The sequence below is a fragment of the Panthera uncia genome, chromosome C2, assembly GCF_023721935.1.
Source record: "Panthera uncia isolate 11264 chromosome C2, Puncia_PCG_1.0, whole genome shotgun sequence".
NCBI lineage: Eukaryota > Metazoa > Chordata > Mammalia > Carnivora > Felidae > Panthera > Panthera uncia.
The window spans coordinates 26,204,624-26,741,363 of NC_064810.1; the positions used below are offsets into that span (position 1 = coordinate 26,204,624).

General features: G+C 35.3%; 1 long non-coding RNA gene and 1 pseudogene across 3 annotated transcripts; one reads left to right on the forward strand and one right to left on the reverse strand.

The window, feature by feature from the left end:
- Window positions 1–99,528: 99,528 nt before the first annotated feature.
- On the reverse strand, window positions 99,529–429,062 carry LOC125920807 (uncharacterized). 3 transcript variants are annotated; one of them, XR_007457203.1, is made up of 6 exons: window positions 403,915–404,544; window positions 305,118–305,314; window positions 289,352–289,400; window positions 223,445–223,524; window positions 153,398–153,442; window positions 99,529–100,689 (listed from the first exon to the last, which is right to left on the reverse strand). It is a non-coding gene; the product is annotated as an uncharacterized LOC125920807 (long non-coding RNA). The 3 variants fall into 3 exon arrangements; XR_007457205.1 differs by lacking the exons at window positions 305,118–305,314; window positions 403,915–404,544 and adding an exon at window positions 428,503–429,062; XR_007457204.1 differs by lacking the exon at window positions 305,118–305,314 and having other exon boundaries at window positions 403,915–404,540.
- LOC125920806 (gametocyte-specific factor 1-like) lies at window positions 226,581–227,330 on the forward strand (annotated as a pseudogene).
- Window positions 429,063–536,740: the final 107,678 nt, after the last annotated feature.

The following is a 536,740-nucleotide window of genomic DNA, read 5'->3' on the forward strand; positions in this document are numbered from 1 at the left end:
GCAGGGCACAAATAAATTATTCTCAAGGCCAAATATAAACCTCTGGGATTAAAAAGAAGGGTGTTTTCTCTTTCAGTCACAAGCATATGTACTTACTTATCAAAAATAAAATATAAAAATTAATGAAACGTTTTCAGAACATCTGGAAAGGATTTTCAGACGATGAGAGGCAGAAGCAGACCACTTAAGAACCACTGACACAATAAATTATATAAATAGGACAAAAGAGCAAGATTTGAGCAAATTGCCAATGTTCATTGATTGTGCTTCCGCACTATGTATCACACCCTGAGAGAAATAAAACTTAATCAAAGCAATATTATGTGAGGGATGTTGCTTATTTGACTTTTGTCAAATCTAGGCATACATATAGTAATTAAATGTATCCATTGATGTCTGCTGAAATTACATATTTACCTCAAGACAACTTTCAAGGGTTCTTTAACTCTAGGTTTCAGGAGAAACTTAAAAAAATAAACAAAATGATCAGACATCATATGTCATTCACGGCAATTCCCTTCCACCAGGGCTGAGATGGAGTTGTTTCAGGAGAGTGGTTTTGGCCGCATGAGAGTCTCATCAGACTTCACAAGTCATGTCCTACCCTTTTCCTTGGACAGGCGAACGTATCAGAACTGTGTTTGGTTTTAAGAAAACCCAACAGTGAGTTAAATAAATAAGGGGTTTACTTGTCTCATGCAACCAGCCCATGGATAGGAAAATCAGGATTAGTACTGTGGCTCAAGGTCATCAAGGATCCAGATTTCTTTTGTGTTCTTATTAAAACCAATCCCAGAATGTGGCTTTAGTCCTCATGATTGTAAGATGATTGCTCCTCCAGGCATCCATCTGGGAGGATGGTAAAGGGAATGAGGGAATTAAATCATTGGCCAAAATTGGATCACCTGACTTACTTCTATCTTCACTGGAAGCTGCCAAAGCAAGATTTTTAGCTGGACACATTACCCCTTAATTGGCATGGCTGCTAAGTAAAAAAGGGAAAGTGGATAGTGAGTAAACATTGGGCAGTGTCTGTCACAACAAGTGACTATCAGACAAGATCCTCTTCCTTGATCCAAATTTCTCCAATCCAACCTTCATATTACACACACACACACACACATACACGCACACACACACACTCTTAAGCCACCTTTTTTTACCCACTTACATTCAGCTTTTATGAATTTCCTCAGTAGATTCATTCCCTTAAAGAATAAGTATATTTTTTTGAAGAATATAAAAATCTAAGTGTTATTTACCCGGGTTTCTATGCCTCTAAATCAAGCAATAAGAAGTTCTGAGGTTCAAAGGATTGCTGAACCAGAATCAAAATAAAAATACATTCTGAGAGTCCTAACCTTGTAGCATTTTTCCAGAGTGAATCAAAGGTTAATATTAATTTTAATAGAATGTGTTCGAGCCAATGAACATTTAATGTTCCAGGCCCTGTGCCAAAGTTACCAAGAAGAGAAAGACTAAGTATCTCCCACTAGGGAACTCACTACTTGATATAAGAGATAGATGGGTGAACACAAAAGTGTGATAGAGGAAGATAGCGTAGATTAGAGGATAGCGCCATGGAATAATGCTTACTGGGGGGCAGTGGGGTGTGTGAGAAGATGTCTCCAAAGACAACATATCCAAGCTGGGTGAGCTGACATCAGGTCCAGTTTTCATGTTTGCTGATTTTTGGTCTAATGCATTTCCCACAATATAAAAATGGAAATCAAAAAGTGGCATTGAGAAATGTGCTTTCAAATATTCAAAAATATATCTTAAAATAAATATACAACCCAAAGTGTTGGCCCGAAGTTTAATGAAATGTTTTCACTACTTCGTTGGCTCACCCAAAATACATTGTTATCTTCATGGTTTGTTGAAGTTTCAAAAAACATTGAACATCTCACAATATGCTTGCACCTACTGAAAAACAAATAGTAAACTGACTAATAATCCAAGAAATTGTTGTCCACAAAATATGCTAGATATATATACATGATTATCTTGAGAAATACTTAAATTCTTATTTTCTGTACCAAGTATTTGACAATAAGAGAGATTAAATATTTTTAATTGGCTCTACTATACAATAATGATCTAAATTGGGTGTTACTGCCCTGTGGTTGAAAGGCTTGATGATCAAGTTACACATTCTTAAAGGTATCTATACACATTTCAGATTTGGGAGGAAGGATAACTTCATGGCAGTCCTAAATGATTATGAATTAGGACATGTTTCCCCTTCTCCCAAAGACTCTTTATTTTCCTCACTACTTTTTCATTCCAGACACATTCCCAAGCCCAATCCTGCCTGACTGCCTGGCAAAATAATTAACATTTATAAAAAATGTATCAAAATTCTTCAGAATATGCTATTCCTTTGTCACAATGTTCTTGAAAGTTCAAATGAGCCATTTTAAGATACTTGCCTAAAGTATTGTTGTAAAGTAATTGCTGTAAAGTCATACAGCTACTAAATAACCAAGCCAACCCCAGTTTCTTTATCCTCAACTCAGCACTCTAATACGTCCCTCAATCCCAATGAGGTATGTGGGGCTATACTGTATGCCACACAGTTACAGTCCATTTTTAATTACTGGCACAGGTATTTTTTCTGTTGTCTCACCTAAAAACGAAGCTTTTCACTAGGTATCCTTTTAAGCACGTTGAAGCTCAAATAATCTCTCACTTTGTAAATGTAAATTTGATGAGTTTCCTTCAGACAGGCTCCTCAAAAGTTCTTGATACCGTAAATATAATACTTATTTCAGTAATCCAACAGTTTTTATTGAGCATCTATTTATATCCCAACCGCTCTAAGAACAAGGAAAACACAATAAACTTTGGTTTCTGACCTCAAGGAAATTACAGCTTATTTCACTAAGTTCATACAATCGTCGTGATGGCAAGAACTTTAGTTACTACTGTATTTTTAATGCCTAGAACAGTGCCTGGCACTTAATGTAATTTTAATAAGTATATACAGTAAGACATTTCATATTTAAGTGAATTTTCAACACTAGAAAGCATATGATGAATGTAACTACAAAGGCACGAATGTAGCCAATAAGATGCAGTGTGTAAAATGGAAAAAGAGTACAGTTGTAACTGCAGACGTCCAAAGAGCATGTCAGTGGGGATCAGGGACATTACTGGGATAATTAATAATTCCTGGCAGGCTTTTATAGCCAAAGTAGAGAGAAGCCAAACCTCTTGCGGACTTGTTTATATTATGGATCTTAACATAAGCTTTGAGCTATTACAAATTTTAGAACATTTTCCACAATGTTGACACAATGTGTGCTTACAGGCATGAAAGTAACAACATATCATCCATCAGTCCAATCTATTCATAAATATGAAGGTAATATCTTCTAAACCAGGAGGGCTAGAAGAGAATGAGGTTCTTAAAAAAGGAAGAAGGACTTGCATAGTCAAATGAAAACAAAGCAGATTAGAAAGAACATAAATATTATTTTAGCTAAAATTGGTGCAAATTTCTGGGCTTGGATAAATTGAAAACTTTACCAAATCTCATTTTATGCCAATGAAAGCTATATGAGGTTTGACTATATACCGCAAGTTTTATAAGAACTATTCATTTTTTCATTTCCAGTATGGATTTAATCATGCCCAACCAATTCTCTGTTCTCAAAATGGTACTTTCTGTGTGTTTTTTAGAGATCGATGCTTAGACCAATCTTGCCTGACTACTACTGCATCCTTTGCAGAATGTTGTTTCAACTATGGCATTAGCTAAATTTTACTAAACACATTTTTTAAAATGTTATTTATTTATTTTGAGAGACATAGAGACAGCACAAGCAATGGAGGGACAGAGAGAGAGGGAGAGAGAGAATACCAAGCAGGCTCCGTACTGTCAGCACAAAGCCCAATGTGGAGCTCAGTATTAGGAACCGTGAGATCATGACCTGAGCTGAAACCAGGAGTCAGACACTTAACCAACTGAGTCACCCAGGTGCCCCTGAATGCATCCTTTGTGACGGGCAGATAAAGATACTGAGGTACAGAGGGTTTCTCAGAGTCCCATAACAAGTAAATGATGAATTGAAATAGAGCTTGGGAAGTCTGGCTCCAGAGTTGATACTTAACTCTAAACCCCTATACAGGGCATATACCAATGTCTACTTATGATACAAGTATATAGTCAAAATTCACTTTAATGCAAATATAGTGTGCCTCTTTGGTTGACTTTGCATGACATGAGTTGAACTTGAGAATGATGTATTTCTCACCATGCAGTATGGATCAGTTTGTATTGCCCAATATTATCAATTTTGTATGCCTACACGATATGATTTTAATGCTAGCCTGAAGTCAGCAAGAAGGCAAATATAAGAGGGGGAGAAAGGTATATATGATAATTTCAAAATTCCCCCCTGAAGGAGATATGAGGGCAGCTGACTAATAAAAATCTAATTTGTTTGATTTCCCAATCTTGCAGGAATGATTCAGGGAAGTGAGAACCTAACACCTCATACAAAGTGAGCATGAAATTGTTAAACTACAAATCTGGTTGACCAGGAAAGCTTCATCCCTGGAATGGATGAGTTCCCCATGGAAGAGAAAATGCCAATGAGGCACAAGTTTAAAATGGCATGAGGGGGGCGCCTCGGTGGCTCAGTCAGGTAAGCATCTGACTTCAGCTCAGGTCATGATCTCATAGTTGGTGGGTCCGAGCCCCATGTTGTGTTCTGTGCTGACAGCTCAGAGCCTGGAACCTGCTTCAGATTCTGTGTCTCCCTGTCTCTCTGCACATCCCCTGCTCCTTCTCTCTCTCTCTTTCTATCTCTTTCTCTCTCCCCAAAATAAATAAATATAAAAAATAAATGAAATGGCATGAGCAAAATATATTGGAGTAAAGTAAGAGAGAGTTTTAGAAAATCCTCAGCCAAGATGGTTTCATTGACAATTGTGTGCAAACTTTATCATACAAGAGAATCACCTTGTTAAAACAGTTTTCTGGACCCATCTCCAGATTTTTTGATTCAGTGGGTCTGAGGGTGGGCATGGGAATTTTCATTACTAACAATTTCCTAGGTGATGCTGATACTGCTGGTCCAGAGACCATACTTTGAGAACCACTACTCTACTGGCTTGACAGTAATTGCTCTCAATATATATACAACCACCAGAAGGCGTGTTCTGTATACCTACATTGTAAGATAATGCCTTTACAACTAGGTTCAGAGTATATGCTAGAGAAAAAAGCTAGAATAAGCAAATAATAAGCAATAGAAGAAAAAGAGAAAGAAAATCTACCAAAAAGTGCATTAGTTCCAAGAATAGCAAGCAACCTGCCTGCTGAAGGCTGCTCAACTATGATAATATAAAGATACCGACCAGAAAAGAGACACTGACCACCCTGGTTGACATTGTCATCAGTAAACCAGTGAGATAGAATACTATCCCTATATTGATTATATTATAGGTAAACCTATATATTAGTTATAATTAGATAAAAATTTGTACTTTATCCTATATGAAAGGGTGAGTCCTGAAGAGTTTTAAGCAGGAACATGACCTGTTAGATTTGAATTTTAGAAAATGGAAATATATATCAATAAGGAATCTTCCAGTTGAAAATGAAACTCAATTCAGACCAGTTTTAACAAAATGGGAAGTGTATTATCTCATATACCAGTAGTCAGTTGGAAAATTTATCCATGGCTATATCTACATGCTCAAACAATATTCTCAAGATTCTTGCCAACTTTCCCAATTGTTTCTGAGACTGTGATTTACCAGATTTTAGTGTGATGTACAACCATGAACCAGTGTCTATGCTCTTAGGTAATTGGAAGGTTGGGTTGATCAGAGTCCCAGAACCTTGGAACATGAGCAATTCTCTTCCAGTTTACCCCAGTGTTCCATAGAAATATTATCTTTTTTTTTTATGCCTTTGACGTTAAAGTGTTTGGAAAAGGCCGCTCTAGAAAATGTAGTAACATAGGATAGAAAATAGGCCACGTATTTTTTAATTATTCCTATAAGATTCCAGTGAAAAGAACCTCTTGGTGTCAAAGTCAAAAGCAGGCAGAAACAACCAACATTCTTAACTGCTATTACCCAAGTTAGATAAAAACTAGAAGTGGCTTCTATACTCTTGGAAGGTGGGGGAGAAGGGAGGTAGGTGGATATAAAAAGCTCACATAGGACATTAGGCCTCTTTCACTACTGTCCCCTCATCCTTACTTCCACCTGAGTGATTTGGGATATATTTCTTTCTATTTTATGTATAACCTTTGCTTGAGGTCAGGGTTCACTGGCTGAAAAGAAAGCTCGCAAAACACCACCTTTGAAATAGCCCTTTATAGAGAGACTTTCCCATTGTAATTATGCCAACCTTCACTACAGAACCCAGAAATATTCTGAGATTATATGAACCCTATATTTTACAGAGCCCTATTATAAAAAGTGCGGGGAATAAACTCTCTGGGACTGAATTTTTGATGTAGATACAGTGCAATAGCTTCGTTCATTTTAAGGACATGAATTTAACTACAGCTCAGAAATCAGCTTGTCGTCTTCCCCAGGCTCAGGAAGAACAGGGCTTGCATACACACTGGTTTGGGACAATTCTGGCAACAGTCCAGTGAGAAAATATTGCATGCCAGGTTCACACTCAGTTATCTACAGTTTGAAAAAATTTTTTTCCCTGAATCAAAAAAAAAAAAATGGTGAGAGAAAAAAAAACTCATAAAAAAGATAACCAACACGGTCTTTAGGCGAACTTTTAGCTTTTAAGCGCCTCATTGCAGAATCACACAAAGATGATTTTAAAAGCCAAGTTTTGGAGTGAGATGTACAGTGCTGGGTCTTCAACAAATTCTGACAAGATTTCACACACTGTCAGAAAGGTTCTTTTCTCTTGCCTGGTTTCCCTGCGGTGGGAGAGGGGACAGAGCCAATGCCCCAACCTCCTTGCACTCAGGGAGCCACTTTGACCCAATTCCAGAAGCCCAAGGGCTGTCCTTAATTAGCATTGTAATTTATATTGCACAATTATGCAAATTGGGTACATAAACAAAATTATCCTTTCAGTTTGGCTTTGCTACTGGAGAAATGCAAAGCCAGTTAAAGATAAGAATAAAGAAAACAGAATACATTTGCTTTAATGCAGTGCACCATTTCTTAATTTATCCATTCTTTTGTTTTACACTTTCACCTTGGACTTTGGGGTTTTAAATTTTTTTTCTTTTCTCCCACGTTGTTTTTTCTTCCTTTTATGCTATTTTTTTTTCTTCCTTTTACTTGGCTCCTTTCCTTGAGAAATTTTCCATCTCATTAATTCTGCTGCTGCGATTCATAACTCTTCAGGCCATTTGTTTTGTTTTGTTTTGTTTTTTTGTTTTTGATATGACTACTATCTTGACTGTCTATAGTTTCCCTTTTCTTTTTGCTCTCAGGTTCTTTCCTTTCTCTTGGCATCCCTTTCTATTTCACTCCATTTTCCCATTAGCTTCACTTGCTTTTATAGCTGTGGGATGCTCCTTGCCTGAGATCTAGTAAACACCCTCAGGATGCAATAATTTTTACCAAGAAAACTGAAAACAATCATGGCAAATAACAGAGCTTGGAAGATAGGGAATTTAAGATACAAAGCCCAATGAAATGGAGGTGGAAGCCAATGCCTAGAGGCAACAGACAATATTTAAGTGGGTATTAACCACCAGGTAATCAATCAACAAATCAGCATTACAAAGATAATATTCCAACTCTGGATAATATTCTAATTGAGATAGCCCCTTTAGAAAGCCTTAAAATTGCATGGAAGATCAGAAAAAGTAAAATATTTAAACTAGTAGAAAATACAGACTTTTAGATAAAGCTGGCTTTGCAAGAAGAGTGGCTTGACAATATATGGGGAATAACAGTTAAGGGAATTTATAACAGAAGTGCTTGAAAAGAACTGAGAAGAGAACGGAATTGTTCTTTGCTTTATCTGCCCAGAACCATGGCTCCCATGGGGAAATACCACCCCCCAACCCACCCCTCCTCCTCCTCCACCCCCTTCAGCCCTCTGGCTACAGCAACAGCAGCCACATTAAAATATAACCCAAGGGATACCAGGCCTAACTTGGGCAAATCAGAGCACCCTCCCTCTGGCTACAACTTTCCCACTTTGAATAACAGTCAAATGCCTCCTCTACGGATTTTTTAGTCCCTATATCTATCTCCCTCTGACCCCTAACTCATCCACTACCTTTCTCCCATCCACTTACTAAGTTCCAGCCATCCTGGCTGACCAGTATTCTCAGCTCATTGATTTTGTACCTTTCATCTTCTTTTCCTGCAGTGGTCTTCCTTGATTTTTTGATGGCTGGTTTCTTCTTGTCATTTGAGTCTCTGCTCAAATGTCATCTCCAAGAAATTTTCTTTTATATTTCTACCTACTACTGTTGACCTCCATCCCGTCGCTCGCTATATATTTTACCTTGTTTTAATTTAGCATCATTACAAATTGGCTTATCTATTTATTTTATATATGTCCTAGACTCTCAGGTATTCATACTTTAACTTACGTACTACCCGTTTCTCCCCACTAGAACGTAAGATCTTGAACTGTCTGGTTCACCACTGTATTCCTGGTATTCAAGACACTGTCCGACACATGGAGCGTAAACCAAAAGAATTTTCATTTAAGTGAACGAATTAATGATTGTTATAGAATGAGCAATGACCCAAACCTGGTCAAAGTTTTGCATCCCCTTGCTTTGTGTTTAAAAGACAGTCAAGTTCATCTTTTGGGCATTGAGTTTGTGACCTAGGAGATATAAAGCTCATGGTAACTGGTTTTCCACCATGTGAACTAAAGTGAGTAATCTAGTGATGGCGAAGGGGGTAGGTAGAAGGGGAGGGATTAAGTACGGGGTGTGGGAAGGGATGATGTGGTAAGAGTGGAGATGGATGGAACCTGAGTTTGGACAGGGTTCAATGCCTGGTTTCTGATGATCCTGAGACCCAGCTACATTCCTTTCTTTGGTTGCTATGAAACCCCTCAGGTCTTGTCTATGTTTTCTGCTTTTTCTTAAACTGTGAATTGGATTTCAGTCCTATCCAGTCAATAAAAGTAACATATAACAACATTGTAACATTGTGCTTAAGACCTTCAAGTCCGATGCAAAATTAGGATTTGAATCAAGCTTCTGGTATTTATTGTCTGTATCATGGAGGGCCAATTTCTTTATCTTTCGAAAGCTTGGTTCTCTTCTCTAAAATGAAGGGCAATAACAAAACGTAACGGATAGGGCAGTGGAAAGATTAAATGTGATTATATGTGCACATTTCTTATGCACAATGTGTGATATATAGTAAGTTCTTAATTAAGGAAGGAACCGCAGCCTGCCTCAAGGGTGAAAGTCTACTTTGAACTGGTATTTCAAATCTATCCTCACTGGTGTATCTTATTTTTTGTGGCACATACTGCATTCCAACTTATTTTAGAATATATTCTAAAATTCTTTTTACGATTGAATACATTTAGAGTACAACGTCTTTACTTTCCTCTATGAACATTCGTGTTCATCTCATCTTTGATATATCAGTTTCTGTTAGATATCCCAGGTGGGGCATTTGTAAATGAAAAGCTACTTGGTGCTAAGAAATTGAGCAAACGATGATATAGATTGATTTTCTTCAGGTGTTAAGTTGGCAAGTGTGAAGTATCCCAGTCTAAGAAGAGAAAAGTTCATAGGGTGAGATGCTGGAAGACAGTGGTGGAGTATTGCCACTCCTAATGTTCTTGGTGATGGTTCTCATTGCCCATTACGCCACGTAGGTTAAGTAACTGTAAAGCTGTAGACAAGCATGAAATCTGGAAGGACTTGGACTGGATCAACCTTTGTGGATGAGGCTTCAGATACCACTTTGCTGATCCCGTGGTAGAGGCCCCTATCCTAATGTCCAGTCTAAAGACATCCTATGAGGGGCGCCTGGGTGGCTCAGTCGGTTAAGCGTCTGACTTTGGCTCAGGTCACGATCTCGTAGTCCATGAGTTCGAGCCCCGCATCGGGCTCTGTGTTGACAGCTCAGAGCCTGGAGCCTGCTTCAGATTCTGTGTCTCCCTCTCTCTGACCCTCCCCTGTCCATGCTCTGTCTCTCTCTGTCCCAAAAGTAAATAAACGTTAAAAAATTTTTTTAAAGACATCCTGTGAGTCAGCGCTGCTCTCACCACACCAATAAAACAGCCACAGCAAGTAGGGGAGATGGAGGATGGTGTCTGTGGGGAAGAGGCTTTCCAAAGAGCATTAAACCTAAAAATCTAAGGAGTAATGATAGGATAAACCAATGCAGCAGAAAGTAAAATGTGGGTCTCTAGTAAGTTAACACGTTTTGGTTTTTTTCTAAGTAGCAAGTATGCCAAAAGTAAAAATAAATAAGATGAAGCATTTTATAAAGTTTTTATAAAATGAAATGAAAAGTATATGTAAAAAGTTTTAAAACCTACCCACAATTACATGAAATTCCCCCCAAAATTTGACATCTTTAAATATATTCCTTTACCTGAGCCAAAAACTGGAATTCAGATTCTGCTAACTGGCAGATCTGAATCTTTACTAGGCTTGCAATTGCCAGGCAATATTTAGGAAGACATTATGGGAAGGGGGAAATTATGATCGGAGGATTGAGTATTTTCTAACATAGCAGATCAGAGTAGATTTAAAGAGATAGAAACTGTTTTTCTGTCAGAGTTTGGGTGTGGATTTGAGAGAAAGACTAGCTTATAGGTACTATATTCTCTGCTGACATTCAAACTGTAGTGTGTATGGAATTTTGTGACTTATGTAATTCAGGAATAACCAGGTAAAAATTTAATGGAAAGAAATGATTTAGATTTGCACAAAAATATACAATTGTAAGAAAAATACTAAGGACATATTTATGGGACCTATAAGAAAACTCGAATACATGGAGAGACACAGTAAGGTCAAATACTAGAGACTGGTCACCTGAATGATCTACATGTGGCTGAGATAAATGGGAGTGTTGGTATTACCAAGTATTATTTTAATACTCTATTCAAATTATATTTGCTTGTACAATAGTCCCCCACTTATCTGCAGGTTTGCTTTCTGCAGTTTCAGTTACCCACAGTCTGGAAGCTGTGATCCTCCTGTCATATCCTCAGAAGGTCAATAGTAGCCTAACGTTAGGTCACAATGCCCACAGCATTCATCTCACTTCATCTCATCACACAGGCATATTATCAACTCACATTATCACAAGAAGTCTGAGTATAGTACAATAAGATATTTTGGGAGATAGCGGGAGAGACCACATTCACATAACTTTTATTACGATATATTGTGATAATTATTCCAAAATTTTATTTTTTTACCTTTATTTATTTTTGATAGGAAGAGAGAGACAAAGCACAAGTGGGGGAGGGGCAGAGAGAGGGAGACACAGAATCTGAAACAGGCTCCAGGCTCTGAGCTGTCAGCACAGAGCCCGATGCAGGGCTCGAACTCACGAATCGCGAGATCATGACCTGAGCTGAAGTCGGCTGTTTAACCGACTGAGCCACCCAGGCGCCCCTATTGCTATAATTATTCTATTTCATTACTAGTTATTGCTGTTAATCTCTTGTAGTGCCTAATTTATAAGTTAAACTTCATCATGGATATATATGCATAGGAGAAAATATAATAAATATAGGGTTTAGTACTATTGGTGGCTTCAGGTGTCCACTGGGGGGGGTCTTGGAACCACAGATAAAGACACTACAGTATTTCACCAAGAAAGTTGCAATTATCTTTGTAAACAAGATTACCCTCTATGTTTTTCATTTCCTATTTTTTAATTCTCTTTCTTGTTTCTATTTTTTTTTTCTTTTTGCTCTTTACATAAAATTAAAGATATTTTTCCTGGGGCGCCTGGGTGGCTCAGTCGGTTGGGCGTCCGACTTCGGCTCAGGTCACGATCTCGCGGTCCGTGAGTTCGAGCCCCGCGTCTGGCTCTGGGCTGATGGCTCAGATCCTGGAGCCTGCTTCCGATTCTGTGTCTTCCTCTCTCTCTGCCCCTCCCCTGTTCATGCTCTGTCTCTCTCTGTCTCAAAAATAAATAAAACGTTAAAAAAAAAAGATATTTTTCCTTAAAAGTTGATTTAGTGCATGATTTGCTTCTTGATTTTACATTTCTCCAATTAAATTACATTTATATTGCTGCTGTCTCTAAGTTTTGTCTTTGATTTATTGTCATCTACTTATGATCTTGAGATAAAGACTTGATTCACTTATATTTATTTTTTTATGTGGTAAAGGCTAAAGCCTATGAATTTGGTACTTTACCTATGTTAACATGTGGTGCTGCAATGTGAGATTTCTAAACAGTCTATGATTATGGTTTTATTTTCCAATTTGTCCCAACAGTTATTTAAGCAAATGGTTTATTTAATGTCACTTTTGTTTTAATGCTTATTTTTTAATATTTTAGAGATTTTTTTTAAAAAAAATGAATATTTTAGTACTATTAAATTGTGACCATATGCGGTTTACATAATTTCTATTATTTATCACTTAGTTGCTCTTGAATAATACTGTTCTATTTTGCTAAATAAACCATAGATGCCTGCAAAACGTGTAGTGTCTGTTTGTAGGGTATAAGTACTTATATATATCAATTATTAACTTTTTGTCTTCTTGACTTTAATTATTTAAATTATGTAACTCTTCTCTAGTGATTTGGTAGTTACACATCATGTTTAAAGTTAATACGTGTTTATATATCCCCTTAAATATCTCCATGCATTCTTTTTACCTTATACTTGAGTCATTATCAAAGCCAAGAATGAAACAGTAGAGTTGACTCCTCCCAGTTAAGATGCAAATTATGGTACATTTTTCCTTTTTAATCCTCCTACTCCTCCTTCCCTCTCCCATGGCCATATTCCCTAATTTCTGTCAACATAAGCCACATTTTAATACCAACTGATGACGTTGACTTTTTAAAAAAACACTGAAGTCTCATATTTTGCCAACAGTTTTCACACTTGCATTCAGTTTTTCAAGCATTTTACCAATGGTTATATAAGTTTACCTTTACTTTCATTCATGGCTGTGTTCCTGTCCCTGAACAATGGCTGGCACATCAAATGTTCTCAGGAATTCTGGTTAAGGAACCAATGCAGTAGAACAAGAGAGAGAAGATAAGAACCTGACCAAGTGAGACGTAAGCTCCCATAATGTGTTTCAGTAAGTGCAAGTTACCATAAACACTTCATGACCAAGATTATGATACATCCATAAAGCAGATTTTACTTTGATAGTCCCAGCTCTGCCACAGTCACGGTCACAAACACACACATGCACACAAATCCATTCTAATGGGAATGAACACTTTACCATTTCCCATGTGCTAATACTCTTGGAATGTGTGGTACTGACACTGACTTCATTGTTATTAGCCCTTCTAATGGATTCACCTGTAAATAACTGTAAACATTGGTCCCAAACTCAGCTGCACATTGTAATCACATGGGAGGATTCTTAAGCACTCCTAATGACCTAGCTACTCACCAGACCAATTAACTCCAAATCACTCTGGTTGAGACCCTGGCATCAGTACTTTCTAAAGCCCCTCATCTGAGTACAGGGTACAGCCAGGAATAAGAGCATGGGAGTAGTCAGTAAAGTCTGAACCCTCAGTCTAATTTTGCCTGTGGATATAACACAACATAAGAGCTTTTTGGGGTACTTAAAAATTGATCCTGGAAGACAGAGCTCTCTTTAGGACTATGACAACCATATCAAAGTGATGAAAAGCACTTGCTTTCATTGCAATAACTATTTCATCATTTTAACATGCAGATGAATGGAGCATCCAGCTTTGTTTGGGGAGGGGGGGGGCGGCAGTGAGAGCAGAGATAACAAGAGAATCCAGAATTTGACGGACAGCTCAGCTAAAATGTACACTGAAACAACAGAATGTAATCCAATTTTTCAATATTAAGAACTGTTTCATAAATTTGGTTTGGGATCTTTTCCACAAGAACATTTGAAGTTATTGTCCTAATACTGAGGTCTTATAATATTTTTCTGACTGCCACATAGATATTGCCTTATTTTATGGAGACTCAGGCATTTGAATTCAGAATATAAACCAGATTATCTAATTTTGAAACCTACATACATAGAGTCAAGAAAATGTCTGGGAATGCCCTTTGATCATTGTTACCATAACAATTATAATGCTTGACTTGAGAAAAAAACAGATTTTTTTTTATTAAAAAAAAAAAGGAAAACAAAACTCGTATGCAAACTTTGGGTGGCATTTTATTGTACACATCTTCCTAAACACACTTTTAGGTAATAAATTGACAAAACCATTCAAACTATACCTGATATTACTTTACAAATGAAAGGAATCAACCAGTTGTTTTATACATGATAACAATATTCATTCAATTGCTAATTTTTAATTTAAAGTTTGAGGGCTTCATTTTATTATTTTTTCTTTCAGGTTTATTGAGGTATAATTGGCAAGTAAAACTGTATATATTTAAAGTGTACAATATGATGATTAATATACATTATAAAATGATAACCATAATCAGGTTAACATATCCATTACCTCACAAATTTCCTGTTTTGTGTGTATGTGCGTGATGAAAACACTTGAGATCTATACTCATTAAATTGCATGTGTATGATCCAGTATTATTAACTATGGTCACCATGCTGTACATTAGAATCAATCAATTTAGTAGTTAACTCAGACCTCTTAGGAAAGAGATAATATCTACAGATAAGAAAGCTAAATTAGCTTCACAGAGCTAAAACTCATTATTTTTGGCTTCTTCCCCGCTAGGTAGTATCTATTCATTTTGTCGTGTGGTTGTTTTTAAATATGTTGTTAAAAATATGCCCAATGCACTTGTCAGGCAGATAGCCTTAATTGTATTTTAAAGGCAGCTTTCTTCATAATAGAATCTGGATTTCTGATGATACAGAACTTGATTGAAAAATATCAAGCAGAGTATGGGATATATGGACTTTAATTGTATAGAAAAATAATACAGATGATAATATGACTTAAGTGTCCTTTATAGTGATTTTCACATAGTCCTGTAGTCTTCAAAGAGCACCTGGACCAGAGCATCAGCATCACTTGGAATTATAGAAAGGCAAATTCTCAGATTCCACCCAGTCCTACTGAATCAGAAACTCTGAGGTTGGGGCCAGCAATCTGTTTTAACTAGCTCTCTTAGGGCACTTGGGTGGCTAAGTTAAGCATAAGACTCTTGATTTTGGCTCAGGTCATGATCTCATGGTTGTGAGATCAAGCCCTGCATCTGGCTCTGAGCTGGCAGTGCAAAGCGTGCTTGGGATTCTCTCTCTCCCTCGCTCTATGCCCCTTCCCCGCTTGTGTTCTTTCCCCCCTCACTCTTCTCTCAAAAGAAATTCACATTAAAAAAGCACCCTCTCTGTGATTCTGTTACACTCTGAAGTTTGAAGATCGCTGATATGACAAAAGTCCCCCCCAAATAGGTAATAAAACAAACACAAAAAAAACCCTATGACACTTCTCTGCCTTTTTGTTTTATTTTGTTTAGAAAACAATTTGTCTGCATTAAAAGATGATATTCGCCCAGGAAGTTCATTTTTATCTTCAGTAGAATTAATCAGGGTAATATCATTCTATTATATTTTTCCATTACATGTCAAAGATTCATGATGGGTTTTCAACATCTTTCAAAGTACACTTAAATGATCATTAATTCCTCACATTTGCTTTCAAAAATTCTTTCAAGCGGCAGAGTGTTAGATTTCACGTGTGCTTTACTTACCTCATTGAGATAATGTTACTATAATGATCTCACTTATATGTTGCATAATTAGATCTAATATCCCTCTAATGAGATACACCATGTTATTTTGAACCAGCTGCTTTATCATGGATAGCAAAGGACACTCTACACTAAATTTTCCAAGATATTCAAGAATAATGTTAAGTGGTCATTTCATACCAATTATTCTTCCTCCTTTCTTTAAGAATCTGTTTCTGGATAGATACTAACGTTCACAATTACTCAAAGACTAAAGGAGTCAGCTGGTTTTGGCATGAGACATAGTATATAACAATTATTTGCTGGGATAACAAAAACTTTCAGTTACCAAGAAAAAGCAGTTACCCAGAAGATAGACCTGGTTGCTCTAACATTCTTGCATTTATACATTTATGGCGGATGTTAAATTCTTGTGATAGTATAGTTTGAGAAAGAACATTTTCCTTTGAAGAATATATTTATTTATTAGGAAAGAGCTACATGTTGGCTTAAGAATGTGGTAGTCATTTCTTTAGTAATTGCTTATGTATGTTCAATAAATATGAGCTGGAAATAAGTACATATATATGGTAGGAGCTTGCTTTACCGGTTATTCGCTCATATAAAAAGACCTATGTGCATATTTAATATAGACAAGTGAATACACAGTAGACATATGTAGATACACAAAGTGAGCTGCGTGGAGCATACCCACTAGTTTATATTCAATGGTATTCTCATCTCTGCTGAATGCAAACACATGACTATTTATCTAAATTGTATTTGCGTGTTAATGAAACCAGAGCGCGCAGCATTTTATGAAAGTGTGGTGAATTAATGGCTGAGATTACTTCACCTCCCTACAGCCTTCTGAGTCTCTACAGAAGAGGAAATTAAGGGAGACAAACTGAACTGTGATGCTCGGGGACTCCCTTGATTCCGCCTGTCACTGTTATAAGCCAGCTCAAGGCCTCGGGGGAGTCTGCCTGCTCTAGCCTTCCTCAGCCAGCCAGACGGTGACGGCCCACTGCTTTTATTCATTACCCTGAGTGTAATGCACTAAATTTAACAAGTAACACACTCGGCGGGAATTTATTGGCCTCTTGCAGCATGATTGCAAGTTAGGATATGGATATGGATCCCAATTACTGGTGACACCAAGGTAAGACGAACAAAGCCTGTATATAATTATTAATCAAAGCTGATATTATAAGGAAATGAAAATAAATAAATAAATAGCTCCATACTATTTGAAGCAAATGTTCCCAGGTTGAAAGAACTCTCCCTGGTTACACAATAGTAGTATTCCAATTAAATATAATAGCAATAATAAAATAGCAACATAGTGGCAAAGTGATCCTATAAAGCAACAATTTTCACATAAAAATAGTTGTGTGGAGCAGAGGTACAGCAGAGAAAAGGCTAACAAAGTCCAAACATAGACTTGTAATATGTAAATGAGTGGCAAATAAATGGTAATCTTTAAGGATTTAATATTTTAGTTAAATAAAATAATACATTTAACATTGTTATTCCAGATGATAGTTACATCCAGCTAGCTCTATTAAAATAGGGTAGGAGAAATGATTGTAAAAATGTAGGTGTCACGCTTTCATGTCTATAGCACAGGAGTTACCTGACTGTGAAAATTAAATGTTGTTGGTGTATAGATAATTTGTGATGAATCTCAAAGTCCTTGCGTTGCAATAAGAAAATGAGAAAAGGAGCTAGAATTTTCACTCACTTTGGGCAAGGGTTTGTTGTTGTCATTGTTTGTTTCATTTATAAAGGCCATAGTAACACAATAACTGTAAAGGCATAGGAAAGAGAGGCCATGATTTTATTTTACCAGACTGTATATGAATAAAAAGTGTTGAAAAATATAAGGAATATGAAAACAAAGGGAACATCACCTTCCCCATGATTAACCCAAGTGGCCAACTTATTATTGAAATAAGAGGCAACATGCATCACTGGCAAAGGCTTGAACTCTCACATTACAAAGAATCATATCCTGGCTTTAATAATTACTAGTACTCTGACCTTGAGTCACTAATTTAATCTCTCTTAGCCTGTTTCCTCAAGTGTAAAATAGGGATGATTATAGTAGCTACCTGTGTAGTTATATTGATAATACAGCATTATATACTTCAAAGTTGCTAAGAAACCAGATTGAATGTTCTCACCACAAAAAAGAAATGATAATTATGGGACATGATGGTGGTGTTAGCTAATGCTATGGTGGTAATAATACTGCAATTTACAAATGTATCAAATCAACATGTTATACACTTTAAACTGACACAATGTCATATATCAATTATATCCCAAAATAGTTCTGGCAAATCAATATAGTTCTGAGCACAGAGTAAAAATTCAATAAATATTAGCAAATTTTTTGTTATTTTGTATCATTTTAATCTACTTGGTATTAAAAATCACTAAACCAGGAAACAAACGGCATCGCAATCTTTTACACCCAGATATGCTTCAGTACAAGTTTGAGCTCAAATACTTTTCAGTGGAAAGAAGGCGTATTTTATTTCACTGGTTAGTTTGGAGTTGAAAGTCATAATCTTATGGCAAAGTCTTGTCATGTAACTGTCTGGTTAAACAAAGTGCATTTCTGGTATTCAGCATGCTAAAGTATAGCAGTGGCCTAATGCCTGTGAGGGTGTATGGTAAAATTGAAGAAAACATGTGAAACTCAGCACATCCCGTACATCCTGGTACCATCCAAAAATGGAGATATTTTTTACTTAGCATCTGTATCTGGACACTTGTATTTAGTTATCATTGCAATTCCACTTAGAATTCATCAACATCCCCATTACTTAGGAAATGAAATGAAGGATGAAACATTAATTGGTCTTTTCAAGACCGTAGAATTAATGGCAAGAGCCTCACTCACCTTAGGTCAAAGTGACCCTAAGTCAGTGTTCTTTCTACTATAGTAACCTCACTTTGTAGGTGAGAAGATAAAGGTCAATCACTGACAAAATATATTTGGGTGTGTGTGTGTAACAGGCATGTGCTGTTGGTAGTTGGTACACAGTTTTAAAACAGAGTGGGTAAATTAAAATCATCTATGCTATGCCACGGTTTTCTGTGACTTTCCTAAGAATGTCATGGAGCTTACTATTTAAGGACTAGGTATATTGAGGAAAAGGTATCTGCAGAGGCATGAAAAAGTACTTTTACCTTAATGTCACCTACTGACTGAGGGATTGGTCTTCATAGGGCCCATAATCCAAAGGAAGCAGTTAAGTAACATGAATTGTATCATAACAATTACATGATTGCTTGAACTGAATAACTGAACTAAAACTGCCACAGAGTATTTTCTCTCTATATATATACACATATATATTTTAGTACTATTACTATTGAATTCAATCACTTTTCCAGAACAATTTTTACTCCACAATAAATTGGATCCACATGTACAAGTTGTTCATAGAACTTGCAGATAGAAACCTAGTCTTCTAAATCAGAGAAACATGAATAACATTGATTTTGAAAATTAAGGAAAAAGAAATTAAGTTAAATGATTAAAGTAAATCATGCTTCCATTGAATGCTTACATTGAATGAAATTTTTCAACTGATGAATGGATAAAGAAGAGGTGATATATAAATATATATATATATATATATAATAGTAAAATAAATACACACACGCACACACACACACACACACACACACACTGGAATATTACTTGGCCATAACAAAGAGTAAGTCAGTCAGAGGAAAAACAAATACCGTGACTTCACTGACATGTGGAATTTAAGAACTGAAACAAACAAGCAATGGGGAGAAAAAAGAGAGAGAGAGAGGGAGGTAAACCAAGAAACAGACTCTTAACTCTAGAGAACAAACTGATGGTTACCAGAAGGGAGGTGGGTGGGGGATGGGTAAAATAGGTGATTGCGATTAAGAAGTACACTTGCTGTGATGAGCACCGGGGTGTTCTGTGAAACAGCTGAATCACTAAATTGTACACCTGAAACTGATATTACATTGCATGGTAACTGAAGTTTAAAAACTTAAAAAACTTAAAAAAAACACAAGACTCAAAAAAAGCAATTTATCCATTCCCTCATTCATTCAACAATGATATACTGTCTCCTTTTTGCAAGTTCTATACTAGTACTAAGGATATAGTACTGAATAAGTTAGATAAGACCACTGCCCCTGCAATAGTGAAGTGAGATACAAAATAATCATAGAATTACAACTTTAATGAGGATGTTGACTGTGATGAGAGCCTATTCAAGGATTTCAATCTGCTCTTGGGCAGGAGTCAGAAAGAGCTCATTAAATAACTTCACATGTGCTAACTCACTCAGTCCTCATATCAACCCAATGAGATTGGTATTGCTATAATCATCCCATTTACAGATAAAAAAAACTGAGGGAAAAGTATTAACTATCTTAAAAATCAGATACCCCATATGGGGTAGATCCAAGATCCAAACCCAGGCCATCTGGTTTGAGACTCTGCTTTCGACCACTGTGCTATGGACGTTCATGTACATCTGAGAGGGGTCATGAACACACTCCAGAGAGAACAGCACATGTGGAGAGTGTGAGATGAGGAACCAGTGCTCTACACAAGAGAAGCACTGTTAAATAGAAATGTGAGCCACATATGTAATCTTAAATTTTCTAGTAGCCATGTTACAAAAAGTAAAAAGAAACAGGTGGATACAGAACCCTGGAAAAGTGATTTGGCAGTTTCTTATAAACTAAACATGCAAATACCATATGACCCAGCAGTTGTACTCAAGCATTTACCCCAGATACACGAAAACCCATATTCACACAAAAATCTGTACGGGAATGTTTATGGCAGTTTAATTCATAGTAGCAGAAACGAGAACCATCCCAGGTGTCCTTCCACGGGTGAGTCGTTAAACAAAGTGTGGTACATCCCGCTCATGGGATGCTGTTTGGCAATAAAGAGGAATGAACTATTGAGGCAGACAGTGACTTAGATCAATCTGGAGGGAATTATGCTGAGGGACCAAAGCCAGCTCCCAAAGAATATGCCCTGAATGATTCCATTTACATAACACTTCTAACATGAAAAAAGTATATAAATGGAGAATAGACTAGTGGTTGGTAAAGGCTGGGGCCCCGGGGAGGGAGGTAGCACAGATATGCGGTGGGTGTAGTTACAAAAGAACAATACAATGGATCTTGGTGGTGAAGAAACTGTTCTGAATGTTGACATTGTGGTACCTATATATGTGACAAAGTTGAATAGATAAGCATACACACACACACATACACACACACACACACACACGAGTACAATTAAAACTAGAGAAATCTGAGTAAGATTGTATCTCTGTCAATATCCTGGTAGTCATATTGTGCTGATAAGACATTACCACTGGGAAAAACTAGATAAAGGGAACACAGGATTTCTCTGTATTATTTCTTACAACCACATGGGAATCTAGGATTATTTCTAAATAAAAACATTAATTAAAAGAAAGGAAAGGGATGAAGTTTATTTTATTCTACTTAACCCAATATACCTGAAATGTTTTCATTTCAACATATTAAGCAATATAAAATTATGGAGATATTTCACTTTTTTTCATACTGTCCAACTGAACTAGCCACATTCCAAGTTCTCAATAGTCGGATGTGGGGTATTGGCTACCATACTAGGCAGCACAAGTGTAGAGAAGAAAAAATAAGAAGCAAAGACAGAGGTTTAAGAGGTAGGCATGGGTCAGGTTACTGAGGCGCCACTTGCAATAAAATCCCGTCTTTTCAGTGGCCTATGGAACCCGATAATATAGCAACCTCCTGCCTTCTCCCTCCCTCATTCTTCTCAGCCACACTTGCTCCTCCTATAAAATGCCAAGCATGCTCCAACCTCAGGAACCTTGCTCTTGCTGTCTACTCTGCCTGGAACCCTCACCCCAGAATATCTCCCTGACTTGTTACCACACGAAGATTCCTGTCTGCTCAGATGTCTGTCAGAAGGTATTTCCTGACCGATTTACATAAAAGAGCAAATTCGACTATTCTCCAACACTCTCTATCACGCATTATACTGCTTTAATTTTCTTGATGGTACTTATACCACTGGACATTCTATATATTTACTTGTTTATTGTCAGTTTCCCACAGAGCCTGGAATAGTGCCTGGTGCACAGAATACATCCAATGAATATGTGCTGAATGAATTGTTTGATGAAAAAATTAATTATGTTTAAGTCTTTTGCTACTTACAAATGAACTGCCTGCCTTAAATAAAATCTATGTTTTCCTGGAATTCAAAAACTGATATAATAAATATCAGAAATTGGGTTAAGTCTACTGGATTTTTATTTTTTAATTTTTTTTAGTCTCTGAATTTTTAAAATGCAATGAACAGAAGCAATCTCTTTACATCCCTTAAAATCAACGAGCTATTTTTATTACAAAGATTAAGCTTTTAGTTAAAAGTTTTTTTTAACATTGCCTCTTATTTTTAGAGAACTTATTTCTGATATAAAATAATTTGATTTATGATCTGTTCCTATGTTTATGATAATTTTATATATACCTTGTCATAAAATTCACTTTTCACCAAGTAAATACATTTATAAATTCTGAAAAATGGTATTCACTATTCCTAAAAGTGCTATCAAAGCCTGCTAGTACATTGGGCCTTTCAGACATATCACCTTCTTAGGGAAGCATTCTCTAATAATCCCAGTCAGACTTTCTTTTTCTCTTGCACTTCCATCACTGCATCTGATATGTACCTTAATTCAACACCTACTGCAGTCTACTTATATCGAAGATATTAATGAAAATGTTCTCATTCCAGGAAGGCTGAAACTGCCTTTTTCTACGTTGCTAGCATAATGCTTTACACTTCTCAGTTGGATTTAGATAAATATTTGATAAATTGAATGAATTCTGTTTTGTTTTAATAATGTATGCATACATCTAGTCTAGAAGACTGGACAGGCAAACCTTGCCTAAGATAACCCCTCAAACACAAATTCATATCATCCAACATTTTTTCCAGACAAGAACTAATATTTATTAAGGTCCTATGATACATTAAAGATTTTACATGTGATCCCATAATATATGGAATATTATTAACTCTCTATGAAAAAATGAAAGCTCAGAAAAGAATAAGTAGCATTCACAAGGTCTAATGGCTGTTAAATGTCAGGATTCTGTCTGTCTGACCCCTGACTCTAAAGTATTATTTCATACTTTACAGTAGCAATACTTCAATGTAGCTTGTAGTGACACAAGGTATATATTTTGTTATCAAAGTTACCCTAAGTCTGGACCCCAAAAGAGAACATTGATAAATTAGGACTTATCTACAGAAATGCAACCAAGATATGTTTAGCTTCTAAAGCTATATTTCATGTCACATTAAGGAATCGGAGAATTTTACCCAAGAAAATAGTAAATGATATTGCATGGTGAGGAAATTGGCCTCATCCAAAAGAGGTGTGGACATTTTTGTACATAGGTCCTGGGAGGTAACCTCTAAACCCTTGGGATTTTCCAAGTGACAGGCGTCTCTGTTTTTCATGGTGGACCCTCTGGAAAACCTGGTAAATCAATCAATCATGCTTATGTAATGAAGCCTCAATAAAAACTCTGGATGCTGAAGCTCACAAAAGCTTCCCCCTTGGCGTTAGTTACCACATGCGTATTGTCACAGATCAATACTAGAAGGGCAACAGGTCCTGGGAACAAGGAAAGCTTCACATTTGGAACCCTCCAGACGTCTCTTCCTTTGGCTGACTTCTGGCATCATTTCCCTGTAACAGCTGTAAGTAGAGTAGGTTTCAGTTAGTTCTATGAGTCTTTCTAGTGAATTATCAAACCTGAGCATTGATTTGAGAAACCCTACACAGACAGTTGATGTCAGAAGTAAGGGTGATCTGTGTGGACTCTTTAACTTTGTAGTTGTACGCTAACTCCTTGTAGTTGGGTTCAAAAATCTTGGGCAGACTTGGTGCTCTGGAAGACTTTACCTTTATCTCTGTATACTAATAATAATACAATAAATTTAGAGATATCTAAAAATGTATTATAACATATTAAACATTTGTTGGGGAGAAGGGAACGTAAACTGACCTCAAATATTCAAAGTATTAACATGTAGACATACCTGGTATTGCTCAGAGACAAAATTTGGCTCAATGTAAGAAAGAACTTTCTAAAAATTAGAGTTATCCAAATACATCATTAGCTTCCTATAAAAGTAGTATGCTCCCCACCTCTGAAAATATTAATTCCCAGTGTAGAATGCTATAAGCTAGATGTAGTGGTAAGGGATTCCAGCCTCCCAAGAGAGGGTGGATGATTTTTGAAGTATCTTCAGACTATGAAATTCTGCTGTTTCGTGCTATTGCTTCAAAATAGCAACTAATGAAGCCACTCTTACATGTTTAATAGATCAAGGTATTCAATTTGACTCTTACAAAAATCGGTTAATTTTGTTTAGCTTAAAAATACCAGGGAAAAAGGGGGTGCCCTCGGAGAGACCATTTCAATTTATGTAGTGCTGGCTCAAATTTTCCAATATACGTTTTTGTCATTATCCGGGGAAATTAAAGAATACTTACTTTCAGACATTAATAGAATGTTTACCTTCCCTGAAAAACCATTCTACAATGAATATAAGAATTTTGATGATGTACCATAAGTATGTTGTTACAAATCAACCAAATCACAGAAAAGTCTTTTGAAATGAATCATAAATGCATATAAAAAAATCTAAGATTGTCACACAAGAACAGAAACTACACACGTAACAATTTAATTTAATACAGAATATATTTACATGCACTCCATGAAGCTGTTTTTTCACCTTATAACATATCGCTAAAAGTTGTTCACATCAACAGATCAGGATATATACCTTCTGAAGCTTTCTGAGTAATTGCCAGTTCTTTATACTGACCTGAATTTTTAGGTTCTTAAGTAAAACTCTCAGAGGATGGGTTTTGTTGAATCATCAAAAATTAACCTGTTCTTTAGTCTAAGTTGTATTTCACACTTTTCTGTTCATAGTCTAATCAGCACAGAGTGTTGTCAGAGAAACTAGCACTAAACCACCTTACTTAAGACAGTTAATTTTTATGGACCTGTGTATCATGAAATATGAGATAAAATAATAAGAATCCCATCATTTGAGAAGTGTAATAATTCCTGACCCAACCTTACCCAGAGTGTCTTACTGCTATTTCTCTGTAGAGACTACAAGTTTGGGGTTGCCTCGGGCTCACCTTGTCGATTTTGACAACATTTTGCTCTAAAGGCTCAGCCTGTTCCAGGTTCCTAACTTTACAGTTACAAGAAAGATATTATATAAAATAATAATTTAAAAGTTACACATTAGATTAAGGAGCTTATCTAAAACAAAATTCTTTTAAAAATTGGTAACAATAGGAGAACCTGGGTGGCTCAGTCGGTTGAGCGTCCAGCTTGGGCTCAGGGCATGATCTCGCAGTTTGTGAGCTCGAGCCCCTCGTCGGGCTCTGGGCTGACAGCCAAGCCTGGAGCCTGCTTCGGATTCTGTGTCTCCTCCTCTCTCTCTGCCCCTCCCTCGCTTACACTCTGTCTTTCTCCCTCTCAAAAATAAATAAACATTAAAAAAAGTTTAAAAAAAATTGGTAACAATAATATGTCATTACAAAGCAACATGTCCACCTTCTTATTTGGGAACAGAAGTAGCAGGAAGAAAAGAAATATAAGAATTGGGTCACAGACTCCCACATTTCATTTTGTAGATTTATGTCACTTCCCGGAAAAGCTTCTCCAATTTCTGATATGGTATTAAAATATATTGAGGGAGCCACAGAAATTGAAGAGAACTTATTAAGGTAATGCAGTTCTCAGAGTCTAAGTAAGATATTCTCCACCGGTTTTATGATAGAATATGGGTCTAATTTTTGTGATGTATTATTAAATAACTGGAGTATTTTATACATGATACCATAGATTTGAATTAAAAGTACCCACACACATGGAAAATTATTACTTATTTATCCCCAAGAAATATACAGTAGAAAGATATACCTTCTTCATATCTGGCAAGAGGTATGAAATTAGAGTTCTATCACAAAGAGATAACTATAAATTCAAAATCCCTAATTTTCCAGTTTTTTAAGCTTATTTACTTTGTGTGTGAGAGAGAGAGAGAGAGAGAGAGAGCTCTCGCACAAGTGGGGGAGGGGGAGAAGAAGAGAGACAGAATCCCAAGCAGGCTTGGCGACATCAGCTCAGAGCCTGATGCAGGGCTCAAACTCACTCAACTGTGAGAACATGACCTGAACCAAGATCAAGAGTCGAACGCTTAATCGACTGAGCCACCTAGGCACCCCTCCAGTTTTTAAAAAATGTTTATTTGTTCTTGAGATAGAGAGAGAGAGCATACATGAGTGTGGCAGGGGCAGAGAGACGGGGACAGAGGATCCAAAGCAGGCTCCGTTCGGATAGCAGAGAGCCCAATGTGATATTTGAACTCATGAACCCTGAGGTGGTGACCTGAGCCAAAGTCAGATGCTCAACTGAGTGAGCCACCCAGGAGCCCCTCCAGTTTTTTTAAAGAGAGGAAACAAAAAGGCAACCAGAAAGGTGGCTATTTTAAAATCCATACATTTCTGAAAGCCCATGAACAATCACATACTTTTATTTCCATTCCTAAGAATGCATATATACTTCTGTTTTTAAAAGATAGTTGAGATTTCTTATCATGCTTTCATATTTTTATCTCAACTCTGCACTCCAGCATAGACAAGGATGTACATCTTCTTGGAGTAGGCGGAAATAGTTCACATGCTCCACCAGAAGATAATTCTGATGCTTTGAATTGACCTCGAAATCTAGTTCCATATTAGTCTTCCTTAAAGTTCTTATAAAGTGAGGGGTCACCACAACAGTCTGGTTCTAATACAGTGCTCCTCACTCTTTTCCGAGAACCACCAATGATTATTTTAAGTTAGAGAAGTTCTACATATATGCCTTGTATTTGTGCAAGGTTATGTCCCCTGGAATTTCTCCATAATTTAATCCAATTTCAGACATATGGGGGGAATAATCCATAGTCTGATATTCACTAGGGTAATGGTGCTCATACTTACTCAGTTGGTGGAATCACTAAAGATTAAGTTGCTTTTTTGAAATATCACAAAATAATGACATATTCAATTCTAACATGTGAGTTTGTGAAATTTTGTTCCTAGGTGATACAACAAATATATACTTATGAAATCACAAACATCCTCCCACTTAGCCACAATCAAGACGAGCTTTCTATGTGCTTCTTGGTAGGATATACACAATACTATTTATGAGTAAATCTTGGTAAAACAAAAACAAAAACAAAAGCAAAAAGAACTTGAACAAAGCATCTCATTCTAGCTTTCAGTTTACAGGAATTACCAGTAGAGAAGAACATGGTCAACAACACTACAGGGATGCAATTCAGCAAAACCTAGAATAAGAAAGACACTGAAAGACAAATGACTCCATTTTACAACAAATAAATTGCGAACAACTAAAAGAAGAGGAAACTTAGAGATTGAAAGTGACTTTAGAAATATATCAACCAAACGCCATGTGTGACCTGTGTTTGAATCTTCATTCAAACAAATTAACTGTAAAAAAAAATAAGACAATCACGAAAATGTATACACTTATGCAATGTTTGATGATATTAGGGAACTACTATAAATGTTTGCAAATGTAATAATGCTTTTATAGTTTTAAAAATAGTGCTCTATTTTTAGAGGTACACACTGAACTATTTATAGATGTATGTATATTATATGATGTATGGGCTTGCTTCAAAATAATCCAGGAACTTAGGAATGAGTGAATGGTAGGTATAGATGAGACCAGTTTGGCCATAAATTAAATGAAAATTGAATAGAAGGGAATATATCTGAAAGAAATGAAATCACTGTGTTAAAGATTTATCTACACCAGCATGTTCATTGCAGCATTATCAATAGCCAAGATATAGAAATAACCTAAGTACTTATCGATTGGTGAAAATGTTGTAAATGTTATATATATATGTATATATATGTGTGTGTGTGTATATATGTATATATGTGTGTATATACACACACATATATGTATATATATACATATACATATATATACATGTACATACATGTGCATACATATATATGTACATGTACATACATATACATGTATATGTACATACATATACGTGTATACATACATATATACATATACATATATGTATATATACATATATGTATATATATATGTATGTATATATATACACACACACACATATATACATATATATATATAATATTATCCAGCCATAAAAAGAAGGAAATCCTGTCATTTGCAACAACATGGATGAACCTGGAGGGCATTACACTAAGTGAAATAAGTCAAACAGAGAAAGACAAACACTGTATGATCTTATATGTGGAATCTGAAAACAGATTGTAGGTTAGTGGCTGCTAGGGGCTGAGTAGTGGGGGCAAAATGAGTGATGGTGATCAAAAAATACAAAATACCAGTTATAAAATGAGTGAGTCCTGGGGATTTCACATACATCGTGGAGACTGTAGTTAACAATACTGTATCATATACCTGAAAGTTGCTAAGAGAGTAGATCTTAACTTCTCGCCACCAAAAAAAAAAAAAAAAAAAGAAAAAAAAAGAAAAGGTAACTGTATAACTATATGAGATGATGGATGTGTTAACTAACCTTATTGTGGTAATCATTTCACAATATATTACATAATGTTATATGTCAAATATATCTCAAATATATCTCAATATAGCTGGAGGAAAAAGATATCAGTTGCCCCCCTCCCCCTCCAAAAAATGTTGAATAGTTAAACCTCTATGGGTGATGAGCATGTAGAAGTTTGTAGCGCCATTCTTTCTAATCTGTATCTATTTGGAATTTTCATAATACCAGAACTTTTAAAAAGAAAGATGATTATCTAAAATATATTTCCATTAAAAGTATAAGCAGAAAACCAAAAGAAAATATAGCAAACAATACATATGGAAGCACTCATTGGAACAGAAAATTCAGCTCATTTAGTAATATTTGGGGGCTGGGGGGCATTCTGACCAGGGTTTGGGCTGAGGTATTCCACCTAAAATGAGTCTTCTAGAACAGAGGTCACTGAAGAAGCAGAGCAGGAAACCACAACGAGACCAATATATTTGGCTTATGTGTTCATAGAAGCAAAGAGAAAAGATTAAGATTAGCTGGAAGGTTGAAAGGAATCCTCTCCTTCAGACCAAATGCTAAGTCATACCTTTTATGGAAGTACAGAAAACTTTATAGATTGAAGGGAATAAGCAGAGGAGATTAGAAGGTAAATAATTCAAAAAGCACTTTTATCATATTCAGAACAGCATATATTAGTCTTTTCTGTGAAATACTGAGTGTTTAGACATAGGCTGTATGTTAATCTCTTTAAGGGTCCATATATATTTTCCCACTAATCCTTTCAGATTGATGTCGGTTTTACTGTCTGGTTACCCAAACCATTGTCAATATTTTGCCTGCTGTTTTGCTAGTTTTCCCTAACTTGAACGGAACTGTATTGTTCATGGCCAAATAATAGAAGACATCCATGTTACTAATTCAGTCTGAGTGTGCATCAAAACTTGAGCGAAACCTTTACCCTTTTGTTGGCCCATCCCTGGTCTTGAACTAAATGGAGTGTATTTGTTTGGATTGTAGTCAAATTGAACCCACTATTCAATCAATAATTGAACTATGCTCCTAAAATGCATTCTGTTTAAAATTGAAGGAAAATAACACAGAAGTGTTATGAAGAGCTGGAGTCAAGTGGAGGCTTTTTTAAAATTCGGTTTGAGTATTTTGTTGCTATCTTAACCTTCTGCTGGGCAGAGTCACGAATAGCTACATAAAATTCCTTTATCATCGTTGCTTCAATGTGGAGAGGTCTTATTAACACAAGGACATTAAAATTGGATTGAGTCTGTAGCTAAACATTTAATTTTAATGCTTAGAATAACCTAAACTGAGAAGGTAATAGCTATCATTTACTGAGTATGTATTTTAACCAAACACTGAGCTAAGGGCTTTACATAAGCATTGCATTTATATACTTTTTCATTATTTACTGATTGGCATTCCAAGAGATCATCTAGTCAGATGCTTCTGTCAAACTCACCACTGTTTGCTCCAGACTTTGTGATGGCAGTGAGCAAAATTATTGCAGCTTTTAAATATGTATCCTGCTGTGGGCTGGAGCCAGCTCATACTGATTCAGGAGACTATTCTGTGCATCTTTTTTCCCTAACTCCACGTTAAGTGACATCATATTGCTAGTTTAAATGGCCGTGGTGGGAGAATGTACACTATGGATATTAGTAAATGTCATTATTTTCCCCCAGAGAGCCAGTTGCTAGACATTTACTAATACACCACGGTATGTATCCTTCTTTCATTTTCCAAGAAATGGAAATGTCATTGGGAGGACCTGACATCGCCCAGTTATTGCTATTGTGGTAACAGTTAAAGTTAGGATGAACTTTGAACAAATAAGAGAAGAGGGGAAAGAAACTAGCACCAGTCGAGTTCCACAACTAACTAGCCCTGCCCCAATTTGTTTGATTTCTTGAAAGGATGAGATATGAGGGCCGTTCTTCCAGTAACTGGGTGGGAGGTAGAATTAGGGAAAGACTCTCTACTTTGGGGTCAGCAAACTATGGCCTGTGTGTTAATGTAGCTGACTTCCTGTTTTTATAAGTAACATTCTACTGGAGCAGAGCCACACCCATTTGTTTATGTGTTGTTTATGGCTCCTTTCACACACTAGTTCACGGAAGTGCAGAGTAATTGTGACCCAGCCTGTATGGCCTTTGTAAAGGCAAAAATATTTACTATCTGGCCCATACAGAAGAGGCTTTCCAAAATGACTGGGGCTGTGATATGTTTGACAAATGGATGATATTTTATGTGAGGTTAAATTCTTGTGGGGATGAGGCAGAAATAAGCTCAGATTCCTTGTTTTCTTTGTTTTACCTTCCTCTAATGAAAGCAGTCCCCAAAATATAAGCTACGTCTCTAAATTTTATTGTATCCACTCATGTGAATTCATAATGTAGGGTAAGATTTCATTCATTATGTCAGGAACACTCATTACTGTTCTCACTGGATACCCAGGCCCTCTACCTGAATCTCTTTATTCAATTATTCATTCTACAAATATTTAGTAAAGGCTACTAGGATCCAGCCTACCAGTTTCTAGGCACTAGAGGTATGCTCATGAATAACCAAAGTTCCTGTCCATATGGAGCTTATATTTTAGTGGGAAAGGCGTATAATTTCTTGCATGTTGTCTAATATCGTATCAAGACATGATAACATTATGAAGAAAATTTAAATCAGGAAAGGTGCTAGACAATGAATGAGGTGCTTTTTAAGATGTTTAGGGAAAGAAAGCATCTCTAAGGAGGTGACATTCAAGTAGAGAGACCAGAATAAAAGTAAAGGAGTGAGCTATGCATTTTTGGTGGGGAAAACAGCAGAAGCTAAGGCTCCCCAGGGGCCTGCCCTCAGCTGTGAGAAAAAGCAAGATGGAGAATGAAAAGAGGGGATGATGAGGTCAGCAAGGTAGGCAGGGACAAAGTAATAGAGGGCCTTGTAAGCACAGTGAAGAGTTTGTATTATATTCTAGTTACATGGAAAACCACTGGGAAGTTAGGAGGAGGGTGCTGACTTCAAATGATTTGCCTTTAGATTAACATCCTATCTCCTGTGCATAGTAGAGACTAGAGTGGGTAACAAGAAGGAAGAAGACCAGTTACAAGGCTATTGCAATAATTCAGGCAAGAGATGACCCACGTGTATAGGCCTTAGGGGTTATTGGGAACCATGGAAAGATAGTTCAAATGATCTTGGATTGAAAATTCTTGTAGGCTTCCTAAGTCTTCTTTATAACTGAGTGCTAATTTAGCTCCTACTATACAGAGTAGAGATTAGGGAAGAATTCGAATATTTATTCAACAAACATTGATCGTTAATAAGAGAACAATAGGTGCTATATACTTGAGATAAGAGGTCAAAAGAAGTTCAGTTCAGTGGAGGTAATTGGCAACAACTGGGTTCCTCATCTATAGGCTCTCTTAGTTCATACAAACCCCCCTGACTCTGACCCCAAATCCCTCCACACTGTATTCATGGCACAATCCAGGGCCACAGCTGCTCATACTCAGGATATCTGAGGCTGCTGCTATTCAAGATACTCTTCTCATCTGGAGTTTGAGGATGGGTGAAATGGATTAGAACAGAATACAGTTTATGTGTTGTGTACACACATGCACACACACAACACACACATGTATCCTAGTTCCAATATACAAGGTTGAATCTTCTAAAGTCTTGCCTTTTATGAATTTTGCCTATCTCTATTGACACAGTTATACAGTTCTTCAGCCAATTAAACTATGGAATTTCTTTACTTAATGTTTTAATTATGGTGGTCCTACCTGTCCCTTGTTCCTTTCTTACCTTTTCATTGTAAGATTTCAGGTGAAATGCACTAAAATTTTCAAACATTCTCTTAAGGGTCTTTCCTATTGTTTGACAGAGAGGGACATATGTTCTCAGATTAACCCTACAGCTCTCCATGTTGCAGTGAGTATTCAGTGTCTGCTCCAAAAGTTATGATTCTTTCTTTGTCCCAAACAAAGGGCAGATCTTTGCTGGTTTCCCAAACCAACAAGATTCAAGCCCTGAGAGAACATTTGGACATTTTATTAGAGTGGTGGCATTGTTCCTGGTAACATAGACTTGCTTGTCGACTCCAAAGGAACCTTTCAATGTCAGCTAAAATCTGGGTTTTATAAAAAGGAGAGGGAGGGGTGTGAATCAATTGGCAGACAGGTCCCAAAGCTGAGAATAAGTGTACCAAGCTAATATTCCTGAAAATACGGTTTTTGAAATCTAAACACTGTGGAAGCCAAATTGCAATACAAGGCACTTTGATGTGACTTAAAAATTATTTAAAAAGCAAGGAAATGGTAATGACTATGGCAAGTTTTTATATATTATATGTTATATATAAAATACATAAGTATATATATATGTATACACACACACACACACGTTGTTGCTATATTTTTAATTTTGAAAATGCCCTAAGCGTACAACCTTGACCATATTTTCCATAGTATTATGGTGAAGATAAAAAATAAAATGGAGACATGGTAATCCTCTACAAGGTATGACTTCCTCCACCTCACAAGCAAGGCTTCAGAGACTGCCTTGGGAGCTCGGGAAGGGTTAAAGTTTTGTCTGTGACACTGAAATTGAGGCCAGCTGTAGGTCATATTCACGTCCCAGTCACAGGAAAATGAACCTGTGAGACAGAACCTAATTATCTGCTAAACCAAAAGCCAGTCTCAGTTCAATAACTTACGACAGAGCTAGCAGCCAGATATAGTGTTACCATGGCAACGCTAGAAAAAGCTCCACTGCGGTTGAGAATAAGGAGGAAAAGAAGGAGACTGTAACCCTAAATGTGCTGTAGCCGTTTGATCTCACACAAGTGGTCCGTCTGGAAAACCAGGTTATCCTATACATGTCTACCATTGTCCATTCACTTTAATATCTGCTACAATTACTGAAAAGGGAAATGCAATCACAATGTCCTCTGGGTTTAAAAACAGCCCACTAACAAATGGCTAACTGGGAATTAATTTTAAAGAGAAAATACATAAGCTTCCTCTTTCTCCTCCTCCACGCCATCCCCAAACACAGATCAAGCAGGACACAAAGGGTGCGGATTCTTGAATACTTCATCATTGTAATGAATGAGCTCCGTGTCTACAAAATGCACTGTCATCCTATTTTCCTCTTATTCCCAAATGCCAACATACTTTTGAGAGAAAACTTTTGGGAATTAAGCAATAATATTTGCCTATTGAAGGGGTTGGGGTAGAACCGAAGAGTAAGGGAGAGCTAATATTCCTTTGTGAACTCCACCTAAACTTTCAAGTGAAATAATTTCCTGGAATATCCAGTTAAGAAGAATCAAACATTAGAGGGAGATAAGCCTGACAGGTTGGTCATTTTTCTTTTGGCCAGTTCATCTTTGTAGTTCTTTCTAGAACAGCACTGGATTTATGAATTTAGGAGATCATACAGCTTATGCACATAAAAACTTCAGAAGCCAGTTATCGTAAATACTGCGAAAATGGCATCTCACTAAAAATATTTGCAGAAGAAGAAACAAGAGCTTACCATACAGTCATATGCACTTGGAAGAGAAATTCAGAAGTACATTCCTTTCTCTCTTTTCAATCCTTCCCAATGGAGATAAATCGTGCTAAAGCTTGTCAGTTACAATTATTGGATTTCACCATATTTGACAATTTTGATATGCCATTAATGATGTAATAAGACACATCTAGCACATAATGTTATCACTTGGGCATGCTATCCAGTTGTAATACCAAATTTGAATCACATAGATATGTATGTATAAATATATAGATACAGCAGTGTTTCTTCATGTATAACTCATAAATATATTGGGTTTGGAATATGGACAGGAAGGAATATGGAGATGAATAATATCCTCTTCATATGCATGAATAACTCTGCAGTAATGCAAATGAGAAAACACAAAATGGAAAGTAGGTTTCTTCTAGCAGAAATATGACTAAGAACGTAGCCTGAAATTTGCCAATATATTACAGTCACTTACAATTTCAGTGAATTTTCTTTAAGATGCCACATCTTTTAAAACATTTTATCCTGCTCTATTATATTTTCACTATATAATTACCTAAGTCCAAACTTCAAATTTCCTTAAACTACCGTGATGCATGAAAAGGAGTTTTAGTATTTTAAAAACATAAAAGGTGGTAGTAGTGGGGTGAGGGGCAGACAGAAAAGCAACATCAAAGGGTGAAATGAATTTTCTGATTAATTTCCAGGTAGAAGTAACCTAACCTCTGCTCCTGACCCTAACTTAATTCCTTTTCAAGTAAATGGAAGCCAGAAAGTATACCTCTTTCTAAGACAGATGTTTCTGAGATCTGATTATTAAAAGGGTCTTATTAGTTGCAAAGATGCCAACAATACAGTCCAATACACTCTTTGGGTCCTATTACTCATAATATAAATAAGTTTTTCTTTTAATCTTTCTCCTTAGATGAATTAATTAGCTAGAAAAGAAAATGAGGCAATTTTATCAGAAAAGCATCTGAAAGGGCTATTGATTTAAATGCTTTTACATTTTAGCCTTATCACACATGGTTAGCTTGCAGATATGAGCCTAATAATGTTGCAAAGCACCAGATTTCACTGGATTCTCTGTTCCACTTGGATTCCCAGAAACGATATTGGAAGCACTAACAAAGAAATAGTACTGTTTTTCTCACGATGTTCCTATAGACAATCTTTCTAAACTATTCCATTGCACACTTTCTTTAAAAGCATCAATCTCTCCTGTATTTTTGTAAATAGGTGTGCTTGTGCTTTTGTTTATTTCTAACTATAATCCTAAAATCCATCCATAAGCAAGAATCGGGTGAAGCATATGCTCCATCCAGTATAAAGGCATTAATATGTTCAATTAACCTTAACCAAATACAATAAAATAAATTATAGCTGAAACTAAGTTTAAAATTAAAACTAAGTTTATAGATTAAAATAATCTGCTTGCCATATGGAAAGTCCTCAATGCATTTGTTGATTGAGTGAATAAACTAGACTATCTCCTAAGGACTAAACCAAAAGGAGAAAAAGCAAAGTCTTGAAAGAAACTTAACAACAACAACAACAACAACAACAACAACAAGCCAGATTAAATCATATGCTACCCTTGGATACACAACTTTGCATGAAAAAGCTTCCAATTTTAAGACATTCTAAATTAATTCACTAGGAAGGAAAAAGAAAACCTAGAAATATAGTTGTCACTATTGTCTCTACCATTTTAAAATGGACTAGAAAATTCTAGAATACATAAGAATTTAGTGTATAACGAAGGTTTCTCATCTCTGATTTCTACTTTCTCCCCATTAAGGCTACCCAGTTTTCTGGTCCTCACTAACCTCTGCTAATATGTCTCTTTGGGTATTGGCCTTTCACCCTTGAAAAATTCACAAAATTCTTCCCTCAGCAGTAAAACTATATAATGTTACTCTCCAGAAGTCTAGCTTGTTGATTAAACCTCTCCATATTGGTCTAGCTGGTGCTTTGGATCCTCTGAATTTCCGCAACATCCTCCTGTTGTGTCAGCTAAATCCTTGATGCTTCTTGAGGACATGGAAACTTCTCCAGAGTTTTTCCATGCTCGGTTAATGGACTTTCTTAGGAGATGGTGATGGGTGAAGGGTTAGAGGGGAAGGGTGCAGGTTCAGACTCCCTCTCGTTCTCCCCTGATGTCATTTCTACAAGCATCTACAAAGCTGCCTCCCAGGGTTCCGAGTGGGCAGTGACCATAACCCCTCTGGCCCTTTTGTCTTTATACTCATCTAACAGGAATCTGTTACTCGCTTCCCTCCCATAGAAGCTGCAACACAAGGAGCCGAATATATGATGTTCTTCATCTACATCCATTTTCCTCCCTTTCTCTTAGACTCTAGGCTGGCTTCTTACTGCCCACAGCCCACGAAGTTTCATGTTGTCCTCTGTGATAGAAAACTACTACTAGTTCATCCTGAACCCTTCTCTCTTTTATGGTTAACCTTAAAAAATTCTACAATCCAGGTCTCTAGCATCAGGTTAACATTTCTGGCCATGTCCTTTAGGAATTAAAAATAAAGTCATTTCCCTCTCAGGAACCTAGCCCTTCCAAACTAGAGCAGTTTGTTTTGAGCTTATTGACTTGCTAACACTTTTTGAACACATAATCTGCTAGGCACTTTAAATCTTCTGTTGACTGGTTCTTGATTGTGTCTGCCTTCCCCATAAAGCAATAAATGTCATTTATTAAATGAATAGAGAAAACTAAAGCAACAAGCATGATTTGGGGAAGGAATAACCTTGGTTGAAATTTTCTAGGTCTCATCCCCCTATACAGTTAACTATGGCTCCATCAATTCTATCTTCTAAATATTCCTCTGATCTCTCCTTGTCTCTCCATTTCCACTGCCACCACTTTCATTCAGGCCATTATCATCTATCCCAATTAATATCCCAAGGGAATCATTATACATAATTATATAAAATTGTATTTATCATCAGAATACTATTTATATTAGGGAAAAAAGGATGGAAGAAAACTCAATTTATACTTCTGAATGGGCAACTTATATTATACCAAAGCAATAACATAATGAGCATATGTTAAAATGACAATATGTGGGAAAGTGTTCATTTGGTATTGACCAATTAGAAACCAAGTTAGAAATGATTATGAAAATACTGAATGTATGTGTGTGTGTGTGTGTGTGTGTGTGAACAAAAGGGAGAGACAGAGAGAAGGTATGCGTATATACTACATGATAATAGGTGTTATTTTCTGAGTGATGAGACTAATACATTTTTCACTTTTTTATTTGTGTACAATTTAAAAATTTTATAATATGAGCTCTTGTTATCATTGTGCAGGTAGAGTTATATTTATTTTGTAAATAAACTAGCTGTATTTAGAATAATGTGAAAATATTTTTAATTGGCTTAAAATGGATTGACACTACAGGGTTTAATAACATTGGAACAGTATGTTTAACTCCATTTGTAACCAGTAATACCATTTCTCCAGTTGCATATAAAAAAATTCATTATTTTCAGGAAATGAGTCACTTGAGGAGGACAGGAGTTTGAAAGAAGATATGTTTTCATAAAACAATGTTATAAAATATTTCCACCCCTTTCCAATAAAAATATATTATTCAGGCTAACGGTTGAGATATTATGATTTTGTTTTATTAATTATTGAAAACTTCAGGAGCACCTGGGCAGGCTCAGTCGGTCAAGCGTCTGACTCCAGCTCAAGTCATGATCTTGTGATTCGTGGGTTCAAGCCCTGCATTCGGCTGTCACAGCTAGGAGCCTGGAGCCTGCTTCAGATTCTCTCTTTCTCTCTCTCTCTCTCTCTCTCTCTCTCTCTCTCTGTTCCTCTCCCACTCACTCTGTCTGTTTCTATCAAAAATAAATAAACATTAAAAATTAAAAAAATCATTGAAAGCTGTAAGGTTATGTTCACAATGACAGAGATTGCTAGTTTTCCTGCAATATCTGTTGTCTTCATCTCCCTCTAGTATTTAACTGGGTGAATGACTATTCACCCAGAATAAAGTCTGTATTTCTATGCACACACTCCCCAAAAGCTTTGTGTACCTGGTGACTAAGTTCTAAAGATATAGTGGAAGATGTGTAGAAAAATTCCAGAAATGATCTTTTTTTTAAAAGAAAAAATTAACGCTTATTCATTTTTTGAGAGACAGTGCAAGTGGGGGAGGGGCGGAGAGAGAGAGGGAGACACAGAGTATGAAGCAGGCTCCAGGCTCTGACCTATCAGCGGAGAGTCTGATGTGGGGCTGAAAGTCAAAAACCATGAGATCATGACCTGAGCTGAAGTCGGATGCTCAACTAACTGAGCTACCCAGGTGCACCCGGAAATGATCTTTAAAAGGAAGTGCAGTGTCTTTATTTTTCTCTTTTTATTCCTACTGACTGAAAGTAAACAATATGATGGAGCTCCAATGGTCATCCTGAGATTACCTGGGAAAGAAATGTCATTTGTTTTGTATTTAATTTATAATAAAATAAAAAAATTTTATTTTTAAAAATTTTTAATGTTTTATTTACTTTTGAGAAAGGGAAAGAGACAGAGCACAAGCAGGGGAGGGGCAGAGAGAGACGGAGACACAGAATCCGAAGCAGGCTCCAGGCTCTGAGCTGTCAGCACAGAACCCGACGCGGGTAAAATCCACGGACGGTAAAATCATGACCTGAGCTCAAGTTGGATGCTTAACCAATTGAGCCACCCAGGTGCCCTGGAATGAAAGTCATTTAAAAAGAGCGTCGAAATAGAAGCAGCATAGGTTCCTGACTTCAAAGTGCTCAACTAGGTTTCTGGGAGAATGATTTTCAAAGCTATGTAGCCACCTCCCAATTTTCCATGATTTGTTCACATCTACCTCTGAATGTCACAGTCACACCATAAATCCAATGTGTCTGATGTCAAAGCTCTATTAAATGAAATGAGAACCAAGAAGGGTCTGATGCTGGTTCACAGAAGGATTATCATGATTCTCTCATTCTTCTAGTGTTAAAAGGTGGAGAAATTTAATGTCATCTATTCCTTTTTTTCCTTGCCACATTTTGTATACCAATGCAATCTACTTAGTCATTAAGTCCTCTTTAGTATACAGTCAAGAGATTTCTCACATTTACCTCCTTTTCACACTAACTGTGCATAGTGGTTCTTAACTTCGGGGTGGTTAGTCTTTATTGAGAACCTTATTAATACTATTAGATTATTTCCCCCAGAGAAATGGCACGCCTGCTTGAAATGTTTCATGTAATCCAACGGGAACATAAAACTTCAAAAGACCCAGGGTATGGGGACCCAGGTTAGGAACCTCTGGTTTAGATCTTTTTGTTGTTGTTGTTGTTGTTTATTCTTTTGTCTAATTGTCCCCAGTATCTTCTCATTTCAACATTCTCTATCCAATTATTTCTCAACTGGAGTGTTAGTCGACCATCTAGGAGGCTTTACAGAATGCATCTGTCTGTGTAGGCTCTATTCCAAAACTAAGGAGTTGGAATTTATAGGATAGTAAGAGTGGTGTATCTTTATAAGTAGTTCTGATATGTCCTCTGGATTGAGGTCTTAAGTTACACTGACCTCAGATTAATCTTGTATCTTTCATCTTGCATCTTCCCCCCAAATCTTTAACAGGTTCCCAGTGCCTACCACACTGTAAAACTGCACAATTGCCAGAAGAGCCCCTGTGAGCACTGTACAGCCTCCTTAAGCTGCTCTTAGCTTGCTCTCCAATTGGCTTTTTGTAAAAATATACTCAATCTTCCAACAAAATTGAAAGCCAAACGTAGCCCATCTTTTTGTTGTTGTTGTTCCTGTATGTTTGCACATAGAGTATATTCCTCCTGAAATCCAGCCCTTCCATCCCTTCTTCTAGAAACCCTTCCTATCTATCACATAGCTGCTAACTACAGTCTCTTCTAGGGAAATTTTCTTGATTCTCAATAACTAAGTAAACATGTCCCCAAACACTGCAAATACCAAAGCATTGTGTTTTTGTATTCCTTCTGGATCTATCACATTATAGCTTGGTAAGGTTTTTTTTTAGTTTTTCTTATTTTCTCATAAGAACATAATATCCTGTGAAGAAAGGCTACTAACTTCATTTTTGTATTTCCCACATACGTAGAGCAGATTCTTATTTTGTACAGATAATGAAAGAATATATGGATAAGTAGAACGATGGATAGAAAGATTTAAGGGTTAGAAGTGTACTGTTTATAATGATCTGTAATCCTACTTGTCTGTGTGGCATTACAAAATAATGAATTTAGCAATCAAAGAGTATTCCTGCTTAGAAGTGAGATTTAGGACAAAGCTGAAGATTAATGATGAAGATAAAGAAAAATCATGGGGCGTCTGGGTGGCTCAGTCGGTTACACGTCCAAGTCTTGGTTCCGGCTCAGGTCATGATATGGCGGTTTCGTGAGTTCAAGCCCCACATGGGGCTCTGTGCAGGTAGTAGAGTCTGCTTGGGATTATCTCTCTCTCCCTCTCTCTCTGCCCCTTCCCCAGTCAATCTGTCTCTGTCTCTCAAGATAAATAAATAAACTTAAAAAAAAATAAAGAAAAATCACTACCAGACTTTGTGGTAATATTTCCATACTTGACAAACACAGAGAGGTGATGCTCAAATTTTCCATTAATAGTTGAGAAGATCTAAGGCTTCATTGAATTTAGATCACTCTTGTGGAGGGAGCAAGCAAGCAACAATACTAGGGAAGCAGAAGTTTCTTCCTCTCTATGGTTTTAAGGAAATGGTAGTGTTCTCCTAAAGGTAGAAGATGTCACACAGTAGGTTAATTTTTTAAAACTTTCAATGGCAACCTCCTAAAATATCTAAAAATAACTTCTTTTACCACTAGCCAAGTGTGAAGTTATTTTTGTACCTCCTGGGTTGAATGTTCAAAATCATTGAGGCAGAGTTTAATGGTTCACCCACCTAATACAATTAAATGCACGCTATTCATAATAAGATAAAAACAGAGAGGGAGGCAAACCATAAGAGATTTCTGACTGTAGAGAACAAACAGGGCTGCTGGAGGGGAGGTGGGTGGGGGAATGGATTGAATGGGTGATGGGTATCAAGGAGGGCACTTGTTGGGATGAGCACGGGGTGTGATATGTTAAGTGATGACTCACTGAATTCTACTTCTGAAACCAAAACTATACTATACGTTAACTAACTTGAATTTAAATAAAATCTTGGAACAAAAAAAAAAATAAATGCATGCTATTTTTTATTGACTTTAGAATATATGAACCTGGCGTTTATATGCAAGAATATAAAAGTACAAATTCTTTTCAGAGGATTCTTGGCTTTGAGACCCACTTGACTGAAGTTCAAAATCATTCCATAAATGACATTATGTATTATTAAATTATCAAAGGTTAATCTGTATATGTGTGTACACAGCTTATATTTTTAAATCACAGAACATATTATAAAAAATTTGCTAAGCTAAATAGCAGTTGATGTTACTGCCATATTTTTAAATTTTCAGTATATCATGGTTAAAATAAACTCTGGCTTATTGGTGATTTTTCTTCTTATATAAAATTCTAAAAATCAATTTTTCCATTCCAAGATTGAAGAAGGAAGTAAGAATGTGGTTTTATAGCTAAAAGGAGCAATAGTATGACTGAACTAATCCTCTGATGATCATGAAACTCTCAAATAAGTCTCAAGAAGACATAAGAAAAGGCTTGGAGTAGTAACCCAAGATTTGTGCAATGAAATTGATTTCCATTCAAATCAGGTCTTTTACTCTTCTTGAAAATGTCAAGGTGTCAGCCTTGGCCATTACAAGACTGTGATTTATAGTTGAGACAAAGCGATAGTACCAGCTGACTGTCTGGAGCCACAGCACAGTGTCTGGAAAGGCTGCTGATGACAGTCATCGCTTTTCTTAGCCAATCAGCAAGCCTTAACTAAAACCCTGGTCCTTCCGCTTCCATCGTGATAAGAAAACGCTAAAATGCAATCTGGAAAATTTACTTTGTGGGAAATAAACAAGCGTTGAGGGAGGAAGTAGGTATAGTACTTTCACAGAATAAATAACAAACGTTATTTATGGTAATCTATATTTCAGACATTTAGAAACACATATTCATAATAAGTGCATAAACAGATGTTTCAAATATGACAACTTATTTTAATATACTTGAAACCACAGCATAATTTTGTAATTTGATTAATTAAGGAGAAGAATTGTGAGTGTTAAAATCAATTTTCAAACTCTCTAAATTATATTTATAGCATTGCTCATCTGCATCACAAAAAAAACACCCAAAATGTTTTGCATTAGAATCATTATTCATAGCAAATTAATCTTTTTCTTATTGAGAAAGATCCCTAAATAGCAGTTCTTCATAGTATAATGTTTAAAACTGCCCAGGTCATACCATAATAAACAACAGGCAAGAAGGGAAAAGTTTGACATCCTAATCATATAAAACCATATAATGGCTACAAGTATATATAGATATAATTATAGATATAATTATAGATACATATATAATACATATATAATCATATAATAGACACAATTATATAGAGATATAATTACATCTCTCTCTACAAATATAGCCAAATAAGTTGTCATATCTGTATATAATTACAGCCATTATATAATTTTATATGATTAGGATGTCAGCAACATAAAACTCCCTAATATTAGAGGCGAAAGTGGAAGGGATATAAAATTTTCTGCAACTGAACAGCCTAAACATATGGTGGCTGAGGATAAACACTGGACTACAGAATATAATCACTATGGCTTCTTTACCAAACCCCCATTTGTAATGATCTTAAATAATTTTTAAAATGTCAAATTCCCACGAGTCCAAATGCTGACCTTCCCGATGTATGCCATGTATTAAATGATCACAGAAAATGTTAAGAAAATGAAATTAATCTCCATGATACACTCAAGGTTGCAATTTGCTGCTGCAAATGTTTTATAGTTATGTACAGAGCACATTTGGACTAAATAAGTTAATATTGCCTGTATGTATGTTCATAGGCTCCACGAAGATTACCAAGACAAACATGTTTGATAGAAGCCCATAACATATCACTCTGCTTAAACAATTTGGAAATTTGTGGTGTTTGTTGGGAGCCCTGTTATATTTTGCCTGTTTAAATTCTCTTCAGCCTCTGCTATTGACATTAACCTTGCTATGTTAATCTTGCTCTTCCTCCCCTCATAGTCTGTCCAATCTGAGTAACTCTCATCTGGACAGAGAGGTGGCTCCAAAACAGAACCAATCAGAGCCTTTCTGAGAAATGAAATTGATGGAGGGGCAGAGAGAACCTTTTTATTTTTTTCTTCTGGAATCACAAGCTCTAGGAATGATGCACGATGCATGTCTAGAGTTGCCAGTGGCTATCTTTGCCATCACACTGAGAGAATGTGAGAATGAAGTCAACCACCCAGGAATGAAGTTAGCACATTAGAGAAAGAAAGAGAGAGGGACAGATATTGAGATGGAGGGGGGAGCACCTGGGTAGAAGAGGAGAAGAGGAGAAGAGAAGCAGGAGGAGGAGGGCAGGGAAAGGGGAGGGGAAGGGGGAGAAGGGGAAGGGGCAGAAGGAGGAAGAGACGATGATGATGTACATACACAGTTTCCTACTCTGAGCTCGATTTTGAGCTTTTGCTATCGAAAGAGTTCTGATTAATGCTGTGATTTAAGTTATTCTTTCCTGTGGAAATGTCCCCTGTGGAATGGAAAAATACCCAACTGTCTAATCTGATGCTAATTTTTTTTTCCTGAAATCATTTACAATCATTTTCCTCCACATCTTTATTTTATAAATCAGTTGTAAATGAGGAAAATCAGTTCCACAAGATAACTAATGGTAAAACTGGTATTAGAATGTGGTCTTCTACCTTCTACTTCACTATTCAAGTTCAGTGGTGGCACTTATGATGCAAAGGTGGAAAACTCCAAGTTTATTCTGCATATCTTGTTAACTCCCAGAGAACAGTCCAATTAGAATGCTTTGGTCCTTTGACTAAGTAATGTAATTGCTACTTTATGAAACTGAATGATCAATGTTATTGTATTAATTCACTTAAAAAAAGAAATTAAATAATAGCTTTTTTTAGAGGGATTGAAGTCATATGTAAATACTGCATTTTGGTCCAATTATTCTGGAAATAGCATTTTTATAAACCATAATTATTAACATTTTCATGGTCTATGGTTTTTAATCACCAGACCTTTGCATAGTATAGGGAATCATAAGAACAGAGCATAAGCACTGCAAAATCCTAACAACACCCCATATCTTGCCCAAAGCAACTCAAAGTATATGGGTAGTTATTTCAGCTACAACTATAAAATAGGACACACCACATAGAAGTCTCATCTATAAAGTATAAAAGAGAATAAACTGCCAAATTACAAGACTTATGAAATGCTAAGGCACACAAAAAGGACAAAGAGTGTTAAATAAGACATATCTTTTGTAGACCATAAGCTATTTGAAACAAGAATATCTCTTTTTCTATCCTATAGGTGGCACTCAGGAAGCATATGATAAACACATTTATAGTAAATAATTTTTAAGTGCCCCTGGATCTGAAATAATTTCCCAATGATGTTTGCCTCTCACAGTTTGGGACAGTGTATGCCCAGTAAATTTGGGTGATGAAAACACTAGTCTGTATAGCAAAGGCAAATAGTAATACCCAAACAGGAAGAAATTAATATTCACTGAATGTTTTCTCAGTGCTAAAGACTAGGCTAAGAAATTTACTCAGATTATTTTATTGATCAATCATTAAGCCTACACAAGCCCTTGATATTAAAAGGTCATAAAAACTTAAATCAATGGGGGCACTTAGGTGGCTCAGACTCTTGATTTCAGCTTAAGTCATGATCTCATGGTCATGAGATCAAGCTCTGCATAGGGCTCTGTGCTGGGCGTGGAGCCTGCTTAACAGTCTCTCTCTCTCTCTCTCTCTCTCTCTCTCTCTCCTCCTCTTCCTCCTCCTCCTCCTCCTCCTCCTCCTCCTCTCCATCTTCCTCTCCCCCCACTTGTGTGCATATGCATGCACTTACTCTCTCCCCCCAAAAATCTTTTTGAAAAATTAAAAAAAACTTAAATAGATGGAAATCAGTTTAGTTGTTTGGTAAATGACTCAGGCTACATCTAAATGCATTGAGGGCAACAATTACTTTTTATCATAATATCTAAAATTCTATAGCTAATATTCAAACATCTGACATTTCATTTTAAAGCCAGTAAAATTTGTTAAATGACCAAGTCTTAATTGACCACAGTGATCCCACATGTTGATGTAGCCTTAATTCACTGAGACTTTTTTTTAAGCTAGGTATACATTTGTGAATAAATGGATAAATTCATGGATTACCAGCTCATTTTGAGTTGATAAATTATATTTATGAACTGGCAAATCCCACATGAGTTTCATTCTCAAGCAGGGTCTCTCCACAACAGCAACAATGATGTGTTACTAGTGAGTCCAAGTTTCTATCCTCTTTACAACTTGTAATTCCTGAGACAGAGAATGGCAATCTTTTCCCAATATCTGTGTCAATTCTAAAGGAGAACATTAGGAGAAAAGCTGCTAGAAATTTCAGTCCCGAATAGGTCATACTGGCCTTTAAATGGATTTTATAAGCAGTTACTTATCTCAACATTAGGACTAATAAAGTATATATTCTTATAGATGTGCGTACTCTTTATAGATGCACCTGTCTTGTAGATAAATCAAGGGTAAAGAACATTTCCTAAAGTCAGTAAGAGATATGACAGGGATCATTTTTTATCTTTCAAATGTAGCATCATACAGTCTAACTATTTATCAGCAATTTGCTCTTTCAGAATCACTTTATTGCATTTATTTAAAATATTATAAATCATAGAAATGAATGGGAGGAAATGAGCTGAAAAGAAGACATAAGTTGAATATCTTTCTCCCAAAGTAGCAAGAGCACTTCTGTTATGGTATGTCTAATTGTTGAAAAATACATTATCTCTTTGTTTCATGTATATACTTAAGTGATTTTAGTCAGTGCACTAGGTGGCCCTCAATAGAGCACACCCTATAGAAAGAAAACACATTTTCTTTAGACATAAGATACAATTCCTTGGAGATCCTGTTAATCATTTTTCCTTTCTAATTGAAAAAGTCACCACAGAAATTAGAGTACGAATTTCATTATTCTAGAAAGAACCTTAAAAGTTGACATGTCTTTGAACAATTGTCTCAGAAATCCTTTTTTAAGTACATTTTCATTTTCTGGCATGGCTTGAATTGAATTCTAAACTTTCTGCTGCTTGTCCTCTAAGCCCCTCTGGTGAATTTAAATAGGCTTCCCTATATATTTAGTACATTCAAGAATTCTTTGTCGCAGTGCCTACTCTGCTTTATTATTAGAAGGCTGTCTCGGAAGTCCAGCAGCCAGTTTGTTTTCTGCCATTAATAAAGAGTCTACTTTTTTCCCCCACTTCTTTGAAGAAGTTGAAAGGACTCCATGTTGTGGGAGGGTGGGGGGAGCAGGAAGAGAGACAGAAGTGAAGTGAACCGACTGTAGTGTAATCCTCCAACAAAAAATGTTGTCTCATGTAGAAACCTCCCCAAGGTTTACAAATGCATAGGCTGGGTTTCTAGTGTGATATATAACAGAGTAATAACTTAGCCACAGCTGGGTTGCCCTCTCCCCACTAAGAAGACGAAGTCTACTAGGAGAAAGACATTACAGTTTTGGATCCTACGGAACCAAATACTCCCACCGTCTAGTGTTTCAACACAATCCAACTCTCTTACTGAAGATGTTTGGAAACTGGAAAGAGAATCACAATGGAAGTCTACAATTTCTCAAAATTCACTTATATGTATAGGAAAATAAATAGAAGGGTTTCAAGAAAGACCTACCAATTTGGATGTACAAAACATTGATGTTGACTCATGGCCTAGGGAAAGCTAATTCAAAGGCAAGGAAAGATGATTCCACAGAATAGTCACTTGGTGCTCACAAATCATCAGACACCTACCAACAGAGAGGGAGAAACTTCTTAGAAAAAAGGAATGGTTAAATCCACCTGCATAAAAGAAGCCAAAATACCTTAAAAGACTAAGATGAAAAGTGGAAGTCACTATTCTTATTTCATTAACCTAACTGATATGCAGTCCATGATTATTCATACACTTTTTTAGGAATCAGCTATTAAGGTAACAAACTTAAAACCACACTACTTATATGAACAATGAAAGATTTATGTCACCATATGAGAATTTTTCACTTTTAAATTCCCCATAAAACATGCATGAAATTAGCTGACTGATTATAAAAACAAAACTATTTAATCTTCCATTCACTTAATATCATTACCTTCAAGTTCCACCTGCTTTTAAACTTCCACAAATAAAACATTACATACAAGTTAACAGTTCTGGATAGTAAGGCACTTCATCCGGTAAAGCTACATTTAACATAAGAGAGATTTGGGGAAGAGGCAATGAAAGTTGAAGCTAGCTCACTGAAAAACTGCTGTGGATGATTTTATGACAATATGTCAATTTTTACACTGATTTTATTGAGACTTTTTAAAAATGAAGATATATACATATATAATAAATATATGCATATATGCTTCAGTGTGTATTTGACCACAAATCATCAGAAAACTAAGTATGGAGATGACAGACAATAATAGCACCTAAGTTTCTGCACACTAAACATGTATTTGCATAGCTACACAAAAAAGTCTATTTTTCAAATGCTTACAAATGCCCAGGATTTTTTAAAACTTCTCTATATTAGAAACTTCATTTTCCTTTTCCAAATACAGTTACTAAGAGATCAGTGGAATTTGAGTACCGAGTTAAATGTCTAGTAAGAAATTAAACAAAAGAATGCAAGTAATCAAAATGATGCCTGTGCTTGCTGCCTACGGAAATGTAGGCAGCACTGCATGTGTAAATGGCAAGAAAACTTGGGCGTTAGCTAACCCTTTATGTACTGTTTTCTCAAAACCTATCCAAATATGACAGCTTGTAAAACCATTTACATATTTATCAGGTGAATTCGACCAAACTTAGGCATGCCCATTTGGAAGAGAATGGAAGGCAGTATACACCTTTTCTGATTTCATTAGTAATTAACTTATACCATAATTCCCCTGTGATACTTATACCTCTTCTAGAGATTATTAATGTAGCCTAAAGCTTAAATGACTTAAGAATATCTCTATATACCTCTTCTTTAGCTTCTGGAACACTAAAGTGTTAAGGACTTTCATACGAAGAAAAATATTGATCCCATGAACCCTGCAATGAAATATAATCATATTTAGATTTGGTAAAATTCCAGAAGTGGCTGCCTTGATGGATCCTAAAAGACCTAAAAAAAAAAAAATGCCATTTTGGAAAATTGACATTTTCCTTACAGAGATTAAAAGTTAAATGCATGAGTATCACAATATTAACAGAGCAATACAAAAGAGACAGAAAAAAAAACTAATACTTCATTGGTCTTTGGTAGATTTTAAACTGATAAGTTTAAAGTGAGTGATGATTTTTAAAAAAGGAACTTGAAGTTCATAGTAAATTAACAAGCAATCTGAGAAAGGAATAAGAATCAAGCGGAGGTTAGTATATTTATGTAAAACAGTGATTTGCTATTTCAAAATTAAAATGTGAAAATAAGCTGGTGTCAGAGAGGAGGTGATTCCTCATTTCCACCGCATTGAGCAAGCTCACATCGGCAGCAGACAGCTCTTAATATATGCGTCTGGCTCAGGCTGGTCTCCCAACCAGGAAGCCATCGAATTGTTAATATCACTGCTTTTTTTTTTCCGTATGCAACACACATCATTTTCTCGTTCTTTGTTGTAGACCTCTCCTTTTATTTTAAGCCTAGTATGATCTCATTTTCCAAATCATATTTTATACCCCCCAAACAATATTATTCTGTGACAGTTTAGGTAGAAATGCAGAAAAAGTGGAATTCATCTATCCATATACAGCATAAAGTAGTTTTATATAAACAAAGTCACCCACTTATATCTCTACTCACCTTTATGGAGTAAGAGAAAAGCTTTATCAATGATGTTCTCAGAAAAGGTAGTTTATATGCAGGAAGGTTACATTGAGAGGGTTCAACGAATGCATGATGATTAGTAAAAAAGCAAGATAAACATCACTGCACGCTAAATTCAGCTCTGGTATCTTTCTTCTATGAAACAGAAGTTAATATATAGTGCAGTTCATAGATATAATAACATAGAAAATATTACATTTGAAATAGCTTATATCTGATATCACTATAGCCAATAAACAACCATCCCTTATATTATTTTAGAAGTAAATTTATGAAACACCTTTTACGTATTATTTATGATTGTGTTGAATCAGGTGTCTGTAAACATATACCTGTATGTGACATTGTTTTATATATGAGGTCCTTCCTGATCTGATATATAAACATTGCTATTAAATATAATCAAGTCTCTATGCACTTGTACATACATACACATAGAGTTCTTTGAATTGAGAAACTTGTGCCTTTAAAGCTGTCTAATTACAATGAACACGTGGTTAAAACAAGTAAAAGATAAATACTACCAAAAATCTTCACTGTTTATATTACCTCCTTTCAGATGGAGTTTTAAAACCTATGTTTATACACACACATATACACACTTAAAATTTCAGAGATTCTAGATAAATGAAATAGGTGATATAAATAAGGAATCTGAATAGGTACAGTGTGGACACATGCTTAAACATATTCTATGTGGCTCGTATAGATGAAGAATATGTTTATAATATTGTAGTATCAATTTTTCAGGAAATACAAGTCATGGGTGATTAGGATCCTGGGATATTTCAAACATGAGTAATTGTAACAAATCCAATGAAAAGGTGAACAAAGACTCCATACAGTGTTCTAAAGTACATTCATAAATTTATTTTAACAATGCAGAAGATACATATAATTTATAGCACTCATGTAAAGCATTAGAGTTAAGAGAATGAAATCATTTTGGTTCTTCTATTATGGAAAGTCTGTCATCTCCATTTTGAATCTTAGTATCTGCAATATTATTGTAAAATCTGTAAAGGGGTTTAATATCCTGATTCCACTTACAAGAAATAAATATGTGATGTGGTAATGGCTAATAATGTTCAAATATGACACGGTAGTTATAGTTGGAATAGTTTATAAAACTGAAATTCTTAAAAAACGAAAACTATGCAGTTCAGATTCAGTTGACAGATGAATAGAGCAGTCTGACTTCATAGGTGGTGTTTACTGATTTATCTCACATAGGTTCATGATATATATACAAAGTAAAATGTAAAGATGAAAAGGTACCATATTTTTGCTAATTACGGATGACTCTTACGACCAGAGTATGCCTTATTATAATATGACATATAAAGTATTTCGTCTGGTTAAAAGACTAAGGAAAACTCTGGGAGTAAATACCAAGTATAAAATAGCATTCTCCTTAAATCAGTAGTAAAAACTAATAGGGTCAGTAAAGAAGATTGTAAATGATTTATTTCTAGGCCTCAAGCATGATTATAGCTATACATTACATATTCTGAGCCATAATTACATGGAGACATATAGGATTTATGTAAGTAGCTAATGTATATATTTCTATGCATATGAAAGAAGTTTTAAGTATAAACCACTCTCTTCCTTATTAACTAAGGAGGTATTCTCTTAGACTCTCTCAAAATACATTAAAAGAAGCATTTTAAAAACACCTGTATTTTAACTTTGCTTCTCACATAGTTATCTATTGCTTTCATATGGTCTTTATAACATAATACAAATGCTACTCAGTGCAACTCTATAATCACTTTTGAGTACAGTTTCTGAAAATAGTATATTTGGGGGTGGGTCATGATGAAAACATTGCTGATTATAAAGAAAAGCATTGTTCTTTTCTCCTAGGCAGAATCTATGTATGTTCTTTTGTTCTGGTGGTAACTGCAGACAATCAATAAGGTCCAAAGCTGCTGGTTCCCCTCCGCCTAGGTCCCAAGAGCCTGACTTGTGATGTTACTAAAATACCTCACAAGTTAGGGTCTCAGGGACTAGGAAAAGTCTGGTTTGATGCGGTAGAATTCTTCTTCCAGTAATAAGGCTAGCTTAGAAATTACAGTTGGGTTCAGTTAAACTTTTTCCTCTAAATACTAATTAAAATACATACGTAGAAATATATAGGATATATAAAAGTTAGGATTAGCTGAATATTCACGACGACCATTTATAGACTAATTCCAGACCTTAAAATAATGAAGAATATGAGAAACAATGCAGACAATGAACAGTTAAGAGTCATTCCATCAGATCCAAAGAAAGAGACTAAAAATGGGTTAAAATCTGTTTCCAGCAGATTTGTACAGAAACACCATAGCCTCTATTACATTAAAGAAGGATTATATGCCAGTTAATGGGACCCTAATTGAAATTCTGCTTCCCATTACACTTCTTTACAGTACAACTGTTAAGGTGGGCCAAGGACATATAACACTTTAAATCTGATTTAAATATATACTGTTGCAGCTAAGAATAAAACGAAAACTTTTTTGCATGTCATAACTTAATACCTCTGAAGCTTGATTTTTCTCTTTGAATCTCCAAACTATTCAGACAGCAAATATTTCCATGCATACTCTGTAGCTATTTGAGCAATGCCACTTAATAAACATGTAACTTAAAATGCTGGCAACATAAGAAGAAAAAAAAGATTCTATTTCTTAAATAATTGCATTATAAAGCTCAATACTTTTGAAAATACACAATCCAATCCTGCATATTCACTGAATTTCCTCCGATCTTTTAGCCTTGTTTGTGGTTCAAGAACAGAATTGGTACTTTAGGAATGATCCAAGGTTTAGTAGCATAAAACGCAGTGTATAACAATCGGACCAGCCATAACATAAAAGTCCTGGCCACAGAAGTGGAATCTGGTTCTTCTGAAGTGGTTGATCTTAAAAGGGAAAAGAGGAGGAAAAAAAATGGAAAGAATTAGAATGTTTTCCTGTAGAACAGGTGAATCATCCATTTCCAAGTAAGCTGCAAGGAAAGCTGAACAAAATATTTGCTAACTGGCCCCCCTCCTCCACCCTAGTACCACACCCCTTTCCAAACCACCACCCCCCACCCCCTGTCCAGATCTTTACTTTGCCTTGCAAGACTTTAAATATTCTGCTCCATGATGTAATGCATCATTATATAAGATCTCTTTCTGTTTATCATTTGATTTTCCATACTGAATCCGTTATGGCTTAAAATAGTAAATAGTTAAAAAATAAAATAAAAAAGCAGCACTCACAAAAAGCAAAAAATAAAACAGTCCTTAGATATAAGTCCATGCTTTTCCTTAAAACTGAATATGGCTTTACAATTTTTGACCATAGCATTCAACCAATTATTAGAATGAAAAATCTCACCCCTCCATAAATATGACATTAACATAATTATACCACCCCCATCACGGAGACCCATCCTCCTTAGGGAATACATCTGATGCTCCAAAGATGGAAATCAGTCAGATTTTAGTTGCTCTCCAACGTACCTTTGCTTCTCACTGACTGACTGGCTTTTACCCTCCACGCACTCACACGCCACCCCCTCCCCTCGGCTAGACACGGATGCCCGAGCGAGCACGCGCGCGCACAGGCATACAGACACCCAGCGAGAGGCGAGGCAAAGCATCTGATGCTGACTCAGAGCGCTTCTGTGTGCAGGGGGTGGCGGCGGCTGGTATTTTCACTGCGCTCATCATTAACATTAACTCACAGTCTAGCATCCACCCTCTCCCAGACCTGCGGGACTGCAGCATTTGCATGACGCTGTCACTCTAGCCTTTGCAGGTCAGATGATGGGGGGGGGGGATAAAGAAAAGAAGGAAAGAAAAGGAGTGAAAAGAAAAAGCCCCAAGACTCTCATAAAGAAATGCCTTCATTTCTTCCAGGGGCTCCTTATGTTTCTACCTTTCTACTTCCTCTGTGGCTATGTCTCAGTTGTTTGACATCTTTCCGGAAGAAAATGTCCTGTGCTTCAATGAGCCAGTAGTCAGTTGGCCCTCCCCTCCCCTCACACTCGGATCCCCACCCCTTCTCCCCTCTAATCAATAAGACAGATCTCCAAATGCAGTTGTGGACACAGGCTCCGACACAGTCTCATCCTGGATCCACTACCTCAGAAAACAGGCAGCCAGGCTCACATGTGATAGAGAGATAAGGCCAGCAATTCTTTAACAGTCCTAGACTTCATTCTACGCCTTCTTTTTCGGCGCCCCCCCCCCCCCCCCCCCCGGCTGAAGAAAGAGCAAAAGGAGTCTTCCCACTTCTATATGAAGCCCCCAAAGAGCCCAAGGGACACATGAGTGAGACCCATCTGCATAGATCAATCATTTCTATTTAATAATGAACAAAACTACAATTTTAATAAAAATAATTGCTTAATATTTTTATTAGCTGTGCTCTCAGTTCGCAGGAATTATAAGATCTGCCAGGATCTGAGTCATCAATATGATTTAAACTGTGTTGAAATCCTAATTTGCTGCAATAAAACCAACCAACGGGATATTGGTATATTTTTTATTTTTATTTGATTTAAGAACTTATAAAAATAATAACAAATAGCTGTGTGGTGGTGAATGTGTAAAAGTTTTTAGGATTAAAAAACGCTTGCAAGCTGTAACTATTAGAGATTGAATATATGCTTACATAAAATATGGATTTGTGTACATATATGAAAACCGTCTACTATATACGTTGTTACAAAAGGGTCTAAAATATTTGGCTGAACACAGCGCTATTTGTGCTACAGTGTTTCATAACATGAAAGACGGTATGTAAGTATTTATCCAGTTCCTTTGTTCTTCGGAGGTTCTTTTTAATGACAGAATGTGGTAAACTGCCTACCTTTCCTTTCTACATGCGCACTATTTCTGAATTACTTGCCAGACAGAACTAGCCATCGATGACTCTGCAGCATACAAGAATTACATACAAAGGAAAGTACGGCCATTCGCAAGCCAACGGTAATGCTGTCTGGTGCTGTAGAAATTTCAGTTTACTCACACAGACAGATCCCAGCATGCACTGCAGCACTGCAGGACCAACTAAGGTAGCAGTTTGGCAACAGATCTGTGGCAACAAGCGCGAAGCACAACCATTTGCAGAGGTTCCAAAGAAAACATCACACAACCCATAAAGAGAAAGAAGCCTCTGAAGCAGGAGATGTGTGTCTGAAATCAGCTCCGACAGGCTCCTGATTTGAAAAAAAAAAAGAAAAGAAAAGAAAAAAAAGAAAAACTTAAGTGCAAAAACAAAACAAAACAAAAGAAAACAAAAAAACACAAATGAAAGAAGGGGGCACCCAAAGAAAACATGGAATTAAGTACACACTCTCATGAGAGAGAGAAAGGCAGGAAGGAAAAGCATAAGAAAAGGAGAAAGAAAAGGAAATGGAGAAATAGGAAGAGGGAGGGGAATGATGAAGGAGGGGAAGAAAGGAACAGGAAGTAAAGAGCAAAGAATCACCCAGCACTGAAGCAACAAATAACATATGAAATTAGATTTCAGAAACTCAAGATTCAGGAATTGTGTTCAAGCTTAGAATTTAATGAAAAACTGTAACAGAAATTAATGCGTGTACAGCAGAGCTTAAAATACTTATTGTCAGTAATAGAGATGCCTGCTGACTTCTTCCTTCCTGTTCTACCTGTATTAAACTGGTCATCTCTTAACGTCTGTTTGCTCAAACCCGTCTTTTTTTCTTTTTTTCTTTTTTTCAAGCTCTCTAGCATCTTTGTCCTTTATGCTATTTTTTTTCTAGACTGTGCCCACAATACTCTGGATAAATTAATGCCATGACCTCGCTATGGCTATCAGACGTAAAATGTCGACTATTTTAATAATTGAACATGCGCTTACAGCAAACTGCCTACTGATATCTTAGCTCCATGCACTGTCTGCAAGAGCACCTCATTCCCAGCTCTGTGAATCAGAAACAACAGATGCAAATACAACTTTTTGCCCAAAAAATCTATGTCATCTCTTTCTCTTACATTCATAGACAGACACGCACAACACTCAACTTTACACAAGGCATAAAAGCACTTACTAAGAAGGTTAGAAAATCAAGAGGAATAAAGGTTTGATGAAAAATAATGATTATGACTGAATGGCCATGCATTTAAAATATTTATATCCAAACAGGAGTTAGCCAGTTTCAAGTGTCCAGGCTTCTGTCAAGACCACCATTAGGGCCAATGGGAATGCAGACTTGATTAAATCAATATTTGTTTGAAAGAAGATGTTGTAATCAATCAGTTCAATTGCCGCTGTCATAGATATGGGTTTAAGGTATCTTCTGATTCTAATTTCTCATCACCAGTACTAAAACATCCCTAAATGAGGCTTTGACTATGGCTGAACTATTTACAAGGTAAAAATTTTACTATTTTACCCTTCATTTAAGCAATGCAATGCAAGTATGGTCTTGCTAGATTATTTTTACATGTTATTTGAGTTTTGCTCTGTTTCTTAAAAAAATAACCAAGATAGATCTGGATGTATATCAAATGAAATATTCAGTTAGAGGAAGCAATAACTACTGTGAAATACTTTAATATAACCTGTCCTCCACCTTACTGACAAGGCAGGGATATTTTATTTCTTACAGAGGCCATTTGAAATCAGGGTTATTATGGGAATCATATTTAAAAATATTGGTGGGGCTTGGGGTAAGAGATGAAAAACAAAAAAAGATCTGATTCAAACTCTGATTCAAAAGTCTGCATGGATATGCAGAATATATTGCTTTTTGCTAGTTGTATAATATTTTCATTGTTTTACTTAACCTACACTCTTCTAAAAAGGTGCGACCTTTTTAGAAGAGTGTAGCTGTTTTTAAAAATGTGAACATAAGGGAAGGGAAACAAAAATAATATAAAAACAGGGAGGGGGACAAAACATAAGAGATTCTTAAATATGGAGAACAAACAGAGGGTTACTGGAGGGGTTGTGGGAGGGGGGATGGGCTAAATGGGGAGAGGGCATTAAAGAATCTACTCCTGAAATCATTGTTGCACTATATGCTAACTAATTTGGATGTAAATAAAAAAAATTAAATTAAAAAAAATGTGGCTATTTAAAAAAATTTTTTAACATTTGTTTATTTTTGAGAGAGAGAGGGAGGGAGGGAGAGAGAGAGAGGGAGAGAGAGAGAGAGAGAATGAGTGGGGAAGGGGAAGAGAGAGAGGGAGACACAGAATCGGAAGCAGGCTCCAGGTTCTGAGCTGTCAGCACAGAGTTCAATGAGGGGTACGAACCACAAGATCATAACCTGAGTGGAACTCAGATGCTTAAACGACTGAGCCACTCAGGCGCACCTACATGTACCTATTAAATTAAAATTAAGTAAAAGTAAAAATTCAGTTGCCTTAGCCATATTTCAATGTATAATATAACACACATGGCCGGTGGTTACCATCCAGGACAATGCAGCTATAGAACATTTCCACCCTTGCAGAAAGTTTTATTGGATGGGCTGACTTAAACTGTCTTTGTGAAAAGTTTACACATAACTGATCATTGGGTCCCAATACTTTCTTTCGAGTCTATTTTTTTTTAATTTTTTAACGTTTATTCATTTTTTGAAAGGGGGAGAGTATAGGCAGGGGAGGGGCAGAGAAAGAGGGAGACAAAGGATTCCAAGCGGGCTCTGAGTTGACAGCAGAAAGCCCAGTGCAGGGCTTGAACCCACGAACCACGAGATCATGACCTGAGTCAAAGGCAGATGCTTAACCGACTGAGCCATCCAGGCACCCCCTTTCCAGTCTATTTTTGGAGAATGAATCTATACTGATTTACTTAAGCATCTAAATTTCTTCTAACTGAAGAACATCTAGTGCTTTTGTTTACTAATAGTTTTGAAATATGCAAGATTAATTGCGGGGAGGGGTTTTCTTGCAAATGACTCTAAGGTAGTTGGTAACAAAACCACTAGAAGACACACACAAAACACTCAAGCTGAAGCCTCTGAATAAATCTGAGAGATGCTGATTTGTCTAACCTTTCCCGATATGAGAGCCATGCTCTTTCTTTGTGTCAAACAACATATCTTACATATTTCTGTTTTCAATAAAGAAGGGATATAATAGTAGTGAGTAGCAAAAATCCAGAGAAAAAGTAATTTTTAAAAATCCTAATCACATAAGGAAGGAATAGCAGTTAAGAGCAGCAACAACTATGGTTAGAGTTTATATTTTTTTAAGAGAAAACAAATAGTAATTAAAGTGTAGGGGAGACAAGAATCAGATGACAATATGGGGCGCCTGGGTGGCTCAGTCGGTTGGGCGGCCGACTTCGGCTCAGGTCATGATCTTGCGGTCCGTGAGTTCGAGCCCCGCGTCAGGCTCTGTGCTGACAGCTCGGAGCCTGGAGCCTGTTTCGGATTCTGTGTCTCCCTCTCTCTCAGACCCTCCCCCGTTCATGCTCTGTCTCTCTGTCTCAAAAATAAATAAAAACGTTAAAAAAAAAAAGAATCAGATGACAATACACAATGTTGATCTGGTTGGGAATTTTCTACTGACTAAAACACTGACAAAAACAAACAAACACAAAACTGGTACGTGTGCGTGCGTGTGTGCAGACCTAGTTTAGGTAATTTTGAGTTACCAATCAGATTCTAGAACTAATTATCCTAAACAAAATGAAAATATAGTAAAATACAAATGTATATGAATTACTACTCTAAAAATGTTATGGTGAGGGATATAGCTAGTTTTTAACCAGGAAAAAAATCTGACCTACATTTTCCTTTCAAAGATTAGTATTTGGACTACTAGAGGAGGATTCAGTGCTTAACTCAGACACTTTTGACTGGGGTGCAAAAGGTTTATTTGTCAACCTGGAATTATTTTTTTTAACTCTCTTTTGATAAGCACAGAGCATTACAACTGACATGGAAAAATAATCACACAGATTTCCTTTCAGGGGTGATCCTTTAGTTGCTGGTACATGAAATCTAATGTTCATTCTTCTAGTGAAGAAATGTATGATAGTAACTCTCTGTGGTAATCTCTCTGCCTCTCTCTTTCTTTCCCTCTTCCCTTCCCTGCCTCTGCTTCCCTCAAGTGAGCAACCCCTTGCCGATCCAGCCTGTCATCAATATCCACAAGGGGACCCCATTCCAAGCCACACCAGTGAGACCAGACTTGAGGAAAGCTTGTCTGAGATGGGGTAATTAGAGCAAGAACATGAACTTGAGGGAGGTCTTGAAGGGAAAGTGGCAGTAATAGCCACTGTTGTACAGCCACGCACAGGAAGGAACAAATAGAAATAGGTCTTGAGGATGCTGGTGGAGTATCCGTCTTTCATGAAAAAGGCAGAAAAAAAAGAAAAACGGGTATGACAATGAGAGGCAATTTGGATATCATGAAAAAATGATGCCATATCAAATTATATGTAAATCTCGAAGAGTATTTTTCAATAGTTAGCAGGATACATACCAATAATAAAACAACATTTCTGCTGTGTTGATGTGCTTCCTAGCAGGTGAAAGAGAACAGAATTAATCTTGGCTTTTTAAGATGGGACATGAGTAGAAAGGATTTAAATGGTATCAAATGACTTCAGAATTACTGTCATCTTTAGAGCTTGAACATTATAGCAAAGAAGCAATAATAGTTTATGTTTAAGCTAATGTTACTCTAAAAAAGTACTGTTTTCCGTATGTTCTACACACAACACTTTGAAACAGAGTTGGGAAATGGGAAGGGAACTGATCTATGAGTCAGAAAACTGGGTCTAGTGCCAACTCAGTAAATAATAAAGTTTATGGTCGCAGATACGTCACTTAACTCTCAGAACCCTAGTTCCTGTATCTTTAAAATTAGGAGGGATACTAGGTTAATCATCAAGGCCTAATTCAGCTCTAAAATATTGTGCAATGGAAGGGGAGTAAAATTGGAAACACATGTCAGTCATTACTACTCACTATTTAGATATTTGCATACATAATTATCTGATTTGATTTTCATAGTACTGTTTGTAGCATCTATCTCCAGAAAGATCAATGACACATCTTCTTTATGTCCCAGTGATATCTCACCTAAGAACTAAGTCTCAAAAATGTATCATTTCAGGGGCACTTGGGTGGCTCAGTCGGTTAAGCACGCAAGCCTTGACTTCGACTCAGGTCAGATATGACGGTTGGACTCAAGCCCCACATTAGGCTCTGCACTGACAGAGTGGAGCCTGCTTGGAATTCTCTCTCTCCCTCTGTCTCCCTGCTCAAATAAATAAATAAATAAATAAATTTAAAAAATGTATCATTTCATATTAGCTGCATAATATGCTAATGTTAAAATGTTGCATTAGATATTTTATGTGGTTTACCCTATTTAAATTTAAATTTTCATTTATTTGAAAAAATATATAAAATATTCTCATTTTAGAACTAGGGAGGTAGCAATTTTCTAAGATTTAGAAAAATGTGTATATACTGTTATGGTACATGCACTAGGGAGAAGAAGTCATAGTTTCCTTGGATAACTCATTTTTAAAAATTAGCCTATATAGATAAAAAATGTTTTTGATTAATGGATCAAATAGACATATTTCAGCTTTAATAATGCATTCAACATGTTAGGCTAAAACATGTCAGTTTATAAAACTTCCTTCAGTAGATTTTAGAAGTTTTAAGTAAAAAAACCAGGGGCACCTGAGTGGCTCAGTTTGCTAAGCGTCTGACTTCAGCTCAGGTGGTGATCTTGCAGTTCCTGGGTTTGAGTCCTGTGTCAGGCTCTGTGCTGACAGCTCAGAGCCTGGAGCTTGCTTCAGAATCTGTGTCTTTCTCTCTGCCCCTGCTCTGCTCATGCTCTCTCTCTCTCTCTCTCAAAAATAAATAAAAATTCTTTTAAAAAATCAGAAAATCAGGTGAATCATAGGCTTAAAAATCTGTCAACTATCAAAAACTTTTAAAACATCTTTTTGTCTTTTAAAAGTGCACATTTTGAATGCTGCTTAATTTGGGTGGAATAAACTTATTAATGGATAATTATTATTCTGATTGCTCATAATTATTCATATTCTATATTTTTTAGAGTTTCCTTCAATATGAAAAAAATATGCTGATTTCATATGGTTTGTTTCATCATAAAGAAAAAAAGTCTTTATCTATTGATCATAATAGGTAAAATAGAGCAATAATGATTAAAAATGTATTTTGTTTATACTTTTATTTCTTTTCTTAATTTTTTTCTATTAAAATAATGTATATTTTTGAAACCCATTATCATTTAATCATACATATTCTTTTCAAGACTGAATTTTCACTTTGTTATTTATATGCCCAATGACAAAAATTGTTTCTGGATTAATATATTTTTAGAAGTATAAATGCTGTGAGACAAATTTAACTTTTCAAAACCTATTCTTTCATGAAGAATGCCACAAGCTATACTCTCAAATGTTATCATGTAGGTTTTCCACAGAAGTTGAAGAAGGTTCCATTACCTGAGAACAGAGGAAAATGCTTCTAGGCATGATGAACCCCATTTAAATATTTCTGAACAGTGAAGGTTCAAGTGTATCCTGCATTCCCATGCTTTGTTCCCATCCTTTCCAATCAACTGTATTGATTTGTTAAGGGTTAGAGGGTACACTTGCATTGATCAAGGAAATAGCCTGACACAGCAAAACTGTCTGACAAGTCAAGGCAGATCAATCCCACCTTTGCTTCTTTTTGGATACATTATGGTTATTCATTCTGCATCACCCAAATTCCATAAGATATATCTTAGCCTAAGAAAGGAAATGGAGAAACTTAACAGAAGACCATGGGGGAGGGGAAGGAAAAAAAAGTTAGGGAGGGAGCCAAACCATAAGAGACTCTAAAAACTGAGAACAATCTGAGGGTTGATGGGGGATGGGAGGCAGGGGAAAATGGGTGATGGGTATTGAGGAGGGCACCTGTTGGGATGAGCACTGGGTGTTGTACGGAAACCAATTTGACAATAAATTTCATATTAAAAAAAAAGAAAGGAAATGGGGAAAGAATCACCTATTTTCTTGGGTAAAAAATAATACATTTCTGGATATTCCCCACACTGAATTGCTTTTGAACTTGGTGGTCACTATATCACCTGATCAAGTGCTTGGCTTCATCTTCTAGTTCATGCGAAAATTCTGTCCCTTTTCAGGATTTTACAAAGTATTAGGGAAAATTTTTTTCTTAAAAATGTTGAATTCATTTAGAAAACCAGTGTCTGTTTGAAAACATATCATTGTAGCCTTCTTTTCCAGAGCCATCTACCCATTCATTTTTTTATTGCCTTGGTGCAACCGGCTGAGCTGCAAATAGTCCACTGGTCCTGACAGCTTCTTTGTCACTTCAAGAAACAGGAGGACCCACTTTAAGTTGCCTTGGAAAATAACTTAAAAAAAAGCCTTCATACAGGGGCACCTGGGTGGCTCAGTCGGTTGAGCATCAGACTCTTTATTTCAGCTCACATAATGATCTCGCAGTTCATGGGATCAAGCCCCGCTTTGGGCTCTGAGCTGACAGTGCAGAGCCTGCTTGGGATTCTCTCTCTGCTCCTACCCCACTATCGCTCCCTCTCTCAAAATAAATAAGCAAACTTAAAAACAAACCTCCAAACAGTGTTATATTGGCATATTAATACACTTAGGAGGGTAGTTTGTAAGACACTGTACTCTAAACCTCCAGGAGTTACTAGTACTTTGATTTTTTCACTGTCCTGAAAAGTTACATGCTATTTACTATCCTTCCTACCCTGTAAATTCTACTTTGGTAACAAAGTAAATATTTACAAAAATTCAAAGCCCTCCTAGCCCAAATGGCCCACGGGCCTGTCAACTTTTTTGCAGTCATGCTTGATTATACTTCTTTATTTAGCAATTTAATTAATTTATTTTCTCTTATGTGCCACAAGCCATAACTCATTAAGGAAAAGGGTTAGAGTTTATGTTTAGATACTTTGCCATTCTAGAACTTTGAATTTAGGAGAAACATATTTCCATTCCTGTGCTGGAAAAAGACATGTTTTAAAGTACACATTAAACAGAAAAGAACAGCTTTTCCATTACTAACTGCAGTAGGACAGAAAACTTACTGGTTCTCTTAAATACTACTAAACCTTTAAAACATTTGCTAGATGACAGCATTATAGAAAAAATAGTTTCTTTAGCAAAGAATTAAAGCTGAATATGCAACATTTCTTAGGAGCATTGAATAAGTCTATTTGTCCAGCTTACTTTGCAAAGATTGCGTAGAAAACAGCACCATAAACACTTTCAGTCCCCACACAAGGGCTAAACAAAGAGTCCTCTTTCTAGCCATCTAATCGGGTAATTTATTTTTTCAACCATCACATAAATCGAAACACAGCTGTAACCAATGACTTGCAGATCCAGTTCCCAGCCAGCTGGAATCAGTTCTGCTGAAACAGCAAGATTTTTACATTGTTCACTTCTGTACATCTGGAGAAATCATTGAGGTTCAAAGGTGACCAGAAAAGCTCTTTAAATAAATTCAACCGACAGTGAAGATTTGCCTAAGGATCTACAAACTCCAGATTCACTTTTACAAAACGTTCATTTCATGAAATTAATTCTTATAAAGGCTATTTGCATCCTCATCTGTATAGACTTTATGAGTTGCTAATTGAATTACGCACTTAAATGCCTGTTTCTTTCAAACAACTTGCTTAGGGTGCTTCCAAACTTTTCATAAGAGTTGTAGCTATTTAAAGATGGTTACATTAAAACATTATGTTACATGCAGAAACATGGACTACACAGACCTGGAACAAAAGCAGATACCAGAAATGTACCTACTCATATCTCAAGTTTAATCTTGTTTAGCTAATATAATCCTCTATTTAGATCAAAATAAAGGAGAAACACTATCCGAAAGAAAGCAGAGCAGGAACACCCCCATCAAGCCAGGCAGGAAAATCCCTAAGGAGCCAGAGTCCTGGGAGAGACAAACCTCGATTAGGAATGTTCCACATGAGGTATTCCAGGGAGGTGATTCTGGCATAGAAAAGAAACCCAAGAGTAGCAGATACTTGTGCTCCGCCCTGGAAGCATATATGCGCACACAGGGCAGAAGCTGACATTCCCAAAACAAAAACTGACGCAGCCAACACTTGATGTAAAGAGCCTTCCGCAACAGTTGGATAAACTAAGAGCAAATAAAATCCAGAAGAATAAATGTAGCTTAGCATTGAAATTGCACAAAATATATCGATTCAAATGCATCATTTTCTTCACTAAAGCCATCGCAAAGATAATTCATCTTGGGAAAGTGAATGTATAGGTCTGCCAAACTTCTCAGTAGTTTTTCTTGTGTTAAAAAAAAAAAAAAAAACATACACAAACTAAGCACCAATACATTTTGTTCTTCCTTCTCTGGTTAAGTCTATATACAAGTAAACAAGTTATTTTCCTTAGCCGTCTTATGCAAATGTGTGGCTATTTCAATGACAGTGGATGAAGAGTCAGTAACTTCCTTATGAATTATACCTCTAAAAAATAAATAAAAGTGAAAAAACAAATAGTACTAAAGTATACTTTTAGTTTTTACTGAATGACAGATGGTGTTCTCATAGTAAGGAGCAATTCCCCATTAGATGTTGAATTCACATAAAGGTGTATATAAGTTCATTCACTTGGTGAACATATGCCTGATTTTTATGTGTCACTGTGCACAAAGGCTATAGAAAAATAGTCTGGAACAGTTAGAAATGTGATTTAATAAATAATAAAATATTCAGTGTCATGAGGATTACATTTATGATTTTAAGAATTTCGGAATCAGAGAAAATCGAATCTAACCAAAAAGGCAGGAGACCTGCCCTCTTGTCCTCTACTGGTTATTGACTGGCCGTGGCACCTCGAGGAAGGCATGTAACTGTATAGATCCCTGTAAAATAAGAATCTAATGTCCCTTTCAGCTCAAATGCCCACATTCTTATAGGTAATTTTTGAAATCCCAATATATGTCTGTTTCTCCTATTGCTCCTAAAATGTAAAATCCTAGATTTTCTTTTTTAATTTCATCACTTTGGGGATGAACGCTATTAAAAAACAACAACAACAATTATCTGTCCCTTTTTAGATATCAACCACTAAATCTAGAAATAACCAGAATCGACTACATCATATTCTTGATGAATAGAGGGAAAGTTAACTTTATGGGAAAAAATTCTTTAATGGACATAGCTTAATTTTATGAATACATCATTAAAAATTAAGCAACCAGTTAAATTTCTCATTGTTTTAAAATAGGTCTAAAATTAGGCAACTCCCACACTCTGTTCCCTACTGCAATATTAAAGCAGGCTTCATAAGGAAATTCACATGACTAAAGTTTCCAGTGCTATTTATAAACATTTTAGTTATTTGAATTCATATGTTTCCCAGAATCCTGTGATCTGTGATGTCTATACATTGATTCAAATGTGCAGTGTTTCTAAAACATCTGTAACATATGACATATTTACCTCATATATATTCACATTTATACAAGTGAACATTATATTTGTAAACAAAAAATATCCAAAAATATTCATAAGCCGTGAGAGAAAATCACCTGTACCAACAGCGTGAAAAGTTCTCATGTTCCACAGACACTTGTTCATAACAAGACAAAAAAAATAGACTTCCCATAATAATTTCAACTGGATAATAAGAGGAAGGGTAAGTTCTTATTAGAAAGTAATTTGTCTTAGGTGTTTCCTAACTGATGATAGCTTGTAATATGCCCAGCTTACAACTAAATTTAATAAAAAATGAATTAGTCATGAGGATTCCCTTTAAGAATTTCAGGGTAATAGAAATAGTTCCTTACTTAGATCTACCTACTACTATCAAACTGTGATTTTTTACCCATTTTCTTTCCTCACAATTTTTCAACATTTTAGTTATAAAATACATATTTGTAAGTGATTCAGGAAAATTTGATAAAAAATGGCCTATCTGTGTCATTCTGAATTGTTAAGCTCCAAAAATGTTGTCATCCCTCGTTCGTCATCAAGAACTAAGAATGGGTTTTTCATTGAATTTTGAGCTGGTTAGACTATAAAGGCCTAAAATAGGCAAAAATTCAATGCCCATTTGTGAATTTTGCTTTTATTATGCTAAAGGATTATTTTGTCCATTGATATTAGCCTGACTCTTTTTAAGTACTAGCCAGACATGGTATTCATCAATATTCCAAATCCTTTGTTAAGCATATTACATGCAATCTTGTGTGATAATAATAGTTTTAATTTCTTTGGACTATCTGTTTAGACAGTCACGATATACATTTTAAAAGTATGTCTTTAAATATAACTACCATTAAAATAGCCAGAAGAATTATAGTTTTAATTTAATAAAGGCTTTTAAAATCCTAATAATTGATTTTTTAATCATCTAGGCAGCATTTATTTATATTAGTTATTTGCTTATATGTATATTTCATTTGCAATGGTACCCAAGTTTCATCCAGTCTCTATGGGGAGATGGTAGAATTTTACATATTTAAAAGTGGTTTGAAATGTGGTAAGGTGGAAAGTTATAAGAACACACACTCAGGGAAGGGTGAGAAATCCAGTTTTGTCACATAAAGATGAGCGTAAGGAGAATGCAGGGATATGAGGCAGGAGAAGCACCATGGGGTGAAACAGAGAAAGAGCTCATAAGACCAGATGATTTTCCACACATGTTCTAGAGCCTTCTTGACTCAAATAATACTTCCAAGTTATGATTATACATGAACTAATTTGTCTCTTTTCTATATAAAAAATATGTAATATTTAAACAATTTCTTCTCTATGTCTGATGAAAGAAAACTGGATGTTACATTCACTTGCAAAATATGATGGATTTATCTTTAAATTTTAAGCTCACCACTGCATATAATCAGGAATAAAGATTTTTGAAAGTCTACTCTGACATTGGAATTTTAAATTTTGATGGGTTTTCTCTGTTAGAATCTGGCCGGTCCAGTCACTTCTCTACCCAGCTTTGGATATTGGTAATATTCCCTTCATATGAAATGTTGAGAAAGTAATCAAGATATTTAACAACCATAAGATTATGATCAAACATTTTGATTCTTTGACTGGATTATCAGATCTATGGACCCCTTGTCAGAAAGTTGAATATCATGAACCATTTTAGAATGTTTATACAAAAGGGTTTAGCCAAAATCTGGAGGCCAGGAAGGAATAGACTGTTAATTCATGTATAAATTCTTTGGGAAAGAAAAAGACTACAAGTATATATAATGTATGTATGTGTGTGTGTGTGTGTGTATGTTTTTTATAAAATATGTATGTATATATTTATATATATTGTATATTTATTTATTGTATATATTTATATGCACATATATGCATATATATGCAATTATATATTATATTTTATATATTATTATATATGATATATATAATTATATATATAATTGTGTATATACATATATATATATATAATTTTTTAGTTTAATCCTTTCAGTCACTCAGAAAGTAACTTCCTGTTAAAATGGCTCCTAATTTATAAAGATATGAAGAAATCAAAAACCTACAAGGTGAAGCTTGATTTGGAAGCTTGATTGATATCACCTATCAATGGGTGAAGTTACATACCAGGCTACTACTAAATAAAATTATTTTAATTAGAGTAAAACTAGGAACTCTATCAAAATATGCTGACATTCTTGTTAGGGCCAGGTTTCATTTTTTTCTTCTTTCCCCCAGTATCACCACCCTTAATCAGTTTTAAAGACCCCAAATTTCTTCCTTTCCAAAGAAAGGATTGTAAAATATTAAGTTTGAAATCTTGAGTCTATTTTCTTTCAAGTGGATCTACAAGTCTTCCAAATACACCATGTTAGTCAATACATTTATCTTTCTGTTTCTTTAAAAATTTCCCCAAATGTTATAGGCACTGCCATAAGCAAGCCAGGGGCAGAGCTTTTGACCTACATAAAGGCTATATCCATGAATTAGCCTAGACAGAAGGCACATTACACCAATATTACTATAACTATAAGCTTTATATCTATGCAATAAATTAAAATAAAGTTAGGGGAAAGAAGGGATTTGGGGTCAAGTATCTCAATACTTTTTGCCTTTTTTAGGAACCAAACTCACATAAATGAAAATTTGATACATAAAAAATTGGCAAAATCACATTCAATTGGACACCTCAAATAGTACACATCTTTCAAGAAGAGTTACGTGAGGCTATTTCTAAGCTTTCAGTCACACACAAATTTAATTTGACATGTATTTTGTGAACATCCACTGTGTACAAGTGACTGCATCGCTAACAGAATTAACAAAATGAGGGGAGAAATGGTATCTGTCCTTGAACACCTTAATAAGTAGGGGAGGTGTCAGACACAAACAAGATTATAGTGCATGAAAATGTGAAGCATGCTATTTTATACAAAATGCTCTGAGAACAAAGGGGAAAGAGATGATTAATATCGAGCACTGCAGAGAAGGCCCGTGGCAGGAAGCTCCACTTGAGTTGAGCCTTGAAGGAGAAAGACACTAGAGGAGGCAGAGTTAGAGAAAAACAAAACAAAACAAAACAAAAACAAAAACAAAAACAAACAAAAAAAACCCATCTAGTCTGGAGGTAGAGAAAGAGGAGAGGCTCAAAGTGGGGATTCATGCAATGTTTGGGAAAATGGCCTGGCGAGAGTGACAGAACTCTGACTTACACAAGGAATGCTATTAGGAAAAGTGGCCAGGCAGTTGGACTGGAGCACAGTTATAACGGGTCTTTAATTTTATACTGGGAGTTAATTATTTAGGCAAAATAACCAACTAAATTCTTCTTGAATAGGGTTTTTTTTTTTCAATTAGAATAATGACCCCATAGCAGTAATACCAATAATTGTCATGGATTCCAACCCTGAATCTCTATCTAGTCCTGTGTTGATATACCTCATGCCATTTATCATACCAATGACTCCATGAAGTAAATGGCATTTCTCATTTGCAATTTATTGACAGGAAATCTGAGCTTCAAAGAAAGTTATGTACCCAAAGTCATACCACTAGTAAATGGCTAGAATTTGATCCTCGCCTATGTGATTCTGAAGTTTGTCATACCACCTCTTGAAATTAAATTGGCCTCTCTTAGAGAACACTTTTGAATCTGGATCTCACTACCCAAAAATGTGGGCAGTCTACAGCATGCCAGGAAGATCCTCCAAGGAACTTCTAAGAGGGTACAGAGATCCCTTTGTATTCTGGACAGTTTAGAAGTGACAAGGATTCAAACATGGGTCTTTCCAATCCCAAAGCTCATGTTCTTTCCTTCATTGCATGCTTCTATTTGTCTAATTGATAACTAAGCAGCTGTAGAAAATTTCATCTTGGGAATGTACCACAATTTGCTTAACTATTTCCCAACTGCTGAAAGTCTCTAGGGGTTCCAATTTGGGTATACTGTGAATAGTGTTGAAATCAATACTTTTTGTCTCTTGTTCTCTATTCGCATTTCCTCCTTTGTGTAATATTGCAGAAATGAGAAGGTTAGAATGCTCTAAAATAGCTGAGTAATTTTGGCATAACTGAAAAACTGGTAGCCGAGAGAGGTTTTCCATTTTTATCTGTAGAATATCTCAAACATAGAACCATAGTAACTAATATGATTTCTTTAAAGCCTTTGCTTATAGGTTTCATTCATGCATTCAATTTTCCATTGTTTTATTACTCAAACACTTTTTTTGCTTATCTATTTCTGATCTGACAACACATTAAATGAGAGATCAAGCAAAGATAATTTTTCCTCTACACGGCAGACTTTGAGAGTAGCCACTGAGTACTTTAATGTTCAAAGAATATATCAAAAAATATTCTATTTTCTCCTGTGTGGTAAAGTCTGAAGTTACACAATAAAAGAACATTTAGCAATACACCAGTATGTCTATTCCAAGGAATAAGGTCAGTTGGTAGAACATCAAAGTTTGTACCAAAATCTCCCATGAGGATTTTCTTGAAACAAGAAATCTACCAGTTTGGAAGCTTTTATTTGCATTCTATCGAATTCACATTTCAAACATTTTTAACCTTTTGAAAATAAGCATTGAAATCACAGAAAAGTATGGATAAGTGTATCACAGGACAAGGTTTCTGAGAGGTCTACATTAATTCTGAAAACACACAGCACTTCTAATTTGAGAATTAGATATATTTTAAAAAGCAGATAAAAAGTGCGCTGAAACTTAGAAACTCTGAGTTCTAATTCTGCCTCTGCCATGTTCATTTTGAAACTACAGACAAGCTACTTAGCAGTGTGGGGTTTTGGTTTCACCATTGAAAAGGCATTAAGCTACCACATTGGATTGGAATGTCATTTCTGCAACTCTCAGCCCAATGAAAATAAAAAGTACCATATAAATGCAAAATAACATTTCCATATAACAGATTGATATAGGCTTATTTTAGCCGCTATTTTAAAATCAAGTTTTGTGAAATGAAAAAAATTTCCCAATTCATCTCTGCTTCTTAAACCAGGCTTTACGCACCTGGATGTGGTGACAGAGTTTCTGGGTTTTGAAAATGTGACGCAGCACAAAGAGTACAGGAAAAAGCCTGAACTTTTTCCTTTGATTGAGGTACATATGGTCTAGTGGGGTAAAAAGAAATAGAGACTGCTAGTGGAATTTTCAGGATGTGAGGGCACTGTTATTCAGAGATGAAAAATCAGATAAATAAAAATTTCCAAACTGTAGTAATGCCATCCCATCACATATCCCTTCCAAAAAAGTTTTAGATTTACAAACCAAAGAAAAATATGAAAGGCATTTAGACTCCTTAAAAAAGATGACCTTATAATAATGTTTAAAGTAACTACCTGCATATAGAATCTAAAACACATGTATGCTTATGGGAAGGAACAGGTGGTGAGGGAACAAATCAGGGAAATGTAATATGTATGGGTCCTTTTACTGGTTTCTTCTATGCACCCTGGTGTTTCTGTACTAAGAGAAGCAGCAGCGGGGCACTTCCTCACCAGGATAGGAGGGGATATATTGGGTGGATTCTCAAATAATCCCAACCAGTTTTAAATGGTGCTGACTTGTACTGCAATAATTTATCCAAACCTCAGACACCTAACTTTTGCAATTGTAAAGTGAGTGGTACATGCCCATATATCTTGGATCATTTTCACATTTCACATTTCACAGTTTCTTTTCACTTTTAGTCATTATTTAGGGAAAAAAAATCAACAAATAGTGCGGAGAAATATAAGGCATATTTTTACTCAGACTGCTCCTCATCTCCTATTCAGGTAGGCTTGAGAGTATTTGGAAGGATTTTGACCAATATTCTAGACAACACTCCCACACAGATCTGTTAACTAACTAACTATATATGTATATATATATATATATAATCACATTGTTAGAAGTGAAAGGATTTCACTAATGTTTATTTCTTAAAGAGAACTGAACATGTTGAGTATTGCACAAATTAGGAGCATACAGTACAACAACAAAAGAATAGCAGCGATAGAACAAAGTGGAGCTTGTTTAATAAAAAATGCTTCTTCAGTCATTCAATCCGTATGGTCAAAAACTCTTTTCACAAAAAGGCTATCTTGAACAAATCACAGAGGTAGAATTTCTAAACAAAGAGGCAAAAGTTGACCTTCCTAATTTTCAGGACAACTACCTAAACTATGCCTACAATTCTTGAGGATCCAGGCACTTTAGACTTTTATGTATCCCAAACACGTCTGGAATTTCGTATTCCTTTCTTCAGAACAGTTTGCCCTATCTTGAACAATGCCGAGTTAAGAATTTAAAGAAACCCTGTAAATTTTCCTTGAGATTAAGTACAAAATGTGTTAGACACTATTTTAAAAAATATGAAGATAGGAAAGAAAAGTCACGGAACAGTCTGTTCTTGAGGAGAAATAACAATGGTACATAATAATAAAAAAAAGATGAAATTACTAAGGGCTTCAAAATTTAACAACACATGAGGTTCAAACATGTTTCTCTCACATTCCTCACTCTCCTGTTTCACCGGCTTATATCATTTTCCTCTTGGGATTTACCAGACAACTTCCATATCACCCGCTACTCATCCACTGAGCGGATGCATTGTGATAATGTGAAAACCATGCCTTCTACTGCACAATCACTAATGCAGCTATGGGTGACAGAAATCCTACTACACTCGACTAGTTGAGCCGACTTCTATTTCTACCTATATTCAAGATGCTTTTTGCTGCCATTCCTATCATTTCCATCAGCTTTTAACCAACTACTAAATGGTTCATTCACCAGACCTACTGATTTTGTGATTGCCTCTTTTTCTTTTGAGACTGTTGTGATAAATTCAGAAAACACTTGGTTACTTTTACTCAGTTGTCTTTGTTTGACTATTAGATGGTAGTAGTTTGGCATGTGTTTTGTTAACAAATATAGATAGATCCTATTTATTGACCTTGTTTTCAAACAATAATGAACCATTAAAAGTATTTGCACCTTTCTCTACTTACAAATGCAAAATTCATTACATGAGTTTTCATTACATCCATTACATTTTCTAGCTGTGACTGCAGCAATGAAAATCTTTTAAGTCTTTCCCAAAGTGCAGCAGTAACACAGCTCTAAGGGAAGATAACTTGAATAATAAAGAGTAGCCAGAGAATTGAATTTCATAAATGTGATAACAATTTGGAGCTTTAGGTCACACTAACCATGTTTCTGATAATGAAAGAAAACTTTTGTACCTTGAGTCCTGGTTATCAGAGAACATTGCTTAGTTCTAAGTTAGGAGTTTACACCAAGGACACCCTTACCTATTAGCCTTACTTGGTTTTAAAAATAATTTATTTTTAGAAAAATTATTAGGAAAGAACATACTGGTTTTAAAATTGTTATTGAAGAATGGATCTAATTCATGTATGATTTGAGTAATATGTACACATATATTACATAGAACAGAATACAACAAGGCTAGTATCACAAGGCCTCTCTCCTTTGGTCAAAATAGTAAATGGAAAAGAAAATGCTAGCAATGGTAAAGAGGTAATATGCATCAAGAGGAAGGCCAGCTGCCCATAGTTCAAAAAGCAGAGCCTTAGCTCTTCTGAAACAACTTGTGAATTTAACAAGGATCTAAGAGCTGTCACCTGATGTAGACTTACTGACCAGACTATCTGCCAAGTCCATCCCTATTTTTCCTGCATGGGACTGGACTGACCTTTGCTATTACCACCTAACAGGCAGCTCAGAGTGGGTGGGATAATGTTTAATTGGAATAAATCACGTAGGTAGCACTGAACAAGGCTTAAATATTTAAAGAACTATTTAACTGTTTGAAGATCAGCTCTAAGTAGGCTGATAAAACTGAGTTTAACCTAAACAAAGAAAATAAAATAATTCAAGGCACGGACACCAGAAAAAGGAAAATTCATGAAATAGAATCAGTAATAAAATGTGCAGGAAATATGTCCTTCTATGAAAGCCTAATTATATCATGTTTGGGGCTTGTACACTGATGATGTGATGTGAATTTTGGCTGCCAGAAGAAATAGGGATATTTCTGAAAAAATGGGGGCAAACCAGTTAAGCCATCTCATGGGCAATCATTCCTTTTTTCTTCAAAGTATGTGTAAATATACAATAAATATAAAGAACAGAACCATTATAATTATTTGAATATTAACCTTTGCAAAGAACTACACATAAGGCTATTCACAGCTATTCAAAATTAAGATGTTCTATTTTTTTGAAATAAATGGAACTCATGGAAAGGAATGTGCATTATTTTAAAAAAAAAATGAGTAGTACAGACAAAACAAATAACGGGAGAGTTTGAATCTTTCAGTAGCAAAAGGGACAAGCAGGTAATACAGTCTTCATTTTGAAAACCCATCATTTCCCTGCAAATAGATAACGGGTGTTAAAATGCCTGTTCAAAATCTCAAAATAAAATAACTCTTCTCCGCAAAAACTATGACTAAAAATGTCCTGGATAGGAAACTTTTCACATACAAGCATCCTAATTATGGAATTAAAAATAAGCATTGTACGTTCAAATACAAAGAGTTTATTATATCATGAGTTTCCATGTAGCCCTCTCTAATCCGTACTTATAGGACAGTTTAATTCATTGTAAGAGGCCTTCCTTCTCATATTCACTTGGTTTTAGTTTAGTTTATTAGATTCAAGGGGGAAATGTGCCTGTAATCAGACCTTCACCCCTAGATCCACCAGGAAAATATACACAGGCAACAGTTTTTGAGGCATTAAAAGTAGCAGCCTCAGGATGGTAAACACAGACTATGAACATTCACACTACATATTGTAGAGCGTTAATTGAAGAATGTTTATTTGGCACAGAAGCCATCCCTTTTTTGTACATTCCATAAGATGGAGGTGTCATGTTTACATGGCTATGCCACCTTGCAGCAATGCATTCTTCAAAACAGTTTTTAGATGCTTCTAATTACCTTTCTCTCAATACTGAATTCATACACTTAAGTCGATCTATTTTTTGAAACCCTACATGCAGACAACGTGTATCAAATAAATAGCTTAGATGCCTTTTACAATGTTGAAAGACAGGCATCAAATACAAACTGGTTTCACTGCATGCACATAAGTGAGTTGACTGTCCAAAGGAAGTAAGTAGGGTAAATATATTTTCTTATATAGGTAGGATACTCACCTTTTCTTGATTTGTAAGAAATACAAAGCTTGAAGTCATTCTTTCATCTAACTGAACAAGTTAATTAACAGAGAGCTTTATCTAGGCCAAATATGAAATCAAGAGATGCATATGAACATATAGGGGGGATTTTTTCATAGGAAAAAATATTAGTGAGCATGTTGAAGAAATTATCATTACTCATTTTAAGGAAGACCTTCTAGTATTGATGCATGATGTTGTGCTGTTAACAGGCAGTGTGAAAATAGGAACACCAAAAATGTGAAGGTTTGAATAAGTGGTCTCAGAGCAAACCCTATAGAGTCTCAAAGACCAGGGAAACTTGAAAGGTACAAGGGTCTTATATTAGTTTTAATAATTCAAAGTAAAACTGTTTGTTTTTAGTTTACATTAAACTTGATTGAAAATTTAAAGTTGATTTAAATTTAGTATACATTAAATGGGAATGAAAGTTGCTAGTTATAAAAAAACCTTTTTTAATTAACTACTTTACAATATGGATTTATAATTTTCCATTTCTTGAATAGTAAAAGCAGTTTTTACAAAAGTAATCTCTTACTATGGGAACAAATAGGGCATGGTGGTTCCACTTAAAATTTTGAAAATCTGAATTCTCTCCTTAAAACTCGTTTTAACATAAAAAAATAATAAGCCTGATTTTTTTTGACAAATGATATTATAGTATCATAAATTTATACACTCATAGTATTTTACATGACCAGAAAGCTCAGATTGCCAAAAAACCCCTAAAAGCCTCTTCATCTGTATCTTTCTAAGAATTTTTAAATAAAAATTTTACTGATAAGAGTTGGAAAAAAATGACTATGTGGGATCCACACTCAAATTCCTATTTGATGGCAGTTACTAATGTTTTAAAAATACACAATTAAGTTACACAATATTTAGCCAGAGATAATCATAATTTGACAGTGGGATCCTGTTAACTACTCCGTGTAACTCTTTCCTGACTAAGTATATTTAGTATTTTATACACTTTTCTATGGGCATAGCTTTAGGATATAGCATTTATTATTTAAAATTTTATATTCACTTTTTAATTTTTAATTTTGAGCATATACAATAATTCTTTTGAACTTTAAATTATGGTGTGTAGAACATTCAAAATATGGTAACTCTCAATTTACTCTCCCACTTATCTCTTCTATCTACATTGTTTTTCAAGAAGCAATCATGTCTCTCTCACACACACACACACACACACACACACACACACACACAGACACACACATGGGATTTAAGGGCAGACTATCACGTAAAAATGGGAAAATAAGATTGTAGGAATGAAAAGTAAGAACAAAGTCATACCTAGAATGGCATATATGAGACGTTAGACTAACAAGTCACTGCTTTCAACTCCACAATGTTATTCAGAATTTTGCAGATATATGCTGTCCTAATTCTTTTTTTTTTAATGTTTATTTATTTTTAAGAGACAGAGAGACCACAAGCAGGGAAGGGGCAGAGAGAGAGGGAGACACAAGATCTGAAGCAGGTTCCAGGCTCAGTTGTCAGCACAGAGCCTGACGCGGGGCTCGAACACAAGGACCCCGAGATCATGACCTGAGCCGAAGTCAGACACTTAACTGACTGATCCATCTGGGCAACCCATATGCTCTCTTAATTCTTGATGCCTCTCAACTGACCAACAGAAGTAGATACATTTTCATCGGAGGACCTGAACTGTGATTTATTATATTTCCTGTAGATAAGTAGTAAAGGTAAGATACTTAAGTACTAATTTATTCTACCTAGGGATGATAAAAAGCACATACGCCAAGAGTTTAAAATATATACACAAAAATTCAGGATTACATAGCTGTAGTATTAGGAAAATACCATGCAGGTAAAACCCAAGGACATACATTTGAATAGCATGAAGAAATACAGCTATTTCAGGAAAAGTTTATTTTTAGCTTTTGGTTCCATAAAAATAACTTGTCTTATTAGCCATTTTTCATATGAAGGACAGACTGGAAAACACTGCCTTAAAAATCTGAGTCAACTAGAATTAGTATAAAACTCACTTTCAATAGCAAACAACATGACAAACAGTGATAAATGCCATTTATTTTAGGGTACTTTATAATGTTTACATAAAAGCAAGACTGAAATATGCCCAGGGTTTGTTCTGAGGCAAACACACGCTTCCATCTTCCTACATCTATAATTTAGAAAAGAGAAGAATTTTGTTTTTTAAAAGAGAGGAATTATTAAAAGCAGGATTATAATCTCAAGTTAATATATGATCGTAATGAAAATTAAATGTTAAATTAGGTCCCCCCAAGAATATGAAGCTATAATATAAAGATTTTCTCAAAAAAGATTGAAGCGTGATGTCTATCTGGTAAAAAAAAGATCAAATATGTTTTATAACAGGTGTTAATACATAAGGACAATGTAAAAAAAGCATGAGTTACAGTGAAATCATACTAAATACAGATAATTACTAGACTTCCGTACAATTCTCTTGCTTTATTAAATTTTTTTATGTGAAGCTCATTTTTTAAAAATTTTAGAATCTTGCTAAAGTTTTATGAGAACGTTACTAAGAAAAATAGATGATACTGATAGAAAGTAAAGAAATTGGGAGCAAGTCCCCTTCATGCATATGAAGTTCTAGTGTCCCTTGAGGGGTATCTGGAGGTATCTTCATAGCAGTACAAACTAGTGACATAGCACAACTAATGCACTTTGCTGATCTACTTCTGCTTATCAGGGATGGAATGAGTTTGCTAAAATTCTTGATTTGTGCATAGCAAACAGATGGTTTGTGAACACTGGTTAAGAGCAGGGTTTTTTGACTACAGAAGCCATTAACAGTAGTCAACCGTAGGTGAGACAGCCATAAGACAGTTAAACACCTCCTCCTCCATTCTTACACTGGGAAAATAGGAGCATCATTTGAGGGTAGTCAGATGGGGATTTAACCAAAGAATTATAAAGAGCATCCAAAAGGAAAAAAATATCTAGCAAAATCTATGTGGGTTACTATGTTTATCCCTGTAGACCTCTTCACTTCTTTTATCAAAAACCTGGGTCTACACTTTTCCCCTTCTCACAATGGGCTTATGACTTGCTTCCTCCTAATTACAAGGGAATGGGTTACCAGTGTGGACAATTCCAGAAAAGCATCTCCTTTTTTCTTCCCGTGTTAATTTTTGAACAAGGCAGTTTGAGGTGGATGGCCCGGGGGCTGAGCAAAGTCACCAGCGGGGGAGGTGCTCCTGGAATGTGTAGAATGTGCATTCTTTAGATGCTTGGAAGGGGTGGCTGCCCTCTTGGCTTCTACCCATTTTCACTGGTTTGGATGCTTCTGTAGAAAACAGGTACTACTTTTAACCACACAGTGGGTTCCCTAGCTCTTAATCACTGACAACTGATGTTCTTAGGGTTTTGAAATTGAAATCAGGTTTTTAAACAGAGCTATGTTTTATCCACATATGGTTTAGGTCTCTTCAATTTTTGGTTTGTTTACTCTTTTTTTTTTTTTTTTTTTTTTAAATTTTAGAAGGAGGGTGAGGGGCAGAGGGAGAGAGAGAGAATCTTAAGTGGGCTCCATGCTCAGTGCAGAGCCTGACATGAGATTCAACCCCACAACCCTGGGATCATAACCTGAGCCCAAATCAAGAGTCAGATGCTCAACCAATAGAGCCACCCAGGTGCCCACTTTTTAAAATTCTATTTCTTTTTATTTTAAAGTTTAGTTATTTATTTGAGAGAGAGAGAGAGCAGGGGAGAGTCAGAGAGAGAGGGATAATGAGAATCTCAAGCCAGCTCTGTGTTGTCAGTGCAGAGCCCCACTTGGGTCTCAAACTCACAAACTGGGAGACTGTGACCTGAGCCAAACCAAGAGTCAGACGCTCAACCGACTGAGCCACCCAGGTGTCGCATTTATTCTGTTTCTAAATTAAAGAGTGTTGAGAGAGTTGTCTGGTCTTGGTTGAAATCTTTTTGGCAATGAGCAACACAGCATACTTAGCACTGGAAATAGATTAATAAGGCAAGACCACTTTCCTCAAGGAACTGGTGTGTTCATGGCTTGTTCTTCATTTGGAGTGACTTGGTGATTAGTAAATAATGCAAACAAACTCAGGCTATTTATTGGCATTTACCTATATTTTCCATCTATTCAGTAAAGTACTTTTGCCATTATAAAATACTACTCTTTACCGTGGCTACTTCCTTTTCTCTGAAGAATAATTTAAAAACTCTGAAAAATGAAACAAATCTTTTTATCCAGTCAACTAGTTTTTCTTGAAAAGATTTTTAATGAGCGCCTGGGTGGCTCAGTCAGTTGAGCGTTGGACTCTTGATTTGGGCTCAGGTCATGATCCCAGGGTCGTGGGATTGAGTCTCATGTCAGGCTCTGCTCTGAGAAGGAGCCTGCTTAAGATTCTCCCTCTCTTTCTGTCTCTCTCTCTCTCTCTCTCTCTCTTTCTTCCTCTGCCCCTCTCCCCCACTTGCTCTCTCTCTCTAAAAATATAAAAAAATAAATAAATAAAAAAGATTTTTAAAAACAGCAGATGAGCTTCTGATCAAAACTCAGGCACACAGCTGCTTTCTAGAACAGTCTCATGAGTTCCTGACTCACCCTAAGCCATCTTCATGCCATATTGCACTCCTACCTAGTTCTTCCACTCATCAATTCTTGCTAATGTGCTTATGGTAATTCTCTTGAGAATTATCTTAGGATTTCAAGTTATATAAATGGCAATGATGATAATTTTGCCTAAGCAAGCCATTTAAAACTATCATAGATTAATCTCTGTATAGACTTCTCTCTGATACCCAAATTAATGTATAATATGAACAACAACGAAGACTAGTTTGTTTAGAAATACTACTGCAATATTTACAATTTCATTAATTTGCACAGGCCTTTGCCTTTTTCTGAATTAGAAGGGTTATATACTACACATTGAGACACAAATGAGTATTCAAAGAATATTAAAAATTAAAATAGTGCAAATGAATATGCACAATCTTTATTCCTTCTTTGGAAATCCCACAGCACAAGAATACATTGTTCTGTGAAAGCCCTTATCACACTGTATTATAATTACTGTTTATAGTCTATTTCTCTGACGAGGCAGAGAGCTTCAGGAGGTCTTAACCTATTTATCTTTGGATCTCCAGCTCTGACATAATGTCTGGCACATAAAGGATGCTCAGCACAAATCTGCTGAATGAAGGAATAAATGAGGAAAGAGAACAGGCAGGATTTCCTTACTCTGCCCATTTATGGTGTGTGACCTCCTACTTCTTAGCCTGCACAAGTCCTCGGCTTCCTCATCTGTAATATGGGTGAAATAAGGAGTCGCAAAGAGCTTCAAAAGATGCCCTGTGTATGTAAACTAGGAAGAATTACACAGGGCTTGGTTAACTTTAGTGTATTTTAGCTCAATCGGAGCTGTTCAACTTACAATGTGTGAAACTCTGGGCCAGGTTGTGGGACACCCAGCTCTTTTGCTAGTAGAGTGGAGAGTCTAGTGGGAGATAATGCCAGTTAAATGGGCAACTGCAGGAACACACATGACAAATGCTGGGCAAATTACAGGACCCTGAGGAGCACATTGGAGAGTCTTTACCACAGCCTCGGGTACCTTGGGGAGATATCCTGGGGAGGATTCTTGGAGAATGTGATATTTAAGACCATGTATGGCAGGTAAATATTTCAGGAAATGGAAGAGAAGGTGAAGAGACCAAGAAGGAAGAGTGAGACTACGATGTCACATGTGTGTGAGGAGGGCTTTGTAAATTCCTCGTGTCTTAGTGTTGTTCCAAAGATCATGCAGGAATGCTTTTATAATCTTCTTTTATCTGTTTCCAAATCATACAGAAAAATATCTAAGCTAAATTACATTTTTTTTCTTCCATCATGTAGGAAGTTTTCTCTTTGGAACTACATTTCCAAAAGTCTCCTAACTCATATAACCTTATTTATCACTTTTGTGATTTAGCAAATGTTTCTAATGAAAAAAAAGAAAATAATAGCAGAATCCCATCTTTACTATGCAAAAAAAAAAAATCTTGTCAATAATGTTGCTGAATAATTGTGTATAACAAAATTAGTTTTAAAAATCTGAAAGTGTTTGGGGCGCCTGGGTGGCGCAGTCGGTTAAGCGTCCGACTTCAGCCAGGTCACGATCTCGCGGTCCGTGAGTTCGAGCCCCGCGTCAGGCTCTGGGCTGATGGCTCGGAGCCTGGAGCCTGTTTCCGATTCTGTGTCTCCCTCTCTCTCTGACCCTCCCCCGTTCATGCTCTGTCTCTCTCTGTCCCAAAAATAAAATAAAAAAATTAAAAAAAAAAAATCTGAAAGTGTTTTACCACGGAGTGGTTTCACCTCTTATTAATTGCTGGTATTATTTGGCTTCCTTAAGGTAAAAAGAATACTCTTCACAAAAATATTTATGTTAACAGAATTAGCAACTTAATGAATGTTTGTCACATTATGTTGCTACTTATGATTAATTATCATATATTGGATGATTTGTATGTTTCATGTCAATACCATAATCGTGTGATGTCTATTTCATGCTAACAAGTAAAGATTAAACCATGTACTAAGGTCAGTTGTCTTAAAACTAACCTCTTTAAAGGAGTAATGAAAAGAACATAGGCAAGTCAGAAAATCTAGGTTTGATTCTTTGTGTAGCCACAAACTAGTTCTGTGGCTTTAGGTGGGTCACTTAACTTCTATTTTATTTAATAATTGTTTTCTTTAACCTTCTCATTTACACTTTAAACAATGTAGAAATAGTATTTGACTTTTCCAAGGAGACTAATTATAAACTACATACTTAAAGTTTACTGAATAAGTATGGGTAAATCCTAGAAATTAAAATCAAAACAAAACAAAAAACCTTCTATAACATTATCACCTTCTATTTCAGTACCTGAATTCTGAACTCCGAACTATCTCCGTTAGTACTGTTTTAAAATACAAATGTAAGTTATATGTTTTACTGAATTATTTTTTACATTATAACTATCCTCAGATATCAATGTTTAAAATGGACTGTGGCAACGTCAATAAAGAAAGACATTTAAAAAATAACATTAATAGATCCACATATCCCACATATTCAGTAAAAATAAGATAGAATTATGATGTTATGACAAGATTAGAACCTTAGGTATTTCTCTAGAAATTGTGATTATAAATATGTTTAAAAGAACAGTTTTATGTGTTGAAGGGAAGAAATTAGCTACAGAATAATCCCCATAATATTCACACCCTAAATGAAACAGTTCACTTTGCTCAGTATGACCTATCTAAAAATACACATACTACTCTCCCTGAAAAGAGCATGTAGTAGAAAAATCTGGTGCCTTCCTGGTTGCTGAAAGAATTGAATGCTAATTACCTTGGAGGATAAATGTGGCTTCAAATCATGTATTTATTATACGAGTTATTATTTTTCCATCCCCAAATTTCCTAATGATAAGAAACAGCCTATTTTAATCAAATTGGCTTCCATTATGCTCCTTAAGTGAAAGAGACACCCATGTGGGCCTAGAGATAATGATGCCATGAGATGGCAATCTAAGTTTTAGGCCACAGTGTCAGGGCAGTCTTCTAAAAATAAGTGGCCATTTAAATGCTACCATATCTTGTTTTGCAAATCTATCCTCACACAGCAAATAATCGTTTTTGGTGCAAAAGTTAGTCATAAAATTCTCCATTAGTGGCTGGTAATGGACCATAATATTACATGTTTGTAAAAAGTGCATTTGGAAAATGAAATGCTGGAAGTAATGGCCAATAAGGAATATTAATATTTATATGAGATAACTTCGTAGGAAGAGATTTCCTTTTTACTGTCAACTGCATGCACAGAATATTTTCTATTTTCTTGAGGAGGAAGAGCTTTGAAAGTCTATCATTTGTCAAACTGTATTAGTACTCTGCTTTGTTGTGTCCTAGCTGCTTCAACAGAAAAATGGGAGTGATTATCATTGTTAGTTTTACGATAGATGTGATAAAATAAATCAGAAAGGAGTCTTGGAATGTTAAATATATTACAGGCAAACAATATTAACCTATGTCTATGTCAATGTGAATGCTTACAGCAGATTTCCATCCTTCATTATTAACGCACAAACCCTAAAGGGATGAATTTCAGGCAACTATCGAGAGGGGGGTCTGGCACTTGTAACTGCACTTTCCACTTCATCATAAGGTTGTTTACTTTCCTAAAGTGGTGCCATCAACGTGAGAGACGTGTTCAGTTTCCATCAGGGTCAAAAACGACAAAGATGCTTTTACTGAAAATAAGATGAACCAAAATCACCTAATTATATACAAAGAAATTAATTCCAAACACTTTTTTTCCTGTTTTAAAAGTAACTTGTTTTTATTCACGTAAGGGAAAATACGATCATATTGTCAATGATAAACTCAGATTGGATGAACTGTTGCTTTTAAGTTTTGCAAAGTCATGAATAATAATAATGACTAGGAGTAGTATTTACTGAGCACTCGCTATGAGCCAAGCGCCATTCTATTTGTTACTTCCTTCGCCCTTTTCCACAACCTTGCAGTTGGCTTTACACACGAAGCATCTGAGAGGCACAGAGAAGTTAAAGAACCTGTTTAAGGCCATACATCTAACAAGCGACCCCAGTTCTGACAAACTGATAATGGAACACACTCTATCTCTGTGTGTTGATCCTTCTCTCCCTGAACAGGGAAATGAAAGACTCATTGAAGGTTATTGCTCAGTTCAAGTGCTAATTACCAAATGCTGCGTTGCATTCCTAAACCACAATCTGAACCAGCCAGCTGTTTATTTTCAGGAACTGAAGGGGCCTTTAGCATGGGGAATCAATGAGTGTATAGCCCATGGCTGTTCTTGGAACTTACATGGAAGAATATTAGGTTTCTCCTACTGGTATAAAATAAATATAGAATATTGTACTGGTGTAGAATAGGTCCGCCACAGATCAAAGGCCAACCCAACCCAGCAATGAGAAGCAAAATTATGCAATGTAAACTCTAGGATGGGAGAAAGGAAATCTTAATTCACACCAAATCTTAGTTTCTTCATCTATAAAACATGGACCCAAATAATTTCCCTGCTTCTCCTTAGGTTATTATAGAATAGAAACAAGGTTAACAAGCATGAAAGTAGTCTGTGGACAGCCATGATCAATTCAAAATAGGCATTATTGTGAGGTCACAGTTGAGACAATCAGTTGTTAGGCAAAAAAAAAAAAAAAGGACCACTGAGTTTGATGTCAAGGATAGAGGATCCACATGTCCAGGAACTTTACCAGGAAAAAATAATACCGCTTCAACTTCAATTTTCTCTGGGCCTGCCTCTAGGAGTATGAATCATTACAACTCAAAGTTAAGTGGCTGCATTATAGAACCAGAAGAGCTCCTGACTCTTATAAGGATCATCTTTATTTAGACCACTCCAGGACGATCAAAAAATTTCAAGAGACCATGAATCTTTCAGTAAGCGAATTTGTAGAAAAAGATGAAGTTTGACTGAAAGTAAATACAGTACAGTACAAAAACACTAAGTTAGAGTTCAGAACTTTGGCCAGAAGTAGTTTTACAACGTTCATTTTTCCAGAACTATCCATCACTGTAGGTCTACCCTGAGCCAATCACTGTGGATACATAAACTGATCATGCAGACACCATTTTCTACTTCTTAGAAATTCACAGACTACTACGGAAGCACAAATTATACAATTAATTGTAAAAAAAAAGTTACTAATGAGTTTGAACTTCAGTTTTCCTATTTATTAAATCAGGATATTGGAGTAAATGATCGTCAAAGCTCCTCTCACTCTTCTTACCTATGACTATTTCCAGAAGTGATGAAATAGAAAATGATACAATACCAATGAATACATAAGAGAGTAGAAATGCCAAAGCATGCAAATTAAACATTATTAATTACATATTAATGTGAACATAGGGGATAAGCAGATCTTGAAGAATAAATGCAATTTTGCCACAAATAAAAGTAATTCAGAAGCTTTTAGACAGAAGGAACAAAATAAGCAAAGACTTCTGAGTTCATCTTTAGCACATCACAACAGCTTCCACGTACTGCCTTCTATGCAACAAGCAATTTATATTATTACTCTGGCTTTGGACAAAGCAAGTGAGGCTTATAGAGACAGCTCCCACACCTGTAAAATGATACGGCCACATTTGTTCTCTGCTTATGTGCCTTACTGCCTTCCATTACACAACACAGGTGAATGGAGCCCCAGCGGGGGTGGATATAGGGCAGTGGTAAATGGGCATGACCTGGAAAGATAGGGGGCCAGGACATGGAGGGGGAGCCTGATATGGTTTATACTGGTACACTGGAAACAGACTTTAAAGTTCCTTAACGTCCTGTAGAGGAATTTAAACTTTATTGTGTGTACAAGATAATAAATTTTTTACAAAATATGCACTAGTCTTTGAGCAGGGACTTAGGGAGAAGAGCAGGAGCTTCGGGAGGCGAAAGAAAGCCGGAGGCTGAAATGAGGGTCAATGTGAAATATTGTGAAACTGAGTAAAAATCTAACTCAGATATGTGGGACAATTTTTTAAAGAATCCAATTACTTTAAAATATCCCATAGTTGACTTTGAAATATCCATAGAAACCATATAATACGTCTATTACTTTCAAATGTGTCATTAAACAGCCAGAAAATAATAACAACATTGGATACTACCATTTACTCACATATTTATTCATTTGAAAATACCTACTGAGTTACAAATACATGCTAATTAATGACTCAAACTTTAAAACAGAAAAATTATAGAATCATAAAATCACAGAACATTACTGTATAGCCAAGAACTATGTCTAGAAACAGAAAGATTAAATAAATTTGTCAGGGTCAAAAAGCAGGCTAGGCAGAGATCTGTGAATGAATGGAATTCTTAGCAACCAAAGCAAAGTCTCTTAATAAATGTTATTAATAAATTCTAATAAATTGTCTAACAGTTTAGTGAAAATGCGGAGAGAAAACAAACATTTTCTGAAAGCCCACAATAAACAGTTTGGCTAGATACTTTAAGTTCTCATTTACTTTTCACAAAGACATTATTCTCTGGTCATATGATCCTATAAGACAGAGGAAAAACTTAAGTCTCTGAGAAGATTGATTTAATGAAGGTATCAGGGTTCCAGCCTTGACTTGTAAGTGACTCCGTGACTTTGAAAACAATCTCTTGATCTTTATGTGCTCGTGTCCTTCTGTATAAAATAAAGGAAATGGGGCCAAGATGACAGGACAAATTGCCTCATTAAATGAAAAGATTCATGGTGTGTGAGCACGTGGACAAGCATATGTGTGCCTGGTGGGACTTGATGGGTGACATCGAAAGTCTCCAGGTCTGTGATTCTCTGCCCAGAGCCGCAAGAACAGGAAGGAACTTGGTGCTGATGAGTGTGGGGAGAAGACCCAGCCGGGCAGCTTGGCTCCCATGGGGGTTTTGAGCAAAACTGGAAAGCGTGGGAGCTGCTGAGCTGGGTGGGGGCAGTGGGGATGGTCAGGAAGGAGCGGGTTTGGCTGGGGGAGACAGTGATGTGACATGGGCAAACATAGTGAGGGAGTCAGTGTCACTGACTGCTAAGGCACCATGTCAAATTTTCACCGAGTATAAGGAACACAGACCCAGTATAGGTTATCTGTGTGAGATTTATCTTGTCATAGCAACCGAGGCTGCAAAAGTTAAAGGGACTGACACAATAGATCCTGTGCAAAGCAAGGGAGGATTTACATTAACTCATAAGTGAAAGTGCTTTAACCGGAGTGTTCATCTTTTGGGAGAATCTCCCTCCAGAACTCTCAACAAACAAACAAACAAAGAAACCCCACAACAACCCCAAATTCTGTCATAATTAATGCAAAGGCCACTTAGAACATCAGAGAATGCACCAGGTAATGCGGCTTCGACATTATAACAAAATTTTAGTTCCCTGAATTTTATGCTGATGCTGTTGACTGGCTCCTGCTTGTTCAACGTCATTTGCTAAACTGCTTTGTTTAATCACGCAAGGTAATATAGCCTCATACTTATTTTACTTGACTTTAACATTTTGAAGAAAAAAAAAAAACATTTCCAACTATTATTTTAACATAAGTTATCATATTAATTTTGTATGCTTTTCCCTGGCATATCTTAAATCTCATTCTTATTTCTTTACTAGCTGGTACTACTCCCCTTATTTAATGAGAGTGCAAGTATATATGACAATGGTATGTGACACTTTATTTTGGAAAATGCTATCTAAAAAAGAATTGCCAAATAAAAATAATGTGTCTTCAGGTAAACAATGAAAACTGCATGAGCTGCCAGACCTAGTGATACTAAAACAATTATTCATTATGTACCTAAAATTCAAATTTAATTGAGCATCCCATATTTTTATTTGCTAAATCTGGCAGCTCTCTATCTCTAAGGCCTATGTTTTATAATGAAACTATCTAAGTGAAGGTCTACCTTCCCTGTACCCAACAACCATCCATCAAATCTGAGATCTAGTGTGAAGGCCACAGTACTTTCAAAGCCATCAGTAAGATAATCGGCATTTTAAAATGGGCAAGTTCACCATCTCATCTCCTGAAATCTCTGCCACCTACTTAGGGCCAAGTAGGTAAAGATGCTATTTCTTGGAGGGTATTCAGGCCCTCCTCCAGGACCCAGGAATGTGATGTGGCCTGTCTGTAGATTTGTGGGACAGGATCAGAACCCTGGCTAATGGGTGTCAGGCCCCAGATGCCTTGCACAATTGAACTTTAGACGCTTATGTTGCTTCCTCTCTGGAAGAAACCTGCTTTGGGAAACTATTCAATACCCTGACAAAGAACTGTATTCAGCCTGCCGAAAAGAGGGAAAGAGAATCAAGTTCAAAACTTCACAAACTTTTGAACCCAGTGCAGATACCTCCTATCTAGAAGATGGTCTCTGAGAACCATCATCCCAGGTTGCCAGCTTCCCGAATAAAGCAACCTTTCCTTTCCCACCAAAATATTAAAAAATAAAAAGACTCCTGCTGTCGATTACCTAGAAAGACAATAAGTTACAATAAAATTACTGAAGATGCTTTCACTAAACTAACATGGAAGACCGAATTTAGTTTCCATAGGTTAAAAAAAACAAAAATAACTTAATCATGAAACATAGAGATCCACCCAATTTTCTGTTGAGAAATATTTAATGTAATCATTTTTATCGCACAGGCATGGTATGTATTCACTAGCTCAGACAGAAATGATTGGCTTCATAAGAAAGGAATGTGTTAGGACGAAATTACAGGACTAACTTAGCTTCCAATGGCATCACCTGAACAAGATGATGACCAAGATTGGCCAACAATGAATGTTTTAATTATACTATAGTTAATACCTTCTAGTGTCATATGAACTAGAAAGTCTACATTTCTAGCTGCTCTCATTGATTTAATTAATTCAATAAATCATTCATTTATCTAGTGAATATAATGTTCTTACTTTTGGCATTTGGCTAGATACTAAAAGAAGTAATTTATATGTAGTGATGGAAACAGACATTTGCAGAGAATTAAGCAATAAAAATATAAGCAGGGCCTACCTACACAAAAGAGAGAAGGGAAGAAAAAGGAGAGAGACAGAGAGAGACAGTCACAGTAAGAGAGACAGAAAGACAGAGGTACCAAACAGACTGAGAGAAGGACACAGAGAGTCACAGCAATAGAGACAAAGAGAAAGACAGAGGTACTGAAGAGACTTAGAGAGAGGGAGAGAGGGAGAAAGAGAGAGAGAGATCCTCTTCTTGGGGGAGGAACAGGTTAAGAATACTTTGATATTTCTCCTCCCCTGGGGGTCTATTTATAAAATTTCCTAGAGATAAGTTTAAATGAGTTAATTTTCTATTTTATATATATATATATGTATATATATATATATACATATAGATATATATATTTACATATGTATATATACACACCCACAAATTAATCTTATTTATTTTATATATAAATTAATTTTATATTTTATATTTAATTTTATATTTTAAATGGCTTAATTTCATATTTGTATTAAAAAGCTGAGGCTTTTTTTCATTATATATTTTACTTTTTCAACATTTTGCACTGGAGAAATGCAACAAGCAGGGATTATTACTCTTATTTTACAGATGGGAAAAGGCTCTTAAGCAAATTATCACTTCACTTTATTTGTATATACACAGTAGTGATGAATTGTTTATGTTTACAAAAATATGAATTATACAAATAGGAAAAGAATTAACTTCAGACATATGTAGAAGAACTGTAATTTCAGAAGGAAGAGGTGAGACTTCTTCACTATCATGCCTGACAATGAGAATATTTGAAATGTGACATATTCAAAACAAATCTTGGCAGCAAAGCCAGGATGATCAAGAATCTAAGGAGAGGTCTTAGAGAAAATAACCACCTCCCAGTGTTTCCTGTGGTTGGCTCTGCTCAGGTAAATTCCACAGCTCTGGACTTGTGGGACCTTTAATAAATAAACAATACACTGTACAGTTTCAGAAGGCAATGATGGTCATAATAATTATATTCTTTCCACTCCTATTATCTGCCAGGTCCCATGCTTGCTAAATGCCATATACATATAATCTTTTAATCTTCACAAAAATCTTGCAGTACTGGTATCATAATTTTCACTTTACAGATGAAGATCGTAAAGCACTGATGAAAAGCTCTGTTTTTGTAGTAGTTGTTGACTCAAGACTTGTTATAAATTCAGGTGTGTCTGACTCTAGGGCCGGAGTTCAATTCCTTTATTACTGGGGAGTGGGGAATAGTCAATGACTGTGCTGTAAGTTTAAGGTGGAATGAAAAACCAAGCTATTTCAGAGCAGGGGTGACCTTTCTGAGGCCTCTGAAATCAGACCGCATAATGGGTGCCTATTGGAATGGGTGCCTATGCAGATGGAAAATATGAATAATGCTGAGAACTTTTTCAAATTACACCCACTTCCCGCCCTCCATTCCTTTCCCCCTTCGGGTCCTCAAGAGATACAAATTTGAGAACCACTGTTCTAAGAGGTCTTAAAACTCAGAGAAAGTCAGGGAATAATAAGCAAGTGTCAAGCTAATATTTTTAGCGGAGGGAGACGGAAAAAGGAGGTCTTCTTAAATGCCTAGATTATGTAACGAACAATGTTAGATACTTCCCAAATATTAATCAGCTAATCTCAAATAATACTTAAGGTTTATTGTACTCCCATTTTTAAAGTTTATTTATTTTGAGAGAGCGAGCGAGCCTGTAAGTGGTGGAGGGGCAAGGAGAGAGAGAGAGAGAGAGAGAGAGAGAATCCCAAGCAGGCTCTGCACTGCCAGCACAGAACCCACGAACCCACGAACCTTGAGATCGACCTGAGCCCAAACCAAGAGTTGGACACTTAACTGACTGAGACACCCAGGTGCCCCTATCGTACTCCCATTTTTGAAATACTTTAAAAACAGAAGTAATCATTTATGTAATAGCGAGATGCTGTTCAATGTTTCTCTTTGCCATTAAATAAACATTTAACCACACTGAGCTGATACATTTCCATTAGAAATAAATATATTTGCTGTTTTTAGGTAGGTCTGGCAACCTTATGCTATTCAATGTTTGAAAAAAATCAAACAGAAAAGAGCCCATCGAACTTTTGTTGTGTGGATCTCTAAACTGAAAGAAACACTGGGCCAGAAAATCTCTGGAAGCACAAAAAGGGCTGGCCAGCTCAACAAGTGAGGCTGTACTTTCATTTTAGAAGAAGTAGAGCAAAGCTTACTTTCAAATTTTACTGTGGATACCTACTGCTTTCAAATTGCTGAGTCTGTTGTGGGAGGCATCACAGCAAAGTAGTTGAAATCAACTCCTTTGGTGTAAGACGCATTTCAGTCCCAGGATTTACCATTTATGTGGTTGTAGGACATTACATAACCCCCTGACTTTTTTCTCACTTCTGAAAGAGGAGTAACCCCAGGGGAGCCTGGGTGACTCAGTCGGTTGAGCTCCCGAATCTTGGTTTTGACTCAGGCCATGATCTCACAGTTCATGGGTTCCAGCCCCACGTGGGGCTCTGCACTGAGGGCTCAGAACCTGCTTGGGATTCTCTCTCTCCGTCTCTCTCTGCCCCTCTTCTGCTCTCCCTCTCTCTCTCAACATAAATAAAAACAAACATTAAAAAAGAAAAACAGGACTAATACTGTTATAGTAGAGTCCATCCTACCTGATGTGTTTGGACCAGTAGTTGATGGATTAAACAAAAATACTAGTCAGAAAGGGACACGTTAAAACATAAATACCTTAATTTTTCTTAAAACACATAAAGTTCAATTTTCTACTTTTCCCCATATTTTCATGTCCTTTTATTGAGTATAGGTCTGGTGACAGTCTTTCTGTGTTTCATAAATTATACTGCTTTAATGGACCCAATCACTCATAAGCAGAAAATTTGCAAACACACTGATATAATAAACTGAGAGATGGTCTAATCTATATTTTTATGATTTTTCCAATAATTCACAGTTGAATATTCACATTTCATATGACAGTGATTTTAGCCATCTAATTTTATTCAATCCTTCCAAAGAATTATGCTATTCTCTTTCTTAACTATGTTCCACAGGTTTAGCCAATTAATTAAATTATACATATAATATTAATTAAAATACATATAAATTACATATTTTGCAATGTTTAATTAGAATTTTACATATTTAATTACACATATAAACTATATAACTTGAAATATGTATGTGGATGGATGGATAGGAAGACAGATTTACGATGTTTGTAAGAAAAAGGCTTTCAATTCTATGTATTTACTACTTAATTAATTTCTGGTCCCTCAAAAAGCATTAAACAGCAACCTCCTGAAGTTATTCTTAACTTTTTCAGGAAATCATGGACTGCTAGGATAATCTGAGAAGAGCTGGGACTTCTTCCTCAGAAAAATAAACACACCTACATACCTTTAAAGTATTATACATTTTTTCAAAGACCCCAGAGACTCAACAAGTTCATTCTAAGTCTCTTATGTATCCATGATCCTAAAGTAAGAACACATTTTTGTTTTTGTTTTGCTACTGCAATAATGCCATTTGCTTTCTAATTAGGTTTGTGTTGACTGAATGCTTCAGAAAGAGTTGCAAACCTCTGTAGTTTCAAATGTTTTGGCGGCCTTTTTTTGCATAAATTTTAAAAATCCCATCAAATTAAATCTATACCCAAATAGGAACAAAATAAACAAATAAAAAACAATAAAACAAAAATGAAATCCAAATCAATTAGAGTTTCCCAAGTTATTCTTCCCCTAAATATTAATTCAGCTACCGAGGAAATACTTGTAATCACTTACCACTTCACAGATTAGCTGACATTTTCAACAGATGCTCCAGCATGCTAAATGCAAGTGTGATCCTTTCCAGAACTGCACTGTCCAATACATTAGCTACTATCCACATGTAGCTATTTAAATTTTAATTAACTAAACTTAAATTCACTTCTTCAGTCACATTAGACACCTTTCAAGTGCACAACAGCCTCAATTGGCTAATGGTTACTGTTTTGGACAATGTAGAGAACATTTCCATCACCTCAGAAAGTTCTAGAGCACTCAAGTATTTCTGCTCTCATCAAGTGATTTGTATGCTTGCCAGAAATCTGTTATGTTTGTTCCCAAATCAGTTTATGCCAGTTAGGTTAATGTGAAATTGTATCATTTATTTAAATAGTATATAAACCAATTTAAAGATGAGTGAGAAAAGAATGAAGGGTTTTCTAAACCTTAACATTTTGGAAAGACTTTATAAAATATGATCATATTTTAAAAAATGCTAGAGAGTTGGATGTAGGTAAGACAATGTTAAAAGATTGGAAACAATCATAAAGAAAGTAGTATTCTGCTGTTAGATTTCTTGGCATTAGATGTGCGCTTAAAGACGTCTGAGCAACAACAGAAATTAGAAATCATAGATGATGCATTAAGGGATTTACAAAAACAAAAAACAAAAAAAAAACATGACTAAGATCTGTAATCAGCAACCAAACTCAAGAGTAGTTCTTGGCTTGTGTAAAAATACTGGCAAATATACAATCAAGCTTTCAAATTTAAACAAAATGTGTATTGTATGTATGTGTTAGTTTTTAAGATCCATTTCTCAAAAATCTTCATGGTATCAACGGCTAATCCTAATTGTATTTAATAGGAAGGTTTCTACTACACACAGCAACACTGCAAACATGAGTCTTCTTCATTACTACAAACTCAGTGTTTTCATAATTGGTTGTGTCATTTCTATTTGGCACATTTAAGTTCATTGGATTAAATTATATTGAAAAATTTATGGACAGGAACCTGATCTAATTCCAGATGTATGCATAACTGGTCTTTTAATTATCACACAATAAAATACAATTAACAACACCACCAGTTACTTTATTCTTGAGCTCTACTCAGTTGCCCTAATCTAAGATATTATACGGAGATGAAAACCCTTGAACTTTAATTGTGTTCACTCTATTTAACCTTTTGATTTTTTTCTGACTTCAAAAGGTTATCTATCCATCTATTTACAGTATCAATTATTTGGGAAATAAAAAGTATAAGGATTTCATTTTTTTGCACATTGAGATTCAGAGACAAAGGGAAACCTAAAACTACATAGTACTACTGGGACTACTACAATCACTACTACTACCTTTCTTTCATTAAAACAGCATCAAACAAATATTGCAATTGATAGTTGTTGCTTGATCAGTAAATATTTTCCATTAGTCCATTAAATTCAAGGAAATATTTAGACTATCATGGATCAGACATCTCTATTTGAAATAATAGCATCGGCATAGAGTATCATAGATACTCCCAATTATCTAGGTCAACTGTAAGAAAAGATGTTTCTAGGTTTATTAAAGGAGAAGATTTATTGCAATTTTGCTTTACTGTGTGATATTTTCATGTAGGAGATGGAAAAATGGCTGCCCTTGGGAGCCAAATGACTGATGAAGTCATTTTGAAATACCTTGAGAGTGACTGTATCTTTGGTCTACCACAGTCCCTGTTACTTCCTCTTGTCTTCAAGTCTGGCTTACTATATTGCCTAGACCCTGAAGCTATTCAAGTGCATGATCCCTGGTAAAAGTGTTTTACATAATGCTATCTTGTATATCTTGGGGAGGATACAAGCAATTGAACTCTGAAGGTGAGCTTAGTTATGGCTACCATTTCATATTAACTTTCATTCTTCCAAGAAACATAATGCTAACAGGTTAACCAATTCACAATTTCTTCCCTTTTTTCTTAGGATATATCACTAACTGCTAGGCCATACTCCTCTCCCCTAGAGAAGGGTTCTAGAAGGAGGGGAATTACCATAGTGGACTAGAAAGTAGATAAAATTTTCTCTATGCCTCCATAGTAAGAGTGCATTTCTACTTGAAAAGAAAAAATGAAACGGATACAGAGTTCATTTTAAATGATATTAATTATATCTATCATATTTGAGTGTGCAGATAAATTATTGTGTTATTTGTAGTCTTTTAAAAATAAAACTTTATCATCTTATTTCAATCAATTACAATTTGTTTAATGATACTACCTAAAAATATATTGATAGCATACATAAAATACATCTTCTTGCATAGATCATTGACCTAGATAAAAATTTAGGCTGTGTCCATTACTAGTGGATTGGTTCTGACAAAAATCATTGAACATTCAGTTTCATTATCTGGAAAATGGGTTATTGATCTCTAAGGTTCTTACCACTTATAAATGTAGATTTAATTTTTAATTTCAATCAAGTACTACTTAAGTTCTTACTAAGTAAATGTAATGCATGAATTATACAGCTTACAAACTAACGTCACTGATCATACCTAAACCTACAAAATGTAATGGGAAAAACGAGGTTGAATATGATTAGGGTCAAGTAAGAGTTCCAGGAGTCCAGAATGAAGAGAAACAGAATAGGATTTAAGAGGGATCAGAGACAGGAGAGAGACATGGGTAGTTTATTTAACTCACACATTCCACATGGAGTAGAAAGAAGTCACAAATGAAGGCACACACAAGACAATGCCAACTTAAAAATCAAGAACTACCCTCCAGTAGACTTCTCCAAAGTTAAATATGATATTTCTAATTTCTCTTAAATTCTAAACTTTAAAATCTTGAAGAAGTATACTTAAATATAGAATTACCCTAATGTATCACATAATGTTTTTGTTTCACTTAAAAATGTTTTGTTCATTCACCAAAGATTTCATCATGTATGCAGAGCACTAGGGTAGGGAGTTGTGAGTTTGGAAAAGACAGCTATTTCTGTACACAAGGGGCTTAGGTTTAGTATAAATAATAGAGAGTAACTAATTTCATAAATCACCTTCAAATCGTATATCACAGGCTTAACTGGACGTCATAGACTGTGTTTAAAAAAAACCCCTTATCCCATACTGATATATTCTGAAGAGTCTAGAAATATCTCAGATAACATAGGACTTTACTGCTGAAGCATAGTTTATTTTAAGGTGTGTATAGTTTCTCACCATTGCCTATAAATGATCTACAGTTCAACCCAATCCAACAATTCAAAAACAAGTATATACAGTGCTAGTAAGTCACAGTCCCCTTGGACACTTGGACTTACTGCCAATGGAAGTTAGAAAAAGCTCTGTAGGAAAAAAAAGTTTCAATGGCTATCAGAATTTGAAATTGAGAAAGTCCTTAGAGAAAGAGTAAGGACTTGGGGATGAAGAAGTGATATCCACTAATCTTGAAGAACATGATGTTAACATGGAGCAGGTTTGTTTGGAAATAGTAGTGGATGGTAGCAATTAGTAAACAAGTAAGAGAAGAATGCTCTCTCGGTATGTCAGATCCTTCACCTCATGGTCTTTCATAGGCAATCCTTACAGGTCTTTTAGGGAGGTATCAGTGCTCCCCAAGATCAATGTGAGTCATGCAGAAGTCATAATAATTCTGAAAGGCAGAGGATATAATTAGTGACTTCAAGAATTATTCCTACATTCTGTGGAAGAGAATCCAGGCATGGGTACAAAGTAAGGTTCAGGGTGGCAGAATTTCGTATCACATCTTTTGGGGAATCTTAGGGAATCACCTATGCTCATGAGTCAGCACTTGATAATAGGGAATAAGAGAAACAGAATAATTATTTACAGAAAGAGACTCATTTATTCTAATAGCATAGTTCATGGACTTCTGGATTGTTTTCAAAAAGGCTCAGTTCAACTGCCAAGTAATTTATCTGATTCCCTCATAGTTCACTGAACTAATAATAACAAGTAATATAAGAGTATTAACATGAACTGGTGTTATAAACTAAATTAGACTTTTCTAGCATGGTCCAATTGACTGATTTGCAGTTGGTTTTCCTTTTCCTTCCTTTCTCCCTCCCTGATTCCATGCTTCCAGTTCCAACTCCTCCTGCCTCATTCCACAAAGCATCTAAACAAAATCAGCTACTCTGAACAAAAAGTCTCAAAATATCAAGAGTGACAGTGGTTAAGTGAAATTTGCCGATATTTAATGGTTTCCTGAATTTTCATACTTCTTTTGTTACTAAATATGGAAATCTTGCTACATAGTAAAACTTGACCACTTCAAATTCTTACAGGAATTATTCAATCTACACAGTTGTTCCCTCACTGAATTCTAACTCTCTAAATGTACAATATTTCCCCATGGTTTATTGGGCATAATTGAACTATTCCTAGATATTTGATACCAGCAGTGGTCCTGAATCTTGGCTTCTTTGAAATAATCTTATCAATCTGTGTATTTGTCATCCATAATTTTTTTATAAAACTAAAGTAAGATAAATAACCTCCATAGTTGGAAGAGCAAATTCATAATTAATCACTAGTGAAAGCATCCCCATGTAGTATTCTCACCCTAAAGAAGAGTTTTTATTTTCTTCATTTATGCTAATCATATCCTCTGCCTTTCAGAATTATTATGACTTCTGTATGACTAACACTTTTGATCACAGCTATGTCATTGTAAGTTTTAAACTATTCTCTCATGATAACAGTTCACTTTAGATAAGGTAGATAAGAGACCACAATTCTATGCATTTGACATGGTATTTTCAGAAGATTATCACTGTACACCACAGTTGACTTCTGTGATACACTTAACTCTGTTGCAACACGTGGAAACAGGCATTTCTGGGCAATAGTATTCTATTTGGCCCGTCAAAGATGCTGACTTGGTCTTCAAAGCTATACACAAGAGTGTTGGGATACACACACACACACACACACACACACACACACACACACACACACGTGTGTGTGCAAAAGGAACTCCAGGCTCTCAAGGGCTACACTATTTACAAAGATGTAATTGTTTACCACTCAGTTGTCTACTTCTTACACTTTTGTGTAGAACTGCTACCATTAGGCACAACGTTGTTTTTCTTTGGTAGGAGTACTTTCCTTCTCATCTCTTCATTTCCTCTGTCTCTTTCTCACTCTCTTGTCTATGTCTCCTGCCTCTTGCTCACTATCTTTTGATTGGTCCTTAAAAAGACTCTTCCTTCTTAGCAACTACTAGTATTTATTTATTTATTTGGGGGGTGGGGAGAGGGGCAAAGGGAGAGGGAGAGAATCTTAAGCAGGCTCCATGCTGAGTGGGGCTCAATCTCACAACCCTGGGATCATGACCTGCGCTGAAATCAAGAGTCAGATGCTCAACCTACTGAGCCATCCAGGAGCCTTAAGAATACTAGTATTTAACCTCTGCGTACTACTCAAATAACTTTGCTTGAAATTATTGGTATTCAGCTTTCTAAGGCTCATGTGTTCTTCCTTTGGTGATTCAAAAGTTCCTTCTTCACCACTGTTGGCAAATTCTAGATTCTGAGATATTCTGGATGCCAGAGTGTTCTATAGGAAGCTTATCACCACATTGCCAGTATCTTAGGGTTCTTAACATATTTATATCTAAAAATCTTTTCTAATGTATTCAATGTTTCATACATAGAGTTTAAGGTTCCAATATCTACAACTATTTAATTCTGTGACTGAAAGATGATCTATATAAACTAGTTTCTCTATATAAGTTACACCATTAATTGCCACTAAAATTTATGACAGTTTAATGGACTCCAAAGAGACTCATTTGCTTTGTACAGACAGAATATTACAGGTACCTTCCCTTCAAACAAAAGTGTGATCTAATCTATTATACTTCATATACTTATTATTAATTTCTTCCATACTTATTATATTGCTGTTTCTGGTTTATTCAACAGATGTAGCTGTACAAAAATAAAAGGTAGGATACAAGGGAAGTATACAAAACACAAAAAGCTGATTTGTAAAATTGATGCTGAAAGAAAAACTATTTATCTAGAAATCAAGGAATTTAAAAATGCAAACGAAATACGCACAATCTAAATTTAGGGTTATAAACTATAATGAAATTATTAATAAAAATGAATCTGCTCTATTTTTATTCCAGGGAAAGAGTAATTCTAAATTTTAAATTGTATGTCTAGGATGAATGGGCACACTCAACACAGTAAAAAAAAAAAAAAAAAGCAAGTATATTAACTGATGCAGAGCAGTGTGGGAATTAAATTTAAGTAAATTTCAGGACCAACACACAGTACTCAAATTTGTGACTATTTTTGTAATTCATTCAAATATTCAGTAGAAATTCATCACAGGGTGAGATCTTATACTCCATTCATTCATCCAATAAATATTTAGATCTTATGTGTAAACCACTGTAGGGGATACAATGAAAAATAAGGCATGGACTTTGCCCTCAAGGGGCTTACAGTCTAGTATATACTGGGAAAAAAATAAACAAGCACATAGATAACCATAATATAAGGGAGAAAGTGATGTGTCATAAGAAAGACTCAGACAACGTGCTATTAGATCATTGATACCAGCAGACTTGTTTTTTTATTTTTGGTTTTGTTTTACTGTAGTGTCTAAGTAGCCAATAGAATAGAAAGAGAGACCAATGATCCCTTTGCAAAATTAAGAGCCAAATTTTGTGAATCTGTGACTGAAGAGTTGCAATATCAATGCAGTTTAAGTCACTGCTCACCAGTTCCTAAAAATGTTCGCTCATAAAGTAACAACCTATTAGAAATATCATCTTGCCAATTTTTATAAGAAGATTCAAATGGAATAATCTAGTATTTAGGGATGAAAAGATCATTTTAATGTAATAAAGCCTCAAATTAATTATCCAAAATACTCATGACACATTACCTTCTTGCACAGAAATTGGCTTGATCAGATTAAAGTGGTGAAGGATTCCTCGATGGCTCAAGTGTGCTCCAAGGAAAGCTAGAAGGTTGTACAGTTAACTCCCAGGGTGTAACTCTAAACCATACAACCTACTACCTCAACCCGGATGCACACAGCTTCCAATGTTGCTTCAAACTCCTTATCATATCTTCAGTCAGCTCCTCCAAATATGGCGGCCATACACCTAAGGGCTTGGCAAGGATGTAGATATAATACGCTAACATTTCACCAATGAACTTAATATGTGTCTCCTAGGACTATCCTAACCTCTTGGATTTCCAGCACAGGTCATACAAAATGTCCTCTGACATCTCTCCTGGCATAGTTCTCCCAGTAATTAATAATATTAAAAAGAAATAGCATTCAACTTCATTTTTCAAGAGAAAACAGCTCAATAGTAATACATAAATCCCAGTTATAACCTTTAATTTCCTTATTGAAGTCGATGAGGTATACTAACCACTATAATGTGAACTTAAGTATCTGAACAGGATCTATTCAGACCATGTTTCAAACCCTGCTATAAAGATTCAAGTTTCTTAAGTAATTTACTATACTTGGATTCAAACTTAAATGGCTATGTTATAAACCCTTCCTAGTGTTCAACAATTGAAGCCTGCCTCTAAAGACAGATGAGGGTTAATATATACATGAGAAACAAAGAAAAATATAAATTCTTCAAAAGTAATCAACTGAAATTTAACAGGAGCTTGACTAAAATTTATTTAACGGCATTTGTCTATAACATTTTGTTAGATTACCACACTGACAAAGACCCATAGAAGCGAGCTTGTGCAGTCCACTTCACCACAAGATCGGATCTACGGGTTTATGCCAATGGGCAACATCTCACTTGGGCTCCCTATTAATGCAGAATTTGTTGTAAATATCTGATGAAATTAAATGAAAATAATCATATCGATCTTTTAGTATAAATATTTTAAATGCTAAAATGCTTTTAGTATACATATTCCCAGTTAAAGGCCTTCATAAATATCCTACACTAAATACAGGTTTCTATACATGAGAATTTAAAGACTAGTATATTGAAATATTTTTCACAGATAACTTTTGTTTTAATAGTGAATATTTTGTATTTGGACTGTTCTAATTAATGACGAGTTTTAAAAGAAAAAAAAGGATATATACATGCATGTATGAATTATGTAATTGTGAGGCATGAATGTAGTACTACCAGCCTATAATTAAGACCAAATTAACTATTAAGCTAATTGTGTAAGAGTCAGACTCTGCTTGTTTTAACTCTTTTATAAAACCTCGGTTAGTGGTTTTAAGGAATGGGTAACATTATAACTTTCTCATAAAACAAGTAAGATTCTGTTGACTAGGCAGAGAATGCAGGAAGTTATTGAAAAGTATTAAATGTATACATATGTGTCTATAGTTGGAATAAAACTGAAATGAACTATATTTGGATAAACTATTATCAGAAAACCAAAATTAATGGCATACTAACAAGCATTATTACTACTAGCAATGTTACTACTACTAAAATTTATACTCCAGATCTATTGCATAAAAGAGAATATATCTTGCCTCTTCAACACAATATACTTAAATTTATTTTTCAAAAAAAGATATTCTTAAACATACTATATAGCTACATACAACTCTTACCTGGTCAACAGGTTGGGAAAAAATAAATCGTCACTAAAAAAATTTTAAACCACCAGACAATAAGCAAAGACACAAAGAATAAACCTAAAGCCAGCCACACTCACGTTTTTTTAAAGATTTTAAGCTCAACAGCAACAAAATTGTAAGTTGTACAATCATTAATCGTATCACTCATATCCACAATAGTTAGCATTTCTAAATTATATCTTCATTGTGAAAAATAGTAACACTACATAAAAATTACTTAGTGTTTTTGCATGTTTTGAAATAAATGAAATGTGTTTTTTAAACTTTAAATAGATGATTTGGTCTACATAATTTTTGCCATTATTTGTTTTCTAATTATTGCCATACTTTATTAAAAACCACAGTAAAAAATCAACAATCATGCATTTAATTATAGTAAAAATGTCTCAACATATATTAATAAATTTAGATGTGAAATAAAAAGCAACATTTGTTTTGGGTTTTATCATAACTATAAGAATGTATATTTTGGTTTCATTATCTTAGTAGATCATTTTTTGAAAACAGCACAACTTTATTCCCTCCCCCCAGATTTCACTTCCTTTTATATGGTATGACAAATGAAAAAAATATATATTTTCTTTTTCTAAATTACTTTCTATTCAACCGTTCTATGAATGGATGTATAGCTACATGAATGGGTATATAGATACAGAATTCAAAGGGACTCAAACTGCACACTGATCACAAACTCAGACAAAAATTTTTCACAAAGGTAGGTAACAGTATAAATTCTCAAGCCATCAATGAAAATTCCAACAGCTAGAGCCATAGAGAATATGAAACGAATTCTTATCACTAAACACAGTCAAAATTGTTTTATTTTTTTCTTTAAAAATATTAAATATTAATTGCTCTTTTGCTTTTTGTTTTTACCTGAGATGATTTTCTCCTATGATCACTTTCTTCACTTCTCATATCCATTTTAAGTTTTTCCCTAAAACAACCACAAAAGGAGAAATATCAGACAACTGCTGTCTAGGAGAATCATCTGGCTGGATGGTGGGAATGAAGGTAGACGGTCGAGAACAAAACACAATGTCAAAATGGGCAAAACCTTTTAAAGTATTTTTTTTTAAAGGCTTGGAAGACTCACAGAGCCCCACCCAAGGCTACTCATATGACATATAATGTGGTTTCATAGTTTGCATTTATGCGTTCATTTTGGTTGGTGTTGTTTTCACAGTAACAGTTTTGAAAGTGAAAGGAGGCATGGCTGTTAAAGAAGCGACTAGGTTTTGCACAATGAACTAGTGAAAGCTGAAAAGAGATTTGGATTTGGCATGGAGCTTAATAAGATAATTAAGAGTGTAGAGATTAATGGCTCCTAAAAATAACATTTAAAATAATGTTTTTCAACTAAAGGATCTTGAAACATGAAAACAGGTTTATAAATGTTAATTAAGCCTGTGAAAGTTGATGCTCCATTAGCTGAGGCAGCATGAAGGAGCAAGGGCTATTTTTTAAATAATTAGTGAACAATAACCGATAAACTTAATAAAACGTTTTATTTGAATATTATCAGTATATAGGGTAATTGCAATTTCCCATAATTCTTCATGGAATAACAAAAAAGAAGGTAGAATGCATCAGTTCTATAATATTTTCTCTTTGTTTACCCTACATATTTTCAATATGATAAAATATGATTTTAAAAGCACAACAGTTTGCTTAAAGTTTATTCTTTTCGTGGAAAATATTATAGCACCAATTCTTAATATGCAAATCATAGTCTTCATTCATATACGCTGTATTTTTAAGAAGCACTTTCTCTTTTTAGCAATTTTTGAACATGTTTAGAAACAGTTTTAATCAAAATTAAAATAGGTGGAATACATCTGCTAATCCTTTCCCACTGAACCAGGCAAAACTGGGTTTTGTTATGAAATGCTTAAATTGCTTAGCAATTTACTTGTACAAATAGACAAAATAATTAGAATGCAATGCATTTATCTACTGAGCCAATCATTGCTTTAAACTTAAAACAAGTTTGTATGTACTTTTTCCACTAAAATACTTAATGGATATTTCCAGCGCTCTCTGGAACTGCCCTAAGACAAATGCTTCTTTTAAAATATATTTTAAAAGAGAGTATTATTGTGAAACAAGCTTCTTTTTTACTTAGCAACTGAGAACATGATCTTTACGTCTCTATTTCGGTTATACTGAAATCCTGGTAAATAGTTTAAATAGAACTTCCCCCAAACTAATTTTATTTGTCAGTAGTTTAATGTATCTTCTAATATGACCCTTTTTTTTTTAGAAGTTCAAAAAGTTTCTTCTTCCACATTTCAAATTATGAGTCACAGCAAACGAAAGCTTTAGTTTCTTTAAACAGCTAGGACTAAACGCTCACTTTTCTTAGATAGCAAAAACTAATACTGTACATGAAAAGCATAGATAACATATTAATGTCTTTCCAAACTTCGATGTATAACAAAAGTAAAAACATGTACCGTCCTTTCCATAGACATTTTTCTATTTTTACTTAAGTTTCTATTCTAATCAGGATTAGAGCAAGACAGCAAAAGGAAAAAGTTAATAAGAGTAAAGTGGGTGATGAGCTAAATAAGAGTACATTGAAAGTTCAAGGTTCCCCTTTTATATAAGAGTAGGCTTAAAAAGAAACAACAAAAAAAGTTATACCTGATATGAAAGGTGCGATTTCACCAAGTGCAATATATTGCTAATTATGCCATATTTTTTGAAATAATAAAAATAAGGAAGGCTCATTTGGTTATGTTGCCTTACAAAGCTGCTTTACAAAGCCCGATGTCTCTGTAGGTATACAAGCCAATGTTTGCTTTTTTTTGGTTTGTTTTGGTTTGGATTTTTGTTTGTTTGTTTTTGTTTTTGTTTTTGAGCAGGAGCGTCTCATTTTTTTTCAGCACTGTTGCATGAAGTAGGACAAACTCAGATTTTTTTTTCTTCAGGGCTCCTGTTATTTCTTGGAAAAAAAGGACCAGGGTGCTTGTCTTCTTTTTCTTCCTTCTCGGTATTCCAGGCACAAAGCACTGCGCAGAAGCTGCACCAATCCTTGCTGTCCCTGGCAGCAGAATGGTAGAAGGTGGGAGAGACCAGGAATCCTTCCAGGCTGAGCTGACTTTAGAAATGAGGATTGCACACGTTTGTCTCCTGAACCAAAAGGGTGAGAAGGCAGGGTGCCAGTTTGCTACTCTGCTGCAATGATCTCATGCTCACTGCTGCGGCCGTCCTGTTTGCCCTGTTCAAATGCCTGTTCATTATAAACCAAAAAAAAAAAAAAAAAAAAAAAAAAAGTACTTGGATTCTTCAGCAAGCAGAAAGGGTATTAACATTAAAAAAAATCAGCAGTAAGAAAAGCCAAAAAACAAAAAGCACATACAATTTTAAGATTCACTTGTTATGCCTCAATATTCTGTTTATATTTTTCTTTCTTTTTTTTTTCCTATTTAGAGATAAGCATCAGAATTTATCAGGCGTGAAAGGGACAGCCTCCTGGTGGCCTGCCAAAAACCCAGAATAAAGGCGAAGTTGTGCTTCAAAGCTCAGTCGCTTGCTGAGTCTGGCTAAAGTCAAGTATTAAGATCCACCATTTTCTGAGCCATGCTAGAAAAGAAGAAAAAAGTCAGGACGGTTGCTGCTTTCCAAGTCTCCGTTGGCACCATCACAAAATCTCAGTCGTAAGGTCACATGATTCTCTGCCAAATGTAGAGTGCATTCCCATCAAACCATTCTGCTGATACTGCGAAGGCAGCTATTGTCTCGTTTAGACCCAAAGTTCAGCCCACTCTTCATTGAATTAGCTGAAAAACGCATCACCTTTGGGGGCTGGGAGTCATGGAAACGTCTACCTGGCAAGCTGCCCACTTTTTCTGCCCATCAACCAGAGATGGAATTGTGCTGCCTGATGCAACGAGGACTTGGAATGTGAAGACTCGTCCAAAGTGAATCTGATTCTTGCAACGCCTGTTTCAGTTTGCACAGAAAACTCTGGCTTCTTTTATTTAAGGTGGTGGGGGGGGGGGGGGAGTCTTTCCTACTAACTGTAGCAAATAAAGGTCTGAACATGCCTACTCTGCAACTTTATTTCACAACACACCCAAATGGTTCTCAAATGAAAAGACGGAAGCCCTGCAAGTGTTCTGAGTTAAAGGCATCCCATCCTCTGTCTCCTACTCCTTACTAATACATGCAACAAGCTCAGGACATTTGTTTTAGTCTCTCACATTAAGATTTAAAATCTGTGTGATTCTTCTTGCTTTCTATTACTTTCTGATTTTATCTGGCACACATTTTGTACTACATGGCCACAAAATCCACTAGCAACAGTAGGGATGCATTATTGCTTCAATCTCCTTCAAAGTGGTCCCCAGAGAGAGCTAGTTGTCTCTTCAACCACACAAAACCTTGCAACTGGGTTCTGTGGTAATCCTCATCAGTACCTAGCACAGCTGCTGTGCTGGTTTGCTGAGAATGACTCATGTAAGTAGTGCTCTTTCTGTTCCTTCGCTAGCTACAGTTTGCCTGTTTGGCATGAAAGATGCCTTTGAAAGATGTAGGGAATGTTATCAACACCTCTCAGGCAATAAAATGAAATGGTTCCCCCTCCCCAGTGAATTTCCATTCTAGCAGGCGACCAAAGTTCCCATGGAGGAACATTTCCAGACTTTCTAACAAAAGTACAGTGAATTAAATCTTTCACCATTTCCTTAAGCAGAATCTAAAGCCAGGCGGGAAAACAAGCATTATTAGTATTTAAACCAAACATACTCAGTAGTACTAAAAAGAATCATGTTCTTCTCCTCCATTAAAAAAAATGGTTCGGTAATGGGAGATCTTTATCTAAAGTATAATTATGCTTGCAAAAAAATTATTTGCAGGACTTTACCAAACGATGGGCTAACATTATCCCTCCTCCATGGATATACAGCCACACAACACACATTACATGGCAAAGGTTTAAAGATAATCAAACCACGATTTAACTAAAAATCAATCATCGTCATCATCAAAAAAAAAAAAAAAAAGATTCAGGGATCTAGGAAACAGACCCTAAAAATAGTCTAGGTCTTTTTTATGCCATGTTCTTTGGGTCACTTTCTTTTGAAATGATAGGAGGGAATATGCACATGTGCACACATGCGCACATGCACACACACACACACACACACGGGAACCATTCTGGCATCTTCCCCATTTGTAATTCAAAATACAAACAATTCTAAACCATAAAACAAAAACTGACACATGTGCTGAAATTAAAATTGCTTTCTTCTAGGTTGCAAAATTCTGGGCAAATTTTGCTAATGCCCTAAGCACATGCTTGGAGTGCCTGGTGGAAATCAAGCATGGGCGACAGACACCTATGTCTCATGCTTCAGCATAGCAAGAATCAAGTAGATAAGCTCTTACAGAAAGAAAAATTTAGATTTTCAGTTCTCATTCACTTATTCAGCAGGTATTTATTAAGTACTAGAATGTGGGTTGGCCTTGTGACAGGCACAGGGTAATAGCAATGAATCAAATGAACCTGCCCACCCCCCCCTCCCCCGCCCATACGGGAGTCATTCAGAGAGAACTTTCAAGTGAGAAAAGCTCACTTCTAAATGTAAGTGTCTCAATAAATGCTAAAGGAGACTTTATTGGTGATAAAGGAATCAAGAAACAAACTAGCAGAAATTGGAAAGTAAAAGTGAAATGGGTATTTAAAAGTACATTACAGATAGAGATGTGTTGTTTCAAGTTTTCTCTTTTTTAATAGAAAATTTATTAGTCAGTTTTTAATCATTCTGTTTAATTTCCTTAAAGAAACTACTGTGAAAATTGAATATGCTGCCTTCCCAATTAAAAAAATATATAAAAAAAGAAAAAAAAGAAAGAAACAGGTGAAATTCACTTCCAGGAAGATGTAGTAGATAGTTTTTCCTAATCCTTCTGCTAGGTACAATGAAAAAACTCTGGACATCATACGTAAGACAAATGTAAGGAGACTCTGAAAGATGAAGAGAAGAAGACAGAACAGCTAGGGACCTCAGGACCCAAGGAACAACACCGTGGTTAATTCCTTGGATTTTAGTTTTGCCTCAAATATCCAAACTTAAAGCTGAAGAAGCTGACAACCCAGAGACACCAACTGGTGCAGACCAGAGAAGCCCCCAACAAAAGCCTGTTCTCTGTAGCCAAAGAACCAAGAAAGCAGCAGCACAGAAAGACAGAAAGCACTGGGACAATACCACTTTGCTCCAGTCAGACACCACACACGCAGCCATCCCTAACCTGCAAAGGCCCAATGAGGAGCCTCCTACTGACCCTTGTTAGGCTAGAACAAAGCATCCTAACCTCCTCTCCCCAATCCTAGGGTGGTGTAAGGAAGTCTGAGTAGGGAATTGGGATTGGGACTTTTGTCCCTGTCAGCGGATAACAAAGTCTCTAACCTGATGTATTATCATCAGTAGACTCCAGATAGGGATCCTGGACTTCCACTGCAACTCAGTAATAATGAGGCACTCTTCTCTCTCCCTACTAAGGTTGTGTTGGACAGAGAAGGCCAAGTGGAGAGTTGGGACATTAGAAACTGCCCAACCCTACAATTCCCCAACCTGTAAGGTACCAGCAAAGGCCATCATGGGAGCAGTAACAAAGCACTCCCATTACTCCTAGCTAATAAAGTATCAATGGATGCCTAGTGGGGAATAGGAACGCTCACCACCACCCAGCAGTAACACAGAGCCCTCCCACTCAGGAGTCAATGCTAGCCAGGAGGGAGAGACTTGGACTTCCGTCTATACCTGCAATGACAAGTGTACCCCCTTTCTCTGCTGGAGTAGTGTCAGAGGAATCTAGCTAAAATCAAAAGTTTAAATAATAGTAATATTATAATTAAATAATAATATAAAACTGAAAATAATCTGTCATACAATGAAGCAGAAACATCTCTAAATAAACATTAAAAAAATTAAAAAAAAAAGGGGGGGCGCCTGGGTGGCTCAGTTGGTTAAGCATCCAACTTCAGCTCAGGTCATGACCCCACGGTTCGTGAGTTCAAGCCCTGCATCAGACTCTGTGCTGACAGCTCAGAGCCTGGAGTCTGCTTTGGATTCTGTGTCTCCCTCTCTCTCTCTGCCCCTCCCCGCCTCGTGCCCTGTTTCTGTCTCTGTCTCTCTCTCCCTCAAAAATAAATAAACATTAAAAAAAAGAAACATCTCAAACTAAATGTAAAAAGACATCAATACTTGTGAACACCAAGATAATAGAGATATTAGAATTATCTCACAAAGATTTTAAAGTAGCCATCATGAAAATGCTTCAGTGAGAAATTATGAACATGGCTGGAACAACAAAAAAAATTAAAAGTGTTAGCAAAGACATAGAAGCTTTCTAGAATAACCAGATGGGAATTTTAGAACTGAAAAACATGGTAACTACGATAAATAAAAAAAAAATGCAGGGAGCAAAGGAAAGAACCAGTGAATAAGAAGAAAGAACAATAAAAATTATCCAATCTGAACCAGACAGAGAAAATATACTTTAAAAAAGTAAACAGAGACTTAGGAAACTGTGGAACTATACTAAAAGATAAAACATTTGTGCCATTGGAGTCCCAAAAAGAGAAAGAGGGTAAGGCATAAAATATGCTAAAAATGGCCCAAAACTCCCAAAAGTTAGCAAAAGGCATGCAGATTTAAGAGTATGAACACACCACAAGCAAGGAAAAAAGCAAAGAAATCCACACCAAAACATATCATAGTCAAACTTCTGAAAACTAAAGACAAAGAAAAAATCTTGAAAGCAGCAAGAGAAAAACATAACCTTACCTTCAGAGGAAAAACAATTCTGACAAGTAAATTTCTCATCAGAAACCATGGAGGCCAGAGGAAGGGATACAATATTTTTAAAGGCTGAGAAAAAGAGCTGTCAGTCCAGAACCCTATATCCATGGAAAATATCTTTTAGGAATGAAGAGGAAATCAGGACATTATCAGATGAAGGAAAAATAATATAATTTTTCAACAGTAGACCCACATTAAAATAATAGCAAAGGAAGTTGTCTAAATAGAAAGGAGATGATAAAAGAACCTTGGACTTTTAGAAAGGAATAAAGAATTCAATAACAAATTTATGAGTAAAAACAATAGACTTTCATTCTCTGAGGTTTTCTAAATTATGTTTGAATAATTTAGAATATATTCCACAATTATAATAATTTGTGGAAACAAAAATTTAACAATGTCTAATGTGGTTCTAAGTGTATGTAGAGGAAATATTTAAGACAATTATAAATGGGTATGGACACAAGTACAAAAAGGGAGGTAAGGTTTCTGATTTCACTAGGACTAGTAAAATATACACCCATTGTACACTGTGATAAGTTATGTATATATGATCTAATACATAAAACAGCCTCTCTAAAAACTACATAAAGAAATACACTGAAAAATACTAGGTAAGTCAAAATTCTAAAAATTCTAAAAATTGTTTCAAAAACCCACAGGAAGACAGGAGATATGAGAAACAAAGAAGAAAAAAACAAAGAAGAAACTGGTGTGCTTACGCTATAACATATCAAAAATTAAATTGAATGTAAATTGTCTGAATATGCCAATTAAGTGGCAGAGATATGCTTAGTGGATTTTTAAAAAGATGGCTGAATTATATACTGTCCAAAAGGAACTCAATTCAAATACAATGATATACACAGGTTGAAAGTAAAAACATGGTAAAACATGTATGTGTGTTATGTGTTTATGTTATATGTTATACCTATACATAGATATATTATATCTGTTTTATGCAAACATTAATTTAATAAAGCAGGAGTAGCAACATTAATATCAAGTAAAAGAACTTCAATAAAAAATTACCAGAGACAGAAATAAACATCATAAAATGATAACAAAGAATATCCAACAAAACAACATAACAATCTTGAATGCACATACACAAAAGAGCTACAAAATATGTGGAGTAAAAGTGGTAAAATAGAAAGAAAAATAGACAAATCCATCATTACAACTGTAAACTCAACGTACCTCTCAACAATGGACAGAACTGACAGAGAATTAGCAAGCATATAGGAACTTAATATCATCAACAAACAGGATCTAAACGATATTTCTAGAATGTACACCCAACAAAAGAGGAATACACGTTCTTTTCAAGTGCCCATAAATATATTCCAACATAGGCCATATCCTGGTCCATAAAGTAATTATCAACAAATTAAAAACAAGTGAAATCATACAATGTTTTCTGACCAAAATAGAATCAAACCAGAAAACAGTAGTAGACAGATAATAGGAAAATCTCTAAACACTTGGAAACTAATCAACACACTTCTAAATAATCCGTAGGTCAAAGAGGAAGTCTCAAGGAAAAAAAACACTGGAGTAAATGAAAATGAAAATAGAACATAGTAAAACTTGCAGGACACAGCTATAGCAGTGCTCAGAGGGAAATTGATAGCACTAATTGCATACATTAGAAGAGAAAAGTCTCAAATGAATAATCCAAACTCCAACCTCAACAACCAAGAACAAGAAGAGTAAAATCAATCTAAGGCAAAATACTACTACTACTACCACCAGTACTACTAAGGATAAGGATAAGAGCACAAATAAACGAAATTAAAAATAGAAAAACAATAGAGAAAATCAGTGAGGCTATGAGTTGGTTCTTTGAAAAGATCAATAAACTTCTTGGCAAGGCTCCAGGATTCCTGACAAATAAAAAAGAGAGAAGACACAAATTGCCAATCAGGAATGAAACTGGTATATCACTACAGACACGTAAAGACAATACTGGAAAACTACAAACACTAAACACAGAACTTAGATGACTCAGATGAAGTGGACCAATTCTTCAAAGATACAAATTACCACCAACTCACCCAATATGAATAACCATTTAACTATTAAGGAAATCGAATTTATAATTTAAAACTTGTCTCAAAAAGAAAACTCCAGGCCCAGATGGTTTTGTTGGATAATTCTAACCAATATTTAAAGATGATTTAACACATATTCAATACAATTGTTTTTAAAAAATCCAAGAGGGGAAAATTTCCAATTTATTTTATGACTCTAATGTCATCCTGATACTAAACCCAGCCAACATAGTAGAAAAAGAGAAACACATAGACCAATATCCCTAACAAACATAGACTTAAAATCCTTCATACTATACTAGCAAATACAACTCAGCAATATGTAAAAAGAATTATATACCATGGCCACTTGAAGGTTATTCCACAGATGTAAATCTGTTCCAATATTCTGAAATCAAACAACATATTCACCATATTAATGGCTAAAGAAGAAAAATAACATGATGATACAAATAGATGCAGAAAAATTCAGCACCCATTCATGATTGAAACTCTCCGACAACCAGGAATAGAGGGAAACTTCCTCAATCTGACAAAGATCTCCTATATAAAAAAACCCCACTATAGTTAGTATTCTACTTCATGGTGAAAAACTAAATGCTATCCCCCAAGATCATCAATAAAGCAAGGATGTTCACTATTACCATCTGTTCGATTTAGTGCTTTGAGTTCTAATCTAGCTGGTGTAAATAAGGCAAAAAGAAAATAAAATAAAAAGGAAATAAAATGTAGAAATATAAACACAGCATTATTAAAATCGCTCAAAATTTAAATACTTGGGTATAGATCTAACAAAATGTACAGAACTTGTATGCTGAAAACTATAAAATGCTGATGGAAGACACCTGAGAGATCTGGGGCGCCTGCATGGCTCAGTTGGTTAAGTAACCAATTCTTGATTTCGGCTCAGGTCATGATCTCATGGTTTGTGAGATCAAGCCCCCATGGGTTCTGCACTGACAGCACAGAGTCTGCTTGGGATTCTCTCTCTCCCTCTTTCTCTTCCCTTCAGCTGCTCATATTCTCACATGCCTATGGCTATGTCACAAAAAAAAAAAAAAAAAAAAAAAAAGAACTTAAAGAAAAAAAGAAAGAAACCCAAGAGACCTGGAAAGACATATCATATTCATGGACTGCCAAGTCTCAGCATATTAAAGATGTCAATTCTTCCCAAATAGATACAAAGGTTTAACAAAATTCTCAACAAAATTCAGAGAAACTTTTTGTAGATATATATAAAATTATTCTAAACTTCACATAGAAGAAACTAGCATAGCTAAACCAATTTTGTTAAAAAATATGTTGGGATGAATTGTCTAATTTCAAGACTTATTTTACAACAGTATATCATTTAATATACTAATATTACATTAATATTATATATCTATATAATAGGATATTATTATAGTAAATACAACAATAGATTACTATTTGATTGTAATCAAGACTGTGTGGTATTGGCAGACGTATAGGCAGGTCAATGAAACAAAACATGGAATTTAGAAATAGACCCACACATATATGCCCAACTGACTTTTAATAATGACACAAAACCAATACAATGGAGGAAAGGTAGTTTTTTCAACAAATGGTATTGGAGTAATTGATCATCCACAAGCACAAAAATAGGGAGAGAGGGAGAGGGAGAAGGAGAAGAAGAGGGAGAGAGAGAGAGAGAGAGAGCTTTGACTTACATCTATACAAAATTTATACATCTTATAAAAAAATTAACTCAGAATGGGTTGCAGACTTAAATGTCAAGCATAGAACTTTTCATTAATAACCTAGAACAAAATTTTTGGGATCTGAGGCTAGCTAAAATGTTCCCAGAATTGACACCAAAATCACAATCCATAAAACCTAATACACTGGTCTTTGTAAAAATTAAAAAAAAACTTTGCTCTATAGTAAATTCTATTAATAAAATTAAGTAGATAGATAATAGATAGATAAAAAGACCAGTTACCGATTGGAAGAAAATATTTTCAGACCACATTTGAAAGGACCAGTATCTAGACAATGCAAAGTATCTAGATAATGCAAAGTACTCTCACATCTCAACAGAAAAAAAAAAAAAAAAAAAAAATTCAAATAATCCAAATGGAGAAAATGGGAAAAAGATAAAAAAAAAAGACATTGCATCCAAGAGCATATACAGATGGCAAAGAAGCACACTGGAAGATGCTGAACATCAGTAGCCATCAGGTAAATGCAAATTAAAACCATGAGATATCACTACACTCCTATTAGAAGAGCAAAAACAAAAAGCAAAATAGTGACCACACCAACGTTGGTGAGGATATTGGGTCACTGATATTACTGTTGATGAGAGTGTAAAATGGTACAGCAACTCTGGAACACAGTTGGTCATTTTCTTTTAAAAAGTAGACATATGCTTACCATACGACCCAGTAATTTGGCTCTTGGGCACCTATCCCAAAGAAATGAAAATGTATATTCATGCAAAAACCTGCACACAAATATTTACAACTCTTTTCACAAGAGCTCCAAACTGGAAACAACCCAGATGCCCTCACACTGACAAGCTGTCGAACAAACTATGGTACATCCATGGGATGGGATACTACTCAGCAGTAAAGAGGAGCCAAGTATTGATATAGTCAACAACCTGGATGATTTCAAGAGAAATTATGCTGAGTGCAAAAAAGCCAACCCCCAAAGGTTATATTCTACATGACTACATTCTAAATTCTTGAAATGATAAAATTATCGAAATGAAAATGGATTAGTGTTTAAGGGTTGTTAAGGCGGGGTCAGGCACAAGACAGAAGTGGGTGTGGTCAGGGGAAGGAAAAAAGAAAAAGAGGTTAGAGTCGGAGAGAGCCAAAGCATAAGAGACTCTTAAAAACTGAGAAAAAACTGAGGGTTGATGGGGGGTGGGGGGGAGGGGAGGGGGGGTGATGGGTATTGAGGAGGGCACCTTTTGGGATGAGCACTGGGTGTTGTATGGAAACCAATATGACAATAAACTTCATATATTGAAAAAAAATAAAATCTAGGTTGTCTGATAAAAAAAGGGGGTCAACATGAAGAATCCTTATGATGATGGAAATATTCTGGATCTTGAATGGATCCATGTCAGTATCTAAGTTGTGATATTACACTATAGTTTTTAAGGTGTTATCACTGGAGAGAACTGGGTAAACTACACATGATATATCTTTTTTTTGGTTTTTAAGTAACAAATACACCAAGGCAACTGCTTTTACTGGTGGTGTGCACTGCTCTTTGTGTTACTGTAAAGAAAACTCTCCTGGAAAGATCTGAATGTCCTAGTTGCTTATTGGTTTGTTTAGACTTGAAATCCCAGAGTGCTAGTCAATGAACAGTGATTTGATTGGCTAGGAAAAATTAGCTTGGGGAAATGTTCTCAATCAGGGGGATGACAGACTCTTCTGTAAAGGGCTGGGTAAGAAATGTTTTAGGTGCTGCTGGTCATATGCTCTTTGTTGCAATTACTCCTCCCGCTAAATGCCGTATGAAAATAGTCCTAGACGATGCATAAATGAAAGAGTGTGGCAGTGTTCCAATAAACTTTATTTATGGGCAACAAAGTTTTAATTCATCAATTTTCACATACAAAATGTGTTTGCCTGCTTTTTCAAACACGCATAAATATAAAAATCATTCTTAGCAAATAGCCTACAAAAACAGGTCCTGGATTTAGCCCGTGGGCTATAGTTTGCTGCCCTCTCAGCAAAATAACTTTTCTGGAATCATCTACCGTCTCATGATTCAGTTTCATTTCCTTCTCTTCTTGAACATCTTCTACATTTCAAAGCTGCTAACTGCTCCCATTTAGGAATTCCTCATCACTGTCTTTCCATCTATATTTCCCCTGCTCAGGGTATCAAGCGATACAAACACAAGTTTAACTGTTAAAATGTGGAGCTTGGGACAAAGTAGAAAATTGGATAACTATCATGTTTTGTTTACATTTCTTCATAATTTCAGTGAGAAATAATGCTTCCTTTTGCATGCCCTGAGAATCTTTAAAAGAGGAAACTGTATGAGCAAATGACTTGAAACATTCGAATTTATTTAGATCAGAAGTTGAAAAAAAAAAGTAAAAGATAGAAAGGCAAAAAGAAACAGTGTGGCTTCTGTAGGATATAGAACAAAGTTGTTCAGAGAGAGTAAATCCTAAAAGTTCTCATTGCAAGGAGAAACTTTTTTTTTTCCTTCTTCCTTTTCATTTTATTGCACCTATATGAGAAGACAGATGTTAGCTGAACCAGTTATGGTAACCATTTCACAAGATATGTAAATCAAACCATCATGCTAATCGCTTTAACTTAAAGAGTGATATATGCCAATTGTTTTCCAATAAAAGTGGGGAAAAAAAAGAAACTGGTATGTTGTGGTTATAGGTGTCACTTACATGGTAGTGGTGGGGGTTGGGGGGTAAGAGATGGCATTAAAAAGCAGAAAAGAAGGAGCTCATGAAATTAAAAAAAAATAGATTGAAATTGTTAAATTGCTTAAATAAATTAATTAGACTGAGATGGCTTAATGTCCTAGAAGCCTTTATAAGCAAATCAAAACCCGGGTTGCCTGAGTGGCTCAGTAAGTTGAGTGTCCGACACTTGAATTTGGCTCAGGTCATGATCCCAAGTCATGAGATCGAGCCCTGCTACGGCCCCATAGCTGGCTCCATGATGAGCGTGGAGCCTGCTTAAGATTTCTTCTCTCTCTCTCCCTCTCCCTCTCTCTCTCTCTCTCCCCCTCCGCCCTTCTCCTCCTCCACTTTCTCTCTAAAATAAAATATTGATATTTGTATTTATATTTATTTATATTCACCAACCAAGACCTATGCCCCAAGGTTAAGAAAGAGAAAACTGGGGCATCTGGGTGGCTCAGTCATTTAAGCTTTGGACTCTTGGTTTCAGCTCATGTCATGATCTCATGGTGCATAGGTTTCAGCCCCATGGTCCAGGGCCTGCTTTGGATTCTGTCTTCCTCTCCCTCTGCCCCTTTCCCTGCTCATGCGCTTGCACTCTCTCAGTCTCTCAAAAATAAATAAATAAACGTAATAATAAAAAAAGAGAGAAACCTAAAGACAACCAATCACAGACAACTAGGTGTTTTCAAATAAGGCAACTGCTTAAGCAATGGCCAAATAATTTCTTGCCCTGCTTCTGTATCTTCTCTATAAAAGTCTTACCCCTAATGCCCATTGATGGAGTCCTTCTGAGCACTTCTAAGTGCTTTTGGTTTGGGGCTGCCTGATATGAATCAATTTTTGCTCAAATAAATGATTAAAATTTTTAATATGCCTCACTTAATCTTTTAACAAAATTAAACTTAGGTCAGGAGAAAATAAAACCACACCAAGCACAAAGTGAAATTTAAAAGCAAAGCCTAGATGGAGTAAGGATCGTATATAATAATTTGTATATTCCTGTAGTCAAAATTTTCATTGAGGTCATGTAGGTAAAGGGGCAAGCTTCTAATGGAATTATTATTTTCATGAAATATAAGATTTTTTCCACAAATTATGTTTAAAGACACTATAGGCCGCAGTTATTAAATCATATAAATGAAGGACATCCTGGAGTCCTTAGACAATACTGTCTAGAATTTCTTTAGAAAATTAGAATAGACAAAGAACAAAGCATTTTTTAGAAATTAACTTCAAGTATTTATTAAAGAAAATTAAATTGATTATTATTTTTACCCTTATGATCAACTAAAAATGAAGACACATTAAGAACTAATGACCGCTCATTATCTTTTTTATCAAATGATAAAAATTGATGAAAACATTTCAATTGGAATGAGAAGTTTTAAATAAACATAATTTCTTAAAATACTGACCATAAAGTAAAATGAGATTTATATCATACTGATATGAGTTAATATGTATATTTAAAAATCCTGTTAAAAAGCTCTTTAATAGAGGAGCACCTTGGTGGCTCAGTCGGGTCAGCACGTGACTCTTGATTTCAGCTCCAGTCATGATCTCAGGTTCGTGAGATCAAGCCCACATCGGGCGGCATGGATCTCTCTCTCCCTCTCTCTTTGCCCCTCCCCCACTCATGCCTTCTCTCTCTCCCTTTCTCTCTCAAGATAAAGTTAAAAAAACCTCTCTAATAGATAGATATGCATAAATATGAATTTTTATTGAGAATTCTCAAATTATAGGTCTGGTGCTAAGCAATTTATGTGATTCAGTTGATAACTCTAAGATGGACTTCTCCAATCCAACTTCTATGAGAATGAAGAGTATCATACATGTATGGTTATCTTTGCTGGTACAACACTATTCATCACATGTTGGAGAAAAGAATGCTATTTTTCAGTGTGTGATAACATGGGTGTTTTAAGTGGCTTAGGGTTTTAACCATTACTTTTGCAGTAACTATGGAATTGTGCATTTCAATTTTTATTTTTTCAAAACAAGAACCTGAATAATTTGAAATTTTCAGCATATGGATCTTTTCTAGGTAATTTTTAAAAATGCCTTTTTTGCTGCTTTTGGCTATCTGGGCCTCCTCAGATCTAGAGGTTTGGCCCACAAGTAATTAGTAGATTCTTTTAAACTTTGGCTAACTTACAAATTTGAAGTACCAAAATCATCTCCTGAACATACCAAATAGATTATAAGGACCTGAAATAAATTAATACCAGATTAAGAAAAATATCAGGCTCCCAAATTCAAAGTGTATGTTGTAAATGCTCTCTTTTCTTGGGTCTTTTAAATTTTTTTTAATGTTTATTTATTTTTGAGAGAGAGGGGGGCTGGGGGGAAAGAGATTGGGGGAGAGGCATAGAGAGAGGGAGACAGAATCTGAAACAGGCTCCAGGCTTTGAGCTGTCAGCACAGAGCCCGCTTGACGTGGGGCTTGAACTCACGAACCATGAGATCATGACCTGAGCTGAAGTCGGACGCTTGACCAACTGAGTCCTTTCTTGCATCTTTTAATAGGTTCTAGTAATATATTAAGAGAATGAAAAGGTAAATCATATCAAGTTTAAATTAGTATATTTGGATAGTTAAAAATGCTACAGACTGGTAAAACCACTGGTTATCTTATTAATCTGATTTTGTTTAAGAAGAGCATTATCTTGGGGCGCCTGGGTGGCTCAGTCGATTAAGGGACCTATTCTTGATTTTAGCTCAGGTCATGATCATACTGTCGTGGGGTTGAGCCCCACCTGGAGCCTTGTGTTGGCTCCTCGCTGGGCATGAAGCCCACTTGGGATTCTCTCTCTCCCCTCCCTCTGCTTTTCCCCCACACGCGTGTGCACAAGGTTCTCTCTCTCCATAAAAGAAATAAAAGGAGAGCATCTCAAATATGGGTGATATTTTATTTCTTGGCTTACAAACAAGTGAGGCTCACATATTAAGCAGTCTTGTAAGTCTGGCATCTTTTTTGCGCACTTAGTAGCTATGCTTTTTATATAAACTAATTTCAGGTTTCATGGGAATGAAGAGCTAGAACTTCCGTTTAGCAAAATGAAAGTTTTTTTTATTAGAGTTAAGCACCAAAGTCATAAAACCAAGGCATTCCTTTCTACTTAATGGGAAGCACCATGAGGGTTTCCTTGACTTAATATTAAATGTTCAGATAACTTCACTAATTGTATCTCCAGAAGTAAGTGGTAAAGCTTTTAGAAACGAGCAGAACATAAGCCAAAGAAGTCCAGTCAAGATCTGATCAGAGGGGCACCTTGGTGGCTCAGTCGGTTAAGCATTGGACTCCTGATTTCGGCTCAGGTCATGATGTCACTGTTTTGTGAGATCAAGCCCCACTGTCAGTGTGGAGTCCGCTTGGAATTCTCTCTCTCTCTCTCTCTCTCTCTCTTTCAAAATAAATAAATAAACATTAAAAAAAAAAGATCAAATCCTAGATCTGAGGCAATATTGGGAGTACTGCTGGGAAGGACATGACTTCACTATTCCCTTTTGGCAACTGGAACTATTTGACAGGACTGTTTCTCCGCATTCAAATGAATATGCTCAAGTGATGTCCCAGTGTAATGTAAGGATGTTTGGTGAATCAAAACCAGAATAATAATTAATTAATGCCATCCCAGAAAGGTAGAAGCAGTCCATTTTAGAATGGATTCAAGTGTCTCAGTGCACTTGAGAGGCTGCACCTTGGTTTTCTGTTCACCACATCTCTCCAGACTTTTTCCAGTCTGTTCTCAATACTTTTGAAGTCACGTATGACCTGACTTTACTCTCACACATGTACTGCCTATTACCGGTACTTTAAAATAATTTTGATTTCAGATAAAATTGCCCTCAACCTCCCTGCCAACTTGTGGTTGTGCTGGTTGGTGTTGTGTCATTCTGCAGGTCTGCATATCTTCTGTATGTGTGATGACAGATTCTCTTTAAAAGGGGTGTGGTTGAACCAAGAGTGGGCAGAATTAGCCAAACATGGATTAGTCATATGCTGCCATCTGTAGTCAATTGTGATAAATTTATTCCAGATCCATAATGGGAATTCTCCAGATTATTCCCATATTGGTGGTCTGACTGCAATCATTTTTTTACATCTCCAGGAGAAGCAAATGAAAATTCCATGGGATACTTACATTTGGAATCATGTCATGGGCTACAGAAGGAACTTACTGTTCATATTTTGCATGTAATCTTTTCTCTATTATGATGTTAATATGAGTGACAACTCTGTTTTTTGTTTATCAACAACCTTCATTTGTGGGTAATGCAAGGATAATTTTATTCATATTTCCTTTATGAATTAAGAGCATTTTTAATTACCCAAAACACTATGTGTAACTAAAAAAATAGAAGTGATTTGTACATGAATTGAAAACACTTTAATCCGTTCTTTTCCCTATTGTTCCCAAATTCTTTAGCAGTAAGAAAGATATTACAGATATCGTCAGAGAATGCAATATACACATATTACTTTTCAGTACTGAAACTTTGTTATATGAACAGGGAAATCACATTTAAAAACATGATATGTGATAGATGTGTGTGTGTGTGTGTGTGTGTGTGTGTGTGTGTGTGTATAGCATATTTTAACTTACCAAACAGAACATATTATCATAACTTTAGTTTTACAGGTAGGTTTAGTTTTATAGGTGTCATTATTAAGAGCTTTGGTTATTGAACTTTGGTTGAACACAGTGTCCCAGTTCTGTAATGGAGCATGACAGTCTTTCACAAACAAGAAGGTAGATCAAGAGAATGAAAGACAAGCCACATGCTAGGAGAAAATAGAAGCAAAAATCTATCTGAAAAGATTATATATCTGTATCTATAGACATATATATATATATAGATATAGATCTATATAGATATAGATCTATAGATCTATAGATATATAGATATATAGATATAGATATAGCTCTATATAGATATAGATATATAGATAGATATAGATCTATATAGATATAGATATATAGATTATATAGATAGATATATAAGATTATATATATCTATATCTATATAGATATACAGATATAGATATATACCTGTTATCCAAGATGTATAAAGAACTCTAAAACTCAACAATAAGAAAACAAACAACCTAGTTAAACAATGGGCCAAAGCCCGTAACAGACACCTTGCCAGAGAAAATATACAGACGGCAAATAAGCATATAAAAATATGTTCCACATCCTATGTTATCTGAGAAACGCAAATTAAAACAACAATGAGATACCACTACACACTTACTAGAGTGGCCAAATTTTGAAACACTGACAACACCAAGTGCTGACAAGGATGTGGAGCAATGGGACCTCTCCTGCATTGCTGGGGGGAATGCAAAATGGTACAGCCACTTTGGAAGATGTTTTAGGAGTTTTTACAAAACTAAACATACTCTTATACTATATGATCCAGCAACTGCGCTCCTTCGTATTTACTCAAAGGAGTTAAAAACGTACATCCACACAAAATCTACACACATATGTTTATAGCAACAGGTTAGAAGGAAAGAAGGGGCGATAAGGCCCAGCACAGTGAAACTACTCTGTTTATTGTAACAGTTACAGCTGTCATTATATATTTGTCCAAACCCACCCGAAGTACAACACTGAGAGTAAATCCTAGCGTAAACTTCATGAACTTTGGGTGATAATGATGTATTCATGTAGGTCCTTCAGTTGTGACAAACGCACCACTATGCTGGGGGATGTGGGTAATGAGGGAGGCTATGAATATGTGGGGGAAGGTGGTATATGGAAAATTTCCCTAGAAAATCTACTCACCAAGAAGAATGTGTTCCCTTAACTTGTCAAGACATCAAGCGTCTGTGTAGCCCTACTGGACATAGTATAAAGTCAATATGAGTTTTCAAAAATAGACTCTGGTTATTTTTCTCTAAACTACATGGTTTTTATATATTTCTATTTTTTATTATATTTCACATTGTATGATATATATTTTACAATTTGAGTTTCAACAACTTCATTTACTTTTCTTTCTTTGTCTCTGTCAGGATGTTAATGTTTTCCTATCTGTCAGGGTCTATGCCAGCTCCTTATTTGCAGAATTTAATCTGCTGTGGCCTAGAAATAAACATATAACCAAAACATTATAGTAGTGTCCAGGTTGCCATCATTCAATTAATAGTTAATAAATAATGAGCATTATATATGTGCAAGGTGCTATGCAAGAAATAGGCCCATATCTTCAAAAAGCTCAAAATCACGTAGAAATGATAAAACACGTCAGAAAGTTCTTTAACATAGGCCAAATGTTCTTCCTCCAGCAGGTTATCACAGTAAGACATAGGTACCTTTAAAAGTTGACAGGAGTGCCTGGGTGGCTCAGTCGGTTGAACTTCTGACTTCGGCTCAGGTCATGATCTCACGGTCCGTGAGTTCAAGCCTCGCATCGGGCTCTGTGCTGACAGCTCAGAGCCTGAAGCCTGCTTCGGATTCTGTGTCTCCCTCTCTCTCTGACCCTTCCCCATTCATGCTCTGTCTCTCTCTGTCTCAAAAATAAATAAACATTAAAAAAATTTTTTTAAATGTTGAATGTGATTGAGAATAGGTAGAAGGTTGAGTGAGAAGGGGTGAAAATACGAACTAGAAGAGCTTTACGTGGACCTAGACACTGATGGTTAAGTTAAATCTGGAAATTAATTCTGTGACATATTTTGAAATTCAATCTATGCTTTAAGTATTACAAAAAAAATCATATACTTGATGGGATGTGTGCTACAAAATTTGTCTGACATTTAGTTTGAAGGTATCTAGAAGGCACCAAAAGAAGTAAGTATTTGGTGTAATAACTATTTTACCCCACAACCAATAACATACACAACTTCACGCCAAAGACAGAAAAGAAGAAGATAAAGTTCAGATATAATGCATATACCTGAATAAAATAATTATTGCATGTTTTGTTTGATTAAATAGTTCACATATGACAAGGTGGACCTGAAATCCTTGACTGCTTTGAAAATAATTTTGAGTCGATTTCTAATGAACAAACTCCATGTACTGCTTGTCCAAATGTGTTTTTTTATTATTTGAAAATGGAAAATGATATGAAGAGAGAAAAATATGTATGTTTGTGTAGTGTTATTTACTTATAGTTGAATAATTAAAGGTATTCCTTATAATGGCTTCAATTTTAAAGAAAAGGAACATGCTATTATTTGTTATTTTCATTTTAACATAGGAAAGAAAAGGAAGAAACTAGATCAGCAAAACTAAAAGTAATATTTACATATGCTAAATACATACTTTGGTTAAAATAATCTGAGACACCTTAAAATAGAATCTGTTTTAGAAAACAGCTCATAGTATAGTCAGAATCGGGTCAGGGTTGACTGTTAATTTCACTTGCTTTATTCCCTTCACAAACAATGTATCAATGATCACTATGTTTCACTGAACATATCTGAACCTGATAATGGTGGTTCCTAAAAGATAAATTCCCAGGGTGTGGAGAATAGATCTATTTAGCTATTCAGTCTGAGCTTCTGAAATGTTAACATGTGCATGTGTATATACAAAAATTTTGTACATATGTTGATCAAGCATGGTCAATATGTTTTATTTCAAAAGGTTTATTGCTTAGATTATACTGCAAAAATGTTTTCCGCATATACATAATAAGCATCTCAGAACACATTTATACAGTCCTATCATTATATTTAAAAACTTATTCTAGAATTGACCCTTCCTATTCCCTTCATTATCATTTACCCAAATTATATTGAAATTCCTTTCTTTAATAGGAGTAGTGAATTGTGGAAGTAGTTTTCTTTCTACAGTTCCAGGTATTTATGCTCGCGAGTAACAGGGAATTAAGTATCACCTTAAGTCAAGGAAGTGCCTTTTAAAGATTGGGGAGTCACTACAGAAGGAAGTCTCACCACGATCAGCACACCCACAGGCCCCTCTCATTTACTTACATTTCAACAGAGTCAGGAAAACTAGAAAGAGGGATCCTATAAAAGAGATGGCCTTGCTGACACAGGGTTGGCCAGATATTCTGACACCCTTTTTGCACTGTGACCCTGAGTAAGTCACTTAACCAATGTATGCTGACTTCCCTCCCCTTTGCAAAAGGGATAAAGACAATAATTACCCTGTTAGCTTATTGAAAGAATTAAATAAGTTAAATAACCTAAATGGGTTAGAACATGTCTAGTGCAGAGTAAGCATTAAATAGGAGCTATAATAGTCATTTCTTAAGACTCAGAACTTTATGCCCAATTACAAAAAAATAACAAAAATCTATTTAGCAATATTTCCCAGCAACATTTCTTTTTCTTTCTCTTTTCTTTTCTTTCTTTCTTGTTTTAGAAAAGGAGCTTTTTTAAGTTTATTTATTTATTTATTTATTTAGACAGAGAGAGAAAGAAAGGCAGCAGCAGGGGAGGGGTAGAGAGAGCGGGAGAGGGAGAGAATCCCAAGCAGGCTTCACACTATCAGCACAGAGCCCAATGTGGGACTCGAGCTCACGGTTCGTGAGCTCATGATCTGAGTTGAAATCAAGAGGTGGACGCTTAACCAACTGAGCCACCCAGGTGCCCCCTGCCACCGGCAACATTTCTTATGAATTAGGAGTACCAGTGATACAACCATGATTGTATGTTTATGTGATGCTATAATTTACACATACCATTTCATAATCATATCTTTAAAAGTTAAGCAGAGCAGGTGCTATGATGCTCACCTACAAATCAGTGAACTGAGGTCAGAGTGATTAACATACTTGCTTAAAGTAATATATCTGGGATATAAAACCCAGGAACCCAGGTCACCAGATTCCTATCCAAGGGCTAGGTTTTTTTTAGTATTATTATTCATTAGGCATAATGTTATTTAAAAAGTAAATATATTAGTTTGTTGTATTTTTTTCTTTCTGTTTCTCCCTTTCTCTCTTATATCTGTCTCACTCCTTCTCTTTGCTCCCATCCTCCCCCACCACCTGTGGGGTAAAAGGAATAGGAGGAGGTATAGAATATAACATTATTTTTCCTGTATAATAATATTTAATATTTTTAGTCTTGTTTAGACCATTAAATGTTGGGGGGCTTGTTGTTACTCTTTTACATTCTTTTTCTTTTCTTTTTTTTTTTTTTTGAGGGCGAAGTATAAAATTCACTTAAAATAAGTAAAAGTAAATAATTTTAAGTTTGGTGATTTCTGATTATGTGGACTGCTTGCTTTATGCGGAGAAGAGCATGAGGAATGTAAGGAACGTCCAGAGTTCTGTTTTGAGATAACTTCTGAAAAAGCAGCCGGTCAAGAATTCAAGTTGAATTATACTGTCATCCAGTTTTATCAACATAATAAACACACCAAAAGACGGCTTTTGGTGATTATTTTCATCAACAAGAGGCCTAGTTTTAAAAAGCATTTCTCTTACAGATTTTCGTATATAATCTTGAATCTTTGCAATTAAATTTTATTCTTTTCAAATATAGTTAAATCATTATTGTTAACAACTTCTCCAAAGATCAAATTAAATCTGTAAGAATCACAGGACCACATGTATTATAGAAGAGGACTGTACTAACTTAAATGTCTGTGAAGCTTAGATTTCACAAAACTCCGTGTGTCATTCTTAAATGGAAACGACATTAAAACCAAAATCTAACCAATATTTGTATATAAACTCAGGCTAAACGTTTTAGTAAGCCACAAATAACAGGTAGGATTCTTAGAGATTTTCAAACAAAACCTCCTTTCTATCATAATTAAATAAAATTTATTTAAAATATGCAGTGTGGTCTGATATTTCATTTTTTAAAATATTCATTAATATGTAATATAGATTCAATTAAGGCAAATCAGAAATCCAGAAAGTCCATAAGAAAACAGATAAATATCCTATTAGACTGAATTGCAAATACTTGAAGAGTAATTACAATTTGGAAGTGATGGAGAATCATTAATCTGGGTTTATTATCAAATTTTTTCTTTACTAAGGGAATAACATATTTTCTGTTCTAACCTACATCAAGCCAGTATAGTTGAAAGAGTCTAGAGCTTAGACAGAAAGAATAGGTTTACACTTGAAAGTTACCATGAAAACTCGTATCTGGACAAAGTGTCATATGTATTAGAAATAAAATTATTATGACAAGCAAAGGAGTTGTAGAGTTTGAGTCATGAAATTAGCATCATTAAGTTTGTTTTTTTAATGGCTGATGATTCAGTTATATTCAGTCATACAATGCAGATGCATTAGATAAGAAAAGTGACTTACAACGCATTGATTACTACAGGTTTCCTTGAGATAGGGAACAGAAGAGAAAAGAAGGATTCCAAGAAGGATCAAAAGAGTAATATCTAATCATTTGTTTTCATAAGGAGAGTTTTCTAAAACACATAAAATCTTTGTCCTTTGTTCTGGTGTAATCTTATAATTCTTTTTCCCTCTGAAAAAAGAGTCTACAAATGTGTTTAACCAACCCAAATCCTCCTACCTCTTTATTATTTACTCAGCTTAGGAACACATTTGTGGGCTTTTTTTCTCTTTTTAAAATTTTTTTTTTATTTTTGGGACAGAGAGAGACAGAGCATGAACGGGGGAGGGGCAGAGAGAGAGGGAGACACAGAATCGGAAACAGGCTCCAGGCTCCGAGCCATCAGCCCAGAGCCTGACGCGGGTCTCGAACTCACGGACCGCGAGATCGTGACCTGGCTGAAGTCGGACGCTTAACCGACTGCGCCACCCAGGCGCCCCAACATTTGTGGGCTTTTAATCCTATAATGACAAAATATTTTTATTTAATTAAATTTGGAAGGGAATTACTTTACAGTATTTGAGAAGTAGAGGAGGGATTAGCTTCTCTCATTTGAATGCAAACTCCATGAGGGTAGGGATATTTGTCTGTTTTTTGACAGCTGTATTGCTGGTGATTTGAGGAGTGCAGGCACAAAAGAGACGCTCTAAATATTTGTCAAATTAATGAATATTGAGTTGTTCTGACTTGTATAACCAAGTTAAGTTTCCAAGACAGTTTTTCACCTTGGGAAAAAAAAATGCTGTTTTATATCAAAGTTTAAACTGAATACCTTCATTGGCCTAAGTAATACTCTAAAAAAAATGAACAAATGTGGAGTCAGCTGTATGTATTTATATACATATATACACATATGTATATATATACAAAAATACACATATGTATATATATACATATATACACATACATATATTCACTCATCCTCAAAGTAACAATTGTAGCAATGCAAACATATTCCTAGCATCTATACGTGCAAGAGTATAAATGCAAAAAACTTTTATTATTTATACAACATGAAAAATGTCCTTTTACGTACTTATGGCATTCCATGCATTTGCTTTTTTTTAACAGACATAACTTGAGAATAAATTCTCTTTGTAATTATTTGAACTAGACAGTATAAAATCTTACTTCAAAAAATTTGGTTCAACTGTGATTTTGATGAGCATTTCCCAAACTTAAACTTACCAAACACCAGTTACAGTGAGTGGCATTCCTTATCAAAAGCATGAGAAACACTGTGATAAAGTATAACACTGAAGAGCTGAAATGCATTGTGGTATTGTGAATCCTCAAGAGGGAACACGGCACACAGTGTTTAAAAGATATATTTTCATGGGGTATTTCATCAAACTAAGGTTATACTGAGCTTATCGTTTGTGGTAATAAACCAGTAAAACGAATTATTTCACCAAAATATTTACTTCGAATATGACTTTTCCATCATGGTATGTAGATATTTCCAATTTAAACGTTTCTTTATAACCACGTATCTGAACACAAGGTGGCAGCCATCATGTGAACTATCCACCCTCAGAAATATGGTAGACCGTAAGAAGGACTGCCACACTACAGCGCTACATTGAGTCTCTAAAAGTTTGAGTATTTACCTACTACAATGTACACTCCACTATGTGTACATTGTAGTTTCTAGCATTTTCCCTGCTTTTCAGCTTACAATGGCCATTTATTCAACTGAAAAGATTTTGTGTAGATAAGGTTGGGGGTTGCAGGAATAATTTTTCATTCCTGATATTCTCTTCATATAGAACAATCCAGCCTCTCTCCTCCTCTTAGTCAGCCTTCCCAGTGACCCAATATGATTGATATGTCTGCAAGAAAAACTGTTGTACATAAATCAATCCCCCTTGCTGCCCTATTTTCTTGGGGGGTGATCTTCCTATGAAAAGAGCTATCAGGCAAAAAATGGGGCCTGTCCCACAGGGGACACCTAGCTTTTCCAGTCTGAATAGATGGGTAGTATAATCTGAGGTTACTGTAAAAAAGTCACATACGTGCAGATTATCCTCTTATCTAGTCTTTACCCACAATAAATGTGATATTTTGACCAATCTGCCTCTTACTCCCCATCTTTTGTCTTATTTCACAGTTGGTTTCTGAACCAACTCAAGGGAAGCCAGCCTGTAGGGTGTGTTTGTATCAGATCTTTTAAAGACACTTATCTGTTGACAAAAAATCAACATGCGGAGTTTTGTTTCACTTGCAGTTGGAAATAGATTCGATTTGTGGTTATAAATTAGTCTACTTTCCATGCTCTCTTTATATAATTCTTAGTATTGTTTATTCCTCAATGTGTCACTTGAGGCCACAGAAAGTTTCCTGTGAGTCCGTCTGTGGCAGTACTGAGTGCATAACTAATGTTTCTCTTCATACATGAATATTACTGATAAATCATTAGTAAGCAGATACAATGTGTAGTTGGGCATTTCTTCCAGGCATGTTGTTGGACTTACTTTCTCTTGTCCCATTTCCTTATGGTCAGTGGCATGCAACTTTGAGAATGTTGGCCTGAGCCTGAACTGTAGTCTGGAACACAGGAAGAGAGCAAACCTCACCAGCCCACACGGGGATCAAACCCAGGCTTTGGCTTCATTAGCCCCATGATTCAACCAACTGAGCTAATTAACCACAGATGCACAAGTATTATCAACTGCTGATCCCACTTCTTGAAGAATTATGGGTTGACAAATTGTATCAAAATGTCTGTAGGATAAACTTGGATGTGTTGTCTGAAATACATGTGCAGAAGTAAAAATTTTTCATTGTCTTTTCCTTTTCTTCAGAAATCTTAACAATTGTGGTAACTATATCCAAATAGAAAACTGATCCAGAATAAAAAAAATGTATGCCAATGCCTCCCTCTTCTTCACCACCCCCCATGCCACACACACTCATACATGGACAAAAATGTGCATCAACGTCCAGTGGCATTTATAAGCTCTCCTGTGGATATCCACTACTGTAAAGTTACATCAATGACATGGTTTTGGCAGTTCTCTCAGTTTTTACCACCAATTTCTCTTCTTTATGAAGCAGTTCCCTCACCTTTTGTAAAGGTCTTCATAGTCCTTAGTTCATTCGCGCACTACCCATCTTTTATTTCTCTTCTCTATTTTCTACCTACTACACCAGACTGATGGGAAAAATTCTTTTATGACAAAATATGTAATTTTTTGGAAAAAAAAGCAGTAAATCTAAATAAGTCTAGCAAAATAATTTTTCCAATTAAAAATGATTACTGACAGTGGCCTGAGAATACACATCCTGTCATTAGCAAATCAATTTTATTAATTTCATTGTTAAGATCTATTAAACGAACAAACAAAAACCCTAACCGCGTGCTTCATGATGATTAAACTACTTGGAAGATCTACGCTGCATTGTAAGTGGTAAGCCACAGGCAAAAACGCCATGCACTCCCAGAAATCCCTTTTTCCTATTTTGTTCTCTGCTGGTGAGACAATGAAATATTTGTGCTTTTTAGAGCCTAAGAAACACATAAGATTCTCTTTGTGGCATTCTCCAAATGAAAATTAAATTATAATACAAGAAGTTCCAACGTGCCTAATTTAAGGATAGTTTCTCACACTGACTTTTTAAAATTTGTATGAACTTTTCTCATGGAAATAAATTACCAAAGAAATTTTTAGAAAAACGTCATCATTATATACTTTAGAGTAAGAATTTTAAGCCCCTGGTTTGAATCTACTCCAACTCGACTTGTATTAATTCAGCATAGTTACAATTTGTAAAAGTAGACCTACTTTAAGGCTTTATCTAAAATAGCTGCTTCATTTTTTTTTTTTCCTTTTAGTATGGTGCAATCTGGTGCAATCAATTCTTGGTCTTTGAATTTTGATTTAATATCTTAAATAGCTTTATACTTGTCTACTCAATAGCATTCATTTCCTGAAGTAGTCCTAAAAAATATCAAAACACTTATTAAATACTGTCATACAGTTTTTTCACCATTTGCTATTTTTGGTATCATAAGAAGCTTATGATGCCTTTCCTCTCCCTGATCCTGGCACAACTTCCCTTTTGCTATCTTCATGTTACTATCTAAACTATTTACAATTTCTCTTCATCATAAACAAAGAATTCTTGTCTTTTCTTAAAATAGGTAATCACCACATTGATGTTTTAATTATCCTTATATCTGCAAAAATTTAGATAAATTGGCCCTAAACAGTAAACTATATAATTTAAATCCACTTTTCCCCTTAAGTTTTTTAGGCAGTTAGGGCCAAGGGCAATTAGGCTACCTGTCAGGATTCTACCAAAGCTCTAATTCAGACAAGTACAGCTTAGAAAGTGAAATATTATCCTCTCCTTTTAAAAATGAAAGGTCTGCATTTCTGAGAGCAAATTCCTAGAGATTTTCAAACATGGGTCACTAATGTCCAAAATAGAAGTTGCAGCTACAGGGTTCAAAGCTCCCTGAAAATACTTACCTCATTAAATAAAATCACATAATATTTTTACTTACATCCCTATAATTTGTCCATGATTGACAACGTAGAAATAACATATAGTGACACACATGGGTCATGCGTTATGCGTTCTAACAATTTAACCTATAAATATATGTTGTGTAAATAACATTCTTTTTAGGGAGGTATAAATGGCAGAAATAGACTAACAGATACACAGACACTTAGCATAAAAGTCTACAAATGTCGAAGGGGAAAAGTGTATTAAAAACAATCTTTTGATCAATCAAAAAAGCTTATTTGGATTACTTGTCAAGTTATTGATATGAGAAAGTCAGTTTTTAAAACCGCAGGACTAATGGAATTGACCAGGCCATTTTGATACAATATATACATATAGCACTGATATGTCAAAACTACCTTTTATTGAACCCCTTAGTCAGGTTAGAGTCTACACAGCAAAAGCTATACATGGTTACGACTCTTTGGTCCAAGTCTAAAGCCAAAACAACAATAGCAGCAACAACAAAAAAAGCAAAACACTGTTTGTACGGCTGACACTCTAATTACAGAATGGATCTTATTCTTCCAATGGGCAGAAAAGAAAATTTCCCATTTTGTGGAAAGAATCCTCATGCTTGTTTTGCTGAACTCCATCTTATAAATGACCTCTAAATGGCATTTCAATTGGCAAGCACAGTATAAGTTACTAGTTTAACATGGGTAATGTATTCTTCTATCACTCGTAAGATTCATATAAGCATCAAATTCATGTCTTCATCAAATATGCTGTTAGTTTAATTTGGAGCATGCGTTCTGAGAATTAGTGAAGAGTGAAAGGCCTTCTTAGAGAGCTCAAAAAGAATTCTGTTAGTTTAACTTTCTACCATCTTTCTGGTAGCTAGCTTACCCTCCATGGTAGATCGGTTCAGCAGCTTAGTAGATGACATTTATGATACTATAGGGGGATGGTACCCATTATGTACCTGCTACCTTTTATTCCATAGATACAGAGTCTTCAGCCCCAAGCCATTAAATGGGTCACTAACCCTTGCCAACAATCTCAAAATACTGGCTGTTGTTCACACATACTGGCTTTGTAGAGGATTTGCCTGGTTCAGCAAATTCTACTGCCACTTCTGGAAAATAATTCCAAGTACATGCTTTTAGTGAATTCATAATATTATGTAGTACTATCTTTGTATAGACAGGACAATGTGGATTTTTAATAATGCCTTTAACTGAGAGAGATAAGGAATGCATTAACAAAACCATATTTTGTTCACAACTAAACCAACACATTTCAGACCTAACATATGAGGTAGTTATAAGATTAAAATAGAGATATATAGTAAATTAAATGCCTTAGGTATCCTCTTTTCTCACACCATACTAATTGCCACCACCTGAAGCTAAAAGCTTATCACCGACTCCACACCTGCATTACTGTAACTTCTGACTCCGGGTTGCCTCTTGTCTTTCTTTACATCCGTCAACTGTCACCCACATATTGCATACTACTTCCAGACTCATCCATTTTAAATACTTTCATCATGTTGTGACTCTGCTTAAAAATCAATTATGGATTCTCATGTCAAACCACACCAAACACAGACTTTTCTATCTAGATGTAAACACCATACATAAACTGTTCCATCATCCTCATCTAAATTCACTTACTGTGATTCACCAACAAATACTTCCAGGGCACCTTCTCACTGCCTCATTAAGGGTAACACACACTGGGGCACCTGGGTGGCTCAGTCGGTTAAGCACCTGACTTGATTTTGGCTCAGGTCATGATCTCCTGGTTCGTGAGATCGAGCCCTGCATTGGACTCTGTGCTGATAGCTCAGAGCCTGCTTGGGACTCTCTCTCACTCTCTCTCTTTGTCTCTTCCCAGGTCACACTGCCTCTCTCTCTGTCTCTCAAATAAATAAATAAATAAATAACCATTTAAGAAAAAGATCATATCCACTGAAACTGCATTCTCTTGTTGGTGAGATTCCCCTCGCATAAAATGCCTTCCACTGTTAACCATAACATACCCTTTATGTTAATAAAGTTCAGCATGGTCTTCAACATTATAATCCTGGTATTTCCATGAAATACTCTCTTACTGCCACCATCATTAAGGCCCATCTCCTCTCAACGCCTATATCCTTTTTTTTAACTAGGCCCCATGTCCAGCGTGGAGCCCAACATGGGGTTCAAACTCAAGACCCTGAGATCAAAACCTGGGCTGAGATTGAGAGTTGAATGCTTAACTGACTCAGCCACTCAGGTGCCCCTCAATTCCTATATCCTTAATAACGCTTCCTGGTTATTATTCACAATTCTTTCGTGTGTTTTAGTCACGTTTTACAGAATGATATAATAACATATTTGAGAAAAGGTGCTATGTTAATTACTTTGGTATCATTTACTATGGCAAAACCTGTACTAAAATATAGAAAGCACTTAAAAATTATTGATTAATTGTAGTGCATTTCCACAAGTAACAAAAAAATTAAAGCATTATATTTTTGCTCACTTCTGAATTCATAAAGCATTTTTTCCTTTTCCAGTAATGGAGGTGGTTTTCAAGACACAATCGAATTTCTTTTTACTATGAAATTTAAAATGTGTAACATGGTCATGACATTAAAAGATAGAACTCTCGCATATAATAACTTATGAATTGCCATACATATGTAGCACAGTATTTCAGAATCATGAGAAGACATGCGAATAAATTTCCGTTTACTTAATTTCTGCTTGAAAATGTAGAAACTAACTTCCAAATACTACATATGCTTAAGGGTTTTGGTAGTTCTTCAAAAATAAGTACAACTATATTAATGGTATAACAGAGCTTGGCCATCCATACACCTTCAATAACTTTTTATTAAAGTATTATACTTGGGTTTCTCAAAGAATTTTATTTTTCTGGTTCTTTTCCTTCCTTTAAACTAAATAAGCTAGCAATTAAGGCTTTTAAAGCTCTGTGATCAGTAACAATGACACACCTCAGGAGTTACCAATTCTTGTTAAACTGCACTAATGAGTATTGATAGATTTAACCATTTTGAAAGGCTTGTGTCCTTTTGTAAAAAATTCAGTTTATTATTTGCCTATGCAGTTGTTTATATGCCACTCATATTTCTAGAAGTAAGTTCCCATGATCATGCTTGTAGAATTTTTACAGACTTATAAAGAAGTGACTTTCTAAAGGCAAAAGCTAAGGCAATTCTACTATGTAATCACTACTTTGAGATGCTAGGATTACTGGTCAGTTATCCCAACCAGCCAGAATAGCAACAAGGGGTCCAGTAAAAGCTGTCCTAGATGAGAATTCTAATTTCTCCGAACCTCATTATTTCCTTGTATTCACACAGCTCTATCCTGTCCCTTCTTGCTTAGTGATTTAATTTGCCTACCTTAACGCTTTGCATATATGTTATCTTTGAAGAGCATAATGAATATTGATATTATATCAATAATATTAATATTGATAATATTTTGATACTCCTGATAGTTGGAGTATCAGGATGGTTTATTAATATTTCAAATGTTAATATGATAGAGAGATGTCTAGTGCTGTGGAAAGAAATGCAGCTTAACAGTTTTTTCAAAACACGTAGAGATGGGGACTGAAAAGTATGAGAGTTTGTATGACATAGAATGGAAAGGTCAAAGTCATGGGATGGTCTGGGGAAACTAGCAGACATGTCTTTCTGCTGTATGTAATACAAATGTGCAAAGTAAAGAGGACAGCTTTGGTAACTAGTTTATTTTTATGTATGTGTTCATTTTAGCATTGCAGGATTATTCCCTGAAATATGATTTTTTTTCTCACCTCAAATTCAAATAAAGCATTTTCAAAAAACAACAATCAAAAAAAGGTGTGTTGTCTGTTTCTTTGTTGAATACAGGGCTATCTTTCATCTTTTATACAACTGGACTGAATAGGAGAGGCTCCCAAAACACAGAAATAGATTAAGAAATCTCCATAATCTAAAATAAAACTTCTTTTTACTTCTTCAAATGACTTCAGTGTTAAATTTAAAATTATATTTCTAGGGGCGCCTGGGTGGCTTGGTCGGTTGGGCGTCCGACTTCGGCTCAGGTCATGATCTCACGGTCCGTGAGTTCGAGCCCCGCGTCGGGCTCTGTGCTGACAGCTCAGAGCCTGGAGCCTGCTTCCGATTCTGTGTCTCCCTCTCTCTCTGACCCTCCCCCATTCATGCTCTGTCTCTCTCTGTCTCAAAAATAAATAAACGTTAAAAAAAATTTTTTTTAATTATATTTCTATTTTTCCTGCTCTTAATTTTCTAAAATAGCTGCTATGTCTATGTCAACAATAAAAAGAGAAGTTATACCAATACTTCTTTGTTTCATCTGCCATGAGAAAAACAATCTCAACTAATGACGCAATGCCTAACAGTCCCCTTTCTTAACCTATGCCCAGCTCAGCAGCCTTTTAATGAAAACCCAAGTTCAGTAATACGAAGGCATCCATTTCCCTGGAATTGACTACATCCAAATTATCCCTTTAATGAACTAAATATACTGGTGCCTGAAACTCAAATCATTGACTTAGTACAGTAATGAGTCTGTTTTTTCCCCAGCAATACTGCACATAATTATATTCATGAATTTCATTTTGCAAGCTCTATCTCATACTCTCCTCACATTAAGAAGGGCAATGTTTAGTTTTGTCTTATGAATTCAGTTACCATTTCCAAGTGTCAAAGCAGAGAGGATGGTAGCATTGGCCAAAAGACACTGTCCTTTGAAATGAGTATTCGCCTCTTTGCTACAGTATCTGCATGAATGTTCTGTTCATCTTGAAAAAAAATTTTTATTTGATTTGCTCTAGTTAGTTGGCATCCTCTATCCCTCTATAAGAACGGCATTTCTATGATTAAAGCATATGTGTTGGATACCAAAACTACCAACCCAAAAGTGAAAAATTAAAATATTTTGAAAGGGTTATATTTTCATTTGTTTTTGGCTATAGGATTAAAAAAAATGGCAAGTTTAACTGAATTGTTGATGAAGTACACTGTGTGGTCCAAAGCACTGTGGTTTGGTCCACCTAACCAGATGACTTCCCAGTATACTTAGGCCCTCAGATGTTTCTATATTCCACGGCTCCAGAGCTCATTTCCTACATAATATCTCTTTTCGTAATAAAGCAAAAGTAATTCATAGTGGTATGTGATGGAAGCACTAGAAACACATAATTTAAAGATGGAAACTATCACTTTTCTGGAAAATAGGAAAGGATTCTAATAATCAACATTTGTATAGGTAAACAACACTCCAGATTGGTACTGAGAATGATAAGAAAGGGTATGTATATGGAGAATATTTACTCAAATTTCATCTACCAGAGTTTCATAAATCAGTAAAGAGTGGAAATAGGACAAAGGTACTGAGAAATGTCCACAGTTTTGTCTATGCATGCTTATGTCAAGCAAAGTTTTAGACTGTTGTAAGGTCTAATCATTAGATTCAAGTGTGAGCTTTTAGAGGAGGGTGAAGGAAAAGGGTGATGGGAAAAACTGATTACACAGAAAAAGAGGAAAATTAAAAGAGACCCGAGATCAAAGAAAATAATAAAAAGCGAGAGACGGGCTGATTAAAAAGAGAAATGCTGTTATGCAGAAACCCAAAAAAAAAAAACAAAAAAAAACTAGCAACACATAGCACTTAGGTTTGGCAAATTTCATTTTGTTTCAAATGGGAGCTAAAGCAAAAAACTGAGGTTTGAACTGTTGAAAAGCCAGCTTATGAAGCTCAGGATTTAATTTCAAACTCAGCTTTTCCCCATTTTTCTAGCATGGAGGTTTCCTTTTTTCCTTTTTAAAAAAGTGTCTTTGATCTTTTGCCATAACGAGCCTGGTCAATATGTAAAGAATCAAAATTGTGAGTGCTGATGCCTCTATTTTGTAAAATCAAGTATTAAACAGGGCACTATTTGTGTGGTCTGAAGACTATTGGAATTATATACTTTGTTTGACTGAGGTGTTTGAATATTCTGGAAACAAAGTGCCTAACCAGAAAGCCACAGTGTTGTGTTTTGTTTTGTTTTGTTTTGTTTCCAAAAAGACTTCTTATTTATTTTGATGAATTAAGCTGAATAATATAAAAATAATCAATTCTCTATATCAGGGTTAATTGGTAATGACATCTGATAAGTCAAAGTCATTAATAAATGTGGATCCTAGTAACCCAGTATATGACCTAAGAATCTTTATCATTTTTCACTCTAAATTCAACTAAACCAATAAGTATACTTTCTTTCAGCCCACTATCATAAATTAATAAACACTTTAAAAATTCAAATTCTACCTAGATTAGAGAAATAGCAAGTCTACTTCAGAGAGCTACTTAAAAAAATGAAATAATTTAAGTATTACTGATTGATTCTGTATATATAGTTTTTATGATTGCGCTTACCACTGGTTATTAAGAGGACTACCACAGTTTACTGATCACTAGTTGCAAATACTATGCTAAATAAGATATAAATATACATGCAAATGCAAATATAAATATACACCAAATGAGACAGGTGATATTAACAGATGGAAGAAAAAACTCTCGATTTATTTTCCAGTTTTTGGTTACAGCTTCAAGCATGAGCCAGTGGAAGTGATTATCAAATCAGTTGTTCTATTTTTCCATCAATAATTAACTTGTAAACTGAGTGCATATTTTGATTATTATGTTCTTAATTTTTTCTTTGGGAAGAAACATGTGTTTGGCTGAATGGAAGGCAGATTATCAAAAAAGAATCACATGCATCTCAAGAAAGCTACAAAATTAAATAGAGTTTAATAACCCCCATTTGATGACAGTTACACAAAGTTACTTTGCATAATTTTTAAACTAAACTTAAATGTACACTCATATAGAACATAACCGCCATATCTAAATTGTTTTAAATTATCTTAACTGCCTCAACTACGTATCATTTATATCTCTTAAAGCTATTTTTTAAAGACTCAGCAACCAGATACGATAAACATTACTGGGAAGTTCTAGATAGGTAGATCTGAGGTTATTTTGAAACACAAGATTTACAAAGGGTCTACTGTTTTGTAATTAAAGCTTACCACAGTAGAACATTCTCTCAAAGTCTTTTGAAGTGCCAGCATTAGACTTTTCAGGCAAAACTGAATACTGAGAACAAGAAACAGAGAACTAAATACAATATTAAATAGACAGGGATCCCATATACATGTTAGGGCATATTTATCAAATGCTAAAACCGTAGGTAGGATTTCAGGTGTCAGAAATGAGAGAGAAAGGTTTTGTGGGGAAAGGGGTTGAAATATACCAGTTTTGCACCATTTTAGGGTATGTGAGGTGGAGCTGAGACATTTAGTGAGGAAAAAGGAAATTTTGACTGGACTGTTAAAGGAGATAGTTTTTGAACCATGAATTTGGAGTTTATTTAGTGGATTACTCGGAATTGTTGATATTCTCTGCACAATGTGGTCAGAATGTGCTATAGTTACAGGTAGCACTGAGATAGCAGTGGATTAAAGGCAAAAAGTGGGAGGACAGGAAGACAGAAGACTCATAAAAATGGTGTTAAACATTTAAAAACTTTATCCACTAATTAGCATAAATGAAAGAAACCTAGTTTAAAATGATAAACTGCAAATTTTTATGCTTATCTAATTAGCCAACATTAAACATCGTAAGATTTCCCAATATTGGCAAGAAAGAGGTGAATTTGGAAGTCTCGCAAATTTCTCATGGTAATATGATTTGGTATTATCTTTCTGGAAAGAAATTTTGCAAAACATATCAAAAGTTCTACACTGCAGGATTATAGTAATTCCACTTCTAGAAATATATCCAGAGGAAAAATTAAAATACAGATATTCTATAAAATAGGAGTCAGATATATAGGTGAAATAAGATATTGAGCTGCTGAAAAATTTTTACATACCAAGAATTTTATTTCATCAGAAAGTACTTATGGAATTAATATTAAAACAGTGATAAAAGCAGGTAAAATGTGTTTACTTTAAAAATTTTTTAATGTTTATTGGAGAGAGAGGGAGAGTGTGAGCAGGGGTGGAGCAGAGAGAGAGGGGGAGAGAGAGAAAGAATCCCAAGCAGGCTGCCTGCTGCCAGCACAGAGCCTGATGCAGGACTTGAACCCACAAACCATGAGATCGTGACCTGAGCTGAAACTACGAGTTGGATGCTTAACTGACTGAGCCACCCAGGCACCCCAAAATGTGTTTAGATATTAACTAAAAATACATATATTTCATTAAAACCAGACAGTACCTGAAAAAAATAGCATAAAAATGTGAATAATTGTGTTTTTTTTTTTCCCTGGATGATGGGATTATCCATTTATTCACACACTAAGTAGTTATTGAGCATCTAGAACATACCTGTCATCATGTCGTATGCTTCTGGGAATACAAAAATAATTCAGTTTATAAAACATTAGGGAGTTAGATACTAAATAAGTGTAGTGCATTGCTCTGCTTGCTGTCTAATCACGGAGTGGGATTTACAGAGGAGAGTGTGGACATTCTTAAGGGGACACTGACCAGGCAGTACACTGAGGCAAGGATAGGGGTTTGCAGGGTGGGGAAAGCATAGAGAAAGGAGGAAGAAGACTGAAGAAAAAAAGCCTATGTTGGAGAAGGTGGTGAGGCCATTGTTTGCAAGTTGTACAGGGAAGGATATCAGGGGGAAAAAATGAAGGATATGTTGTAATTAAAATAATGGAAATCTCAAAGGAGTAAGGAGAAGCTCGTCATGAATCTGGGAAAAACTGAGTTACTTCAAGCTGATTGGAATGAAAGTGTCAAAGCAGAAAGATGTATATGTAAGTTGACAAATGAGACAATAAACATCTCAAAAATGCTTCCTTCAAAAAAGTCAAGATCTGATTCATGTGGCTATAAGAGGAAAGGGCTAATTTTACAAAGAAAGCATTGCTTTTTCTTAATGCAATTTATTGTCAAAAGCGTTCTTACACATTTTTATCTCCTATTATGAACACATGAACTTCTTATTTTAAACCGAGGATGACAAAAACTTTCATATTCTAATGGATTATTGATGCTAAAAATACAAATTTTTTTTCTTGCTCATGAAATTCTAAGCTGGAAAAATATGTCAGTAGTTAAACTTAAGGAGTGATTTATTTTTGGATACTAAATTAAAGATAAATTCCATAAAATTGGACACAAGCTTCTTGCTAAAAGTAGATTGGAGCAATATTAAAATAAGCAAACACTTACTTTAATTATATATTTCATCAAGAAACTCATGTAAATACCAGCCTTGGATGACATACTTCAACATTCATTAAATAACCACACTGTCCCTCTTCCCCACCCCGCTTTCCCGGTACTCCACTCTTCCCTCACCCCTACCAGCCTCTTCCCAATCCTCAAGGTCAGATTCCTGCAAACTTATGAGATCTTTAGAACCTAGGAAGGGAGTGTTTTTGGTTTTGTTTTGAATCTCCTCCTTTATAAGGTTTTTTGTTTTTGTTTTTGTTTTTTTTTAAAGGTTCTCTTTTGAAAGGACTGCAAATTCTCTTGATATTTATTGAGCACACATAGGACAGAGCTATATGTGACTGTTTGGTCAAGGAAATATTCTACCAAAGAAAGAAGTTTGTGCAGGAAAGAGAATGAGAGGTCAGGATCAGAACTGATAAAGGTTCAATCCATCCAACGTATTCATGAGAAATAACTAATCTTCAAATGATCGCAAATGATAATATATTGATTTTGTTTGTGATGCAAACTTCTAAAACATTCATTTTTATATGGAAATGACTATTATAAAAGACAGGCTTTATCTGTTTTGATTTGGACATGGCTCGATATAAATATATTTTTAAATGACAATTACAATAACATAACGAAAATAATGATATAAATTTTCTGACACCATAAATTAAACAAAATCCATTATCCAATTAAGTAATTAAGTTTTAACTCTAGTTTTGATAAAAGTTTATTGATTCACTTGAATAATATCTTGATGATGACAAAATATAGTAAAATCTGAGTAATAATGAATCCTACAGATATCTCACTAATGCATATAGGTCTAATTAAAAGTTGAATATAGCTTGGCTAAAATATTAACCTAAAATATATTTTATATGATTTAATAGTCACCTAAAACCTATTTAATTCTCAAAGAAAAAAATGTCTTCTCAAAATATGTTTCTTTCTGTGGTCATCTAACCTTTCTAGAACTTTGCTTTACAGTGTTAGATAATAAAATCATTCTTCTTAATTATGTTAATCATATGAAGGTGACATTAGACAAAATAGGAGCTGAGAAATATGTTATTAATATCAATATTTAATTTATTTTAATCCCACTTATTTTTATGTTATTGGCATTATTTCTGATGAGCTAATGCAGGAAAATATTACCATGGCTAAGTGACTTAGATCACTGAAAATTTCACACTTTGAGAAGGTTGTTCTTAAGTGAGTTGGGTGCCATAAAGTTATTAAAAAAACAAAAAATCTGATAGGAAGAAGTAGGATCCTGAGTGCAGAATAAACTTTAATGATGTTTTTGTGCTCACACTTGAATAAGGTGGGTTTGAACATCTGTGAAGCAAAATATAAAGTGGACAGTTTAAAAAATAAAATTTGCAGAACCAGAACAAATACCAAGAGTTGGGTGCTCTTCTTTTTATTTTGGAAAGATTTTTCCTAGACTTTAGATTCTTGTCTTTCAAAATATAAGGCATCTATTAAAGAAGGCACCCCACATTAATGTTAAAAGACAATAAGATTATGGTCCACCATGGTTTCAAGTTCTGTTCACTTCTTACCATAAATATATTGCAAGACTACCCTATTTACATCAATGAATCAACTTGTACCTACATCTTTATACTGATTATACCCAAATCACTCTTCATGCTAGGTTTTTCTCTTAAGGGCCAGATTTATTCATTCAATAGTCTACTTACATAACTGATTGTTGCTCAAACAAACATATCAACCTCTCAACATGTTCATAATTGAACTCATCTTTCCCCCAACCTGTTTTTTGTATTCAATTAATGGCATTTTCATCTCCCCAACCTTTCCTGTAAAACTTGGGAGTTATCCAAGTTAACACTATTCGTAGTGTTAACCTCCCACACATGAACGGTGAAGTCTTGTCAATTTGATAGCTAAAATATCTCTTGAATAACTTACACAACTATATCTTCTCTCATTTTTTTTTTCTTCATTGATCACTCTTCTTTCTTGACCCTTTTTACTTGATCAATTTACTTAGCTTTCACGTTTGCAGAAACTTCCAGAGACCATACTAAAATATACATTCATGCCCATTCTTAAATTTACTCATTTGTTCTCTCCTATCTTCAGAACTTAATTCAAAGTCATTAGCATTGCATTCAAAGCTCTTACAGTCTGGCACATGCTAACTTGTCTTGCTCCTCCCCTACCTACCCTTTGCATTCCAAAGACCATATTGTTATTCCTCAAGTGTGCTTTTGTTGCCATCAATATTTGTTTATGGTACCTGGTACTCCCTTTTCCATTTTGTCTGTCTGTCTAAGTCTTCAAATCTTCCCCTATTGCCCCTTTCTCTGGGAAGCCATACTTGAGGTTTTTGGCTGTGATTAAGGTTGAAAGCCTATCCATGCTTTTAGATCTATGGTGCATCTCTCTGAGGACAGATGATCTCACTTATGCCTGTGAGTCTAGTATACAGTATATGACATGGGCAATACTCATTGATGAAATCCACAAATGAATAAACACTTGAAAGGTGAAAATAAATGATGGGAAAACTACCTGCATGCTTTATAAATTTGGGTTGTTAAATATTTCTGAGTTTTTAAAACACTCAACTTACATTCACACCTTTTAGATTCTATATATTTAAATTTGTTTAATGTTTATTTATTTTTGAGAGAAAGCAGGGAGGGGCATAGAGAGAGGGAGACACATCCAAAGCAGGCTCCAGGCTCTGAGCTGTCAGCACAGAGCCCAATGCGGGGCTTGAACCCACAAACTGTGAGATCATGACCTGAGCTGAAGTCGGACGCTTAACCAACTAAGCCACCCAGGCGCCCCTAGATTCTATATATTTTAGATAGTTAAGTGAATTTGACTACTAAAACTTAACATCTGTGCTCATCGGGTACAGAGGAAAAGGAGTTGCATCACATAAATTTTGTCTACCTTTTATGAAAGATAATCCAAAAAGGTAATTTGAGAAAATCATAATTTATTCATTCAGTACTTTACTTTCTGGCTTTTCCATTAACTGGGATGAAAAAAATTACTGAGTAGGTATTATGGTTGAAGTTTTAAGGACATAATGACAGCTATGCCGTTAATGTCTCCATTTAGTTGAAATCCTTAGGTTTTGGACTGTTATTTGGAAAAAACGGAGTTTGTGGTTAGGAGACTGAAGGATAAGTATTCTCTTCCAACTGACTATCCACTTTGACTTTCACTGCAGGTGCTTGAGTGGGCTGGCGACCTAAGCCTTCATGACAATGATTCGAATATATGGAGAGTTCAATAATCTATTTGGTTTCTTTGGACATTTGAAATCAGAAGATTTCAAAGACTGGCAAGACTCAGTCACTGAGGTTTGTTGTGAAAAGGAATAAGAGGTGACAGAACTATCACATGATGACAATGAGGTAAATACTGGTTAAAGTTTTTCCTTTGCTCAGTATATTACTCTCTAAACACAGAAGCCTATAATGTTCCTGCTCTGAATTTTAAAGTATATTTTAAGTGTTTTCTCTGAAACCACCAAAACAGGAAGTGAATTTTCCTTTCTAATAATAGTGGAACATGAAAATATACCCACAAGCAAGGCAAAGCAGAAAACTAAGGCAATTATAAGGGTAAATTAGGCACAAAGGTTGTTTGTGCCTCAATAATCCAGGTAATTGAAACTGAAACACGTTCAGGCATGTAACTGGCACAGTTTCCCTCTTTGCTTTGGTAGTAGAGACACATGACATTTTCACAAGTCTGGAACCAGTTTTAAGCTACAGCATTTTTCTCTGTGGTACATTTTCAAATATGGAATGAATCACTAGAGATTCAAATGATATATTCAAGCAATAAGTTAATTTGACAGCAATAAATCAATGAGAAAACAAAGCTTTCACATGATTCTGTGTAGACAGAATTGACATATAGAACCCTTGCTATATAGGCATACCTGTAATACATAAACATAAATACTAAAAAATATATATATACATACTCTTCTCCAGTTTTGACCTCTCTTCCTCAATGGGCACCTCAAATTTAATGTCTAAAATTGGATTCCTTTTTATGTCTCTCCCCTGCTTTCCAAATACTTACTTGTCCTCTGATTTACATTAGCTCAATTTAGGATATCCCCTAAATTGGATTCCATCCAGGAATCCAAGTCATAAATAAGGGGAACCTTCCAAGCTTTCATTCTTTTTCTTCACACTGTGATTGAGTCCTCCCCCTTCCACTATCCATTAACTGAGAAGTTCCACTGATTCTGCTTCTCAAGGGATTCCTGAATCTGTGCACAAATGCCCTTCCCCTATTCCCCATCCCTTCCTTTTTTGCTCTATGTTATGTCTTTGTCTTTTCTTGCCAAGATGAGTAAAATGGACTCCTAATTATTATCACTGTGTCTGTCCTTCTCCCCTGCACTTAGTCATCTATAATTATACTACAATACAATCTCACAACGTCTTGCTCCTATTACCCATAGATAAAGCCTGGGGTCCTAGTATTGCAGAGATAGGTCTCCATCACCTGTCTGCATTCTCCATATACACCTGTCTGTCATACAATTTTTATTCCACTGCAAAAGACTACAGATCTTCCCTTTCCCCCTACTCAGCATTGCTATTTTATGCTTTCGTAACTTTGCCTAATTCTTCTTCCTAGAGTTGTGTTTACCTCTGGTTGGCCAGCTAATTTTAACGAATGAAATTGTTCATTCATTCAACAAATATTTATTAAGCTCCAACAGTGTACCAGCTACTTGATTAAATGCTGATATCAGATTGTGCTCCTTCCCCATTCTGCCTTTCTAATCTAGTTTAATTTTCATCAAGACCTTTCATTGGAGTCATCTCCTCCAAGACACCTGAGAGGCTGATCTATCACCCAGGCCTGTAGGTCTTCTATACCTACAGATATCCCAATGAATGTCCCAATCACTACACTGAAAACATGTTTGCTTATCACTGTGGTCATTGCAGGGCAAGTTCCTGTGTCTTATTCTTCTTTTCATTTCCTGAGTCATGTCTGGTCCATGACTATTGCTTAATAAATATGTTTTAAACTGAGTTGAATGTTACTGAAATCGAAGACTGCCAATGTAAATGAAACTTAATGCAATCACATATTTCCTTCCTTTCAGGTCCCTCCCACCATCATTATTTTTTATCTTCGTGCTATTCTTTCTCACATCAATTTTTCTCTTTTCTATATACATCTCACTATTCTTTATTTAAATATTTGGAAAACTGTGCCTAGGCCTTGTCATCTAGCAGTGGTATTAGCATTGGCCATTTTTTTTGGTCAGAGGAGCTTATTTGTGTTTTGCCAGCAATGGGAATTCTAGGTTTCAGGTGGCTGAGAGAGAAAATGAGTTCATAAAGGAGAGGAAGAACAAGAAAATGTTCTATAGAGGGGAATACTACTGGACCCAATGCTCAGGATGCAATGAAATCAGATGTGGGAGGAGTTGCTATCACCCAGTATTGGAATCATGAGCTATTAGTGTCTGTTAAGGCTCTGACTTTTGATACCCACTCAACACAAACAAGCACACGTACAAGTGCACAGCCGCACAAAGGCACACACATGCACTCACAATACATATGCATACTTTTCCACTTTATTATTCTTGAATTGCCCATTTCTCACTTTTTTATAAAGTAGAAAGATCCTACTCATTCTTCAGGTCCCAGGTCAAGCTCACATTTATTCCACTCTACTCCGATGGGAATGACCAAAAACTGGGGTAAATTGGCTACATTGTAAATGTCTAGCTCCTTGCGGATCAAAGATTATGGCAAATACAATGTAAATTTGTTACTAGCTAAATTGAATTAAAGTCTCAGATAAAATATATCTAATATATAACTTCAGAATTATTAGATTCAGCAGAAATAGAATTACTTTGTCAAAATGTTAAAAATGATTTCTAAGTGTTTACTGCCAACCGCTCTACTATGTTACCATGAACCAGAAATAGCATGTAAACTGGAAACAGTCCACAAACCATGCTCTGAGAAACACTGCTATAATGAAATCAGTATTAACTTACATAGTGGCCAATGTATGCACACTCACTAAATAAACTAAAGAACACACTTCTACACTGCTACGAGGAAGACACCAGAGTTTGTTGTTGTTGTTGCTGTTTTCCTATTTTGGACATATTTTCTATTTTCCTCTTTAAAGTTTTGAATTATTTACTATTAGCATTAGCCAAGTGATTCAGAGTCAGTTTCCCAATATAGGTGTTTATTCCTCAACTAGCATTTAATTTATTGAGCACAGCTTATACCAGACGCTGTTTTACATACGAGGATCCAAATTTATATAAGCTATGGTCCCTGCATCAGAGAAACCCAAATTAAAGGTCTACAAAACAACTGGAAAGTAATCTTCAAAAAATATCAGGGTCAAGGGAAGTCTGTGGAACTTTTCCACACTTACAGAGACTATTAAAACATGATTACTGAAGGAGATGTATCATTTGGAAACAAATTCTTACATTCTAAATGATAGCAGTTGGAATTTATCTGGACACCTGATAAAACGTGAGTGGAATCTGAGGATTAGATGGTAGTAATATCAAGGTTAATTTTTTGATGTGTCAGTCAGCTCAGGCTACTACAACAAAATATCATACACTGGGCAGGTTAAGCAACAGGAATTTATTCCTCACAGAGGAAAGATTTGGGGATAACTGAGTTCTTAACACCTGAGGTTGATGACTTTATTGTCCTTATGTGGCAAATGTCTTTGTTTGTGAGGAGACAATAGCTGGCAATGTACTTTCAAATGGTTTTCTGTGTTGTACTTTTAAATTTTATATAAGCTTATGATTGTTTTCAAAAAAAGTTTTAACGATATTGTTTCTTGTCTCAAGATTCTTCATTCTATTTGGAAAGAGAGATATGTGAGCAACTGCAATTAAATACCACTGGGGCGCCTGGGTGGCTCAGTCGGTTAAGCGTCCGACTTCGGCTCAGGTCATGATCTCACGGTCCGTGAGTTCGAGCCCCGCATCGGGCTCTGTGCTGACAGCTCAGAGTCTGGAGCCCTTTTCAGATTCTGTGTCTCCCTCTCTCTCTGCCCCTCCCCTGTTCATACTCTGTCTCTCTCTGTCTCAAAAATAAAAAAAATAAAATGTTAAAAAAAATTTTAAAAAAAATAAATAAATACCACTAAGTGCAGTGAACTGTGTCATAGCATAACAAAGTGTTGAAATAGAAGAGGGAGGGGTGAGTGTGCCCAGAAGGAAAGCAGGACAGATCTCAAAAAGGGAGTAAATCTTAAATAGGTCAGATTGGAAAACAAACCAGGATCAATTGGATCCATGTTTACTTAGTAATTATGTGACAGGATTTGCAAGTTTAATTTTTATTTTTGCCATGAATTTGACTTCCTTTCGATCTATCATCTTTATTCATCATTTCCTTTTTAAAAAATGTTTATTTGTTTTGAGGCAGAGAGAGAGGGAGTGGGAGAGAAGGAGAGAGAGAACACCAAGCAGGCTCTGCACTGTTAGTGCACAGCTTGCCACAGGGCTTGATCTCATGACTGTGAGATCATGACCTCAGCCAAAATCAAGAGGCAGATGCTTAACCGACTGGGCCAGCCAGGTGCCTCAATTCATCATTTCCTTTTAAGGTTCATGAGACAAAAGATTTGCAGAAATCTTGAGAAAGAGAGAGCAGCGTAAGGTAAGTTGGGGGTCAGATAAAAGTGTCTAAAAATGATGTTTCTTAGCCATCACCTTTTAGCATATCATGATACATTTTAGCCTTCTTAGCTTACTTGGTTCACCCTTGCTCTCCCCCTTCTGGCTTCTGGAATCCAGAGATAGATTGAAAAGGCTTATCTGGTAGGTTTCCATACTTAACACTGTGACTATACCCCTCCTTAAAATATATGAAATTTCTAATGGACAAGGGGGAAGAAGACTAGAATGTTCTCTATTTCTTATAGAAGTCTATGACTCATTTAGTTTTTTTTATGGTAGTTTTTCTTTTTGAAAATATTTATTTTGAGAGAAAGAGAGAGAGCAGGGGAAGGGTAGAGAGAGACTCCCAAGCAGGGTCCGCACCATCAGCAGAGCCCAATGCGGGCCTGATCTCACGAACTATGAGATCATGACCTGAACCGAGATCAAGAGTCAGATGCTTAACCAAATGAACCACGCAGGTGCCCTATGATTCATTTATTGATCAGTCAAAAATTTCACTTTGTCCATTCAAAGTCAGAAAATTGCCTACCTAAGGCATATCTTATCTCCTTAAATGGTTTCCTTTTATTTTCAATGTAAAAAATTTAATCTAACACTCAAAAACTTTGAGATTTTACACAAAATTCCAGTATCCAACTCTCTATACCTCCAGAAATTATGGCCACTAGAACATACAATGAAATAGAAAATTTGACTGGAATGAGTAGAAATAGCTCTTGTATGCTGAGCATATGATCACTTGTTCCCCAGTTCACACCACTTCCTATTGAGTGATAACTGGTTTGTTACATTCACTTTTATTGTATGTGTGGGTCCTGAGGTACTTGCATATCCAATCCTGGCCTAATATATAACAATTCCGGGGAGCACTTTGAGAATAAAGAGAGCAGAAGTATGCATTTGGAATACTAAGTTTCAAGCTCCAAATTTAAAAAGGTCAGCAATGAGCTCAAAAAAATATTTTTTTAAGAAGACTGACCAGGATCCTTTCCTCCTTCCCAACCTGCCCAGTAAAAAAGCATGTGAAATCAAAGTCGGGGCTAGTAGTCGGAGTAGGAGAAAAACTATTATGCACTCAGCATTGTAATCAGTTTCAAAAGAGACTTTTACACCCACTAATTTTTAATTTTTCTGTAATGGAAATTGTTCTTGGTAAATCTGTTCAAATATTTGAAATTTACAATTCCACTGAATTCAGACTAATGTGGGATCAGAGGATTCCTTCAAGCATAATTCCAACTATGAATAGCCCTACTTGTGCTGATTGAGACTATGGTAAAGATTCATTTTAATAGCATGACTAGCAACTTGCATTATACAAAGTACTAAAAAGATACTTCCTTTCTTCTAACAGAATTCACATAAAGAATTCTTTCACTTATTACTTCAATTTTGCAAATAATCATCCATGTTAGTAATCCATAGAGTCAACTCTATGACTGCATTATTATTACAATAATACTGTTTTACCTATGTATAATGCTTTAAAGCTAGCAAACTCTTTTTAGGCCTGTATGAGGTAATGTGTAAATTCACCATACAAATATTTTTTCATACATTCATAAATATTTTTCTGCAATATTTGACCTGTATTTGTGCTTTTGAGCATGAACATCGCAAAAAATCATTAAAATGTGATTTAAGGTAATTTTCTTTTTTTTTTTAAAGTTTTTTTTAACGTTTATTTATTTTTTTGAGACAGAGAGAGACAGAGCATGAACAGGGGAGGAGCAGAGAGAGAGGGAGACACAGAATCCGAAACAGGCTCCAGGCTCTGAGCTGTCAACACAGAGCCCAACGCAGGGCTCGAACTCACGGACCGTGAGATCATGACCTGAGCCGAAGTCAGACGCTTAACCGACCGAGCCACCCAGGCACCCCTAAGGTAATTTTCATTATATATCAAAAACCATGCGTTTTTATATTATTTGATCTCATTCATCAAAAGCACTGATTATTACTAATGCCAGAGATAATAAAAAGGCAGATAGGGGCACCTTATAAAATTTTGGTTAAGATTAAACATTTTTGCCTAATTCCTCCCCTTTCTCATACTTCAATCCAATTTAACTGAAAGACCATCGGTTCAGCATCTACAGGTTCAAAGATAAATAGTACACAGTCATTATGGGTTAGAAGGCAAGTAGGAAAAAAAAGACACAACCAAGGGTACTTGGGTGGCTCAGTTGGTTAAGCTTCTGACTTCGGCTCAGGTCATGATCTTGCGGTTTGTGTGTTTGAGCCCTGTGCCAGGCTCTGTGCTGACAGCTCAAAGCTTGGAGCCTGCTTCCGATTCTGTGTCTCCCTCTCTCTCTGCCTCTCCCCTGCTCATGCTCTGTCTCTCTCTGTCTTTCAATAATAAATAAACGTTAAAAAAATTTTTAAAAAAAGACACAACCAAGATGAACTTTTATATCTGACATAATGTGATGAGATGTATTTTTCACTAAAGTGTTATGGCGATGTAAGACAACAGGAGAGAGTGAGGATGTGGGGGAGAGTCTCGTGGAATGCACACAGAAGGAGATGTGGGGTGAAGCTTGAAAAAAATCAGTAGAACTTTGGTTTTACACACCTGCAAGATAGATGCATGAATATTGCTATTATTAGTCTTTCGCTATCCTGACCTTTTATGTGCACTTACCAAATAATGTTTTGTATCCTTCTTTACTGTAACACTTTTTCTTCATTCCTTAATTTCCTGATTCAAAGTACAAATAGGAATAATTCTTTTGTATGCCTGTCAAAAGCGTTATTAAGAAAGGCTATCTCTATTTTAAAGTTCTACTTCAAAAAAAAGGTTAAATAAGATACCTAGGAATAAACCTAACCAAAGAGGTAAAAGACCTGTACTCCGAAAGCTATAAAACACTGATGAAAGAAACTGAAGACAACACAAAGAAACAAAAAGACATTCCTTGCTCTTGGATAGGAAGAACAAATATTGCTAAAATATGTACACTACCCAAAGGAATCTACACATTTAATGCAATCCTTATCAAAATACCAAAAGCATTTTTCACGTAACTGGAAGGAACAATCCTAAAATTTGTATGGAACCACAAAAGACCCTAATAGCAAAAGCAACCTTGAAAAAGAAAACCAAAGCTGGAGACATCACAATTGAGACTTCAAGTTATATTACAAAGCTGTAGTGACCAAAACTGTATGGTACTGGCACAAAAAAGACACATAGACCAATATACCAGAATAGAAAACCCAGAAATGAACCCACAACTATATGGTCAATTATTCTTTGACACAGCAGGAAAGAATATGTAATGGGAAAAAGACAATCTCTTCAACACATGATGTAGGGAAAATTGGACAGCAACATGCAAAAGAATGAAACTTGGGTGCCTGAATGCTCAGTTGGTTAAATATCTGACTCTCAATTTTGGTTCAGGTCATGATTTCACGGTCATGATATTGAGCCCCATGTGGGGCTCTGCACTGGGCATGAGCCTATTAAGATTCTTTCCCTCCTTCTCCCCCCTTGCCCCTCTCCCCTCCTCACCTGTGTGCATTCTTTCTCAAAAAACAATAAAAAATCAAAAATAAAGAATGAAACTGGACCACTTTTTTATACCATACACAAAAATAAATTCAAAATGGATGAAAGACCTAAATGTGAGGCAGGAAACCACTGAAATCCTAGAGGAGAACACAGGCAGAAACCTCTGCAACATCACTTGTAGCAACTTCTTACTAGACATGTCTCTGGAGGCAAGGGAAACAAAAACAAAAATGAACTACTGGGACTTCATCAAGATGAAAAGCTTCTGCATAGCTAAGGAAACAGTAAAAAAATACCAAAAGGAAGCCTACAGAATGGAAGAAGGTATTTGCAAATGACATATCTGATAAAGGGTTAGTATCCAGAATATATAAAAACTTACCAAACTCAACACCCCAAAACAAATAATCCAGTGAAGAAATGGGCAAAAGACATGAACAGACACTTTTCCAAAGAAGACATCCAGATGGCTAACAGAGACATGAAAAGATGCTCAGCATCACTCATCAGGGAAATACAAATCAAAACCACAATGAGATATCACCTCATACCCATCAGAATGGCTAAATCAACAACACAAGAAACAACAGGTGTGGTGAGGATGTGGAGAAAGGGGAACTCTCAAGATATGGAAGCAGCCCAAGTGCCCATTAACTAATGAATGGATAAAGAACATGATGTGTATATACACACAATGGAATATTATTCAGTCATAAAAAAGAATGAAATCTTGCCATTATCAATGACATGAATGGAGTTAGAGAGTAGAATGCTAAGTAAAATAAGTCAGAGAGGACACATACCACATTTTCCACATATGTGGAATTTAAGAAACAAAACACATGAGCAAAGGGGGAAAAAAGAGAGAGACAAACCAAGAAGCAGAATGTTAACTATAGAGAGTAAACTGACAGTTATCAGAGGGGAGGTAGGTGGGTAGGTGGGTGAAACAGGTGATGGGGATTAAGGAGTGCACTCGTTGCGATAAACACCGGGTAATAAAATTAAAACTTAAAAAACACAAAAGGTTAGAGGATATATTACATAAATCATGGCAAATGGGGAAAAGTTGTCTAACATGCAGCCATTAAAAAGGATGAAATGGATAACATATAGTGACTTAGAAAGATGTTCACCATGAAAAAGCAAAAAACAGAATCACGTGTATGTATGAAAATAAGGTAGAGAAGCTGAATACACTCCATTTTAGAAAGGATCCATCTCTGCTGTTTTTATGCTAAATTTTTACTCATGCTCCATATTTTCCTTCTGAGTAAGCTAAGTAAGCTCTGTTCCCACTTCAAGGGGGAAGCAAGAAAGTTAATCCTTCTCTGAGTTTTGTCTTAGGCCCCAAACACCTTTTAACACCTAAGAAAAGCCAGATCCCAAACACATTCCAGGACATTAGCTTCAAACAAACCTGGGCTGATGTTGGTATTAATACCACTCCTTCTGTGATTTATGGAGTAACACCTATTGTTCACCAGACACTTGCCTTTGATTGGACCTTACCCTGGATTCCTAGAGGAACACGTACCCTAGACCCTTTTCTAGCATAAACCCCTTGCCCCAAGAAATGATGAGACTCATTCTGCTGCCCTTTCTGAGTATCCTGGATATTCCATCTGCTATTGTCTACATGTCACTTACACTATTGAATAAACTCTGTTTCCACTTGCTCTGCCTCATGTTTGATTTCTATCCTGTGTGAAGGCAAGGACCCTATTGGCTGGTTCTGTGGGATCCTTCTCTGGGTCTTTGGACCCAGTCTGTCTGCATAAAAAGCATTATGTGGGGCACCTGGCTTAGTCATTTAAGCGTCCGACTTTGGCTCAGGTCATGATCTTGTGGTTTGTGAGTTCAAGTCCCGCATGACGTCTCTGCACTTGATTTTCTCTCTCTCCCAATCTCTCTCTCTGCTCCTCCTCCATTTGCATTCTCTCTCTCTCTCTCTCAAAATAAGTAAATAAACTTGAAAAAAAGCATTATGTGCACATATTGATATTGATGTCTATATGTGTGTGTGTGTGTATACATATATACACACCCACCCACATATATATAATATATATAATATATATATATAATATATATTATATTAATATATATAAAGAAAGGATTTGGTGGATATAATGCTCCAGCAAAACTTTTAGTACTAGCTAATACTGAAGGAAATAAATAATTTTCTGTTTAGTATAATTCTGCATTTTTTTTATTTTAAATAATTCAAATAAAAATATTTCCATTGAAAGAAGAAAAGTACACACCATCTGTTTTCCCCATTCTATAAATTAGAAAAATTGCTATTACTTTTAATCTCAGTAATTTAATTCAATAATTACCATGAATGAATAATTTGATTCAAGATAAACTATAGAAACTGTTAAAAATTATAAATTATATGAAAATAGAAATTCAAATTATTCAACAATCAAATTCCAGTGAAGAATGATAATTTAAAAAATTATTTTTATATTAAGGCAGGATTTTAATTTTATTAGGATTAAACCGAAAATAGTTTTTCATCAGTAAGGTTCACAATTTTCTGTCAATATGCAAAAACACTGGCAATAATTTCTTAAAGATAAAAAACAACAACTGTAGGAAATTCATGAAGCGGCTTTATCACTTTTCAATGCTTTAGTGGCTGGAAATAAATCTTTTTCTTTGAAAGTATAGTTGACAACATATAAAAATTAAATACAGTCATAAAACCTCAATGATTTATGAGAAAATGATACAATGCTCCATCACAAAGGCTGAATATGGAATATAACAGCTGGAAAAATGAAGAATTTCTTTAGCTTCCGCCACTACAGTATATCTCGGTTGGTCTCACCCAGAGGTACACAAGATATTCTTTCCCATCAGTGAGGCTTGCTGCTTGTTCTTCCCTCAACCAAACCACCAAAAATAACATGCTCTTCCCATATGGGATTAGAGCCATCACACATTTATTTTACATTCCTTGTTCTACTGCATCCTCATTGCAGTTCAACAAGTGGGCAAGAAAGATATTACATGCAATTTGCAGATGAGGAAACTTAGTATTCTAGAGGCACCATGCTTTGCCAGCCACAAATCGCATGAACAGTGAGCAAACTATTGTGTACAAACACACAGCCAACACAAGAGATCATGAACAAAGGTATAGATCCATGCAACCTGCTGTACCGTCTTCAGGAGAACTTTCTGACTCCTGGCCCACTGGTGGTTATGTTATTGTTGTTTTGAATTTAGTCTTCTGTCTTTAATTTGCACTGTTCTGTCTCTTTTAAGCATTGAGCAATTTGTCTTGAATTTAGCAAAAAGGTACTGGAATGTGGGAGTGGGGGTTGACCTACATCTGAACGATTTGCATATGATTCACCACAATTAAACAATTGGGTTTGAAATAGCTACAATTAAGCTATTATCAGAGAAGTATTTACTAGACTAGAAATTCTAAATTTATCTTCACATAGGTCCTAGCCAAGAAAGGGACCACCTTTTCTGGCACTCATATTAAGTAAAGCTAATAATGAAGTAAATTCTTCCAAATTAATATTTATATTACTAAATCACTGATAGCTAATTATACTTGTGGTTACTTGGTTGTTTCTTCAAAAATTATAGGCTTAAAATAACAAGAAAAATATGAAATTAGGGTAGACAAAAGAATCTCAGTTTCTAATAATATATTACATGTATTATTATACACAAATGTACATATTAAAAACTGCCTTCTTGATGTGTGAAAATTGTATATGATATGTCACACCACCCTAAAATTATGGAGAGAGTAATATAAAAATGTAAAAGAAAGACTAAATTCTGTCTACCATAAACATAAATTATAATACTATATTATAGTATTATACATAGTGGTATGTATATTATATATAGTGGTATGTAATAGTATGGAAGAGAAATGCAAACTGATGATTAAATACTATGTGTTGGATGATCTCAAGTTTAGGAAACAAGTAGATGTAACAAACTTTTCGATCATTCAGAATAAGCAACATCAATTCTAGCTATGTCTGACATGATGAATAAATTATTGCAACACAGCTAAAACAAACACAACATATTTTATAACCAGAAAAGTTTCTTTTTCCTACCTTTACAGGTGCATGAATATTTCTCTGATTAACTTCAAGAATACCCTACAAGAGAAATAGAACGTAGATGAGATATAGAAGAATAAAACAGCAGGATTGTTTGAACATTATAACCAACACCATGTTAGTGGTCTCTGTGCTGGGGGGGGGGGGGGGGCCTTTTTTTTTTTTTTTTTTTTTTTTTTTTTTTGAGAGAGAGAGGGACAGAGCTTGAGTGGAGCAGGGGCAGAGAGAAAGGGAGACAGAATCCAAAGCAGGCCCAAGGCTCTGAGCTTCAGCACAGAGCCCAATGCGGGGCTCAAACTCAGGAACAGTGGGATCATGACCAACTGAAACACCCAGGCGACCCCCCTCTGGGGGGGCGGTGAGAGCTATTTACTGTGGCAAGGCATTGACTGTTTCATCCACAAATACACATGAATCTGGCAACACTGAAGGTGACATAGTGCACACAAACATTAGAGTAAAGACGTGTGGATGGAGCATTTTTGCTATCTGTAGTGTGTGGATGTAGTGATTAAGACTCTTGTTCACAACTATAAGCCAATTTAGTAATTTTACTATTGACAGTTGGTAAAGGTGGCAAGGAAAAAGTAAAATTACACCAGATGGCTAAAATGAAGAAAGACAACTTACAAAACTTACAAAACAAAGACTTCCAGGTTTAATAACATCTTTTTAAATTTTTTTTAACGTTTATTTTTGAGACAGAGAGAGACAGAGCATGAACGGGGGAGGGTCAGAGAGAGAGGGAGACACAGAATCTGAAACAGGCTCCAGGCTCTGAGCGGTCAGCACAGAGCCCGACGCGGGGCTCAAACTCACGGACCGCGAGATCATGACCTGAGCTGAAGTCGGCCGCTCAACCGACTGAGCCATCCGGGCGCCCCAATAACATCTTTTTTTATGCAATTAAAAATATAGGTACTAATTGTAGTCCGTTTTGTGCATATGATCTCAAGATTTCAGCTTGGAATAAAATCAAGTCCTACATTTTGGAGATTTTAGACAGATGTTACTTGGCATAGGAAATTGCTATAAGGAAACTCTGGTGCCTATCATTAGAACAGAACTGGTATTAGAACTAGAGGTCAGCTTAAAAATTAACGGGTACAGAGGCACCTGAGTGGCTCAGTGGGTTGGACATCTGACTTCGGCTCAGGTCATGCTTTCATGGTTCGCGGGTTTAAGCCCTGCTTTGGGATCTATGCTGACAGCTCAGAGCCTGGAGCCTGGTTCAGATTCTGTGTCCCCCCTCTCTCCCTGCCCCTCCCCCATTTAAGCTCTGTCTCTCCCTCTGTCTCTCAAAAATAAACATAAAATTTTTTTTTAACTCAACTGGTCCAACATCATCACTTTACAAAGCACAGAAAGGTTGCACAGCTAGCTCAAGGCAGGATGAAGCGTCCTCAATACCTTATACTCATACTCATCCCACAGCATTACAATATTTAATCCTTTGTAACTTTCCAGGATTGGAAGGAAGTAGAGAAGAGTGGGATTGCATATTCTGCTCTTGGTAAGTTCCATCTCCTTGATGAAGCTTCATACTCCTGCCTGAATAAATGACCTGTGTCATCAATATGTATTACATCTACTTCATTCAAAACTTCTTTCCTTGCTGAAGGGAGATACCAAAGAATCAGATGACAGGATTCTGTTCTTAAGCTGCTTACAAATCAAGGGGAGCAAGCAGGAAAAAATCAAGAGAAAACGCACACGAATAACACCACTAGCTGGATAGGAGAGAAGCCACCCAGTAGTACTTCACATAAAATCTGCTTTCTAGGCAGCATTCAAAGAAAATCTACCATTGCTCTTTAACAAATGCTTTCCCTTTCTGAACCAACCTGTACTATTATACATAGTCATAAAATCAATTCCCTTTGCTTTCTGGCTAGGCCTCTTTTTTTAAAATATACAATTAACTTGTGATTCTTAATTAATACAATATAATTTCAGTAACAACAACAATAGCTTATTAAACCATTTCTTGTACATGCTCTCGAAAGACAATAACCTCTGGCCCAGTTTGTTTTGAAGTTAGCAGTAACCTCTGTATCTTCAGAAAGTTCAATAACAGAATCAATATTACATACACACAGAATCCACCTCTGTTCTATCAAGACCTAGAATTTTAAGAGACTGGGACCTGAGAAAGCAGCAATGAATCAGCTGTGGGGATGTTTTCTTGTGCTGGAATTGCAGAAACAGCTTGCGTGTGTCACGATGGAGGCTCACAGCATCAGTAAGATACCTGTGCCCTTGCTGGACAAACCCAATGATTAATTCATGCTTCCTTTGCAGAATGTCAAAGGATAAGTGTCATAAATGTAAAAGTTGTATCAGATATAAAAAAACACATTAGATAAAAAATGTTTCCAAAATGAGAGCTTTAAATTACTCGAGTATTTGCAGTAGATCTAGCTAAAGTAGCTAGTGACTTTAAGAAGATAAAGCATTATTTAGTAAAAAGATGTATTTGCTGGATTTTATTATTCCAAGTTTTCAATTCTGTTTAAATCATGAAGGAAGAATGCTGAGACAACTTTTTTAGTGCCAAAGTTTAAGCAACTTAATCCAACCATATTTAAGAGAAATAAAGTCACAGAATAAATTTCGAAGAACGTGTTTCTCTGAAATTTCAGTAATGAGTCAAGTAGAAAGTGGTCCTACATTTTTCTGCAAGAAGCCATATGACTATGGTTCAGCCGTCTCATTTTATAGATATACAAATATAAACACAGACACATATAGACACCATAGTGGGTGGGCACAATTGCATTGTATATAAGCAAATATAGTTAAATATCGAAATATACATTTCTATCCATTATGTATTTTATGTTCTTAAATATGTTTGACTAAGGACTAGAGTTTTGGCTTTTTAATATCTCTAAAATCAGGTAATTATGGTAAATAAACATGTCTACAAGCTTCAAAGCGACATACATGGTCCCAATGACTGCCAATTTAAGGCAAGATTACCATAATGTAGAAGACAGGATTTTGTAGACAGTTGGAGGACAAAGAAGTAAATGTCAAGTTACTATCTTTAATATAAAATTAATTAGAAACTCTTCTTGCTCTTTGCTCTCCTCTTCTTCCACTGAAGAGACTATTTCTTACTAAGATGCTAGCACAAACACTTAAAAGATCTCCTGTTTTAGAAAAATCCAATTTAAACAACCAAGAGAATTTAAAATATGGTATAAATGTATTTAAGCTTTCATTCCTAAAGGCTTTAGTTCTTTCATCAAAATAGGAGGTCACAACACGTGTATATTGTACAAAGAGAGCAAGGTGTTCAATGCATTTGAAGAATAGGAGCAAAATTAGACGTTAGCATTTCTACAGAAGCACACAAGAAACACCAACTTTGTTTTGTCTACACTATACACCTCTAACATAAAATAAGACCGATCTTCATAATGGATATTAGAAAGTTAGACTTAACACATTTATTAAGATAAAATTTAACAGTATCGTTAAAAGCTTTTTGATTGACTACATAAGTCCTCTTATTTTACAGATGTATAAATGAATTAGACATATACTATAATGTCTGTGAGTAAAGCCGAACTTTATTATCACAGCATATGTTTTATTTTGATTTCCACTAAGCTTAGTATAGCCATTTTAGGAAAAGTGAGCATTAAAACTGTCATATTTTTAGCTCTGAGGCTCACTTCCAGTCTTCAGGATTCACATTAAATAATGTCCATTACTAGATTCTCTGCTAGTATATTTTTTCTTGAAAACCTATAGTCTTCTATTTACCCAACAAAATATAAACACAAGATTAAAATATAAAGCTGTATTTGATAATACTAATTTTTTTGACCTTAACTATTCACCAAGCATGATACTTGTTCATAAGAAATAAATATACTGTTTCCACCTGGCCTCTTACACACTCCATTTTCTCTTCTGTTCCCACAGTTTGAATGGCCCCAGTCTACACTTTGAATCCAAGTTTGGGGTAGGTGAGGGGTATGTTAGTGTCTAAGTTTTGGTCTGTTTAATAATTACATCAGGAAGTTGTGGCTTAGTTAATGGCACTAACAGAATCTTCTCACAAAAGGGGATAAGACCCAAAGCTTTTATAGTATTATAACCCTTTCTACTTCTTAACAATCATAAGATGATCTAAATCATTATAAAGGTCACTCCTGACCTTTCAAAAGTCAAACTTCCTTGCATAGTGCTAGATAGCATGTTTTGAGAATAGTTTCAACAGTAACTTCATGTCCAAGGAATTTGATAAGGCCTTTTTCCCCACAAAGGCTCAATTGGAGAGAATGATATGACTGGTTTTCTGCCAAAAGACCCGCTGTAGAGAGATTGATCTCTAGTGATCTTTTTTTTTCTTTTTTTTTCCCACCAAGTGACAGTTGGAATATGCCCATTAGGATGGTTCTAGAAGTGTTCTTAAGCAACTTGTAGAGGCCCAGCTGAGGTCTTGTCAGTTGATCTGAGAGAAGCGGTGAAGGCATCCCAATGACAGACTGTCAGACTGTCATGTTTGATACCTTTCTGGAATAAAAATCTCCACGCAAGTAAAATGTGCTGGACTTTAAAATCACAGTTCCAGGAAGTGGAATTTTGAGCTATGTTTGTTATATACACGACAAAGTAAGTTTAATGCCATTTATTAAAAACACACATGCACATACCCTCTTTAAATGTACTTTCTTTTGCAATAAATGAAATTCAAAGTATTTTATTTCTAAAAATATCTCGACATTTGTTTTGGACAATACAAAATAATTGATGGTTTTCATTAAGGGAAGGTTACATCTAAAATAATAAATTTTTGTTCTTACAGAGCTTATAAACTACCAAAAGTAATTAATTTGTAAGTAGACATATAACATGACAAATGGTGGTAAGTGCTATGAAGAGAAATAAAGTAAGGAAGTGGGGATGTGAGGAGTTGGTGGTATGATTTTAGATAAAGTGGGAAGATTAAGAAAATCAGGACGGAGAAGAACACAAAGAAAAGATCACACTGGTTCCTAGAGGTTATCATCAATCACCCTGGTTCTGCCATTATGGATGTTTGAGCCTGAAATTCTCCTTCATGTCACCATGTGATCTTTCCGTAAAATGGGATAACAACATACACCGCAAATTTTGTAGCACACAATTGATTGCAAAAATATTATATGTAAATATCTGGAAATAAAATACAGTGAATAAAGAGAATGGACCAGAAAGGAACTCAGCGAGCTGCATTTCACTTAGGCTACTTCCACATGTTAGTTGAAGCTCATTATTATTATTTCCATTTCATAGATAAGAAATAGATACTTAAGAGGAATAAGTAACTTCATAACATGGGAAAGACCATAGGCAAAGGCAAGGCTTTGATCTGGGTCTCTGTCACTCTGAAGCCCAGTTCCTGCAATGCCACCTTACTGACCCTCTGAAGGCTAAAACACAAGGTTCCTTCCACCCTCATGTCAATTCTCTCAATCCCTAATATCTAGTGTAATAATTGCAATACTTTATGTTTCCATCATATCTTAAAAGTCTTCAAAACATGCTCCTTAATTACTTAATGTCACTCTTATAAAAGTTCTGGAGTAGGTGTTATTCAAGAAAGTGAAGGCAAAATGGTTATATAATCATTATGTCACCTCATCTAATTGTTAGTGAGAAAGGTGGCACTAAATCTTAAGTTAGCACACTATGAATCCATTTGTTTTTCTACTATATGGTCCTGCATTAAATTTGAGTTAGAAAAGTAAGGGAAAAGCTCTTCAAATCAGAAATGCAATTCTGTTTTTTCCTTGGGGTTAACCCATGTGGTAACAAATAAAAGAATTAAAAAGCAAGGTCCCCCATTTTCTGATTTTAGTATTCCCACACTTTATTTTTCACAATCTTATTTTACTCATCATTTTGTTCCCTGGCCCCAAATAAATTAATTTAATCAATTCTAATTTGGGGACCTATAAAGTTATACTTACTCAAACTTGGCAAATGCCAATTAATTGTTTATATTATCCATGATTATCTTAAAAACCAATGTCAATATTAGCTATTCGTTGTTTTCTTTCTCAGAATTCCTCTATAAGTATTACAGGCTCGATGCAATAATTTGTTTTCAAGAATAATTTGTTTCCAGTTTTAGATGCTCCAAAGATTAAGGGTTAATAGTCTACCATGACCCAGAGTGATAATTGCTCTTGTTGTGTGATAAATTTAAGGTGGTTTAGTCTATACGGTGTCCACTTAAATAAAATATAAGTTCTTAAGAAATTAATGCCTAAGTCAATAAATCACTTAAGACACTGAAGAACGTTGGCAGCTCCATTTTCTACAACTGAAGAGAACGGGTCAATAACTTCATTTGACTAATATTCACTTTTTCTATATGGAAAACAATGAACTTCATCTGTCTAAGAAGTATATCACTTAAATTTTGTAGAAAATGATAAAACACTAGGGGAATAACATCAGATCAATGAAAAATTTCAAAGTCAGAAAAAAGTGCTCAAGATTCTAAACCAGTCCTTTGAAATTACTTGACATCCTTTCATATATTCATACACTCTCATCAAGAGTTCATCTTTATCACTTTTTCCATGTCCTCAGCAGTAGCAAATCACTTACAATATGTTTCTTAGCAAATCACTTACAGTATGTTTCTTGGACAGAAGACACACACTACCTCAAAAATCTTAAGTTTCCTTCTCACTGAAACTTGAATTTTAAATCCCTTTTTAGCAAATGTACAAAGTTCCAATTCTCAAATGACACTGCAAAGGGATATTTTTTGTTTTGTCTTGTTCAGCAATGAATATGCCCCTCACATAGTTCTTCTGTCCTTTGCCTTGGACTCCTTGGCCTTGAAATGTCAGAAGCCTCAACTTTGCAGAAAAATCATAAATATTATATGGATACAATAAGAAACTGGAAAATGGCATATAAAAAGCTACTCAATTACACAAAACAATTTTTTTCTCCCCATTTAATGAACTAGTGAGTTACTAAAATTCTCAAAGCCATTAAAATCAAGGTGATTGCCCAATTTTTCTCAAAGATTTGTCAATGTTCTCAAAGATAACATGCAGGTTGCTGAAGGTGCAGAACAAACTGACAGATCTCAAAATATCTAGCCAGTGAGCTCATCCATAGATGACTACAAAAATTTCTCCCGTGTCTAGACTTCCAGGTCTCCATGTGTAAAGACCTGTCACTACTATGTCTCCCCATACCTAGCATTGAGCCTGGCAAATGGTAGATGCCAGCTTAAAATTTCTTAAATATAAATTCTTAAGTTCTTCAAAATGCAGATTTAATCCTATACTCCTACTCATGCTTAAAATCCTTCAATGCTTTTCCATTGCTCTTAGACTGAAGTCTAAAATCCTTAACAGAGCCTACAAGGACCTGCTGGTTTAGCAACTACCCAATTCTCCAGGCTTGTCCCACATGAAACTCCTACTTTACTGTTGGTGCTAACCTGGATTTTTCCAGGACTTTGTAGACACTAGGCTTTTTCCCACTGACTGAAGGCATATGCTTTATGTAATTATTTTACAAATACTTCAAAATGTATAGAAGTATCAAAACTTATAAAGCAAGCTGGAATTATCCAACCAATATTAAATAGGCATTACCATTATGCCATGCTTGCCTCAGTTATCCTTTTTTCTCTAGTTCTTAAAAAAATAAAACAGAACATAGCTCGTTACCTCATTTTATTCAGGTGTCTGCCCAGAAAGAATTTCCCCTACCACTCCACCTGAAATGGCATCCCTCCCTAGCCTTTCCATCTTGTTTTGCTTTATTTTTCATAGCAATAACTACCACCTATTACATAATCTATTTATTTACTAAAATGTTTATTATCTGTCTCCTTTTCTAGAATGTAAGCCTCATGCTAAATAAATATTTTTTGTAACCTAAGTTCTACCCAACACATTCCCTGCCCCTTCCAGTGCCCCCCAGATAGCCATAACAGGGTGAATAATTCTTACATTGCACAAACAATCAAGTCAATATGTATTCTTTTAAACATAAGCAAAGACAAATAAATATAAAAATGTATCTAACTTTCATATATGATGTACAATACTAATCCATGACCCCTCCCCCCCATGATAATTTAGTATTTAGGAGCAACTTCCAAATAACAGTCTGAGGTTGGCATGTATTTTCTATGTGTAGTTTTTACCTTTCCTATGTGTCTCAATAATAAAGACACCACACAGCTCCCTTCCCCTTCTTTTTTGCCTGATGTTTATCCGTCCTCCAAATTTTAACTGTTGTGCTACTTCTTCAGACAAGCCTTACTCCACTAGCCCATTTATTCCTTTGCACTCCTTCTTTTCAATACTTGTGACAGCTAACATTTTCTTTTTCTAACTGCCTGTGCTACTAGACTGTAAGCTTCATGGAGGTGGGGTCAATTCTGTGTTGATCATTCCTGGCACATTGTAAGTGCTCAGGAGACACTAGGGAATAAGTGAATCGAGCAGCAACACAATCCAGAGGAAATGATTCCTTGCTTACTAAGGCCAGGAATCAGTCATTTCCTTGGCCAGATTTTTCTTCTCCATTTTCCTACAAATGAAGTTGTTGGCCTAGCTAACATGAAATAAGGATAACAGGGTACTATTTCTCTTTGTCACACAGACATTTTCTCCCTGCAATGTTTTGTTATACTTCTGGAGAACCTGCCATTTGTCTCTATGAATTGGTCAGTGCCCATATTGTTTCATATTTTAAGATAAACAACTTTATTTCAACACATTCCAAATCTAGGAGTCACCAAGTTAAATTCAGACACCAAAGAGAAAAGTACTTTGTGGTATTTACTGATGTTTCAGTGAATCAAGTGGAAATATTTCAAATTGTTGCCTCATGATTCTCAAAAACATTCCATATAAAATATGAGATCCAGTTCACCTAAGTTTCTGCTCAAAAGCTCATATAATACTGGATTAAATTACACAGCATGTGTACTTTGAAACTGAGCCCTTTTTCCTCTGGCCTTTTTTTTTTCTCACATTCTTTCCACAGAATGTATACATACACACACACACACACACACACACACACACACACCTTGATTAAGAATTAAGGCTCAGACAATATGGAAATATCTATATTAGCATATAATCATTTCTATTTAGTTTTACAAAAAACAGACAAGTGAAAGTTCAACAAAACTTCAAAAATTTTTTTTGATTGAGGACTCTAAAAATATATTTATGTAAGAATGGATTTTAATAGCAAATTTCTCCAGGTCACATAGAATTCTTATACCTACTTTCACATCTGTGAAGTTATTTCTTTAGCTTATTACTAAGAAGAACAGAAAAGTAATATGAATTATGTTTTCAAAGTATCTTGAAACACTTTTATTAGATATTCTGCAACCATAAAAAAGCAAAGCATGTCTCTAGGGTGAATAATTCTTACATTGCACAAACAATCAAGTCAATATGTATTCTTTTAAACATAAGCAAAGACAAATAAATATAAAAATGTATCTAACTTTCATATATGATGTACAATACTAATCCATGACCCCTCCCCCCATGATAATTTAGTATTTAGGAGCAACTTCCAAAAAACAAGTTTGCATTCTCTGATGTCATCAACTCAGTCATTACTTAAAAATATGTATTTTTGGGCTACCTGAGTGGCTTGGTTTGTTAAGCATCTGACTTCAGCTCAGTTCATGATCTCACAGTTCATGAGTTCGAGCCTCACATCAGGCTCTGTGCTGACAGCTCAGAGCCGGGAGCCCGCTTCGGATTCTATGTCTCCCTCTCTCTCTGTTCCTCCCCTGCACATGCTCTGTCTCTGTCTCTCTCTCTCAAAAATAAAAAGAAACACTAAAAAAATACATATCTTTCCAGAAAATTTACTTAGTGTTTCTATTATATACCCAGATGTCTAAAACTCATATTCCTACAGAAACCCAGCAACATAAATTAATTATATGAACTAAGGTGAACTGTATTTGGCTCTAGAGTGTGTATCAGGAAGTTGTGACTTTGCTTTAAAGAAAGATGAAAACATCTCTGACGTATGCCTATTTTTCCCCCATATGCAGCAATACTTTTTTAATTAATTAATTCATCTTACATAGTGCTTGCTTATATGCAACTTATTGTTTAAGGTGTCCCAAAGTTGCAAAGAATAATAAACCCATGTTTCTGTTTCAAGGTGCCTATCATTTAGTGGATTAGACAAACTCATAATTGGAAAAATGATAACTGAGCATAGTAACAGCAATGATAGACATAGAGAGAGAGATACACAGAGTATTGTGGGAACATGGACCAGAGTCATCATTTCTCACTGAAGACAGGAAGTGAGTGAGAACAAGCTGGCTCTACAAGGACAGGCAAGAATTAACCTGGAACTGGAACTGGCAAAAAGTTGGGAGTGTGAAGACAAAGTCTCCTGACAAAGGGATCAGCATAATCAAAAGCCCAGAGACAAGAAACAGGATGGTGTAAGAAGGAAATTTCTATCACTGAAGTGTTACACGGAATCTGAAATACGGACTGGTTAGAGATGAAACTGGAGAATTTGACAAAGGCTAGATCATGGATGACCTTATGTTGTAGTAAGGGGTTTATCCTAATCGTTATAGCAAGTGAATTTACTCTTATTGCCAAATTTTGCATGTTGTAACTAGGTGGCTTAGTTTCTGTTTTGAGAAGGATTGAGAGGAAATATTAGGACTTTTTAGAATAGAATATTTTAGTTGATTACTAAATTTTCCATAGATTTGGGAATGGGAAGTCATGGCATTGATATGATATTTCCTTTCCTTGTTATACACAGCTGATGTCTTTCAATATATGTGTGGGGTAATATGTTAAAAGATTTCTTTTTAATTGTAGATTATTCAGGAAAGACATGGAGTGGAGAAAGACATGGAGTAGAGTGGAGTGGAGAGGATTTTGTGGTATTTCAGAAAAGAGAGGATGAGAGTTCTATACCAGGGCAGTGGGAATACACAGGGAGAAGAAGGAGTTTCAAGAACTCTTTAGGAGGCCATATTGGAAGGAGACAAATATGGATGATGATGTTGAAGGAGCCACAGATGACTCTCCAGATTCAGGTTGGAGAATTGGTTCCTTCTGATGCACCACCTAAGACAGAAGGTATAAGAGCAAAAACAAATTTGGAAAGAAAAATGCTAAGATGTGACTCTGAGATTTAAGATACTGGTAGAGCCAACCTAGAGGGCAGTGAATATGTGGCTAAGGTAAGAAGTTGTTTTGTTGGAGATAAAATTGGGGGAACTATCAGCATACTAGTAGGAATTGAAATTATAGAAATCAATTTGCTCACCTGGAAATAGTGTTTAGGGTTTAGGGAGAAACATCCAATAATGATAAGTAATAGTGTTTGTAGGAGAAAGGAGCAATGGAGGGAGGAACAGTGAAAGATTAGGGGGAAAAAAAAGAATGCGGAGAGTCAGAAGTTAACAGAATTTCAGACAGGGTGGTTGACCAAGTCAAATGCACCAGAGGAATCCAATAAAGACTATTATGACCCTTGCATTTGGCAATTTAGAGCTATGAGGTGACCATAGGGTAACAGAGTAGTTTCAGTAGAATTATAAGGGCATAAATTATATTTAAAAATTAATTGATAAAATTTTTCTATATTTATTGAATAAATAAAAGGCTATGGTTTATTCCTTTACATATAAGGCACAAATAAATATTAATTTGAAAATAAACCATTTCTGTACTATTTTAGATATACAGGAAAATTAATCACATTTTAATTGAAATATGTATGAGTTTCAAGGTGCTTAGAGTTTAGTGGGTTAAATTCTAGATACAAAGGTGCTCTATAAGAAATAACTATAATTATGCATTTTTAATGACTTATTTTTACCTATTGTTATTTATTTCATTATCATTGCCTTTTGCAAATATTTATCTAAATTTTAATTTCTTAAAGAAGCATACAGGGTGTATTCTTTTATATCACTGAAAAAAGCATCTTTTAAAATAAATTAGTAGTTGGAGATATTTTACATCATAAGACATCCTCTTTGAAATGTTATTTAAACATGAGCAATAAATTTAGGGCTTTGATTTTGTATAAGGTGTGAATCACAGGTCCAAATGTGAGAAGGTAGGCAAGTTAGGTTATTCTACATACAAAGCTTATAGGGTGGCAAGTCACAATTGTAAATAATGGAGTCCCTTAACACTGTGTCCAGCGGTGAATTCTCCAAATATTAGGGACTCTCACAATGTGACTATGAGAAGAAAATTCTAGATCTGTGATTTCTAATCCAGAAAGCATAGTGGGCTTACCCGGGAGTCTTTTCCAAACAAGCGTGCCAAGGACTCACTCTAGACCTACTGAAGCAAAATATCCAGGAATGGGTCCCAGGCACGTACATTGTGAGAGGCCCTCTGAGATGACGCTGATGTTCGTATGTAGATAAGAATCACTGTCCTACATGGGAGTGACGATTCCTCAACCCACAGATAAGCCCGCCTCTATTTTAATGTATTCTGCTTCAATCAAATGTCATAATGAACACAGAATTACTCCTGAAATTCCCTCATCAATCAGAAAAATGAAACTTTTCGCCTGTACCAGAAAAGCAACAAGGTGGCCAAAAGACTGATATGGATTTTCCACTTCTCCATTAGGAATTAGAAAGAGATCCTAGGAGTGTCGCTGCTAGGTTTCAGCTACTTTTTCTAAAATTTCAGTTTGTTACCTTCTAGGCTTTCCAATTAAACCAGGGTTGATGGGGTGGTACACTCAGATAAACAAACCGAATCACACAGTTTCACAAGTTGGACTTAGAGTAAACAAATTTAGTTAAAACCATTTCAGTCATTTAAAAAAAATTTTTTTTAATGTTTATTTACTCTTGAGACAGAGACAGAGCGTGAACAGGGGAGGGGCAGAGAGAGAGGGAGACACAGAATCTGAAACAGGCTCCAGGCTCCAAGCTGTCAGCACAGAGCCCGACACAGGGCTAGAACCCACAAACTGTGAGATCATGACCTGAGCCGAAGTTGGATGCTTAACCGACCGAGCCACCCAGGTGCCCCAAAACCATTTCAGTCATTTAGACACATGGCACAATTGTACGAACTATACACAAGTATACAGCAATACAGTTTCAAAAATCAGAAGAATTTTGAATATCACATGAATGACTGGATTTCAAATGGTCAAAATATTTAAATGACTTCTTAGTTATGCCTTTCCTTAGCCATACTCCTCCTTTTTCAAATAATAGAATGGAATCTGAAATAAGGTAGAGATGAACACTCAGCAGAATGTCCCCTATTCTCTCCCTCGGCTTCCTCACTTACTCTCTCCCCATGTAAAATGCCAGACCTCCTTTGCCTTCAAATGTGGCCACTAGGACTGTGCCCTTGAGAGCAGTGATTGGCAAAATGTGTGTGTGTGTGTGTGTGTGTGTGTGTGTGCGCACGCGCTCATATGTGTGAGTGTGCACAGTGGGGCAAATTTCCCTTCTTGATGAAGGAAGCCTGCAGTCCCAGTAGTAACAGACAGAATAAACTGCTTACAGTGTAATTATTAAAGGGAAGGAGGGGAAGAGACGGGAAGGGTAGAAGGGAGAGAGAGAGAGAGAATTTCTAATACGCTGGCGTTTTTGCTGATTCATAATATGTTCTAAGATTTTTACAAATGTAATCACTCAGTATTATTTTTACCATGTTTAATTAGCAAACTGTGCAATTCTTTCCCCATTGGTAAAGGAAAATGGAAAATATAATGTAGGCATCATAAAGAATTGATAAACAGAGAACTGGGAGAGCTGGTAAAAGGGAGCTATCTCCTCGTCTAGGAAGACAGATCCCACTGCTAAGAAAGTAATGCTCCACTTCTTGCTTCGGTGTAAATGGCTGGGACAGACAGCTGCAGAGCTTTTTTGAAATATCCATCCTATTTCTACTCTAGCTTCCTGCCCGCATCCTCAAGAATTACTGCCTTAAGGAATCCAATTTCTCCCAGAATTATCTGTCCTTACATACACAGTTATCGAAGTCATTAAGTGATTCTTCCCTGGTGCTCCTGATCCACAATTCTGAGAACATGGAAATCAAAAATCAGCAAAGACAAAAATGATGGTCTGGGTAAATTTTAGACTCCCTTAACCAAAAAAAGGGTTGGATTTACTTAAACATGTATAATGTGTTCCCCAGTAACAGAATAAAAAGAAACTGTACGAAGCTTGTGGAGGAACAATTTAGATTTTACATATGTAGTGATTGAGGCTGGCAAATTGACTTTAAAGTTGGTAAGCCCATTCTCATTGGTTTTTCTCAATGGAACCGTTCTCTTGCTCACTTTGATTCCAGATTACTAGCCTCCTTTTCAGCTCCTTAACATAATTTACTTACTCTGAGTCTAGACCTTTGAACATGATACTCTCTTTTTCTGACAGTCACTCACAACCAATTCATTTACCCTGCATGTATATACTGAGCACCTATTATATGAGGCACATTTCTAGGCGCTGGGAATGTGTCCGTGAAAAAAGAGGGGTGCCCCTGCCATCATGGACTTGTATACCACAACTAGGGGTGGAATTATTTCAGGATTTCTCAACTTCAGCGCTATGGACATTTTGACCTAGATAATTCTTTGTTGTGGGGTCCTGTCCTGTGCAATGTAGGATGTAGAACAGTATCTCTAGTCTCTACCCATTAGATACCAGCAGCATTCCTCCAGTTGTGGCAACTCAGAATGTCTCCAGACATTGCCAAAAGTCTCCTGGGAAGAGCAAAGTCCTCCCAGTTAAGAAGCACTGGGGTCACTTACTAGCAACTGTTAGGCATTTCAGATTTTGTATTTATTGTAGTAATTATTAGAATACTCTCTTCTCCCACAAAGAGACACCTGTTCTCATAGAACACAAGGTATGTGTTTTTATTTTCCCCTTAATATCCCCAGCTTCTAGGACAATAACTAGTAAACAGTAGACACTAAGTAAATACATTTTAAGGGCCTGAATGATTAATCCAATTGGCAAACGGTTTCCTTCTCTCAAGCCCATTAGATGTTTTTATGTACTCCATTAGCTCTTCTTGCTTACCCCTTCAGCATACTTATTATACTGTATTATAATTGCCTTCTCATCCCTCTCATCCACCATACTGATCATTCCTTAAGGGTAAAGAATGTGTCAGGTCCATCATCATTTTCTTACTTCCTAGCAGCATACCTGACAGAGAAATACCTAATGAATAGATAGATGAATAGCAACACTGATAATTACTAAGCATTCAACCTGGGGCAGGCACCGAGTTAGCTGATATGCTATACATATTCCATTTCCTCTTTACAGGAAATTTGGAAGGAAATATATAATCTCCACTTTCATAGAGCAAGAGCCTGAAACTTAGATATTAAGAAACATGCCCCAGGCATGACATGTTACAGTTAGAATCTGAACTTTCAAGGTCTGATGCAAAAATCCAAAGCATTACTCTGACTACATAGGTGGAAATTTCTTGGCTGTGTCTATGAGAACTTGTAAGTAAATGAGTCAGAAAACGGCACAGGAAAAGCAATCCACTTTTTTTTTTTTTCAAATGAGATTTGAATAACATTTCAAATTACTATCTGGACCCAAGTAGTTTCAGAAGAAACAAACAAATCACTGTACGAATGAGATGGTTTCCTGTTATCTAAGTTTTTTGGGTGGGCAAAAAACTTTCACTTGAAAGTTAAATTTACATTTCATAAACACTAACCGTGGAATGCCAATTTGGTCCAAATTAAATCTTTTAAGTCAAATTTACATTTGTTTAGCTAATAATACTCCTGCCACGTAGCACTTTATTCTGGAATCAACCGTAAGTTTGATTATACAAAGATAATTTTTTAATCTTAAAACATTTGTTTTCAAGCACTTCGACAGACTGAGATTTTAAGAAATGACATGGTTTTGAAATCTAGTGCTTAATAAACCATTAAAAAGTTCACAGGTTACATTTTAATAATTAATTCTTAAGTTATTTTCCCATTATTTGGTCCACAGTTACATTTTTTTTGTAGTGACTGACTTTATAATTATTTTCAATATGCCTTCACTTCTCCTCCAGCCACAGATTGAAACAATACGTGCATACGTCAGACAAGATTTTTATCAATTTTATAAGAGAACCAAAGACTAGAGAAAGAAAACTAACAATTTCTGTCTACAGAAAATGAATTAAAAGGTGGAATTCAAAACATACATTTGATTTTTTGATTATTAGAAGGGAAATATCATAAAGCAGGTAATCTAATGCAATGACAATGTCTCAAATGTGGGCTTTACATTTTTAGAGCATACTCATTTTAGAGCATACTCAAAGAATCTTACAGCATCTTTACAGTTCTGGAAGTTAGGTTTGGTTGCAATTATTATTTTACATGTTGTTGCTGAGAAATCTGAGATTTATATGACGTGAAACAGATTTCCAAGTTCACTGAGAGGGTAAATGGACTCACTTGAAGCAATTCGCATTCTCTGAATGTCAGTTCCAACCTAATGTTTAACTACACCTGCTGCTTTCTCAAATGGATGATTATATAGATAGTACCTAAGAAAAATGGGGAGAATTAAGGGCCATTAGGTTAATATCCCATCCAAGTTCCCGTCTTACGATGTTGTACTTTCTTGGTATTTATTCATTTTCCCTTTTCTTAAAATGTAAGCATTCACTTCTATGACTGGTTTTGAAATTACTAAATAACGGTTGTTTTTAATTTTAACACAGTATAAGTTTGCCAATTTTATTTCACAAAAATCAATGACCCTATTTAAAGGCAACTTAAACTTCCCACCAGAAATGCCTTTATAAAACTAAAGCTCTTCTAACTTAAGATCATCACTAGAAGATCGTCCTTGTATCTTCTGCAGGGAGGTTCTTTTCTGCTGTGACAGGAAAATTTATTGCAATCTACCCATTGCTCCAGTTTCATCTTCTTTTTATTAAGTGATTATCTGCTCAAATTGTTTCAATTACTTTCATTGCCTGGAGCAGTGGTTTTCAACTTGCATCTGCTCAGAATGCACCCGAGGGCAAATTCATCTTCAGAGTTTTCTCCCATTAAAAAAAGAGGTGCCAGTACTGGGTAGTTACAAAGCCAGGACTTATGGAAATTCCTGGGCTCTGAACTTCCAGAGGACTTTGTACACCTTATCACTCAGTTAGCATTTATGTGTCTAAGGCCTGATATTTATTAACATTTTGAAAACTTAATATTATTTCCCAACATAAATATAAACTATCAAGGTTAGAAACCTTGTTATATTTGTTAAGCACAAGACTCAGCACTAATAAATATAGTCGGTGCTCAGTAAACATTTGTTAAGATTAGCTAATTTGGCCATAAACTGATGTAACCAAAATGAGCTGAAACTCTCTCCATTCAAGATCAGAATCAGAATTATAATGATCAAAGCATCATATTATTTGCTACAAATGAAGTTCAGTTTCATTCAGATCATTAAAACAAACCTAACAAATTCAGTTCAATTCCAAATAGACTAGAATCCAAATAAGTGTTTACCAAAACATACTGTTTTAGGACATAAGAGAAGTGTAAGATGGAAAATAAAAGAGTCTGGGACTCTCACAACATCCAGTTCCCCCTGAATGTACTTGGCAATAACAATGGCAGGATGGAATTTCCATCCAGGGCATTTCTATTCAAGGAAGAGCTCCCCACTCATATCCCTTTAGTAGCCTTTGCAAAAATTATGAGAAAAATGATGTTTGATTTTCTTCTCACCCTAAATTCAAACAAAATACTTCTTTCTCTTTGTTCTCTTTTCTTGTTGGGAAAAAATTAAGGGGGCGGGAAATGTTGACAGGAAACAAAAAAGATTTTAAGTCAGGCAAAAAATAAGTACTGTATCATTCTTTTAAGTTCTCCTGTTCCCTCAGTTTGTTTACCTGCATCCGTGCATGGACACACACACAGTATATATTCATTTCATATATATATGTCATCAACACATGTTTAATAAACATGGCCAAAATCTTGCTTTAACTGCTATCGGAGTTATAGTCTGGAAAGGTGGAAAATATGTGAATCTACTCAGAAGCACTTGAATACCACAAAAAATGCCTTTTTATTGATGAATTAATGTCAGATATTCAATCTTTAAATCTTCTTCAACAGTGGAAATATAGAAACAGATACAATAAGAGAGTGCATATTAATATATATTGATTAAATTGTTATAAAAATTAGCTTGATTCAAACACCATTGGAAAGCCAAATGGGGAAAACCGTGACACAAAATTAAATTCAGAGTTCAGATTAGTCATTTGAATGCAAATAACCTAGTTTATATATAGACATACACATATAGATACGTAAACACTTAGATATACTTTGTGTTCTGAGAATGATTACTTATACACAGGTTATATAACTGCTCTATACTGAATTGTCTACTTCCAGTATTTTTTTAATAGTCTGAAAAACAAATGGAAATGAAAGCACTGCAAAACAGACGTCCTTAAAAGAGTCTCCATGGGACATCTGGCTCAAGCCCTTACTTTAGAAATGAAGAAACTGGGATCCAAAGCAGTTTAACTGACTTTCGTTTGAAACCTGAAATATAAATCCATTTGTGGATTCCATTTCTAATAAGTGAGGAGTCTGGTTGGCAATTCTTTAAATAGCGGTGTTATTTACAGCATCATTTCACTGAAAGAGATGTCCTTCATCTGCCTGGCAACTTGTTTGCCAGAGTCATAAGGTTTCACCAATGCTAACTCCTGTCTGTAGTTTTTGCTTTGTTCCTGTGCCCATTCTTCAAAGGCTTACTCAAATGCTACTCCTTCTTAATGATGTCTTCTTTGGTCATCCCAGCTGGAAGTGATCTTTACTTCCTCTGATCCCCTAGAGCAATTATCACATTCTGTCTTGTAATTCAACATGGCTTAGTAGGAGTGAATGGATGGACTCCGAAGTTAAGCAGATAGGGGTTAAATTTTTGGTTTTGCTGCTCACACGCAAATAAAAGGTAGGCATGTCAGCTTCTCTGAGCTATAGTTATGGACAATTATAACTAGTTTGTTTGTTCTTACCCCTCCTGCAATATGGTAATGAAACATTAAATTGCTAGAGAAGTTTTAAATCAATATGTCACATACACTTACAAAATATTTACTAAGTATCTTCAACATACCAGATACTGGACTAGACTTTTTCAAAATAAAAAAAGTCACATGGTCATTTATATAACTGTATTTCCTATCTCCCCAACCAGAAGATTTGCATCTTCAAAAGAGGGACTACAGAAATTATATTTTATGTTCCATGATGCTACAGGAGGTATTTGACAAATAGTTGAAAAAATGAATGAGTGAATAAATGAATGAGAAATCAAATTGATTATTCCTCTTTTTAAAAACTTGATCAGCAGGTTGTCAAGAAGTATTACAAACTGTTTAAGAGCTAAGTATTCTTTTTGTACAAGAATGAACTATTTTTGTTGCTAATGTTAATCCACCTTAGATGAAAAATAAACTTGTTCTGTAGATGTAATGAATTTAGATCTTTTCCCAAGGAATATACATTTGATTCCTTAATAATTTCACATGGAAGTTGTTAAAGGAAATTAAGCTTCTATTAAAATTTCTACATGGACTGAATGTTTGAATTTATAAATGTAAATAGACCTGCAGAATTGTTCACTCAATGGGAGAAAACACGATTTCTACTACTACATACATTTATGATTTATTTTTCTCATATCAGCATATCATAACTCCTTCAATACCCAAAGCCATCTAATAACTATGGATAAATTACAAATGTCTGCCAGGGCTTGGCACAATGCTTTGCATATTTAAATGCTTCAACACTCAGACCCCACAACCATAAAGCAGTGTAGTCAACATAGGCAGATTCATCTTTATGATGGGTTTTATTTTCTAAAAGGGTTAATGCTCAAAGCATCCTTTGTTTTGTGACAAGTATAATGTGAGGACCCTCAAAACCCTGATTTATCATTGCTCCTTTTTTTTCTCTTTCTTTCCTGGTGTTATTTTTTAAGTGCTCGCGATCCACATTGGATAAAAAAAGACATTTGAGGTCGAGAGCCATGGAGGTTCAGGGTGGGAGGGGGGACGGCTATTTTGAATCTTGTGACAGTGAGGTTTCGTTCACTAAGGAGCTCTCTGTGGGTTTCTGGCATTGTAAGTGTTTTGTCTGCTTGCAAGCGAGCAGCTGATGGATGGGGAAAATGTTCATTGATTTGTAGTGCCTGCACTGCAGCCAACCAGCACTAGAATGAGGTGGTACCATCATGAATCTCTCAACTATGCATATTTATATGCAGCTGCTGTACTTCTAAACCTCCAGTGAATACAAAGTACTTGTGTGGCCACCAGTTCACACAATGCCGTCCTGCCGCATGCTCTGATTTAACTACTGTATGGAAGAATAGACTTGGGGGGCTCGGTGGGATATAGAAAGGAGAGGTAAGCATGGAGGGAGAAAAGACTCTTGCACAATTCCTTTTTCTTAGATAGTCAAGAGAATGAGATGAATGTGGGAACAAGTAGGGAACATTCTAATAAATGCTTTACGTGCTCGAATCTCAAGTTCTAAAATTGATTAATGGAAACGGAATCCTTTTAAAGATGGTGTGTTCAGTGAGCGAAGCTTTAGGACTACATGATAATGATGTGGTTAAAATATGCTGGCACCATTGAAATCATCATAGCACTGAGCCGTGTGTATGAGAAAGTCCCTCCCCTGGGGAAACCACAGCTTTAGTACCGAGAAATAGATGAGATGCTATACTTGATGGGGGGCGGGGGGAAGGGGGAGAGGGAGAAGGAAGGCGAAATAAAGAATATTTAATAGCTTTGCAAAGAAAATGTAAGTCAAATGAAAATACACCGTTGTTAAAAAAAATACAGATGAAAGAGAATTCACTGTAAAATAGAAAATGGAGCAGGAGGGGTGGTTCGGAAGCAGGACAGCTATAGGGCAAGGTTCGAGAGCTGACCGCTTAGAAAAGGCGAAGCGGTACACTGTGAGCTGGAAAATGAAATTCAAGGGATACAAGAAACAAAGAGAAAAGAAGAGTCAAAATGAGACTCCTTTCTTTCAAATAGCACACAAATATTTACTTGCGACATGTAGGTATATATTTAGAATTACAGGGTTTAAATAGTTTTATAAAGATGTAGTTTTATTGGGCTGTAAAATATGTGGCACAATAAATCTGAAAGGCTGGAGATTTTAGATGTGATGAGTACATTTCATTTTCCCAGCGTTTAAGGAAAAAGAATTAAAGAGGCAAGAAAGGAATTGAGGAAAATTGAAAATCACATAAAACTAACAGATACTATAAAATTTTTCTTGTTCATAAAGTTCTGAAGGCCAGATTCAGGTAAAAGCTACTGACAACAATAGTCCCACAGTGTATCTGACAGAAGTTCATTTTATTATAAGATTAAGGCTCAGCTCCAATATAAGCCATATCAAAGCAACATCAAATGAAAAGTCAAATTCAGTATCAGGGTACAGTTTGATTCCATTATCAAAAATAAGCTTTATGCTTTTCCATGTAGAGTTAAAGCACTAATTCAGCCCAAATTGCAGCTGCTCTTTTGACCAGAACATAAAATGGCCTTTTTCTAAATAATTTTCTCTGAGTTTTCCAGGCAGGGTGTCAAACCTTATCTCCCACGGGTCTAGGCAAGAAGGATCGAATCTTGAAAGTTATAATGCCAGAGCATAGTCAATGTTGGTATTATATTCCAGTCATTTAGCCTTTATTAAACATGTTCAGATTTTTAAAACAATACACAAAACCTCAAAATTGATTAGGAGTTTCTCTCTTCTGGCACAGAAACACCCTTATAATACAGTAATATTAGACTCTGGGCTAGCAATGTACTCCACCCAGTGGTGTGTCAGAGTAAAAATGCCTTTTATAAAAGCTAACCCTGACCTAATTTCTTTCCACTTTTCACCCCCTAGAGTGGGACAATGTTAGATAAACATGTGAAATGTAACATGAACCTTACTCTTCAAAATGACAAAATAGGAAAGGCACATTACCATTTTTGAAAGACCATATCTTCCAAGTTTTCAATTAAAAGTAAGTAAAATCTTTAATACAGCTCTCATATAAGGATTACAAATAATCATCTTCACATATATGTGTGCGTGCACACACATACACACACATTGGTAAAAGTGACAGTTTCTGAGGTCATTAAGTTGCTGCCTTAAACTGATAAATGAAAAACACCATTTTCCTGATAGAGAAACAAAACTTGAATGCTAAGCAAAGAAGCAAACAGATAAAAAGGCAAGCCAAACCACTGGTGACTACTAGAATACATGGAGCATGGGCTCCTCCCATTAACTAAACTACCTGGTTTACTGGTCTAACCAGAACATCTTGCCCAATACTATTGAAATACCTAAAGTTCTGTTTGTTTATGCCCTTGTCTTAGTTGGCAGAAAACAGAGGAAATACAATGGCATCTTTCTTTTGTGATTTATCTTTATGATGATCGAAGACCATTACACATCAAAGATACTATGACTGAGATTAGGTCTCCCCCAGGAAAGTACATTTAAAAAATTCTGGTTGCCATTTGCTTCTTATAAAAATTGAGCAGAAATAAAAACTGAATTAGTTTGGACATCTAACGCTGGGTTGGTGTTTTCCCATTTTAAACATGGAGGCATATAAAAGCCCATGTTTCCATTTAACAGACGAAGAGAATGTAGTTTGAGTAAAAATTGAAATGATATTAATGAGATAAATACATGGTAGAAAGCAACTTTGGACTATGTCAAATGACCACTTATTATTTCTATTCTAAATCTGCATTAAACAGATACGTAACATTAGGCAATTCACAATATTTTTGATTTACATATTAAAAAATGTACTGCTAAAACTAATTTACTCCCATTGCCAAGGAAGAAGAGGATTAGTAATTCTTGATTGTGTTAGTTTATGAACCTTTGGAGAATCTGATGAAATCTGTGAACACCTTCCATAGCAAAATGTTCATATCCATAGACCCACAATGATTTGCATATAATTTTGGGATTTCAAGAATCCCCTGCCACCTATTCATATACTTGTATGATGACCATGAACTTCATGTCTGGATGAAGGTCTGGAAATTTTTATTAATTTGTATACCTCAACCAGTAGACTAAATCATTTATTTCTGTCCTCAACTCTCAAACAAGGTGCCTGGCCCAGAGCTGGTACTCAATAAATTTGGGGCATATAAAGTTGTTTTAAAATTAAAGCTTTGAGCTAAGGACTTAAGATCTGAAGAATTTGAGTTAAAATGAAAAGTAGAAACCAGGAACCACATCAACACATACTTAGTTCATTGAATATTCAGACTTTAAGTGCAATTTGACAAAAAGAGAATATTGGACCAAAATATTCACATGCATGGAAATATGGAGTATATGGCATCTTTGCTGAATTTTACATTGTCATCCTCTTTAGTTTTTATATAATGTGAATGTCTCTAATTTTCCCATTAGAAAAAATATAATTACTCCATCAACACCTCATGGAATACAAAAGTTTTTCTTATAAAACATTATAAAAAGGCAATGCAGAATGCATACAGTCATTGTTCATTAAATAATGGACTCATGTTATATGTGACATCATCTGTAATTTCACATTTATAACTATACCACTGTGAGTCTCATCAAATATACAGTCCTGTTCAATGTAGCAAAGTAGAAAAACCAGGTATAGTCTAAGCCCATTACAAAGTGGCTCACTCTTAGACCCAGTAATACCCAGGGTCAAATGATGTCCCCAAGTGAAGCATAACATCCTCACTATGACTCAGAAAGCTCAAAGAGTTAGCATTACTCTTATTTGTTGCACTATATCATGATTACATTGTACTATCAAGGCAATTTTCAAAGATTTAGCTTGACCAAGACAGAAGACATCTGTAGAGAGGAGCATAAATTATGGAGGAATAGAACTTTGGAGGAGTTACCTAATTCTTCTCAGAGGCCTCTGCTTACACAAAATGTTCAACATAATAGTAGTTGTGATTTTTAAAAGCCAAGATCAAGTTAAAGGGTACAGCAACATGCCTGGTATGAGGTAAATATTGAATACATGGTAGCTGATACATTATCATTCTTAGCATTATTAGTACAATCAGACAACTTACTTAGTATGATCACAGCAGAATTCAGTCATTAACGTTTGCCTGTGCCTTTCCAGTAAAGTAAAAACAACAACAACAACAACAACAACAAACCCTGAAACTATCCTCTAATAGACAGCACTTCTTATAAATTCAGAACATCTATTCACCAAACTAATGTTTCAAGAATCATTCTTACACGACCAAATTTAGTTCCAAAGTTTATCCAATGTTTGTTTTTGAAAGGATAGTGGGCATAAAAGATACTGTCATGGAGCCTTTGCACCAAATACAATGTTCGAAACAACTGGTCTTTTAAATATTGTTAAAAATGTGTATAAGTATTATTATAACTACAGTGTCTACTTTCTTTGAATCGGGATCTTATGACAATGATCTCACTTCAAATCAATAGTTGTGCAAATAACTGTCCACTGGTTATAAGTACCGAGCAATATAGCAGGGCATTTTTGACACATTCAAAACTGAATGTGCCTTTTTTGTTTGCATGTATCTCTGGAATACATGCCTGAAATACATGCCTTTTTTGTTTGCATATATCTCTGGAAATGTTGCATATGTCACTGTTGAACAGGCATCTGTTGAACAGCTAAACATCTGTACTTCAATTTGATATTTAAATATTTATGGAGATGCATGATTACCTCTTAAGTGAAATAATTTTATTGATTCTGCTTTAGTTTTATTTATAGTAAGGACTAATAAAATAGTGGTGGGACATTTCATTTTATTTCAAAAGACGGAACGATCTTATAGTTTTTCTTTTGTTTAATATTGACATCTGTTATGCTTGAATCTCTTTGGATTTTTTTTATCTTCTGATTTGGAGTACAAATCGACAAAACTTGCTTTATCTTCAATGAGTTAAGGTGCTTCTATTGAATAAGAACAATTTGGCTCATAATTCTTCCATAAAGTTTCTTTGGAAGATATAAGAATATTATCAGAGGATAGATTTAGGAGACAGAAACATTATCAGAGGCTATAAAATGACTCACTGATAAACTCCAACTGTGCCCTGCTCCAGGGCAATAATAATTTGGTCATTTTTCAAATTAGTGTAATTCTCCTGACTTTTGCTTTGCCTCCAATGGCAGAAGGTGAGGAACTCGGAAATCAGGACAAAGGAGGCTCTGTGTTTATACAAGTTATGAAGGGAAATCAACAGTTATATTTATACCTAAATTGAAAATTAGTTTTGTAGAGAAATCTTGGCCTGGAAAATGAAGGCAGATTTGAATTTCTTTTCCAGCCTCTAGATCTCTCAGAGATTCATAATGATAGCCTGAGGCACAGCGCTCCCTAACTCTGTCTCTATTTCACCACTGAAAAAATAAGACCAACACTTTCAGGCTTCCACCTTAGCTACACCAGAATAATTTTGCAAAAATGAATGTCAATGTGCAAACACGTAGTATCAATCTTAAAGGATATATGAATAACCTCTGAATTACTACACTGCATCTAGTTTCCAATCGAAAGAGATGATAAATAATTCACCTACCAGCTTAACAGAGAAACTACCAGCCAAATGCAATCCACACAGTAATACTGCCTATTCTTATCCTTTGTAATTTGTGGAGAATTGCAGGGATGGAACACTTTCATTTGTCAGTTTGGACGAGACTTTGGTCTAACAATTTTGTACAGTAGGCCCAGTTGAAACTGAAGGCTGAGGCTTTAGCAAAACAACTAAAAAACACTCAGAACAAAACTCAGAACATGTTGCCCCACCTGACATGAAGTGATGTTAGTTGTTTTGAAGTTTAGGAAACGTCCAAACAATTAGAACTTGGCTTCCAATTAATATTTCTGTTCCTTGAATGGCTTTAATGGTGATAATTCGGTTGCACGATTTTCCAATAATCTCTTTTCATGTTTCTTCTTGGTATTTTTCTTATCACTCACTATCTTTACTAAGTGCCCAGATACCTACAGTATACAAAGTTTGTTTTTGTGGTTTTTTTATTGTGAACAAATTTGTTAAACAATTACACCCTTTGGCTTTGTTTATAATGGTTATTTTAGATGTTGGTACAGCTCTTCTGATTTATTTTGTCTGGGAAGATAAGAATGATAGATTTAAAGACATTTTAATATTTTACCCAAGATAGATTTTTAATATTGCCCATTTTCTACCTAAGCATGTTCTAAATGGTTGAATATGAGGCACCTGTGTGGCTCATTTGGTTAAAAGTCTGACTATTTTGGCTCAGGTCATGATCTTATGGGTTGTGGGATTGGGTCTTACATTGGGCTATGTGCTGGCAGCACAGAGCCTGCTTCGGATTCTCACTCTTTTTTTCTCTCTGCCCTTCCCCAGCTCATGCTCACTCTCTTTCCCTCTCTCTCTCTCTTTCTCAAATAAACATTTCAAAAGATAAATAAATGGTTGGATATATACCATGATCATCAAGTCAAAATCCCAAACGTCAAGAACAGGGACATTCACCAGCAAAGCACCATAATACATTTCAGTACATCTCAACTTCAAAGTGATTAGGTTAGGAACTAAACATTGATTAACAGGAACACTTACAAAACTAAAGGGCTACATCAGTGGTTTCCTTATGTAGTTCCAGATTTTCTACTTGTGAGTTCTCAGGCCACATCCAGACATACCAAACCAAAATCTCAGTGCTAGGGCACATGCATCTGTATGGCAAGCTCTTAATATGATGCACAGCCAGGTTTGGGAACCACTGGGCTAAATTACAATTAAAAAATCTATTTTTTAGACCAAGTGTTTCATAATAATACACATAGACAATTCTCATATTAATAACCAGTACAGAGTTGGCATAGAATTCATTTTGATGTAGGATAGATCTGTTTTGAATTCTGTCAAGGGAATTTATATACTGAAGAATTAATAGGATCTTATTTTTATGCAGACCAATAAGGTAATTCCAATGCCTCCTACCATTTTGTTAAATCAGACAGATTTATGAACCATCCATGGAGTCAGACAGCTGGGAAGAGTGTAATGAAATACTAACACTGTATTTATGAAGCAAAATCCACCAGATGTGAGAGGAGGAAAAAAATTTGCCACTCTCAACACTAGACAGAACAAATGAACAAAAAGTAAGACAAAAGATAGAGGATCTAGCCAACATAACCAAGAGGATAGATCTAACGGCTATACATTAAACTCTACCCTTAAGAATGGAGAATACACATTCTTTTTAGGTACCTAAAGAATGTTCACAAAAACTGATCACATATTAAATTGCAAATAAAACATCAGTGACTTCAATAAAATAAAATATTATGAATAATACTCCATAATTATAAGGCAATAAAATGAGAAATTCTATATATAGTATTTAAAAACAAACAAGAAAGACCTTTCTACTTGGACATTTTTAAAAAAAAACCTTTTTATTAAATAGCTTGGGTAAAAGAGGAATTTATAAATTGAAATTACAGAATTAAAAAAATGATGATAATGAAAACATTATACACCTGATAATGAAAAATCACTGCACTAAACACTTTCATTAATAACAAAGAAAGAATGACAGTAAATAAATTTAATTCCCTTCTCTAAATACAAAAAAAGAATAAATAGGAAACAAAAATAAAGTATCATAAGGATGAAAATAATAAAATAAAAGAAGAAAATGATCAGAGAGTAAGATAACAAAAAAACAGTAGGTCTGATTAAAATCTTATTTTTTAATAACAATAGAGAAATAGCACTGGCTAACCTGATTCAAGAAGAAGCAGTCAGAAAGTAGGAAGAAGAGGATGTAAAATAAATCATAAAAGGGAAGGGCACCTGCGTGGCTCAGTTGGTTAAGCATCCAACGTTGGCTCACGTCATGATCTTGCTGTCTGTGAATTCAAGGCCCATGTTGGGTTCTGTGCTGACAGCTCAGAGGCTGGAGCCTGCTTCTGATTCTGTGTCTCCTTCTCTCTCTGCCCCTTCCCCACTCATGCTCTGTCTCTCTCTCTCTCTCCCTCTCTTTCTCAAAAATAAACATTAAACACAAACAAATAATAAAAGGGAAGAAGCCATTGAAATAAAAGAAGTTAAAACACGCACACACAAACACAACTGCTCTGTAGAACTCTACTTAAATAAATTTGAAGAACTAGATAGATATTATCAAATTGACTCTATTTGAATTATAAATCTTAAACAAAAAAATTTCCATAGGAAAAAAAAACAAGCAAGTTATCTAGGAATCACTTCATGAAAAAGCACCAGGCTCTGATGGTTTCACAGAAGATATATATATATATATATATATATATATATATATATATAGACAGATATAGATAGATGTAGATATAGATATAGATATATAGATATATCTGCTTAGTTTCTATGACCGCATAGTCTAAACTCTAGAAATTATACCAGTACATTGAAAAGGAATTAAATTTTCATAATACTTTTTATGAAACAAGCGTAACAATGACATCTAATGAAATAAAGACATTACAAAGGAACAGAACTCATAATTAATTCAAGAATATAAATAAAATATTAACAAATAGGATCTAGTACCATATTAAGAAAATAATGCACTATGGCCAAATAGGTTTTATTCGAGTAATGTTTAATCACTTCAATATATAAAAAGTTATTACTATCACATATTATGTTATATCTAAGGGGGGGAAATCATATTGTCTTCTTAGATGTTGAAAAAGCCATCACAATAATTAAACACTCTTTCATTATTAAATAAACAATAAGAAATTAGAAATTTAAGGATATTTTATGTGCATATATTTATGTGTGTGTATATATATATATATATACACACACACATATATATAGCAAAAAGCCAGCATCATTTTTAATGAGGACAGTAGAAGCATTGCCAGTAAAATTGGGAACAAAGTAAGCATGCCCACTATTTATGCTGCTATTCAACAATGTACTCAAGATATTAGCCAATGCAATTAGATGACAGAAATTAATTAGTGACACAAAAACAAACAGGAAGTAAAACTATCTTTATTTGTAGATAATATGATAGCATAGCTAGAAAACATACAAAAATAGCTGAAATAGAAAATAGTTATTTTATAATAATAATAAAGAAGATTAAATATTTAGGAGTTGATTTAATGAGAAATATGGGATATTTAAAAATTACTTTAAATACCTTTTAAAGACATAAATACAGACTTGGACAAAGTGAAAGACATACCCTGTTCTGGACTAAGACAACTCAACATTATAAAGATGCAATTCTTCCTAACTTAATACATAAACTCAGTGAAAGCCAAATAAAAACATCAGCAAGCTATTTTATGGAGTTGAGACAAGTTGACTTTAAAATTAATTTTTTTTTTAAATTTTAGAGTAAGAAAGAATGGGGGAGAGAGGCAGAGGGAGAGAAAAAGAGAGAGAGAGAGAGAGAGAGAGAGAGAATCCTAAGCAGGCTCCATGCTCAGTGCAGAGCCTGACATGGGGCTTGATGCCATGACCCTGGGATCATGACCTGAGCCAAAATCAAGAGTTGGACGCTCAACTGACTGAGCCACCCAGGCATCCCAGACACTAAAATTCCTTTTAGAAGTAAACATAAAACAATAGTCAGGAAAACTAAGGGACACTAGCCCTACTAAAAATTAAAACATACTAGAAAACCTCTATAATTAAACATGTAGTACTGGCACATAAGTAGATAAATAATCCAGAAAAATAAAATGCAGACAGTCTAAAATTTGGCACATGTTAAAAGTGGCATTTCCCATCATTGGAGTGAAGATAAACTTTTAATAAATGGTGCTAAAACAACTGGATAGTCATTTGGAAATCGTAAAAACATTAGATCTATATCTCATAGTATACACCAAAATAAACACTAAATAAGTTAGGGATCTAAATTGAAAAACGAAACAATATAGGTGCTAGAGGAAAACATGAATGAATACCTCTAGTTGTGGATTAGAAAAAGGCTTTCAAAATATGAATCAAAATCCAGAAGCAATAAAAGAAAAGATCCTAAAGTTCTCATCACAAGGAAATAAAATTTTTGTGACTATATGACTATATGGTGGTTGTTAACTAAAGTTACTGTGGTAAACATTTCACAATGTATGAATGTCAAGTCATTATGCTGTACACTTTAAACTCACAAAGTTTTGTACATCAATTATATGTCAATACAACTAGAAAGAAAAATATTGATAAATTTAAACAAATTTAAAAAATCTAAAAGTATGTAGGAGAGAATTTGCAAAGTCAAAAGACAACTGAAAAGCCAAAAAGACAATATTCATGACACAAACCACAAAGAACTAATATCCACAATCTATCAAGAACTCCCAAAACTGAGGAACAAACACCCAAAACATAAAAGTTGGAAAAACATTTGAACCAACTATTTTCACACAAAAGTAAAAAAAAATCCCCAAGTATATGAAAATATTTGAATTTAGTCACAGTCACTGTAGTGCAAATTAAAACACCTGATGTATCATTTTTTAACTCTAAGATGAGCAAAAATTGACATCACATTCTGTTCACGAGGATGTGGGGAAACAGGCACTCCTATTTATTACTGTTAAGGATAAAAATTGGTCCAACTCTTGGGAGATAAAATACTTTACAAAACTATGTATGTAATTACCTTCCGATTGAGCAATCCAATTTCTATGACTCCAATGGTTAGAAACCACACATACACAATGGTATTCATTGCAGGCTTGTTTTTAACTGCAAATATTTGAAACAACCTAATGGGGGCACCTAATGGGTGGTTCAGTCGGTTAAGTGTCTGACTTCGGCTCAGGTCATGATCTCACGGTTTATGAGTTTGATCCCTGCATAGGGGTCTTTGCTGTCAGCAAAGAGCCTGGACCCTGCTTCAGATCTGTCTCCCTTTCTCTCTGCCCCTCCCCCCTCTCCTCTCTCCTTCTCTCTCTCTCTCTGTCTCTCTCTCTCTCTCTCTCTCTCAAAAGTAAATAACCATTAAAAAAAAAAAAAGAAACAACCTAGTACTCATGCACAGGAGACTCATTACATTTATTAAAGCAATACAACAGAGTACTATGCAGCCTATATAAAAGAATGAGGAAGATCTCTGTGAAGTGAACTGGTGTAGTTTCCAGGAAAATTTGTTAAATGAAGTAGTCAAATTGCAGAAGAGTACTTATAGTAGCTACCTTTTTTTTTTCTTACAAGAAAGCAAAAGATATAAGAAAATAAACATGTATCTATCTTGTGCCTTGGTACAAAAGAGATACAGAAAGGATAAGCCAGTAGTTAAAAAAAAAAAAGTTACCTACAGGGAATGGAAAAGAAAAGAGTGGGAAGAAAGGGGAAATGAGAACCTGGTAGTAAGAACCTAGAGAATGGAACACTTCTCTAAATATATATATATATCTCTATATGTGTGTATATATATATATATATACACACATATAGAGATATATACACATACATATATATTTTTTTAGAACTATAGCACCTTTTAGAACTACAGCAATTTTCACATTCCCCACCCCAAATTAATGAAAAATAAAATTTTTAAAAATTAATTAAAAATGAAAATAACCCAGGATATGAGGTGAACATATGAAAAACAAATGAACCTAGATGTGTTATAAATGAATAACATAACATTATTGAATAGGATGGAGAAGAAAATCATGAACCAAAGAAACTTTATGAAAAAAATATTTTAAAATACTGTGAGGCAAAAAGAATGGTACTCAATTAGCTCATTCTGATTAGTTAACCAGTTTCTCACGCGGGTAAGGGTTGTCAATTTTGTAGCTACTTGGTATGTGTATCAGGACTGAACATATAAGTTAAGTGTATTACAGATGGTGGAGATACATTTTTCACTGTTAGAGAAAAAAGTGATAAACAAGGAAAGGCTGGAGGCTACAACCCTGTTGTATTACATTAGAATTAGAGACATCAGTATTAACTCATAATTGTTCATATATTAACAGACATAGAAATAAATATGGACAAATATCCATACACAGATTAGCATACACACATACACTTCCTAGCTCTATCAAAGAGGGCTAGAAGCAATAACACCCCAGGAGCAACAAGGATACCTAGCACCCAGATTTTGGTTTCTAAATACCATTCTCCAGTTAAAAGAATAAGTACTCTGTGGACAAGTAGCTTATTTCAGGGATGAGCAGGAAAAATAAGGCAAATCTGGAATATCTTACCAAAATATAAGAAAATACCCAAAAAAAGAAGGGGGGAATGTCAAATAGACACTGAAGCCAGAATGAAAAAAATTCCCAACAGCCAGAGCTGGAATAATTTGAACAAAATACATAATAATATTATTGAATTATAACCCCTAAAATAAATAAACACCCATATGCCCACACTAATATAAGTATGTAATTAAATAAATAAACAAAAGGGAGAAGGGATATACCTTGTTTAAGAGAATTCTAATTAATAAATGTGGATGGAATGAGGAACATACAAAATCTCATTAGGCAAACACATTAGTAATAATTGTTAGAGACAAGAAAGATCTACTAACAATTATCAAAATCAGTGGGCAAAAAGACTGAAGAAAAACAGGATATTGGCTTAGTCTAAAAGTATCTTCACCAAAGTATATACTAATTATGAAGGGAAAAATAATAAACTTGCATTGGAAAAATCTGACCCACACCACCTGCCTCAAATGATGAAGGTTAATATCATCAGTAATAAGACACATGATACCATGCATTCCCTGACATGGTGCATGTTGCCTAAAAGCACAACCTCAATGTACACATGAGAAAACATCAGATAAATCCAAATTGAAGGACATTCTACAAAATAACTGAGCAGTCCTCTTTAAGAGTGTCAACGTCATAAAAGACTGAGAAACTATAAAATACTGAAGGCATAAAGAGACCCAACAACAAAAGGTAATAAGGATTTCTGAATTTGATATTAATTTCCTAGTTTTTATCTTTATATTATAGTTGTGTAAATTATCAACATTAGGAGAAACTGAGTGAAGGGTATATACATGTATCCTCTGTGTTATGTTTGCATCTTTTCTGTAGGTCTAAAATTATTTGAAAATAAAAAATATTTTTAAAAATCATCGCATTATAAGTCAAGATTTTACTTTTACCTTGACACTGGGTTCTGAGCTCTAGTCCTAGCGTTGATGCTAAGAGATAGGACTTGAGTATGTGTCACTTAACATTTCTGGGCTTCATTCGTTCATTTATTTTTTATTTAAAAAAATTTTTTTTTAACATTTATTTATTTTTGAGACCGGGAGAGACAGATCATGAACGGGGGAGGATCAGAGAGAGGGAGACACAGAATCTGAAACAGGCTCCAGGCTCTGAGCTGTCAGCACAGAGCCCGATGTGGGGCTCAAACTCATGGACTGTGAGATCATGACCCGAGCCGAAGTCGGCCGCTTAACCGACTGAGCCACCCAGGTGTCCCAATTCGTTCATTTATTTATTCAATCTACACTTATAATGTAATTGAGTAAGAGCGCATCTACTAAATTTTTTCTATTTTAATATTGTATGGTCTAGAAACAACTGAGAAACTTTTAGAAACATTATTTGTTACCTCAATGTCTCTTAATACAATAGTCATACTACTCTAGATATTTTATTCAAGTTACTCAAATTCATACTTTGCAAGCAAATCTTATTTCCTTCCTAAGTTTGGTTCTCTCTTGTCATTTTTTCTTTATCATTTAATTTCAGGGCAAAAATAAGGCAGCAGAGAGCATAAACCACTGTTTGGAATCATATCTCATCGTAAATATATTCTTCTAAAAGACTGGTTTAATTCTTAGAAAGATCAATTAGCTTTCCATCAAATGCCAACTATGAAAGGCAGAACAGAAGATGGTGGGAATACAGAAACGAGGAAGAAATAGTCCCGGCTGTAAGGAGCTGACAGTTTAGTCTGAGAGCAGACATGTATGTAAGTGAATATTTGTAAGGCAACGTGAAAGCGTTGTGATAGAGATATGCAGCATCCCAGAAAGGAACAATCAACTGCCTGGGAGAGTAAGAGAAGAATTTTTCAAAAGAGATGTCAGGGTATTAGAAGACCAGCAGACAAGTTTCAGGTAGAAAAGAAAGGAAGGGGGGGGGGGGTGCCTGGGTGGCTCAGCTGGTTGAGCGTCCGACTTTGGCTCAGGTCATGATCTCGCAGTTTATGGGTTCCAGCCCCACACTGCACTCTGTGCTGACAGCTCAGAGCCTGGAGCCTGCTTCAGATTCTGTGTCTCCTCCCCTCTCTGCCCATCCCGCGTTCATGCTTTGTCTGTCTCTGTCTCTCAATAATAAATAAACGTTAAGAAAAAAAAATTTTAAAGAAAAGAAAGGAAGGATTTTTCATGATGTAGAATAGTATGTGAAAATGTATAATTCTATAAAAAAAAAACTGATGAGTTTCACACCAATTGAATCATATGCTATAAAGGCCTTAAATGCTAAGCTGAAATAAAACGGATGGATTAATATACTGGCTTTCTTTAATTCTTGTCCTCCTTCCCATTGTTCTCTTGTTTGCTTGCTTGTTTTCTATTATACCATAATTCATCCAAAAAAAATAAAAATAAAAAAACCACCAAAGAAAAACTAAAACCAAACATAAAACCAGACTTCTCTCACGAGCTTTACCTTTACTTTGCAGACAACAAGAAGCAAAAGGCTCATTCCTTCTCCTAATGTCAAATTCTATTCTGTGACATTCATGGGGAAAGCAACTTTTATATAGAAGATTCTGGATAGATATAAATAAGAAATAGTCTTTGCCTTGGAGATATGTAAGAGGGAAGAAGCATGGTCAAAAACTTTTTTTATAAAAAAAAATCACATCTTCAGAAATAACTTCTTCCTGTGTACATCTCCAAACAATCCACTTCTCTGTCTGTAACATGTTAATGGAGACCTATGAGCTGATTTGTCATATGGGGCAGCTAGGTGGGTGTCTTAGGGCAGCTCTCTGAAGTCATTCACCAAACTCAAATGTAGAAAATCACCAGAGCTCTTCTGGAAGCAGAAAAGCTAGCTGGATATTGGGTAGACAATTTTCCCACCATTCTGTGGGGCAAAGAAGAGACTGCTTGTCCAATTCCCAGTCCTTCCAAATAAGTATTGTTTTTAAGTTTTTGTATTTATTTGAGAGAGAGAGAGCAAGAGAGAGAGAGAGAATCCCAAGCAGGCTCCATGCTGTCAGTGCAGATCCCAATGTAGGGCTCAATCTTTCGAACCATGATCATGACCTGAGCCTAGATCAAGAGTCAGACACTTAACCAACCAGCCACTCAGGCATCTCAAGTAAGTATTTTTATCATTCTTTTGCTCAACTGCTAATACTTCATGCTAAAGCAGGTTTTGTATTTTTTTTTTTAAAGCTATACTTTGGTGCATATGATTAACTTCAACAATAAAATATATGTAATCACTAAACTGTGTCTAATATTAATTCAGCTTGAGATCTGAAACTCAATTAAATTGAAAATTTATATTTGGTATATGATGCTGTGCTGACATTTAAAAATAGGCATACTGAAGGGTTCTTGTTTTTGAAGGAAGCATATAAACTACAATATAAGCAAATAAGAAAAATACCACCTCTAGATTCAAATGACAATGCTTAATGTTCTGAAATCTTCATTTTCAGGTGACGTTTTATTAAATATGAAATTGGTCATATCATTAAGTACATAGCTTTTAGGTCTAACATATAATTCCCAAATTATCCTGCATTTGCATATTACTACAACTGCATTTAGACAGCAAAATCTCTCAAGAGCCAAAAGGTAGATAAAACAACTTGTACTGTTCTCAAAAGGCGCATGCAACAATCATGCAGGAGGTGACGGCATTGTTTTGACCATGATATAGAAATCTGTCATTATTCAAGCTAGTTTTTATTGAAATTATTATTCTTTTTGTTGGAAGCAAGTATTATTTCTGAAGAACACCATTTTCCCCAAATAGCATAAGAACTATAACACTGAGTACTTTAATGTACAAATGTGACAGTCTAGGATAGTAAGGCAAAAAAATAAAAAAAAAAAAATTTAAGCCAGTGATTTTTATAGATGTTTAATACTACAGAGTTTCATTTCTCTGTTTTCTTAGTTTTACATTTTAATTGACACATACAAGTTCAAAAATTTTATCATCCAGTATTATTTCTGAAACTCTGACTTCTATGATTAATCAGAATATTCATTTAAAATCCATTATTGTCAATATTTTACCATAGGTCTCAGCAAAGATACTTTAAAAGCAAACTCAATTTATTTTTTTAAATTTCCTTAAAAGTATTCTGGGTGTTATTTAAATAGTGAGCAAACAATAAATATCATGTTAAAGTGGTAGTTATTGGTACTACAATAATTCAGCAATAATAATTTCTTCACAGAGTAGATGATTACTAGAAAATAGTTATTGAAATGAAAATTTTATCTCCTTATTTAAACTGTCTTCAAAAAATAAACATGCATTTAAAACCACAACATATAATTTCTATATTTTGGTAACTAAACAAAATCAGTTTATCATTCTTTTTAATCTTTACATATATATTTCTAAGTTTATAGAGGTTGACTCTGAGGAGAATTTTTAAAATTTTAACAGCTATGTTTTTAGTCAAAGAATGACCTTGGAGGCCCAATTCATGGTTTATACATAAAAGTCTTCTTGGAGAGTGAATTATTTCTTTACCATTAATGGTGGTAATCATATTTTTAAAATGGAATTTCTGAAAAGGATAAAGGTAGATACTTAATGAGGCAATTTAAGAAACACTAAATTCGACATAATGTGGCTGCCCTACATCATGCCATCACTTTTCTCTCTCAACTTCATTCCTCACCTATTTCGTTATACCTCTGAAGATCTTTCAGAATCTTTCTGCAAAATTTCTGTGGAGCATCTTATGTGCCTTACGTAGTCTAACTTACAAAACAACACCGAGAAATATTTCCTCACAGAAATTTTCTCCAAGATCAATTTAGTATTATTAATCTGTTAATGACACCCAATATGCAAGTTTTTTGGGGAGGAAACAAACTTCAGGGGTCATTAAAGGTTCCTAGAAAAGAGGTAATTTTAAACTTTTTAAAATACTTATTTATTTATGTATGTTGATTTATGTTGATTGCAAGCAGGGGAGGGACAGAGAGAGAAGGAGAGAGAGAATCCCAAGTACGCTCCACATTGTCGGCGCAGATTCCGACAAGGGGCTCAATACCACAAACCATGAGACCATGACCTGAGCCAAAATCAAGAGTCAGAAGCTCAACCAACTGAGCCACCCAGGCATTCCATTCTGGAGATGTGATCTTAATTTTTGAAAGAAACTTCAGGCAAAAGGGGAAGGGTACAAAACATAATTGAAGGGATAAAAATTTGGACATCAGTTGGAAGATTGCTATACTATTCCAGCTCCAAAGTGCGGATGTATTATCATGGTGGAAGTCTGTCTTGTAAATAACCTTAAATCTGGGTGAAAACAAATTTAATTTCCTTAGGAGGTATAGTTAGATATTGCTACAAAAACAAAGTGGCAGTAGGAAACGACAGAAGACTTTACTTCCTTATCACTTTGGATGGACAGCACACAGATGTTCTCAGGAATCACTAGATTAACTGGTAGATAGTCTTTATCCTTTTTTAAAAAATCAGGCAACACCTAGATGCAAGGCATATGTTCGTTTTACTGCACTCAAGAATTCTGGGTATCCTTTGTTATACTTCACCCTCTAGTTTCTGAAACCTGGTTGCATTAATCTAAAGTACCAACACCAAATCATTTCCTTTCCCAAAGCATCCACTCCTTCTTAAACTTTTACTTTCAGCTAATTTATTTCTGATTTGTGTCTCTAGCTAAATCTTGAAGGCAAAAAGAAAAAAAAATCTCACCATCAGGGCTTATATTTCTGTGAGAATTTGAGACAATAGAAGCATGGGTGTTTGAGTATCTGCAATACAAGAGATCCCAGATTGGAAAAATTTATATTAGATCAGCATAGATTACATACTGTGCTCCCCCCCTAATAACTACTCATCTGAAAAATGTCTCTTCTGCTCTTAAAATTGACGTTTTGGACTTTGGATAAAGAGATTGGATTAGAGACAATAAGATTTTCCCCACTGGAAACTAATTAAATTTTTCAAACATTAAATAGATCAAACCATATAGTATAAAAATATTTTTAAGTAGGGAAAGATACACTGACACTAATATATCTTATTGAAAAATTGTTTAACTTGACTTGGAACTCTACTTCATGTCTAAACAGCTGAATTAAGCTTAAGGGTTGTTCCAAATGTAAATATTCAGCCCTGTACATAAAAGACAATAATTAAGTTAAATACTGATTTCCTTTCCAAACTTTAAAAATTATACCAGGTTTCATCTGGTATTCCTTTCCCTTGATTTACTAAACAATAGAATTAGCATCACAAGGAGAAAGAAGATAATTGTGAACATCATCCAGCCTTTTGACAGTAATCAAAATAACCAGTTACTGCAGAAAAGAAGACCAAGAGAAAGTGACAATTGATTCCAGAAAGAAACAGAAGAGTTGAGAAATGTATATTTCATCATCTCTCAACTGGAAAGCTGGGAATATATGAAACTTGGATTTTAAATTAATTGCTTTTTCTTATGTATACTTATACTATGAGAAGTGAAATGGATCCTTTGAAGTTTTTCCCTGGTTTAATTAGTGTGCTTATGGTTCCTTGAAGAAATATTTCAAAAGAAAATATAAATGGAAGATAAGGCTGGCATACCCTCCAGTTAATGTTGATTAAAAAAAAAATGAAGCAGGAAACAGTAACTACTTTCCAGTATTGTTAGAAACTTGCCACTATGTTCTCTGTTTTAACCTCCATGATGCCAAGACATTGGGTACTTTGATGCCTCTTTCAGTGATGTTCTATGAGCAAAGAGTAGCATCTCAAAAAAACATGCTTCCTTTCCCATTTGATTCATGTCCACTCTCATCTGCACATTAACTTCCACACATCTTCACTTAATTGGAAGAAAGGTTATTATTTTTTATTAAACAAATACTGTTAAAGCAGCTGTTATTCTTACCAATTTGCAGGTAAGAAGAATAAAGTAAAGATCGATAACTAGCAAATGGCAGAAGTGGGATTTGAATCTAAGCAATCTGCCTCTATTATCCATCTTTTTAAAATTTAAATCTAAGTTAGTTGACATGGAGTGCAAAATGATTTCGAGAGTAGAATTTAGTGATCCATCACTTACATACAACACCCAGTGCTCATTCCAAGTGCCCTCCCTAATACCCATCACCCATTTTTGCCCATCCCCCCACCCAATATCCCTCCAGCAACCCTCATCTCTGTACTTAAGAGTTTCTTATGATTTACCTCCCTCTCTGTTTTTATCTTATTTTTGCCTCCCTTTCACCATGTTCATCTGTTTTGTTTCTTAAATTCCACATATGAGTGAAATCATAGGATATTTTCTATTATCCATTCTTTTAACGATACTCTATTGTTCTAGGAGCCCCATACAGACTCTGAGGGAGGGGTGGTCTTGGTAGCTGCTAGCATTATTTTTGCTGTTAAAATTATTTGCCCACAGCTCTCTTCAATTTCTTTCTTTTTGAGGAAGGAGAGGAAAGGTCATGGGTTTTATACCTGTTAGAAATATATAGTGAAGTACTTCAGTCTTCATACATTTGACCTCTGCTATATCTCCAGATCTTCCTTGACTTATGATGAAGTTATGCCCCAATAACTCTATCATAAGTTGAAAAAATCATAAGTTGAAAATGCCTTTAATGCACACAAACTACCAAACATCGTATCTTGGCCTATCCTACCTTAGTCATGCTCAGAATGCTTACATTAGCCTGTAGTTGGGCAAATTCATTTAACAAGATGATACTTTAACTATGATACAATACAAGGAGGCCAAAAATAGGCTGCACACAGTTTTACATCTCAGTTATTACCTGATTTTTAAATTGTATTATAATCTAAATTTTTAAATCTTTGGTGACAGTCTTCCTTCTTTTGTGGACCAGATATAGCCACGATTCCAAGTTCCTACACAAATAGATCCTCAGAAATTGTCAATTTCATTGGCTGATAATATTACAAAATGAGAATCAGAGTGATTTTTCAGAATATTTAAGCTTCCACCAGATGTTATTCCTTTGCAAAGTAACTGAATCATCAAAAGATAAGTGTTCCAGAGGCAGCTTTAAGAATCTGTCTTTAAGGAAATGAGCTGTGTTAGAATGGGAAACCCAGTTAGAGATACAAATATCCATTTCTATTAGGATCGTTCATCATTTATAAATTCAACATGTATTTATTAAACAACTATTGTATGTCAGTTCCTGCTCTGCAACAGAAATAGGAATGGTGCCAGATACATTTTCAGGGTAGATTTTACACGGAATATCAATTAATGCTTTTGTTGAATTCAGTTACCTTTTTCAACAGGCTCGTATGGCACTTAAATGTTCATTTTTCATAGAAAGTTGCTCAAAGAGATTTTTGCTGGCTTTGATTTATTTTTTATTCTTTTAAGTACAGCATAGGATAAAGAAACAAAACAAACCTACTAGCTCAGTTAATTTAATATAGTCTATTCTCTATTTTTCACATGCTGGCTCATTACCGTTTAATATTCCCAGCCAGGTTATAATATTCATGGAAATAGAAATGCACCCAAATGTGTTCTTAATAAGGGTACAGACATGTGTATTCATTACATGGAAGGTTGTTAGCTAACTAACTACTCTGATTACAGATTGATTTTTATTATTCCAGGGAAAAGGTAGGTATTAGTATGGTTTATGGATGTATCATGTCTTCGGTTATCATTTCTTTGCTTGAATCATTTACCCAATAACTTGCACCCATAAAATGTTGGAATAACATACGATGACAAGCTTATCAGTCAATTTGCAACATTTCCTTAAAAGACCGTTTGCTTTGGTAACCAAACAATTAATGCAAAAGGACGGGATAATCTGTATCTCTTTATCTCTTATAGCTTGAATTTTATTTAAATTTTCAGTACAACTCAAATGACATTATTAGTCGTGCATCAGAATGGAATATTATTTCCTATCAATGGCCATCAGGGCCTACAGTGAATACAGAATAAATAGTTCTGACAGGACTGAAGAACATTGTTCCGTGTACGGCAATTTTCTTATTGGGTTTGGGTATCATTGTGGTCCATATTGGTCAGAATTGCCATTTAGTTTTCTATAGGCTAGTATTTCTTACATCAAGACAAGGAAAAATTTAAAGAAATAGCATATACAACCAAATCCTCCCTTCAAAAGAAAACTTATTGATAAATTATCAATTATAATTATGCTTATAGAAAAAGAGCTACTGTAGACAGTAAATTCTGTGCATCTAACATGCTAGAAATTTTGTATTTTATCATTTTACAGTAACTCTAGGCAAAATAAAAATATATTTAGCTCTTTCTGTTGTTCATCATAGTTAAATATAAATTCATGTTTCTTTAATTAAAAAATAATAATATTGGGAAAAATGATTACCTTTAATGTACTTTAATGTACTTTAATGTACTCCCTCTTGCTCTATATCATACTAACAAATAAAAAATGTTTTCAGAATATAATCATCATAGTTTCAAAATGAACTACTATTAATAAAAAATCATTTATTATTGCTTTCTCCAGGAGATCTTTGTACACCCACCAAAAATAACCTGAGATTTAAACTATTCCACATACAAATTCCAAAGCATAAAGTAATTTCTAGCAGTTAAGTTTAACTCAGTAAATATATATGTATAGGTTTATGCACATGTACATATATACATACAAAATTATTGTATAGGTTTATGTACATGTCCATATATACAAACAAAATTATTGCACTATATATATATATATATATATATATATATATATATATAATACCATGACTAATAAACACACGCACATATTCTACTATTTTTTTACTTGTACCTCAGCAAGTCATGCTAGTCTTATGAATTATAAATCTTATTTCTGATGACCATAGTATAGCAGTTTTATTAAAGCAAACAAAGAGAATTGCAAGAAAACAGAAATAAGGACTGATGAATTAAGTACTAAAAACCCTTCAAGAAAAAATTGCTTAAATATCACAACAGGAAACATAGGTATGTGGTGAGGAGTAAAATATCCTCAAAACTTATTGTGAAAAGTTCAACGCATTCTTCATGACGAAATGGCTATGAAGTGAACATATTTAGACAAGGATACCTAAGTGGAGGCACTTTAAAAATATCCTGAAGTAATTCTGTAGTTTCCTTCTTGATCTCTACCTATTTCTGAGAACTCAATGTAAATAAACATTTACTTTTTCAAGATCAGTTTCTTCCTCTAAGGTAATTCCTTCTGCTGTTCTCAAATCCAAGCTGTAAACCTGACCTTCTCCATAGTGAGATCAGAATAACTCCATCCATTTTCACGGGTCAGTAAAGGCCAATTGCTACAAGGTGACACCCTGAGTTAAAAAGAACAATACTTTGAAGTCAACCAACAATATATAGCATGGTGGTATGACAAACTGGTCTTTTTTAATACTGGTTTTATTTATTTGTTTATTTGGGGACCTCTAAACATTATGTACATTAGAAAATGTATTTAATACCTAAGATAAAATTATGGGGAAAAAACCCAGCCTTGCAGAAAGTTGGTTTTCTCTTCTTATTAGATGCAAATACATCTAATTAAGCAGAAGCACAGCAGTGGAATTTTGTAGAGTCCATTACATGTTTGAATTGTGAACAGGCCATTTACGAATTCATCTGAGAGGGAAGCTTACTGCCAGCTGGTGTCAGAAATGGAATCATTATCAGGCATTGTATAGTTGTCAAAAATAATAGCAAGCACCATTGACCTTGGCCAAATTTGAACTGGTTATTTAAAAACAAAAATACTAGAGAGTGGTATTACTGTTTTTAGGGGTATAATGTCTTTAAAATATAACCCCCAAGAAACCTGTAAAACAAATTGTTATTTATTGTTGCTAAATTTCCAGATTATAAAGAATTTTTTAGGCAATAAGTACAAATAAAATCAGTTTTCTTAAAAGGAAAGATTTTAGAAAACTGTAGTAAGCTACTTGCTCACCCTGGACCTCTTATATGACTTTCCATGATTTACAGAAATTTAGTTTCTTATAATCACAGACAAAAGATTTAGAGTGAAAATAAATCCCAGTACAGGTCACCAAACAGTCTTTACTAGCTATAGGATACTAATTATTTCACTGTTTGAGGTGGAGGCGTGTGATACTTTCTCATTCCCACAGTTAGTGTGTGTATAATGTCATAGGGCTTTGTAAGCTACATTTTAATATACTACTTTAATATTAATATTATTTATTTTATTTAAAGTAGTTGCTTATTAGTAAGTGTAAATAATACCCAGATGATGACACCAGACTGTTTATCAATATAGCCAAGGTAATAAATATATTCATTAGCACTTGGGGGATGCACTCAATAAAAGCTTGTAAATAGCTCAATAGGTGAATTGGATAATAACATCTAAATTACTTAATCTTATTTTTTCAACAATAAAAACTTTTTTCATTTTTATTAGTAATGTTTGTGTTTTCCTAATAGAGTAGATCATCTTAAATCTGAATATGGAGTCATAGCTACTGTGGAACTACCAGAAATAACATAGAAAGTAGTAACAAAAATTTCTCTAAAACTATTCCCATCACTTTCAAAGAAGTCTTTACCCTTATTGTCAAAATATGGGATCTTATTTTGCTTATATATGAAATTATGAGGTTAAATATGTTCAGAATTGTTTGAAGTTATTCTTTAGCAAAGATAAATTAATTTATCTTGTTTTACACCAGAACATTTCAGCAATCTACACAAACTCAAAAAAAGAAAAAAAAGAATTGATAATTGAGTTTAAAAAGATGTATATCTGGGCAACCTATAATATAGTTACACATATGTAATAAATAATAAGAGCAAAGGAATAGTGGTCGAAAGTTTAAATATTTTAGAGATATTTCTTCAGCATCTTCTTAGAATAATGGATACTAATTTTCATTTTTAGAAAATATTTCCATGAGGGGCACCTGGGTGGCTCAGTCAGTTGAGCATCCGACTTTGGCTCAGGTCATGATCTCATGGTTCATGAGTTTGAGCCCCATGTCGGGCTCTGTGTTGACAGCCCAGAGCCTGGAACCTGCTTTGGATTCTATGTCTCCCTCTCTCTATGCCCTTCCCCCGCTCATGCTCTGTCTCTGTCTGTCTCAAAAACAAATGTAAACATTTAAAAAAATTTTTAAGAAAATATTTCCATGAATAACTCAGTAATACTGAATCCTTACTGTCCATGGTTCAAGTGTGCATGAGTCAGTTGTCACTTAAAGCAAGCACTGCTTTTAATGGTATACTTAAAATGATCCTATTTTCGTATTTTATATATTAGAGAGAAAAACTGACCACTAACTTTTTAGCACTGATCTACATTTTAAAAATTATGTAAAAAGATAACTGGAAACAACCTAAAAGTGTGGAATGGAGAAATAAATTATACCATATTCACATAAAAATATTACACAATAAAAATGAGCAGCCTATTGACATATGCAAATGCGGAAATTACCTGGACAAAATGTTGAGTAACATAAGTTAGACAAATGTGCATACATGGTGTGTGATTCTATTTATGTGAAGTTAAAAGAAAAAACTGGTAAATCTAATCTATGATGAGAAATATCAGTAGGGCATGAAATTTTCTTCTGGAATCTTAGAAATGTCTATATCCTGGTCTGTGAGATGATTACACACACACACACACACAGATATCTATATATCTATATATCTATATATCTATATATCTATATCTATATATAGATATAGATATATAGATATCTGTATGTATACATACAGATATATATATATGTACAGATATATATATGTACGTACACATATATATATATATCTGTACGTATACATAAAATGTTCACCCAGCTGTATGCTTAAGAATTGTACATGTTAAATGTCTCCATTAGAAGAAAAAAAAACCACTTTTAATCGCATAAAGAAAGAAAAAATCCAAAGAACTATCTTCATTTTTCAGAAAGATGCTAAGTGAACATTTCAGCAAAACTCATTAAAGGATCAGAGTGTCCTAGAATATAAATCACAGATAAAATTATAAACTAGAAAATTTAATAATGTGACTTTACAGAAACAATAACTTATGAGCAAGTTTATATTCAGTTATATACTTTTTATTAACTTTTTCTATATTTTTTTTTAATTTTTTTTTTCAACGTTTTTTATTTATTTTTGGGACAGAGAGAGACAGAGCATGAACGGGGGAGGGGCAGAGAGAGAGGGAGACACAGAATCGGAAACAGGCTCCACGCTCCGAGCCATCAGCCCAGAGCCTGACGCGGGGCTCGAACTCACGGACCGCGAGATCGTGACCTGGCTGAAGTCGGACGCTTAACCGACTGCGCCACCCAGGCGCCCCAACTTTTTCTATATTTAACGATGAAGCTGAATCCTCCTTCCATTATGCTTCCATACCACTAAAGTTAAAAAAAAAAAGAAAAGAAAAACATAATATTTGCTAGCTGGGTAAAAGTGATCATAAGCTAAGAGGCCCTTATGTAAGAGGAAGGAATACAAAACTAGAAGGAAAATCTGTATTCAAAGCCAATCCTCCAGAAACTAGTGTTACTACCAGGAGCAAAAAGGCCATTTTTTTTTTCCTCAAGTCACCATTATTTCTGCAAAAAAATGAGAGAATTAAATAAATATCATTCAATGGTCACAGCTCTAAAAGCCAATGAATTGAAAATCTGAGTGCTGGAAAACTGATATTGTACCAAATTTTTCAGTGTTCATCAAGATATTTTGAATCATAATATCAGGATTACCTGAAACTTAATTGAAATAAAATAAACAATTTTATACATCATGTCCATATATATCCTCATTTCTTTTAAGTTGTAGTCTTGTCAACAGAGGTTCAAAATCTACTGTTTAAAAGAGTTACCCAGGGCACCTGGGTGGCTCAGTCAGTTAAGCGCAGGACTCTTGGTTTCAGCTCAGGTCATGATCTCACGGTTTGTGAGCTCGAGCCCTGCGTGGGGCTCTGTGCTAACAATGTGGAGCCTGCTTCAGATTCTCTCTCCTCTCTCTCTGCTCCTCCCCTGCTCATGTGCTCTCCTCTCAAATAAATATACTTTAAAAAATAATAAAAAAATAAAAGTTACCAACAATTGGTCTATAACATATTTCAAGTTTCTTTCTGCACAGCATGTGATATAGACAAATTGTACATTTTAAGGAGACACAGATAGTTGTCTAGTGGGAAACACCTATTTCAGAGCAGTGGAACACTTTGGGGAAGGATTCTGAGTACTTCTGTGGGATGCCATCATGGAGCACTGCTTGGGAGCAGTGGATGGTTATCAGTGGCCACAGTGACAAAATCACTGTGCCTCTCTAAATATTGCACCTCTTTGGTTTTAATAACATATATGTTAACAAAACAAGCTAGTAAAATCTCCTGACTGAGAGATTTCTTCCTATTGTGCTATTCCACGAGTTTTAATTTTTTAAGCCACTGATGTGCTAAAGAGACTCAGTAGAAATACAAATGTTTATTATATATATATATATATATATATATATTTTGTTGTTGTTGTTGTTGTTGTTGTTGTTTTGTTTTGTTTTGTTTTGTTTTTTGTTTGAGAAAAGCTGCTTATGACCAAAAGTGTTTCAAAAGTCACTGGCTATTGCTGAACTTAGAATAATATTAAAAGTACTTCAAATATTAAAAGTACGTATTGTATAAAAAACCTGTATCTGCCGCTACTATCCATCAAATGGCTGACTTTAATATATTTTTTTGTTGAAGAGCATTTAAGTCAAAAGGTTACAGTTAATGTTCCTAATACCCTCAAGGTCAAGATCATTAAATACGTAGTACAATGATGTAGAAGCACCACTAACACAGGTCCAAATCTTGACATCAACACTTACTAGTCCCAAAACTCTGGAAACATTACTTAAGGAGTCTGAGCCTCCCATCTGTACAATAGGGATGATTATTCCCACCTTTGATGGCTATTTATAGGAGTAAGTGAGATGAGATATATGAGGAACTGCACAGGATCTGAATCATTGCATCAATGACTGGTCTGTATAACACTTTCAACAGCAGGGCTCAGTCACTTGAAAAAATGTTCTAGATAGGATAAAAGGGTTCCATCAGCACAGTAGTAACAAATGAGTTTTCTAATTACCTCTGAGGTCAAATTTTTGAAATTCTTTTAGTAATGCTCTTAGGAAAGCAAATTATTGCTGAAGTAGTAATAAGTTGATTATAATACATCTGTGAGCTTACACGGAGTAAAACTTCTTTCATTCCCTGGTCCAGTGCAATCCCTCACCTTCCATTTCTCCTTCTTCCTTTAACTATCAATATGGCTTCCCAGAAGAGTTGTAGAAAAAACTTGTCTATTCCTGACTCCAAAGAAGAGAAATCTATTTCAAGACCAAGAAAACGTGGTCAAGAACAGGTCTTTACCTGACGGAAAAGTTATGAATGACAGTAGTTTACCACTATTAAGTATGTAAGTAGCACCAAGTAAAATGCATAGTTAAAAAAAAAAGCTGATTTTCCAGAAATGTAGGTTGATAGTTATTGTTTTTAATCCAATACAAACAAGCAGTTTACCAGTATTCCCTATCTAAACCAATGTACCAACATCTTACTCTTGTTATTTTCTTTATCATTAGGCCAAGAAAATATAAACATTTCTTACACATGCACACACACATGTGCACGCCATCTTGTGAACATGCATATAAACATATACACACTTTTTCCAGCAATAGCTGAATCATTTTTGCACATCATCAGGGACTATATAATATAAATGGCATAAAGGCACAGCGTGTGTAGAGGGGGTCTACGTACTGACTAATCAATGTTCACAAACGTGCTGTAAGTTTTGCTCTGGGGTTATAATTTCCAATACTTCAATGGTTCTGCCACTGAAATAGAAATTGTCCCAGGTATTCATAAGTATTAATTTCCTTCATCTAGTAAACCTGGTAATGATGTTTCCAATCCAATTTAAAATCCATTAAAATGTGTGACTTTTAAACCCATTATAATTTAGCTCATTTCTGTGAAATTTAGTTAGAAGAAAACAGCTGTGCATTTGCACATCTGTAAATTACTTTTAATTGCACTTTTCTCAAGTGAGAAAGGAGAAGCTTAACCTACAATGCAATTTGTATACCTGACCACACGAATGCTAGTTAACACCTGTGCTTTAGGTATAATTTCATTTTGGGCTACATAATCTCATCTCACTATTAATCCAGACTTCTATGTGATTTAGCTACTCCACATTTGATCTCGAGCAGACTTTAAAATGGAAAGTGGAGACTATAAGATATTTGATTACCTCAAGTTATTTACTTATCTAAGAAAGAACAAATTTCATAGGTAGACATGGCTAATTCTGTAATTTAAAAATGTGTAAATACAATTATATTCATTTTGAATGATTTGGATATTGAAAATTAAAACGAATTCCAGATATGTGGTAGCTTGATAACTTACATTTTTTTCTAAGACCTATTCATTTAATAAATCAGCCCTCTCTCTGTCTTATATCAGGCATTTAGAACTACTGATTAGCAAAGTCAATTACTGCCTTCCAGTCACAAATAGCAGTTTCCAAATTAAATTGGTTGGCACAAAAATATGTCAACAGAAAAATGTTATCATTCCATAAATATTTCTGAACTGATTATTGCTGGGTTTCATCTGCCAAAATTACAAATCATTCTCTTTCTACATTCTTGTTGATTCATTTCCTGATAATCGAAGATGTTTTAGAAATAGTTAAATCACACTTGAGTAGGAATTTTCTGTGCATCAACCTTTTTGAACGTCCTCTCTGAATGTATTTAAGACTGACTCTTGACCTAAAAAAAAAAAAAAACCTCTCTAGAGAATATCTATGAATGGCGGACTCTAGGAATGGAGAGAAAAGAACATGTGATCGGGTTAGGATCCCAAAGCACAAGCAATGGCAACAGAGATATAATTTTCAAAAATGCTCTACTAGCAGAAAGTACGCATATCTAAATCATCATGCTTCATGAAAAATGTAAGAGAAAAATTTTTAAAGAAATGCTTTTAAAAAGTAACTCGCAGATGACATCTCAAAAAGAATTAATCTTACAAGTTTAATTTCAGGACAATAGCTTCTATCATTTAAATATTTCGGACACACAATACATATCGATGTATATTATTTCAAACACAAGACAGTTTATAAACTCACAAGTAGAATATACACATTGTACAGTTTTTAGCAACTCAGCCTTTCATATACAACTGTCTGTGTTCTCCAGGAAAGTGCCCAGGTTTAGGGAAGAATGAAGAACTAATTATGTTTGCTAAGGGTGAGTTAGCTTGGTTATTATGTTGATTTGGTCATCCGGTTGAGCTGACCTACTCAACCTGGTGATTTTTCTCAAAAAATCACCATACACAGCACACTGCCTCTGCCAAAGTATCCACAACAACGTACCGTCCAATGAACGATAACGATGAACGTGTTCTGTTGCAACCCCTCTCTCTAAAAAAATTTCTGAGATTAGTGATGTGGAGCTCTGAAGTAAGACTATGGGATTTAACATGGGAAATGGCTGGATGGACCATCGATCATATAACCTGGACCACAACCATCCCCTTGCTGCCTTTTTCTCAGCTGTTCCTAAGTGAAGAGTAAATGAAGGCTGCTCTTTGAGCCCACTGATCATCTCTCCAGTTCGTTGTTTATGTGTGAACACAAAGTTGCGATTATTTGCTATAAAAATATACCATGTCATTAATCTCAATCTTATTTTCTATTTTAGTTTTATGACTGATGTCCACAGAAAGCCCATGTATTCCTCATGTTTAGATAACCATTCAAAGATACAATCGCTCCTTTGAAAATCTCCACAAATAGTAAAGTAGTTGATAATCCCAGCAGGGAAATTTTTTAAAAATATTTTCAAGCATCTCCCTCCCACTACACATGTTGACTTCTTATGTTCATGGGAGAAATAGAAAGTAAGGCATCGCTTAGTCGCATGGTATTTTTAAAGAGAACTATTATGCAACATTTTAATAATAGCAAAGTGGAGGCACTTATAAAATGAGTAAATATTAATAGTGTTTGAGGCAAAAGATGGGATTTTGTATTTTCTATCAATTAGTAATTATTTAAAGCCAGTAGTAATCAAATATCTAGAATCCTCGCTCAAACACGTAAATGACCAGTCACTTGCACTAACTATTCAGTGCTTTAAATGATCTCAATCACCAGATTCACTGTGTTTGCCTACACTGAATCAAACACAGACTAGACTTCAATAAGATACTCAAACTTTTGGCTTATTTAGAGCAATATGGAATAAGAATAAACTTAGGGCTTCTTACCACACTTTCTAGCCTAACGCTCATAAGAGAGATATCTCAGGAGATAGGCAGAAACTTAGATTGACAAACCTACCTGAATACATAAACAAGAGAAAACTCAGTGTTTTTAGAAAAAAATATTGAGCACCAAAAGGAGATCCCTTTGCTGATCATGACTTTGAGAGAAGACTATACAGATAGGCATAAATCATCATTGTTCAAATATATAATAGATCAGATTGCTTGTAAAATAAGCCCTACCATGTTTAAAAACTTTATCAAATAGCAATATTTACTTTATGATAGTATTTAACCAGATTAAATCAATATTCAGTTAAAAATGCAACAAGTGTAAATCAACCATCCTTTTATATGAAAAAGACTTAAACTCGGAAAACATTATTCTTTTATTCAACATTAATTACATTTAAGTCAAAGCGCAACCTTTCAAAAATTACTTGGTTACTTAATGTTAGTTACATGTTGGTCATTTTGAAATAGGATAGTTAAAATACTGCAGTTAATTTTATGGAGAAAGTCTTCCACATGCATTACAAATTGTGATTTTTTTTAATATTCAAGATGTATTGCATTAATGAAATGACAAAATATTACTATCGGCAGTTTACGTGAAAAGTATCTCCTTTTTTTTTTGCACATACTTTTCTCCAGAACAACAAAGGTTAGTGTCTCACATGTTTCACTTATTTACTTTTGTTATTGCAAATCCAAGATCATCTCACATATACTAATCTTTTATGGCAGAGGTCACTGAAGTCGTGCCAAAATTCAATAATGATGTTGTATCTACTGTAGCAACACATTTATCTCATCGCTGGAATTCAGACCATTTAGAACAAAGCATTTCATTTAAATGATGAAACACTCATCAAGAATGCCCTCTTGCAGACACTTCTCACATTTAAAAAATTGTGGATAAAATACTGCAGTTGTAAAGCTGTCTTTTCAATATAAAATTAAAGTTAACACTTAATTATGTAATCTCTCTTTTAATTGGGGGACAGAAAGAATTTTATGTGCCTGTTGCATAATTGAAACAAACAAAACTGTCACACTTAAAATGGTAAAGGCCCATAATCTAAATTGACAAATACAAATGAATTTCACTTTTTCTGAAGAGTGAAGAAGTTTCTACTTGTAAAGTGTTTTTAACATTCCCGAAAGGATGGGAAAAATGATAAATGAAACGGACTATTCAAGTTGTTCTTCACAAATAGAATACATTTAACAAAAATATTGAACTATTTTTATTTTTAACAGAAATCATATTCAGAATATTGTTTTAAAAATGTCAACTCACCAAAGACAATGTAATCGATATCTTGTATTTATGGTCCCAAGGAAAATTAGCTAATAATTCTGCCAAAAAGCCTACACTATTGAAATGCTCAATTACAATTAATAGCTATAGCAAAAGAAAGTTAATTCCTTAGCCTTTTTAGTAAAGAGTATGACAAATTCTTCTCAGTACCTACTTTTTCTACCTCAACTCAAAAATATTTTTCAGTAATCATGTACAATTAAGTTTTTTTCTGAACTTACAAACTAACATATCTGTGTACCCTAAAAGTTCTATATTTTGTGTCATTTACTTTGCTATCTATTACCTCTAATTAACAACAACAAAACCTGAAATTTTCAGTAGAAAATTTAGTATATCTTAGAGAAATATTCTGCCAATTTCAAATAAGTGAAATAATTGATTTAAAAATAATAGAAAATGAAAACAAAAAAGTGTTGTTATGACAGCTAAGATTAAAGTAAACATAGAATTCAAAAATAATTTTTAAGCCCGAATCATGCTGAATGAGACAAGCGACCTTACTGTTCTTGCACCTGTTTGACAATAGTTAGTGATAACATGTTCCTGTTTTATCCAAATTTTGTAATGCTATGTATTAACTTCTTTTTAAAAAATATCAAAGATTGCATTAAATGAGGACTCCACTGTCAATTCACATAGAACTACAGAACTTCTCCAGGTAAATTTCTATAAATAGCAGATATGTACTGTCTTTTCTCACTTGAAAATATTTATATATTTTAATGTTAACTGATGTAATTTCAAACACTCCTTGACCTAGTGCAACTAGCAACAAGGTATAACAGGATCATAATTCAGCCCACAGCAACATACACACAAAAATTATATGAACATAAATTATATCTAAACATAAATTGATCTGAAGGAAATCAAGATACATTTCCTATTGCTAAAATTTACTTCAAGTTAATTTCCACTGTTTCTATGGCCCAAATTAGCAACCTTTGTGTAATAATAAAGGGAACATAGACATAATGACATACATGGAAAACATACCTATTACGACAGCTCTAAATCATATTTTTTCAAAGGGGGACTAAATCGGGTTCTCATTAATATTTTAAAGAGAAATATGATTATTTCAAAGTAATAAATAAAGTTTCACTCTAGATTACTTTCGAGTAACATATAAGGCAAAATAATATTTAGGACAGGGATAGTAGGATTTCTTAAAAAGAAACAGCAACTGAGATCCTATTTTTCTGCTTTTAAATATTCTGCAGTGCATACTTTTAATGTCTAAAGGTACTGCTGAAAATGGCTATATAAAATCTGAGGTTGTTAATGTCTGATTACTGTAGTATTGCATCGCAACTTAAGAATTTAACTCTTAAAATACTGGCGTGTTAAATAACGTATCGACTCACATGACCAAATTCAGTTATAGTAAAATCAAAATCAACAGTTCCAAAAATTGGGTGTAAGGTGCCTTTCGGCTTCAGAATTTCTTTCATGAAAAATCATCTTTTTAATTGCAAAAAGCAACTGAATACAATCACTTAAAGTTATCCAGTCATGTTTATATAACAAACATTTCGTTAAAACATTTGTTAGAAATACTATCAAGGTGTTCATAAATTTTTAATATTATAAACTAAAAGGTAACATGTTTTAGAATCCAAAGGCCATGACATTTAAAATATACAAAATTCCTACTGAAACCATGTGAAGCTTAATTGTGCGTACAACGAAACTTCTAGAAAACTTCATTACTTAGTGTTCATTGAGTATTACTTACAGAGATGAACAGTTTTAAGAATTCATCTGTTATTTATCTTGAAGTGTTTTGAATAACCCTTTCGTATGGTATACATCTCAGTGAGATGACCACCCCTACTCTGATCTGCTGAGAAAAACAAAAAATAAATCGGTAAATTTTCTTCAAGACTGTTCTTGTTCTAACCTATTGTAGGTGGCCACAAGCAGGAATTCATAACGAGGAAAAGCAACAATATCAGGAAATTTTTTTACGCACTTGTTTCATATGAGCTGTATAAAGTCATTTTGACGTGCCTACACAACTGGTCGTGGCAGCTTTCAGACGTGATTTCTAATCAAAAAAAAAAAAAAAAAAATTTGCTCCGGGTTCTTTACAGAAAGCTTGCCGCTGGGAAGTTGATTTTGGCCAAGTGCCAAAATCATGTGCAAAGGGGCCTCATTAGGGATTCATGGCAGCCTTCAGCGCTAACAAAAAATGTGACCCAACAGGCTAAATCAGCGACTAAAACTAAAAAGTAAGAGACAAAGACAACTTACTTAATATTCCTTCCAAAGCAACATTAAACTTTTTTTTTGGTAATTAAACCCTTGTTAGTCTAATGCAGTGTTCCTCTGTCCTTAAATGATTGTACAATTACTCTTTAAAACTTGTCAATTTCCCTTCTAAATACACTTTCTTTCTGTGGCAGTTTACACAGATTTTGCTATATAGTAAAACTCTATATCCACTATAATCAGTTCAATAGCAGAAAACAAAATCGTAAAAATGCAGACCACAGTATTCCCTTAAGATTTAAACAAACAAACAAAACATAGGCAAACAACACGCAGTACCTTGTAAACTTCTCCAAAAGTGAACATGCACACTCCAAAGTCATGTCGATTGTGAGGAATCATTCTTACTGCCCAACTTTTCCCCCAAAAAGTAGATTTGATATGTAGCCTTACCTAGATGTCTTCTGGCTTTTCTGCAGATCAAAAAGTTTCCTGCCTAAGCACACAGATATTCTTTCACAAACCATAAAGGCCCTTTTATGAATCCAGCACTGTAACAGGCTGCTTTCCACACCACGTTGAGAGCCCAGTGCGTCAGCTCCCAAGATAAAATACATTGCTAATACACAATTAGTGGGAGAGGTTGTCTATTGGAGAATTTATCTTAACGAAAGAAGGAAAAAGAAGGGTTTTTTTTTCTTTTTTTTCTTTTTCTTTTCTTTCTTGTTCTTTTTTTTTTTTTTTTTTTTTTTTGAAAAAGCAAAGAGGGTGCGGTCAGATGTTAGCTTTGCCTGAGAAAAGGGCCCTACACTGCACTAGTACCTAAATACTAGCAGAAGCTGCCTGGGAAGAGAGCCAATGGAAGGACTTTGTTTGACCCAGCTGCCAATCTCCCCTGAAGCCGTGCGCCAGACTAAACACTCACACTATTTTAACTCAAATCAGGCTACAGCAGCTGTTTGCTTTCCGGCTCTGAGCTCTGCACCCACCATGGCCTGTGCAGTTCACCCACCCGGCGAGCTCTGCTAGCTGCCTGGCTGAAATCTGTTCCGGGTTGGGATTTGTCACTGGACAGCAAATTTTAACCCTATTCCTCGTGGTAAATATGGACTGTGCCCATCAGCATTTGGATCTGACAATTTGGGATCATTTTAATGATCTTTTAAAAGAACAGTGATATTTTATCATAGATGAGAATTGAGATTTGAAGGACTCATACATTTCTTTGAAATTCTAACCTAAACTCTTCTGATGTGTTCAAGTTAACCCATGCATCTCTAAGAACAAAGATGGTACCTGTTCACCTTAATGGCAAGATAGAAAGTTGAGGTCACAAGACTGGAGAGACATATCATTCTAAGAGTTAGTACTGACTACTTAACGCTCTGGAAAGTTCCTCCAGAAGCAACACTGAGGCACGCAAGTAGTTTGTTTTCTTTGTATAAAAAAGTGCCAAGGGGCCCAATTTACCTTTCCTAAATTTCTAAGCGTATTTAGCTATTAGGCTGAGTGTAAAAATTATATCCTGAATTGTAAAACAGTAAAATTTGCCCACTGGTAATCTCAAGTGGAAAGGAAAGAGAAGTTAGTCAGGGAAGTACAGTTTAAGCAATCGTCAAAATTATCTGAAGTAGCAGAGAGAAGAGATGTGATAACAAAGGTCTATTGCACACTAGACAGGAGCCAAACATTGTATATGTGGAGAAAAGAAGTCAGTAAGTCATTCAACGTGTGGAAGAGACAGAAGTTAAGAGGAGTGTGATAACATGGCTGTCACCAAGTTATTCTTACTCGTGACCAAACCCCTAATTATGGACAACAATGGTGAGAGAATTCATTTAGAGATTTTAGTTTTTGCTGCTGCAATGGGGTAGAAAGATGTCTCTTCATTTAGGTCAAATAGCCAGTAAGACTTTTATTTTATTTTTAACCTGAATTGGTTCACTCTGTAGTCAGAAGATGAGCGAAAAGAAATGTTTTCAAAGTACTGTGAAAGTATGTCCAGGAATGTTTTCAGAAAGTTCTGTTTTAAGCAGAGTTTACTTTGTTTCTATTCCTGCCCCCTAATGATATGTCTGTTTTCTTATCTTAGAAACTAGAGATCTAAGTTACAAAAATTGTAATTTTATAATAAAATGTTATTTCCTCAGATGGGAAGTGGTGAATATGGTTATAGAGAGGTTGAACTATTAGGTTTTATGGGTGCACATAAACTGAAAGACCCAATTCATTAAAAATGCATGTCAAGATAATATTGTAGAACAGGTAAGATACCATCCTTCTTCTGACAATAATACATGTATCAACCCAGAAGATTCCCATTGGGTCTGGTTTCCTACATAGCACAGTACACTTTGATGCTCAAAATTCTTATGGAATCAGATAAAATGGTGGGAAATTGCTTCTTCTGTGCCCTTTTCATTCAATTCGAGAAAATATTCAACACATTTCTCTGAATGGTCTATTACAACCTATCAAGTATGTGCCTCTGCAACAGCTATAAAATGGTGAACCTGTAGTAGCATTTGTTCATCTCAGTGGTTACTTCTCTTATACTGCGTTCTGCATTTCAATCTTCTCCTTAGATGCCCGTGCACAAAGCAGTTGGTTCGCATCATGAGAGCTATGGGCTGAAGTGTATTCTCTTCCCCCATTTCATATGTTGAATTGCTCACTCTCACGACCCCAGAATGTGACTGTATTTGGAGACAGGAACTTCATTAAAGAGATAACTTCATCCAACGGGGTCATTAGGGTGGGCCGTTATCCAATAATGACTAGTCAATGTCCTTACAAGAAGTGATTAGGACACAGATACAGAGGGAAGATCATGTGAAGACACAGGAAGAAGTCCAGCTGCAGCCAAGGAGAGGGGTTCAAAAGAAACCAAACCTGTTGGCCCTTGATATTGGACTTACAGCTGCCAGGACTGTGAGAAAATAAAAAGCCAGCCTGAGGAAACTAATACAATACCTATGTAAAAAGGAGTGAAAAATTGTCTTATTGCTGGAATACAATTTGTTTCTATACTCAGGTGTTTGATTTTGTCCAAGAGATGAAGGAAGTGCACATAATACTACTTTTCAGAAAAGGGGAAAAATTATGTGTGTGCTGAAATTTTATATAAAAGTCATACATGATGTTAAAAATGAAGGACAATATAATACAATTGCCACTCTTCCGCAATACTTCTGAATTCATATTTTGAACAGGAATATTGTGCTTAAGTCATTGTCTGGCACATGATAAAATAGTATGTGCACAATTTATATGCACAGGCTTTGCAAAGAATTATGGAAGACATAGGTGCTTAGCTTTTCCTTTAGGACAATAAAAAATGGTGTGTAAATCTTTGAGTTTGTAAGACAGTTTTGATGCATGGGCAATTATAATCAAGGCTTGATAGTAGACAAAAATTTCATATCAAGAGTTGGAAACACAAAAGGACAGTCTTTGAAGTGGAGAGTTCAAATAACTTTTACAAAGGAAAGAGGCTCTAAAGGGAGAAGAGAAATGTAGAAGAAAGTCTGGATAAAGGCAAATGAAGTGAGACTGAAGGTAATCAAAGATAAAAACCAGTCAAGGATTAATGAGACTATCCCAAAGGGAAACCATATTTGTCCAGATAATTAAGGGAAGGACACCCCACATACATGAAGTTGAAAGCAACAAGTTAACAATGAGAAATGGATTAGTGTAGAAATACTTTTGTTATTGTGGTAGGAAGAACTTCGAGTTGCCCACAAGATTCCCACTCCCTCGTGTACACTTGTATAATACTTCCTCAGAGGTTGGGTAGAACCTGTGAATATGATGAGATGGTTGCTCTGTTGGTTAAGTTATCAGCCTACGAGCGTCAATGAGATCTCCATGTAAAGTTAGTAGAGGGAGAAAGAAGTCAATACTAAATGAACACATTTGACCAGAAGACGTAAGGAAAAGGTGACTAGAATTACCACTGCAAGGAGATAGTGTTTTACCTAGCAATGATCCCCACCAGCTGACATGAGGATGTGACTATTCATTCATCTTTTGATTCAACTCATCCTCTCAAAACTTCTATTTAATGCCCACGTTGAGTAGAGCATGGGCTAAGCGTGTGGGATAAAAAACACGGCCGCAGACGTCATGTTCCAGATGGTCTAATAAACAGAATGCTGAGGTAATGTCCAGTGGTTTTGTGAATGTGACAGAATGCTACAAAAATATTGATATTTATCACACACTCAAGCACTTAAACATGTTACTGTGAAAGACATTATCATGGAAAACAAAAATAGTTTTTGTCCCCCCATAGCTTCATGGTGACATTGTCTTAAGGTACCTCCATATGTCAATGCTTGTGTGCAATTTTAACTGTTAGTTTCACTTATCTTTTTTGGTATACATTTCCTTTATTATTTCCCATGGTAGTTGACACCAGAAAGACCATATACCTTTTGAAATGCTAATATTTGATAATAAGATCCAAGACATAATCCTTGTCCACAAAAGCCCTTTATTCCTCCAAAGTAAATAGCAAACTGCACTATAATGGCTTTCACTTTAAGCAAGATATGCTACTAATAACAGTACTACCTTGAGAAAAACTATTTCAAATAAATGTCAAGTGTAAATTGAATGTGATCATGGAAAACTCCAATTATTATAAGGAAAATGATCTTAAATGACTATGTAAATATTTTCCATGAAGATCCTTAGCAAATATTTAAAATAAAACATAATACAATATATATTTCTCAAAATGGAAAGAACTTTTTAAAAAACTTCCTGCCAGGGGTAGCAAATGGAAGGGCACAGAGGCACATAGAACACACGTACAAACAAATATGATCTCCTTCTCTCTCTCTCTGCCCTTTCCCTGCTCATGCTCTTTCTCTCTCTCTCAAAAATAAGTAAACATCAAAGAACTTCCTTAAAAAAAAAAAGAAAGAAAAAACAGAAGGCAGAAGAGTGGTTTCCAGGTGCTGATGAGGAGATGTGGTCAAAGGGTAAAACTTTCAGTTATAGCATGAATACATTTTAGAGATCTAATGTACAGCACGGTAAGTATAAATATCAATGCATTGTAGACTTAAAATTTGCTAGGAGAGTAGATCTTAAGTGTTCTTACCATACATACACACACACCGGTAACCAAAGGAGGTGATGGATATGTTAATTAGCTTGATGTTAGTTAGTAATCATTACACAAGGCATACTCACATCAAAACACCACATTATACACCTTAAATATATACAACTTTAAATTTGTCATTCCTCAATAAAGCTGGAGAAAAATAAAAATAAATTTTAGAAAGAACCCAGTATAGTAGTCTTTCTTTCTCAAGTTGGACCCCAAACTTTGTTATTTGGATTTGGAAATCCTCCCTAAGTCGTTCTACTTCTTTTTCTTCTCCTTTTCATATACTTAGAAATAGATTTGTTATGCTATATTCTTTATAACACAGTGTTGGATGACCACCTAAAATAGGAATGATATGTTCTACCTTAATACCTGCCATAACAATACCAGACATAATAATGGCTAGTTTTTTTTACAAGTTTGTACTGTGCCAGAATTACTAGACCAAAATTCTTTTACTTACTTTTTCTTTTTCATAAAAAAAGTGTGCAAAGGACTAGAACGATAGTGAGGATGAAATCTAGTGAAAAGCTTGCAGATGCAGATATTTTCTGAGAAAACCCCAATTTACAACTTTTTAAAAGTAATATAGGAAATTTCTTTATTTTTTTAAATGTTTATTTTTGTTGTTGTTTTGAGAGAGAGAGAGAGACAGAGGGAGACTGCACAAGTGGGGGAAGGGCAGAAAGAAAGGAAGAGAGAAAAATCCCAGGTAGGCTCTATGCTGTGGAGCCTGAGGCAGGGCTTGATCTCAGGAACTAGTGAGGTCATGACCTGAGCAGAAATCAAGAGTTGGATCCTTAACTGACTGAGCCACCCAGATGCTTCCCCCCAATTTATAGCTTTTAATGGCAAGTTCCTAAGAATGTGCCTCTTATAATTATGCTTCCAATCAACCAGTGGAGAGTGATCTTAAATAAAGAGCAATAGTAGCAAATAAAATGCATTGTTCACTAACTACTGAACTAGTCCTATGACTTAATCTCCTTAAAATCTTCACTCCAGTACAGTGAAATACATTCTATTGTATTGAGTTGAATAGTCTCCCCAATATTCATGTACCTCTGGTACCTGTGAATTTGAAATAGGGTATTTGCAGATGTAACCAAGTTTAGGTGAGGTTATACTGGATTAGGTCCTAAACTCAATATGACAGATGTGCTTATAAAAAAAGGAGAGAAACTTAGAGACTGACACACACATGGAGAATGCCATGAGACCATGGGAGGCAGAGATTGTAGTGATGCACCTACAATATAAAGAACACCAGGGATCGTTGGCAAAATCATCAGAAACCAGAAGAAAGTCATGGTTTCCCTAGAACCTCCAGAAGGAACCGATGCTGCTGATTCTTTGATTTCTTACTTCTAGCCACCAGATGTGAGAGAATACATTTCTGTTGTGCTAAGCCACCCAATTTGTGGTAATTTGTTATGGTAGCCCTAGGAATCTAATACATTATTATTATCATTATCATTATATTATTATTATTATTATTATTATTATTATATAGATGAGGAAGTGAGACTTAAAGAAGTTCAATATTGTTCAAATAAATGGAAAAACAGAATTAAATAAAAAAATCTGACACCAGAGCATAGGCTCCTGATCACTATGTATACTGTCTCTAACGTAATCTTTAATTGTGTGCTCATTATACAACAGGCATCTACTCTGTAAGTGTTTTGTGTAGTATAATCATTGTTCAGGTTAGCTGTTTTATAACATTTCTTGCGAATTATCCATATTATCCCATTACTGCATGAAACTAGGTTCATTGTCATGTTCTCTCTCCCCATTCTGGACACTTGTGGGGATGCCCTTCCTTCCAGCACTTTGTTTGGCTCTCTTCCATTTGGAGACAGCATGGGTATGAACTCAATTAGAAAGATTTTCCTGACTCATTCCTAACCAAAGTCTAGTTTAGCATTCCTTCTATGTGTCAGTACAATACCTAGATCTCAATAACATAAAAAAATCTATTGTGATTTGCTTTTCTCAATTTCCCAAGACTTTAAGAATGGGGGACTGTGCTTCCTCATTTCTACTCTCAGTAACCCACACAGTCTTTAGCATTGAGCAAGCACTCCTAAGTGTCATGTATTACTTAAAGAAAAAAAATTACTAAGTAGAATATTAAAGTTAAATAAAACAGAAGTCTTGAATTACACAGAAAATATAGATGGTTACCGATTAATTTAAAATTTGAAAATATACAGAAAAATACAAATTCAAATACAAGAAGAAACTGGATTCTGGAGAGTGGACAGAATTTTTGAGTCATTTCATACTGTCATTAATAGACTTGAGATTTATTTTAATGAATGAATAATGTAACACTCCACTTAAGTGATTTTCTTATTTAGAACGTTTGTTCCTTTCTCATGGGGTAAGTATATTTTTGTCATCCAGAGTATTCTCATGTTTGAGTTTTTTATGGGTTGAATTGTGTCCCTCAAAATGTTATGTTCATGTCATAACCACTGATACCTGTGAATATGAACTTATTTGGCAGTAGGGTCAATGAAGAGGTAATTAGTTAAGATTAGGTAATACAGGAGCATCTGGATAGCTCAGTAAGTTCAGCATCCAACTTCAGCTCAGGTCATGATGTGGTTCATGAGCTCGAGTCTCGCATTGGGCTGTGGGCTGACAGCTCAGAGCCTAGAGCCTGCTTCAGATTCTGTTTCTCTCTCTCTCCCTCTCTCTGCCCATCCCCTGATCGTGCTCTGTCTCTCTCTCTCTCTCAGAGATAAATAAACACTAAAAAAAAAAAAAGATTAGGTAATACAGAAGTAGGGTGGGTCCTTAACTCAGTATGACTAGTGTCCTTATAAGAAGAAAAGACACATAGACACAGACACGCAGAGGAAGGACAGACATGTAAAGACTCAAATTCACAAGGGGAACACCATGGGACAATGGAGACAGAGACTGAAGGGATTTCCTCCAAACTGAAGGTACCAAGGCTTGCTAGAAACTACCAGAAGCCAACTGAAAGGCATGGAAGAAAGAGTTCAACGGAAGCATGGCTTGCTGACACCTTCATTTTGGACTTCTGGCCTCCAGAACTTTGAGAGAATAAATTTCCGTTGTTCAAAGCCACCCAGATTGTAGTACTTTCTTATGGAAGCCCTAGCAAATTAATACAAGTGTCTTTATCTTGAAATGTAACCACAATGAATTATATTATGGGTTCCCCACTTTCTAAAGCACTTTGGGTTCACGGACTTTTAAAATTTTAACTTCTTAAATGTTTACAATCATTACAATTTTTTGGAATCTAAAACAAATCGCAATAACAAAAACTTGATATCTTAACACATTATATATGCTCTAATAATAACGTCGTTGTTGTTAAAACTTGAAGATAGGTATAAAATTTATTGAAATGGAACATAGATCTCTCAGGAAAAAGACACTGATGGCAAACAGACTTGCACTTTCATCTGGCCAGCCCCCAGCCCTTTCACCACAGCATTCCCCACACATGAAACAGATTACATTTCAAATTTATAGCCTTCAGAAGAAATCTGAAATGCTCAATTGTGGGAACGAAAGGCCCGTTACAGTTCTGATGTATCTAGTCCATACTTCACAAAACCCGTGTGAAACATAACGTATGGAATGCTGATGAGGTTTTAGGGTTAAAATCTCAAGACAGCCAAAAACGTGATTAATATTAGCCTTTTGGAGCAAAGGTCTAAAATAGAAAACATTTTATTTTATTAATAAAACTAGTGGGACGTAAAGCTGAGCAGATATGCAGGTGTAACCCATAACCTTCAGTAGTCCTCTCAGAGCATAAGGTACCTCTAATCTCACAAATAATATCACTGTAATTAAATGTAACAAAAGCAGAGATCAAGAATGTGCATGGCCACTAGGGACATTAGCCAAAGTGCAAAGTATGCTATTTGTCTTGGGAAACTTCTCACCTCTTGGTAAACTCTCTTAATCAGACCTCAGGCATCCAGTGCCCTCATGCTGCCCTTTGGCTGTCCTAGGCTCCCCTGGCCCATTGAATGCCAATGTCCCCTCCTCCTTGGAGCAGCAGCCCTGTGTTTTAAAATCAAACTTCCTGTCAGAAAACTCCAGTTTCCTCAGGCTGCTGCTTTTGGCAGGCTCTAAGAACAATCCTAATTTGATAATCTGATTAAATTAATTCAAAGTAAGTTGTGAATGGCTAATAGCCTAAATTTTTGAGAAGCTGAGTTCTTGACAATCTAATTTGTCGAATATGCAAAGGACTTGAACTGGAAACTTTCTTAGTGTATTTCCTTTATACTCAAATTTCCTCCATTGCTTGCCTGCTTGCCTTCCTTGCTTCCTTCCTTTTTTCTTTTCTTATCCATCCATCCATTCCTTTTCTTCTTTTCCTACCTTCATTTCCATTCTCTCTCTTTCTTTTCTCTCTCCTTTTCTCTCCCCCACATCTCATTTCTCTCTCTCTCTCATTACTGAGCCAGTAATGTGACACTTGCTTTTTGCATGTTAACTTATCCATAAATTAAATTCCAGACAGGAATAAAACCAAGGCAAATGCTTGCTGTCTTTCCCAAGGTAAATGCAACTTCCTCATTCACCAATATTGGCAGTATCTATACTCAGTATTTTCCTCTGCTGGTGACTTTTTAAATCTGTAATGAGACGAATAAATTATTTAACTAATACTCAGGGTTATATTTTCTACTACTATAATAATCTGTCACCTATTTAAAATGTAAATAGTGCACTTGGAAGTACAATGAGCCATTTCTTTTACTATTACTACTATTATTATTATTATTATTATTATTATTATTCAAATACTTAACCCTTCACAGCTACTATTGATCAGAATGTCTTTCCCAGAAATATTAGGCATCTTTTATGAATAATTATTGATATTTGCATCAGGCCATCAATGCAAAGCACATGTATGTCCTATATTTATTATGATTAATTTTCCTTTAAAATAATCATTAATAAGGAATACCATGGTTTATATTTTTCTATAAACAATCAAAATAGTTTATATTTATTTCATGGTTTTCTGTGACAGATGCTATTCTAAATACTTTGCATACAACGATTCATTTAATCCTCAAAAAATATTACGGGTTGGATATTTTTTTTTAAGTTTATTTATTTTTCAAGAGGGGGGAGGAGGGGAAGAGAGAGAGGGAGAGAGCATCACAAGAGTGAGATCATGACCTGAGCTGCAACCAAGGATTGGATGCTTAGACAACTGAGACACCCATGTGCCACTGGCTTGGGCATTTTTATATACTTACTTTCAACAGGTGTAGAAGATGAAGGCTTGATGTATTTAAGGCGTAGACTTTCCCAGGATCATACAATAAATAGGTAAGTCATATTTAAAAATCACTGCATGAATACATAAAAGAGTAAGCACTATCTACTCCTCCAGGAATATGCATGTTCCTTTCTTTTAAAAAAGTAAGTTATATAGGAATATTGATTCTGTTTTAAGAATGGATGGAAGGTAGAAGGTGAGGGACTGATAAGAGGGAGTTAGGCTGATATTGAAGGACTGTCTCATGTGGCAAACCAAACAATTTCTGAGAGTCTCTTATATTAACCTGGAGGACGGCTAGTGAATGAGATCCTACAACTGGGAAGAGCAGTAAGAAGTATTGTTACTTCCAGATCACTTCCTTTAAGGGGTGGTCCAGAGTAGTGGTAGGGCCATTCAAGCCAGGCTTTGGCAAGTTTATGAATGACATCTCTGGTGGCGAAATGGCGAACAGAATAAAGAGACATGAGAAGTAATGTCTGCAGGTGTCTAACAGTTGGTGAAAGAGAAAATCAGTCACCTTAATTGGTATAAAATAGGAAGAGAAAAATACAACTTAGATTCTTATCAGAATACAGATGTATGTAATCTAATAATATAGCCCCAACCCAATATTATTTCATTTGTTTCTATTGAATAAATTGGGACTTTCCAAGACACATTGCTAAGCAGAACACTATTAGCAGGCCAGACAAGAGACATTTAAACAATTGTTCAATAAATATCATCGCTGACTGTTTAAAATTATATAAGTAATACCTTCTTGAGGTTAAAAAAATCTAGTAACACAGAAGTATATAAAGCGGAAAATAAAGAGGACTTTCTGTCTCTTCTCTATCATTCTATTCCCCTGATATAACTAGTAACCCGTGTGTTTTCAAGACATTTTACTGCATGAACAAATATATACTCTTTTGTCTTTATGTAAAATAAATGGACTAAAATTATAATTCTATATATATGTTCATAAGGCTATAATGTAAGATTGATATTTTTTTCTATCAGAAAAGAAATCTTATCATACACATGCTATTACTTGATTTATCTCATTTTCCCCCCAAAAAATATATCATGGAAAACTTTTCAAGCCAGAACATACAGTCCTACCACAGTCTTTTTTAAAAAATTACAGAATATTCCATAATATGGAATCTTATAAATCATTAAACTATTCCATAACATTTTATCATTTTCTCAAGCTAGATTTTCACACAGTTATATATATATTGCCATGTGTATTTAGAGACCTAAGTTCCAACTCATTACCAATGCAAGCTTTTAATCATAGAAATACTGTCTATTTTTCTCTATTATCTGGAATAAATAAGATACTAGGGATTTTTTTGGAAAAGTCACTTTATCCCATTCCTTTTCATACATTTCACGCTAAATATATTGGGGGGCAAGAAAGTGGATGTGAAGCCAATTGGCTGAGTTTAATATACCCTGTAGACCATAGTTAAGTACGTAAAAATTTAATAAACTCAAATTTCCAGTTACTCTGGCCAAAAGTTTATGTTCAAGAAATATTAACTGACCATCTTAAAAGTAAATCCTAAATGTTGGGATAGGTAGTTAGGCAAAGCATCCCTCCAATGATTCTAAGGAAAACTCACTGAAGGAGTCAGTGCAGATGGGGTCATCCATGCAGCAGCAGCTATATTTTCTTTTCCTTTTTGCTTATCCCCCCTTGGCACTAAAGACACCCTTGTGTACAGAGAAATTTTGCAGCTGGGCAGAAGAGACAAGCATCTGGCTAAGAAACAACACTATAACTCAGCGCAACTGTTGGCTTTCTACATTGATCTTATTAAATTTCAACTTGTTCTTCTGGAAAAGAGATTCACTAAGAGAAGAAAAAATATTACACAATTATTTCTGGTGTAATGGCTTAAGCTAATAGGCTTCACATAGCATCTAGGTGGGAAACACATTCACCATCAAACGGGGACATGGCCGGCATGGGAAGTCTTCTTGGGGTCATCAAAAACCAAGATAACCTCCCCTCTCTTCCCACGAAAAAATTACCAGGATATCTGGACTACTCCTTTATATCTGGCATATTTAGCAAAAAGGATAAAATTAATAGTCAGTTAATATAGACACAGGTTGAGAATCTTTGTTAACAGAGTTCAGTGAAAGCAAAATAGTTTGCTGGAATACCAAAAAATCAATATTTTCATTAGTGTAAATGGAAACGTCTACACTTCTACTAATGTCCATATTATTAGGGATAAGGATACTATCCAGAAAGCAGAACAAATAATTTCCCAAGCCTCAAGCTAAGGTAAAGAAAAATTATGACTAGGTCAAAGTTGGTTTTTCTATTTATAAATGCAAACAAAAACAAACAAATAAAGCAAATAAACAAAAACAAAACCCTGGAGGGAATAGAGATCAATATTCATATAACAGATATCAATATCAGCAGAATATTTAAATAGTATAAATATTATAATATAATTATAAATAATATAAAAATTTATGGCCATCATAGACACGCACCACTTTCTCAGGCACTGGACGGGGTAGGATGGGGTTGGGCAGAGTACAAAGCCATTAGCATGCCTATACTCATATTCCAGAAATGACTCTGGAACCCTCTTCTCTTATCTTTCCTATGCTCTTTCAACCCTCTGTCAACTCATTCTCTGAGAAGCCCTTGAGAGGGTCTTCTGAATAAGATGAGAAGAGAAAAGAAATTGTCTGCAAGATGCTTCTAGTTCCACTGTAGACAACATAGCAAGAAAAGAACAATCCAAGGCACTATCAATTCTTATAAAGTAAATAAAGCTAGCTTGCTTTTGTAAATCAATCAAAAGCCCTCTAATCATCAAGATATATTTATAGAACTGTTGCATGGATCAAAACCACAATGAGGTACCACCTCACACCTGCCAGAATGGCTAAAATGAACAACTCAGAAAACAACAGATATTGGCGAGGATGTGGACAAAGGGGAACACTTTTGCACTGCTGGTTGGAATGCAAAACGGTGCAGCCACTATGGAGAACAGTATGGAGGTTCCTCAAAAAATTAAAAATAGAGCTACCCTATGACCCAGCAATTGCAAAATGCTGATTCAAAGGGGCACATGCACCCCAATGTTTATAGCAGCACTATCAGAAATAGCCAAATTATGGAAAGAGCCCAAATGTCCATTGACTGCTGAATGGATAAAGAAGAAGTGGTATATACATACATATATATACACACATATATATACACACACACAAAATGGAATAACACTACTTGGTGATCAAAAAGAATGAAATCTTACCATTTGCAACAATGCGGATGGAACTAGAGTACATTGTGCTAAAGAAATAAGTCAGAGAAAGGCAAATATATGATTTCACTCATATGTGGAATTTAAGAAACAAAACAGATGAACATAGGGGAAGGCAAGAAAAAATAAGATAAGAACAGAGAGGAAGCAAACCATATAGAGAACAAACTGAGGGTTGCTGGAGAGGAGGTGGGTGGGGGAATGGGCTAAATAGGAGATGGGCATTTAAGGAGGGCACTTGTTGGGGTGAGCACTGGGTGTTATCTGTAAGTGATGAATCACTGGGTTCTACTCCTGAAACCAGTATTACACTGTATGTTAACTAACTTGAATTTAAATGTAAAAAATTAGCAGTAAAAAAATATATGTTGAATAGTTTGAATACCCTAAAAAAAGAACCAAATTTTAAGAAATTATAAAGTCTTTGCCTGCTACTTTATAAATCAGTATTATGATCCTAAATATCACCTTAAAAAATTCCATGGTTGTAGGAGCACGAACATGTGTGTCCTAGTCATGTAAGCAATCTTGAATTCTCCCTGATTAAAAATCAAAGTTAAAATCACCTGCCACAGGGTATAGCCAAGTGTCTTTTATTCCAAGTTTATCAAAAGAAGTTTATAGTAGTAAACAAAGTTCAATTCAAATATGGTTATGTATCACAACTGCTTGCAATAGTGACAACCACAATTATGCATTTGTTTACATTTTACTTATTTATTTTTATTTTTTAATGTTTTTGATTTATTTTTGAGAGAGAGAGAGAGAGAGAGAGAGCAGGGGAGGGGCAGAGAGAGAGGGAGACACAGAATCCAAAGACAGGCTCCAGGCTCTGAGCTGTCAGCACAGAGCCCGACATGGGGCTCGAACTCACGGACTGCGAGATCATGACCTGAACTGAAGTCAGACGCTTAACTGACTGAGCCACCCAGGTGCCCCGCATTTGTTTACATTTTAAATTGTAGTAGAATTTAATTGGAGAATTGACATATAATATTATACTAGTTTTAGGTGTACAACTCAGTGATTTGACAATTATATACATTATGAAACATGATGATAAATGTAGTTACCATCTGTCACCATATACCGTTATTATATTACCTCTGACTATATTCCTTATGCTGTACTTTTCAGCCACGATGCTTACTTATTTTAACTTTGTGCCTCTTAATTCCCCTCATCTGTTTTGTCTTTTTCACCCCCTGCCACTATCCTCTCTGGCAACCACTGGTTTGTTCTCTATGAGTTTGTTTCTCTTTCTGTTGTTATTCGTTTCATTTTTTAGACTACACATATAAGTGAAATCACATGGCATTAGTCTTCCTCTGTCTGACTTATTTCACTTAACATAATAGCTTCTAAGTCTATCCATGTTGTTGTGAATGGCAAGATTTCATTCATTTTTATGGCTGAGTAATATTCCATTGTGTATATATACCATATCTTCTTTATCCATTCATCTTACCAATGGACATTTAGGTTTCTTTCATATCTTTACCACTATTAAATAATATAGAAATAAATATAGGGATGCATATATCTTTTTGAATTAGTGTTTTCATTCTTCAGGTAAGTACCCAGAAGTAGAATTAACTGGATCTGTATGTTACTTCTATTTTTAGTTTTTTAAGGAACCTCCATACTGCTTGCAAATTATATGTCTGATAAGGGGTTAATGTGCAAGTTACATAAAGAACTCATACAAATCTACACCAAGCAAACACGTCTGATTATAAATGCACAGAGGATCTGAAAAGACATTTTTCCAAAGAAATACAGATGGTCAATCGACACACAAAGAGATGCTCAACATCACTAATCAGCAGTAAAATGAAAATCAAACCACAACAAAATATCACCTCACACCAGTCAGAATAGCTAGTATCAAAAAGACAAGAAATAACCAGTGTTGGCAAGGATGGGGAAAAGGGAACCCTCATGAACTACTGGTGGGAATATAAGTTGGTGCAGCCACTCTGGAAAACAGTAGAGAGATTCCACAAAAACTAAAAAAATAAAATAAAATTTAAAAAGTATGCATTTTATATGTGCGCAACTTACAAATGATAGCTACACAATAGAATTAGAAAACTGGCCGCACTGGTCTATTTGCAAGTCACTTACCATTTTGTATATCTCATTCTCTTCTCTATTTAAATCTTGACATCGAGAATTTTCTTTATCTCAGAAGTAGCAACAAGCTCCTGAAAATTATTTTTATATTATAAAAGATTGCATTTATACATATACATATATATATTTACCCCAGAAAATGGTCAATTTTTTGAAACTACCCTTCATATTTATTAAGAGATATAGGCTCAAAAACAATCAGCAAATTAGTAGATTGTGTCTATGAACACTTGATTTTTATTGAATGTTGTCAAGACATCAAATGTGCAGGTTCACCTTTGAAAATGCTAAATTTGCATTTATTCTTTTGTCCCTAGGCTAACAGCTGAGTGTTGTTTTTTAAAGCACCCATTTGAGGTGCTAAGAGGTCCTAATTAGATGAATTAAACAAACACAACATTAAGTTTCAGAAATGAAGTGTCAGAACAGATACCTTTTGATCTGCAGATAACTCAGGGAGCAACAGTAAATTGCAAATAATGTGATTGCATTTCCTGCCTCAGCATATTGGGTTTGATAAAAAGTTTTACTTTAGTAACTGCCCAAGATATTTCTCTGAGTAATTGAGAGGGAATAGATTATATTTTAGGGACTGCCAGCTGCTTTCATTCTAATTTTTCCTGCCCATGTCAGGAAGGAAGGAAGGAAGGAAGAAGGAAATAGAAAGGCTTCTGTGTTACAGCATAGCATTGTTATCCTTAAGAGGAGTATATTGTTTGTAGGGCCACTAAACAAAGTAAAATAGAACAAATAAACATAAAAACAACAGCAAACCAGGGGTGATGCATTTTAAGTCAGTTCAATCAACCAATATGTAAGTAGGCACTGGGTTCATTTTCGAGGGCCACCAAGATCACTTGAGGGATTTACAATCCAATGAGGAAAGGAATACAGATATTTCTACAACTAATGATAAAACATGAGACAATGAAATTAATTATAAACATGAGCATCTTCTAATTATCTTTGAGGTGGTCAGGGTAAGCATCCCTGAGATAAATTTCGACTGTACCAAAATGAAAACTCAGCACATAACACATGGGAAAAGAGAAGAAGAACAATCCAGATTAAGAGAATAACGTGGGTTAGGACAAAGTGTGATGGGAGAATCTAATTCGAGATTTCACCCAAGCCCAAGTCCAGGAGTTAGGGTGGGAGAAAGAAGAAGTTCAAGTTCAAGGGTGAATTAATGATTTTAGCTTGATGGCTAACTGAGTTTGAAGTCTATGGGAAATTCAGATCTAAAGCTCAGGGTGGGTATCCAAATTAGAGGTAAAGATGGAGTCATCCAGACAAAGATGGTAACTGAAGCTCTGGGAGCCTTTGGGCTAGCCCAGAGCTTATGCATCAGTATTGTTAGAGAGTAAACCCACGGAATGCCTATAGTTAAACACAAGTTAGAGAAGATGAGAATAATAAAAAAACCTCCTTGGAAGCAGCAAGACAACCAAGAAAGAGTGTACCTCAGATACTGTAAGAGGGTAAGCATTTCACGAAAGAAGAGAGTGGCCAACATTGTCAAACAATGCACACCAGCAGCAGACTCAGCTATGAGAAAGTCATTTGCACTCTTGGAAGGGGCAGGTTCAGTGACGCGGTGGGGTGAGAAACCAGACTGCAGACTGACTTGGGTAAACTGGTCAATCAAGTCATGAGTGAAGAAGTTAGCAAAAAAAGCAGGATGGGAAGTTTTTCCAGTGGAAAAGCATATTAGAAAATGGAGAACAGAAAGGCAAATACATCCAAAACAAAACAAAACAAAAAACCTCTAACAATATCAGTTATAAAGTACTATATTTTAACTGTGGTTTCTGTGTGCTATTCATTGAAGAGGTGCCTCAGTAAAAGCCTGAGATTTTCCAGGCAGAGCAATGAGTAGATCACTTCAAACAATTAAATTTTGGCATCTTGAGTTGTGTGATACCGCCTAACTACTGATTTTTAAGGAAAAATATGTGATGTGTGTAATTAAAAAAAAAGTTTCATATTTAAAAAATATTTTTTGATAAAAGATGCATATTCATATCCATAGAGACTTACGAAGCTCTGGAACACAATCTCATTATAAGTCTTTCAAAGGACTAATACAGGACAAAACATCTGCAAAGAAGAAAAATAAGACTTTCTGCCTTTTTTCAAAAGTCAAATTTAAAAGTTGAATCTTAAAAGTCAATTGAGCCTGGGTGGCTTAGTCAGTTGAGCGTCGGATTTCAACTCAGGTCATGATCTCGAGGTTCATGGGTTCAAGCCCGCACTGGGCTCTGTGCTGATAGTGCAGAGTCCGCTTCAGATCCTTGGTCTCCCTCTCTGTTTGCCCCTCCCTCTCTCTCTCTCTCTCTCTTAAAAATAAACTTTAAAAAAAATAAAAAAGATCCACTCTTATACCACATGGAAACGGAGGCTATCGTTCACCAAATATTTGAAGAAATAAATGTTTCCCATCCAAATAATTCTCACAAATATTCCTAGATCATGAATATATTTCTCAAAGGATATAATTACTGCTTTCACATCAGATGACCTGAAATTGACATTCTACAAAATAATTGGCTCATGCTCTTTATAAGTGTCAAGGTCATGACGGACAAAGGAAAAATGAGGAGATGTCAGATGAGAGGAGACTAAGGTGACTTGAGAATTGGATCCTGGACCAAGAAAAGGGACCTTAATGAGAAAACCAGGGAGACTTGACCAGGTCTATAGGGTAGTTAATAGAATTGACTCAGTGTTAACTTCCTGGTTTCAATAATTATATCCTGGTTATGCAAAATGGTAATGTTTAGGGAAGCTGGTGAAACCTATAAGAGAATTTCTACAGTATTTTTCAAACTCTTTTGCAAGTCTGAAATTATTTAAAGTCAAAAGTTAAAAAAAAGATTTCTAACTATGAAAAGAGTGAAGAACCATGTCTGGAGAGAATACGAAACACAAACTTGACTATGCAGTTATATGTATCTTATTGCTTTAATTTTTTTAAAAAATTTCAACCAGCTGAAAAGTTGCTAGAACCAAGTGACAATAAGAAAAACATGCTAAAGCTGGGTCGCGGATGTGGGGAGAAAGCAACTGTGGTCTCCGGAGAGCGTGTCTCGACCAAGCACTTGGATTCAGCTCCTGTATTTCCAACATGAAAGAAACTTACATGGATTCCTTGGACCCTGAAAAGCTATAATAATGTCCCTATGATAAAAACCACTAGCTCAGGGCCCACAGATTTCCCTATCATCTTACCAGGAACAGAAAGAATCATTCTGATGTCGCAAACAAATTGGCTACTTGTCTCCCTCCACCAGGTTCCTTGACCCAAAATCATTCATCACATTTCAAGCTGTGACAATAAAAGTTGTATTGAGCAGGATGTTGTCAACAAAACCAGAAACCTTGAACAAGGGACTCTAGCTGGGAGCACGTGGCAGTACCCTCCTTGTGATGAAGACTAGGATAAAGATCTATGGGAACAGACCAGCATCCCATTTGCCTGGGACACAGTCAACTACTGTGGCAACAACAGCTTTGAAAGCAAGCAACATAGTTATGGAACATTAGAGTAACCTGGCTTCAGGCATGCATGTTCCCAAGTCTCTGCTGTATGTTCTGCCATGGAAAGACAATGGAAATGCACAGTAACTGAATATCTATCTCCTCAAATGCCAGATCCTAGAAGACTCATGCTTCTTCCTGCTACCAGTGGGTTCTTCATTTTTTTTCCTCCTAATCTAATTATAGAAAGATAAACCGTCTGTGACTTTAAAACTGAAAAGAGAGAGAGAGAGAGAGAGAGAGAGAGAGAAATATACTAAAAATGCTTTGGTCCTAGAGAAAGAAATTTCTTGTTTACATGTGAAGTACTCTGTGTATATTTCAGTAAGTAAACTAATAAACAGAAACTCAGAATGTAATTTTCAATCTGGTTTCTATGTGACTTTATAATGTGAAGATGATGATAAGGGCCAATTTTGAAGTTGCCATGCCATTCAATTTTGAGTATCTACTCTATGCAAGACACTATCATAAGCAAAACATGGTCTTTGATTATGAAAAGAGCCTCATAATGTTGGTACACTATTATACATGTTTCCCAACAGCAGTATTTCATAGACTGTTATAACAAAGAGGCAAGCCAAGTCCTGTTAGGACATAAGGATTACCTTGCAGTGGCCTGGGCTATCCACCATGGAGAAAATGAGTCAGGGTCATTTGAAGGCAGTAGAAGATTCTGATGAACAGTGATGGAGGCATAAAGGAAAAAAGCATTTTGGGAAGAGAAAAAGCCTAAGCAGAGTCACGAGATAGAGAAGTACAGGGTTGTTTTGATTATCTAATTCAAATAAGAGGGGAAGAGCTCCCGGAGTGAAATTTCATTGAGTGATAGGGAGTGAACAAGATAGTCTGGAGCTTAATGAGCCTTGGGACTGCCAGAAAATTATGGTTTGTAAGTAAATATACCCCCTGTCATGTTCAGGACCAGTACTGTTAAATACTGCTCAATACCTTTCTGTCCCTGAATTCAGATTATTTTCATAGTACCAAAAGTATGAAATATACATTTTAGTTGTCTACTCCAAAATGGTACTAGAAAATTCCAAAGAATCTAGATCTTAAAATATGTTCCAGGTGCACTGTTTTGCAAGTAAGCAATTATAATTCACTGTCCACTTCTAAAAGGTCAATAATTCAGATTGCTCTACACGATTCTAGACCCAACATCAAGCTGTCCACTGAAGTTTTACAAACCTGAAACCTTCTTTGCTAACTGGATAGGAATTTCATTCTAGCAGCAAATGCTAAAGTATTCTAGCAGCACTTTCCTCTATAAAACAGTAGTTTCAGAACATGTTAATGTTGGTGTGATGTAAAAAAGTATCTCTTCAGTAAATAAGTTTGGTAAACACTGGATGAAGGAAGGTTAATCAGATATCTTTGCTGTAGGAGTTATCAGAACCTTGATAACGCTAATGAGAAATACAGTACTCAATGAGGAGGGAGATAATACCAATTGTTAAACCCATAGGAGTCTAGTGATGCAAGTGTTGCAGAGAACTGCACATTTGAAAACTGCACCAGATGCATTTCTGCTTCCTCTTATTTTAAGTCTATCACACATTAAATGGAATGGCTTAACCAAAAGTCTATAAGGAAATAGAGGATTTCTCCAAAACAATTTGATTTCTGCATGCCTGTGGTTATTGTAATATCACCTTCTTCAATTAATTCTATTGGAAAATTTTCTCTCCTTGAGAAAATATCTCTGGTTTTAAAGTGCAAATTAGTCAGGGGTGGGGTGGAAATCATGAACATATATGCCCTCTTCTGCTAACTTCTCTGAGGGGAAGGTTAATTTGTTAATAGGAAATGTGAATTTTATTAATCTTATAACATGGTTAAATCATTGGCAATGATCGTGTAAATGATGATGTAGACACTAAGATAGAATAGAAAATTCTACTGCAATAGAAAATCAAAGGGGCGCCTGGGTGGCTCAGTCGGTTAAGCGTCCGACTTCAGCTCAGGTCACGATCTCGCGGTCCGCGAGTTCGAGCCCCGCATCGGGCTCTGGGCTGATGGCTCAGAGCCTGGAGCCTGCTTCCGATTCTGTGTCTCCCTCTCTCTCTGCCCCTCCCCCGTTCATGCTGTGTCTCTCTCTGTCTCAAAAATAAATAAACGTTAAAAAAAATTTTTTTTTAAAGAAAATCAAAGAAGCTAGATACACTTCCAAAAATTAATGTGTAAGAAGGGAGTAGCAGTTTGAAAATCTCTGTGTACTTCACAGATCTCTAGGTCCTGCTACAAGCCAGCAACAACATGGTACATCCATAAAATATGGCTATGTTATGTCATGGCTTGGAATTGGTTTGTATTTACAGGCATTTGGATCTAAAAGAGAGTAGCAATTTCTATGCGATCTTACGATGGTTCTGTAGCTTGAAAAGTGAAAGCATATGTAAATACCCAACACTAGGGTCTGGATCAGCAGAAAGGACGACACGTTATTACTCTGTCAAACTTCATTTCACAATGCCAATGTGTAGTCGTCTGGGTGCTTCACAGAGATGCTCTTATTTTGTGATTGTAGTAGGGACTAAGGCAAAAGCTACTTATCTATCTGCCACTATATATATATTTTTTTTAATTTTTTAATTTTAATTTTTATTTTTGAGAGACAAAGAGAGACAGCATGAGTGGGAGAGGGACAGAGAGGGAGAGAGACCCAGAATATGAAGCAGGCTCCAGGCTCCGAGCTGTCAGGACAGAGCCTGACGCGGGGCTCGAACTCACAAGCCGTGAGATCATGATTTGAGCTGATGTCGGATGCTCAACCGACTGAACCACTCAGGTATCCCCCCATTTTTTTTGATGGGTGGCAGAGGGGGCAGAGGGACAGAGGGAGACTCTCAAACAGGCTCCACGCTTAGCATAGAACCTGACACAGGGCTCAATCCCATCACCTTGGGATCATAACCTGAGCCAAAATCAAGAGTCGGGCTCTCAACCGACTGAAGCACCCAGGAGCCTCTGCTATTATATTTCTTTTCTTTTCTTTTTATTTTTTTTTAATGTTTATTTAGTTCTGAGACAGAGAGAGACAGAGCATGAGTGGGGGAGGGGCAGAGAGAGAAGGAGACACAGAATCTGAAGCAGGCTCCAGGCTCCGAGCTGTCAGCACAGAGCCTGACTTGAGCCAAAGTCGGTCGCTCAACTGACTGAGCCACCCAGGCACTCCTTTATATATCTTAATCATACTATGTTAGCTAAGGATTTTTGGCACTTTCATCAGGCTATTTACAGAATCATAATTATTTTTGGTTCACAGCACTCTCAATTAAATATTAACATTATCCCTTCTCATGTATATGATCAGAATTGCCAAACATATGCGAAACATTATATACTCTTCAAAAAAGGCATGAGGTGTGTTTTAATACAATTTGTTTGTTTGTTTGTTTGTTTTAGGAGTTTATCAGTTGTAAAACAAACAAACAAACAAAAACCCCAAAAGACAAAAAAAAAAAAAAAAAAAAAAAAAAAAAAAACACACACACAAACAAAACAAAACAAAGAAACAAAAATACCAGCCCTTTGCTAATAGATTTCTATAATCAGGTACTCCCACACAAACAGTAATTTACTTAGTTGGGATAGTTCCATCTCTCCAGAAAGTGAAATGTTTTCAGAATATCTTAGTGTTGAGGCAAATTTAATTGTTTTTCCTAATGACAAGTGAAGTTTGATCATCTCACCCCAACTCTCCAGGTTGCTATTACATTTTTTTCCACCATTTTGGTTCATCTTCACTTTCGACTATACCAAGCAAACTCACACACAAGAAATATTTGCCACGGTCTCTAGAAAAAGCTTTCGGTAGAAGTTTTATGGTTGGAATGAAATAGCATTTTGTTTTAAAATACTGGAATTTTTAGATATAAGACGACATTACCTAGAATATAGAAATAAGATGTTTGCTAAAGCAAAGTTAGTCCTTTCTCCTTAAGCAATGAGTGTTTGCTTCTTGCCCCCTCCTTCCCTACCTTGAAAGCTAAGTGCAAGCCTTGTGTGAACAGCCACTTGTAGTAAAGAAAATAGCCTTCTGTTTCTCTTCCCTGGAATGTTCTCCCAGATACACATGGCTAGCCCCTCACACTTTCCAGATTTTTACTCAAGAGTTACCTCCTCAGTGAAGCCCTCACTGGCTAACCTATCTACAATTTTTATCCTCCTCCTAACATTTCTTTCTCCCTCCCCCCCCCCAGTGTTTTTTTTCTTTTAGTTTTTATTTAAATTACAGTTAGTTAACACACAGTGTTAAGATTAGTTTCAGGTATAGGGGCTCCTGGGTGGCTCAGTCAGTTAAGGGTCCGACTTCGGCTCAGGTCATGATCTCACAGTTCTTGGTTCAAGCCCTGCATCAGGCTATGTGCTGACAGCTCAGAACCTGGAGCCTGCTTCCGATTCCACCTCTCCCTCTCTCTCTGCCCCTCCCCGGCTTGCAGTCTGCCTCTCTCTCTCTCTGTAGAAGAATAAATACACATTAAAATAATGTTTTTAAAGATTAGTTTCAGGTGTAAAATACAGTGATTCAACACTTCCATACAACATTCGGTGCTCATCATAAGTGCACATCTTAATCCCCATCACCTGTTTTACCCATCCCCCTACCACCTCTGGTAGCCATCAGTTTGTTCTCTATGGTTTGGAGTCTGTTTCTTGGTTTGCCTTTCTCTCTCGTTCTCTTTCCCTTTTGCTCATTCATTTTGTTTTCAATTCCACATATGAATGAAATTATACAGTATTTGTCTTTCTCTGGCTTATTTCACTTAGCAAAATATTCTTTACCTCTATCCACATCATTGAAAGTGGCAAAAGTAATATTCCATTGTGTGTGTGTGTGTGTGTGTGTGTGTGTGTATCACTACTTCTTTACCCATTCATTAATCAATGGCTTTTGGGCTGTTTCCATAGTTTGGCTATTGTAGATAATGCTGCTATAAACATTAAGGTGCATTTATCCCTTTGGATTAGTGTTTTTTGTATATTTTGGGTAAATACCTAGCAGTGCAATTGCTGGATCATATGGCAGTTCTATGTTTAACTTTTTGAGGAACCTCCATACTGTTTTCCAGAGTGGCTGCACTGTTTCCCACCAACAGTGCAAAAATGTTCCCCTTTCTCCACATCCTTGTCAGCACCTGTTGTTTCTTGTGTTGTTGATTTTAGCCATTCTGACAGATATGAGGTGATATCTCACTGTAGTTTTGATTTGTGTTTCTCTGATAATGAATGATATTGAGCATGTTTTCATGCGTCTGTTGACCATCTATATGGCTTCTTTGGAAAAATGTCTATTCATGTTTCTGCCCATTTTAATTGGATTATTCATTTTGGGGGTGTTGAGTTTTAGAAATTCTTTACATATTTTGGATACTGACCCTTTATCAGATACGTCATTTGCAAATATCTTTTCCCATTCCATCGGTTGACTTTTAGTCTTGTTGATTATTTCCTTCACTGTGCAGAAGCTTTTTGTTTTGATGAAGTCCCAATAGTTTATATTTGCTTCTGTTTCCATTGCCTCCAGAGACATATCTAGAAAGAGGTTACTGCCTATGTTCTCTTCTAAGAATTTAATGGTTTTATGTCATACATTTAAGTCTTTAATCCATTTTGAATTTATTTTTGTATATGGTGTAAAAAAGTGTTCCTGTTTCATTCTTTTGTATGATGCTGCCCAGTTTTCCCAATACCATTTGTTGAAGAGACTGTCTTTTTCCCATTGGATATTCTTCCCTGCTGTGTCAAAAACTAATTGACCATATAGTTGCAGGTTCATTTCTGGGTTTTCTATTCTGTCCTATTGATCTTTATGTCTATTTTTGTGCCAGTTCCATACTGTTTTGATTATTACATATTTGTAATATAACTTGAAATCTGGTATTGTGATGCCTACAGCTGTGCTTTTCCTTTTCTAGGTTGCTTTGGCTATTTGGGGCCTGTTGTGGTTCCATAAAAATTTTAGAATTGTTGTACTTCTGTGAAAAATGCTATTGGTATTTTGATAGGGATTGCATTAAATGTATGGATTGCTTTGAGTAATATACATATTTTAACAATGTCTGTTCTTTGATCCAAGAGCATGGAATGTCTTTTCATTTTTTTGTGTTGTCTTCAGTTTTTTCTTCATTGTTTTACAGTTTTCAGAGTACAGGTCTTTCACCTCTTTGGATATGTTTATTCCTAGGTATTTTATTGTTTGGGTGCAATTTAAATGGAGTTTAATCCCTTCAATTCTCTTTCTGCTGCTTCACTACTGGTATATAGAAATACAACAAATTTCTGTTGACTTTATCTCCTGTGACTTTACTGAATTTGTATCAATTCTAGCGATTTTTTGGTGGAGTCTTTCAGGTTTTTCTATGTAGAGTATCATGTTATCTGCAAATAGTGAAAGTTTTACTTCTTTCTTGTCAATCTGGATGCCTTTTCTTTTTGTTGTCTGATTGCTGAGGACAGACTCTTCCCAACATTTCTATACCCCCATTTTCCTGCTTTATTTTTTCTCTTTATTATTTTCATTACTTAACACACAGTTATAGTCTACCTACTCATTGTTTATTACTCACTTCCATCACTAAGATGTAGACTCCACAATGACAGAGAATTTTGTCTTTTTGTTTTATTATTCATTGCCAGGACCCAGGACAGTATCTGACATAAAACAGATGCTCAATAAATTGAATAAATGAATCTCCACCATCATATGAAATCTCCTCTATGTACACAGGTAAGCTTTGTTAAACAAAACTATCTTCTCAAAACCCTTTATCAGTTCAAAGACAAGGACCAAAAGCTGACAAAACAGATGATACAACATTAGGCAATCAATAAAATGTTATAATGTGATGAACAAATGTTTATGTCACATGAAAAAAACTTAAAAACAATTTAAAAAACAGTAAAAAAAAAGACAGATATTGGATGGAAATATTAACAGTCTATATCTTATCTATACTTCCCTAAATTTTACAAAACAGACTCTTTTTTTTTCCAACCTTACCTCTCTATAAGCCTCCACGGACACACTCAAGTTGGTTTGGTCTAGTCATTTCATCGTTTATCCAGATTACATATTAATTTGCTATCATTTTATGGCTCTTCTCTTTCCAACTTAGTTGTAAACTCTCAGAAGGCAAGATTATGTTTTAAACAACAGTGATCCTACCACACCTCACTCAGTAATAAATGTATAGCCAACTCTTATTACATATGTGTATACTGACTGGCTGGTTGATTCACACCCGGGATTGTGTATCGTATCTGCAGATAGCAGCATAGCCTCTGCCATCTTAAGGTCAGTTGGCTCTTTAGAGTAACACTACGGTAACAAGCAAAAAAAAATAGCATAGCAGGCATTATTCTACATTCACATGAAATTTTAGGGTATCATGAACAGCTCTAATTTAAAGGGCAAGAACAGTTCCATGTAAAGGGCACCTGGGTGGGTTAGTCAGTTAAGCTTCCACTGTTGATTCTGGCTCAGGTCGTGATCTCACTGTTCAGGAGACTGGCCTGCATCAGGCTCTGCAATGGCAGTGCGGAGTCTGCTTCGGATTCTCTTTTTCTAGCTCTCTCTCTGCCCCTCCCCACATGATCTCTCTCTCCCTCTCAAAATAAATAAGTAAATATTAAAAAAAAGTTAAGAGTTACATTTACACAAGTGATACATATCTACAAGATGAAATGCACTCTCCTTTGAAATAATTTTCAAAGATATTTAAATTTTTTTATATATCACATGTAAAAAATTAGGAAAAATGATAGTCTACATTATTAATATTTGTTCAATGCCACAATGTATTTAATCAGAACCTCAGTGTCCAACATTTTGATTATTTCTAATTTTTTTATTATAATTAGGCCTGTAAAAAATGGACTTTAAGATAAATTTCTGTGTGATTGCCATGTTATAAAAAAAGAAATTCAGAGATTTTTACTTAAGAAACCTTTTAAAAAGATTATCAGTAATACCGTTTCAATCCATATTCTGAGGCTTGCTCAAAATTTGGAATTAAAATTTATAGATTAAAGATTATACTTGTTCAAGGGATTTTCATGATAGTGCCAAATGTGTGTGTGTGTGTGTGTTTTCATTTATAACTTTATTTTTTTTTTTTTTTTTTGTGAGCTCCTTTCATTTCCAGGCGGGGACTTTCAGAAGACCAATGAGTCAGCACTTGGGATGTCTGTGGTACAGTTTAAACATGTGATTATATTAGAATCCTAAGGGCATTTTGATTTTTTATTGGGAATAAACATTCCTGCAGTGATTAAAGTACATGAAATATGATGCATTTTTCCACTAAGTGATAAGTAAACATTACCAGAGACATAAGCTTTTTCTTATGACAGAATTTGTGGTGAAGTTTAATCCTCAAATGGTGAGAACATATAGTTTCTTGAAATAATAATATTTAATGTAGTTGTCTCAGAATGGCCTTATAATGATCATAAAATGGCTGCCTTTTTTTCCCTTTCATACCAAAAGGTCTCTGTCGATTAAGTTCAAAATCTGAAGGGATTAACTTCTAAAAATCAACTCCTTAGAAAAAAGGTTTTGAGAAAAATCTGAATATTGTCCCAAAGCACAATATTCTGACAGCCAAAGAGAGAACCCAAGGTAAAACGGCAAGGGTATTTACCAGTAACAAGAATTTTATACCAAAGTATAAAAGAGCCAGTAACATAAAGGTTACTTTTAAGCCATGACTCATTTAAGAATAAGAGTTATGACAATTTAAAATATGTAAACCATCTTGAATGTTATTCAAGCAAATAAGGGCCAAGCATGTAGACATTTTAAGATTTTCAGATGCTCAGCATTTTTATTGGTGTGTTTAAAATGTTCTCTTTTTAATTAAGGAACTCAGTTTTAAAAGCTACTAGCAGAATGAGTGGAGCTATATTAAGTTTTACAACATTTAAAAATGTAATAGCCATACATATAATTTCTTTAATGCAATATTAATTTTATATTTTTAATAGATCATATTAAGATCAACTTTCAACATAAAAAAAATCAAGTCAAACAACAAAAATGTTAGTGTATCTAAAAAAGGCTTATTGAGAAACCGAGCAAGGAAAAAAAATTTCACATTAGTAGAATTCCTTGGGATTCTACTTGAAAAGTCAATAACTAAAACATAGAAAGAAAGAAGGAAAGAAGGAAGGAAGGGAAGAAGGAAGAAAGGGAAAAAAGAAAATAAGAGAAAAAAAGAATTAAAATATAAGCCTCCATGTATCACTAATACGTATTATAAACAGTGTATCCCAGTCATAAGGTTTAGAAGTTTAAATAAACAGTGGAACTGTAAGGTACTCTGTAAAACAGTAACATGGCAAAGTACTTTGTGAAATCTTTATGGATGAATGATCGCATGGAAGCAACCTGTGTCATAAACGGGGGGGGGGGGGGGGGGTAAATTAGGGGAGGAAGATGAAGTGAAAAGGGATGTCAAATTTTAGATCTTATGTGCAGATTCCAGAAAGAATAATAAATCTGCTCTAGATAAATCTGTTCTAATTCTAGGTGGGACACAATTTAGAGAAACTTGTTTGATGCCAAAAGTCCCTGTTTTTGTCCTGATCAGAAAGGTAGCACTTGTAAGCAAATACATTTTAAAACAAACTCAATAAAAGCAACTTTTAGCTGCATACCAGATACTTGCTGGAACAGAGGAGACAGTTTTCTTCGTGTATATTAATCCATCTGTTTTGGCAAGGGAGGAAAGCAGTTCCTTAAAAAGCAAATTATCTACTACTTGACATCTCTTCTTTTATTATGAAAAAGGGGTCCTTTATTTAAGTTAATATATTTCCAATAACTAGAAAACCTGTGGTGAATCACTACTCCCAAAAAAATACATTTAGTAAAGGTAAATTATAAATTTATCTTAAAAGGCACTTTATGAGCAAAGTATGGGCACAGATTACTATAAGTAACTTTTCTTTAGCCAGATGTCTTAAATTCTAGGGAGCCAAGGTCTTGAGTTGGGCATGGATGAATAAAAAGAATCTTCCCATTCACCACTGTTACACTATTCAGAGGTATCATCTTCAAAACATATTAAATTTTAATTTGCAATTATAAAAAGATGATTATTTCAATGTGAAAGAATTCTTCATAATTAGGGAAAATGGGTATTTGGGGAAGAGGCCAGCATTTGCAAACAATAAAATTGAGGATCTTCTCATGTTGACACAACATCAAAGCAACTAGCGTTTTGTTATGCTGGATGCCAGAGGTCCAAAAGCAGAAGTCAAAATGTCCTCATGAGATCACCTGGCATTTATTTCAATATCTCTTGTTTGAGACATGACAGCAATCAGGCACAAAGCACAGCAATGCACTCTACCTTATAAAGACCTCATCTTGTAATAATTGTTCTTTTTTAGGAGAAGTGTCCTTAGTTACATAAATGAGCATGATTTTGGAACAGAAAAGACTAACCACAAAGGATAGCCATGTCCTCCAGACTGACACAGGTTTCAAAATATTTAGAAACTAGAGGTTATTTGAAATACCTCTTCTCTTCAAATTGGTTTTACAATAAAAAACTTGGTTTAAAATAATAGTTTTTAAAAAATGTTTATTTATTTATTTTGAGAGACAGAAAGAGAGAGAGTGGGGGAGGGGCAGAGAGAGAGAGAGAGAGAATCCCAAGCAGGCTCAGTATTGTGAGTGCGGAGGCCAATGCGAGGCTTGATTTCATGAACTCTGAGACGATGACCGGAGCCAAAACCAGAGTCAAATGCTTAACCCACTGAGCCACTCAGGTGTCCCACAGTAATAGTTTTAATTCATCAAATTTCTTGTCGCATTACTTAGTACAATACACTGAGTATAATTTATTAGATATCATCTGGGGCCTGATTATATCTACCACAGTGTCTGATCTGTATTAAGATATTATTTTTATTGTTATTTTATGACAGATGATTTAAATAAAATTTAAATAAAATTAAAAAGGTAAAATATGTAGTTAGGTTAGATTTGCAAAAAGTTAAACTAGCTGAAAATACATTTACATAGCCATGAATTATCCAGGCATTGAAGGCATTTACTTTCTGGTTATTTTCAAAGTAGTGTGGGATGACTTTTCATTTAGAATATAAAGGGTTTTTCCTTTAATTGTCAAGGCAGTTGATAAAGTATGCCTTCTCACATCTATTTTCACCTCTGCCCCATGGCACCAAGACCTGCTATGAAGAGTTAGAAAGCTCTGAAAAAGAGACAATTCTCTTTAAGTTGAACATAAATGGATTTTTTCCAGTAGCTAATAGGACTCAAAGACACCCAACAAACAAAAAATACAACTCATGTGCTTGAAGCAATCGCACTCAGAGCAAATTTTTGCAAGTAATATATCAAATGCATCAACTATTTTATGCATGCAACCTTTTAGTTCAATGCAGATTACCATAGCACAAGGGTTGGCACTGAGCATAGAAAGAAGATCAAGTGGGGACACAGAAACAAGAAAGTTTCATACAGATATAGAAAATAGTGCCTTAAAAAGAAATCTCTCCCAGTTAAATGTTTCATCAATACCCTAGATGGAAGAATTAATAATAAACCTCAGGACCACACAGTGGTTCTGCAGCTTTGGATATACTGCAGTTAAAGAATTTTCATATATGTTTAAATTAACTGTTTAGAAAACTTTAGATAACTTAGTCTGTAGAGTCTTTTTCCTCAATTAATTTTTTCTGTTTGTACCAAAACCCAACTGTGACATTTTTGGTACCATGGTTCAGATTCAGAATATTCAAAGTAAAAAATTTCCCTTACAGATGCTCATGGAGCAAATCATATTCCCAGATACATATACCACATGTTCTACCAAACCTTCTAATTTGGCAGTGTTTCAACATGTCTTTAATGCTCATCATCAAACAGTATCACCAAAAGCAGTTTTCATTAACAGAGTTGAGGAATTGAAGTACATCATTCTCTGGGATATAGGTGATCAATAGCTTGATAAATAGAATCACCCTGAAAACAAATAGAAACCATAAAAGTGGCCTTCAGTGTGGTGCTTGGCAGTCATTCTGGTGTTGGGAACAGAGGTGGGCTCTTACCTCCACGTGCCCTTGGGCACAGGGCATGGTTACAGGGCCTGCCTGCCTGACCTTCCTTGAGCTGAGAGTGAGCCAAACCAAAACTCCCAACCATGGGCCCAGAGAGTGGTATTCAGAATCTGGGTCATTCATTTAGATGAAAATAGCAAGTGTTAACCAAGTCTGAAAGTAGCATGATGTTGGAATGATCTAGAAAAGTCTGGATTTTTTGAAGTAAATTCTTCATGTTTCACATTGTTAATATCCTAAAAATTTGTTAAATGTTGAAAGAGTTATTATTATTTTCAGATGCTTTCAATAAGCAGACTTGTTTTAATACACACACACACACACACACACACATACACATGCATAAAGATAGAAAACATATACAGAACTATCAAAATCTGACAAGTATTTTATGAAAATAAGTCCTTATTAAATAAGCTATCACTTTGTGCTTGTAGTGGGCAGACAACTCAGAAATGGGATAGAAGCCAAGAGAAACGAACATAAAAGTAATAGCTGAGGGAAAAAATGATGTTCTAGGAAAAGTATTTAAAATTAGTAGCAATCTGGAGTTGGAGGCCGGAGCACAGATGACTGCTCCGAGCTGCATTCATAAGGAAAGAATCTGGTGAACAGACACATCTAAAGGTAGAGCCTACAGGAAGGAATGTCTTCTTCAGGGTGCTGCCCTACCTCCTTTTCTCACACGTAGGAAGGAGTTATATTTAACTCCTTTCTGGAAAAAAATCCTACAACTTTCCCAAGAGAGTTAATGGCTCTTGGTCAACATTTTTAAGAATTTGGGTCATGTGTCTAGATTGTAATTATTTATTTCTCTTTCTCCCAAACCAGAATGTGGGCTTTCTCAGGGTTGGTACAGTATTTTAGTCATCTTGGTACTTCTCAAGCCTAATAGCAGGACTTCTAGTATCCATTTGGATCTTTCCTCTTTTTTTTTTTTTTTTTGGTCAGAAAGACATACATTTACTGTCTTTCCCTCAGTATTTTTTTTTTTAGGATTATATTATTTTTTTCTCAGATTTATTCCAATTATTTTAGGCTATATATGAATCATGTAGTATAAACATGTTCAAGGCTCCTTTACTCCTGAGCTCTTCCTAATAGGCGGGAAGAACCCAGGCTCTACCTGTAAATTTTATTCCATTATTTCTAGACGCATTTACTGGTTCCTTGTTACAAGGTCTCTCCACAATTGGAATTGACATACTCATGCATCCGGAAATGGTTATTACAGTCTTTATCGTCTCTTGGCATTCTGAACCTTCCAACTTCTAGTTCTGAGATGACGCAAAATAAAACAGTATGGCAGAATCATTGCTAAACCTTCAAATCACCAGAGTAAAGTTAGAATAGTGCCACTCTCTCAATAACCGGAATGACATTGTGGTAAACGGGCAGGTTGTTATGGGTAACTCCGTCATTGAATCAAAAATGTTACCAAAGGTTAGCCTTTGGAAAGGGAGGCTAAAAATAGCTGCTAATCCAGCAAAATGAAAGATGAAGATATACTGTGTATTTTTGTGTACAGCGTGTGTGTATTCACACACATACACAGTTGTATAAATTTTTGGTGTGTACACACACACATGCAGATACACATCATGAATATTTATATAAACAATCACAAACAGTGCTAACTAGTTAGCATTATGTTAGCAAGTGCTTCCCAAAGGAAAGCAAGACCATGCTGGAGAAAAGAAGGGACTGGAGGAAATTATTACATATAGTGCATAGTGTTAGGTCACTACTTGAAAGGACAAAGTAAGTCTAAGGCAGGGTAAAAATAAGGGAAATGGGATAAGACAAGGGACTGTTCTCTCTATAACATTAACAGTGTGCAAAAATGCCAAAAGCATAGGCAGGGCTTGGACTAATGGAGGAATTTTTTTTTTTTTTTAATTCTGTATTCTTGACTCACAGATGGAGGAGAGGGTGAAGGGAAAGTGGTGAGAGGCTGTGGGGGCCCCTGACTGTTGATGCTGGACTGCTTCCTTCTTTTGGACACTGTGGCTTTCTCAGAGGTGGTGAAGGAGGAAAGCCACTAAAGAGCAGGAATGGAAAGCAGTCGAGTCCTGCAAACCCCGGACGCCTCAGATGTGGCGCTGGCAGGCCGCCATCTGTGGGCCCCGTGGTTACGGCACCGGAGTGCCAGTCTTCATCCAAGAGCAAGCTCAGAAAGCTCATCTGGTGAGGCTATGACAGGGTGGCCGTGACATTCAGATGGCAACATCCTGAGGTTTCACTCAGGGGCATTAAATAAGGAGGGAAAAGTTCTTCCTCCCGTCTGTTTACCAAATTTTTTATACTCAAAATAACCAGTCTTGTCATCCTCAGAGCTAATGACTTAAGGCAGTGATAAACAAAGTGTCTGTTTGAAATTCAGAGTTTAGTCTCAACGGCCAGGGGGCAACCTTATTTAGCAGCACAAATTATGTCTAAATATGGAAAAAGACAGGTGGTCAGGGTAGGAAATTATACTGAAAGATCTTTTTCCTTGGGCTGACAGAACTGCTCTTCGCAAGTGAGAGAGAACTGGCCACGTATCAGAAAACGGTTGTTTCGGGAGACGACAGGTACACCGGAATGTTCTTTAGGACCAGGGAACATGGTCCAGTGTTCACTCCGTTAAGTTCTATTTTGAGTCTTTTGTTACTTTACATGACACAGATGTCCCAATAAAATAAAAATTTTAAATGTGAGTATAATCCTTGATGTTGGTTTGGCAATACTTGGTTCCACAGCACAGGCAGGCCTAACAACTGCCCACAGCCAACACTTCTTATCAGAAGAACACATCGTCTACTCTCCTTAAGTCCTTTTTCACTCATCTATAAAGTGTGGATGATGATGATGCCAGCCACTGATGGCTGTTAGAAGACTCTGATGAGAATATGCAAAGGGAAGGATAAAATGTTATTCGGGGGGAGAATTTTATTCTGATAAAAGCATTTGGAATGCCTAGTGAATAGTGACGGTAACTACAAAACTGTTATATGTACTTGGAGAAGAAGAAAAGTGAAAGATAATCTTGATTCAAGCATTAAGCAGAGGTAACACGCAACACAAGAAATGTATGATTTAGTAATGTCTGCTATGGTGTGTACTGTTAGTGATAACTCTATATTCTGTAGATTCTACAGAGTATTCTGAGATTCAAGCCTCGTGTCTATTTTAGAGATTAAAAAAAACGTAAGTTCTCAGACCTCAATTTTTATCTGGGGTTATGTTCTCACAGAAAGGTCTTAGGTTATGATTGGTTTGGTTGCCTGAAGTATATACTCAATACAACTGACAAAGAAGTGGGGTGGGGGGGATGGGACTAGTGAGGATGTATGAGGTCATCAGAGGCTGGGGTTCGTGGAATATGTTCACATTCTTCATTACAGGTAAGGTAGAACTCCAAACTGAGGACAGAAGACCAAAGGCCAGAGTTCAGAGGAAATTCTACTCCCAGAAAAAAGCCAGAAAGCAAATTACCATCAAAGACAAAGCTCTGAGTGCTCCCAGAGTTAGGAGCCACTCACCTGGCCCACAAAAGACAGATGGAGCTCATTTGGGAATCAGTATACCTTAAACTATACTTAGCCATAAAAATTATTAGCTAGATGGAAAACTTCCTTGATGCACATTAAATAGCATAAGATATTTTTCAGATATCTCTAACCCGTTATCTCATTGTCCTGCTTTATCCGAGTGATCGCACTAAACAGAGGAAATAAAAGGCATTCACTTCATGCTATTAAATCCTGCATAATTGGGGCGCCAGGGTGGCTCAGTCGGTTGAGTGTTCAACTCTTGATTTTGGCTCAGGTCATGATCTCATGGTTCGTGGGATCAAGCAAGCCCCATGTCGGGCTCTGTACAAAGTGGAGCCTGCTTAGGTTTCTCTCTCTCCCTCTCTGCCCGTACCCATCAACACTCTCTCTTTTTCTCAAAATAAATAAACTTAAAAAAAATAAATAAAAAAAAAAACACTTGCACAGTCATTTTTTTTTCCTCCAGAGCAAATTTTATAAAGGATCTTAAATATTTTCAAAAGAGTTTCCTCCTTTGCATACTGATCATCTTGTGTCCACAGCTACCATACTAATATAGCAGAAAACTTAGAAGCCCCAAGTTAAATTTGAAATCATAACTATAAACTCTTGACACAAAACAAACCAAAACAAACCAAAACAAAAAATGAAAACAAACATAACAAAGGAACACCAAACAACAAATTGATGCAACGGAGTAAGTAAACTAGGAAAACAAGAAGTTGTTTTTTGAAATCTTTAAAGTGCTAGTCAAAAGGGGAAATTTCAAATAGTTAGTGGTCTTCATTTGTGTTAAACTTAAAGAGATTTTTTGATGTCTGTAATTAATATATTTGGCTCTTTTGTATGAGAATTTAAATCGAGTGTTAGAATAAATGTTGTAGATAGTGTAAATTTATATTGGACATTGCTTATTAGAAGATATGTGGACATTCATTTTCAAAAAATTCCTTTACACATAATAAATATATCCAAAAATCCCCTTGCTCTTGTAATAGAGTTCTTCATGCATCCTATTTTTCTCCCTTAAATGAAAGAATGTTCTGTTTTGAATCTTTTGTTATTTTGTATTCCACAGGTTTTCCAATAAAATTTTTTAAATTACAAATATAAACATTGATGCTGATTTGTAATATATATTACATAGTGTGGGTGGCCCCTAACAACTTCCCGTAGCCAATACTGGTTATCAGAAGAACTATTTATTATCCCTCACAAATATTTTTAAAAAGGTAAAGATACTTTAGTTTGATAGATGTGCCTGAATCAATATTACTATCTCTATATCTCCACTGTGAATAACATGCCCATTAGGTTTATCACAGAACACCCAGTATCAGTATATGATAAAATTTAAAATCACCTAGTAAAGCAGTTTTGAAATTGTGGCTATACCTATTACTGAGAAATTTTTGGTGGGAAATGGAGCACCTTAAAAAAATATATTTGAGGGGCACCTGGATGGCTCAGTCAGTTAAGTGCCCGACTTCAGCTCAGGTCATGATCTCATGGTTCACGGTACCAATTCTGATACTCCTTCCTATGTAAAGTTTTCTTAAATGCATATGCCAATCTTCTATTTACTATCTCCTGCTCCTGATGGCTTCTGTTGCCTTTGGGATACAATTCCATCTCCACAACATGGCATACAAGGCTCTTTGTGATATGGCTCTAGCCTCAATTATGAATACATTTTAACATAACTAATAATAATTTATAATGTATCAGGCAGTGGGCCAAAATGATAAATCAGAGAGGCAGGGTCTCTCTCATTGTGGAACTTGCATTCTTTTCTTTTTTAAAGATTTGTTTTTAAGTAATCTCTACATCCAACTTTGGGCTCAAACCCACAACCCTGGGATTGAGTTTTATGTTGTACCAATTAAGCCAGCCAGACGTCCCATGGAACTTGCATTCTAATGGGAAAGACAGATGAGAATAAAAAAAATACATTGAGAAGATAATTTCAGATAGTGCTGTGGAGAATATAAAACAGGAATATATAACAGAGTTGAAGGGAGGGGGTGGATCAAGACGTCTTTAAGAAAAGGATGTTTCAACAGAGCCTGAACGATCTAAGCCAAGTTTGAACCCAAGGGAAAAGTATTACAAGGAGGAACAGCAAATGTCAAAGGCAGGAATGAGGTAGGTAAAACATATGGTTGCAGACTGGCTCAGAGAAATAGTCAGGGCCAGGTCAAGCAGGGTCTTACTGGCTAGGCTGTGTGAAATTTGGATTTTCTTCTTAGTGTATTAGGAAGCTACAGAATGGTTTTAAGCAGAGGAAATCATGCTCTGACATATTTTTACATGATTATTTTGGCTGCTGTGAGAAGAATGGATTTTAATGTTATAAAAATAGAAGTTGGGAGAGGAAACCATTGCAGTAGTAACTTCATCTCCAGCCACTCCTACGTATCTTCTCTTTTCCCTGGATGTAACTTTGCAGAATAGTTTTTCCACTGACTAACATAGAGGAGCTGGAAATGGAATTCTGTTTTATGGGTAAAGATTGTATTTTGAGCAGTGATATTTTAGTGATGTGGAAGTCAAAAGATATAAATGTTTTTGTTTTTTTTTTAATGTTTATTTACTTTTTGAGAGACAGAGACAGAGTGTTAGCAGAGCAGGGGCAGAGAGAGAGGGAGACACAGAATCTGAAACAGGCTCCAGGCTCTGAGCTGCCGGCACAGAGCCTGACGCGGGGCTCGAACTCACGAACCGTGAGATCATGACCTGAGCCGAAGTCGGAAGTTTGACCAACTGAGCCACCCAGGCACCCCAAGATATAAATGTTTTAAAAATGTAATATCAAAAAAATAAAAAAATAAAAAAAAATGTAATATCAGTTGTGTTAAGTGTAATATTCATTAATTCATTTCACACATTCATCTGGAAAATATCGGTTGAAAGTTAAGATGTATCAGGTACAGTGCTAATTTCTGGGATTGGAGGGGTGGCAAAAATAATAGCCAAATAATACTAACAGTAGCTAAAATATATAGGACATTTACTAGGTATTAAGCTTTTCACATACTCTATACATATAGCAACTCATTTTTTCTCACATCAGCTCTATGAACTGTATCATTATTTGCCATTTTATAACTAAGGCAGCAAAAACAGGGAGGTTAGAAACTTCCCCATTGACATTCAGCTAGTACATATATAGGGTTGGGACCTAGGGAGTCTAGCTTCAGAGCCTACACTCTTATCATCTACTCCATAATGCCTCTTTGAAAAATAAAAGAGACACAGTACTTATTTTCATGGAACCTACTATCTGGGTCCTTAAGATAAATGTTAAGATTATGAGGAAACATGGTCATGGCTATTGCAAGAGTATTATTTTTTGATAACCCGAGATATTGACATTCCCTTAATAATTTCAATGAGTTAGGAAAGAAAAGATATCAGGATGTATAAGCAATGGGTTTGGCCATTTATTTGAGAAATTGGCCAATTAAAGCAAGAATATCATAAAATAGGAGCAAGAGTTGGAAAAATTTTTCTTTACAAATGGAAGGCTCTGAATAAATCTGGAGGTAAAGCGAAAGTGTTATTTGGAAAGTAAAAATAAAGAGTTTAAAAACAGGAGGCAATATTATATACAGAAGTCCCTCCAGGTAGGGATGATCTAACTTCAGCTAAAGGAATTACATAGAGGATAGGGCAGAAAATTTTGTCAACTAGACTTGAAGCAAAGACGAAGAGGGGTGATCAGAAATAAAATGAAGTAAAAATTAAAGAGAATAAGAAATTCATATTATACGGTCAATACATAATAGAAACATCTTAGATGTTAATAGGTATTTCTAGTTAAATGGCCATATAATGGGACATGATAACGTAACAAAGATCATTAAATGGTATTGAATCTCCACAAAGCTACAACATCATATGTCCCTTGCTGAATCAATACTGGAAGATAATATCAGAACTATATGTATAATATAACTTATATATATATAATATATAATATATATAATATTCATACTTATATTAAGTATTCTGTGTATGAAATATAGAGCACACCATCAGACATTCAGCTCTTTTCATTTTGTTTTGAGATTGTCTTTATAAAACACCACAACTTAAAACCCCTTCAGCCATTCTCAAATAGAGTCAGTCTAGTTGAAAGGCCTAAGAATTTCAATCAACATCAGACTAAGTGAGAGAACAGTGGTGTTTCAGATGGGATTATTCTGGTATGGAATTGTACTTGCCAGTCACCTCGGACTTTGGGTAACCCAACTTTGTCCTGTGTGGCTAACACACAGCCCCATGTATACACCACTTATATCTGAATATACATAGCTCCGAGCTGATTGTGAAGTTCGGAATGGATGGACGAATATAGAAGTAATCAGAGAAAAGAGCGAGCGAGAGAGAATGCTACCAGAACTCCTGCGCAAACCAGTGTAATTGGTGAGATGTGCACCAATGTGTCTGAATGCTTATTACTCCACTGGGGTTGGGTGTCACGCATCATCGTCAAGAACAGGTGTTGGCATCATTTACAGCTCATTCATCATCAGGCTGCAGCAGTGTTAACATATGCCGCTTTACTGCTAATCGTGTTTGCTTTTACAATCAACGTTGATCTGCCCTTCATCATGCCAAAGAGATAAATGTTAGCTGAGAAGAAATAAACCTGGAGCATCATATTATTTACTTACCCAGGTTCATGCTCTCTCTCCCTCATCCCCCCAGGCAAATTCCCATGCCTGAGACCTACAGAATCTCAAAGATTTCAAATTCAAGATATTGAGACAACTTAAAATTGTCTCATAGACAATTTCTCTTATAGAGAAAGCATTTTTTAAGAATTATACTTGACATGAACTTATCAGAGAATTCCTGGTTAAACCCTTAAATTCTAATATTGATTGTATGTCACTGATTTAACTATAGATCGCTGGATCAATGGCATTCCATTTAACAGAGACTATTTAGAGATTAGGATTTAAAGATAATTAAATCTGAATTATGGACAGCCAGTCTTGGTATTCAATTATTAAAGTATAAGTTCAGAATAAAATGTTTAGCATTTTAGTAAAAGCAGAAGGCATATAATCAGATCTATACAGCAATATGCTACACATATTTATTGATTAGGTTCTGTCAGATTTAATGAAAAGACTCAAATACAGAACTTTCTCCCCTTCTAGTATGGCTGTGGTTTTCATTAAGCTTACCACTTCAGTTCAGCTTAACAAACTAAAATCTGTTAATTAAGTAGCTCATTCAGGATCTCTAACTTGCAATTTGCATACCAACTGTTAGTTCTTAAATAGATTTTCTAAAACTTTCAGAGAAAGTTTCTCCTGAAATGTTTTATCTCATTTTTTTATGTCAACAAAAGTTTTGCTAAGTAAATTTCAATGTAGCCTCATCGCAAATTTAATAATTTCTAAATTGGGAGTAAAAAATCGAGGCTGTAAACCAAGTAAATTTTACCAGCTGATTTGTTATTGTTGTTGTTTTGGCGTTTTGTTTTTGTCTTTGTTTTGGTGTGTATGTGTGGGCTACACGAGACTTGCTTATGCCTGCAACTCCTTTCTCTTTTAGTTTTTTGCCAAGTCTTTCTCATTGTGTTATTTTTTCTTTCTGTTTCTGGCTTGGATTCCACTTTCTGTGGTTTTTGCATTTGACTTTCAGGTCTCTGATTGTAGCCAATTTGGTATCTGTTACTCTTTTTGTCTTTCCTGTGCACTGGTATAATTTGTTCTTGAGATAGAGCATTGTTTATTTGATGAACTTCTAGTATCTTACACTTCCCCTTTTCTGTTAAATTTTTCTCAGTGACTTCTTTCTTTGTAGTCTAATTTTATGACGATCTTCTTTCTTCAATGTGATTATTTTTATTTTATTTGCTTTACTCTCTAAGATCTTGAATCTTGTCATTATGTCCATGAGATTTTATGAATATTAGTGCTATTTTTCACTTTGACCTAAATAGTACATAAATCATTGAAGCAGAGTATCTGTCTTAGGTTATTCAACCACTTATTATAAAGAGTCATATTTTACTATGAAGTTGAACTGTCAGGCAGTTTGGAGTAGTGATTAAGGACACAGACTTTGGAGTTAGATTATTCAGGTTCAAATTCTGGCTCTTCTACTAGTAGTACCAAATGATAAACTGAGGCATATTAAACAGTTTAGGTTTATTTGGGTAAAAATTGATTCAGTTGAATCAGGCAGCGTCAAACAGGACGTGGTGTAGGAACACTGCACTGTCATTAGCTAGGGAAAGACTTTTATAGAGAAGGTGCAGAAGCAAAGAAAGGAAATTATATTTTGGCTACAGTTCAAGCATTTGCCTTAGTTGAGAGAACCTAGTTGTGATTGGGTGTTCTTGGGTTTTGATTTCTTAACCTTGGGTAATTCCAGGCTTAGGTTTTGGTTTACTTACACAGACTACTAAGGCTTTAAAACCACCTCTTGGCCTCCTTGTTTCATTCATTGAACACCAATTATGTATTCCTGGGCATTTGACTTAATCTGCCTGTTTCTTAAATGTCCTTAACTGCAGACAGTGCAGTTGCTGTGAAGATGGAGTAAAAATATATAAAACACTGAAAATAGTGCCTGGAAATTTTAAGTTTATTTTTGAAAGCATTTAATTAGGTTTGAGTTTTCTGACTTATCATTATTATTTAACTATTATTATTATTATTTATTATTATTTCAAAGATGAAACATTTGTCTTTATATAACGTGTGTGTGTGTGTGTGTGTGTGTGTGTGCATGTGCGCTGCTCACAGTGTGTTGAAGGGTACCATTTAGGCATCCAAAATGCTCTCTTAAGTTCCAGGAGTGGTTTCAGCCCATAACCCAATACTTGCCCTCATTTCTGCCTGGATGTCCTCTACTTGCAGTCCCAGAGAGCTTACTTTTGCTCAGTAAGACTCAGTGTTCTCTGGAAAGATTATTTATTCTAACAGAGATGACACCCCATACATCATCTCTGGACCCTTAACAGTCCTTCATAGGACTAAATGAGAGATTTCCAGCATCCAGAAAAGAAAATTGCCTATCAGGAGCAATGTGGACCAGAAGAGCTAATGATGGTGTATCGATAAGCACAAGTTCACTCACACTTCCCATGCATTCAGATACCAAAAAATTCAGGCTGACTATGGTGTATGTAACTCTTATTCAGCCTGTTTTTTCTATGAGATTTCCAATTCCGGAATATATGGACACCTATCATAATTCTTTACATAAATGTTAAAATACTACTGTGATTGATAGCTACCTATATCCCTACAGCACAATCATACCAAATTAAACCGGAATAATGCACTGTCTGTGCTTCACACTGTTTCTGATTACTACAGGAGAAAACTTGTATTGAAATGAAATGAAAAAATAAGCCATGTCACTAAGTTGAGAGTGAGGCATTCTCTCCCACAGATCTTTAAATAAAATTCCTCACCTTTAGCAATCTTAATACAAATCACACAATAGGATAATAACACTGGTTCCTTCACTTTGCGTATACTGCAAACAAATTAATAACTAAAAACTAATTTTAGCCCTAGATGATTTTGCAAATGCATTTATCATCACAAGACTATCATCTCCCATAGAGCAGGGAACCATGACCAGTCAGCCCCATAATCTAGAGTGATACATACTCTGTAAGTATTTACTGATGACGCGAATGAGAAAACAAAAGCATACAGGTTCTCAGAAAGATCTCAATGGTAACTAACTTATTAAGGACTAGGTATTACCATAGTAAAGTCTACTATCGTGCTCCATATTTTAATTTTGTATTTCCTTTTCTTGTTGCATTCAACTTTGCCTTTATGAACCCCATTTCATATTTTTCCATGATTCTATGATTCACAAAGTATGTATCTATGAGGTATGGGTTTGACTTGTTAGAAGAAATCTGGTATAAAAATGCTCATCTGTACATTTAAGATTTGTGAACTTACTGGCTCTGAGTCAATGGAAGTTTTACTCTACAAAATGTTTGGAAGCCTGCCCATGCCTTTCAACTAAAATGTGTTTGATATTACTGCTTTCCTCGTTCCTTGCTGAGAGTCTCCATATTTCATTGTAGGTTAGAGAAAGAGGTCTGAGTAATCCGAGAGTGACATAACATCTTGGCAGAAAGTAAGATTTGACAGAAACAGAGTCACTCGTCAGGTCAGTGTTTTCCATTCAATAAAGTTGATATTGTTGACAACAGCCTTTGGGCATTGCATCACTTTGCTAAAAATAGGTATAACTTTTGTTTACATTTTTATTTTCTTCTTTTTTTAAAAATACAAATAGTTTATAAAATAAAATATAGTTTAAATTTTTCCTCTTTGTGACATCATCTTGTCCTCTTCCAGACGTTTTACATTTAGAATTTGAATTACCCATTTCTACATCCTTCCCTCTTGGCTCAAAGTCACAGTTTTATGGAAAGAGCTAATCCATTCAATATAAATAATAGGAAATAGAGATAGAATTATTGACTTAGTTTAAAATCTATGCCATCTTTGATTTTCACCACAAATTTCTCCAAATGTGGTGGCAGAGGTTTTCCAAAGATGGAGGAAAGGGAGGGATGTGACTACTTATCATATTTATAGTGTACATTATACGTTCGTATTTTAGCTATCAAAGACTATCATGAGTGATGTCACATCTAACCAAGGCAAAATGAACATGATTATAAACGAGAGATTTGGCTTTGTTACAAAAAATGAGATTACATTTTCTCAGAATCTTTTTAGTCTGTCTTTAATCAATATGAATTCTATATGGATAGCACACATAAAACCTTAGAATCTCTCCTAATCAACAAATATCACAAACAATGCCTTCCAAATACCATATTAAACCATTTTATGTATATCACTTTGCTTTCCATAACCTTTGAATGTTTATATGGTATTTGGAAGGCATTGTTTGTGATATACATAAAATGGTTTAATATGGTACTATGTCACTCACGTACAATGCTATAGACAGTTTGATTTGGAGATATAAGGTTAACAAGTATCATAAAAGACTTAAGGAAAAGGAAAAGTAAGGTTGATTTAGAAGGGTTAAGCAAGATTTCAAAGATAAGGAGGATAGGAGAGACCAGAAAAAAAAAAAAAACCCAATAGTAAAGTGAAAATAAGCACAAGATAATAGAGAATATAAATAAGTGAATAAAATAAGAAAGAAGGTTACGTTTGAAATCTCTTAGGGGTCTATGTTCTCATCTTATTTTATCTTATCTCCAAAGGCAAAAAAATACCTTTAAACACCTAATTATCAACCTATTAAGTAGTAGAAGAGAAATGTATCTTTAACAAATCTTTTATGTATATAGTATTTTTGAAATTGAAAGACCTACAAGTATCTTAGATGAATTTTCCCTTGCAAATATTCAAATAAGTTAGGTTTGTTAGTAATTAAATTGCTTGAATAATTTATTTTCTCATTTATCTTCATCATGGGAAAAATATCCACAGATGAATATTTTCTTTAAATACTTTTTCCCCCACTTTGTCTCAATAAAATGCAACTTATTTAAGTAAACCTTAGTGGTCAGAAAAAAGTTAATTTGGTTACAGTTAGTGGGACATTGCTTGATTTGAGGGAATATATATATGTATATATATGATATACATATATCATATATATACATATATATACATTCATATCATATATATATGATACATCTATATTACATATATAACATATATTACACATGTTATATACAATATATATATTATATATTATATATATGTACACACACATATACATATGTCATGTGTGATGAGAAAATAGAGGTCCATGGGACAATCTTTAGTGCATACCACAGCACACTCTAAGGAAAAAAGAAGAAGAGGGAGAGGTTCAGAAGGGGAGAGAAGGAGAACAGGAAGAGAGAAGGAAAAGTAGAAAACAAACCCAAAACTGTTTCTCAAATAGCAATTTTTGTCAGGTCCCATTTCCTCATTATGTGCTTGGAATACTTGGAAGTCTATAAAATCAATTGCTTACTACTTTCATCTGTAGCCTCTTAAGTATTAAAGGTTACTACTTAAGGAGATTCCATTTTGCATGGCAAATAAACCATTTAAGAAATTACTTTCAATAAAATATAAGTTGAAAAAGTTAAAAATTTCTTGGAACACACATTAAAAATACAGAGATTTAGAACAATGATTGTTTAAAAAGTTTGGTTATTTCATATTTTTAATTACAAAGCTATCTCTTTGTTTCCCCAAATATTAATGGACATATTAAATATTAAAATAGAAATATTAATTTCAACCTTGGAAATTCTCACTCTCACTTAAGAGACAGCTCAAAAGTCATCTTTCTCATTTATTGCTTGATTCTACTATCCTGGTTTAAAAATTATTTATGGTGAATTGCAGACTTCATGTTGTCCTTCTACTATTAGTACGTTACAAAATCTGATGTCTCTGAAACTAAGAATCACAATTTCTTTGATGCTGCTGTTAATCTCTTTTCCCAAAGCTTTTGTTTGGATAGGATGGAAGAACCAAATTGAAATTAATCTCAAGAAAAAAATTAAAAGCAAAAACCAGGGTAGAGCCAAAAATAACGTAAGCGGGTCCTCCGGCATTCAATCTTCCTTAAGTGTTCTGCCAGTGTACTCTCAATGTGTATATTCAATTACTATCAAGGGGCTGTAAATTATGTGACACATTTTGAGTGGTCTAATGTCCACTAGGGAAATGAGATGGATGCTGCAATGATTTCCATTTGCTCACTGACTTTGAACTCAAACTACCAATAGATCTCACTTGACTGAATTTTCTGCTTGAAAGATTTGAATGTATATGTCATAAATAAAAAAAAGATACTATCTGTAAGTATATAAAATTTTTTCATATGGTTTTCTGGTTTGGTGAATGAGAGTTTCGCTATGTCCCTAATACTTTAGTCATGACCAGTTAATGGCTTCACAACTCTTGTATTTTTCTGTATAAAGCTTGCAAAGGCTTCCCCTGCCCTCTCTCTGCACAAGGAGTACATTCAGGGCTTTTGGGAATTGTATTGTGGAAAGCCTTGAAGTGGAGGGAGGTAAAGAGGGGCTGCCAATCAGGCCCAAGGGTTTTGTTCATTCCAAAGATAATGTAAAAGGCAACCATCAGCCTTGCTGATAAGGCTTCTGATTTGTCTCTTAGAAGACTATTAGGACCCAGCTGTTTGATTGCCTCTTCCATCCAGAGACTATAGGGAACATTTCTGCAGCTACCAGTTGGTACGAAACATTACTTTGGTTCTAAATTTGACAATCCATGAGTCACATGCCCACACTTCCGCGACGTACAAGCTTTGAGTCTCAAGATGTAGCACAGACTTTGAATTATATTTTATGTGTATATTCAATGCCTGCTTTGAGCTAAATTGAGAGCTTTTGTGGGAGACATTCTAATTTCTTTGTTTTATATGCCAATAATTTTTTAAACAAAATAACCATTTCCCCAAATGATTATAAAAGAACTGAAATGAAGCTGAATGATTATGAAGTTCAACACTATCATTTTATAATTGAGGGCATTCAGAGTTGTGAATTGATTCACTCAAAGTTGCGTTATATTATGCTGTTTCAATGCCAGATTTACCCTGATAAATTAGTTGTTTCTACCTTCCTATCCACTAACCTACTCATCAGCAGCATTAAGAGTAGTCAAGAATATCTCAAGAGTATATCAGTCTGTGGGGGGGGGGGGGGCGGGGGGGATTATTAAATTATTCCTACCTGAAATTCAAGGTATTATTTGAATGAATTTAATTTTTTTCTCAAAGTAGTCATTAAAAAAGTTGCCAGAATGCTCAAGACTAAGGACCCAATATAAATTTAATCAATCTGAATAAGAATTTTACACTCTTTCATTGAAGATGCAGCAACAGCTAATTTTACAAGTTGTGTTAGGAGAGTTTTTAATTTGTAAAACAGTGATATTTTATATTCAACACATAGCATTACAATCATTAGCTATTATTAATAATAAAATCCTCCTTTAATCTATACAGCCTATAAATAAGGAGTGCAGACCCTCCCAGAATCAATAATGCTGGTCTTTTGTAAATAGGTTAAGACATTTCAATTCAGAGAATAATAGGACTCTGGTAAAATTATGTTACTGTATTGTTCATGTATTTCAATTTATCTGTGGAGGAAAACAGGTCCTTTATTTTGATACTGTATGGCATATACATACATACATACTACTCCTATATTTGACCTTATTTTCCAGATGATGGTTATCTAGTTCTTTTATACCAGGGGAAAAACAAAACTATCATACACACAAGAAAACTGCTTTTTGGAAATGTGAAGTTATCACTTAAGAGGAGATGGTTGATCATTTTATTTTTGTATATGGAGATACTTAATTAGGTATCTGAACATTTTTATTTTTAGCATCAATTAAAATGATAGCTGTATACATTATCATACTTGGATTAAAAGCAAGGCTTGTATTACAAACTATCTTCCTTTATAAAACGGAGTATAATAATGATATATCATGAACTCTTGCAATTATACAATTAAGACTGCAAAATAGTTATAAAATTTATAAAATAAAATAAATTTATTTTTTTAATGTTGATTTATTTTGAAGTGGGGAAGAGTACAGGGCAGAGAGAGAGAGGGAGACCTGAGCCTGACACGGGCTTGATCTCATGTCCATGAGATCATGACCTGAGCTGAAATCAAAGTCAGACTCTTAACCAATTGAGCCACCCGGGCGCCCTGTAAAAGTCAGAAAATAATTTTAAATGGTGTACTCATTTCATTACAACAAATATTTCATATTTATATCTTAGTCATTTCAAATTATTTGAAGAAATGTTTTAATATTTTTCAAACTTGAACATTGAAAAAAAACTTATAAACCTAGAAAATATTGAATACTTTTAAACTTAGAAATTTCACATATTCAAACTTTCCTTGCCAATTAATATCAAGTTTGATCCCCAAAATATACATTTGGATTATAAAAAAATTGTCTTTCTAAGTGCATCATTTTGAACTTTGGGTCTATTTCTTAGTTTAGACTAGGTTTAGACTAGAACGTAGAGTTAACTAGAAAAAAAAGACGATGCAAAAGTAGCCATCTTAATTAACAGATTAAAATTTTACAGAACATACAAATATGTGTGGTGAAATGAATCTTTCAAACATGAACATTTTATGCAATGATGGCAGGGAAGATCATTGGTAACGATCAAATATACTTAGCACTTTGATGTAAAATATATCACAATAACATGCCTTGCAATATTAAACACATCATTAAAGGATTGAATTCTGGGTTCCTTCCAATGTTCTAATTAGCACTGTTCCTGTTTTCTTCATTTATTTCAACCACCTGACAGTTCTCATCCACATCCCTAAGTTCAAGTGTCTGAGATTTAGAATCAAACTAAATCTGAACAATCTTACAATTATCTTTAGTTTATGATGTTAATTAGGTTATTAATTTCCTAGTTTTGCTCTTCTACATAAAGATGTACTCACATATAAGTATTTAAGAAAATCTAAAGGAAAACATCATGTCTTAGGCTTATTTCCAGCTCCCCCACTGGGGGAGAAAATGATGGCAAAACTGTTTTCCTCAAGGTTACTCATTCATGCAAACATTATGAGTACAACTTCAAACAAATAAAGATATCATGAATTCTCATCTCTCTGTCAGAGTTTGAGTCTCTGCTTATATTACCTGAGGTTATACAAGGGCAAAGAACTATTTTCTCAACAAACTTAATAGGAAAAACAGAGAGAATGATGACCCAGAACTTCTCCTTTATTCAAGAAAAACTCTGACATCTTTAAATCCCAAGACATACTTCCAACATTTCTTAAGATCCATGTCCTAATAGTATTTAGTGTCAACTGGATAAAAAAATAACACACTCTTAATTGCGATGTCTTTACATTTTTTACATCCTTCCTTTTTCTTTTCTTTTTTTATGTTTATTTATTTATTTGGTGGCGGAGGGGCAGAGAGAGAGGGAGACAGAATCCCAAGCAGGCTCTGCTATGTCAGAGCAGAATCCAACGCAGGGCTCGAACTCACCAACCGGGAGATAATGACTAGAGCTGAAATTAATCATCAGACACTAAACCCACCAAGCCATCCCATCCTTTCTTTTTCTAACACTCATCACCTATACGTGCATACTCCCACTCCCACCCTCAAGGCTGGGAACTCAAGGGACAGTTTCTTGTTTCCTTAAAATCAAGGTCCTGCAAAAAACTTTGTAGGCTTTAGTGAGTTTGCCAGACCAAGGAGATGACTCCATTGCCGGGATTACCTTTAGGTGACAAAGTAACAAGTGAGGGAGCACTAATTTCATTGTAGACAATGACTCTGTTTTACAAAATTGTCAGGATGTGATCTGTATTTATCTGAGATCTATCATCTAAATCTAGGTAATCTTTTACTTATTTATAAATAAAATGTATAAATTACTAATCAGAGTGTCATCTTTCATTTGATTTTTATTTCATCTCAAATCTTCCACCAAGCGGCGCCTGGGTGGCTCACTCAACTAAGTGTCTGATCAGCTCAGGTCATGATCTCACGGTTCATGGGTTCGAGCCCCATGTCAGGCTCTGTGCTGACAGCTCAGAGCATAGAACCTGGTTTGGGTTCTGTGTCTCCCTCTCTCTCTGCCCCTCCCCTGCTCATGCTCTATCTCTCTGTCTCTGCCTCTGTCTCTGTCTCTCTCTCAAATATAAACAGTAAAAAAATTTACAAAATCTTCTAACAAATCAACCAACGACTAATTCCTCTGCAATGAAAAGGGCGTTATCTTCACCTCCAATTGACACATACTTATACATCAATCTCATGGTCTCAAGATTTAACGTTCTATTCATATTTCACAAATGCATAAACTCAACTCAGTAAAATCCCAATAAAACGAAATACTATGGGAGTGGAAGGGACCTGGTGCCCAAGCTAAAAACCTAATGTTCACAATCGACTAGCGCCAATGTGTTTTTGAAATAATAGTTATAAAAGTACACAGGAGGAAGATGTTTCTACAGGAGAATTTTCAAGCTTTACAAGAATTCATTCCCTCCTCCTCCATGCAGGGTTCTATTGAATGCATATGGAGTGTCGCGCGTGATGCTGGCATAAGTTCACTTATAGATACAATCAATAAAATGGTACTAAGCATTTTAAAATTACTTGACAAGGCTATAGGCCAAGTGACAGCCAAGCACAGTTCAAAACATCAAGCTCAATGTTTTGGGGAAAATATTATTAAAACACATGAAGAAATAGACATCTGTGAAATATTTTAAGACACTGCAGTCTGTAACAGCAAGTTATATTGAAATATATATTTATAAGCAAAATTCCTCTGATGTCCTTGAGATGCACATGTAAAAACACATTCCCAATGGATTCCATATGCTGCTCGACACTAATTACATACGTAGTTATATTTACACAAAACTAAATAAGAAGTCTCATTAGCATTAGATTAAATTTATGGAGCCAATCTTAGTCTTCCTTCCTTTTTTCAACTATGTAAGACACTGACACTCTTCAAAGACATTAGATTCATTCACAATATAAAAGAACTCTTAAAATACTAGTACTTCTTATCTCAAAACTAAACTTGGTCTCAAGTCAGTTGTGGAATGCACACGATGAACTCTCAAACCAAGTGGCAGGTTTTCAACAAAAGACTTTTCAAAAAGGACAGTTTAATAAAAACATACATTTTGAACTTTAATTTAATGTAAATGGAATTTAAATTTTGGTTGAACTTTACTGCAGAATTATCAAATAGGAATTTCAAATGAATGGGCCTGTGTCATCAGTATCTAGAAAGGACTGGTTTATTACAGTTATAGTTGATGTCATCTATTGCCTTTGAAATATACATCTGTACACAAAGTCTTTAAGTAAGTACTTTACTATAACCTTCCATAGTTGGTTACTTTATGGATTCTGTGTCTTCTCAAAAATAATCTTAAATTTCATGACATAATAGTAGGTTTACCGATGTTAAGTTTCCAGAGAGTAATAAAAGTAGGAATAGTTAAGCTTTTACACATTAAGCAAAATTCATCATCCAATAAATCTTAAATTGTTTAAATGCTAATTAAAAGCCACTGACAATTCCTTTCTTTACATACAATTGCATTTAACACTCATTTTATTTTTTCTTATATAAATAGATATTGTATATAATTTTTTTGCTTTAACACATTTTACTATATGTCACTATGTGACTTGTCATGAGAAGATACTTTCACATAGATACAGATTGAAATGCATACACATTCATAAATAGGCATGTATGTATTCATCCACCACATATATATTGCTTTTGATGACTCCTCATGTTAATATTTATTATTAATCTATGTCAGATTATGGGACCATAAAATAATGTCACAAAATCTAGAATAGTGTATTTTTTCAAAACCTGTTTTCCCTACTTGATATAATATGATTATATACAACAAATGTTTTCTCCTTTATCCACTTATTTACTGGTTCCTGAGCCTAATGATGATAATCAGATTCGGGTTATGGTTTTCAATACTCTGCATGCTGACAGAATCCAAATACATTATCTGGAGCATGGACCTCCCCCCTAAACCCCAAACTCCAAATAAAATGCCAACTAAACACTGCCACATATCCGAACATGTTCAAATCTGAATTGTAAACTTCTACCCAAAAACCCTTCCACTGTATCCATCCGCAAGTTAGGTGACTGGAATACATAGCGATATAACTCTCAGCCAGTTGCTCAGTCTAACAGGTTTTTGAGTCATCCTTAACTCCACCCAATACATTAAAAATTGGGGCTCTATCTCCAAAATTTATTTATCATTTCTCAACATCTCCACTACTAATAGCCTGGGCCAAGTGTTATCACCTTACAAATTATTTTCTTGAAGTGGCTTTCCAATGGGGCATCCCATTTCTACCCTTGCTTCCTTCCTTACTTCTTACTAAACTCAGCCGCTAAAGTAATGCTATTAAAATGTAAATCATATCATGTGAATTCTTTGCTCAAACCTGTAATGGTGTAGCAACTCACTCAGACTAAAAGCCAAATCCTTAAAATAGCTAAGGCCTTAAAAGACATCACCCTGTGACCTCGCCCATCTTTTGCCTTGTTTGTTAGTCTTCCTTTTCTTTTTCAGCTTTCAGCCTTCAGCCTTCAGCCTTCTTCAGCTTCCTCTTCTTCAGCCACAGCTACCTTCTAGTATAATGTATGCATAGCAGGATCACTCACGCAATCAAAGGGAATAGGTATTATAGAATGTACATCGTTGTCAAGCTAATTCCTTCTTAAAATAAGCATCACTATCATGTAGAAAAATGGGTAGATTCTACCATGCTTGATCAACAGTTTGAAATCCTTGGCCTGTGGTCAAATCAACTCTTAAATAGAAATGTTAATAGTACCAATTCTGGAAGCTGAATTTGTGGATCTCTGCCTTATTTCCAAATACAACCAGTGAATAATAGAACTTGTAATGTGTTAAATTAATAGATTCTATCCTCTTATTATGCGATGTCATCAAAATTCATCTAATCCTTAAAAACAAATGTGATATTAGTCACAGTGTGAATATATTTTTACTTAAGCTTATTTATATAACTATTCTCTTTAATGGAGATACAATAGAACCTTGTTTTTAAAAAGTAAATAGATGGGATGCCTGGGTGGCTCAGTCAGTTGGGCGTCCGACTTCGGCTCAGGTCATGATCTCGCAGCCCATGAGTTCGAGCCCTGCGTCGGGCTCTGGGCTCACAGCTCAGAGCCTGGAGCCTGCTTCAGATTCTGTGTCTCCCTCTCTCTCTGACCCTCCCCCATTCATGCTCTGTCTCTCTCTGTCTCAAAAATAAATAAACGTTAAAAAAATAATAAAAAATAAAAAAGTAAATAGAGATAATCTGAAAAATTCTAGAACAAATTAAGTAAAGTCAACCCTTTAGTAAACTTTGGAAACACAATTTAACCATTCAGTTGAGTATGAGTCATACAAGCTCCTATCAAGAAGACAATACTTCTAGCCAATTATTTTAACTCTAGGTTGTCATCATATCAACAATAGAGCTTTGCAGTTGTATAGTGTCTACATAATTACTAAGATCTGTTTATGTGACATAAGAAATAAACATAAATGGGAAAGTAAAATGTTAATATATCATATTACTTGTACCAGGGTAGCAATTCAAGCCTTCCTAACTATATATACTTGGTGCTTTCCAGAAGCTAAGATAGAGATAACTCTACCCACAGAACAGTAATTTCCCTTACAAGTATTGCTAATCTATGTTAAATAAGTAGAAATTTAGGCATTACATGCCCATGCTTATTAAAGTCCTTTCTGTAATAGTGAAAATTAGAAATAATATGCTTAAAAATTGAAGAATGATAGAGGCACCTGGGTGGTTCAGTCGGTTGAGTGTCGGTTGAGTGTCCAACTTCGGCTCAGGTCATGACCTCACAGCTCATAAGTTCAAGCCCCGCAGTGGGCTCTGTGGTGACAGCTCAGAGCCTGGAACCTACTTCAGATTCTGTGTCTCCCTCTCTCCTACCCCTCCCCTGCTCGCACTTGGTCTCTCTCTCTCTCTCTCAAAAATAAACATTGAAAATATATTTTAAAAAATCCAAAAAATTTTTTTTAAAGAATTGAAGAATAATAAAATAAATGGTGACAAACCATTAAGAATTTAATTATATGGTCATTAAAATAAAATTTTGGACAATGTTCAACAATATTCATATAACTGTGTCATATACAAAAGGATAATATATGCCTCATTTTTCCCATTAGGTACAAAATATTTACTTGTAAAAACACTAGAATGATTGAAATAAAAAATTAATATTGTTTTTTTACTAGCTGATGGAATGATGAGTTTTCCAATTTTTCATATTTTTTAATTCTTTACAATAAGTATACTTCATTTTATAATGATTCAGCACCTCGCATTTGTATTATCTTTGTCAGATACATAGGAAAAGAATCATTGGTTATTAAAACACATTCTGAAGAACAGAAACTTCCATAATAACATTACCTGAGACATTTTTAATTTTGTTTTTTGTTTTTCCTTCTTTTGTCTTCAAAACATTTCATGATATAAGTTTTGAAATAGACCTGACTCATTACCAAAAAGACTTCATTCTATCTCAAATAAAATTGGCTGCATCGGAAACAATATAATACCTTTTGTTGTATTTGATTTTAGTTATTGTTAATAGTTCATTTCTTAGTCACTGAAAGCTTTAAAACACTAAACAGGTATTCCAGATATGTTACAATGTTTCTAAGCAATATAGTGCTGAAAGGGAAAAGAGCGATCTGTACATGAAGCTATGAAAATCCTGTGCTGATGGTCCTATACACCATCACCAGTTACAGGACACAATAGTGAAGCCAAATGAGCAGAAAGTGGGTTTTATACATTTATATTTTGCAGTTGCATTTAGTAATCAACCTTCATTATCCAAGGAAATCACAAAGTTTCACAAGAGATGCATAATTTGTATATTTACATTAAAAGTGTGTTTGTGTATACAAGGACCAGAGGAATTGCAGGAGAACACAAGTGATCACTAATGGTCAGTGAAAAAGATACTTATGCTGAAACTACAAGAAAATAGAGTCCTATGTTCAATATACACAGGTCACACTACTAACCTACCAACTTCAGCAAATGGACGGACTATTCTAAATTACTGAAACCTCTCTTTGACCACGCATCTCCAGAGACTGCCCTCAATAGCTGCCGTATATATGACGAAACAACAAAAACAGCAGGAGCACTATTGGATAACTACTTATTAGGAAACGTTATTCCTGGAAAGCCCAGTATCACAAAGTAGTAATTAATATTAACAATGAAACAATGAAATAGAAGCAAATGCCAGGACTTCTCAGCTATAATAAAAGGGATGGCCATAAAAAGAAGTAATTTTAACCAAGCCCAAATTATATATTCATTTTATGGCTATATACAATATAATATTCTTCCAGAGGGAAAATTACATTTCTATTTTATACTAGCTAATGTAATGATATGGAAATTCAAATCAATGAATTTGAATATGTGAAAGTAGGTATATTTTATATTAGCATTTTATCATGCAGTAGTCATGTAGCAATATATAAATATATTGTATGTAGCAATATATAAATGTATGAAACCAACATGTTTTACACCTCAAACTTATACAATGTTATATATCCATATATGTCAATATATTTTATGTATCAATAAAAATAAATAAATAAATAAGTCTTATTAATCCTTATACATTCATTACATGTTGGTTTATTAAGATGCTGTTATTTGCATAATATTGAGGAGATTCTTTAGTCAGAAGCACGCAAGGAATGAAGATCAGAAGAACTAATGTCCTAATCAGTATTTTAGCACTATTTGCATTACAACCTGAGAGAATGCAAATCCAGAACGTAACACTTGGAGAGACAAACAAGAACAAAGGGTTTAAATGCCCAAGTCAAGAAATGAAGCTTCATCCTAAGTGCAATGGAGCCGCTGAGCAGTCTTCAGCATGAAGATAATTCCATTTGAGAAAGAGCACTGTGTGGAAGGATGGAGAATAGATCGGAGGAGGCAAGCTGAAAACAAGAAAACTAATAAAATGTTTCAGTAATTCAGTAGAAAGATGTTAGCCTAATTTAGGAGAGTGAAAGTAACGATACAAATAAGTAAATAGAATTCAGATCTATTTAGGAGTTAGATTCAAGTGATTGATTAAATACAGAATTACGGAGTTGAGAAAGAGGGCAAGGATGGCCTGTAGGCTGTAAACTTGGGCAACTACTGAATTACAAACAATAGGAGAAAGAGTGAGTTTCGGGATGGGTGAGGAGTTCAAGTCTGGATATGGAGGATTAACTTCAGAACTTACATAATGCAAGAAAAGGAGGAATTCTTACCAAGTATAGAGCAGAAGCATGAAACCAGTTGCACAGTGAAGCAAGAATTTCAAGTATGTGTCGACTTGGGATAATTACATTGTTAAATATACAGTTCTCTTTCTTTGAAGTGTAGTTTTAATTTCTCCAAATCAACTCTTTAATTCAACAGTTCTATAATTAAATCCCCCCAGAAATTTACACTGACTGTTGGTTTGCAAAGTATCATCCAGAAACCAGAGGGGCTAGAGGGTCCGGCAAGTATTTTATTCAGATTTCATGCTTTGGCAATTATGCATTTGGAAGACTTTAAAACATTTTAACACTATGAATGCTTACTCAAAGGTGACAGGAGGATGATGCGTTGGTGACAAATCAACAAGAAAGTCACTAGTGCAGGTAGGTTTATAAACTCATTTGTGCAGTTACCAGAGGAAAGCTTCTGTTGTCATCTTAATATAAGATACGGATGTCTGGTAAATGTGTCATTAATTAGGTGGCTGCATAGCCACGCTGATCTGTTTTTTTTTGTTTTTTTTTTTTTAATTTTTTTTTTTAACGTTTATTTATTTTTGAGGCGGAGAGAGACACAGCATGAACGGGGGGGGGGGGGGCAGAGAGAGAGGGAGACACAGAATCGGAAGCAAGCTCCAGGCTCTGAGCCATCAGCCCAGAGCCCGACGCGGGGCTTGAACTCACGGACCGCGAGATCGTGACCTGAGCTGAAGTCGGACGTTTAACCAACTGAGCCACCCAGGCGCCCCTGATCTGTTTTTTAAATCAAACTCTTATTACTTTGTCTGTTGATAGAGAATGTTGTAAGCAAATATCTTCCCCTGCACTCAGATGCCAGGTAAGAAGAGTAAGAGGCCTCTGCCTGATGCTAGCTAGCATGATGATATCATGGCATAATAACCATCTAAAGTGAAAAGGGGACCTTATGAAAACTTTAAAAAGCAGGTTTAGTGTTTATTGTAAGTTTCAGGGTTTTTTTTTAATTTTTAAAAAGTCAAATATAGTGCATCATTCATATCTTTTTTTGGTTTTCTTTTTATGAGCAGCGCATTTTTCTATTAAATTGCTTCTGAACAAACCAATCCCCTAGACTCAGAGAGGAGCATATGACCCAGGTACCTCCATTTCTCTTAGTAATATTGGTGGAAAAGAAAAAAAAAGGGGGGGCACAAATGTTAAGCAGTCTTTTCCTGTGATTGACATGGATAAAGCCTATCTCCTATAGATGAGAATGAGGCAGACCCTTCAGCGAAGCAGAAACGAGAAATGGATGGAGGTATAGACTGGTAAAAAACTGAATCTCCAGTTCCATCTCATCTGAGATTCAGTCTTCCTTTGAATGTATGAGTTACTATAGCAACATCCCCAATTCAGTGTTCCAATAATTCGCTTTTTGTTTTTGCTTAAACTACTTCGAGTTAAACATCTCTCATTAATGCTGAAAGAGTTCTGACCAGTACATTAAGCAACTGTAATTTGGAATTTAAAGTTGAATTGGTATTAATCAACAACAATCAACAGATATTTTTTGGTATCCGATGAAAATATACCAGGTACATTGATAGCATTTTTCAGATGCCAATTCATGCAATTATCACAGCAACTGTATCATGAAGATACCTCTATTATCTTCATTTAACTGATTAAGGAAATTGAGACATAAAGAGATTTTTTAATTGCCCAAGGGCACACACTAGTAAAAAGAAAACTCTGAATTTGAACTCAGACCTTCTGTCTCTAGTGTCTGGACTCTTAATCTTGACTGTATACTACGTCTCTTGACATGAGCTGAGTTCTGATTCAGCCATCTAACTGTTGAGTGCCTTAATCTTTCTGAAACTTATTATTTTTTTTTAATCTATAAAAGAGGATGACTATTTCTTATGCAACGATTGTTCTAGGAATCAAAAGAGATAATGCTTATGAAAGCATTTTGAAAACTGCCTAGCACTAGAGAAATGTCAGTTCACATTATAAAATTATAAACTACATTAAAGTTTTACCAGCTATGAATCCTGTAATTGAGTTAGTGCAAAATTTAATCAACATGTTTCAGCCAATAATATCTCAAAAAAGTAGATACAAGAGTCAATTCATGTCAGGAAGCAGCTTTTAATCTAAACTAAAATAAATAATTCTGGTGTATAAAATGCCTTTCTTCAATAACAATGATAATGATAATGACTAAGATAAAATTAACTTACATTTCAATATCACTTTAAATTTTCAAAATTATTGCACATTTTTTACCTTGTTTAGCATATTTCAATGCCTTGGGAAATGGATTACATTTATTTTTTTCCCTGTTAATGTCAATCCACTGTCACTGGGCAAGTTTTAGTAATAAGTACCCTGGATGACAAAGTTTTGTGCAGCTCATCATGAAGCTCTCAAAAATGGTAAACATGGAATATTTATTCAAACCTGCTTTTGAATGCCTTTCTTTTACCTCTCTTGAAGACTGGCTAAAATCTCAGAATTTCCCCCATAATGTTACATGTAAATGAAATGAAAACATAATATTCACTACAAAGCCAACAACTTGCACATTTGTACCCAATTCCTTATGGCTAATATGAGATAAAAGCTCCCCAATTCCTTATTGTTTACATAAAACAAAAGTTCTATACAGCATATTCATTCATGCATTTAATCATTTCTTCCTGCCTGGCACTTTCAGGTGATCTTTAGATGGTTTTTGTTTTATTTTGTTTTGCTTTTCGACTGTGCACCAGCAGGGGAAGAGGAAGAGGAAAAAGGAGAGAGAGAATCCTAAGCAACCATCGGGCTGGATCTCATGATGGTGAGATCATGCCCTGAGCCGAATGCAAGAGTCAGAAGCTTAACAGACTGAGCCACCCAGGTGCCCCTTTGTATTTAGAAGTTTTAGTTCATGTTTATTTTTATTTATGTTGTTGTATACTTGACAATGGGGCTATGCCAATTAATCCTACAATAAGGAAGAAGGTCTTTAATATTACTAAATGTTATGATTTAGTTGCCAATTCTAAATCTTATATTCATAATTAATATTTGTAAATATCAAAATATCACACAATTTTGTAGAGCCCAACAAGATTTAGAGAAGATTCAGGGTTGAATAAACATGTTTTGGCTTGCATCACATACTGAATAATTTACTCTTTTAATGTAATGTTTTATGGAGTTTGTAAAAACATTCTAATTAGGTCACTACAACTAATAACATTCAATTTATCTAAGTCTTAGAAAAAGTCAGAGAAGAGAAGCAGAAAACAGGAGAATGTGAGCAAAGAATGCATTAGGATGTGTACACACAAGAAACAACAATAACAGAAAAGCTAGAAATTAAATGTATATGTTCTGAACTTACACATGATAAATCTGATCTCCATTTAAGCCCCTAGCAATTCTAAATTCCAATTTCTTATTGCCAATAATATTTCTCAGAAATAACCTCTTTTCACATTTATATAAGTCACAGAGGTCTATTTTATGAGAACACATAATCTGGCAAAATAAAATGTTACATAAAATGGAAAAAATATAATTTGTTTTTTAGTAGTGTGTTAATGAGCCACAGCAGAGCAATTCTTTTATCATATCTTAAAATTAAAAAGATACAAGTATAGCTGCTGATTTATATGTCCCTTATTTGACTTTTTATACATATGCAATATTATTTTTAAGCTCATTTGTATTCATGTGAATTGGATTGCAATTTAAAGTCTGGAAGGTTTGATTTCATTAAACATTTTTGCCTCAATCAAAAAGTCTGTATACACATGAATATTTCAAAACCAGTATCCATTTCTTTTAAGACTTTCAATATTGCATTATTAACCATAATGGTAAGGAAAATACACAATAGGTTCTAACATAAAATTTTGTGAACAGGTTTATTGAATGACTTGGAATTAGTAGGAACCAAAGTCCGAAATAAAAGAACTTTATCATCTCTCTATCTGTCTATATCCGTTTTTACTGTTGTCTTTAAAAATTCATGCTACTCTGAAATCTACATACTTTCTTCCTGGAAAAAAACATCTCAGGAAGATCCATAACTTTTGTAGATAACTTGTGTTACAATTTACAATCCGGTCTTTCATCTCTTCTGGCTGGGTTTGCGTCAGGCTCAGAAAATGCAATGGTAGAGAAAGAGGAAACGTTGTACATAGTCACATATTTCTACAATTCATACCTTGAGTTCCTTTTCCCCACTTTCTACTCCATCTCATAATTACGTAAGAGAAATGGAGGAGAGCTGAAGGTGCAGAGAGGATCTTTCTTAATTAAGCCAGTTGTAACTTATGTTGGTGACATTTTTTATGGGATTTTTTTATGAATTCAATGACTATTTCTTTGAAGATGAAACAGACAAGTTACTTTCTCTAGTGTTTAATTTGAGGGTTTGGACTATTTCTTTAGAATATGTGGACACATATACCATGGTTCTCAGGTATGAAACCTCATTCAAAATTCTAGATCACCAGGAAAAGTCCCACTTAACATCCTGCTATATATATATATATATATATATATATATATACACACACACACATATATACATATATACATATATATATATATCTGTACTATATATATATAATATGTTATAAAACTTTATTACACTATAACAATAAAAACATATATCCATATATATAATATATACATATATATATAATATAGATATACATAATATAGATATATAAGTTTTTATTTGAATAAACTATATTTGGGGAAACCCTGGTTAAACATAATTTTTAAAGAAAACGTTTAGAGATTTCATTCTAGCAAAAAAGAGAATTTCAGTCAATATGGCCCAGTATTCACAATGGGATACATTTCTATCACTTCAAATACATAGCAAGGTAAAGAAAGTATAGGAAGAAAAAAAACAACCCAGAGACAGAGATAGGTTCAGTAACAGGATAAAGTCATTGGGCACCTCGGTGGCTCAGTGAGTTAAGCTTCTGACTCTTAATTTCAGCTCAGGTCATGATCTCAAGGTTGGTGAGATGGAGGCTCAGGTCCGCTCTGCCCTGATAGCATGGAGCCTTCTTGGAATTTTCTCTCTCCCTTTCTCTCTGCCCCTTCCCTCTTATGTGCACACACGGATGCTCTCTCTCTTTCTCAAAATAAATAAACTTTAAAACAACAGCAATAGCAAAAACAAAAACAAAAACAAAACAACAACAAATCCACAAAAGCAGGATGAAGTCTCAATGAACGAAAACCAAAAGAGAAATGCAAATCAGCAACTGGAGTTAAAGCTTCAGGTCCACAGTTTGAAAGTAAAGAGAGTGATCGGGTTATTTAACCCCTGATGGTAGAAAAAAATCTTCCACATGAGTTGGGGGACCAAACACAGCCATGCCCTTTGCTTCAAACCAGGGAACAAGTAAACAGAGCTCCCTTATTGAGTGAGAGGTTGAGTAGGAACAAATAACAAACAACAACAAACCAAGACAATTACAGCTGAAGCTGTCTAGGGAGTTAGCTTCACAGAAGGACCAGGGCTTAAGTTAAAGGGAATACAGAGCCTTTTTTCAATCACAAATTAAACCAAGCTATCAATGGTTGTATGGCCAAGATAATGGGTTCCCAACCTCATTGGGGGAAGAGAAAAGGGGAGGCAACTGCAAACATATGGACAGGAAATTGACAAGAAAAAGAGAATGGGAGACTGAAGGGGAGGAAAATCCCGTAACTCGGCTCTCACTCAGAATGAGCCTGAAGACCTTAATACCTAAACAAATAGACAAGTATAAAGATAGAAAAGACAAGCAACAACCTCAAAACTGGAATTTTATTTCTCTTCAGATTCAATTGATCTTATGCAACAACCTAACAAAGAGTAACAATAAGTATGCTTAGTAAAAATGTCCACTTAAAAAGAGCATATAATAGCGGATATATATATAAATAGGTTGATAGGAAAAATAATTAGAAATATTAGTAATTAATTACATAACTATTAAAATAGAAACCTCAATAAGAAGGAAATATTCTAGATTTGATACTGGCTAAAAAAAGAAGTAGCGAATTGGACAATACTTAGCAACTCACCCAGTTTTACAAGTCAATTTTACTCTCTTCAAAGAACAGATGTTCTCTATTGTTCACAAAATGCTTCACAGATTAAAGAAAAAAAAGAAAGCTATTCAATTCACTTCATAAAGTTAATATAATTTTGATAATAAGGCCAATAAGAATAGTACAATTAAAACAATCATAGCCCAGTCTCATTTATAAGCATAGGTGAAATATCTTAAAACAAGTATCAATAGTCAAAATAAAAATATATATTAATGTGTTTTGCATATAAAAATTAATGTACTAAAAATTAATGTACTAAAATTACCCTAGAAATAAAAAACTATTTCTCTATCAGATAATACAATCTTGTAATTTACAAATTAGCAGATCACAGGAGTTAACCTTATACAATCATCACAACAGAGGGGTGATTAAACATTTATTCATTGAAAAACAAAATTAAAAACAGAAAAAAAATGTTAAACCAGAAATCAAAAGACATGCCCTTAAATTTCTTTCCTGTAACCCCCCAACATGCTCTCCTTATCCTTTTTGTCAGCTTAATATTTCTCTATGGAACTTACAACGATGCCATGTATTATATGTTTTACTTCATTTACAACTGCCTTTCTCTAGTACAATGTAAACTTCAGGGTGGAAGAAACTTTGGTTTTTTCATTGTATGTTTCATACCTACAAGTTTCTCTAGGATCTACCAGTTCTCTCTTCCTGATCCAGCTGTGCATCATTTTTACGTCCAATGAGACAGTGCTACTGCAAGTGTAATTTCAAGGTCTCTGCCTCTTATCAATCATTTTACCTTTCTTGGACAAAATGGAGTACAAAAATTAAATAAGAATTTAGAAACTTTAGAAGAAAATAATTTTTAAATCTGTGAAACAAAATAATAAATGGGAATTATATCTTAAATGTCTTATTTTACTTTACTTTTTCTAGCAATATAATTTTACTATATTTTCTAAAATTATTAGTGTGCAAGGATTTAATTTTTTTTTAATTTTTTAATGTTTATTTATTTTCGAGAGAGAGAGAGAGAGAGACAAAGCATGAGCGGGGAGGAGCAGAAAGAAAGGGAGACACAGAATCCGCAGCAAGCTCCAGGCTCTGGGCTGCCAGCACAGAGCCTGATGAGGGGCTCAAACTTATGAACTGCAAGATCATGACCTAAGCCTAAGTTAGATGCTCAACCAACTGAGCCACCCAGGCATCCCAAGGATTAAAACAATTTTTTAAAGTCTCCTTCACCACAGGTAGTTTTGAGAAGTACGAATTTATCATATTGCTTTATTTTTCTTTTCTTGGGTTCTCAGCTGGACTCCTAGTTCTTCAGCGAAAGTATCTTTTATTTTGTTTTCCTTAGTACATACTATATATTTGTGAAAGCATGAATGCAGTTGATTTCCAGCTTCTTTTATTTTCACATTATTAATATAAAGTATAATATATCCAACTCAGGAACTTTTATTTTAAAAATATAGATGTAAAACACTTTGGCACGGTTGGATTCTATTGCACTTCTGTGACCAGAAGAAAGTTGGTGCCATTATTAGGATTAGGAAAGTAAAGAACAATGGTATTTTACAGAAAAACATGTATTTTATAATTACATTGAAATAATATAGTACTTTTAAAGTGGAGATTGGGGGGACGGGTGGTTTGTGCAGTAGGACTAAACAGGAACATGAAAATGTAAGGTACAGTAACATAACTGTTTCTAGATGTTAAAAAGGTTTTGTCTAATTCTAGAACTGATTTTAGGCCAACATACAAGTTAAGTTTCAAAAGGTATAACCATTGCTTTGTAAAGTACAGAGTTCTCAGTATTAGCAATATCCACACATAATTTGGAAGATTGTCTGCTTTTAAGTAAAAGATTAGACTAGAAGTTATTTAAGACCCTTCCAAATGTAAGCTGTTAGGATTCCACGAACCATACAGAAATTGACGGAATGACCATGGATGAATTGGATGATAGCTAAAATTTGGTATCTGTTTACATTAAAAATCAACATGATGTTACAAGAAAACTACAATTTGGAATAAGATGGAGATAAGAGAAAGCAGTTGACATTTATTAACATTCTACTCTGCCACATATTGTGATAGTTTCTCTAGAATCTCTTCATTTGAGACTTTTAGTAGTACAGCAATGTAGCATTTCTATTTTCTACTCAATGAAACCAAGACTCAGAGAAGTTGAATTACTTGAGTGTCTATAGCTGGTAAATGGAAGGGATAAAACTCAATCTGTCTATCCACAGCCAATTTAACTGGTGAAATGTTGTTCTCTTCATAAAACCAAGCTGTGTCCAAACTTAGGATTTCTCTAGATCCATGAAAATTATACTTTTACCCACAAATGATCTAAAACTAAAGATCATGATAATAGTATGTCCATTACCATCCAATATTTAATGATAGTAGCCATTGTAAAAATTCCTAAACAGATTATTACAGCAACATTCATAAAAACATTTAAAAATTTTAAAGGTGTGTTACCTTATAAGGAAAATGTAACAGTCCCTTTCAAAATACCTAATGTAATTCTAAAGCTTAAGTTTTCAACATCAAGTACCTGGAACTGACTTTCTCTGATATGGAAGCCACAAAGATAGAACAAGTGGAGGAGACACAAGGGAGCCTGGGTTTGGACAGATTGTTAAATTCATCATTGTGATAGCTGAGGAAAGATGTGGGATAGAAGACAAATTTCAACTCTGTAGCATAGCTACTTCATGTTATGAAAATGCATAACTAAGCAAATTGACTCAAAGCACCAAGATGGTGGCAGAGCATGAATGATCTCAGAGCCCAAGATCATATAATAGAGGAATTCATTTTAAATTTTTTTTAATGTTTTATTTATTTTTGAGACAGAGAGAGACAGAGCATGAATGGGGGAGGGGCAGAGAGAGAGGGAGACACAGAATCGGAAGCAGGCCCCAGGCTCTGAGCCATCAGCCCAGAGCCCGACGCGGGGCTCGAACTCACGGACCGCGAGATCGTGACCCGAGCTGAAGTCGGCCGCTTAACCGACTGAGCCACCCAGGCGCCCCGAGGAATTCATTTTAAAACAGAACTTGAAATATAAAATTTCAGACTACCCAAACAGATAATCTATTCTAAACCTGGAAAACTAAAATCTGCTTTGAGCTTCTGGCTCCAGAATCCAATCCTCATTGGACTCTACATACCAACTTGAATTCACTGGACATGTATGAAGTGACTTCCTTCCAATGATACCACTAGGTAGTAAAGTGATTTTACCACAATTATTAACTTCTAAAAGGTACAATTTAGTTCCATTTATCCAAAACTGCTCCCAAGCAGAATTTGCCATATATTTAATGTCAGTATACATATTAAAGGCAAATTCAATTTCCCAGCTTTTTCCACATGAGACTGAAAGTCAAAATTTCTGGGGAAGATAAATGGCCTGGTATCTTTGATAAACAGAAACAGAAAATAATAGGCATTTTTGGTAGACCATATTTGGAAATACTTGACTAAGAAAAGCCAAAGACCATATAGTACATACAAAGAGAAGCCCTTCTCTTTCCTCTGAAATGATGCAAATTAAAAATGAGTCCATGTCTAAACTGCCATACTACTATATATTTTCAGATCTCTAAAAATGCATGCAAAAACACTGTTTGGCCTTCACATTAAATAGGAAATACACTAGCAAAAATTATGGAGACCATCAAGTAACCTATCAAGGAATAATCATTTGGTACTATTTTGTATATTTGTAAAACTAAGCATCAATTATCTGCAGATGGCTTGTATTAATACAATACTAATAGCAAACATCATAGTACAGTGAGAAAACTCCCATAGTATTAATCAAAATAATTTTTTCAATATCATTTTGACAAGCTGAGTTTATTCCTCCTCAATCCATATCAGTATTTATTAAATAGGAGTAAAGCACGTTTATCTTACAAGTTCTAGTTAATATCTACATAAAACATTTTTTCTTTCATTTTCAAATGGAATCAAAACAGTAATTATATAATCCACATTTGGAATTGTTCAGTTAATAATTCATAATGAAAAATTTATTGTGTTTCTTTAGTCATTTTATTTCTGAGATATCAATTTGTTTTTATACATAATTTCTATATCACATTGATAGAATGATCAAGTTATTGGTAGGTGATCATCTTGTGGCTTTGAAATCAAAGGTTTTTTTGTGAAAATTAAAATTTTATGTATGAATTGAGTGAGGTTAGGTAAGACAGAGATAATTTTTCATCATAGATGACTGGAATCATTAGTAAAACAGGATGTGAGGGGAAAAAATGTTGTGACTACTGTTTATTATTGTTATTGATTCGGGTTGAAAATCTCCAAATTGTAAAAACTAGTGTTGTGACCGCCAGACTTTTAAAATGTCACAGAAATCTGAAGACATATGCTCTCTAAGGCAACACTGTCCAATAGAACTCTCTGGGATGATGAAAATATTCTACAGTTTTTTAACACCCAATATGATAGTCAAAAGCCCCAGGTGTCTTTTGAACATCTGAGATATGGAGAATACAATTGAGAAGCTGAATTTTACATTTGATTTAATTTTAATCAATTTAAATTTGAACAGTCACATGGGTCTAGGATTGTAAAAGTGTATGGATTAGAAAGCTCTTTGTTCATGTTCCTGTGGTTCCAGATCTCTAGTATTTCTAAGAAAGTGCGGTCAGAAAGAGAGTGAATGTGGTTATCTCTAGGACAGCACTTTTCCATCTAAAAGACCTGATGAAACTATTGATCCCACCACAATTTCAGATGACTCTGACATAGCTCAAGTTTGTCACAGTAAAATACATTACAGGCCTGGGATGGACCCAAATAAGGGTATATTTGGTATATACCCTTATATATATTTGGTATATTTGAGTTGCGCTAAGAGTAGCACTCTCTCAACCCTACTTCTACCTACTCCCATCTCCCCCCACCGAAAGAAAAAAAAAACACAAAAACAAAACAAAATCATTGCCAGACTCATCAAAATCCCTGAGGCCTGTACCTCATGAGCAACTTCCAGACCAACAGATTGGAACTGCCTTTTCTCTCTACACACATGGTTGTGACGAGGTTCCACTCTATCCTCACTGACATGCCTGGGCTTGCTCTTCCCATGCTAACAGGGTGACGTCGTCTCCAGTTGGACTCTGTCAACTTTACCTTTGAATCCTTTTCATGGTTTCTCTTTGCCATGGTTAATAAGACAATGACTTCTGACTTTGGCCTTCTTTTTATTATTATTATTTTTTGCTTTAAAAATCATCTTATCTCCTCTCCCTGCCAATCTTATCTACTCTCACAGCCTTCATTGCTGAGTTTACACAGGTGTACCTCCTGAATCTCCACTCCTACTCTTTCCTAAGTTCCAGTCCTGGATTTCTAGCTAACAGCTACATATTTTGCCCTGAATGCCTTGGCACCAGTTCCATTTCAAGACATTTTAAATTGAACTGTTCTTCCTTCCAAAAACAATAGCAACCAAAAAAAATCCGCAAAAAAAACAAAAAACCAACCCTTTCATAGTCTCTACCTTATTTTTGTAATGACTCTAGTTATTCGTGATCAAAATCCTTGTCTTTGACTCATTTGTTTCATGCTTAAAGTTTGAAGCATCAAAGTGGTTAAATTAAGAATGCAGATTCAGGAGAAAACAAAGCTGGACTGGACTCCTGGTCCCACCATTTACAGCTTGCATAACTTGGGTATATTACCTAAATTGTCTAAACCTTATTCTTTGGCACAAAAAAATGAAACTAATAATAACTGACATTTGTAGGGTTCATTCAAAATACTTTACTCCTATTAAAATAGTTAGTCTTTACAACTCTATGAGGTAGATCCTATCATTACTTCTTTCCTATGGATGAGAAAACTGAAACACAGAGAGTTAAATAAATTGCCAAAAGCCACAATAGTAAGTGGCTGGGATACAATCCCAGACATTCTGGCTCCGAGACTGTAACCACCATACACACTGTCTTCCTGATAATAACAGCTTATCTCATACTGTTGCTGTGAGGCTAAACTTCAATGAAGCTTATAAAATACTTGTCAATATCAGTTGCTATTGTCATCATAAATTTCTACATTGCCAAAGTCAGAAGTCATTACATGAATTCCTATAGCACGTACTCCTAGATCACATGGCATATATACTGCCTTGTACTACCTCACTGGACAATCATGTCTTATTACACTGTATAGATTATAAACTGCTTGAAGCTAGAGATAGTGTGTAGTCATCTCATGCTCAGTAACTATGAATAGAATTAATAGATGGGAAGGACTTTTAAAATCTGTTATTATGGCTCATATCTATTTTATAGTCTCTTAGATCCTGGACCTTAGTTGTCATCGAGTTTACAGACAGACGAACTGCACGCTGTGACAATTCATGCTTCTCCAATTTTTGACACCTCTGCCTGAGGTCATCCTCCCTAATATGAAAGTACTTTCTAGTTCCTCTTCACGTCCCTTTAAAGCAGGCTTATCCCTATATTCTACATGTCCTTCAAGTTGGCTGGTCTCAGCTCCCCAACATGCCCAATCTCCACTGTCCACAATGGTTTTAAAATGTGCTCAGGACCTACAGCTTAAACACAGATGCCATGCTGGAAGGTTACACCCACAATCCCCTGGGCTGCAAGGAACATGTGTGGGGTTACCAGGAAAACACTATGTCAGAAGGTACTTTCCTATCTTTTCCAAATAGATATTTTGTGAAAATCAACAGGGAGGGGCTACATTCTTAAGTATTAATTATGTTGCTTATTAAAAAATACTCAAAATTCTCAACAACTATAGATATCAAAAGTTATCTCTAGTATACATTAAAAATGCTGATTATAAAAGAACGCATACAATATGGACCAACTGATGTATGTAAAGATGTATATATGCATAGAAAAATGTATGAAACATTGTATACCAAAATGAGTATAGCTTACATTCAAAGCAGTGATTATGAATAATTTCCCTATTTCTTGTTCAGCTGCATTTTCCATTTTCACCATAAACATTTACCATTCATAAAACAGATACAATATTTAACAATTTATTGAGCAACATTTTCATTAACTCTTGCTATTATTTTGGTGTCATATAATTAGCACACTATCTAGCAGAATTTTACATCAGTAATCTGAAGCAATAAACTTTGCTTCTATGTTTTTTTCTTTAGGATCTTACCTAAAGTCCATTTTTCAGGTTAATTTTAAATTTTGTCTTCTTCCTGTCATCAGCTACACGGATCATTGATGATTTATATGCTGCTTTAAATGTATTCTAAATTTCAAGGACACTTTCGCTCAATCTTTAACTATACATCTTTCTCAGGCAGCCAATTTTGCTGGTCCCTGGAGTTGTTGCCTAATACAAGATTGGCTGTACACATTCAGGTTTTTTATATCATCTATCTAGAAAATGGAGTATTCTAAACGCAGGGGAAGTCATTTGGGTTTTACACAGGTATTTTTAAAGAACAAAGTTTCCATTTCCTTTGGAGAAATAATAAACTTTACGGTGGTATGGAACAATTAACACAACAAATGACAGTCCCTCTCTACACCCATACTGAAAAAAATTCTAATCTTACAAAGAAGTACAGAAACAAAATACGTAAACGTTTATACAATAAATGTGGTCTTCAAACCATTGCTCACCAACATACTGCATCAGCACAGCAATCCAGTTATAAAACGTTCCCACATAAAACCAAACCAGCGTGTTTTCTAAAGTAAAATAATGCTGATAACCAGAGTTTCAGAGCACTGATCATATATGAACAATTCTAGATGGAGGTGTGATGGTAAAAATCTGCCTGCACGTCCATAAAGCAAAACCTTGGGGAATAGAAATGAAAGAGCAATCCAAAATAAGAAGGAAGACAATGATTATACTGCTTAGACAAATTTGTATCTGGAAAAATATATATGCATAGCAAAAAAATTTTTAAAGGAGATATTCAAAATTGTGTGTATTATGTCTTTCCATGGTGGCATTGTGAGAGATTTGCAATTCAACTCTTGCTACCAGCTTCAAAACTGGCACTTTTTTTTTTTCAACTTTATTTTTTTTATTTATTTTTTATTTTTGGGACAGAGAGAGACAGAGCATGAACGGGGGAGGGGCAGAGAGAGAGGGAGACACAGAATCGGAAACAGGCTCCAGGCTCCGAGCCATCAGCCCAGAGCCTGACGCGGGACTCGAACTCACGGACCGCGAGATCGTGACCTGGCTGAAGTCGGACGCTTAACCGACTGCGCCACCCAGGCGCCCCCCAAAACTGGCACTTTAAAATTTAGGGCTAAAAATTATTTTATCTAAAATCTGCTGAAATTTCAAGTCTCTGCCCCTTAGGATTGTCAAAACTGAAGCTGCTACTGAGAAGTATAACTTTCCATTGATTGGAGCACCTATGTAGAAGAATTTCTGTCGAGGGGTGCCTGGGTGGCTCAGTCTGTTGAGCATCTGACTCTTGATTTTGGCTCAGATCATGATCTCACAGTTGGTGAGTTTGAGCCCTACATCAATCTCTGTGCTGTGCAGAACTTGCTTGGGATTCTCTCTCTGTCCCTCTCTCTCTGTTCCTCCCCCACTTGTGCCCTCTCTCTCAAAATAAATAAACTTAAAAAAAAAAGAATTTCTATTGAAAGAAACTTTAAGTTGTGAATTAAGGTATTCTTTGTCACCATTTTTACCTTCAATAAACTCATGGACTAAGAATCCAATATGATGAAAACACAAGATTTCCAATACTTGGTCCATACCTACTGTACAATATGCAGCAGGGCATGAAGAAGATGTTGGACTTGGAATGAGAAGTCCTGGTGCTCAGTCCTCACTGTGTCACTTACTAACCTTATGACTTTGCCAATCGTGTATCTCTGCTTTATTTTGGGAATTTTTATGGTTACTTTTTTTTTATTGTTTTTTACTATTTATTTATTTATTTATTCATTTGAGAGAGAGTGTGTGAGTAGAAGAGAGGGGCAGAGGGAGAGAGAATCTTAAGCAGGCTCCACGCTCAGCAGGAGTCTGATGTGGGGCTTGACCCCACGACCATGAGATCGTGACCTGAGCCGAAATCAAGAGTCTGACGCTTAACTGACTGAGCCACCCAGGTGCCCCTATTTTTCAATGAATTTTTAAAATAACATTTTGCCCGGGTGCCTGGATAGCTCAGTCAGTTAAGTGTCTGACTTTTGATCTCAGTTCTGGTCTTGGTCTCAGGGTCGTGAGCGTAAGCCCCATGTTGGATTCTATGTTGGGCACGAAGCCCTCTTTAAAAATAAAGTAAAGTGACGTTTGGTCAGAGAGATTTTGAAGGGGTTGATGTGATGGTGAAATGAAGTCACATGTGAAATTACATAGTAAGCTGGAAATGCCATAATGGAATATTTTGGTGATATTATTATTAATTCTATCTCTCTGATAGTAGGGACAGAGTGTAAAAGGTAGGAGTGAACTTCTGGCTTTCATACTTGTGTTTAATCTTTTATAACATATTTGTATTTTTGTCCTAAAGCACATTTTTTGTGACTCTATACTCCATAGATTTATGGAACAGTACTGAGTTGAATTTATTATTTATGCCAAATTTATATTTCTATATCTTGAAAGCTCCAGCAGGAACAATTACAACAGCAGGGAAAGAACAATTATAAGCATTCATCATTCAGAACTTGCTATGTGTCTGAGATGATGATGGGTGTCTTTAATTCTCCTGTAATTTCCATAGTGTCCAATCTTATAAAGAGGAAGCTGAGATATACTGAGTGCTAATTAATGTTGCCCAAGGGGATTCAGGTAAGTGCTTTCCTGCCTTACTTTCTACATTCTTTGTGTGTGATCATATTCACTCTTACTCTTTATCATAGAAGACTGGCATTGAACTTTGTAGAGAAAGCTTCACTTTCTTTTTTTTTTTCCTTTATCTATCTTAACATGTGGCAAACATAAATTCATACTCAAATTTGGGAGTACAGGTATAAGACTAGACTAATTTTGTTTTGTTTTGTTTTTTTGATGAATTGTGTGGTTCCTAAAAAACACCTCTATGTGGTATTATACCTGGGACTTTGTTAGTCTTTTTTAGAATGTTATTAATATGCTAAAATATACATAATATTATAGAATTTATCAGTTTAACCATTTAAGTATAGTTCAGTGGCATTAGGCACATTTACACTGTAGTGCAGCCATCACCACCAAATATCTCCAGAATTCCTTCATCATCCCAAGCTGAAAATCTGTACACATTAAACAGTAACTCCCCCTCTCACCCTTCCCTGGGCCCCCGGTAACCACTGTTCTACTTCCTGTCTTTATGGATTTGACTATTCTCCTTACCTTACATAACTGGAAACATACAGTATCTATTCTTGTATATCTGGTTTATTTCACTCAATATAATGTCTTCAAGGATCATCCATGCTATACTATGTATCAGAATTCCATTCCTTTTAAGGCTGAATAATATTCTAGCATATGTATATACCACATTTGGTTTTTTCATTCATGTGTCATTGAACACTTGAATCTTTCAACACAATAATGGTTTTCACAAATAATATTGCTATAAACTTAGGTAAATAACTCTGTTCAAGTTCCTATTTCCAATTCTTATTTATGCATCCAGAATATTATGTATCTGAATATGTATCCAATACAGATCCCATGTATTGCATCTTTAGGGACTAGAATTCAGTAAGCCTTGATCCCTTTATATAATATCAGCTTGAATTACATCATCCAGTAAATATGGTTAATTTAACTGCATTAGGCTGTCCATATGGGATAGATTACATTTTTCTTGCCATTATCCTTGCAACTTAGAACATGAGTCATTAAAGTACATGGTAATAAAAATTACTTTTATTATAAAACTAGTTTTTAACTCACCATTTATGTACATGAAATGGTTGGAAAAATTTCAAATTCTCAAATTTTAGAGAAAGAATTTTCAGAGTTAAAATATGTTATGTCTCACTTGAAGCATGTATAAATACTCATTAACATAAATTTACATTAATAACATCTTACCCTGACTGTAACCCATAATTTAAAAATTTAGATTTTTGTAATTCTTTACATACTTCTCTCCAGTTCACCAACAATACTTTATAAAAGCAAAAATAAGTACACTTAGGCAAAGCTTAAAACCTGAGAGTCAGGGGTGCCTGAGTGGCTCAGTTGGTTAAGCATCTGACTCTTAATTTCAGCTCAGGTCATGATCTCATGGTTCATAACTTTGAGCCTGAGTCAAGCTCTGTTGACAGTGTGAATCTTGCTTGAGATTCTCTCTCTCCCTCTCTCTGTCCCTCCCCTGCTCGTGTGTATACACTCTCCTCCTCCTCTCTCTCTCTCTCAAAATAAATAAACTTAAAAAACAAAACAAAACTGAGGGACAAAATTTAAAAATATCTATTCATATAAGCAAAGGTACTAACTTTACTCAAAAGAAAACAGAAATTAAAAAAATTAACTAGAAATGACTTCATCTAAATGGATGAAAGTTATCATCGTTTCATCAATTACAATGCTAAAATCTTATTTTTTGAAGCAAAACTATGTAAATATGAATAATTTATCACACATTTTTATAATTAAGCATACAACAAAGAAATGTAACATAGCTTATTAAACCATGTAAAATATAGCATAAGAAAGACATGACAGCTCATATATTTGATGGCCTGTTTTCCGACAACAGATTTATAATAATATTAAATTTATCCAGAATCTATGCCCTTTTATGTCCTTACACTTTATATGTGCTGCTGCGTGATATGAATTTGGTGCTGAATAAAAATGCATTTCCCAGATCAATAAACTGTGGTACATCCAGACAATGGAATATTATTCAACACTAAAAAGAAATGAGCTATCAAGCCATAAAAAGACAATAAATGTATATTGCTGTGTGAAAGAAGCCAATCTGAAAGGGCCATATACTGCACGACTCCAACTATATGACGTTCTAAAAAAGGCAGAGCTATGGAAACAGTCAAAAGATCAGGGGTTAATAGAGAGGAGGGGGATGAAAAGGCAGAGCACACAGGAGGTTTAGGGCTGTGAAATTATTCTGTCTGATACTTTAATGGTAAATACATGTCATTATACATTTGTCCAAATCTATAGAACACAATAAAGAGTAAGCCCTAATGTAAACTATGGATTTTGACTTACAATGACGTGTCAACATAGGTTTATTAGCTGTGACAAAAGTACCACTCTGGTGGGGACTTTAGAAATGGAAGCGTCTACACTTGTGTGGGGGGAGGAGATATATGGGAAATCTCCATACCTTCTTTTCCATTTTTCTCTGAACTTAAAACTGCACTAAAAAATTAATGCATTCTGGGGTGCCTGGGTGGCTCAGTCAGTTCAGTGTCCAACTTCGGCTGATTTCGCGGTTCGTGAGTTTGAACCCTGCGGTGGCTCTGTGCTGACAGCTCAGAGCCTGGAAGCTGCCTCAGATTCTGTGTCTCCCTCTCTCTCTGCCCCTCCCCTGCTCGCACTGTCTCTCTCTCTCTCTCAAAACTAAATAAATGTTGAAAAAAATAAAAAAAAATAAATGCATTCCACTTCCATTCCAGACTAGGTTCCAGGTAGTACAAAAAGGCAAAAGTAAATAATCCCAATGTTTCTTATTGAATATGGTTCTTTTTATTTCCCACACCTAACCGGATTTGTTTACAAGGTAATTCACAAATTTCTTAGCCATTTTATCTTTCAGTGAAACCTCAAGACAACGTCTCTCACATGTTTACATCAAGCTTTTTTTTATGGAAATTTCAAATTCTCTCTTCTTTGAATACAACTTTCAAGAGTGTGAGTATACTCATATGTCCAAAAATTTACTCTGTGACACATGTTGGTGATACTAACATTTATCAGCCACTATGTGTGTTAGACATTATGCTACATAATGTAAACAGTTAGTTTTAACTATATAAAATTGTGGATGCTTATTTTTAATCTCTAAAAAGGGAATTTCCTATGGCTTGTTATGAGATTTTTTTAGCGCATTTATTCCCCATAAAAACCATGGGATGCTAGTATGACTGCTATTTTATTTTACCAACTATGAAATTGAGGCTTAGAGATGTTAGCTACGTATCTTGCCCAAGGTTACCCACATAGCAAGCAACAGAGTCAAGAAACAAATTTAGCAATTGGACTCTACAGGCCATTGAAAGAACTACTCTACTAGATTATAACAAGATGAGACACAGTGAAGTGTACTTTGTGGGGGGTCTGCTTCATTTCTGGACACCTTCCCCATGATAACCTACTGAAAGGATCTAACTGCTCAAAGTATGGCCTCATCACAAACAGCAACATGGACATCACTTGAGAGCCATTAGAAGTGCCAAGTCTCAGGCAATGTGGTATTGAGTCTGAATCTGCATTACAATGATATTTCTAGGTGATGGATTCCTATGTCCCTTAAAGTTTGAGAAGAACTGATCTAAGGTATCTTAATTTTTAAGACAAAGCGTATGCAAACCACTTAATCTACATTCCAACAGGTAAAAAAAAATAAGTATACAGTAATAAAAATGTTCTGTAACCTTGCTATATTCAGTGGGGCATCACATTTTATGTGTTACTTGGTTCTACACAAAATGAATCCTAAATGCACGCACCCCTTCACACCCTTTTGTCTCCCCACAGACCTCTTTAACTCATTCAGGGACTAGATATCTATTATGTTCCAAGGCATACCTTTGTTTGCTGTTTTACTTCCTGCAATACGCACACAAGGTGGTTTTCCCTTTAGTCCTAGAACTTTAGGGCTTTGGATACAATCCTTGACATGGTGACATGGATTATTTTTTCCCACTAGATGGCAGTAACAGCAATTTAATAATACATTTTATAAAGCAATTACCAGCTTGCCACACGCACAGCAAACAATGACTCTTTGTGAGGGTTTCATGAATTGCTGGTTTTAATATAAGAGCAAGGACTTAGTGACAAATTAGAGAACACTTTTCTCTATTGATGTCTATGTTTAAATTTCGTTTGGCTTGCTTTCCAAAATTAAAAGCAGTCTTGTTTGCATATCTCTTACCCTTAGCTGTAAGAATCAGCTATCAGGAATAATTTTCACTTGTAAGAATTGGAAAACAGACAAGTGGTTGCTAAAATAAGATACTTTGTAAACATAACAGTCAATAAATTATTTCCTTATTCCAGTTTATGAAGAGATCTTTCAATTTTTTGGTCTTTATCCAAGACCATACATGTATAATTTCTAAGTGCAGAAATTCAAGATTTTCAGGAGAAATCATATATTGAATTCATAAGTTAGTATTTCTTAAGTTTTGTAATAAATTTTTAGAGATCACCACATACAAATACTATGTACTCTAGCAGTTAAGCAGTAACAGCAAGGAGAAATTGGGTTTAAAGTAAAATAAAATTAGAGTTTTATAAATGCAGTTCTATTGACATTCCATTTAGTGTTTAAATATGACTTCTTGCATGCAGAATGTTCTCACATAAATATTTAACAATTATCTTAAAGAAAGGAAGAAATCTGTTAATCAAATATGAGATCCTTTGGGGATATAATTAAGCAACTTCATTACAATCTTGATGCTTCGAGGTAGTAGAAAAACAATACACTTTACTATTGATCAGATTTAGCCCAGTGCTTCTCAGACTAATCCTGGTGAAGAGCCAGACTATTATTCTTTCCCAAGTAGTCATGAACTGATATTTTAAAATTCACACTAACAATAAATAGCTAAAGAAATAAAAAAAAATTAACACAGCCATATTTTATTGAGGCAACAGGCACAAAATGACTGTTAAAGTTTTATAAAAATTTTTAAATGGTTGCTTTTAATTTTCAAACTTCTGTGTTTTCTAAGTGGTATCAAACCATTCTCAGAAGGATCTGGCCAATGGACCACAGTTTCAGTGGCGTGGCTCTCATTTCCCAGCAGGTGAAGCTGCATCCACTGGGAGCTGGTAAGGTTTTAAGCAACCAAATGTAGTAAAAATCAAGACTTGTTAAGTTTTACCATTGGCAAAATCTCTAGGGAAGGGGCCAACTTGAAGACCAAGTGGAGGTGTTTCATTCAGTCTAAAAAAGTAGACTATTTTACTTTTCTTTTTTTAAATTTTTTTTAATGTTTATTTATTTTTGAGACAGAGAGACAGAGACAGAGAGAGAGCAAGGAAGGGAAAGAGAAAGAGGGAGACACAGAATCTGAAGCAGGCTTCAGGTTCTGAGATGTCAACACAGAGCCCAATGCAGGGCTCGAACTCACAAACCGTGAGATCATGACCTGAGCCTAAGTCAGATGCTTCACCGACTGAGCCACCCAGGCGCCCCTTTACTTTTCTTTTTAAATGTGGTTTCTTTGGTTATCCAGAATACTATAGTTAGTTTGCATTTACATACTATGTATGTAGTAAGAAAATAGTTCTATTTCAACACTGGATTTAACCGCACCATGAGATCGATGTTCACCATCTGAGACTCCCCGGCACAGAGGTAGATCCTTTCCTCCCATCTGTGGTTCTCTTGAGCCCTTGCCTTCCTTCTCTCTGTCCCCCTCTCCCACCCTGACTCTGTCTTTTCGTCTCCCAGATGAGTACTCATGACCATAACCTCTTCAAGGGCCAGATCTAGAGATTAAACAACAGCAATTTATACTGGTTAGCAAGAAAAGCAGAACCCTTGTCTCTGCGTGCACAATGTAACAGCTTCTAAGACATCAGCTGAACTGTATACACTCGTTCGCTAGCAGGATGAAAGGCCAAACAAACACCTCTCCATGGTGATATCTTTCTTTCTTTCTTTCTTTTTTTCATGGTGACATCTTTCAGAAGACACTTTAGTGCTAGGTTGATGGCAAAGAGGCCTTAACTCAGGATTTTATTTGTGAGATCTCAATTCTGTTTGGACATTGTCATAGTAACTTTCTAAAGGCCAGTAATTTAATTTTAGGATCATTACGCAAAGACTTATGAAAGTGGACCTAAATAAATATTGATATATACAGCTTTGAGGTGTTTCACATATGTGAAACCAGCTTTTGCCACATATGTTTTACATTTAAAATCCAAAATGAGTTCAGTGTCAACGTTAATCACATGCAATTTAGCTGAGACCAGAAGGAATTGCAGCATCACATCAGACTATTTCAAATTTGGCCTTAGATATGCAAATGTATTTATCATTAAATTGTAAATGTTTACTGAAAGACAAGCACTCACGAAGTTGCTTTACGTTCCAGAGTATTACTAACACCTTCTATGATTACAAATATAAATTCCACTTTTTTCTTCTACTTTAATGTAAAAAATATGGAATATGTTGCAATTATCCAGTTTATTTACACACAAGATAGGTAAAATTTCTAAGGTATATAAATTGGGTTATCAGACCTAGATCAGAAAACTGGAACATTTTATCTATATTATTTCTTCATTTGGCTTAATGGTCTGTTTTTGTTTATTTTGTAACCACATTAAAGGTGTATGTTATAAATATCAATCAGTATTTGAAACTTAAGTTAAAATTAGCACTACTCATCAGGCTAAAAAGAACATAACACCGAAAAGAACAAAACAATACACACACACACACACACACACACACACACACACAATAAAAAAACCTATTAACACTAATTTGTGTACCAAATAAACCCTTTGTTAAAAAGCAGTCCTCAGGAAACTAGACTAAAGAAGCAACAGATTTAAATCATTCTATTTAAAAGCACCTAGCCTAAAGAAGTCTACTCTTCTGAAGTACTATCATAAGTATTTAACTAATCTTCCCTTTCTCTCTTAGGCTATTCTTTACACAACAAAGTGAACTCTTAAAAATCTAAATCAATTCACATCTCTGATCAATAGCCTCTGATGGATGGCTTCCCATTTGACTTAGAAAAAAAATCCAATATTCTTGACAGGACCAAGAAGAACTTTACATGGGCTTGCCCCACCATATTGGACACTTGGGTATTGCTCTAATATGCCGCATACTTTCTCCTTGGAAACTTGACTTGGGTTCTTCCCTCTGCTGGGATGCTCTTTCCTAGACAAGTGCATAGCAAGTCTCTTCTCATATGCTCCTAACTCAGAAAAGTCTTCCCCAGCCTCAAAGAGAGGATACCTTCCCCCAAGTCTCCCACTCAACTTTATTCATCACAAAACAGTATATTTTTTATCTGTTTGATCGTTGGTTTAACGTCTGCCCTTCCTCTGCCTCCATCATGGCCATAAGAATGTAAGACCCATGCTTGTCGGGACTTACATCTATGTAAATGCACTACTTAGAAGCCTATGTAGTGCATAGTAAATGTTCAATAAATATTGGTAGACCGAATTAAATCATTCTTGTCAATTTTCTCTTCATACTTCAGCTGGGCTAAAACTGCCTGATCCACAGTGTTAACTCCAAATGCAGGCTCAATGCTATGAATACATACGCAAACACCATACTCTCACACGGAGACTTAAAACTTATTAATTTGAAAACCTTTTTAAAAGTTCAGTCTAGGTTTGTCATACTGTCATGTTAGGATTTAAATTTTATAAAATACAAATATTCTATGGTCAAAAGTCAGATGCATCTATCAGTATGGAAGATATAGAATATAGAAAATATATAAATATATAATAAATATCAGTATACATGTACTATATTTAAATAATGAATATATACGTTATAATAGTTTATATTATACATATCTATAGCTAATGACCAATGCCATGCTAAACAAAATCGCTTAATGTTTTAAGTAATGTTATTTACCCTCAACTATGTTTTCACTGTTTATTTTCCTTGAATTACGTTCATTTATAAAAGTCTATGGCTTAATTTATTTTTCTCTCTTTCATATTGCCTAATTTTAAAGAAAATCCTGAATATTTTAACCACTGATAGTAGTAAAACAGCAAATCCATTCTCTAACTCATTCCTTTATACTGAAACACGTAATTTTATAACGTGATTCTTTTTTTTTTCATCAATTGTGGTGTCTGAAGAATGCCACCCTTACATCAGAGCAGCATGTATTCTATAATAAGGATCGGATAGTATTGGAGATGGGTAACAACACATCACAGACAGATCAGGACAAGAACTCACGTTTACTGAGTTACTATTCACTTCAGAAATCTTGCTATCTGTTCTAACATAGGCCTTGGAGTCATTTTCATGCCTCTCAGAGTTGGAATGAAAACATCACTGAGATTTGCCATTCATGGCAATACAGGTATTTTCTCATCTCTGGCTGTCATAAAAAAAGGATGGTGAACATCCAGATTTTTGTTTTAATTAAAAGTAGTGTGGCAAAATATGGCATGTTATGCATATTAACCTGAAGGGATGGCTATGAAAGACAAGGTGAAGAGCAATGTTCTTGATATTTTGGTCATAAAAAAAATATATCAGAAGCAAAACTACTTCTTTCTGACAAAAGAGATATGCATCTGTGCTTTCTGAGGTTGGAGAAACTCTCCTGAGATACAGGGGAACATAGCACACTTTGACATTGACTATCTCAGGGAGGGGGATGGAGACTAAGAGGAGGAAAAGGTTAGTATGAGTCTGTTTTGAGTTTTACAACATATTGCTTTTTTAATTATATGTCTATATAGTCACATATATTTAAATATTTACATATACTTATATAATTTACTTATATGTACTTATATAATGTATTTAAATATATTCTATATCATTATATACTTATATGATACATAATTACATATCTATAAGATATGCAATGATATATTACTATTTAGCCATTTCATTTCTATGTGTGTGTATTTGTGTGTGCACACATATATTTAAATTCACCCACTATTTTGCATTTAATGTTGTTTTTCTGTGTTTTACTACTGAGGCTATCTTTGTTAAGTGCATTTTTTTTCCAACTGTCTTTGGGTAGAAATGTTACAAACAGAAAAATATATTTTAATGTCAGGAGAGAAAGTAAATCTGTTGCATTAAAATAATACTGTGTTAAAGTATTGGTTAATAATTTAGCCAGAGCAGATATTTTAAATTATTCTAATGAATAACCACTAGACAAAATATTCTTCTAGTCTATTGTGTAGGATATATGTCCATTTCAGAAGAAAACATATGGCTGATCAAAATAGCTTATTATAAATATGAAACATATTAAGATTCATGGCTTAAAAGAGCAATGGTAATATATAAACATGAAATATAAGTGTATTACCAACAGGGATCATCTAACTCTAATAAAGAAAGAAATCTTATCATATCTATCTCATCTGGTTTAGTCAGTAGATCTTCTGACTGACAAAAGTTTAAATCCAACATAAACATTAATTATTTTCAGCATAGCAAAAGAAACAATGTATTATTGTTCCTGTAAAAACACTAAGTTCATAAGCCTTTGCACCAAAAGGAAAAATTGTTTCAGGGAAAATAAGGATATTGAATTAGAAGGGAAACACTTTGTTGACTTTTCTCAAAAATAGGACTGTACTACAGTTTGCCAAATCCAAAAATTATTGACTAGCACAGTTTAGTTAAAAATATTTTGGCTTCAAATAAAAATATACTTTGAGGTCTAGGGGTTTCTGTTCACATTCTATGCCCTATACTAGCCCACAAAATTAGAACGGGAAAAAAATGCCAAATATGCTGTCATATGTTTTAGTACAATATTAAAGTATGTCTTTCAAATAATTAAGACTTACTGTTATTTCTGAGTCATCCCTTTACAATGCCATTTTAATGATCAATAACCTGAAAGGAAAAGAAATGAATCAAGACGTGGTCATCATTAAAAATTTCTACAAACTTTGCTAAGAGAGTAGAACTTAAATGTTTTTATAACAAGAAAAAAATAAATATGTGCGGTGATAGATATATTAATTAATTAGATGGGGGAATCCTTTCACAATGTATATCAAATCACTACAGTGTACACTTTAAATCTCTTACAATTTTATATGTCAATTATACATCAATAAAGCGGAAATTTAAAAAAAAATATTCCTGAACTAACACACATCCAAAATGTTTTTGCTTTTTTTCAGAAAAAAATCTTAAACCAAAAATGTACATCCTCATCAAAAAGAGATGTCTAAAAAAATTAAATATTTCACTTTAAATCCCGTCAGTTGGAACCACCTTTGCTATAATAAAAATAGTCATTCTCTTAGATTCCCTAAAAACTATTACATAATAATATGATCACTAATATCAATAAATTACTTTGCTAGGAATAACCAATCCAAAGGTCTGTAGGTCTGTTTTCTAAATTTGGAAATATATGACTTCCAAAAATCAAAATTCACAGGAGTCAAAATTAATAAAAATGTTAAAACAGGTCCAGCCAAAATTAAGTTTACATAAATTAACTATGAAGGCAAACTGTGCTCTTGTTACCATTGTTACTGTTTATAAAATGCCATAAATTAATTTTAGAGATAAAATGTTGTCACGTGGGTAAACATATGAAACACCACCAGTTAATTAATTAATTAAAAAATTTTTTTTAACGTTTATTTATTTTTTGGAGACAAAGCATGAGCAGGGGAGGGGCAAACAGAGGGGGAGACACAGAATCTGAAGCAGGCTCCAGGCTCTGAGCTATCAGCACAGAGCTCGACATGGGGCTCGAACTCACAAACTGCAAGATCATGACCTGAGCCGAAGTCAGACGCTTAACCGACTGAGCCACCCAGGCACCCCAACACCACCAGTTAATTTAATATCTGTAACTTTATAAACAATATTTTTTGAATCATAGGGGTTATTAGTGGAATGCAATTTTTAAAAGTTTTATTTTAAAATGTTAATATTGAAACATATCATCATAAATTACATCTAATGTCTAAAATTTTAATATTCAAGACACAACTCCAGATTCTTAAGAATATTTTTCAGTCATTTTATAAGCTTAGATAAAATTAATTTCCTTTCTAATCTTATTTGCTCTCAAAGGCATTCAGAAATTAACTTATATGTAACAGTAACTAACAGAATTTGAAATGAGGTAACTATTTGGGGAAACATACTAACTGATGGAGTTTTACAAGTAGTTATATTCCAACTCTGTGAGAGAGAATCTACAAATATTAACAAAATGATTGATGGCCTAGTTCAGTTTTTCAAACAGCAAAATATTCATGTAGGCTGTAGGAAGAATGTTTTCCTTCATTGACCTAGTTCATTCACAGTTGGCAAAATATTTGGAAACTAAAACATTAAGGAAGGTTAGTATCCTTTCCAGACCATGAATATGCAGAAAGAGGACAGCAGAATCTAAACTTACATCCCAATGTTTCAAGATTTTCATTTTAAGCTGATATAGTCTATTTTTTGTTTTGGTTCCAAAAAAATTCTACACAACATAAAAACAATTCAATGATATTTTGTTGCTGTTTAGTAAGTACAAATAGTTATTGATCTATTAAATACTGAAGGAAACTATAGAAATATGAAAAACTTCACATCATCTAAAGTAAACTTAAGCCTCAAGTACTATTACATTTGTATTTGTGAAGTAAAATAATGTAAGTTTTTGTCAGTTTTATGTTTTTTGTACTCCTAGTAGAACATAAAGGTAAATAAGCAAAAATCCATAATTAATTCTGTTAGTGCCTATAATTTAGTTTAAAGCGCTCCACCAGGTACAATATGAAGTACATTAGTTTACCTTTAACTTACAAACTAGAAAAAAATTGATTAAGATTTGAAGAATTCTAGTTAAGGAATCACTCTCTAGGTTGGTTAGGATTTCAAGTTTCTTAATGAACAGCTTGAACTCTAGGGGCAACTGTAACAAATGCTTTGAATTTCCACATATTGCACTGTGAAATTTTACACGGAGTGGGGTGTTGGTAATTTACAAAGGATGTGACCGCTTTTCATTGGCGAGACAGGTGGGCTTCAAGATGCTGATTGGCTAGAAATACTGGGCAATCATCTCACTCCGTGGACAACTTATACAAATCCTAGTAAAAGGCCAAGAGGCTAACATCTTTGACACTTTAGATTTAAAATTCTATTTAATTTTTACTCACTCCTTCTTATCAGGTGCTGCATGGCATGCCGAAAAGGACAGAGAACAGAGATTACCTCCAGACGTTTGGAATGGGCTGTTTGATGGATTTTGTAACTAATGTAAAAGTTTGTATGTTTGCATAAATTGGTCTGTAATTTATTTGGGGGATTGGTTTTTCTGTTTGTTTTAAAAAAAAAAAATTTAATGTTTATTTATTTTTGAGACAGAGAGAGACAGAGCATGAACGGGGGGAGGGTCAGAGAGAGAGGGAGACACAGAATCTGAAGCAGGCTCCAGGCTCCGAGCTGTCAGCACAGAGCCCGACGCGGGGCTCGAACTCATGGATAGTGAGATCATGACCTGAGCGGAAGTTAGACGCTCAACCGACTGAGCCACCCAGGCGCCCCTCTGTTTGTTTTTTTAAACAAGCTCCTTGGTAACAAAGTTGCAAGAGAAGAGACATATATATTTAGTTCCTGCCAATCTTTTATTGTCAAAGATTAATATATTGACAGAAATCCCTGACAATTACCTTAGGTCAGTTCACAATGTCAATCTGTTGAATGGAAGATAACTCTGGTCCAAGATAACTGAGTTTTGCTAGAGAAAATTGATTATGCTGCAGTAATAACCAATCTCCACCCTAGCAGCTTAGAATTACAAAGGTTTTTCTCACTCATGCTAAGTATCTATTACAGATTGGCAGAGGAGCACTGGTAATCATAGTAACTCAGGTAAATACAAAACCAAGGTAGCTTCCATCTCAATTATGAAGAAAGATACAAGAAAGATGAAGGAACACTTGAAATTAAATATTCTGGCCCCAGGTACAATACTTACTGGCCTCAACACCTTTTCTGGCCTATGTAAATCACAAGGAGACTATGAAATGCAATACAATTCTATCCTGTGTCCAGAACAGGGGAGAATAAAAAATATTTAGCAAACTTTTAAAAGTACCAGAGCAATTCAATGTCTAAAATTAAAACTGAGGTTTTTTGGTTTGAATATATCTTAAAGTTGCAGTATCCTAAAATTGTACCTTATGCAAGAAAAAAGAGGATTAAATTTGATTTTACTATTGAGTTACTTAACTGAAGACCAAAATCTTTATGACTGAAATCATTTCTGTTCTAATCTATGCAATCTAGAATATGAGTGGGCAGGTTTAACTATATAAATGATATTAATTGTCATAAAAATTTTTGCAAATGGATATTCTTAAAAAGGATAAAAAGATTATACTTTAGGGGTGCCTGGATGGCAAGTTGGTTAAATGTCCGACTTCGGCTCAGGCCATAATCTCACATTTTGTGGGTTCAAGCCCCGTATCGGGCTCTGTGCTAACAGCTGAGAGCCCGGAGCCTGCTTTAGATTCTGTGTCTCCCTCTCTCTCTGCCCCTCCCCTGCTCTCTCTCAAAAAGATATAAAACACTTAAAAAATTAAAAAATACATACTATACTTTATATTTACAAACTTTATCAAGAATGGCCAAATCTTTATGTGCATACTAATAACAATGAGTATTTGTTACAACGTGGATACTTGGACCTTGGGCTAATATTATTATTTAACAGGTCTAGTATTTGAATGCAGGATTCTACATTTTAAAATACACCCATTTAGGGGGCCTGGGTGGTTCAGTTGGTTAAGGGTCTGATTTCTTGATTTCAGCTCAGGTCAGGATCTCATGGTTCGTGGGTTCCAGTCCCACATCCAGTTTCACACTGACGGTGCAGAGCCTGCTGGATTCTCTCTCTCTTCCTCTCTCTCTGCCCCTCCCATTCTCTCTCTCTCTCTCAAAAATAAGTAAAATAAACTTAAAAAATATTAAAAAATTAAAATACACTCATTTAATTCTGATGCAGGCAGTTCTGGGTCCTGGAACCAGATTTTGAGAAGTTATGGCTAGAGCTAACTGGTTCCAAGAAGCAAAAAGCTTAGGCAGGAAATTGAACTGGGGGAGGAGCAAGTAGGCCTTCAATCCACTCTTGGCATAGGATTTACTTAGTTGCTTAAATTATGAAAAAATGTAACAAGAGACCATCTGAGTCAGCAGTCTCCACAAGATGCAATAGCCACGCATTGACATTGCTCCTCTGATTTGCATGAAAACTCTCAATAACTGGTATGTGATCAATCCTTATTTAAAATTTGAAAAACAGGGCATAGCATTCTCTTTACAGACAATTCCCAAAGTGACATCTCTAGTCCAGACTCCTCTCCCGAGTGCCAAACTCAAACATCCAACTTTCTACATGATATCTCCATTCGGACAGACCCAAGAGACATCCGAATCTTCCTATGTCTGAAACCAAATTCCTGACACTTCTTCCAAAACTGGTCCTCCTGAATGAAGCCATTTCCACCTTAATCAATGACAGCTATTCTCTCAGTTATTTAGGTCAAGAACCTGCAAGCCATCTTCGGTGCGCCATTTTCTCAGTCAGCAAAGCCACTCAGTGATTTCTTTGGAGATTCCTTCCAGAATCAGATGACTTCCTATCATCTCCTTCACTACTACCCTCGTCTAATCTAAGCCGCCATCATCTCTCACTTGAATTGTTGTAACAACCTCCTAGTGTTCTCCAAGATGTGCTCGTAAATGTTTATCAACAACTTTATTTATAAATAATAAATACTTAGAATGTTAGAAAAAAAAGGAAGGAGGAAGAGAAAGAATACAAAGGAAGGAAGGAAGAAAAGGAGGAGGGATGAAGGAAGGAAAGTAAGCAAGGGCAAAATGAAGAGGGGGCAGAGAGAGAGAGAGAGGAAATTCCTGATTTGGAACTTTTGCACACCTCCATGGTGTAAACACTCCTACCATGACTATTGTAAAGTGGCATGACCATGTGTCAGGGAAGAGGTAAGCAGAGGGACTTATTGGGAGTTCTAGATACCACCAGTGCTCGCTTCTGTCACCCTTCCCAGTTGATCTTCATCATAAGGCAGCAGGAGTGACCTGAGTCCAATGGCGTTACTCTGCAGCCCAAAGCCTTCCAGAGATGTGCAACTTCACTCAGAAAAATCTCATATCTGAAGCCTGTGTGATAGAGCCCAGGGCCATCTTTGCTCCGTGGTCCCATCCCCTCCTACTCAGGCCTGGCTCATTGTCCTTCAGCCACCGGTGGTTCCTCCTCACTTGACCTTAAAAACATCAAGCATGCCCCCACTTCAGGGCCTTGGCACTTTCAGCTCTCTTTGCTTGGAACACTTTTTCCTTCAATATGCCCCTCCCTTCCCTCCTTCTGGGCCTAATCAGGGGCTCCTGCCCTGAACATCTGACACAAAATGGTATAACATCCTTCCTTCTCTAACCTGTCAGCTTGCTTTTATTCTTTATAGCACCTCTTACCCCATGATATTTATACATACAGATAGATATTATTATCAATAATTATTATGGCCCGTTTCCTTAAGGGCACACACATCCGTTCAGTTCCTATTTTGCTGTCCACAGTTCCCATGATACCGTCCGTCACATAATGAGCTAATAAAATTGTGGTGGCTAAACAGACATACAATATACAAGCAAATAAATGAAGAAGGTAATTTTAGTAATCAAACGTGCCATAAAGCAAATAAAGGAACATGGCAAGTGATCCCACGGCGGGTGCAGTAGCCAGTGGGTGATGGTTACCTCAAGAGGTGATATTTAAGCTAGTAAGAAGGACAATACAATTAGTACATCCTACACATAGAGTGGAGCACGTGGGTGGCCCAGTCGGTTAAGCGTCTGATTCTTAGTTTTGGCTCAGGTCGTGATCTCATGGTTTGTGAGTTCAAGCCCCGAGTCGGGCTTTATGCCTGCATGAGATTCGCTCTCCCCATCTCTTTCTGCCCCTCCCCCTCTCAAAATAAGTTTTAAAAATTCATTATAGCATAAAAGAGTAGGAGCAGCTTCATGGACGATTTTAGGGTTTTAAAAAAGAACAGGCAAAACAAATGGTTGGATGTGTTCTCAACAAGTGCACACCAAGACCTAAAAAGATGTAAAAAGACAGGATTTCATTTAAAGGAGAAGGAAAAGGAGGCCGAAAAGATCACCCCCTCGAGTGTCCCACCTTGGAGGGGTACTGAGGAATAGAAAAAGTTAAGAGAGAATTCTTATAGTTGGACAGTCCTTGATATTTTCCAAATTTAGGATTTTCAAATTTATTTATCATATTTATCTCTCACAATGACTTTGAAAATAGGCAGAGTTTACTATTCCCATCATTAAGAAAGAGCGCCTAAGACTCACAGAGGTGAATGCCTTCTTTAAGGTCAACAGACTAACAAGTTATTAAACAAGGACCTAGCAGCCAGGTGTCCTCACACAGTCCATTATACTGTGCCCAGTATGCTTTGCCCCCTTGGTGAAAACTGGCAAAAGATTATCTGGAGGGTTGCCAATCTGCTCCATCTGAGCTCAGTTCTTACAGTGGATTTGTATTTTTTTTTAATTTTTTTTTAACGTTTATTTATTTTTGAGACAGAGAGAGACAGAGCATGAACGGGGGAGGGTCACAGAGAGAGGGAGACACAGAATCTGAAACAGGCTCCAGGCTCCGAGCTGTCAGCACAGAGCCCGACGTGGGGCTCGAACCCACGGACCGTGAGATCATGACCTGAGCCGAAGTCGGACGCTTAACCGACCGAGCCACCCAGGCGCCCCACAGTGGATTTGTATTTAAATTCCAAAGACTTGAATTAAAGGTTGACTTTGAATGCACAGCAGAGGGGCCAACAGTAACAGTAACAATCAAGGTTTCTTCATGTCCCCCAAACTGAGTACAGACTCCTGTAGGTGGCATCCAAGGCCATCACAGTGTGACTCCAGTGACAATTTTCAGCTTTCCCTCATGCATACCTAAAGAAAAGTTCTAAAATCTTTTTGCCCATGTCAGATCATTTGCCCAAGTCATTCACCATGAATAAAAGCTGAGAGGAGAAGGTATGATTTGTTCCACATGTAACATCCACCCTTTTCTTCCTCTCATTTCCTTCTGTCACGGCTTATAACTTTATTTATTTATTTATTTATTTATTTATTTATTTATTTATAAGTAGGTGCCATGCCCAGCACAGAGATCAAAATGGAGCTTGAACTCATGACCCTGAGACCAAGACCTGAGCTAAGATCAAGGGTTGGATGCTTAACCTCAGCTCAGGTCATGATCTTGCAGTTCGTGCGTTCAAGCCCCATATTGGGCTCTGTGCTGACAGCTCAGAGTCTGGAGCCTGCTTCAGATTCTGTGTCTCCCTCTCTCTCTGCCCCTCCCCTGCCTGTGCTCTGTCTCTCTCTCAAAAAATGAATAAACATTGGAAAAAATTTAAAAAAAAAGAGTTGCATGTTTATCCAACTGAGCCGCCCAGGCACCCCTGGCCATTTTTAAGAAGGCTTTATACATACAGATAGATATTATCAATAATTATTATGGCCTGTTTCCTTAAGGGCACACACATCAGTTCAGTTCCTATCTGCAGTTCAGTTTCCTGTTGCAAAGCTCTCAAATCAGCTGTTTTCACCTCTTAAGCAACCTTTTCACTATTCATCAGTCTGATGACACTAGTCTCATCCTGCCTTGTACTGTAGTTACTAGAGAAGTCACAAAATATCCCATTCCTTAAAGAGAATGCAACTGATGTAATAAAAGGACTGTCCTTTCTTTAACTTCTTCAATTTTATATTCCTTTTGCAGAGAATCTGCCATATAGGGCGGAATCAATGAATATTTATGGAATTGGATAAAACTGATTTTAAAAACGTAGCCTTCAGATTAATGATTCCAACACTCTATGGAAGACAGAAAGAAGGGTAAGAGAGGTACAGAGTGTAGAGTGAAATCAATAAATGAAATTATTTGAGAGAATGAAGAAAAGTAGGAGGAGGAAGAAGAAGTCAATCATATCTTCAGAAGGTGGCACAACTCATACTGCATAGTAGCTGCTCGATAAATATCTGTTGAAAGAACATGTGAATGGGTAAAAAGGCGGGGAGGGTAAATGAGAACAAAGAACTATTGACAGATAAGATTAAAGCTGGCTCCATCATTTCAAGCTAAATGGGCAAACACCAACAGAAATTAGGGTATAAAATACACTATTCCAAGGATAAGACAAAATATCTACAAAGCATTTTCCTAATTAATTTAATTTCAACCACAGAGCAATTCTGTGAAGAGCAGGAGAAACACAAGTCCACCATTTTATAGATGAGGAGCAAAGTCAAGAGGAAAAAGTCTCTTGGTCAAGATCAGCATCTGGGGGCAAAGCCCAAACTGGAACTCCATAATTCTCTAACTCTTTGACATTCTAACTGTGCTCTACAGACCAGAAGTATTTGTCACTCCTGGGGTCTTAGAAATGCAAAATCTCAGACTCTACCCAAGGTGCTTGAATCAGAATATGATTAGCAATATCTCTAGATGATCGATATAAACCTGTCTGCCTTCATAGACAGATAGATAGAGCATGGTTCATGCTCTACATGCTCTATCTATCTGTCTATGAAGGCAGACAGGTTTATATCGAGTTTTGTATCAGGTAAATAGTTAACTTTAAGATACTTCAGATCATCTAGAGATATTGCTAATCATATTCTGATTCAAGCACCTTAGATATATATATATATATATATACACACACACACACACACACACACAAGCAACTGAAGAAATATCATATAGATATGTTACCTTTAGTTAGTAACATTGAATATTATTATAAATATATTATTGTAAATAATGATCATTATTAAATCATAATATGTTTTCTGTAAGATATATGATAATAAATATAAGTTAGAAACGAATATAAGTTAGGTCAATGGATACAGCCCTTAAAGAAAAGAAACACTTAAAAGAATGAGTGTCTTTTTAATTACAGCAAAACTGAGCATTGTTGTTGGGCATATTAAGGATTCAATTACGTCTTTGACAAAAAAAGAATGCAACAGGGAACACAAATATAGCAATATATTTGCTATATAGTAAGCACAATAGTTGGCATCCATTTATAAAAACAAAATACTGAGAGATGCTTATTATACAAAATACTGAGACATGTTAACATCAGAGGGTTCTTAATATACATGCACATACACTCACACACACACACACACACACACACACACTCAAAATAGCTCAGTAGAATAGATTTGATGCTTAACAAAAATAGCAAGATTGTGATATGCAAATTAAGGGAAATTGCTTTTCATAATCTTTTGTTAGTAATAATAAACAACAATTTTTGGAATTTCGGCGATAATGGAGCCTAAACATGGCTTATTATAAACACATGTACACCTCATGCTTTAAAGTAGAAAGTTCATTTCCCCTTTCAGAAGGGTGAGAGATTATTTTTATTTTGCATTTTTTTAAGGTTCAGACAAAGCATTTCTTAAAAAGTGGTTGAAAGTTCAGAGCTGAGTTTTATATTCAGTCACTACAGCTCTCCAGTGTGAAGATTTCTGCATATATCTTAAAGCTTTTCTATTGCCATCTATTTTTATTAGTATTTTACCTTAGTAAAAATGTAAATGGTACAGATGGGAAGGAAAGCGAGTGGGTGAGAAGGACAGAAAGGCAGGAAACAAAGATGTTCCAAAGAGAAGGGAAATACTTAACAGAAGCGAAGATAGTTGAGCTAGGTCAAGAAAGATGAATTAACTTTTCCAGAGAGAAAGTAAAAAAAAAATTTTTGTGTTATCAAAAGGAAAAATAGCTTCTAAAAACGTATATAAAAGGACTACTTTTATTTATAAAACTGAAAGACAATAGTGCTTATAAATGTATAAATATAATCGTGCTTATAAATAATCTATCAAAAATCAAAAGTATTTTCATTAAAGACCTTACATCAAATAAGTCATTTAAAAACCTTTCATGTGTGAATATTTTGCATTAATATATTATCAACATTGTGAAGTACTGTTTGAAAGAAAGAAGGGTTCCAAGTTATGTGGCATTTAGAGAATTGTCCATTGCTAAAATTGTATTATTATGTTCAATAAGGTTAATATAATAACAAAGTAATGCCTTTTACAACTTTTTATATGTTTTAGAGTTCTTGGAAGCATATGTTAAAATATTTTTTTCCAACTGTCAGAAGCATCTTATTCCATGAGTATTCAAACATGTCATACATACACACAACACAATATTGTCCAAGTTGAATGTCTGTGAGAATTCACATTGGGTTTACAAGTGATTATTACATGTTTGTCTTATGATAATGGCTTAGCATCCTTTGAGAATCCTGACTTTATATGACCTGCTTCCTTGCATTCATAAATAGGATGTAGAGCTAGTTTCTGTAATTTATTTGTCTTCACTAACTCTTTACTTAGGTCTATATTAAGAATCATGTCCTTGCCATCTTGACTATACAGTTTGTAATTGTATTTGTAGGTATGGAGCTGTGATGCACCAGCATCTAATATGTACTGAGAGTAGAATACATAAAGTATATGAGATTCTGGGATAATTATTGGCATTTGTAATATAGGTGTATATTAGATTTAAAGTAGACAGAGTTAGGGGTGCCTGGGTGGCTCAGTCAGTCGAGTGACCCACTTCGGCTCAGGTCATGGTCTTACATGATCATGTGAGTTCGAGCCCTGTGTTGGGCTCTGTGCTGACAGCTCAGAGCCTGGAGCCTGCTTCAGATTCTTTGTCTGCCTCTCTCTCTGCCCCTCACCCACTCATGCTCTCTCTCTCTCTCTGTCTCAGAAATAAATAAACATTAAAAAAAATAAACTAGAGTCATATTCAAATGGTTTTCTCTCATGATAGCAGCATATTGAAGATGCTTTCTTCTTGCACCTGATGATGGGCTCCAGAAAGACAGAAATCATGTATTAGTCATGTTTGGATTCCCAAAGAATAATACAATACTTGGACCAAAAACAGATGCTCAAATTAATGAACTAATTTGAGATCCATATAAGCTGAAGTGCAGAGTGTTTGGGATGTATGATTGGGAAGCCAATTAGAAACACAATATAACTAGAACCATAATATAAGTCATCCCATGTATTGTCACAAAGTAGATCGCAGAGATACTTGAAAACATGCCACCATAGAACTCATTTCTTCAACTAAAAAAGAATGGATTTTATAAATAATTATTCATATAAATATATTGATATAAACTTATTACATATTCCCATACAAATATAAAATATATTTAGATATTTTGAATATATATCTTGTATAAATATAAAGTATATTTTATATTTTAAAAGTATATACATTTATACAGGTATTTGTAAATATACAAATTTTATAAATAAAATAAATTTATTTATAAAATAAATAAATCATTTATTATTTCACCAAATATCTATACTTATAATCCACCCACATTTAGAGATTTTTACCTATAACCTACCCAGAGTAATTTCATAGATAAAAGATGAAATGGGAATTCAGTGGTTTGTCTGTCAAAAATGTGTATTTCATTTCTCCACTCATAGATTTCCCATTTTTGTTTTCCACATAATAATCTCATTCAAGAGATCGAGTGGGTTAATACTTCTCATAAAATGCCTGAGGTTAAATGATATGCTACACAAAAGTATAAATTACTTCAAGATATCTCGTCTCAGTTTTGTAAAACTTCACTGAGGGGCACCTGGGTGGCTCAACCAGTTAAATATCCGACTCTTGGTTTCCGCTCAAGTCATGATCTCACACTTCGTGAGATTGAGTCCCGCAGCAGGCTCTGTCACCACTGTGCTATCAGCGCAGAGCCTGCTTCAGATTCTCTCTTTCTCCCTGTCTGCTCCTCCTCCCCTGCACTTTCTCTCTCTCTCAAAATAAATAAACTAAACAAAATTCACTGCTAATGAAATGAGTCTAAGTTAGAGACCCATTTAAAGGATGTCTGGAAATTTTCAGAACCCTGTTGTCACTCACTTAAAAATCAGCTGACAATTACATATCAGAGTATGTAAATATTTTGTTAGAAAAGAGATAAAGGAATAAACATAGATGTTTATTCAGGTAAGTAAGAAAAGTCAGAAAGATAAATTATGTGACTTTCTGATATAAAAGCTAAGTATTTAAGAAAAATTTAGAGTGTCTAATATTTTCCACAGCTGTCCCTCTCTTTTATATCTAATCTACATAATTAATTTAAATAGTTTTATATTTTAGACAGGTTGATGAATAGAAAATTTCTAACCCTATTGACCTCTTAGTTGTTATAATTTACCTACAAAGATGGATTCAGAGGGGGAAATTAGGCAATAGTATGCTGGTAGATTTTTAACAACAGCTTCTAAAAAAAGAAGGAAAGGCCCTGATTTACGGTATTGGCTGATTTGTATGGTGCAAATACTCCTGCTGTCTCTGATTTCAAGTTAAGAGAAGGATGTCTCTTAAAAGTGGAATTTGGGGGGGCGCCTGGGTGGCTCAGTCGGTTGGGCGTCCGACTTCAGCTCAGGTCACGATCTCACGGTCCGTGAGTTCGAGCCCCGCGTCGGGCTCTGGGCTGATGGCTCAGAGCCTGGAGCCTGCTTCAGATTCTGTGTCTCCCTCTCTCTCTGCCCCTCCCCCGTTCATGCTCTGTCTCTGTCTCAAAAATAAAAATAAACGTTAAAAAAAAATGTTTAAAAAAAGTGGAATTTGGAAAGGAATAGTTACCATGAGCTCCTCCAAGTTGGTTTTAGCCAGCTTCAGCACATCATTGAAATTAGGTCATATTAAATTAATAAATATTGTATGGGGAAAGTTGATTAAATACATACATACATATAAGTTAATAAGTATTCATGAAAAAACTAAGTAACTTTGGAAAATGGTGTCAAGTGTATGCCTCTCTTGGGGATACGCTAGATGCATTCGTTTTCTGATTGCTCCAGAAAGTATTGCATATAAGCAATCCATTCAACATTGCATTAAGTTAAGCACAGACTACTGACAAAAAATACTGATTTGTGCAGAAAGATCTAACAAAAAGTTAAAAAAAGATACATGAGAAAGTAGATACATGTCCCGTCTTTTAGGAGATTGTGTTATTTTTAGGTAATTGTCCCATTAGTGCAATCACAGGTTTATTTATTTGTTAGAGACGTATTTTATTGACCACCTACTATATTCAAAGCACTATCAGACACTAAAGCACTGGAAAAGTTCAGTCTTTTTCTTTCAGATGCTCCATTAGGTAAGACAAATTTAGTTTTTCTTTTTCTGATTTTGCAGTAAGGAAGGTGAAATACATTAATTATTCTAAATATTCTAAGGAATATTTAAATCCAACACATCTTGCCATATGAGTGGAGTTTTTGCTGCAAACTACATGGAGTATGGACATATTATCCAGCTATTTATTAATACTTCAGATATAGAGAATCTTTCTTAAGGAAAGAGGCTGTCATTTCCCCCCTAAATACTCAGTATTAAGTGTCCTATCTGCATATTTATGTGCTAATAGGATTTTAATAACCACCAATCTGATTCTATGACAATGTCTCCAAGTGTTTACATATATCCACATTTAGCAAGTTAGGGTAATTTTATGTTCACACATAAATATGCACAAAACTGAGTATGTTTTGAAAAACAAAAGAGCAGACTAATGGCTAAATGTTACCTGAAAAAAAAAAACCAGTCATCTATTTTGCAACAGATTTCGTGCAATAGTCTCATTTTCTTTTAACTACAATTTACAAATTATCATGTACTATGTAAACCTTAGTGCATTTGCTTTTGTTTTGTTTTCCTTTGGAGAATTGACAGGTAGATTTTTCCACTGAAGAACTAACTGGCACTTGACCTTTGCCAGCAAGTATGATCTGTTGTTATATCAAACAAACTCTGATGTTGAATTATCTTAGGAGTAAGTAAATCATTTCTTAAAAACTAGAACATCTTTTTAGATAATATGTTCGTTACTTATAGCAGTGTATGAATTACTACAGTAAAACAGTGACATGTCGATAGTTTATTTTTTACCCCATATATGCTTTTTTCACCATCCAAGCATAGAAATTAATGTATCTCAACACACTGAAAGAAATAAAACTGCATGCATACGTTTAGCCATGAACCTAGCTCAAAACCCGGCATCAGTATGGAGGAACACGCCAAAAAAATTATATTCTGATTTCTCAGTTGAGAGCATAAAATTGTTGCTATCATGGTCACCAACACTTAATCGCCATTGTAAAGCTACAAGATAATTTTCCTTCGAGGTAAGTATATAAAATGAGCATCTCCATACAAGCAGACCATATAGTGCTCATTTATAGTAATATACAAAGCTTCTGCAAAATTAATTTAATGAAAGGTGTTTTATGCCTTGCCCTTTGGAGCATTCCTTCCTTTTTCATTCCCTAATTTTAACAATATACTTGTGAACAAAAATTGCTCAAAGGATAAATTGCATGGAACATCGATAGTTAATTGTACGTCACTGGAAGGTAACAGACAGGAGCTCCTCTAATATTTACTTATGGTACTCTGTTAGAAGAATGTCTCATCTATGTTAATTATTCATATGTCTGCATTTCGTGTGGTTATTATCATAGACCTATTCTCAATAATACAGAGTATGCTACATTTTATATTTGTTAAATTTTTATTCAAATAGCATCAGCTGCTAGTATGTCATATGACAAGATTCAATTTAACAACTAAATATCTCACAGAAAGGGGGGAAAAACTTTTATATTTGAATTTACAGACTCATGATGTAGCAAGCAACGGATAAAATATCAATGCGTGAATTAGAAATAGAACTATTGTCAGAGGCTAATGGTTTTGACATAGATTTGAATTTTGAATATTTCAAAAGGCCGAGGAAACCCTACCCTTTCTTAGAACAGTAACACCACACCAAAGAAGTTTCTCACCAAATCTCCTACCTTCCTCATGAGATCTAACCACACAAATGAACATAAACATGGGAAAATCCAGGGCAGGAAATCAAAGAGAATCAGGTTAGAGAGAGAGATTCACAAGAACATATATTCAATGTCAAGGTCTGGCAAAAAAAAAAAAAAAAAAAAAAAAAAAAAGGAAATATTTTTAAGTGATATCCATAATAAAGCTATATTAACAAAATTCTACATGGTCCTGCCATGGGAGGGTGGGTATTATCTTGACTCTTGACCTCTTCTCACTTAAGAGCCTGAGAAATAAAAATCATCTTCATCATCGCTGTTTGTTTTATACAAATTTACCATCTTTATTTAAACTGGTATAAGGGAGGAAAAATTCTATTCTGAAGTAGCCCAAGTCAGGTTCTTAACAGTCATGTGACTTTTTTTTCTGGCAGCCATGTGCTCTGTATCATTTTACTCTGAAATAACTATGTGGATTTCAGCTCAACCTGCCTTTGCTTATAATGCATGGCATACCCCGTGAGGGAGCCTGAGAACAGACTCCCTTGAAAAGCAAGGTTCTCATAGTTGGCCTGTAACCATGGAAGCAGATGCCGGTTTCTTCTTACCCCTGCTTACCTCTTTGCAGCCTCGAGCTGCTCCCTATTGTTAAAAGGGGTACGCCTTGATTTTTCTTCATCATGACCGAACTTGCCTCTTCTTCAAAGGGCATGATGCTGCAGGTCATTGGTCTAGACTGTTTGCACGGTCCAGAGAACAGCCTTGATGTAACCCTTGCTCTGTCGGAGCCACACCACCAGCCGCGCATCTGTAGACTGTAGGGGACATTGGAGATCTGTATTTGAAAAGAAGTCTGTCTGATTTTGCCATTGTGCCTTTTCACTCATCGATCGAATGAATATCGAACCTTCTGTCGTTGCATGTGTGAAATAGATAGCTTAGCAAGCACTTTTGTGCCCAACCTGTGCGGTGGGCCAAAAGGTTTTCCTTTAGTCTCCAGAATTTTTTCTTCAGATTTTATGAATTTCCTGATAGCTTACATTATTTATATCCTTTTATTTTATCCAACTGTTATGATGACTGTTTGCGTTAATTCATCAGCAGTGACTTTCTTTTGCTACTAGAAGGAGTATTTTCTTTTCTGTCAACTATGGGTTTTTTTTTTCTTTTCCTCTCGTAGCTTTTTAAGATCTTCTAGCTTAACTTCGTAACTACATGTGGTGTAAATGTACCCTGTTAAGCCAAAAAGTTAAGATGTCATCTTAAGAAGATGATTAGATGATTTCTATCATTTAACAGATTTAATTCCAGAAAGGTGAACTTGAACTGCCTCAAGGTATTTCAGTGCTTTGTAAGAGTAAGTAAATCAAATAATCACATTGATTTTAAGTTAAACAAAATGTCTGATAGACTCTGTTCATGGGGAAATTTTTGTTTGTTTTTCCCCTTTCAAAAATTTGTAAAAATGTTAGTCTGGAGTATTGAAATATACTTTAAGGCATGTGAATTTATTACTGTGATTTGGTATGTTCAATAAATACCATTTATTTATAATATGTATCTTATGACATGATTTAATTAGAAAGTATTCCATAGGAAAATACGCTGTTCACATTTCATTTTTAATACGATTGCAATCCACTGCTTGTCCTCAATAACCAATGGCAACTATACTACCTGCTCGTTCTGAAATGTATTCTCTTGCTTAAAATCAGTCACTTCAAGATGCCTCATATGCTTGTCTTCAGCATACTGCTTAGCAAGCATTGTTTGTGTGTGTCATCAGTTTTTGTTGTGTTTTGTTTAAAAAAAGAACCACTATCTCCTACTTCAAGCCATACCTATTTTCTCTAATTGCCACAGGCGAAGGGGAGGTCCATGACAGAATAAAGAAGGTTATTGTGACAGATGAAACATAATTCACAATGAGTACTCTTTTCATCCAGCCTTAAGTAGAAGAGGATTACTTCCAAGCTGAATTTGGTGGCAGAATGTATGTGCTGATTTTATTAACATATGAGGACAGGCCAAAGGCAGAAAACCTATTTCTCTTCAGCTGACTGGTGGTGATTTTGTGTGTCTGTTTGGGGGTATTATTTTGTTCACCTCAAAGAGAAGAGATGCTGAACAGAAGACAGTCTGAAGAAGCGGAGGGAGTAGGTGGGGAGGGCAGGAAATAAGAAACTTAAAGCAATAAAAGTTGGGGTTTTCTAGACCAGATAATGAAAAATCATGAGATAAGTATATTTCTATATTCTTTGCCATGCACATGAAATAAAGTCATACTTTCTTTCAACAAACATATGAGCTGCAAAAGTAGGTAAATTTTATTTCATAAACTTGACTTACATTTCTTTAGGTAATGATTTTCTTGTCTTTCATAGTCTTAATTTCAAATGGTTTGTTTGATTTCTAGATACTGTTTAGTTTTATATGAAGGCTTAATACTGAACTTCAATCAAGTGGTATGTGCTTATTTGGATATTTTCCTTGCTTTTAATTGTTTGTTTTGTTTCTAGTGACAGGGATTTTATTTGATCTTTATAGAATGTTTGTATTCAAATACATATAACTTTTTCTTTCTCTTTCTAATGAGGTCAGATTTTAAATTAACTAAAAGATGGGCAAAATATTGTACTTGATAGACATCTATGCACCAGAAGAGAATTCCAGACTATAAAATCCATTGCATTTCGTTTGTTTTAAACACAGTTTTATTCACATTAACCATGTTCATTTTGTTATTCCTGGAAAAAAATTCTATTTGCTTTATTTTCAAATACTTCCTAGGAGTTGTAGTTGACGTCGGGCTCTATTTGTAGAAGAAAAAGTAAGCAGTTGTTCTGTCTGCTAGCACATCTCTGTTACAGACCTCACTGCTATGTTCTTGTCAGTCCTGGTTTGTTATTCCAGAAAGTGAAAAAAAATCCAAATTCTAGATTGAGGTTTTTCTCAATATAATGGATACATTTCATACTTCAAATATTGCAATGAATAATTCAGACGCAACGAATTTATGTAGGTAGTTCCTGGAAGAAGGCATAAAAATCAGAATCTGCACTTTTTCTTTCATATACATATATATATATATATTTTTTAAAGCATAATACTATGGTTCTGTTCTACAATATCAAATAGATGACTTATATTAACCAAAATGATTTTACTTAAGTTGGCTTTCTAGCTAAAAATTTTATAAAATATGCAATCAGATTCTTTCATCTTAAATTTGTCAACATTGTTAACAAATACTTATTACTCCTTAAACGTTTGCTTCTTGAAACAGATTTTAATATCTGTTTATGTGGCAATTGAATTGTTACTATTCAAAGAAACCGTCATTTTAAAAACAAAGAATGAACTATTCTAAAACTTCAGAAAATATAAGAAATCATATAATTATTATCTGTTGGTTAAAATAGAAATCTTTCCTTATACCCCCTGCAAAAAATTACTGAAGTAAACAACATATTATGGAATATTTTAGAATACATGTTATATGTTTTTATTAATACAAAAAAGAGATAATCTTTAAACAATATAAGAATTTCAAAGTAAAAGTATAAAAATATGTATATATTTATTATTGCCAGATCATCAACTCAGATTTCTCAATTGTAGATTTTATATCCTTGCTAATATTTACTCTGTAGAAACATGCCAATGCACATACCTTTTGCATTTGGTAAAATTTTGCACTTCTTTCATAATTACTGCTTTATATTTTTTATTTGAAATAACCTATGTGATTTATTACTAGGACATATGAATGAAATTAATGAGGACTAGGGGAAAGAAGAAAACGTTAGGAATGAAGAAGTTGATGCAGAAATTATTTAAATTAATTAATTATTTTAATTAATTAATAAATTTTTTAAATAACATGTTTTATTTTATACATGGTCTGAACTTCAAATCAAATGGGGTATGTTGAAAGATCATCTCTAAAAGCAGAATTCATTTGCACTCACCGAATATTATAAATTATAGGAAAATAATTGTATCAGTCTGAGCATGAGATTTTCATTTGCAATTACATGACACTTTTTTTTAAATAACATTATGCAACTTCAAAGTGGTATCACTGTAGGTATTTTTAAATTAAGCTGTATATTCAGCAGAGGGTCATGAAAAATAATAAAAAATAGGGGTAAATATATTGAATTTTCATGTACTATCTTTGCAGAGTCAATCTGTTTTATTTAAAATTTGTTTCCTGTGTTTCAGGCCAGAACATTTTTCATATCGCTTTCTTCTTCCTCCCCCTCCCTAAAACACATTTTGCTATAAACTTCTGCACCAATCACTAGGAAAGACACAAACGGCAGCAGCCGTTCAGGAAGCAGCCCTGTGAATGTAAAAAAATCACAGACTTTGATTTTATAAGACAAGTTGGATAGGAGTCAAAACTGCCACATGCGGTGTGAAAAAATGCCACCCTGGTGTGAACAAAAGGTTTAAAATGGAGTCAAGAAGCGTGCAAGCTCGATGTCTAAGCCTTTCCTGTGAATTGTCTGCTACAACCTGCAGGGTAGCGAGGGGGCTGGAAGAATAGAGGGCTCTTGGAAGCCCCAACTGAGAAACATAGGCAGTCAAATGTGTTAGTTTTTTTTTTTTTTTAATTTTGTTATGTTTTGTTTTGTCTCATCTAGGCATCATTATACTAAACTGTTTTACCCAAAACATAAAACAAATCCCAAAAAAGTCACATAATGTGTGAAGAAACTGTTGCTTACAAATGAATTGTTAGATTTTTTTTTTTTGCATTCCTTCATTTATAGCAAAGGAAGTTACCAACTGTACTTTATATTTAGATTCCTTGTTTTGTGGGCCTGAGTTTTATTTACAGAAGGGTGAAGAGGGAGAAATGCTCATAGAATCCTGAAAACTAGAGTAAAAAAATCTAAGTACAGTACTCATGTCTGATTATCTTCCAAATAATGACAATGGAGGAAAAAAGCTAGCAGTTCACTATTGGAAACAACTATTTCATATCTTAATAAATAGTACAATGATAATTTTGAATGCATATTCAGCAGAAATAGTCCTTGAGAAGAAATACTACTGCAATATACATAAATTTACACCTTTCCTAATATACTTTAATGCAAAAATTTACTCCACAGCCAAAAATGTTTGTTAACCAAAAAATAGTCAAATAAATCCAAACTTAAACCACCATCATTTACTTAAATAACTAAAAAAGGCAATTCGATTTTAACTAAAAAAGGACAATTAAAATGTATACCACCATGTCATAACCACCACTTAAATAATCTTACTCTGTTTATAAAGCCACATATGAATGCTAATTACATGATGAATTATGAATAGCATTTAAAGAAAGTAACATTTCCTAGGTGATTGTGATCTAATCAATACAAACACATCTAAATGCAACAAGAAACATCTTTGATGAGCACTGAAAAGATCCTTAAACTTAGAAGCCAGTTTTATTACATTTGCATCTTATCTCTTATGAAGGATTGGGTCTAAAGCTAGCAAATCCCATTGGTTATGAATGCAGGTCAAGACGGGAACATTTTTCTATTTACTCTTTGTAACACTGGATAGAAATCAATCTGTTACTTTCATTACAACCACACAATCAATTCCATTTAAAGTATAATACAACAGCCAAGTCCAAGGACAATATGGATCCTTGGAAAAAGCTCATACCATTTGCAGGGCTGTATTTGATATAGCTCCTGGTGAATTGTTTTCTTTCTAATTAGTGTACATGGTCATTTAAAACAAACATACCTAAACTGGTTTTGCAGTGTAGAATCCAACCAAAAGTAAGTATGGTTTTTGTCAAAATTGCATTAAAAAAATTATTCTTTATAAACAGTAAAAACCTTACAAGGAAAGATTCTCTCTTCATTGCCTCTAATGTGAGCAAAACATTATTACAGAGCCATTTTGATATTTCAAGAAAAAAAGTGCACACACCAAAAATTCTACCTTGAAATTAGCATATGAAATCCTTATTTAGAATGCCACCTTTCTCTCATCTCTCAATAAATGACTTTTTTTCTGATCAATTGTATCTTGCCTGAAGATTACCAAGATTTTTGCTTCTAGGAGTTTTCTTACACAAAGCACAGCTCAATAAACAAAAGAAATACGTCCACTATGTACTCCATTTACACATCATAAAATCATCACTTCAGTTATTTTTAAATATAAAAACTAAGGTAATCTCCCTGCTGTAAATTACTTGAAAGCACCAGATAAACCACTGAATACCAACACCAATAGTAGTTGAATGAATTATCTTCTACTTATTTTATAAGTGAGGATATTTTCCTTTTTCATATTAGATTTAATCATTTCAATTTACATAGCCTTCTGATTTCTTCAAACATACAGTAAATAAATGTCCTCAAGAAGAGCACAACTCTTACAATTCTCTCAAATATAACATTTAAAATACATGTGTTATTCAAAATGCATTCTGCCCCTTCCATATAAGTGGGATAATTCAAATTTAAATCAAATCATTCTTGATTGTTTTATTAAAAATACTATTTTATTTATGCAAATTGCATGATCTTGAAATTTTGGAGTTTGGAAAAGTTTTCTCCACTTAGAAAAATGTATTTCAAATTTAGTGTCAACATTTCATTTTTCTGCAAAACTGAAGACCTGCTTCTCTGTCACCATTCAGTATTGTAACTGTTGTTAATGAATTCTCTTTTTGGTGACAAGAAGTTGGTCCTGGGACTGAGCTCTCCTCAAACACAGCCTATAAATAAGCTCTCAGATGTGAGGGCGCTCCCATATGTTCTAGGAGCCTTACAGGTTTCTGAACAGAAAGGGGTGTGTTTAGTGCTATATTCCCTGCATAAATAAGCACAGGACAATGAAACCAATGTCAAAGTCCCCAGACAAACTGTCACTGCCTAGAAGACATTCTTCATCACCTCCATTACCCAAATTCTGATGGCTTTGAATGGCCTTGAACGAGACTCCTATACAGTTTTGTTCTCTTGTTTTCAATGCCTGACAGCCTCTAACCCTATGTCCTGCTCTCCGGCCTACCTACCAGGCTACGCTTTTCAGACTAAGCAGGCACCACACTCACAGATGAGTTGTAAAGATCATGCTCTGGGCCACAATGAACTTACAGTAGATTCATAATGCAGAGGTCAAAGATGGGTAGACTACACCACTGACAGCAACTCACAAGACACCAGGATGGACTAGGACAAACAGAGTCATTTCGGAGTAAAGGGTACCTTGGGCTTAAATACACAATACATAAATCATACAATCACTTAAAAAGGCAGTAAAGTCATTTCAAGGAGGCAGGCCAAAACCTAAAAGGAAAATAGATATCACTATCATCTTTAAGCACAGGCAAGTGAACTAAAAAACCTTATGTGCTGATTTTTATATGTTATTGGCTTTTATTCCAACTGTCACGTTGTTTTTAAATGTTTCTGAAGATACACAGGGTGTTCCTAAAAACTACAGCTTTTAAACTTGTATCCCTGACATCATATTTAACATTTTGTTTTAAGTTTTGTATTCAACTCCATCATTTATCCTTATAAATGAGAGGTAAACTTCCTGAAAATTCAGAAATCAGCTCATCCTTCATAGTCTACCCAAATTTGTCTGGAATGCAGGACTTCCTAAAGTGAGATCAGAATCACTAGCTGTATTGCCTTAATTTATTTATTTTTATTTAACATTTGAAAAAAAAATGGGCTAAATGTATTTTTTTTTCTTTTTTACATTTAAATTTGTTCATGGAAGCTCATTTTTTATATATCAAATGATATAAGGCACAATACCTTCTACACTGGAGGAATTTTAAGTTAAACTAATATATATAATTTACCTTTAGTTTTCCATTGGATGCATTACATTTTGGCAAAAGTAATGAGCTTGAATTACTAAATCCCTAAAAATAAGCTATATAAAATATATTTTTTAAATGTCAAAACTTGATACATAACATTTCATGTGTCACAAAATTATAGGTCCATACTAAATGTGGTTACAATATGCTTACAATATGTCTTAGTAGGCAATAAAAACTTCATATGCTTTCATTGTTGATCTGGACTGTAGGTGAAACCCCATGTATCAGCTATGAGTTCTCTAATCAAAGAAAATGCGTGTCGCTGTGGTTCTGGGGAAAAAAATATATCTTAGTCAATATTATCTCTCAAAGCAAAATCTCAAGTTCAAGTCTATTGGTAGGAGCCCAGTGCACTGACTCATACTTCTCAATTTCTACTTAATAATTTAAAAAACACAATCGAGATATTTGTAGTATTATAATATTTGCTATCAAAAGCCAATCTACTTCAGTTGTGTATATTTGATTGTGAAATATTGCTTTAAAAATGGGTGGCTCAGTGGGTTAAGCAGCCAACATTGGCTCAGGTCATGATCTCGCAGTTTGGGGGTTCAAGCCCCACATCAGGCTCTGTACTGCAGCTCAGGGCCTGGAGCTTGCTTCAGATTCTGTGTCTCCCTCTCTCTCTCTGCCCCTCCCCTAATCATGCTCTGTGTCTCTCTCTCTCTGTCTCAAAAAAAAAATAATAATAATTAATTAAAAAAAGGAAAAAACATAGATCTCTAGACACACATTTTACTTTAAAATATGTTGATTAAAATTTGGAACATTATAGTATATCTAAGGACCATTCATTCTTCCATAGATTTAGACAAAAAAAGTTATATACAGTTTGAAAGATTTATATGATAAACAATGTAAACTGCAACAAAATGGCAACTGTTCTTTGGGGATGTGAATCATTTAATAGAGGCCTGCTCTCAAAAAGACATTTCTAAAATAACTCATAAAGTGAAATAGATATTGACAATATTTTATGTCAAGTGGTCCTTTGGTTTTAAATCCATTCATTCATTCAACTAACGTATGTTTATTGCCTTTGTGCTTTCCCAGGTTTTGAGGGCATTTATACTGCACATCTATTTAGCAACATTCCAGATGCTAATACAAATTTTTAAAAAGTAATCACTTTTTTAAAGGACTTTTTCTAGAGGATTATGTGCTATGATGGAGAACAAATGAGAGTTAGAAGGAGAAAAAAGAGTTCCTATGTAAACAGGACAGTCAGAAAAGGTCAAAGGGAAAGATCTCCAGAGGCATAGGTAAAATGAGGTTTGAAAGTGGGAATGACTCAAACATGGGAAGAACAATATGTAGTTTCTCCACTAGAAAGAATAGCTTCTCTGAGGGACCCAAGGCAGAAAGACTCAGCATATTGGAAGCAGTAAGACGAGACCCCATCAGTCCTAGAGCATAACCTGAGAGCAGGGGAGGAGTGACCTGAGGTTAGCTGGGATGGGAGGGCAAGAAACTCACGACTCAAAGACTTAGAAGACCACAGGGAAGAGTTTGAAGTTATTCCCAGGGCACTGGATCCTTCCTGACGCAGAGTCTCTCAGGAATGACATGTCGAGATATGACTTTTTTTATCCTTCTTAGATTTGGAGACCATCAATTGTAACCCAATATAGTAAGCAGTTCTTAAAAATGTCAAAAACAACAATAACAACAAAAAAAAACCCCTGTCATTATGTGATGAATATTTCAGGCCTCCTTATTTTTCTTAACAGAAAACTGCGAGTTTGGGGGGCGCCTGGGTGGCTCAGTCGGTTAAGCGACCGACTTCGGCTCAGGTCACGATCTCGCGGTCCGTGAGTTCGAGCCCCGCGTCAGGCTCTGTGCTGACCTCTCAGAGCCTGGAGCCTGCTTCCGATTCTGTGTCTCCCTCTCTCTCTGCCCCTCCCCCGTTCATGCTGTGTCTCTCTCTGTCTCAAAAATAAATAAACGTTAAAAATTTTTTTTTTAATTAAAAAAAAAAAAAAGAAAACTGCGTGTTTGGGATATTAAGTTTATGATGTTTGTTCCCAGAAGCTAATGAAACAAGTACCTTCCTAAAAGCCAGTGTTAACCTGCGTTACTCTGGTTATCAGGTAAGGTGCATGATTCTGGAAATGAACGTATGTAACATTCTCTATCAAGAACAGCTATATCCCAAGTTTGCCTACTCACATGGAAAAATAATTCACCAAATAGATTTTATTTAACTTTATATGTATTTAAGTATTTAAGTGAAAAGTTTAAGGGCATCACACTACATAGTAAAAAAATACTGAATCAGGAATTCTCAATTTATTAGCAATTGAATGAATTGAATAGCACATAGGTTGCTTCTTTATGTTACAAATAAACCTTATACTATTTTCTACTGAACAATAATGAGTAATATTCAATTAAAATATCCTTTAAGTCTATTGGTAGGAGCCCAGTGCACTGACTCATACTTCTCAATTTCTACTTAATAATTTAAAAAACACAATTGAGATATTTGTAGTATTATAATATTTGCTATCAAAAGCCAATCTACTTCAGTTGTGTATATTTGATTGTGAAATATTGCTTTAAAAATGGGTGGCTCAGTGGATTAAGCAGCCAACGTTGGCTCAGGTCATGATCTCGCAGTTTGGGGGTTCAAGCCCCACATCAGGCTCAATTAAATATCCTTGTAAACGTTAACTGATTAGATCTATTTGGGAAGATAAAATATGTTCACTAAAACCAAAAGGAGCAAAGCTCTAAAGATTGGACAAGCAGCTGGAATCATTACTAAGAAGCTGTGGCCAAGGCGGCAACTTTGAAAATTAATATAGCACAACTATGAAGCTAAACTACAAGGTGTTTCTGCCTGGGATGTTTAATCACAAGTTTCATTGTACTTTTTCAGCCCCTTAAAGAAAAATCATTACAGCACTGTAAATTCCAGATATTAAAATACATGACTAAGAGCAATACACTTTAAACTTACCATAAAGTACTATAGTTGACATTTCTTTTTTTTTTTTTTAATGTTTATTTATTTTGAGAGAGAGACAGAGACAGAGCACGAGCCGGGAGGGGCAGAGAGAGAGGGAGACACAGAATCTGAAGCAGGCTCCAGGCTCTGAGCTGTCAGCACAGAGCCCAATGCGGGGCTTTAAGTCACAAACCATGAGATCACGACCTGAGCCCCAGTTAGACGCTCAACCGACGGAGCCACCCAGGCACCCTTATAGTTGACATTTATAATTGAGGTTTCTTTTTAGTGAAGTTTTGCCCTAGTAAATATCTTCCACCTCTTAAGAGAATAATACACAGATCATTTCTTCCTGGAGATTTATGTTTAACCCGGTATAAAATTAAATTAGCCTTCAACGAATGCTTAATACACTTACATGTGGAATTTTTTATTTATCACTGAGAGTGCACTTTTATGAATGCATTCAATATTTTGGTTTCCATTAAAAAGTTTTTCAATATGGGACACCTATACTAATCTTTACATACTGAAATGTCTTTTAAGTATTCAATTTGATAAATCTAATTTAAAACCAGGCAGTTAAAATTGTCACTTCATATAAGATCTTATCTATTTTATGTACATGTCAATGCATTACATTAAAAGGTTTTACTGGCATAACAGTACGTAAGGGATATTAGATCACAAAGTGAGTTTCAAGACAGACTTCCTTGTAGCAATTTCAATGTAGGTGACCCTGAACACAGTGAACCTAGAAAAGGCTCAGAATAAGGAGATATGCGAGGATTTTCTGAACATTACTTTGAGGAGCATTCTACGTGCCTGCCCCTCCAATCAATTTTAGTGAGGGGGTTTTCAGACGACCTGGAAAGCTGAAGTTGGGAGACAGAATAGAATTACTCCTGCCTGGACTCTGTAAGTGACACACATTGATGAGGTAACTGCTTTAGCATTACATTTAAAAAGAACTTCCTACAATGCTGATGGTTGGTTGGTGCAAAAAATGCATGCATGAGTGAATATGGCCTGTGCACCAATGCAGTTCAGTTCCAACCATGGAAAGAAACTGCCCAAAGAAGCACCTGGAAGAATGGCGGATGTCATTAGGGAGTTTGAGTGGAGTAGATCCTTGAAAATGCAAGGTGAGGACGGCACAGCTATCAGAGGAAAATCTTATTATGCGAATGCACAGGAAGTATAGTAGAATGTTCCCAATGGTGACCTCTGATGTGCATCCAAAACGCCCTGACAGAATCAGCCAACTACATACCCTAGACAGCAGGAAGCCCACGTAAGACAGTAACAGAAAAATGAGTATCTCTTGGTACCCTTTCTGCTCTCTACTGTGGCATTGATACTATGTAGTATAAAACTACCCTTGGAAGACGCTGGAAGAGGAATGCAAGCCTAAGGTAGAAAGGAGCAAAGGTTCTCCCTTCTGTTTCCTGGGCCATGGATACCTTACTAGCAGCAGATCCCCTCTGAGCAAAAGGAGAGGTGAGTTAAGAGGGATAGGCGGTACCCAGCTAATATAAGGCTGGGCCATTTTAAACAATTAGACTATATTTTAGAGCAGTTTCAGGTTCATGGCACAATTAAGTGCAAGATACAGAGATTTCCCATATACCCCTGCCCCACACGTGCATAGCTTCCCTCATTATCAACATCACTCACCGGAGTGGTACCTTGTTCTAACTGATGGACACATCATTACAAACCAAAATCCATGAGGGTTCACTGTTCCTGTTGAGCATTCTATAACTTTGGACAAACGTATAATGACAGATACCCACCATTACGGTATCATACAGAATAGTTTCACTGCCCTAAACATCCTTTGTGCTCCACCCATTCATCCCTCCCTCCTCCCTGATCCCTAAAAACCATAATCTTTCTATAGTTTTATCTTCTCCAGAGTGCTTATGGTGGTTGGACTCATACAGGATGCGGCCTTTTCAGATTGGCTTCTTTCACTTAGTAATATATACACAAGTTTCCTCCATGTCTTTTCATGACTTCATAGCTCATTTCTTTTTAGCATTGAATAGTATTCCATTCTCTGGATGTACTGGAGGGCTTTTTTTTTTTTTTTTTTTTTTTTTTTTTAAAGAAACTTTTCATTCTGTGTACAATGGAAAGACTTTGTAAAGTTTTGAGAGGAATGACATGATGAGATCTGCAATTTAAAAGTATAAATCTGGCTTCTATATAGGGAAGAAGTTAAAGAAGGATGAGGACAAAGTCCAAGAGAGCAGTGCGTGTGCTACTGCAATAGTTCTGGTGGGAAAGGGGACAGTGGCACTCTGGGGGGATAGCAGTTGAGATGAACAGAAGGAGATGGTTTGAAAATATATTTACGAGGTAAAAGTAATAGCATTTGTTGATGAATCAGCTATTCAGAATTATAGAAAGAGAGGTCAAGTATGAATTTTGGGTTTTGGGCTTGAGTAATTGGGTGGGATGAGGGTATTTAACAAGGGCGGGTGGTGAAATAAGGCTGGAAGTGTGACTGGAGAGGGTTGATGCCAAGCCAAAAACTCAGCACCTCAGACATTTTCTATTAGAGGCATATAAAAGTCCTCACCAAACATAAATCTCATTTCCTTTTCCTTGCAGATTGTTGGCCACTCCTCTTAGGCTCCAGGGACATGAATAATGTCCTTAATAATGTCAAAGAATTTCCATCAATCCTTAATTGTCCGCTAATCTGTTTCTACTGTCTTAACCATCTCCTTAATGGTGTTGCCAGCCACTACTAAATTTGACATTTTATATCCGGCAATACTTTCTCAGTTTGTTTCTTTAATTTTTCTTCTTTTTTTCTTCAAATTGTTGTTGTTGTTGTTGTTGTTGTTGTTGTTGTTGTTGTTGTTGTTGAGAGACAGAAAATCCCAAGCAGGCTCCTCACTGTCAACACGGAGCCCCATGCAAGGCTCGATCTCATGAACCATACGATCATGACCTGAGCCGAAATCTAGAGTCGGACGCTTAACTGACTTAGCCACTCAGGCGACCCTAATTTTTCTTTTCCTTTCTTTTTTTTTCTTTCTTTCTTTCTCTCTTTCTTTCTTTCTTTCTTTCTTTCTTTCTTTCTTTTTCTTTCTTTCTTTTCTTTCTCTTTCTTTTTCCCCAAACTGCTATTATTTGCAAACATTTATGTCAGTCAAAATGTCAAAAATATTTGTTGGAACTCTAAATAAATAACATAAAAGTAGTCCATGACAGAGTGCTAAGATCATTTGCAGCAGGTTGTGTTCATAATCACTGGCTAACATGATAGAGTACAGTCCATCATATTAGCTCTCATTGGCTAAAAGATTAAAATAGCACTCAGCATATAAGTAGCTTATTATATTATTCTTTCTATATACATTTTTAATAAAAATGATGGACAGACTAATAGCATTAAAATCAATTAGCAGTACCAATGTTAATTTCTTGGTTTCAATTATTGTACTATGATTATATACGAGAGTAACATTAAGGGAAGCGGGGCCAAGAATGTATGGATACCCTGTGTATTATTTTGTAACATTTCTGTGGTTCTAAAATTATCTGAAAATACAAAATTAAAAAGTAAATCATTACTGCAAGGGCAGAGTTAAAAGGGAAATACATTTGTAAGATATCTGAAAGAGACAGGTATTCAAACATCAGCACTAAAGGGATATAATTCAGTGTTGTGCCTTTACATATTCTTGATTAAATGCATGAGTTCACTTACATTTGCAAATCAAATCCAATTAATTTATATGAAATAAGATAAAACAGGAATACATGAATAAATATATGCCTATATAAAACATCTTGGATCTTAATGAATAAATAAGAATTAATATTATCTTTAAGAACTGTAAAGGAGTTGAGAATCCACCATAAATCTAAATTCAATGTGCTTAAATTCTAGACCAGCTTGCCCTTGTTCTTAAGAAAGAATATTTCATAAATGCCCTGAGTTCTAAGCCACGTCTTTTAACTATACCTAAACTGTCCATCTCAACACCATTTTTCTATTTACTCAGGTACAAAATGTCAGAGTCCTCTTTTACTCCTCCTCCTCCTTTTTTGCTTCTGTGGAGTCTCCACATCATGCCAAGTCTTTGTCTTCATTATCTTCACCTTTATCTTATGTTAAATCCTTAGTGCTTCTCTAGGGTGCTACATAAGAATATTTTTCTAAATACCATATTTATTTTCCCTGACTCAAATGGTCCTTTCCATGTATACAAGCTAAATCATTCATTATAAATTACAGACCTGGTCATGTTCAAAGCCTTCAAAGGAAACATATTACTTTAACAAAGAAAGGTAAAAAAATGAATTTAATAAAAGATAAATAAATAAAAAAGGAAAACAGAAAAAAAAACCTCCTCTAGAATCTCATCTACATCATGACTCCTTTGTGTCTTACAAACCTCAACTCACCCCCTTTGTTCCATGTATGCTCCCTGCCCTCCTACCAAAATCGATTGTCTGCTGTCCCCAAAGAGGCTCACACTTTTCCATCCATGCCTTTGTTCATGTTGTTTTCTTCCAGGTGAATATTTTTGTTTTCTCAGTCATTTAAAGGACCAGTCTTAATGCAGAAAATCAAGACATAACATTCAGATGACAGAGTGCTCTTGCCTTTGAAAGGCTCCTAAAGAAAGATCACTTCATACATGGAACTTTCCTAATTCATCTGTTAGTATATAGACTTTTCTCCCATTGACCTGCCTTCTTTATTGTGAAGGCATCAATACGACCGTACCCTGATATGTACACATATTGTTTTCACAGGTGCTAATTTTACAAGGCCTGAATCTGTTTACACATTTTTTTACACCTTGAAATGTTCACCAGACAACTGGGTGCTCAGTAAAGATCAACAGAATTAAAGTGAACACTGAAGGCATTCTCTAAGAAGCAAGGAGAATTCAAACTCAGTTCCCAATCAACTCCTCCCTTTCCTACCCTAACCTCCTTACTATAACACACTTATCTATATATTTTTTAGCCTTAAAATATTGACAAGCCTAGGGGTGCTTGCTTGGGTGGCTCAGTTGGTTAGGCTTCTGACTTCAGCTCAGGTCACGATCTCACAGTTCCTGAGTTCGAGCCCCAACATCGGAGTCTCCATCGGAGTCTCCATTCTCAGCAAGGAGCCCACTTCGAATCCTCTGTTTCTGTCTTTCTCCCTCTGTCTCTCTCTCTGCCCCTTCCCTGCTCTCGTGATCTCTCTCTCTCTCTCTCTCTCTCTCTCTCTATAACACATTTAAAAAATATATTGAAAAGCATGCTACTTGACTAATAGTGCCATTTTAGAGTTTGGATTAATAATAATCACTGACCCACAATTAAATATGACATGATTATAGTTGTAGAAACCAAATGCCTCCTTCATTCTGCATACTGTTCAATTTCCAACTGAAGGAAAGCATAGCTGAGCTGGAACTATGACCCATCTTCAGTTCACTCTATTCAGAATCCTATTCTGTCATCATATTTATTATTGAATATTTACAGAATCCCTGCAAGTGGTTGTTCGAACTGTGCCCTATGAAAGGGACACTGGCCAGGCAAGTAGGTGAAGCTGAAATCTAGCCCATACTCTGCTTCCCAAACCGTAAGTATGACTCCAATTATACTTACAAGTATGCATGTGTCATCTGCAGAGAAGAAAGGACACCTTTTTACAATTCACAGAAAGTGCAAGGGGGGAATTAAGGTAGCCAATAAACTTTAATATATTGTATAGAAAAACTTTTTAATACTGAAATCCTTGGTGTGTTTTTTTAAATCCAATTTTGTTGATAGGAGTACAATTTTCATCTAAGTGTATTCTGACATAAAAGCAGTGAAGAATTCTATGAATTAAACATACACACTCTCCCTAGAAATAATAAAAAGATACATTAGGTCATTGGATCGATTTCTTTTCCAATGTAAGATTGTTCTCTCTTGTGTATTTTTCATTGCTCTGTCCCATATGAGTCTAAACTATTTAAACTATGGTTCTTATTCTATTTCCCAAGGGTGTTTATTCAAGAATCTAACAGACATCCATGATGATGAATTGAAGGGTGGATAGCTTCATTTTATGATTTTTTGATGAAGTAAACTGGCCTAGAATTCAGGGCACTTTTTATTATTATTGTTATTGTTATTAACGTCGATATCCATTGGCCAACTCTTATATTCATCATGCTCATTATCTGTAATCCTTTCTACTAAGTAGCCTAATACATAGTGTTATTTCCAGTTTTTACAAAAGAAAATTCAGGTGTCTAGTGATATCCTCAAGTCCAGATGGTAAGTTTGATGTGTTCAAACTCAAACTTAAATCCAGTCTTCCTTGCTACAGAGATTTCCCTACTCTTTTAGATGATATTGTGCAACCCATGTTCCACTTTCTTAAGTAAATTTATTCAACAAACACTTACAGAACACTTCTTATGTGCTCTGCATTTTCCTAGACGCTAGAGTTGAGCAAGAGAGACAATATTTGCTCTTATGGGACTTACACTAGGGAAAGAGACAATAAGCAAATACCTAAATACATCAGTTCAGGTATCAACAAGTACTATGCCATAAAACACATCAGGGTAAGGGAATGGAGAGTAATGAGTTGGAAGCAGTGGCCGGAAGGTCAGAGAATGTCTTTCTGAGGAAGTGATATTTTAGTAATGGCCTGAATGTAGCAAGGAGAAAGACACACGGACGTTGAGTGGATGAGGGTCCCAGGTTAGAAGAATCATGGCATTTCAGAGAAACTCCATGAAGGCCAGCATCACTAGGACAGGACGCATAAGTGGGAGAGGGGTAGGAGGTCAAGTCGGAATATAGGTAGATCTCATAATGCAGGCTCAAGTAGGCAAGGGTAAGAAGTGGGATTTTCTTTTCTGATGAGAAACCATTGGAGGGCTTTATCTAATTTGCATTGTTGACAAACCACCTTGACAGCTGTGTAGAAAATTAACTCTAGGGGGAAACGAACGGAACAGAAATACCAGTTCGAGGCTATTACAACATCGCTTCACCAGGGATGACAGTGGCTCAAGGAAGAGTGGCAGCCCCAGAGGTGGGGAGAAGTGGCTACATTGGAACAGAGTTGAAAATCGAGTTGGCAGGTCTTGCTGATGGAAAGAATGTGGGTGTCGAAAAGAGAGAAATGCAAGATCACACCTAGGTTTTACACAAGATACTCATGGGGTTGTTGGTGCCCTTCAAATTGGAAAAGAGCAGGATTTTAGGAGTGGGTAAGTGGGAAATTAAGAAGTCTGTTTCATACATGTTATTACTTCTTATGGCATTTTATACATGTTCCTTGTCTGTTTGGGGCCTATGATATATCAAGTACATAAAAAAAGATCTAAAGGGTGTTGGCAGATCCCTCCCACAGATTTATGTAAGATGTGAAAAAAATGTCTCCCTACACATATCCACTCACCCACAAATACAAAAGTGCCCCTACTATTTTATATTATGCCTACATAATTCTTCATTGGGACATAGTTTGATTTGGATCATCAAATCAGTGATTACGTCTAGCCAGAGAAGAAACATGCAATGAATATTAATCTTTTTGCCATAGATCTTTCCTATGATGTCCAAGGGCAATTTTCAATGGGCCCATTTTCTCTATCTAAAATGTGTGTTTTCTTCTGGTCCTGAGATTGGAAGCAGAGATACAGAGTTCGCTGAGATTTTTTGCCTTCGTTGGTTTTTCTGTCTCTGTCTTTCAGAATAATTCTCAAAACACGTTTCTTCTAAAAGCCTTCTCTGACTGTTCCAGACAACACAGAAAAGAGCTCAACTCTCTCCCGGAGCCCTTAGAACAGCCTTACAACTCTTAGTTTTACTTTTATTTCTAGGTGCTTTCTACCTAGGAGTATCGCAAGCTGCTTAAGTTAAGAAGTGATGTCTTTTTGTACACTCAATATCACTCAGTGTTGATCACAGAGCTCACCTAAGAGGACTTTGACTATATTTTGCTGATTTAAAAAGAAAAAAAATGTCTACTCTCCAAGATTCAGAAAGGATACAAAATTGTGTGTGGACGTTAGTCATGTATTTGTGAAATCATCATCTGCTAACTCTGGAAGCAATATTACAAATAATCTTACCCAATTCTGCTCTGCCTTTGAATCTTTGCTAGGTAAACTGCCACCTGCTAAAATCAAAAGAGACAAACTGACAAACAAAAAGGACAAGAACGCGCATCTGTGCCTGACAGTGAAATGCTTTGGTTTGCTGGTGACTGACTTATTCTTTGGAGTTTTACCTTTTTAAGTTATTTTTGTCTATTTTGAACTAACATTCCTATGTTTATATTACCTGTAAATAGTGATCATCAGCATTAATAGTAAGAAGGGAGGAAATAACAAAACATTTGAAGGAAGCTTTTCAACAACCAAGTTAAAGACTCCTCTCCACCTGACTGGAACTTCAGGTGATAATTATGTGGTGATAGTCATTAGGGTTAACGTGCACTATTTCAATTTTTCGATCTGTAAGGGTCATCCACACAGTAACCACATTTCCTAAATAGTCTATTATACTGAAAAGAAAAGTTTTTGACCAGCAAACAAGTACTGGTGTCCATGTACCCATGGTAGTTTGCTTTTTTCTATTGCTTGTCTCTTACAAACTTGAATTCGTGAGGGTTAAGTTTCAAAGACTTTATCATCTTTGAGTAAAATGATCAAGCAAGTTTTCAGGCCAAACACGGCTGAGCCCTGCCACATTTAGACTCAACTAAGGTACAAATCCTTTTTGAGGTTCAGCCTAAAATAGTGAGCTTTTATCTTTATGCACCTGATTTACTGGAAAAAAAAAAGACATGAAAGATTTACCGTGAAAGGAAATGAGGCAAGAAGTGCATGTCTATATTTTAAGACTTTTCCAGTGACGCATGGAAACACCAGAAATTGTTTTCTCAAGCCACAAGTTGAAAGTAGAGTGGCCCATTTCTATTTTACATCTATTCCTATTGATCAACGTGGCCAGATAATTCCACCTCTCCTTTTCCCACCGTTTTGATTCAATCTGTTATAAGCCCATCTTTTAGAATGCTTGCTGTGCCCAGTGGTTAGAAACAAATTTGGTTCAATACTAAACTGAGTAATTCAATTGGACAGCCAAATAGCTGATATTATACTCATCAGTGACTGAAAACAAAACAAAACAAAAAAACCCCACAGGGATAAATTGGATTTGGTGAGAGAGATGATAAAAGACCTTGGTGAAAATATAGTGGGCAGGTTTGTCAACATGGAGAATTTCTATTTCCCTTCTTGAGTATGTTCTTATATGCATGATGTTTCAATATATCTTATACTTTTAGTATAGTATCTCTTAACCTTCTACCACCAAAATGTCATGTCAAATTCCCATGTGTAGCAGACCATCAGGAATTCTCAAAAAAGAACCTTACTTAGCAAATGAGCTTGCATCTTCTAATATAAAAATCATGAGCATGCTAACGCTAATACTAATCACCTAGAAATGGTCTAAGGGGAAACAGAAAAATAGGGTCCTGAGTCTTTCCTCTAGAGCAACAGAATCTCGATGAAGACAGAATTCTCAAGAGGTAGTTCTAAAACATGCAAACTCCTCTTAATGGTGAGAAGAATACAGAACTAGCACGCTGGTGTCTGGGAAGATGAAGTCTAACTCATCTTGTGTTAGAAACAACTTCAAATATGACACAAAAATTCATGGATATTTTAGCATTCATTCACCTCCTCTCATGTGCCAGGCACTGTGGACAGAAAGATGATGAATAAGACAAGAAACTGCCAATTCAAAGGCAAGATGATAGAGTTGCTCCTTTAATAAGGCATCTTGACTTTCCCATAACACGAGGGTATTTCCTAAACTTTCTCTTTGATTTAAGCAAATAGAACCTTTGTGGACCTCAGGTCCATGCCAAATCTAAAACCTAATTTTATGATTCCAAAGAGTTGACAACATAGTTACAGAAGAGGAGTAAAGTATGAAAACTAAGAGAAGAAGAGACAGTGAACGAGCCAACAATACAGAGAATGGATTTAACTGGAACAGAGTTTCAGTTGGAAAATATCAACCTGAAGTTGCCTTAGGTTGATCCTTAACAAAAATACTGCTAAGACTTGTAAGTTGGAAAAGGATAATCTATTTAAACTATATGGTAACGGACTGCTGAAGAAACATTCTGAACCTTGTTATTAGGCCAGAAAGCTATGCAGAAAGGGTATTGTTTCTTTTAGAACTACAAAGAACAAGATAGAGAGACCAAGAAAGACAGATACTAGACAGAATCCTGCCCACCTAAGATAGACACTAGGTGATTATAAAAATTAATAGTAACTTGTGTATAGTTTTCCAGTTTGAAATTGTTCATACCCTGCATTCAACAAAATGCCTGTAACATCACGTTAATTCAATAATAAATGTAGAGCAGATGTTTAAAACTGTGATTATAAGACTATTCCTGTTCCGTAAACTGTAATGTTAAAAGTGAATGCTGGAGAGAAGGAACTACCAGAGATTTGGTATGGCTTCACCCTTTAAATCCCTTTGGTGAACATAAAATAAGAATGGAGGCGGTACAGATACATTGTTTCCTGAGGACACCCCTCATACTGAGTCAGCATGATGACTTCAGCAAACATTCTTTGATCATCTGCAATTGTTTTTTACTTCACAATGCTGATGTTCTAATGCAAAGAGAGCCTATAAAGCGAAGATAAACAACAATGAGGACTTCAATGTAGCTGAAGGCAGCAAAAAAGTTTTAAAAAGAAAAAGAAATGTCATTGGCTTCTGGCACTTAACTTATCCTGTAAATTGCAACCAAAGTGGTTTTTTAAAGAATTGAAGAGGAGACGGTGTTCCCACAAATATTAGGTTATGTATTCTCCTGGAATTGAACATGGAAAGTTATAATGTATAAGATCCCAATCTCTGTTTCTGTAGATTATAATTACTTGTACTTTTTTTTTAAAGTCTACCTTCTGAAATATTTTAAAGTCCGTAGGTCAGTCATGGGATGTGGTCCATCTTAGAAACTTGCTTTTCAGCAGCACCTCCTTGGACCTAAGAGAGTGGAAAAGCACTCCACCCCCATATTAGACCCAAACTAGCTTAAAAGGTAATTAGGAGTGACGGAATACATTATGGCAATTCCTACCTTACTGGGAGAAAAAAAATGATTATCCTAGGACAACAAGGAGTACTGGCCACACCTTCCCTGAAATAAGTTAAATGACTTGTAATAATCCCCCCTAAAAATACACAAATACTTATATTCCTGTGTAATGCTGATTGGGCGCTTAATGATTGTGTAAGGCTATAAGATCTAACCCATTATATCCTCAACCAAAGTGTTGGTGATTTTTAGGAAGGATGCATTAAACAGCCTTAGCACACACTAAGTACATAATTGAAAAAAAAATCATGTGCAAAATTTAGGATGAAATTTCTCTCTCACCAGAAAGACTAATTATTTATTTTGTTTCAATCACGGGAAAAAAAAATCTTTTACTTACTACTATCCTTCATAGATGTATTTCCCTTAAATAGAGGCCGGTTATACCTTGATGTATATTTGAGGTAAGCTTTGATACACAAAGGTGGGATTTTTTTAATACTACTTAAAAAACTTGGCCATAGAAAGGGGAAAAAAATGTAGACAGCCATATCCCATTACAAGTGCATATATTAAACTTTCGACAATGTCTCTTAAGGCTATGCATGTACCAGCCTTACAAGATTTTATGGGTCTTTTTAGCTTACTGACTGGGTTACAAAGTGACCAGTAGCTTTCAGTTAAATTCCCAACTAAATCATTTGCTGGTGCCCTAACCCTTTGTAAAATTAGCAAATGACTGGTTATTGCTCAGTTTCCTGCTGCTCTTTAACTTTAGGGTTAAAGCATGATAGTTAAAACATCTTTAACAAATACAACTTGGATTAAGACCCAATACACAGAGTTCCTTCCACAGATGAAATTTTAGAACAAATTTCTAGTGAACAATTGGAAGTCTCTTTTAATAAAATATCACACAGATTGATAAATTAACTTCTGTGAATGAGGAACCAGAAAAAATCTGACTCACAGTGCCAGGGCCCAAATATGTTATTTTTCTTTGCTTACATTCCTTTCATAAATGACTGAGCAAGCTTATTAGAGCAACAAATTTCTCAGTGGCAAAACCATAAAGGAGGATTCAGGATGAAACCAAATGTGTGTGATACCTCCTCTGTGCCAAGGACACAGGACAAGCCTAGGGGGTGCATTTCTGCGTACTTAATCCTGTAATTCTGTTTTGTTATTTTTCAGATCAAGAAATTAAGGTTTAAACTGGAGGATGTATGTATCTTAACCAAAGTCACATACCAAGTACGTAGGGGGGCCTCGACCTTAACATATTGGTTTGATATTAAAAGTCTTGCTTACATTTTTATTTCACGCTGTTTTTCAGTTTGCATTAATTATCAGAAGCTATAACCTTGATTAGAAAATCCTAAATGCTCATATTGAATCTGGTATTACTTTGGGAGGAACCAAGGGAGTCTGCTTATCATAACCTGCTGTAATGGGGTCTGTTTGCACTAATTATTGTAATTTCTTAAAAATAAAACACTTTGCTTATATGAGTTGTTAGATTTCCAGCTTCCCACACCCATGAATTACCGTCACTGTCATTATAACACTGGGCAGCAAACATGGGGGAGTGATGTAGTTAAGGAAAAGCATATCACCAGGAGTAAGATCAGAATTGATACAGTCCTGAGGTGAGATATTCTACTCACAATAGCATACTTCTTTGTAGCATAAATAATAATGAGAATGATTGATTTATCAACGATAAAACACCTTTACGTGCTATGTTTGTTTTGCCAGCTTTACAATCTCCTTGCAAAAAGATCTACCTAGAATTATCAGCCCATAAAAGATGAGGGGAGAAATTTTCATTTTCTCGTATTTCAAAAATGGCATGAATTTGACTAAAGTCTTTTTCCATGTGGCTCATTTATAATTATCTTGGGCTGATAGGAGAATGATGATAGCTCCTAAGTGTTGGAAAATAATAAATTAAGAATAACTCTCTCTTAAATCCCAGGAACCCTTCCCATACCTCAACAGAAGTACTCTGTATGAGAAAATAAGTGAAAATATAAACATAGTATGTCTGACATTTTGGAGCATCCTTGGAGAGACATTGATTTGTAATTCAGATCACATAGCATCTTTGATTTCTCCCACTTGCCCATGCCCCCCCTCCCCAAATAAAACACAAAAGCTTTATCTGCAATGGATGGAGAGCAACCCAGGAATCTGTGCAGAGACTATCCATCACATTTCTGTCTTAATTGAATGACACCAGAATGAGATCGATAAAATGTAACAAGAGACAGCTTTGCATTTCCACACTCACTTATTTCCCCTCTCTATTACTCTCAGCCACCACCGTGACTAGAAAACCCAAGTACAGGACACGAACCCTGCTGCCAGGCAAGCTGTTAGGATATGAATAAACTTGTCAGAGAAACAACAGAACTTATAAATGTTGGAAGGGAGCTGGGGGACAAAAGGTTATTAGAGAAGTAGTGAATTGGGTTCTTTAAAAAGGCAATTTCATAGATGTATTCTCAGCCCTAAATAACCTCCTCAAATGCAACGTTGCAGTTAGATCATCTCTACAGCTCTCCCTCTGTACCCACTTTCTTGAGAATGCATGAATGTCTGTCTCAAAAGCAGATGTGGTGACATCTCAGCTCAAATCTGCAAGTCCTAGAATAAATGCCAGGCAGCTGTGATGTCCGTATGTACAAGGTTCCTGAGATCTCCAATGCATTATTGATAACCTCATCACTCTGCTAAAAGCAAAGGCTGACATTGTTATAATCTCAAGCTCTGGCTTTGCCTTGGAATCGATCACAGGAAGAAGTAAACCAAAGAACAAAACTGTACATGTAAAAATCAAGAAGGTTAAGAAGTGCCTACCACATTCACTTCACTCTGAGTGTGTTAACTAAAATCACACGACCTGCTTTGGTGTTTTTACACCTTTGACAGGTTATAGTGTGGCCGTAGACTAGGCTATATGCTGTAATAATTCATCAGTGTAATATGCCATATCTCGGGCTTGTTAGAAGGAACAAAAGTCTGTATTTTAAAATAAACGGAAGTCTTTTAATGTAGTTTCCAAGAAGGCATATTTTTTTTCTTCATTCTAGTAAATTTTCTTTACATCATTTTGAAACTTAATCAGACATAGGTGACTGCCCTGTCTATACACAGTTTCTTTGCATCGCCATGTGATACGTTATGAAAGATGCGCCTCCAGAAATCTTCTATATAATTTTACTTTTATTATTTTAAATAATAATGCAAGATCATAGCATATTTTAGTGCCTCACTTCTTTATAATTCTTACATTTTTAATTATTTTCAGAAATGATATTTGAAAAATATGATAAAATATAAAAGTCACATCCCATCCCAAGAGAGAATTAAAGAGAGAATTATAATGTATATCCAAACCATGAATCACAGCTTGAGTATTTTCCATGATCACACTTGGAGATAAAATCTTAAGTAGCCTGTGGTTGCTGTTTTTTAAAAATAAAAGCACTATTTTCTTTGCTGGAAGATGGTTAAGTAATTTGCAAAATAATCATTAGTTGTAGGTTACTCCTGAATTCTTGAGCAAATGAGCATGCAGTTAAGTCATTATTTGCAAACGAAAACAAGGGGTCATATGGAACAAATGGCAAAACATACACAATTGCATTTCACCTGCAGACACCAGTCACCTGAGGCAGGATTTGACTGCTGCCTGACCAGGTAAGAGACAAGGCATGCCTCAGTGAACTTGCTTCATCCACCTTGTACTTGTTGAGGCTTGTATTTGATATCATGTAAAATTTCCCCAAGTTACAGATGTGATATTGCCCAAACAGAACAAGGCCCCAGAAAATGTAGATATAATAGGAAGGGCAGTATGCATTTGTATACATGTATGCATATATTGGGAAACATGAAAAAATTGTTATTGGTATATTCTAAGATAATTAAAACTTAAAGCCCCTTAAGCCTTATCACACTGTTTCATTATTGCTTATGCTTTTCAACGAGTCATTGCCCATTTTCCCAAGTACTGCAGGAGCCTAACCCCGGTAAAGAGACAAGTTTCATGGAACGTGGAACTTACTTGAGCGTCATAAACTAAAGCTAGGCTAGAATAAATATGTTCTACCTCGGATCATTTTTAATTTCACTCATTGCTTTTGCTTTAGTTTGTGGGCGGTTCATTTGGCAATAAGAAAGTGAGGCTATTTCTGCTGTGAGCATGCACATCCCTGGGAAAAACAAAAACAAAACAACAACTACACTAAAATACAGCAAACACCACAAGGGTTTGGGAGCACCAGAGTGGGATCTGGTCATACTGATAAGTGTGCACTTCCCACTGGGAAAGTTGACCAGCCCCACGGAAGCCATCCATATAGGTCAGAGGCTGGAGCTCAACGCAACCGTCACAGAGTATGAGTTCACACAAAGAACACAGCCAATGCTGTGGGGTGCTCCTTGTTGTTGCTGTCATTACATGTGCGTTGTTTTTAACTTTTAAAATGAGTGTATGGCTAATTAGGGGTGTTGGCACAGCTTGGACTGATGAAGAAAGCGATTACAATTATAAAAGACTTCTGGGGCCAAAGCAGTCAAAGATGCTGACTATTCCCCATACTGGCCCCAGCCATGTCTAGATGGCTCTCAAGTATGATTATGCTAGAAGCAGCCTGGATTTATTAGGGTTTTTGTTTGTTTGTTTCCCTATAGGATTCAAATGCCCATGGATGTGGCTCATGATATTACCAGTTCCTCTCTTATGTTTTCCTCCTTATGTTTACTCCTAGTTCCTCCCTTATGTTTTTCTGAACATTCACAATACTCAAGAAACAAAAACCCCATCCTACTGTACTCTCCAGAGGCTGTGATAAGGCAGGATGAATACAAGAGAAAAACCATCTTCCCTAAGTAACTTTTATAATACTTTATCATTCTAAAAACTCAAAATCAGTCTCAAACTTGTTTATTTTTCATATTCTATGTGTGTGAAACTGGTAAGAAACAAGAGAACACATTGGATATACACCCAATAAAGTGAGAAAGGAGCAAACGGAATTTTACTCTGGAGCATTTATTTGGGGGGGGGGGCGCACAAAAAAGTAAAGGATAGAAAGAGAACCTTTGTTTAATCCTATGGTGTAACCTATTGAAATGCAGCATCTAAACATAGTTTATGTTTGAGTCCTCCCCCCCACTCCAGCCCCCAGGAGTATTCTTCATTTACGAGGTGTGCATTTATTACATCACATTACAAAAGAGCCTGAATGGCTATTCAAATAGCTGCTGTAATCAAAAGATTCTTTTTGCAAGGAAACAACCATAGATTTTTTTTATAGTTTTTGCATTTAGCTATGGACATCCTAAAATGATAGAAAGATTCTCATTTGTGTTTCCCCCCACTGGAACCTATTGAATTGTCCTGGTTTTGTACAGTGTAGAACAATCCTGCAATAATAAAACATTTCAACTTTGTACAAAAGGTGAAGCTTTCCATTTGAAGTTTTCCTTTAACAGGAAAAAAATAGAGAAAAATGGGTTGACAGCTTTAGAAAATTTAAACAATTCCCCTTGCCAAGATACGTATTTCATGAGTTTTCTCTAATTTCAGATTTGGTGCATATGTGTCGTGCTAACAATGAGTGCTTTCAATTTCAATGTTCAGTTTCTTCTCTCCCTGCTCAAGCCAATCTTCACCTTTTAATAGGCAATTATTTTTCTAATCGTTTCTTAAAAACTTTTTTTTTCAGGATTGTGAGACATGAGCTCCAAGTTATACATTATGGATGCATTTCAAATAAACTGAGTGCATTGTAAACTGTAAAATGCACTTGACTGGTAAAAGTATCTCAGAATAAGGAAAAGAAGGAAGGAGGCTATACTTCAAAGTATGATAAAACTTTTGTAACGTACAAATTCATAAAAATCACAGGGGAATCAATTGAGAAGAATTCTTTTAAGCAAAACAAATGAGCAAAGTAGTATTGGTTGCAATTGTATTAATGGGCTATGTAATGTTTTTACTATTTTCTCCCATCGGCATTAAACCTCTCTTGACAAAATAGAATACTCTCCCATTTTCCCCCTTTATTACCTATTACTTACATGGAACATACTTTTCCACATTGCAAACACAAAAACAAAACATAAAGTCAATCCTTTATAATCTCAACTGTTCATATATATACTTTCATTTGAAATACAGTGCTTCGGAAAACATTCTCTTGTGGCAAAACAAAGCAGAAGAAAAAGTAGTTAGAGAATAAATAACATGCTCTATTTTATGAGAGTCAATTTAATTATGAGGCATGTACAGAAAGACAATGCCATCCAGCCCTGTGATACCTTACAAAAGCACATGTAGCAATACTCGTTTCAATGTTGCAGACACAAATAGAATAATGAAAATTCATGTGGCTCAGCAGCTGAAATTTCTAAAGGTGATATTATAAAGATGATTCCAACAGCATTCAATCCAAATCAGAAAAATTAGTTGATGTTTCATGAAACCAACTGAACAAACCTATAAGAGCTTCCGTCAATGTTTTAAAATTAATTTATGACAGGCTGTTTAAAAGACTTGTTTAATTATTAATAGAAACATTTTATCTCATAGATTTTTTTAAAGTTGCACTTGATAGTATCTACCACGGATTCAACATAGAAGGTAAAATACAGAAAGGGGCTGAGCCAATACTGCAAAGATCCTAATTAGTATCATGCTATAGAAAAACAATGAAGTGATTTTGTCACCAATTACTGACAATTAGCCTAAGTACAACAGTTAATTTCATGGAAATAAAACCACTATAAAATGAAAGGAACAAAACCTATCATAATTAATGGCATTTGCCTGCATTCCTCTACTGGTTATTTAATTCACAAACCATAAAAGTTTTGAAACAACTTGAACAGCTAAACACATATGCAAAAATCAAGTCTGGGTATCTGGATTTTCTGATTTTTAAGCATCTGTGGAAACACGTAATTTAGCAACAGAATTATGCATACCGAACTTTTATCCCCTAAATCTAAATATATTATACTTCCAGCCCGTGCATTTGTTAAACAATAAAATTTAGTGTATTAAGTTGCAGAGAAATATCTTGTGATAGCTTGCCATTATCCTGTTGTAATGTGTCTAGATATAGTGAGCTGACAATATTGTAAAAATGTTACAATGTTAAAAGTTCCCCCTCTCCCTTGCACTTTTGACTCTCTCAAACTTTTCTCTCCACCTGCCTCTTTTTTTTTCAAATGAAGCCCTGTTTGTGCTCATGAGCATGGGAATGTCTGGGCTTGTGCCCCCCATGTCAGTTTCATCTCCTCCCTTAACTCTGCCACAAGTTTCAGACCTGCAGTCAGGAGGCATCCCCAAGTCAAATCAAGCTTTAAAATGTTGATCTGGCTTCTCCTAAAAGCTGGAAAAGCTTCATTTTGTAAGGTACCTACCAATCAACAAAGTAAAAGCAATTCAAGGCCAGTCACATCTAAAGCTAAAACTTCAACAACAACAACAACAAAAAATGTACCCTTTGCAAATATTTTTCCAGTTTCAACAAGTTCCAAAAACAAAACTTTCAAACCTAACAAAAACATCACTATAAACTATTGCTTAATAAATAGCCACATCGATTTTAAAACTTGAGGTATACAAATAAACATTTTAGAGGTTTTTGGCCACGCAGAGATAAGATCCTCTCTGGGGAGACCACGAGAAACTGCTTGGTCTTTTGTGCAGACTCCTGGAATGTGCTTGCTTTTCATTTCTTTCTTTGTGTCTGGCACACTGGCCTCACAGGCAGTGTCTTAAGCCATGCAGGGTCAGGGCAAACAGAGAACTGCATTCATGGACAGATCAAGTTTATGTGAGAATCTGCTCCTCCACTGCCCTCAATCTCCATATGAATTGTTAATAAAATCTCAGCCTGAAAGCTCATCACCCCAACAGTGGGGAAGTCATGCAGAGAATCCTCTAGTTCAGAAAAACAAGATTTCTTTATCTTTTTCATCCTTCGCCAGCATTCGTGGGAATTCTGCCATGTAACCTCCTCCTGCACGAACCACCCCCGCACACACACACCCCACCTCTCTCCTCTGCTCTCTTGGTCGCACCTGATCATCAAGGAAGGCCAGGAGCTAAGAGACAAAAGAAACATTCTGACACCCACAGCAAAGCTACCACAACATCAACTTTGCCTCTGCAGTTATTTGCTGCTATAAAAACCTTCAGGCAAAAGGAAATATCAATGCTTAATTTTTTCCAGTTTGTGTCAAATAGCTGGAAAGACTTTCCCATAGCTTTATGACACCACAGGAACTAGAGAGCCACAGATATAATAAAAGGTCACATATAAAGTGAAGAACAGAGTCATACCCTAATTAACTTGATATCTCCATGCAAGTACTGGACAGGAACAATACTCGATGGATGCTGCAGGCAATCTTGTGTGCATCTTCTAACCTTGCTACAGGCCAGCTGGGCCTCTTGTTTCCTCTGCTTTTGCTCCTTGCAAACTGTTTTAATATCGAACGCTTTTCAGAGGGATGGGCTGATGAACGAAAACATGAATTTCCTGCTTGCCCTTTAAGGTGGGTTAAAGGGGGTGCTAGCAATCAATTACAGAACAAAAGAACAAAAAAAATGACTTAAGAACCTAAGGAGTGAATGTGTTACATTCTTTGCAGTGGTTTTTTTTTTTTAAACAAAGTGTTTCATTTTCATTCACCCTTATCATGAAGAGTAAACAATATCTATTTCATTAAAAAAATAAGACAAGTTTACCCCAGTAGTAGCTCCTGAAGGAAATCTGTTTTCTATTCAAAAAGGCTTCAAATGCACCAAACTTCCATTTCGACTTGATAATGATTTTACAAGGAATAAAAAAGTTTGAAATTTCGTCTGAATTTGTGCTTTAGATTTTCAAATTGCTTTAACACAGTCAGGTCCATTTCAGAATAAAAAGTTGTATTTGCTATTCTGATTGACATTTTAGCCCTATTAAATCTTTGTTTCCTCATTTTATTTTGGTTAATAAAGCAACTATAACTTGTAAACTCTTTGCACATAAATTGTTCCAAGATATCTTCCACTGAACTTTTCTCTCCTGTAACTGCACGTCAAAAAAGTTCATTATCATTTAAACACAAATATTTCTAAAGTATACAGAAATAAATCCAAATATCTATCACCATATATCTAGACATGCCATATTTGAAAAGGTAAAAAAACACACACACAGACAGGCACAAACACAGAGTGTCTTAAAGTAAAAGGAACACCAAATGATCCTTGACCACTCACATAGTAATGTCATATAAATATACAGACTCACTGTATCTAAAACAAAGTCACTATTATAAACAGCACATTCTTTAGGTATCATATCCTATCCATGGTTATCACTTTTGTATGTGAAATATAGGAATCAGTAGTTCAAAGGATTCTCTTCCATAAAATGTACGTCACAGAAGTTGGATAAATTTTCAAAAGAAAATTAAATTTAGTTTATATTAAACATCCCAATACTTAAGGGAATTCTGCTTAGGTATTATGGCTTAGAAGCTCATTAAACTACTAAGTTAAACTCCAAATGCAAAATAAAGTTCAATATTATCCTTTAGTGCTGATGTAAGTTATTATTATAATTAATATGTATTAAACTGTTTCTGGAAATGTCAAACTCTCAACTGTTCTTCCCAATACACCTAAACTAAATTAGTCTTTAAATAAATAAGTCAGTAATTCAACAAATGTTAAAGACTTACACAGTCCTATAAATATGTGAAAAGTGTTATTTTAGGAAATGGAGAATGATCTGAAATATTTGTTGTTCTTTTACATAATAGTTACTCAAAAAGCTAAGTAGGACTATGTGAACTCAACAATTTTTATTCATAGACTGTGTTTTTCTATCACCTATACTCAAATTAAAAAAAAAAAGGCTGTGTGTTACTGAATTGTATCACCTCAAAATTTTAATGTGTTGATTCGCTTCCATTAATTTGCAGAAGAGTACTAATATTTTAGTGCAGAAGATGTATTACCAAACCTCAATTTCTATCGTGATGGTTATTTTCTGAGAAAGGAATTAATGGTTTGGTAAATTCCCCTTAAGAGTTTGCTTTTCAAAATATGTGTGTTCAAAATATGAGTGTAGTTGTAGATTCAGGTTTCTCATCAATGTTCTAAGGAATGTGTCTCACTGATGTCCATGGGGCCCTGCAATTCCCAACAGGGTGAAGGAAGAGGCCAGGGTGAATGTGCGTGTTACTGGTAGGTCTGGAAGGTGGCAACCACTAGCATTTTCACCTCTCACAGGAAACTCCATGAGCCACAGACACAGGAGCTGTTTTCCTGAGAAACGGCCTGGAGATAGCAATAAGATGAAGCAATTGAGAAATTTAATCTGGACATGTACATTTATATTCAGACTATATATATCAATGTGGCCATCGTATGAGGTTTGTCAAGGCTTTTAGGGAGGCTCCAGACAAACCCAAAGACAAGTTGAGGCTCTCATATTGTTATGGACTGAATGTCTGTGTCCCTCCAAAATTCATCTGTTGAAGCCCTAACCCTCAGTGTGGTTGTACTCAGAGATGGGGCCTGTGAGGAAGTAATTAGAGTTAAATGAGGTCATAAGAGGAGGGGCCCCGATCCGATAGGATTAGTGTCCTTGTAAGAAGACATACCAGAGTGCTGGCACCGGCTCATGTTCCCATCTCTCCTCTCCCTCTCATTCTCTCTCTCTCTCTCTCCACATGCTTTGAAGAAAGGCCAAGTGAGGACACAGAAAGCAAAGCTCTGCAAGCCTAAAAGAGAGTCCTTACCAGAAACTAAATTTGTCCTCACTTTGATCATGGACAAAGAGTCTCTAGAACTATGAGAAAATAAATTTCTATTGCTTAAGCCCCCCCCCAGTCTGTGATATTTTGTTATAGCGGCCTGAGCAGATTAGTATATATGTTAAAAAACAACAACAATAGCAAATTGGAATAAATAATGAACTACATTCTAAGGATAGTTATGCTTTACCTATCATCTCTTACCCTCTCAGAGATGGTAATTACCCTCTGGATCTGGACAAGAATCTCTGTTTCCCTGCTTCTGTTGTTACGTGTTGAGCCTTTGACAAATTTGAACTTTGAAGAAATTTTCAGGCATTACATTAAAAACTCATTCTATGCAGGTGGGTCTAGGAAGGCATTAAAGTTATGTGAATCCTTGTGAATTCAAATTGGTGCGGCCACTATGGAAAACAACAGGGAGGTTCCTCAAAAAAAAAAAAAATAGAAATACCATATGATCCAGTGACCCCACTTCTGGGTATGTGTGAACATACCCAAAGGAAGTGAAAACAGGATCTCAAAGATATAACTGCACACCCATGTTACTGCAGCCTTATTCACAATAGGCGAAATATGGTTAGATACCTAACTAGAGAGTGTAATGTTTAATTTCTCATAGAGTCATTTTCCTTCAAAATACCTAAGTGAGAAAAAATCATTAGAGCGTAATGAGTAAGAGCATGGAGTTTAGAGTAAAGGTCTAGGTACAGATGTGCTTCAGTTACCTACTTGTTTTTTGACTTTTCAGGTCACTTGCCCATCCAAGCCAAGCATCCTGAGTTGCCAAATGGGAACACTATCACTCACGTCAGAAGACTGTAAATGGTAGGTGCTGCTGGTAACACAGTACACATGTTCAGTAAGATTCTGATCATTATTCTCTCTAACATAGCAGAACTAAGGTGTCAGAAGTTCAACTAAGGTACTGGAAGTCTACATTTGGATTTGTATATTCTTGTTTAAAATTTCAGTTTTATTGAGGTATAAGGGATACATAAAATAGTAAGATATTTAAAGTGTATATCATGGTGGTTTGATATACATACACAGTGTGAGAAGATTCTCTCCATCTATTTAGGTTAATGCATCCAAGTTCTACTCTTTCAGCAAATTTCAATTATATAATACGTTGTTATCCACTTACAGTCACCGTGTTTCACATTAGATCCTCAGACCTCACTCATCTTATAACTGTACATTAGTACCTTTTACCAACTTATTTCTTCCACCCTGCTGCCCCTGGCAATCACTGAATTTCTACTTTCTCTTGGTATGCGTTTGACTTTTGCTTTTTTTAGATTTCACATAAAAACAATACACGTATTTGCCTTTCTCTGTCTGGCTTCTCTCGCTTAGCATAAGGCCCTCCAGTTTCATCCATGTTGTCAAAACAGCAAGATTTCTTTTTATCTCATGGCTGAATAATATTCCATTGTATATACGTACCATATCTTCTTTACCCATTCACACACAGATGAATACTTAGGTTGCAGCCATATTTCGCCCATTGTGAATAAGGCTGCAATAACATGGGTGTGCAGATATTTCTTTGAGATCCTGTTTTCGCTCCCTTTGGACACATACCCAGAAGTGGGGTTGCTGGATCATGTGGTGTTTCTATGTTTTTATTTTTTGAGAAACTTCCCTGTTGTTTTCCATAGTGGCTGCATCAATTTGTATTCCCAAGGATTCTCATAACCTCTAATGCTTTCCTAGACTCATCTCCATAGGATGAGTTTTTGATATAATGCCTGAAAATTTCTTCGAAGTTCAGTATGAGAAAGAGTGGTATCTCATCCTGATGCTAGGATGTTTCTGAGGACTCTGTCCATTACATGATCTTTTAAGAGTGACTGGTGGGAATCCTCTATTCATATCACAAATGTGTGTGTGTGTGTGTGTGTGTGTGTGTGTGTGTGTGTCTCACACTCTGTTTTCATCCTGGCTTCAATCATCATATGTTAAAAGAAAAATAGAGAAGGTTTTTGACAGTTTGGTATGTGATTAATTTGTAAATGAGATAGACACACACACACACACACACACACACACACATAATAGGGTGATGCTTAATGATTTCCAGAGTGAGATCTTTTCAGATAGTAGACTGTGCTAATGAGTTACTTCTGATGCTCTGATGAGGGATCGACGTGGTAGTAGGAAATAGTATGTGTCTTTTTGCTTAAAAATGAAAGTTTAAGGAAGGTTAACGATGGTTTAAGAAAATTTTGAAAAATGATTATTTGAGCCATAAAGACCATACAATTATCAAAATAATATTTGGCAAAAATGGCCACATCTGCAGGTTCTACGTGGGATATTTTAAAGCCATTTAGGCACTCCATGGAGCCATTTAATAGAGGATATTCTATTTCTAGCTCTATTTCTGGATTTTTTTTCTATTACTATCTATTGCTTTAAAGGTCATAGTGAAGATTTCACAGGTATGGTTCACCCTTGCTATTAATATAGATATTGCCCTCTATTCTCATTTAAGAAAGAAAATATGTTACATGTGAAATATATAAAATGTCAAACAAAATGTATAAAATCTTATTCTATTTTATATTCATGCTCCACAGTGTAGAGCATTGAAGTGAGTTATTTCAAATGAAACTCTAGGAGCTAATTTGATTGTAAGATTATATAAATATTGTAAGGAAAAATGAGGTACGATTCTTCCAAATTGAAGCTGCCAAACAGGGACCAAAATGATTAAAATTGTGCCTCCTGAATATAAGTACACCTCCAAAATTGTTTAGTTTTACATAACATATGCCTCCACATTGTTGTACAGGAAATTATTGTATCTAAATTGTAAAATTAATGTGGCTAATGTGATTTTACTTAAAAAAATGATCACTGTGCAGAAATAAATGCATCCAACAATAGAATCAATGTATTAGCTTAGGTTTGGGTAACATAAAAATTACATGCTGGAGAAAACCCAACAGCAATGAGAAATAGTTAAAACAAAAATATTTCCCTAAACCTTGAAATTTTTTTTTCACCAGATTCTTTTCGTTGGTTTGAAAAAAAAAAAAATGAAACACAAAAACCTTTCAAATTATTTTAGAAATACTTAGAATGTGGCAGTTCTTAATTTGTATATGCCATGGGTACTACTCTCATTTTTGAATACGCGGACAGTTGAGGAATTCAATTACGTACATGTTGCTTATTCAGCTTTATTTAACTCTGGAGATGTTTGCTCTCCACGGAGTCCCAAGGTCTTTGGGCTTGTGCATTGAGTCAAGAATAAATGAGAACCAGGTCACAACAGGTTCAGATGCAGAGTCTAGACAGCTCTATTTGATTCTGTTTGGCAAAACATACTCTCCTACACCTAGTTCTCATAACGATGATTCAAAGGAAGCTCTAAATATAGAGGGTTCTGGAAAAAATTATTTAGTGGAAGTTAAGCCAAAACCTTCATATTATGGGAGGAAAAAAGCATGGTTTATAGATGGCAGTGATAAAGTTTCATTATCTTTGTGGAATATGAAATTCACTAAAATGTGGGTTACAATATGTATTGTGTATAACATTTTATGGTGTAACTGAACAGCACATGTGAACAAGGAAAATATAAGAAAACCAGTTGAAGTAAATTTAAGAAATTAAAGAATACATCCATTTCACAGAAAGAGTAGTTTAAATGATATAAAATTTAATAAGAATAATTTAGCAAGTGGAAACGTAACTATTGCCATTACCAGAATAATCACACCTAACATTGAGCACATATGTTATTCTGGAAACTGTTCATTGTAGGACGTGTAATATTTATTCCATTTTTAAACTGTTGTTTCTTACATGTGTATTATGTCCTAGGTAAATCATTTACTCCTAGGAAAGAGAAATAAGACATGATAAGATCTTTGCCTGAGATCATGAGGGAGCCATTGTTTTCTCCATATTTAGAAGATTTACGAAGTGAGGGCTATAGTGGTTGAATGACCTGTGAAATGTCACACAGCAAGTGAGAGAGAGAGACGGGCTACCAATCCATTGCATCTGACCTCAAAGCCCATCTTTTCATAGACCTGTTGGAGGAGAGAGATGACCATTATTAATGCAAACTTCTTTGTTTTCCTACATCAAGATCTTGGTCATTTATTAATTCCGTCCCCGTGTTCTCCTGCTCTTCTGTGCATGTGTTCACATGCATGTGCGTGTGTGCAGTGGTGATAATGATCATGGTTTTCTGTATTTTCTTTGACATAAAAGTTTAGGAATTTGATAAGGATGGGAAGTTACTCGAAAGAAAAATTCTTGTACTCCATTTAAAGCCTAAGGATTCTTATACCTGCTTTTATAGATTTCTTGGTTTCTTTTACATGGTTTCCTAAGACCACTATGAAATGAAGGACAAAGACCCTTTAACAAGAAGAAACGACACATTAACTATTAAAATCTTCTTCTCTTTCAGCATATGATATTCTTGTTTCAGAAATTCTTTCATTTTCATTATGATACTTTCAACTAATCTTCACAAGAATTTTTCCAAAATATCTTTTAATGTGAAGCAATTACTGGCATTATAAAACGCACCATATATTACCCAGCATTAAAGAGTCTCAAAATAGGGCCACTAGTTATGGTGATGCCTGCTGGTGGCAGAGGACAGTCGAGAAGACATCTCAGTGTGGTTTTAGGTTTCCTACAAATATGAAGAGCCATATTCTCTACAGTTCATTAGTTAGAACGGATGTTTTTCCTAAAAAATGTTTAAATACAAAAGTTTTACTACCATAGTCAAACACAAATGAGCTATTGTTCCAATGTGAGATTTAAGCTCAACGTTGTACATGTCAGAAATGTCCTTCTAAGAGGTTTATTGAACAGTATCTTGGAAGGTTACCACTTAAGAAAATAAGATAAAGATTTATACACACAAGATGAGTTAAGAGCCACTTGATTCAGCAAATACGATCTTCACAGGGATATCTAGTGATCTTTCAGTTTGATTAGCGCTCATTCTTTTTTTTTTCCTCCTGATTCTCTTTATTTACTACTAATATGCAGAGAAATGTCACATTTTTCTTCAAATTTATTATTTATCCTGTGCTTTCTAACAGTTATTTGTAGAGTATTTGTTGTGCTACATTCACTGTGGCAAAGATACGGCCTAATGTACTTTATTTTGTGGCTTACATAATTTTTACTGAAACATTTGTTTTACCTTATTTACTCAATGAAGGTACCTATTTTTTGTAACCACTAATTATGATATGTAATATTGGTATAATATTGGTATTTGTCTGTATAACTATATTTACCAATTATTTAATACATTGTGTTGTTGGTTTCATAAAAATATTTTCAGATTCCAGCAGTTTTGAAAACCTGTGGTATGTTATACTTTATTTTATAGTAGATAGAATATTACCACATTGTCAGAACATATAAATTCCTATTGGATTAAGTTATACAATTTACTGTATGATTTCACCACCACCAATATGCCATTAAACTATTTGAAAATCACATTATAGACTTGATCTTAAAAAACCCCAAGTCCCTGTATAATCTTGATATAGATCAAATGTACCAGCATTTCTTACTCTCAGAAATTTAAAATGATTTTTAACTATGCCTTCTCAGTGACATTTCTCTACTGTTAGTCTGATCCTTACCATTTGGTTCTCATGAACCATCAAAAACTGACCGGATATTTCTCTCTGCCACCATATTTTAAATTTGTAGGTATGAAAGGTACTTATTATTATAAACTTATGTTGTCCAATAAACTAGTCATTAGTGAACATGTAAAATATTAACTCTGAGAACATGTAACTCATTGGGAAAATTATTTCAAGGGTCTAAAAAGTAAATTAACTGTACTCTTTTCCTTTGCATCCCTTAGGAACAACTGTTCTAAATATTTTTGGATTATAGACTTCTCTGAGAAAAAACCCACAAAACTCTAGACCTTTCTTAAAAAAAAAACACCTGTTTATGAACAAGTTGGGATATCAGAACCATGGGCAGCAGGAGCTGAGACAAAGAAATCCAATACAGAGGAACAGTGACCAGACTTCAGGTAGAAGTTCCAGGTTGAGCAATCGAGAGAGTGTCCCAATGGGGTGCCATGAGACTGGGCTAAATGCAGTTGCAACTGGAGCCCAAGACTTAGCACAAGTGTTGGACACTGACAGTGGGGGGCTTCAAGAGCAACACAATTCCAGAATCTAATCATTGAGATTCGAGTGATAAGGATTTTTATAACATTCCTCTATGAGGGATAAGGGGTTTAAGGAACTGGTTCTAGCCCGCCCTGGATAGAGCATAACAGGAACGTTAGCACCCTGGCTAGGCTGGCTGTGCTCAGGGTTAGGCTATAGCACCTATGAGGAAAGTCAGCATGACTGTACTGACACAGCAGAAGGGGAGAAAGTAGCCGAGAATGTTGTACTCCCCAGAAAAACAGTTGTGTGTGGATCTCAGAACTTGTCATATTACTCAAAACGGCTGAACATGGTGATTGTAGTATTTCTCAGAATCTAAGTGGTATCCCAACTCCACACTTCTCTTACCCAGGACCTTTGGAATACAGTTAAAATCTATGATAATCACAGTTTACTTCACAGTATGGCTACATATTAAGTGTACAGACGCTGAAGTTGGCTTGCCCAGCTTCATCTTTCAACTCAATCAACAACTAGCTATGAGACTTTAGATCCTGCCTTCTGGACTCTAGTTACAAGTCTGTAAGATAAATATGCAAATAATACCCGGCCCAAAGGGAAGTTGTAAAGCTAAATGAGAACATGTGTAAAGCATTTAGAGCAATACCTGACACATAGCATGTGCTCATTTAATCTGTCACATATATGTTACATTTTGCTCAGTAGATTACTTTCATTCTGTCTTTGAAATGGTAAATAGTGCACAAAGTCCCAATTTTCAGATACTTTCACCTGACAACCCATGTATTATTAGACTCTCGTTAAGAGTTTTGGGGATCTGGATTCATTCCAAGGCATATAATTTCCTGGTGACAGAGTCACCAGGCCCACTAAATTATTATCCCATGTTGATGACAACTTAAATGTTCTATGTGTCATCTGGGTGATTTTGCGTCATGAACAGACTATTTATTCTGTAAAACTTCAAAATTTTAAAACACGTTTGAATGGAAAACACGTAAGACTCATAGGGTCATAGCTCATACTTGGCAACAGTTAGACAGGAGCCTCTCTACAAAATGGCATATTTTCACCAGAAGCTGTCGTAAAATTTTGTAACTAGAATATAGGCATCAGCATAAGAAAAAAAGGAAAGAGATTTCTGAGGTGACTCCTGCGACCATCAATGTGCAATAAATTATATAACATTCTTTTCAATAGAGCTTCCAAACCCAATAAGCTCTAGAGAGACTAAAGTCTGCTTTTTGGTGACGCCATGCTCTGCCATCGTCTCATGTGCCTTATCTCCACCTCCCAGCATGGGTATTGTGGAACCCAAGAAGATTAGACAATCAGGTGCCCAGTCACAATGCATTCTATGTTGTGCTCTCTCTTAATAAGCACTAATTGAATTTCATCAAGTAATCGTAATTCCAATTATAATGGTGATAATACATTCTCTGAAGAAAAAATATTTGTTATCTTCCTGTCTCCCAGAGAGAGCTATTACCTCAGGTGAGATGTATGAATAGATTTAAACTAACCACATCAGCAATATCTTAAATACCAAATATTGTAGAATTTCCTGGAGAAACCGAAGACCAAATTTAATTTGTCTTTTTTCAATTATTTTTAAAGGTTTTTAACCCCAAACAGAAATCTCATTTTGCTATTTCCCTTTGTGCTTATGGTCTCACCTGAAAAACTAGTATTTATATGTTGCCCAATTTTTTTTTCTTTTTCTTGTAATTTTTTCAATTCCCTTATTCTTATTATTCTATTATTCTCCTTTAGCATTTTTTCCATTTGTAGAGAAATTAAACATTTGAAATGCTATTCTGTTTTCTTTCTCTTTTTAAATGTACACATTGGTTTGTTTATATGTATGATTTCTTTGCCAGCTAAATTATGATATTCTAACTGGAAAAGTGATTTTTTATGACTTTGAGCCACAACATCTATAAAGATTCAAGATACATTATAATTGTTCAGCTAATTATTTCTGACAAGACTGTTAATTATAAATATATGAAATGCTTTCATTTTCTTGTAATAAAATTAACACTAAACACTAAAACATTTTATATTAGCCCTCCATTACTGTTAGGATATATATTTCCTTTATCATATGATGAGTCACGTTTATTTAAGAGGTTGGTATTTTGCAGTGAAAATACAAATTTTTAAGAAATGGAAAGAAAAACTAACCAATAAATCTTATGAAAGGACCAAAGCTTTGGAATGTCATAAAAATCTCTAGTGATAACTGTAATGAGACATGTGATAAGTAATATTATAATGACATACTATAAGAGGGACTTTACATTTGAAAATCCCCAAGTGTAAGAAAACAAAACAAAATATAAGCATGTTAACCAATTGAAAAATCGCACTGAACTTTCAAAAAGACTGATCCTCAGGCATAATTTTGTCCTTTCATGTTTCAGTTGAGAAACATTGTCCATCTGGGTATGTTTGTGTTCTGATGGGGTTCATGCACCCCCTCGTACATGCTCAGTGGGAGGCAGGTGGAAGGAGGTGAAGTAAAACCTTTCTTTTCCCCCAGAAGATTGATGTTTTGGGACCTAAAGCAAATATGCTATGTGTTTTTTCATGAGAACATATTCCTTGCCACCATTACAGATCTACTTATTTGAAGATACATTTAATTTTCGTTTGAGAAATAATATGAAAAAAACGACATCATCCACTTTGACTTGTTGCTTTAGGTGTTCTACTCACCTCTAGTGCATAACCCAAGTGACCCCCAAAGAGCCATTCAGTAAACGCAGGTAAGAATCACAGGTGTTTTGCTCACAACTGTATCCTCAGTGTGTAGCAAGGCTCTCAAATGTCATTTAACAAATATTTTATTAATATAGTCAAAAACACATCACTGAATGAATGGAAGGACTTATAGTCAATAATTTTATACCAACTCTCTTATATGATAAAATAACAATATAAGTATGTGCACAAGCATCACTCAGATTTCTGGAACTCTGTAACACAGTAGAGAACAGAAGTTTGGGGACTTAGGTGCTGCATAGATTTTCATTCAAATTCCTTCACTGGATTTAAAAAAGCAAAAAATCCTCATATGAGAAAAGGAGACTCAATATCCCCCCTTAGCTTGCTGCTGACAGGATTAACCTATATAATACCGAGTTTATGAAAGCCATCCAAATAGTGGACACTTTTTCCCCACATCAAAGTTTACATATCTATATTAACATTTTAAAGAAATGCCTAGAATTGAAGATATTCAACAAAAATAACTGACAAATATGGTGCAAAATTTATTTTCAAATAGAATTAAAAAACTGGGATAGATTTTAGAATATTATTTGATCCATTCCATACATGGTAAGAGGCAATGTTCCTAACTATAAAAATACATCCTTTTAAGCTTGAAGATATACACATAGACATACTTTGCCTTTTCTTGTTCAACAATGACTTCCTCTCTTTTTTTAAATGTTTTCTTCATTTTTGAGACAGAGAGAGACAGAGTCTGAGCAGGGGAGGGGCAGAGAGAGGGAGACACAGAATCCGAAGCAGGCTCCAGGCTCTAGGCTGTCAGCACAGAGCCCAATGTGGGGCTGGAACCCATGAACCGTGAGATCATGACCTGAGCCGAAGTCGGAAGCTTAACTGACTGAACCACCCGGGTGCCCCATGACTTCCTGCTTTTAAGTGCCCTCATTGGTTATTTACATAGAGAATAAGCAGTCATTCTACTCAGAACAATAACAATACTAGCAATAATTTTAAGACAATGATCTGTTTATTATTCTTTTCCCTCTAATATTGGAAAAGTCCAAATTAATTTGCCTTCTCCTCAATGGAAATGTTTATGCTTTCCTTTCATATTGTAAATTTGATGACTGACATAATTCAACTTTTACTTATTTTATAAACACTTGGTTTCCTTGAATAAAAATCAAATTAATAAGATTTTCTAATTTTGTTTCTTTTGACATTACCTCTGTTCCAGGCCCCCCCCCCCAAATCCAGTTAGGGTCCTACGAATTGCTTTTCCAAATACCTAGTGCGGAATGCCCAAGTCCACCCAACAGTACTTCATATCTGCTATCAAAATGAAGAAATTACTTTCCTAGTTTGGATGTTTTAGGACAGTAACTGTAACACAATCCTTCCACTTACTTCCTTTTATTTTAGCCCAGATAGTGACTGTTCCCTGAAAGCTGCGTTCTTGGGACTCTCCTTTTTGAATTACAATTGTTCCCATAATATTAGCTAAATCCTTGTAGGTCAATGAAATTATAACTCCAAACCTGCATAAAAGTCTTTAATGTCTTGTTTACCATTTCTTTTATCTTCCTTACTAAGTACACCTTTTTTTGAGGATCTGCTATATGAGAGAAGTGCTAGAATAAACTTAAGGCATTTTCCTGACACCAAAGGATCAGAAACTAATGAATAAATCACAAGCATTTCTCAGTGTTTGGTAGAACCACATATTCCCTAGGAAACATTTGAGAAAAAAAAATTGAATTGAGGCCAAAATAAAAGAAAACAAACAAACAAAATAGTGGTTATTTCTTGTTTATATTCTACTACCTCTGTTACATACAGACAATTCAGGAAGCTATATACAGTCTGGAAAATGGTGGATAATAAGACAGATGGAATCTGGGACCTTAAATGTCTTCATCGAGCAGAGACAACTACCTTCTCTGGACAACCTACCTGCCTCGAGACATTTAAGTGAAACAGAAGTAAATTTCTACCTTGTTTGATCCACTGTATGTGGGTGTCTTTATAACTGCTGCTTCAGGCAGCATGAAGTGTGTGCTTTCTAATATCAAAACCTGGAAACTTTCTAGCTGATAGAACTTTCCTCTCTAGTTCCATCTCCCAACTACTGCATTCTGGTCTTTGTCACTCTAATGTCATTTCCCCTTTCTTCACTGGGAAAAATTCTTCTCCAAGCTCAAATATTATAGACAGCTTGTCCCTAATTCATTCAGACAGCTTTTCATTCAAACCATTCAGTTCCCCAAGAATTAGCTACCTGATGAAGAATCCTACGATAAAATACAATTTTGAGACATAGTCTAAGAAAGTTTGAGGCGAGTGACTTTTGTTTAACTCTTTAACTTTGTTATTATGACTTATGTAATATAGACTGCAGTATTCCGTGTAAATTAAAAACAACCCAACTTACTTGAAGAAAAATCCAACACACATTGTGTCCGATCTCTCAGTGTTTGGGTGTCAAGGCTGATAAGGCTATCTCAGAAAGAAAAAAATAAAATGAAAAGATTTGAATCATAGTTCAAAGTTGAGAAGGAATGCCATCTGTGCCTACAGAGCAAATACTCCGCCTTCAAGCCAAGAGTTCATTATTCCTCTACGTCACTCACCATCTCTACTTGAACACAAGTGCATTTAGCTCTGCATCACGGAAAACTGTAAGAATGATTTACACTTTGTCAAAAAAATCAGTTTTTAAGAAAATTCCTTCTTAAAATACAAATCTTTGTTTAAAATCAGCAGGTATCTACTACATACACACATATATGTATATATGTATATATGGCATGTTTCATATATAAAAAGGAGTAGACTCCTATTTATTTTAAATATATATATACTTATATTATGATATATATATATTTAAATATAAAGTAGCATGAAGAAAATATTTGAATATTTGAAGGTACCAATGCTATTTTGAACTGTATTTGGTCATTCTAACTCAACAAAGCTTTCTAAGGATACATCGTATAAAAAGATGAAGGGGTGCCTGGGTGTTGTCCAGCTTCGGCTCAGGTCCTGATCTCACAGTTCATGGGTTTGAGCCCCACTCCGGGCTCTGTGTTGACAGCTCAGAGCCTGGAGCCTGCTTTGAATTCTGTGTCCCTCCCCCCCTTCTCTGCCCTTCCCCCACTCATGGTATGTCTCTCTCTCAAAAATAAATAAAAATTTTTTAAATAAAAAAAAAAGAAGAAGAAAGAAGGGGCACCTGGGTGGCTCAGTCGGTTAAACATCCAACTCTTGATTTTGACTCTCACTGTTAGTGAGATCAACGAGCCTGGCATTGGGCTCTGCACTGACAGCACGGAGCCTGCTTGGTATTCTCTCACTCCTTCTCTCTCTCTCTCTCAAAGTAAATAAATAAACTTAAAAACAAAAGAAGAAGGGGTGCTTGGGTGGCTCAGTTGGTTAAGCAACCAACTTGGGCTCAGGTCATGACCTCACAGTTTGTGGGTTGGAGCCCCGCGTCGGGTTCTGTGCTGACAGCTCAGAGCCTGGAGCCTCCTTCAGATTCTGTGTCTCCCTCTCTCTCTGCCCATCCCCCACTCACACTCTGTCTCTCCCTCTCTCTCAAAAAAAAATAATAGTAATATTTTTAAAAAAAAGACAAATAACAATTCCAGCCAATTAATTCTGAACGAAGGTAAGCCTTCGGTCATTCAAAAGCCTACCAGACCAGATACCAGCTGTCAACCAGGAAAGAGAACATTATAGAGAAAAAACAACAAGGTCCTATAGCAGAACAAAAAGAATACGCAAGAAATTTCTTGAACCAATCTGGGATATGGGCAGACCTGGCATAAGAATCTTACTTAGCTCAAAGCACTATTAAAAATTCCTTAATTGGTGTAAGACCATAGACAAAACTTTGGTCCATTCACAGACCATCTTGTAGTTCTCAAGTTCATAAATCATCTTCTCATATTTTTCAGGTCTCCTATTTAGAGCTGAGCAAAAGGGAAGGTTTTTAGTCATTTGAATGAAAAATAATAACAGTTAACATTTTAGAGTGCTTCCTTTGTGTCAGGATTCACATCAACTGCATTATCTCTAATTTTTTAAGAACTGGAAAGTAGTAATATAAGTATTCTCACTTTTACAGATGAATAAACTGGGTCTTAAAAAAGAAGAATTATCTTGTTCAAGGTCATAATGCCAGTAAGTGTTGGAGGTTGGTCTATCTCCAAATACCACTCTCAGAAGTCCTACCATATATTACCACGGGTGCTTACATACAGTAACATGCATAATGTGGGGCTGACATTTGATAATATGAACATATAGTGATAGTCTCAAAGCTTCCTTCCAAAGACTGAGAGTTTTAAAACTATGTACAATGAAATATTGGTTAAAATCTCAAATCTTTCTGCTGGAACCCAAAATTTAGTCTTAAGTTTCAAAATAGGGAAATTAAAATTATATTAAACATAAATTGTGTAGAAAAAAGATAGTATCACTTTATTTTCTAAACAAGCTAAAAAATTAAAAAGAGCTGAAAAGCCCACATTTGCAAACCCAATCTGAAATATCTTTATGTGAACAACTCACACTTTACACATTTTTATATAAGCGCTGTCAAAAACTGCACTGCTTTTTTGAAGCTGGAAATAAAATTGCAAACCTTGGAAAGAAGGGTTTTATTACCCATCCATAAAATTCCAGTTTACAAAGAGCTAGAATATATGCTATGGTAACCTGATCGTGCATAAAAGGGGTGATACACTCAATGGCTCACATTACTTTAATTAAAAACCTGCTTAGGGTTACTTCAGGTTGGACAGAAGCACAGAAATAGAAGTCACAAGATTTATATTCTTGATATTTCCCCTAACAGGAATCCTGCATAATATGAAGATTGGCTTATTTCCATGTCAGAGAGCAATCAATATAAACTAAATGTGAGATGCACAATGCTTGTATTTGAGGGAGGGAATACTGCATTATCCATTCATAAAGTTCCTTTCAGGGCTGACTGACTGGTTCCTATCCAATCACTTCCACAAACTTATAAAATTTTACCTAAAAGTAATCAATGACTCCCCCAACAAAAAATACTTCACCTAAAAATACATGGGAGGAGTACCCCAATGAAAACTATATTTAAAAAATGATTAGAGAAAATACCATAGGCATATTCCAGGGGGTGGGGTGAGGGGGTTGTTAACAAAGAGAGTTAAATTGGGAGCACCTCTGCAAATAAACAGAATGTGAGTCTCGAAGTGAGAACGTGACCAAATGGAGGGGGAAAGGAAAGTGGAAACAGATTTGACTAGTGAAACAGAATCCTGGAAATTAGAAAAATTAGTTTTTACACAGATCCACTGATTAGTAGAACACCTTACACTGGGGTGTAATTTTTCACAATCCATATGTTAATTCTTCTAATTATCGTAACAACCCTAAGAGTTGCAAAAGGCAGATAATATCATCCTCATTTTACAAAATGGAAACAAATCCCAAGAGCTCAGATGGCCCACTTAACCTTTCTCCAAAGTTACAAATGGACAGAGGAAACCTTCAAACCCACAGTCCCTACTTCAGATCAAGGACCCTTTCTAAAATAATAAACTATCTCATCAACATAGTCTAATGTTGAAAAGGAGGAGAATGGGTATTCAAAAATGAAAAAAAATTAATCAACCTTCTTCACTTTATGACCTGAAATAATTAAGACTTAGTTTCAAGTAACCTATGGAGGGTCCAAGAGACTAACAAGAAATGTCCCTCATCTCTGTTATTATTACAAGTGGAATAAAGAAAATGTTTAATATTGGGCATGATGATGTGTTACGTTTTAATAGACTATGATAACAATCTTTCAGTTACCCATTTAAACTACAGTGGATTAGGATCAGGCTAGTTTCCTGACTTGCTTACAATTTGAAGATAATAAGCAATCTCGCACTAGAATTGATCATTTTCTTTCACTGAAGTCAATTCCAACTTCCACAAACCATGATTTCACATGTGGTGATGCCCCACCACACGAAGGAACTATACAAAGAACTGGGACAAAAGATAATACAATTACTACTCTCACTAAGTAACAGTCTATTGATTCTAAATTAGCTAGCTATATACCAGTTCATTAATATATTTATGACAAGTCAACAAACCACAAAAAGGACCATTCTATGCAAACTCTGAAGATGGTTATTTCTAAAAATATGTTTCAATTACTACAGCACTTCTATTTCTAAAATGTACTTCATTCTATTCTCTTTCTTCCCAGATTTTACCTCAAAGTCAATAAGGTTGATTAATTTTTCATTTGTGAGTGCTAACTCTACTCTTCCTCTTTGACATTAGACCATGTTGATCAGATAGTATATTATGTAGAAAATGGGGTGGAAATGACACCTACAATTACTTTCCATCTCAGGCATCAATATATATGGGACCTTTTGGAGGCTTTGCTTATAAAGTTAAATGGACTTACTTATTCTAAGATATGTGATATTTATTTTTCAAAATGAAAAAAAAAATTAAACATCTCAGAAAAGTTTGAAAACTGACACAATAGCAAGACAATTTATTTAGTCCTTTAATGAAAATATACTTTTACTGGTCAAAAATCTATGGACAATAAAGAATATATCAATTATTCTTAAAACTCCGCCTCATTATTCAGCAGGAAATTAAGCCTGAACACAGGACAGTATGACCAAAATTACCAGATGCTTTCATAGAATGCAGATACTGCTCTAATGAATTCTGTTCTCATGGAAAATTCCACCTCATTTTATAAGATTCAAAATTGGTTCTCTAATGGATTGGAAACATTGGAGTTGCTGGCTAACAGGCAGAACGTAACCTTACTTTAGGAAACAATTTGTTCAAATATTTTTTTCTTAGGAAGTACCGTTCCTTGTCAATAGCAGGTTTTACAATATCTTGTGTTTCTTAATTTTTTAGAAGTTTTTATGTTCTAAGATTAGAAAGATACTGAAATGTACAAAGTAGTGAAGAAACCATCCATATCTTACATATCCCTACTACCCAGAATCAACCACCAATAATATCTTAGCATATCTGTTGTTAGTATTTTCTTAACGAAAATCATTTTATCCTTTCTGTTTAAGAAATAAAATTATGAAAAAAGCAAATAAAAGAAATAAAATGGTCAAATATGTTAAGTCACTATTTCTTAGAAAAACTACATGAAAGGGTGTGATCCAGTATGATTGATTCTTCACTGTGAAATATGAAGATACTAGCAGTTTCAATGTGCCAATCTTGTCTCTCCTTACTTCCTTTTAATGTGAATATGCTTAAACTTACCTTCTCTTGGTTTTAACATTTAGTTGTTTCTGTTAAAAATATTACTGTGTGTTGCTAAGTTTTAGTTTTATATTTAAATAGATACAAGCTTGCCATTATTTTCCCCTTTGTGGTCTTTCTTTTTCTGCATTCTTTATTTTGATTCGAACATCACTTGGCTTGATTTTATTGCCATGATGATTTTGGATAAACACACACACACACACACACACACACACACACATACACATAACACATCTATAAATATATATAATCACTTTGAAAGAAAACAAACAAGACAAATAAAAAGAAAACAAATTTAAAAGAAAACTCCAAATATTAAAATTGTGCTCTCAACTAATTCAAATTCTGTAATTGGCCTTTAATTAGCTAATATCAAAAAAATTAATTAAAAGGTATACCATGTTGGCATGATATTTCTAATTTTAATTTCCAACGTTTACTTAAAAATTAGTTAAGGAAGTGAGCTATTTTTAAGACTGGTCTTGATGCTGTACTGATGCTGAAACTTTGATTCTAATCTTCAACCCTTCTGAATTTGTAGAACACACGCAATTATGTTAGCATATCAAGATGAATTATACTGAAATTACAGGTTCACCTTTCTAACAGACGTACTAACACACAAGGCAGGAGAGTAAGAAAGGCAAAACTGGAGATATGATGAAAAGGGAAGAAAAAGGAAGAATCTCCTGCCTTTGTCACAATTCAGCAGTTTGTCATCTGAACAAACTGCTTTCTTCAAACTCATTCCACAGTAACCCAATACAAGAACAGGTCGCAGAGTCTGCCCCGGTGAGAACCCATGGCCCGCAGTTGATTTAACTGATTTGCAAGGGCTGATTATGGCAGTCTAATGCTCATATGTTGGACCCCAGGTTATTAAATAAGACAGAAGAATCATCTGTGATTTGTTGGGATCCCCATTTAAATTTTACATGCACTGATTTGAAAATGATGTATTCTGATTCAAAGGGTGTTATGGTTTTGACAAGCTATATGACACTCTCAGCTACTTGCCCAGGCACATGACAGTCACATTAAAGCTCAGGATGAAATAACACGTCTGACAAAATGGATAACCTGTGACAAAACAGCTCATTGTGCTTATGAATCAACCTACCATCAGACATGCTTAGTACCCAAGAGGCCAGCAGTATCACCAGAAGAACATTCCCAACCAAGAATAATTAGATTTCTCTGGAAGCAGCTTTCAGAATAAGCTTTCAGACTGTCACAATTAAAAGCAAAAGCTTAGTATCAGATATGGAAGTATTATAACGCCCTTTCAAAGTAAATAAATGTGTAAATATCACATGGAAGTAAGGGTTTTGGTAAGTTTTCAAGATAATTGGGAAACAAATTTTACCTATCCCTGGAATGATAAGACAATAAGTAACTGAAACCCCACATCACTCAGGAACAGCATATGGGGGTGGGGTAGCACAACTATTCATGGCTTCTCTTCGTTGAATGGCACAGGTTCCCAAAGGAAAGAGGGCAGCGGTCTTTGACAAAACTAAAGGCAAAACCCACAGATACAGATCCAGCCTCACTTAATCCATCTTCAAGGTATCGATAAAGGAGATGCTACCAGGTTCAATAACCTAATTTAGAGGTGGTACATAGGCACAGAAAAGTAAAGGTATGAGAACAGTCTCTAATGGTAAGAGAGGTATAAAGAACTAAGTCATTGGCTGGTGTTATAAAGAGCTTGATGCAGTGATTATTCACACACACACACACACACACACACACACACACACACCTTTAGTACAGCTAATCAGACCACTACTTAAATATGGGTCAATATACTAGATATATTGCAAATGACAGGTGGAGCCACAATTCCATATATGTTTTCTACAGTTGGATTAAGAGAAAAAAGGTGAACACATTAACATTACTCAACTGTAAACATTAGCTTTATCATAGGACAATCTGTGGTAAGGAAATATTTAAGAAATCTGTTAGTGATTATCTTTTGAAATTGTCCTCTAGTCTGTATAGACTTGGTCAGCAGAAATATTTGGAATTTAGCAGTTGAAATTTTCCAAAATTACTTCTAAATATCTAATTTTTTTAAAAAAGGAACAATATAAGATTGTCAAGATTAATTTAAATATTAGCTTCATGTGAACTTAAGGATGCAAAAAGCTACAGTGGAATTTTATGGAGAGTTTATCTCCTAGCAAGAAATCCATTAGGACTTGTGAGGTTTGTCCATTTTTTAAGTGGCATCCTAAAAGCAAATTAAAAAGAAAACTTTTAATTTTTATTCAAGTATAAGTACTTGCCAGAGATGAATAGCTGATTAATAAGTTGCTTATTCATATTTGAACCTACCTTTCTGACAGTAACTGTTAAAAATAATTCCTGTAAATTTCATATCTTGATCATTTATGCAGAAGGATACTGGTTATAATGGTAGCAGTTAACCTCCCATGTACTTTTACTAAATTTTCTGCCTTAAAAAAGTGTATTCAGCTTCAAGAGCTGCTCTGTTAGCTTTAGAGATAAGTAATCACTCAAGAAGGAACTGACAGTTGACTCCTTGGTTATAGAAAAGGCTTTTACATGTCAATTCAATGTATTCATTCTTCAGTTCAAGTTCAGTATTTTTTTTTTTTTCGATTTGTAAATGTGCTGGTAGAAGATATGGAAACTTGGTAACTGCATCAATATAAATGTCAATATGTTCTGTATCTGTCCATTTGGGTTAATTTACTGCCTAAGATACATTAAAAACATTTTTCACTTACCTTGCTCAATGTGTCCATGTTGGTACACCACCCTTCTCTTTCCCTGAGAAATACCTCAGAAGCAATAAGGTCATCTTAGTAAATCAAGATGTATCCTTTTCTGGTCATGCTATTTCACAGTACTGATTTCTAACTTACAGACAAAGACAATCAAATCAACTAGGCATGGCCATCTGGAGTTTGAAACAACCAAATAACAGAATAACTGTTAAATGTATTAGTGTAGCTCTCTGAGTGGCATTTTCCCTTGTGTCATCATGCTAAGTACTCAGGGATATATCCATCCCATAATTTGAGACATCTAAGCCTGCAGGCAAGAAGTAGATAGAAACCAAATGAAGTTTAAAATACAGAAAATTGATTAGACATAGAATTGAATTAACACCTAGAAATTAGATTGCTTATTTAATTATTTCATTTAGTTTTCATTTTCCTTCAATTACTTTGCAATCTTTTATAATAAATGAAGCCAAATCATAGAGAGAATAAGTTTTGGCTTTCCCTTTTTTATAAAATTCACCCATTGCATAAACTAGAAATGTTAAAATATTTGGTTAACTATTAATGTGTTTTAGGCAACATGAATGCAGCTTGAAGAAGACCCAGATAAAGGAAAGTGATTTTGCTAATGATTTCAAATTTCTTCAGCTTTCAATGTTAAAAACAAATGCCAAATTATCTAAAAGGAATGTTTTTGAGGCAAAAGTGGTTTTAAAAAATTAGTATCAACTGACATAAAATGCTATTACAAATTCTATATAAGCAAGGCTCTTGGAACTGATGTATTTATGTCTTTACTGGAGGTATTAAAAAGAATGTTGTAAATATGTATAACTAGAGACAAACATAAATATGTTGGGAAATGAAATAGAAATAGCAAACATTATGGTAGAATTATCTCACACACACACACACACACACAGACACACACACACACACACACACACACACACACACGCAGAGTTAAACAACTGAGGAATAAGGTAGAATATTAGATCAAAATTACCACCACTAGATTGTCCATGTTTATTGGTAGGCCATGCATCATAACCTATGTTTATTGGCAGGTCATGAATCTTTCAGACAGAAAGAAAGAATTTTGGTATTTAATCATAAAACATAGATGATCAAAACCTCTGCTTACCTAGGACTAACATTTGAATTGAAAATATACGGAGATGAAGGTAAGAGTTGCACTTAATCCTACTATATGCATGTCTTGTCTCTGTACCCAAGTTGGAGTAGTGGTTGGCCCAGAAGTCTCATGACGTAATCAAGTTAGCATGTACCTGCCATGATCTCTGGGACAAACACCAAGATGCAATGTCAGCTCCCAAATGCCAACCTTCTTCAAGCAGCCATACGGCCTTGCAATTCTATTCTAAATTTAGCCCACTGGGTTAGAATTAGAGATCTGTATTTTTATTCAGTAACTCTCTATCAAAATAAAAATCCTAGAGGGGCGCCTGGGTGGCTCAGTTGGTTAAGCGTCCGACTTCAGCTCAGGTCACGATCTCACAGTCCGTGAGTTCAAGCCCCGCGTCGGGCTCTGGGCTGATGGCTCAGAGCCTGGAGCCTGCTTCCGATTCTGTGTCTCCCTCTCTCTCTGCCCCTCCCCCGTTCATGCTCTGTCTCTCTCTGTCTCAAAAATAAATAAACATTAAAAAATAAAATAAAATAAAATAAAAATAAAAATAAAAATCCTAGAGGACAACGTTTGATGCTACTACAAGTGACTAATGCTAATCTCTTTCCATCCTACAATCCCAAGGGACATGATGTAATTCCATCATTAATGGTTATCTATAGCAGAAATTCTCTATATCGTGACTGCTATAAGTCATACAACACACTCTCCAGATGAGGATCACTGGCTTAATTTAAATCAATGGATGAGGTTCCTTTCCAATAAGGAACCTAGCTGAGAACAGGCTCCTGTGCAGCCTAAGACAGGTGAGATGGAGAGAGATGGTTCAATGCATGGGCATTATCAGTGAACAATACAGGTGTATTGATTGAACTAGACTTATTTTCCATTTAATTCTGAATTATTTAATATTTTATTTCTATATACATATCTATTTTTCTATTCTCTCCACAAAAAAAAAGGGAGACAATATCTGTTTGTTTGTTTTTAATTTTAGAGATAAAGAGCAAGAGTGGAGAAGAGGGGCAGAGGGAAAGAGAAAGAATCTTAAGCAGGCTCCAAGCTCAGCATGTAGCCCAATACACGGCTCAATCTCACGACCTTGAGATCATGTCTTCAGCCAAAATCAAGAGTTGGACATTCAATTGACTGAACCACCCAGGCGCCCCCCCCCACCCTATTTTATTATATTTTATTTTATTTTATTTATTTTTAACAATATCTGTTTAGTATTCTACAATTTCTATACGATAGCATAATAAAAATCATCTACCAGCATACTTCTGTAGGAGACTTAGGGGAAACTCAAAGACATTTTAATGAAGTAGAAACTCCTTAGCAACATCCAGCAACAAAGATGAACTGTCCCATGGGTTAGCCTATACAATTTCCATATAATCATCATAACAAATAATAACTGGAAAATTTAATATCTTTCCTGACAATTTTCCCTAAGTTATATTTGGTAATTCTTAAAGTTAATTATGGAAGAATAAAGTGGAAGAATATTTTCGAAAATTTTTTTTGATGTTTATTCACTTTTGAGAGAGAGAAAGAGAGAGAGAGAGAGAGAGAGGATGAGCGGGGGAGGGATAGAGAGAGAGGGACACACAGAATCTGAAGCAGGCTTCAGGCTCTGAGCCAAAGTCGAACACTTAACCAACTGAGCCACCCAGGTGCCCCCCCTTTTTTATTTTTTGATGTTTATTCACTTCACACACACACACACACACACACACACACACACACACAACACACAGAAAATGGCAGAATATTTTTAATAAATATTTGCTCCTTAGATCAACATTTTTAAAATTCTAACTAGAAGATTTAATTGAAGAGTTTCATGTCTTTTGAAAACTATATTTTAGGAGAATTCCAATATATAAGAGGATAGGATCACATAATCATTCATATGGAACCATTTTTAAGGAATCAAAACATCAAATGTTCAAGTGAGTTCTTTCTAAAAACCTTCTGCCTTTAAGGAAATTGAAAGGAGTCCAAGACCAGGATAGGACATAATGAATGAATTCCATGCCCTACAAAATCTTCAAAAAGAGTGAAATAAATTCTATTTATTCTATGGATAAAAACTTGCATTTGCAGTTTTTTGAAACTATTTCTGAAATTTTTTTCAATGAAATTAACGGATCTAACATCTTCATGGCAATAATGTACAATAAGGTATCTACTGTGTGAATAGCCATGTTGATGCAACAACCCATGTCTGTGAAAATCTAAGTCTGAATCACAAAACTTTCCATTTTGAAGCCATTAATTGCCATTCAGATCATCCTAGATAGATGTAAACTGAAATACACTTAGGTGTTCTAGTGACAGTAAGAAAGCCTTTGATAAGTACTGAAATTTTGCAAAGATGTCAAGTATCTCCATCAGGTCTCTCAACCTGACAGTGAATCAGGATATCAGTGGAATCCTTACGGAAAGCTGTCCTACAGAGCCTACAGCTACAGCTGCTATAGTCTGGGCGACTGTGCTTCCAAGAAAACAGAGAGAAGAGCTAAGGAGTGATTGCCAGGGAGTCTGTCTATTCCTCTCTACTTAGGTTTAAGAAAATTGGAAAGGAAAATTATTTTGATTTATTGACCTCTGAAAATACATATTCCCCAATGATTTAAAAATTGGTACCTAACATCTTATTTTTAGCTCACATGGTTAAAATGTTTTACAAACGCAATAATAAAATACTATTCAAAAGAAAGTTATACTGCAAAGTTACATGATATATACTGTGCTTCTCAAGGAGTGGTGTAATTCAAATTATTTATATTACTTTACACTTGGAAATCATCTGTGATGTTTTTGACTGTATCTCCTGTCTCAAGGAAGCTGATAATTAACAATTTCAAATGATCTATTAAAATGGAAATAAACTCAGAAGCAACAGATCTTCCAAAGCATTGTCTAGGTTACTTTTTAATACTGTCACATTTAAAAAGTATGTTTAAACTAAGAAATAATGTAGCAGTTCTATGTTTTAGATACAATTTGAATGATTTGAATTTAGCTCCAAATATTAATATCACTAATATTATTTTAAATTATGTAAAACAAAGAAATGTATAGTCTTTTCGGAATCTCAAAAAAGGTTTGGGGCTTCTGGATGGCTCAGTCAGTTAAGCATCTGACTTCAGCTCTGGTTATGATCTTACAGTTCGTGAGTTCAAGCCCTATATCAGGCTCTCTGCTGTCAGCACAGAGCCTCCTTTGGGATCCTCTGTCTCCCTCTCTCTCTCTGTCTACCCCTCCCCTGTGTGTTCTGTCTCTCAAAAATAAATAAACATAAAACAAAGAAATAGTCTAATGCACTTTAGTTAATTTTTATCACAAAGGATATACTATAATTTAATTGTAAATATTATGACATAATAATATGAATCCCAGTGGCTTGGAACAGCAACTAAATTAACATGTTGTTTAATTGAACCAGTATATCAATTCACATTAGACCTACAAATACTCCAGGGCTTCTAATAGATTTCAGTGACAAATCTAGTATATACAAGTTTTTCAGAGTTCACAGAGATAATATTTTATAATTTTGACCATAATTTAAATCAACTATGGCAAAGTGTTGAATCTCTCTGGATCGTACTCTAAAAATGACCAGTAATAACTGAACTTCCATAAAAGGTCATTTATAAGATCTATTATCTGTTGAAACCTGTATTCTAAAAGAGTTAAATATAATATGTATGATGTTTATAAAGTATCTTACTACTTTTAATTGGCATATAATGAGAGCATTTGTTATTCACAAATATGCAGATGTATGTAATGGGTTTTATTTATTTTTAACTTTGTTTTTTTTTTTAAAATTTCTTTTCCTTGGGGGCACCTGGGTGGCTCAGTCGGTTAAGCGTCCGACTTCAGCTCAGGTCACCATCTCGCGGTCTGCGAGTTCGAGCCCCGTGCCGGGCTCCGGGCCGATGGCTCAGAGCCTGCAGCCTGCTTCCGATTCTGTGTCTCCCTCTCTCTCTGCCCCTCCCCCGTTCATGCTGTGTCTCTGTCTCAAAAATAAATAAACGTTAAAAAAAAATTTAAAATTTCTTTTCCCTGTTACTTTTATATCATTACATCATGGTACTGTATTATTTTACTTAGTGGACTTCAATATTCATTATGAACAATTTTTCTCTGTCTTTATATACATACATACATACCCTCCCACACCACACCACTGGTGTGGTATCTGTATGTGTAACATATATGAAGATATGTATCCTATATGTATATATGTATATATAATATATATGATAAAAATACCAAAACGTGTTATTGAATGTCATATGTTATAGCATTTGTCATACAAAAACTTTCACCATATTTAAAATACATTAAACTTACAATGAGGTATGCTGGACCAAGCGGAATATTCTGGATCTTTCTAATAATTATTTTTATAAAAATAAAAAAAAATCTAAGGGTTAAAAGTTTTGAAGTGAAGATTTTATTTTAGGCTTAATCATTGACACAGTTTATAGAAATGCACATTCCTTTCTTTCATCCTGTACATAAGTATTTATCAGAGTCATGCAAATGCTCTACATAGCAGTAAAAAGATGGAAGCCAGTGACCAAATGGAGTGAAATTTTTAAAGACTAATGTCCCTCTTATAGGAAAAATGTATAAAATTATTTGTGCACTCTGATTCCAACTATAAAATCAGGACATAGGAAAAAATGGAAAGAAACATCAAAACAACAGTGGTGATAACTGTATCTAGTTCATAGCTTTTAATACTATATATTTTGAATTGAAAAACTCTTCAGGGTAAAGACTTGGTTCATTTTTCTTTTTATGGTACACAAGGAATTAGATAAATAAGTCACATTTGCTTGAAACTATTCTAACATCCCTGAATATGTGTGAGTTTTCCAGACTTTCATAAGCTTGTGCATGTACGATCACTTTAATATTAGAACCGCCATTGTGCATGAGAGAGTTAATGAGGGTATCTTCACCTCACCCCACAGCCCATTCTTTAAGAAAGCAGTACAATTCTTCCTGAGAGAAATACAAATTCCAATGTTTTCTATACTTGCTGAAAAGACCCACAGATATTACATTTACACAGCACACACCATGACAAAGAGAGAGATTTTTAGTACTCTTCAAGAACGGTAGAAATGACAGCAGTTCAACAAAACTGCTGTTCCTCGCTTGGTCCCCAGTAAACTTAGTGGTTGTTCTTAATTCATCAGGCTGCTCTTCCTGACTTTGCTTAGAGCCTCAAGAGTTCACGTAACTCCCAATAGTGCCTTATTAGTCTAGGGAATAGCTTGGCATTAGTTAGTAACAATCAAGTGAAGAAAAATAGCTAGAACTGTCCTACCACAATGGTAAGAGAGGTTTTTTTTAATTTTTTTTTTAACGTTTATTTATTTTTGAGACAGAGAGAGACAGAGCATGAACGGGGGAGGGGCAGAGAGAGAGGGAGACACAGAATCGGAAGCAGGCTCCAGGCTCTGAGCCATCGGCCCAGAGCCCGACGCGGGGCTCGAACTCACGGACTGTGAGATCGTGACCTGAGCTGAAGTTGGACGCTTAACCGACTGAGCCACCCAGGCGCCCCAGTAAGAGAGTTTTAAAATTAAACCCTGAAACCTTTTTTCAAATCTTTGATCAAAATACATAATAGAAGCTACCCAGTTGTGCCATGAAATGGCTCTTGTCTAGCCTGGTTGTATTAGCTACATGGGAGAAAATCTGCACACTCTGGGATCAGCACAAATATATGCATTTGAAAAATGATTTTAAAAATATGTTCAAATTAAAATGCTTGACATTTCTAGTCAGAATAATAATTATAGAGTACCTAAAGCTGTTATATAAAATACTGTTTCATTACATAGGGGAAAAATGATGTAAATACACATAAAAATTATCTATCATCTATCCAAATATATATGCCTGAAATAAGATAATATAAAATTGTGGCAAAGAAGTTCAACTATTATGTTGGAAAATCCGAGCTCCATAAAAGTAATAAACTACACACTATAGACAAACTGATAGCAAAGACAAAAGAAAAATCAATTAAATAAAAAGAAATCACTCAAACAATGGAAAAATACTATCATTTGTTCCATTTTGTAATGTAAATATGTAACTAGGAAATGGATTCTATATGTTCCTAATGGTCTGTTGTATTTTCCACATTTACTGTGCTCATTTTCCATTAAAACCCTGTGTATATATCCCAATTGTATGTTCCTTTGAGCTCCTTTTCTAAATCTTCATCTTTTCTATAGAATAAAGTTAGAATATAAGAAACACAGATATTATATATGCTAAAGTATTACTAACACTTATTTAAATATTTAAGACTGTTGTGTAATATATTTATCAGGTAATGTTGACTTATGCATCCTGCAAGATTACTTTTACATTTTATAGTGAAAGTCTCTCTTGAGAGATTTGTTAATTACTTTCCTAAGAATCAGTATATGCTCTCACTATAATACAGGGTGGGGATTTTTCTGAGATTAGGAACAAACACTTCAACCTATAAAATAACTACATTATGGTATAAAAGTAATAACCAATATTCATCCTGAATTAATTTCAGACTAATCGGAATTCCAACAGGCTGCCCGGGAGCAGTTTCACCCCGACCTCTGCCCAATCCTCTGGGGTTGCCAGAGGAAGCTCTGTGAGTTAGCACTGAAGCCCTTCTCCATGCTACCTCCCTTACCTCTCACCCCAGACCACTATAGAAACACTTCAATTTTGGAGGTACCAACGGTTGTGAGGAGAAAAGGCGGCTGAGGGTTCCCATGATTCAGCACTTTAATACCTGTCTGCCGTTGGACAGGATAAAACATCGGAGTCGCTGAGATGTGGAGCACTTGTGACTTCATGACTTCCTCAAAGTCAGTTGTATATTTAAATTGATAAAAAATGGTACAGAAGTCAGTTACACAGTGATCATCTTCCTGCTAACTGCTACCACCCTGAAGGGCAGTTTTCATCACTGTAATGAAAACTTTGGCAGTTTGTGTGGGTCTGTCATCATCTTTCACCCACCATGATATTCTCATGATTTAACTCAAGATTTTCACTTTTCCCATTAGTTTAGACCGTTTTATCCGACAGCAGCTACTAGCACCCGTTTTATTGTGATCTATGGGTAAGAGGGCCATCATGAAGACTCATGACTGTATTCTAATAATACAGTAAACCAAACAGTTAAATGGCTGCACACAACCAAAATCTAATGAATGCTATCTTTATGTCTTTATCAGTTGTTCTGGGACTTTTGGATACATTTTTCCTTTGTACATACACCAGCTGTAGCAGATAGCTCTGGTTATCTACATAACACTAATTCCCACTTTTTCCTTTCAGAGCCCTGATGAGTTTGAGACATCAATGTATCCAGAAAAAAAGAAGGAGCCTGGAATCTAAAGGGCATCCTGGAGCCCCTATATTAGCCCCGTGGCTTCCTGTAATGTCGGACAAGTAAATATGCTTCTGTTCAAGCCACTGTAGCAGGATCTTCATTTACTTGCACACAAATTCCAAACAAACATGCTGTTTTTAAACATGATTTAGTGTCACTCTGTGATATTTTAGAATACTGTATGTGCCCCACTTGAATAAAGAGGGAATTCACATATTCATATTTTTATTCACATGCTTAGTACATGCCTCTTTAAGGAATCAAAAGACAAATACCCAAATGTACACTTGAAAAAAATCAAAACTGTTGAAACAGGCTTTACTAAGAATGGCTAACTTTGATACACAGCTGTAAGTTCAAAAAGGCTATCTTGTAAGTATGCACATAGGTTATTTATACACATGTCTGTAAATAAGGGTCTATATATTTATTTCCAGAGAACCATTAGGTCCTACCTCTTGGTGAAGACACCAATATTTCATTAACATGTCTTACCCCCCGCAACAAAAGAAAGAAAGAAAGAAAGAAAGAAAGAAAGAAAGAAAGAAAAAGAAAGACTATTTCCAGGATTGACAACACTGGGCATCCTATATTCAGACAACGTAGGCCATGTTGACCAACATTTTCTAAGGCGTAGTGTTTAATAAAAAAAAATATTTTATTATGAAAGATTCCAAACATACACAGAAATAAATAGTATAATGAAATAAGTTCCCATGTATCCATCACCCATTTTTAGCAATAATCATTTCATGATCAGTTATGTTTCCATTTCTACCCAGTCTACTTCCATTCCCCGACCCACCCAGGTCATTATGAAGCAGCTCCATACATCCCATTGTTCTTAACCGTAAGCATCTCAGTATGCATATCTAAAACATAAGGCTTTTTTTTCAAGTTTCTTATCAGAAAAACTTTTATTATCAAGGGATGGAAGTTTCTGTCATTGTTTTTTGTTGCTATTACCCAGCTGTTAGATCCTAAATCTTTGTCATAAGGTTCTGGTTACCACTGAGGATCTTTAAGCTCCAAATATTATGCTGCTATAGTGGCTTACATCTAACTATTGCAACCATAATTTATGAACTAGAAAGAGGGACAATTTTCCTGAAGAAAAAATGTTTTTATGAGTGGAAGTCTGGGAGATCTAGTTTAGATTCTAAAAGTAGCTAAAATTTCTGTGATACTTCTATTATTTATGGTATCAAAACGAAAGCATGATTAAAATCTAAATCACCTCAGAAAATCTACAGTGATATGTCCTAAAACAGTAACAGAGAATGGCAAAATTTGCTGACAGAAATACAGGTGCTCGAGTTCAAGAACATAAGCAGTCATTAAATCTGTTTTTGAAGATGTCATTCCTTAAAAGATAGCATGTGATTTGATGAGACTTTAGAGTTTCTTTATATGATGTTTTTCTAATTAAAAGATGCAAATTTGTGGTAATAAAAAATTACATGCCGGGGCACTTGGGTGGCTCAGTCAGTTAAGCATTAGGTTATGATGTGGTTTCTGGGTTCAAGTCCCACATCAGGCTCTATGCTGAAAGCTCCGAGCCTGGAGCCTGCTTCAGATTCTGTGTCCCCTGCTCTCTCTGTCCCTCCCCTGCTTTCTCTCTCTCCCTCTCTCTCTCTCTCTCAAAAAAAAAAAAAAAAAAAAAAAAAAAAAAAAAAAAAAAAAAAACACTTAAAAAAGTTATATGCATAAAAATGTATGGTTTAAACAATATTTTAAATAATATGGTCCATGGATTATCTATATCAGAATCACTTGGTATTGTTCCTAAGAAATCAAATTCAAAAGACACACTTAAAACTTATTTAGAATCTCTGGGCATCTGGCTGGTTCAGTCAGTAGAGCATGTGACCCTTGATCTCAGGGTTGTAAGTTTGAGCCCCATGCTGAGTGTAGAGATTACTTAAAATATATAATAAAATCTTCAAAAAATAACTTATTTAGAAATCTCAATTTCTGAGAGTCAGATTCAGGATTCTCATTTAAAATAATTTATTCTAGCGATTCTTGTACTCACTTTTATTCAAGAACCTCTACCATAGTGGACACAGTAGAAACCTCAATGTCTTGATTTACAATTTAGAGGTGACTTCTAGCAATAGCTTAAAATGCTCAGTATAAACCTTGGAATTCACATCAAACACTCAAAATCAATTTCTTCCATATTTAATTTTAATGCTAATGTCCCTAGGAAGTAGGAGCCTACTACATTATCATATGTGAGATATTTTCATCCATAATATACTGGTGGCATAATGAGACAAGGTCTTTTGTGATATTGCTCTTTAAATCCATAGCTATTTTTTTGTTGTTGTTTTTTTAAGACAATTATATCCAGTATAATTCATTTGGCTTAAATGAGGGCAAGAACAATAGTGACATTGTAAAATGAGATAACTGGAAAATGAAAAAGAAATTTCCATTTAATGAAACTTAATATCACTAATAATGTAAAGCTTGCTTGAGATAAATCATCTTAAATAGAAAGAACAAAGCAAAGATGTTTCATTCCATGTGTTGCTGTAAATTGTGGACATAAACATTAAAGACACTGTAAGACTGATAAAGAAAAAACAAAGTTTCTAACAATTATGCATAAAGCATATAAATTAGATATTGGCAAACATGAAAAAAATGGCAAGGCATTTAAAAATCATGTTAAAAATGGTTCATCTTAGTTGTATCAAAAATGGTAACACTTTTTTAAATTATCAGCTTGCCAGAGCAGTTTTTTTTTTTTTTTTAGCAAGAAATCAAGAAGTTAAAACTAATTCCCAACCAACTGGCTAAACTCTTCAGGAAATATCTTTCTGAATCTATTCAACACTTCAGTTGAAATAGTCCTACATTATTGATTGAGAATTACCATTAAGATTAGATATAGATCTATTCTACTTTAGGATTTTTACAGCATGGCATTATACTAAGGTTTTAGCGGTAGAACACTGTTATACAGACAATATATTGATATTTTTGATTATATGATTTTCATCTAAATAGAGCAAGTGATAAAAAAATAAAGATGAATAGATATGCTGTGTGTTAACTTGATAGCATTAATATTCATACTAAACTTTTATACTAAAAGATAATATAAAAGTAAATTGAAAGAGAGACAAACTCTAAATGTGATTGGAAGGACTGTTTGTCTTGGAAAACCTCACAGAATGGAACTATAAGGGTAGATTAAGCACATTAGATTTTATTGTAGAAAATTAAGGATGAATAATATTTAAAGGGACCAATAAGAAAACAGCTCAAGATATTTACAAGTGACAAAAGATAATAATGTTAGATATAGAACTTCTGGTGGCAATTAGAACATTTTTTAGAAGTTGCCCATCACAAATATTTTCTTTGTGATATATTTATGGCCCACTTTCACATCCCTATAATACAGATGTAAAATTTTATCTTGTGGTAAAAAGCAGTATTTTCTTCAGCTCTTTCCATACAGTCCAGTATTATGACAAATCCTTCAGAAAATCATATGATATCAGATACATTATATTGCCTCAAAACAAGTTTGACAATATATCCGAATTCTTAATGGTGTTAATAGATTTACCTCAAGTCTTACTAACTAGCTTGCACATCAATAAGATATAAGAAGTTTCCTGCTGTGTGTTCAATTGTTCTTGAACCAGCCCTGAAACAGTGTCTTAATACATTACATATACCGTTAATCATATCCTTGTTCTAAGAGTTGGCACATCTTATGGAAAGAAATGACCTCATAGAAAAAACAACAAAAATATGTTTCTTTATTATTAATTCAAATTAATAGTCATCTTTCCAGGTAAAAGCACTAATTGTTTCTAAGTTATAGCGAGATTATTTTATCCTCGAAAAGAACAACAAAGCTAAGCTTAACCGTTTAAGATTGAAATAAGATGAATTTTGTTGTGATTATTTTTATGAAACAATCAGAATATGGTTAAAAACAATTTTGTCCCAATCTGGAATGGACTGTCATAGCATTTAAAGCTACACCAACATGACATAATTAATAAGATGGGGGATTTTCACATTTCATTTACTTAAAACTCAACATACCAAGCTTTATAAATTGTGAGATTAACAATGAATTACCCTTCAGGGTTTACTTTTAATTATTTTCAAAGTAAAAATTAAAATAATCAATGTTTATATATAGTCAATTAATCTTCAACAAAAGGGGTAAGAATATGAAATGGAAAAAAGACAGTTTCATCAACAAATGGTGTTGGGAAAGCCGGATAGCTACATGCAAAAAAATGAAACTGGACCACTTTCTTACACCATACACAAAAATAAACTCAAAATGGATTAAAGACCTAAATGTGAGGCCTGAAACCATAAAAATCCTATAAGAAAACACAGGCAGTAATTTCTCTGACATCTGCCATAACAACATTTCTCTAGACATATCTCTTGAGGCAAGGGAAACTAAAGCAAAAATAAACTATTAGGACTACATCAAAATAAAAAGCTTCTACACAGTGAAGGACACAATCAACAAAGCTAAAAGGCAACCTAATGAATAGGAGAAGATGTTCACAAACGCCACATCCAATAAAGGGTTAGTATCCAAATTACACAAAGAATTTATCCAATACAACAATTAAAAAATTAAAATCCAATTAAAAATTGGCAGAAGACATGAACAGACATTTCTCCAAAGAAGACCTACAGATGGCCAACAGATACATGAGAAGATGCTCAACATCACTAATCATCAGGGAAATACAAATCAAACCACAATGAGAAATCACCTCACAGCTGGCTTGGGATTTTATAAAATCAAAAGCACAAGAAATAAGTGTTAGTGAGGATATGGGGAAAACAGAACCCTTGTGCACTGCTGGTAAGAATGCAAACTAGCACAGCCATTGTGGAAAACAGTATGGAGGTTCCTCAAAAAGTTAAAAATAGAATTATCATATGATCTGGTAATTCCACTATGAGTATTTACCCAAAGAATGCAGTAACGCTAATTCAAAAGATATATGCACCCCTATGTTTCTTGAACCATTATTTACAATAGCCAAATTACAGTAGCAACCCAAGTGTCCGTCAATAGATGAATGGTTAAAGAAGATGTGGTATAGATATACAATGGAATATTACTGAGTCATAAGAAGGATGATATCTTGCCATTTGCAACATGGACCGATCTAAAGAGTACAACGCTAAGTGAAAGAAGTGAGTCAGAGAAACAGAAATACTACATGATTTCACTCACATATGGAATTTAAGAAACAAAACAAATGAACAAAGACAAAAAGAGGAAAGAAAAAAAAAAAACAGAACAAACAGGTGGTTACCAGAAGGGAGGTGGTAAAATAGGATGTAAAATAGGTGGTCAAATAGGATGGGTAAAATAGGTAAAGGGATTTAAGAGTATACTTATTGTGAAGAGCAGTAGGTAATGTATAGCATTGTTGAATCACTATATTGTACACCAGAAACAAATATAACGTTGTATGTTAAGTATGCTGGAATTAAAATTTTTTGAAAAATCAATGTTTAATATATATTCTCATCCCAATCTAGTTAGTAAAAACATTTTGAAGTTCTCTACAATTTTGTAGCTTGTCATCTGGAATTATAAAATGATACTGGGACTTTCTTTATCCAATCCTCTTACTTTCAGATGCCATACCTGAGACCCCCCAAAGGGTTAAAATAACAAGTGTACAGTTTATGTACCTAGTTAGTGGCAGCTCCCACTCTTCCCTGGCCAATGCAACTCAAATGAACCAGTGTTTAGTTTGTGGCTATTCTCATTTTTCTTCATACCTAACTTATTTGACTAAATATATGTTTTAGCCATCACTTATTTCTACAAAACTATCAATACCAAAAAGTAAGTTCGCAGAAAGAAACTTTTACAAGTAACTGAAGAAGTTTTATTTTTCAGAAGTTTTAGTTTTGAAACATCGTATCCTAATGACCTTTACTTAGTTTTACGCAGAGCAGAAGTTTAGGAAAATTACAAATTTCTATCAGGAAAAGTAACAGCAAATTTTAGTTATTATAGCAATAACAAATGGGTATAGAAGACAATTTACAAGGTTAAAATGGAGAGTTTATCTTTTTTAAAAAATACATTTTATTTAAAAATATATGTTATTTACTTTTTAAAATAGAAATAAGCCTTTTTCGTTAATAAGCACATAGAACATAAACTTGGAGGATGGGATAACATCCCCTAAGACCTAAACTATCTATAAACAGTAAGTTGTTCTTGTAAAGCCCTCAGCCTATCAAATGGCCAGAAACACTGCTGGCAGCAGCAGAATCTTATCACTGAAACTCAAATTACTTGCCAACATTTCTGAGGTTACTGGAGGGAAACCATCTCAACAAAAGCATGTTTTTCACTAGGTTTGTGTTCTTGGATGCTTTATCTGTTATATATTAACTTCCTTAAGAGATAGAAGAAATTATATGAGGCCTATTTGATAAGTGCACATAGAATAATAGCCAACTTCTTATGATTGAAAACAAGTTCTTTTAAGTGAGAAGCTACATTTTAAAAAATCTCCAAATGCAGTAATAACTATTTCTTTCCTTGTACAATACTACAGCATGTAGATTTAAATACATTTAATTTTAATTTGATAGCAACTGCTTTTAAGATAGGGGGAAAACATGGTATTCTTTAATTTAAAATTCTTTTAATTAAAAAAAAACATAAAGGGCATTAAAATACCAGTACTTCACTAATATTTCAAAAGTTGTTGTATTCTTTTAAGAAAACGTCTCTTTTACAGGAGTGACTTTCTATTTCTTTGCCCCTGGGAAAACCTCAGAGAACAGAGCATTAAACAAAGGTAGGCTTTATAGGCATTGAGTTAGAATATATTATAAGCATGTCTAATTCACATAGAACAATGCCTTTTGAACAAAAACAAACCCCAAACCACAGGACCATATATCTGTACATGAAGTTTTTATCATAGTCACTGTGTAAATACTAAATCAGTATTTAAAAAAGTAGATCATCACTAAAAAAAAAAAAAATTGAATTTTCCAAAGTCGTTCTATCCAAGCTTAAAAGTTCATGATTCAACAAATTATTATTCTATTACTTTTTATCTTATAAAGACAAAAAAGTACTTAACCTTAAGAAAAGTTCAAATACTGTAAGAAAAATCATGCAAATGTACTCACAATTCTGGAACTGATGACTTTATTGTCACATACAACATATTTGTCATAAAAATTCAACTTCAAAATTACTTCCTAATTGTGATTATTAAATCAATCAGTAATTATCCATGGGAGTGAACATATGAAAAGTATGAGTATAATTACAAATGATAATTTATATATAAGTGAAAGTTGTATTTCAATCTTAATAAAACATTTCTCTTATGGCAGTAGATTTTTCCATTTCATTATGCTAATAACAATCTTTAATCAATAATTATAAATTTTCTATCTCAAAACTTTAGTTTCTCTTAACTGTTTCTTGAAAATGTGTTTTTTAGAAAATACGATTAATCACTAAATTCTAATTCTTCTATCTACCTAAACAAATTTTCAAGTGCCTCATGTAATTTTGTAAAAAATATCTATTCAACTAAAACTTGCAAATTATGTATTCATTAAGTACCACCCTGCTAATTATTTCTATGTTCTTTATATAGTCGAAGAATAAAATTTTTTCACAACTAAACCAATATATAACTTTCACCACTATTCATAATCCCACCCCTCCGCCACCAAAACAAACAAACAAACAAATAAATAAATAAAATAGAAGGCGGTGTAGAGTTTACATTTCAATGTAAATGGGTACCTTGAACTGTATAATTTTAAAACAGAAAAATTAAAATTCATAATTTTTATCTTAATTTAAAAAATCATTAATTATGCCAATTAATATTTGGTTACATTTTCATTTATTCCTCACACCATTTCTACACTGCTAAGAAATATAAAAAAGATCATGTTTACATTTAAAGCTAAGAAATCTACAAGTTCTTCTAAAAGATGGGTATTACAACATTTTATTGTAACGTAAGATATTCTTGGAAATTTTCTAAATATTTATTCTGGATGTTTAAATGCAACTTTATAATTTTGGGGAAGGGATACAATTTTATTTGAAAATATTATAGAGGAAAATATTTCAGCCAGGAATTTTGATAGTACTTCACATGATTAAACATGTTCACAACAATGAATGCAAATAAATGTAGGTCCTCTAAACATCTTGTGTGCTCTGATAAATATTTATCCTTGTCTTTTGTGATAAGGTCTATTGTCTGCAGTCTCACCAAGGCAGAAGGCAGGGAGGGACACCTCCCAGAGACTTCAAAAGACCAAGGTTGTGGAATGGGTGTTTCTGTACAGAAAACATTTCATTAAGATCATTTCTGATTTTGAATCTCCCTCTGTGCTGATGAAAAGGAGAGCTGTGAGGAAGAGAACACCCCCCCACACACACACACTCCCCAGGCTGTAAACAGGGTAGAACAAACACCCTGCAGCTCCAAACAAGGAAACATGGGCCCCCCTGCTGGCTAGCCCTGGGAGGAAGTTATCTCCCACAGACTTCAGAGATAAGTCCAAGAAAGGGATATAGGTATGAGAATCCCAGGCACCGGGAGAAGGAAGAGGAAACGGAGCTAAACCATTCATCATGATTTAGTTCCACCATTGTGTCATGATGCAGTAGGATTCCTGGGCACAAAATGGCTGTGACTTTGTTTTAGAAATCATGGCTGTTATATTTCCAAAGGGGAGGGGGTGGGGGGGCCCTCTAACACTTCTACTACTTTAGCAACTGAATCACGTATCAATAAACTGCATTTGTGCATCAAACGATGAAGATTATGGCTTGTTACTACCTCACATGGATGAAAAACTTTTTTCCACTGAATTTCAAACACTAAATTATCATAATAAAGCACTTTATTAAATGGAGTTCTTAATGAAGAAAACAGAATGGAATCCACATGTTCCAAAATGTCAAACACTTGAAAGAAAAAGTGTGGCAGCCCAATTTGTAGTTTTGAAGCACACTGTTTTCATGGAAATTAGAACGGTGTTCTTAAGGGAAAACCTGACTCATCTCTCATTTGACAGTTCCTTTGCTAAGTTACAGAAAATGAACTTGAAAAACCTGATACATTATGAATCTGTCTAACAATATTTGCTTCCATAGGCTTTTACATTTAATCTCTGAATTTTACATATAATCTCTGAATAAGTCCATGCCCACAGCCTTGCACCAAAAAATAATTATAAATCATATTTGATGCATTAGGTCTTCTGACTTATTCCTAGTAAGATAAAATAAATAAATACCAATATTCCAGTGTAGTATAATTACATTAAATAACTCTCTGCAGTAGCTGAGCTTTCCATATTGAAAATACTTCCCTCCTATCCCTTCAGAAACTCCATCAGCAGGTTATCCTTGTTTCTTTGTGTTGTTGGTTGAAACTTTGGGATTTCAACCAAAATTAAATCTTCCTGAGAAACAACATCATTCCCAGTGATACAACAGTGGCACTCTGGTGGCAGTGGTTTGCTTTGCTTTCCTACTTAATAGAACATAGTTTTTTAGTGAAAATCTAAAGATGGGGTAAAAGGTTCAGATAGTTTTTGATGCTAAAACATTGTCTAAAGAAAAATATAGGAGACAAATGGGTAGTAATGGTTAGAACTTTATACTTTTCAACCTAAGAATGCATGTTTATTATAAATTGGCTCTATATTTGACTATAAAATAAGGTGGCAGTTAGGCAAAAAGACCAGAGAGTATAAAGTAGCAGAACACAATAAAGGTTTCCTATCAATGAAATACAAGAAAAAGAATTATGCCAAAAAGGTATAATAAACTTGATTCCCCTGTGGGTGGATAGTGATGTTGTGCAGGAGTTCTGATTCCTAGCTTCTCTATCTGAAAGTAGCAGCAATAATATTCTACTTTCTTTACATTACAGGCTTATGCCGAGAAGGAAAACATATACTATTATCCAGGACCATCAATAACTCATTCCTAAAAATATCTTATCCAGCAGAAAATGATTGTGGTTCTCACTACAACTTGTGTAGAAATACTCTAATTCTTCTCCCTCCCAGACTCATAGTTGCGATCTACCTTCTCACGGCTTTTGAATTAGATACGCCCATATGACTTGTGTTGGCCAATGAAATGTGAGCAGACATGATGCTTTAAAAATCAGTGAGTCATTCACTGGTGTCCCTTTCTCTGCTACATCAGTCATGATGGTCCTCTATCAGCCTGGGCTCCTCAGAACTGAAACATGCACCAGCCTTGTTCTATAGCACGAGTGAAAAGTAAAAATTTATTCAGAAAAACCAATAAAATGTGGGATATCTCATTACTGCAGAATAACCTAGAAGATTCTCACTCACAAACTATGTAAATTCCAAAAGGTCAAATTTATCAAGGTCCCAAAGGGCTAAAAAAAATGTAAAATCCCTCTTGCCTACACTTTGCCTTTTAGGCACAAATTTGACAACATCCTCATGTCAATTATGCATCATTTTTGAGACCTACAAATTCAGCACGTTAGTTTTTTCTGTATTTCACTCATTTTCACAACAGGAAAACTGAATCAAATGGTCAATTAGTATTATTTCTAATTAATTAAACAAATATTGCTACACAGACTAAAAAGTGACACTACCAAAATTTAACTGTTAAAGCAAAACTATATTAAAATTGTATAAAATTTCATTCATAAACTGATGTTCAAAGGAGTAAATGTGACACAAAAAGGAAAATCTGAGGACATGAACATCAAAGTCCATGTGCAAAGACAGAGAGATGTTAGTCAATGACCATATATCATATACATAAAAATGTTTTGTAAACTGTGACATATCTTATAAAATTAGGCTTTTCAGAAAAATAGGTCTTGTAACCATAAGTAAAACGAAAACTTTGCCTTATCATACTTTGATCAATCTTCATCAATTTTTGTCAGTCTTCCTTCACAATGGACTGTAACTTACAATGTAGATTTGGTTTTATGATGTGTCTTAGTCAAGATGTTTGCCTAAAGGACTGTGGCATATCTACATTTGGCATAAAATTATTTAGAGAATACTTCCTTTTAATTAGAGTGCCTCCGGTATAATTGATACAATTTGAGGCTTTTCAATGTGTTCAAGCTTCATTACTTGTGAATGAATGAATGAATGAATGAATGAATACAAAGAAGACATGTATTCAGTTAAACAATGATAATAGCTATTTTCTAGAACTTACCATATCCAAAGTACTTTGATATGTGCTACAGCAGAGGTTCTCAATGCTGGATTCACATTTACCGCAGGAGATTTAATAAATAAAAGTGCTTGAGCCTCACCTAACACCAATTTAATTACAATCTCTGCAAGGGGGACCTGAGCATTCCCCTCCCCCACCACATAGGTGGATTAGTGGATCAAATGATTAGTATACGGTTACTCATGAAAAAAAAAAAAAAAAACAAAACAAAAACCCTACACCTGTCAAAGTATACAACTTGATCAGTTTTGACACAGGTATACATACAGTGTCAACCCAATCAAGTTTCTTTGTCTATTCCTGAGTATTTTAAAAGTCTTCTTGGGTGCTGCAAATGTGCAGCCAGAGTTGAGGCACATAGTGTTAGAGGGGGAGAAAGAGATAACTGAGGATGATCCCTCTCTAGTAGCATAACATCATTTGTGGGAGACTAGCAATTAGATATTTGTAACTAAATATAAGGAAGACTAAAGTCTAAATATAGAAACGAGCACTTTGAAAAATAAGTATAACCTGATGAATGATATATTTCTATTTATATTTAAAATCATTTATATTTTATAATATTGTTACAGGACAAAAAATATTCAACATTTGAAATAAAACTTTAAATACTCCTTTCAAAACACTCTTCATATAGGGGCGCCTGGGTGGCTCAGTTGGTTAAGCATCTGACTATTGATTTCGGCTCAGGTCATGATCTCACGGTTTGTGAATTTGAGCCCCATGCTGATAGCACAGAGCCTACTTAGGATTCGCTGTCTCTCCTTCTGTCCTTCCCCTATTCACACACACACACACACTCTCTCTCTCTCTCTCTCTCAAAATAAATAGATAAACAAAAAGTGTTTAAATTAAAACTCTTCATATAGATTACTCTCCTTTGAATCACATAACAATAATAGTGTTTCAAAATAGTATTTAATATTCAAGATATATTTTAATGAAAATAAATCAATGTCAATTTTTGCTGTTAATTATAATTACCTATCTACAAAAAAGTACTTATTAGAGGCTATTTCAGAATTGCATTAATTGAAAAATTTAAGAAAGCCTACACCAAGCACAATTTCATTTTGCTTCTAATATTGAGATAGTTATTTTAAGTATTCTTGTATATAGTTTGATTTGACCCAATTCCCTTGTTATAATTAATTTGCAGCTATTATGAAAGACTTTGTCATGCTTAACTGTATGTATTTATCCCTATAGTTATGGTCCATCTATCAGTGACTGATAGATTCACATAGATAGATTCAGAACTTGATAATTCACATAACCTTTCTGGCACTCTGTTATATGATATGGACAATAAGTTAGACGCTCTCAAAAGCAAAAACAAAACTGCCAGAAAGATAAAACTATCACTTTCATAATTCTGAATATAAAAAGCCACCTTTTTACAGTAGGAACTGTCAATATTTGGAGAATGAGGGCCATTTTCACCTATTAGCGCTCATGTTGTGTTTCCCAATCTTGAACAGTAAAGTTCCTTCTTAGAAAAAAACTGTTTGCAGGTTTACAGTGTGAACCTAAATTATTTTTTCTACATTTAATTATGAAACTAATCATAAATTTCCAGGGCTTAAAATACCAATAAAGCTATAAAATCAAGAAATACGCATAAAATAGATACAAACCTACACAGCAAAAAATCTTCCCCACTAATAGAACTAGAGAGTTGAAGATTTTCTTTATTTCTTAAGATATAGAAAAAAATATCTTGATAATGACTAAGTCAATTGAGAATAAATGTTTCCCTCATCAATTGTTGATAAATCAGTGCAACCATAAGACATTCAATTCAGCTTCCTTAATTATTGAAACGACTGAAGCAATCTATCAACTATTCAAAGGCTGTCATTGACAATGTGTGTGGAGTACTACATATCACACTATTAAGAGCCAATATACCTTGATGCTTGCAAAGAAGTGACTAAGACCAAGCAGTTAAAATGTAAAAGGATAATTGCAAAGGCTAACTAAGCATAATTACAAAGACTTAACATTTGGCTTAAGAATTTTAACTAAACAGGGGCACCTGGGTGGCTCAGTCCGTTAAGGGTCTGACTTCTGCTCAGGTCATGATCTCGCAGTTTGTGTATTTGAGCCCCACATTGGGCTCTGTGTTGGCAGCTCAGAGCCTGGAGCCTGCTTTGGATTCTGTGTCTCCCTCTCTCTCTCTGCCCCTCCCCTGCTCCCACTGTGTGTGTGTGTGTGTGTGTGTGTGTGTGTGTGTGTGTGTCTCAAAAACAAAACATTAAAAAAAATAAAAAATAAGAGTTTTAACTAAACAAAAATATGATAGGGAAAATCTAGCTTGAATGCTTTTTGTATGAAGACAAAGAGAAACAACTTCTATTTGATCTAAGTTATATGATGTAGCTGCTAGACTCAATCAACCTAGTATCAATCTCTCCATTCCAAATCTTCTATGACATCCTCATGACTCTCTTATTTCTACCAGCACAGACCTACTTTTTGAGTTTAAGAAACAAATATGCAATTACATGCTTTAAGAATGAAAATTACATAATCACAAATACTCCATTATGAACATCAGAAAAAACATCGTAATAATATAGCCTTGGTGGTGAGTTATTTGGTGGTGTAAGTATACAGCCATTTTGAATCACATCAGAAGACTCTATTTGTACCACCTAATAGTTACAATTCACCACATCTCTTTAACACCTACTCAGGACTCAAACTATTATTTACTTTAGCCTCCATCACTTTGGAAGCAATCTCAGAGTATCAAACAGCTATAAGCATTATTTTGAATAAGTCCCTGATACTTTAAGCCTGTAACATCCAGAAAAATATAATATAATTAATATAATATAATATAATATAATATAATATAATATAATATAAATGTACAAGCTTTATTATAAACCTGAATCTTCTCAAAATAAGCATCAGCAAACATTGGTAGAATACCCACCATGTGTCAGGAAATGGTCTAAATAGAAAGGAAGCCATAACACAGTGATAGAATGTGATTAGATTCAGGGGTGTGGGCACAGGTAATAGCAAACAAAAGAAGAGACAGACTTGGTGCCAGGTTGTGAAGAAAATCGAATGGCAATGCCAAGGAGTTCAGCTTTGTCTTCTAAACAAGTCATCAAAAATGTTGAATGGGTGACTATCATGGTCACATACATATTTTAGGAAGTACTCTGATGGTAATATGGTTGATGGACAAAAGAGGGAGCAACACAGAAATAATTAGGAGCTTATAAAAAAATCAAGGAGCAGATCTTGTAGTTCTAAAACTAAAGTGACGAATACAGAGGTAAAGGGAAGAAGTTTGGGATTCAATGTAATGATGTGATCAATAGGATTTTGATGAAGTTTGGTTAAGAATAGAACAGAATAAAGAGTATAGATAAAATATTAATTCAATAAAAATTAAATATTGAGAACCTATTAGGTTTCTAGCACAGATTACTATTAACCATCAAACAGGACAGGAAATGGCAGGAGGTACAGATCAGAGATACAAACTGAGCTCATTAAAATTTGGGTGCCTTTAGGTTATCAAATAAAAGATACACTAATGCCAACTGGAGATACTGAACCTTGGAGAGTTCATCCAGAAGATGAAAATCTTTTTAACATAGAGGTGAAAAGTATTAGCTGTGTAGGGAGATAGCTTTTATACTTTTTAGCATAGTGCCTAGAGCATAGTTGATTTTCAATAAATGTATGTCAGATGGCTGGATCAACATTGAATATCAAATTCTGGTAGAAATTTATCTTGACTTTTAAAAGCTATGGTGAAGCTGTTAAAAAGAAAAGGGAGGGGCAGCAACAATAACTCACTAGATAAAAAAAAAAGTCATTATATTTTGTATTTAAGAGTTTAGTGTCAGAGGGGGTCACAAAAGTCCTGAGATGGAAATCTGACAGGGTAAATGACCTGGATGAAGAAAAAGCGGGAGATAGTGGGACTACCCTTGGGAAAGAGCTAGAACACTGAGTAAGTACTTGCTGTAAGACAGGAGGGTATTTCTCAAGGCCAGATTCCTAAAAGTGGGAATGCCAGCTCTATATAGATTCTTAATTCTTATCTCTGACCCTAGTGTTACTCCTACTGTGGCCAATCTTCCCCACATTCCTAAAAGATTCATCTTCCTATATAAGGTCTACTACTATAACTCACCAGGTTATATTTGATAGCTTTACCTCTAGAGTATGAATCCAAAGGGATCACTTGGGCTTTGTAAGAATTTGTACAAACTAGCCCCATCTCTGTTTAGTATATAGAACATAAAAACATGAAGCCTGTACAATCCGATTTTTTATTCTAAATTGATAAAGCTGGATCCAACTTAGTATACCACATGAATTACATATTGCTCTCAAACATTCCCAAAACCTTTAAAAAGTTAATCATAGTCAAACCTTATTATAAACAACCCAAGATACACCTAGAGACATGTGACAGAAATAAATCTCAGAATTTAAAAAAATGGAATGAGAAATAGTGTTCAGTGGAATTAATAAACTAGAAAAAAGAAAAAATAGCAAGAGAGCAAAATGCCAATTTTAGCTTTTTGAAAGGACTAATAAAATTTATAAACTGTTGACACACATAATCAAGAAAATCAGAGAAAAATACACAAATATTAGGAATGACAGAATCTATCAAACTTATTGAGCAATGATTTTGCAAGCCCCAAACATATACTATATAAATATATGCTAATAAAATTAAAGGCTTAAATAAAATAGGCAATACTTTAAAAAGTGTCAGACTGAAAATTAACTCAGTAAGTAAATTCCAACAAAATTTAAAGAAAACTGGATTAAACACTTTTTGAAAACTGCAAGTACCACTTCCAAAATAGATTCTGTGGATTTATTATTTTACTAGTGAGCTTTTTCAAAATTACAAATAATAGAAATATATACAATTATATAAAATTTTATATATGTGTAATACTTCACAAGGAATACTATAAATGTTTCAGTGTGAATATAACATCCTTAACAATACCAAAAGGATGGCAAGCAATTAAAAATACTATAGACCATCTTTATTTGGGAACATTCTCCCAAATTCACAAGTAAATGAAAAATAATTGAATTAAGGTATGTAATAAAAGAATAAGCTTCCAGTTGTGCAAAGGTCACATAACATTAGCAAGTCAACTGGTCAAGAGAGGAAAGCCAAATCATCCCTTCAATAAATTCAGAAATATATGTATATATAATTTCAAGTTTTATACAGCATGAACAGAAATTTCTGATAATCTCATTTAGTTCACTAAGAATAGGAAAACTTCTTCACAAGAAAATAATAAAACTTATACAGTCAACATTATACTTAAATGACAATTATGAGAATCATCCCTAATAAAATGAAGAGAGTTGTTCACTGTTATTCAATATTGAACTGAAAGCTGTAGCCAAAACAGTAAGCAGTAAATTCAAAATTCAGAAGTATGTGGGATATTATAAAGGAAAAGGTAAAATTATTTAAAAAGTGTTACAATATGCTGATAATGTGATTTTTCATCTAGCCTTCAAAAGAACAGACTGAAAGATAATTACAACTAATAAAGAGCTAAATGAGGTGTCAGGATATAAAAAATGTGCAAATTAATATTACCTTTCTGAGTTTGAAAAAATGATTAAAATAATGGTTAATTTTATAATATCTAACATTTATAAAGTAGACACCTATATTTCCTTCCTTAATCCTAAAGACAACCCTATTAGCTAGGTATGGACTATGGGCTCCCTTTTGCAGAAAAAGAAAGACCTAACATCACACAGAGAACAAGTGGTGGAGCAGGGTTTCAAATCCAGGCTACAGAGTCATTGGGGGTAGATGGGGTGATCCTAAATATTATGTCATCATAATTGAAAACTTAGGTCATTTTTTGAATTCTTACAGTAGGCTGTGTGTTCATATAATATGCCACACTGGTATAGATACTGACTATATTTGCCCCCAAGCTAACAGTTACTATATGTCTAAAATAAGACAATCAATTTCTTTTAATAATGTCTTTGCAATTATATAGTTACAGAAAGGGAAAAGAACAATTAAGAGAGAAAAGGGAAGGAAAATCCTAATAATGGTGACATTAGTCATCATTTGCCACAGATCCACTATGGTTATCTTGAGTTTAGGCCAGAGAATGAAATGACTTGCTTAACATTTTTATGACATAATTCTGGCTGCTAAGTGAATAAGAGATGGGGAGGTGTAGACAGGGTGGCTTTAGATAAGCAGGGAGAAAAGTTAGAAGGCTACTGTTATGCCACAGGACTACATATTGATTCTTTCAACTAGAATGCAGTCCTGGAAATGGACAGAAGATGCAGTGGAGATGTCTGGAGAAAGAAGCATGAGGAGAATGAAGGATGGCTCAGGTGATGGGCCTGAGCAACAAAGTAGACTGTAGAGTCTCTTATTAAAGAGTGAGGGGAGGAGTGCCTGGGTGGCTCAGTCATGAGTGCCTGGTGGACTCGATTTCACATCAGGTCTGGATCTCACAGTTCATGGTTCTACACTGACGGTGCAGAGTCTGCTTGGGACTCTCTCTCCTTCTCTATCTGTCTGCCCCCCTCAAAATAAATAAATAAACAACAACATAAAAGATCTACTCTTTAAAAAAAACACAATGGGTCTATGGAGAAACACATCTGCAAATGGTGGAGCAGAAAAAAGAATGAGAGGGAAGACCACTATTTTGACCATTTTGACTATGTGGGTTTAAAAATACCCTTTTTATAAGCCACAATAAAGAAGATGTCCTGAGAAATACCATAATTCAAGCTTTATCAATCATAATTTCCTTGATATTTAAGGACAGCAGCCAACTCTCCATTCCTGCTGCATCTTGTTGAGATGCTTCATGAATATTTCTCATATCTATATTCCCAACTTGTCACTCTACCAAATCCTTTTGGAAAAATCTTTAATAATGCTTGTGTGTCTCTTATCTTAACAATCAATACCTTTCTCTGTCCTGTGAAGCCCGCTATAAAGTTATGCTTTCTTCTCCCTTAAATAGCTAAGATCCTCAAAAAAGAACATAAATTTGTTACTTGAACTTTTCCACTTATTTTTACTTCCACTATGCTAGGGAGTGGGTGTTTCCACATCCACTACATGACTGAAACTGATCTCATGAAGGTCCCCAGTAAAGCCCTAATTGTGATACCTCAAAGGGTATTCTGGCAAGCTCTTTCACTAGCTCTTCCTCCTTTTCCATGTTATTTTTCCACTCATTGCTGACCCTAAATTTATTCTTTCTCCTCTCAACGTTTCGCCTTGAGTAATATTAAACTGCTGATGACTGACAAATCTCTATCTCTAATCCACTCCTGTGTTCTGACCAGTATTCAGCTGGCTATTCAACTGGCTATTGGCATCTCTACCTCGCAGCCCCATATACGCTTCAAACAAAGCCCAGCTAAACACCGAACTCCTTACTTTCCTCCTATCCCTGTCGGTAGACAGCATCACCACCCACCCATTCACTCAAGACAGCTGCCTAGGAGTTCACCCTTTACTACTGTATTTTCACATCCTCCAAATGTTGTCGCTGACCAGTCTTCTCAGTACTACCTTAATATCCTACATCAACTCTTCTCCATCTCCACCACTCTGGCTGTTATTTCATGCCTCAATATTACCTGAATGAAATCATTTCAATTCTTCGTATTGTGTTTCCCCCATTCATCCTCTGCATTGCTGCCAAAGGTTTCTTTCTAAAATGTATTTTTTTAATTTTTATTTTTTTAAGTTTTTATTTAAATTCCAGTTAGTTAACATACAGTGTAACATTAGTTTCAGGTGTGTAATATAGTGATTCCACACTTCTATACAATACCCGGTGCTCATGAAAACAAGTGCCTTCCTTAATCCCCATCATCTATGTACAGCTCAGTTGCTCTCCTGCTGAAAACCCTTTAAAAGATCTTCACTACCTAAAAGAAAATGGCCATGGACTTTGGTGTGTTGTTTCCAAGATCTGACTCCTTCTTTTTCTTCTCTTCTTTCTTATTTCTCACGAAGTCCTATTTATATGTTCACTCATGTACCAGGCATGTTACTTCATGCTATCCCCTCCCCTTACTGCTTCATATAAGAAATATGTGTCTATCTCTGCCTATGAATAATCCTGGGTCTGTCCATCCAGATTCTGCTGGAACTTCTCCACTTATATGGATGCTTCTTAATGGTCCTGGTAGAGGGGTTCTTGATTATTTTACTCCTGTTTGTACAAAGTTCTCAAATAGAAACTCTAATATCGGGGCGCCTGGGTGGCTCCGTCGGTTAAGCGTCCGACTTTGGCTCAGGTCATGATCTCACAGTTCGTGAGTTCGAGCCCCACGTCGGGCTCTGTGCTGACAGCTCAGAGCCTGGAGCCTGCTTCACATTCTGTGTCTCCCTCTCTCTCTGCCCCTTCTTTGCTCATGCTCTGTCTCTCTCTGTCTCAAAAATAAATAAACATTAAAAAAAATTAAAAAAAAAAAAGAAACTCTAATATCTTATGGAACTCCTTGATTTCAAACCTCTAACCTCACTAAACTGGTGTTATCTTAATAACAGCAATGACGTGGGTGCTGTTCAATAAATGATTGATGCTATTCAAGAATGAATAAAGAAGACTAATGAATTTATTACTGAACAAATGATTTGGCCCCAAACCTTAAAAAATCCTAGCACTTCTAAATCACTGTTGACATTCCCTATGATTTTTAATCTTATTTTAAAATAAAGCCCATTGAAAATAATATGCCTATATTATATAAATAGCCTAGTAGAAAAAAACAAATGTCAATGCAGGACAAATCCATTAGGCCAACTATTGACACACATAAGCCATTTCATGGACTTTGCCTACAGCTAAACTTGAAAAAACAATTCCAAGTTAAACTTTGAACTTCAAAATTTAGGGAAAAGGAAATACACTTAAATAAACTGCATGCTCAGCTTCAATTCAATCATTACCAGTTCTAGATACAGCTTAAAGTTCTGTTGGCTCTCTTGTTTCTTATTGCCAAAACTGACTATTGGCAAAGCATGTAAATTATTTAAGGTCTATAGCATATACTGATTTTTTAAAATGTATGTGATGTTATTCATGTGGTTGAGTCAGAGCTACTCTTATCCAATGGTAAGGACGGAAGTAATTTGTTCTGGAAACTGTGATAATTGTATTGTTTTACTCTTTTTATCTACAAAAATAAGTTCATGTGCTAGTGCATATGAAGAGTCTTAGACCATAGAATACACCCAGACAATTTGAATCAGGATGGCATCACATTACAGCTTTCACACTGTTTACTTTGTGCCTCTATAGTAATGATATATCCCTACTTACTCTATCCATGGATTGTACCAAACAAATGCAATGATGGAAAACAAATATTGCTGTTATCTCTACACTACCATAACCTCTGACAGGAAATAAAATGGTGAAGATGATTATGGTTGAAGAACATAAAAATGACCAAATTAATGCTACCATTTGGTTCTTACACTTTGTTCAGCCATGTTTTAAAGAGATATTTTCCATGGGGGTGCAGTAATGGCTGGATGGTGAAGGAGAGCCCTGACTGCTAATAGGCAGGGACATATTTTGCCTTACATTAAATAAAACACAGAACAAGAAAGACTTAGTAATGTAAATTTCTGGTCCCACTTAATCACCTACATACCTAAGCCACTCCTTAGTTACAGAAAATAATAAGGGAAAGGAACTGAAGGAAAGCTGAGCTATACAATACCTGGGAAGTAGAGACCACATATACACATATCAGCCAAACAGACCCGTGTGCCAGGTTATTTAAACATCATTAATGAAACGAAGGCAAAAACACTAGGTTTCTAAATATTAAAAAAAGTTGCGGTGGGGGCTTAAGAAAAGAAAGTAACTGAGAAATGCATTTAGAAGTGTGATATAGGGGCGCCTGAGTGGCTCAGTCAGTTAAGCGTTCACCTTCAGCTCAGGTCATGATCTCACGGTTCTTGAGTTCAAGCCCCACATCAGGCTCTGTGCTGACAGCTCAGACTTGGAGCCTGCTTTGGATTCTGTGTCTTCCTCTCTCTCTCTGCCCCTCCCCGACTCGCTCTCTCTCTCTCTCTCTGTCTCAAAAATAAATAAACATTGAAAAAAAAGAAGCGTGGTATAAATATTAAAGAATATTTACTTCCTCACAGAGTATTAGAAAAGAGATGGTTATAAATAATTTACTTGGAGATAAAAAGAAGCAATTATTCTGTAATTAAAGATAAATTCACAATCTTTATATAAAAAAGATAGTTTCAAATGTGGTACTTTCCTAAAAAATATCATTTAATCTATTTTATATTGTCTCCTTTGAGATGAAAGACAGAAAAGCTTATCTTTCCATTTCTCGTGAATTATCTTTTCAAAATCATATTTAATTAACACATCCTTAAACTGACAGCTCACATAAAGTATCTCATTTAATTTTCTCAACAGCCCATCAGGGTAGAAATTATTGGCCTCCATTTTACTGATGATAAACCAAGGTTCAGATTAGCTAAGAAACTTGCCTAGACATAGCCTGCCACAACATTCAGAGTAGGGATTTGGATTCCCATTTGTTCACTCCATATTCAGCACTTGGTTTTTTTTTTTTGGCACATCACATTTGCTTTAAAATCCTTATATCAAAATGCCATGAGAAAGGACGTGAATACTTTGCATTTATAGTGTTAGCTTTTACTGATCAACAGAATCATTCTCATTAGATATTTTAAGGTAGTATTTATATACTGGGAATTATATTAACATATAATAACTACTGTTTAATAAACCTATTTGTATAAAGTTATCAGATATATCACATTCTTCCCATGTGATAAGGAGGCTCTGAAATGAGTTCCTTATTGCTATGTTTTTCCTATGGCTGGGTTTCTCTGCTTAAAGAGAAATTCTCTGTAATTAAATAGCAATCAGGCACTTAAAAGACAAGCTGATCTTAGTACTGTATTTACATAAAGCAGACAAAGATTACATCTTCCATTTTGTGGTCTGGACACCTCGTGCACGCTAGAGTAAGAGGGTCAGCGTAATTGAAACCATCCTTCCTGTGCCTGTCTTGTTTAGACTTCGAGTTTGGAAAATTCTGTATAACAAAAAGAGATTTTTTTTTTTTCACATTACTATTATGAGTGCCAATGCTTCTGTCCTTTGGTGAATTGTTCTTGTGGTCATTTCCATAACTTTTTAAACATTATTTTTCACTCAATAAAAGTACTTTGCTTTAGCAAGACCTAATTATGTTATGCAAAAGCCACAGGGATAATTATAGTTCATCCAGACATTCTTAATCTGTATTAGTGGAAACATGTTACAGGCCTGATGAGAAGCTCACCTATCATTATCCAATCTCAACAGCTGCTTAGCTCAATCTTGCTATAATCAAATCTAAGTCATCATCCCATCATTTCTAACCTGCCATGTTATTCCGCATTTCTACTGATTTAAAGATATATTTTAAGTCACCAGATCTATTTAAGGCTTTGCACAATGACTAAATGTGTTTCACTAAACCAAACATGCCTTTTTTTTTTTAATTTTTAAAATGTTTATTTATTTTTGAGAGAAAGAGAGAGAGAAAGGAAGGTGGGGGGGGGGTGAGGAGTAGGGACAGAGAGAGGAAGACACCAAATCCAAAGTGGGCTCCAGGCTCTGAGATGTCAGCACTGAACTTGACGTGGGGCTCGAACCCACAAACTGCGAGATCATGACCTAAGCCGAAGTCAGATGCTTAACTAACTGAGTCACCCAGGCACGTCAAACATGTCATTTTCTTAACATAATTTAAGATTGCCCTGTATACATATTTACAATTCTATTGCACTAACACGTGTTTGCTGAAGACCCACTGTATCATCAGTATTAACAGAACTAGGTAGCATATGGGTGTTATGGAACCTGCTATATATTCAAAAGCAACCAAATTCCTCCAGTAAGAAAATAATTAATTTACTGTATATGTCTGATTCCCATACCTCTTGATTTGCCGAACTTAGTTAAAAGTGGCAATAAAATGTTCAAGTTTCTGCTCATTAAGTAATTATAAGTGATATGGGAAGCATTCCATTTTACAGCAATATTAAATCCTCACCAAATGCAATTTAGCACTTTGTCCAGCTGGATTTCACTTATCCAAAGTGCCTGTTATTTCCACCATTTCCGCTGGAACTTTCCTTCATAACTGAACAAATTTCACTGCTAGATTGTATTTCCTGCCATTCAGTTCATCTTCTTCCTGATACTTATTAAGCTGGATGCAGTTACCTCAGATCTGTAGGACCAAAAATTAATTTGCTTTGTTTTAACAATCTAAGAGCGTCAATAGTCATGTGTAACTTTCCTGTGAATAATAAGCTGTTCTTATCTGTGAGGTGGCCACATAATTGTAGCCATTTTGGAGTAATAGTAATAATATTGCTTTGTCAAGCAAGAGAAAATTATAAATCAGTAGCTAAAATATTTAATCTTTTTCATATGCTTCAGGAAACTTCAGGTTTGCCTCTTTAGGAGAAAAAAAAATGCAGGTGAATGAAAATCCTACTCTTGTTAAAGAACCAAAAGATATATCCTGCCACTTAAAGGAGTTGTAAAAGACAGGAAAACAAACCATACACGTACTCATTCATCCTAATTAATATTTTGACTGATAACCCACCAAGTCCTTCAGGGTTTTCAAGACACCTAGCAAATGTTTATTTTTCTTGCTTTAATGTATACCTATAATTCCTAACTGGGAAATGTTTTCCATCAGTCATGAATATTTTAGCCTATTCAAATCATGCCTATATGAAATTCACTCTATTTTACATATAAAATTCCTGTACTACCCAATGTATTCACCAAAAGATTTTCCCAGTTATTATACACACACTTAGGTTCAAAAGCTGTTGTTATTCCTCCTTTTCTACTGTTTTTTTTTTCATTTTTTCTGTTTTGTTTAAATAAGTTGTGTATTCTAGATACTTAGTCCTTCCATAGTACAATCTTACAGAGTAGGAGGGAAGCAAAATAATAATAATAATAAACACACAAAACTCCCCAATGCATACTATTTAAAAGTCAGTGGGAGTTAATCTTTATAAAAAAAATCAAAAGTATTCTTAGTTGCTGTTTTTCTTGAAGTCAGCAAATAAGCTTCAGGAACACCTGATTATTACACATTTTCAGCATAATCCACAAATCAGTTTCTAGTACACGAGCTACATTGGAAAAAATACCAAAATCAAACACCAAGAGATTTGAAAAATAGTAATAAATGTTTTCATGCAGAGCGGCATGATACAATAAGAACTGCAATGTGGGAAAAAAAATCCTGTGGTAGCAATCACTTATAGCATAAGATATCTTTCTTTCTCTTTTCATTGTTATCACTGTTTCAGTATTTTACTGAAGCGGTGAAACTGTATCGTTCTTTCATTGGTGAAAGCAGAGACCGGTAGGGTTGGTAATCCTTTAAAGAGCTATGAATGATCAGAAAAACATAACATAGGTCGTAGGGATGAAGTAGGTAGAGTTAGGCCACTGTAACATGAAAATAGTAGAAAGACCTCAGGAGTATTTATACTTCTGTCTCTGGATCTGAACCTTGTAGCAATGAGTCCTAAGGATAAGGATAAGTGGGTGGAGTGGATAGAATAAGGAAAGAGTGGATAGAGTGGTTATCATGGACAAAACCTGAGAACTCAGACAAGTTTTGGGGCCAAGAAGAGAATAATATTCTAAACCAAATCCATACCTTCTGATAACTAATCAGTGCTTTTTCTGCTTATTTTACCCAAACTCTGCCCACTCTCTGAACACCCTTAATGAACAGGAACTAACAGATGTAATCCCAGAGACTTTCAGGATGTCCTGTCCTTCTCTTTTTAATATTTGAAAATGTATCCATTACTAAAAGGAAAGCTACACCTTACATCAAAGCATTTCAAGAGGACATAAATACTACCCATTGTAACTAAAATCCATTTGAAAACCATATTGTTAGATGGGATTTCTATTATTATTAATGCAATTTCATTTCAATTCTGCCACTATACTATATTTCTAACTGGCAGTTTCATCTTAATTAAACATATCATACAGTATGCTAAATGGAAATAAGATGATTTCTCCAAAAGTTGGAATAATTTTAAGTAAGTGATCGATTCAAAAGTTCTGTAATTAGAACACCGTGGCTGTCATTTAAACTTTGCCACCTCCTGTCTGCAGGAATTGATGAGGATCTTTTGTTTTGACCTTGACAAGGGCTAGGCTTGAGGAACATTTTCAGTAGCTAATGGAAAAATATTCTTAGGGTAGAACACCTGGAAACCAGCCTTCAAATATTCTACATGAACACTACTGATGTTTTACATCTGGTAAATTGTTGCTAGCAGGTCTAATGGGAGTTCAAGAGGCTATTTTACTCCTTAAACATTTAAATATTTCCTCTGCACCATCAAAATGGGCAAAAGTGGCCCTCCAAACGCTCATTGCCAGAGAGCATTTTAAGTAATGAATATTCTTGAAATAGAGGAGACTTGCATGTGCCACTTGAGAAGCACTCCGGTATCACCCTTTCCTTCACTCAAGCCTCACAGCATTCAAAGGACTCATGAAGGCTTAAACTCTCCACAATTTATTTACCTTTCTGCATAATTTCAAAAATACCTATATCCTGACAGTAATTCTAGAAGAGCATGTCAAGTAAGGATTTTGGTCAAACAAAGGCACTTAAAGATAAAAGGAATATATTTGCCAAGTTAGAGCTTAAAGGAGCAGGCGGGGTGATCTGTCTTGCGTAGTTTCTTATTCAGAAATGGTTTTTCAAAATGTGGTCATTTGGGGAGCCTGGGTGGCTCAGTCAGTTAGGCATCTGACTTTGGCTTAGGTCATGATCTTGTGGTTTGTGAGTTCGAGCCCTGCATTGGGCTCTGTGCTGACAGCTCGGAGCCTGGAGCCTGCTTTGGATTCTGTGTCTCCCTCTCTCTCTTTGCCCCTCCCCGACTCGTATCTGTCTCTCTCTGTCTCTCAAAAATAAATAAACATTAAGAAAAGTTTTAAAAACAAAATGTGGTAATTTGTGGCTACCATAGAGGATATCTCTGTTGCACTTCTCTCAAGTTCAAGACTTCCAGAGACGTCATTGCTCAAACCCTGACAAAGTTCTTGCCTTGGCAGATTTTAAGTCCCTTAGCTAATGAGATCAACTGTAAGTGCTCTTTGGAAGTCATCAAAAAATTCCCGAGGATTAACAATTGACAACACTCTGTAAGTGAAATACAAAATCTCTTGATTACTCACTAACATAAATAATCTCAGTCTTTTCAAATCTATTTTGTAAAATGTTTTGCCTAACTGTTCTTTCATTTTTGTCTCACTGCCTTAGCTCAAGTAGCCCCCTGTTACTCCTGTCCTTAATTTCTTCCCATTCTAATGTGCTCTGAATACTGCCTTCTTTCTCAAGTCTATGCTGCAAGTCTATGCTGCAATTTTTAAAATGACTCCTAAACTATAAACAAGGTAGTTAGGGTCTGTCGTGTGGTGGTCCCCAAATACCTCTTAGACATCTTTATTTCAATACCTATTGCAGACTCTCGTCTCTTGCCACCGAAAGATACTTGTTGTCATGTCATTCTCATGTAGTGCCCCCCCATCTCTACCCGGTGGTGAGCCCCTATCTATGCATCAAGCCCTGCTCAAATATTGCCTCTTCCAAGAAGTCCTTCCTTTGTAAGAGATCCTTTTTTTTCCCTCTGTGATAGAACCAAACACATTTAGTCTTGCATTAACACTTATGTATAGTGTTAGTTTAGTTGCCCTATTTTGAGGGCAGAAATTGCGTCTTGTTTATTATAGGTACCTTCCACAGCACGACTCAAGCTTTGTACGTAAAACAGGAGTGTGTTAACTAAGTATGTGGTCAATACTCCTCTTGGGGACACAGAGAGATGTCATTTTTCAGATTCACTTGAGCAAGGTATGGCAACAAGCAGAATGTGGGTGGAATTAATGTATGCCACTTCCAGGTCAGGACCATAAAGCCCTTCCATGTGTGAACTGATAATGTGAAGCTGTGAGCATTGATATTGGTAAAGTTGCAAGATGGGAAGCACCTGAGTCCTTGAATCAATGAGCAGAAAGCTGCCCAAGGCACACTGCCCTGGACAGTAAGTTCTCAACTTCCAAGATTCTGGGGTTTTATCTTTCACATCAGCAAATGTAAACCTACTAGCATAGGTCTGCTGACTGCTCAGTCAATTACAATGGAGAATAACAAATAATGCCATAGTGTTCTTATTTTTGGATGGATTTGCTGAAATGACCCTACCTTGACTGGAATGGCCATCTCTTATTTTCTCTGGGGCTTAACCCATCCCCACGCTCCTGCTTGGATGTAACTAACAGTTTTTCCATTTGGACATTATTCGTCTCCAAGTATTTGCTACATCTGTATGGAATTGGCCTCTAGATGTTCTGACTAGCATTGAATCCATTTGGCTAGACTTTTAAATTTTTAACCGTATGCCCTAATCTTTCTCATCACTCGACGCCAAGAAGATGTTTTGTCTTACATACACTTCATGATCAATCCATTCAAAATGTTTTCACCCCACTTGTACTTCATTTGGTAAAACTTTATATTCTGAATGAGTCTTTATAATCTGCCTTTTCCTAAAAAGAGTTAAAGAAACTCTGTTAACTCTCTGTAATGCCACTCAGCTACTGGTGAGCAGAAATTATGACAGATATTTCTCTCATAGATCTCAAAGCACCGCCAGAGTGGCTGGAAAGAGATTAAGAATGTAAGGACTCGTCCTGGGTTGCTAATAGGCAACAGGTAGCATTTCTCTCCTACAAATTATAACAATTAGGCTCCTCCCAAGGAAGTTAATCTAGACTGTAGTCATTATTTGCAAAAAATTTAAAAGAAATGGGGTATAGTATGATTCTAAGCAACAGTCACAGTTTCTGCAAAATGAAATGTAATGTTCAAAGAGCTTGAGAGAGGCAACAGTGTCTTAGTGATCTTTGTAACTCTGTGTCCAGCAAGTGAGGGAAAGATTTAGATGCTCCAAATTCATAGTGAATGAAAATTTTCCCTATTTAAAAACTGAAGTCCTTGGCTTTAAAAGAATTAAAGAAAGTCAATCTTCCAAATTTTCCTCAAGATTAATATTATTTTGAAATTACATGATTCATTAATAGTCTTTAAAATAAAATTTTCAAGGAATACACTTCTGTTTCTTCCTTTTTATTGCTATGTCATGGGATTTTCAAACACAAAATTCATTTTGTCTTGATTTAATTCAAAGCATTTCAGGAAGCTATACAGATGAAACAAGAAATACAAAATTCCATAGTGTATGTAAATATCTATATCTCTTATATCTATCAATCCATATGTGTGTATTTGTGCATCAAGCATCAATGTTGCTTTTCTAAATTTCTGTTTATAACTAGTCATTTCTAATCACCCAATGAATAATTAAATTGATTTGCTAAATGCATAACAGTGATTAAGGGGTTACTAACACTTAGTATTAATCATTTTTCTATTCACAGGAGAAAACAATTCTTTTTTATTTTTTTTTTTTATTTTTTTTTTTTATTTTTGGGACAGAGAGAGACAGAGCATGAACGGGGGAGGGGCAGAGAGAGAGGGAGACACAGAATCGGAAACAGGCTCCAGGCTCCGAGCCATCAGCCCAGAGCCTGACGCGGGGCCCGAACTCACGGACCGCGAGATCGTGACCTGGCTGAAGTCGGACGCTTAACCGACTGCGCCACCCAGGCGCCCCGAGAAAACAATTCTAAATGTTGATTAAAATGTTCTAAACCTAGGGGAGCCTGGGTGGCTCACTCGGTTAAGCGTACGACTTCGGCTCAGGTCATGATCTCACAGTCTGCGAGTTCGAGCCCTGCATTGGGTTCTGTGCTGACAGCTGGAGCCTGCTTCAGATTCTGTGTGTGTCTCTCTCTCTGACCCTCCCCCGTTCATGCTCTGTCTCTGTCTCAAAAATAAATAAACATTAAAAAAATTTTTTTAATGTTCTAAACCTAGATGATTTGAGCCCTATTCTCATGATATTCTCCCCTATGTAATTTCTAGCGCATAAATAGTACAAATGCATATTGACTGTAAAAAGTCTTGCTACATTGTGTTGTCTTGCCATCAGGAACATATGAAATCTAATCTTATTAATTTACATCTGACATGAAAATATTGATTGAGAAGATGAGAACAACAAGAAAGCCAATTGTAAGTGAATATAAGATATCAAAATTTACCATAGAAGATGCTGATGTAAAAGAATACCATATTTAGTTTACAGATTTAAATGTTTACCTCTCCTTTATTGAGGGAGACATTTTACAGAAACTGGGATAAAATTTCATCTGAGGGGACCATGTCAGCAACTGGGTATAGTGTGGGAGAAACTTAAAGCAGCAAGAAATGGCAATACAAGTAGGGTGATGAAGGAAAGATTGTTACAGGGATCTGAAAACAAAACTGGAATTTTACTTTAGTAAACAAATTCTGAGATGGGAATACAGAAATTGGCTTTATCTTTCAGGAAGAAAGGTAAGAGAAGCCAGATAAAACAAGTTAATGCAACTTGGAGGCCAGAAGAAAACCTTAAAGACACTTTACTGCCTTTACAGGAAAGACAAGCTAATAAATAAAAATATTCTATAGAAAATAAACACTAGAAAGAATACATTTGCTTGGAAACAAACAAAGGACAGCAACAACACCCCAAAAGGTCTAAATTAGATATATCTTGGGAATAATCTGAGAACCATAAAATTAACAGAAACAATGAACAGTTTCATCAAAAGATAAAAACTAAAAGATCTGAAACAAGAGAAAATGTCACGATGTCAAGATATTATTTTCAAAAGGCAAAAACTAGGGATACCTCTGGCAATGGCTTCTCTATATCTCATGTCATTCCTGATAAAAGGTGGGAGTAAAGGTGGGAAAATGCAAATATCCATATATAAAGGACAAGAAATGGGGGGAAAAAAACCAGAATCGAGTTATCAAGACTTAAATGGTATGCCAAGAAAGGCTGAGTGCTCTATGAGGTTGCATCTATGGAAGAATGAAATATAAAAGATGATATATGTGATGCTAAGCATTTAGTAAATCAACCAATAAATAGCTTATAAACTATATGTTTTCCCCCCCCAGAAGTTTCCATTTCCCTACTTTTTACATGGAGTAAAGTAGTAATCCCACCAGGGCCTAGGCAGATGTTCAAGAAAACTCAAATGGCAAGGCTACAGGAATTCACTTAAGATTTTAATTTCTTAGTATTTTTATGACTTGTCTAACCAGTTTCATAACTGTAACAGTGAATTTACAAGCCTACACAACTATCTTCACAATAAAAACTAGAAAGTCAAGTAATTAGAAATTTGGAATTTTTGAATATTAAATTGTAAAAGAAAAGACTTGTCCTGAAAAATATAAGCTGAAACATTTACCTCTATCACTTTACAAACTCAGGCATAATCTAGAACTGGCCATGTGGTTCTCTAGTCAGCTCTCTTCTGAAGGGGTATTGCTTTCGCTTTCTGGAATGAACATTATATCTCATCACCTAAACCACTCTCATTACCATCTTTTCTTACCTGGCACAGGCAGACTATTCCATTACCCAGAAAAATCCCAGCACAGAAAAAACTCCATGCCACACTTCTCTCCTAGATTTGGGCTTCTCATATTCGCTGGAAATTTTCATAACAACTCCATAACTTCATAATTCTCATCAAGAACCGGACATAGCCTGAACTCTCAGTAGTTTCCCTGATTTCTTGCTTAGGAAAAAATGAGGTCATCATATATGAATTATCGACACCTGTGACCACCATTCCTTTCCTTCCAGCACTAGGACTGGCACCAACCTCATCTCTGTAGGGCATCTTCTCTTTAGGATATAATCATGGTCAATTTTATTCCCAAACTCATCAAAAGCATAACTCTCCTTTAGTTCTGAATCTACTTCCCATTGCAGCTCTCCTTATCCTATTCAACTAATATTCTAGGCTTGCAACTGAAATGCAAATTCTCCTCCAAAGAGGGAGACCCCGGGGAGCTGGCTCAGTTGGTTAAGAATCTGACTTCATTTTGGTTCAGGTCATGACCTCATAGTTCGTAGGTTCGAGCCCCACATCGAGTTCTGCACTGACAGTGCAAAGCTTGCTTGGGATTCTGTCTCTCTGCCCCTCCCCTGCTCATGCTGGCTCTCTGTCTGTCTGTCTGTCTGTCTCTCTCTGTTTCTCTCTCCCAAAATAAATAAAATAAAATAAAATAAAATAAAATAAAATAAAATAAAATAAATAAAATAAAATATAATATAATAAAAAAACAAAAGGCTATTCCAGTATTTTGTCTTTCAAAGGACCTTTTTCAGTTTTTACCATAATAGATCTTTTTTAACTAGTATATCTAAAAATAACACCTCTATCCTTTTACTTTGTTCTTCCCCTTTAGTACTTATTACTTCTTAATATTATATCATAGTTTTTTGTTAATTTATTTAGCACCTATCTTTACTTTCTAAAATATAAGCTACTAGGGATGCCCGGGTGGCTCAGTCAATTAAGCATCTGACCCATGACTTCAGCTCAGGTCATGATCTCATGGTTCGTGGGATCAAGCCCCATGTCAGGCTCTGTGCTAACAGCACAGAGCCTGCTTGGGATTCTCTCTGTCCCTCTCTGCCTCTCTCATTCACTCTCTCTCTCTCTCTCTCTCAAAATAAATGAATAAACATTTAATACAATAAAATAAAATATAAACTACTTGGTAGCATTTTTAACGTCTGTATCCTTATCACATAGAATGATGACCAAATAGGGGCAACTGCGTGGCTCAGTTGCTTGGGCATCTGACTTCAGCTCAGGTGGTGAGTTTGAACCCCACGTCAGGCTCTGTGCTGGCAGCTCGGAGCTGGAGCCTGCTTCAGATTCTGCGTCTCCCTCTCTCTCTGCCCCTACCCCACTAGCACTCTGTCTTCTCTCTCTCTCTCTCAAAAATAAGTAAACATTAAAAAAAAGAATAATGACCAAATATAGCAATCTCTCATTAAATGTTAAATGACTATATAAACCTATGTAATCACTACTTTTTTTAACTTAGAAAGTTGGTGTGGCAACTGCTGGATATTCTAAAATTCATTTTCCCCTCTTCCTAATCACATGGCCTCCCAGAAAGAAACTGTATTTTCCAGCTTTTCTCATACCCAGTTGTAGCTGTGTGGCTAAATTTAGATGAGAAGAATACAACATAAATATCATATATAATTTCTAGACTCTCTTCAACTTAAAGACAGGCTGCCATCCCTAAACTGTAGCTCTTTTTCTATGCCTGTTGGGAGCTTAGCTATGCCTGTAAACCTATTAAGGCAATAAGAGGGAAGGAACTTGGATTCTTGAATGACCTTGAAGAGCAGAATGAGTCCACTAGCACAATATGGCTTGTAATATGAGACAGGCAAATTTCTGTCTTATTCAATGAACTTTATTTGAAATTATTTTTCTTATAGCTACTAAGCCTTTAACACTCTTGGCTTCCACAATTCTCTCTGCCATTTCTCTGAGCGTTCTTTCTATATCTTCTTTTGACCTCCTTCTCGTCTTCTATACACTCCTTAAATATTGATTTTCTCAAGTGTTCTTTTCTAGCCAGCTACTGTCTTTTTTTCCCAGCTTTACTGAGATATAATTGACATATAACACTGTATAAAACTTTAAGGTTATACAGCATAATAATGTGATGGATGTATATGTCATGAAATGATTACCAAAGTAAGTTAGTTAACACCCATCACCTTACATGCTTTTTTTTTCTTGTAATGAGAACTCTGAAGACCTTATTCTCTTAGCAACTTTCAAATATGAAATACAGTAGTGCTAACTATAGTCAAAATGCTCTATGTTATGTCCCAGAACCTACTTATATTACAGCTGGAAGGTTAAAGCTTTGATCACCTTCACCCATTTCCTCTCCTCATCCCACAACCCTGTCAATCTGTTCTTTATTTCTACAAATTCAATTGTTTTAGACTCCATACATAGGTGAGATTATACAGTATTTGTCTTTCTCTGTCTTATTTCACTTAGCATAATGTCCCCAAGATTCATCCATTGTTGCAAATGGCAGGAATCTCTTCTTTCTTATGACTGAATAATCAACTACTGGTCTTAATTTAATCTAGTGATTCTTGAATTTTTTCATCAATGACGAGCTGAGAAATATATACACACACACACATACATACATATTCAATATAAACACTGGCAGTTTAGACACAACCTGAAGCCTATTTTGGTGGTAAAATTGAGACCACATGGATCTCACAACAATTCCACTTTTGCATATATACCCTAAGAAAAATTCAACACATACATTCACAAGGGAACATATACCATGACGTTCTTTGCAACATTGGTTGGAATAGCAAACACTTGGGAAGAACTTAAACGTCTTCTTAAATGTACACTGCAGATGATCTTGGTGTTCTATTCATATACCCTTGGCACTCACATTGTCCTTCCACAGTGAGGGTGTTTCACTGAAAGCACTTGCCATTCCATGCCTGAAGCTGTTCTTGAGCCAAAAATATGTTTGGGTTGCCATGAGGTGGGCTAGAATTCCAGAGCTACACAGAGTAGGAGTGAATCTCAGCCAATGCCAGATAGGAGTTGGGGATACATACATACCCCAACGTCCTTGTCCTTAATGGATAAACTCTAAAGTGGTTTTCAGTATCAGTCATATGGTAAGAAATGTAGAGAGGAAACTGGAGAATGGTTTTAAAAAAGAAATACTCAGAAATAAGATCAGTCTTTCCTAGAGCTTAAATGTGTGGGGAGAGAGAAATATGGGAAAGGTGAGGTGTCATGTCCTGATCCTGTTTGGGTCAAGCAGGTAGATGGCAGACCGAGACCAAGAAGGTTTCTGGCAGGGAGATGATCATTCAGATTTGGGCATGTTGCATATGAAGCACCAGTGGGTAACTGGAAATCCGGTTTAAAGTTTGGGAGAGAGAAAGGGGCTAGAGGTTGGTTAATAACGGTATCTGGAGTCATGGTGATGAATGATGAACAAAGGAGAGAGGATAGTACGAGAAGAAAAGGCAGTCCAGGAAGGAGCACTGAAGCTTATGAATATTTAAGGCGTGCACAGAAGATGTTCCTACAAATAGAAATGAAAGAGAAGAAGCTAACATGGTGGAGGGAAGCCAGTGGTAAGAAAGGAAAATAAAATGCTTCTTTCATAAACGTTCTACTCGAGGACATATTGGCAATAGCTTCTTAGAAACATGTCTCTTTCTCTGTTTTCAAACTCTAAGACTAATTCCAAGCTGCTGCTGCTTCATCTTCAGCCTCGTCTTTTTCATCTTTTAAAATCTTTTGGTTTTCAGAAACTCATGTCCTACCCAGCCAAGCATATGTTCTGCCAATGCTACAGATTTGAAGCCTAGTCCATCAAAACCATGGTCCATCAAAGTCTACTTTACACTTCTTAGTGTGTTGCCATTTATTCACTACCTAACTGGTAGCGTCTGGTTCGGTTTTGGTTTTGGTTACTTTTCACCACCCCCCCCTAAAATTTGCACATTGATATGGTTAAGCACAGAGCTACATGCTGCATTATCTCATTCAATGCTTAGGACAGCCCTATGGGATAAGCATCGCTATCAATATTTTTGATGGGAAAAAGGTGGAGACTTTTAAGGAATTAAAGATTTTGACTAAGGTAACACAGCTAATAAGTGAGTTAGAATCTGAACCCACATTTTCTGATTCCAAAGCCCCCGATTTGGGAAACCTGTTAAGACGGCATTGCAAGAATACGGTGTGAGTTCCCTGCCTTTGCCACCAACATATAATAAGAATAGATAAAATATGAAATGAGCTCATGCAAAAGTAATAACAAAAACAAGGTAAATATCAGAGATAGAAGAGAAACAGAAACAGAAAGCTACAGTGTACCACCTGGTCTTTGGAATGAGTGGCAAACATTTCCCTATATATCTGAGGGAACTGGGGTGCCACATTTGCCCTCCAGGGAGTGAAAATCAGTGCCAGGTTTACTGGCTGAAACCGGAGTGTGGGATAACAGGAAGCTGAATAACGGGTTACGCCCCTGGAGCCGTGGTTTACACAGAGCTGCTTACGTACGCAGGCCAGAGGCAGCAGTCATAATCTGGCTGTCAGCACCTAGGACAAACTGCTGTTTGACTTCGTGGCTTACATCTATGCCCATTATCAGAGATTCTGAGTTGGGGGTCGGGAGGGTGTAGGGCCAACTCTATGACCATAGGACTGAGTGGGGCTAGCAAAGAGAGAACTTTTAAAAATCCCTCACTCAAGTTGAGCCTGAAAACAAAAATTCCAAGACAAGTGAAACCATGCACACACACACACACACACACACACACACACACACAGAAAAAAAAAAGGTAATAAAGTAATTCCAGATGACATGAAAGTAGATCAATTTCAAAATAAGCATGTTAGTATCATTGAGGAGATAAAGTAAGAAATAACATCAATACAATTTATAAGAAAATAAGTAGAGATACAACAATGAAAGTGGCTATGAGGAAAGAATCAATTAAAATTCCTAGGGGAAAAAATACATATACTCAAAAAAGTTCTAGTGGACATAGTCAAAACAAAAATTAGTAAATTGGAAGATATCTCTGAGTAATTCACCAAAAATGCAACACAGAAGAATATATAAAATAATATGAAAGAGAATTTAAGGAATATGTATGACATATTGTAAAGCATCAACATATATTTACTAGGATGTTCCAGAAAAAGAGATTAGAGCTAATGGTAAAAGAAGCAACATTTGAAAAGAAAATTCTGGAGACGTGCACAATGTAGAAAGATGTGTATCTTAAGATCAAAGTGTCTAGAAAGATGAACAACCACTCTGCTCTCTTCCCTGTAAAAAGAGTAATAAAAACCATATTGCCACTCTTTAGGAAAGCCTTTAAATGACTCATAATTTGTCAGAGATGATAGAATCCAATCCTATAGATCCTGCTCTATATTTGCATAGAAAAATCATCTTTAAAACAAATTGATGAATGTAACTGAAACAAGAATACAGCCAATATTATACTCCTCACTGAAACAGATGTCTACTGCTACATGGGTGGAGAAAACCCCTGATATTTAGTGACCATGAGAATTAAGGAAGTCAAAAAGTGTCATAACCATAGCATATGTCCAGGCCACTCAATCTCCTCTCTGTGAACTCATAAGTACAGATGTAAACACACACATACACACACTCCAATCTGGTGTAATATAGTAATATGGGTAAAAGTACAATCAATTGCCAATATGTCTTATATATAAATAAGAGGGAGAACCGTATATTAATTTGTGAACTTATTTCCATTACTTTCTATTAATTTAACGCATAATTCAAACTTTTGTGGAAAATCAGCCTTATATAAGAAAATATACACCTTTTCAAAATCATGACTTTAAAATAATGCTAAGTTCAATTTCAGTTTTTAAAAGATTCTTTCACTACAGTAACCAATCAGTAAGTAAATATGACCAGAAAAGATGGGAAATAGTAGTTTAAGATTAAATGTTAGGAAAATTAAGCAGATGTTTTTAATTTGTTTTTATAACGATTATGTACTTCCATTAGAGGGAACTCCATTTTTTGCAGCCCCCCCCCCATAGCATAGAAACTTCCTGAGTTGTGGTTAGACTTTATAACTGAGGAAACTAATGAAGTTCCCTTTAATTTTTGGTCTCGGGATTGGTTTGGAGGAAATAGGTGAGAGGGTAAACTTTTTTTTTTTTTTTTACTGAAAATGATACCAAAAGGAGAAATTTTCCAAAGGTTACTCTCTTGGCAAAGCCTTCTATAAATCCACAGCCACACTTAATTTTACTAACTGAGCCATATTAAAGGGAAAACTCAATTTATATCTCCTTTCTTGACTGTTCATATCAAGATCATAACAAAAGCCGTTAAGAACACTGCGTGATACTGATGAGAACATAATCTTAAAAACCTCAAAATGTTCATGCAAACCAAAACTTCAACATTTTCTCTCAAAAAGGTTTTCACTCTCTTGCAGCACTAACGAATAGCTAGTAACCGTGTATACGAGCAAAAGAAAGAATGGATGTAACAGGTGACAAACATAATGAACTTGTTCTCTTAGAAAAGGATTTGTCAGGCACATTTTGCAATTGCTGAAAGAAGCTTATATCAAATCACAGGAATAACTAAAAAGTAATTATCCTTGAACTATGTAAATATCCGTGAACTATGTACCCTTTATGCATAGTTTTTGTATTAAAGTCAAGAGTATTACTTGGTTCTGCAACAGTTGAGAGTTTTCCATAAATCTTTGGGAAAGAAGAGTTAAGTAAAGCTTCAAAATTGCCCTGTAAGCGAAAACACATTCCATCTTCCTTAAAAGCTTTCTTGTCTTTATTGTAAAGTTTTATAGTTTCACAATCACTTCAATGTATTGTTTCCAATTATTAATTTACTTTAGCAAACAGAAACTATAAATTTCAAAATACAAAGAGCTGACTTTATTTTTATTTTCAAAATGATTATTCAAAATTTGCATTACAGAGCTGTTCTTTAAAAAAAAAGTTTAAATGAATGTGAAACACAATCATAACACGGACCTCTGTATTTTCTCAAATCAGCATTATGGAAGACACATTTTTCACTTCATTCATTTGGTAACATCGAATGCAGTCACCGTGTTCATAAAGCTGCTTTTTCAACAAAGTCAACAACGGCAATAATGTCCTGGCACTTATTAAAGCTGTAATACTGAACTTGCAGTTTTTCCCTAAAGCCTCTGATTTAAACAACAACAACAACAACAAGCACATTTAAAATACGATTATAAGTTTGGTTCAACTAGGAATTAAGCACCATTTACTCTCTGAGGTATTTTTCTCCAGAAAAAGCAAGCCAACTAACTTCCAACATATTTGCACCGAAATAAAAACTACTCGGTATTGTTTCAAGATAATTAAAATTCAAAACAACAACAACAACAACAACAAAATTGTGTGCAAAGTTTCTACAGTGAAATGTGAGCAAACAAGGCAAAAAAAGAAACAAAAGAAGTTTGCATGCTCCTTCTCAAAAGAGGTTTAAACAATTTGCCAGGAATAACACACATAAACTATAAGAAGGCAACTGCTGGACTCAAAACACACTTACTTCTTAATATGTAAAGATGCACTTTTTTTTTTCCTATTTTAGGTTAAAAAATAAGAGGACACCCCAGTGAGTCTTGCTGGCCGTCAGATAACGCACAGGCCCTGACCCTTTAACTGGCAGGAATTCTCGCACAAAGCTCTTTTCACACAGCCTGGGCTGTATATTCTTGAGATAAGGCGGCTGAACACGAAGCCGTGCGGAAGAGACACGAAGTGGGACCAAATGAAATGTTTACATATATTCTGTCACACCGCTGTTCCTTCATTATCTATTCCACAGACGATTTGCCTAAAACAATATTTATTCAGGTCGAAGAGAAGCGTGATTTCAACAAAAGGACAGTTTTAAGAAAAAGGACACGCGAGACAAGGCACATACTGTCTTTCTCTGTCAGCACTGCCAAGTTTAATGGGAAATCAAGCAGAAACAAAACCAGATCACCTAAGAACTCAAAAGAAATGATCCTGCTAGAATCTCCCTCCAGGCACAACAGATTGTCGTTACTTGTCTCACCACACAGAAAGCATATTTTAAATAATATCTTAAATCTCCACTCACCATGCGAAAGCAACAGTTGCGTGGCGTAAAAGTGTGCTATCTGCTGCCCCTGCTCCATTTCTGTTTTGCCTACAGTTGTCCAGCACCCACTAGCCCAGCCCGGAGCCGCCACCCAGAGGGCCCTTCCACGAGCTGGCTGATTTGCCTATCAATCTGAGTCCCGGCTTCGGTATTAGGCAGCTGTGCACTTTGCTGAAGTTCTAATAGCGTTTCCATACGCTGCCCACCGCCTCAAGTAGGTAATTTGTTCCTTCAGTTCGGTAAACACTCAAATCACCTTTCGGGGACCTCTCTGGGAACAGGCTTTAAGTTGTTCACCTTCAAATTAAGTTCTCGGTAAGAAGTGGGTGGAGAGAAGTAAGCTCGCTACAAGGGAATTCAGAGAGTAATCAGAACGCGGAGAAACTTCCTCTCTTTTTTCCTTCCTTGCTAGCTGAGCGGCCAGTGCCTCTTTCACAGGACTAAGGAATGTAAAGAGAGGACGCAAAGAGGCCCCGCCAGACAAGCCTTTCTCAATCAATTAGCTTGCGGCCATTACTTGTGACCTTAGGTCACGCAGCATAAGTGTGTGGGGTGTGCCTTCGGGGGTCCCAAGGCTACTTATTACAGCTGAGATAACCAAAACGAAGCAGACCCTAAAATCTAGAAACCTTTTTTATAGAAAATAGGCTAAAGATAGGAAGGAGACCAAAGGTGAATTTCAAGTTGCTTTTTGCAGGAACTATTTCATTCAGTCAAAGATACGATTTTTTTCTAATAAGAAAGCCCCCCAAATCTATTTCTTCCATGTTGGATCAGACACGATTTAGGACAAAGTAATGAGGTATTTCTTTTATGTTAAATTCCAACCTGGGAATATAGAACTGACAAAATAGCAAACGTGTCACACAGATACGGGTATCACTCCATCCCTGAGTTCCTAGGTTTTGTTTCAGTTTTTTGAAGATACTGACTTCTATCAAACTGCAAAGTTAAACCACCGTAAACAAAGTTCTCTATGCCTAAGGGAATCAAAATCATACCACTTTGGGAGACAGAAATTGCTATTTTTAAACTCTTCCAAGATTACATGTTATCTTAATGTCATGATTTTTCTTTTCTTGTAACTACTTTAATTAGAAGTTCATTTTGTTCTCAAGTTAAGACAAATGCTTCCTTTCTTTAATCAATATCAAAAAAGGAGACGTCAACATAAAGGAAAATAAGCGAACATGAAAGAGGAAAGCATGTTTTTACAACTACAGATGCATTTAAACTTCACACATTAAGTTTGTGTATTTCTCAAAAATAATAGCCACCATCATTATCAATAAGTTAATGATGCAGAGATATCAGGGAATTTTGTGGCAAATCAAATTCATGCTAGTGAATACTATAATGCAATTAAGGAACACGTGCTTTACAGTGATTATATTAGCAAAGTGCCCCGCCCCAGACACACACAAAATAGCCATCACTCAAAGGTGGATTTGCCACAACCACATTTTCTCGCCCTTAATGATGCCACAAAGCCTCATCTGGTGCCACGCTCTATAGGAATGACAATATTCCATGTGGATGCTAAACTTAATGTTTCCATCTCATTAACCTTTACTTGGCCAGCTGAAGTATCTTTCAAATTGGACATTGTCTGACTTTAATAAAACAAACCAAAAATCCAAGAATGAATAAGATAGGTGAAAGACACAGGATGAAAGAATACTATAAGGTGGATAAGATCATTTTGGGAAACTGTAGTAACAGAGAATGTGGTAATTAGAGTGTCAAAATCAGTTACAGGGGACAGCTAAGACAGAAATTGGGGGTTTCCACTTTCTCCAATATTCAAAAGGAGTCACTGACAGATTTGGAAAAGGAGGTTGACATTGATTCTAAATAAGTATAAAAAATAAAACAAGTTAGTGCAAAGACTGGATCATTATGTTATACACCAGAAACTAATATGTTATATGGCAATTGTAACTCTAAAGAAAATCAAATCCCTCCCCAAAATTCTTCCCATGTAGTAACAATTTTTTTAAGTTAAATAATAATTACAATAATGACTTGACACCATTTAGTGATTCAGTTGTGGTTGTTTCATATTTTGAAAACAAGCATTATTCAAAAGCATTTGGGACTCTTTAGCTACCAGATATGTAGAATATCAAGAATTCTAATCACTGCTTGAAAGATACCTCGTCTTTAGAAATTTCTCTGACTCAATGCCATTCTATAATTCTATGTGCCATTTTCATGTGTTATAAAGAACAAACTCTGTTTTCTTGTTTCCCTCATTTAAGACTAACAACTAACTCCTGAGAGTCAGTCAACAAAAACGCCAGCCATTTGCATCAGGCGTCTACAATCATCCGCCCCAAGGATCTGGCCTCTGCTACAACAGAGCTTCTACCTGCACTAAACAAAGGACTTTCAGATAAAGTGTAGAAAGGCCACCAATAACCTTCTTAAAAGACAAGGCATACACCGGCATTCGAAACAGCTTTGCTGATCTCATAGTAGATAGTGGCCAGTTGAGTAAAATTACCACAGACATTTCTGAATTACACACACCTTATGAAAAAGAATCCCCTTTGCCCAAGTGTGGTATCTTACATTGAGAAGATTGCTAACAGGATGCTACTGAAAATAAGTTTGTCAGTTTGACCCCACTCTGTTTCCATCTTCATTTTATGTGGAGGAACTGTTACTCTAGATGTCATGGTGCTTTAATCAAACACTGCAGATAATTTTTGCCAAATTCATCTGAAGTATTTCAATAGCTCAGATAACTTTATCACCAAAACTCTGTCCTATGTTTCCATTAGTTAAAAAGCCATTCAAAGTGATAGGATATAATATTTCTATATGAAATGATAAAGATGTCATTTCTAAGCATTACATAATAACAACAAAATATTAGCCACTTGTTATATGATGCTGACATTTCCCATAGTAATTCCATGCTGCATCTATGTATTTTTCCCTAATCATCTGCAATATTTTGGAAGATAGTCAATTTGGGATAAAAGAATAGATGAACCAAAATGAGTCTTGAAAAACATTGCTATCAAACTTGTAGTTTTCAAGACATTTGATTAGCAGTCTGCCATCACAAATTGCTTTCAGCACAGTTTCTTTTAAAGCACCTACATAGAAAAACACAGCTTACGATAATTCCAAAAACTAAGATTAATCAAGGCAATTTCTTTACCATCCCTCTAAAGTTAATGTTACTAAACTACAAGAAAACAACACAGTCTATACACATAGACGAACTAACCCTATTCATTTGAAAGTCAAGAAGACATTTCAACACTTCTTAATTAACTAATTCAGATCCATGGACCTCTTCCACTAAAACCTTGGACTGCCATGAAATCACTTTGGAATCAATAGAAGGTGCTGCTTCTTGAGTTACATAGAGTAGTATCCCTATAATACCATCTCTTCATATTTTGGCCTTAGAACCAGAAAACAGGAGGGAGAGGCCTGGCATGTGACACATTAAACCTCCCCAAATTTAGCGAAAGCAATGTAGGTGGTAGCAAGGGTAGGAAGATGGGGAAGAGAAACACATATTACAAAGTATAGCTTTTCCTGCTTGTGAAACTATTAGTTTGGGGACCGAGGAGACCACTCACTGTAGACAGCAAAGTCAGACTTCATGTTGGCTATGTTGGCTTCCTAGTCTCTAGCTGGGAGGTCTGCACACCAACCTGTCACCCAGCTGGGGTGACAGGAAGGGTATTTAACCAGCATAAATGGGTTTTAACCAGAAAGAAGTGGATAGTAAGAAAACAACAGGTGTCATCTGGTTGTAAACATGACATTGGATCTAGATCTAGGCTGATTTATCATTGAGCAAGTAGAAAACAAATATAAAATGAGGGCCTATAGATAAACACAACAGAGACAATGGGAAAAGAAGATTATCAAAAGGATAGCAATAACTAAATGTATCATCTATTAAAATAAGTGAGAGGGGGCATTTTAAATAGAATACATGAAGACATGAGCCCTATCATCCAAAACAAGAAGGAAGAAATGGCCTAAAATAAAAACAAGATAATACAATGGAAATACATACTTTTGAAAAGAAAATGGAATCATGTGGATAAAGAAAAAACTGAAAGATTATAAATAACACCGAAAAAGCATGAATGATATGGATGACAAACTTAAAAAAGTAGGGAGACAAGTTTGAAGTCTACAGCAACATTGCTGGTGAGCTCAGAGGAAGAAATCTTGGAATGTTCTACTTGACACATTTTTTTTGCCTACGATGTCATAAAACATAAGGAAAATCTAAAAGAATACTATGAAAGAGGAAAATGTCCATAAAAATGTGAAAAATTTCAACACAATGCATATAAGCTCTTGCACATTATTTTAAAGAAACATTTTAATGAAAAACATAAGAGGCACAGATAATTCTAAGAAGAAATAAAAAAAAATGAAAACTAAACCAAACACTGAGATTTAGTATATGTTTTTTCCTATTATTTGACAATTTTAAAATTAATATTCAAAGTAGATTATTCTGTGCTTATGAATGTTTAAATTGGAACAAGCTTTCTGGAAAAGAACTAGCTTATAGGTACCAAAATTCCTACTTTTTTCTTTTTATTTATCTGTTTATTGAACAAATATTTATTAATCACTTACTCTGTGCCAAGAACTATTTGAGGCACTGTTTTGTTTGACAAAATAGACCGTATTTCTTCTCTCATTTAGCTTAGGTTCTAAAATGTGGAGACAGAAAATAAAATAAACATAACACATTGGGTCCTATTGAATACTAAGATGAAACATAATGCACGATTACAGAGGTGGTGGATATGACATTATTTTATGTAGGTGCTCAGGGAAATGTCTCTCTGGTGTGGTAACATTTGACCAGTATTCAAAACGCAGTGTAAGAATCCAACAAGATAATATATGAGAGAAAACACTTCTAGAGAGGCACCCACTGTTGAAAAGGCTCTGAGGTGGGGCATGATTCCCAGTAATATTATATCAAGGATATACTGTATCAAAGATTCTTTTTTAAGAAACTCAAGACTCTTTAGTAAGAAAGTCTTCAGTGACACAGACCAACATTTTTGTCCAAAGCTGTTTATAGCTGCCCCATAAAATTGAAAATAAGAATATATCAATTTTTAATATGGTATTTTATGTAGCTATTTAAACAAAAAGCAGAATGAGACCTATAAATACAGAGAATAAAGTTATGGTTGCCGGGGGCGAGGACGGTAAAGGATTGGACAAAGTGGGTGAAGGGAAGAGAGATGCAGGTTTCCAGTTATGGAATGAATAAGTCACGGGAATCATAAGGAATACAGTCACTGATATTGGACTAGCGATGTAATGAGACAGATGGTAATTAAACTTGTGGTGAACACAGCATAATGTCTAAACTTATCAAATCACTAAGTTGTACACCTGAAACTAATGTAACACTGTGTGTCAACTATACTCGAATAAAAAATTAAAAATATGTAAAAGAAAATAATGATTATATAAAGTTATGAGACGTGAACTTCAGGTAAATCAAAGCAGGAATAAAACAAACCCCACATAATACATGACTCAAATTTTGTAAAATAGGTGTCTGTGAATATAATAAAAGTATCAGGTATCCAAATGTTGATATCAACTGTCATCTCTGTATAGCGGAATCCTGGATTGTTTTACTTCTTTGTTTTCTTTCTAAGTTATTTGTAATTTAACTGTGTTTCTTTTATAAAAGAGAAGCATTCATTAAACAAAAGTAGAGGCAGGCATTACTATCTTATGAATTCGAGGATTCTGTTTATCACAAATCTTGATGCTTTCAACTTATTTTGGATTATTTACTCCCTCAAATGTAGTCAGTCAGTAGTTGGAATGAGTCTTCCTTTATAATTAATTGAAAATTTTCCCATTCCCTTCCATTTCACTGTTTCTAATTTGGTACTCAGATCCACAAGAAAAATTTAAAATTATATATAAAATCATTTTCGTGTATGCAAAAAGCCTTTGTTTTCTCCTTTGAGAGCCTATGGCAACAGGCATCTTTCACTCAATGACAATCACCCTCCCCCAGCATCTACTACTTTGACCCTTAATTAGATCTTCCCAGACAATCTAAAATAACTCATGTCTGAGACCCTCCCAATCTGTGTGGTTCCCAATGCATTGGTGCAGCAGTAGGAAAGTAAGAAAGAACATTACTGTAGTTTAGGATGTGTGTAGCAAAGTGAGTGAGCAAGTAGGGAATTGAGTGAAGTTGTTTAAAAAGAAAAAAGAAGGAAGGAAGGAAGGAAGGAAGGAAGGAAGGAAGGAAGGAAGTGAGGGAGGGAGGACAGGAGCGAGGGAGGGAGGGGAAAGGAAAAGAAAATAGAACTCTACATAAATGGATCATTAATAAACAGTGAAAGCTGAACAAAGTATTGAAATATAAAAGCAAAATCTCCTGCTGAGGAACAAGTGTCCAGGTTGTCCAAAATCACCTCATTCAACAACTTTGTTGTTTCAATAAATATATAAAAGCAGTCTGGTACTGTTACTTAAAGATGTTGTTAAAACAAAAACCATAAAACAAGGAAGTAAAATATGGAGATTAGAAATAGAAGAAAAGGGAGGAGAGAGCAAAGGGAGAACAGAGACAGAGACAGAATCAGAAAGAGACATGCACACACACACACACACACACACACACACAAACTGGCATAATCTGAAAAAATAAATGAATGAATAGACTGGGAGCTTGGAAGGAAATTGAAAACATGGCTCCTGAAGAGGTATAGGCAATGCATGTATGTAAACAGTTCTGACATAAGTTGCTATATCCTACAAGCAGAGGCTTTAAAAGAGAATGTAGAAAATAGCCTAATTGGATTGGAGATGATGGTAGATGGGGTTGAGAATGCTAGAGTGGTTGGAAAGTATGAGTTTAATTCAGATCACAGAAAATAAAGAACTTTACAAATTACACACACACACACACACACACACACACACACACACAAAGTCACAAATTGGGACAAATTGGGATAGGTTGTGCATCCTGCATGGTGAGAGGTAAAAACTGAGGCCTGATTCCATAGGAATCCATACAAGCGGCAAGTGTTGACTTCCTCAGGTGAGGATCTGCTGTGAGGCCAAGGCTAAACTGAGGTCCTTTTATCTGAATTGTTTTTGATCACACATGGGATACTGAGTATTCCCCATGCACCCTGTCAATAGATTCCATCGAGTTGAGTCATTGCTCTAGCTGCAGGCAGCTAAATCTGCGTGGGCCCCAGAAACACCTGGGGAATATAGAGTGGTAACAAGTTCAATCAAGGAAAAGAGAGCAGAAGCATTAGGCACACGCATGCTAGTATATCAAGGCTCACATAGGGTGGCTGAGCTCAGGCAAGAACTAGAGAGCGAGATTCTATTTGGCCCTTGTCGAAGAATGTCTGAGATAAACCAGGGCTCTCACAAGCAGGTACTGAAGAACACGCTGTATGCTACAGCTTGAGAAGTGTGGAAGGACCACTCCACCCAATGTTATCTTTCCCTGTGGCCCATCTTATGTCCTCCTTCTTCCCTTTGGAGATTTTGGTGCCCCAGATCCCTAGAGTGTCAAGACATTCATTCTAATATGGGTGAAATACTCTGTCTGAAAACTCCTACAAAAATAAAATTATACAACACGTGAAATGATATTCACCTCTTTATAACTATTGTCAGGCTTTAGATAAGGATATTTGGTACTATCCAGGGGGAATTCTGGGTCAGAGGATATTGCCAAGAAAGGCAAGCCTACCAGGATCAAGGATGCCGAATTCAACTGAATACTCTATACCACTGGCTCTAAAATCCTTGTTAGGCTGCAAAACTCTGGTTGCTCGTGCAAATGTTAAAACTTAGACTCTTCAGTTAGATAATCCTAAAGAGCTAACCCTAGGCAACATACTACTTTGCCGAGCTCTTTGAGCTTGTATCCCAATGATCAAAACTAAACTTACAATAGAAGGGCATATGCTGGTTTACTGAACACAAAGGCAGAAAAAGTTCCGTGATTCCAGTTCAAAAATGTTCAATAAAGATTTGTTTTTCAGATCCTAGCTGCTATTTAATTAGATTGGGGAATTGTTATCATGTTTGTGATTTTTGTCCCCCAATTCTTGGCTAAATTAATTAACTTTGAAGCTTTTATGGAAAGGAAATTGATTCTAACCATGGCATGTACTTAAAAAGTTATGTAAATATCTTAGCTGAAGCACTTTGGGATATATTACACAGATTACACATTACAAAGTTTATTCTTTTCTTGCTCCCTAGAACATAGTTCAAGAAGAAATATTCAAATGTTGCAAGATACTTGTAGGTGCATAGAACAATGAAGATATGCTATGAGGTGTTGTCTTTTTTCTTAACACTTGTCAAATAAGAGAACATATTGGTGTACTTGTATTCCAGTGGAAGCCATAGTATCTTGGCTATTCCTTTTAATGGGCTAAATGTGTGCTGAATGAATAAATGATGCACTATAAACAGATAAAGCAATAGGATATAATTTTTTAATCTGTACAAATCTCTACAAATTTCTCCTGAGAACATGAAATTGGGATGGTTGTCCTGGCAGATAGAAGTTCTGAGTATATTTTAGAAGGAAGAAAGTACAGCCACTGGACAAAAACTGTTCCAGGCATAAAGATTGGTAGAAATGTAAAAATGAACACTTGGGGAAAGAAAAGATGAAGAAAGATAACCGGAGGTTTCCACTCACTGGTTGCTTCATTTGTCACACCCCACTGGAATTTCCATACCAGCACTTGGATGCCACTTAGAGCCGATCCAGTAGCCAATCTGTTTCTCACATCTATGCCATTTTTCAGACTGTCTCTGGTGTTTGGAGAGCCTTGTTGCCACAATCTATTTTCCTGATCCTCTTCTTCAAATAACTTGTTCCTTCTCTGAATAAACAGCTTTGGTGTCCTGTCCTCTGCTCCTCCCAGATTCAATTTGATTCCTCTCTCTCAGTACCCAATTGCACTCTGTGACAACTACCTTTGTACTTAACATTCCTACTTAATGGTAGAAATTCCATCACTTTGCCAATTTTGTTTCATAGTTATCTCTTCATTCTGTTCTCTTATCGCCCCATTACCTCTGCTTTGACTCAGGTCATTGTCATCTACAGCTCACAGGGTCTCTTACAAAAGACTTGTAGCTGATCTCCCAGCTTCTCTTCATCAGTGTGATAATCAAACTGCTGACAGTTTTATTCCTAATGGACCATGCCAATTTCGTTCTTAAAGCCCATTTCCTCCCATTTCTAAAATAACAAAAATCTAAACTCTTTATTTTACTTAGCATTATTATATCTTCTCAGCCCATCCATGTTGTTGCCAATGGCAAGATCTCATTCTTTTGTATAGTTGAATAATATTTCAGTGTGTGTGTGTGTGTGTGTGTGTGTGTGTGTGTGTATCTCACATATTTTCATACACAGTGTTAGTTTCAAGTGTACAAAGTAATAATTCAACAATTCTATACATTACACTGTGCTCACCATGAAAAATGCAGTTCCCATCTGCCACCAATGTTATTACAGTCTTATTGACTATATACCCTCTGCTGTACTTTTCACCTCCATGACTTATTTACTTTGCAACTGGAGGTTTGTACTTCTTAGTCTCCTTCATCTATTTCTCCCATCTCCCCCCCCCATATGACAACCAACAGTTCATTTCAGAGTATGTTTTTTTGTCTCTTTTTTTCTTTGTTTATTTGTTTCTTAAATTCCACAGATGAGTGAAATTATATGAATACTTCAATCAAACAAATCTAAACTCCTTAACACAAGCAAAAGAGTGTTCATCATAATTTGACTCCAACCTTTGTAGTCAGTCTCATGACTCCACCCTCCCCCACCTTTAATCTATGCTCCAAGCCTATTGGCAAATGCCAAAGCAATCCATGCTCTTTAACATATGTGTGCCCTCCGTAGAGGCAGTTTCTTTCCATAAAATGCCTTTTCCCTGTTTAGTTCTTCATAAAATCTCAATTCATCCCCTAAGACCCTGCTCAGGTACTACTTCATAGATCCCTTCAGTTTCTGTCAAGTAGAACTCTTCATTTCAGGTCCATGAGACCACAGCATTTTGCTGATGCATTTAATTTAACACCTACAGTATGGTATTTCAGTTGTTGATTTTTCTTTCTGTTTTTGATTTTATGTTTTCTGCCAAACAAATGTTATTTTTATTCCTTTTCTATATCAATAGAAGGAGCTCTTGGAAGCTCCTTAGTAAGCTCTTGGAAGGCAGTAGAAACAGCTTTATTGGCTCTATATTCTCAAAGATTACCACAATGCCTAACATTAAGTAAATAATCAATAGGTTGTTGGAAAAAAGAAAGAAAAGAAAAAGAGGGGAAAGGGAAGAAAGCAAAGTAAGTAAGATCTGTTTAAGAAGAGATACTATATAGTAAGAAGGGGAGAAAAATAAATGAAGACAGTGTTAAAATTCCATATCTGGGAAAGCTCCAATACTTCTGAAAGTGAGCATCCTCATTATGAAGGTATGAAATTATGAGAAGTGAAACTATCCTAAATCAAAGATTTAAATGATTCCAATTTTAAGAAGGTGAAATAAATATCTCGTTCTTTATCCTTTTAAAAATTATCATAAAGCATAAAGGAGAAAAAGAAACTCTAATACAAACTATGTTTGTTTCCTGTGACTGCTTGAACAAGTTCCTAAAAACTTGGGGGCTTAAAACAACAGAAATTAAGTTACTTACAGTTTTGGAGGCCAGGATTTCAACATCAATTTCACTGGGATGAAATAAAGCTTTTGTGCAGGGCCATGTTTTCTCTGGAGGCTCTGCAAAAAGAATCTGTTCCTTGCTTCTTGTAGTTTCTGGTGGCTCCTGTATTTTCTGGCATTTTCTGGGTTGAAGCCACATCACTCTAATCTCAGCCTCCATCTTTGTATCGCTTTCTCCTCTGTGTGTGTCAAATCTCCTTCCTTTGCCTCTCTTACACTAATGCCTGTGGTGGCATTTAGGGCCTACTTTGATAATCCAAGATAATCTCCTCATCTCAGAATCCTTAATTATATCTGTAAAGACAATTTTTCCAAATCAGGTAATATTCAGAGGTTCTGGGAATGAGGACCTTGACATATTTTTGCGAACCATCATCAGCCTAACACACAAACTCAAATATTTTCTTAAAATAGAGACTACTATAACTCTAAACCATAATATATACAAAGACAAAAAGTGGAATAATGGCATTTAATTTAACAGAGTAGAAGAACGACAAATTGTGTAAATAGGAGATAATCATTAAAGGTAGCAAGCATACTCACATAGCAATGTGCAAGGAGAGCTCATTGGAATATCTGGGTATTGTCAAAGGTGGGGTTGAGGATAGGAGTTAAAAAGAGACTGAAGGATTTAAAGAGACATAGTTAGACACCTACCTATGATCACACATCCACTATAAGGGGGTCAAGGGACTAACCCTTCTCACTCTTAAAGGAAAACAATGGTATATGGAGAAATTGAACTAGAATGACCCCCATCTATAACAGAAAAGGCAGCAAAAGGATGTGATACCAAAAACTGAAAGGTTACACGAAAGTCTATGTACATTGAGAACTGTGATGTTCTCAAAGTGTTTATATCCTCAAACAGAAGATTAAGACTTTTTCTCTTGAGTAAATAACTACTGCAAAGGGGGGAAAAAAACCTCAGATACAGATGTTAATGTGCCTGTCCACCAAAAAAGCCAACTGCTAACCCAGTAGATCACAAGTGAATCCAACCTGCTGACAAGTACCACCCCTCTGCACAAAATTCCAGATAAGATTTTAGTGTACTCCAATGTTTATAGCAGCACTTTCAACAATAGCCTAATTATGGAAAGAGCCTAAATGTCCATCAACTGATGAATGGATAAAGAAATTGTGGTTTATATATGCAATGGAATACTACCTGGCAATGGGAAAGAATGAAATATGGCCTTTTATAGCAACATGGATGGAACTGGAGAGTGTTATGCTAAGTGAAATAAGTCATACAGAGAAAGACAGATACCATATGTTTTCACTCTTATGTGGATCCTGAGAAGCTTAACAGAAGACCATGGGGGAGGGGAAGGAAAAAAAAAAGAAGAGAGGGAGGGAGCCAAACCATAAGAGACTCTTAAAAACTGATAATAAACTGAGGGTTGATGGGGGGTGGAAGGGAGGGGAAAGTGGGTGATGGGCATTGAGGAGGGCACCTGTTGGGATGAGCACTGGGTGTTGTATGGAAACCAATTTGACAATAAATTTCATAATAAAAAAAAGAATATGATTGAAAAGTCAAAGATCATCACTGAGAATCCATCAAGGAAAAACTAGGAAACAAAATTAAGTGAAAGAAAAGAAGGAACCCAGGGAAATAGAGAATATACAGTAAGAATTGTAAGGAAGTAGTAATAATGACCCCACATATCAGAAAAGGTGTTGTCTTGATGAAACAAGACAGGATGCAATAAAACATAAGAGAAACAGGCAGAGAATAAAAGGATAATATTAATTTAACATATGATCATCGAAAGTGAAATTTTAGTAGAAGTATTAGAAGATAATAAGGAGTAAATTCAAAAAGACTAACAGAAGAGAGAAATGATTTTTTAAAGTTAGATCATCAATAGAGGTCATTCAACACTCCACAACTGGCAATTCAGGAAATGGAGATTAGAGAAAATGCTAGTAAGTAAATTATTAAGGATATAATATAAGGAATTTCTTTTTTCTTATTTTTTATTTATTTTTGAGAGAAAGGGAGAGAGAGAGAGAGAGAGAGAGAGAGCGAGAGCATGAGCAAGGGAGAGGCAGAGAGAGAGAGGGAGACACAGATCTGAAGCAGGCTCCAGACTCTGAGCTGTCAGCACAGATCCCAACTAAAGGCTTGAACTCACGAATCCTGAGTCATGACCTGAGCTGAAAGTTGGATGCTTAACTGACTGAGCCACCCAGGCGCCCCAAGGAAGTTTCTTATAATTGACAGCATGATTCTCCAGATTGAAAGGATCTATCAAGTGTCTCAAGACAAGGGATGAGGAAAAACCCACTCAGACATATTCTGATAAAATTATAACACCAGAAATATAGAGAAGATCTCAAAGTTTTTTAGTGATGAAAGTAAATACTAACCAAAATATCAGGATCAGAATGACATTGGTCTTCTCAGCAACAGCATTGGAAGTTGGAAGGTAATGGGAAAATGCTTTTATTTCTGAAAAATGTTTTAAATCTATAATTCTATTCCCAGCCAAAGATTCAATCAAGAATCAAGTAGAATAAAAACATTTCTCAACATGCAAGTTCATAAAATGTTTATCACCTGTAGAACCCTTCTCAAAACATTACTAGAACATGAGTTCCAGCCAAAAGAGAGAGAGAGGGAGAGAGAGAGAGAGAGAGAGAGAGAGAACTAAATAAAATGAGGACATACTTTCTAGAAGAGGCTACAACATCATAAAATGGAAATATAAATTTTTAGGATGATATCCAAAAAAACTCTGGATAACATCTTCTTATAGGGTACTTTACAGAGCAACCTGAGAAGATAAAAGTTGGAGGAAAGTGGCTCCCAGGAGGGTGTTCTTCAAGATAAAAGAAAAAAAGGAAAAAAAAAGAAAAAGAAAACACTAAATTATGTAACCAACTTACCTGTGTAAAAAATTGAATAGAGAAGCATCTTATAAAAATTTTGGAGCCTTGGAGAAGACTTAGAAAAGACAAGAAAGTAAGAAAGAAAAGGAGAAAGAGAGGGAGGGAATAAGAAAGGAAGACAAGGAAACTGGGGAAAAAAGAAAAATAAATGAAACACTTGTTATTAAAGAAAAAATGTCTGGGGTGCCTGGCTGTTTCAGTCAGTTAAGTGTCTGACTCTTGATTTCGGCTCAGGTCATGACACGATGTCACCGTTTCATGAGTTCGAGCCCCGCACAGAGCTCTGCACGCTGGCCCTGCGAAGCCTGCTTGGGATTCTGTGTTTCCTTCTCTGTCTCCCTCTCCCTCTGCCCTTCCCCTGGTCATGCTCTCTCTGTTTCTCTCAAAAAGAAAAAAGAAAGAAAGAAAAAGAAAAAAGTTCTACAATAATTTTTTGTCATATCCCGTCACCAGGTTCTGTAGCAAATGCTATTTGTGTAGTCCTAATAATTAAAAACCCAGATATGGATTCAAACTAAAATGTGACATAGCTATAATGGAAGAATAAAGTAAAGAATGTGGGGATTTTAAGAAAGCTTAAACTTTCATCTGTACCAGCAAGAGTCAATCAATGAGATCTAAGTTGAGGAGACATGACCCAGATGGATGCACAATATGTAGAAACACAGAAGAAAAATAAAAATTGAAGTTGAAAGTGGTTGACCCCCTGCACTAGTGCCAAAGGGTTTATTTCCTTTGGTATTTAACCTCTAAACTTATTTGCATTCTAAGTAGGTGTGTATATAGTCATGTGGTGGAAATAAAAGATACTTTTTAAAGAAACTAAGTGTACCTAACCCCATCCTCTTTTCTTTGTTTAGGATTACCCAAGTTAAATCAAATAGGCATATGTCCTCTTTTTCTTCAAAATATTCCCACAGACATAGATAGTAGTACTAATATGACTTTACTAAGTTAATGAATGAATGAATGCTTTAGAAAACACAATGCTCTCATAAAACAAATGTTAGATGCAGAGTTTGTACACGAAGAAATATATAAATTTGATAGTAAATATCTTCTTGAGCAAACTTTCTTTTACAAAGAGAATGTGCATTCCTAATGGTATCTGTATTTTATCGTTACCTGATTTCCATAATATTGGAATTTCTTCAAGTGAAGCACTGGGTGGGTATTGTTCTTTCCCATCTTTATATCACCGGGGGCATTCCAAATAAAACTGCTAGAGAGAAAAAATGTTGACCTGTAAATTCAGAATTAGCACTCATTCAAAAACTTCCTATAGGTATACTAAAGCCAAGTTTTACAAATTTGTTAATAATATCTTATTTTTCTTCCTTAACTCTAAAACAAATGTAATGCAACGTAATATCTTCCAAAGTACAATGGCCCTTTAAAAATAATATTCCCACAAAACTCACAGAGAGCAAAGTACAAAGAGTTTACAAAACAGGATGAGATTCTCCATTATTATTTCTGGAGTGCCTCCTAGTCTGATATTTTTCCTTCTGCCATTCTTAAAGAAAGTACATTATCCATAAGTCAGTCCAAGTCCTACTTATTTCCTCAGGAATAAGGGTCAGGCAACATGCAGTATCCTTGGGAAAGTAGCCTAAAATTACCAAAGAGGCCATCTCAGTAAGACATCAGGAAGCACAACTGTTTCCATTGACACGAACATAATGAAAACAAAATGCTCTAGAACTATGTGCTCTGTGAACCATAGTTTATAAAAATATCGCACATGCTGTGTTTTGACCACCCAAGAGGAATCAAAGTCACTGTATCACTCTGCAAGCATCTTGAGTCCTACTGATGTTTATGATTCTAAAATCAGGAGCATGTTCCTGGGATACAATTAGTCAGTATCTGCTAAGGCAATGTTAGAAAAATAGCTTTAAAATTCTCCCTTTGTTCCTGACCTGCTATGGGAATTCATGGTATGCAACATCAAAGAGAAAATTCAGGTCACCTCTGTTGGATGTAGCCATGGGGGTGTGTGAATTAAAAACATGCAACAGGGAACCTGACAGATTCCTGTTTCAATCTGGTCTCTTCTGCGACTCCTCTAAAGGTGATCCCTATTGATAATCAAAGGACAAGCCTTAGACCATTTTTAGGATGTGCTGGTTCTCAGAGAAGTGGTTTAAAGTGGTCAAATACCCCAAACCCTTCAGGAAATGACCAATAAAAAGGCAGGCCAAAATCTTGGTAGCTCAAAGGAAACAAAGAATTTCTGAGAATATTTCTGTTCAACATGAAATGGATGAGAAATCAAGCTGTTCAGGCACAGCTGGACAAGGTGTGGAAGTGAACCGTAACACTCCTGGTTTAGCTTCTCAAGAAGCTAAAAATTTTGGTGCTCTTAGGACATAGCTTCATGGGATGATGTTTCATGGCGAGCAAAGTGATCAACCATCTAGCAGCTGAGATCAGTGGGTCTTGTCAAGTGGTTAGACCCTCAAAGAAATGGGTCACTTGTGTCCAAGAATTCAAAGCTTATGTCTTACACCTGATAACAGTGCAGAGATATTAAAACACGTTAGTCTGTACTTGTCAAAAACAGTGGTCAACTGATAGATTTAAAGTAAGAAAAATATATATAGAAAGAAGACAAGATTTTGTTATTTGAACAAAGCTTCCATTTTAGGCAATCTGATGTCTCTACCAAACATATCTTTAATAAGCCACTTCTGCAGATTGATGTACATTTTCCTTCCTGTCCAAAAGGTTGTGTCACCTGCTTTCTACCTAACAAAACCCTGTTCCTCTTTGAAGCCTCCTCTCAAATTGCACGTCCATGGAAGTGTCTTCTGAACTCTTCTGTGCCTCATTCTTGGCAGTTATGATATCTTGAACTGTGATGTATGTGTATATATCTCTGTTGAAGCCAATGCCTTGTGTTCTTCGTTACAGTGCAAATCCCATGAGACTGAGAACAAAGCCTTCTATTTTCTGTTTTAATTTCCTTAGCTCTCACCTTAATCTTACACAATTAACATGCAGTAGTTGACAAAAGACTCAGCATAATTTTTTTTTCATTTAGCATAAGTAATATTAGACAGCTCCTGTTTGGCTTGTATTACATTTTAGAGGGAGATTTATGTTGACATGATAGAGAAATATTATCCAATCATCTAAAGTTATTTAGGAGTTTGGCTTAGAATAAAATGACAAACAATAGATGGACAATTCCAAGTTGTTTGTTAGGAATTCTACAAGTTCCTTAGATATTTATGGGCTTAGTAATGACTTCTTTTGTAATTTGCTCCATCTACACAAGAGTAGCATAGGTCTTAAAATTGTATCCAAACATGTTATTTCATTCAAAAAAAATTTTTTTAATTATATTGCTCTTTAAATGATATCAAATTAGGGGCGCCTGGGTGGCTCAGTCAGTTGAGCATCCGACTTCAGCTCAGGTCATGATCTCACAGCTCGTGGGTTTGAGCCCCACGTCGGGCTCTGTGCTGACAGTTCAGAGCCTGGAGTCTGCTTTGGATCCTCTGTCTTTCTCTCTCTCTGCCCCTAAGCCACTCGCATTCTGTCTCTGTCTCTCTCAAAAATAAATAAACATTAAAAAATTAAAAAAAATTAAAAAAAAATAAATGATATCAAATTCAAGGTAAGGTATTAAAACTGACTTTCTTAAGCATGACTGAGTTTAGTTCAAAGTCCACGTATCTCTTTGAAGATTTTTTTCCCCCAGTGAAGATTCAGATGATGTGAGAAAAATGGGTCTTAGCCTACAGGAGAACACAAAGCTGTGTAACCTAAGAAATATTATCAACCATGCAAGAATAAAATACAATAACTACAAGTTAAACTTAGAAAACACAAGAAACTCCTTTATATTCCTGACCAACTTGAAAATATAGCAAGTTTTTCTGAAAGTTCCTTCATTATTCATATATTTTCTTTTTTGCTTACAGGGAAAAACATAAGATTTCCAACTATGAATATATACCTTGTTTTAAGTGAGTAAAAATGGGAAAAGCATAAAGGGCAACATTGCCTGTGAGTTACTCAAGGACTCCTAAATGCAGAATGAGGCCCAATAGGAGGCCAACTATGTGACAGCTATCTCAAAGGATAAAAATTCTCATGATAGAATTCTCGCCGTCAATGAGATAAAAAATGAAATAGACCCACCTAGAGGGAAAGACACCTGAGCACAAAAAACACAGGTTTGGGTGCAAAAGAGAGAAAGGTTTGAATCTATGCTCTGCTGCTTTCTACCAGAAAGACTTTGTGAAAGTAACTGAAATTCACCAGACCCCAGGTTCTCCATCTGTATATCAAGCAAGATAGATCCATATTCCTTGGTTGCTATGTGAATTAAATGAGACATATAATGTAGAACACCTAGCAAAATCCATGGAAAATGAGGGTCATTCAATGGGTGTACACTCCCTTTCTGTCCTACTTACAGATGTAATCAGTTCAAGATAGCAGATGCATAATCTTATTGGAAAGAAAAAGATTCCCACTCGCGGAAAAGGTTTATTAAAAAGGGAGGATTTTAATGGCTCTCTAGGACAGGAAAAAAATTGGAATACAGTAAAGGTGTTCAGAGAAAGTAAAAAATTGAAGCAGTTAGAAAAGGTGTTTGGAGAAGTAAAAGGTTTACATGAAAGTAAAGTATAAGTAAAAGTGAAAAAAAAAGGTAGTGGAATCCACATAATTGGAAAGATGAGCCTGGGTGGAAAGAAGGTCTTATGTGAAAAAGTGATTATACATAAAAGTAGTAAAAATGTAAGTTGAGACCTGGACTGTGAATTCCAAGTGAGAGAGTGGAGACATCATGGAAAGTCAATGAAACATCAAGGAGAAACCATTTCTCTAGAGGTAAGTGGTGATATTCTTATGAAACTCAATTATTAATATTATAACTATAAAGCCCTTCCTATTGGAAATCTAAGTTTCTTTCAGTCATTACAAATAAAAACTTAACCTTCATTCAAGTTTAAACTGAACTTTTACCTTTTAAAGAGCATCACATTTACTCCAATTATTTTGCACCTTTAAGAAATAGCCAACAAGGCAACGAAAACCCTCTTAAACTATTGTATGCAGAATTGGACCAGGCCTGATCTAGACATGCACATATCAGTGTAATACTGCATAAAATGAGCACGGTTTGGGAAGCAGAGCAGATCACTAACTAAAAATACTGCAACGGATTTGTAATGGCCCTCTGTGGAATTCTTCAGATACAATAAAAATTCTTTGTAATGACAATAAATTGCACATATTATACTTATTACTCAGTAAGAACATATTTTATTTACCTGCAACATTTTTGATGGAGAGTGATGCAGTCTGAAAAGGGCCTCCAGACATGCTAATTTACGTATTCTTTTTGCTTACAATTTCACCACATTTAAGGTGGTGAGACTCTTTCTGGTTTTGGTGTATGACAAATCTATTATCATCCCATAGCCTATACGTCAGTCTTGGAGATCTGTTTTAGAGATGACTTAACTAGTCTGAAAAGCAATTTGGGAGGGGGGAGGTGGTATTCAGAGCAACATAAGGCCAAAGAGCCATGGGGTCTACCATAAGCCCGGAATGACATTCATTTTTGAATAGCTCAGATACACAAAATTTACTCTTACTGAATAAAATTAAAGTATATTGGAAGCCCAGTGACGATTAACAACTACAACATATAAATGATATATAACTAATAATATTAATCCAACTTTCTTGCATTAATGCAAGATCTCCTGGGCTGCTTAATTTTATTGAAGGAGGAAGACCAAAACCAAAACTACTTCTATTAAATGATGAAAACAAATAATGTAGTAAGATCTTAATATTTTATAGAATACTAATATTACTCATAACAGTTCAGTTCTAATTGACCTTGGCAATGCAATAAAATCAATAATAAATCCATCACAGATTTTGCTTTTCTCTTTGTCATTTTTTACTCTGATTTTAAAATCCTGGATCACTGTTAAATTTAGTTTAATAACAAGAATAGTTTGCATTTTACAGTGATTCCCATTCTAAATCATTATTTACATTTTTTTTTAATGTTTATTTAATTTGAGAGACAGTGCACACGTGCATTTGCACGTGTGAGCAGGGGAGGGGCAGAGAGAGAGGGAGACATAGAATCCCGAGCAGGCTCCAGGTTCCTAGCTGTCAGCACAGAGCCCCTTGTGGGGCCTGATCTCACAAACCTTGAGATCATGACCTGAACCAAAATCAAGAGTCTGACGCTTAACCGACAGAGCCACTCAGGCGCCCCTAGATTTATTTAACACATAACCACACAGGTCTGAAAAGAAACAACTGTCAGAGTTGATGGTGGAGAGAACTATTGCAGTAGAAGAAGCAATGGCTTCCCAAACGGCTCTTTCTGGGAAGCAGAGTGTTGTTTCCAGAACACTCAGCCCAGTCTGGGACTTGATGCTCTAAACCATGCTCTAATCCCTCTAATTTAGCTGAGCCCCAATCTTGTCTTCACAAGTTAAAAAGGAAGTAAAAATCTTAATGAAATCTAGAGAAGACCCATAAAGATTAATAAAGTCTTCCAAAAATAAGATCTGTGAAGAAGCATTAATGAAAATGGGATTTTCTTTTCAAATTGGGGAGTGTGTTGAGATAGGGGAATGACTTGATAGTTCTTGAACTACTAAACTAAACGAGGCATCTGAAAAAAAAAAAAGCCCTTGAATAAATGCATGGGTAAGAAGCAGATTTGGAGGGGAATAGTTACCATTTTAAGGAAAAAATGAACAAGGTAACAGAACAAAAACATTGGTGTTTGGTTAGAACAAGAAGCTGTGATTTAACATGGAAAGATCTGAATGTGTATTTAGATTCAGATATGTAATCATAGTGAAATATAGATTTTGGCAAAGAGAAGAATGCGTGCTCCTTGTAGAAGACGTTGAGAAGGACTAAGGTCATCCCAAAAAGAAGCAGCATCACTCACGGAGGCAGAAAGAAGACATCATAAGGGATGAACAGAGATTCTACAAACTTCCTCTATTATACAGTAACAGCAACATCTACAACGATTTATGGACTGCTTAATATAGGTCAAGCCATATTCTGTATTAACTTTTTTAATCCTCAAGACAACTCTGGAAGAGAAGGTAACGTTATCCCCAAAACCTAGCTGCAGAATTTAAATACCTTGGTCAAAGTCACTGTTAGTCAGTGGCAAAACCAAGACCTAAACATCGGCTGTCAGGATCCAGAGCTCACACTATTAACATTTCCTGGCTTTCAATGTTATTATTATTTTTATTTTGGCTTATATAATTTGTCATAATTCTGTGTCCTTAGAGTTTATGTTAGGATATGAATGGCATCTGGAATCCACATGGTATATTTGTAAGTCTAAAAAAAATGGGGGGAAAAAGAGCTAGGAAGACAGAAGACATGTCAGAATCTCCAGAAAGCTGAAGAGGGATGTGTCATTTGAAAAGGTCTGCTTGGTGTATTCAATGCTATAGTGTAAACATCATACATTACTTACTTTAGAAGGTAGAGACTGACTTCATTTGGTTGCTGGAACATGGGTGGAAACGTTGGAGAAGCTCTTAAAATGTCTAATTCAGACTTTCGGCACACAGAAAGGATCAGAAGTCACAAAAACAAACCTGGCCACCTCCCTTTTTCCCTTACTAAAAAACCCCTACTTCCTTTTATTTATAGTATGAAGTTTTAACTACTCGTAATATGAAGTTTAAATTACTTAGCCTGATATTTGAAAACTCTTGGTAATTTAGTTCCAACCACCTTTCTGTCCGCACCTCCTATAACCTATGACCACTCTCCACAAAACATGGGTTCATCAATCACAAACATTCCATAAACTGGTATGTTACCTTTGTTAAAAATGTGCTTTTGAAATCTTATTTGTTGTTGAGCCTGCTCAGCTGAAATGTCAACCACTCTCTAAATATTTCCATGACTCCTCTAAGCAAAGATTTTCCTACTCCGTTGAATAGCGATACATGTATCATATTTAAATATATATATATTTAAATATACAGATTTGTAATACTGTACTCTAATTACTTCCTTCAGTATATCAACACAATCATTGAATAAATATTTCTGAATAACTATTCAGAATGACTATTCTGGTACCAGGCACACTCTAAGTTCCCTAAACCAAGGACTATTTGTCATTTTGTTATGTTTTTAAGAGACGGTTGGTGGGAGTGGTAGGTATTTTCTATTGCTTTCTCACCGCCCAATGCATAGCAGCCATTAATTAAATATTTGTTGAATTGCCCTACCCACAAGAAGCTCAATGAGCATCATAGTCAACAAATAATCATTAAGAAATAACTGATCTTATATTTTCTTAGGGAGAAATAATTGGATGTAGAAGAGTATAGATGTAAAACAGCAGACCTTTAAATTTGGCAGGATCTCAGATCTGAAACTTTTATAATGTTAATTAGAAAGGGAGTAATGAGGAAAGGCACCATTTTGCTGCTTTTAATTCCTTCCTTCAAGTTTTAAGTGGATTTTAATCTCCTCCAGACCACCAAGGTAGACTCAGAAATTTAAGTTTCTTAAAACTTCGAGGGCAATTTGAAGCCATCCAGTCCAAGTCTTACATGTTACTGATGAGGAAACTGCCAAAGATTAGCAAAGCTGGGTTAAGAATCCAGGCCTCTTTTCCCCATATCTCCCCCTCAGCATCTTGTCACCATATATTTTCATCTCTTTCAACTTTTATTCTCTGGATGTTCAACAGAACACTGGTAACAGGCTGTTGGCCATTTGGGAGAATTGAAAAATTTGATGGTGGAGAAAATATTTCCTTCTTTTTATATCCCAAGATCTCTCCCAACGTTGGAATCTTTTGTAGTTAGAACATAAGCAGTGCTGAGAAATCTTTCTGTTACTAACAAGAAAAAAAAAAAAAAAAGGAGTTCAGATTAAATCTTTATTTTCCCTTTCATCCCATTATTCTCCAACTTTATGGAAACTCAAACCTGTTCATTAGAATGTCGTATGTCTAGCCTATATATGTACATGTGTATACATACGTGTAGGTATGTATGTGCACACACACATAGACACACACATTTCTTTTCATTACGGGAAACAAACATTTCCACTCCTCTTATCTAGAAGATTCCCTGAAATTTCCTTGTTTTATGGTTGGATGTGATTAATTTATCAAATTCTCTTTTGGTATAGAGCAGACTGATCATGATTAATGTGTTTATCTGCTAAACATACAAAAAGAAAGTTCTTTTAGGCAAGCAAGTCATTGTGTCCTGCTTATTAATAAATCATTTGTCCTTCAGAGTTTTTGCCTCCTGGGTTGTTTACATTTTGAAGTGAATTCGACATTCCTTTGTTCAAATACAAATAATACTTTAGCTACTGCCAATTTTTAGTCATTTTTAAAAGAAATTAAAGAGAAGTTCCTTTCTAACTCTGGAAGATGATTGCAAATGTACAGTGTGAGGAAAGAACCGATGCTCCCTTGACTATTAATGCGTCTTTGAAGCTCACAACCCGAGGTAGAGTGGTTACAGATGCCTTAGTGTGAGGGAGGTCCTATGTTAAGTATCTGTATTTGAACTTAGCTAAATATCAGCTAAACAAAGAGCAGGGGCTACAAGAGCGGGACATCCCCTGTGTGCGCGGCGGGCTGTAAGCTCACCACCCAGCCTCGACGGCACAGCCTCCATTGTTTCCGCTCATAAGAAGCTTAGTCTTGATCTCATTACTGAGCCCAAGGCCCTCCTCCAATCATCTTGCCTCTGTCATCTTACAGTATTTTCTAGCACGGGCTGAAAATAGACACAATTTCCTCCTTGAAACCAGCCCGCTGCCTGGCACCGTTTCGTGAAACAAATCGCTATGTCATTCCCGTCTAACAGGCAACTGGCAATTTCAAAAACAAATTCAGCTGCAACCGCTTTTAAACCGTCTTACTAGGTTACTTTTCTATCTTACGTCACCCAGGTTTCCAGAAATCTACTCAAAATGCCTAATGAGGCAATAAATTTCTTTACTGACTGTTCAGAACGTGGAAACAAATTGGAGTGACTCACTCAGGCCTTTTCTTAACCCTCTTATTCAGCAAAACAGTTTATTTTACTGAAAGAATAGAAAAAAAAAGAGCTGACAATTTAGAAATAAACTAAGTAGGTCCACCCTCTTTTGTGCCTCTGGGACATTCAGGACTATCTTTTTCATGAGTGTATGTTACAGCTTAATTGAGATTGTAAAACAGGAAAATCTTGGCTTATTTATCATCCTTGTGAAAATAACTTCCATGTTTGCCTTTTCATTTGTTATGAATTATTACTCTAACTCATTTTTTATGAAAAGTTTTGTTTTGTTTTCATTGGTTTTATGTCTGGTTTTAAAATGCAATGTTCCTCTGTTGGTAATTATCCACAGGTAGAAGTTTACCTACTTGGGAGGTAATCTTGAAAGTAAGTCCTGCTTATGATGTTTTCTAAAGGATAGGAAATAACAGAAAAGGGAGAGTACCTGAAAGTTTACATTTCTTTCTATAATTTGCTTAAACAAATATTCAAATTTTTTGCTTTGGAAATATTTGCTTAAAAATATTCGAATTATTTGCATTCCCTGAGTCCATTCCAGATAATAGAGGTAAAGGTAAAACTACTTTGGGGGACTAAAAGCATAATAGCTACATGCAGAAAAATTCTGTTTATATTACATAACAGACATATATCCCGAAAGCAGTATATTTACAGTTAAAAGTGAGCTTAGGAGTAAATTTAGTCCAGACTCTCCAATTTACAGATATTGAAAGAAAAAGTAGGGAAATAAAGAGACTTAATGAATATCACGGGAGGGCTGGCATACCACACTGTATCTGGAATGCCCATTTCCTCAACTCGTGTTTATTTCAGTATTGCAGTCTTACCTTTTCATTGCCGGACCTGAAAATGCCATTCAGTGTTCATTTTTTCTCTTGTTCACTCATTCATAAAAAAGTAAGTCTTAATGGCAGGCGTCAGGGAGCAGAAGATCATCTCTACCTTAAAAAGTTGGGAGTCAGCTCTTCATTTTCTCTTTAAAAATAGTGACCTTCCCCATAGTTAAAAATAGTATTTCATGTTCCCCTTTCTCCTCTTTTAAATTTCAAATCTTCTAAATTGCTTGCTGAAAGCTCAGAATATTATTAACATGAATAGGACTATGGGAAGGAAGTGAAAACAACATTGACTAAGCAGCTATTGCATCATAATTTCTAGGATGCTAGAAATCAGTTCTTAACCTTGGTTTCTGAAATCCCTTCTGGAGTTCTTGGAATTCCCTGAGAGGGCAAAGAGGGGAGAGTAGAGATCATTTACAATGGGAGACAATGGGATACATAGTTATTCAGTTTGTTTCTACCTTTATCTAAGAAACTGCGATTTAGGTGTATATATACAATTAACATCTATCATAGAAATAGACCATTAGAGCCAAAGGGACCTTAGATGGGGGTTTATGTGTATATATACAATTAACATTTATCATAGAAATAAAGTGTTAGAGCTAAAAGGAACCTTAGATGTTCCTTAACCTTAACATCTTATAGCTAATGCCTAGGAAAGTGGTTTGTTAAGTCACACATAGGAATGTCATAGGAGAGAAGGAGCTAAGCATCTTACTCCCTAATCTTGTGTTTTTTCCTCAACACGTAGCCTTTTACCTGCACAAGGACACTTGCACGTCCTTATGCAAATAATTTGAGTTGTTAAAAATAAATGTACAAGTGAACTAATTCTACCAAGGCCTTCATGGACTGAATCACTTTTCTCAGCAGCCCTGAAGTTGCAGGAAAAAAGTGTACCAATCCCCACAATGTGTTAATACTGCAACTTAAGTGCCATTGTGTTACTGAAAACCATTGCCATGGTCACAAATCTTTTATGCTCAAAATAACGAGCATAAATCTGAAAACAATTTTTTACTAAGAAGCAAAAATACTGCAACATTCATTCTGGTGGAAGACTTCAAATTTCAAGTCAAAGGCAACTACAACCAAGAAAACCGTACCAAAAGTAGGATTCTTCCTGAAAAGAATGAACTCATTTTTTAATAATTCAACTGGAAAAGGAAGCTTTAAAATACAGTCCTTACTATATCGGTTTTCCATAAAAAAGGGTCATCTGCATAGGCTTTATTGAGAAAGCTGGCTTAGGCACTCTGAACTCATTTCTGCATACTCTTTTTTCTTAAACAGCTTAGAAATGGGAATGAGCTGAAAACATGGAGTCCGGAGAAGCCTACACAAAATTCTAATAGATATGTATTCGATGTACCTCCATATATATTTCCTAATTTCAGTACTTACCAGGAATTTCTTGAATCAGTAAAACAGATGATTGTTTAAAATTTAATAGGAGGACTGGGGCACCTGGGTGGCTCAGTCGGTTGAGCATCCGACTTCAGCTCAGGTCATTGACCTCCTGGTCTGTGGGTTTGAGCCCTGCATGGGGCTCTGTGCCAACAGCTCTGAGCCTAGAGACTGCTTTGGATCCTGTGTGTCTCTCTCTCTATGCCCCTCCCCTGCTCGCACTCTCTCTCACTCTCTCTCTCTCAAAAATAAATAAACATTAAAAACATTTAAATTTAATAGGAGGATAAACATTGTATTGATAGTCCTTAAAGCCCCCAAGATTCTCTCTCCTCAAAGGGAAACCTCAAGGGGACAGCATGACCGATTTGTTAATTTGTTTTTCATAGAAAGGGCAAGCACAGGAAAAACAATGAGATGGGTACATAGGGGGAAGAAGAGATGTAAGACAGAAAATATTTCAGTAGGCATTAAAGATCCAGTTCCAGCCTCTCCTAAAGAGCGAACCACTTTCTTGCTATTAGATTGCATCACACAAACCAGCAGACATTTCATAAATAGATTTTTGGTTTAAGGCAGCTCAAGTTAACTTTTGGTACTTGTCTTCAAAGAGCACTAAGTCTGGGCTATTTGAGTAGTTTTGTTAAAATCATTCATATAGACTTCAAAAATTAAGACCTCTCAGAATCCTCACTGTGAAATAGACTGGCACTAAAAGCATGATCTATACTGATTATAAAATTATGCTTTTGAAGATAGAGTATGAACCAATCTCTGTTAAATAGAAATATTGGTAGTACCATCTAAGTGATGCTTAATGTAAGTTTTAAAAATATTTTATTGTATTTGGTATCACTAGACAATTTTTGTAGCCTTCCTCACTTTAAACACAACTCAATTGTAGTATATATTATGTTAAAAAGGAGATTAATTTTCATGTTACATTTTGCCTCATAATATCTTCTAGAATAAAGGACGTTCTACTTTTCAGCCCTTCGGTAAACATAATATGTGTTTCACTGCCTACTCTTTTAAAGCAATGTTTAAATTAGCTTACCTACCCTTTACATCACATCTTGTGTTTTAAGAGCTCTGTGAAGCAATGAAAAGAGTATAATGGAGCCATAGATCAAGGCACCTCATTCATTAACTTTTAAAATATCACCTCATTTATTTAGTCTTCCTCTGGAGTTTCTCTTTTGATAAGTAGCAATTTTATTAAACATCCTTTTAAGTGAATGAGAAAGAATGACATACTTTGCTCCAATACATATAAAGGCTATATTCTTACATCTAAATTTACTTTAGCCAGGAGCAGGGCAGTGTAATCACTACATCTGTTTTTTGTATATATAAGGAGTGGGAGGAATACTACTGGCTTTTAAATTTACAGCACACCAAATAGCTAATACAGATTTTGGCCATGTGGGAAAACTTTGATGAAATTACCCTGTCTGGGGGAACAAAAAGGGTGAAATCATTGGATTAATGGCAGGCCAACATATTTGAAAGGTGAAAGCATGCTTCAAGAAATCTGCAGGAAGAGAACCCAGTAACCAAATGTAATTCATTAAAAGTAACAGTACATGTTGTCCTATAATTGGTATCAGTCTGAGGCTTCAACCAAAAGTCAGAAACATTACATCCTTGAAATGAAAGAATAATGTCATAGCAGGCAATATACTGCCTTGCAAATATAGTATGTTTTGTAATGAAAATATAAACTCACTCTGAGAGAGTGTTTGAGGAAGGAACCTCTTCAAAAGAGTGGTATACAAATCTTTAAACTTTTAGACATAATATTTCTAATAAATAACCAATTCACAAAGATGGGGAAATCAACGGACTGTTAGATCTATGAGAAGAGTCTAAGAAAAAAAAACACTTTCTATTATAATATGTAATGAAACGTCATAGATTCTAAGTTAGTCCAATGATCACGTCTTCTATGATCTTATTCAGTAGTAGGAAAAGCATAAGGAAATGAAATCTAGAATCAAAACTTCAGCCTTGTTTGCCCCCAAATGTTCTTATATAATTATCTTTCCTTTCCCATTAGTCATTGGGTCATGTTTTTTCAAATGAAAATACTAAAGTTTCCAGTACCATAACTTTTCAGAAGTGATATTTAGGGACAAATTAGCCCCAAATTCCCAAAATAATCACCTTTTCTCTTTGCTCGTAAGTCCCCGTTTCTTCTTAACAGGACAGTATTTTGCCCATCAAAATACTTTTCTACAGCTGGATAAAAACTTTTCCGACTTCTCTACATTCTCTTTTTCAGTTCACACAGGAATAAAGATGAACTATTCAATGAGAAGGGAGAAAAATCTGCCGGCTTTCCCCATATTCTGAGATGTTTTTGGAATCATAGTTGACTCGCCCACTTTTGCATGTGGCTAGTTTGCTTTATAAAAATTAGGCACATAAGTTTTATAGTTTGATATATATTTGAGTAGAGAATAATTACTCAGCGATATTTATGTACAACTTGGTGTCACATTAGAAACATCTCAGAGAGAGGCACATTACCATGGGATAAGGGTCAAATGCAAACCAATATCTCAACATGTTTCTTCCCATGGCCAATCCCTCATCGACTCCAGAAGGATCACACTGAGAATCTGAAGGTCAATGAATTTCTTTCTGCAACATGCCAAGATGGAGAAAAATTTTGCATAAGATGTAGTTTATTTTATTGATTCACTCTTTAATATCAAATAGAAAAACAAAGTATTGTTATTTTAGATTTTCATTCCCAATGCAAAATATTTAAAGACTGACACTTCCTGTAAATCATACTGAAATAAATCCTAATTGGGGAAGAAAAATGGACAAAAATCCTGTAATGATTTCTTCCCCTCCAGCAGTGATGCTCTAACTTGACTACAGATTGAAGTTACCTGAGGAGCATTAAAAAATGCTATGACTTAAGTTCTACCACCAAATCTTTATGTTTGATTGGAATGTGGTGGCCTTGTTATTAAGGTTTTAAAAATAGGGGCACCTGAGGGCACCTGGGTGGCTCGGTCGATTAAGAGTTTGATTTCGGCTCAAGTCATGATCTTACAGGTTCATGAGTTTGAGCCCTGTGCTGGGCTCTGTGCTGATAGCTCAGAGCCTGGAGCCTGCTTCAGATTCTGTGTCTCCCTCTCTCCGCTCCTCCCCTGCTCACTCTCTGTCTCTGTCTCTCAAAAATGATTAAAGTTTAAAAAAATTTAAAAATAAATAATAAAAAAAATAAAAGCAGGGGCACCTGGGTGGCTCAGTCAGTTGAGTGTCCAACTCTTGATTTCAGCTCAGGTTGTGATCTCAAGGTCCATCAGTTCAAGCCCTGTGATGGGCTTTGCACTGACAGCACAGAGCCTACTTGGGATTCTCTCTCTCTCTCTCTCTCTCTCAAAAATAAATAAATAAACATTTTTAAAAAATCTCCCCAGGTGATTCTTATATGCAGCCAATGGTTGAAAACCACTGCCCTAGAATACAGATTAGTGTTAGGTTCTGTTAATTAAAAAAAAAAAATGAGAAGTTTTATTGAAAATAAACAAGACTAAAGGTTATTTGATACCATCACAAGGTAACTGACATGCTCATAATTAAAATCAGGGAAAAAATAGATAATAAAAAATTGGGCAAAGTCAGATTTGAATACTCAATCTTTATAAATCTTTTATAGAATATGGAATAAGATATGTAGTAAGACCACATACACATGGGTAAGCAGACCTAAATTTCAGAACCATGCCTACGTTTAAGTTACACTAATTCTGGGGCACCTGGATGGCTTAGCCAGTAGAGAGTACAACTCTTGATCTCAGCTCAGGTCATGATCTCATGGTTTGTGGGTTTGAGCCCTGCATCTGGTTCTGTGCTGGCAGCGTGGAGCCTGCTAGGGATTCTCTGTCACCCTCTCTCTGCCCCTCTCTTGCTGTCTCTCACTCTCTCTCTCTCAAAAATCAATGAATAAACATTTTAAAAGGAGGAAAAAAATGTTACACCAATTTTTCTTTTCTACCTGTGGGAGAACATGGAGGAAAATCTCATGATTACTATTGACAATTGCCTCATATATTTTCTCAAAAAGCAAACTTGAATTCTCTGGAGTCAACCAAAATATCCTTTCCAGAATTACAAGATGAGAAATGGCATTTGAGATGCTCAGATTGTTACATTTCTTCCTAAAATGAATGCCTCCATTATTATATTTCAGAAATGAAATAAGTACAGTTAATATGTCTGGATTCTGAAAGAAGTTTAGTCAGAATTAGGAGCTATCAGAGTAGTATTAATGTTATAGAAAAAAAGATTTTATTGTATCCAAATGAATCTGAGCAGATATTCCAATACATATATGAGATTATTATTATTCATTATAACAAAATGGTGGCAAAAGACTTCAAGCACCCAAGTGTTTAGCAATGGGAGACTAGTTCTTTCCACACAATGAACACTCTGTTCCAGGGGGAAAAATTATATATATAATAAATTATAAAAATTATATGTGTACACACACAATCTGCATACTATGTGGAGAGAGTTCTAGGACAATTACACCATTTCTTTCAAAATACAGAAAAATAATTATATTTTCCTACCTCTCTCAGAAGAAAAAAAATGAGAAGACAACATCTATGTTCATATTTACTTATATTTATATTACAAAATGTAGAGAGTCTATAACATAAACAAAAATGGTAGAGGGACACAGAATCCAAAGCAGGCTCCAGGCTCTGAGTTGTCAGCACAGAGCCTGACGCCAGGCTTGAACTCACGAACCGTGAGATCATGACCTGAGCTGAAGTCGGATGCTCAACTGACTGAGCCACCCAGGTGCCCAAGACAATGAATATTTTAAACAACAGAGGAGACATTTAATAATTATCTTGTACAACAAGAAAATAGCATGAAAAGTTAGAAAAAGATATTGTAAGAGAAATTTTTGCAACCTAAAAAGGATATTTGTGATAACTTTTTAAGTTAAAAGAAAAGGCAGGTTAAAAAGAAACATAAGATATGATCATCTTCATAAATCATAAATGTATATACAGAGTGATAAATAATTACAAGCTCACTAAAATCTTATCAGCAGTTTGTCTTGGGATGTCGCAATTGAGTTTGATGTTCATTTGCTTAGTGATCTTGGTTCTCTGCCTCCTATAAACTGGTGAGTGTTCTAAATGCTGGATGTGACACTGAACATCCATTCCTCTTTCTCCAGTAACTGGAATATTCCATCACTTTCTAGCTATCCTCACTGGGACTCTGGAAGAAGCCTCAGGCTATACGGGCACTACAGGGAGACTTCGGGAAACTGATGTGAGATCCACTCAAGGTTCAGAGGAAAACCCAGATTATTCCTTCACAGTGCATTCCTTTTGTAAAAATGAGGGTCATCTTGGGCACAGTGTCACAAGAGCTAGGTTGGAGATTCTACCATGAAAGCTGGACTAACTTGAGTTGGTGGTTAAACACTCAGGACACAATGCTGGTGATGGACAAAACAGTAGGAGCCAGTAGGACTGCCCAGGGATTTATGCTGTCTTGTTCCTTTTCTCATCATGGGCAGCCTGACCACCATAATTGCTCTGAGACAAGATGAGTCTTGAGAACTATGTGAGAATTGGACATTAAGAAAAGGATCTCGTAGCAGCAGAGATATTAGTAGCCACATCAGCTGTGGCAATGAGGTGGGTACATCGGGTTTTGGCTTGGTGTTCTCCTGGCCAAAAAAAGTTTTACTCAGGCAAGTACTTGACCCCCAGTCTCCTTCCAAAGCTAACTTTCGTTCTGACTCAGGAGGTAGGAAAGTCAAATAAATGAAGTAGTCATCAGGTTAACTTCTCTGGCCAAAGGCTAATTAGGGAGAGTTAGAGACTAAATGATATTACGGTAGAGAATGCGCTGCAAGATCCAAAAGTGGTATACCAAGGGCTTTTCAATAAATATCAAGCTTTCAATAAAACTTTTTGATTATATTGCCTTAAAGACTAATCACTTCAAATCTGAAAAGCTTTCAAATATTTGTCTGCAATGCAGGGCAAAGTCAAATCTAAGATTTATACAGATACTCTGAGCAATTGCTTAATGAGATTTAACTATAAAATAATGAAACAGATTTTCTTGTTAGTTACAACATGGCCCTGAGACAAATTCTTTAAAAGGAGTTGAAACAGCAGCAGCCTCACTCAAATGAGGGTATTGTATCCTAAGGTAAATGAAGGACAGCATTCACTTGGTGTGTAAGGAATAGGAAAGTAGTTGGCCTCATTAATTGTGGTTCTCAAACTCTTGCACATCAGAATTAGCTGAAGAGCTTGTTAAAACACAGATGATTAAGTTCCCCTACATAGATCTTCTATTTCAGTAAATATGAAGTGGGTTCCAAGAATTTGTTTTTCCATAAGTTTCTAGATAATGCTAATCTGTTGTCGTAGGGATACATTTTGAGAACCACTGCTTTAGAATGGTATTATCTTGTAATCTACAAAAATTATGCTCTTAGAGGATTTCACATGTCTATAGGAATTATTAATTTTGCTATTTTAATTTTGATCATCTCCTAAAGCCATATTAATATTTGCATTATTTTATTCAGTGGTCAAGTTGCAATCAAGTTTTTCTGTATGTTTTCAGTTGCAAAAATTTATATTTGTGTTTTACAATCATTAGTGAGCACCAAATTATCATATAGTATTAATTTTTGGAGCAATGTTTCTCAAACTGGGTCATTACATGCATTCTAGGGTTCCATGAGTCTCTACTTTTTATAAACACTGGTTTACATGCTAGAAACATGTTCTATGGTATAGCAAGGGTACAAATTTATCTAACAGAAAAAATTCACATGAATTTTCACAGTTCATGAAAATTCACTGATCATGGGTCTGTAGGTTTAGTTTTATTAAGTAAGACCAGTAGAAAGTGGCACTTAAGAGTATGCTTGGTGGGATACCTGGGTGGCTCAGTCGGTTAAGCATCCAGCTTTGGCTCAGGTCATGATCTCACGGTTGATGAGTTCGAGCTCAGCATTGGGCTCTGTGCTGTCAGTGTGGAGCCCGCTTTGAAGCCTCTGTTCCCTCTCTGCCTCAATCTCTCTCTCTCAAAAATAAATAAACATTTAAAAAAAAAAACAGTGTGCTTGCCAACTATTTCATGTCAAGGCACATAGAGAAACCTAAGTTCATTTAGAACCCTCTGGCAAAAGTAAATGACACTGCTGGTGGCCTGGCAAGAGCGCACTAGCTGCCTTGCCTTGCCTGGACCACTGGGGGACCTTGCTCAGTGTCAGAGTGTACTCTATCCTCTATCCATGGACTTCAACAAGTTGAGAAACTCTCAGTAGGGTAACTTTTGTTCCAGAATTACCTAATAAGGATACCATATCCAGATATTTAAAAAGCAATGGCTTTTGCAGAACTGATGTATCACAATGCCTGAGGAAGGACTTTTTTTTAAGGTTCTCTTCAGATTTTACCATTGCCCCAGGTTCTGTTCTTAAAAGTCGGGGTGGGTATGGATAGCTTCCTGTACCATGGCCCCCACTGCTGCACTCATCGATATGGTATAGTAAGCCTGAGTCGTTGACAAGCGTGTCCCCTATTCCTCAGACGTGTTAAGAAAGAAAATAAAAGTTGCAAAATATTAAACCTAGTGACTAGTGTCCAATGGTGACTATTTCCAAATTGTTCAGTGAGCAGTGTGCTCAGAAATAAGTTTATTAAACCTTCTTCTAATTAATATGGTTTGGGAATTGGGTTATGCAGGATAGTATATATTTTTACATATAGACATCCCAAAACACATATACATATAGCAGTGAAATAATGTGAAGCTTGCAAATAAAATTGACCTAACTTAAAGGAGTAATGTAACTTTTCTTTGATGATTTAGGAGGAACCCCAGGATTTTATAAGACCTCAAGTAAATACTTAAGAATTAACAATATACCAAAAACCAGTCCCAAAGCTTTAAGTAAGTTCTTACAAATTTTTTAAAGATTATTTATTTATTTTATTTGAGAGACAGAGCATGAGCAGGGAAGGAGCAGAGAGAGAGGGAGAGAGAGAATCCCAACCAGGCTCTGCACAGTGCAGGGCTTGAACCTCTGAACTGTGATTTCAAGACCTGAGCCGAAATCAAGAGTCAGACACTAAACCAACTGAGCCACTCAGGTGCCCCCCAAAGCTTTAAGTGTCTTGACAGGCTTATTCCACAAAACAAGGCTGTGAAGTAGATACTTTTATTATCACCGTTTCACAAATGCAAACAAAAAAACAAAAACAGGTTGTTGTTATGTAGCTTGCCCAAGGTCACACAGCCAGTAGGTGGCGGACCTGGGGTCCAGATCTAAGTATCGAATAGGTACCAGTAATTTTTGAAAGACAGCCAAACGGGCAGATGTAGCTAGTGAAAGCATGCTGATTAAAAGCATTTCTTATTTTCCATATCCACAAAGAGCATTTAAGATGCCAGGTATGGTTACTCAAATCATAAGACTACAATGAAGTGTGATGCAGACACTAAAAATTAAGTGGTACGTCTATATTTATTGATGGAAAGATGTCCATGAGCTAATTGTGGGGGGCAAAAGGTCAAGGACCATTATATAGATATTTTAGAAAGATATATTTATATGGGTATATCCTAATAAGGAAATATGATAGTTATATTAATAATAAACACATCAGATAGTAATATTAAAGTGGATTTTTATTTTTTGCCCTATCTTTCAAAATTTGTGCTAACAGATATGAGTTTTTTTTTTTAATTTTTTTTTTCAACGTTTATTTATTTTTGAGACAGAGAGAGACAGAGCATGAACAGGGGAGGGGCAGAGAGAGAGGGAGACACAGAATATGAAACAGGCTGCAGGCTCTGAGCGGTCAGCAGAGAGCCCCACGCGGGGCTCGAACTCACGGGCTGTGAGATCATGACCTGAGCCGAAGTCGGATGCTTAACCGACCAAGCCACCCAGGCGCCCTGATATGAGGTTTTTTTATAATGAAGATATAAATATTATTTTAAGGGGCGCCTGGGTGGCTCAGTTGGTTAAGCATCCTACTTTGGCACAGGTCATGATCTCACAGTTCGTGAATTCGAGCCCCGCATTAAGCTCTGTGCTGACATCTGGGAGCCTGAAACCTACTTCGTGTTCTGTGTCTCCTTCTCTCTCTCTGCCCCTCTCCCACTCAGGCTCTCTCTCTCTCTCTCAAGAACAAACATTAAAAAAAAATTTGTTTAATTATCTTAAGAAAAGGTGCTCTAGTTAAAGTCATATAATAGTAACAGCAAAAATTTATTGAGCACTTATGTGCCAGACAATGACCTTAGAGTTTTTCAGAGGGAATCTCATTTAATCTACATTTAAGAAAATTAAAAAAAAGTTGAAGTAAGCGTTGTTAGCATTCCTATGTTTTATTTTTATTTTTACTTTGTATATATTTTTAATGTGTATTTATTATTTTGAGAGAGAGAAGGGACAGAGAGAAAGGAGAGAGAGAATCCCAAGTAGGTGCCACACTGTCAGCACAGAGCCCGACACAGGCCTCAAACTCATGAATTGTGAAATCATGACCTGAGCTGAAATCAAGAATCAGACACTTAACTGACTGAACCACCCAGGGGCCCCTATCATACTCATTTTATAGATGAACAAACGGAGGAAACTCAGCTATGTGTATATGTGAAATCCTGATGATTGATAAGAGGTCAACAAAAGATAAAAATAGTGTGGACAAAAGAACTCAACTCTGGAGGCCAAAACCAGAAAACTGTTTCTAAGCACCAAGAAAACGAATTTGGCTGTGTTATTAGCATTCGAATATATAATGTGCTCATTACCGATGATTAGTATTTATTTTATTTAGGTCCAGACGTTTAGGAAATACACCTAGTCCCATGTTCTCTGGTTTCCTTCCTTGATCCACTGTATTTTTTTATGTAATAGAAATAAATAAAACGTAATTTATGTAAGGAGTTTATCAATTCATATTTGTCACTGACGGGCTGGTAAACAAAACCTCTCCCTTGCTCTCTCTTGCGCTGAATTTACTCCCTTCCTTTGCCCACTAAGGCTCAGTGGGAAACTTTACCATAATTGTAGGATAAGTGCAATAGCACTTCAGGTTCTGATAACAAGCAAATAAAACACTGAACCTCTTCTTACTATCCTCCTACAATAACAATCCAATCTGAAAGAAATATACAAGTCCAAAGCCATCTTTTATATTATTATTATTTTTTTCTTCATTAAGATTTGGCTGGCTTCAATGAGGTTTATCCCCCTCCTTTCTCTTTCCATCCTGGTGGCTTGGGTAAGTGGGTAACAGAGCACAGAGACACTAGAATGACCCGAACTATTTGTAGCAGGTATGTGATGGACAGCTGAGCCAACATTCAGAAGCATCCCAGATTCTTTTGTGGAATCTCTCACTTAAATATAAATTTTTAAAAATAATAGCTGATGTCTTCAGTACCACTATAGGTAATAGCATTCAAAAGTACAAATTCTGTAGAATGTTTTCCAATTTTTAAAAAATGCTCAGAAGTACTGGAGATGCTGGGAAGGTGCTCCATAAAGCTGGCTTTGGTGGGATACAATTGTTTCAAACACTTGCCTCTTACTTCACTCCTTAATGAACATCCCTGGAATAAGTAATTACTGTGGGAACACATCTTTAGAGCTATTCTCAAAGAGCAAAATTGGCAGAGGTTGGTTTTATAAAGTTCACAAAATGAATGGTGCCTTATTGCTATAAACAAAGGGATTTTTAACAACCAGCTTTAAAATACCCAGCGAATCACTGATAAGTGAATCAGTGAATAAAGATAAGTCTTTAATTGACAAGAAAATGAAGGATTAGGCTAATAGCGTATTTTAGCAATATGCCATGAATTCAAACGTAGGCCTTCTTCCCTATTTGGACTAAGTAATTATAAGAGCTTTTCTTTTCCTTTTCTTTTCTTTTCTTTTCTTTTCTTTTCTTTTCTTTTCAAGAGAAAGACTATTTCTTCTGCAACATTTCTGCTTAACATCTAGTATGTGTGCTGTTGGTATTAAATCTTAGCATGAATACTCCAAGTAACTACTGTATTCTCACAACTGTGTATTTGAGGTGACATATTGTAATTTTGTAAAGTTGCCTTTTAAAACCTGAGAGTTCTTTATAAAATATACTTGTCTACTAAATATATCTGAGTAAAAATCATTGTACTTTTAACTAAGAAAATATTTGTATATATGCTTTAAATTTTTGATGTCATAATTAAAATATTTAAAAAGAACAAATCTATTTTCTATCTCAAACCAAGATAAGAAAAACCTAGGTACCAATATCAAAATTATGAAAAATAATAAGAACTTTAAGAAAACCAATGGAAGATTCATGTTCAACTCCAGAAGTGAAAATATTAGCTATATTGGTATAGATAGATAGATATAGATAGATATAGATAGATATATAGATATATAGATATAGATATAGATATAGATATAGATATAGATATAGATATAATTTTTTTTCCTAGAAGATATGCCAATTGAACTAATCCATAAACTCTGATTATGATTTAAGGTTTGACAATGCATTATTATTTAGGTAGTAGTATTTTTTGTTACCACAGAAAACACTCTGTGCATTCTGGTTCAGGGAACATTACTTCTTGTTACCAGAAAAAACACAGAATAACATTCTAAAAAACCTTCGGTTTTCATATGTACTTGTATTCCCTGGTCAGCCAAAGGTCACTGAGTATCTTTAATCTGACTCCTCATTTTAAAATGTATCTCTCTGGGGGTGCCTGGGTGGCTCAGTCGGTTAGGCCTCTGACATCTGCTCGGGTCAGGATCTCACAGCTCGTGGGTTCAAGCCCCGCGTAGGGCTCTGTGGTGACAGCTTGGGGCCTGTAGCCTGCTTTGGATTTTGTGTCCCCCTCTATCTCTGCTTGCACTCTGTCTCTCTCTCAAAAATAAATGAGCATTTAAAAATAAATAAATAAAATAAAATGTATCTCTCTGGTAAAGATATCTCCAAGATTTTCTTAGGAAGTAAAGAGAATGATGCTTTCCTTAACGAGGAAAGACCAAACAATATAGAAATCCAGAGGAAAGACCCATAAGCAGACATGGGTGTGGGGAATTAATAGTGACAGGTGGATAACCACAGGAACAAGAAACTAATAGTGAGCCTTGTTTTCATCTATTTGCTTCCTGAAAGTGAAAGCACGATTACAAACAAAACAAAACAAAAATATTGGAGATTTTGCCTTTAGAACCTGGAGCAAAACCTACCATTTTGATTAGGCATCCCATATTGTAGTGATCTAAAAACATCATGATCAAGAATATCTTAGGACACACTCTATCTCTATATTCTAATTTAATTAATTAGTTTAAAATTAGTTTAAATTAATTAATTTAAAAATAATTAATTATTAATTAATAATGTCTCTATCGTCTCTCAGTGGAAAATAAGTCATTTACAAATCCAGGTAAATTTAGTACTCACGTATTTTATTAAGTACTCTCGACTTTCTTTTTCCCATATTGAATGAATGAATTAAATACAGTGGGATATTATATAGGTTCTTAGCACCCAACTGCCCTGGTAGTAGGGTATTTCCCCCCGCACCACCAAGCAATTTTCTGAGCACCAACTCAATTCTTTTTTTAAGTTTATTTATTTATTTTTGAGAGAGAGAGTGAAAGCACAAGTTGGGGAGGGGCAGAGAGAGAGGGACAGAGAATCCCAAGCAGGCTCCACACTATCAGCGTGGAGTCTGATGCAGGGCTCAAACCCAAAAACTGTGAGATCGTGACCTGAGCTGAAGTCGGACGCTTAACTGACTGAGTCACCCAGGTGCCCCTCAATTCAATTCTGACACTGTCTGGAGGTAGCGTCAGATTTCACAGGGAAAGGGCTGAGTCCAACAAGACTGTCCATTAATTCAGATGCTAGTCACAAGCCCAAGTTATTACCTACCAGAATATCAACTGGATATAAATCAGAGATTCCCACGATCCCCCCTTTGGGTTCGATTAGTTTGCTGGAGTGGCTCATAGAACTCAGGAGATCTGTTTACTCATCAGTTTGCCAGTTTATTATAGAGTATATTAAAGGATATGAATCAATAGTCAGATGAAGAGATACACAGAGCAAGGTATGTGGGAAGACGTGGGGAGCCTTCATGCCTTCTTCAGACACACCATTCTTCCTGCATTTCCATGTGGTCACCAACCTGGCAGCCCTCTGAACCCGATCTTTTTGGGTTTTTACAGAGACTTAACTACATAGGCATGGCTGATTAAATCATTGCCATTTGTGTTTGGTTCAGTTGCCAGCCCTTCTCCCCTCACTGGAAACCGGGAGGTGGGACTGAAAGTTCCAACACTGTATTTTTGGTTGGTTCCCCTGGCAACCAGCCCTCATCCTTAGGTACTTTCCAAAAGTCATCTCATTAACATAAACTGGAAAGGAGTTTGCTGTGAATAACAAACACCCATTTCATCTTCATGGCTCTGAAGCAATTTCAGGAATTTAGGACCAGGACTAAATATTATGACAAGAGATGCTCCCATTGCACTTGTAAGAGATACATATCTGAATGACCAAATACATATTTCTTAAAAATCACAATATCACAAATACTAGACCCTGTGTTCCTACTTTTTTTCTAATTCTTTGTCCTTGTTCTCCTCTGAGCACTCTAAATTTTTTACTAAACTTAAAAATTGTCATCTAAATATTGTGTATTACTTTTTTGAGCTTTATTGAGATGCAACTGACATATAATATTATGTAAATTAAGGTGTACAATGTGATAAATCGATATACATATTATGAAATAGTTATGATAATAAGGTTAATTAATATACCCATTATCTCACATAGTTATCATTTTTTCCTTGTGGTGAGAACTTTTAAGATTTACTCTCTTAGCAGCTTTCCAGTATACACTACAGTATTATTAACTATGGTCACCATATTGTTTGTTAGATCCTTAGAACTTATTCATCTTATAACTGGAAATTTGTACCTTTCGATCACTTTCACCCATTTCGCCCACTTCTCCACCCTTGGCAACCATCAATTTACCCTGTTTCTAAGTGCTTGGGGTTTTTTAGATTCCACATAAATGTGAAGCCATTCAGTTTCTTTGAGTTATTTCACTTTTGCATAATGCCCTCAAGATTCATCCATGTTGTCACAAATGGCAGGATTTCCTTTCTTTCCATGGCTGAATAATATATATACATTCTCTCAATGCATTCATCTCTTGATGGACACTTAGTTTGTTTCCATGTCTTGGCTATTGTAAATAATGCTGCAATGAACATAGGAGTGCAGATATCTCTTTGAGATAGTGATTTCCGTTCCTTTGGGTATAAACTCAGAAGTAGGATTGTTGGATCACATAGTAGTTCTATTTAAATTATTTGAGAGAATTCCATGCTGTTTTCCATAGTGGCTGTATCAACTTCCATTCCCACCAACAGTGTGCTAGAGTTGCCTTTTCTCTACATCTTTTCTAACATTTGTTTATCTCCTTTTTGATAATTGTCATTCTAACAGGTTTGAAGGAATATCTCTTTGGATTTTATTTTGATTTTTCCGATGAATAGTGATGTTGAGCATCTTTTCATGTGCTTGTTTGCCATTTGTATATCTTATTTGGAGAAAAATATCTATTCAGGTCCTTTACCCATTTTTAAGTCAGATTATTTGGGGTTTTTTGCTTTTGAGTTGCATGGGTTTCTTACATATTTTGAATATTAATATTAATACTTATGATTTAGAAGTATTTTCACCCATTCCATAGCTTGGCTTTTCATTTTGCTGTTCCATAGCTTTTTAGTTTGACATAGTCCTACTTACTTATTTCTGTTTTGTTGCTTGTGCTTTAGTGCCATATTTTAAAAATCATTGCAAAACCAATGTCAAAGAGATTTTTCTTTATGGTTTCTTCTAGGAATTTTACTGTTTCAGGTCTTACAATTAAGCCTTTAATCCATTTTGAGTTAATTTTTGTGAGCTGTGTAAAATAAGAATCAAGTTTCATTCTTTTGCATGTAAATATCCAGAATTCCCGACACAATTAATTGAAGAGATTATTCTTTCTCCATTAAATATTCTTAGTTTTCTTGTCAAATACTAGTTGGCTGCACATGCATGAATTCATTTCTAGACTCTCAATTCTGTTCTATTGGTCAGTGTTGGTTTTTATCCCAATACCTTATTATTTGGATTACTATAACTTTGTGGTAGAGTTTGAAATCAAGAGGTGTGATGCCTCCAGCTTTTTTTTTTTTTTTTCCTCATGATTGCTTTGGCTATTCAGCGTCCTTGGTGGTGTGGTACCAGTCTTACACAGCACCACATGTTGTTGAATTTTTGTCATGAAAAGATGTTATATTTTGTCACATACTTTTTCTGCATCTATTGAGACGATCTTACAATTTATATCTTTCACTTGTTAAATGGTGTATGATATTGATTGATTTGCAAATGTTCAAATATCCTTGCATCTCTGGAATACATTCCACTTGATCATAGCATATAAATCTTTGTACTTTTGAATCAGATTTGCTCTTATTTGGTGAGAATTTTCACATCTCTGTTCACAGATATTGGCCAATAGTTTCCTTTTTTTATAGTATCTTTTTCTGGCTTTGGTATTGAGGTAATTCTGGCCTTTAAAAAATGTATTAGGAAGTATTCCCTCCTCTTTAGTTTTTTGGAAAAGTTTGAGAAAACTGGTATTAATTTTTCTTTAAATGTTTGGTAGAATTCACCAAGTGAAACCATCTGGTCCTGGACTTTCCTTTGGTGGGAGGTTTTTTATTATTGACTCAATCTCCTTACTTATTGGTCTATTCAGGATTTTTATTTCTTCATGATTCAGTCCTGGTACGTTGTACATTTCTAGAAATTTATCCATTTCTTCTAGGTTGTCCAATTTTTGGTATAGGATTGTTCATAGTAGCCTCTTATACTTTGTATTTCTGTGGTATCTATTGTAATGTCTCTTCTTTCATTTCTAATTTTATTTATTTGAACCCTCTTCTTTTTCCTTCAGTCTCGCTAAAGATTTTTCGATTTTATTTATCTTTTCAAAAAACCTCTTAGTTTTATTAATTTTATATTGTTTTCTTGTTTTCCTTTTTGTTTATCTTCTCTAATTTTTATTATTTCCTTCCTTTTGCTAATTTTTAACTAAGTTTGTTTTTATTTATCTAGTTCCTTGATGCATAATGTTAGGTTGCTTCTTTGAAATTTTTCTTTTTTCTTGATGTATGTGTTTATAACTAAACTCTCCTTTTAAAACTGTTTTTGCTACATTCCATAAGTGATTTGGGGTTATGTTTCCTTGCCTGGATAGCCTATAGGATATGTTCCATGGCCAGTATAGTCTGTTGGCTGGGGTCCAATTCAGGCAAAACTGTCAATTGAACACCCTGGCTGGATGGTGCCATCGGCTTGGCTCTCTAGATGGGCAGAGCTGCTGGCTGAGATCTCTGCTTAGATGTCACTGCAAATATGAACTTGGTCTGCCAAGATCTGAGCACCAGTTGCTGCAAAGTCTCAATCTCTACCTGATGCCTTGATCCCCATTTGTCATACTCCACATATTCCCCCAGTAATTCCATGAGGTGAATCCTGAGTGAGCTTCCCAAGAAGTGTTCTGAAATGCTGGGGAAGCTGGATGCCTATCTTAGACTCTCTTTTTCCCCACTAGAAAAACTGTAGGCCCAGGGGGCTCCATCGGTTCTGTACTGTGCCAGCCTGGGGGAGGGGTGATACAGTCAAAGTGAAACTGCTCCTCTTGCCATTTTAGTGCTGTTCCTCTGAATTTCTGTTGCCCCGAAGAGTGCTTCAGTCTCACTTCCAGATTATGGCATTTTCGCAATGGTGTCTTGTCTGTGGATGGTTGTTAGTTGGTCTTCTTGTGAGGGTGATTGAAGTTGGGAATGACTTATGATATGAAACCATCTTGACCTGCATATTTTTTAAAAAATTTATATATAGTAACTTTCATCTAAGTTTTCTTTTCAGATATAAGATTTTCACTGTTATTAACATTAAGAGATTTTAAACTCTTGTGAAACTGTTCCAAAATTAAGATAAATCATTTATTGAACAATCACAATTGAAATGCCAACTAGACACAGTGGGACATTCACAGGGCATTTAAAAATGGAGCATTTATTCAATATATCTGAAGATATACAGCCAATGTCTAAGAAAAGAAAAAAAAGGAAAGGAAAGGAGAGGAGAGGAAAAGAAAAAAAGGACAAGAAAAGAAAAATAGTGAATAGAAGAAGGAAAAACAAAGAAAAAAGTAACAAAGTATAGTTTTTGAGAGCTTACTGGGTTCCAGGACTGTGCTAAGCACTTGAGAGGTATTATTTCATTTATTCGTATTGATTCCACACTGTAATTCCAGGACACAGGTATTACCTGCATTTTATGCATAAGAAAACTGAGGTCATGAGATACTCAGCAAATTTCCCAGAATTGTACAGCCAGTGATATGTGCATTCAGGTTTTATTTTATTATTTTTAAAAATGTTTTAAATGTTTATTTTTGATAGACACACACACACACACACACACACCCACACACACACACACACAGTGTGAGTGGGGGAGGAGCAGAGAGAGAGGGAGACACAGAATCTGAAGGAGGCTCCAGGCTCCTAACTGTCAGCAGAGCTCAATATGGGGCTTAAACTCATGACATTATGTCCTGAGCCGAAGTCGGACGCTTAATTGACTGAGCCACCCAGGCACCCCTGCAGTCAGGTTTCAAATGCAGGTTTATTTGATTCACCCACTAAGTGGCTATTCTGCTAGGCAAAACCACATACTTCTTTACTTGAAGAAAGAACACAAAAGCCATCTTATCAGATTTCACGGTATCACTCAGAGGTCAAGAAAGACCACAACAAAGCACTTAGATATGACATTTCACCAAGGGGTCTGGGAGTACTGTTGTCATTGCTGCCACCTTGTCATTGCTTCAAGGTGAAGAAGGTGACACTCGGAAACAGCTTTGCAGAGAGAAGAGTACCATGTTCTTGACTTCGTCCATTTTCAAAGAATAAAAGGAAACAGGAAATATCAGAAGCTCTAAATGTAAAGCTCTTCTAATAACAATGGGAAACTATTTCTTCAAAACATTCACTTATCTTAAAGATATGTAAATACCCTTATTGTTTTCATAGCCAGATGGTGTCCTGGCTCCATTGAATAATATAAGCTACTAATTATATCACATTCTCTATAAAATTTCAGGCAGGGGGACTAATGCTTCAAGAGCTTCAAGAGAGAGTCTAGGTCATTGCCCCAGGTCACTTAGTTCACATACTTAGTAAGTGGCCAAGGTGGCATTCTAACCCAGCCTTATGACACCCATATACTGGGCTCTTAACTAGTATGCTCAAATAAATGCCTGATTAGTGCTAATCAAATCCTAGAAACTGTAAAAACAGTTTCTAAATTTAACCAATATTACGAACAGGCAGAAATATAGTACATTTTGCAAAATAAATGACTGAGAAAATACATAGTAAAACACAAAAGAATGTCGATTCTTTCTTTTAGCCAAAGGCACTTGGGATACAACCCTCAACTGACTCCTAATCCTAATAAGATCCTCTGTTCATGAAGCCCACATTCTGATAGGGAGAGAGCAACAAAAATAAACAAGGTGACCACAGATGGAGACGAACACAATGGAGAAAAATAAAATGGTGACAAATGGAGTTAGGGAGTCTTGGAGTGGAGGTGTTGCTCTTGTTAAGGAGCTCAGGGATGCCCTTGCTAATGAGTTGACACCTGAGCAGGGACCTGAATGAAATGAAGGAGGAAAGCCTTCCCGGTCCTGATGTAAGAATATGCTCGGCCCGCTGGAAGAAAAGCAAAGGAGGACTGTGTAGCTTCAAGTGGTGAGCGAGGGGTGAGGGGCAAGGAATAAGGTCAGGGATGTTGTTCAGGACAGTACGTATGTGAATTTAGAGGCTGCTGTGAACCTTTGATTTTTACTCTGAGATGGGAAGCTGTTGGACTTTTAAGTGGAGGAGTGACATCAGCAGATTTACATTTGTAGAGTATCATTTTGGTAACTATTTTGCAAATGGACTCTAAAAGATGAAGAAAGAAGAGGCGGAACCACCTAACTGGTTGCTACCCAGGTAAGTGATAATGGTTACCCAGGAAACTGCTGTGCTACCCCAGGTAAGTGATAATGGTTACATGCTCAGGGGTGGTGGTGAAAGTTGAAAGTAGTGAGAATGTGGATATATGTTAAGCATAGTTCTCAAGGTATTCTCTGTTGAATTGGAAGTAGAATGTGAAGAAGATGACCTGTCAGGAACAACCCCAAAGAGTTTGGACTGAATAACTGAAGCAGGAGGAAGATTGCAGGAGGACTAGATCTAAGGGTGAAAATAAGTTTAGTTCTATACACTACAGGTCTGGGGTTCCATTAGAGACCTAAATGCAGCAGCCAAGAAAATATATTGGATATTTTGGATGTACAGTTGGATATTTAAGAATTTTGAGTTCTGAATTCCAATATGGAAATACATTATTTGGAAGTTACAAAATAACATATATTTAAAGCCAAGAGACTGGATGAGTTCATTAAAAATATGCAGATTGAGGAGCTGGTAAGATAGAAGAAAACTAAAACTGATGACTCCCACAAGTCAAGTGAAGAGATTTTCAAGAATTAGGAAGTGATTTACTGTATCAAATACTGCTTGAGTAGGACGAAAACAGAATTGACCATTGTGTTTAGCAATATTGAGGTCACTGGTGACTCTAACGAGCTATTTCAGTAGAATGTTGAGTACAAAATCCTGCTTGGAATGAATTCAAGGAAGAATGAGAGAAAAGAAATTGGAGGCAGAGAGTATGGAAAACACTTGAGTAGTCTTGTTTAAAAGAGACCCATGAAGTGGTGTAGTAAGAAGTCCTTAAAGGGTAAAGGGAGTTATTTATTTTTGTAAGATTGAATACATTAAATAGTATTTCTATGCTGTTGGGAAACATCCAGCAGGGAGGGGAAAATTAAGGAGGAAGCAAAGAGATGGGACAATTGGGAAAGTGTTGCCCTTTAATTCATGAGATGAACAGATCTAGTCCACAAGTGAAGGGGTAGTCTTAAATAAGAGAACCAACATTGTATCTATACCATTGTGACAAAAGGTCAAAGGCAGAGCCCAGTAATTTCAACAATGTAGTGGTGGGTTCAGGTACAATTTCTTTTTGAAATTGATCATCCTGGCACAAGATTAATGCCATAGATCATTAGATTAAAATAGTTTGGTTCTAAGAATTTGTAGGAATGCAATCTTTGATAAACTATGAGACTACTTAGCAAAATGGTAATATTCTGCGGAGTCCCACTACTCTCAATCTTTACTGAAATAAATTCCAAATGTGCTTAAAAGTTAAATAGCTTAAAATCAGATGATAATTTTTTTTTTAAACAGCTAACCAAACAGATCATTGAATCTTTACCAGATCTCTTGATGGGGATAATTTTCATTAAGTGATACAGTGTAAATTTAAAAAGCAGAGCACAAAATTCTATGTTTACTATGAATATACTCATTCAGTCTGTAATTGTTCAAATATAGAATTTCCAGTAACTGGATTTCTTTAGCTTTCATGACTGCCTGTCCAGTTTGCAAATCTATGAAATAATTTGAATCAAACATAAGTTACAGTTATGCAGGAACTGCTTTTTTCTCTCTGCTTTCTGTAACAGAGATGGAAGGGATTATGCAGATTATCTGAAATCAGAGATCTAGATAGAAGATGAGAAGGAGAGTGGAGAGGAGACCCACTCCCTGAAAATATTTCATCTACAAGACAGAAGACATTGATCCTTTGCACTTTGGGATCTATGCACTCCACCCCAACACTACTTTTCCTAAACATATGACGTTTTGTCATTAAAAGTATTATGTCTTTCATACAGTCAGCACTGCCTGAAGGAAAAAGACAAGAAGTGACTACATAAAACTGTTATTTGTTTTGGACTGGTGGGATTACTTAGTTTAGATTAATAGCTTAAAATTGCTATTTCTATACTTCCCCTACTGTTGTGCTATCTTTCAAACATTTTAAAACTCAGTATAAAAAAATTGAGAATCATCTAATTAGTAAGAAGCCCTCAAGATTGCACACATTAATGATTATAGCTCTGAGTTAAATTTTATTCTCCCCAGTGTGTTTATTCCTGCTATACATTTCTATATTAATGTTTCATTTACATTTTGATTGTCATTGATTTTGATTTACCTGGAGTCAGATCAAGATTGAATCCCGGTTCTATTGCACCTTAATTGTGGGTGCTCATCTGGGAAAATGGAAATAACTACCATGTATTCCAGCTAACTTGGGAGGATAAAATGAGATAATGTAATGAAAGTGTTTTATGAAGTGTAAAACACCATGAAATATGTCCTTTGGTTATTTTTATACTACAGCATTAGCCAAGAGAAACTTAGATTCCATTTATAATCCAAGTCTATTAACCTTTTTTAATAGTAAGACCCAATTTGGGATTCTTGTCCCAAAGGCGAATGTGAGAATGAAAAAATGATTAGAGTGAAATCAAGCATATTTAAAATTTAAATTTTTCAATAAAATTTGTTAGAGAATAATTACAATTAGTGAGACCCCAGAGCTTTCCAAAAGAAGAAGAAAAGGTAGTATCTTACTTATATAGGAATGATACATAAGTAAAAAAATATATATATAGCAACTGCTATTTCCAAATTACTTTAATCACTGATCAACAAAGCCAAATACTTTATTGACTAAATTTTATAATTACTACTTTGAAAATAATTTTAAATGTTTATGTATATGTATTACTAGGAATATTTTTAAGGTATTGTCACCTAATATTTGAATTTTATTAGATTTTAATGTTTAACATTTAAAATATAATACTCAATATGCAACAAAACTAATAAAAATTGGGAAATAAATCTTTTAGTTCCACCAATATAACCGAAATATCATTTATTTTTATTATTAACTCTCCATTTTGTGCACACACATGCACAAACGCATATTAACATGGTAATCATAATGAACATACAATTTTGTATGTTGTATGTTCACTTATAAACTCTTTTACATGTTACCACACCTAGTAAGTATTTTACTTTAAGCATAGTGTAAAGGACTTCTCTCCCCAAAATGTAAAGCTATTGAATAACACTTAACAGACTTCCCTTACCTAGAAGACCTGTCAAAATAAATAAATTTCATAAGGAAAAATGACAGAGTAATTTGGTACTCAGAGACACATTAACATGCCCACCACAACAATGTATGACAATTTTAAGATGCTTTTATTTAGGAGTGCAAATTTGTCCTCAGTTTTACCAATTGAAATTCTACACGCTACATATTGAATTATGCTAGAGTTTTATACTTAGAAAGCACGGTATAAATCTTGGTTGAAGCCAACATTTAGGTAGCAATAAATTTGTATCAACATGAAGATTCAATAAGAATAAATCAAGACCCAGCAACATTGACCATTATCCATAGTGAATGAACTATGCATATATGACCCTGGAGAAAAGAATCAGAATTGAAACACTTTTCTGGAAAAAACAGAATCATGAGATTATAAACTCAACAGAGATCATGACAAAAGAGAGAATCTCTTCTTCTTATGAGCAAACTGGATTCTAAAAAGTTATCCTAATTCCACTTAACAAGTCCAAACGAACATTGTAAGACTGAGGTTTTCTCTAGTACACAGCTAGAAAAGCTTGTTTGTCAAACAATTGGAAGTAGAAACAGTTTCAGACTGGTGAAGGGAAACACAGCGCAAGAACAGAACAATAGACTCTGAGCATGTGTAATTTGGGAATAAAAAGCACAATTGTTTTATGGCATCAAATTTGCATATTAACCAGCAGTTAAATCAGGGGTCAGCAAAGTATGATTTGTGGAGCAAGGTCAGTTTCATCTAAAGCTTATTTTCAGTAAATAAAGTTTTTTTGGAACAGAACCACGTTATCTACAGTTGCTTTTGCTATACAATGGTACAGTTGAGTAGGTGTCCCACAAAGCTTAAAATATTTACTATTTGACCTTGCACAGAAAGAACTTACAGATCTCTGAACTATAATTAAAGCATCATCATATACACACAAATAGCCATCACCACCACTACTGAGAGTGCCAATACTTCAAGCTTTGTTTTGAATATTTCCATCTGAAAGATGGAGAAAAGATAATCTGAAAGATAAAGCAAAGGTGTGTGTGTGTGTGTGTGTGTGTGTGTGTGTGTTCCTCATGATCACCATATAAGGTAGACATTATTTCCTTTTTCCACAATGGAAACTGAGCTGCTGAGGGTTAAGTAATTTGCCAAAGGTATCAATACAGTCAGTAAATGGCAGAGACAAGCTTCAAACTACCTTCCAAGTCTACTGTCTTGATCCCTACCCTATATTGTATACCATTCTCTTAGGAAAATGGGGTTCAGGGAAATTAAATGTATCATTGAGTATCACATGAATACCAAGTAGTAAATCTAGACCTTAAACCAAAAGCCAACACACCTTTTATTTTCCCACATTTATCCCACTATATTATCCCTAAGGGGATAAAGAACTGGAAAGGTTTAGGGAGAAATAATATTAGGGTTGGAAAAATATACCTATGAGAAGAGATCATTTCATCCCAAGAAACAAATGATGTGGTTTATTTTAAAATAATGGGCAAGAGTGACATAGCCTCTGTGACTAAAGACAGCAATAAATAGAATATAGTCATTTTAAAAAACATAACGTTTAATTTAGCATAAGACAAATATGCAATCTAATGAGTGTCTCTGAGACCATAGATTGGATTATGCCTAGAATGCAATGGTGGCAAATCAGAGCAAAATTAGATTTTATAGAGGTAATACAGAAAGAAATATTGGAATTATAAGATTCACCTATGAAACAGAGAGGCAGAATGATAAGATTTTTGGTAAGAACATAAGTGACATGATTGTGTGAGAAAATTACAGTTTATATAGTGACAGGATTTATATGGTGCTTTCTTAAAACAGAAGATCAAAATGTCCCAGAGGCAAGGTACAATAGCCATAGAAGCTTTCACATATGTGAATATCTATTAAAGTCCAAATTACACTAAAACAAAATTCACCTTTACTTGCCTTTGTAACACAGGATAGCATTTATACAACTAACATTCACTATATGTCAAGCCTTACCTTTAAGATACTTGTAGAGACACATACCTTAGCCAATAGGAAAAACATTACAAAAAGGTCAGAGGAAAATTTATATGACCCATGACAAAATTTTGCACAGATTACTGAATCAATAGTTGAACAAAAAATGCTACTCAGTGGAAATGGAATTGCCTTAGCCTACAGTCTTGGCTCAAATGATTCCTACCCTGTGAGAACTGAATTTTGGAACTTGTGGGCTGCTGTACCCAAATCACAAGGTACTCCTACTCCTACTAATAGGAACCATAATATTGGAAAGACTGCCAACATCCTAAGTAGACAACAGAGAACCTTTCTTGCTGTATAATCTTGGGTAAACCTCTTAACCTGTCTGAGTCTATGTTCTTATTTTTAATGGCAGGTCCTGAGTAAAAATATATTACCATATAATATACAACCATATTCCCTAGCACCAAAAAATTGGTCAGACAGAAACTAGATGGCATATATCGGGGACTCTACAAAAAGAAAATTAGTTGGGAAGTCAACTAGATCCTAACTTTCAGAGTCTATGATCCATCATTATCATATTGCTTTATTTTAGTTAACAAACATATATGTATATTGTTAATTTGGTGCCAAGCTTTGTTCTAAGCACTTTACAGGCATTTACTCATTTAATCCTCATTTATATTTATGTATGTGTATTACATTTTACATCCTGATACCTGACCATTGTGACTAGGTCCACTCTGGCTACTAAAGACAAGAAACTATCCACTAGTAACAAATGCATTGAGTTTCTAAATTCAAGTAGTGAAACAGCTTTGGGATTTACCAGAAGGTTTTATAAACCATCTTAAAACTAAAGAGGGAGGGGGGACTTTTTTCACCAGTTGAAAATGGGCACAATATAAAATGTAAACTATCAGACACTAGAGTCTGATAGATAGGTCTCTGGTTTGAAAGGTGGGACCTTGAACTCCGTATTATCCTTGAATCACAGAATTACATCATGTTTAAGTGAACAACACATACTAGATAGGAACAGTTAGTTTAACATTTTATTAATGGAGTGATCCCATAGTTAATTTGAATGGTCCCATAGTTAATCTTATGGGTTGTACAGAAATACAGCTGGGGAATATGAATCTAGAAAGCCTCAGAGAGTCTACAGGGTCTCATTTTGCAATATGGTCCCAAACTTACTTTGTGACCTTAGTTAATTTTCTCCAAACCTCTCTTATAAAATGAAAGTCATATGTCCTGAGAGAATCTCAGGAATTCAGACAAATTGAGTCTAGAAGTCTCCCAACCCCTCTGTTTGTGACTCCCAGGGATACTAATCAACATAGGTTAGGCTATGCTATGGTAACAGCACCCAGTTTGGAGTGGCTTAACACAACAAAGATTTACTGCTCACTCATATCATAATGAACAAGTGCTTTTCCTCCCCTTTTTACAGGGCAGAGATCCCCTTCCTTCCATCTTTCAACTCTGCCATTTGAAATCCTTTCCTTACTGCTTTGCAGATGACAGAGATCACTGAACACTTATCCTGTTTCACTTAATTCCCTCAGATTAGAAGTGACAATCATCCCCTGGATTAATGTAAGGCTTTTGTCACATGACTCCAACCTCACCACAGGGGATGCTAGAAAATGTTGGAGAGCACATGGGATTTTTGATTAGCATTAATGATCTCTTCTGGAAGAGGTGAATGACTCTGGGCAAGATAATATAAGGAGCACTTGATAGATTCAAGACCAGAACTCAGGCCTTCTATCTACTAGTTTGATGCTCCCTCCAGATATGTAGGGTTGACATACTAATGTCTCCAAAGCTTTCGAAATTAGCAAAGGGACAGTTCTTTCTTATAAAAGTTTGCATTTTGTTGTGATTTCTTAAAAGAAAAAAATAAAGTTTCTTCAGCCAATACAGAAATATATAGTCTTAATTAGCTTTTTAGGGAGGTTAAGAACACCAGCTTATATTTCACTGTTTCACATTATTCAGAAGCTCTATTCCAAAAACTGTTGCAGTAGTGTTCTTGTTTGAAAAGATTTTATCCAAGGCAAAATCCAGACTATACCTATTTGATATTCCATTCTCTCCAAGTGAGATTCTTAGAGCTGAGAATCTCCTCGTGTGAGTATGATGGACTAAGGTTGAGCTACAAAGTACAAAGATTTCCCAGAGGTATTTGAAAAAAGGTTTGTGAAGCTTTCTAGGCTAAGATGTTTGATTTTTAAGATCCTTTCTTTAAAACCAGGATGAAGGAATAAATCCCATTGTGTTTTGGAGGCTGCCTGCTTCCTCTCAAATGTTCTTGGCTTTAGCGGTTGGTGTCAGAAGCCAGAGAAGCAATTCAGTCTACTGGACATTTTAAGAAAATGTGGTTATCCAAAATCTGGGTTCTAATGAAATTCTGATTTGATCCCATGACTTGGCCAAACCTTTGCTTTTTTTTTTTAAGAGTAAAGCTTTTTACATAACTCCAATCAAGAAAAAAAAGAGGACAGGAAGGTAGCGTGCCGCTGCTTTTCATTTCACTATACTAGTATGTTGGGAGGAGCTTTCCGCCTTTAGAAAACCCAGGTTCTGCATCCTTTCATTAATCCAGCCAGGAAAATAAATGGTAAGAGCATACCTGTGGTGAATAGCATCAACACCTTCCATTTCCCACAGTTAGTCACTAGTGCGTTTTCTTTCTGTTGATGATCGTAGCAACTCTTCAAGGCAGCATGCAAGTAGTCTATGAAATGCACCTCTGATACACTTAGTAAGAATGTTGGCCACTGCCTTCTTGCTTCATTTCTTTCAAGACAAAAAAGTTCAATGCAAACTGAGCCTTTCCTATTCAATTTATGTTTCTCTATATGTGCAAGAAAAGTTATATCAATCTATCTTTTGATGGATATGCTACAATCTATCATATGTGTTGATTTTCTAAATAAAATGTCTCCATTTTTATTGAGAGAAGTGCAATCACTTACTCTTACTAATCTCAGATTGACTGCATATCAACAAAATTAGGATGTACTGCTAATGAAAACTTAAACTGATAAATGTTTTATTGCACCACATTTTATTTGCTTACTTGACTTTCTATCTAACAAGACTAAATTTTAAGCCAAAGCCCATGTCTTATTCATCTTTGGATTTTTTATACCTAGGATCCTGAGGTCTTAACAAGTATCTTAACACATTTTATTTTCATAAAACAAGAGGCCCTCAATATGCTTTAATTGATTAATATGTTGCTCTTGGTGTATAGAGAAAATAATATCTATTCACTTAGAAGTAACAGGAAAATATAAAATAAACATGTTACCAGCTTAATTAGTTTAATTCCTTCAAGACAAATGTAAAAGTTACAAGGTCAACAATAACTACAACATTGACATGGTATCACACTAGAAATATAAAGCAAGTATAACTCTAGTCTAGCCAAAGTAAACTATACTAATAGAATGTTCAAGATGGAAAGAAACATTAAGAGTGTCTAGTTCTTTCCAAAGTAAAACCCAGAAAGGAGAAGAGCTCAAGGACAGAATGTAAATTCATGGCAGACCCTAACCCAATTCTGGGCAGTCTGAACACAAAATTGGTACTTTATCCCCCTGTTCTATTTATTTAAATACAATGAAATATTTAAAGACTTTATTCATGTGTATTCCAGATGTCATTAATTTTAATTTATGCCACCACATAAGGAATTAATAAACAACTCACCAAAATTTTTGAGGAGGCTGTTGATATTTAAATCTTGAATGCAATACTTCAAGAGTTCAATTAAAAAAAAAAACTAGTAAATATGATGGTGTGTTAGAATTACAGAATTGGAAGAAACTTATTCAGGAGGTAATCTGCTCTTGGCTTTAGGGTGGTAAATGTTAAATTCTCTTATATTTTTGGACAACTTTATTGCAAATTCTAAACTCGACAGACATATTGTTTATGAGAATAATATTCATATATTCATTAATTTCTTCATTTGATGCTGAGACTCTTAAAGAACATTAGATAACTTCTTTAAATTCTTATGTCTGATTTTTGAACATGTGTCCTAAATTTATAACTGCAATATTTTTGGCATAACCTTAAACAGATGGTGAGGTATTTGGTGATGCCTCTGGGGAAAAATCATTATTATGTTAAGGCAGGGTATCATGAATGCAAAGAGAAATTTACATTCTCTACCACCAATCGCCCTACTTTTTAGTTTGTTTTATATTTGTCTTTATTGCTCAACCTAGAATTTTTAAAAATAAAATTTTAGGAGACCAAGGGACTTTGTTCAGGATGAAATAAACATTTGGAAAATGTAAAAGAAATTATACCTGAGATTTTTCTCTAAGGACTAAGGACCACATTTCTCTTTTTAAATAGCAAATAATGTAGTTACAGTTTAGGGTGTGCTGCTCCTTCTCCTATCTCAAATAAATAATACACATTACTTTTAACTAATATCCAGAGATATTACACTTGCAGATTATCATCTAAGTAATAAAAGACTTACAACTTAAGAAAATGGTCCCATTTAGACACAATCTATGATCATGTAATATTGAAATAAAGTCCTTTATAAAGTACATGAATTAAAATATTCCCTAAGCCTGCTAGAATAGCCACTTATTTTTAAATCAAATTGCCTTCCACACTATGCATTTAAATATAAAAGGTCGTTATAGTTACATATTAAATATAAAGTATATCTTGTTATTGCTTTGGAAGCATATGGAATGATTTTCATTTTGCAATATAAGAATATAAGATAATCAATATTCAACTATATAACATGAAACAGTTCAATATACAAATACCTCACTCTATGCATCTTGATTACAAAATCTTCTGAATTTTTTTTAGTTGATATTTGTTCCAGTGGGAAAAAATTACATTCTTCCACACAAAAGAATTATTTTCTTACTTGAGAAACCCACATTTTTCATGAAAGTCACTGGCCTGTCTCAAGGTTTAATTGAAACCAAATGAAGTCTAGTAAAACTAATCAAAACCAAACAAACCCTTGGGCTGCATGAAGGACTTACAGATAGCAGGTTTCACCTTGAGTTACAGTTCTTCAAGATTTGGTTAGAGCACTCTAAAATCAAATTTAAAATGTCACCATGCCATGTGAACTAGACATAAAATATTCTCCCAGGAGTTCCATAAATGGTTAAATTACAAATGCAACCCTATGACCTACAGAATGATACTGTGGCCATCAAGAAAGACAGAAAACGCTGAATCGATTCATAGAAAGTAATTGATGGTAAAGAATTAACCTAAGACATTAAAAGCTTATCTCATGTGCTATATTTATATCACTCATTAAACAGAAATTTCAAGAAATCTCCCAAATGTGAATGCATAATTTGCATAAATCATTCCACAAGAGCCGAAGTCTCTAACATAATGATGGGGAGGGATATAAAGCAGTAAAAACTGGAGGGGAAAACAATCTAGGGCCCTTGGGCGGAGCACCAGATCTGAAGTTGAACAGTCAGGTGACTTTCAACTTTTCACACCAGTTTTCTTGCCACAAAATGAGAGGAATAATTTCAACTCAACATATACTTTTCTCCGATGTACTCATGTCAGAGTGATGCAAGTGGAAATTATTCTGAAAGCATAAAGCAAATATCAACAAACATCTGGAAGGTAAGGAATAGAAAAGATGTTTGCCTGCAAATTGCTATTTCGTGAATTAGTATTCCTCTTTGCATCTGAAGCTGTACAAAGAACCGATAGAGAAAAAGTGATCTCAGCTTTGATATATAAGAGTATTTGTGTTTTGATGTGTCTTATTTCATATTAAATCATATGAAATTTATTTATTGTTTCTCTAAAGAATGCATGTCTTAAGTGAATACCTAGTCGATGTTTCCAGCAGGCAAAATAGTAAGGAGTATGATTATTTGCTGAGTAGAATACAAATGTCATATATAAAAGTGATTTAAAAGATTTGGTATTATAATACTGAATAGGTCCAAAGACCATTTTTTATTCTATGCACCTTGGCTCCTGCCAAGTCAGTTTTGAAATTATAGGGTATTATAAAAACAGACATAAAGTAGAACAGAACTGTCCTAAGGGAAAATTTCCTTTCAGACAATTAGATAACCTACATTTTTTACAAAGAAAAAAAGTAAAGCAATACAATTGAGATATATAGTTATTACAAATAATTTGGTGTTGTGCTTAATTGCCCTTTTTGGTTCACTGAGGGCATGCTATGTAATTATTATTTTTGTTTGTAACTTTAAACTGTTGACAATCTAAATACTGTAATAATATATCTGATGGCTTTCTTCTATTGGTGAGTTAGTATTTAGTAATTTAATTTTTAGTAACTTATAGTATTGCTGTTAGCTAATTGTTACTATGTGTACCTTATGGCAAAACACATTTTTAACAGTTACCTTTTAATTTCTAATGTCTTACATAAATTTAAGGTTACTAGACAGTCTCTCCAATAATGGACCGGACAAACCCATTTGCACGTGCTATAAGAAGTTCTCTGCCCTTATGGTAAGCATTAAGCAAGAGAAACAGAAAGCAAGAACCTCTAAACATTTAAATGGGAATAGTAATATAAGACTTATTCACTCTTTTTCATGTGCGCCGAATACTGACTCAACTGCTTCATTTGATCTTAAGTGAGTACACTTCATAAGTTAATGTATTTTCTGAATTCGTTACCATCAATGGAACTAGGCTTATTCACTAATGTGTATGGGGACTAAGGAAAATGGTAATGTGCTCTATCTTTACGCCAATGACCACTTCTGTAGATGTGAAATTGCAAAAAAAAAAAAAAAAAAAACTGAAGAATACCAGGAACTTCTGCTTTTACTGAAGAAGTACTAGTTAATTCAGACCAGTCCTTTAGTTGAGAACTAAAAATAGTTAGATAAGATATTAAAAAGAAAGCTTCTTTGATGTATCAAATGAGTTATAAATTCATGAAGAATTACTGGGCTTAGATCCAGGAAAGGATGGGAACTCATAAAACCAAACCCAGCATTCAAGGCTACTTTTGTACTGGAACGACTTAAGCTACTTTGCAGCCTTGCAGAGATCAAAATACAAAACCTGAAGTGCAAGGCTCTTAAAGGTTTGGGCTATATTGGGCTTAGAAGCCTTCCCAAAGGACTGCTCCCTAGGAATTCAGGTGAACCAGAAATAAACCATCCATTAAAAATACCTACAGCTCAGCTGTACATTATCAAGAGCCCATAAAATGTTAAGTCTTGAAGTTGAATTAGGGAATATAGGATTTTTTACACCTCTAGACATATAACAAAAGTAAACCAAAATTCTCTGTGTAGAAAGATAATAGTATACTGGGTTTTGAAACTTTACTATAATGTTTTTTTTTGTTTTCAAATACAATGTCTAATGTACAGTCAAAGATAACTAGGTACCCAAAAGAAAGACACTATTTGCAAAACCCAATGAAAAAAGACCAATGAACATTTTACATGTTGGAATTATCAGACTCTGATTATAAGACAACCATTTTTAGAATTTTCAAGAAGATAAAAGCCAAGCTGGAAAAATGCAACAGAGTATTTTCAAGTGATAACAAAATATTTGTAAAAGAGCCCAATAGCATGTATAAAACTGAAAAGTATAATAACCAAAATAGGAAACTTAATGGATTTAAGAGCAAATTAGACCCAACTGAAGAAACTATTTGTGAACTGGAAGATAGTCAAGAAGAAACCATCAAGAATAAAGCAGAGAGAGAGAGAGAGAGAGAGAGAGAGAGAGAGAGAATTAAATTATTGGAGCAAGGATTTTATATTTAAGGATACAGGGGCACCTGGATGGCTCAGACAGTTGAGTGTCTGACTCTTGATTTCAGTTCAAGTCATGATCTCAGGGTTCTGTGATAAGCCCGCATCAGCTCCATGCTGAGCACAGCACCTGCTAAAGATTCTCTCTCTCTCTCTCTCTCTCTTTATCCCCACCTCTCCCTCTGCCCCTCATGCCCCCTTCACTCTCTCTCTCTTAAAAAAAAAGGATGCAACAAGTAAATGTAACATTTAATTGGAGTTTCAAAAAGAGAAAGAATGAGGCAAAAGCAATATTTGAAGAGATGGTGGCTGAGAATTTTACAGAATTGAAGATATCAATGTACAAATTTAAAAATGCAATGAAACCCTAGCTGTTAAAAAGCAGACATATCATAGTGAAACTCAGAAAAGCACAAAGAAGAAATCAGAGAGAGGGAGCAAGAACAAGAGAGAAAAGATAAATTACTTGCCAAGCATTAATGGCTGAGTTCTTAACTGGAAGGTAGAAAACATTAAAATGCTTTCCTTTAATGTACTGAAGTTAAAGAAGTTTCAGCTGAGGATTTTATATCTTATAAAACATATTTTAAGAACGAAGGTAAAAAGGAGGTATTTCAAACAAAAGCTAAGAGAATTTATAACCAACCACCTATATTCTGAATGAAATACTTCAGTCTTAAGGAAAATAATCCCAAATGAAAGCTCAGAGAGGCAAAGAGAGAGAAAGCACAAAGAAAAGTATGGAAATGTGGATAAATCTAATAAAACATTGATCCTATAAAACAATAATAAAGGTGTTTATGTAGTTTACAAAAATATACAGAAATAAAATATTCCTACTTCATACCATATAAAACAACCAATCAAATTAATTATATACATCAACTCAAAAGACAAAAAGAAATGAAGAGTCTAAAAAATATAGGGGAATACAAGACCTCAGAATAAGAGAAAGCTACTTAAACAATACAAAAAAAGTACTAATCATTAATTAAGGAATGATAAACTTGATCACATTAAATTTAAGAATTTAAAATTAAGAAATATTTCCCAGAGTACATCCTTAAGAAAGTGAAGAGGCAAACTCGCAAGAAAGCATCAGGTGAGTTTATAATTCATATAACTGACAGGGATCATATCTGGAATATATAATGAATTGTTACAAGTCCATAACCAAAGTCAGGCAACCTTATTTTGTATAAAGGAGAGGGTACTTGAATAGGCATTTTAAAAACAGGGTATTCAGATACCCACTAAGCATACTAAAAGATTCTTAACTTTACTAATAATGGAAAAATTTCTAATTAAAAACTGAGATATTACATCCACCAATGTCACATACCAGCTAGGATGTGAAGCAACAGGGATTTTACACACAAATAGTCCAGTATTATTTAATAAAGAGGAAGATCACTATGAATAGCATCCCACTCCTACTCCTAGGTAAATACCACCCCCCCAAAAAAAATATATGCATATGTGGAACAGAGTCTTCTGTAGGAATACTTGGACCAACATAATTTCAAATATACATAAACTAAAATAGGCGTGAATAGTTTAATGTACACTGTAGTACCTAATAATTATAGCTACCCACAGGAACATAGAGGAGTCTCACAAACATAACATTGAAGCAAATAAGCCAGGCAAAAAAGAAACTCGAAAAACAGACAAACTTTCGGCGTTAGGAGTCAGGATAACGGTTACCACTGGGGATAGGGTGAAGGCAGAGGTAATGACTGATGGAGACCGAAGGAGATCTTCTGGGGTGTGTCTATTTTTCTGGATTTTTGTTTTGTTGTTGTTTGTTTGTTTGTTTGTTTGTTTACATAACTCATGGTCACTAGAGTATGTTCATTTTATAACAACTAATTGATCTGTACATTAATGATGTTTTTCTGGTAAATGTATTTTGTTTCAATAGTCACTAAATATCATACACACACAATCACAAACACATAGTTATATAAAATTAAAATGGATTTAGGCATCGAACTCTTCATTTTGGCTCAGGTCATAATACGGTTGTGAGATTGAGCCCTGCATTGGGCTCCATGTTGGGCATGGAGCCTGCTAAAGATTCTTTTCCTCTCCCTCTGCCCCTCACCCCAGCTCATGCTCTCTCTCTTAAAGATAAATGAATGAATGAATGAATGAATGAATAAATAAAATGTTAAAATGCAGGGCAGCAATAACTCAAAGAATAGTCCAGAAATTTTTGTCCTTATCAGTGAGTACTAATAAATATTTTAAAAATATGCATTTCCAATATTATATAATTCTTCCAGAAATTAGAAAAACATATATTCTATATCTTCTTTTTGTGCCATGAAATAGTGTGCTATAAAACTGGAAAAGGAAAATGTGAAAATAAAATTTAGTTTGCTCTCATTCATGAGTATAGATGTAAAAATTCAAAACAAAACCTCTGCAAACCAAAACCAGCAAAGTATAATGTGCAAAATATATCATGGCCAAGTTAGGTGTATCCAAGGTATATAATGCTAGTTTACATTGGAAAATCAATCAATAAAATTTGGAACATTAGCATTTTAAAGGGAGTAATTACATCATTAATTTATATAAAATAGAAAATAGTCTATTAAAATTTAATATCTCATGATTTAAAAAATCATCTTTTAAAAAATAAGGTTAAAAGACTATACCTTTCAATCTAATGAAGGATATATGCAAAATTAAAGTTTCCACAGACATGATACTTAATGCTGAATCTATCACAATAAGCACAAAACAAAGATAGACATTATTACCTTTCTTGTTCAGTATGTCAATATTTACAACTGTCAACATTTGTAGATGATATATATTTTTTAATATAGAAAATGAAAACAATCTATGAATTGATGGAATTAATGAGTTTAACAAGGTCATTCTCTACCAAACCTGTATACCAAAAACTTTTGGGTTTAAATATCAGCCATTAAAAAATATTTTTACAAGGTACAACTTACCATAGCACCAAAAATATTAGGCAATAAAGGAATAAATCTAAGAGAAGATACGCAGTATTTCTATAGAGCAAATGATAAAACTTTATTGCGAGAAATTAAAGATGATCTATATAAATGAAGAGCAATATATATTCATGAATTGGAAGATTCATAAATGTGTCAACTCTTCACAAATTGATCTACAGATTCAATGTATTGCCAAATAAAATCACACAGAATTTTCAACTACTCAGCTGATTCTAGAATGGAAATGGAAATTTAAAAGGTCATGAATAGATAAGCACTTTAGATAAGCACTCTTGTATGAAAATAAAACATGGGAGGCTTGTTCAACTAATATTAAAACTTACCATAAAATACACTGATATTTAGACATTGTGATATTAGTACAGGGAACAACACAAAGATGAACGTAAAAGAATAAAGATCCCAGAAATAGACTACAACATACAAGGACCCTTTATTTAGCTGTCCTGCATTATAACAGGGAAGGAACACTTTTTCAAAGTACATTGCTGGAACAATTTTTAATGATTAAACTAATACTTTGGAGATATCTTGTTTCCTAGTGAAAATTGTCTTAATGACTCTCCTTAGCAAATTCGTGTATTTCAAATGTTCAATTTCCTAAAATAGCTCTTTCACTGTGCTGCTAAACTTAAGTAAAGACATCAACTTATAATAACCATGTCAAAAAAATTAATTATTTTATTTCCAAAGGACAGAAAATTTGGAAAATCATGATGATGTTATTCAGTATGTATTATTGCAATAAAAGTATTTATTGTTAAAATGGTACTTTATAGGCGCAGCCTGAAACTTGTTCAGTGATTGCAAAACTATTTCAAAATGATTTTATCTTTCACCCACTGCTTAGATTCTTATCAAAGAAAAGCTGCATTTAAAACTTGGGGCCCCTGGGTGGTTCAGTCGGTTAAAGCATCCAACTTCGGCTCACATCCTGATCTCATGGTTTGTGGGTTCAAGCCCCTTATCAGGCTTTGTGCTGACAGCTCAGAGCCTGGAGCCTGCTTTGGATTCTGTGTCTCCCTCTCCCTCTACCCCTCCTCCCACTAGCACTCTGTCTCTCTCTGTCTCAAAGGTAAACAAACATTAAAAACTACATCCTTTTTTTCTAATGCCTAATGGTTATTATAAGGCAATCTGAAATAATGCCTCAGAGTTACTTAAAAAAAATCTTAATACTTTTTAAATAAAACTTTGTAATGAAATTTCTTTAAATCATTAATAGTATTATTAGTTTTTCTTAAGGACATAATATATTAAACATTAAAATGGGCATGGAGTTATTAGATACATTTTGAAGAAATGTATTCTTATTAAATTAATATTAAATTACAAATTTGCTGACTCAGAAACTAGCAGTTTCAAATGGAATAGATATATATGTTTTTAAAATATATAATATATCTTTGTATGCTATGTATAAATATTACATATATATAAATTTCTTTAAGTTATTTATATATTTTGAGATAGAGAGAGAGAGAGAGTGTCAGCAGGGAGGGGCAGAGAGAGAATCCCAAGAAGGCTCCACACAGTCAGGGCAGATTCCTATGTGGAACTCGACCTCATGAACTGTGAGATCATGACCTGTGCAGAAACCAAGAGTCTGATACTTATCCTGTAGTAGGTCCCCTCCCTAAGGAAAAAAAAAAAACCTAAAAACACCTCAAGGCAACTTGGCTACATGTGTACATGACATCCCTCATGACCTTGTAACATGAGACCACCTAATCAGACTGCATGTTTTGTGTTATCATCTATGGGAGACAAAGAAGTAGAAAATGTGTAAGAAACTATTCCACGTGGCATTCGGGGCTCAGGTCTTCAAGTACAAACCCAACTGATGGGTGCTGGCATGAATAAAGTTGCTTCCTAGAAAGAAAAGTCTCGGTGTCTCAACTCTCTGTGCAAGAATCCTGCTACAAATCGACTAAGCCAACCAGGTACCCCTATAAATTTTTATTTCAACATAATCTTTTTCTCTAAAATAAGCTATCATATCAAAATGTTAAAAATTTAGTAAATCTTGCAAACTTATCAGAAAAGCAAACTTCTCTCTCATTTTGTATGAACTAAAACAGAATGTGGACTTTTACTTTCTAGTATACACATTTCTGTATTTTTAATACTTTATTTTTTTTAAGTTTATTTATTTAGTTTGAGGAGGCAGAGAGAGAGATGGAGAGAGACAATCCCAAGCAGGCTCCATGCTGTTAGCATGGAGCCTGATGTGGGGCTCAATTCCATGAAATGTGAGATCATGACCTGAGTCCAAATCAAGAGTCAGACACTTAACTGGCTGAGCCACTCAGTTGACCCAATATTTTTAATTCTTAGATAAATTTTACCTTTATATTTCTAAATACAAAATATAATTCTAAATACAAAAGCATACTCAGTAAGTTTGATTATAAATTTTGTTTTTATGTATTTAATTATGAATTAAAATCTATCAATATAAGTATTATAGCAAGGTAATAAATAATTCTACTAAAATATTGGAAATTTTTAAGTCAGATATTATTTGAATTAAAACAAAAAATTTGCTAAGCAGTTATTGATATTAGAAGTGGTCACTGCAGGGGCTCAGTAGGGTTGGCTCAGTAGGTTTCGCATCTGACTCTTAATTTTGGGTCAGGTCATGATCTCACGGTTCGTGGATTTGGGTTCCTTGCTGAAGGTGTGGAGCCTGCTTGGGATTCTCTCTCCCTCTCTCTCTCTCTGCCTCTCCCATGCTTGCTCTCTTTCTCTCTCAAAATAAATAAATAAACTTAAAAATAATAAAATAATAAAAAAGAAGTGGTCACTACAAATATAATGCCCTACTTTTAGGAAAGAAATACTATTAGAGCTCTCTTCACATTACAGAATTAGCACAGAAATCTGCTTCCAATTAAAAGAACTGTGGGAGAACCCAGCTGTATTTGGGATTTGGCAAATGTATTAAACTGTGCTCCAAATGCTTTGGTTTCAGTAAAGCCTGTAAAGTATTTTCTCATGTCTTGTCCTCACTAGCTTTAAAACACATGTACAGAGCACGGGTCTGCAGCTCTGTCTGTCCCTCCAGTTTCAGTGCTTAGAAAAAAAGTTTTTAACATTCAATGCCTCCAACATTTTTATCTCTCGAATACACAAAGGGTGAAAACGAATACTCATGAGGTCACCTGTGTAAACTGAAAGATTTATATCCTGGTTGCTAGAATGTTTTAAAAATGATTCATTTTTGAATAGAACCAAGAAAGTAGGTTTTGCCAGAGGCTGATCGCATTCAGTCCTGGAGTGGTTTGGATTTAGCTTGAAATATAAAAGCCAAGAAAGCAAGGAGGTTGTTTCAGGATAGTTTTAAAGTTCCCACAAGTACTTCTCATGACCTGTGCACCAACATTTCAAAAACTACAGTTCTAAAGCTACTTGGATATGGGGAGAAAGTTTTCTAGGGATATTAACTCCAATTTAGAAGATAACAAAAATTACAAGGGTTTTTGAACTAGGAATGAATATAGTATAGAAAACTACTGAAATTAATCTAGAAGATATAAAAAATGATAGCATGATAGCTATATTCAGAGGTTATATGGACTATTTTACCCTTAAAATTAAAATAGATCAGTATATTTCTCTTTCCTTAATTCACTCAGTAACACTTCTGCTATGTTCAATCCTTAATTTTAGAAAGTTCTAGAAAGACGACATGAAAAGAAGTACAAATGGACATCAGACTTTCACTGTCGCATTTCCTAGATTTAAGACATCTATAAGAGGAAGTAATGTCAGGGCACTTGAGTGGCTCAGTCAGTTAAGCATCTGGCTCTTGATTTTGGTCCTAGGCCATGATCTCATGGTTTCTGAGTTCAATCCCATTGTTGGGCTGCGTACTGCACAGAGCCTGCTTGGGATTCTGCCCCTCCCCCTACTTGTGTGAGCTCGCGCGCGCTCTCTCTCTCTCTCTCTCTCTCTCAAAATAAAAATAAACTTTAAAAAATGAGGAAGTGATATCTTTTCTTCCTTAAGATAGGGGAATAAAATAATATAATTAGAAACTGCTCACTGTATGCCAGGCACTATTCAAGAACCATTATATATACATTAATCTATTTAATCCTTTCAACAACTCTATGAGGTTAAATACTACCATTATCAACATTTAACACACAGGGAAAGTGAGATATAGAGAAGTTAAGTAGAAATTAGAGTATACAGTCATTGCATTGCATGTCTAGGATTCAAACCTAAGCAGGAATCCTTGACAAACCGTATTTAACAATGCAAGGGCACTATATGATATCAGGGATCATAACAAAATCAAACATAGTTTAAATGCTAAGATTTTCACTTATTAACTACTGGGACCTTCAGAATGTAACCTGTTGAAAATTGGGTTTTCTCACATGAATAATGCCAACTATGGCATAGAATTATTCAAATTCTAAAAGGATATAAGTTCCTGGCACATTTTAAATACACAGTTCATGTCAGTTGCCACTGGTACAAATTTTTCAGCTGCTTATGATTCACGGATCAGTTTTAAAGTAATGCAGCATTCCTGGTTAAACCTGGAGGAGTGAGCATATCTGTTTATTTCCTCTCTCTTTAAAAATTCCATTACAATGTCTATGAAAGACTTTTTAAAAAGGGTGGAGGATTGCCCAGGAGAGCAAAAGACTGGAGAGGAGAAAGTAGCAGATAGGAGATTTCAATAAAAACAGGAATCTGGAAAGAAGGTGGGCAAGTGGTAAAAAGAAAACATATAGGAGAGACCTGAAATCTAAATATCAGACAGTAAAGAAAACTGATGCAAATCAGTATGCTCCTCAGGATGTGGGTGGCTCAGTGGGTTAAGCATTCGACTTTGGCTCAGGTCATGATCTCATGGTTCATGAGTTTGAACCCTGAGGTGGGCTCTGTGCTGACAGCTCTGGAGCCTGATTCGGATTCTGTGTCTCCCTCTCTCTCTTCCCCTCCCCTGCCATGCTCACTCGCTCACTCTCACTCTTTGCCTAAAAAATAAATAAACATTTTTTAAAAATTAAGAAAAAAAAGAAGAGCCTGAAAAATATGGGACACCATAAACCCTGAAGACAGAAAGTGGGTGAAATCCAAAATAGGAGAAGTGGCCAAATGTTTGTGTGAAAAGTTAGATTCCGAGCTGTCCTTTCTACTTCTACACAATCAAATGATGAGCTCCCACTGAATTCCTGCAAAAGGATGGAGGAGAGTTCCATAGCAAGGATGAACAAGAACACTACACCTAGAGAACCCCACACAGTAGAAGGCCTGGTTGCCATCTGAAAACAGGTTCAATAAAATTTTACATGCTGGATAGTGAAACACATCCCCTATCCTACAATGATCAAATTTGGTCCTTACTGGGATTTTTTTTTTCTTAATGTTTATTTGAGAGAGAGAGAGAGAGTGAGAGAGAGAGAGCTAGCGAGCACAAGTGGGGGAGGGCAGAGAGAGAGAGTGGGGACAGAGGATCCAAAGTGGGCTCTGTGTTGACAGCAGAGAGACTGACATGGGGCTCAAACTCACGGACTATGAGACTGTGACCTGAGCTGAAGTCAGACGCTCAACCGACTGAGCCACCCAGGTGCCCCTGTTCTTACTGGGCTTTGACAAAAGTGGCAGCCTTGCTTATACCCTCAGGGGAAAAAAGGAAACTGTAGGGATGCATCTCTTCAAACACTGACGTTCAAGAAATGATACACAGTTTCTGATAGTTAATTCTCACCAAAATTGATTCGTCCTTGGCCAATTATTTTAAGTTAAAGCTCTTAGCCAATATTGACAGCTGAAGAGCTGATAACTCTCTTTTATGCTATGGTAACCATTTGGTAAAAGTCAGAAGGCAAACTATGATTATTGATTCTATAGTTTTAGGGTAGTGCTAACAGCACTTCCATACAGATACAAAAAAGTGGTGGGAAATTTCTATATCCGTGTCGTTCAATGTGCTAGCCGTTAGCCATGTGTGACTACGGAACACTTGAAATGTGACTACAGTAACTGAGGTACTGAATATTAAATTTTGTTTCATTTTAATTAATTTACAGTTAAACAACTACATACAGTAATTGGCTACCTCACTGGACAGTACAGCTCTAGAGAAAGTCATTAGAAAAGTCAAAATGGTGGTGCTTTGTTGGCTGTCCCTTGTCACTCTAAAAGTGGCCTAAGAGAAATAAACTTAGCAAGAGTTACTCCATTTGAAAGAAGAGGATGAAGAAAACAGAGCTTTGCTAAAAAATGTGTCTCTTTCAGTCTGTTAACCTGAATTTATATTGATGGAAGATAATTCAGTTTAGGTCTCACTTAGTTTGAAACGCTAACAAGCTCATATATCACAAACAGCCGGAGGTAAGAAGGGGCCCTTGGAGCGCCTGGGTGGCTCAGTCAGTTGAGCTTCTGACTTCTTTGGCTCAGGTGATGATCTCACGGATTCTGAGTTTGATCCCTGTACCCGGGCTCTCTGGAGTCAGCACAGAGCCTGCTTCAGATCCTCTCCTCCCCCATCTCTGCCCCTTCCCAGCTTATGCTCGCTCGCTCTCTCTCTAAAATAAACATTTAAAAAAATCTTAAAAACAAACACAAAAGAAGGGGTCCTCAAGCCACTTTCGGTCATGTTCCAATGTGTTCTGGGCAAGAAAAATCAATTTAAAAGATTGTTCTTTCTCCCTTAATATGGTTGTTTCAGATTACTACATGGTAGCTTTCATTAAGTTGATCTTTCGATGTATTACATGCATCACTCACATGTTTATCGGATTTCATTCTTACATTCCTTTTTTCTCCATGCTTTTGTTTTCTAATGACTTGTCTTCTCATTTAATATTCTCTCATTTTTTTTCCAATCTATTGTTAAAATCATTTTTTGGTATTTTAATGCCAGATATTGATATTTTAACTTTATTTTTCAACTCTAGAATGTCCATTTGAATATTTTCATAAATAGCAATTCTGTATTGAAATTCTACACATCCTTGCATTTTATTTCCATGTTTCCTCAGTTTTCATTAGCATTTTCATTATAATTAAGGTTTCTGTCAATGTATAGATTATCTGTGCATCTACTTGTATTATCTATTCTTTCTCTTCATATTTTCCTGCACCTTTAAATGTTTAGTAATTTTGTGTTATATAGAAAATTCTGATAAAATAACCACAGAGTTTCCAAATAATGTTATCTTCCATCGGAAAGAGTTTAGCCTTTTCCTTTGTTAGACACATTTAATGAGGGACTGGTGACCTCAACTAATTACAGACTGAAATCTTTCAGGGTTGGGTTGAAGTCTTGGTAAGACTCAGTTTACTTTTTGGTTAACCCCTGCTCCTCAGTCATGGCCTCCCTGGGTTTTTGACAGGAAGTCTGGCCAATATCCTTTCTTCACATCTTTTTAATTTTTTAAATAATTTATTTATTTTTTAACTTACATCCAAGTCAGTTAGCATATGGTGCAACAATGATTTCAGGAATAGATTCCTTAATGCCCCTTACCCATTTAGCCCATTCCCCCTCCCACAACCCCTCCAACAACCCTCTGTTTGTTCTTCATATTTAAGTGTCTCTTATGTTTTGTCTCCCACCCTGTTTTTATATTATTTTTGCTTCCCTTCCCTTATGTTCATCTGTGGTTTTGTATCTTAAAGTCCTCATATGAGTGAGGTCATATGATATCTGTCTTTCTCCCATTGACTAATTTTGCTTAGCATAATACCCTCTAGTTCCATCCACATGGAGGCAAATGGCAAGATTTCATTCTTTTTGATTGCTGAGTAATACTCCATTGTAGATATAATCCACATCTTTATCCATTCATCCATCGATGAACATTTGGGCTCTTTCCATACTTTGGCTATTGTTGATAGTGCTGCTATAAACATTGGTGTACTCTCCTACTGTCCCTATATTCTCTCCACAAGCAAAAACATCTCTGTGCTCTCTGCAGCTTGTCTTATCCCCTGTTCATCTCTCTATGCTGCATACCTGCTGAGTTCTCTGCTTCAGGTTGTGCAGATTGTTGTGCGAATCCTCAAATCAATTTTTAGTTGTGCAGGATGGTTTAGTTTTGATCTGGCTGCATGTCAGGGACAAGAGACGCAAAAACAACAACAACAACAACAAAAAAACCTCAACAACTTCATGCTGTTCCACCATCTTTCCCCTCCCACCTTTCTTCATGTCTTGAGACTTGAGAGACCAATCTCTGCTGTTACAAATTTCAAGGTCAGTTCTTCAGCCATTTGACCTTCAAATCCTGGCACTTCTATTCAGGGGGAGATTAACTGTATGTTTGAGGAAATTACCCTCTCTCTTTGGTAATTTTTGTTTTCTTGATCTCTACAAGTCTGCAGGAAATTTCACTCTGCTTTTTGACTTAGCTCCTGAACCTGTTGAGTAGTCCCAGAACTCTGCCATTTGTGTCAGAGTTCTCTCAAGGTTACAGTTTGTCATTCTAACTGAAAGCTTTGTTTATTTCTTTTTCCCTAGTTGTAGCCCTCTGCTTGGACTCAGCTGATTCTCCACCCTTATTCATAACTGGCCAGTGCCTTAAGGAGTTAAAAGACCTGGTGATCTTTGGATCCTTTCAGAATGGCTCTACCCTCTCTCGTATCTAGTCCTTATTGTTCTATTATACCTTTAAAAATATTATTTTTGTAATTTATCTTCCCTTTTGTGGTCACTGTAATGTCAGTTGGGTTGGGGCCCTCACAGGACCAGTGAATGAATGGAGATTTCAGGCTTAAAATCTACAGTGAGATGAAATCTCTGCTTGTGCTTACTTGCACATGGATTTGACTGAGACTATTACATTTTTATGTAAATTGTCTTTTCAAAGGAACCACAAGAAAGGTTTACAAAAAGCCTGTGACTTTTCAACTGTCAAAGCCACCTCAAGGTCTCCAAATCTATGCTAGTAGGAAATGGACTGTGAAATCTGTATTTTTCCAGAGGAGGGCATATATTCCAACACTCACTTAAGATATGGCCATGAGGAATAATGGATAAAAACAAACAAAAAACTTCCCAGATGGAAAATCTAGGAGCCATGAAAGACAACAGAAAAAAATAGCTACTCCCAAAAAGCAAAATAGTAATGATCAATTTAGGAAGATCTAGCAATTCTTGCTTAGCAGGATTTGCTAACTCTAATGTACAAGTGACTTTATATAGTTTTGGATTTTCTGAAAAAGGAAGCTTTATTGTGCTATTCTGTTCTACCACACAACAGTTTGTATGTAGAGTCAGGAAAGATGTGATTAATAACTCTTCCTTTAGCTTATGGGCTGCTAAATCACAGCTTTATCTCATCCAATGAAAAGAATTAAACACCCTTTGAGCTTGATCAAGTAATTAAAAAAAGACTTTGTATCATCTTATGTGTGATGGAAAAGTGTATTATAAATATAAAAGTGTATTATAAATATACCCAGGAAACAAAAACAACAACAGCAACAACAAAAACCATGGCTCATGGGTAGATGGGTGATCAGGCTATGAGGGTATTTGCCAGCCAATATCCATTCTCTCATTCTACTCTTTTAGTAAAAGAACCCTTAAATATTTAACTGAATGTATGACAGCTGGGAGAAATCATATAAGAAATAGCCTCCTGGATGTGAACAAAAATGGTGAAAATGTGAACAGGAAAAGACACAGCCTTGAAAGGAATCCTTCTTCTTCTCCTTTCTCTTCTCCTTGTGCCAGTATAGAAGTAAGCCAGTTTTGACTATGCAGACAAGGGAAACATTCAAGGGAATAGTAAAGTATTAATACGAAACAAACTTGGGACTCTGGATGACCTCAAGGGGCTGAGCTTCTCTCTCTCTCCCCTCTCTGCAACCCCCTCCCCTGCCCCCAACCCCACAAACACAGCAGATTGTCCTCTTGGATTTTACTGGTGAGAGACATAAAGCTTCTGTCTTGTTTAAGCCACTGGCCATACGGTCTTTGTTAAAGCAGTGAAACCAAAATTCTACTTATATATAAGCTTTGTAAAATTACATGCCTTTTAAAAAGCATGTGCCATTATAATTTATTATTTGATAAAAACTAAAATTATATTTTATAAGAAACAAAGGCTAACATGAAATAATTTTGAATACATCAAATATTTGTAAATTATACATAGAGTTATTTGTCCAAACTAACATTTTATGTTCTGTGTCAGAGACATAATTCATAAAGCACTTTCACATATGCCTACTTTAATATTTCTAGTATCTTTTATTAAGAATTATGATATTTATTCCCATATTCAAGATTGACAATTTTGAGAGAATTCCTATTGTGGAATGTCTAAGCTTCAACCACCTTCAAAGGTAATATGCTGTTAGTGGATAGAGGTAAAGACTTGCAAGAAAAAGAACCTGGTGAATTCCAACTCCATCCACCCCTTTCTCTTTAGCAGTGTGCCAAAGGCAATTCAGACTCTCTTTGAACTTCAAAGTCCTTATACATGTATTGAAGATTATAGTTACCTATCTTTTTCATGGGATAAAGCCAGTCAGTCAAATGAAATAACGTCTATGAAAATAATTTGCAAGTGTTATAAATCAAACTTTATAAGCCTTAGAAAATAAATGAATAATAACTCAATAGATGAGGAGGCTAACTTTTAGAACAAGTTACTTGTAGGACAGAATGAGAGCTAATCTATGGCAGAACAAGAATGAACAGTCAATAAAGCTAGCCCTAAGAGTACAAAGTAGATAGTGTCTTAATTCAGATGCAAAACCCAAAAATTATTTGAAAAGTATTTATTACAAATACCATTTAGCTACATGTAATTAAGTAGCACTTGTTTCTCAAAATAACATGAATAAGACATTTTAATCAATTTCATCGAATATCAAATAAATATTGCAGGATTTGGAACTTGCTGGGAAAACACCGTCACTTTTCTGAAAATATTTCATGTAAGACTTGGAGGAAGGTTCTTTTCCAGCAGTCCCCTCCCTCTCTGAATAAATCATGGACACTCTCTTGAACTGCTTTTGATTTTACAAATAGGGTCTGGAAGCTGACACAAGTCTTGAATCTCCTGGGACAGGAATGACTGCTAATTCTCCCCACTGTTCTTCTCTCCCAATCCACAGCTTAGAAAAGTTAGTAATTCTACTGTGATAGCCTTCCTCACAGTCTTACAGATTCCTTTTAAATGGATAAACAGGCATCCTTTCAACTATTGACTCCATTCTAACATTCCCCAACATTCTCCAGCTTAGTGAGAGCTCATGTCCAGTGCTTGGTGCTGAAAGGTTAAGACCAAAATGGTAAATATTTCTTTGTAACGGGTATTCACAGTGATCTGAAAGGATATCTTCATTTCTTTTGGAAGGTAGGTTAAGAAAGGGACTGGAATTAGTTTATACTCACTTGCTTCTTTGTTTTTTTCCCTTCAATATTTCTTGTTTTCAATTTTGACAGCTGAGCTCTAACAGGTACTTGATAAGTTCTGTTAAAGAAGACTGCAGGGACACTTGGGTGGCTCAGTTGGTTAAGCATTTGACTCTAGATTTTGGGTCAAGTCATGATCTCAGGGTTCTTGGGTTTGAGCCCCACATTGGGCTGTGTGCTGATAGTGATTGGGATAGTGATAGCTGCTTGGGATTCTTTCTCTCCCTCTGTCTGCCCCTCCCTGTTCATGCTCTGTCTCCCCCCCTCTCAAAATAAATAAATAAATAAATAAATAAATAAATAAATAAAATACTATTTAAAAAGCTATTAAAAATAGAGAACTGAAAAAGAAGTATCTGTTTGGAACATTTTGCAGCTAACATTCTTCCATTTAGTTAGCCAAGGTAAGTGTGGGGTTACAGACTTAATTTTGAGATTTTTCTCCTTCCTTATGAAATAAATGAAATATGATGAAACAAATAAAAAAACACACATGAACATGGGCAGGAAAACGCAGCTTTAGAATGTTGGCAATTATTATGAAAAGCATCTTATATTGTAGCTGCATAATCCTCTTAATATAGAAAGAAGTCATGAGGATAATTGGGGGTAAGAGAATAAGAACAAAAGCAAAGTTAAACCTGTTAAAATAAAACATATAGATTACATTTAAAAACAAAAAGTATGGATGGAGCGCCTTGGTGGCTCAGTCAGTTGATTGTTCAACTCTTGGTTTCAGCTCAGGTCATGATCCCAGGGTTGAAAGACTGAGCCCTGCATTGGGCTCCACACTCAGTGTGGAACATGCTTAGGATTCTCTCTCTCTCTCCCTCTGTCCCCTTTCCCCCACTTGTGTGCACTTTCTCTCTCTCTCTCTCTCTCTCTCTCAAGTAAGTAAATAAATAAATAAATAAATAAGTAAATAAGTAAATATTAAAAAATAAATAAGTAAAATAAAACATAAAAATAAAAAAATGAATAAGTAAAAATAAAAACAAAAAGTATAAATTGAACAAATAGGTAAAAATGTCTTTCTCCTAAAAATCACCCCAATATACTAAAAAATATGTTTTTTATTACTTCAAAGTATAAATCCAAATAATGAAATTGAACGCTTTAATTGAAGAACTAAAATGGGCAGAAATTACTTCTCAGAGTACACTTTGTAAATTATGTAATTTTAAATGATTTTATTAAACCTAAAAATAGTCTATGCATAATGCAAAGAGAAGCTTGGCATATGTATTTTGAATGCTTTTGTTTCCTAAAACAGACTTAATATCCAAAAATCAATTTGCTTTCATGTAATTTTAGTCGTGGATACAATAAATATACCAGTAAGTCTTCAAACACATTCTGTACTCACTCACCTGAATCTAATTATGGTTCGGGCAATTTAATTTCATTTCCTCTTAATAGAAAACCATGGAAACAATAAAGAAATAAGAAATTATTTCTCCTTTTTAAATATTTTAAACCCTTCTAAGTTTTCATGATCAAAATTTTAAAACCTGAACCCTGAACATTCACATTCTACATTATCACAAGCAACACTATCATATTTCCTAAGTGACATCACATTTTCACTGATTTCACTGGATATGTCTCAATGAGCTGGAACTGCCTCCTTTCCCTCATAAGTTTTTTTTTTTTTTTAAATATACTTAAGAAAGTGGTACAACAGTTGAGTAGTAACAGAGAACAAAACAGGAGAACATTTACCCATGAATGCAAACTTTGATCTTTCTCTTTTACGGGATATCCAATTCTCCCACAATTTTTCTCAGCTCTGCCTACACAATCAACCCCCAATTCACCAAAGTCGAAGCTACCACCATTGAACACGCCTGTTAAGTCCAAGCTACTTAACAGAATTTGCCTGATACACATTGTACTAGTCTCCTACGGCTGCCATAACAAAATGGGACAGACTGGATGGCTTAAATGACAAAGATTGATTTTCTCCCAGTTCTGGAGGCTGGAAGTCTAAGATCAAGGTGCTGGCAGGGATGGGTTTTTCTGAGACCTCCCCCTTCAGCTTGCAGATAGGCAGCCTCTTGCCCCTTCACATATGGTCATTCCCCTATGCTATGCACATGTCTCTCTGGTGTCTTTTCTATGTGTCCTAATCTCCTATTCTTAGGACACCAGTCAGATTGGAGTTGGGCACACCCTAATGACTTCAGTTTAACTTAATTACCTCTTTAAAGGTCATATCTCTAAATACAGTCACATTCTGCAGTTTGGGGATTAGAGCCACAACATAGGAATTTTGAGGGGAAACAATTCAGTCCATAACATGCACACAGACACACATATAAAATACACATACACAGAAATGATTTTCATGATTTGTGATCGTTATGTCCTAAAAAGATTCCGTCATCACTGAATTAACTTACATGAAACCACTGCTCCCAGGGGAAATGCAGGCTTATGTTCCTGCATGCCTCTGGTCACATTTTTGTCAATCGATCAATACATACCCTTGTTTCACGTGTGCTTCTATATAAAGATACTTTATTTTCTTACAAATAATTAGCTACATGGTCCTTGAATGACTTAAATCCAGGGGCTTTGGAGGACATTTGCATAATATCAGCTTGTTTGCTAATGTCATTGTAGAGCAAACCATTCCCATCAGCATCAAGAACCTATTCTTCCACATAATCCTAATCCCGTATAACAGATAGGAGGTATTTTACAAATTCCTAATCTTCCTGATCTGCGTTATTTGCTTTGCCTACAAGTTTAATATATTTTATACATACCACCTTTCGAAAGGTGTAAGCCAGCTAGCACCAGCTGAGAAGGAGTTAACATTTTCCTGACCCTGGGAGTGTGACCGTAAATCTCTCTGGCCTTTTACCTCACTACAGTCCTGTTCACTGTGCCTTTTTTATTGCTGTCATCTCATTAATCCACAAATTCACTTTTCCATCTTTTCCGTAGCTTCATCATGCACTGTAGATAGTACTTTAGCACTTTCCAGAGCTGTCTTACATACAGATTGGCAAACATGCTCCTTTTTCTGGAGGTACCGTGGTGTTGATTCCTTAACACTTAACCCACAACCAACAGCATGATAGCTCATACCTGAATAGTGGTGATCTGACATGTATATTTCTTCCATAAGGCACATCACGACCCTCCTGCACTTAGTTACACGGGACACCACTTTAGCAGTATGCCTGGGAACGATTTTTAAGAATAAAGTCACTAACAAAAAGCACCAAAAAATGCAAAGAACATAGCCCCAAATAGACCATGAAAAGGGATACTTGTTTACTATGTGAGCTGAAACAAGAAAGTAGAGAGAGGTCTCTTGTTGATCGCAGATGGAAGGTAAACATCACACATCTCAAGGGGTTTGCCATTCTGAACATGCACATGTCTGTGAATGATTTGGGGTTACAAATAAATTTTACCAAGTAGGCCAATTTACAAATATGAAACCTGCAAATAATGAGAGTTATACATAAATATATCTATAACTAGTGGTAAGAATTCTATATATATAACATGTATACTATAATATACAACTAATAATAGTAATATATAATATAATATATAACTAATAATAGTACATGTAATATATTCTGTAATATATATAACTAATAATAGTATATAATAATATATACTATAACATAATAATAGCATATATAATAATATATACCATAATACATATAACTAATAGTAAATGTGTATGTGTATATGTATATATACATACATATACATATATATATACGTGTATATGTATATATACATACATATACATATATATATACATGTATATATAACTAATTTTACCCTCATCTCTGCCACCATAGTCTATATTCAATAAAACAGCCAGAATAATTCTTCTAAAATAGAAGTCAGTAATGTACCTCCTCAAAACTCTCAGAATAAAAGCCAATGTGTTGACAATAGCCAACAGGATCCCCCACAGCTAGACCCTGCCTATTGTTTTGAGCCCATTTCCAGCAGCTTTTTCCTGTCACCATGCTGGCCTCCCTGCTGTTAATAAACTTGCCAACCACGCTTTGGTGTCACAACCTGTCCTTCCTGTTCCCTGTGCTTGCAAAGCCTTCCTCCTAAGTGTTTGTGTGACTCTCATCTCATCTTTTTATTTCAAGTCTTTCCAAACCACCCTGTTTGAAACAGCTCTTGATACACATCCCCTTTTCCTCTTTTCTGCTTTATTTTTCTCCAAAGCACTTATGAGCATCTGATTTGTTAGAGGTTTTACTTGTACATGTGTAAGTCACTGTTCTTACTCCCCTTGGCTCCAGGAGGGCAAAGTCTTTTCCTTCTTTATATGCCCAGTGCCCAGAACAGTGCTTGGCATAATGTGGGTGCTTAATAAAGTTGTATTAATAAATGATTAAAGGAATAAGATGTAATTAGTTTATTTAAAATGTAGATGAGAGAAGAAATGAAACGTTGTAGAAAATATGCCAACTTTCTGGGGCTCCTGGGTGGCTTGGTCGGTTGGGCGTCCGACTTCGGCTCAGGTCACGATCTCACGGCCCGTGGGTTCGAGCCCCGCGTCGGGCTCTGTGCTGACCGCTCAGAGCCTGCAGCCTGTTTCCGATTCTGTGTCTCCCTCTCTCTCTGCCCCTCCCCTGTTCATGCTCTGTCTCTCTGTCTCAAAAATAAATAAACGTTGAAAAAAAAATTAAAAAAAATTAAAAAAAAGAAAATATGCCAACTTTCATAAATTTTGTCTAAATTCACATATATTGTTTTGTTTAGGTCAAAATTAAATACCTTCATGGTTAAGATAGAAAATTAAAAAATCAGAAAAGTTAACCACAAAAATATTTACTGAATTGCTGGAAAGGTTTTGTTTTGACTTTCAAATCAAAATTTCATGGAATGAGTTCAGATTTTACTTGAGTACCATATATTCCTCACTTTACCCTCTCTTGTTATTTTAGGAGGATAATACCTGAAGGGCTTTTTGTTGTAACCAGCAAATCAAGCAAGGAGCCTCCCAGTTTGTATTCACAAATAATAAATATAGTTCCTATATCTTACTCATCAAATCATAAATGCACGATGAGTTAATTCTCTAGACTTCTGAAAAAAATATTTTTTCCAAGATGTTATCTAGAACGAGATATCTGTCATGATTTATTGTGACACTGTACTTGCCAAAACCATTTTGCTAAACAATCTGATTGTAGCTGCCCTTCAATTTAACTGATAAATGTATCTCAGCCAACCTCTCCTTAATCTGATTCCTGCTTTCTTTATTTTGTGTTCTGTAAGAATCAAGAAAATCTATTTGCTTGAGTTCTATTTGAAAACAAACAAGCCAAATGAGGTACTATTCTATAAATTTAGAATAAAAGTATTCAGAATACAAAGTTCTTCATGCAGGAATAGAGCATCATCTTAAGAAATTCTTAATTATGTTTGTAGGAACATTAAAAATGTTTGTAGGAACTGGATCCATATACCAGTATGTATATCTGACATTGTTTGGCTAAGCATTTTAGATTGACATATTGAGGTCCTACTACATTTTTCTAGAACTAATGAATTTTTATTTTATTTTGTTAGGAGAAATGTCTATGGCAAGAAGGAGATTTATTTTCACTGTATGGCTAGTTATTCATATATTAATTTTTTAAGAAAAATAAAAGCTAATAAAATGAAAAATTTATAAGGCTCTGAGATTAGGTGACTTATAATTTTTTTTCAGTTGATAATCTACTGGTGTATGATGAGAAAGTAAGTCAAAGTTTTGAAAGAAAAAATAATATGTATTTTCAATGTTTCCCTCATAGTATAACATTGAAAATTTCAAAATCTCAAAAAAGTATGGAATAAAAAAGTCACAGTTCTCCCCTTACCTTTGTCTCACAGAAGTTGCTGAGCTGTGAAATGGGGAAAACACAGAGTCAAGATGAAGAAGCACACGTGTTAATGTTGCTGTTTTCCTACACTGAGAATTTAGTGAAAATAATTGGACCTCTGACAGTACAGGGCACTACATTAGAATGAGGATGATCAAAGCAGGTGGAAGAAATAATGGCCCAGATTTCTACCTGTGAACTAATCTTGACCACATTTTAGCTGGTGGAATAAAAGAAACATGGATTTTAAGATAAAGCTCTTATATCATCCTAGATTTTATGTTATACAGGAAGTAAAATCCATTCATCCCTTTCATGACAGTTATTCACCAATATGTCATAGTATGAAAAAATTGACGGCGATTTTAATTCTGACTATATGGCAGGCATTGTGCTCATGTCTGTGAAGTAGAAAACTATTACTAGGCCCATTTGTTGGTATGGAAATTCAGGCTGAGAAAAGCTCACTGACTTGTGCAGAAGAATAGAAAGGGAATTTCAACTGAACTCTGTCTGCCTCCAGAGACAAGTCTATCCCTAGAGCATCCTGCATCCACTGCCTCTGTGTATAAGCATTAGGCTTGATGTCAAGCACAGAAACATGGCCATGTTAGAAATCCAACTGATGAATGGATAAAGAAGATGTGGTTTATATATACAATGGAATACTACATGGCAATGAAAAAGAATGAAATCCTACCATTTGCAACAATGTGGATGGAACTGGAGGGCATTATGCTATGCAAAATAAGTCAGTCAGAGAAAGACAGATATCAATATTTTCATTGATATGTGCAACTTGAGAAACTTAATAGAAGATCATGGCGGAAGGGAAGAGGAAAAATAGTTTCAAACAGAGAGGGAGGCAAACCATAAGAGACTCTTAAATACAGAGAACAAACTGAGGGTTGATGGGGGGGTGGCGGAGAGGGGAAAATGGGTGATGGGCATTGAGGAGGGCACTTGCTGGGATGAGTACTGGGTGTTGTATGTAAGGGATGAATCATGGGAATCTACCCCCAAAACTAAGAGCACAGTGTATACACTGTATGTTAGTCAATTTGAAAATAAATTAGATTTAAAAATAAAATAAAATAAAATCTTGACTTCAAAAAATTATAGTTTGATAAAGAACTACTGCAGTCATTGTGATCTAAACTTCATGATGATATTTAATCATTATATTCTTGTGGACAAGACTGGCCAGTGTCAAGTTAATAAGAATACAGTTAGGAAGACAGAGCAACGATGAGAATTTGAACTCATAAAATACTTCTTATATGCCAGGCATTTTACAAATTTATGTCATGTAATCTTAATAGTAGCTTTTCAGGATTCTCCTTTAAAGACCAATACAAAAAAAAAAAACCCAAAAAGCTATAGATAATACACACAGGTAAGCCACATAGCAGTGCATTAATTCTGGGGGCACACTATGTTTTACACTGGATGGCCATTCCTATGAGCATGGGGCCAATGGGCAGTCAGTGAGATGATTCTAGTAGCATACTGCCAGACTTCATTAAGTATTCATTAGTCCTATTAAACAGGAATGGAAGAAAGCTTGAAAAGGTGATGAGGGAGACACAAAAATCACTTATTTGGTGACAGAGTCAGGGATTCAATTCAATAGTCAGAACAATGATTCAAATCTAAGAAAGTTAGATTTAATAAGAAAAGTTGTAAAATTTAACCATTAGAATTTGAAAAACAAAACTGCAAGTGTGCAGAAAGGCATCGTAGAGTGAGTATGAATGATAGAGTTTCACTAGACTTCAATTTCTGTATTGGTCAACAATGTGATGTGTGACAAAAGGCAAAAATATCAGTAGAAACTTAAGCTAAACAAATAAAGAGAGATTGGTCAGAACAAAGAAGGTGAAAACTGCCTGGTCATAGACCTTTTTGAATCACCAATGAAACATTTGTTCAATTTGGGACATTTTTGCAAATTAGAACGATCTGTCTTATTACAGAAGAGATTTGTGCATTCTGAAGATTATTGAAACTGATGATTTCTGAGGTTCCTTGCAATTCATAATTGTGTGAAACCCTTATGCTATGGAAAATTCTCTTCTTTTGTTCTTGTTACATTCACCAAAATGTAAAGTGTTACTTCCACAACTGTAACCTAATGGCCTATAAGTAATTCCCTGTTCAGTTTCACCCATTCTTCAATCTCTCTGGATCTAGATGAAATATAAAAAGGAAAGGGCTATCATGTGATGATCTGTGCAGGTCAATTGAGGAAGACTTGTATTACGGCCTCTATCTCAGCTCTCATCTAAAGACGATGCATGACGACACTTGACAAAAATGATAGTTAAGATGGAATTTGTCTTTTAAATGTTTTGTAGGCTCAGGAATTATCAGTAAAATATTAAAAAGAGTAAGTTTCATCTTTAATCCTGGATAGTAAAACGCTGTTAAAAAATACAAACCACTTTCAAGTCTTTGCTCAGATGTCACCTACCTTGATCACCCTATTTAATGCTACAAATACCCACTCCAATTCTTTTTTCTTAGCTTTATGACCTCCTAACATAGTATAAAATGTGCCTACTTTTTCCCTGTTTATTGTTTATTGTCTGTCTCATTTCACTAGCACATAAGTTCTATGAGGGTATGGCTTTTTGTCTGTTTGTTACCAATGACTCTCAGGCACATATGAATGAATACATTTGTAATATCAGCTGACACAATTTGAGTAGTTACTATACAATGGGAAGTTTTCTAAATGCTTTACTTATTATATTCGTTATGGTTCAGTTGCAGAGAACAGAATCCACACCTTACATTTTAAACCCCAAATGATTTATTGCTGAGTGTTAAATGGCTTGCAGAATCACTGGGAGGGCTGAAAAAAATAATAAAGCCACTCTAGGTTAAAATTTCAGGAAGAACTCCTAAAGCCATAATTCAGGAGTAGGCCATGGGGGAAACCATTGCTCCTTCTACAACAGGAGCTGCCTGGCACATTGGGAAGCTTCCAGTAGAACAGCTAGCCCCAAAACCACATCATCACAGACATAATGGGTTAGCCACCAAGATTAATAAACTGACAAAATCAGAGTCATTACCAACAGGAAACCACATCTACTATTGCTGGATTCAAGCCCGTATCTTATTTGCTAGACTATCTACATCACAACCAGGAACTCGTTCTCTCTTTCTGAACTGTCAATATTTCTCATTTCTTCTCCATCCTGCTCTTTTCTGTAGGGTGACTTTTCTGTTCCCAGTTCACCTATAAAAAACTATAGCTTTGGACGGCTCCCGAATTCTACACGTCCCAACCCAGGCACTCAGAATAACTGAGCCGGCTCTAACCCAATTACAAAATCAAGGGAAGAATATCAATTGGGTAAAATGCTCACTGCTGATTAACATTCACCACTGTATTAACAGAGGCCATACAGTAAGTGGGATTATGTTTTATTAAAATGCCAATATGAGTGGATGTTTACTACAATGACATCTGCCAACTACTGCCCAACATTACTCACTGAAGCCACAGGTTGCAAAGATTAAGTCTAGCATAGCTTAAGATAGCAATACTTGAGCTTTGGAATTCTTTTTTCTTAAGATTATGAGTTGCCTTGCTCATCTCGTGACACTAAGTGACCAAGACTTTGAATGGCTCCAAGGATAGCACTAACAACACAGTATAACCCAGAGGAAGGTCACGAGCATAAGGAATGGAACCAAAAAAAAAAAAAAAAAAAACTATCATCTTTATACCTTCCAGATAAATAAAAATTAAAACCATTATTGTGAAATAGAAGTGTAAACGTTGGGCAAAATATAGAAAAACATGAGATAAATTCTTTCAGTTTACATGGAGAATTTAAAAAAAAATAACATTTCCAAGAATCCCTTCAAATTTTCACAATTATTTTAAAAATTTTGTTTCAACTCAGTCAATTCCTAACAAATGACTGTAAGAATGACATGACATCATATCATGTATGAGCTCAAGGGTTAAATAGAAAAATGCAAGAACTGGACCCCAACCACTATAGATTTTGGAAGCTGTTTGCCTCTCCATTTTTCCTTTAATTATTAAAAGCACTGAGAAAGAGCCTTATTTTTTAAAACTGAGTTTTAAGAAGACAATAACCACAGCTAATAGCAAGAATGCTGGGGCTCCTGGGTGGCTCAGTCGGTTAAGCAGCCAACTTCGGCTCAGGTCATGATTTTACCACTTGTGAGTTTGAGCCCTGCATCTGGCTCTGTCCTAACAGCTCAGAGCTTGGAGACTGCTTCTGATTCTGTGTCTCCTCCTCTCTCTGCCCCTCCCCCACTCGTGCTCTGTCTCGCTCTCTGAAAAATAAACGTTAAAAAAAAAAAAAAAGAATGCAAATAATACATGACTTTAGGAAATCAGTCCCCACAGTTTGATACATCTTGGTATCTTGGAAGCCTACAGTAATGCACTTCTGCCTCCATTCAAGTGCTGGTCTAAAGCTGGACTGTAGAAGAGCCACCAAATAGTTAATATGTGAAACCATTCAGTTTTAGTGCTTGAGGCTAATATAAATTATATCCAACACTGAAAGCTAAAAGGCTCAATAGCCATCTCAAATATCCTAGGAGGAAAGTATATGTATGCAATCACATACCAATTACAAATACTAGATTGTTTTATCAACTATCATGATGAATCTACCTTAAAGTTTACTCCAGTATGTCCTCAAATTTAATGAATCCTACCTGTTCAGCTCAGATTCCCATCACTTCAGATTTCCAAACATCCTCCATTAACACCGAAAGCTTTTAGGCACTCAGTTACTGCTTAATGGATTTTACAATGATGGATCTTGTCTAATAAATGAAAATATATCTTTGCCCAGAGGCAGAAGAAATGTGATGTTCTATTTTAAACAAAGCAACACATAAATATTTTTTAAATGTAGCTTGTTTCCCTGTATCTTATAGTATACATTAAAATGTCTAATATGTGAACCTCTGGCCCTGAAATAGCTACCATTACAGATTTTAAAGGATAATTGTCACCAGTGTAAATTACTTGTAGTTAACAAATAAAATGACAGCATCTATAAATAGAAAAAGGAAATATTTTCTGAGATTTACTTTTCCTATGGAGAACTATTTAACTGTAAACTACAGAGAGATACTTTTCTATAACAAGCTTTTGCAGACATTGCTTTAGCGTATAGTTCCTATTTATAATATTAAAAATTGGTGAGAGTTCTTTACATGTTATATGCAACTTCAAATGAAGTTCTTTAAAAATGCAATAGAGACCAGATGGCTTCCCAGGGGAGTTCTACCAGACGTTTAAAGCAGAGATAATACCTATCCTTCTCAAGCTATTCCAAGAAATAGAAAGGGAAGGAAAACTTCCAGACTCATTCTATGAAGCCAGTATTACTTTGATTCCTAAACCAGACAGAGACCCAGTAAAAAAAGGGAACTACAGGCCAATATCTCTGATGAATATGGATGCAAAAATTCTCAATAAGATACTAGCAAATCGAATTCAACAGCATATAAAAAGAATTATTCACCATGATCAAGTGGGATTCATTCCTGGGATGCAGGGCTGGTTCAACATTCGCAAATCGATCAATGTGATACATCACATTAACAAAAAAAAAGAGAAGAACCATATGATCCTGTCAATCGATGCAGAAAAGGCCTTTGACAAAATCCAGCACCCTTTCTTAATAAAAACCCTTGAGAAAGTCGGGATAGAAGGAACATACTTAAAGATCATAAAGGCCATTTATGAAAAGCCCACAGCTAACATCATCCTCAACGGGGAAAAACTGAGAGCTTTTTCCCTGAGATCAGGAACACGACAGGGATGCCCACTCTCACCGCTGTTGTTTAATATAGTGCTGGAAGTTCTAGCATCAGCAATCAGACAACAAAAGGAAATCAAAGGCATCAAAATTGGCAAAGATGAAGTCAAGCTTTCGCTTTTTGCAGATGACATGATATTATACATGGAAAATCCGATAGACTCCACCAAAAGTCTGCTAGAACTGATACATGAATTCAGCAAAGTTGCAGGATACAAAATCAATGTGCAGAAATCAGTTGCATTCTTATACACTAACAATGAAGCAACAGAAAGACAAATGAAGAAACTGATCCCATTCACAATTGCACCAAGAAGCATAAAATACCTAGGAATAAATCTAACCAAAGATGTAAAAGATCTGTATGCTGAAAACTATAGAAAGCTTATGCAGGTAATTGAAGAAGATATAAAGAAATGGAAAGACATTCCCTGCTCATGGATTGGAAGAATAAATATTGTCAAAATGTCAATACTACCCAAAGCTATCTACACATTCAATGCAATCCCAATCAAAATTGCACCAGCATTCTTCTCGAAACTAGAACAAGCAATCCTAAAATTCATATGGAACCACAAAAGGCCCCAAATAGCCAAAGTCATTTTGAAGAAGAAGACCAAAGCAGGAGGCATCACAATCCCAGACTTTAGCCTCTACTACAAAGCTGTCATCATCAAGACAGCATGGTATTGGCATAAAAACAGACACATAGACCAATGGAATAGAATAGAAACCCCAGAACTAGACCCACAAACGTATGGCCAACTCATCTTTGACAAAGCAGGAAAGAACATCCAATGGAAAAAAGACAGTCTCTTTAACAAATGGTGCTGGGAGAACTGGACAGCAACATGCAGAAGGTTGAAACTAGACCACTTCCTCACACCATTCACAAAAATAAACTCAAAATGGATAAAGGACCTGAATGTGAGACAGGAAACCATCAAAACCTTAGAGGAGAAAGCAGGAAAAGACCTCTCTGACCTCAGCCATAGCAATCTCTTACTCGACACATCCCCAAAGGCAAGGGAATTAAAAGCAAAAGTGAATTACTGGGACCTTATGAAGATAAAAAGCTTCTGCACAGCAAAGGAAACAACCAACAAAACTAAAAGGCAACCAACGGAATGGGAAAAGATATTTGCAAATGACACATCGGACAAAGGGCTAGTATCCAAAATCTATAAAGAGCTCATCAAACTCCACACCCGAAAAACAAATAACCCAGTGAAGAAATGGGCAGAAAACATGAATAGACACTTCTCTAAAGAAGACATCCGGATGGCCAACAGGCACATGAAAAGATGTTCAACGTCGCTCCTTATCAGGGAAATACAAATCAAAACCACACTCAGATACCACCTCACGCCAGTCAGAGTGGCCAAAATGAAGAAATCAGGGGACTATAGATGCTGGAGAGGATGTGGAGAAACAGGAACCCTCTTGCACTGTTGGTGGGAATGCAAATTGGTGCAGCCGCTCTGGAAAGCGGTGTGGAGGTTCCTCAGAAAATTAAAAATAGACCTACCCTATGACCCAGCAATAGCACTGCTAGGAATTTATCCAAGGGATACAGGAGTACTGATGCATAGGGGCACTTGTACCCCAATGTTTATAGCAGCACTCTCAACAATAGCCAAATTATGGAAAGAGCCTAAATGTCCATCAACTGATGAATGGATAAAGAAATTGTGGTTTATATACACAATGGAATACTACGTGGCAATGAGAAAAAATGAAATATGGCCTTTTGTAGCAACATGGATGGAACTGGAGAGTGTTATGCTAAGTGAAATAAGCCATACAGAGAAAGACAGATACCATATGGTTTCACTCTTATGTGGATCCTGAGAAACGTAACAGAAACCCATGGGGGAGGGGAAGGAAAAAAAAAAAAAAAGAGGTTAGAGTGGGAGAGAGCCAAAGCATAAGAGACTGTTAAAAACTGAGAACAAACTGAGGGTTGATGGGGGGTGGGAGGGAGGGCAGGGTGGGTGATGGGTATTGAGGAGGGCACCTTTTGGGATGAGCACTGGGTGTTGTATGGAAACCAATTTGACAGTAAATTTCATATATTAAAAAATAAAAAAAATTTAAAAAAAATAAAAAAAATAAAAAATAAATAAATAAAATAAAAATGCAATAGAAAGGATAAAAAGGATAAAAGCAACCAATAGACTTTCTAACACAAATTCCAAGGGCAATTTGAACTAAGTGAGCTTGAAGATACATTTTGACAAAACCTTCACCAAATCAAAATTCAAAGTTCAAAACAAATATTCTTGATTCATAAAAATATCAGAGAAAGAAAGAAATGTTGTGTACTTTTCCTTGATAAACTCTATTTGGCAATTATTTTGTCTAAATATCAGAACTTATAAACCAAATCAATACTGCTGAGTAGTATTTTAGAGATAATAATTTCTTGATAAAGTTCAAAGATTAATATGTTCTCATTCAACAAATACACTCTGAGTACCTATTCTGTACTGGGCACTATTCTAAATACTGGAAATAAAGCAATAAACAAATAGAATGAACACATTTTCTGGACCTGTATAGTGAGTAGAAATAGATATTAAGTATTCACACACACAATACACATGTCCTATATGTGTGTGGGTATGTGCCTGTGTATGTGTATAGAAAAGTGACTATGTTTTGGGAAACTTTGTTTTAGGGACATATGTGAGTCTGTATTTTTATGTGTCTGCACGTGTATGGAATGATGACGCAAAATGCATTTCTTATTGTGATTAAAAAAACATAAAAGCTACTAGCAAATAACGTGGTTGGATATGTTTGCAGGAAGAAGACCACGACGATTAGACATGTTATGAATTGCAGGCAGACACCAAATATTTTTAAGCAGGAAGCAATATTATGATCATATTTCCATTGCTAAAATACCCTTTACATGTTGTGTGAAAAATATATTATAGAGGAACATGAACAGTAGTAGAAACACCGGTGAAGATGTTGCCATTCAGACTGAAATGATAGAACTTAGTAGAGACAGTAGAGATGGAGGGAGGTGGCTCAATTCCATATACAAACATACATTGGGGAAGTTGAAATGAAAGGACTTTGTTAAGAGATGCACACACTGAAACAGACACACACACACACACACACACACACACACACACACACCAAAGAAAATGAAGGAGGAACATAGAAAGATTGGAAGAAAAATGGCAAATCTCAAGCGTCATCATATTTCCAAACTTTGTTCAGTGTGGACCATAATCAAGATCATTCACAGTAAACATCCTCTGGTTATGGAGGTGTGATATGAATCATCAGCCATGGGATACACAACCTTTTCAACTCTGTCGGAAGTGACCCATTTTACATCACAATAGAAAATATCTACCCCTCCATTCCATGTAAGGATAGTGGCAAACATCAAAACCTAGTTTTGCCATAGCTCTCCTTCACAGACAAACCCACACAGTGCAAAATGGGGCTGCCAAGAAGCCTATAGAGAAACAATGACAACATGAATAACCACTGCTATTTTCACACTTCCTTATGTCTTCACTACAGACAATAGCATCAAGATTTAAGAAAATACCAGATGAAGCCCAAAGCTTGCTCCTTTTCTACAGTCTTTTAAAAGAGAATCCGAGGAGAGGCAAGCACCCAAACTTTACAAACTAGGAGGAAGAGCATTAAAGGGATTGATTGATCTTTCCAAAGATCAGGCCTAAAAATTATAAACCAATTCTTTCTCTCTGAGACAACACATTGATTTCAGACTTTGAAATGAGAGGGGTCATGACTGGAAAAATACTGAGCATGCAGATCACTGTAGTAATTCTAATGAAAAGTGATCTGCCCAAAGAAAAAATTTCAATCATGTTATATAACCAAACAATGTGTACCAGGTGTTGTAGCCAATATGGTTACTAAATTGCTTTGTTCATGAGTGGTTGAAATTAAAGCACTCTCACAATTAGCGATTAGGATTGCTCGTTCTCAAGACAAGCTGTCTAGGTTAATCCTCTGATTAGTTGCATGACCTTTAGGTTTCTAAGCTTTGGTGTCCTTATCATTAAAACAGGGCTAAAAATTATTCCATCATGGTTTATTGTGAGGATTAGATGAGGTTCATTCATAAGCACATGGTCTAGAGCTTAGTATACAGTAAATAATTAAGTAAATGTTAAAAATAGTATAGTTATTATTAAAATAGAATATGACATTTGTTCACTTGACAAGTATTTATCAAGAATCTGCTATTGGGAAGAAAGCTAAAAAATATATTTGCTTTTAAAAAATATCCAGACAAATTTACCAGTTATGAATCGTTCTCTGATACCAGCAAAATAAGCAATGCCATTTGTATACATTATTTTAAAAAAATTAACTCCAAATCATAACCACAATAGCTTAGTTTGTGGGAAGCCCAATATTGATCCACCTCCAGGGCTTTCTCTGGAAAGCCTCCCAGGAGGTCATACAAAATCACAAAAAATCTCACACCTATGTGGTCCAGGACATAGGGAGGTCCCTGGTTCTCAGACCATAGCACTCATGACTGCCAGAACTCTTTTTTTTTTTTTTTTTACACTGATTGATTGATTGAGGTATAATTGACATAATATTATATGACTCTCTCAGCTACTTTCAAAGGTGCAGTACAATATTCACTACAGTCACCATGCTGTCTATTACATCCCCATGACTTATCTGCTGCCAGAACTCTTGACCTAGATCCATATGGAGGCAGGAATCGTCACTCATGTTTCACTCAGCCTTGAAGGCCACCAAAGTCAAGTACCCTGGTGTTAACCTTATATTCAGTTCTGCCATCTCTGTGACACCTTATTCACATTGCTTCCAAGATCTAAAACCTTTCTTCTCCACCAGCCCAGAGAAATGTTTATTCCTTGTCTCAGCAGTGGTCTTCCATTTTTACTGCCAGAAGATTCACTCCTTCCCACTCTTTGGCAAGATAGCTTAGTTCTCCTTTAAGAGTTAAGAAATTAAAAATTAAAACCTGCTTGGGGTTCTCTCCCAGGTGGCCCATTCTGTCCAGCAATCCCTTTCTTTTTTTCCTATGCTGGAACACAAAAATGCTTTTAACTTCTCTCTCTGGGAATGAGGTGACATAGAGGTGACCACCCACCTAAAATGGGATGAGGGTGGGAGGGAAACGTCATTCTATTCCTCCTGAGAAAACAAAAGGAGTGAGTAATGAGAATTTAATTTTTAGGTTATACTCTGTAAATTTTAATTTTTTTGCTTAAGTCGCTGTGTAGAATATAAAGATACTAATGTGAAATCCTATTTAAAAACAATCATTTTTGATGCTTTTGGAAATATTACACTCATGTAAAATAATGTAGTTATGAGGATTGAGTGAAATTGTCTTAAAGAATTTAGTATTAAATATTAAAATATTAAATAAGCATTAAGTGTGTATATGTGGCTATTGTTATTTACTTCCTTGATAATAGAGCTAACATGGTAATAGTCAAAAGAGACATTTACCAAATTGATTCCACTAAATTGTTGAAAGCCATCAGAGAAATACCAATGTCCAAAGAGCCAAATGATGTGAAAAGAAAAAGAAAATTATAATGCTAAATATATTTAGTATGGAAAAGTATAGATACAATACAACACAATAGTTTTCCATATGTTGGACAACAGGTAATGAAGGAGTGTGATATGTGAAAGAAAGGAAACATTCAAGGTAAGACTTAAGACTATTGTAGCTTACAGCTTGGAGGTGCTTTCCAGGTCACAGAGCAAAGAGGGTAAACCCAAATAGAGCCTTACACTCTCTCTGAGTTGAGGAATGAGGAGCTGAAATTTGGAGATGTCACAGTGGGTAGAATTTGTGTAAGGAATCACATACAGAGAAGGATCTAGAGATGTACAGAGGGTATTCCATTGAGTCTTTAACTAAGTACTGATCTATGTATGCATGAGAAGAAACTACCAGAGATGGGGGAAAGAACTACCAAAAAGGATTGGACAGAAAAATTCCTAAAACTCACAGAGGGCTAGAAATAAATTATGTTCCCAACAGCCAGAGTTAAAATTCCTTATAATACACATGAAATGAGCAGAATCCTCAGAAGAATATCATGTTGGTGGTAATATATATTGGTTCAGGAATTAAGTATCTAACACAGCTTAAAAACTGGATAGGGTCCAACTAATTCTAAGCAGTTTAATTCTATGCAAAAAAAACCCCACATTTATACTATTGAAAGGACTGCGACAAAATCAGGTCATAAACAACATAAAAAAGAACAATATTCAGCATCTGCTATGGACCGAGCACACAGAAAAAAGGTGGCTGTCTGCAAGCTAAGAAAAGAACTCTCACCAGAAACAGATCCTGCTGGACATAAACTGGAACTTCCAGCTTCCACTACTGTGACAAAAAAAATTTCTGCTGTTTAAGCTATCCAGTCTATGGTATTTTGTTATGACAGCCTGAGCAGACTAATACAACATCCAATAAAAAATTGCAAAGCATGTAAAAAAAAACAGACAAAAATATGACTCTAAAAAGAATAGAAACAGGCTCATAAATGACAGAAATTTTGGAACTATTAAAAAGTAATTTATAACAGCTCCATAAATATATTTCATATGTTCAAGAAGATAAAAGGGGGTGGGGCAGAAGGAGACTGAGTGCCTTGTCTGTAGTACTGAGGGGAGGGGCCTCTTTTCCTTTTCCTCTCAACTCTGAGCCCCAGGGGTAGGGGACTGCCCCTCTAGGTCTGCCCAGCCTCCCCCAAAACAGCTTTCTTCCTGCTGGTCCTCTCCCAAGCCCCCACGGAAAAATCACTTTTCTACCCCCCCCACACACCACTCCACCCTCCATCCAAGTTCAAGACCAAATCTGCTAACTGCCCCCTTTACCTCCCACCATGTCTCTGTGTGTTTTCTGTAGCTGAGTCTGCTCCCAGGAGCCACAAAACGCTGGGCATGGTGTAGTCTGCACCCATCCCTGTTAATTCCTTCAGTTTAAAGATGACAAACTTAAAAAAAAAAAACAAGAAAAGAAAAGGAAAAGGAAAGGAAATAGAAGCTTTATAACAAGACAAATAGAAAGGATTTTTAAAAGACATGAATGAGACTTCTAGAGATTGAAAATACTGTACCCAAAATGAAAATACACTGGATATAATTAGCATAAGATATACTGCAGAAGAAACAAATCAGTGAAGCTGAAGGCATAGTGACAGAAACTATACAAAGTGAATCACACAGAGAGAAAAGACTTGTAAAACGTAAATGGGGGGCACCTGGGTGGCTCAGTCAGTTGAGCATTCAACTCTTGATTTCAGCTCAGGTCATGATGTTAGGGTCATGGGATTGAGCCCCACATTGGACTCCATGCTGAGCCTGGAACTTGCTTAAGACTCTCTCTCTCTCTGCCCCTCTCCCCACTCACACACTGTCTCTAAAATAAATAAGTTTTAAAAAAGTAAATGAACAGAGAAGTGAACTCTGAGAAAATATCATATAGTCTACCTTATATGCAATTGTAGTCCTAGAAGGAGAAGACGCAGAAGGAACAGAAAATATTTTTTGAAGAAATAAAGGGCACATTTTTCTGAATTTGATAAAATTCATCAAACCACAGATTCTGAAAGTTCAACAAATCCCAAGCAGAATAAAAGTAAAAACACAATCAGCATAACAAAATCACATCACCGGAAAACACCAATAAAGTGAAAATATTAAAAGCAGCCATAGAATGAAAGACATATTACATACAGAGGAACAAAAAAAAAGTATTTAAATCAAACACAATAGAGAGAAATATTTAAAGTTCTGAATGGGAAAAAGAACTGCTAACCTGTAATTCTTTAACCGGGAAAGTGTGTTCAAAACTGAGGTAAACTTAAGACTTTTTTTTTTTTTTTAGAGAAACAACCACCAAGGGAATTAATCACTAGCAGTGCTACACTACAAGAAATGTCAAAGGATGTCCTTTGGGCAGGGAGAAAATCATACCAGGAAAAAAATATTCTGTATCTGCACTAAGGAACGAAAAACACTGGAAATGGCAATCAAGTGGGTAAACATAAACATTTTTAACATAGAAAGTAATTTAATGCTGTGTTGTTTATAGCATATGGGGAAATAACATGCTCAGCACAAATAGCACAAAAGAATAGAATATTGGGGAACAGAAGTACATTGTTACAGAATAGAAGTGTACTGGTAAGGGGGTCTTACTATGCGCAGGAACTGGTATGATATTAATTGAAAGCGTATTGTTGTAAGGTAAAGATGTATATTATAAACTCTAGGGCAACCAATAAAAATTAAAACAGATACAGGCTAAAAATGAAAATAAAAATAATTTTAAAAAACTACTCAACGCCAAAGAAGGAAGAAGGAAAGGGAAAAAAAGGAGCAAAAAACAGATGGAACACGTAGAAAAAAATAGCAACCTTGTGGATGGAAACCCAACCATACCAAAATTATATTAAATGTAAATTTTCTGAACACTTCAATGAAAAGGAATAAAAAAACAGATTGTCAGATGGAATCAAAAAGGAAGACCCAGCTATGATACTGTCTAGAAGAAACCTACTTTAAATGTAAAGACATACAGGGTTTAAAAATAAAATGATTAAAATAAATATACCAGCCAAATTTTTTTAAAGAAGCTAGAGTGTCGGTATTCATATTAGACAAAATAGAGTTTATGATAAGGAATGTAACTAAAAGAATGGCATTCATAATGATAAAGGGATCAATTCATCAGCATACATAAAAAAGTCTAAATATGGAAAACTGATAATAGAACATTAAAATACATGAAGGATGAAGGAAAATGAGTTATTTAACAAGTCATGGATTTACCAGACAACCCAGCAATGCCATTTCCATACATTTACCCATGACAAATAAAAATGATGTCTACACAAAAAGCTGTACTTGAATATTCACAAAAGCTTTATTTTTAATCACCCAAACTGGAAACAATCCCAATGTCCATGAAGTGATGACATATTCATTTAATACACAATACTACTTGGCAATAAATAGGTATGAACTATTGATACCCTCGATGATGTGGATGATCGCAAAAGCATTGCTGAGTTTTAAAAGTCAGACATAAATTATTATATACTGTACATACGAAATTCCAGAAAATGCAAAACTGTAAGGACAGAATGCAAATTAATGTCTGATAGAAGCTGAAGATGAGTAGAGAGTACTGACTACAGAGTAACACAAGGGAGCTTTGTGGGGAGAAGGAATGTTCTCGGTCATGACTATCGTGATGGTTTAATGACTGTATGGATTTGTTAAAACAGCAACCTGTACACATAAAATGTTAGCATCTTATTACATAGAAATAGAAAAATAAAACGGATTTTTAAAAAAACTCTCTTTATATAAATGATCCCAGTTAATCTTTATAGTATCTTTACAGGTTAAATGTTATTAATATCATTACATAATTAGAAAATTAAGGTTTGATCTTGGTTACATGGTAGATATATATATCAAATGTATATATAGTATCAAGTACATTATATATTTATGTATATATATGTATATATGTATATACACACACACACACACACCACTCTATTAAATGGCAGAAACAGACTATTCCTATTAATATGCTGCTTACATCTACATTAGAATCTGTAGCAAATGCTTAAATTAAGTAAAATGCCACCTACATGTCACTGATACAAGAGGCAAAAAAAAAATCCATTAAGATAAACCCTATTTCCAATGCCCCCTACAAATAAGCAGCACTAGATCTATTTCTTAATCATTTAATATGAACAAAACATACATATGAATACAAGGAAATTGGTATAGTACATAAACAATCTGTCACAACTGCCTAATTTCTCTAATTTTACTAAAAATACAATCTGTACCAAATAAATTAACTCTCTTCTTTTCTCTTTCAATAACATATTTGATACTTTTTTTAAAACTTTGTTCAACTTTCTCTTTCTAAACAAATCAGAGATGTGATTTAATTGCATTCTGAAGTCTGAAACAGTTCCTTTCCTACAAATCCTACAAAGTATATTAAAAGATCATACAGGAATGACTTCAGCACAAAGAAAATAAGATTCATTTAACATGCTGCTTCTCCCTCGTCTCAACAAACAAGCCAATAGAAAGCATTTTTTAGTCCTACCATTTGCTCCATAAGTTCTATTTATTAGGATTACTTTTCTTGAAGTTAACCTGTCAACCCAAGATATTCACCTCTTCTTTGAAGAGCAGGGCCGCTCAGTTCCCTGGAAACCTGAGTTATACTCTTATCTGAAGTGTCAGAGGAAAGAACTTCAAAGGGAGACAGCTGCAGAACATAGCTTCACAGCTCCTTGATCTCTGGTTTGGAGAGGGTACATACACTTCTAAATTGTCTAAAGAGAAATTTAGAGTTTACTTTTGGAATGTTTAAAGGTAATTTGTTCTGATAAAGGTGAAATGGGGAGATTGTTATTCCAAGAGATAGTATCCATTTAATGTGGCTAAATGCCAACATGTTAAACTTCCACCAAAACCTATTTTGACAAGTATTTGTTAAACATATATTATTATATGAAAACCACATAGTAGTACATTTATCAAAGAGCACTTTTCATTTGGAGATTAATGCTGAAATGTGTGAGGATAAAATGATAGGATGTCTGGATTTACTTCAAAATAATATGGGAGGAAGAAATTAGATGGGGGTATGGGTAGGATATAACCAACCATTGGCAGATGGTTGTTTGGATTAAAGTAATAGCCACATGGTGGTTTAATATACTATTACCTAGATTTGATATCTTCAAATTTTTCCAGAAAACAATGAAGTATTAATATTACTAATAATGAAAGCTGCATTTAAAAACCACTGTTTATGCCCAAAGGAAAAAGTAACTATTTCTAAAGTTCCTTGGTAATTGGAAACTAGACCACATTTTTCATTTGATGCAATATTATATATACATACACATGATGATTAGGAACCTGAGCCAATCCACAAAAACCTATAAATTTTAATTTTACATCTACTAATCACTATGGTTTAGCTCAGTTACGGATTTAAAAATCTTTTGTGGACTGGCCTGGGCATCTAACATCCCCATAGAATGTTATTTTCATGCAGTGATATATTCCACAGAACTGAGAAAGGAAATCTAGGTATACACAATACATGGCTTCCAAACTATCACTGATCAGTCTGGCCCCATGGTCACATGACACTGTGGACTGTCCAATTCAAGCCAATCTTTGAATGAAAGGGAATGTTATTATTATAAGTTACCAGGCAATGTGCATAAGCTGACATGGCCCCAAGCAAACTAGGATGTAACTGCCATCTCTCCAAAGTGAACACTTTTATGTTCCTATGCTGAGAGAGCTTGTGTGTCACGGAAACTGAATTATTTTTCTAGTTACATGATGTTACTACTCTTAAAATAAAAACTGAGAAGCACCTGGCTCAGTTGGTTGCACTTTCAACTCTTGATTTTAGCTCAGGCCATGATCCCAGGGCTGTGGAATCGAGCCCTGAGTTGGGCTCTGTGCTGAGCGTGGAGCCCGCTTAAGATTCTCTCTTTCCTTCTGCCCCTTTCCCCTGCTCACTCACGTGCTCTCTCTCTCTCTCTCTCTCGCTCTGAATTAATTAAATAAAAACAGAACTATAAAATTATATATTGACCTTTTAAACCACAAGTTATAAAATATTACAGATTCTTTCTTCTCTTCTTATGAGAATTTCTACAGATTATATTTGGTGGCTAAAATAATTCTACAGGTTCTGGATAATTTTCCACATTTTAGTCAAATTAAAAATTATGTGTACGATAGTCTAATTTCATATCTTTTCTACTTTTAAGCGATAACTGGTTTTACTCAATACATGCTGGAAAGCATCTCAGGAACGGCAAGGACTTAAACTAAGTTAGAAAGTTAAATTAAATCACAAAACTAAACTTAATATATTCCCTGTTAGTCAAGAAGGGCCGGTTACACTACAGGGGCAAATTAACCCTGAAATTTCAATGATTTAGGACATCAAAGGATTTCCTCCTCACTTAGTACTCAGAATATTTTATTTCACTCTATTTTACTTTGGTATAGCCCCTTCATAATAAGAGTCTTGGGAATGAATCCAGGTTTTTTCTATGTTGGGGCTTTGATAACTCAGTCCATGGTCCCCACCACTACTATGAAGAACAGGCAGGGCGGGCACACGGGCTCCTCGAGGTTCTGAGAGATGTGACTCAGATGACTTCTGATTACATACATTAGCCAGAACTATTATATGGTGCCACCTAATTTCTAGGGTTAAGAAATCTACTCTTTCTTTGTACTCTAGAGGAAAAAAGTGAAATGGGATTTGGTGAACAGAAGTGTGTCTTTCCAGAGCCATAGGAAGTTTTCAACCAAGCAAGTGGCTATTTCTATGCTTTCTCCACTCAAAGTAGGAAGGCCTTTATGTTCACTGCCCCCCCTTTATTCTTTAAGAATAAAGAATGAGCATGATGATGCCCCAAATACCACAAGTGAAATAAATGATTTGCAGAGAAAAGGCTTTGCACAAATATCTTTAGGAGTCCACACTGATAGCAGGATTCATGAAATTATTCTAAACAAAATCCTTCAAATTATAATTAAATCTCTCTTCTGGGTAATCTGTTTAGAGTTGGGCAAAAGCTCACTACAGTCCTTTCTTAAAAAAAAGAAAAGAAAGAAAAGAAAAGAAAAGAAAAAGAAAAAGAAAAACCTTTACATTTTGAAAAACAGTACCACTCAGTCTCTTTGGGTGAAACATTTCACTTAGTATTTGTTCATTATCAACCTGTTCTGAGGGAAAAAAAAAAAGGATTGCAATCTATGATTTGCTATATTAACTGTATTCAATTAAAATAATAGCGGACTAATGTGAAGAAAAGAGTATTTAAAGATCTAAAGATATGATTATTTAAGAGAATTTTGGGTAATGACTTGGATGGAAAGATAACTACCTCCCATACATTTAAGTGGTGATGTGAATTATTATTGAGTGATAATTAAAAGACTCAATCTACCATTTGTGCATAAGAAATTGTGAGCGAACCATCTTTGGAACTCTAATTTAAAATTTTTCTCTCACATTTATAATGTAATACACGCAAGCCATTTAAATTCTTTTCTAGCTTTACAATATCCTTATTAATGAGAATCATATTCTTTTTTCCACAATGCATTAAAAAAGCTGTATCTAGTGGATAAAAATGAATAAGGTAAGAACTTGAATTTAAAGTTAGCTTTTTTCTTTAAATTATCTTTTATTCTAAGGACTACATAATTGGCAGTCCGTATAATTCGAAATGCCCGTGCCCCACAGCCTCTTCCTGAGAAAGTGACCTCAGGCAATATTTTTCCAATTAGCTACATCTTGTGTCACATGACCCTGGCCCAAAGCACAGGAATTAGTGCTCAAGGCAACGATGATAATGTATTCAGGTAATAATGTAATTTATCATCCTAATTGGAAAAATTCTAAAAGTAAAATGGGGAGCTAGTATTAATTTCACCTAGAAACAGGCAAAAACTTTGATCTTTTCCCTTGACCTTTCTAGGTATAAATTGCCTGCAATGGGATCCAACCAGCTTTAAGGAAATGTCATCAGAGACTGCCCATAAAGGATGATCTCTGCAGCATTACAACGAATCAACTCGACCAGTTCTTCTCTCTTGCAACTATAAGGAAATCATGCCAGAAAGGAAGAGCAGGGGACAACTTCCAAGGCCTGAATGCTGGTGAGAAGTTACCCAAAACTGTAGGTCTTAGAAGCCCACTGAACCTGAAGAAAGGAGCTGGTCTGTCCCTCCAAGAAGCTGTTGCACAAACTTGGAAGTACTGGAGGAGTTTCCTGAGTTACCTCGCTTCCCTCGTTATCCTTATCATGAACTTCCATCACCTAATATTACCTGAAAGCATCTCCCCCTTGCAACATTAATACACAACACAAGGAATCTCCGTGCTGTGGAAGTGGGTAGGCGATATGGGGTAAGAAAGATGAGCAACCAGGTCACCATCACCTTTGGGTGAAAGATTAGGCTTCTAGGAAAGCTGGAAAACCAAGAGGGTATTGCTAACAAATTTAGATGCTCAGGTAAATGTATTCATTTGAATATTAGTCCATTTTTAAACAATTCCTGCAACCAGAGCAAGTAATATTTTACCAGGTATCATCGAGACTGTTTGGACTAATCAGTAATTCCACAACTAAATCTTAAAAACAGGTCAATGAGTAATAATAAATTGAGATATTCGTAAGGTATTTTAAAGTGTGAAGTATGAGAAAAGAGAATTCTTTGGAAAGTTTTGTAAGTAATGCAAATGTGCTTAAATATTGGACCCCAATGAGCACTAGATGTTACATGTAAGTGATGAATCACTAAATTCTACTCCTGAAACCATTATTATACTATATGTTAACTAACTTGGATTTAAATTAAATTTTAAAATTTAACTGAATTTATAAATAAATATATATATATATATATATATATATATATATATATATATAGGATCCAAGAATGTCTATTGAAGCAGATTGTCTTTTAGAACAAAGATTTGATCTACTGCCATCTAGTGGAGATTTAATTTATATTTATTGATCAGCTGCTGACAAAATCTAAAGCACAAAAACAAAGATAAAAAAACTAATAGTCTAATTTCAGACCTTACAGAACCTAAGTGATTATCTACTTTGGCTTCTTCAGTCTCATGGAGCTCTGAGACCGTCACCAATACCAAGGTACCGCTGGCAGTGCAGGAGTGGGGAAAAGGTAAGGCTCTGAGGACCCACCCCTAATCCAACCAGGCCAGTTGCAACTTTACATGTCCTAAATGTTGAGCTACTGACTCGATTTCATTTGCAGAAAGGATTCCACTTTGAAAAAGAAAAAAATAATGTTGAAAGACCTTATCTGAACTCACGTCCATCATTCTATAAACTGATACACCCATACACCATGTTCTCATGTCACACCAACGGCTAGTGGCACAATTATCCGAACTAAAATCTTTTGATTCCTGTTCTCATTCAAATAATCTTGGATAACTTCAAGTCCAGCAGACTTTAAGTCCAGTGGTCTTTGTTCAATAACACAAAGAACTTCTTTCATTTAAAGACAGATTATTTCCTTGATCCTTATTTAATATAACCTGACTTTACTGTCTCCCTTGTATCACTAGAAACATGAGTCAGGATAGAATCCCAAAAAATCAACAGAAATGAGATCATGGCTACAAACTGTAGTTATATCATGTCAAATACACATTCAGAGTTAGTCTAGAACTCCCTCAAAATAATAATGAGAAAAGTAACTCCTGAGGCATATTTCCCTCTTCTCCTTCAGAGTCACTTGATCTTAGAGGTGAAAGAAACCTCACAAATCATTTAATAAAATTATCATTTTTAAATAATGTTTTACAAAGCATAAAACTATCAAATCTGCTGGGTTGCAGAGAAGTTACAAGTTACAAGTTACAAGAAGTTACAAGTCCCAAGTTAGTCTGGACTTGTCTCTAGCTCTCCTCACTTCCCATTCAGCAGTAGGATAGGTGAGTGAGAGATAGAGACGAAACAGGTTTGTGGAAAGTGGTTGTTACCGTTTTGTCTGTTTATGATGAGTGAAAGTTGGGGGTTTTTTGAGTTCCAGGAAGAAAGAGTTTGTTGAATGGAGATGATTATACAGGAGAAAAATGGCTCATCAGTGAAGCAAGTTCCTTGAGGATTTAAGAGAAAATCTAATCCAAAATGCACATGGAAGAGATGCCACTCACCAGGAACAAGATGGGGTATCCACGTCTATAGTTGCATTGTCGCTTTGATAGATCTCACTTGAACTTGACACAAAACAAATATTTTTATCAAATGACATTGCATTTATCTTACATCATCTCATTATAATTTGTAAGTGGTAACTCAAAAATCTAGGGTTTTTTCCTAAACCTATCTTATGAGCTACCCGCTTCTTAATTTTAATCCAAATGTATATCCCTCATACCATACCAGATAATATATTTCTTTTAATGTTTAAAAGCAAGATACAAAGTTGTTCAAAAGGTGAGACTTCAATATTATTCAAAACATGTGTATATTTTTAAGTAGCATTTATATAACCATGGTAACTTATATAGAGTAAGTTAACTAGACATTTTAATTTTCATCCATATTCCTCTTGAGTTTTTCAAATTTATAATACAGAAAATATTACTTGTACAATCAGAATGCTTTTTAAAATACAACATTAAAAAAAATCTTGGTTCTTTTTCTGAGTCTTCTACAAACTATTCTGTGAATTTAGGCAAGTCAAATACCATTTTTCCCCATACTTCCTGTGCCCATTTGAAAAATAAGGGGATGAAACTAGATCATTTTATGTCTATTTCAAATGCTAAATGGTTATGATGTTATGATACAATTATTCCCATTTTGAATAAGTATGTTTTGGTATATAAATTGCTGATTATTTCTTTTATGCCCATAATATAAGCCAATAAAAACTTAAAATATTCATGAGCTTTATGAAGAACTAAATAACAAGAGAAGGTGCTTTCTCCAAAGAGAGAAATTATTTAAAGAGCTCCAGGATATATTTTAAAAGATGAATTATATATGTTAGGAGAAAATGACAATAACTTGTCCTTCCCAGTAAGGAAAAATAAAAGTTTTCAAAGACAAATGAAGTAATAAGTTTTCCATATACCCTTACATAGTGACTAGAACACAGAAGATATCAAGACTACCAGGAATTTGATTTTCTGTGTTTCTTCTTTATTAAATTTCACATAAAAGTCATGGGCAAGTGGCACCATCAACTCCAGGAGGACCTAAGATGTCAGGTAAGCTATTGAGTGAGAGAAAAAAAGAAAATCCAGTAGGAATTTATGGTATAAAGTTAGCCTCCATCATGGAACAGTCTTATTAAGAACAGGCTGGGTTTTAAATAAAGCCTTCTATTTCTCAAAGCAATTTATATAAGAGAGCAAAATCTCATCAGTGTAACTTGATAAATATGTATTATTACCGTATGAAGGATCTCTAGACAAAACTTCATGAAAGCATAGGATTTTGCCTATTTGCTTTACTGCTGTGTCCTCCAGTGCTTACCGATTGGCACATAGATAATGCTTAACCAATATTTGTCAAAAAGGAGTCCTGGACTCCTTCCTGATTTTAGTGGAGACCAGCATACTAATGAAATCTGATGTTCAAATGAGAGAGTTTAATTCAGCGATTACTCATTGCTTGTCTAACACATATTAACAAATTTACCTATCACTACTTCAACCATAGTTTCAAATCCAAAACTCAGTTGGCATGGTCTGCTAAGTACAAATAACTTTATGAAGACAACAGATTAGAACATCTGTTGTTGAAAATAAATTCAGGAGTTAACTTTACATTATTGAGTAGCCACATAATTTCTATTCTAAAATAGGTCACTATGGAACATGAAAGAGGGAATCCTTAATAATTACAGGCATTATCGAGTAGTGTCCTTGGGGAAACTGTATGTATGGTCTCTTTAATAGACTCCAAATAAAGTCTAAACCTAGTGAAAGCATATGTTTCTACAGTGGTAAAAATAAGTCAATGCTAGAAAATCACTTATTAAATAACAAAGGTAAAAAATAATTAAATTTAATGGAATTTTAAAGAATCTGAGGGCTAGGAAGGCAAAGGCAAAGTTTACCTCCATTGCAAAATGAATAGCTTTTAAGAAGTGAAAAGCTAAATAGCTTCTGGTACACAATGACACTGATATCCAAGACTGTTTGTGGTGATGTGTGATAGAATGTTAGCTAATTGCTGTTTAAAAGGAAAAGGGGGGCCAGGAATTACTAAAAGACCGTATTGCTAGAAGCTACCCCAAACATAATGTGTAATTTCTTCACTTTTCTTATACACATAGTTTAAGCAATAACTACACTTATAAGGTATCATGACAAAGTTCACTTAGTTGTCATTCTCATTATTAACACCATAAAAAAAAAAACATAAAAAGGGCCTGAAAGAAGTAGTAACAAACCTTTATAGATAAAATGAAATTATAAAACATCACAAAGTTGGCACACAGGAGTTCAAATATGATATCGCATATACCATTATCACCTCTTCACCCTAACGATACTCCTGACAATTTGTTGCCTCCAAAAATCTATATGCCTTTGAACATCCCTCCAACTCAATTATTGGAAACCCACTCTGTTTCCTTTCTCTATTTACATATGTTAAAGTCCTCGGGGGAGGGGGAGTTCTTGTACTTCTTTTTATTTTTATTTATTTTTTTAATCTTTTATTTTATTTTTTGAGGGGCGGGGGAGGGGCAGAGAGAAAGGGAGACAACAGAATCCAAAGCAGCTCCAAGCTCCAAGCTGTCAGCACAGAGCCCGAGGCAGGGCTGGAACTCACAAACCATGAGATCATGACCTGAGCCAAATTCGGACACTTAACCAACCAAGCCACCCAGGCACCCCCACACTTCTTTTCAAAATGCAACAATTTTCAGTCTCGGTCATTCCCAGGTTAAGATAAGAAAACAATCTGGTTTAATTAAGTTGCATTAACAATCCCCTCAATGCAGTCAAATTAATGGGAATTTTGATTTGAAATGTAAACAAAAGCACTCTTACTGTCTAATATATAGAATACATAATACTAGAGGTTGTCTCCTCAGAGGCTGGCATTTTATTGAAATCATACTGCTGTTATTGACATTTAAGCATATACTTGAGCAGACTTTATAGAAGAGAGACAAAACGTTACTCCATAGATCTTATTTCACCCAAGCAAATACCTTTCTTGGTAGTCAATATAATTATCCCTATTTTATAATAGGGAACATGAGGCTTAGAGAATTTACACAGGGTTCTAAATAGATTAGAATCTATTTTTTTCTTCTTGAGCATAATGGAAATTGCTACAGGAAAGTCCGTGTGTATCAATTATCTGATTGGTGAGCATTAGACATTTGGACCATGAGTTAAACTTATGTACAGAATACCATTGATTAGGAAGCTATCCATTGATCATTCTAGGATATCATGATCCGAAGCATTAGCTCTACTACAGAGCTTTGAAAAAATCAAAATATATGGTTTCATGCATTTTTACATATGTCTTAGGACATTTTTCTTTCTGACACATCCAACTAGTAAGGGAAGAAATGGTGGAATCAAGGAATTAAGTATTATTAATTATCTCTATTTGTAAAATTATGCTAATATCATTAAAAGATAATACAGTCTTTTTAAAAATAACTTTTAACATGAAACCCATAGTTGATGAGCTAAACCTGATAATTATATTAGACCAATAGTTTGGGGACTTGTTCAAATAAAAGAAAAAAGCTGACTGAATAGGTAGAATCAATAAAGTATTTATACAAGTATAAACATATCTGTTATAGCACTGAACTACACTATGTTAATATTTAAACACAAACACACATGCACACACACACTCCCCAACTACATTCTACACTTTGAAGAATAGAGACCATGAATTTATCCATCTTTATGCTATCATCCTTTACAAAAATGCCCAAAAATGTATCCTTTGCAAATCTTATAAGGTAGGTAATACTATATAGATGAGAAAACCAAGATGCAAAGAAATTATATAATTTCCCCCAAGGATATGCATTTAGTAAGTAATGGAGTCTAGATTCAGAAACAGGCATTTGGCCAGTGATTCCTGTGCTCCTAATCACTACTCTATAGCCCCATGGATTTAAGTGATCATTATGTAATAACTGACATAGTTTTCCTTATTATTAGCTCTGTTTTTCATTGTGTAAAAATAAACATTCTGAAAATAAACACTTTAAATATGTTACTAGTGATGTACTTTCTTGGCAGGTCCAGAGAGCAATGAGAAAATCCTCTACGTTGACTTTCATTCTTGCCCACAAATAGAAAATTGTTAGTAACACAAAGTAAAGGATCCTTGGGAGGAAAAGAAATTATCAACTGTTGAACCTAGAAGAGGATAATGGAGGACACACACGAAATCACAGTGTGACCCTGAAAACTGCTAATGAGCCTTTGGACCACATCGATGGGCCTAGTGTCTTCAGAACACAGAGATAACCCCCCTTCTGCCTGCATTTGGAGACCTTCCAAGGAGCATTTCCTTGAGTTCTAGGTGTCAAGATTACAGAAGAACAAATGATAAAGTGGAGAAAACTCAAATGAGAATCACAGGGCTCAACATTACTGCTTTTGAGGAGATGGGTTCATAAATTATGCAACAAAACTAAGCCCTTCAATTATATGCTAATATATATCAGTATGTACTATTTCCATAACAAACATCAATAACAATGCTGAAGTTCAAGAGGGTAGGTTTGTTGCCTGAAGCTTCTAACATGTGGTGAGTGCATGACATGTTTGAGAGAAAAATAGTCAGAAAATTGAGCAAGAGACTGGACAATGATTCATTTGGAAAGAGAAGAAACTATCCATACTTCTGTTTTCTCCTTTGCCTTCACTAAATTAAACTGTTAAATTCCACAACTTGTTGACTATGTCCCTTAGGACTGACCACTAGGTAAAATGTAGTATATCTAGCATTAGGCATGGAAGTTTTAGTAAATAGTAGCTGCATGACTTTTCTCTTTTAGCATCTCATGGATTGCAGTGGTTTGGACACAAAATGTGTAACCAGGACTGAGGAAGCTGAGATGTCCCAAAAGTCTGGATAGTCAGGATCCAGTGACACTCTGCAATTGCCAAATCAATAAGTATTAATTTTCTCATGAAATAGGTGACATATTTAATAAGTAATATATGTAGATGAAAGAGGAAATGGAAACATTTAGCCTAATAATCATTTTTAGTAATTCAGACTTGCGAAGGCATTTTAATAAAATCATGACCTTCCATTTATATAGTACTTAACTATTCTGAAACTGCTTTTGTATGCATTACCTTAAGTGATCTGAATTGTCACATAAATACAAAAATATAAGGGAATATTAATGTAGACATTATAGCTAGGTCAGTAGCTTTCAAACAGAATAATAAAATACAAAGGTAAAAATATAAATATATGTTCACATCTAACAAAATGAACCAGAGAAACTCTATGGATTTAGCAAAGAAAAAACATTCTATTCCAACAGCCAAACAACAAAATCACATGCACTGATTATTCAGCTTGGGTACATTGCTTAAGAATATGGGTTCTCAAGTCAGAATCTTTGCTTTGAATCCCAGTTTTGCCACTTTTTAGTCATGTGACTTTGACAAGTTGCTTAACTTTTCTGAAAGCCAGTTTTCTTATCTGTAAAATGAAGATAATAATACCAAAGAGCTGCCTGAGAATTAAATGAACTAATGCCTGCATAGTGCATAGTGTAGCATATGACACACAACTCATCTGCAGTGGATATTAGCCATTAGTCCATATCATTTTGTTCCTCCTCTTGTGCCAGCCACCAGCTACAGAGCAGGTTCACTGTTCAGTAACAATAAGACACATGATCACTGATTTCATGAAAATACTCACTAAGCTCCTAACTATATTTGATAATTTCTCATGATATTTAGCATATTTGAAAGTTTAAGTAGGAAGAATTGCTAGAAGATGAAACGTTTTAGGTCAGTTTCCTCTGTTTCTTTGCCATCTTACAAATAAATGATTCTCAATCACAGACCTCATAGTTTTATTGGGCAAGGTCCCAATATTTACTCCTGCTTTTCTGATTCAAGAGTTCATTTTGAAATAACAATCATATGATTATCCTATAAAACCTGTCAACATAGAGGAGACTTCCGTTAGTTTTTTTTCTTACTTACCACTACTTTAATAAGTTTAGAAAAGCAAACAATATTCAAATGCAAATGGCCTTCAGTTACCATGTCTTAAACCATGATGCAAAGTAACATTTTTAACTAAGGTGATCCATATTTACTCAGTCACTCTCTGAGCTCTTAAATATAATTGTCTGAACAGAAGAAGTTGGACAGACTCCTATTAGCTCTCCTGTCTTCAGAATCATTTGTTCCTTAAGTGGTCGCAATTCATCTCCTATATTTATGAGGTTCTGAATTCTTTTTTAAAATTTTTAAAAATGTTTATTTTTGAGAGAGAGAGAGAGAGCATGAGCAGTTGAAGGGCAGAGGGAGAGGGGACAGAGGATCTGAAGCAGGCTCTGGGCTGACAGCAGAGAACCCGATGCAGGTCTCAAACTCACAAACCATGAGATCATGACCTGAGGTGAAGTTGTTTAACCAACTGAGCCACCCAAGTGCCACCAGAATTCTATTTTTAATACTGGGCTGAAAGGAAATACACTTATTGAGATACCTGACCATTTTAGCAAGACAACAGAAAAAAAAAAAAAAAAAAAAAAAAAAAAAAAAAAAAAAAAAAAAAAAAGTCAGTTATAACAACTCAATTCATTGGTTAGAAAAAAAAAAAGGTACAAACTAGCCCTTTATTTTAAGGGCTGTACTAGCCCTGTAATTTAAGATATGATATTTATGTTAATTGAATTCAAAGCTACTGAAAAGTGAACCCAGATATGAGATTTCCATTTTTTTCATCAAAACCAAAATTATTTTAAAGAATACTAATATAAATGGTGATTTATTAGTAGCTGATCACATTCTTATAGGGTAGTGGGAAAAAAATACACTTCCCTAAGTTCCAGTCCCCTTGTTTTCAACCATAAACTAGGAATAGGAATACTAGTCACAGTCAATTATAATGAATGCAATTTATGTTAACACTATATAATCCTATCTGATATTAAAAGTACAGATTATTTGATGGAGAGGAAAGAATAGGGAACCAGTCATTCTGAATCCTGGATACCAGTTTCAGCTGTTCCAAGGAACCTGATAGAACATAGTCTTGGGCAAGATACCCTTCCTCTCTAAGACTTCTATAAAACCTCGACTTCAGACTAGCTGATTTCCAGGGCTAAAATTTCTGCTTCCCCAAATATAAAAAGTGAAGAGGTATATATTCTCTGGTTACTTCATTCCCTTCTCATAGCATGTAATGGCCCAATAGTTTGAAATAAGATTTTAAAATTCTAAGCATGACTTGCAAACATATTGATAAGAATATCATTGTTTGCTAAGAAATTAATCTCTACCTAGCAGTAGTATAGTAGCCAAAAGTATGAACTTAAATGAGTAGCATAAGAATCAAAATCATATTTTGGCATAATCAGATTATATCAGATACATCTAGAAATAAACTCTTAAAAGACTGTTGTATCAGTTTACAGATTAAAAATACATATCTCAATGATAACACTGAGAGAATAAGACTTAGGATTCCATATTCCCCGATGAATCATGCTTTATAAAGCATTTTAACACCCAGCATTAATTGCTTACCTCTTCCAAGTAATTAATTCTTCCATATCATTAACAGTAGAGCTTGATACTATAATTTGTTTATCATGGCTGCTTTTGCAATTAATTTACATGAATTTCCCTTATTTTTTAGTTTTAAAACACCAAGCCAAGTTGACTTAATTCCATATCTGATAAATAGGAAATTTAAATTCCCTACAACTGGTTATTTAATAAAAGTAATGCAGCAACCATTTATTCTGAGCTGTATTATCAAGGACCATGAAACGAAAGGCATAAAACTGATAAGGCAAAATGGACATCAACTGGTACCTGGTGGCAATAGTTGTTAACAGCAGTAGTCATCCTTGGAATTGGTAAACACTCCTTCCACAACTTACAATGAACCTTTAGCTCCTTAATTACATCACTGATTTAAAACTTAGCGGCATAATTCATTATTCTTAGAGAAGAGGGTGGAGGGCGAACTCAACGTGGTCTCTATCCCCAAGGGGCTTTCAGTCTAGTGGCAAAGATACACACATGTGGCCCTACAACAGCGTTGACTGCTACACTTACAATAACGAAGACACAAAGAGAATGATGGAAAAGTGAGAGATTCTGGCCACCGTGATTTGAAAAGATTTCACAGAAGAGGGAATACTTAATCTGGCCCTTGAAGCAAAGAAGGATTTCAAATGTTTAAAAAGGAAAGGGGGAGTATTCCACACACAGGGACTATATCTGTGCTGGCAGTCTATTTAATCTTTACAGAAAAAGAAAAACAGAAATTATGTGAACGGATCAAAGTCAGAATGAGAGAGAATCAAAGCTACCCAGTCCCTGAATCTTTAACTCCTGGGTCAGATGGCCCCTGCTATATCCCATTGCTTCCTTCCCAAGTTGAGGCAAGGGTTCTCTGTTTTCACAACCTTCGACGCCCTCCATTTATCCCTCCGTGTTGCCACACCCTTTGCAGGACCTTGCTAGAATGTCCAGAGAAAAACACAGAGGGAGCCATATCTTCCTTGAACACATTACATTTCAGCTTGTGTGTAAACCTCAAACAAACGCATCTAGGTCTATCGTGGGCCCCCTTTCCCCACCAATCCTCCATCATTTCAAAGGAATGGGAGCTTGGCTTTTGCCACACAGCATGCTCAATAAAATTGTGATCCATTCCTCTAAACCTTCCATTTTTCTACTTCAGTCTTGTCAAGTGTTCCCTGTTCCAAGAAAATCGTAATTCAGAATGTGGGGGAGGTTGCAGATTTTTGGCTCAGGAGGTCGTGCAGATGTTATTCCTTAAGGAAGATGATCGTGATTGCCTATGTGAGTAATGGCTGTGAGGCGGAGAGGAGCCAAAAGTTCTCTTATAGCAGAATGTATAAACCATTCTCCTACTGAAAGAAGGCCCCCAGTAGGATAATATATTATTACACATGATTCAAATTACAGGATCTGCAGCAGGGGAGCTCATGACTGATTCAGGACAGTCGCTCCCTGAATACTGATGATGGGATGATGGAATGCCTCATGAATTAAAAGGGCTGTGGTTTAGCGCCTAAATCCTTCATATGCTTTAAAAAGTGTCTGTGCCTATCATTGTACTCTTTAAGCTTCTTAAACGAATCGTGCGACGTTATGAAACCTTGCCGATGTTTTAAAAATTCCATGTCTTCGAATAATTATATTCAAAATACTCTTTTCTAAAAAAAGACAATGCAACGTCACCTCCTCTGCCAGAAAACTGCATCCCTTTAATGCCAATATGCAATAAAGACATGGCTCAAGAGAAATCACATTTAAGTGTGACCCAGTTTCCGCTCTTTGGGATTCGCTAAAGCAACCTGAAAATCTTCACATGCCACATGTCCCAGCCCTTTTAACTTATCTATAAAACAAATAAGTTTAACCCTGACACACCAAATACATAATGTACCGGACAAGACAAAATTATGTTTCCAGAGGTTCTCTGCTGACAAATGAACTCATTTGTGACTCTTACTACCTTTGGTCTATTTTAGTTATATAACAAACCAATACATTAGCTAAAGATACTACACTGGGAATGGAGATCAAGCATTTTTATAGAAACACCAAGGCAGATGTTAAATATTACGCATTCTAAAAACCAAAATGCTGCGGCATATTCTAAAATGATATGGAAGCCGGTCCCTTAACTTCTTTTCAAGCTGGTTCTTGTATTCAGTTTTTCTAGTAAATGGATGCAAATCAGGTGCATTGTGCTGGGATGGGAAGAGAGAGATTTGTCCAGAAATGACCTCAGTTCTATTCATTAATAAAATGACATGTTGGCTGAGCGCAGTGAAGAATGAAATATAACCAGAGTGAACTTTCCTCCATGTGACAGATGCACTTAAGTGCTTTTTGGATAAAACACTGTATGTAAAATGGCCACTGCGGCACAAAATCTGAAAGCATTAAAGGAAGCGCTAAAATGCAGATTGCTTGGAAAAATTGTAAGTTCCGTGGCAATGCACTCCCTTATTCTCTAGTACCTCGTACAATTCTGAATCCCAACTTGCAAACAGCATGCTATTCGTAAGGGGGAAGTGCAGTCAGATAAAATAAACAAAGGTTTAATTTCTTTCTAAGATTTTTTTTAAAGAAAGAGACGATAATTTTGCAAGGTCAAAACAAAACAGAATTGTACCCAGAATCACTTTCAGTGACAGCAGACACCAGTGGGTGGGGTGGGAGGGGAAGGTAAAAGCTATCAGAGAGAATGTAGCCACATTTTTGCATAGAGGTTTAAATTATGCCACCAGAATAATTAATGGAAGGACCTAATATGGGGAGGGGGGGTAACAGGAAAGAGGGGAGGCTATGTTAAACAAAGTTCATTACTGCATGATGTAAATGAGTTTCTCACCAGTGATGTCACTGATTGGCTGAGCTGCAGAGCTGGCTTCGAGCATGGCCGGATTGGCTGCTAGCTCTTCTGGTGCCTGCCTGCTTGGGCAGCGGTTGAACCAGATACTTTCTGTCTCTCTTGTTGTCGTTTGAAGCAAATCTTGTTCAGCCCAGCTGTGTCTCCACCCTAAGAGAGAGTCTCCCTCCTGCTTCCCACAGCTCGTCTGTGAGGCGGTCGCTGCTGTGAAATACCAGCGCTTGGCACCAAGCCCAGACAGCGTTCTCAGATCCATCTATAACACACACATACAAAAAGAAAATAAAAAAAAAGCAGTTCTTTCATCTGAATTGCATCCTAAGGAGGATTAAGAAGGCTTCTATTGCTACTGATTTGTGTCCTTTCAATTTGATGGCTAAAATAGTTTTCGAAATACAGTATCCTCTCATCTGCTGTAGAACACCATTGGTTAAAATTGGTTAAAAAAGATAGGGGGGAACCCCCCTCTGCCATGTTTACCTTGATTACAGAAAAATAATTCTTCATTTCCCTCCTAAGCACCGTAACTGATGTTTTTGGTCCCTTACCAGAATTTTAAACTCTAGCCAGATTTCTAATTATATCCGAGTCATTATTTTCAGGTTAAGACAAGGGATCTTAATTAGCATTATTTTTTAGCTATGCGAAATGAGACAGGGCATGAAACAGAAACGATCTATGGAGAGGCAGAGAGAGAGAAAGAAAAAAATCTGTGCAGCTTTTACAGTTGAGCTGACACCCCCTCCTTCCCCGCTCTCCCTCCACCCCCCTTGCAAAAAAGAATGCAGTCATATGAACTTTACCAGACAATGGAGTACCTACAGGCTCTCCCCTAGACAAGTCCTTTATAACCAGCCAGTGCTATGTGCTGCAGACAGTGGCCAATCGGCAGGCTCCTTTCTGCAGCAGGGACACAATAGGTGCATTGGCCACACTGTCCTCCTAGCCCCTGACAGCAGTTCAGGTTCATTTATTGTACACTGGAAGGCACATATGTCTTTAATATTCACTGTGAAATTATCAGTGAGACTGCCTTTATTTCACCGTAATTACATCAACCTAATTACCGCACACGAGCTGCAATAGCACTGTTTGCACGGAGTGGCGCATAGGCATGCATGCCGTAAAAATATGCATGAACATGCTTGCTTATTTCAATAATAAAATCCCCCAATTATTTTCTTCCCAGAGCTTAATGCTTCAGCCAGAATACTAGAACGGATGTAGTCATCATTCCTCCCCTTCAAAAGAAAAAAAAAAATGTGTGTGTATGTATATGCAAATATACCTATAGGTATATATGCACAATCTAAACATTGTTTTAGTCATATATTGGGGTGAGGTATGGAAGTGGAACCTAGTCAGCAAATAAAAGATTACTGAGGACCTAAGGCATTTCCGCCTTATCACCAGGCATCAGAGGGAAGTAATAAGTGTATCTGTATGCACTGCCATAGCCGTGGATAGATGCCAATTTATTAGGATTCCAACTATCATGAGCATCTGCATGTCTCATTTATGTATTTCCGTGTTACATAATTATAGCATCCCTTACAACACTGACTCAAAATGGTGGAAAAATTAAATCTTTGCTTTTTGTGTATTAAACAGAGTTGGGAATAGTGTGCAGTGGGAACCGCCCGCTATTTTTTTATTTTACGCATGTTGTATTTACATATTCATGAACAGAATAGCTGTTATGACCGCTGATTCTGCAGCAGGAGATGAAAAGACAGGAGCCAGCATACAGAGTGTATTAATTTCTAGGGGAAGAATAGCAGCATATGATGACCAAGAAAAGAAGATACTTGGGGTTTCACTGGGGGGGTTACCTCATTGTATAATAAAGGATCTGGGTAGACAACTTACCAAAATATGTGTAAGTATAATAAACTTAGAAAGTAAAACCGATTTGCATTGTTCACGGCCATTCAGCCACACTGTAAAGAAATAAGCATTCTGAAATGGAGATTTCTGGCTCCGGTCTTTGCAGGTAAATAAAATTGCATTTTCTTTTATGGCTACTTAGAATATCATCAAAATGGGATGTGCTTAGCAGTTCTGAATTTTCTCATTATTCTATAGTTTATATATTTCTTGTTCCAAATCAGAATGCTAAGTAAGCTTTAAGCATTGGTTATTTCCTAAGGTGGAATTTCACCAATGTTTACCGATGTTTTCGGGTATATTTTTATTTTTAGCTCATGATTCTCTAATCATGAATGGAATTCATCATTACAGTAAGCACATTAGGAGAAATAGTATATCCATATATAGATACATGCACATAACACATAGTTCATCCATACTAGAAAGAATCCCACTGTTATTTTTATGAATTTATATTTTATCATCTTTTTATTAATGTTTGTAAGATTTGTATTATAAAATATATTCAAATTGATTTTGCATTTTATGAGAATTTTTAAAAAGCACAGTTCTTGTATCTAGACTTCCCAAAAATCAAGTTTTGGTAGGAAGGATAGGTGAGGCAAAATCCAAACTAGACCAGTAAGAGATCAAGAGAATCATTATGAAAATAAAAAAAAAAATAGTATAAGAAAAGATTACATTTTTATTCCTGAACTGCTACACACATTGAAATCAAAATACCAGAAATCAAAGACATCGATTAGTTACTTGATATACCATGTAAGATGCTTCTTTTCCGGGTGATTGAAGAGAAACCTAAGAAGCTACTTGCCTCACCTTGCTGATGGTTTTGCTATCAAAGTCCAGTTTTTCAAAATATTCAAGTAAATCACAAAAAATTTACTGGTAATCAAATTAAGATATGTAGACCTCATCTCTCTCTCAAACACACACACACACACACACACACACACACACACACACAACATGGCCATTCTCTTTTTCTGTAAGAACACACAACTTTTCTACCCAGTCATCTCAATTCTTTGATCTGGCATTGTACAAAAAAGCCTAAGAAAATCCAAAAGATAATACTTAACTGCAAGTGATCCATTTTGCAAAGTAAAAATCAAAACAGGATAAACTCTAATAATATTAATAAACTCACATATGTGTAGATTCCACTAACACATAGAATGTACTTAGGAATTCACCATTATACAGAGTATTTTGATGAATAAAATAATTTTATAATAAGATTAGTGGATGGTCTATACCTGATCTCCTTAAACAAATAGGGATTTATAAACAATGAACACTAAAAATAAAAGAGGCCTTCGGTAAGTACCATAATATATTAAGCCTGGCAAGTTAGGCTTCCCACTTCCTACTATATCATTATGTCATAGTTTGAATTATTAGATATTTTGGAAAACAACATTGCATTTTTCATAGTATTTTAGTATTAGGATTTACTGTTCTTCTCACACCCAAATACAAAATGCAGTTGTGAGATTTTAATGTGCTACTCATACCAAAATAGTTTTGCAATAAAATTTTATTTGAAATCATTTTACTAGAGAACTTAGACCTACAATATATCTTAGAAATTTAAACCATTAATTTTAGACATGACACCCAATGAAAATTAGTAACTAGTTAGCATATTTCCACTCATCAGGCTACTATATTTTATTAAAAATATAGTTCTTATCTGACGTTAGGATATTCTTAATTGGTGGAGCTTTACTAAAGATAAGGAATTAACGGTGTCTTCCCATAAGATCAAAGACACGAATTTATAAAATAAGCGTACGGAGAATATGAGTGCCATCTGTGTTCCCTGGATGGAAGTAAGCAAACTTCTTTATAAAGATCAAAAGCACAACCTTAGATTTATAATCACGATGATCTCATCAAAAGAGCCAAGTCAACACAAATTGGCTGTAAGAATGTAAAATAGCATCCAATCACATTAATTTTAAAAATAATACAATGCATTCTATATGTGGAGCCAACTTGGAGACAGATGCAAAAATAATAAATTAAAAAGCAACTTGTCAGTCTCTTGATGTGACTCATTCTTTAAAAAAAACCTTAAGCCATTTTAATAAGTGTGGAAATTATTCATAGTATAATCAACGTCAAGAAACCACTGTTTATGTCTCTGTCTATACAATGACAGGGATCCAGATGACAAAACAAGATGCAGTTAATCATCATGATAACTAAATATCTGGCTGCTTTTGTGCCCACAAATTCACTGCTTAAAATTTCAGTGTCTGTAATCTGGATTCCAAAAAAGCAATTCTTGAACTCTTTAATAATGATCATCTTTATGAGATATGAGAAACACAGGATTTTTAAAGGTGCCACTTTTGGATTACCCCAGTGCATGAATCTGTTTCCAAAGGATACTTATTACTTTTGTGATTGATCTCATTTATACTGACCTCAAAAAAAGGTTAGCCATGCATCCCTGTGGAATAAAACACTTAATACCTCAGTTTTTAAAACTTGTTTCTTTTGCAAAGTTCCCAGTTGTTTCATTTAGGATTGTTTATTAAAGGTACTTCATGGAAAAAAAGAACATAATAAATCATGACATCTAAATACACAATGGAACAGAACTTCTTGAAGCAGATTAATCTCCTAAAGAGAAATATTCTATTAGAAAAACAGCCACAGGTTTTTACCAACTGTTAACATCATGCTCTATAATTACTATTTGTTAATCTATAGAGAAGGAATAGCAGAAAACTTGAAAAGAAAAATGAGAAATTTTCATTTAAGAAGTTGTCACCAGGCATCTAGAATTATCTCATAGTCTTTAGGTAATGATTTTCATCTAAATAAAAATTGCTTTTAACATCCAGGATGAATAAGAGACAAAAGTCCTACTCAAGTCATGACATAAATCCAGAATTAGATTAAGCAATGGTTGCTAAATCTATGATTAATAAGAAAGTTATCCGATTTACCTCATAATTTGCATGCAATAAAATAAAAAATTCATTCTATAGGACTGATGTGGAAAGGAAACATGGCTTCTCCACTTTAAAAGTGATCTAATTTTTCTCATCTGCCCATCCCATCAAGTAACTGGGGGTGGGAAGGGGAAATTAAATTCGCCAACTTATCTCATTCTTTCATGGTTTCAATGGTCTCTTTTGAGTTATTTCAACTGTGGTAGAGAGAGTAATGACCCTCCAGAAATGTCCACATCCTAATCTCCAGAACCTGTGAATATATTTCCTTGCATGGCAAAGGGAAATTAAAGTTGCTGGTGGAATTAGGGGCGCCTGGGTGGCTCAGTTGGTTAAGCACCAGACTTCAGCTTAGGTCATGATCTCACGGCTTGTGGGTTCAAGCCTCACATGGGGCTCTGTGCTGACAGTTCAGAGCCTGGAGCCTGCTTTAGATTCTGTGTCTCCCTCTCTCTCTGCCCCTCCCCCGCTTGCTCTGTCTTGCTGTCTCTCAAAGATAAATAAATGTTAAACAAAAAAAGTTGCTGGTGGAATTAAGGTTGCTAATCAGCTGATCTTAAAATAGGGACGTTGTTCTAGATTATCTGCATAAACCCAAAGTACTCACAAGGGTCCCTGCAAGTAGAAGAGGGAAGCATAAGAAAAAAGTTAGAGATGTGACTACAGAAGAAAGGTCAAAGAGATGAGATGCAACACTGTAGACTTTAAAGGTGGAACAAGGAAGAAAGGTAGCCTCTAGAGGCTGGAAAAGGAAAGGAAAGGAACACAACTCTGCCTATATCTTGATTTTAGCTTGGTGACACCCATTTTGGGCTCCCAATCTCAAGAATTGTAAGACAATATAGTGGTGTTAAACCACTAAATTTGTGTTGGTTTGTTACAGTAGCAATAGAAAACCAATAAATGCTATCTTTTGAGTAAATGAAGGTTTTAAGTTAAATGCCTAGCTTCTCCAAAATGATGGGGAAGAGATTCATTTAATCTTGTGATTTTGTGAAATGGAGAACTGTGTCTCTTCTTTGAATGTGTGCCTTGTCTGATCTCTGGACTCTGTGTAAGGTTCACTGATGTCCATAGCTGATCCTGTGGGCCTGTTGGAACATGGTGTTGGCTCTCAAAGCTGAAGTCTATGCATCTCAGCACTTTTCTCTAGTCACAATATCCTCATACTGTGTAGCCCCTTAGTTCTACCTTGAGACCTCTGTTGGAAAATCAATCCTCTCAACCTCATTGAATTTATCAACCACGGCATGTAAAAATGTCTGGATCCTCTGTAAACTGTCCATAAAGAACCTCCTCTATGTTGTTCTAACACGAATCTTAACATGACTGAGCATTCAGATGGAATTACAACTTTCTCAGTTCATGTCCAGTCAATCCCTGCAACCATGAATAGTCTCCCCACGCCTCCACCACAGCATCACCAAATTTATCTAGTGGTATATTGAATAAAAAACTTCTCTTGGAACTTCAGCCCAGAGAAAGGAGAGAAAGAGCACACACATACACTTGGTCCTTCCATTTGTTTTCTTCTTCCTACACTCAACCAGTTCAGAAAGATAAGTATTTGTTCTCATATGATAGATTTCTTTTTACATAATATACTCTTCCTTCATGAGGGGACACCATTCACCCTTCTTTCACTGAGTCCAAATGGTAGAATCACTATAGGGGAATATGGCAAATAATTTACAAGGATAAAAATGTACTTTTTTATTATTTCAAAATATTATGCCCATAGACTACTGGGTAAAAGAGCAAATTTGATCTCAACATCTTACTAACACTACAGAAAAAAAGTATTCTGTTTTTCTTTTATGGAGGTAGCATAGAGAACAAAGGGGGAAAACAAACAAAAATTTGAAAGGTGGAAACAGAACAAAATTTGGAAAAGTGGAACCAAATTTGGAAAGATGGATAATTGGTGACTGACTGACTTCCCAGACCTAAGAAAACTAGATCCTAAGCCAGCAGTAGATAAAGCCAGAAACCATACCAAGAAAGTTTTAAGAATCAGAAGCACCAGATATTTCAGGACATGGCAATAGAGAAGGGTTGGATTAAGAAAATAGTTGGAATATGTTGACAAGGAAGTTAAATCCCTACATCTCATTCTCTACTCCATTTTATTGGTAATCTACCCCAAATCCCACCACAGCAGAAGATTGAAAGTTTATTATCTAAACTAGATAAAACAGAGTTGACACAGTTAAGGATAGAGTTCTCATACTCCTAGGCACAGCTTTAAGTCAATGTATGCATTCTAGATATTGAGACTCTTCCCACACTATTTTCTTCCCTCTCTAGGTTGGCTCCCAAAATGCTAGCTTGTGCATCTTCTTTTCTGAGCAAATTGATTTGGCTAAATATAAATAAACAAATAAAATAAACATAGAATGTAGAAGTCATGGTTAGCTATAAAACAAAAAATTAGTATCTGCTTCTATAGTATAGATTTGTCCCTATAAGGTGGAAGTCAAACAAAAATCTGCATTTCTCATCACCCTATAAATGCATATGAAAAATGTTGGTGATGGGACATGAGAAGAATCAATGTGCACATCTTCTAGGCCTGGCAGGCCCATAAAACCTTGTTGTAGAGCTTTTCTTCATGTTATTTTCCCTTTTTAGCTGCATGAAATGTAGATGACCTCCAGGGTGACCTTGATCATCATATATTAAAGATGGTAAAGCCTCTGTTGGTCTAGAGCACTAAACGACTGTGTATAGAAGTGATGCTCTCCAACATAATTATCTGCTCAGTACTATCAAATGAGCAAGAAATAATTTTTATGTGTATTTCAGTCATTTAACACTTTGGGTCTACTAAATTTAGAAAACAGCATAATATAAGTCATATATACAACAATTACATCAGCCATATTACATATAATGAAACTCATTATAAGCCTCATTTACGCACTCAGAGCTTCTGTCAACTTGGTAGTCCTTACCTCTTAATCTTAAACTGAAAACTAGATATAGCGTAGATATAGACCACTGACAATATAACATGGAAATTAAACAAAACAAAAACATGGGGAAAAAACATGTAAAAAGAAAAAAGGTAAAATGGAGGCAGCAAGACTATGCCAGTTAAAGCTTTTTAAAAGACTATTATTAATGCCGACCAAGAAATATGAAAAACTATTACATCCATGAGAGAGTAAAAGATATTACAAGAAGAGTCTAGATAACTGAAAAGTAAAAGCTACCAACACTTAACTTAAATTCATGATAATAAAAATGAAAAACTAAAAAAGAAAAAAAAAACTAAAAAGAAATTGGAAGTTAAGCCTAAGAAGAATCTTTCACAAAGTACGGAAAAAGATAAATCTACAACAGAAGAGGAACTATGAAAAGTTAGAAGACAGTTTCAGGAAGTGCAAAATTTAAACAATAGAGAAGTTTATGGAAAAAGAATGAAAATTAAGAAGGAAAATCATCAATGATATAATCAAGGAAATATTCTAGAACTAGAGAACACGAGTTTCCAGAAAGACTTCCCTAACTGCCCAGCAAAATAAATGAATATGAATTCACACCATGGCATATTAGTACACAATTTCCAATCACTTGGGACAGGAACTTCTTCTAGTTCTGGCAACAGATAGAGTAGATGATATTAAAAAATGCTCCTCCTAAAAACAATTATAAATTTGAAAGGATATGAAAATTAACAGACAGCATTGGAGTACAACCAATATATATAGGAATTAAGGTGCTATAATCCTTGAGAAAAGGGAAGCGTTTAGTAAGAGGCCTCCATATCCACCTCAGCTTTTTCTTTATGTGTATCTCTTAATGTGTGGTGCAGGAAACTTGAGCCCAAGCAGAAAATAGCAGTCTTACTAGATAAGGAGATATAATTCAAGGTTAGAGCTGATAGAGTACTGAAACTTGACAGGCACAAGCACAGAGAGGAAAAACAACAGATAAAAGGGTTTCAAAATCCATGTGTGGGGCATGGAAGTTTTTTTGCATCTTGTGTCCATGAAGTACAGCCAGATCAACACTAAACCATCCTGCACGCCTAGAAAACTGATTTGAGGATTAACACAACAATCTACACAACCTGAACCACAGAACTCAGCAGGTACACGGTGTGGAGAGGTGAACTGGGGGAGAGAGAAGCTGCGGAGGGCAGGAAGCTGTTTTTGCTTGCGGAGAGAAGATGGAGACAGGGGTAGAGTACAGGAACTTCCCCCCACCCCAAGAAAGGTAGCTGGAAAGAAAGTGGAAAAGTGAAAACAGCCACAGGGAATGAACTAAAAAGGGAGAAAGGAGAAAGGAGAGGGTTTAAATTCCATTAAGACTCTATAAACAAGGGGAGCGCAGAGTCTGAAACTCTGCAGCTCAATATCTGGTGGTGCTCTGGTGGGAAGGACGAATCCCCAGGAGCAGAGTGGGGTCCATGAGTCCTCAGGCCACACAGGGAACAGCAGTTCCATGGCTGGAAGGACATTTCGTAGAGGTTTGTGGCCACCCTGTCCCAGCAGACCCCAGAGAACAACCACATTCACTGGTGCTGGAACAAGGAGGTCCTTAAGGTTGAAGCCTGGGGCAAGATGTGTATTGTGATTTTCCATAATCCCTGAAACACTGCTGCTTCGCAGTTGCATGAACTTTTTCTAGGGCAGGCTGGCACCCAGCCACAATCTCTGGGCATTGGCAGCAGCATAGTCCTGCGAATATTCAGGAAACAAAGTCACATCTGAGATAAAACTCAGGAGGGAGGTGCCACCTGGCAACCTGACGGCTTGGTCACAGAGTAAAATCTGGGAGTGGATGGAAGCCGGAGACAAAGGACGGGTGTGACGGCTGTTCAGGGAGAGCACAGTGTTCTAATACTAGAGACTAGGTAGCTGGGTAACGCCATTTTCACTTCTCCTGCACATGCACATACACACCTACAAAGTTCCACAACAATCCACCCCATTAAGCTAAGCAGCACCATCTAGTGGAGAATGGAGCCGTTACACTAAGCCCTGCCCAATTGGGCCAAACACGCTCTTCACGAACACCACAAATCTCTCTGCCTGCTTAGTTTATGTACTATAAAGTGCTTCATAGTTTGACTAATAGGGGAAAACGATGTAATTTTAATTGTATTTCAATCTGTTCACTGGTCCATCTATTCAATTTTCTCTTTCATTTATTTTCTTTTTCTTGAATACAGAAAGAGAAAAAAATTATTTTTATTTTCAGTTATGATTAAAAATATTTTTATTTTTTCTCCTATATTTTTTACTTTTTCATAAATTTTTCAAATTCTATTTTTCTTCCATTATTTCATTTTATTCTATTTCATTGTATTCATTTTCTCAAAATTTCCAATGTTTTCCTTTTTTTCCCTTGTTTTTCTTTTTTTGTTCCTTTTTTTCTTTCCTTTTTTCTATAATCTATCAAACTTCTTTCAATAACCAGACAAAAACACACCTAGGATCTAGCATCATTTATATGATTTGTGTGTGTGTGTGTGTGTGTGTGTGTGTGTTGTTTTTAATTTTTTAATTAAAATTTTTTTACCTTAATTCCTTTTCTTCCTACAAAATGATGAAACAAAGGAATTCACCCCAATAGAAAAAGCAGGAAGAAATGACAGGGACTTAATCAACACGATACAAACAAAATGTCTGAACCAGAATTTAGAATCACAATAATAAGAATACTATCTGGCATGGAAAACAGATTAGAATCTCTCTCTGCAGAGACAAAAAAAAAAGTAAAATCTAGTTAGGATGAAATAGAAAATGGTATAACTGACCTGCAATCTCGAATGGATGCCACAAAGGCAAGGATGGATAAGGCAGAACAGAGAATCAGCGATATAGAGGACAAAATTATGGAGAATAAGGAAGCAGAAAAAAAGAGGGAGACGAAGGCACAAGAGCATGATTTAAGAATTAGAGAAATCAGTGACTCATTAAACAGGAACAACATGAGAATCATAGGGGTCCCAGAAAAGGAAAAGAGAGAAAAGGGGTAGAAGAGTTATGTGAAAAAATCATAGTGGAAAACTTTCCTAACCTGGGGAAAGACACAGACATCAAAATCCAGGAAGCACAGAAGACTCCCATAAGATTAAAAAAAAACCGACCATCAACAAGGCATATCATAGTCAAATTCACGAAATACTCAGGAGAGGAGAGAATCATGAAAGCAGCAAGGGAAAAAAGTCAAGCAGCAAGGGAAAAAAGTTCAAGAGACCCACTTTAGACCTAAAGACACCTTCAGATTGAAAGTAAGGGATGGAGAACCATCTATCATGCTAATGGTCAACAAAAGAAAGCCAGAGTAGCCATATATGTATCAGACAATCTAGACTTTAAAATAAAGACTGTAACAAGAGATGAAGAAGGAGATTATATCACAATTAAGGGGTCTATCCACCAAGAAGACCTAACGATTGTAAACATTTATGCTCCAAATGTGACAGTACCCAAATATATAAATCAATTAATCACAAACATAAAGGAACTCATTGATAATCATACCATAGTAGTAGGGTACTTCAACACCCTACTTACAGCAATGCATATATCATGTAAACAGAAAATCAAAAAGGAAACAATGGCTTTGAATGACACACTGGACCAGATGGACTTAACAGATATAATCAGACATTTCATCTTAAAGCAGCAGAATATACATTCTTCTCCAGTGCACATGGAGAATTCTCCAGAATAGATCTCATAATGGGACACAAACCAGCACTCAACAATACACAAAGATCAAGATCATACCATGCATATTTTCAGACCACAACGCTATGAAACTTGAAATCAACCACAAGAAAAAATTTGGAAAAATAACAAATAATTGGAGACTAAAGAACATCCTACTAAAGAATGAATGGTCTAACCAAGAAGTTAAAGAGGCAATTAAAAAGTACATGGAAGCCAATGAAAATGATAACACACAGCCTAAAACCTCAACCACAAGAAAAAATTTGGAAAAATAACAAATACTTGGAGACTAAAGAACATCCTACTAAAGAATGAATGAGCTAACCAAGAAGTTAAAGAGGCAATTAAAAAGTACATGGAAGCCAATGAAAATGATAACACCACAGCCCAAAACCTCTGGAAGGCAGCAAAGGTGGTCATAAGAGAAAAGTATATAGCAATCCAGGCCTTCCTAAAAAAGGAAGAAAGGTCCCAGATACACAACCTAAGCTTACACCTTAAAGAGCTGGAAAAAGAACAGCAAATAAAACCCAAAACCAGTAGAATACAGAAATAATAAAGATTAGAGCAGAAATCAATGCTATAAAAGAAAAACAACAAAAAACAAAGAACAAAACAAAACAAAACAAAAGTAGAACAGATCAATGAAACCAGAAGCTGACTCTTTGAAAGAATTAACAAAATTGATAAACCACTAGCAAGTTTTATCAAAAAGAAAAAGGAAAGGACCCAAATAAATAAAACCAAGAATGAAAGAGGAGACATCACAACCAACACAGCAGAAATAAAAACAAATATAAGAGAATATTATGAGCCAATATATATGCCAATAAAATGGGCATCTGGAAGAAATGGACAAATTCCTAGAAACATATACATACACTACCAAAACTGAAACAGGAAGAATAGAAAATTTGAACAGACCCATGACCAGGAGAGATATCAAATTAGTAATCAAAATCTTCCAAAAAACAAGAGTCCAGGGTCAGATGGCTTTCCAGGGGAATTTTACCAAACATTTAAAGAAGAGTTAACAACCTATTCTCTTGAAGCTGTTCCAAAAAATAGAAATGGAAGGAAAACGTCCAAACTCTTTCTATGAAGCCAGCATTATCTTGATTCCAAAACCAGACAGAGACCCCACTAAAAAAGGAGAATTATAGACCAATTTCCTTGATGAACATGGATGCAAAAATCCTCAACAAGATATTAACCACCAGAACCAACAATACATTGAAAACATTATTCAACACGACCAAGTGGGATTTATACCTGGGATGCAGGGATGGCTCAATATCCACAAAACAATCAATGTGATTCATCACATCAATAAAAGAAAGGGCAAGAACCACATGATCCTCTCAGTAGATACAGAAAGAGCATTTGACAAAATACAGCATCCTTTCTTGATAAAAATCCTCAAGAAAGTAGGGATAGAAGGATCATACCTCAAGATCAGAAAAGCCATATATGAAAGACCCACTGCTAATATCATCCTCAATGGGGAAACCCTGAGTGCTTTCCCCCTAAGGTCAGGAACAAGACAGGGATGTCCACTCTTGCCACTGTTATTCAACATAGTATTGGAAGTCTTAGCCTCAGCAGTCAGACAACACAAAGAAATAAAAGGCATCAAAATCGACCAGGAGGAGGTCAAGCTTTCACTTTCTCTTTTGCACTGCTGGTGGGAATGCAAACTGGTGAGGCCACTCTAGAAAACAGTATGGAGTTTCCTCAAAAAATTAAAAATAAAACTACCCTACAACCCAGCAATTGCACTATTAGGTATTTATCCAAGGGATACAGGTATGCTGTTTCAAAGGGGCACATGCATCCCAATGTTTATAGCAGTACTATCAACAATAGCCAAGTATGGAAAGAGCCCAAATGTTCATTGATGGATGAATGGATAAAGAAGATGTGGTATATATCTATGGAGTATTACTCGGCAATCAAAAAGATTTAAATCTTGCCATTTGCAGCTACATGGATGAACTAGAGGGTATTATTCTAAGCAAAATAAGTCAGTCAGAGAAAGACAAATATCATATGACTTCACTCATATGAGGAATTTAAGACACATAACAGATGAACACAAGGGAAGGGAAGCAAAAATAATGTAAAAACAGGGAGGGGGAGAAAACATAAGAAACTCTTAAATATGGACAACTAACAGAGGGTTACTGGAGGGGTTATGGGAGGGGGGATGGGCTAAATGGGTAAGAGGCATCAAGGAATCTACTCCTGAAATCATTGTTGCACTATATGATAACTAATTTGGATGTAAATTTAAAAAATAAACTAAAAAAAATCCATGTGCGATTGCCTCACCAGTCATTGGCTGACATCTGGGCTGGGTATGAACATGTGCAAGGGGAAAATTCAAGAAACCCAATGGCAAACAGCAGTTAGGAAACTAAAAATCTAAACATCAATTTCATTTAATAAGGGATATTGGTAAGACAGAAATGGGAGATTAAACCTCAGTGAGATACCAAATTTTCTGAGCTTTCTATTTAGCCTACTGATGATCACTCATTCAGGATTGTGATCTCATCCTCAGGTTACAAGCCATGACCTAGAGCTTAGGCCTTTTTCTAGTATTAAGGGTAAAATAAATATAACAACCATAATAAACCCTAAAGCTAATATTGTACGAGACCTTAATGATCCACTCTTCTATTTTTCATCCCAAATTTCTTGTATCCAATAAAAACTTATGATACATGTTTTTAAAAATACAGGACAAATGTACTAAGAAATAGGAAGAAAGAAACAGAAAACAAACAGATCCACAATTGATTCAGGTGTGAAATCAACAGACAAGTGCTCTAAAATAACTATAATTGATGCTGTCATGAAATTAGAGGAAATATGGAGAATTTCCATATTTCTAAAGATAAGGCATCCATTAAAAGGGATTACAATGGAAATTGTAGAACTGAGAAAACATAAAAACTACAATAGCAAATAAATTTATATTTAATAAAATATTAGAAACAATATACCAGAAGATCAGTGAGCTGATCTGGAAGCTGATCTGGAAGCTTTCTGGAAGACACATCAGAAAGGATAAAGAGAAAAGAGATACAGGAGACATTGGGAATGTCTAAGATAGTGTCATAGGGCTCCAGAAAGTAAAGAAAATCAGAATGGGGCAGAAGCATTGTGTGAAGACATTCTGGCCAAGTATTATTTAAACTGATGGACAAAACCAACTCATAAACTCAAGACACTATACAAAAAGTAAGCACAGGGGTGTCTGGGTGCCTCAGTCAATTAAGTATCTGACCTAAGTGTCTGACTTAATTTCAGCTCAGGTAATTATCTCATGGTTTATGAGATAGAGCCCTGTGTCCAGCTCTATGCTGACAGTGCAGAGCCTGCTTGGGATTCTCTCTCTCCCTCTTTTTCTGCCCCTACCCCATGTGATCTATCTCTCTTTCTCACAAACATAAAGGAACTCACTGATAATAATACCATAATAGTAGGGGATTTTACAATTGCATGAAAAACCATAAAATACCTAGGAATAAACCTAACCAAAGAGGTAAAAGATCTGTACAATGAAAACTATAGAAAGCTTATGAGAGAAATTGAAGGAGACACAAAGAAATGGAAAAACATTCCATGTTCATAGATTGGAAGAACAAATGTTGTTAAAATGTCAATACTACCCAAAACAATCTACACATTCAATGCAATCCCAATCAAAATAGCACCAGCAATCTTCATAGAGCTAGAGCAAACAATTCTAAAATTTGTATGGAACCAGTAAAGACTTCAAATAGCTGAAGCAATCCTGGAAAAGAAAATCAAAGCTGGAGGCATCTCAATTCTGGACTTCAAGCTCTATTACAAAGCTATAATCATCAACGGTATCAATGGTATGGTACTGGCACAAAAAGAGATCCATAGATCAAGGGAACAGAATAGAGAACCCATAAATGGACCTACAAATGTATGGCCAACTAATCTTCAACAAATCAAAAAGGAATATCCAATGGAAAAAAGACAGTTTCTTCAGCAAATGGTGCTGGGAAAACTGGACAGCAACATGCAAAAGAATAAACCTGGACCACTTCTTACACCATACACAAAAATAAATTCAAAATGGATAAAAGACATAAATGTAAGACAGGAAACCATGAAAATCATAGCAAAAGTAAGCAGCAACCTCTTTGACCTCAGCCCCAGCAATTTCTTATTAGATGTGTCTCCAGAGGCAAGGGAAACAAAAGCAAAATAAACTAGTGTGACCTCATCAAGATAAAAACTTATGCACAGCAAAGGAATCAATCAACAAAACTAAAAGTCAACCAATGGAATGGGAGAAGATATTTGCAAATGACATTACAGATAAAAGGTTGGTATCCAAAGTCTATTAAGAACTTATCAAACCCAACCCAAAAATCAAATAATCCAGTGAAGAAATGGGCAAAAGACATGAATAGACACTTTTCCAAAGAAGATATCCAGATAACTAAGACAAGACACAAGAAAAACTGCTCAACACCACTCATCAGGGAAATACAAATCAAAACCATCTGTCAATGACTAAAATGAACAACTCAGGAAACAAAAGACATTGGCAAGGAGGCAGAGAAAGGGGAACACTTTTGCACTGCTGGTGGGACTGCAAACTGGTGCAGCCACCCTGGAAAACAATATGGAAGTTTCTTAAAAAATTAACAATAGAGCTACCCTAAGACCCAACAATTCCATTACTAGGTATTTAGCCAAAGGATACAAAAATGCTGATTCAAAGAGGCACATGCACCCCAATGTTTACAGTAGCACTATCAATCAAATAGCCAAGTTATGGAAAGAGCCCAAATTATGGAAAGAGCCCAAATGTCCATCAACTGACAAAATGGATTAAGAAGATGTGATATATATATCAAAATGGAATGCATGGATGTATATACATACATATACATCCATACACACAATGGAATACTACTTGGTGATGAAAAAGAATGAAATCTTGGCATTTGCAACAACATGGATGGTACTAGAATGTATTATGCTAAGTGAAATAAGTCAGTCAAAGAGATAAAATGTATGACTTCACTCATATGCAGAATTTAAGAACCAAAACAGATGAACATAGGGGAAGGGAGAGAAAAATAAGATGAAAACAGAGAGAGCAGCAAACCGTAAGAGACCCTTAACTACAGAGAACAAACTGAGGGTTGATGGGGGTGTTAGGGTGGGGTATGGGTTAAATGGGTGATGGGCATTAAGGAGAGCACTCTTCACGAATAGCACTAGGTGTCATATGTAAGAGGTGAATCACCGGGTTCTACTCCTGAAGCCAAAACTACACTGTATGCTAGATAACTTGAGAATAAAAAAGAAAAAGAAAAAGATTCCAAAAAATAAGAGTATAAGAATAAATAATGAATCAATGAAACAAAAACAGTCATGAAATTGCAGAACTCAATTTAGGAAAAAGTGATTCTTTGAAAATATTTTAAAATTGATAAAGGACTGGCAGACCACAAAAAACAACAACATAATACCCCTATCAGCATTAATAAAGGGAAAATGGCTACAGATACTAAAGTTATTAAAAACCATAAAAAAAGGATATTAGAAACAGCATTATGCCAGTAAGTTGAAAAACATATGTATAATATATACAGAGGTTATATTTGAAACATATAAAGAACCCTATACATAAATAAGGAAAAATACAAGCAGCCCAATGAAAAATGGAAAATAGAATGGAATAGGGATTCACAAAAAAGGATATCTATGCGGCCAATAAAGATATTAAAATTGTTCAGCATCATTTCTTATTAAGGATATAAAAAATTAAGCCCACAATGAGATACTACTACAAATCTATCACAATGTCTGAAATTGAGAAGATTGACAAAATCAAGCATTTTCAAGAATGTGGACCAATGAAGTCTATTGGACTTTGCTGGCTGAGGTATAAATTGGTACACCCAGTTTGGGATACTATTTTCCAAAGATCTACTAAATCTAAGCATATATCTATCCAATGCTCCAATAATACTACCTCAACGTATATACCCAAGTGCAAAAGAAATGCATGTACAAAAGACATGTACAGAATACAGGTACAAAAATATTTGGGAAATAACCCAAATGTTAATTGATTGTATAATGGACTGAATAATTATACTACACAGCAATAAAAACAGATCAACTACTTCCCTGTTCAAAAGTGTAGATAAAATGTTGAGCCAAAGGAGTAAGTCACAAAAAAATATATATCGTGTGGTTCCATTCATATGAAGTTCAAGAACAAACACAACTCATCAATAGTGATAGAGATCAGAATGGTGTTTATTTTTGGTGGAGAAGGATATTAACAAAAAGGTACAAAAGAAAACTTTCTGAACCCAGTAAATTTTTTATACCTGAATCTGGATGGTAGTTACACAGATATGCACATGTGTTAAAACTTATCAAGATGTACACTTAAGATTTCACAACCTACTATATATGTGTTCCACTGTACTCAAATTTATTTTTTTATAATAGTGGAAGATATAGTTTTTATTAAAATGAAAGAAAAAAAAAAGAGGATAATATGAGATGTCAGAGTCAAGGAACCCAATAAGGAAGAGAGGTAGCGAAAATCTCTGAGAATAGGTGAAGGAAGATCCCACAGGACAGTTGTACCCTACCTATAAAGAGTCAACAAGGCAGATTCAAGCAGTATGACTTAACAGGTGAAGAAGTTGAGGGCTATCTCCGAGATCCCTTCTGCCACTGCCCTATTTTCTTTTCTTGAACTTAAGTAGCAACGTCAGGTGGAGCCCTGCCTTGACATGGGTTTATGAAGGTTCTGGTTTCCCTTCTAGTCCCTGTTGTCTTATAGGTTGAATGTCCTCATTTTACCCCCAAAGCCAGTATCCTGCTTTGACATTCTCCTGAGAACCCAGAGGCTCTTTTGAGCTTAGAATAAGATGATTCCTTTTACCCAAACCCCTAGTTCATATCCTGAAAAGTGTTCAGTAACTTGGTCATAAGTAGGTTCTTGCAGGATGAGAACAACAAAAAAAACCATCTTTTACCTTTTTGAAGCCTCAATATATTACATTTAATAAAACACAATCCTTACTTATGTAGCCTTAAGAGTAGCCAATAAAAACTTGAAAAAATAAACATTAAATGTAGCGTCATCTTTAGTAACACTGCAATTCATAAGTGAAATCGACATGAAACATAAAATAAATTATACATACTTCTTTATTTTTAGTCATCTTATCATTTCCTGTGAAAAAGAACAAGATTTTGAGAACATTGGTGATTTTTTTCCTAAATATTTACAAGATTGTACAATCTTGAACTGTCTAAATGACAAATCCAACCAAATAACACCATTCAAACTTTAAAAGGAAATGAGGTAGTTATCTACAATAGAAAAATATCAACAAAATACACTTAAGTGTTAGAAATCAAAAGCATCAGAACTGTAAGCATAATTTCACTTATGTGTGTGCATGCTGTAATCATATGCATAATTTAAAAAATATCTGGAGGGGCCTGGTTGGGTTAGCCAGTTGAGAGTTGACTCTTGATTTTGGTTCAGGTCATGATCTCACAGATCACGGGATCAAGCCCTGCATTGGGCTCTGTGCTGACAGTGCAGAGCCTGCTTGGGATTCTCTCTCCTCCTCTCTCTGCCCCTCCCCAGCTCACATGCACACACACTCTCTCTCTCAAAATAAATAAACAAACTTGAAAAATATCTGGGAGGATACCCACCAGGATACCCATGTTGAGTAGCCACTCCTTGGTAAAGGAGTTGGGGAAGAAAATGGGGATATTTTCTTTCTTCACTGTATTTTTAATACTAAACATAACCAAGTAAAACATTTAAAAAAATTAATTACACTAAGCATATGCATTAGTGAGTTGGATGATGCCAAATGTACAGGTATTTGGAAACATTTGGTTTACCCATTTGGGGTTTTTTTTCCCCACATTCCTCCAGAGAGTTAAGATCATGTAGAACTTCCTCAATTCGTATTTAAGAAATGTTAAAATTTATAGCATCACCTTTCAACATGGAGTTATAGATATCATAGTACTTTTATTTATTTCTTCCTAAAATAGGGGCACCTGAGTGGCTCAGTTATTTGAGTATCTGACTTTGGCACAATTCATGATCTCTCAGTTTGTGAGTTCAAGCTCCATCGGGGTCTCTGGTGTTAGCATAGAGCCTGCTTTGGATCCTTTGTCCCCCTTTGTCTTTGCTCCCACCCTGCTGGTTTTCTCTCTCTCTCTCTCTCTCTCTCTCTCTCTCTCTCTCTCTCTCTTTCTCTCTCTCTCAAACTAAATAAATAAACTTCATTTCTCTCTAAAATAGCAATGAGTATTTCTGAGGTGGAAATTAAATAAAATAAATAGTAAAGTAATATAATGGGAAAAGTATAGGCATGGAAAGGAACCACAGATTGGAATCTTAGCTTTTCTGGTCTGAGATAAAATATATTCATTTATAAAACAGAGAAAATCAAACCTGGTTTGGAATGTCATTGTAACGATTAAATGAAGTAACATGTTAAAATATCTTCCTTGGCATCCAGCACAAAATATGTACTTGATGTATGTCATTTCCCTTAGTCTCCTGATAATCAGTATCTTATTCTAAATAAATTTTAGAACGAAATCATTTTCTTCTATTTATATGACTCAAATATCTGAAGATAAATATGTTACGGTGGTGGAGGAATATGAAGAAAAGATGAAAATTTAAAAAAAATCCTTCTGAGAATTAAAAAAAAAGAAAAAAGCTCAACTGGTCTCTTGCATGTATGACCCCCAAGTAGAGGCAGATCAGGAAAGTGATGCATGGTTCGCTCTTGCATTGATGCCTCCACCAATGTTAGGGGAAAATGTATTTATACCTGAGAAAAATTTAGCCAAAGATTATCTTTCAACATATGAATTTAGACGGCAGTGTTAACTCTCCAATTTTATTTTGTTATTTTAAACAATTTTTTATTGTTTTTATTTTCTTTCAATTTTATTTTTGTTATTGTTTAATTGCTTATCTTGGTAGGAGGCTGGTGATTTAACACCCATCCAAGTATCTAAATCAACAGCCACCACTATGTATTAAACCTTCCTTTTTCAGGTCTTCACACTTTGGCCTAGACTAGATGAAGGTTGTAGCATTATCTACAAAGCAGATATAATTATAGCGTTGTTTCACCGGCTGGCACTTGCTGCAAAAGTTTGGTTTTGTCTCTTTGCATGTAGAAAAGGACACATGGTTGTGGGCAACATCTTCACTTCCAGCAACAGCTATTCAGGCTACCTTACCTGAAGTGGTGAGGAATGGTACCCTTGAACTTTCCTCTTTGTTGGGGAAGGAGGACCCTTACCTTTCTCCTTCACTGGAATGTTCCAAGAGCAGAAGGTGCTCCACTTTCATTGAGCTCCTCTCTGCCTAAAGACTTCTTTCCTGAAGAGGAAATCATGTGCTTTACTCTCTGTGTACCCAGAACATTGACTTTTCATCAGCTGGATTAACTTTTCTTTCAGGTCTCTCGCCAGGCAGTATCTCTACACGAAGTAAGATTTTCAAAAGAAAGTCCTGAATATATAATCTTGAATCTTCTCTGAGTTGCTTTCATGTGTCACAACAAAGACTTTGTTCCCTCAGGACCCAAAGAGAAAACTCCATTATCTTTTCCTAAACCCTGGTTAAAACAATTGTCTTCAATGTTCCTCAGTGTTTTCTAAATGAGGTCACTTGAATAAATCCCAGCTCTGGTACAGTCCAAAGAAAAATGTTCATTTTCAGGTGTTATTTGCCTGATGTCATCAGAACCCAAAAAACTATGTAAATGAAGATGTTTCTTTTTTTGCCTTTGAGGTCAGAAAGAGTGAAACAAAATCTGCTGTGCAAGTGTTATCGTCTATACATGCTCTCTTCAATCAGTGGGATCTTTGGACTTGTTTTTTAATGTTTATTTATTTTTAGAGAGAACGAGTGTGCACGAGTGGGGAGGGGCAGAGAGAAAGAGGGACAGAGGACTCAAAGTGGGCTCTGTGCCAGCAGCAGAGAGCCTGATGTGGGGCTTGAACTTACAAGCCGTGAGATCAGATCATGACTTGAACCATAACAGGATCCTTAACCAACTGGTCATCCAGGTGCCCAAGGATCTTTGTACTTTCAAATGTCTCCCCTTGTGCAATGCTTTAACCTCTAATCTCTCAAGTCTTTTAAATAGGTGGGGGATGTATTACTTCCTATTGCTGCTATAACAAATTACCACAAATTTCGTGGCTTAAAACAACCTAAATGTGTCATCCTACACTTTCAGAGGTCAGAAGTTCATAATGGTCCCAGTGAGCCAAAATCAAGATGTTGTCAGGGCTGCTTTCTCCTAAATGGTCTAGAGGAGAATCTCTTTCCTTCCTTTGGCCACCCAAATTCCCTGCCTCATGGCCTCCTCTTCCATATTCAAAGCTAGCAAGGTTGAATCTCTGGTCATTTTTCCCCAAACCATATCTCCCTCAGACCCTGAAACCTTGTATCTCCAACCTGTTAATCCAGGGTAATGTCAGCATCTACTCATTAGCTTCCTTAATTCCATCTGCAATCATAATTCATCTTTGTCACATAATGTAACATATTTCCAATTCCTAGGGAACTGGGACATCAGCATCTCTGGGGACCCAATACTCTGTCTACCAGAGGACAAAGTCTTAAATTAACAATGGAAGATTAATATTCACAAGATATATAAAATCTGAGTTGGGAAATTAGTCTAGGGTCAAGAATAACAACCAAACTTCCTGCCAAAGAAAGGAGTAGCATTTGAGGTGAGATTATTTGAGGTGGACGTGGGAATGGGTATATTCAGACAGACAACAGGAGAGGCCTGGGAAGCAGACCATC